General features: G+C 45.6%; 2 long non-coding RNA genes across 8 annotated transcripts; one reads left to right on the top strand and one right to left on the bottom strand.

Annotated features, from left to right (window-relative positions):
- Positions 1–106,189: 106,189 nt before the first annotated feature.
- LOC106824820 (uncharacterized) lies at positions 106,190–561,095 on the bottom strand. Of its 7 annotated transcripts, XR_011493365.1 has the most exons (25): positions 558,562–561,095; positions 539,667–539,755; positions 535,869–538,519; positions 491,639–491,981; positions 471,428–471,492; positions 409,267–409,398; positions 347,601–347,786; positions 329,234–332,231; positions 328,985–329,145; positions 315,850–328,907; positions 309,896–309,977; positions 209,041–209,151; positions 167,699–183,412; positions 166,060–166,225; positions 154,064–164,614; positions 153,830–153,899; positions 152,587–152,683; positions 144,284–144,439; positions 144,015–144,131; positions 143,364–143,677; positions 141,486–141,598; positions 134,876–134,957; positions 114,268–128,678; positions 109,500–109,623; positions 106,190–109,164 (listed from the first exon to the last, which is right to left on the bottom strand). It is a non-coding gene; the product is annotated as an uncharacterized lncRNA (long non-coding RNA). The 7 variants fall into 7 exon arrangements; XR_011493362.1 differs by having other exon boundaries at positions 106,192–109,164; positions 143,364–144,142; positions 144,284–147,718; ... (1 more) ...; positions 181,767–181,863; positions 182,835–183,412; XR_011493359.1 differs by having other exon boundaries at positions 143,364–144,142; positions 144,284–147,718; positions 152,587–164,614; positions 164,741–166,225.
- Positions 288,424–301,994, top strand: LOC139039935 (uncharacterized). The gene is made up of 3 exons (XR_011493366.1): positions 288,424–289,298; positions 293,101–293,160; positions 294,061–301,994. It is a non-coding gene; the product is annotated as an uncharacterized lncRNA (long non-coding RNA).
- Positions 561,096–576,716: the final 15,621 nt, after the last annotated feature.

The raw sequence follows: 576,716 nt of genomic DNA, 5'->3' as shown, positions 1-576,716 counted from the left end.
AAGATGGATAAGGATATATCAAGAGGACAAAAACCAGCTTAAAAAGCCTCCCACTGGTCACATCACAGACAGTTAGAGCATCAAAAAATAACAAGAGTAATGGATTATGACACATTGAATAAGGGAAGAATCCAAGTGTCTAAACCTATATAAATATATCAATGAATAAATTGAAAGGTTGATGAGTAATGAGATATTTACATAGTTTCATACATAATACCTCCCTTCAAAACACTTATGAACTGCAAAGGAAAAGGGGATAATTTTAGAGTGGAGAAGCCTGGCAGAGTCCACTTAATCAAGTGGTCAAAGTTAACATCGCCAGTAATGGGACAAGAAGAAATCATGTGTGACCTGACAGGAAATAATGGGAAGGACACAGCATCACTTTATTGATATTCTCACCAAAGTGCATATCGTGAATCCAATAATGAAGAAACAGTAGACAAACCCAAATCCAGGGGCTTTCTACAAAATAACTGGATAGTAATCTTTTAAAAATGTCAAAGTCATGAAAGTCAAAGGAAGATTGAGAAGTTGTTACAGATTGAAAGAAACTAAAGAGACATAATATCTAAATAACACTGCACTCCCTCTTTTTGCTATTATTAGGACACTTGGAGATGCTTAAATGAGGATTAGACAGTAGTTATGTACCAATGTTAACTTCTGATTTTGATAGTTCTTTTGTGATTTTGCAGAAGAGTGTTCTTGTTAATAGAAAATGAACATGGAATTATTTGGGGGTGATGAGACATCATGTTGGCAAATTACTTTCAAATGGTTCGGGGGAAAAAAAAGGAAATTCTTTATGTTGCATTTGCAAGTTTTATTTAAATCTGATATTACTTAGAAATCACTCTGAAAAAGTTACTGAAAAGTTTCATCACAATCTAGCACTAAGGCTCCTACCTCTCAGTCATTTTGAATATACAAACTTTGTGCTTAGTGAGTATTCTTGCCTCTATAACTCCTTCAGCAAATAGAACTCAGACTTGTTCTTAGGAAGATAATCTGGATCATATAATTTATAGGAGAAAAGTTGGCAACATGAGAATCCCAGTGAGATTTCTTTCTCTTTTTTTAGCTAACTGCTTCCACTTAGAAATGAAACTTTAAATATTCTTCTCTGACCTTTTTGCCTGGGAGAAGAGTTTAATTACCTGTCCAGTTTACATAAATTATGTCGCCTGTTTGTCTAAAATTGAATCCTGGGCAGAGATCAATATGGCCTCAGAAAAGCCAGAGCAAATGACTTCTCTCAAATGCCATCAAAGGTCACCAGAACCTTTCCTGCTTGGATGTGGACACATTCTGTTCAACAACCTGGAGCATGTCACGGGCTTGCTGCCTGCTGCCTTGGGTACTAACCACAAGAGCATGATTGATCATCAGTTAGAGGACATTGGGTACAAACTCCCTCAGGATTCAGCTGTGTGGAATTAATTGAATACCATGATGAGTCTGATTCATCATTCTCCAAAAGAAAAAAAAGACAAAATGGCACAGAACACACCCAGAGCTTGACGCATGAGGCCTTGTGGAGGTAAACTGCAATTTATGCTCAGGATCCTGATGGCCACAGACTGTGCATGTGTTATTTGCTTGCAGTTTCACAAAATTATCCAGGGAAAAAGTATCTTTGGATCTTTCTTTCATTCTATCCTTCTTTCTTTCAGGAAGGAGGGCCAACTATGTTTCTGGCTCTGTTAAAATAACCACATTATATAAAATACTTCATGGTAGAGGCATAAGTAAAATATAAAAAGATTTTAGACAGAGATAGGATTTTCATCTGGGAGATTCCAGAAAAGCTTCAGAGAGGGTAAAACGTTTGATCAGTAACTAAGAGAAGGGACAGGATTTCAGTAAGTATTTGGAAAACAAAGCCAAGAGGAAGTAACAATGGCAATGTCACAGAAATGGTGCAAATTTGAAGCCCAGCAATTACTTCAATATGACTGGAGCCACACAAAATAGCAGGGAGATAGTATTGGAAAGAGAGGACTGTTCATGGGTGCTCAAGTCAGGCCCTAAGAAAACATATGCATTTAGCACAAAACAAGAGGGAGAAGAATCAGCCAAGAAGAAACAGAAGCATACAGAAAAACTGGAGAATTCCATTAGCCTAAAGATAAAGGAAGGAGAGACTCCATTAGGAAAAAGTGATGAACAAGGTCAAAAGGCAGAGAGAGGTCAAGAAGAGCAGAGCTGAGATAATACCGCTGATAATGTGATTCAAACGCAGTTCCAGCCTAGGAAAACATGGAACACATCAGACCTATAGGGAAAGGAAGAGACTGTAGTGAAAGTCAGTGCAGTAGGTGTGGCTTGACCTTTCTCACAGTTTGGTAGTGAATGGAAATGAGATGGAGGTAAAGAGATCAGTGAAAAAAAGAAAGAAGGAGGAGAGGGAAAAGGATTGATTTGATAATAAAAAGCAAACCCTTGGTAGGTAGAAGGGTTGGCACAACATAGAAGGAGACAGTGATGCTATGAAAAAGAAAAACAGCTGATAATTGTTATATCAAGTTCTCCTGAAGTGGGTGAGAAGAGATAGAATTGAGAGTACAGGCATACAAGTACCTTTTCTGGCAGAAGAAGGAAGGAAAAGACAAGAAATTTTAAAATAGACGTAATGATGAGTGCGTGAGGGACAGAGATGAAAGAGCCAAGTTAGGTGGCCTTACTCTTTTACATACATTAATAGCTTAAATGGGCATTAATAACATAAATGGGCAAGAAGAAAAGGAAGTGTAAGTAAGGAGATGGGATTTGAGGAATATACAATCAATTGTGAATAACAACTCTTGGGGGGAGGGTTTCAAACAAACACAGAGAGCTTTTGTGTTGATGAAAAAAAGAACCATAATAGGACAGGCTAGGGTAAACTATTGTAAACTGCTGTAACAACAAGAACTCAAGAATTCAGTGGCTTGCAGGGCAAGATGTTTATTTCTTTCTCATGCTCAGGGTGGGGAATCCAGGTTAGCAATGATCCTTCTCCATTTAGCCACTTAAGGACGCAAGTTTGTGATGGCTTTGTCATGTTCATCATGGGACTTCCAAGTTTGCTCTGAGTGCCACCTCCCAGTGGAAAAGAGCTCAGGAGAATGTGCGTGATAGGTTTTATGTCCCAGACCTGGAGGTGGCACACATCATTTTTGTTCATACTCCGTTCGCTAGAATCCATTTTCATGGCCCACTCTGATGTGAGTGAACAGCCAGCAGTCTCTGTGAAGAAACCTATGACAGTATTCAAAGGAAGCAGGACTACTGTTAGGTCAGATATCTTAAGGCTTAGCACGTTCTTCCTCAAAGACAGAAACAAAGATAGACAATACCAAACTACTCGGGATATAAGCTTCAAAGTCTGAAGAACACCAAGGGCCACAGGCTTGCTGGAGCTCTCCTTGGTGCTGAGCACTGGAGGGCTGCCTGGATCATTCCAATATAAATCAGATTCCCAGAGAAAAGTGTAAGAAGCACCATGGTACCCTGGCCTTGAGGTCTATATAGAAAGCCATTTTACTGCTCATACAGGAAATCCCCTTGAACACTTTAAGGTTCTTCACTTGATGAGAATGATTGGATCGAGGAGTGAAAGGAGTCTTGGACTGAGCGTTAGATAAGCTGGAATACAGCCCAGATTTTGTCACTAATTCTAATGATCTAGCCAAGTCACTACTTTCCTCTGGGCCTCAATTTTCCTTCCTTAAAATGCTGATAATGGGCTTGGTGGCTCTCGTAAGCTTTCCTAGATCAAAAATAGGTGTGTAGTAAGACCTTTTAGAGTTGACAATGTTTTCTTGCTTCTGTAGTCTCATGAAGCAAGAACTCCAAGTGTGTGTTCAGTAGCAAGGCATTCTCAAACACTGGTGTTCGGAAAACAGATTATAACTCCTTTGTGGAAGGTAATTTGGTACAAATTTCAAGAGCCTTAAGTAGCTAATGCTGAAGGAAATATGAGAAACCTAGGCGTCTGTAGAGAATTATATATAATTATATTTTATAGAGAAAATTAAAAGCAATCAAAAGGTCCAAATTCAATAAGAATATTAAATATAAGGACTATATACTGTAATTAAAAATAGAGTTTTTAAAGTTTAGTTAACATAATGGATATTGAGGAGTCATTAAAACGTTCGGTTAATTATTTAAGAAAATGGAAATAAGTAGTGGCTTCCACCTCTAAAAGTGTCCGTCCCTTCCAACACTCTCTTGTATGTCCCCTTAGCTCCTATCACCACCTGAAATCTCTGTATTCTACTTATCATGCTTATTTTTGCCTCTCCAAATGGGGATGTATGCTCCAGGAAGGCCATAATAATTTTTGTCTCTTTTATCCCTGCCTTAACCCCCACTTCCTAGAAAGTACTCGGCAGATAGTAGACATTCAATAAATATTTGTTGAATAAATAAATTAAATGTCAAGTGGAAAGCAGTTAAAATTACATATAGGACAAGACGATTCTAATTTTATAAAGCTAAAAATATGTGTGTATATGAGTCTGAATATGTTTTAGATATTTATCTAAATGTATTTCATCTTGAAATGCAAAAGTATAAAAGGGGTATAAAATAGCCAGTCATTTTGAAAACTTACATCATTTTATTTGATTTTACAATCAATATGATTATCAGTGACATTTAGTTGTGTTTACATGTTTGTGTGTAATAATGCTATTTTGATCATTCTTGGTCCCTCCTTTCTACTATGTGCGAGTCCTGAATCTTTCTGATTGTCTTCATCTCCATTGCTTCCTCTGTAGACTAAGCTTCCACCATCATCTCCCACTTGAACTTCCACAAAGCCTTTTAATAGGTCTCTCTGTGATCACTCTTATCCTACAATCCACTCTTCATATCGTTTCTAAAATTTAAAGCTGAATAATTAATCCTACCATTCCCCTATTTAAAACTCTCAGCAGCTTTCCTTCACACTCAGAATAAAATCCAAACTCCTTATTAACCGTGGCCTAAAGACTCTGGCCAAATTCCCCAGCCTCCTCTCTTGCTAAGCCCTCCCCTTACTCAGCTCACTTTGCTACACTTTTTCTCTTGTCTTTAAAATACGGAAACTTGGGCTTCTTTCAGATCTTTCTACTGGACTTACTTCTGCCTGAAATGTTCCTCCCTCAGATTATCTCAAGCTGGCTCCTTCTCATTCTCCAGGTATCTAATCAACATCACTTCTTAGAGAGGCCTCCAGGACCACTCTAATTCCACATAAGTAACTTTTCTTCTACTGCCTGGTTGTATTGAAGTTAAAATATTTATCCTTGTCTGAAATTGTGCATTTATTGTGTATATCTGTCTCCTCCCCTAAAACTTTAAGGTTCCTGGGAGCAGGAAAATTGTCTGCCTTCTCCTCTATATACCCAAGACCTAGAACAATGCTAGATATATGGAATTATTCAACAACTATTTGTTCAATGAATGAATTAATTACTCTTACCTTGGCTCATATCTCATATTCCTCCTACTCCATTTTTAGTATCTTCCATTCTGGTTCTTGATAATTAACCTCACTTTTGCTCTGTGTTTTGCTTTCATAAGATTTTTTCCAGCTTTATTGAGGTATAATTGCCAAATAAAATTGTGATGTATTTACAGTGTACATCATGATGATTTGATATACATATGCCGGTGAAAGGATTTCCCCCATCTAGTTAATTATCATATTCATCGCTTTACATATTTATCTTTTATTTTTGGTGAGGACATTTAAGTTCTAAGTGTTAGAAAATTTCAATCATACAACACAGTGTTATAAACTTTAATCACCATGTTATACATAGGATTCTCAGACCTTATCCATCTTATAGTGGAAAGTGGGATATTACCCCATATCAGAGAAATGGTTTTCAAATATTTCCCATATACTCTGGTTTCTCTTCAGATCATAGAAATCTTTCACCTTTTACTTTCAATGATTTGGAAGCAAGGCTTGGACTTCAAATGATAAAGGTATGGATAAAGATACGAACAGAAGATATTCCAGGATGAGAGCATGTGTGAAGCAAAGGGACAGAGAAAGGTAAAGGATTTCATGATGTCCATTAAAAGCTGTTATAAAGTCTGTAGTCATCATACTAATCAGAACTCTTTTGTTGATAAGGGACAGACAGCCAAACCAAAACCTGTTGTAAGTCGAAAAGGGAATTATTAGCTCGTCTTACAAGAAAGTTCAAGAGAATACTGGCTTCAGTCATTGGTGGATCCAAGTGATCAAAGAATGTTATCAGAAATGTATTTCTTTAATCTTTCATATATATTTCCTCTGCACTGGCATTTTTTCAAGTATCTTTTTCTTAGGTAGAAATGGCCACCAACAATTTCAGCTTAAATCTTAATAGCTTAGCAATATAAGTAAATAGACATCAATTTGTTCCCAATAACTACAGGAAAAATTTCACAAGGTCTCTGCTAGCCAGATGTACTAGTTAGCAATTGCTTCATAAAAAATCACCCTAAAACTCACCATTTAAGACAATGATGATTCATTATTGCTCAGGAATCTTCAGGTGACATTAGAGGTTCTGTTAGTCTCAGCTAGGATCACTCGTGCATCTGAAGTCAACTACAAGATAGATGGCTCTTATGATCTTGTCTGAGTTCTCTACATGTTTGAGCAATGGCAGACTGGGTTCTCTACATGTTTGAGCAATGACTAGCTACAGTAACTTTAGCTAGAACAACCTGGCTGTCTTCCACATGTCTCTCATCCTCCAGCAGCTTAGCCCAGTCTTTTTTCATGACAATTGCTTGAGTCTAAGAGAAAGGGTGGAAATTCACAAGTCAATTTGAGGCCTAGACTTAGAATTATTAAAAAATCACTTCTGCTGCATTCTACTGGTCATACTAAGTCACAAGGCCAGTCCACATTGGAAAGATTAGGAGGAATTTAATGGGAAGAGTTTCAAGGTCGCATTGCAAAGCATATGGATACAGGGAAGGTGGAAAATTGAGATTATTTTTGCAATCAGTCTCATACTGGACTTGGGTCAAAGGCCCATCGCTAAATTGATTTCTATGAACCAAGTGTAGACAGAAAGCTTAGGAATGATGGTTTCTAAGGGAAAAGTGAAGTGCTGTTCCTATAAGAAGTGATGTCAGTTTATCATGGTGATTTAGAGCATACAGTTTTGATTCAGAGTGTTGATATTGGAATCATAAGACTGCCACGTATTAGGTGTGTTTAACACATTACTTAACCTCTCATATCCCAGTTTTCTCAACTGTAGGATAGAAATACTCACAGGTCTTCCTCTTGAAATTCTTGTGAGGATTAAATGAGACAATACAAGTAAGGGGTTTACAAGAGAACCTAGCACTTAGTAAGTGTTCAGTAAATCTTAGCTGTTTTGTATTATTCTTCAGCTATAGTAAGGTTTTGAAAAATTATGACAAAAAGAGGGACTTCTCAGGAACATCATTTGAAGGGAAGAAGCGTGGCTTTTTTTTTTTTATAATAATGGAGTGAGATTCCTCCCTTTCTTCTCCACTAGACTTGTCTTACTGAATTCAGTTTCTAGTATCATATTAGAGCCCCAGGAGGAAAACATTCTTCCATAAAGAAATTTAGGTAAGTTTCAGGCGTAAGAAAACAAAAGCTATAAATATAAGCCTGTGGCAAGGACACAAACCTGTGTCAGCATGGTTCCAGGGCAGTACTGGAGTCCATCATCAATTATTAAACAAGGTCAATATTTGTGGCACAGAGAAGCATTTTAGCATATATTATTTATGCAGATGGTTGTAATAAGTACTTCATCCTTGAATAAGGAGCTTTGAGAGTGGAATAATATTAACAAGAAAATCACTTGGCACAGGAAATAGAATATCTTCTTTTCCAGGAAAATGCTTCTCTTTCTCCACCATGTTATTTCTACACAAGGAAAGAATCTCTAAGAAACCTGTAATTACTGTGCTTCTCTATGACTGATATTGTGCTAGGTGCTATAGGGAAGGGGGAGGAAGTTTCTAGGAAAAAGAAATATTGTTTCTGGCCCTCAGGAAGCCTATAATCTGGCTGAGAAAATATAATTTCAAGTATGAAGCAGGGAAAAAATGATCTATATTACTCTAACATGGGATAGAGACAGTGTTTAATAGTTAAGTTCAGACAAGAAGTGATCGGCATGAGCTAAAAAATCATGATGAATGTAACATAGGGTGTAGCATATCCCCTCAAATTTGAAAGATGACTGAATGTGGTGGGGGTCAGAGTCTGCATTCTCAAGTTGACCAGTCTAAGACGAAAACAACATAGAGGTGGGAGTGAGTTAGCTGAATGTGGAGTGGGAGGAAGCCCATTAGAGGAGACTCACTTGGGTTAGGGGAGGCAGAAAGAGCTGAGTATTCAAGATATCACTTTCTTATTCCTTAATCCATACGACAATGTGACTGCCAAGCTGAGGACATTCAACTTCATCTTCTAAGCAATATGGAGCCACTATGGGTCAAAGTCACTTTTTCATTAACTCAACAAATAGTAATAACATTTTATTGAATGCCTATTGTGTGCCAGTCCTGTGCTATAAGCAAAGGGGTTGTAGAGATGGACAGGCTGATGCCCTCCTTCTAAGGAAATGACTGCAGGCTAAGACATACACACACATACACACACACACACACACACACCCCTCTATTATTATCTCTGAAGTTTGAATTGCAGTAAGGTGCAGATGACCATTCAGAGGTTAGATAACTTTGGACAGCAGGAAAGAAACCACATACATAAGTGTCAAGTTTGAAAACTTTCACTAGAGTGAACTCAATTCATCTCTCTGGTTGTAGCAAGAAGTTGTTAATTTCCAGGCTCAACTAGAAAACTCATTCTTTGTTCTTCATGTCATGTCCCGGAAGCCTGGCAAGCCAATCACACAGGTAAGAACATTTACCCTATGCTCTGGGAGCTGTTCTGGTCCCACTTACCTGTCACCCAAAACTCCCCTTAGCATCTTGCCACCCCCTCAGCTCTGAAAGCCTAACGTGAAAGGTGCTCAGGGGAAAGGAAATTTCCAGCTCTCTGGAAACAGAGAGATGTTCCTCACCCACTCAACACTGGCTTTGTGCTAACAGGTGAGCGGCAGCAGCAGAGGATGCCTTTTCTAATGGCACCCATTGATCTCTGAGCTCCTCCTCGAGAGTGAATGACATGAAGAACCTGGAAGTTGTATCCAAAAGATCTCCAACAGAAAATCATCAGACAGTAGACACTAGGCATCTCTTCTCCCCTCACCATCCCCCTTCCACACTTTAAACCATAATTTAAATCTGGCAGAGATTAAGGCTTCCAATGGGCCTGAACTAAAACATACGATATATTTTTTAATCCTTACAGAAACTTGATAAGATCAGCGTCATTATCATTTATATTTCACAGGTGAGCTTAAGTGGACATTAAATAACATGCCCAAAGTGACTTATCTAGTAACTGCTGGGAGCTAAGATGCAAATGAAGATGTGTGGAAGTTTAGTTTTGGGAAACGGTACCCGTCTTTCTGAATTTACTCCAACATAGTGTCCATAATAAAATGCCTCTTACCCCAGAAACAGGAGAATATGTCACCTCTAAGCTTGTCTTATACTGTGGCAAATGCTGAATAAATGTTTGTTGAATGAGTAGATAAATTAATTTGTGTTACGTGTTTCATACATTCAGATCCGTTCATATTTAGCTACCAAAATGCATTTACCAACATGCAAAAAGGCCATATGTATAATATAGATAATTATTTATTATTCTGTCTCCTACCAGATGATAAGCTGTGCCAGGATAGCACTGTGCCCAGTTACTGCTGCATGACAGCTCCTAGAAAAGTGCTCAGCTCATAATAGGCACTCATTACATATCAGTTGAATTGCAATATATATGTACATCTATGCTTATCAAGGAACATACATCCAAATATTTTACTTATATACAAGTCTACATATATACCTATCACATTACATATCATGCTATTCTTCCTAAAGTTTGTTATCATTTTTCAATGGTTAAGCGTTCCTCTAGGATAAATCCTTAGAGTTTATCTCTATTCAGCAGTGAGGACAGTACAAGTAACAAGATCTGGAGAGCTACATTTAAATCAGTCCAGAAAAATATGATTCAATAGCAAAATGTTTATTTCTCAGTTTTTGCTACATCAGCATGTTGGTGGTTGGTGTGAGGAAAACACCAAGCAGGAAGCAGTTCCCACCTTTTAGGCTGTTACTGTGATTGGAGGTAATGAATCCCACCCATTAAACAAGCAGAAGATGGTGCAAGACGATGTGGAATCACTTCCCTGTGGTCCTTGGGAAGAGCAAGCACTGTCATAGTTCATTGACAACCAGAGAGATCAGAAAACATAGAGGGTTTTAATGCATATCTGTTAAATGACCCCATGGGGAATTTGTTCTGAATTTCAAAAGCTGAGTATCATTAGAAATGAGTGAAAAGAAGAGACAAGGGACAGAAATCAGAATTCACAGAGTTTCGAACCAGGTACATTGGACTCCTCATCTCAATTATCCCCCACGCTTTCTTTTTGTCTGCCTCAATCCTCAGTATCTCCATCTGTAAAATGGGAATTGCAGTAGTAGCGACTGCATATGGTTACCATGAAATCTAAATAAGATACCACATGTAAGGTGGTTAACACAGTCCCTGCCACAAAGTAATGAATGTTAGAACTATTAGCTTGCCTTATAATAAATGTAATTTTGGAAGTCATAGAGTTGAATGTTAGAGCTGGGAGAGATACGACACACCGTCAAATCAAACTCTGTATAATCTAGAGGTAGTGAGTTTTCTTCTAGCCATCTTACTTCTGAGGACAAGGTGGAAATTCTGCCAAGTTGAGCAGGACTTTTTAATTTGTATTTATCTATTGAGTTATGTCTATTGATTTCCTCCACAGCAAGGCCACACTAGAAGGCCTTTATAAGACCAACTTAATATAGCCTATTTCCCCATTTTCATCGGGGATTGTAACCAAGGTCAATCTATACAGAGATAGGCTTTCAGCAGAACAAGCAATTTCATTATGCTCTATGAGTTTTATCAAAAAACTCTCTCAGGTAATAACAAGAGTAAAATATGCCCAGGTTCCTACTTTGAATTAGAGTATACGGAACATCAATAAAAATGACAGAGAACCTTGAGAGCATCATCGAAATCACCTTTACCAGGGGCCACCTGCATCTCACAAGGCCAATTTTCCATTAATAAAAGGCCTTACCCAGAGCACTACGCGGCTACTACTGAGTTTGTACCAAGTGCAGTAGGTGTGGCTCATTTGAGTGGTGGCAGAGCCCCAAGCGTGTATTTTGAGCCCTGCTGCTATGGAATTTCATTGGCTTTGCTTTGGTCTTGGCTCGGTCCCTTCCTGGCCCCCACTTTTGACCAAGTTCAAACCCTCCTTGTCTCTTGCCTAGCTGATTGAGAGAGCTGAGTCTCCTGCCTGACCTCTCTTCCAAGAATCCATTCACCGCAGGGCTGGCCAAGGTATATTTCTCAAGCACAGACCTGCAAATTTCCTACTTTTTTAAAGACATCCCCTGGCTCACCACTTTACCCCTTAATTCTTATGGCTGCTGCCGCTATTATTACTATTATCACCATCATCATCACTATCATCATTATTTCTGGATCAAATCCAAACTCCTTATAATAGAACTCAAAATCAGTCATTATTTCCAACTCTATAATATTTAGGACGACTACCATTTACTGAAAGTTAATATGTTGCAGGTCTTGTGCTCAATGGTTTACTTTCACTTTCTCATTCATTCTCACAACAATCCTGGAAGGTCATCTTATCATACCCATTCAACAGATGAGGACACTAAGGCTAGGAAAAGTAATGTATCTTACTTAAGGTCACATAGTCAATGAGGAACAATCAGAATTCAAACCCATATTTATTTCACTCCCAAGACCACGTTGCTAACCAGCATTCTCTCAGCCTCATCTCCTATCACTTATCCCACACTCCCATCTCACCCACCCCCAACTGCTGGTTCCTCTAAGGAAAAGTGATCCTGTCAGCTTTTTTGGGCCTCTGCACAGGCTTTCTCTTCTCCATGGAATGCCGGAGCATCCTCCAACCCATCACAGTAAAGAAGCCACCTCAAATGTCACTCTAGCCAATGCTGTGAGCATCCTGCCCAGTTCCCAAGTGCAGCACTGGTGCACTCACCTGTCAGTGGCTGCAGGTACTGGCTGATAATGCTAACCACTCAGTGCTCTTCTCCAGAGAGCTTGCCCTTGGCTTTCAGGAGCCACCTCCCCTAGAAATATCCAGGATGTGACCACACATACACATACCCAGGGCAAGTCATTGACTGATAAGAAGGAATAAAAGCTCATGCCCCTTTCCTTCGGTGGGACAGCCTCTGTGGTGTAATTTTAAAGCACATATTTGGATAAGTGCTTGCCCTGCCCTATCCTGCTCTCCCTAGAACCTGGCTCCTCTAAGAGTACACCCTAAATAAATCCCCATCTCAGGCTCTGCTTCTAGTGAACTGATCTAAGACAAGGAATTCCTCTGTGATGCCATTTCTGACCTTCCCAGAAAGACTTAACGTCTTCATCATCAATGCTCATAGAACATATTTCCATGATAGCACTTAGCTCATTGTTCTGACAATCTTGTATTGAAAGTCCTTCTCCTACAATAGATCATCAGTTCTTCTAGGTCAAAGACTGTGCCTTTTGAAGCTCCATCCCCTCACACAGTGACAAGCATTCAAGAGGTGCTCCATACTTTCTAGCTCACTTGGAACCTTCCATCCTGCCTGTCTGACTAGAAGACCCTGATCCAAAGAACCTTAGCTTTTCTCTGTCTGATGTGCCAGCCCTCCTTCCCCAAGACCCAGGCTCACATTATCACATTACATTTAGTTAATTTCATTATATTAGAGCTAGCTATGCCTACGCTTTCTCATCCATAGACCCTCACCCTCCAACCACTCTGTCTCCTTGCTCCATCTCGGTTTATCTTCCTTTCTCTCTCCCTCACTTCCCAGACTTCACAGCAGTCCAAAATTTAGGATTACAAATCATCTCTTCAGAGCTAGCCAGATGAGCCCCTTGACCAGATGCAAATGGATGACCTCTTTAATTTATGAATGTCATGCTTTTCAGAGGGAGGGAGAAATGTCCCATTAAATGATATCCATCTCCCCAATCCCATGAAAGAGCTAATAAAAAAGTTAAGGAGAAGTTCACGAAGATAGACTGGCTTCTGTGTTAGTATGTTGGCTAAATGAAATATGGATGAAAACACAACATGTGTGTGTGTGTCACATTCCTCGATGAGGAAGACTGAGACCACAATTGATAATATGAGTTTCTACTCATTTGTCTGTTGTGTGACTGAGTGTCTTTTTTATCTGGGCTAGTTTTTGTCACAATCAAATAAACCTTAAATACACAAGCTAAATAGCTAAAAAATATCATTCTTTGAGAATTATATGCTTTAAATTCAATGCATCAATTAATGATCACAACAACCCTAAAGACTAAGCATTTCATAAGCCTCTGTGCTAGGCAGGACACTGAAGCCCAGAGAAGGTGCTTTGCTTCCCCAGGGTCACACAGGTAGCAAATATTAGAGTTGGATTTGACCCCTAGTTGATCTGGCCCCAAAGTCTACTCTCTTTTCATTGCACCATATTATATGAGAACATGTTCTAAGTCAGGACAAGTATTGAACAGAAAAGTAGAGAAGTGATGATTGAAGAAGACCAGAAGAGGTCTTTTCTCTTTGGATAAACTCATGAAATGAATTGGGGAAAATGCTGAGGAGGTGGGCTGCACTCCTAGCAATGGAAGGAAGTCTTCTTCCAACCAACCCAGATCTCTATTTATATCATTTGGTAACATACTAGATGGGATGCTAGGTAAGCAGTCAGAACTAGTTAGTACTAGAGTCAATTGACTAGGAATGTTGTTTAGCCAAAGCAAAGGAAGGATAGGAGAGAAGGTGGTGCCTTTCTGGATCGGTGAATTTAGTCCAATGATCAAGAATGAAGTAATAAAATTCATCACTAAGGTCCCAGCCACGGGTTGGGAGAAGAAGAGTCCTCAGAAGAAAGTAAGGGCCACCATTTGTGAAAGCAAGACATTACAATATGGGGTCTCATGAATAAGGAATCAGGCATGAATCCAATTACTTGGACTTCTTGCTCTATGAAGAAGAAAAGAAGAGCATTAAGTGAGAGCCAGCCTAATAGGTATAAGTAAGATGTAGACTGTAACAGTCTTAGGTTTGCAAGACAAGCTCCTTTCTCATAGCACCTGAACCACATTGGCTTCCTTCCTGCCACAGGACCTTCATACATGCTGCTTTCTCTGCCTGGGAAAGTCTTTGTCCACCTCTTCACTGGGATAACTCCCACTCACCCCTTAGAGCTCACCTAAAATATTCTACCTTCATGGACACTTTCCACACTTGGCGCACCCACTCTCACTATATGTTAAGTCAAGTTTAGGTCTTTCTAACACATGTTTTCACAGCTCTCTTTATTTTAACTTGCAATAAATTGTTGCTCAATGAATTAATTAATTAGTTAATTAATTCAACTGTTTGGTTATCTAGTTTATGACTTTCTTTCTGACAAAGTTGAAATCGCCATGTGAGAGGGAGGGTAACATCCTTATTTAGCACGATGTCTTCAACATAACACGTGGTGTTTAAAATGGTGAGCAATAAGTATTTCTGGAAGGTAGGCAGGGAGAAAAGGAAAGAAAGAACAAAGGCTTATTGACAATCAAATTCTATTGTAATCATTTGCTTATAAGTCTTTTCAATGAGGCTTTAAGCCCTTTGATTGGGGAAGAACTTCTTATATACATTTACAGTTCTACATAAATTAGATCTATAGTGCCTGTATCTATTATATCTATAGTGCCACAGTACCTGACACATGGTAATCAATAAATAGCTATTGGAAGGATAAGTGTTGAGCTTGGGTTTCTTAAATTTCCGCTCCTTTCCCCATTCTTGAGAAAAAGATTGTTTTCAGAGTTTACAGCAGGTCCCCAAGTGGAGGCCAAATGACTCTAACTCAGGCAAGTAGGGGACCAGTCTCATCAGGCAGGTCCATGTGTTAGAATCAAAGTGCAAAGGGGACCAAATTGACTTGCATTGATTTCTTTAACTTGGTGTTTCTTATATTCTTGTGATGAAGGACCAGCGGTTTTGCTCATTTACTTGTTTATTTTTTGTTTTTCAGTTTTCAAACCATCTCTGATGATACATGGTCCCATTTGATGTGACTAGTTTAGGCATCATGGGGACATCAAATTGCTGTAGAAGTCTCTAAATGCTTACTTTCAATTCCTGTGCTTTCCTCGTCAGCATCAGCAGACCATAATTTGAACAGCACTGCTCTGCTTTAATAAACTGCTTTCTATTTCTGAGGATGGTTATAATGGCTCATAGGTTTTAGATTTCCATGACCTATCTGGAATAAACATATTATATTTTCCTGAGACACAAGTCGGAAAACTGCCAGCAGATGAATTGTGGTGTTTTTAGTCAGACTTCCCAAGCTCAAAAGTAAGACTGACCAGGAAAAAGTAGCCTAGAGGAGCACGTGAGCAAATCTCTGATTGTTTCCCCACGAAATATATCTTTGTCTTCAAAGCATAATATAAATTATTTGTCTGTTTGTTACTAGAATATATAGATGATGCATCACAATTTAGAGCAAGATTTATAGAAATATGAACACTTAGGTACAGGCTGGTAATTTTTCCCTATACTAAACTTCAATTATCATCAATCATAACCTAATCTAGCTTTGATTCTTGCGTTATCTCATTCATTCTTCATGTGATCCAGGCCTTGCATGGTAAACAACTTCTACTTCGCTATGCAGAGGGCAGACCCATCTATCTCTGCCAGCCTAGTCTAGTCGCTTGAGCAGTGTTTTAGGTCATAGAAGTCCCTCTATTCCACGAGTTTCAATGCGTATCTCAATTTGACTATGTACAACCCATTAGAGAAAAGAAATCTGGAATCCAGTTAAGCAACATTTCTTTTATGAAGAGGTGCAAAATCTTTATCTCCTGCTTGCAACTTTTTACTTTCTTTCTGCTCTATGGACAAAACATAATTTCATGTAAGAACATTGGGTTATGGAAGGTGCTTTGGGGTCCGGCAGGAAAAAAAAATCTCAAGGATAGTCTTGTTCCAAATAAGAAAAAATTGCTATTGCAATGAGTTTTTAAGTCATCACAATCTTCTGATCATTTCTTCTTTATTGAAGAATGTCTCATTATCACTCACAGTGCTCTTCAGGGAAACAAGATTCCAGCAGTTTTTATAACCTGTTTTGATCTCTTAGAACCAACAGATTTTCTCATATTGGGAACGATTCTTTTATTCTTTTCAAATGCTTAAAAATGCACTTCAGCAAAGTGGAAAATATACAGCTCTCATGCAGTGTGGTTTGCTTCTTTCGCACTGGTTGTGCATTGGGTTTTACACGTATATTTAAGGCAGGAGAATGTTGTAGGCTAGAACAAGAATTCCGAGCAAAACAAAATAATAAGACCTAGGGCCAGACGCTAAAGATGGTGAGCTGGGCCAGTGACCAAGTCCATGTTGACCAACCAGATTTAGCTGAGAAATTGGAGGATTAAAAAGAAAACCAACTTTATGAACCCTTTATGAAGACGCTTTCTGAAGAAATTCTTTATCTCACTCACATCCACCACAGTGACCCTAACAGCCCTTTTTTGTTTCAAGTTCAATCAACCCTTCCTCTCACAGAACTGCAGAGACAGTGGGGGGTTTTAGAAGCTTTTGAAGCGCTAGAAAGCTGCTTTCAGTTGTTTACAAAACATTTTCAAACTTCAAAGTGCAAATGGAGCAACAGCGTATTCCCCACTTTTAACTTAAGAATGATTCAAAACTTTGCAAAATTGTTGAGACTCTAAAGTGTCATATCATCTATTAGGTTCCCATTTAAAATTGATGCCTCATGATCAAAACGTTCCCACTCGAGACCCTGTCTTATTATCAGAGGAGAGTGGCATGCACATGAAAGGGGAGAAGGTGTTTGATGTGTAAACCGTGTGCAAGGTATTTTGCAAGGTTGCCCGTAAAATATCATCTCATCAAATTGTCACCATGATCTTGTGAGCAGTTGTCATAACCTGCATTTTATGGTCAAGAAAGTGAGACTTAGAGAGATTAAGTAACTTACCCAGGTCACAAAGTAAAGCTGGCATGCTGTCTGAGCTCACGGCAGGGCATCTGGCCTTCGCTCCCTAGGGATCTCATCCAGTCCATGGATATGCATTCCATTTGTACACAGTTTATTCTCAAGATCTCAGTGGTCTTTCTAAAGTGTGGATCATATCATGTCATCTCCCTGCTTAAAACATCCCAAAGGCTTCCTAGTGCCTCCACAAACCCTTACCATTTCTCACAAGACCCAGGTGACTTTGCCACTAGCTATCTCTCTGACCACATCTTCCGCCATGGTCCCTCTTGCTCACTGCCCTCCACTAACATTGACTTTCCCACCATCATTCAAACACATCCTACCTCCAAACAAATATTTTTCTTCATAAAATTTATCAGTAGCAGAAAGTATCTTCTTTTTCTCTGCTTATTCTCAATACACTTCGCTCAAACATAAATTCCTTGAGTTAAGAGTGTTTGTATCCATTCATGATCTAAGACTAGTGAGCAGCACAGAATAGGAAAATCACTTTCCCCTGGCAATTTTCCCACCTCAGAATTTTTTGTCTATCCTGCTCCCACTCCTGGAACACTCTTCTTCATCTTTGCTTGGCTAACTGCCATTCATTCTCTGCTTTCATCTTAAATGTCACTTCCTTTGGAGGCCATCCCTGGCTCCTCCAACCTAGACAGCACCTGTTGTATGTTCTCATACACTCCTTCCCTCACAGTTCTTATCAAAATCTATAACTATGGATGACTGATGTCTATAATTTGCAGGTGGCTCCTCCACTAGATGGGGAGCACCATAAGAAAGGAACCCTGTCTGTTTTATGTCATGGAGAACCTGCTGAACCTTTCAAAGAACCTGGCATAGAGTAGATATTCAAATAACGTGGAAATGAATAAAGAGTGAATAAATGAATGAGAATAGCGGAGGCAGATTTACAGAGCAGTGTGGAAACTGCCTCCCAGCAAACTCAAAGTACGTCTTAAATTGCAGCTGCAGTCATCTGAGTGGAGACTGCATGTCAGGCAAGACAGTTTGCAGAAGGATAAAAGTCAGATTTTCCACAAAGTAGCAGAGATGAAGGATGAAGGAGCACAAGTGGACAAAGAAGGTGTGGCATGAATATTACGACAGTTACCTGTGCAGCGCTTTGTAGAGTCTCTGTGTGTGGAACGGAGACAAGAGTAGAAGGCCAGAAGCAAAAGATAAAAGGACAAAGAAAGAAGAGATGGAAAGGGGTGTCAAATTGGAGGGGCATAGAAGGAGAGCAGGTCAAATGCTGGAGAGAAAGATGGAGAACAGAGAAAAGAAAAAGCCTCTTAGATCAAAATTTAACTGTGGAAAGATTGGGCCTCATTAGAGCACAGAGGAGTCATAAAGGGCTTCATGGACCCAAACACAATCAATTCACAGTGACTAAATTGCCATACTGCTTTTTCTATTGGGATTTTTCAAACACATGAGGAACTCTAAGCTTTGCTCCAAGTGAGCTAGCTGCTACTGTGGTCTGGGAGAGATTACTGCTTGCTTCTTCAATACATATCCCTCTTTCTTCATTGATAACAGCAATTCTCTCGGCCCAAAACATTATATTTCCTAGGCTCCTTTGCAGAGCACTGACCAACAACATGTAAGGCAAAGCATTTAGGTGGAAATTCCAGTGGAGATACTTAAAGGTGAGCTGAATCAAGTAGGAGGTAAGACCTGTTGCTCTTCCTTACTCCTTCCTCATTCTTTCTGACTGGTGCAACGGTTGGAGCTCCAACTGATGTGAAAGACCATGAGGCAGTGCTGAGAATGGAAAATGGTGCTAAGGAAACCCTGACACACAGATTGCTTAGCTGCAAAAGCCCAATTTTTCCCTCACAGCCTCTACAGGATGCCTGTCTTTGGCCTATTGTTTTTGCCATAGAGTGTATCTTAGACCGTTGTCTTAGACCAAGAGCTACAAACCCCCGCACCACCTAATCAGCCTCATCTTGCCCCCTCTCCACCTTACTTTCAACTACCCACCAGCCACACGGGCATGCGTTCAGCTCCTGGACAGTGTCATGCTCAGAGCTCATCTCCTTCCCCAGGACTCCTCATGCCTGCCCTGCTCCCACCTCCCTCTTTGCTGAGCTAACTCTTACACTCCCACCCACTCTCAGACAACATTGGGACTCCCTGTAGCAGGATCTCTCAGCACTTAGTACTTCCATTTCACACTTCTTATAATGGAGATTAATGCCTTGAAAAATATTTGCTAAAATCCAGTCACCCGGTTCAACTTTGAACCTTGCTGCGGGCAGGGGCAATGTCTGACCTGGCCTGTGCACTATTCCCAGCAGGTTGCCCATGACCTAGTGTGAAGCAGTTGATCAGTGAATACTAAATGGTTGAAAAACTAATTTCATGAACAAAAAAGAATTTTTAAGTAAAAACAATTATCTTTATAGGAGACATAGTACTTACCGTGCTTATCACCCTATGTCTTTTTGAGGAGTTCCTATGTGTCAAAGAGAGATCCGAGCATCTGCAAAGCTGGCAATTGCCAATCTTTCTTCTGCCAGCTCCTCTTTTTTGTTCTCTGAATTGAATTGATGGGAAAAGATCAGAGACAGGAAGACATCTGCCAGTCCCAGGGATATTACAGCGCACTGCAAGTTTTGGAAACGTCTGGAAGCAAGCCGATCCTGATATTCACAATATGTCTATTTTAAATGTCCATCATTTGGGCTCTCTCTAAATGTGTAAAAAAGAAGACATCGTTCATAAGGAATATTTAATACTTGATGTTTTCCAAGAGTTCTGTGATGTTCAGTGAATAAGATCAAGGAAAATCCTTCTAGGGAAGTCTCTGAAATTTTTATTTCAAAACAGAGGTCACAAACTAGGAGACTCAAGGTCGTATCCAGTCAACAGGATGTTTTGCTGACATCTACTTCAACTAGATTGAGACTGCCTGAAGAATAAAGATCATCCCTTCTCTTCCTGTGTTCCTAGCACTTTCTGCTATGTCAGAGCATTTCTCACAACACATTGATCTAATAATACATTCACATCTCTGTCTCCCAGTTCTGTTCTCAACTTTCAAGGCAAGGCCACGAGCAATTAATCTTCACATTCACCAGCATTGAACCAATGCCCAACATATAGTTGGCCAATGAATGAATGTGAAAGTGAATGCATAGAAACTAGGCAGCCCCAGTGGAAGACTCACAGTCAGGCAGCACGGCAGCATACTCGTATTAACCTGGCCTGTGACCACTGCACCTCACATTCTATCTTACCATCCTTTGCTTCAGCCTCCCAGGGGTCATTGCAACAAATAACGTTAAACTCCAGGTTAGACTCCAGGTTGACTCTGGGTTAGCTGGCCCTCCAAAATCATCCATGGCTCACAGTTACTGCCTATGCGAACCATGTTATAATTGCCTGAATGTTTATACAGCCTCCCCACCTGTTCACAGTTAGCTTCCTTAAGATGAAGATTATGTCTTAGTTTACATTGTGTCCTCAGGGCCTAATTTAATGCCCTTAATACATTAAACTCCCAATAGAGGTTAAATGAATGAATGGATAAATGAAAGAACCAACAAAAGGCATTCAATATGTTGCTGAATAAACTGAATGATGGCTCCACCATGGGACACAGATCATGAATACAACAGGAGTCCAGAAATAAGACTGATCAATGAAAAGCAGTAACAAGCAGTTGTACGTGGCATTCCAAATGACCTCAATAGTTGTTATAATAATTTAATCCATCTTCTTTACTTTTGATATATTTTACTGTGATCACAATGAACAATATTCTTTTTGGAGTCTAATGACCAAACTCTTGAGAGATCAATAAAAATTAATGTGAGTTAACAAGCTTTTAGAAATTATAAGCAGATTCTTAAAGATATAATGAATTTAGTGGGTGTACACAATTCTTACAAATGCTTTTGTGAATTCCATTAAGTTCAAAATATATATTGTGTTTAACAACACGTGTCATGGTTCTAATTTTAAAATGTTAAGTAAATAAATCCTCAAAAATAAATACAATTTTGTCCAATCACTATGTACTTGCATCTATCATTGTCAAGCTTTATGGATCAATAATCATAGTACTAATGTATCAACTAAACACTTCCTTGCTCATTGCTTTGGGATCATCTAGAAAACACAGCAGATTTGAACCTTGACCAACCACACATAACTATGAGATAGGTAGACTGATAGAAGGATGGATAAATGGATAGATAAATGATAGATAGACAGATAGATAGACAAGAGACAGACATACGTATAATTCATTAATGCTTCCCATGGGTGAGCTACTGTACTATATGCTTCATATACATAAGGTAATTTACTCTCCACTACTATGGTAAAAGAGATTATCGGGTAATTTACTCTCCACTACTATGGTAAAAGAGATTATCGTTATTCACTTGTCATTGATTAGAATACCAGGCTCAGGAAAATGTTGCTAAACAAAGAAGTAGCTGAACCAGGTGTGAACCCACAATTATCTGACTCCAGAACTTTGGAACATTCTGTGCTGCATTGCTATGTTGTCTTTCAAGAGCAAAAATCAATTATTGCTGGGATCCACTCATGTTCCCTTACTCTGAACCCTGCTGCTCTTATCAAACAAGTGATAGAGCTGCAGATCCGCCCAGGTCCTGAAACCTCCAATCTGGCCTCAAAATTAATCTTTAACCAGATGAACCATGCAGCCTCAGATGGGCTGATGATCCTGTGCTTGCGAACGACCATGTAAGGGATGACAGATCCAAATAAAAATTACCCTTGGGAAGAGACTACTACTGATCTACTCTAGTCACCAAGAAAGTGAATTAACGTGATGGTTGAATCCATCAGATTCAGGTTCCTCCCTTCAGTAATATCTTAATGGATTCTCTAACTCAGGGCCTAAAAAGCATAACAGAAGAGTTAGTTGAGAGAAATCTCTACCCCCCTCCCCTCACAGACACACAGACACACACACACACACACACACACAAAGTTAATTATATAATGTTTAAAGACACATATACATTATATATAGATACATAGATATAAACTGAAACCCAAATACTTATATGCACTCAATTATATACCTGAATTTTGCATGCAGTAAGGACAAGAACTTTTGGTTTTGTTTGTTTGTTTGGCATCTGTGGAGTCTGGCATAAATTTAGTGCTAAGGAAACAGTCATTAAGCGAATAAATGAAGTCCAATTATAGTATCACCTCTCTCAACCCTCCTTGCTTGGCATCACTAAAGTCTTCAGGCAGTAGTTGTTAAGGTAATTTCTCATTTTGTCCCTATTCTGGATCCCTTTCTCCTCTTGCCTGTTCTGTCTCCTCCTCTGATTGGTTTCTCCATCCATGCCCGTCTCAGCCCATGTCCGTATATATAGGGTCACTTCCTTCCAAGAGAGCTTATTACAGAGCGTACTCAGGCTACCTCTCTGCAATCAGTCAGCATTCAGTTACTAAGCTCAAAGGTCCTTTGCCTTGAACTAAACAGACTTTGTTTTTCTTATTCTAGGTCTTACTGTTTTATTACTAACAGCACTGACCTGCACAACTCCTACAGCTGTCCAGGATGTTATTATCTTCCAGTGCCAATGGGCTCTGCTAATAACTTTCTACATAATGCCTACTGCAAAATTTCTGTGGGTGTCCACGAATGCAATATGTGTTGTGAAAAGAGCACTGGAGTTAGAGTTGGAAGTTTTGGCATAGATTCCAGGCTCTTCCATTTACTAGCTGTGGGACTTTGATCAAATTACTTCACCTATCTAATCTACAGTAAACCCTTCTTTAGAAAAGGATTGCTGAGAGTATAAAGAAGATAACACATATGGAAGGCTCAAACTCAGAACTTACAAACATTATATACTCACTAAATGGTCTGTTCTTTTGCCTGAACCCACAAAATGAGATTTTGTAAGTCTCCATGGCCTTAAGCAGAAAAAGAACAACTTCCATACTTATGTAATTTAGGAAATTCTCCTTTTCTGAGAAGAGCTTCTCTCTACAATCCTACATGTATGCCACAATCAAGTCACCTCAGCCACAACAGATGGAATTTAAAACAGGCTTACTGCTCCCTTGTTAACGTTTCTGTTACTCGCTTACTTATTGCTTCAAACTACACTGTAGAATACTCCAGTTTTGGATTACGGAAACAAATGTCTCTGTTAATAACAACAACAAACAGATCCTTTATATGACATTGAAATAGACAAGACTTTCCTCTTTCTAAATCTAATAGGAGTATGGGGGTGTTGTTAGGTGTAACTAGTCTGATGGGCTTGCTCTGTGTGATGACAATTAGAAAATATTCCAAAGGGACCAGTGGGAACGAGAGTCTGCCACAGGCAAGCGAGCTGGGGAGAATAATGGAGTCTGCGCCGCATGAATAATGGATCATTTGGTCGCAGCCGGCTAAGGGTGTCAGTTCCACTCCTATTGCAAAATCGCTGATTGTAACTTTTTTCTTTTCTTTTTGCAAGAACTAAGTTAACAGAGCAAGGAGAAATGCCGGCGAACTTGCAACTTGCCATTAAATGAAATCTCTTTCTGCTGAGGAGGAGGTTTGCCACTTTCATAGAGAGAATTCTTTCTGGAAGCTCATTTGTGATTTGCAGTAGCACTCTGTTGACACGAAATACTGGACGTAGAGGAGGCCCACTGGGAGGAAGGAACATGAGATTTTGAACCAGAAGAGTTGAGCTCAAATTTTGGCTTTGCCACTTACTTGCTGCATAACGAGGGACACTTACTTGGCCTCTCTGAGCTTCACTTTCATCGTCAATGGTAATTGCTTCTTTGAAAGGTTGTTGTAAGAATTAAATGGAAACATTTTGTTTCCATGGAACATAGTTGTCATTTTAGAAAATATTAGCTACTTCTTCCAATCCTATACTTGTGCCAATACAGTAAAAATCAAGAGACAAAAGACAGATGGACCACGTTCTAGCAAGTGCTCTCATGCCCCCACATTTGTGTATTAAGCAGGAATTAAACAGAGAACTTCTCTGAGGCTTAGTGTCTTCACCTGTGAACTGAGGCTAGCAGTAATAATTTCTGCTGTTCCTACTTTACAGAGCAACTTTAAGGCTCAAATCAGATCATGATTGTGAACACTCTTAGGAAAGAAGTAAACAGCTTCCAATACTCTATTTTCTCTCTTCCTTCGGTAGTCCCTGGTGGGTATTGAGAAAGACCACACAAGTCCAAATTCATCTTTATTTTTTATGTTCCTTAATATCTTGGAGTTTCTCAGCCATAAGATGGCTTAGTACAACTTCTTTGGAAGGGTATAAATTCAAGAGTAATTGCAATCTGACTTCTATGGTTGTGTTTAGTTTTAAGCAAGACCATTCCAGTTTGGACTCATCAGTAGATAATGAAGCAATCAACGAAAGAACATCCAAATGATATCACAGAGCATTTTAACATCCATCTCCTTAACATCCTTGTGGGAAAGGTTTGTTTATTATTCTTATTTTGCAGATGAAAGAAGCAAGGTTCGGATAGTTTTACAGACTTCCCCAAGTCATGGAGCTGTTAATCATAGCACTAAGAGAGTGTGTTTATTACAAGTCCTAGGCTTTATTCCCAAAGCACCCTGCTCTTTACTCCACAAGGAGAATAGAAATGATATGAACATCCAGGAGAAACTTTGTGGTAACAAAGATGAGGGCCACATGCCAGGGTAGGGAGTTAGGGGCAGAATCTAAAGTGCTACAGACATGACCAGGGGGAGGAGCGGAATGGAGCTCAGCCTGGCCTAGTGTCCGTCTACAGAGACCTGCATGAGTCAGGATGTAAAACTAACTAGAAGCTAAGCCCACCTTTCATCTAGCCATGGTTCCATTGGTATGTGTTGTATCTTTCTCCTTACGGTCATCCTGCCTTGTTCTGTGACAGTTTCATGAGCTATTCCCTAACTTTCTAGGGAACCATGGAGCCATCAGGTGCCCAGTTTCACAGACCAGTTATTACCGTTAGAGAAACAAATTACTCAAAATGTGCAGGTGGAGTTACAGGGAGAGTGCAAAGAGCATGAGTTCTCTTTGAAAGGAGTCCTTTACAAACTACTCCTGACAGATTTTGACCACGCAAATTAAAGTCCTGCAAGGTTAACAGATCCACAGTTCAGGGTTATTTTCCTATTATGTCTTTGTAAACCAAATGTCCCCAGGCTTCATCAGCGTATGGACTCAAATTTTGACCTAAATTTTGCTGGCTCAGTTGCCTCCACTTTTCTAAGTTCATGACGTTATCGCTGCCTTTAAAGGTCTCTCTGCTCTGCACTTTGGTCCCTAAGATCATCTTCATGCTGCCATGAGCCCTATCTAGTACTTTTTGGAAGGCCATTCTCAGTGCTCCTCACAGGCCACCATGTCACATGGGCTCCCTCCACCACTGCTCCTGCTTGAACAGTGCTGCTCACCCTCTGCTCCAGGCGGCTGGCTCACTTTTCTTCTCTAGGTAAAAAAAAAAAATTCTTCTCATTCTTGTGTTCCTCTTTTCAAAGGGGATCCCACAGCAGCATTGCTCAGACTCTGAGCGTGATTTGCAACCATTTTCTCCCCAGGTGCAAGGGCCCTCCCCCCAGTTGTTTAAACATTACAGTCTCATCACTAAAGCCACCAGCAAGACCCACTCCCCTCCAGCCTTTGGGTTGGGTTGACAAATCCATCTTACTAGACTTGCTACTTATTCAAAGAGACTTTTCCCGAGGAGACCAATAGTTTATCTTTGAAATTTAACTTCTGTCGCCTCTCCCATGACCCTCTCTTCATTTCTCTCTGTGACTGAAGTCCAACATGTATATTAATGGAGTTCTTTCACAGAATGCTCCTAGCCCATACTCAAATGGATTCTTAGAATAATCACCCGAGGCCACTCACCAGACAACTTTCTAGCTCATTGCCATCTTATCCTAAAAGAATGACAAATCAAAATGGTGCCCATTTTATTTCAGGAAACAGTTCAAAATTACAATACTTTATGATTTTCCTCAAGGCTCACAACTTCCATGAATCATTACCCATAACACAAGTTCTTACAAATCCTTTCCCTCCTAACCTATAAAAGCATTAAAATTCAACAAACATTAAGAAGTGCTTGTTTTGTGCCAATACTGCATCAGGCATTTTCAGATATCCTTTCCTGTTGAATATACAGAATAACTCCATGTAGTAGGTATAACGATTATCCACAGATAGAGTTAAAGACGTTAATTCTTGAAGAGGTTAAGACACTGGCCCAAAGTCATTCAGGTAGTAAGACTTTTGATCTATATGATTCAAATCCAGTGATCTTTAAGGCCACTGTAGTGGCTTCCATTTTATTAGCATACTTACAAATAATTGATTTTGCATTTTTCTCTTTTTCATTTATGGGGTCTTTTCTTATCAAGATATTGTAAATTACCCAAGGACATCTGATCTTTCTGTTTCTTTATATATTTGTGCAAAACAAATTACCCCAACCCATTGTATGTTAAAACAATAACCATTTTCTTATATCTTGCAATTTGTGGAGCAGAAATTCAGGCAGGACCCAACTGGGCAATTCTCCAAGTGATTTCACTTCATCATTTTGCCAGTGATATTCATCTAGTGGATGGGCTGCTCCAGAGAGTCCCAGAGGATTTGCTCAGGTGGCTGGTACTTGGCAGGGGTAGCTGGAAAGTTGGACTTAGCTGGGACTGTCAATCAAGTCACCTGCCTTGGACTCTCCAGCATGGTAACCTTAAAGAGCCAGAATTTCTACGTGGTATTTTGGGATTCCCAAACAAGATGTTCTAAGAGGCACGAAGTAGAAGCTACTAGTTTCATAAACTGACATATCATCACTTACACCATATTTTGTTGTCGTTTTGTTGTTACAGAGACTGTCTAGTTCAAGGAGAGGCTACGGAGATCCCGCCTCTCAAAGGGCGAAGTGCCACAGAAATTATAGCCATTCTTAACATGCAATAGCTTCTTCCAGATTTTCTAAATATATACTTAGTAAATATAAATGGAGAGAGATAATAATTATATTTTAATAGTTACCATTCTCACTGCCTCCATATGGCCAAGCTTACTCCAGGGTAGATTTTCTCGACCACAGCTCTGTTGACATTTCGGGCTAGATGATTGTTTGTTGTGAGGGTGCTGTCCTGTGCATCATAGGATGTTTAGCAGCATCTCTGGCCTCTACCTGCAAAATGCCAGTAGTACACATCCCAGTTGTGGCAATCAAAAATGTTCCAAATATTGCCAAATGTCCCAAGGAGGACAAAATTGTCCCTAGTTGAGGACCATTGATCTACGATAAGCCCTAAGCACTGGGATGGGGTATAGTTTCACATACAGTCCTTGGTAGGGCATGAGGCAGGTATGATAATTATTGCCATTTTATAGAAGGATAAACTGAGGCTCATAGAATTAAGTAATTATCCATGGTCACTCAGTATGAAAACCCAGATCTGTCTGATTTCAAAGCCTAGGTTCTTCCTACCATGCCCTTCATTTCTATTTTCTATTTCAAAATGTCCAAAATCCAGATAGACATCACGGACCAAATAATGAGTTCTCCAAAGTCAGAGGCAAAACACCAGCCACACGCCGCCAGCACACTGAGACCCAGCTCATTCAGCAAGGGGGCTTGGCTTCTTGAGCTGCTTTAGTCCATCTCCAACACAGAAAGCATTGATCCGCTCGAAATCAGCAGGCGCCTCTGTTCTCTGCCCTGCTGTTTGCTTATAGAGGGAATTCAAGCCTAATTTGGATCGACGCCTGACTCTGGGCCCTGTGCCAGGCCTCAGCGCGGGAACACTGGCGCGCACACTCTCACCTGGTGTGCGGTCTATTTTAGGACACATCCTCAGTTGCTGCTGTTGCAGGTGCCCTGACAGATGCAGCACACCCTGTGTTTGTCCTGGGTTAGAGATGTCACTATTTCTGGCGCAGACTTGTTCTTGCAGCCTTCTTCTTTTCAGTCCTCTCGCTGGTGCCATCATGACTTCTGCCCCCACCCCTCCCACTGCCTACCATCTTTGCCCACCGCAACCCCCTCCTGAATTTACTATCTATTTAGAGGGAAAACAAATATACAACTGGCATTTAGGAAATGAAGCATAGAACAGAGCTGGGGACACAAAGGAGGGAGTGGTCAGTTCTACAGGGAGCATGGGTGACTGGTCAAGGAAGGCTTCCTAGAGGAGGGAAACATATAGAAGCTCTCCAAGAAGAATAAACATAGAGAAGACTTCCAGGCAGGAGAGAACATTTCAGGCAGAGGGAATCTCATGTGAAAAGACAGAGATGCTGTAAATGGCACAGTGTCCTGGAGCTGCCCCAATATACTATGGGGACAAGTAGGTGAATCACAAAGAGGAAAGACCAGGGACTGAGGATGGGGAGCTGGCATACTCCTTACCTGGAAAGGAAGATGAGGGTTTGGAGGAAAGGAATGAAAATCTGGATTTGTACTTTACAGAGCAGTATGGTTTAGAAAGGGACGAAACAGTGTGAGGGACTGGTAGAAACCCATTATGAGTTTGTGCAAACAATTTGCGTTTTAATCATCCAACAAATATTAATTTTATACCTACAGTTGCTGCCAGACACTTGGCTAGACAGCCAAAATGGAGTGGTGAACAAGCCTGGCATTGTCCCACCATGTGCAGATCTCCTGTTCTAGTAAGGGTGACAGATATTTAACAATAGGCACAATTAATCATATTGATAGAATGAAGGGTCTAGGAAGGAGTTTAGCAGCCTATGAAAGTACACAACAGGAGAGTGACACAGTCTGAGAATAGCAGTCAGGGGTGGGGAGAGTGCCTCCTTCATGTTAGTTAAGCTGGTCCCCCATCAACCTTCTGAGTTAGGCAACATTAGCCATCATTTTACAGATGCGGAAACAAAGGCTTAGGGTAGAGAGTCAAGTCTCTTCCTTGAGGCCGGGTTCCCAGCTTAGTGGGTAGTAACAGCGAGGTCAGAAGGCACAAAGGTTGGTTGATTCCAAGAAAGACTTCTCCACTCTGCCCACTCATGCCAGCTATGTGACCAGGGGGACTCAAGTTTCATCATAGTGTCTGAAGAGTCTCTCCTTCCCTCCCTTCCTTCCTACCTCCCCACCACTTCTCTCTGTGTCTCCCCAGGCTAACTTGGCTTGGTCAACTGTGTAGGGAGAGCCAGCCAGCAGGGTGACCTTGAGGCAGAGATGGAAGCTTGCTGTTCCTTGCATCAGAAAAGCAGAGAGTGCCTCTCGGACAATCGTCAGCAGACACAAAAGGAGCTTGCGTCAAAGGTGACTCAGCTCTGGCCTTCTCAGCAATGCTCTACCATCAGCTATTAAAAAAGGGACAAAGAGCTCCAGAAAACCTCAGGCCAATTCCATGGCAGCTGCTGCCACTAGGAAGCTGCTGGGCAGACAACGCTGGTTCTTTCATGGGCGAAATGGCACAGTGCTTCCATGGGGCGTGAGCATAAGGACTGCTGGTCCAGGCAGGTCTTTATGTCCTTGTCACGTGTGACATTTGTTGTTTCTGTCACCTGGAAGTTAGCCCTGGAAGTGGGCATGAGACTGGCTGACTCATTCTGCGTGGTCCCAAAACAGCTAGAGGAGGATGGCTTTGAGCTGAGAGAAAGGGAGGAATTCATATAAAGGCAAAGACGTCTTCCTGTGCCTCTGATGGAGCTCGAGGGCCTGGTGGAAGTGGCATGGGACTTAGGAACCAGTTGGATGACCTTGGATGCCCTACCCAACCCCTCAGCAGCTGTGTGGCCACAACATGTCTGCACCTCAGTGCCCAGTGAAATGTAAGAAGAGAGAAGATGGAACAAATTGTCATTGGGCCTCTGCTATGAACCAGGCACCTCACTCGTCTCATCTGGTCTCACCCTCATCACCACCATAGAAGGCTGTCTAACTCCAACAGATGATCATAACACCTTCCCCTCAAGGTGTTTGTGAAAACAATGACATAATATAGATTAAGTGCTTAGCACCACAAACCTATGAGGAAAGTAGCATCATAATTATTATTACTGTAAGTATTAGACCCATTTTACAGATGGAAAACCTGAGGCTTGAAAGCCACATAGCAGGGACTCAATTCCAGCTCTGCCTGGTTCGAAAGCCACTATTCTTAACCCCATCAAAATAGCCCTTCTCTGTCTCTTCCCTCTTCCTGAGGGGTTGGCTGAAATCCACTGAAAAAGAGAACAAGGGGAAAAAAGAATTTCGTCAAATGTTTCTTGAACAAATAATGATAATTCAAATCATTAAGAAACTATTAATAAATCAAAATTATGTATTAATCATTAAAAATCATTCCATAAATATTTATCAAGGGCTAGTTAGGTGCTGGTCTTTGTGCTGCTATGGGAGGTAAAAAAGGAATTAGATATGAATTCTGCCTTCCTGCAGTTTATAGTCTAGTAAACACACAGAAATCACTCCAGTGACAGTGGGAGCAACAAGTAATAATAATAATTATAAAATAATGCACTAGCCTGTATTGATGTGTGCTATGATCCAGACACAATAATCAGCCTCTTGCACGTATCATCTCTTTAGCATTGTAAATAATCCTCTACAATAGGAATTATTACTTCAGTTTTACAGAGGATAGACCAGAGCTCAGAGAGGTTATGTAATAGGACCAAAATTATATAATTTGGGAGTGAGACAGAACGAAGAAGCAAACTCATGTTTGTCTGACCCAAATTCACCCTCCTCACCATTGTGCTATTCTTCCTCACTCTTCCTAAGCAAGCTCTCTACTTGCAACTGTAAAAACAAACTAGTTTAACTAAATGGCTTTATTAAAAAGCAGAATTAACCCCCATTAGTGTTAATAGGGAACAATACCAAATAAAATCACATGATCTCCTTTTTGTCCTTCCAATTTCCTATTTTGGTACAAATCCATTATATTCTACTGTGTCTGGTGCTCCTGTGTGAAGAAAACGCACATCGTTGGCAGCATCTCCACATTCACACTGCAGTTCCCACAAGCCTTTCTGCCTGCAATGCATTGAAGCCAGTTCTGTCACAGTAGATCAGCTCCCTCCCTGTAAAGGCCTGTGCCACAGTCCTGTCACTTAAACAGCCCTAAATCAAACAGTAATGATAGTTTGATTCTTCTTCAAAAGGTATATTTGAATGACATTAATGAAGAAAAAAATAATAATGTCATGTCTCTCTCATCCTTTCCTTCCAAGTTGCTCGAAGATGTCCAAGCCAAACACAGATAGGCTTGATGTCATCTGAAGGATATAATTGGGGACAATATTGAGGGCAAGAAATTTCAAGGTATTTGGGGTGGTTGACACTCTCTCAACCTTCCATCATCTGAAACTCTCTCAGATCTGGACACAGCTGCCTACCTATTTGTGTCTCCTGCCTTCATCTCAAACACACTGCACTTCAATTGCACAAAAATATCCCTTCACTTTGCAAAATGCTGAAAAGCTGTCTCATGCTCCCCATCCACAAACCGCTTCAAGGTCCAGCTCAGAAGTGACCTTAGCGGTGAAGACCCCCCTGACCACTTAGTCTAGGAGACACAAGGACTTCTCTCACTGTGCCCTGATTCTCTCTGACATGGTCATTATCACCCCGTATTTGGGTCATGTTTTGGAACACCTTTCTTTATCACTAAATTGACAGTGTGAGGGACAGCACTTTATCTACATCTTCTTTGTCGCCCTATTTACTGGTGAAAAAGAAGAACAACTTACTTTCTAGTAGAGGAGACAGTCAACAAATAAGAAAGTGAATAAACAAGCAAAATATTATAAATTGTGATAAATTCTAGGCAGGAAGATAAGTGGGTGACTCTGTAGAGAATAAAGGGAATGTCAACCAACTTAGCACAGGTGATCAGAGAAGGGCTCTTGGAGGAGGTAGAATTTAAGCTGAGACCTAAAGTAAAAGAGAGATCCAGACCCACAATGAATTGAGCCAAGAACAATCTTGGAGGAGGCCCAGCAAGTGCAAAATTCTGTGGGGAACTAGGAGGCCAGTCTGATGGTAAGTGTTTAAAAAACAGAGAGACTAGAAAGAGACTAGGTAAGAACAGAATAGCCACAAGGCCAGGTCAGATGAGTCTCAAGCTTGTAGGCCACAGTAAAGAGTTTTAATTGTTCGAAATGCAATGGGAAGCTATTAAAAGATATTTTGTGGGAAAGTGACATTATTCATGTTTATTAAAAGGCCATTCTGACTTCTATATGGGAAGAAAATGTATTGAGGGCTTAGGGAGAATGCAAGTAGAAATGGAGAGGTCATTCAGGGGGCTGTGTTTCCATTACCAACCACGGCATCTGATATGGTGTAAGTGCTCAATAAAAGAGCATGAATAAATGAATGCATGAGTTAAATCACCCTAGAGCTTACAGAAAAATGGTGGCCAGCCAGTGCTTTCCTGGCTGGTTGTGATTATGTCTCCCTCTCACCCTTAGCACCTCCAGCACTTGACTTATTCTGGAAAACTTCTAAAAAACACATTCTGGAAATTCCTCACTCATCTCAGGCCCAGATTTCCCATGTTGCAAAAATCACCATCTTGTCCTGGTAAGATTCCATCATGTTTAACATCATTTCTTGCCACTGTTTTTCATCCCTGTGAACAGAAAAAGGCCTCCTATTTCTAGCAAAAAAAAAAAAAAAAGTAGTTTCTGCTCCAACCAGATAGAGAAGAGAAGGTGAAGAGAAGGGGGTGGGAATTCTGATGGGGCTTTCATCTCCTTTTCAGGAAGCTGGCTGTGTGCCATGCTTCTAGTCTTAACTTTAAACCTGTAAAAACCTCAGCGTCCCCAGGGGAGCCAGGAGGGGCGGGCTCTTGGCACACAGAGTTCCTGAGCAGCACAAGTATCCGCTTTTCCTCAGCCATCTCCTGCTTTATTAGCTAAGCTCCTCTGAAGCCCAGACGGGTGCATTTCATGCCGAGTTTAGGGTGAAAGCGATTTGGCAGCTTCCATTCCCAGGGTGCTCCGGAAAAGAGACCATGGTTGTTGAACGCAAGCCATGCTGGATGCTTTCCTAAACCAACAGGAATCAGCTGCTCTTTGACAGTGGGGTCTGCTAACAGATGGAAAATTCTTCAAGGGGAACAGAGACAGAGGGAAGTAAGAAGGTGCTGAGAATTCTACACGGATATGATTCCAGCAGAGCATTTCCTCCAATATCCTCTAGCCCCTGGAAGAACAATTCAAAGGGACAGAGAAGTAAGTCTCCAATAGACATACTTATAAAAATGCAAAAGCAATAAAATTAAATGAATCTCTGAGCTAGAAGGGAACTTGATGAGCAAATAGTCCCATTTCTCATGAGGAAGCTGACATCCAAAGATATAAAGTGACTTCTCAAATTTGCCAAGCTATTGCAGGGCACAGCAGAAAGATGGCCCAGGTAACCAAACTCCACTCTGCCCAGCCTCTTTCTGATACTGTACCCTGTCTATTGTTCAGGAGACACTATAAGGTGGTGATTAAGGATATCTTATCATCATACAGACCCAGGATGCAATCTCTGTGTGACACTCACCAGATCTGTGGCCTTTTACAGCTTTCTTCACAGGAAATAAATGGGAACAATAGCACCTGCCTCACAGACACAAATGAGATAATGACTATAACGTCTGTGCACAGAAGTTGTGGGCCTGTGTGTTCACCAAATAATTTATTTCCTTCTGGGTATTGAGGATACCTATGTTTCCCAGGCCCTCTGCACCCAGGTGGGGCCACATGACTAGTTCTGGCCAACAGAACTTAGGCAGAAGTGATGTGTCTGCTCCCAGAAGTCCCACATGCACCACCTTATTTCTGTTCTTTTTCCACAATGAGTTCACGTTGAAGAGAGCAGCATCACAAAGTAGCAGGAGGCTGGATCCTTGAATCACCGTGTAGAGGACAGTCACCTGACCAATAGCATCCACACTGAATTCTTTGAGTGAGAAAAAAATGATTTTGCATTAAGCCATATTTTAGGGGGTTGTTTGTTATAGCATATAGGGGATGGTTATAGCATTTATGGGATTGTTTGTTATTTACCCTGACTAATATAGGAAACACTTGTTAAATGATGGCTGTTATAAATGACATAATTTTGCTTTATTCAGAATCTAAACAAGCTACAGATTCCTATAATCAGAGCTCCTTTTCACAATACTGCATGTTGATGACCAACATCAACTCTGATGAGAGGCACCATCAGATTCCAAAGCCTTCAGTTTGTGACTCATTAAAGAATTCAACCATGCTTCATATAATCTAGCTATATATCCCATTTTAATTTGTCAAAAATGAACAATTGAGGGAAGTTCTCACTTTTTCAAATATTCGTTTGTTAAGTGATTGCTAAGCTCCAGACATTGTTCTAGGTTCTAACACATATGTTGCCATATGCTGTCCTCACGATAGTCCTGTAAGATTGTGAGATAACTATTATTTTAACCATCATTCCAAACATGCCCATTCCTACCTCAGGTCTCTTATCCATACCATTCTTTCTGCCAAGAATACTCTTGCTTCAGATATCTGCATGGCTCATACCCTAGTTTTGTTCAATTCCCTGGCAACCCTGTCTAAAACAATGTCCTTTCTGCTAGGCATATCACCAAGCTCCATTCTCCTCTATCTCAACTGCATATATTTTGCTGTTCATTCTTAGCACTGTCACCCCTGGCAGCCCTGAGCCCAGTGTCTGGTAGAAAGGGTCCTCCTCAACTGATGCCACATTGGATTCTCACTGTCGCTCAAAATTATTATTTTAAGAGTAAGAAAGAAAAAAGTTGAAGGTTATATTAAAAAACATAGAATGTTGAAAATTATATAAGCAGTAGTATGAATCTCCATTTTTTAACAAAATGATAAAAAGATGTGCCTTTGGGAAAGTATGAATGACTTCTCTGTCACATTATGTTATGTATGTTTTAGGCCATTCTTTAAAGATCTTACTCCTTCTTTCAAAATCTGCGCGTTAAAAGGTTATGATGACCCTTGCTAAAACCAAGAGCTAAGGTCAATTATGGTATTGATGGATCCTGGCACTGACACTGAAAACCAGTGTCTCTCCTGAATAAGGACACAAAAACCAGGTGATAATTCTTCTGGAGAAGTTACCAGTATTTGCAGTTTATTAAGAACAATGAATAAGAATTTCTTGAATGTGCCTATAAAGAAAAGCAGGCACTTGGTCCCCATGGAAGTCATTCTTTCAGAGCAGACCTGGTGACTGATGAAGTGGGTTTTGTGTAAAATGCAAATTCGCATTTTGTGGAAACGGGAAGTTCATTCATCTAAATCATTTCTGTTATAGTCTATGACGGCTCTGAAAATTGCCAGGGTAGGTTTTTTATTTGATCTTTCAACATTATTGGAGGTCATATAAACAGGATTATATGAAGTCTTTCACTGTCAATTAGTGTAATTCTAAATCAACATCCTGTCAGCAATGTGCAGATTTTACAGCATAAGGAGGAAGAAAGAAGAGCTCGTTTTTCCTTCAAATGAATTTTCTGACTTCTGGTTAATGCTTAATTAAAAAGAGAGGGAGAGACAAAGAAAGGAAGGAATGAACAAACATAGGAAGGAATAAAGGAAGGAAGGAAGACAGATGGGAGGGAGGGAGGGAGGGAGAGCTAGTAAGTTTGTTTTAAAATGTTTTGGGAAATTAATCCATTCCTTATTTTCATCTTAAGAAAAAAAAGCTTAGAGTTATTGAAAGGTTAAAAAAAATCCATTTTCTATGAAAATTGGATGCCCAAATGGTATTCCAATTTTATAGTCTAAATTGTGACTCTTTCTGAACCTAACACATAGGAGACTTATTTTTAGCTAATAGATCTAGCACAGGGCACTAATTTTTCTGATGGAAATGAAAAACAGACCAAATTTCATTTATTCGTGGACTATCAGCCCGACTATTAAGTATAATTTGCTTCACTTACATTTGCTTTCAAAGATTTCAGAGCACTTCTGGGACAGTACTTTCCCTAAGTCTCCACACGTATAAGGAAGAACTCCCTTCATTTGAAAATCTTTATAAATACTGGGTTAAATTTTCACCTTCTCCTTCATAGCCCCACAGGAAACCTCCCAAGGATGGATGAGAAAAGTTTTAGTATTAAGTAAATTATCTCACTTGCCTCCACAATATCTTTGGGGAAAAAAAGTGATATGCTTCAAGCTAATGAAGTTGGAAAGAATCAATAGATGAAATAAAATAATTCAATGAATAGGTGGTTTTCTGATCTAGCAATCTATGATCTATGGGACTGGCTTATTTCAGGCACTCAATGTTTGTACTCCAGAATAGATTCAACATCTAGAGTTAGACATCCAGGGTGAAATCCCAGTCTGCCTCTTACTCTGTGTGATGCTGTGACCTCAACCCCAAAACAGGGGAAATTATATTCTCTACCTCAGAGTTATGATGAGAATGAAATCACACAATGTACGATGACCAGCATGGTGTCTACCGTGCTATCCCCATCATGGTTGTCATCTTTACCTAGCACAATATCTTCAAAGTTGACCCTATGTCCAATCTTGCCTCCTTTAAATCCATTCTCAAAATGGCAGCCAGAGTGAATTTTCTAAAATATAAACTCGATTATATCACTCCATGCGTAAAATCATTTAGTGTTTCTCCATTGTCCATAGAATAATGTCCATACCCGTAAAGTGGCAGACCAGGCCTTTCAAAATCAAGCCTTTGCTTCCCCTCTCATATCTTCTCCCATCCTTCCCTTCTCTCCCCCTATTTCCTGTCCCTGCTCTGAACTTTCAGCCACACAGAACCATTTGACAATCTTGAAAACTTCCTTCCATTTACTTGCACCCTTCTGCCTGTATCTCTCCCTGCCTAGAACTTTCTTTCCCTTCTTATCCTCAAAGGTTGGATCAAAATATGTTTGTCTGTTTGTTTTTCATTAAAGCAAGAAACCCCAGTCTTGATGCATGGAGGAAGGGAAAAGTCATCTGCTCCAATGATGTTTGAAGAGAAGCAGCTGTCAATTTGCTTACCAAAGAGAGGATCCATTATGAACTCATCAGTCCTGCTGTTGTGCACATTCCCGCTGTGGCCTATTTACCTGCATGGTTAATATAGTCATAATCTAAGCATTCCCAAAGTCAGCGTGGCTGGGTTACAATACACCTTAAAAAGCATCTGCAGCACAGATTGAACCAACACTTTAAAAACATTGGGAAATGATAAACATATGATCCTGCTTAAGTAGTTATGCGGCCGCAATTAATGTTGAAGATAATTTCTCCTAGTGCCCTGCTAAACTGTTCTTGTACACATGGGCAATGAGATAACTACTTCTCAGTTAGCTTTGGTAAGTGAGTAAAAGAACAGGACAGATAGTTGTAAGGTACTGACAATTTCTGTTTGGGATTATGGTGTGTTTGGGGATACTATAAATGGTCGTCATAGGACCCATGAATACCTACACTCTGCCAAGATTCAGTCACTCTTTCTTCTCAGGAACCCCCAAGAGAGATAGACATGCAAGAGAAGATGGCAAATAAGAAATCAAGTGCCACTTTATTACAGTTAGGTGGGCGTTCACCTGAGACGCCAATTACGAGTTCTTTGGTTAGCTGGGCTGGAGACATGGCTTGGCTCATAAACTATGCAAAAGCCTAGGGAGCTTTACTTACCCTTCAAGTCTAGGTACAAATTTATGGTTCTCTGGGTGGTCCCACATTAAAAGAGACTTAAAGATTAACACACAGAGCATACACTTGAGAAGAGTAAAGCAAGAGTAACACGTGGAGCTCCTCTCATGTAGGATTGTTACTTCACTTGGATTACTGCTTTAGCTTTTCACCAAGGAAGACCAAAAAAGAGGATCATGGCTATGTCGGCCACCTTATAATACAGTTGTCTTGCCCACTAGTATTCATGGTCTGGATAGTGTCCCAGAATCTCATTTTCCCTATATACTCCAACTTACTTTACATATGACCCTCTGGATCAACACTCTGGCCTTGAAGCTCTGGAGCAAGTCAATTCCAGACTCTAAACTCAGTTTCTTCATCTTTCAAGGGATATATTAGGCAAGATGCATCTGTGGTTCTTTCCAGCTCTGATGTAATGTTATATGACCATAAATAAACATTTTCTCCTATAAAGTAAGAGGATTAGTGAAACCCAGTACTTTTCCCAATAGCAAAATGAATTCCTTTTTCATATAAATTTTACTTTCATAGTCTTTACACTTCTATCTGTAGGTAACTCTTTCAGAGGAGACTGAATGAGAGAAGGTGATTGGCTCAACAAACATCTACCCCACTCCTGAATGAAAGCCCAAACACTCTTACTTCAGAAAACTCAGAGCATAAAAAATTAGGAAATTTACCCAGTCTGCTCTCTAGAGAATTCTAATGCAAATCAAAACAGTCAAAAATAAGGAACAAGAATTTCCCGTATGAACGTAATGGGATAGTCAGCATTTTTCCACTTCTCTTCCAAGAAATCATGTTTTAAAAGAATTAAGAAGAACATTTTTAAGATTTTAACCCTGAAAACCTGCATTTTCAACAAAAGTAGGAGGTAGATATGATCCATAAAATTCAAAATACACATAAAAGGCAACCAAAAACTGAGATCAGTAGAAAGCAAACAGGAAGAAAAGGTGAGAAGTGCAATGAGTGGCAAGAGGGTCCAACACTTTCAAACCTCAGAAAGCATCAGCAAAGACACCTTCTCAAATGTGAGGTTCATGACCTAAGGTGCAAAAGCCGTCCCCTTTCTTTGCAACAGGTTAGAAGACTGAGTGAACAGGTTGGCAGAGACGCAGAGAAAGCTCCACTGACAAAGAACCACACAGACCAGCAGTATCTACAGGGATCACGCCGACAATGGTCAAGGAAAGAGCCTTTGGAATGTGAAAGCTCTGAGGCTACTCTCCCAACTATAGGAATCTCCCAAAAACAGCTGGTCTGAAGAATCCCATTTTATTAAGCAATGAGTAATAAGATAGGAACAAGAAAATCATTCCAAGATATTGTTGAAAAATAAGGGAAAGAAAAGCAAAATTTACCATGAAAGGAAGATTTCCCATCAGAAGAAAATTAGGAACAAGCATTTCATGAATGAAAGTATATGAGTAAAACAATTTTCATTATTTAAGAAGACCACAAGCAGAAATGTGGTAACTTGGAAATATAGGACAAGACAAGAGGAAGAGGTTAAAGACCAGCTAACACAGCTGAGGAGAGGTGTAGAAGAAAGAAGCAAAGATGTCTTACACTCAGAGAGAGAAATTTGGAGGGAAAATAAAGGGAATAAATATTACAGAAAATATGTAAGAGTCATAAAGGATAAAAATAAGGAAAGCGAAAAGATGAAGGAAAGAAAGAAAGAGAGGGAAAGTAAGAAAGAAAAAGAAGGAAGGAAGGAAGTGAGGAAGGAAGGAAGGAGGGAAGGAGAAAGGAAAGAAGGAAGGATGGAAGGAGAAAGGAAGGAAGGAGGGAAGGAGAAAGGAAAGAAGGAAGGAAGAGAAGAAGGAGGAATTTAAAAAGAGTAGAGAAATCCATAGCAGTAGAAAGGAGGCAAAGAAGAGCCAACATATATATAATGCTTATAATACAGAATATTTTCGGATAGCATGAATTATTACATGTACACTTTTTTTTAGCAGCAAAAAAAGAATAAGATAGAGGCACAATAAGAGGAAGGAAAAGTAACAGGCTTGATTCAACCATTTGTGTCTTCAGATGTATTCAGCAAATACTTATTGAAGGCCATTTTATGCCAGGCACCGTTCTAGGTATGAGTACGCTACAATAAAGAAGACAGACAAAAATCTCTGCCCTCATGAATTTCATTCTGAAGAGGGAAAAAGGACAACAAACAAAAATATTAGATACAAGAAAGTAATAAATGGAAAAAAAAAAGCAGTAAGAGAAATTGAGCATGCCAGGGGAAAGGGGAATTGCTTTCTTGGACAGGATAATTAGGAAAGACTTCACAGTTAAGGTGATCTTTGGGCAAAAACCTAGAAGAAGGAGGGAGGGAGACATGCAAATATCCCAGGCAGAAGGAGTGGGAAGCATTAAGAGCCCTGTGGCAGAAGTGTCTTGGTTTTTTGGAAATTACATGGATTCCAGAATGGATACGTGTAGGAAGACAGAGGTGAGTGGGAGGGAATGCAGAGGGAGAGGTAGCAGGGCCAGAGTACAATGGCTTTGAATATTGTTTAAGGATTTTTTCTTTTTCTCTGAGTGAGAGAAGATGCTGAAGAATTTTACATAGAGACGTGATATGACCTGATTTTTATTTTATTGTAAAGTGTCACATGGGTGCTGTGCTGTTAGCTACCACTTAAGGCTAACGCCAAACGAGCTAAATATTTTTCATTGAGATAACCACTAACGGTTGGGGCTTGCCACCTTCTCAAAAGTTTGTGCAGAGGAAGACATTTAGAGAATTTGTTTCTCCAAAAACAGTCCCCTCCTGCCCAACTTCCTCCCTGCATTGTCAATATAAAAGGGAGGCTGGGATAGAAAGAGTCGGTCCTTGGGAAGTATAGTGGTTATGATGAGGAGATATGCCAGCCTTCCCCAAAGCCAAGGGAGGAAGATGTCAAAATTATTGTACAAACGATTGGGAGGGGTATTTTCAAGAAGATGTTTTCGTTCTCTGATTTGTTATCTACCTAACTGTGAACTTCTAGAATTCTCCCTCTAGTAGAGGATTGGGAAGAGAGGGCATACTGAGGAGCTGCCTGAAGGACAGATAGACAAGATTACTTTGCCTTCAAACTCATTACAAAAGGTATGGAGGTTAAATCCCAAGAAAGCCTGCAACCTTGAGAGTTAGCCATAGAAGGTAAAAGAGACTGGGGATTTGTGGTGTTGTTGGGGCCTGTAAAGCACAGAGATGTGTGGAGGTGGACACAAGGAGGAGAAGATACCATAGGCATTTTCTTGGCACCAGCTGTGTGCCTGCCAGGATATGACACCAAATCTCACAACAGTGACAACGATCTAGAACAGAAGTTTTACAAACTCAAAGAAAACACTCAACTGTATCTAACAAAAGGAAAAATATTCGTGTTCTCTGTCCACATCGATCACCCAAACACTCAAAACTGGAGAAAACTACTTTCCCTCTCCACACAAACATGCATGCATGTTTGCATAACTCTCTGATTACAATGAGTTTGCATTGCACATAGGTAAACATTTTTAAAAAATTAATAGTACATGTAATATGCAAAAAAGGCCCCCCAAAGTGAGGAGCAAGAAAGTGGCTGAAATTTGGAAATCTGTGATTCAATCCAATGCATTTATTTTGCATACCATGAAAGTCTGACTTTCACAAGGTCACATAGCTAGTTAGTAGTAATGCTAAGTATAGAATACAGAGCTCCCTTCTCTCAGTTCATTGCAGGATCTTACAAAGCTGATCAGAGAAACAGACAGCAGACTAATCATGTGACATAAGGATGTGGACATATTTATGCTCACAGCTCCTTGTACCATCTCCAAAAATAAATGGTTGCACGTAGAGAAAACACAGAGCCATGAACCAGAGCTCTGGTGCACTCACTCCATGGTGATATGATGATAATTTATAATGCTATTGCAATTATAGTAGAATTATGGCACACCCAGCACCTAATAGAGCTGTGTGCATACTCTTGAGAAAGACGAATGTGCTGGCATCTCTAGCTGCAGAAATGAGATTAAATGGCTCCCATCTCCAATTCTGCCATTGATTTTTGTAGCCCTCCCATTAACATGATACTTCACATACCATCCCTCTATCATTCCTTAGAGGTGAAGACATAGTTTTAGAGTGTAAATAATTAGACCCTCAAAATCTAAGGTGACAAATCTTCCACACCTCCAATTGCCATGAATCAGGAGTCATAAATCAGAGCCTCTTTTGTGGATGTGTTCATGGAAAGAAGAAACGTTTACAGAATGAAACTGCTTTGTGCTTCTCTTTCCTCCTTTTGCCTCCTTGTGCATACTTGGCTTTGGATATGAATCAGTTAGAATAGAGTGACTATATAAATTAGGACTATTTTGTAAAAGCGGGAGGTGCTGTTACAATAGGACAATTGGACCAAACAAGGACAGTCCATGGCAAACAAGCGTACAGGTTCCTATTACTTTGGGGTAATAATGGCTTCCTTTAGGAGTGTTGATCTATGCTTTTGTCTCTCAAAACATGCTTTTCTGTGGGTTGCTCAATATTGCCAAATAGATAATGCAATAAAATTTAGTAAACTTAATATTTACAGTGGTTACCTTTTATGAGTGCCCACTTTGTGATCCTAAATGTCTGGAGGAATGATTAAGAACACTGGATTGCTTATAACAATCTGGTAAGTTGATCAACCACTCTATGCCTCCGTCTTCGATAAATATAAAGAACTTGTATGAAGTAGCGCTCAAAGAAGTGAGCTATTACCGTTGTATGCAGAGTTCTTTATAGACACAAAGCCATCTAATCCTTTCAGGAGCTCTATGAGGCAGACATCATTAACTCAGTTTTTCAGATGAGAACATGGAGGCTTGGCAAAGATAAGCTACTTTCCTGAGGTCACAGAATTCTCAGAAGTTGGAAAGTTTGTATTCAAACTCAGTTTGTCTGACATAAATCCTCAGTCTAAACTATTTTACTGCCTCACATTGTAAGTCCTAAATTAGTGTGAGCTAAACAAAATTCAAAATGCTTTTCTAACCTAGGCTGACATACTTATTAATTTACTCATTTACCACTGAACACCATTTAGGAATTTTATATTTGTATTTATTTGTTATCTATTTATTTATACAAACTCATCTCGTTCCAGAAGGATTTACAGTAGTTTATAAAAAGACACGCATTTTTTTAAAGATATGTTAAGAAATCAGAAAGAAAGGAAATAAAAGTAGAGACAAATAAGATGAAATCAAGGATGAGGTTAGTATTCAAAACGTGAACAAGATTTTACTGAGCACATTCACTATAGCTGACACCATTTGGGAACTGGGAATTTAGAACAAAAACGACAAGGTCCCTTCTTCTCATAAACTTACATTCTAATGGAGGAAATAAATACACAAACAATTAGAGGGTACTAAAGAAAATTGGAGAAAACGCACAAGACCCAGTGGAAGCATATAAGGAGGACACAAGCCATCGTTGCTACATGATGCTCATCACAGTCTGGTGCTTTCCTAGATTATTTGTTTGTTGTCTGTCTTCCCCTCCGGAATATAAGCTTCCCAAGATCTGATACCTTGTTTATAGCTGTATCCCCTCTGCATGGAACACTGACTGCCACATCAGAGGTGCTCAATGAAAGACTTGATGAAGGAGGCTCAGTGAGGACAATAAAAGGTTCTAGTTTGCACAGATTGTTAAGCTGCAGAACTATGCTGGTTCTATCCATCTCCCGCAGACCTTGGAGGTGACCTGCTCAGGTAATGACATCATACAAACACTGGAACTAGCCAAAGATTCAAAACCCCACTGGAGAGATGAAACTGGGCATGAGATCTTTGAAAACACCTGGATAAAGAGAGAGAAAAAAGTTTAGGGCACAAAGGAAGGACGAAGGAAGGTGGAAAGTCAGAATACACAAATGCTTCTCAATTCACTTTAAAAAAGATTTTAGCAACAGAGAAAAATTTCTGTGCGTTAAGAAATGAGTTGTTAAAATGCATTGAGACAGACCGATGGCCCTAACCTTTTGAAAATTTACTGTTTTGGTTCCTTTTTTTAAAATTCACATTTTCTTATATAGAAATCTCACTGTGTGTTTGGGAAATTGGCTTGAGAATCAGGAAAGAACTCTTGGTGAAGTTCTAAAAATTCCAAATTCTAAACCTAGTTCTTTCAGCTGTAACAGAAAGCTGAGGCTGTAACTTCCCTTCCTCGGGGCTTTGGTTTCGGCTTGTGTCAAGTGAAGAATTTGGAGCCAGTTATTCCTAAGGCTCTTTCTGGCTCTCACTGTCTATGTTTCCAGCGCTCTGGACAAAAACAGGAGGCTTGGTTCTGGTTCCAACTCTACGTCTTATTTTTGGCTCAAGTCTTGTCTCTCTCCCTAATTTTCTGCTCTTGTAAGTTGGGATAAAGCGCAGAGCATTTGCATAAAGCTTTGGGGTTTGAAGACTCCCTTTGTATTAGCTTGTTTTCAGGTGCTGCTATTATCTGCCCACCCTATCTTACAGTTGCTTTGCAGATCAAATGAGGTCAGGAAGATGTAAGTACTCTGGTAATTATCAAGTGCAGCAATATAAAAGAATCAACTGCCCTCTATACTAATACTAGTTTTATATATACTTGGTAGTCTGTTTTCAAGAGAGGTTAAAAGCCTTTTCCTAAGAGACAGGTTAAGACAGAAGTAGGGGCAGAACATCTGTCAATATTTTTTTAAATCACTCTATAATAAACTCTGCAGTTGATTAAGAAGAAAATAAGATAAAATTAAATCAAGCAAAAATAAAATAGAAGATATGGTCCCTCTTATGTGGTTGAGAAGATAGATTTGGGCCCAGAGCACTAACAAGAAGGAATGTAATAAAGAAGGATGTATAAAATACAGGAAGAGTGGATTGGGGACCTCAGTTTCCCCATCTGCATATGAGATGACAAATTTGGTGGGGAGAGAAGAGGCAGAGGCCAGATTGTCAACTCAAGTGCCTACAATGGACCTGTCCTTGGAAGCCATTTGATGTCAGGAAACGGGGAGTCCAGGATGTGGGATAGGGGCAGAACTTGGGCAGCTGCAACGCATGTGTACTGTGCAAAAAATGCAGACACTGCTCAACTCCAGTTAATATTCACCCTGTACAATTTATTTGGAATATAGGCCATATTTTTTAAAAGATGCCAGAAACGTGTATCCTGACATAAAAATGTCTTGGTTTTTAAATGCTGATAATTGAATTAAAAAAAAAAAAAACTCTGGGTGGGTGGTTAAAAAATATCAGGCCTAGTCTAAAGATGTGACAGTTTTCCGTCTTTGGACTAGATGATCTCTAACTTCTACTGCTCTGACATTCTAAGATGCTGTGAAATGCACATTGATATAGGAGTACTGCCTGAAAACAGGTCTCTAGGTTATGGATAACACTGAATAGTAATAATGATAGCAGTAACATTAACATTTTATACACATGTGACAACCATTTGCCAACCTCTTTGGTACCTATTTTGTCATAACTTTCATAACAACCCTATGAGCTAAGCCAGATATTGGAGAAACTGAGATCCAGAGGAGGTCAAAGGACTGGTATAAGACTCCATGGTAGGTTAATTGCAAAATTGGAACTGGAGGATGTTGTCTAAAATGGTAGAGATGAGTATTTTCCTACCAGGATGACAAAGGTACAGCAAGGACCATTGTCTCTGCTGATATCTGGGCATCCTTTGGATGAGGGGCACACTGGGATGAAGGATGTGTGTAAGAGCCACCGTCCACTGTTTGGCAAGTTGGAGGGAAGTGGGCAACAGAACTTCCCTCCTGGTGTCCACCAGAGGCTCCCAGGCCCAGAGAGGAGATTTGGTAGAATAACAACCCCATTCTTCCAATAACCTGGGGAGGCCAATGGCAGTGCTTGTGAAATCAGGTTTTGAGGGGCTCATTAGCCTGGGAATCAACCAATTATCATGAACTCTAGTCATTGTGTTGGGCTGGGCATCAATTCTTTAGCTGCTGGTAGCGAGAGGTCCAAGAATCCTGGAGAAGTGGTCAGAACAGCCAAGGTGGTGATGGTGGGCATGTAGGAGTCTCAGGCCAGCAGCCAGTTAGCAAACAGCAAGAACATGTTTCAGTATTTGAGCAACCAGTAAGGCTGTAGCACTGCATCCAGCCCTGGCTATAAAGGACAACGAACTTTTGAGTAAAAGGACTCAAAGTGTTCAGTGACGTAAGATGTCTCAGAGGAAATGGCCAGAAATCCTGTTTTGTGCATTTTGTTTTGTTTTATTTTATTTATTTTTAAAATTTTTAAATTTTTTTTGTTGCAAGACATCATTTGGATTGATGGAACATGTGCTTCCCAGAAGGAAGCAGTATGGAAACCTAAGGGAGCAAATCTACAAGTTCCAAATCCTGCAAAGGGTTATGGGTAGAATGATCACATCATCTGGTTTTCCTTTGATGGTCCCAACATCTGGATTCTTCTTTCAGCCACAAGAACATCATGGTTTGGATGATAAATTTTTTGGTTGAACTAACTCTGTGTCATCCGGCCAGTGGGAAAATGTAAGAGACTAACTGAGAAGGAAGGGTAGGAAGGATTGTGAAAGCCCAGCTGACATGATCATGATGTGACATGATTAAGCAGGCATGAACAAGACAGATGAAAATAGAAATGGCCTAAAGAGAGAGTTCAGGGTGGAAGTTGTTAGACACATTATTTTGTGAAATTCCCAAACAAGATGGTTCCTGTAGAAATGGAAAGCTAGGGGCAAACAATGCCAACAATGGTAAAAGTAGCCACCATTTAACCAGTGCCCACTAAGTTCTGGGAACTTTTCTAAGGAGTTAGATTATACTTGGATTTCAACTTTTCATCAGCTATCTGAGGTAAACAGAGCCCCAAGTTAAAGATGAGAAACTCTGGGGCTCAAAGAGTTTTAGTGACTAAACAAGGACATGTAGCATGAATGAAGTGGTGAAAACATGGACTTTGCACCCAGCCTACCTGGGGTATGAATGATGGCCCTGCCACACACTAACTGTAAGCATCCATTTTAAGAAGAGATTTTCTAAGATTAAGATGAGGATACTGAAAAACTGTGGAGCTAGAAGTAGGAAAGTAGGAGAGGGATGTCCTTTAATTCCCAGGCCAATAAAATTTTCCATTGATCAACATATATTGGATTCCAACCATGTGCTCAGAAGGTGCAAGATTCCCCAAAGAATACCAGTGAAAGTGTAAGACATGGTTTTTCTACCAAGGAACATATGACTATGTCAGAGGGGAGGAATTGATGTCACAGGGATCTTGGCACAGTAATAAGCACGCCAAAATTTGAGTTGGATGCTCTAAGATTGTTTCCTATTACCAGCCACATGGCAGAGGCAAGTTGCTCACTTATTCAGAGCCTTGGTTTCCTCATGTGTAAGCTGGAACTGGAAATAAGGCAAAACTCCTGATACTGTGCAAATCAGATAAAATAATGTAAAAGTATTCTGTACACTGTAAATGGATTTTATAAAATAAGCTATTATTCTTGTAGGAACCAGTTAGAGGAAATTAAGAAAGAGATATAAATGCAACAAGTGTCCAAGGAAAGCTGAATTGCCAAAGAGCTATAGTCTCTGGATGGACTTATAGCCTCTCAGGCTTAGGTCTTCCATCTACCTCTGTTTGTGTGCTTTCTTTCTCGTTCTCTTTTTTTAATTGAAAAACTTCATTTCCTTATTCCCTTTAGCTGTCTCATAGGTCATTGCTCTTTGGGGATGGAGGCTATTTCTGCTATTCTGTTCCCTTTTCATTCAACCATGTAATACTTTTTCCATGTCGGGCAAGCTCACTCGGAAAGGGAGGCCAGCAAATTGCATATCTCTGAATGCTGAGTGGAAGTCACTTGCCTAGATTTAAACCTCCAATAATGTTTTTAATACTTTGCATTAATCAGGTCCATAAATATGTCTGAGATAATCACCATCCTTTCTGTATGAGCAGCGACATCCAATAAACTATGGAATTTGTGGATTGCCTGCAATACTATACAAAGCATTAAAGACAGAAGCAATTAGTTGTTTGGATGTGTGAATGGGAGAGCCTGCACTCATACCCATATGTGTGTTTCCATGAAGTCTTTCTGAAACGTAATATTTCATTGTCTGTCTCCTTAGAAACAGTCACACCAGATGATACCAAGTACTACTTTCCATAGTTTTGGTCTTCATAAGGGAATAAAACAAAGAGATTTGTTGTTAGAGAGATTTGTTTGTTAAAATTCACCTGCACCTTCACTAAGATAATAAACCCTGAGGGTGTACTTGTCAAGATCTGTAAATTTCTTCTCTGTTGTAGGCCTTCTTTCTTATGCTGAAGGCATTTATGAGGGCAAATGCCAAAAAGGTTGGAGGAAAGGGAAGGAAAAGGTTGTGATAAAAGGAGGGATAGGTATGCCACCCTCCATGAACTCTATGCAAGTCAGTCCCCAAAGCTACTTGTCATTATTAACAATTGCAAACTTTATTGAACACTTATCCCCTGCCATGGACTGGACTAAATGCTTAGCAAGCATTATTTAATTTTACTCTCAATAACACAAGGAAGTTAAGCAATTTGCTCAAGACCATGCATCTGGTCGTTGAAGAGCCTGGTCAGTGATTGGGTGGGTAATTCTGTGGTTCTCTGTAGAAACTCTGTCCACAGATATAAACCACATCTTAAGAGATAAAGGAAGAAGCTGATGTCCATGCATCTTATTCCTTTGTCTTATTTCTATATTGGTTCAGACTTTGATCAAGGATGATGATGGATACTTGTTAGTGGACAGAGATCTCAACAATCCAAACACTTTACCACAGCTCACAGTGACCTGCTTAATCTGACCCCTGGCACATCGTAAGTCATAGCCTCTTCCTGTAATAGATTTTCTTTAAATGGCCACAAATACTTTGCAATGTCTTCCATCAAGAAGTGAAGTCGTTTTTCTGATCTCTTGAATCTGGGCTGGTCTTGTGACTCGCTTTGACCAGTAGAATTTGGTGGAAGTGACACTGCATGCCTTCTGGAGCAGGGCCTCAAGGGGCCTTGCAGCTTCTGCTCTCACGCTCTCAGATACTGCCACCACATGGAGAAACCCAAATTATCCCATGAGAGACGTGGCCCATCCAAGAACCTGTAGCAGCAGCCAGAGAAAGGTCATCCTTGACCATTCAGACCTAATCCAGCTGCCAGAATGACTACAGCTGCATGACTTGTATTTTAAGCCTCTGGGTTTTGGTCAGCAACAGATACCTGAGACATTCCTTCACCCTCCAGGCTCCAGGCTCTAGCTGCTCTGATATTCTCTCAGTTTGTAGAACACACCACTGTTTTTCCTACCTCAAGGACCTTGCATATGTGTGCCCTATGCACGGAAAATTTCCCCCTTGGCAAATGGTTTACTCCTTTTCATCGCTCAGGCCACAGCTTAACAGTTGCCTCCAGAGAGAATCCTTTACTAACCATTTACATTGATTTCTTATTTTCTACATCAGCCCCTTACCCATTTCTTTCATTGCCTGTACGACCATCTGTGATTACTTTGTTATTGCCTATTTTCCTCCTATCCAAATGAGTGGGAGGAAGCAATGTTTGTCTTCTCTTCCATTGCATCCTAGGACAGTGCCTGGCAGAGTGTCTGGTCTACTTTCCCTTGGATTCCTTTAGCATTGTTGTGCATACCTCTGCCCAGACTGCTCTCGCTTTGCTCCCAATATCCAGCACTTGCCTCTTTTTTCAGAGGGCTGTCCCCAGGCTGCTGGAGCCCAGCTGGCATTGACTGTACCAGAGAACAGAGACCGGAAAATCTGGAATTTGCATAGCTTTAGCCAATGACCAAGGAGTGTGGTGATGAGTATAAATACTCAAGCTCCATTATCCAGCTCTTGTCTCCTAATCAGGACAGCTCTGAGGTGTGGTCTACACTGTCTGCAGTGCTCACCTGCAGGAGTGAGCAGAGTTCCTTTCCATGGCACCTTCCTTGCTTATTTTCTTCCCAGTGTTTGTGGTATGTGTGTTGTACCCTTGATTGACTTCCTTCCTTCCCTGTCCCACTTCCCCAATCCCCTGCATATTTTTGCAGGAAAGCTTCCTAATAAATCACTTTCATACAAATCCTTGTGTTAGAATCTGCTTCTAGGGAAGTCACCCTCAGACAGTATATTTGTCGAATAAATTCATTAAAGCAGTTCTAGATTACCAGGCATTTGCTTTTCACTCTGACACCCTTCAACCAACCTCACAATCAGAATTCAGACATATTCTGCAGCATCACCAGCTTTTGCAGCCATGTTTGTGCAATTATTTCAAAGTTTTATTGCAATTTGCTCTAATGTTTTATAAAGATGAGTGGGAAATGGAAAAATGGAAGTGCTGACTCTAGCAGTTAAACAATTGAGACAAAGATAAAAACCAGTTGGAATGCTGAAAGCAGGGGATTGGCGGTTATATTGGAATGCTCGATGGACTGAATCTGGTCATCTGGGTGTTCAATTTTGAAGAACAAGTACCAAATTAAAGAACATATTCTGGAAATAGATCATCCAGGACTGTACTGAAAGATGAGGCTTATTGAAAGATATGGAAATATCTTTAAAAAGTATGGAAATTATGAAAATTGGTACCAAAAGCCCTTCCAGAGGTTCCACAGGCAGGGAAGTTCACAAACTGGAAAGCAATTCTCAGGAATTGAGCTTGCTTTGTGCTCTCTTGTCAAGAGGAGAAATAGTCCTGTACTCAAATCTCACCTAACATAGGTTTCAAGAAATCTTGTAAAATCCTATTAAAGTCACCCTTGCAGTCTGATGCTGAGTTCCCTACTCAGAATCTTGCAAAATCACCCCCAGTCAGTCATTCTCCCGTATTTAAAATAAATTTCTTCTACTTACCAAATGTCATTTTAAATAAGCTGAAAAAATTAGGTTTTTGAGACAAGAAATTATATAAGACATGAGTTCTACTATTTGCATTTAATGTTCAAACCAATTGTTAATGCTTTATATAACCATTGCATGATTAAAAATGTTAGTAACACTTTTGGATTCGTGGAAGATAACTCTTCTGTGTCATGTGCAAAGTTTTGGGTTTTTGCAATTCTATTCATTCAACTTTTATTTGGGTTTGTTTTTTTTTTTTGGGAATTTATGTATTATGCAGAACAGAAGAAAATTCCACAGTCCAATGAAATAATACAAATCACAGCTCTACCACCAATTATGTAACCTCCTGGAAGCTGATCTTTCTGAACCTCAGTTTATTCAGGTGTAATAATGCTTCCTATGTAGGGCTGTTGTGAAGATTAAGTTAGAAAAATTAGATAAAGTACATAGGGCACAGCCAGCATTCAGTGCCTCTTGATTCTCTTTCCCCTGCTCCCCATCACAAACAAGTTGGTTTGAATGATTTTGCCAACAATTTGACTCTCTTGGCTTAAAGACCAAGTTTGAACTCCTTAGTATGACCCACAAGGCTCCACATGCTCTGACCTTCATGTGTGTTGCCTGGTCCATCCAACTCCTGCCCCTTTCTGCTCCCGTCACTCTGCTTCTAAAGGAGCACGTGGAATTACTTGCACCCAGAAGATGACATGCTCTTCTTGCCTTCATGTCTTCCCTCTCCAGAATGTCCTCCCCCGGACTTGGTTCAGATGAAATATCCTCCTGGACTCCTGGGGTCCCCATGTCCTCCAGCCTGGGTAAAGTGTTCATCCTGTATGGTATGCGAAAACCCTGGGTCTCCCTCTAACCCAACACTTGTCACTTAGTTTTTAAAATATCTTTAATACCAGTTTCCCCTATTAGATTATAACCTCCTCAAACAAGGACCTTATATTACCTCATACTTATAAGTTTTTGTTCTAAGTTCTTTCCCAATGTAACTTATTTTATTATTACAACAACCCTAAATATTCTCATTAGCCCCATTTTCAAGGGAGGAGAAACTTAAAAAAAAATTAAATGATTCTCTCATGACCAAATATCTACTAAGCAACAGAGCCGGTGCTGTTACCTGCATGATAGAACCCCATCTCCTGCTCCAGGCCTACAAAACAAGGCCCACTGGTATTCAATAAAAAAGGAGTGAACACGAGTCTATTCCAGGGAGGAAACCAAGATCTGAGCAGGAATATAAATAATTTTAGCCCAAAGCCGACACCCATGGTTTGTTAAAAAGAAGATAAAGAACTAGCAAATAAAAGCTAGTGTTTGGAAGAAGCTATGACCTCCAATGTCATGAGTTGATTCTGGAATAATAGAGTGTGCACTGCTGTGGAGACCAGGAGACCTGAATTCTAGTGTCTAGCTGGTGACTTTGACAGACCTTAATCCCCTCATCTCTTAAATAAGAGCAATGCGATGAAGTGCACCCAGAAGCCCTCCCAAGATTAGACATTTATATTCTGTGATTCCAACAGAGTCCCACTTCATGGACTTGCACTCATAGTCCCTTTGCTTGTCAATGGTCACCTCCTCATCATCATTTCTGTCTCACTGTGAAATCCTGGCTTTCTGACTTCCAAGCAACAGGTTCTTGGAGGCTAAGTTCTCTGGACATTTTGCGTATCTGTCTCCACTACCGGAAAGAGAACTGACATATTGCTGTTTAATTGCCACATGTCTATAGAGTCTCATACCTAGTAGGCATGGCCATGAGAGGGAAGAGGAAATTGGTTTGCAGATTTTTACCAAGCCGTGATGCATTATTACTTAAAACAATTATAACAGAGAGACAGAGAGAGATTCAGATAGTATTGTCAGCTTCATCTCCAACCTTCGGGTCAATGATTAAGTGACCCAGCTGCCATAGGAGAAAATGACTACTCGCAATCACAATTTTGTGTTCAGGTTTGATTGGGAGTAGCACACGGGACAATGCAACATTTATACAAACTGTGATTGAAAATATTGGCAGGAGGGACTGGTCCCGTGGCCGAGTGGTTGGGTTTGCGTGTTCTGCTGCAGGCGGGCCAGTGTTTGGTTGGTTCGAATCCTGGGCGTGGACATGGCACTGCTCATCAAAGCATGCTGAGGTAGCGTCCCACACGCCACAACTAGAAGGACCCACAACGAAGAATATACAACTATGTACTGGGGGGCTTTGGGAAGAAAAAGGAAAAAAATAAAATCTTTGAAAATAATAATAATAATTTTAAAAAAAGACCAAATTGATATATAACAATAAAGTCAAAGAACTTTAAAAAAAAGAAGAAGAAAAGAAAATATTGGCAGGATACAGAGGTCAAGTCCACAGAGCATTGAAAACACTGGCAAAAATCAAAATGTTCAGTTCCAGTACACAAAGGGACAAATGTAGGGAAATGTTGGAAGTAAGATTTTAAAAGTAAAATTTAATTTCCTTGCTAGATATTTGACATTATATGAAGCCCAGACCAATTTGAACACTCAAAGACCCACGCTTAAAATCCACATCTTCTCCTGATTTACGTTGTATGAACTCATCTTCATTGAGTCAGTTGACTTAGGTCTCTCTTCAGCTACTGAAGGGGAAGAAAAGGAGAAACAAGAGAAGCAAAAAGAGAATGAAAAGAAGTAGAGGAAGAAAGGGGAAAAAATAACTCAGAATTAAAGCTTATAGTTTTAATGATAGCCAACATATATGAATTTTTTGTCTCTCAAGATTGATAAGACCAGAGTTTCCCTAGATACAAAAACCTTTACATATCCTCCAACACACACAAATATATCAATATATTTACCTTTCAAGGTCTGGTGTGTGTAATATTGAATTAAGGTATGTAGAGATTTTCTTGATAAAGGCTACGAAGAATGACCAAGGTAATATAATATGATGATTCAATACTCCCTCTGTTTTCAACTGTGTGTGTGTGTGTCTAAGCTGACGGATAATGGAACCGTAACTTTGGTGAGTCTAATAAAGACCTCCCATCTCTTAATTTTCAGACACTTTTAGAACCATAGAATGTGTCCTCTAGAGGTTAAAGCCATCATTTTAGTATGAGAGAACTGAAGCCCAGAGAGCTCTGCCTTCTGAGGAGCAGAGACAGCTGGATCTTCAGCAATGGTCTCCCCTTCATAATATAGAGCCTGGCTGGAAATGGGTTATGCATTTCTCAGTGCCTCTGCCTCCAAGTGAGGCCATTAAATAACATCAAAAGACAATGGACATGGAGGGCCAGCCGTGAATGTCACCTCCAGGCATTTCAGCTACGTTAACCATTTTAGGTTAAGAAGCAGCTGTGCTTTCTCCAATCTCCCTTCCCCTACTTCCTGACTGGAGACAGAGGATCCTGAGGCCCTTGAGGATGGTGATTCCATGAGATGGAAAAAGTCTGCATCACTGAATCCCCAAGGTGGAAAAAACCCTGCCTTAACCAGGAATATCCATACTGTTCTGTGAGCAAGAAAGCAACTTTGTGTTAAACCACTGAAAAGTTGGGGATTTTGCTTGTTCCTGTGGCTAGTTTTACCCTAGGTAACACAGGCCACTAGGGGCAGATCCAAAATTGGAGATCAGGTTTCCTGACTGCCCATCCAGTATTCATGCCATTATTCAGATATGTTTATAACATCCATGCCTCCTTTCTAGATGCAGCCCGGATCCCACTCCTGGCTGTATCTTTCTCCACTTTATCCCCCAAACCTGGCAGAATGCCAGACTCACAGTAAGTACTCAATAAATATTCATTGAATGATAGGTCAGCAGTTATCCCAACAGTAAAGTGGGAATCAGAATCTGTTAAATACTTGAAATCAAAATACTGAATCGTATGATTTTGTGAGTTCTTAATGCTCTGAAATCCGCAAAATCTCTAGTCCAGTAAATCCTCCATATTCTTCTGCTTTTCTACCTTTTCAGTTTATCCTTGGCTCTGATTTTGTAAAATTCTATTCTTGTGATTTTTTTCTGATATGTATCTATAGTTAGTGGTGTGCAAATTATCTGGTCATGGTTCAAGGTGGGAAGAACATACTTCTCTTCGGTTTGTCAAGGCAAATCAGAGCAGCTAATATTTACTAAGAAGTTGATAAGGAGAGAAGAGCCAAGATGGCGCCGTGAGTAGTCCTCTTTGTCTCTCGCCCTTCGAGTCTACAATTATTTGGACACTTATCGCTTGACAAAGGATATCCAGACAGCATCTCAGGACGTCTGAGACACCCACGCGACTATACATCGGAAGGCGGATGGACTTTCCTCCAGGAGGATGTGGAAATAGGTGAAAACTCTCCGACCCCGACGGGCAGCCTAGTACCCACAAGCGGCTTTCTTACAACGGACGCCCCCAGAGGATCCACACACATCTAGGGCAGGAGCGAGAACACAACAGAGGAGCGACGGTGGAAACAGGTGACCAGAACCCTACCTAAACCCCCTGCAATTACTCCTAAACGCAGAGGGAAACTTTGGAGTTGCACACCTGAGCCCGCGGGGAGAGTCTCTCCCCGCCATTGGTGGGGAGACCCAGCCTGGTGCTCGGGGTGCCCGGAGGGTCCCAGAGAGAATCACGGAGGGCACGGAGGTCTCCCAGCTGCCGTTGCCCACCCCGTGGGACTAGGGATTGCCGGAGATCTCGGAGAGGACCGGGGCTGGGGGAACTTTCAAAGGCCGGTTCTGCGACCCGGAGGGGAAGCGCCGGAGCTCCGCCCGGGCAGCAGACAAAACTCTCTGTGTGCCGTTAGCAGAGGGGCCACGCTGAGCATTCACGGCTCCGGGAGAGGCCCGGAGAGAATCCCAGAGGGAGGGGCAACCCCCAGCTGCCATTGCCCACCCCGTGGGGCTAGGGATTGCCAGAGATCTCGGAGAGGACTGGGGCTGGAGAGAGTTCCAGAGACCCAGCTTAGTAGCCTAGGGGGAAACCCTACAGGCTCACAGCAGCCTTAGGGAAAGCCTCTGCACAGCACCAGTAGAAGGCACCCAGCCGCCAGCCACAAGGCTGGAAGACCCCAGGGCAAAAGCAGCATAGCTAGGTGTACTAACCACAGACTGTAGAAGATGCCAATAGCTCTCCTGCGACCCATAGAGGACAAGTGAGATTTGGTGGGTGCCGACAGCAACGGAGCAACAAATATAAGTGATCCCACCCCTGGCCGCTGGAAAAGCCCATAACACCGTTGCAGACCCCAAGGAGAGAGCACATCTAGGTGGGCTGCAACAGTAGGCACCTGCAGCCTGAAGCCCCCCTGTGACGGCCCCCACGGCAGAGGAGGGAATCCAAAGGGCCACTGTGGCTACGAAGAGGGGCCCAGGCCCAGTTAGCAACTACGGACAGGGTTCCTGGTTGGTGAAGTATAAACAGCTGCTCCCCCCACCACAGCAGCTGAAACAAGTGAAAGGAGCAACTAAAATCTATCTCCATGCGGAGGCACAAATCAACAACATCAAGCAATATGAAAAAATACATTAAATCTCCAGAACAGAAAGAAAGTAACAAATACACAGAAAACAATCCCAAAGAAAATGAGATATATAACCTAAATGACGATGACTTCAAAACAGCCATCATTAAGACTCTCAATGAGTTAAGAGAGAATTCTGACCGACAACTCAACGAGTTCAGGAGCTATGTCACAAAAGAGTTTGATACGATAAAGAAGAACCAAACAGAAATATTGGAAATGAAGAACACAATAGAGGAGATTAAGAAAAATCTAGATGCTCTGAACAGTAGGGCCGATAATATGGAGGAAAGAATTAGCAATTTGGAAGATGGCAATATAGAATTGTTGCAGGCAGAGGAGGAGAGAGAAGCAAGACTTAAAAGAAATGAAGAAACTCTCCGAGAATTATCAGACACAATTAGGAGATGCAACGTAAGGATTATAGGTATACCAGAGGGAGAAGTGAAGGAGAAAGGGGCAGAAAACCTATTCAAAGAAATAATGGCTGAGAACTTCCCAAATCTGGTGAGGGAGATGGATCTTCAGGTGACAGAAGCCAATAGATCTCCAAACTTTATCAATGCAAGAAGACCAACTCCACGGCATATAGTAGTGAAGCTAGCAAAAGTCAACGACAAGGAGAAAATATTAAGGACAGCCAGGCAAAAGAAACTAACCTACAAAGGAACCCCCATCAGGCTATCAGCAGATTTCTCAGCAGAAACTTTACAGGCTAGAAGAGAGTGGAATGATATATTCAAAAATCTGAAGGACAAAAATCTACAGCCGAGAATTCTCTACCCAGCGAAAATATCCTTCAAATACGATGGAGAAATAAAAACTTTCCCAGATAAACAAAAATTAAGGGAGTTCATTGCCACAAAACCTCCTCTTCAGGAAATCCTCAGGAAAACCCTCATTCCTGAAAAATCCAAAAAAGGAAAGGGGCTACAAAACCAAGAGCAGAGGAGATAAGTAGAAGGACAACAACAGAGAGTAGCAGCTCTACATCAGAACAGATTAAACCATGGGACGAGAAACAAAGGAAACTGAAGAAAACCGGAAAACAAGACACAAAATGGTAGTGGTAGGCCCCCACGTCTCAATAATCACTCTAAATGTAAATGGATTGAACTCCCCAATCAAAAGACACAGAGTGGCAGGATGGATCAAAGAACAAGATCCAACAATATGCTGCCTCCAGGAAACACACCTCAGCCCCAAAGACAAACACAGACTCAGAGTGAAGGGATGGAGAACAATACTCCAAGCTAATAATGAACAAAAGAAAGCAGGTGTCGCTATACTAATATCAGACAAGGTAGATTTCAAAGCAAAACAGATAAAGAAAGATAAAGAGGGACAGTATATAATGATAAAAGGGACTCTCCACCAAGAAGACATAACACTTATAAATATATACGCACCCAACACAGGAGCACCAAAATTTGTAAAGCAACTCTTAATAGAACTAAAAGAAGACATCAACAACAATACAATAATAGTAGGGGACCTCAACACACCATTAACACCAATGGACAGAACATCCAGACAGAAAATCAACAAGGAAATAATAGAATTAAATGAAAAATTAGACCAGATGGACTTAATAGATATATATAGAACACTTCATCCAAAAACAGCAGGTTACACATTCTTCTCAAGTGCACATGGAACATTATCAAGGATTGACCATATTTTGGGAACCAAGGCAAACATCAATAAATACAAGAGAGTTGAAATAATATCAAGCATCTTTTCTGATCATAACACTATTAAACTAGAAATCAACTACAAGAAAAAAGCAGAGAAAGGTGCAAAAATGTGGAGACTAAACAACACGCTTCTCAACAAACAATGGATCATTGAAGAAATTAAAGAAGAAATCAAATATTATCTGGAGACAAATGAAAATGAGAACACGACATACCAAATCATTTGGGATGCAGCAAAAGCAGTCCTAAGAGGGAAATTCATCGCAATACAGGCTCACCTCACTAAACAAGAAAAAGCTCACGTAAGCAACCTCAAACAACACCTAACAGAACTAGAAAAAGAAGAACAAACAAAGCCCAGAGTCAGTAGAAGGAGGGAAATAATAAAAATAAGAGCAGAAATAAACAATATTGAAACAAAAAAGACAATAGAAAGGATCAATGAAACAAAGAGTTGGTTCTTCGAAAGAATTAACAAAATTGACAAACCCCTAGCCAGACTCACCAAGAAAAGAAGAGAGAAATCGCAAATTAATAAAATCAGGAATGACAGAGGAGAAATCACAACAGATACCAATGAAATACAAGAGATCATAAGAGAATACTATGAAAAACTATATACCAACAAATTGAACAACCTGGAAGAAATGGACAAATTCCTAGACTCCTACAATCTCCCCAAACTGAATCAGGAAGAAATGGAGAATCTGAATAGACCAATCACAAGTAAGGAAATAGAAACGGTAATCAAAAACCTCCCCAAAAACAAGAGTCCAGGACCAGACGGCTTCTCTGGAGAATTCTACCAAACATTCAAAGAAGACTTAATACCTATTCTCCTCAAACTGTTCCAGAAAATTGAGAAAGATGGAGAACTCCCTAACACATTCTATGAAGCCAGCATCACTCTGATCCCCAAACCTGACAAGGACAACACAAAGAAGGAGAACTACAGGCCGATATCACTGATGAACATAGATGCAAAAATCCTCAACAAAATTTTGGCAAACCGATTACAGCAATACATCAAAAAGATTATACACCATGATCAAGTGGGATTTATACCAGGGACACAGGGATGGTTCAACATCCGCAAGTCAATCAACGTGATACACTACATCAACAAAATGAAAAACAAAAACCACATGATCATCTCAATAGATGCAGAGAAAGCATTCGACAAGATCCAACACCCATTTATGATAAAAACCCTCAGTAAAATGGGTATAGAAGGAAAGTACCTCAACATAATAAAGGCCATATATGATAGACCCACAGCCAACATCATACTCAATGGACAAAAGCTGAAAGCCATCCCTATGAGGACAGGAACAAGACAAGGGTGCCCACTTTCACCACTCCTATTCAACATAGTACTGGAGGTGCTTGCCAGAGCAATTCGGCAGGAAAAAGAAATAAAAGGAATCCAAATAGGTAACGAAGAAGTAAAACTCTCGTTGTTTGCAGATGACATGATCTTATACATAGAAAACCCCAAAGAATCCACAGAAAAACTATTAGAAATAATCAACAACTACAGCAAAGTAGCAGGGTATAAAATTAACGTGCATAAATCAGTAGCATTTCTATACACTAACAATAAACTAACAGAAAAAGAACTCAAGAACTCTATCCCATTCACAATCGCAACGAAAAGAATAAAATACCTTGGGATAAACTTAACCAAGGAAGTGAAGGATCTATACAATGAAAACTACAAGACTTTCTTGAAAGAAATAGGCGATGACATAAAGAGATGGAAAAACATTCCTTGCACATGGATTGGAAGAATAAACATAGTTAAAATGTCCATACTACCTAAAGCAATATACAGATTCAATGCTATCACAATCAGAATCCCAAGAACATTCTTCACAGAAATTGAACAAACAATCCTAAAATTCATATGGGGGAACAAAAGACCGCGAATTGCTAAAGCAATCCTGAGCAAGAAAAACAAAGCCGGCGGAATCACAATCCCCGATTTCAAAACATACTACAAAGCTACAGTGATCAAAACAGCATGGTACTGGTACAAAAACAGGTCCACAGATCAATGGAACAGAATTGAAAGCCCAGAGATAAAACCACACATCTATGGACAGCTAATCTTCGACAAAGGAGCAGAGGGCCTACAATGGAGAAAAGAAAGTCTCTTCAACAAATGGTGCTGGGAAAACTGGACAGCCACATGCAAAAGATTGAAAATTGACCATTCTTTTTCACCACACACCAAAATAAACTCAAAATGGATCAAAGACCTAAAGATTAGGCCTGAGACAATAAGTCTTTTGGAAAAGAATATAGGCAGTACACTCTTTGACATCAGTTTCAAAAGAATCTTTTCGGACACTGTAACTCCTCAGTTGAGGGAAACAATAGAAAGAATAAACAAATGGGACTTCATCAGACTAAAGAGCTTCTTCAAGGCAAGGGAAAACAGAATTGAAACAAAAAAACAGCTCACTAATTGGGAAAAAATATTTACAAGCCACTTATCCGACAAAGGGTTAATCTCCATAATATACAAAGAACTCACACTGCTTAACAACAAAAAAACAAACAACCCGTTCAAAAAATGGGCAGAGGACATGAACAGACATTTCTCAAAAGAAGATATGAATATGGCCAATAGACACATGAAAAGATGTTCATCATCGCTAATCATCAGGGAAATGCAAATCAAAACTACACTAAGATATCACCTTACCCCCGTTAGATTGGCAAAAACATCCAAAACCAAGAACGACAAATGTTGGAGAGGTTGTGGAGAAAGAGGAACCCTCATACACTGTTGGTGGGAATGCAAACTGGTACAGCCACTATGGAAAACAGTATGGAGATTTCTCAAAAAGTTAAAAATAGAAATACCCTATGACCCAGCCATCCCATTACTGGGTATCTATCCTAAGAACCTGATATCAGATATCTCAAGAGTCCGTTGCACCCCTATGTTCATCGCAGCATTATTTACAATAGCCAAGACGTGGAACCAGCCTACATGCCCAGAAACTGATGATTGGATAAAGAAGATGTGGTATATATACACAATGGAATACTACTCAGCCATAAAAAAAGACGAAATTGGCCCATTCACAACAACGTGGATGGACCTCGAGGGCATTATGTTAAGCGAAATAAGTCAGTCAGAGAAAGACGAACTCTATATGACTCCACTCATAGGTGGAAATTAGTATATTGAGAAGGAGATCTGATCGGTGGTTACCAGGGAAAAGGGGGGGTGGGGGGAGGGTACGGAGGGGGAAGTGGTGTACCCACAACATGACTAACAAAAATGTACAACTGAAATCTCACAAGCTTGTAATCTATCATAACACTAATAAAAAAAAGAAAAAAAGAAGTTGATAAGAAAAGGCAGTTTCCTAAGCAAATTGCATGATTAAGTCCAGGCACTCTGCTAACCAAATTACATGCATCAGCTCATTTTTTCTACTCCCACATTATCCTCATTTCATAGGTAAGAAAACACACTTAGAGAGATCAAGCAACTTGTCCAATGTCACATACTACTGTAGGGGAAGAAGACATTTCCTCTACCCACTCTAGGTCCTTCTGGCTGGGCTACAAATTAAATTCACATGAGACAGAATATGAGGAATCAAACAATGCTTTATAACATGTATACATGGGAGAGACCCAGAAAAACAGAGCAACTCGCCAAAATGGTGGAGGTTCTCATCTTAAATACCCACCTCAGCTAAAGACAAAGGAGGATGTTGGGGTTGGGGAGGAGTAAGTTACGGGAGATTACCAGAAAAGCACAGTAAACAAGAGTAAGGTTATTATGCAGATTTAAGTCCGAGCTTTCGGCATAGATAAGAATTTCTAGAGATAAGGTCATCCCCCCTTCTTCCTGGTACAGAGAGGGAGGTACCTTTACAGATAGAGATTTCCCTTACAAATGTAAATGTCTCTTAACATAGGATAACTTCTAATTTTCAGAGTTTCTCTCATGTCTGCAGTTTTTAAAAGTAACCAGCCCAAAATAATCCTCATGCTAAAGAAACATATCTTGGGATGGCCAATTCCAGTCCCCCACACTACTTAGTAAATAGCAGCGTTGAGATAAGAACAGAGGTTCCTCTGATTTAAGAGCCTGGGTTTCTAATCTCTAGGCTCTGCCACCTGGTTGCAAGCAATGGACAGACTGGCTAAGCAAAGCAGAAAAAGAGATTTATTGGAAGGATTGAAGATGAACGTAAGAAAATAAAAACTAAGAAGGAGCAAAAGGAGCAGGCAAGGATCAAAGCAGCTCATGAATCCAGGAAGTAAGGACTGACAACAGCCCCTTCTTCACAGAGGGCTCTGGAATTGGGATGTGTCAACTGCGTCTGTTTTCAGCATTTGTGTTACTCTGCTCAAGAGTCAAATTCCATGTCAAGACTCTGACTGGCCTCACCGTGTCACTGTCCACTCTTTGGGCCAGGGGAGAGTGAGGCACCATGAGTGATAACCCCACCAAGACTATAGTCAGGGGGATGAGGTAGTCCCCAAAGTAAAATACGGCTACTGTTACTGCAAATGGGGGAACGCACACTGGAAATGCTACACAAGAGGTGTCCACTAGAGAAGTATGCAAAAGGAAACATATGGCCTATCCCCAATCTACCAAAAGCTACAGGGTCAACATAATGTCAAACGTGTCTTTCAGTCTTCTCATTTCACTCAGTGAAGCCAATGCTCAAATTCCTCCTTTGTTTAATAGCATTGGTTCTGGCTCAAATTTGGGCTTGAATCTTGTTCTTCCATTTATTAGGCATGTGTCTCTGGGAATTTAGTAAACCTCTTGAAGTCTCATTCTCTCCGCCAGTAAAAAGGTCTAGTACCTCGCCCAGGTCCCTGGCTTATAGGGCTGCTGGGAGAATTCAATTAACAATGAATGAAGGACTTTTGACACAGCACCGAGAACAGTAAAAGAATTCAATAAATATTAGCGATAACTACTACTGCCAGTATCACTGAAGTACTAGGAAGCAGTTCCAGCCACTCCTCTGAGCACAGAACAACAATGGGTAGAACTAAACACTTTTAAACGCCAGTCCATGATCCAGCATTGACCCATCGGAAACAAAATGAGAAAAATAAGTACAGTGAAGTTAATTTTTATGAAGTTAAATATATTCACTTTTCTTGGTGTTGAGGTGTCTTTTGTGAATTCATGGTGATAGGATATACTAGTTGTTTTGGTTTTTTTGAAGTATTCATGTAATTTCTAATAGTCAAATTAAAATGTTGTCAGCCCTATGGCTGCCCATTAGTTTTTTCCATAATTTTACTGAGCCATGAGTGTCGAGATCTGAGCGTACCTTGCACACGCCACTCTATCAGCAGTGTTTCCTTCTTCTGTCCTCCAGATGCCTCTCCATAGTGTCACTTGGATAAGAAGAGTCCTCACTCCCTGCCTCCTTGCTCTCGAGCTCCTTGCTTTATTTTCTCTGTGAAATTATGCATTTATTTATCCATCTGTTTATTGTCTGTCTTCCCTCTTAGAATGTGAGTTTCATGATATTAGGAACATTTTTTATTAATCTCTGCATCCTCAGCTCTTAGTACAGTCCTGACCCATATTAGTATATTCATTCCTAAAAAAACTCATCACTTTAGAATAAATGAATAAGTGAATGAAGAACGAAGAATTCTGTAATTGAAGGACCTTGGACTTTAGAGCCAGACAGAGCTTATGTGAATAATAGCTCTGTCACAGTTCTCAGAACCTCAGTTTTCTCATCTGCAGAATGGTCATGAGGTCTATTGTGAAGATGAAAGCAAATCCTCTCTATATAACAGTCTCCCTTCAACTGCTGGTGTCTCTGGCCCTGGCTTGACTTTAGTGTTATTCCAAAGTTATTTTCCAAGTTTGAAGTCCTAGTCCCTCAAAATAAGATGCTGCTCCATGTAAGGCAGGAATCACATCCTATACTCCTCCCACCTCCCGCTGCTGCCAACATGCACAGACAGGATCTGAGAGCACACCTCCTGAGCACTGGTGCAGACTGTTCCATCCATCAGTCACAGGAGTACAGAGAGAGATGAGCTCTCCATGGTGGTGACCAAGCCTGCCTTGTTCCCCCTGAGCCCCGGGGCCAAGTGCATTCTGGCACACAGCAGGCACATGGCATTGTTGGCTGAACAATGAATCTGATTGGTGGGGTGAGCAAGAACAGACAAGGCCTGAAGACAAGAAGCCAAATTATTAGACCCTAAATCACGTGGGAACTGAGCAGCTAAAGAGAAAGAGGAGGACTCTGGAGGAGAAGTGTGACAGAAGCTGCAGAGAGAATATGAGCAGAGACCTTACTGTCTGCAGTGATCCGGGCTTGTTTGGAGAACCAATAAGCTGGACCTGGTTCCCAATTGCCTGAGTGTTTGTTTGTTTAAAGAGGAAATCAAATCGAGTATTACCATCCCCACCTAGAGACATAAACAGGGGAATGGATTTATCCATTTGTGCTTATCACCAGGGTGGGAGTAAAGGGTTGTTCTCTGTTTTTGTAAAAACTTGCACAAACTTTCTCAGAAAGCTTATTTTTCTTCTCCTGGGAGGGAGGAGCACCACCCCCCCCCCCACTGCAATACCCACCTTAGGAATGATGGACCTCTCTCCTCTCCTGTCTGTTTTCCATCCAGGCCTCAGGACAGATATGTGGTATAATGGATGAAGGCCTGGCCTGTCAGGCAGGCAACTTGACTTAACCTTCACATGACTCAGTTTCCTCACCTGTAAAGTGGGTATACAGTAGTTTCCCCTTATCTTCATGGGATAAGTTACAAGACTCCCAGTGGATGCTTGAAACTGTGGATAGTACTATGTTTTCTCTTATATGTACATACCTATGATAAAGTTTCATTTAAAAATTAGGCACAGTAAGAGATTAACAAAAATAACTTCTCTTTGGCATATCCCAATTGCCAGCATCACTACTCTTGCACTCTGAGGCCATTATTAAGTAAAATAAGGGTTACTTGAACACAGGCACTGTGATACCAAGACAGTCGATCTGATAACCGAGACTACTGCTAAGTGACTAATAGGTAGGTGGCATGTACAGTGTGGACAAAGGGACAGTTCACATCCCTGGTGGGATAGCATGAGATTTCATCACACTAAGAGTGGTATGCAATTTAAAACTTCTGAATTTTTGATTTCTGGAGTTTTCCATTTAATATTTTTGGACCAGGGTTCACCACAGGTAACTGAAACCAAGGATAAGGGGAGACTACTGTAATAACAGAACGTCTATCAGAGAGCCTTTAGGAGAAACAAATGTGTCGATGCATCTAAAGTACAGAGCAGAGTAACCGTGCCTGAGACAGAGGCAGCCCTTGGATGTTGATACAGAAAAATAAATCCTTCTCCTGTTTTTGTATTCATGCCCTTGCAAGATATGTCCACGTCTTAGCCCCTGTTAGATGTTCCCAACTGCCAAAGCTGTAGGATTACTGGGGAGAGATTATTGTTTTAGTAATTTGTAAAGAGAGAAAAAGGAAGGAAGAAGGGAAACAAGGAGAGAAGGAAGAGAGGAAGAGAAGAAGGGAGGAAGTGAGGGTGGGACAGAGACTCCAGATCTATCCAACTGGTCCTATAAGATCAATTTGTCCCCTTTAACCTGGGAATCTACCCTAGGGAAATAGACGACAGGTAGATAGATAGATAGATAGATAGATAGATAGATAGATAGATAGATAGATAGGTAGATAGGAGATGAATGGTTGGATGGATGAATAGGTAGGTGATGGATGGATAGATGGATGGATGAATAGATAGGAGATGGAGGGATGGATAGATAGATAGATAGATAGGTAGATAGATAGACTTTTTTTTAAGGCTTAGGCACAATGATGTCTATTCTGGCATTACTTAAAGGAGCAAAGAAGAGCAAACAATCCAAATAACCAACATATTACGCTCAGATAAGTAAAATTGTGCCTAAATCCTCTGTAGAATCATGGAGAGCAATTTAAAGGATGTGTCAGGATTATGCAGCAACATTTTTAAAAAGATACTTATAAAGTTGTGCTTTCAAAAGGAGACTATAAAATTGAACAAATAGTATGGTCAAGGAACCATGTTTCTTTCTAGTTTTTTACATTTTCCAAATATCCTCTTCTTCTCTAACATGCTTTATAATGACACGCACACATATAGAAAATGTATATGTATTTTTTTCATCAGGAACCAGTTCAGACCATTGAGTCTGGAGGTCACTCAAGTCAAGAGTTCAGGTTTGTCTTAGCTGTGCTCAGTGTCCTCCCTTTCTTTCTCATTTAAACATTTCATGGGAGCTGGAGATGCTAACATTCTTGCAACAGAGGGGAGGAGGAGGATTCTTCATTGCCTGAAGATTCCAGCTCCATCCATCACTCAGGACAGACGCACTCACATTGCTGAGAGAGGAGCCCTGCAGAGCAAGCAACAAATGGCCAACTAATCAACTGCCTTAAAGATTACCACTCAAACTACAGACAAATTGATCCAGCTAGTTTTATGCTGCTGGCTGTCTGGAATTCCTCTCAACTAAGAACTTTTGGTTTGCTTGGATGTCCTGCCACTTTAGAAAGTGACTCATTTGCTCTCTGCCTCACTCTGTGATGCACAGACCCAGTTGTGTGGGTTTTCTTTAGACTTAAGACTTAACAAGAATGAGGGGAAAGGTTGGGAAGCTGTTAAGAATGAAAAATTTGGCCTTTCTAATGGTACAACTAACTTTTAATTAACACCAGGGGAAAATAAAAAGGAAAGAAAAAAGCTGTATCATCAATCCATTTGGATGTCAGTTGCTGTTTAGTTATTAATGCTTACTTTTTATCGTACCAAAAACTCCCAAGATGTATTTTGACATTATTTACCCTCCTTTGTAATTAGCAAGACTGGCATTTTTAACGCAAGAGTGTTCTTTAAATACCTGCCACCATTTTGAAGGCTTCCACCCTGTGAAACCTATAATTATAACTTTTATTGTATTATGCTGTTAATTTTATTTTAGGTAAAAAGAAGTCCTTTGGCTCTTGGGTCATAGTCACTGAAAACAGGCTGTAAGAATATACGAGGCTATAAAGGCACACCTACTCTTTAGATGCCAATTTAGTGTGTTCAAGCCTCCACAGCAGAGGGAAAGTCTCGGCCACTTACAAATAACCAGCCCTAGTGGGTTGAATGGTGCCCCTACAAGAGATATGTCCATGTCTTAACCCCTGGAATCTGCGAATGTGACGTTATCTGGAAGAGGGGTGTTTTCAGATGAAATTAACTTAAATGTCTCAAGATGAGATCATCCTGGACTATCTGGATGGGCCCTATATCCAACAACAAGTGTCTTTAGAAAAGACACCCAGAGGACAGACACCAGGAGAAGAGGAGAAAACTGTGTGAAGATGGAGGCAAAGACTGGCATTAAGCTGCCATGAGCCAAGGAGCGCCTGCAGCCTCCAGAAGCTAGGGAGGGCCAGAAATGATCCTTTCCTAGAGATTTCAGAGTAAGTGTGGTCCTGCCAACACCTTGATTTCAGACTTTTGGCCTCCAGAACTGTGATGGAATAAATTTCCATTGTTTTAAGCCAAGCAGTTGTGGTAATTTCTCACAGCAGCCCTAGGAAACTAATCTATCAGTTGTGTGATCTTGGGCATATTACTTTACCTCCCTGAGTCACTTTTTCCTCATCTGTTTCATGAGGACAGTAACACCTACCTGTAGTATTGTAATAGGGATTAAACCTAATATGATATAAATAACCTGGTGCTTAGCAGGTATCCAATAACTGGTAGTTGTAGTTGTTACATTCTTGTTACTAATACTATCAATTTCACAAAAACTGAAGGGAAGCAATAAACAGAGACCCAAGAAGGCTTGGAGACACTTTATTTTCTTTCCCGAAAATATACTATGAAAAACTGGCCTGTTTTTAATGCAGGGTTTAAACTATTGAAGGTTTGCGTTCAGGATTTTTTTCAATGGCCTCACCCTTTACTGAGAGACATGATAAATGTGAAGCTGAGTAAATATTAAACCAAAGAAAGTGGTCAGGGAAATAGGTACAATTAAGTTCGTGTTACACTCTATTAACCTCCTTTATAGGAACAAAACAATGGTCTTTCCATAAAAGAAACCCAACTTGAACCACAGGCTGGAAAATCTTCTGAGAAAGGAGTCTAATTTGATTACCCGGTCCTGCTTCTCCTCTCAGTAAACTCTAGCCTACTTAAGACCAATGGATTCCCAATTTCAGCGAGAAATCCAATTTTTCTCTTTTTCTTGCTCTCATGCCCTCTCAAGGCATCCATTTATCTTTTTATTGCTCTTATTGCCCTCCTTCAGTTATTATTACCATCCATTTTCACTGCTCTTATTTCCACCACCACCGTCTTAGTTCACACTCCCCCTTGGGTGACAGCTTCAGTCCCCTCCTGACCTTACTCTTCCCAACTGTGCACCCCTGTAGACCACTCACATGCAGCAGCCAGAGTGAATAATCCTTTAAAAACATAAATTACTCTACGCTAACTCAAAACCCCCAATGGCTTCCCATCTCACTTGGAACAAAATCCAAGCATCTTGCCCTAGACTCAAATCCAACATGACCTGAGTCCACTCCCCACCTCCCTCCCTAGGCTCGGTCACACCAGCCTCCTTTCTGCTTCCCAAACACTCTGAGCCAATTACCTCTTTTGGGACTTGCCTGTTGATAATCCCTCTGCCAAAGGCAATCCTTTCTCTTGCCTACGCCTGGTCCCTTCTTGACTCTCAGATCTCACTTCCATGCCACCTCCTCAGAAAGGCTGTCTTTTGCCATCAACCGCTTTCAATTCTATCACCTTGTTTAATCGTCTTCTTAGTGTTTATCACCATCTGAATAGGCGTATTTATTAATTTGCTCATTTGGTTTCCCTCTTTCTGTCTCCCTCTTTAGAATATAAACTTCTTGAGAGCAGGAACTTTGTCCAGCTTCTTCACTGCTGTGTCCCACTGCCTAGACTAGTAGCTGGCTCATTGAAGGTGGCCACAAATATCTATTGAACATTCAGGGATTATTGACTTAGAGCCGTAGTTCTCAATTGGAAGGTATTTTGCCCCTAGCAGATATTTGTCAGTGTCTGGAGATAGTTTGTATCATCATATCTGAGGTGGGTTGTATTGGCATCTAGAGAATAGAGGCCAGGGATGCTGCTAAACATCCTACAGTGCACAGGACAGACCCCATGATGGGGAATTGTCCAGTCCAAAATGCCAATAGTGTCAAGATTGAGAAACTCTGAATTTTAGTCCACAAATCATCTACCAGACACCATACAAAGCACCAAGGATCCCACAGAAGGAATACTCAGTGTCTCCTAAGCTTTTCCCACTGTACAAATTTTTCCTAAACTTTTAATATCACATCCACCTACTACCTGTTTTATGACATGTACAATATTTTTCTCTAAATCCACTCAGTTTTGATATAAATATATTTATTTGAAAAATTTGATCTTACTAGTTTTATGTGATTGTTGTATTTTTTGTATTAACTCACTTTTTCTTAAAACAGCTTTATTGAGATGCAATTCATATACCATACAATCCACCCATTTAAAGTGTCCAGTTGAAAGATTTTTAGTATATTCACAGATATGTACAACCATTACCACAGGCAAGTTGAGAACATTGTAATCACTACTAACTCACTTTTAAAAATGCTCATCTACATGGGCCCAGTGGCATCTTTCTGACCAACATGGATGGAAAGTAACTCACTTTTGGAAACACTGCTTGGCGTGCATCTCTGAGGTACAGAAGAAGGCAGGGGCAGTTGGGCTTCTCCCAATGCATTTGGCCTATGGTTTAGGCAGATGAGAATGAGTCAGAAAGGGTTAAGTCCTAAAGAACAACACTATAGGGCTTTGTGGCTTATGGAGAAGCCTAAGGTCAGGAAAGAAGCCAAGAGCAAAGTCTTTGGTTTGAAGTCTCTGGTGTACAGATCATGGTGGGAAAGTCTTAGAAAGCATCAGAGGTCAGGATTGGGTCCTGGGTGAGACACAGCTCCTCTGGGTGGGTATCAATTGAAGGAAGATGCCTATAGCATCAATGAACAGAGGACTCAAGCAGGACAGCCCAGCCTCTCTACTCAGGCTGGCTGCCTGGCCAGCCTTCTGGAGTCAAGGGTCCATCCAGGTCCTCTGACTGCAAATCCTCACTCCCTTCATCCTGTATAAAGGTATCAAGTAGGTGGCAATGCCACATTCCCTAGGAGAGAAAGACCCAAGCCCTAGCTGACTCTTTCATCATCCCTGTGTCAGCCCCTGAAGGTCCAGCAAAATCTGTTTACAAAGACCTTGACAGCTCTATTCAGATTACCAAAAACTTTACAAGACAAAAAATAGTACGCTCAACATTTAGATGTGAAAATACTGATAGAAATGGTATGATTTCTATATGGAAAATGTTTGGACAGAGAAGGATGTCTGCTGAGAGATCAAGCCCTCTTTGGGGTAGGAGACAGTGGTGGGAGGCAGTGTGATAAGCATTGCATAAATACAGAGTTGGCACACGGAGCTTTCATTTCTCTTCTTCTGACACCAGACAGTCTGTTGCCATGGAAATTGTTCTGTCACTTCCCAAATACAGCCTTCCTTTCAGAAGTGCAGACCAGCCAAGAACAGCTGCATTGGGGAATCAAACTTGGCCAAGGGTCATCATTCTGCCCATATAGAGCATAGCTCTTGCATCTCTGACTCTGTGCCTTCTGACCTTATGATCAAGGGTTTTGTCACATGAAGGTGGATTTGAAACAAAAGAATAGCTTCCCCTTTCCTGGCAAAAGCATCTCCATCTGTCTTGTCTCCTCTCAACCATCAAAAGGCTTCCCAATGCCTCATTTGCCTCTAAGAACCCAGCACCAACTGAGTGTCTGTGTAGCCTCCTTCTGAGTCTGAAGGAAGAAGCTCTTGAGGTGTTTCAGAGCTATTTGGATACTAAGAAGGCATATAATTGTCTCCCAGAAATATTCATTCGATGCACATCAAGTAAGACTGCTAGTTCCCAGGCAATGCTCTGGTGTCGTAGAATGCACAAAGAACTCAGGCCAGCACCTGTTTCGATGAGTTTACACACCACCGATAATAACAAATTTCTCAAACTGTTTCCAGTTAACAAAGTACTATCTCTATGTTTTCTGATTCTGTCTCATAAGATCCCTGAGGTAGATAATACTGCTATTAGTCCCACTGACCCAGTGAGCCTGGGAAAATCACATCAATGTCTCTTGACTACAAGTCCCTTGCTCATAGTCCATCGCACATCCTCAGAGAACCCTGATGCCTGGCAGAGTAGGACCAACGCCATAGGAGTACAGTCAGGTGCTTTGGGATGTATATGAGGAAAAACATTCACATGTTTTAACACTCAGGGGGCCAGTCCAATGGCGTAGTGGTTAAGTTCACACGCTCTGCTTTGGTGGCCCGGGATTTGCAGGTTCAGATCCCAGACGTGGACTTGGCACCCCTTATCGAGCCACAGTGTAGTGGCATCCCACATAAAATAGAGGAAGATTGGCACAGATGCTAGATGTTAGATGTTAGATCAGGGCCAATCTTCCTCACACAAAAAAAGAAGAAGAAGAAGAACTCAGAATGACTTCATGGAGGGGGCAGTATTTGATGAACTAGAGGTTTGAAAGTGAAAATTAGGAGTGAGGTTCCTGGTCAAAGGGAATATTTACAGGTTTCCCTGAGGCTGGCTTTTCCAGTATCGAGTAAGGAAGAAGTTTGTCCCAAAAGCTTTCCACAATCTTGACATGCACGTGCTTTACATTCATACCGTGACAATTAAATGAGTTAATTCAGTAAAGCACTTAGTATTGTACCCAATGTGAAATAAGTTTTTAAAATGTTACCTATAGGATGGATCCTCAATTCTGACAAATGAAAATACTGATGACCCCTGAATTTCTTCCCATGCTTGTCAATATTTATTTCCTAATGAAAAAGCTGTGCTTAGGGAAGGAATAAGTGGCTACATATCTGTTTTGACCTAGATTTTTATGTAGTTGGTACTTTACTTATTGGCTGGAGAATGGACTTTCCAAGGTCGAGACAGTGAGCTGGTTCATATAAACTTGTACAATGTCTATAGATGACAGGCTCCTGCCACCCCCAACCACAAACTCAGATGCAAGGGAAGTGCTTTTTGGCCATCACAAAGCCCATACACATTACTACCTTTAATTCATGTCCACAAACTATATTGAGTGCTTCAGTGTCTACATTAGTGCCTTAGTACAGAATAACTCATGCTTGTGGACTTCTTAGCGACTGACATACCTCCAAGACAAAAATTATCTTCTGTTTTACCAAGGAGGAAGGGAGGGGTTTATGGCTCATAAACAAGATGCAAGTGTCACACCGATTTGCTTTTCCCCATCACTTTCCTTTTGGAACACAACGAGAATAAATAGAAGAGCAACAACGATTAAGACACAGAGAAACACACAATTAACGTTGACCAAGCACATATTAACACAGCCACAGCTGCTATAAACTGTATTATAAAACTATGATGTATGTTGTTCAGAAACAGTATAGTGTAATGGTTAAGGCCTCAGGCTCTAAGACTGGATTGCCTGTGTTCAAACGCTGGATCTGTAACTAATCACTTTGTGGCTTTGGGAAAATCACTTACCCTCTCTGTGCTGCGTTTCCCTCGTCTATAGAAAAAGCTTATAACAAAGATTCAATGAGTAAATTCAACAAAGCACTTATTGCTAAGTGAAGTAAGTATTAAAAATGTTCCCAGAGCAGAGGAAGAAACAAAAATACAAAAAAAAAAAAAAACCAAAAAGATAAACATCTCGGCTCTCATGAAGATTACAAATTGGGGGGAAGTAGGCAATAACTAAGATAAATTTTTAAAAATGGATGCCATGCTAGAGAATATTAAGGTGAAGACAGAAAAGATGGTACCAGGAAAGGGTTCAGGATGTCTCCTGCAGGTAATCGTTTAATGACTGATGAACGTCCATGGAGAGTCAGGCCTGTCTTGGCCTTTTAAGCAGAAATGCATGTCCTCGTTTGGTGGAGGAAAGGAAGTATCACGGGAAATGTGTAGAGCTCCCATTTGTAAGATGCGACCAACAGTGGGTGAATAATCTGACATTGTGCTTAAAAAGGTGAAACTATGTCCAGACCTCCTTGGCCCATCACACATGCATCTCTCTGTAGATCAGATGTCATCTGAAGACCCCTCTAGCTATTCCATGAAGCTAGAGAGAAACTCTCTTGGTCCTGAAAGCAGTACAGGGGTTTCCTCTGTGTTAGATCAGCCTGTGGTCATTGAACCTCAATGTATTTGTCTCCTGCAGGTCCTATCATCCAGTATTCATTGGCCCAAATCATCCTCTGAACTGCTAAGCTGTCCATGAACTGTATCCCAGAATGTAGGATGGGGGCTGGGAGTTGTGTGTTGAAGGATGGAGTGGGGAGGTCAGCAGTTACAAGCTCTAATGTAGAAAAACAAAAGTGATAAGAACAGGCATGAGGCAGTAAAGATTAACCTCTGAAGATCTGAGGTCAGTCGTTTGTTCGGAAAATGTTAACTGAGCACCTACTATGCTCCTGGCATTTTGCACGGGCACTGAATATGCAGCGGTGAAAAGATGGAGATGCTTTCTGTTTTTCCAGAGCTCTCAGACTAAGGCAAGATGGCACACATTTAACATTTGAACAGGTTTAGCAGTTTAGAAAGCCCTCCCTTGACCTTCAGAGGGCCCCCATGGAAATAAATATTATCATCTTCATTTTAAATGAGGAAACTGAAATCTAAAGACTGAGTAAGGAAAGTTAGAAGTTAAGGAGACCATTTAAGACATCATTATAATGGGAAATTGACAGCTCAAGTTATTTTTATAGTAAAAGGATTGACCTCTCTGCTACGCTGGAGCTGAGGAAATACGATACTTTAAAAACTAGAAGAAAGAAACAATTCAGCTCATACGTAACTTCATAATGAAAACAAGAAAGTTCTTCAGGCAGGTTGACGTAGCAGTTGGGGGATGTGTGAAACGCAGGGCACCCATACAATTTCCCGAAGGGGGAAGCTCTCCTGTGCATCACCTGAGACTGGGTTGGGGGACCAGTAAAGGACCCCAATGCCCAGTCACCAGCTTTGGTATCATTCCCCAGGGGACAAGATCTAGTGACGGCATGAGCTTTGTGCCCTGCTGATGAGAGACAAGGGAGAGAGGGAGGCAAGAAGAAGTGAAGGGGACAGTGTCGAGTCCACCATCTAATGCCGAGCTGTGGGAGAGTGCTTTCACATCACTGTGACAGTTCTTCATGGGTGATACTATCAGCAAGAGAAGCAGTAGTATCTAGTAGACATGTAATAGATGAGGAAGTAGAGGCTTGGGCAGATGATGGGACTTCCTTGTTTGCATGGGCTGGTCAGATGGCAAATGGCAGCACACTTGGGTTCACTGAGTTTCTGTTACTTACCAGCACTGGGCTCCATGGGGAGGCACACAGGGCAGCCACTACCCTTGAGAATGTTTCCTGGTGTCTCCTGCAGGAGAGGAAGACCCTGGCTCAGGAAACACCTGGAGACTAACCACAAATAGAGTTCAGAGAAGCTGTCTGGGTCACCTCCATGGTGCCAAGAGCCTTCTCTAAAGTGCATCGCTCTCACAGAAGCTCAGAATCTCATGCAGGCAGATCAGTAGATGTGTTTCTAGTGGAGCCAAATACCATCAAAGGAACAAGCTTCCTCTCCTGGTTACATCCATCAATTGTTCCCGCGTAATGACAATAGAGGGCATGAGTCTCTGAAGAATTCAGTTTTGAGTAGCAAGGGGGAGGTGGTGATCAGGAAAGTGGTGTTTGGATTTGTCTATAGCTCCAATTTCCTTTCATGAATATTTCATTTAAATCCTGTATTAATCATTAAGTAGTAACAATGGTCTCTGTCTCCTCGGCACTCACTCTGCCTCTGTCACTCAAGCATCCTTTTCTGTCTCGCTTCTGCTTTCCCTCTCTCTTCTCTGTCTTTTTCCCTATCTGCTCTTTATGCCATGTCTCTGATTTTCTTTCCATGTTTCTCTCTCTTTCTCCATCCTTCATACTTTTCTGCTCACTCAACCTGTCTCTCTCTTTCTCTCTCTCCCTCTCTCTCTCTGTCTCTCTCTCACATGCACACACACACACACACACACACACACACCCCTTTCTTTCCTGCCCCATTACCTCACTTTGGAATCAGAAAGGTATCTAAACCCACTGACTTCTCACCCACAAGTCACATATACAAGGTCCCTTATAAAAGAGCATGAGAGGTGGAGGACGCCCCAATTCCAGAAAGCCAGGAGCCAGAAAAGGCCCTCCAGAAGATGTTTACAAGTACAGTGGGGTTCAGGGCCTGAACGTTCCAATGTGTTCCAAGTATTAATAACCCAGCGGGCAGCCCATATAGGAACCCAGCACAGACACGCAGTTCATTTTACTCCAGACAACTACTCACTCCAGCGCAACAATTCCTCTAGGGAGGCAAGTGCCCTCAAGCCCTCTGTTCTCTCACTTAGTAACAGTGCACCCTTCCCATGGAAACTGATGCCAATGTGTTTGAAGGAATTGATGAAAATCAGAAGCTGAGAAAGCAGGAAGGGGAGACAGAGAAAGTCTAGGTTTTATGACTTTCCTTCCAAAAAAAAAAAGAAGGGCAGACAATGGTGCCTTTGCAAACAAAATCCATCTGACCTGTCTCCAATCTTATCTTCCCCTACAAGTCCCCGCTCCTAACTCCAAGGTCCCCCTCCTCAAGCCAAGCCTGTGGTCAAATAATATTATATGACTATAATTTTTTCACCAAACTAAGTTATATATGGTATAGATTTCCCAAAACTGTTAACAAGCATTAGTATTGAGTAGTAAGATTAGAAATTACTTTCATTTTATTTTCTATACTTTCCCCCAAAATTTTTCACTAGGAGCATGTATTGCTATTGTAATGTTAAGAAAAAAATTTAAAAGTCAGCAAAAACCCATTAAATCCATTGTGTCTAGTCCAGTTCCTCCGCCAGAATCTTTGGTGCTTCCCCGTCACGGTACTCTCTGCCTGCTCGGAATCTTTGCAGGACTCATTTTACCTTGGACTTGCCTACTTTATGCCTATTTTCTCATATAACCTTCACAACTGCCTTGCAAATTAAGGTGATTTCTTCCATTTTACAGATGAGTAAAGAGAAGATCAGAGAGGTAAATGATTTGCCCATGTTCACACATTTAGTGCCAGACTCAAGGCTAAAATGAGTCTCTCCTAGACTCTTCTAGTTGTTGCACAGTTGATAGAGTGGCCACAGGACTTTCTTAAGGGTCTCGCTGGTCCTCAAAGGTGGATTATTTAGACTCAGGTGCCAGGCTCTAGCCAGCACTGGATATAGCTGAACATATTCACTATACAGAATGTGTTCTCTTCTACTGAAACCACCCAAAGAGAATTTTTCTCTCCAAGTTCATTCCCCAAGGACTTGGCTGTCCTTCCCCTTTATCCTAGGACAAGCCCCAGACTAGAACTTTTGAAGAAAGATTCTGATGAGATAATAACTCTTTCTAATTTCTATTGCTCCCCCCAAAAAATGTTTGTTTATAATACTTTGATCTTCCTATGGTAACTGACAATATTGGGAAGACAGGGCTTGTTTCAAGACTTCTTTTAATGTGGAGCAAAGCAGGTGATGTAAGTTCTTGAAGGGACTGAACCATTTTCTACTTGTAAACCACCAGCCTGAAGATGGAAGGAATCTACCAGGGGTTGGGCCACGACCTATCTATTCAGCCCAGTGCTAAGTCCCCATCCAGATATCCCTGTCACCTAAGATGAACTCTTGGATCTCAGTGAAACTTATTTCAGAAAGAAATCTGCCTGAATATTTTGGCCTGCCTTCCACTGGCAATCTCCCCAACCCAGTGTCATTAGAAGCTGGTGAAGAATCAGAGAGGCAGGAACCAGAGAAAGCATGTCTACTTCAGCAGGGGCAGTGACTCATCTTGTTTTCATCTAACGTATCTTATCCTGGAAGTTAAAAAAAGGCAGTCAGAAGGGGAAGGGACTACCCTGTATAAAATATGATAATAGACTACAAAATAAAATGAAATCGGTGCTTGTAGATTACATTGATTGGGAGCAATGATGCATTCTGTAAGAGACTAAGATGGGTTTGAGTTTAATGGCAGAAGGTCACAGAATGAAGTTTGAGAACCAAATCTCAACAGAAAAGATCCAGAGAGGGGAGAATAATAACAATACCTAACATTATCTCAATGAAATCTTAAACACCTCATTCTCCCCACTTTACAGGTGGAGGAGTAGAGGCACAGAGAGTTAACTTACCCAACGTCAGCCAAGAAACAACTCTTGAAGCTGGGATTAGAACCCAGGCAGTGTGACTCAAGGGCAAATGTTCTTTCCATCTCTGCTATCCTACCCAGGACATGATCAGAGGTCACCTGCTTTATGCTACATTGTATCCTTGTGTGTGTACAGAGAGGGAGACTATACAGACACTGAAGATGTCTCTTTATCATCCTCTAGACCAGCACTGTCCAATAGAAGCCACATGTGCATTTTTAATTTTCTAGTAGCCACATTTTTAAAAAGGTTACAAGGAACAGGTAAAACTAATTGCAATGGTATATTTTACTTAACTCAACATATCTAAAGTATGATCACTTCAACAGAGAAGCAATATCAAAAGTTGTTACTGAGATATTTTCAGTTCTTTTGCTCACACCAAGTCTCACGGCGCATTGTCCTATGGATGAGCCACATTGCAAGCGCTCAGTAGCCGCATGTCGGACAGCGCAGCACTAGCCCAACAGTTCAAATCCTGAGGAGGTTTAGAAAACACTGACACCTGGGCCCCTCAGTGGACTCATTAAATCAGGCACTCTGGGGCTAGGGCCAGGCTTTGGTGTTTTTTATTAAGTACCAGGATGCTTCTAGGATGTAGTCAGACTATAAACTCCTGGAGGGAGACTCCTTTCTCTTCTTCCCTGTGTATGCCAATTACTTTGCGCAGAGCTTGGTACTGTGTAGGCATTTGAAATATGCTTCATGAACAAATGAGTGGGATTAGGACTTGCAGTTAAGTGTCCGGAATTCTGGTTCTGACTCTGCCACTAACTAGCTATGTGACCCTGACCCGATGCCAAAACTTCTCTCTGAGCCCGATCTTTCTCATCAGCAGCAACGTCTTTGGACTCACCGCTTGCTTAGCCCCTTCCACCTCTGAAACGAATAACCACTAGAATATGTGCAATACATCTACTACCTACAAGCACAGTCCAACCATGCATGCCCCTTCCACCAGGCTTTCACCTCCATCTGCAGCCCACAGCCTGGGACCCCCAATTACAGGGCACCCTGCTACATTGCACTTGCTCGACACATGTAATCTCCATATCGGTGACATCTCCATGGCAACAGGCTATTTAAATTGCATCTTTCAGGTCCTAATACAATGTTTCTGGGCCATTTTACATGCAGCTCTGAAGAGGAAGGCATTTGCTTGGCATGCTCAGAAGCTACACTAATAACAGAAGGCTGGTGGCATGCCACTATTTATAGCACAGGGACAGCTGCATCTCTGTGAGCTGCAGGTTCTGCTTAGGAGCGAGCAGGTGGGGAAAAGGATGCAGGAGGGTAGGGAAGGGTGCCTTTTCCATGTGAATGCCATTTGCTTCTGTGGTTTTGGAAAGACATGAGAAAAAATGCTCATAAGAGATTGGGTGGAATATGTCAAGTTCTTAATTTGAGGAATAAGGGAGAGAGAGAGAAAAGGAGAGAGAAAGGGTTACAGGAGAGGGGAGAAACATTTGCTGAAGGAAGTATATAAGCTTTATGGACTGAATTGTGTTTGGTCAAATTCCTACCTTGACGTCCTAACCCACAATGTGACTGTATTTGGAGGTCAGGCCTGTAAGGACATAATTAAAGTCAAATGAGGTCATAAGGGTGGGGCCCTCATCCAATCTGACTGGTGTCCTTATAAGAAGAGGAACAGACACCAGGAGTGCATGCACACAGATAAAAGACCATGTGGGGACATACTGAGACAGTGGCCATCTGCAAGCCAGGAAGAGTGGCCTCAGGAGAAACCAAGCCTGCCGACACCTTGATCCTGGACTTCCAGCCTCCGGAACCATGAGAAATAAGTTTCTATGTTTAATCCACCCAGTGCGTGGTATTTGGTTACGGCCGTCCCAGCAGACTAATACAATGAGTGATGGAAATCTTCAGCCACATAGCACGGACAAGAAACAACTGATGTCTGCAGCAGGATGTCTTTGCATGGCAATGGTGAGTGCCAAGGATACGTGGTAGGGCAGCCCCAGCAGCTGCTATGCCACTGCTCCAATGCATTATTTTTACTTAAACCAGGTCTCTTCAACTTCTGTTGCTTGCAACCAAGAACCATCACAGAATTCAAGCACAGAAAGGGGCAGCAGCAGAAGATCGCATAATCAAAGCTAAAAGTCTGGAAGTTATTCCTAGAACAATGGGGAGCTCCTGAAAGGTTTTAAACAGGGAAAATATGTATCAGATTTATTTTAGAACATTCCCCTAGATAGGGCCAATCTAAAACCATCAACACCAGTAAGGAAGCTGTTTCATCATCAAAATGCAAGATTAAAAACTATTTAACCCCAAATTTCATTGAAATGAGTCCCAAAGTGGACTGACTTTTTAGTTGCAGCTACATAGACGTCACATCTTGTTGAGGCAGGAGGCTCATAAGTTACAGCCTCAAAATACATCTAATAACAGCATAAAATACATCGGCTGTCATGACTGCAACCGACATGTGAAAGTTATGAATTTGATGAAGCTGGGTGATGAGGATATAGGAGTTTATTACACTAGTCTCTTTATTTTAAGACATTTCAAAATTTTTGTAATAACAACTTTAAAAATAATACTTATTTGTTTGTGTGTCCTTTTTTCCCCTTTTCTTCCTTCCCCCTCTCTGCTCCTCTTGATACTACCTGTTCCTGCCCTCACAACTCCTTGAGTATTTTAACTCTGTCTTAGTCCATTTGAGCTGCTATAATAAAATACCATAGGCCGGATGGCTTATAACAACAGAAATTTATTTATCACAGCTCTGGAGGCTGGGAAGTCCAAGATCAAGGTGCTGGCAAATTCAGGGTCTGGTGAGGATCACTTTCTCATAGACGGCTGTATTCTCCCTGTGTCCTCACATGGCGGAAGGGATGAGGGAGCTCTCTGGGGTCTCTTTTATAAGAGCACTAATCCCATCCACGAGGGCTCCACTCTCATGACCTAAGAACCTCTCAAAAGCCCCACCTCCTAATACCATGACATTGGGCATTAGGTTTTCGACATACAAATTTTGGGGGGACACACACATTTGGAACATAGCAAGCACTAACCGTTGGCCTGTTGCTAACCTTTGCTTTTGCTGTTTCCTACATCTGGAGTGTCCTTCCCTCCCTCTTCCACATATGCACTCTTTAAGACTCAGTCAAGTATTATCTATGAAATTTGCTTCTTATGTCTATCCTGGGGCAGAGATGATCACTCCTTCCCTCAGCATCCAAAGCACAACACACGTGCCTTTAAGGTACCTACACTAGTATATTAGGGTTAATGGGAGTAGGGCTCACATCTCCACCAGAGCATCAGTCCCTCACTCATTCACTCTTTCATTTCACTGCTTCTTGAGAACCTAGTATATGCCAGACACCATATGCCTGTTCTGGGAATGAATTTGAGATGAATGAGACCCAGTCTGTATCCTCAAGGAGATTCTCATGTACTCAGTGAGACAGAAGATTGATCAAGGGAAGCCATGTTGCAAGGGGAGCATAAAGGAAGAAGAGCCCCCACAAAGAAGGTCCAGGGTAGTCATTCCTTGAGATGAGACTTGAAGGGTAAAGAGATGTTCAAATAGCAGACCAGGGTGCTGCAGGACCTTCTCAGCCAAGGCAAGAGCATATGCCAAGGCCTGTGAACAGAGGGAGTGTGGCTAGAGGGAGACCAGCCCGTGGTCTGACAAGGAGGGAGAATGGTGAGATAACACGACTAAACATGGAGTCTGGAGCCACATCACAGAGAAGCTTGCCTTTTTCATTGTTGGTTCCCTAGTGTTTCGGGGATGCCTAGGACTTGGCAGACACTTGGTAAATATGCACCATGTTTCTAATCAGCCAAACGATATAACCATTGAGCTTATTAGCATCGATTTGACTCCTGGGTTAAATGTATTCACTGTAAAAATAAACAGTGGACTTATCTTCTTTCCCTTTCCTTTATTTTTCCTCATTCCATATCATTGGGGCTCAGGGTGAATTCAGGCAGAGATGAGTCAGGAATGGGCAGAACTGGTTAAAAGAAGGTAGCCTTCTGAAGCTTGCCTGCTGATGCTTCCTCTCTCCTGTTCTGAGGCTGCGTGGTACAGCAGCTCCCAAAGAGTTAACTCCTGGCAGGATTCCAAACCTGCAGCCATGAGGCCAGCAGCTTCCTCCTTCTCCACCTCTTAATCAATCACACAAGATTTTCTGAAACCTGCACTCTGTTTTCCTTTGATTGTTATCTTGTCCCCTGTTATAAACCCATTCTCTCTGTCTTGCCCCAGCAGCAGGGGAGACAAGCTGTGTGTTAGCAGACTGACTGCAGATTCCTTGGATGCTTTTACTCTGCAGGACTTCAAAGGGGAGCCCCATACATTTGAACAGCAAGAGGGAGAAATGCTGGAAATAGAAGTGAACTCTGCCTAGTGAGGCCTGGCAGGGTTCTCTTTCAGCTTCTGGCAGAGCCATTCCCTGAGGAGACACAGTGACAAAAAGCAGTGGTTATGGAAATTAGGGGCAGATACAGTGAGCAGAAGTGGAATTTTAACCAGCACTGAGTACCTCTGGGCAAGAGATTTCTCTCCACTGGACCTCAATTTCCTCATCAATATAGTGAATAGATTAATGATCTTTTAAGGGCCCTTCAGTTCTTGGGAATTTATGTACTTCTGGTGAGATGAATGGGTGGATGAGTGGATGGATGGATAATAAATGATAGATGAAAAGATAGAGAGAAAGAGAAAGAAAGAAAGAAAGAAAACAAACGAAAGAAAGAAAGAAAGAAAGGGAAAGAAAGAAAGAGAAGGAAAGGAAGGAAGGAAAGAAGGAAGGAAGAAATGAAGAAAGAGAAGAGAAGAGAGAAGAGGGAGAGAAGGAAGGAAAGAAGAAAAGATGGAAGAAAGGAAAGAGGAAGGGAAGGTCATAGCAGAAATGGCATAAGAAGATTTGGATCCAGACAAGAACAAGACCTGGATTTGAGTTCCTGTCCCACCAATTATCAGAAGATTTTACCCAGTTCTAAACTCTGTGCATTATCTCAGATATTTAACTTCTCTGGCTCTCAATTTTCTCAACTGAAAATAGAGAAGAACATTTCATGCCATATCAGGCCTAAAGAAGATAATACATAGAAATCACCTCTCATTGCCTTATAGATGTCTATTATATGTAAAATAATGCAAAACTAGTAACGTAGTAGAGAAGTTCCTTGTTTCTCAGAATCATCAAAAGAAATAAGATATACGCAATTTCCAGACTTATATATTCAACTGCCTACTTGAAGCTCCACTTGGACGACTCACATCTCTCTCAAAACCAACCTGTTCCAAGCTGAAAGCTCATGTAACCCCCAAGCCTTTCCTGCGTCCCCCCGTCTCTGTGATAGGGACTGCCGTCCATCAAGTTTCTGAAGGCAGAAATCTGAGAGACATTTCTGACTCTTCCTTCTCCCAATGCTCATGTTTAATTTTTCGTCAGTTCCTTTCATATTTTCTTCCAAAATACTCAAATCACCCGCTTTTCAACTTTTCCTTGACCCTGTCCTAAGCCAAGACGTTATCATCTTTTTTCTGGACTGTTCCAGGGGCCTTCTAAGTGTCCTTCCTGCTTCTACACTTGTCCTGCCTCTTCTTCAACTCTATCTCCACACAGCAGCAGAGTCTCTGGACATGGAAAACGGATCAGGCCACTCACCCCCTCAAAACCATTCAGTGTCCCCTTTTGCACTTCAGATATAATGCAAATAGTTTACCATGAGCAGCAAAGCCCTCCCTGCGGTGGTCCCAGCTGACTGCCCAGCTTCATCTTGCATCACGCTCCCTCTAACTACACTGCTCTTCTTTCAGATGCTCGAATTCACCAAATTACTTCTCACTTCAGAATCTTCATTCCCATACTCCCCTATTCCTCTCATCTAAGTCCCACCCATCCTGCCCCTTAGGCTAATTAATTTCTACCCATCCTTTACCATGAATATCACTCAAAAGATTTTCTCCAACTCCCCAATTAAATTAGACTCCCAGGTACAGCCTCTCTTAGAACTCTCTATTTTTCCTGATAAATCCATTACAGCTTGGAACACCATGTCCACGGATGTGATTGCTTCTTTAAAGTCCGTTTCCTGAACCAGATTATAATGCCTACAAGGGCAGAGATTGTATTTTGTTGTTGTTATTGTTTATCACTCTATCCCCAGGACTTTACTTAGTTCCAAATACATACAAGCCATTAAATATTTTGATGAATGAATGAAGTTGTTGTGTCTTCAACAGTTTCTAATAAAAATACAACGATAAGGTTTAATGTCAAGAAATCTTTTCTTTCAGAGTTAAACCTCAAAAACACTTGGAAAATAGTATATCTCTAAATTTAATTTTCTAGGTTCTTGGAATCAAGGGATTCAGAGTCAAAAGAAAATTAAAACCCTTCTCCTCCAACCTACAGCCTGAAACTAGGTTTTTTTTTTCTAAGCTTGCTGACATTCATTATAAAAACTATCTGTTGGTGATTGTGTTGCTTTGGTGGAATTAAAAGTTTTTTTTTTCTTTTTAACTCTTTTTCAATTGATTGTAATTTATTACTCATAATAAAAATATATGAGTAAATGCATTTTCACTTCTCTGGCTTAGATGGCAAATAGGATTGAATCTGTGATACAGATGAAAGGTTTGCCAAGATTTTGTATTATTATCAGCATCATTACCATAAACAAACATTTACTGATCAGAGACCTACTTAATATGAGGTCCTAGGTTCTCTTTCTGCAAATAAAGGAACTCCAGTCCAAAAAGATTGAGGAATTTCCCCTAAGTCACACAGCTGATAAACATAACAGTAACTTGAACGTCTGACTTCAAAATGAACGCAATGCACAAATTTAGAAACTAAGGCAAATCCCGGAAGCAATTTATCAATAATAATTACACAGATCACTGCCAGGTTCTACAAGTCCATTTCTAGATTCTCAATTTTCCATCTACCCAATTGGCGCTTTCTCCTAGTAACATCTTCTTTCTTAACTAGTTCACATTTTGTTATACTTTTCAGTGACTAGAAAAACTAATGCCTACTCCATGAAAATATTTGCAAAATGAAAAGGTATTAACCCACAACTCAACCAACCAAAGGCAGCATCGTTCATTTTAACAGTCCAGATGAATAAAGTTTCATGCTTATAATGTCATGTTGACTGTAGAGATTATTGATGGTAACATTTCTTCTCAGGGAAAAAGCAGATACCAATGTTCTTTTTTAATGATCACCAAATAGCAATTTTCAAAATCACCAAATAGCAATCAATAACCTCCCTTGAAATGTTGATCAAACAATCACTGCTGGTTAATATTGACCAACTAATTTAAAAGTTTCAAAGCAAATTATACAACTTGCCCAAGCGGACTTTAAGATAATGCCCAATCCATTTAATGTTTACCTCCCCAAGGTGCTCGCCTCCACTAAAAACCAGCCTTGCAAATCAGCCACACAGAGAAGGACACTCATGCCAGAGTTAAAGGTGGGCTCCAAGATAAAGAGTAACCCAGCCGGAAAGCTGACCTTCAAACACATGTGGTTTCCATTAACCGAGATTGTAATAGCCTCTTCAAAGGCAAAGAACGCTTCTCTCTCCACGCCTAAACATTCCTGCCTCCTCCAAGATGGTAGATCTGGAAACCCGTCCTGAATCAGAGGATTGAGCTCCCAGTTAAAGTGTTACTTTCATGCAGATTTTAGACAAGTTTTCTTTCAATGATGCAAATAATATATGCTTGTCGCAAACAAAAAATAGAAAACACCATTCCGCACAAACAAGGATTAACTGATATCCCATCATTATTAACATTTTTGAAAATGTATAATAAAATGAAGTCATACTAATGGTTTTCACATATTGCTATACTGTCATCATTCTTTCTAACATTTTAAAGTTGCCTGGTCTCCAGTTGAAACAATGTATGCGAAGGTCATCAATCGATTCCTTTTGACATTTGTACATTTAGCTTGCTTCCGATTTTTTCCTATTATAAACCCTTTAGCAATGAGCATTCTTTTATTCAACAACTCATTATACAAAGATTTATTGAGCACCTATAGTGCCACGCACATAGTGCCTAAATTTTTGCTCATATTCTTTTTTTTTTTTTTGAGGAAGATTAGCCCTGAGCTAACTACTGCCACTCCTCCTCTTTTTTGCTGAGGAAGCCTGGCCCTGAGCTAACATCCGTACCCATCTTCCTCTACTTTATATGTGGGACGCCTACCACAGCATGGCGTGCCAAGCGGTGCCACGTCCGCACCCAGGATTCGAACAGGTGAACCCTGGGCCACCAAGAAGCAGAACATGCGAACTTAACCGCTGTGCCACTGGGCCAGCCCCCTTTGCTCATATTTTTAATTAATCCTTTAAGATAAAGTTCCCAGAAGTCGAACTGTTGGTCAAAGCATACTTTTTATATTTTAATTAAATTGCCAGTTGCTCTCCCAGAGAGATTGTACCAATAGACACTTCTATCAACACCACCTGAGAATATCTACCTCACCTGACCTTCACCAAGGAGGACAGCAGATCCAGCTTTAGAGCAGTGCTGTTTGAACTGTCTTTAGACCAGCAGCGTCAGCATTATGCGGAAATGCAATTTCTCAGGCCCTACTTCTGAGACCTACTCAATCAGCATCTCTGGCAGATGAGACTCAGTAATCTGGGTTTTAACAAGCTCTCCACATGATTCTTATGCTGAGTGAAGTTTGAGAATGATCATTCAGAGCAAGAAACAGAGCTGAGTGGTGCAATCGATCAACACGCATCTCCCTTACAGCCCCCACTGAGGTCCTTTCTCAGTAACCTTTCCTGGGGCTGACTGATAGCTAACTCTTCAATTGAGGCCCCAGAGGGTCATAAACTCAGCTCTGCAGCTAGTTTGGCAAGAAAGTGGACTCCAAAACTGAGGTGGGCAAAATATAGAGATAAGTAGAAGGGAGGGAAGAAAGTGGTCCTCTGCAGGGGTACTGAGAAGACCAGCCACAGAGTTTCTGTGACAGGGGTAGCATGTGGAGCCTGGACCTGTAGCTGGAAGACTGGCTTTGAAGGCCTGCTTCATCAGTCACCTTGGACAACCACTTAATTTTCTTGGTCCTCAGTTCCCTCTTTTGTCTATCAGAAATAAAACATCCCATCTTGCAGGTTGTTATGAGCTGCATAACATATGTGATAAACTATGTGAAATGCTTTGGAAACTGTAAAGCCCTGTCCACATTAGGGGATGACATTATCATCAGAGACCTGACCTAGGGGAAGTTTGCCCTTCCTGTGCAGGCCCTCTTCCCCATTCTGACCATGAAATTCACTTCTTCCCCTGAACCTTCAAAGGCCCCATTTATCAGCCAAAAGAGTACAAAGCAAACTGCCTCCTTGGCGTCCTTTTAAGGGGTATCACTTACACTTCCCAGTTGGAATATTATCTTTCTTATCTCCGGACTGCAGAAATGCATGGCCCACTACCTCTCTAAATTGTGTGGAAAATTACGTAGGTGGAGCAACCGAGCTGCAGAGAAGGAAAGAGACTGGGAAAGTTCAAGACACTACTGGGGAAGGCAGCAGGATGTTTGAAGTTCAAAGACAGGAGCTTAAATCCTGACCCCTAGCTCAGATGAAGAGGGGAACTCTGGGCATCATAAGAATAATTTGGCCAAAGTAGAACTCTTGTTTTCCCCTTGAAAATCTGCCTTCCCCTGGATTTTCTCATCTCAAGAAATTGCTCCATGGTTTCTCACTCCAGAAATCTGAATTATCCTTGATTCCTTTCTTTCCCTCACCTTCCAGGTCTAATTGGTCACTAAGTCCTATTGACTTTAAGCAAGTTGCTTAACTTCTCTGACTGTCAGTTGCCTCCTCTGAAAAGTAGGAGATAATGATGTATCTCATCCCAAGCTATTCAAGAGTTAATTTAGATGACATCCACCCAGTCCTTGACCATCTATCCTGTTGGAAACACCAATATTCACTATAGACTGTGAAGTGACACCTCTGAGAACCATTGCAACATATTCATGGGGCCCATGCTGCATCCCAGGCACTGTACGAGGGACATGACAAGGAAGAAGACAGGAAGATCCCTGTTCTCCTGCAGCTTGTAAGCCATGGGGTGTAAGGGTGGGTGATAGAGGTAGAAACAGATAAAAGAAACAACAAGATGGATTTCAGGATAAGTACTGTCCAAAAAGAGATTTAAAATAAGGTATTTGATAGAGAATAGAAAGGTGGCTACCTGAAACTGGGTGGTCAGAGATGGCATCTCTAAAGAGGTGACATTTTGGCTGAAATTTGAATGTCAAGAAGAAACCAGCCATGTAAGTAGAATGAGAGGACAAGACACTCCAGATGGAGGGAACAGCCAATGCAAAGGCCCTTAGGCCTAAGAGAAGTTGGAAAGTTTAAGGAATATCAAGAAGGCTAGCATGGCTGGGAGACGGAGAATGTAAGGAGAGTGGTGAAGCATAGAATCAAAATGGGTGGTGGAGGCAGATGGAGAGGGTTTCACAAACCAAGGGAAGAAATTTGTTTTTGTTGTTTTTCCGAGCAACCAACGGAGGCCAACAAAAGGTTTAAGCAGAAGAGTGATTGGGTCTTATTTGCCTTTTGAAAAGGTTACTCTGAGTGCTTTGTGGTGAATGGATCATAACATGACAAGACTAGAAGGGAGGAAAATATCTGCAGTGGTTCAAATAAGAGAATATGGTGGCTTAGACCAGGGCAGTGAGGGAGTTGGGAGAAGTGGACAATTCTGGATGTGTTTTGAATGGAAAATCAAGAGGAACTGGTAATCAATTAGATCTGGAAGTTGGCAGAAAGAGAAGAATCAAGGATAACTCAAATTTCTGGCATGAAATACTACGAAGCCACTTACTAGGATGGCAAAACCCAGAGGAAAGCAGGTTTGCAAAGGGAAATCAAAGTTCTGCCTTGGCCATGTTTTCTTGTGATACCTACAGCATCCATGTGGGGATGTGAAATTGGCATTTAGATACACAAGTCAGGGGTTCCAGGGTGTGTTCAGGGGTGAAGGTAAAAATTCAAGAGTAGCTAGAATCCCAGATGCCATTCATGGATCCATTTCTTAACTGTGTCACACATCGATATGTTCCAGATTCTTCACTACATCTTGGGAAAATACAGAAGAAAGACAAAGATAGCTTCTGCCCTCAAGATGGTCTCGTTGCCATGGGAAAAAGATACAGCCACCAGAAAAGCCTATCATACCATTTGGTAAGTAATAGTATGGAAGTGTTTATGGGGTACTAATCTGTGTGACTTCAACCAAGCTCTTAGGCTTCCCTGGTCCTCAGTTCTCCCACTCACAATGGGGATAATACCTCCTGTCTTGTCAACAGGGCAATAAGCATCTCAAAGGAATAATGGAAACAGAAGCAAATGGAAAACAAAGAGCCTTGAATTATTATCTTGCTGCAAAAAGGGAGAAAGCTGGCATGAAGAGCTTATTCACAAATTTACCAGCAAAACGCAGAGCTAAGTTCTGGCTGATAGGGCTTAAATGAGCCCATCTATCTAATCACTGCAGCAGGAAATGTAACTCTTCACAAAGCCAGTGTTGCTAGGACAGAATTTGCATGAGGCCTAAGATAGGATGGAAAAGTTCCTCTGCTGCTGCTGCAGCTCAGTGATAGCTCCTAAAAGACACACACAAAGGACTTGGTGGCTATTCGTTCCAGACCAGCTCACCCTTGACCTTCAGCAAAAGTTTAACCTTCAAACTTTCTACCAATGACTTCACACTGTCCAACTGTGAGAGCAATCGGCCATGGAGTGGATATACCCCGGCTTTGAACTTCAACACTGTCCCCTAATAACTGTAACATGTGACTAAGTCTCTAACCCTCAGTTTCCAGAATTATGATATGGTTGTGATAACCATCTCCAGGTAACCATGAAGATTTATCAAGACAATGAAAGCACATAGCATGTTGTGTGGTACATAATGAGTGCCCTAAAAATAGACAGCAAGAATAGCATCTGAATTTATTCAATCTTTACTCACTCAGGGAGGCCACAAATGAGTTTTATTAATCTGGACATTGCCAGCACCTAGCAGAATGGCACCTCCATGTATGTTTGTGGAATGAGCAAATGGCATGCAGAATAGCTGCGTGAAGTCCTTGAAGAACACAATGAGAGGCCTCCAGCTAAAAATGCCTTCCCCCGTCCCAGAGACCCTTTCCTACTGAGCCCAGCTGGTGCCCAGAAGTTGGAAAAATCAATTTTATGATTCACAATTTCAATAGCACCTTTGTTTGAGAAGACTGACATTGGTGCTCAATGGGAGAAAAAAAGAACAGTTCCCATCTCTATATAATTACCTCTGTTTTTTTCCTCCCCTCTAACTAAAGGCAAGGCTTACTTTGACAAAGGGAACATTAAAACCTGCTTCTGTTCTGGCAGGTTGAAAAAAATATGTCATTTTAAGGTTCTTCTGAACATGAGCAGCTCGTAAAGCAAGGAGACTGTTCATTGAAATAAATTGTCTTCACCTTATAAAAGTTGAATCACACAAAAAGTAAAAGTTTGCTTAGGCTAACATTTCTCAAAGTATATTGATTGGAACATTGGATCTGCAGGACGTCAGTAGATATTACTGGGAAGAAGGTGCTCATGGCAACTGGGTTTGGGAAAAACTAGAGTAAAACAAAAAACTAGGCTGAAAGTTGAGAAGCTCTTTTTACTGTAGCGTTGTTTCATCTCTAACATGCTGCAGGGCATCATCAGTCTCCAACAGAAGGGGAATCATTGCCTGAATCCACTGGATTCCTAGAGCATCTTGCAGGACTTTGAGAAATGTTGCCTGGAGTCAGGAGAACACACCAGATAAACTTTCCAAATCCCTTCTGGCCCAAATCAGCTGTTCATTTCCTGCCCTACAAAATTCAATCGGAAGCTACAAATGAGCTGAGCATGTTTGCATACTCTCAGAAATGTTCTCTGACAGCCTTGTGACTCCATTTATTTATTCATGGAGGGATTCATCTATTTGTCAAACACGTATTAGAAATCTGCCACGGACCAGGCACTGTGATTAAGGCAGAGATCTGCTCTCTTGGATATAAGATGCTCTTGAATCGTAGAGGTGAGAGAAAGGAGGAGGCAAGTGCAGGTCAGAATGGAAGATTTTAGAAGTGGAGAAAGCCTGAGGAGGTAGGAGTTGCGAAAGAAGTGCCTACAACAGATGGAGAGGTAAGAGTTGCATTTAATTACGTGTATTTATTGAGAGCTTCCTGTTACTGGCTCTTTGCGAGGTGTTGGGAGCACAAGTGAACAAGGCCTGTCTTGGAAGAGTTAACTCTTTAGAGTTGGGAAAAGAGAGGATCAGATTTTACTTTAGAAAGACCATTTTGGCTACCATGTGGAAGGGGCAAGGGCATAAATGAGATATAGGTAGAAAAATCCAGGCAAAAATTAGAAAGCCTGACCTAGAGCAATGGCAGTGAAGATGGGGAGAAATAGATAAATGCAGAAAATACTAAGGATACAGAACGAGACAAACGATTGAATTTAGAGGTTAAATAAGAGAGAAAAATCAAGAAAGATTTGTAGGACATTAGCTTTCAGCAATTAGGTAGAAAGTAGTGCCAATCCTTGAGCTGGGTGCACCTTGGAGGGGTAAGGAATCCATCGCATGAAGTGTGTAGGTTCAAGGTGAGTGGGCATACTCAAGAGGAGATGTCAGTTGAGGAGTTGGAGATGTGGTCTGAAGGTCCGAAGGGGGAGCAGGCCAGAAGGTGGAGCTTTTGAAATCAGCATAGAGATGGGACCTGAGGTCATGAAAGTAGAAGGTATTATGCAGGGAGAGTGTGTAGAATGAGAATCAAGATGCGTCCAGGGGATCACAGTCCTACTGAGACACTGATTTTAGCCCAGTGAGACCCTTTCGGACTTCAGAACTCCGGAGCTCTAAGAGAATACATTCGTGAGGTTTAAGACACTAAATTTGCAGTATTTTATTCCAGCAGCAATAGGAAGCTAATACAAGTAGTCATAAAGGACCATAATTCAAACTTGGGAGCAAAGAATGCTGAACCCCAAATGTCCTCTTCCTAAAAGAAGCAAGGCACGAGCCAGCGCGCCTCCTCTCCTAGCTGCTCATCTATTGGGTGGTCAGAGAAAATGAGACTGCCCTTCCACTTTTTGTGGTCTTAGGCTAAGCACTTCAGCGTGGGACAGGAGTTGAGAGGGTAGAGCTCACATACTGTACGATTACATTTAGATAAAGTTAAAAAACAGGCCAAACAAATCCACGGTGTCAGAAGTCAGATGGGGGTTTTCATTGGAGGAGGAGGAGGACTGTTGGGAGTGAGCACGTCGGAGAGTTCTGGGTGCTGCTCAGCTTCCAGTTCTTGACCTGGGTGGTAGCCGCGCTCTCAGTGTGATAACAAACTTTTCCTGTAAAGGGTCACATAGGAAATATTTCAGGCTTCGGAGGCCATACGTCTCTGTCTCAACTACTCAACTCTGCCACTGAAGTGTGAAAGCAACTATCCACAATTCAGAAAGGATGGGTATTGCTGTATTCTAATAAAACCGTGTTTGCGAAAACAGGTGACAGGCTGCAATTGGCCTGTGGCACGCTTTGCTGACCCTGTGATAGTCTATTGAACTGCACATTTTTGATTTGTACACTTCTACATGTGTGTTTCATTGTTCAAGTTTTTATATTTTTTAAATGTAATAAATGAATTATAAAAGAGGACAGGATTCTGGATTGAGACTTTCTGGATTCAATTTCTGACTCTTCTACTCAATTACCCTGTGACATTGGGCTGCGTGACTTCTGTGTGCCTCTCTGTCCTCATCTGTAACCTGGGGACAATACTATACTTCCTTCATATAATTGTTTTAACACAGAAATGAGATAAAACATGTACAATGTTTAAAGCAGTACTTGGTTTATAGGCAGCCTTTAATCAATATTCACTATTATTCTTAGTGTTGATGCATAAACGTATAAACGTTGGCATTGTCAGCCCTGTGCTGCAGATGAGCAAGTGAAGCTGTCCTTCTCCTGCCACAATCTCTCAGTGGCTCTCTTTCTCTCTCTCCAGATTTCTTAAATTGGCCTATTCAATCCTCTAAGTTATATCTCTAGCCACACTGAGGCCATCTGAGCAACTTGCAACTCCTTCACCACGCCATGTTCTTCAGGCCCCTGTACTTTCGGGAATAGTGTTCTATCTGCCTGGAATGGCCTTTTTAGCAACTTGGTAATCCCTTATTCTTCCCTTCAAATAAATGCCAGCTCTTCTGTGAAGCTTCTGAGTCTTAGATACCATGGATTAGTAACCTCAGAACGTGAACACATGCATCAGTTATCATTTTTCTCATTCTCATTTGCCTCTGTTTGTCAAGATCCAAGCACATTCTAGGCACCCAATACCTGTCTGCTGAATGGACTGCATATCAGTGTTCCCCTCTGACTGCAAGCTTATATTCGCCCTTGCGTCCCCAGCCCCAAGAGTAATGCTCAGCACATGGCTGGTGTTCAATAAATATTTGTCAGATGGATGAATGAATTGATCATTGGGATCATCCTCAAGGCCTGAGCATCCCACAGACAAGTAGAGCCGGATGACAAGAAGAACAGCCCCAATCACAGGGAGCCCCATAGAGAATTCCAGTCATCACCAATACTAGTCATCAAGGGATAATATTATAAGAGTCTTGTCTGTTATTTTACACCACAGGAGAAATTCTATGGATGTTACCGTAATTATTGCTCATATTTTCCAGGCATAACAAAAAACAAAATACATGCCCACTATTTCCCAAGGAGTCAGTGAGAGACAAATACCCTACTGAGGCAATTATACTCCACATCTGCTGTCTGCAGTTGTGTACAACTCCCATAGAATCCAAGAACATTACCTTAACACTACAAGGGACCTCAGAGACCAACTGGTCCAGCTTCATCATTTTACGGATGATGGAAAAAATAATCTGTAGACTTTTCTTTTTTCCAGATCATTTTGTAATGTTTTTTTGGACTTGATAAAACATAATACCATTTAAAAGTAATATTTTATCTCACCTATAATTACTTATAATCTTACAAATATACTTACGTACATAACTAAGGGAAAAAAATAAAAATCACTTGGAAGAAATATTGTTATGCAGCCAGGATCTAAAGAGAGAAAAAGAACCTGGGTACAATTTCACCACTTGTCAATGACGACAGTTTATGATATGGAAATCATTTCACACAGCAATTTCCAAGAAGAGTCAGGATGAGCGTAATGCCCACGTCTGAAGAACCAGGTGTTGCAGGAATAAAAGCATGAATTGTTTCGTTATATCACAAATTATTGACAGAGAGGAAAAAATGTGTTATCAAGAGTCCTCATCATTCTTTGGGGAGTTTCCAGAGGCATCTACAGCTGCCTCCCGTCCTGACCAACTCCTACAACTCTGGAACCTGGTTTACCATATTCTGAATCATCCCAGTGTGCTTCCCCTCCCTGCTTCTAGGAAGAGGGTGCAAAAAGCCAAACTAGGACTGCCAGGCCCAGTCTGAGGATCAGTTCTGGAAAAGCAAGAGACAAAACCAGATTAGGAATAAGGTTCTTCATGCTCCTGTCTTGCCTCTTATTTCCTATCATCTCCCTCTACCGCCCTGTGCAAACCCTGTATCCCAATCAGGCCAAACTTCTCATTTATCCTATTTGGTGGCTCTCACACACCTCCTGTTGCCTGAGAATCTCCTTTTCTCCACCACTGACTTGGTCAATTTCCAGTGCTGCAGAACTCTGTTCAGAGTTACCTCTCCTCATCTTCCTGCAAAGAGTTGCTGCTTTACAGCTCCCAGTGATGCCCCTATGAGAGCTCTCATCGCAGTCCTGTGTATCCACCATTTACTTATCTGCCTCCCCAGTAGACCACCAGCTACTGAAAACCAGGACTGTGACCTACACTTTGGTGTCTCGCAGTGTCAGGCAATGCAAGTTTGCCAAATGAATGGATGAAGAAGTAGAGTTAGGGGGAGAAACCAGAGTCGAGTAGGATGGGAGTGGGAGACAACATTGTAAAGTTTGCTCAATAATTCTGGGGAGCAAAGTCAGCCAGACTACTTTAGACATCTCAGAGCCCTTCATATGCAAATATGGTTAATAAATATCAAGGGAGTGAAATTTACTAAGTACTTACTAAAGATGTCCTAGTACTTACTAAAGATGTCCTTCCCAAGTTATTTGTCCATGGAACTCTGTGTTTGTGTGTGTGTGTGTGTGTTTGTGGTGTGTGGTGGTTCTGTTAACATCTCTCAGAAATGCTGCTCAGGAGATGACACTTTAGGGCATCCTCCACTGGACAATTTCCTTAGGGTGAGACTATCACCAGAAAGTATGTTGTCTACCAATGTCTAAGTTATGAATCCCGTGTGGAGGGCTAAAAGAACTCCCACAAATAGTTGAGTTGAGTTGACTTGAGTTAGACTTAAGAATACTTCAAGTCAACTTTGGGGCTGAAACTCTCCCAGTGAAGAAGTTCTTCCTCTGGAGTTCTGCAAAATCCATCTGGACTTCTGACTCAGAAATATCTTGCATATTTTCCATGGAAAAACAAAGGCAATGGCTATACCAACTTGCCTAGCTTCTTTCTTCTCATCTCTAAATAATTAAAGTGTGCCAGAAATACCTTCTCACATTACATTCATGTAATGTATTTCTGGGTGCTCTACACGCAGTGTGGTGAGGATAATGAGCAAAAAAATACCTTTTGAAACTGGTAGTTTTCCCACAAATTTTTGTGGGCATAAAATTTTTGCCAATGATTTATGCATGTTTTGGATCCCCAGGTATTATATGAATGAATAAGGTAAGGCAATGTGATTCTAAAATTTGTTCAGAAAAACCTTTACTGACCACCTACTATGTGCCAGTATTGAAGTACAAAGGTCCAGTTCTTGAAGACAGAAAAAAAAGATCTACTATCAAGAAGATTGTTATACCTTTACAAAGATACACCATAACTGAAAAGAAAAATAGGGCCAGCCCTGATGGCCTAGTGGGTAAGTTCAGTATGCTCCACTTTGGTGGCCTGGGTTTGGTTCCTGGGCGCAGACCTACAACACTTGTCAGTGGCCATGCTTGGTGGTGGTCAACAGACAAAATAGAGGAAGATGGGCAACAGATGTTAGCTCAGGCCAAATCTTCCTCAGCAAAAAAAAAAAAGGAAAAGAAAAGAAATGAAAAATAGCTATCACAGGAAGTTTATCTAGTTTACCAGGACACTCTTAGCATAAAAGTCTGGCACACGGTAGATGCACAATACATACTGAGTAAATGAGGAAATGAATGCACAAATGAGTGAATATATAGAAAAACATTTGAATGGATGTCTTGACACATCAAGATTGGGCTACACAAAGGACTGAGAATTGAGAGGGACCTTGCAAATGGGCGCTCACAACTGGACATATTCTAGATACATGGGGAGAACAGATGAGAACACTCTTCAGTAACTAGGTGGCAGGAGAGGAGGATTTCAAGGGCAACGACTAGACTTGCCTGGCCCAAGCAGGAAGTTTGCGTTGGGAGACAGCATTCCTACTGGACAGTTATATTGGGAAAAGACTTAGAAGAACAGTAAATGCCACATTATGGAGCCAGAATTTTATCCTAAAGGTAAAAGGAAACCACAGAAAGAAGCTTTGACTGGAAGAGTGATAGATAATGGCTATTTTTAGGAAGATGTCTTACCATGGATCACAAATGGGGAACTATTCATTGGTTAGATAGTGAATGAAAAGACCCTCCCCAAATCAGAAGTTCTTGGGAACATGGGTACAAACCAATGCTTCGCATTCTGTACATGCAAGGAGTTGAGCAGACAATGCCAGAGAAGACAACTATGAGAACAGACAGACCAATATTTAAGACTCTGCTGCAAACAGCCGCAAGATTTGGGACAAGTTACTTAAGCTTGCCAAATCTCAATTTTCTTCCATCACAAAATGGGGATATAATAATAGTGCCTACCTCATAAGGCTGGTGGTAAGGATAAAATTAGATGATGAATGCCAACTGTTGACAAAGTACCGGACCCACAGTGAATGGTCGAAACATGTTATCTATTAACATTAGACTTGAAATCACAATTAACATTTCATCCCTTCCATGAGTTCTTGTTAAGAAGATAATGAATGAATAAATCAGCCTGACAGATGCTAATTCCTCAGTCTTCTTGTGAGACTTTGAAACATGTTTTGAGGGAGCGATGTAAATCAGAGTTAATATTTCTGTTGCTTTCATTCATATTTTTGTTCTATTTGAGTACCCATAATTGTATATTGCAGGGGTTTAATTCTTGGTGACGTCAAAGGCCCTTTTGTGCCTAGCCTGCTTCTTGCCATTGTAACTCAATTTCCATTTTCTGATGGCAAAGTTAGAGAAAGGCCGTGCCAACTCATTTGTAATGTCCACCTGTAAGGACTCGTCTAAGCTCACACAGCTTCCAGCCAATGAGGGAGCAGGACCCAGAATGTAGGTTTTCTCATTCCCAGGCTGGTGTCCACTCACAGCCATGAAATGGCTTTTTCCACCTCCCACTAAAGTGTGCCAGCTAAGTAGTGGTACTAAGGTGAGAGCAAGTACAGAAGCATCCACTTGAAGAGGTACAGGAATGCATGGGTGTTTACTGGCATGGTGGCAAATCTGTAGAGTTCACTTTCCAAATGAGTCAGATACGCACTTTAATGGCTTCATTCAATTTTCTCATTAAATATAGGAAATCTTATACAGCAACCCACATGCAAATATTTGAAGTGGTGCTTTTTAGCTCACAATGTTTTCCCTCCACCTTCTAATCAATTAATCAGAATCGGTGCGGAAACAGTATACAAGACTTTTATATTTTGGTATCAGAAATTTCCAAGCTGTGTGCAGCATCATCAGATGATTTCCTCCTGACATCAGTACTTCCCCAGCTGACACTGAAGGCTCTGCTCTTAAAGGACAGCCCCATGTTGCAGAGCACATGCCTAAATGTAGATCTTGGGCTCGTACCTCTTGGTCTCTATTGGCAGAAGTCATCAGACATTGGTCCAAAATAACCTTAAATGAATCGGTCGGTTTGAGATCAGAAGATATGTCTGGCCTCGTGACTTTGAAATTTCCCATAAAATTAGGAACTATTTCATGAAAAAAATGCCATTTTATGCATGCTCCAATATCCTGTTATTAGCACTAAAAGCAACAGCTGGCTCAAAGTGCACCTACTACCTCAAAACTTAGCTAAAGGTCCTCCTGGTAAGAACTTCCCTGACTGGCCCCTATGGTTCCAAATTCTTCTGCAAATGCCCCTCCTATTTCAGTACTATGCATATTGCACTGTGTGTTGACATGTTAACATATCACTTTCACATCAAGCTGTGGTCCACTCAGAGGTAGAGATTTTCAAATTTTCTTTTCTGGAAGTCAAGAGGCATCCAGCTTGGAGAAGTCCACACTCCTTAGATGCAAGAGCAGACCAGGCAGTTATCCACAGTAGACACTATACAAAGCATAAGTGGGTGAAAGCAAATCAGAGCCAAGGAGGGTCGCTATGGCAGCACCAAGGTCAGAGGGACACCATCAGTGTTAGTTCCAAATAGGGAGTATGAATCTAGAGGTAAAAGATGAGGACAGATATCCTAGGCCAGGATGATGAAGAACAAGTAGGAAGGTGAAGTATGAAGAGGGGTGAGGTAGAAAAGCTTAGGACAGAGGTAAGGTGGGGTGAGAGAGCAGAGGAACATTTCCACAGACCTTAGGATCTCCAGCGATGGCTTAGAGATAAAGAAGAAAGTTGGCCATCATAAAGGAGCTCAGTTAGACTAGAGACTATTCCTTTTTACATCTCTACTGCCAGGTAACTGTTTACTGAATAAGGAATGAAGGAATTGATCAATCAAAGAGCCTTCTAAGAGTTAACCTACATATTCCAACAATAATCTCTACCTCACTTATACAGTAATTTGGTCACCTCTCTTGTAGCAGTTCTCATTAGCTGCTTTGTTTGCAAATTATGCATCTATAGGTCTCCACCATGAGATTATTGGAGCAGCCATAGAGTTCTAGCAGAGAGCAGAATGCCACATCTTGCACAGAGTGTGTTCCGTAAATGCGTATGGAGCTGCACTGAAAGACACTGAATTTAAATGAATTGGTTTTTTAGTACAAATTAGCATATTGAGCCAAAGGAAAAGTTTAGTTTTAGATCAAGGGTAAAAATAGAGACGTTAAAAAAATGAATAATCACATAAAATGATACTCAACATCACTGCTCATTACAGAAATGCAAATCAAAACTACAATGAGATATCACTTCGCACCCGTTAGCATGGACATTATCAAAAACAAATAAAAAACAGAACATAACAAGTGTTGGTGAGGATGTGGAGAAATTAGAACCCTGTGCACTGCTGATGGGAGTGTAAAATGATGCATCTGCTGTGGAAAACGGTATGATAATTTCTCAAAAAACTAAGAATAAAATTACCATGTGATCCAGCAATTCCACTCCTGAGGATATACCCAAAAGAAGTGAAAAGAAGGACTTAAACAAATATTTGTACACTCATGTTCACAGCAGCATTATATGTGACAACCAAAAGGTGGAAACAACTCAAGTGTCCATCAACAGATAAATGGATAAACAAAATGTAATATATTCATACAATGGAGTATTATTCAGCCTCAGAAAGGAAAGAAATTCTGACACACACTACGATATGGCTGAACCCTAGAGACATCCTAAGTGAAAGAAGCCGTTTATTACCAACGCCAGTCACTGTATGATTCCACTTATGTGAGTTACCTAAAGTGCAAATTCATACAGACAGAAGGCCGAATGGTTGTCAGGGGCTCAAGGTAAAGAGGAATAGGGAATCATTGTTTCATGGGTACAGAGTTTCAGTTTGGGAAGATTAAAAAGGTTTTGGAGTTGGCTGGTGGCGATTGTTTCACGACAATGTAAATGCACTTAATGCATTGAAGTGTACAGTTAAAAATCATTAAAATGGTAAATGTTATGTTATCTATTACCACAATAAAAAAGTCTTATTAGCAAAAGTTGAAAAAATTGATAAATCACTCTAAGTTACTACAGATTTACCATTTTGCATATCTCCTTTTTTTATCAGTCAGAAGAAAATGACTAATGATCACCAAAACACATACAACCACATGCACATACCTACACATGAATACCTCACCCACAACCACACACACACACACACACACACACACATGCATACACTATTTAATAGGAAGACTTTTTTGTAAAGCCAGATTGCCAACTCTAGTAATAGAAGCCAGAAAATCTTACCTCCAAGACTTGTCAGTTAATTAGCTTCCAAATGAGCAGTCGGGCTCTCTTCACTCTCCACTGCAAAGGACTCACTCTCACGGGATCCCTCGCGCCCTTTGAGTATCAAGGACTCAAAGAACAAAAACAAGCCTAACTGTGAGGTAGAAAAGGATGGTGAATGTTGCGTCTCTTCCTGGTCTCCGAGAGAAAGGAGGTGTTTCTCTTCTCCTCCTCTAAGAGACTCGCCCTCACTACAACTCACTCAGAGGCAAAGGGAAGGTAGAGAAAGTTTTTACAGGCCACCTGCCCACACAGAATCTTGATGGATGTCACACAGATGATCACAGCACTATAGCAATGAGATATCTGGCTCTGCCCCCAGCTAATCCTGGATACTGGACCCAGATCCCAGATTCAGATCTCCCCAGAATTCAGAGAGGTCTGTGCTTCTGATCAGTGAGTTTAATGAAAAAGAAACTCATGCACAGAATTGGAGGCTGAAAAGAAGGACCTCTAGTGCCTGCTCACTTCAGAGGCTTCCCTCTCCTCCTCATCAACCTTGAGACCCATCCTGCAAGGACCAATTCAACTTCCACCTCTTTTATGAGCCCTTCTCCCAATGATTCAAGTTCTCAGGAATTTCTTCCCTCTTGATTTTTAAATAATGGATCTTGGGCACCCTTCAGAATAAAATTTATGTAATAGAGTCTCTTTAGAGCTTTTATTGAGTTCTTGCTCTGTGTGGTGTTGAATCCTCAATTAGACTGTGAGCCCTAATTAAAGCTCACTGCCCTGTCTTCTCTTCTACTCCCACTTGACAGCAACTATGTCATAGCATATTCTCAGAAATTTGTTACAGGATTGAAATACTTCAACAGCAGCTTTATTGGGTAGAAACACAATCTCAGCAATAACATCCCCTTTCAGCAGATCTTGGAACATAGTAAATGCTCAATAAATGTCTGTGAACTGACCATCTTCAGGCAGCAGGAAGTACTTCCTTTGAAGATCATTTTTGTGTCCATTAACCCACCAGGAGGCATAAGAAGGATTCTCATGAACCAGCCCTCTAGTGGAGAAGATTCCTGGACTCCTCCAAGTGCCAGAAATGTAGGGGACTTTGGCTCAATTAACTAGTACAATCTGCTTTTCCAGAAAGGGAAACTAAGCCCAGAGAAGGAGAATGGTTTGCCCGAGGTCATACAGTGAGTAAGGGGCAGCTCTAAGACTGGAACGTAAGTCTCAACCATGGGGTAAGCGCAGGATCTAGTCAAAGGGTTTGTGACAGTCCATTTGAAGCCTTCTGCCTTTACTATCAGAGAGAAGCTCTCTCTGAGCCATTGCACTGGGGGTATTGTAGATTGACAGGGTTGCTTCGAGTCTTCCTGCATTTTACAAAGTTTCCTTCTAAAATCCTTGTAATTCCAGGAAAAAAAAAATGATGTTCTAAAGTCACAGAAAGTGGAAAGTTTTAGGAAGGAATTTAGAGTGAGGATGAAGATCCCTTCCAAACCTAGATATTTTTTGCATTTCATTATGTTTTAAGATAAATAAACCATTAACTCTAAAATTTTCAGAGAAGTAGAGACCACCCACCCTCCATAGTATGGTGTAGTTATTTCACACTTTCGTAAATTATTAAAAATATCTTTCTTGGAGCCGGCCGGATGGCATAGTGGTTAAGTTCAGCACACTCCGCTTAGGCGGCCCAGGTTCACGGGTTTGGATCCTGGGCATGAACCTACACCATTCATCAGCCATGCCATGACAGCAACCCACATGTAAAGTGCAGGAAGATTGGCACAGAGGTTAGCTCAGGGCTAATCTTCCTCAGCAAAAAACAAAAGGAAGATCAGCAATGGATGTTAGCTCAGGACTAATCTTCCTCAGGGGAAAAAAAGATATATCTATTCTCATTCAAGCAAAGTTTTTAAGCACCTACAAGATGCCAGGTGATGTCTTAGGTTGGGGGATCCAGAGATAAATTAGGCAAGGTCTCTGCCCTTGAGGAGTGCTGGAGAGAGGCAAATAAACAAATAATCGTAATAAACAGTGGTAGGCATCCTGATGTTTATAAGATGCCTCAAACATTGCCAGCCACAGAGGAGGCACTCAATAAATACTTGTTGACTGAATTAATTAATCGAACTTTTCCTGAGGAACTTAGGGAAGCCTTCATAGAAAGTTTACATGTAAGCTGAGTCTTCATTCATTCATTCAAATGGTCATTCGTTTATCCAGGTACTGTGCCCATAATTTGTTACTAGGCGCTGTGATAAGCTGAGAATAAAAAGACGGATAAAGCAAGGCCCTTGCTCTCAATAAATATAGAACAATGTAAGAGCTCACATTTTCTCATATGTCTTTTATTCTAGTGTTTGTATGTTCCAGTAGGAATATAATTTCCATGAAGCCAGGATCATTCTCTGGCTTTCTCTCTACCTCACCGGAAACACCGAGAACAGCGCATCGCAACCCATGAGCACTCCACTGATGGCGTCTGGGGAGATGCATGAGTGATTGAATGAACCGATGGGTAGGACCTTGACAATATGGTGGGAGCATGGAAGTGCAGCATCTCTTTAGCAACACTGCAGCAGCTGATGGGGGAAGAAGAGCTGGAGAAGAAAGCAGAGAAGGAACTGGTAGGAGGAAACCAGAAGGGTGTGCTGACATAAAAGCCAACAGAGGAGAGAACTTTCAAAAGGAAAAGGTGATTGACTTGCCTGTGTCCAAGAATCATTTGTTGATCAACTACTTTGGGCCCCAGGGCGGGGATCAGGATGAGAAGCTAGGAACCTTGGATGCAGACTTTAAGGAGGCGCCCACTCTCAGAGTCGTTCAAGTGCAGGGTCAGTGCCTGAAGGCAGCGTCTCTTTAAATTTTGTGTCCTGATGCCACACAAGCATTCCCCGAGTCCTAGCCCTGTTGGGCCAGCACGGTGACAGGTGCTTGAGGAATAATAGTCAATAAGACATGATCCCTGCCCTCAAGAAACTCAAAGTCTAATGGGCAGACAGACCTAACACCTGTGATTATAACGCAGAAGTTGAGTTCTGATAGGAGTAAGCAGCAGCACAAGGGAATCAGACAAGGAGCATCTCCATCAGACCACGGGCTCAGAAGACGCGATGGTGCTTGAACTGAGACTAAGAGACAATCACAAACTCACAGAAGGAGAGGGAGGAACAGCATTCCAGGCAAGGGAACAGCATCTGCAAAGACTAGGAGGCTTGAAAGTACATAAAGCATTTTGAAATGGTGACATGTGGTAGCCGGAAGTGAAAACAGATTCAGTGTAAACGAGGTTAGAAGGTAGACTCCTGTTGTTCGTCTTTTCAGACCAGAACTCCATCTTTATTTTTACAGTTATATTGGTATCTGGGGCAGTTTTTCTTGGAAACAAAGTGCTGCCTAAATTAACTGGGAGGCTCGTCAATCTGTGGGTCCTGCCTGGTCTGGCCTCTGAGAGAACAGCAAGGAGGCCCCAGCTGAGCCTCTGCTGTTCAGTCGGATGTATTTTTAGCCCCAGCAGAAAATAGTGGCAGTGTGCATTTAATAAAAATATCAAGCCCTAGAATGATCTAGTGCCAGTGTTGGAGCAATCAGGGATGGAATATGTTTCCAATTGAATTACTACTGTGGTCATAGTTATAAAAAGAGAGAGGGAGGAGAAAAATGTGAGGCTGGTCAGTTTCTCGGGAGCATTTAATCTTGGTTCACTCTAATTTTAACGTTCAAAGACACATGAGCCAACTCTGCCCTTAGGAGTTATTTCAGGGGGAGGGGCCAATGCCCGCAACACTGGGCAGCCCTACTGTCTGAAGTTTTCTTTCTTTTCTTTTCTCTCCTCCCTCCATCCCCCCCTACCCCCACCTCCCCGTTTTGGCCTGCACTAGTTCTTCTGCTCTCATTGCTGATGAGACGGGGTGAATAATTACAATGAGGGTAAATTTAGACTCTGACAAGGCTGAGGGATGTGGGCTCAGAAGCTGGGCTCAGGGAGAAGTGGAGCCAGGACAGCATGAAAAGAGAGGCTAGCAGAGTTGTGTGTACTGTGCTTCCCCACTGCTTCCAGAAAAAAGCCTCCTGTTTTTAGATTGTCATCAACTGCTCCTCCCAACCCAGTCACAATTCACCCCCACAGCGTGGTCTCACTCCATTTGTCCCCCACAACCTTCATCATGTCCTCTACTAAGAAATCATAATAATTAGCTGCCACCTATGGACGGCCTCCTTTGTGCCGGGCACTGGCTGAGCGATTTCAGAAGCTGTATCATTTCATGCCTAGATTGACATTAAAAAGCAGAAAGTGTTGGCTGTCTGTCACTGGTGAGGAGGCTGAAGCTTGGACAGGTTAAGTCACTTTCCAAAGGTCACCTAGCTAATAAGGGGCAGAACCTGGATTCTGGCTCATTCTAAAACCCGGCTACCCTCTGTCCATTGTGTGACCCTGATCTCCCAATTTGAGCCAGTCCTTTAGAATGCCATCTGTCCTCACATCCCCCCATATCTTACGCATGCTGCCCCTCTCCCTGAAATGCCTTCCCACCCATTTGCCTAGAATTCTCTCCTAGAGTATCTTAGTTTTTGTCTACATCTGTTGTAGCACATGTTACCGTGAGTATTGGTAATAATCACTATCATACATTCAATTCATACTGTATGCCAGGTGTTGTTCTAAGTGCCTTACAATCATTATCTAATTATCTCAACATTCTTGTAAGACAGTTACCACCATTATACCCATTTTACAGAAGGGCAGTATTCATAAAGAGACGAACTGACTTGCCCAGGCTTACAGAGATAGTAAGTGGTAGAAGTGGAAAAATAACTATCATTCATTGAGTGATTACTAGGTAACAGGCACTGGACCTAACGCTGGACACGTACTGTTGCACTTAATCCTCCCAGAGACTATGAGGTAGCATTATTAACTCCATTTTACAGATGAAAAGACTGAGGCTCAGAGAAAGTTTTAAGCAACCGGACCAAGGTCATAGAGCCAGGATGGAGACTCGGGAAGGAGAAACTTGGAAGCCCATTGTTTTTACCCACGGTACTGTAAGTTCCTTCCACTCGTGTCTTCTTAACGAGGAGTCAATCCTTAAGGAGAAAAGCCATGCTTTATTCATCTCCCATTCCCCAGCACTTCGCACAGGGCCCTGCAGCACAGTGGGCACGCAATAAATGTTGAATGAGATGGTGAATAAACGTAGGGCATTAGCAACCCATGTCAAATGGGATATGTTAAAATGCACTGGGAGGAGAAAAGCAGAGGGGACACGCTTGTGAAGGACCTTCTTAGGACAGAGGACACTCCCAGGGTATGCGGCTTCTGCCAGCTGGTCTGGGCTGTCAGGTCACATCAGAGTCACATGATGGAAGGCTCTTCCCTCAGACTGATCAGCGGCTGCATCAGGAGAGGTCCAGCCCTGCCCCTCTGGCCCTCCTCCCTCACTGTCCCCTGCCCTCTCTGAGCTGGCGCTCTCTCACAGCCTTGACCCCAGGCCAAGGCTGTCTGTTAGGCAGCTGATGATAATGACCATGACACTGTTGGTTCCTCTCAGCACCCCCTGGCATCCAGCCATGCTTACTGGCATCCTTCACGGCGCCCCTTCCCTGCTGCTCTGCATCACACCCATGGTCAGAAAGCCATAAAGGCCTTCTGGAATAGAAGGTTAAAAGACTGAAAATGGAAGTGCCCTCAAGATGAGGCTGTCAAGAGCAGATGATTGCGTGCCCAGATCAGCCGCTGCCTCTTCTCCACACCTGTCCGTCTTCGCCTTTCAACCCATCTTTTGGGAGAGTTGTGTAGAGGAGGCTGAGAGTCAAGGAGAGCTAAATGCTAAACCTGCCTCTGCTGCTGCTTAGTCACTAGACCCTGGACAAGTCATTAATCTCTCTGAGCCTCCGCTACTCCATCAATAAAATGGGTATAACATCCTGAAATTACAAAGTGCTTGGACGATCAGATGACTTCATGGATGAGAAGCAGGAGAGCGCGAAGTTTAAGAACACGCTCTTTGCAGTAGAAGCAGAACCTCACATCCACCTCACGTGACCCAGTTTTGTCCAGGACTGAGGGATTCCTGGGGTCTGGGACTTTGTGTGTGAAAGCTGGAAAATTCCCAGATAAACCAGCATGAGTAGGTCACGCTCGTCACCTACCACACAGTGAAATGGGATAAGTACTCCTTCTTTACAGGATGGTCCTAGGATTCTGTGGAAATGTATGTAAAGTGCATGTTCCCATTTCCTTCTGTTCCTGTCGTTCCTCCCTGGGTCCACCCACTGATCACTCTGCTGTTTTCTAAACAAGGAGTTCAGTCATGCTATTCAACCACACAGATGATGACTAAACGAAAACCACACTGCCCTTGCTAATCCTTGAAAGAAGGTCTCCCTCCTGGGACCAGCGGCTGTGTAGGTGACTACCCTGTCCCGAGGATGCTGAGTAGTCCCCAGGAGTCCACAGGAACAGATTTCTGTGATGCTAAATTTAAGCTGACTTCACTCACCTGCTTCGTGCCAATCTGGTACCTTGCAGCTGTTGACTGGGAGAGGGCCAAGGCAGAACACTCATTTAGTGAAATGACTCAGGCCTTGAGCTGAGAGAGTAACAGAAGTAAACTCGAAAGGCAGGCTTTCGAGTTGCTCCCAAGAAGGATGTGTGATGGCATTGCGTCGCTCCTGGGTAGCGTTCATTCAGCAAGTCTGCTGAAAATGCATGATCACCAGGTCCAGTACCGGGCACATAGAAAACCTCAATAAATATATTTTTAAATATGTTGACTTGGAATTTATTTTGACAACCTCTTTTGAAAGATTGCAAATGAATCATATTCTTATTTCAAATGTATTTGCCCACAGATATCTCTTATTAACATGTCATTTCTCCAAATAGTAAGAGCACCCCCCTAGAAAGCCTTCACTTGAAAATCAGGAGACCCTTTACAAATCCCCCTTCCATTCCTCACCTCCGCGAACCACCTTGACACACATTAGCTTGGCGACCTTGTGTAAGTCACTTACCCTCCTGACCCTCAGTTTCCATACCTGTAAAGTAGCAACAATAATCTTTGCCTACCTACCTCACAGGGCTGTCTTAGGACCAAAATAATGCCCAACGTGGTCAAGTCAGACATATGTCAAAGGTACTAGGTATGCATGGTGGAGCCATTTATCCTTAACCTTGGTCACTGTTTATACCAGCACTTTCATCAGCTGTCAACCTGGACCTTTACTTGTCACCACCATATGTACCTAACGTAAGTCACAAAAGACCATAGGGACAAGAATAGAGCGTGTGATTTATAAAGCAGACAGGCTTGGGTTCAAATCCAAGTTCTATTGCTTATTGGCTACTTCCCTGAGTCTTAGCATCCTTGTCTGTAAAATGGAGATTGTAATTATCTCCTACATGCTTAGCATGTTACAGAGCACCAGAATGGATAAAAGGATGTATCAAGCACCTTTGCATGCTGCCACTGGTCTAGATGGGAAAGTAAGTATAGAGAGATATAGCTGGGAAATAACCCCAAAGAGCTCTGAACCACAGAATGTTAGAATCTAGAATATTCTGAGGTCAACTTTCCAGAGAAGAAATTGAGATAAATACCTTTCTTTGGTGACTGGGTCTATAGTACAGCCAACGCAAGCAAACATGATGAAATCAAAATAATAATTATGAACAATGATCACAGTAGCAGTAGTTAAGGTTTACGGCATGCCCACTATGTGCTAAGCATTGTACTTAATCACTTTAGCTGCCATATCTCTTTTAACTCTCACAGCAATCTTCATGGGCTCTAGTTTAATACCTAGGAATCAAAACTCAAAACATTAGCCTGAGTAAAAGAAGCTTGTACGAAAGAGAACATACAGTACAATTCAATTTATGTGGCGTTCTAGAATAGGACGAACTAATCATTGTGGTAAAAACAAAAAGCACTGGTTTCTTGGGGTGGAGACTTGAGGGTGGGGACAAGGACTGAGACTTGAGAGAATGTTCTGGGGTGCCAGGAATGTTCTGTATCTCGTAAGAGGCTTGCATGACTCAAGCATATGCATTTGTCAAAGTCATTAATGATAGACCTCAGATTTGTACATTTTATTATATACTCAAAAGAAAAAAGAATATAAACAAATATTAAACTCTAGATAATAATAAAATGCTGAAGTATTGGGGGGAGATTGTTCTGATGTCTGCAGCTTACTTGGAATTTTTGTAAAAAATAAGATAGAGGTTGGCCCGGTGGCTCAGCAGTTAAGTAAATGCGCACATTCTGCTTCGGCAGCTCGTGGTTCGCTAGTTTGGATCCCGGGTGTGGACATGGCACTGCTTGGCAAGCCATGCTGTGGTAGGCGTCCCACGTGTAAGGTAGAGGAAGATGGGCACGGATGTTAGCTCAGGGCCAGTCTTCCTCAGCAAAAAGAGGAGGATTGGCAACAGATGTTAGCTCAGAGCTAATCTTCCTCAAAAAAGAAATTAGTAGTAATAAGATTGATGGATGGAGGGATAAATGAATAGATAAATATGTGATAAGGCGAGTAAGTTATAGTAAGATGATTATGGTAGAATCTTGGTGATTGGCGTATGAGTGCTTTCCATTTTTCTATATGTTGGAACATTTTCATAGTGAAATTTAGGGGGGCAAAAAGTGAATCTGCAGAAGCAAATGTAAAAAATTCTCATCCTAGTTTCCTTAGGGAAACAAATTCAGTGAACTTCTTCCCGGTCCCTAATGTACCAGTAAACCTTAAATTAGGTCTGAAATGGCAGAGAGCTGTGGCTTCAGGCACCTGGCTTGGCAAGGAGATTTTGCAGGAACATTTGGGAACATTTGTCCTGAGGAAAACCACAGCCCTCTCTGAAGGAGGAGCACAGGCTCACCGTCGCTGAGTCACTCCTGAGCTGAGATCCAGCATATTGGAGAGTGAAGGTCAAGTGCATGTGATAATGGGCCCCTGTGCCCAGGGGGAGACTGACATCACCAGAGGCTCATCTCTCAGATCATCAGAATGAGCTGTTTGCCCAGCCTGGAAGGGGAAAAGGCAGCCAAATGCTCCCCAAGCCAGTAGATGAGAAGCTCACTCCTGGCAAGAGATGAGTCCATTCTCCATGTGATCACATTTAGTCCTTCAGTTAACTTTTATTTGGTTAGTTATATTCAGTAATCCACTCTGGTCTGGTCTCTGGGTAGCTCAGCTCTAGCAGGGCCTTTGTGCAGAACGATGTAACTGGCTTTGCTCTTTTCTTAAAACTGGAGTTGCTGGTCCCTGGATGTCATATCTGGAGGCCTGGTTATGGATTCGGGAAATTACTAGCTCTGGGAGCGCATGTGAGTCCTTTAAATTATCTGGGCTCTGTTTTCCTTCGGGCACACCGGTGCTCCATAAACGCTGGTTGTAGGTTCACCGTGAACTCCTCATGAGGCCTGTGTCTCCATCAGGTTTATGTCCTCAGAGGCTGACCTCATGCCCACCACACACAAGGCTCCTAGGAAACAAACGAAATGAAGGAACAGCCACCTTGTACTTGCACACCCCAGAAAATGCTGATAGAGTCTGAATCTGGATTTTGTCCTCTACTGCTACATACTGTAGTCTCACCACACATCAGATGTTTTACGTAAGTATTTTTAATCCTTGCCACACCTTTACAAGGTATGCATGATCAAGCTCATTTTACAGTTTTGGGAAACTGAGGCAGAGAGTGGTTTGCCATTGACCAGGATCTGAATCCACACCCTCAAAGCCCACCCCTTCACTTCTCCCCACAGTGATGGCCTGTGCGTGCAGCACGCAGCGTCGTCTCCCGGTTCTGCATCTTACCCTTTCCTTATGAGAGACCAGAGTAACAGCTTCATCCACACTTGACCGAACGGGCAAAACTGTGAAAACACAGGCAAGGCAGCTCTTCTTAAGGAAAGCTCCACGTATCCCCCATTTCCAGCTGCTACGAAGGAACAAAGAAACAAATAAATCTGCTCTTAATTGTGGGCCAGGCCCTACTGCAAGCCTCATCACACTTTTGGGTCACCCAAGCAGATGAGAAGTCCCTCACTGGTGACACAATAGGGCTGCAAGTCACTCAAAAGTGATAGCAGAGGGCCTTCAATACCAGGCCCTGATTGATCGAGGCGCTGGGAGAATGTGCTCTTTGCAGACCGTGACAAAACAGCCCCGGTCCATTCATCTTCCCTGACCGCAGCTTTTCTCCTCCCGCTGGGAGAAAATGGGCCTCTAATCCCCAGCACAGTACACCTGCCACATTGTGTTTCCATGGCTGTGGCTGCCCTGAGATTACTCTTTGAAGAGGAGATAAAAAATGTTTCAGCAGGAAGGATGGTTCCTCACATCTTTATTCTTGAGTGATACCTCTGACCCACAGGAAAAAGGGGAAATCGTGCTTTGATGCCAGAGAATTTTTTCTGGTAATTTAATCTCATCATTCCTCAAAAGCCACACTATTTTCATCTCTCCTGCCTGAAAAGACTTGATGTGGGTTTCTAGGGGTATGGCATCCAGCCAGTAGTACCACTTGGTCACCCAGATTGTGCCAGACACCGTACACAGTACATCCGGTACCTGACGGCCCTTGATCCTCACAGATACCTTCGAGCTAGGCAGGCACAGCCAATTTACAGATGAGGAAAAAGGGGGTTTACTTCTCAGTTCAGGAGGGTACTTGACTGAGTCTCGAAGGAAGAAAGTGATTTGTATAACTTCACCTAAACATCACAGTATCACACACATGGACAATGGCTTAGATCATCACTCTGGGTTTGAACTCCACTTGCCAGTTGTGTGACCATGGGCAAGTCACAGAAACTCATCTGCAGCAGCGATGGGAATGACGGTAATACCTTTATCCCAGGACCGAGCTGAAGATTCAATAAACTGATGTATGGGACAGTGGCTGATATATGGAAAACATCCAATCAAATTTTGGTGATTCTTAATGAAGAAGAAGAGATGGGACACAAAAAGCAGAAAGCTAAGCCGTGGAGATGAAATCTCCATCCTGCAGAAGGAGAGACATCAAGGAGCAGCTGAGTCGAGATTGGAATGGCATGGGGAGGAGTTTGGACTTGATCCAGCAGAGGAAAGATGGAGCCATCACGTGTTCTTGAGCAGAAGAGTGGCATGGCAAAAAGAGAGGTATTTGGAGACCTCCCTGGTCTCTGGGATGTGATGATAACTTTGGCATCACGTCAGTTGCCCAACTGCAGCCAACGTTTTTCTTCATTGTCTGATGCTTATAATTCTATAGTAATTTTTCTCAAAGTGTAGGCAGCCAACAGCTGAATCCCCTGGGAGCCAGAGAAAATTACATAGTCCTGGGCCCTGCCCAGATTTAGGAATTCAGAAACTCTGGAGGTAACGCCCAGGAATCCGCATGCTTCCAAATGCTCTGGATGATTCTTACTCACACTGAAGTTTGAAGGCCACTCACCTAAAACACGGGGCTTCAAACTTGGAGTAAAGAAGAATCTCATCTGAACAGCTTGTATTATCATAATCAGGGCACCCAGTTTCCGAGGGCTACTCATAGTGTAATAATAAACCAGCCCTCTTTTAAACTGTCAGACACCTAAAAATAAAGTGAGTAAGGCAATGTGAGTTCAAGCCTCAGAAAAGTGGCCAGAGAAGGAATTACAATTAGTAACTGACCCCCTAGTACAGAGCAGGACTTTTTTTAGGCCTGTAACTCATGCCAATTCAGCAGCCTAGGGCACATCCCAACTCAAGTGCCTCTCACACGGAGTCCTGGAAAGTGACCGTGACTCTAGGCGGCTCTGAGATTGGAGGCAGGGCTGCAGAGCGGGTGGAAGGAAGCGGAAGTGATTCGACTCAGGTCAACAGCATCAACTCAGCACCTACTGTGAGATGGACACAGCAGGTAACTCGATGGACACCCAGGTGACAAGGCTGAGACCTGCACTCAGGAAGTTGCAATCCAGCATAGTACATAATCCAAGAATATGACATTATAGCAAAAAATCAATGATTAGGGAAACAGAAAAAGAAGACAATGATTCTAACTCAGTTGGGCAGGGAAAGCTCTTCAGAGGAGGTTGACAAGTGAGCATGAATGGTATTGCAACAGGCAGAGAGAAGGGGTAAGCATATAGAGAGAGAGAAAATGACACATGCAAAGAAATACAGTTGAGGGACATAGGAAATGGAACACAATGGAAATTTCATACAATAGAAGAGTTGGTGTCTCTCCCAGAAGTAATGGGGCAAGAGCCTAGAAGGAGAGATTGGGAGCAATTCATGAATGCCTTGAATGCCAGGTAAGAAACAGGCCCATTATATTGTAGGCAACACGGAGAACTTTGTTAAAATAACCTTGATGAACAAGTGGAGAGGAATGTGCAGTGAGAAGGCATAAAAGCATTTATCAGTCTGTCTTACGGGTGGAAAATGTCTGTCCTTCCTTCTGGGCTGAGGTCCAGAAAGAAGGACTACATTCTTAGAACGTCTGTTTCTTCTTCTGAGCTTAGCACAGCACTGGGGAGATAGAAGGCGCTAAACAAATGTTTGTCAAATTGCTTTGGAGGCAGGCAGATCAGTCTGGAGCTACTACAATTGTCTAGGCAACAGAGATCACGAAAGCCTCGCCAGGGCAGTGTCAGTGGGCAAAAAGAGAAGGGATCAGGTAAAGAGGTAAGAGAGGAGAGAATCCACATTTTCCCTTTTCTGAGTTTACAGCTTTAAATGACTTTCCCACCTTAGCAAAGGATATTTGATAGATTGATTGCATACACTCTCCAATTTCTCTCCTCCCTGGATCTGTACCACTTGCAACGTGACGCTACATCTCCCATCAAAAGGTGAAGTCTATGTTCCTACTCCCTGGCTCTGGCCTAGCCTTAGACCTTGCTTTGGAAAACAGAATATGGAGGAACTGGGCCAGTTCTGGGCTCAGGCTTCAAGAGGCCTTGAGCAATGCTGCAGACTTTTGGAAACATACTACCACCATGAACAGAACCCAGACTGGCCTGTTGAAGTCGTTCCATGTGGTGCCATCCTATACAGACCATTCCCCAGCTGACCCACTAGCTGGCGTCTGATGCATGAGAATAGATAAGATCAGCCCAGACCAGCCTACATTACTGGGACCATCCAGCTGACCCATAGACTCAAGAAAAATAATAAATAGTTGGGATTTTTTTAGCATGTGTGGTAATGGTTTGTTAGGCAGCAATAGTTAACTGGTACAGAGGGGACTAAAATGTCCACAGGGACCCTCCGTATTAGAGTTTCTCATGGTCAAGGGAGCTGGACTCTCTCTAGTGATACATTTTAAGCTAGCTTATAAAAAGAAAAAGGAATTTTTGAGCATCTAGCTAAAAGGATTTGCTAAATAGCACAAGTTATTGTGTTCTTTCAACAAGCATGTTGAGCATTAACCACATGATCGTCAGGCACTCAGTACTTAATTAAGTACATGGGTACTTGGTCAGTGGTTATCAAGACAGGCCCCACCCTGGCAGAGCTTTTGGGCGTGGGCTCTTCACAATTTACAAAATGCTTTCATATCCACTAGTTCATTTGCTTCTCACAGCTCAGAAACTGAGGGTCAGGAGGTCAAACAATTTCTTTAAATTATGCAGCCACTTAGTAAGCTCGCATGCCCCACCAGACTGGGAGCTGACTGTGGGATGAGAAAACAGCTTATTATAGTCCCAACTCCTGGGACCAGACCAGTAGGTCCCATAATTAGATTTTAAAGGAATGAGTTCAAGGACTAGGATTCAAACCCACAGCTCTGACTCCAAGCATTCTGCTTGCTCTATAATATCAGCGATGTCTCCGACAGACTGCTCTGCATCCTTCCCATACAAATTGAAGACAGTTATCTAAATTAGGCAAAGGAAAGGAATTCATATTCCTCCTGTTTCCAGCTCCCAATTCTAGTGTTGAGTGCCGTGAGAGAATCTGTTCAATGTAGCTACAAAAATCAAGGGATTCAGGCATGGCAGGATCCAGGTGTTCAAATATTTCCTCTCTCTCCATGTCTTGGGTCTGCTTTCCTCTGTGTTAGCTTCCTTCTCAGGCAGATTTTCTTAGCATGGTGAGTAAAGTGACCCCTGGCAACCCCAGTCTTTCAAAATCTTTTCAGCTCAAGATCTGAGAGACACTGTTCTTCTGAGTGTCCGTTGTTAATTCCCTATATTGGACTCTTGCTTGGCTTATATCCCAGGCCAAATATATGCTCTGGACTAATCATTCTACCAGGATAATGGAATACTCTGTCCACTTTCCTGTTAAGGTGAACGAAAATATAAATGTCCACCAAGTAATCGATAAATATTTTTGGATGAACTAATGAGTGAATCTTGGCTCACAATGATTCAAATGTATCTCCACTGCTAAGGGACAAGCCAACATCTATTTTTTTCTGCATTCCATAAGCTGAGCGTCATCTAACCAATAACCCTTCCTGGGAAGCAAGCGACGGCCTGCAATTCTAGAGGCATCTGTACCCTGAGCATATAATTAAATCAGAGGCAAGTACAGCTGGTGAAAGCAGGAAGACATGCACAAACTCTTCAATCCAGGAATGTCTGGGGACCCTGTCATTACATACCCCACATGCTAATCTATCCCACGGCGACTCCATAATCTCTGGGGCTCCCACTGTTCTCCAGCTGAAAATGTGTGAGTCCTCTTCTAAACTATGGCTTTCCTCCTCTCTCCGTTCATTGCAAAACTTTTCAAATTGAAGATTTACAAGTCACTAGGTAAGGGGTTGATCCAGCTGAGATTCAAGGTAGAGTGTTAGCATGGAGAGAGGAAATAAGTTTTAAGTAAAAAAATTCTATTCCATATACTTACTGTGTGAAATTTGACAGGTTACTCAGAGAGGCCCAGTATTGACATCTGTACAGGGCCAGAGATAAAAATCTGCCTCGTATGGTCACTGTGAGGATTAAATTCATTAAGAACATAACAGGCCTGACATGGGGCCTAGAATGTGGCAAGTGTTTGACAAATGTCGGTTCTCCTCCCCATGATAGACATGAAATGCTCTGATTCTACTTGTTAAAGTTAAAACAAAACAAACGAAAAAACAAAAGGAAATATAACAGGAATGCCATTTAGAATTGGTCCTCTTAAAGCAAAAGCAAACTGTATGCCTAATTATCTCAATGACTCATTTCCCTGCTAGCTGCTGACATGCGATATTGAGCAAGACGCAGGTCCTAGGTCCCAGGAGCTCAAAGTCTGGTGGATATGACCGTGATCTATTGGGGGACAGTATAATTCAAAATGATCGTCTCATTTTAGCTGGTGAATATTGGCCTTAAACTCTTGCGTCGTTATTGAAATTCTGGGCAGTTATATCTCCTCTCCCCACATAAAATGTAAGCAAAGCTAGGGCAAATTTTTTATATTTCCTACATTGCCAAATAAGTGCAAATTAAAATAAATATTTGAAAGGAGAGGTGAAGATTGGAAAGGAAGTGTTCTTTCCATTTCTCCAACTGATTAACAGTTTTCCTCTGAGTAAATGCTTACATTAAGGATGGCCAAGTTCTGGCCTTCTCCTCGTAGCGCAACCTCAATGTCTCAGTGCCCGTTTAAGCAAACCATAGCACTCTTTCATACCTCAGTTTTTCCCATCTGTCAAATAGACATTGTAGCCCTTTCCCATCTTAATCTCACTTTGAATGCTCTTGACCTATTCAAGAGAAGAGATCAGATTCCATACGTCATTGTGTTCTCTGAATTTAGCAATTTCTGGCACGTAGTATATGGTCAATAAACGGCAACAATGTAAACAACAAACTTCTCTTCCTTCTCTTTAGCTGGTAGGTCGGATGGACTGTTCTGATATAGGTTGGGCTCAGCTCATCTTGACTGGATTCACGCATGCATCAGCGATCTGCTAGTGGGTCAGCTGGGGGCTGGCTGGTCTAAGAAGCCCTTGGTTCAGATAACTGTGTTTTGCTCCATGTGGCCTCTCAGAGACGATGGGGTCTCCTGGAAAACAAGGTTTAGCAGGGCAGCATTAAAGTTATTTAATGGCGCTAAGAGATATCCTGGGAAAGCTACTCCATCAGACAGGTCCACATGAGTACAAAGAGATAAGAAAATGGATCTTCTCATTTCACACGCTTTCATGTTCTGCTGGAGAAAATATACAACCGTTCTGGAGGGCAACTCGGTGATATTGTGTCCAAATGCAGCCTGGCTGCTCATTTGAGCTCAAAGTTGAAAGCTTGGGAAAAATCGGGCTAGGAACAGAACGACAGGAGAGAGAATGAAAAAGGAAGGTGGGGAGGAGATGGAGGGAATCAGCAGGGAAGGGAGAGGGCACCTGTGTCCTCATGGCCCTCTTCACCTCTGTTCTGCGCTCTCTCCCCACTTCCTGGAGACAGGTGAGAAGAAAATGTGGACAATTAAACCCTCATATGGGAACCCAGGTGGAGCAAACCACACAGCCCAGGCTGACTCGCCCATCCTCTCCAGTGCTTGCGGGTAAAGCGAGAATCCCGTGGTACAGCATCAACCCCCAGCAAGGAAAGCAGCTATTGAAACTTGCTGAGCACGGAACAGCGGGGACAGATCATACCGAAACCATTAAGTGGGCAGGTAACGCGATTTTCAAATGCAACTGGATGTCTTAGCTTCAATCTCTGAAATCTCTGCAGGGGAAAAAAAATTGCCTCCATTTTTTTCTCCTTATCTGTACCCATGTCGGGGCCGTTGGAGTTAGTAGCAAGCTCTCGACAGTCTGGAATATGTTCTCCATTGTATTCTTTCCGTGAAGAAAATTACAACGTGAAAAGGAAAGAGGGCAGAGAGGAACATTACATTCTAAGCAGTCAGGGAGATAATTGCAAAGTCTGACTAGCTCTCTCCTTGCTCCCCCTCCCTCTCCCTTCGTGGCTGCTCTGACTTTTCTTCACCTCTAGGATCTGGCAAACAGGGTGCTGCAGAAACTGCTGCTGCAGGTGGACCGGACGGCTTCTGCCGGGGCTTCCCCGTGACATGCCAGCTGTTTCTCATCTTCCTGGGTCGGCCCACATCCCACCCATTGCCGCCCACAAGGGAACATTCAGAGGTTTCGTTTAGGGAAAGAGGGGCTATTTTGCTTTCGTTCTTTTTCTCGGTGTTTTGAGTTATTGCTTTAATACCCTAACTGTCTGCTTGGTCATGATTTAGCTCAGGTGGGTTCCAGGAATTATTGAGTAACCACCTCTCTATTTTGGGCATTTCCAAGTACATGATGACGACCATTTATTGATTCTTTACTATGTGTCCAAAAACATGTCAAGCATCTATATCCCTGATATCACTTAATCTCCATAGCCATCCCAGAAAGTCAGTTGTATTTTTATTTCCATATTAATCATGAGGTGTTGGGTCTCCATGAGTTCAGGTCGCTTGTCCAAGTTCACGAGCTAATAAATGGCATAGCCAAGTTTGAAACTAGTTCTGTCTAAATTCTGATCACTATGCAGCAATATGCCCAGGTCTCCCCACAAAATTGATAGAAGGCAGACCCAGTCATCAACGTCCTTAAAGTCTTAAGGCAGAAGACAGAGACCTTAATGGGGTGGTTCTAGGGGTAGCAACATGATCCATTTCTGCCCAATGAGATGCGAACAGAAGAGGTTTCCGCCAGAGTGAAGGACTTGCCCAAGGTCACCCAGCTGTAGATGTAGGTTGGAGGAAGCAATCCACACAGTTCCTCCCAGCAAAGAGATTTAAGAAATTGTGACAGGTCACTTAGCGGATACTTGAAATAGTGCTTAAAATGATCCTCCTCCCTGCCCACCTGCGTACAGCTTGGAAAAAATGCAGGGGAAAAAAAAAGAAGAAGAACCTTGGTTTTCTCTTTTCTTTCTTTCTTTTTTTTTAAATTCTAAGCACTGGGTTTGTTGGGCCTGGATGTCCCCATTTCATGGATGAGGAAACAGAGGCTCAGAGACTTTGAGTGACCTGGGATCTGAGGCCAGGGGTCTTTCTTCTACACTAGTTTTTCGAAGTGTGGGCCCTGGACCAGCAGCATCAGCATCCCTTACCTGGGAACTACAAGAAATGCAAATTTTCAGGCTCCACCCCAGACCCACTGAATCAGAAACTCTGCTGTTGGGGCTCAGCATTCTGAATTTTAACAAGCTCTCCTGGTGATTCTGATGCAGCTAAGGATTGAGAACTATGGCTTGACAGTGGTTTGTAATTAATAGTTAATAGCAAAACCCAGTTGTGAATCCATACTTTCTAAATTTTTGCTGCTTTAAACCACAGATCATTCTGAAAGCAATCTTACTTTGACCTTGCAGAAATCCATTATGAAAGTAAGATTGCAGCAAACTTTTAGAAGTCTAATCAGCCATGCAACTTGTGATGCACTGGCATTTGGTACCTGGCACAAAACAGCAAGTTGCTACATTAAGTGCAAAGGTGTGAAAGGGAGAGGATGTCCCCAGTTCTCATCACTTCCTTCTTAAGCTCTGCCCAGCAGAGGATCAACTCAGTGGAGTCCTCCACAGCTGCCTTGTTCCAGATGTCCTCATCCAAGGGCCTCATTGTACTGATAAGAAACCACAGCAGCTTCCTCATTGGTGAAATGACTTATCCAAGGTCACCCAGCTGCAGAGTGATATTAGAAAGGCAATCCATGCCGTCCCTATCAGCACCGATATTTAATGAATCTGACTGCCAGGTGGCCTTAGCAGATGCTTAAAACAGTGTTTAAAATGATCACCCATCTTTCTCCCTGCAATGATTGTCACACAGCTTGGAAGAAAATGACACAAAAATCAAAGAAATGGAGTGGGGTTTTTTCTCCTATTTTTTTAAGCTTGCGGTTTGTTGTATTGTTTTCAAAATTTTCAAGATTTTTCAGTGGTAACATGATGAGGTGGTGTTATAAAAGTGCTTACATAATTCCTTCAGTTTGCATAGCAAACAAAAACTGAGCAATGTTTTCAGTGAACCCAAGACGGAAACATCTAGTTGCAGCCTCATCGTTCTCTGTCCTTCTGCATCTGAATTTACTGATAGGGTTGATCCCCCCTCCCTGGCTTCCCCTTCCTCTCCACACTGTGTTCAGATTTCTGCTCCATGTCACTGTGATTTCTCTCCAGTCATCGTCAGCAATCGTCAGCAGCAATCAACTCATCTGACCTGTCACTGGTCTCGGATCCTGCTCTCGCCTTCACTATAGTGCGCCTCCATCCTTTTTCACTATTCCTGTTCTAACTCCCCCGAGAATCTATATCCTCTGCCTGGTGATTCCAAGCATCGGTGATCTCCAAACCCTTTGGATTTCAGTCCCTGCCCTTCTGGGATGATCCATCTGAGTACACCAACATCGCAAATATATACCTTATCCTGCTCTGGCTTCTCTGCTGAGCCTCAGACTGGAATATTCACCTCTTTGCAGGACTCCTCTTATGAGCGTTTCAAAATCCACACAGCCCAAACTGAATTCCTCTTCTCTACCACTCCAAAAGCTGCTTGCTCCGTGTTCTAACACTAGATACACCACACCACCAACTATCCAGTTACTGCAGCCGGGAACTAGGGAGTCCTTGTTAATCCTACTGATTCTCACAAGCATCACCTCCATAACATACACACACCAAGAAAAACATACACACAAACCACATGCATGCTCTTTCTTACACACGTGTGCCCACACTCGTGCACACAAGCATACCCGTGTGACTCATACCCCATATGCAGTCAAAAGCCAAATCTGGTCAGTTTTGCCTCTGGATCTTCCCCTCCTCTCCAACCCTGCTACCATTGTTCTTGAGCTGAGACCCTCATTACTGCTCACCTGACTGTTTCCTGGCTGTTCTCCCTTCTTCCTTTAAAGCCAAGCACCACATTGCAGGCAGAGGAGTTTCTTTAAAATGCGAATCAACCATGGTTCCCCCACTTTGTGCATTTCCACATCTCCTATTGACTGTAGAATAAAGTTCAAGTCCTTAAGCAAGGCCAACGAAATCCAGCTTGACTTGACTCTGCAATTCCTTCATCAGTTTCCACAAGAAGCCCTCCACCAATGAGTACCTTGATATCCTCAAATACTTTACTGAAGATCCAGGCATAACTTATATCAATAGAAAACTAGTAATTAAAAAAAAAAAGCTTTAGTGGAAACGTGATCTATGAAATAGAGATTTAGAATGCATCATTTAGTAATACTAAAGTACCCTACCCCTCCAATGCTATAGCATTTAACTGAATGACGTCCATAAGAGAGGGTATGCAACTTTAAGAAAGAGTTAAGAAATTCTTCATGCACTGACGTAGATGCATGATAATTTATTTAACCAGCCTCTTATTGATAGAAATCAAGGCAGTTGCCAATCTTTCCAATCTATGTTGTTAGATTATCAGTCTGTCTGCCTTAGGGAGAAGGGACTAGAACAAGGGTGAGAGCAAAGCTGGAAAGACCAGTTACAGAGCAATAGACAGGCCAAAAAGACCAGCTAGTGGCCATGGAGATGGAGAAGAAAGAGATTTAGGGACCTAGAGGTCCTGGCCTTAAAGAATTTAGCATTGTGGGGAGAGGCTTAATAAACTAATGATTTCAATGCATTCATTCACTTAACACACATGTTTTGTCCACCTATTACATCCTTGGGGGCTCTGCGAAGCCCTGCAGATAGAGTGTGGAATAAACATGTGGCAAGTCTCGGCCCTCATAGAGTTTTCAGGTTAAAGAAGGAAAGATGGGTATTTCAAGAGGAGCTGACCCAGGCTGGGAGTAGGATAGGGATGGGGGGGCTTGTCCATAAGAGGTGTGCTAAACAGTGGGGAAACCACTGGATCAGTGGGTCTCCAAGTGTGGTCCTGACCACCAGCATCAGCAACAGCACCTAGGAACTTGTTAGAAGTGCACATTCTCAGACCCTACCCCACACCTCTTGAATGAGAAACTCTGGGGGCAAGTGGAGCCCAGCAATCTGGGTTTTAACAAGTCCTTGGGGCCATCCTTATACAGCTACAGCTTGGGAGCCACTGCCTAGAAACCCAAAAGATGCAGGAGCAAATTTTCCTCGCTGGTGCTAGTCTAGAAAGGCTTAAAACAGGAAGTGACCTGTGAGCCCAATCTTCAAAGGAGAGTGAGAATTCCCAAGAAGGACAAGCAGAGCTGGCAGGAACATCCCAGAAATTCCAGGTGTTTGAGCTTCTGAGCCAGTTTATGGTACCTCCACCTTCATACTTTCTTAATGGATTTAGAACTAAATCAGGAGAAGTGACTTATGCACAAAGTTAGTCATTGCATTTTTGCACACAATTTAAATGCCCATCAGCAGAGAACTTCTTGAATAAATTCTGTCATATATATAAATGAGTACTATCTCTTCATTTAGAAGGAGAGAGGTCCATATCTACTCAAGTGTAGATGAGCTTCAGAATATGGGGCTAAGTACAAAAATCAAGGTGCAAAACAATATGTGTATTACGCTACTTTGTGCGGGGCGGGGGGAAATGTAGAATACATATGCTTAGAATACTGCAGAGATACAAGAAATTGTCCAGGAAATTGGCTTTGCCATAGAGAATATAGGGTGGAGGACAGGAGCAGCACATTTTCATCGGAGACCACTTCATAGCTTTTTAATTGTGTTCTATGTGCGTAGATTACCAATTCGAAGAAATAGATGACGTTATCTTTCTTCATACATGAACAAGTAGTAGGGAGATGGGAGGGCATCTGTTCTGAGTGCCTTCTGGCCCTCAGGAAAATTCGTCCCCCTGCCTCACCTCTCTAACTCTTCTTGGGGAATTTCACAGGGTGGGGGATGTGACAGGGAGGGGTGTTCAGTGTTATAATTACCACTTTCAGTACCTATTTTGTTCTAACAGGATGTGCTGCATGGGTCAAAACCCTGGACCAAAGTAATAGCAAACTTGCAGTTTGCGGTACGCTGAGTTCCTGGTATTTGGGAAATGGCCACTGCAGCAACGGCAGGCTGGGGTGAGACAGGGCAGGGGTGCAAGAGTTGGGGGGAGGGCCCAAACAACCACTGTGGTGAGAAGGCGGCCCGTGGGGTCTCCATTCAGAAAAAAGAACAATTGGTGGTTTCAGGCAGCTGAGGGAAATAAGACAAAACCTATCAGGGGAAATACTGACTTGCCTCTATCCAAAAAAGGGAAAAAAGAGGTGCAAAAGAAGTCACTTAGTACAAAATGCTGCTACCTTTAGCAGCTTTTAGCACCCTCAAAAGAGATTATCTCACCATCATTTGTCTGCCTCACCTCTCTGGAAGGAGAGGGAACTCACCTTTAAGGAGTGCCAAGTATCCACTAGATTCATTTCATTACCCGTTTTTGTTATCACATCTAGTCCTCTCCAAAACCCTTCCAGGAAGACACCCCGCTTTGCAGGTGTGGAAACTGAAGCTTAGAGGAGTAATGAGACTTGCTCAAAGTTGCACTAATGGAGCCAGAACTAGAACTCAGTTCTTTCCAACTCCAAAATCTCTCCTACACTGATTTTATCTTCCAGTGAAGTAAGGAAAGGCTCCTTTTCGGGTTCTGAAATCAGTCAATCACTGAGCCAGCCACGTGAGCCCAGCCTCAGACCCCTGGATTTGAAAACTGCAATTGAAAGCAGCAGAAAGTACTGGGATATTTGCAAGAAGACAAAAGAATTCACCCAGGAAATCCTGTTTAAGACGGAGAGAGGATTCCCAGGATTGGTCTGCTTGGGTAACCACGGTTTGTATTTGCTTCTGTGAAAATAGTGGTTTATCAAGTGCGTGTCCTTGATGGAAATCTCACACCCATGCATCACAAGAGTGTTCTGTTTGCATGTTGCCCAATAGCTAGGCCCACACAAGCCTCCAACTCCATGAGCACGGTCAAGATAAAAGCTTATTGGAAAGGAATATGACCTTCTCTGAGGTTAAAAAGAAAACTTGCAGATGGCTTCAAACTGAAAGGCACCTTGACCCAAATAAAATAAGACATCTCTGAGATGTATCGTTGAGCCATACAGCAAGATTCATTGAGGACCTACTAGATGCCAAGGATACCCAGATGACTCAGAGATAGTTCCGGTCTTGACAGCCTTTGACAATTTCCACCTAACGCAAATATAACGCTGAGGGATAAACTCTAAAAGAGAGGCCTCAACAAATGCCAGAGAGCACAGAAGGGCAGGTAGTTAATCCTTCCTAGGACTGGGGTGGTGGAGCAGAGGTTGGAGAATTGTGGATGCTTTTAGAGGAGTGGCCTTTGCAATAAGCCTGGTAGGATGTGGAGAAGGACATTCCAGGTAGAGGAAGGGCATCAGCAAATTTTTGAAAGCTTGAAAATTTATTTTGTGTGCAAGGGTGTTTTTCCTCAAGTTAGAACCTGTCTCCAGTTCCTGTCTCTGCTATCGACTTGCTGTGTGATTCTGGACATCTCACATTACCCCTCTGGTTTGAAGTCTCAAGTATAGTTCGTGTAGACTATAGAAGGAGAGAGAGACAGAGACAGAGATCTGTCTCAGTTTGAGGTCAGAGGGGATACAGAATTGCATGTCACAGAGGATCCTGACTGGGTTTGTCACAATCTCTAAGCATCTCTGCGTGAAAACACACATTTGATTCAAAGATCACAGAGGAAGGTTTCAAAGGTTAACTAGTGGCTCTCATTCACATTGCTTCATGTCTCAGGTATCTGGTCAAGTTATCAAGAAAAGAGGAAGTAAAAATAAAAAGGGCTAGACAGCCAAGAGCAGGTGATTGCTGGTGGTTGCGGAGAGCCGCAAGATGGAGTTCTCCCTTAGCCTCTTGCTGTGCCTCTGTCTGGACCACTTGCACCTTCGCTCTTTGACTGGCCAGACCCAGCTGCAACATCAACCATTTCTACGTTCCTTCCCTGACCCACCAACACAGGTCAGGCATTCTTCTTCTATGCTTCCCAGCACTCTGCTTCCTTCACTATAACCTTTATCATACTGAATTGTAATTGTCTGTTTCCCTTTTAACATCCCTTGTTAGACTGCGTGTCTTATTAGGACAGCCATCATGTCTCTCCTTTACACCCTGAGCCTGTTCCATAACATGGAAAAAGTAACCGTTGCAAATGAATAAGTGAACAAACGGATGAGTAAATGAGAGAATGGAAGATGGAAGATAATAAACAAACTGCAATTATCACAGCCAAGAAGACTAGTTCCTCAGAGCGTGAATGACATACTCTCCGGGATTCCAGGCACCATTTTGGCTGAATGTGAGGGAAGAGCAAGGGGGTGCCAGCCAAATAAGTACTGTATTACAACTGTCATTGAGACCATATTTTATCCCCCATTGCTGGAATTCTGAAAATCTTGGTGGGTATTTTGGCCATTTTTCTGTGAGGATCAAAAAGCATAATCTACTCCTATCTTCAAGAGTTAGCTTCAGATAGCTGAGCTAAATGAGTTTTAGAAGACACGAAACGAATCTGTTAAGAAAAGAAAACATGAGCCATTATTTGATATAGGAGATGGCAGGCTGGAATCAAGTGGAAGATCTGAGATGCTGAGATGGATTTCAACTGAGCCACAGGAATAAGTGGGAAAGTGAAGGCAGATGATGGTGATGAGGAAGAAGTTGATGACAATGATGAAGATGGTGGTGATAATGGTCAACATTTTGAGCATTCTACATTCATTATCTTATTTACTCTTCACAACAACCTTATGAGGGGGTTACCATTCTTATCCTATTCTATAGATGAGGAAAATAAAACTAGAAAGGTTCAATAATTTACTCAGGATCATACAGCTCATAAGTGGCAGAATCAGGACTTAAACTCAAGTCTGGCTCCAAAGCCCATTCAGCTAACCATAGTTGTTCTGCCATCCAGTTTCTCTTATGGGTCAATATCCTCTTACTTAGAATCTTGATTTCTTCATGCGAATATGCCCTCTATCCTGAATAACAGAGCCGTTACTGAGAAGAAATAAACTTTACATCAAACTTAGTTCCCTGGAAGTAGGTCAAAACACGCTTGACTATTCTACTAACTCAATACTGATTTCATCTGCATGTTCCAAAATGAAAGTCTGCTATAGTATAGCAAACAGCGTCCAGAACCTGATTTCAGAAGATAGAAGGTAAATTCAAGTGTGCTAGGATTAATCCAGATTTCGAATATTGCATGTCATTAATCCTCATGAACCACTAAATTTCGTATAGATCCCATCAGTTCTGCATGCTGCTTCTCTTTATCCAAAGGTAGCCCTGAAATCCTTTCTCAAGCTTTCTCAAGTCTTTGCTTGGGAAAGAATAATTGTATTAGGTGCCGGATCCATTCCAGGAAATTTAATCACTATGGTCTTAACTAATTGCCAGCTCTTAAAAGACAGGAAATATGACCATTAATTCCCATTTACCTAAAAGTCAGGGGATGGAATGGTCTCATTAATTTAATAGTCTGGCGAATTAAAAAAGACTACAGCTAACAAAAGATGGATTTCTAGATTTCCAAAATGTAGGCTATGATAAAATACAACACATTTAACCTCATATAAAATAAGAATGCCTTACAGCTTATAGATTACTCTGAAGTGTATTAGCAAATATGAGGGAAATAATAGCATTATCTACATTCTAGACAGAAAATCTCAGAAAGATTTAATTATGCATCCCAAGCCACATAGAAAATAAGGAGCAGAACTAGAATTTGAGCTATGTCTCCTAACTCTTCACTCAGTGAGCATCCTGTCACCTGTCCTGCCTCACAGTTTTGGTCACTCTTCCTTTCCAGCCAAGGCAAGTATTGCCAACACAGATGGACAAACAGAATTCACAGACAGTGAGCAAACCATACAGAAGTGCAGCCTGGAATCTGTCTTAGTAAAAAGGAAATGTGGAATTTATTATGGAATATGGCTTGTTTATAAGCCCCTTGAGTGTAAGGGTCATGTCCTGTTAACCTTTTTATGCCTAAGACTCAGCACAGAGCAAATGTTTATTGAATTCAACAACGAGAATGTTACTATTCTGTTCGTGTGGCAAAGTGTTTGGGGGCGAGTCCTGAGCTATGAGCCAACTCTCTTCCAATTCATTACTCTCTCAAGTCAAATCAAATCAAGAGCTCAGATTTGGACTGGAAATATTCCTGAGCAGGATCCCTTGCGAACTTCCACCCAGAACAATGTCATCAGGTGCTGTCAGGAGATGTCACCTCAAGAGCAATAAAAGAAACACTGAGTGACATTAGGCTGATGAAATCAGAGCTTTGCCTACATCAGCCAGTGGATACAGAGTCAAAGACTGGCTTCCAGCCACAGCTTGCATTGACATGCAGGACATGGTACATGTATCTAAAAGAACCAGAGGCTCAGACTAAAAGAGTTGTCCCCTGTCTTTTATAGATGCCCTCACTCCTGGAGGCCAGACAGAGCTCCCATGGCCACATTTCCAGAGATGACCTATCTTTCTTTGTTGACCACTGACCACTGCTCACACGGGGGTCTGTGTGGTACTCACAGGCCGGATCAGTCAATAAGGATGGGAATGAATGGCCAAAGGCTTGGGTTTCAGACTGTTGTAGTTTAAAAATCTTGATTTTTCTAGCTGTGTGACTTTGGGCAAGTTGATTAACCTCCCTGAGCCTTAAATTTTTCTTCTGTGAAATGAATGGGCACAAAGATTAAACGAGATAATGTATGTAAAACATCTAACATATAGTAATGGGGTTGAATCTCATGTGACATGTAAATGTTACATATAGCTAAAATTACCATTGAAAATCCCTTAAGTTGCCCAGAAAGGACACTATACATGTTCTTTTATATATAATCTGCCACAGTAATATATACATATAAATATACGATGGATACAGTAATTAGTGTTTGTGCAGAAATATAATTTTATAATATTGTACTTACATATAAAAGAGCATGTAGTTGAATTTGCATGAGTTAAATAGGCGTATGAGAAAACTCCACTCTAAATAGAAGTTGAGCATTTATGATGTTACTGTCATGGGGGTAGTAGACGCAAAGAAGCATAAAATGATTAATAATAGTGGATTAAGCCTATTCCCTAATCAGGGCTGTCTTCTAAGCACTGTTTCATGTTTCTTCATTTAATCTTCAAAACAACCCTACAGTGTAGTTCCTATTATTATCCTCATTTTACAGATAAGGAAGCTAAAGAACCAAGAAGCAACATACAGTCTGACCCACAAAGAGGAATGCAATACGGTTCTATAGATGAACTGAAACTGAAATAAATATTTGTAAGATGACAGCCTGGAAAGATAAACACGAATGACAGAGGAGTGATACAGATGACAATTCGTGAAGTCAGGATTTCCGAGCTGGAAGAATCCTGAGTGTACCTAGTCTTGTAAGGGAAGAATTCACTGTGGGGTTAAAAGTTCAAGAAAGACTCTTCTAAAGTTGAAACCTGGGGCCGGCCCGGTGGCGCAGCGGTTAAGTGCCCATGTTCCGCTTCTTGGAGGCCCGGGATTCACCCCTTTGGATCCCCGGTAGGGACATGGCACCGCTTGGCAAAAAGCCATGCTGTGGTAGGCGTCCCACGTATATAGTAGAGGAAGATGGGCACGGACGTTAGCTCAGGGCCAGTCTTCCTCAGTAAAAAGAGGAGGATTGGCAGATGTTAGCTCAGGGCTAATCTTCCTCAAAAAAATAAATAAAAATAAAAAAATAAAGTTGAAACCTAAGCTATGCCTTAAAGGGTGGGTTTTCCTACTCAGATGGTGAGGAAATGGAATCAAGTGCACGTATGTTGGTAATGGGGTGCAAAAATGTGGAAATAGGTGTATGACATTTTGTTTAGCGGCCATATAGAAAAGCCTCTTTCTAGCTACAGTGGGAAAGGATGGGGAGACGTGAAAAATAGGCCAAGGTCGTATTGTGTCGGTCTCTGGGGTAACACTCCAAGGAATTTGGCTGTGGACCTTTGGGAGCCACTGAAGACTCCGGAACTGTGAAGCAAGAAGATAAAATAGGGTATTCGGGGAAGATCCATCCCACGCCCAGCACCATATGTCTGGGCCATCAAACCAGCTGGACTGCCCCTCCATGAGAAGCAGCTAAAAACAGTTCTGTGGTGGTCATGTTTACTCAGCAAGCAAATAGCTAAGCAAATATGTCTTCTTTCAGGATGAATCTGGACTTTCCAAACCCTTGGGGGACAACTTCATACACAACCCACAGGGCCTCCGCTGAATGTCCCTTACAGCCTGATGGCAAAGCCATTCCTGGCACTCGATGGTGATGCTTTCTTTTCAATGCTCCTGGTAAATTAAATCTCCTGGAAGGCACCTTCCCTGAACCTTTTCCCCCTCCGCTTAATTCTTTCCATTTTCACTGCTTCCACCAAACTGAATTTATATGCGTCGTTGGCAAATTGTTGACAATGACGTAAACACTTGCTACAGAGAAGTCCCAACTTCTGATGCCTAGTAGTAGTAGTAAAATAAAATGTTTGCTCCCCATTGTCTTCTTAGTATACTCATCCCACTTTTAAAAAGATCCACTGATTTAGGCAAGCCTGTTCTACAAAGCTAGGAACACAAAAATGTGAGCGAACGGAGCCCTGGTTTATGTTAGAGAACTTGAAGGAAACTCAGCGTTGAAGTAGCTCTTGTGTGGTATGGTAACACCTAGTGGCAAAGTGTGATGTTATAACTCAGCCCTGTTAAACATGGTGAATACAGTCAATCCTCATTGCTCGTGGATTCCATATTTGTGTATTTTCTTACCTGCTGAAATTTATTTGTAACCGCAAAATCAATAGCCACAGCTCTTTCAGGGTCCTTCATAACACTTGTGCAGAGCACCAAAATTTTGCCTTACCCATTGTGTGCATCCCCAGCTATAGTCCAACAAAGTGATGCTCTCCCTTCTTGTTTCAGCTATCTTATTGTAAACAGGTGTCCTTTTCCTGATCTATTTAGCACCACATTTTTCTCGCTTTTGTGCTTTTTGTTGGTTCGCTGTTTAAAATGGCCCCCGATGGTAGTGCTGAAGTGCTGTCCAGTGTCCCAAAGCACAAGAAGGCTGTGATGTGCCTGACAGAGAAAATACACGTTAGATAAGCTTTGTTCAAATGTGAGTTATAGTGCTCTAGGCTGTGAGTTCAATGTTAACGAATCAACACTGTATGTTAAATAAGGTGTCTTTAAGTAGAAACACATAGAAAGCAAGCTTATGTACTGATCAGTTGATGAAAATGTTGTGACCAGAGGGTCGCAGGAACCTGATTTTATATTTCGCTTAGGAGCAAGAGTTCAATATTCACTAATTCAGTGTTCATGGCAACTTTATACAACATATTTACTGTGAATAATGAGAATCAAGTGTACCTGGAAAGGGGATGGTGCCGGGTGTAGAAGATTGGTGACAGGAGAGACCACCGGGATAAAGAGGATCCATAAGAAAAGCTTCAAAGGAATTTCAAGACTGGAATAAATTCTAATGGACAATGGAGCGGAAAAACAATGGTACCACAAAAAGAAGACAGCAGAGACTACAGAACAATGCTGAGTTCCGATAGCAAAGCAACATTCTTAAAATATGCTACAAACTTTACCACTTTTGTAAAATTTTGAACTCAATTAATCACTGATTTTGTTCTTCATGAACAGATACTGCTGTTTCTTGAGAGTCTATCTGGAAAGAAATTTTCTTTATAGTTAACTTTATTTTGGAAAACAAAGAATCACATTACTTTTTTCCCCAGGAGAAAAGATAATATCAAATATAACCCTGGCTGATTACGCTAGTTTCCTCATTGCCCCATGGATAGAAGGAGCTGATTCCTGGCATGTCATTCATGTTCTTTTTTGTGCTTCAAATGCTCCCTCCTCCCACTGAGAACCCACCCCACACTTTAGAACCCAACATAATTCCTTTCTAGAGCATTCATTGTGTATTTTATATACTAGGAGAATGATTAAGAGGACATACATTGGAATCAGACAGATATGGCTTTGGATTCCAACTCAGCCACCTGCCAGATCTCTGTGTTTGAGGAATTATTGAACCTCTCACACTTTAGTTTCCTGATCTCTAAAATGAGTATTAAGTAAGGAAATATATGCAGCACATTTCCTGACACGAAGCAGGTGCTCAGTAAACTGCAGCTGCTTCACCCATGACTTATTATTGGTTTTTCTGTGTCTCCAGAAGTCTATCCCACGCTGTCTCATTTGGGCTCTGTGCCTTAATTAACCCATTGACACGAAGTTTGTCTCTGAAATAAGACTCTAAGATCTTTGACAGCAGGAGTCACGCTTGTGTTCATGACTATCTCAGAGCCAACTTCCGCTCTCCTCTGATTCCGACTTCTAATCATTTGCAAGTTTCTCACTTTCCTTCTCAGCATCTCCACTGCCACTTCTCTGTCAAGGACCTCCTGGAAACTCATCAAGACTCTTGCACAAATTTCCCAGAGATCCCTCTTTTTCGGTCTCTTCCTTCTCTGACCTATTATAATATTAATAAATACTCTTTCTTAAGCTCTTACTACTTACCAGGGACTAAGAAAAGCACAAGACATACTCTTTCTCTAACCTCCATAACCACTCTAACAGTATTTCTCATTATTCTGTTTTGTAGACGAGGAAACTGAGCAAAGCTGAGAGAAGTTGTTATATGCCTGAAGCTACCCAGTAAATTACCAGGTTAGGGTTCAAATCCAAATCTATGTCTGTTACAATGCCTTTTCCAATATGCCCTGCTCCATCCCAGTATATTTTAAAGTCTAATACCAATGAATTTTGCTAAGTCACAGAACTCCTCAAAAACCTGCAAGGGCTCCTTTTTATTTGCTAAGGAACAATGCGAATCCCTTGACCTGGAATTTAAGGTTCTCTGTAGCTGACCCCAGCCCACAGCCCGAGTTTTATCTCACTGCTGCCCTTCTTGAACCCATCACGGCCAACAAAACCATTCTCTGCTATTCTTCATGGAAGCACCGCATTTGCTTACATCTATGTACTTATTTAAACCAGTCTTCTGTTGGGAATGTTCTCCGGGCTGCCACTCTCATCTTCACACATCCAGATCCTTACTGTCCCTCAGAGCCACCTCACACACTGTACCTTCCTTGAAGCACGGATATCATTCACTCCTTCATTCCACGCATTTAGCGTCTATCGCATGCCAAGCAGTTTAACCTTCCACGAGGTTCAGCACTTACAGGGGTGAGTATACTGACAAGACATGTATGCAGGGGGGTCACGGAGGAGCATTAGACAGTCAAAAATGCCCTTTGGGAGGAGGTGATGGCTTGGTTGAAACTGAAGAAGTTAGCAGTTAGAATACCACCTCTCCTCATTTGGAACATCCATAGCGTTTTTCTCGATCTTTCTTAGGGTCCCACTTTGTCCCTTAAATTATGGGGTTTGTTTCACATATTTTATCACCCCATAAGACTGAGAGCTTCTGAAGGACAATATCTGTGGCCATTTCATCTTTTAATCTTTTTACAAAAGAGGCACTCAAGGGTGGGCATGAGCACAGACTTTGGAACAGGCAAATGTGGATTAAAAATCCAATGCCACCATTTATGAGCCAAGTGACCTTGGTTGGAATAGTTAATTACATCTTTAAGGTTCCCTTTCTAGGTGTGTAAATTGAGCATGAAAAAAACTCAGTCTCACAGAGCTGTTATGAGAACATGAAATAATTACCAAAATGTTTGTATAATGCTTAGCATTGCACCTGGAATACAGTAAAAGCTCAATAAGTGGTAGCTTTGAACTTCTAGGGCATAGTCAGTGATTGTTCATTTATTTTACACACTTCTTAGTACAGTACACAGGAATAGTCCCATGGGAGCACTCGCTGACTTGAATTATCTTTTTCCCGTCCAAATACATGCATATAAGCTTGATCATATTCATTAAGATTGTATCACAGATATTTCTTTTGAAAGGCAGATTTTCGTTCTGCCCAAAAAGTCATAAAGAAACGGCAATTGAGGTTGAAAAAGCTAGTGCTTAATCATATATCACCTTCTCCAGAGCTTATCAATTACTCTACAAATAAGTCTAATAAGTGACTCATTGTCAAGTGTGTGTGTGTGTGTGTGTGTGGTGGGGGTGTCATTTAATCAAAGAAAGAGAAAGAAAACCATAAAAAGAATCCGGGCCTAGTAAGAAGTTAAAATCATTTTATTCTTTTTAAGCAGTTCTTGCGGTTGGTTCTCAGTTTAGATGGTGGCGGTTTTTAATTACCCAAGATACAGGAACACCCATCTAAGAAAGGAAATCGCGTTAACATTCTCAAATCAACCTCTTAAATTCAGGCTATTAGAGAGGGAGGGCAGATCATGAATTTGAAAGATTTTTTTAAAACACCATTGTATTACCTTCAAATGCACACAAGGACCTCAGCTACCTTGCTACTAATTAAACAGATCCACACTGAAATTCTCTGGATAGAGTTAATATAGAAGATTAGAATATTGAACACACACTATGAGTGGTATGTATTACATACCGCTCTAAAAGGGGGGGTGCCAGGGAGAATACACTCGTGAATAAGGTCTCGGTTCTTTCCTGAGCAAGAGAAACATGCAAATATCTAACTTCACTTTAAGGTAGTACAAAATAACACAAAATGGAGGCAACCTTTGCATGTTGTGTGAGCTTCCAGAATGACGATCATTGCAATTGGGAATAACCAATTTCCTTTTCTAGAGGAGATGTCATTCCAGCTGGTTTTGAAAACTAAACTCACAGGAAAAGTTAGGGAGCTCATCATTGTGAAGAACTTACTCTGTCCATCCGTTTTATTTACCATATTTCATTTAATTCTTAAAACTCTCTACAGTAGTTATTCATATTATAGTCTCATTATGGAGATAGGAAGGCGCTTTCCCAAGGCCACACCACCAATGAGTGGAAGCCTGGATTCTAATATGGGCCTGGATGATCCCAGAACCTGTGATTTCACCTCCTCTTTTATCCTAGAGCTTCTGGATAGCATGCAGGAGGTCAGGTACCTCGGAGATGAGGTGAAAACCATAGTGCCAGAGTTTCCGTCATTGTAACCAAGCAAAGAATGCATGAAAGTCTTTGTAAGCAGTTCATTCCTGTCAGTAGATTTTGCTCACTGCCAGAACTGCTTATACTATTCATTACCCAGTATAGATTAACTAATTTACTGCTAACTTATAGCTAATTTATACAATTAATAAGGATTATTGGATTGAATGGAATGAATTTCTCTCACATCAGTGACGGTGTAAAGGCTAACTTTAGCCCAGTTCAAGCCTAATTATAATAAATTATACAAAACACTGAATTAGTCAAAGATCTAATGAGGTGCCCCCAGGGTTTTGATTAGGGCATCAGCCCACCAGGTACTAACATATAGTTGATGTCTGCATGAAGGGCCAGGGAAATACCGGAGAACATTGTTAGAATGTGGGTAGTAGAAATTTTAGAGTACTTACAGAAAGCTGCTTAATGTCCTTCCCCAATGGAATGGCTCAGCAAATTACAGTTTCTCCATGTGGTGGGGTGGTATGCAGCCATTAAACACCTCACTGGATGCTGTTTTGTGGTCTCCTCCATAGGCTCCTCCTCCTCTCTCCAAAAAAGAGTCCTCGGTCCTCTTCTCTTACTAAGCTACTCTTACCCACTAGGTCATCTCATCCGGTCTCAAGGCTTTTAACACCATTCAACAATCAAAACCTCCAAATTATATCTCCGCACCCACCTCCTGCACTCTAGACTTGTATGTCCAACTGCTAGTTTGATATCTCTACTCGAATGTCTGATAAACAGCAATTGAATTGTTATTGAATTGCTGATTTTGGCCTCTCTATGCCGCCCCTTTGCACCCCTGATCTGTTCCTCCTGAAGTTTTCCCTGCTTCAGTAAATGGAAATACCAGGTATTTGGTCATTTAGGCCAAAAGAACTGGAAGTCCGCGCTTGACTCCTCTCTCTCCCTCACACTCCACATCTAATCCATCTATCTATACTATCATCTCATGTACTATCAAATACTATATACTATCATCTCAACCTTTAAAATATTTGTAGAAACTGACCACTTCTGGCCACCTTCATGCTACCACTCCAGCCTGAGCCACCATCATCTCTGTCTGTATTTCTGCATTGCCTCCAATGATCTTCCTCCTTTCACTCTTCCCCCTACATTCTATTCTCAACACAGTAGCCAGAGTGGTGCCTATGGCTGTCCATCTTACCAGAGTAAAAGTCCAAGGCCTTACTGGGAACCATAAGGCCCTACGTGAGCTCTCACACATATACACATATACACACACACACTTTCCTTCCGTCCTTATGTCCTTGCCATCTCCCCTTTGTCAACTGTCATCTGGCTACACTGGCCTCCTTGCTGTTCCTAAAAATGATGCACACCTTCTCACCTGGGGCCACCATCACACAGATTAACGGGCCTCAATCTCCTCTTCTACAAAATGAGGCAATTGGATCAGATATTTCTCACATCCCTCCACAAAGATGCAATGACTTTGTAACAAATTTCATCTGCAAATAGCGAAGACCATGAAACCCCAAGCCTAACAATTGGGTATTATTAGAGCTCTGACCAATGGCAAAGAAAAACCTGCATTTCCATACCTCTTCACCATTGGCTCTGAAAATCAAAATTAGATCTAATAAGCCATTCTTATAGTGAGAACTGGAAAATTAACAAGGTCTGTGGGAGCAATATTTAACTATTTAAATGTTATGGCCATGGATACTGTATTATAACAATAAGGAAAATGGTTCTGTTAAAATGTTAAGGGAAAGTAAGGAAACAGCTTTGTATGAATACTGTTACAACAAATAAAAATGTAAAAAGAAGTAGGAAGATTTGTGGAAGGAAAATCATCAACTTGCTAAGAATAATGGTGCTAAAGTCGTGGGATTAAGCGTGATTTTTTTCCCTTTGTTTTCTAAATTTTCTATGATGGGTTTAATTTACCACCTTTTATAATGAAGATGTGTGTATGTGTATTTAATTTTTTAAATGTTTAAGCCAGGAGATTGCTCTCCAGCTGGAAACAATACTTTATGTTCTTTCAATTATTGGGTCCATACAACACAGGCAAATTAGGAACAGTGTTCTTTGAATAAGAACATGGGAATAAAAGATTAACAGACAATTTTCCCACATTGATGTGGATCAGCCATGCAGTCAGCTCAGCTGGCAGTCAAGAGCCCAAACACACAGAATCAGGTATTTTCCTATCACACAGCTGTGGTTAGTGACATACTCACCGATTCAAATTGCTTGACATGCTCAGAGACCCTGGCAGGGATTCTAGATTCTTTCTCTTCCTGGTGATGCCAAGATGTTATTCTCAAATAAAGGGATAGAATAAGCCTCATTATTCAAGAATATTCATTGAGTTTCCCAAATTGCAATTCAGTCTATCTAGGATTTATTAAGTCTATATTCTGGATATAGTATGTAGAGTCCAAAGTTATAGATTCAGAGCCTTCTATGGAGAAGCCACTTGACTGTGGCCAGGCTACTTAGCACCATGGGTCTAAGTCTTCTTAACCATAAAAAGGGGAAAGTAAGTCCCTTCCTACTATGGAAGAAAGGGAGAAACAGGGAGGAATGTCTTCCACCTTATGGGGTTGGTATGTGCATTAAATGTTATAACAAGTTAGCATAAGATTTGGTTTACAATACACACTCAAAAATTCAGTCCTTTATCCATTCAACAATTGTCTATTGAAAACTTAGGATTTGCCAGATCTGTACGAGGTAATGTGGATAGAACTGTGAACGAGGCTCAGTCCTCTGCTCTAAAGAAGCATCTAGGCTGGTAGGAGAATCCATGGTGTAAAAGACTATTGCAATCCTGTAGGATATGCAGTAGATGTGCAGAAAACACAGCTTTATGGGAGTACAGAGGAAGGCAGGACAGTAGGGGGACAAACAACCCCTAAATACACTAAAAACTGTTCTTAATATCAGCAATAACTTGAGTGTTCATTAAACGCCAGGCACTGTTCAGAGATTTACAGAACTTTTCACGCACATTATCTCATTGATTCTCTTCTATTATTAATATCTCCATTTTAAGACAATTGAGACAGAGTGGTTCAGCAACTTTCTTAGAATCGCACAGCTACTAGTCATTGGAGCCAGGAGTCAAAGCCAGGAACTCTGACTTCCAACTTAACATTTCTAACCACTCTGCACACTATCTCCTTCACTGGCTGTTGTGTTTATCAAGTGAGATAACGAATGTAAGGTGCACAGACTCTTGCCTGTCACATAGTAAGCATTCAATAAATGTTACCTAGTGTTAATAATAGCAGAAGTAGCAACAGCAGTAAGAGTAATAGCAAAGGTAGTGATGGAGTAATAATAGTAGAAAGAGTGGTACTAGCAGTGTGAGTGGCAGTAGTAACAGGAGTAGCGGCAGCAAAATGTAAAGTGCTCTACAAACGACAGCAGTTATTATTAGTCTGGGCTTAGAAGCGTTCTAAGAAGGAAGGTAGAAAGTGTCCTTGTACGTCTGTGTCCTCTGGTTCCTGCTCTCAAGAAACCCACTTCTTGGTACAGAAGAAAGACCCACACACATAATACAGCTGGCAATTTCGAATAAAAACTATTTCAGATTCAAATTGAATAGTTGAATTTCCAGAACCAAATATTTCAGAAAATGTAGTCTTTAGGATTAGTGCAGGAAGGACAAAACAGTTAAGTCTCATGAGCACACTTCGCGTGCATGAGGTGCTACCCTAAGCCCTTCACAAACACCACTCATTTATTCCTTATCACTGCTCGGTGAGATGGGCACTGCGTTATCCCTTTTCCACATAGCAGAACACTGAAGTTCAGAAAAGGTAGCCATTTGCTCAAGATTATACATCTAGGAAGTCGCGAAGCCAGGATTCTAACTCAGAGCCATGAACTCAGCTCGCCTGGCCACTGGGATGAGGGTAAAATAGAACCCAGGCTGAGGGTGGAGCCAACTTGGACAAGGGAAGAAGAAAAGGTAGGCATGTCGAGAAGAGGAGCTCCTCCAGCAGAAGCCTGGGTGGAGATCAGTGTGCTGAGACCGAGGGCAGGGAGGAGTGAGCAGGCCAGCTGTCAGGCGTGAGCCGGGGCCCTCCCCTCCCAGAGCTCCCCACCCAAGCAAAACCACAGAGCTGAGACACACGCTTGTTTAGGAGGTCTTGTTTTTAAGTTGCATTCTGTTTTTGTCCTCTGTACCAAGGTGTACAAGACCGAGATCAGAACACTGAGAGAAGACAGCTTTTGCTTTTCATTTTAGTTTCTTCCAAAATGCACCCAAAGTAATAAAACTGTTTTTATAAAATGGTACTTTGGTTGTAGGACTATATTTGGGGCCACATTTATACAACCGTTTGACTCTCCTCTCATTAGTACTCCTCTAAAGCAACCTTAGAAGCTTTAGAATGGCAGCCATTCGTTCAATCAACAAACATTTATTGAGCACTTACTCTGTATCAGACTGTGTGCTCAGCAATGTATATATGGCAATGAATAAGAAGAGGCATAATTCTTGCCCCCCTGGAATCCACATTCCAGTTGGGAGAGATAGGCAATAAATGCAAAACCAAATAAACAAGATAATACCAGATTGAGACACATCCTTGGGCAAATATAGAGTGGGATGAAAGACAGCTAGCTATTCAGGTGGAGGGTCTGTAATAGGTTGAGTGGACAAGATTGGCCCTGAGAGAGTGATGTTTGAACTGAGCAGAAATGTAAGAAGGAGTTGACAATGTGAAGATCTGAGACCAAAAGGAACCAGGTGGAGGGAACAGCAAGTGCATCCCCCAACACTGATGAAAACTCGGGATGTTTGAGGAACATAAAGGAAACCAGTTTGGCTGGGTCACAGTGTGCCAGGGAGAGGGTAGAAGGAGACGAAATCCAGGATGTATTCAAGGACCAGATCAGGAAGGATCTTGTAAGCTTGATGCAAGGAGCTTAGATTTTACTTTTAGTGTTAGAGAAGGCATTTGAGCATGGTACGCAGACCAGAGAAAGGGCCTGTTTTCATCGGGGAAAACATCTACTTGCTAATGTGTAGAGAATGGATTGAAGGGGCAAAGGAAGGTGAGAAACCAGTTCAGAAGGTATCCCAGTGGTCAAGGTGGGTGAGGAATGGATGTGGACTAGGATGGTTTTGGTTTATTTGGTAGCAAAGCAGACATATCTGGAAAATGTTTTCAGGGTGGAAAGAGTTCTCCTTGACACAGTGGTTGTGGGGATAAGGGAATTGGTGAAGTCCAGGAAGACCCCTAGGTTTTGGCCTAAGGAACTAGATACATGGTGGTGTCAATCAATACAATGTGGAGGGTGGGTGAAGAGCAAGTTGCTGGGGGTGTTGGGGAGGAAATTAAAGTGCTGTGTTTGGACACAATATGTTAGAGATGGTTGTTAGACATCCATGTAGAATGTCAAGTGAGCATTTAGAAACATGAATCCAGAGTTCAAAGGAAAGGACAAGGCCAGGAATAAAGACTTGGCTTTTTTAATATATAGAAAGTTTGGCACACAACTAGATAACATCATCTTGAGGGAGAGAGAAGAAGCAAAACTAGGTTCAAACCATCTCAAATGGACACTGTGAGCCTCAGTTTCCTCATTTAATAAAAAAGACAATAACAGACACTCCATAAGGTAGTTTTACAAATTAAATTCTATTTATATATAAGGTCTTAATCTGTCTGACCCCAAATCCCTGATCCATTCCAATGTCATATCAAGGTCAGTTTCACAAGGGTAAGGATTTCTCAAGAGACAGGGCTACTTCATTGATTCACAAAGCCAAGATCCTGTGGTCCTTTGGTCTCCACCCACACTACTTACTTTCTCCTCTCTCCTTGACCAACTCCATCTCCAATATGTTTTTACACAGCACACAAACACGCACAAGACATTTGGGCCATTTCCCATGGCCTGCTGACTCTCAGATCCTCAGGAAAGAGAAGATCTTCAAGAACCCTGACCTGGTGGCACATGACCCCAGGGAGGTATAACAAGCATGGGTCGAACCCCCTACACAATGTTAAGTCAAGTGGCAGCTAACTCTCATTGGCTGGAATAAATATTGGCTTCCCATAGAGCCCTTGGTTGGTGCCCAATAGGGTGAGTGGCAAACAAGAGTCTTCAATCAATGGGATACTTGAGGACACAAACATGCATGTGTCCTGAACTGCCCTCTCTGCCACATTTGATTGTCCGGAAGAAAGCGTGACAGAGTTTGCAATAATAATAGCTAACATTTATTGAGTGCCTATTCTGTATCAGGCACTTGGACAAGCACTTTTTATGCATTGTCTTATTTAATCCTTCTGGCAATTCAGTGAGGTTGATATTATTATAACTCCCAAGTCACATACGAGAAAATTGAGACTCAGGGAAGATAGGTCACTCTTCAAGGTCAAACAATTAAGAAGTGATGCAGATTTGAATGCATGTCTCCTCTCAATCACTGTGCACTATCATCTCTTAGCAGTATAGTGTGTTAATCCCTTTTTAGTCTATGCCAGCAACATTGACCTCCCATGCATACAGTGGCAAGAGCTGGATGAAGAGTCAGGACGAATTCCAGTCTCATGTCTGTTACTTATAAATTTTGTGACGTGTAGGTGGTCATTTACCTTCCTTAAGCCTTAGTTCTCCTGTCTTCAAAGTAGAGAGAGCAATCTCTGCCTCATCAGGAGTACTGGGAGCACATAATGTGATAATTGATATAAAAATTGTTTGCAAACTCTCAGTGTATGAATGTACTAAAAGATGATGATGAAATGATGATAAAGATATGATCATGATGATATAGATGCTGCTGATGATAATGATAAACACACACACGAATGAAAACATCTCAGAAGTCTCTTCATTGATTATTAAAACTGTTAGAATAATACCTGATCTCTAGATAATGTTCAATAAATATTATTAAATAAATAGGTAATGAAGATGAAAGAAATAGAGTTGATAAAGGAGAATTCAATAGATTCAATCTACTTCAAACAGTTAGGTCTGTAAATGAATCACCTCTACACACATCAGCTAAGGCCAGCTTGAAGTTCAAGGTGTTAACAGCAAGATAAAGATTCTATAGCTATGGTTGAGCTTTATCCTTCAGGGATTTCAGGAAGGATCCACCATGGTTAAAGAACTTCCCCCATCTAGCAGTTAGCATAGTGTTTAACACACAGTAGGTTCTTTATAAAATTGTGTTCTCATTGTCTCCCTTTTCTTCTTTTTCAATCCCCCTCTCATCTCATCTCTCTGTCCCTTCTCCCTCTCTCCCTCCCTCCCTCTCTCTCTTTCTTTCTTTTGTATTATTTTGGATTCTCTTTCAGTCATTTTCTCTCTTCTTGAATTTCTTCTCTTCTTTCAGTCTGTCCATATTCTTTCCTCCCTTTTCTTTCTCCCCAGCTCTTCTTTTCTCTGTCATCTTCCCCCAAGCATTTTTCCTAGCCTACTGTGTAATGAACTCTCTTCTTTGTCTTTTGAGTCTCCACTAATATGCAAACTCAGCAAGCTCTTGCCTCCTGGGTTTTATCACTTTAAATAAGAAGTTCATCCATGTGGCAAACACAGAAAGACTTCTTCCAGGCTATCCAGCCACTGTCATCTGCCAATGGCCAAAGTCCAGTCTTGATGTCCACTCTGTAGGTCAATTCACCCCAAAGAGCACCCTGAAAACCATTGATATGATCAGGGCCAACGTTTCCATTAATGCAGTGGTTAAAGAAAAGTTTGCCAGTTCCAGGAAACATGTCCATTTGTGCTGCTATAACACCTTGTCTTTTTTTAAGAACCAAAAAATTGTGGGTTAGTGGGTGGGTTAGTGTCTCCTCCTCAGAATTTTGACACGTTGGAGAGGCCTATTCACATTTATCCTTTCATTTAACCCCTACAACAACCATATAGGCAGACCCTATTTTCCCCTGTGCCAATTTAGAGATGGAGACATAAACTCCAAAAGAAAGAAAAGAAAGAGGGAAAGAAAGAAAGAGAGAGAGTGAGAGAGAGAAAGAAAGAGAAAGAAAGGAAGAAAGAGGAAGAGAAAGAACGAAAAAGGAAAGAAATTCTCCAAATCACATATTTATTACAAGGAGAATGTAGAGTTCAAGCCCAGGTCCCCTCACTCTGGTGGTGTTGGGAAGGCACAGATGACCCCCAAAATCCTTATTCAACTTCCTGAAGTTTCCCCATCAGAGTTATTCTGGGCAGAGAGAGTACGGGTTAAGGTTGAAAAACCACAAGCATTCATTTCTTAATTCTAGGATTCACTAGCTTTGTGACGTTGGGCAAGTTATTTAGGTTCTCTGTGCCTCATTTGTCCTAAAGAAAAAAAATTTTGTCTTCCTTCTCGAGTTAAATGTGATAACACAGGTAAAACCCTTAACAGAGCTTCTGGGAAATAGTTGTCAAGGAAAGTTAGCTATTGTTATTGAATAGTTTTGATCCCCAGAAAGAATGATCCCTTAAGCCACCATGAGGAGAGTGAATAGGAGGGGTCAGAATAGAGGTTGGATGGTACCCAGAGATAAATTTGAAGCAGAGCATCCTCCCATCTGCTAGTGGAGAAAAAGAATAGATTGAGGAGAAACAGGCTCCCATTAGCCTGGTGTCTAATCCTCTGGAAACTATCACTATGGCCAATACTTAAAGATGTCTTGCCCCCCTAAGTTTTCCAGCAAGTCTCCTGGAGCCAATGACAGCATGTTCCAGACATCCCTGGGTTCAGAGAGAGTCATCACAAGAGGTTCAATGATACTCAGCCCTGGTGAGACCTGAGCTGCTTTCTTCCTGCACAAGGGCCTCCAAGCCTTCAGGACAATTACATATGAGGACGTCAGAAGGGGGATGACATACCCAGTACTCATTCTCTTGTTGATTAGGAGATGAAATGACTATCCATGTTCATTCACCACAAAGCCCACAGATATAACTGGGGGATGAGCAGGAGATCAGCTGCCTCACACACCCTGTAAGAGGAACACAGGCTCTGAATGTGAGAATTAAGGAGTGACCTCACACTCTTCACTCTTCATATCCCTGACAGCGCTGCCTAGAAGGGGACTCAGACAAACCTCACATCACCTGACAAGTTAAAGCCAGAGGTTGAAACTGAGCACAAACTTTAACGTGGGCTTGTGGGCCCTTCAGCACTGTCTACCACACTTAAGCCTTGGATTCCTTCAGATCATTAAACCTACTATGAGCAAGGCATTATTGTAGGTATTGATAAAACAAAAGCACATCATCAGTCTTGCTAGGCCAGGAGAATCGAGGACAGTAGAAATGGCTCATTGGCATGGCTTCTCTTCCATACTGTTCTGCAGAGTCAAATTGAGGCTCGAGAGAGACAGGTTTCACATCTCCCAAGACCATTCCATGACCCTACTTCCGTGACTCATTCAAAGGCTGGTGGAATAAGCCTTGTGGGATATTGACAGTGCTTTCTGAGTAACTGTCAGTCTGTTCAAGGCCAAGGTATAAGATTACTTCCTCTTCTTAGCCCAGACATCACCATAGTTGGCAGTTGCAAGGTTGATCTTTGGCACCTCCTTCATATCTTTGAAGTATTTACTCATTCTTTGTTTCTTTGTTGTTTTTGGGGGGGTTTTTTGAGGAAGATTAGCCCTGAGCTAACTACTGCCAGTCCTCCTCTTTTTGCTGAGGAAGCCTGGTCCTGAGCTAACATCCGTGCCCATCTTCCTCTACTTTATACATGGGACACCTACCACAGCATGGCGTTGCAAGTGGTGCCATGTCCACACCCGGGATCCAAACAGGCGAACCCAGGGCCGCTGAGAAGCGGAACATGTGAACTTAACCACTGCGCCACCGGGCCAGCCCCCCTCTTTGTTGTTTTTATTGAGAGTCAAAGGAAAGTAAAGAACCTCCAAAAACCCCTACTCTGCCATGTTTGAACCAATGTTCTCACTTTTGAGTTAAATGAATGGGTCTACGGATATAGCCAGAGTCAAGAAGCTCTAAGCCACAGTGCTGTGCTAAATCCTGGTCTCTTGGCCCCAACTTGATGCTGGACGACAAAGACTGGGAAGGAGTGCTCCCTTGCTTGATGCCTCAGTGATAACTTGAAGGGGAAAATGTGGTGAGAGAGGATTGTCTCCAATGATTTCTCACTCAGTCTCATTGCTCGCCCCACGAGAGTTCAGCTGGTCTCAAAACCTTGGAGATGTAGTTTGGTCAGCAAGTTCATTACATGTAATTTGGTATCTCATTTGGTGTGGAGAATCAAATTTGGTGGGAAAATTAGAAGGAGCTGTGGTTTCTCAGTCAATTAACATTTATTAAGATTCATCAGTAAGATAAGTTGATTTATTTATTCATTCAATATAGTTTGTGTCCTTTTCACACGGCAGAGGCAGCAACACATGGCAGGCTTAGAACTCAAACTTTAGAGTCAGAGAGATAGAGTTTGCCTCCTGGATTTGCTATTTACTAGTTGTTTGATTTTGGGTAAATCCCCTAATCTTTATGAGCTTGACTTTCCTCAACGTTAAAACGGGAGCAAAAGTTTCTACCGGACGGCATTTTTTAAATAATATAATGTAGAATAAATAATTCACATCGCACCTGGAACATTAACATCTGAAAATTCTAAATAATAAGTGCTAGATTCTGGTTTGATGAGAGTATTCTATATGAGCAAGCTAACCCTTGTTTTGTTTAGGAAAACATGAGAAATTCTTCAGATGTTTATTTTGCATCTGAAACACTTACTTGTTAGTAAAAGGGCGGTGTGTTTGCATGAGTGTCCTACTTGGGCCAACACACATTGACACAGATGAGTTTCACTCTTGAATCTGGTCAGTCTTGCAATTTTCTTCTCACTCACAAAAAAGTTTCTAACGCGACCATGGTGTTTCCAGTAAATGATTCAAAATAAGAACCTTTTCGGACATCATTTGCACCCTCACCTCCTTTTGGTTTAATGTTGAATTTGAGCTTAGAGTCCATTGGAGTGCCCCCTTGTAGCGTTTTTCTGGTATATGCATCCTGCAATGAATTTACATCACACGCGGGAAAGATCACCTCTTCCGCTCCAACCAGCCAGCAGTGAAGAGAAAGCGAAATAAAGTCAACAGATTATTAATGTGAAAAATCAGGTTATAAAACAAGATGTGCATATAATTTTATAGTCTCTTTTTTAAAGTACGTATTTACATAGTAAAAACTCTGGAAAAAATATACATCCAACTATTAGTAGTAGTAGCCTCTAGAAAGTGGAGGTATAAATTATTTATTATTATTATTATTATTATTATTAAAAATATTTTCAGAAAAGACTACAGTGAGCCAGTGTTGTTTGTGTAAAAAGGAAAATAGCACAGTAAAAATTAGGTTAAAAAAACACCCCACTTAGCATAGTACCTGGCAAATTTTAGATGCTCAATGAATGTTTCATGATTGAGTAGCCCACAATCTGGATAATTCCAGATGAGCCAACAGTTCAGCCACCCTGGCATATCCATCATTCCGGCTCCACCACTGAATGATCCCTCCAGGATAACAAGAGAAAAAGAAGGAAGAAGAAAAAAATGGAGAAGGAAGATTTAGGAATGAAGTTCAAAAGGGACAGTTTACATCACTTTGTCATGGAATGTCGTACCTGGAAGGCATGCTACGAAAAGGGGACTCACATTTCTTGGGCGCTGGGCAGGCTTTGCACAGAGAACACAGTCTCCCACTGTTTTCTGACTCCCGTCACACAGATGGGAAATCAACCTGACCAGTCACAAGTATAGTTAGTGGCAGTGATTTGAATAAGGCCTCCTGGCTCCAGTTCAGGGTTCCTTCTGATAAAGAAACACAGCCATGAAATATGTAAATATACATACGTAAATTTACTTTGACTTAGGGTCTCAGAAGGGTGATGGGAAATAGGGAAGATAGAAAAGAATCAGAACACCGAAGAAAAAAAACTTAAGGGCATATTTATGAGCCCCAGTTAAATATATACTACCTCCAGTCAAATAATATTTATGAATGGCATAAACGTTTTTAGGAGCTGCAAGAGAATCAATCCACAAAGAAGAAAGAAGTAACTCACCCAGTGCAGAAAGCACCTCATCAGCCCAGACAAACAAACTGGGAGGTATTTAGCAACAATCCGTGGGAGAACAATTTCCATTGTATATTTGGGATGTCATTTATTGCTCTGTTGAGTTCTTTTGTTCAGAGAAATGTGGCAAGGTCTATTTCTCTTTCTTAATTCCTGGATATTTGCCCTCTACCCACCCCACTCCCTCTCTCTGGGAGAGAACTCTGTTTATATTGATTGTAAGAAAACTTTGATTCCCTGGAAGTCAACTCATCACAAACATTGGTTAACTGAAATTTGGGTTTCAACTTTACTTTTATTAGCAAGTGATAAGAACATTAATTGAGATATCGCTAGCTGCTATTACATACAAATTTAAAAAATGTACAATATCCAAAACACATTAGAAATTTTCACAAACATAAAATCCAAGATGGGTGGTGTTGATTAGCAAGGGGCCTTCTTTCTGATTCCAGGAAACAGATTTCTCCATCTCATGGCTCCATCTTCGTCAACCCAGAGGTCCCAAGGTTAATGGCTTATCTGTGTCTGCACCAAGCTGATAGACTGGAAAGAGCATGGAAGAGACCATGGAGAGATCCTTGTGTTTGGACTAGAAAGTGGGACATATCACTTCTGATCACATTCTATTGGTTAGAGTTCAGTCACATGACCACACCTAAATGCAAAGGAGGCTGGGAAATGTAGGCTGCATGCCCAGGAAGAAGAGGAAACAGGTGTGTTGTGCTGCTAGTTAGTCTCCGTCACGGTAGGGAAATGAGTTAACGTTTGCACAGTAACAACAAAATGGCAGTTTTCAGAGTATGTCCTGGAGGCTGGAGAAGGAAGGCGCCTCCCTAATAACTGCATCTTCAGTCCTTTTCAAGAATCACTATACAGAATAAAGATTTTGTAAGGTTTTCTATCTAAGAAAACTTAATTGCCATGACAGGACTCCTCCTCCTAGCATGAAAACAAGGAGATGCATTTCAGGGGGGGAAAGAAGAGTTTCAACAACAAGAATTGAAGGAGAGAAAAATCACCAAAATATCCCTAATTGGTTTTAAATTTTATTTACCAAAAGTTGCATTCCTCATTCAGTCCAGCCAATTTGGGTTTTACCCTAACCAGTCAATAAGCCAAGGCTACTGATAGTGATATTGTAGTATTCGTTATCCTAATGAAATTCTATCTGCCATATATTCTACCTCAGACTAAATAGATGCCTAATGAAAGAAGAAAGAAAAAGAGAGAAAGAGAGAAAGAGAGAGAGAGAGAGAAAGGAAGGAAGGGAGGGAGGAAGGAAGGAAGGAGGGAAGGAAGGAAGGAAGGAAGATAGAAAGGAGGGAAAGTGGGAAGGTGGAAAGGAAGAATGGAAAAAGGAAGAAAATGAAGGGAAATTGCTCCCTCCCTGTGTGTGTTTCTCCATCATTTGTTCACTGGACAACTACACTTAGCCTTTAAAACCAGTCTCCCTTGCTCTAATTGCAGTGACAAAAAGTAGCTCTGAGTGAGGAAGCCCAAGAGTATTTGAAACCAGGTTACAACTCCCTTCAGTCACTTGGTTCTGTAAGAAAATATGCATCCCTACAAATTATCTTTAACTCCTGCAAGGAGCCATCCAGCGCTCATGGGAACTTGAATTTATGGGGGGGGAGGGGGGGAGTGTATTCTTTCTACCAGTTTTTACGATAGATTTCATGACCGTAAGCATAAAAGAGAAGTTTCTGGAAGAAAAACAACTTAACTCTAATCAAAGCTGAATTGCTGTTCTTGGTGTCGTAGGGTGCAGAGTGAGAGATGGATGGATTATGCTCCAGTGTATGGATGTCTGCCTCAAACCAAATACACAGACTACCTTGTCCCCTTCAATCTGAGTCATTAGCCAAGAAATGCAAACACTGAGGTGAAGTCCTCTACATCATGTATTTTTTTAAGTGTCACTTGATACTGATAAGGTTAAATTGAATAGATACGCCCAGTGCTAACCGGAACATAATTTAGAAAGCAGTTTCATTGGAAATTTCGTCATAGTTAGATGCACTTATATTTTTGGAACTAATGATTGAATTTCTGACCTCATTTCTAAGGAAATGCTCTTAATAGCAGAAAAAAATAATGCTTAGACATGTTTGTTGTAAAGCTATTTATGACAGCAAATGCTAACAATGGGATTGGTTCAGTCAATTTAGCATATAGATTATAATGAAGATGTTTGAAATTATGCTTTCACTCCAGTCATATGCAAATCATTACAAATTGTGGATTAGTAAACTCATAATTACTGATTTTTTTAGAGCTCTAATGTTAAAGTAATTGTGAGCTCAGTCTTTAGCTTTAAGTGAGCACATTAGTATGTACTTTCCGAATGGCTAGACTATTGTATTTCTGTTTCTAATTTGGGGGCATTTTAATGACTTTACATTTGGGAATGAATTGAAATTGAATTTAGGTATCACTTTGAAAATGGTCATTTTGCAAAAACTTGGAGACAGGCTTAAAAGATAACATTAAGCAGGAAAGAAAATTGCTGGAACAGTCTGGTAACAAAAATAAAACAAAAATGAATTTTAAAATAGAAAAAAAGTCTTTTTTCCCCATTTTTTCTTCCTCTTTTTTGAAATTTCTTCAAGAAAAAATCGAAATATTCTTTGAGAAAAAAAGAAAATGTATTTATATAGATACAGATAAACTCAAAAAAATTGCATCTTAGGTCTATGGCTTCTCAGACCTCGACTGCAACTCCCAAAGCATAAGGATCTGTTAAGTTACATGTTACTTGAAGTCTGCCATCAGCCATGTGTCTGAAATATTTCCTGTGAAACTCGGTGGGCATCATTCTCAGCATTGGTGTGAGCCCTACGAAGGACAGATGCCTGTGTAGCCAACCAAGTGTTCCATGTCCACAACCACTTCATACGGAGCCAGGAGGATGACGTTGATCATCAATTTAGAGGAGGATTGAAAGCGAGAATTCCATTCTTCCTCAATTCCGCAGTGCTGCTTTCCCTGGCTCTAGAAATTATTTCTCAGGCTGAGGAAACATAGAGCAGCAAAAGGATCAGAATCTGCCTTTTCCTCTCCTCTTTAATATGAATGTACCACTGACAGAAAGACTTAAGCCACTCCAAGGCAGGCTGGGTCAAGTCTTGTTGCCAATAATCTCCTTTTTGCTATTGCCGGCAGAATGTGGTTTTGTTTCTCTTTCGGTGACAGTGGCACTGAGCCTATCTTTGGTGAGGGCCTTCTGCATCATCTAAGAGAACTTTTTTTTCTTTCTCCTGTATTTAATCACATTCTCTGCTGCTATATTTTAAAAGAACCAGTACTTAGTTCCTGTCCAGCTGGGCATGAAAATCCCCTTTGCTCCCAGGGTTCTGACGGAGGAGACTTGCCTTCAAATTGTGAAGGATCCTGCTTGCCTGTGATCCCTCTCCGGCCCCCAAGCCCTATCTCTTCCAGAAAATTCAGACACAGGGCTGGGTTTGAGGAGGTGTGGTGCAAGTTTGCCAGGTCACTTAGTCAGTACAACGGTATTTCCTGAGAACATACTAGGTAACGAGTTGTGTATTAGCTGCTGGAAATATGACATTGGAGACACGCCTTAAACAAACGAGTCCAATAAGTTATTAACTAATAACCTCAATTGTTTAGGGTGCTCACAGGGAAACACACTTTAGTCTAACGCAGTGATTCTTAGTCAGGGGCAATTTTGCCCCCTAGGAGACATCAGGCCAGGTCTGAAGACATTTTTGGTTATTACAACTTGGAAGGAGGCAAGGACATGAATGGGAGTGCTACTGACATCAACTAGGTAAAAGCTAGGATGCTGCTAAATACCCTACAATGTCAACAGTTTCAAGAAACCCTGATGATTTTCAAACTCAAGCAGGCAAAGAATCCCCTGGAGAGCTGGACCCATGTCCAGAGTTTCTGATTCAGCAGGCCTCCGGGGAGGTCTGAGAACTTGCATTTCTCACAAGTTCCCGGGTGATGCTGCTGTTTGCTGGTCCAGGGACCACACTTGAAGAACTACTGATCCATATTTTCAGAGAAGACATCCCCAAGAAAATTTTGTGTAAAGGTTTAGCAAGACATAGCTGGAGAAAAAGGAAAGGGTAAACTTTTGCAGACAGTTTGTGCAAAAACCCCAGAGGTAGGAAGTTTTGGCATGTTCAAGGAACTGAAATAAAGGAGCATGGGGTTGAATGGAGCTGGAGAGGGAGCCAGAGGCAGATGGTGCAGGCCCGTAGTAGGAGTGTGATCTTTATTCCATTTAAAGCAAAGGATAGACACTGAAGAGACTTTAGCAGAGAACTGGGGGAATCGACCAGGGAATTGGGGTGAACAGTACGCTAGGGCATGTTGCCTACAGTCTAATATAACAAAAGTACGTGGCCTTTGGAGCCAGATGGTCCTGGATTTCAACCCTAATTAGATCTCTTACTAGTTATATGATCAAGGGCAAATTGTTTAACTTCCATGCGCCTCAGTTTCCTCATCTGTAAAATGGGGCCATTCATACCCACTTCACTGTATTGTTGTGAGAATAAATGAGATCATGTTCATAAAAGTATCTGGCACACAGAAGGGCTCAATGAATGTTAATTCTCTTCCATTAAATGTCAATGATGAAAGGATCAGGGCTCCACCAGAACCTATTTTGCATCTCAAAGAGCACACAGCAAAGCATGATGTCAGCAACCCAGGTCTGTCCAAAGAGTGCTTGCATCACCTGTGTGTGCCAAACCTGCACCAGGGTGCTGCTGGCATAGTTAAGGGCAAATTAGGCAACCACCGGCCCACACAAAAATGCCACAAAGCTAATGCTAGGTTTGCAGATACCATCATAGGGCTCAGGCCAAAGTTACCTAATTTATTGATGTTTGGATACTTCAGAGGCTCTTTTTCCATGTCTTTTATTGTTTTGTAGCCTGACAATAAGGGGGAGGAGAAACAGAACTTGGAACCACAATAAATAATAATACTTAACACTTAAATAACCTTTGCCATCTTCAAAGCCATTTCCAAACACTCACAAATTAAGACTCACCCAGCCCCAGCCTTGGGAAAGTGTCATTATCTTTGTTTCTTCAACACAGCAAAGAGGATGAGGTAATGGAGTTGCCCAAACTCTGGCCACTTGGCATCAGAATGGGCTGCTGTAATTCAATCCAGGCATCCCTCGTGGATCCATTCCAGAAGGTCCTGGGCGTTTCCCTGGACCATGGGTCGTGCAAAATGTTTGCTTGGAAAAGCAAGGTCTACTTTTCAAGAATCACTTTTAAAAACCATAGTAAATAACAAAGATGGAAGAGAAGTTTTGGAGGGGATGGATATGTTTATGGCATGGATTGTAGTGATGGTTTCAAGGATGTAAATTTATCTCCAAACTCATCAAGTTGTATACACTAAATAGGTATAGCTTTTTGTAGGTCAATCATCCCTCAATATATTGGTTAGAATTAAAAGAATTCCTTGTGAATCTAATGTTGCATGGATATTCCCAGCACAAACTGAATTAGACTTAACTGGAACGGTTGCTTTTTGGCCAACACGGTGCCATATCTGGCTCCCCAATTCTCTCACTCTTCCATCTCCCAGAAAACTGAGCAAATGTCAGGGTTTTTTTGAGTGTTAGATAATTATATAATTAATAATGATAATATCTCAGAGTTTCCTCATCTGTAAGTTGGAGATAATGACACAGAGGGTTGTCGTGAGGACAATGTGTGAAGAATGCCAGGAAGGGAATCAACACAAGGAAGTTTTCCTTATCATTGCTGTGGTTGATGCCATTGACATCGTATTTCTATCATTTTACTATTTTCCATATGTTTCATGTATGCTCTGCCTTATGGTGTTCATGAGAGTTGTCTCGTAAAGATAAGCAGGTAGCATCCTTTGTGGAAATGTGGGCTCAGAGAGGGCAAATGGACTCACCCAAAACTACACAGCTAATCACTGGCAGAGCAGGGAGGTGCCCATAGGTTGTCTTTATATCACCCCAACTTCATACATGACTTCCTCTCCTCCTACCCCAGAGACTTCTTCTTTGTGTCCATGTTGTCTAGGACGTTTGCATTCTCTCCTTCTCCACATTCCAGGCAAGTAATGATGTCTCTGAACTCCCCTCCCATAATTCCACAGCAGCTCAAGACATCTATTAAACCCCATTATATGCCGTACGCTGTACCCAGGGTCTGTGGAATATCAAGGAGCTTGTCCTCAAGAAGCTTCATATCAAGTGGGAAAGATGAGCACCAGCTAGAACAACTGCTCCTTGGAACCAAGACTCAGAAAGGACCATTTAGAACAGCCACCACTAGAATTCTGGATCTAAAAAATGCCAACCAACCCCACCTTCAACCCTACTCCTATGTCACCAGGGGCATGATGCTTTAGAAACAGCATCAGACACTCGCATCAGAAAGTCCTCATTTGTCTCAAGGTGTAAGATTCTCCCGTTAAGGTGCCCAGAAGCCATGTTTGCTTATTTCAAAATGGACAGATTAATCACAGATTAATGGTTTATGCGTTTTGGTTGCAATTCTGATAACTCATTTTGGAAGGATTGGTTGTTTCATGACCATCAGAAGTCAAAGGAGCCAGCTCAAAGGAATAGAGTTGGAATCAGACAGAGTGTAAATCTCAGCTTTGCTCCTGACTGGCTGTGTGATCGGGGAGAACTCGGCCCCCCTCCAGGACTCGGTTTCCTCATTTGTAAAACGGAGGCAATAAGATCAACTTCCCGGGTCATTGAGGAGTTCATGAAATAATATGTGGCACTTTACAAATGCTAGTAAAATATCAACAACTAATATTTTACTGTTTTTAAAGTAGTAGCTTTAGTTAAGAAACTGGAAGACAAATTAATAGCTATTTTATAAATATAGTTATGTGGTAGAAAAATTCTAGTTTATGATGAGAAAAGCATAGAAGGGATGCTTGGGGCAAAAGGGTGGAAAGCAGTGCATCATCATTATGAAAGACCTTTTGTGTGCCATACAAATAGCATGATATTAATTGTGTGGTTCTGGAGCCAGACAGACCTGAATTCGAATCCTAATTCTATTCCTTCTTGGCTGTGCAGCTTTAGACAGCTACTTAATCTTTCTGGGCCTCAGCTTCCCAATCTGTAAATGAGATAACAAATACACCTACCTCATAGTGTTTGGTGAAAACTGTGTGGGTGAAAAGCACTCACCACAGCACCTGAGAAGTAGCAGGCACTTAGTAAACATTCTCTTTATTTTAACTATTATCCAGCAAAAAGGAAAGACAGCTTGCTCAAAGTTCTCTTGGTCAGCACTTTAGGGAGTGGAATACACTCGTCTCCAGCATAGCAGCAGTTACAAGAATAACGAGATCTGAAGGTGCTTTGCTAGCTCAGAGAAGGAAAAGTTTGGAATTGAAATCCTCAGTGGCTTTAGGTCAGAGAACGGCAGCCAAGAAAGGTGACTCAAGGCTGGGTGCAACGTGAGGGCGGCAGGGTACTATACTGCCTGGAACGTCACAAGTACAGTGGCCAGACATCCCAGTCTGCCCAGGTGTGGACAGATATCTTTCAATATGTAACAAACCATCCAAAATTTAACGACTTAAAACAACACCATTTTGTTCATGTATCTGTAATTTCAGGGGGGCTCTGCAGAAAGAGAGAAAGAGAGGGAGGAAAGAAGGATGGAAGGTAAGAGAGAGGGAGGGAAGAAGGAAAGAAGGAAGGAAAGGAAGGAAGGAGAAAAAGAAAGGAAGGAAGGAAGGAAGAAAAAAAGGAAGAAAGAAAAAGAGAGAGAAAGAAAGAAAAAAAAGGAGAAATAGATGAGAGAGAGAGAATTACTGAAATTTACAGGAGGACAGAGTTTGCTTGAACTCTAGAAAGAGATTGTAGGAAATACTCACCCGTGGTGGGCTTCAAGGGAAAGAGAATTCCTTTAGGGACTGGAGGTTGAGCCAGTGACCTCTGACATCCCTTCCAGCTCTCAGATTCTGTGACCATCTCCAAGGAATGAGCACAGTGATGATTAACATTCCCTTTTTTCCAAGATGAGTGGTGTACACTTTCATCTTTCAATGCTTATAAATGCCTTTGAAAATGGAATGTGCCACATACATACTAAGAGCTATTATTAATGTGGTGTCCAAACACCTCTCTCCACATGACAGTTAAGGAACAAAGCATTAGGAGCGAGAGCATTAGAGAACTTTCAGAGTAAGCATGTGTGTGCACACACCCCAATTAAGGAATGTTCTCTATTCTCACCCTGCCTTGGGAGAGGCAGAATATTTCACAGTGGCCAGAGATGGAGCAGAATGGCAGACAAGCAAGGGCTGAGTAGAGAATTGGGTGACAAGACCAGAGCATAATTAATCAATGCAGTTTTCATGGACCTCCTATTTGTGATTCAAAAGCTAAGAGCTATAGAAAATGTAAAAACTTCATGGATACAAGGCTCTGTGCCAAAGACATTGACCCAGTTTTAGAAGTCTACTCTCAGAAGATGGACTTAAAGGCCAGCTGACCAGGCCCCAAATGCAGATAACCCACCAGGGCTGAGCAAGGAGTGAAGATCCTACTTGTAGATAACCAGGGGTAGGTCAACTAAAATTTCTACTGCAGTTGCAGAAGCCATGGTTCTAAAGCATTTTTGTTCATGAATGCTTCAAGAATCCAATGGAAGTTATGAACCCTCTTCCCAGAAAAACACACATGCCAATAAAATCTTGCATTTAGTGTCTCACGGAGTTCACATATTTCCTAAAGCTCTGTCATTTCCACAGCTCTTGTGTAGCTGGGACCTCTAAGTTGTGAAATTAGCAAACTCTGAACAGATTCAAAACAGAGACTAGATCTTCTCCAACTCTGAATCCTGGGCATCTAGCCCAGTGCCTGGCATGTCATGCACCTAAAATAAATTCTTGTTTAATAAAGAAACACGGAATTAAAGATTTTAAAGAGCAATGGATCATCCTTTAACTGTGTCTCTAAAGAGCTTTATAATTTATTTGTTTTTTTGGTTGTTGTGTAATACTTGTCAGGAATTTGACCACCATAGTGTAGAGAGTCAAGAAGACATGACTGAATCACCAAATCAGCCGGAATCATTTCAAGAACAAGGGAAGGTTGAAATATTTACTCTCTTACCCCCGACACAAGATGCAAACTCTGTCTTGAAGAACATTAAAGAACCGTGTGTAAATTACAAAATCCACACCTAAAATGGCAAAATTGAGGGTATCACTCTTCAGAAATCCCAGAAGAACAGCAAAGCAGCATGTACTTCAAGCCTTTCATCTCTCTGAGCAGAACTAGCCTTGGTACACCTCTCAAACTTCCTCCATCATGAAAGAAATGGGAATAGGTCACGCTTAAACTCACCCGGGCTGTAAATGCCGCTGGAATAAACCCCTCAACAAGACACCCACTGGAACCGTTCACTGGAAGAAATGGATCCTATCACTCAAGCAACTTCCTGGTTTATCAAAATCAAGATGTCAGGAGAGAGAAGCAAAGATGGGACAGAATTAAAGAGACAGGGTGAGAGAGCAGGAGGGACAGAAGCAGGGCTTCTGAAAGTCAAGGCTTCTGGTTTCATCTCTTTCTAAAGTAGTTTTTCCCCTTGAAGAGGTAAATAAAACAAGACCATATGGGTATGACATTATGCAAATAAGTAGACAGAGAGAAGAAAACCTTAATTGCTGCTAAGAGTTAAGACCCAGTCCAGAAGCCATGTGGCAGATTATCTCTCAGTGACCCCCCCACCCCCACCCAGCACCTTTGCATCTGTCCAGGGCTTCGCACCTTGAGGGCTTCCAACTTCCGGCCACCTTGAGGGGCTTTTTAGTAAAGTGCCACAGAATGTAAAATTAGAAACCAGGCTTCCTTTTTTTTCCCCCTGTCTGTTAGTCGCACATAAATCAGCATTAACTGAGAAACATCCCCTCCTAACTTGCAATGGCGGACACAAGAGTTAAGCTGAGCTTTCACAGTCACCTCGACTCTGCTTCTCAGACCCTTCTCCACATGCCCCTCCAAAGAAAAGGAAACCATGGCCCTGGGTCCCGCATTCTCACCATTTTACCTGTTGCCTCTTCATTCTAAATGTGTGACCCCAGCAAATGGCTTAACTTCTTTGACCCGTATCTGTGAAACGGGGATTTCAAAAAGTCTGTCCACCTGTGGAGTTGTGGTGAGGCTCAAATGCATCCACGCAGATGACATTTGGCACAAGCTGGTTACCTACCACTGAGAGATTGTTGTGGGCAAACCACCATGAGCCCAGTTCCATAGGTTTATAGCCCCAAATTCAGGCTCAGATATGATCCCCAAAGGCAAGGACCTGCTGTACTTGTCACTCACGATGCAGGGCCTGCACTCCTGCGAGTGGTCAAAAATGCTGCACACGCTGGGGATGGGGATAAAAGATTCACTGATCTACTCTTTTCCCCAAGACATTTATCTTTAGGCCATTTATGTTTATCAAGAGGAGAAAATAAGGGCAGAAGTTTCATGTTGTTTTTTCATCAGGATCAAGGCTTGGGTCATTTGTATACAATTTACATTTATTTCATGGAGGCTCTAACTTGGTAAGTTGCCCCGAGATGGAGCAGTGAAGCGCCGAACCTGCAGTGCCGACTCAAATCCTGTCTCTGACAGGTGAAGTCAGCAGGAAGTCGGGGCAGCCTTTCAAGACTGACCACACACGCACGGGGAGAGGTGTCTGGGTGGTGCCTGGGTAAACGCTATCTTTCTGTTGTAAAGTTTAGAAGAGGGTTTTAAATAATTATAACAATTGATACCTGTTTTCCATTTAAAGTAGGAAGATCAACTTTTCTTCTGTCACATTTCCATTTTGGTTTAAAAAAAGAGTTACTCCAAAGAAAACATGAAAGAAACAATAAGACAGATGGTATGCAAATGAGTCAAAAATCTTGAGTTGGCCCTCAAATGATTATTTATATTTGAGAAGCCAGGGACAAATAGGGAAAGCTTTGAAGAAAAGGCAAGATATCTGGGCTCCAGTCCTAGCTTTAGTTATTTTTCTGTGAAAATGTAGGCACACCGTATTACATCTCTGTTTACAGATTCCCTTGTCAGTGACAGTGGGGATGATGTTACCCAGTGGGAGAAGTGTTCTTCTCTTTCCCCTGCTCTGCTCATGAAAAGCATCCTCAGTCTTTATGGATTGCTCTGCCACCGACTACTGTCTCTGTTGCAATGTGTCTCTCCTTCTGCCCCTCTTCTATGTCATGGGGCAGGGGCTTATCAGGAAACAGTATTGCAGGTGATTAAGAGCATGAGCTTTAGAGCTAGGCTGTGGGATTCATATCTCAGCTCTGCCACTCCCCAGCTGTGCCTCAGTTTCTTCATCTGAAAAATGAAATATCTACCTCATGGAGTCATTATTAAAATCAAAAGAAATTACATAAAATGCTTAGGCCAGTGCCTGGCATATAATAAGTACTCAAGACAGGCTGGTTATTGCTATTTTTCTACTGAATATGTTCCAAATGGTTTTGTTTTACAGTCAGTTGTTGACTTCTTCCACAAGAGGGAAGCTTCTTAAGGGCAAAATTGGGGTTCTTCAGCCTTAATTTCCCCTTAACACCTAACACTACTCTTTGTGGGTTATTGGCATGTGTTATTGAATTGAATTAAAGAAAGCGTTTATTTTTAATTTTTATTTGACAGTTTAGGAAATTCTGTTGAGTATTGATATTATCTGACCCAGTCAATCTTGACTATATTCAAAATGAAGTGACATAAAAACAAACACATTGGTGTCACGGCCCACCTTCTCCCCACAAACCCCTCCCCCATTCACAAGTAGAAAAGAATGTTAAACCCCCAAAACCTAGGGATATGTGTCTTTTCTCCTCAGAGTCCATGAGACTTTCACATCAAACAAGCTCATCAAGAGAAATTTGCATCGAAACTCCTGCCAGGTTGGAGTTAAAAGAACCTTCAAGACAATTATTCTCACCTCTTGTCTTACAGAGGGAGAAATTAAGGCCCTGAGATGAAAACAGATGCATCCATGATTACAGAGCACAGTAGTAGCAGAGCCAGAACTCAAACATTCCTCTGCACGCCTGGAAGTATCACTACATTACAAGTATGTTTGACCAAAACACTATGCTCTATTCAAAGAAAATATTAACTAACTTTATTGTGGTAATCATTTTATAATATATACAAATATCAAATCATTACACCTTAAATTGTACAACTTAAAATTATACAATGTGTGTCAACTATATTTCAATAAAGCTGGAAAAAATTTTAATTAAAAAATATATATATACATACAGTAAGGGGTTGAATAACTAAATGAAAGACTTGCTTCTCCAGGAAAAACATATCATCAAGTTTCCAGAAGAAAAGAATTTGGTGGAAACCCATCATCCTCTGTTGTACACATCTGTCTCAATCAGAATAGTGCCAACTGCTATTGAGGAACTGCCATTTAGAGAAGGGGTCTGTAAACTACTGTCCCTGGGCCACGGCTGTCCAACCACCTGTTTTTGTAAATAAAGTTTTACTGGAACACAGCCACATTTGTTCAGTTACATATTGTCTATGGACGCTTTCATGCTACAGCGGCAGAAGCCTGACTCAACCAATACAATAGACAATACAAGTGGTTCATCCAAGGCAGGGCTCAATCACCGCCAGCCTGTGAATTCCTCCTACCCAGAAGAAAGCTAAGGGTTCAGCAAGGAGGGGTCCTTCATTCAGTGTAGACCTCTTAATTTTGCCTGTTTGATGTTCATGAATCCATGTGGTCAGAGAGAATATTACAGCTGGTATGGGAGCAAGATGTATCATAGAGCATACGCCATTGATCAGAGAATTCTCATTCGAAAATATTTTCCTGACTCTATCAAGATCACAAAAGATTACAAATACCATAGGTCAATGTTATTCAAAATGATATTTTGATCCTTAAATCCCATGAAAGATCAGAAATGCTGAAACCAATATCTTAAGCCCTCAAAGGACCTACAGTTTGACCTCCAAGTCTAATAGAGGAATTAGGTCTTCCCTTAAGAACCAGAAAACTCAGGGAGGGGCTGAGAGGGTAAGGAGATTGGAGATCAGTGAATCAGCCTCTGAGTAAGTGAGAAAGCAGACTCTTTGACTCGTAGAACGAGCTACTTAGAATTTTCTTAAAGTTTTTGAGGTTGTGCTCATTGGGAAATTATGTTATTCTTCAGGAAATATTCATTCTCTTTGCACCACCACCATAGACAGGGCATACCTCCCAGCCTCAATGACTTTGAGTTTGGCCAGGCAACTTACTTTGGCCAATGGGCTGTAGGTGAAAGTGACAGGAGGTCAGTTTTGAGCTTTCTGTGTTTCCAATCTCACTCTGCCACTCCTGCATTCACCACGAGAAGTGGGGTACAAGTGCCTGTTGCTTCTTCAGCCTAGGTCCAGGAATGAGAGACGTGTGGAGTACTCTGGAAACTGACATGCAGACAAAATCCTACCCACAGACTGAACCTGACCAGCAGACCCGTAAGCAAGAAATAAAACTTGTAGTTAGAGGCCACTGATTTGGGGTTTATTTGATGCTACAGTAGATCTGATTAATACAGTTCACTTCTTTGCCAATGAGGCTGTGGAAATAGTAGATTTACTGTCAGGTTTGTGAATTAAACTCTTATTAAAGCTTATTAAATATCCTTTATTTCATTTTGCACATAAGGAAACTACAATCTGGAGAGTGAGTTGCCCAAAGGCCCTAACAAGTTAGTGGCAGAGAAAAAGAGAAGATTCCTGCCTTGTAATCCACAATTCTTACCCTGATTGGTTTGATTTCTCAGTTAGTCAGTCTTCTTAATCACTTGTAAACTTAACATTCTAATCGAATAGACACTCCAGGTCATGAAAAATCCCAGAAATTGTTATCAGGAAAAAAACCAGTTGAATTATTTTTGGATGAAATAGATACCAATATATCAACATTGCACCACATGTCCTAAGAAATGCTCTATGAGGTTACAGCCAGATGAGTCTTAAGAGTAAACACAGCCACATTTTATTTTTCAGCCTGAGAGTTGGCATTCACATGCTCCAGATGACGTTCAGATTATCTTTCTAAGGAGTCTAAGTGGTCAGCACTGGTGCTACTCCCCAAATAACTCAGAAATATGTTCAAATTAGGCAATAGAATACATGATTCTTATCTGCTAGTCCAACGTCAGACAGCTGATTTTCTCAAACATTCCTAGAACCTCAAATTAGGAGAAAGTTTTGAGGTTCTGTGGTTCAGCTTTGTAACTAATGGAGCTGGAGTTTGAGGATCTGAAAGATCTGGATTAAAACTCCACCTCCGCAGGGGCTGGCCCCGCGGCCGAGTGGTTAAGTTCGGGCGCTCCGCTACAGGCGGCCCTGTGTTTCATTGGTTCGAATCCTGGGCGTGGACATGGCACTGCTCGTCAAACCACACTGAGGCAGCGTCCCACATGCCACAACTAGAAGGATCCACAAGGAAGAATGTACAACTATGTACTGGGGGGCTTTGGGGAGAAAAAAGAAAAAAAGAAAATCTCTAAAAAAATAAAAAAAAACTCCACCTCTGCAAACTACCAGTGCATGCCATCGAGAAAATTAAGTTTCTCCAAAGCTTGGGTTTCCATCTGTAATATGGAGATACTCCTACACTACTTCAAAAGATAGCTATAGAATTAAATTAACCAGGCATTCGAAGCATCTGGCACAATATCTGGGATAGTGTAAGCATGCAATAAATATTAGCCATTAATATCATTATTATTATTATTATTATTATTGGATCCAAAAGGATGGCCATCTGGCCTACTTTTTTTAAATAAACTTTATTGCAGCAAAATTTGCATACAGTAAAATATACCCTTGTTAAGTACAGAGTTTGGTGAGTTTTGGCAAATTTATGCAGTCACGTAACCACTGCCACAATCACAATATAAGACATGTCCATGACACTAGAAACTTCCTTCCCGAATGTTTGAAATCCATCACTACCAGCCACAGCCCTAGACAATCACTAATCTGCTTTCCACTATTTGGGATGGTATTATAGATTAATTTTCCCTGTTCTAGAGTTTTATGTAAATGGAATACTGAAGTATGCATTTTATGTCTGAATTATTTCCCTCATATTTTAAGATTCTTTCGTGTCACAGTGAGTTTCAATAGTTTATTCCTTTTTTTGTGAGTAATATTCTGTTGTATGGCTCTACCACCATTTCTTTATCCATTCACCTGTTAACAGGCATTTGGACTGTTCTACTTTGGGCCGGTTATGAACAAAGGTGCTCTGAACATTTGCGTACAAGTCTTTTTGTGGACATAGGTTTGAATTTTTCTTGGGTAAATACCTAGGAGTAGAATGACCAATGGATGTTGTATGAATGTTTAACTTTATAAGAAACTGCCAAAGGCTTCTTGAAAGCGGCTATAGTATTTTACACTTTCACCAGCAAATCTACGGGAGTTCCTATTGCATACATCCTCACTGACACTTGATATTGTCAGTCTTTTTAATTTCGGCCACTTTAATTATTATATTGGTAACTTATTGTAGTTCAAGTTTGCGTTTCCCTGAGGAAAAATTATGTGCGGTATATTATCTGATGCTTATTTGTCATCTGTATATCTTCTTTTGTGAAGTGTCTATTCAAAACTTATATCCATGGGAAGGGAAGGGCAGATATTTTATTATTATTACTGAGTTGTAAGAGTTCTTTATGTATTCTCAATAGAAGTCCTTTGCCATATACATAGAGAAAAAATATTTTTGCCCAGTCTGTCCATCCAGCCTGTTTTAAACATATTAAGGAAATGGCACTCTCCTCCAAGACAATTAAATCTGAAGTTTGACGGTTCTATTTATTAGGAAGCTTGGGCTTACAAAGAAGAAGAGACCATTTCTTTATAGCAAGGATTGGTAGACTATGGGCTCTGAGCCAAACTTGGCCCACAGCTTGTTTTTGGGAACAAAGTTTTATTGAAACACAGCCATTCTCATTAGTTTACATATTGACCACATCTGCTTTTGTGCTACAAAGGCAGTGTTGAGAAGTTGCAATAGAGACCACAGGGCTTCCAAAGCCCAAAGTATTTACTATCTACCCCTTTACTGAACAAGTTAGCCACCTGCTGCTTTATAGCATTGGCCTGTTTATTCCAATCGTGCTTTTGGATAACAGAAAAGAACCCTGTCACCTCCTTCAAGGATTTGAAACAACTTCTTTGTCTCCTTCCTATTCTTCAGGCTGAATAAATTATCTTTCAACTTCTCCTGAAATAGGTTTTCAAGCACACACATCATCCTTGCCTCCATTCAGTTTATCAGTTCCATTTAAATTGCCATGCCCAAAGCTATCATAGACTTCCTCAGGATCAAATAATTACAGGTGATGAGAAAACCATTTATTCCTTTAACTTGGACTGTACAGGTTTTTAACAACCTCATCCTATGGATGGCTCCAATTAAGAATGTGGTCAGTTATAACCCCAAGTGTTATTCTACTGAGAGAGAGTTCCCTAAGATTCTTTACTGATTCATTCATCACTTCATTCCACAAGTATATGTGAAGTAACTTCTGTGTTCAATGCATTGTGCAAATGGTTATTTGAATCTAAATGCAAGACATTGCATTCATACCTGTTAAATATTATGAACTGTGACTCACATTCCAATCTGTCATATGTGGCATTGTCTATTATCATGATTATCTGTTGTTGTGCAACAATCACTCCAAATGTAATGTTTAAATAAAACAATGACAGGGGCCGGCCCAGTGGCACAGCAGTTAAGTGCACACGTTCTGCTTCGGTGGCCCAGGGTTCACCAGTTCAGATCCCGGGTGCGGACATGGCACCACTTGGCAAGCCATACTGTGGCAGGCGTCCCATATATAAAGTAGAGGAAGGTGGGCACGGATGTTAGCTCAGGGCCAGTCTTCTTCAACAAAAAGAGGAGGATTGGCAGCAGATGTTAGCTCAGGGCTGATCTTCCTCAAAAAATTAATTAACTAATTAATTAATTAAATAATGGCAATCTACACAGTTCATGATTGTGCAATTTGGGCCAAACTCAGCAGAGAAGGCTCATTTCTGTTCTACACGACATCAGCTTGGGTCCTCAGGCACCTCTCTCTCTCTCTCTATGTGGTCCATCATGTGGTCCCTCCAGCATGGTAGCTTCAGGGTCGCAATCCAAAAGCACGTGTCCCAAGAGAGAGCCAGAGAAAAGCTGTATGACTGTCCCTAATCTAGCCTCAGAAGTCACTTATGGTCACTTCTCCGGCATTTTATTGGTTAAGGCAGTCACAGATTTCTGCCCCATTTCAAGGCAGAGGGAAAACTAGACTCCACCTCTTGACAGAAGGCCTGTGGAAGGAGATGCGTGCAGGTCTTAAAACCTCCACAGCCACCATTGTGTAGATTGGAGTGATGGTTCTCAAACTATGGCCGTGAGGAGCTCTGATAGCCCAGGAACTGACCTGAGTTTTTCCACCATGAAGACAGAACTTTGACATTCAGTCTCCTAATCATTTCTCTCAAGAAGTAAATATATATTTCTGTGTACTTCCTGCCTGGTGACAGCCACCTTTGGTGCCCACTCAAACCTGCCCTTGAGCTCAGAAGCAAAGAAACAAAGTATTCCACTGGCCTGTGTAAAACAGGCTCTTTCAAGCTACATTTCTCCCGGTTGGAGCCTGTGGCCTGGAGCTCAGCCTCAGGAAGACTACCTGGACTTCTTTAAGATTAGATTAAATTCCAAAAGGAGAATACATGTTCCTGTGCTCCTTAGGCCTCTGAAAGATGCCGTGAAATTTGGCTGATGTAACTGGATAAAAGGAGCTCTTTATAATGAGTAAATTCTGCCAAGACTATCTCCTTGAATATCTCCTCAGGCCGGCAGTGTGATAATGCACCCTCAGTACATTTAAAGTAAACTTGGCTTTTTAATGTTTAATTAGTATTATTTTATTTTAATTTGAAGCATGAACCCTATTATTGCTCGAGGAAATGTAGAAGCAGCTTTGAAGTCGCCCACCGAACTTGGAAGAGGCAGCAGGGGCCCTAAAGAGTACGTGAGCTTTGAGATGACATCCCAGTTCCAGTGACGGCACTACACAACCTGGGGGAATCATGTCACCTCTTTGTGCCTCAGTTTCCTCATCTGTCAAGTAGGGAGAAGCCATTGAGAAATGCTCACCAGTGTTCCAAGTGACTTTCACTAAATCTGGAGAGCAGAAATGCTCCAGGCTTAATTCCTACCCTCCAGCCCCCAATAAGGAAAAAGAAAGAGCAAAACAGAGAAAAATAGGACTTACTTATAACTAGAAACGAAACTCTTCTTCCAAATAGCTTCACGCAACCTCTCTGAGCCTCTGGTTCCTCATCGATAAACTGCAGTGGCCATCCTTGCACTGCCCATATCCCTGGGCTGTTGAGCTGATCAAATGAGATGGTGCATGCAAAGGAACACCATAAACCATAATAGCCTCTGCATTTGTCAACAGCTGTTAAAAGAAATAGTAATAAAGAAAAAAATACCAAGTTGTGTGACTTGACCAGGTTCTAAGGCACCAGTATGGAGAAAATGGGAAGAGAGGGCAGCAGTTTGAGCTCAGCCAAGCTCTCACCCTTTGAATGCATAAAACACCAAAGATTCACCCCAGATATCTGAAGCGTGCGACTCTGTGATTCCCATACAAGCATTCCAGGAGACAGCAAAGAGAGGAAGGAAGGAAGGGAAGGAATAGCTGGCTCTGACTGAGGGCCTGCTGAAGAGGGAGGAAGGGAGAGCGCCTTGGAATATGAATCCTGTTGCCTCTTCTGATCTTGAATATAAGACATCTAAGCTGCATGGCCTTGGCAAGACAGTTAAACTTTCTGTGCCTCAGTTTCTTCATCTGTAAAATGGGGATAATAATAGGGTCTCCCTATGGAGTTGTTGTGAATATTACTTACTGCAAGTGCTTAGAACTTGAATGCTTCTCATATAGTGAACACTCACTATGTGTTATATTTATTTATTCATTTATTCCATTCAATTAAATATTTATTGAGAGTTCACTCCATGCCAACTCCTGTTTTAGGAACTGGGCATACAGTCACCAGCAAAACAAAGTCCCTGCTCTTAAGTAGCTTGGAGTACACTGTAGAGCAGATCCAGACAGACAATAGACAAATTAGTACGAAGTATGTCAGTTCACCATAAATACTATGGATTAAAGACAGGGTAGAGGGAATATGAGATTAAGGGGTTGCAATTTTAGGTCAAGTGACCAAGGACACCTCCTTGATCCTGTGATATATTGAGCATGTTGGCAAAGGTGTAGTGGCTACCCAGGTGCCCTCTCAGGCTGAAGGCACCCATTCTGCCTGCTACCAGGAGCTCTGGCTGCTGCCCCAAGACTCGGCCAAACAGAGCTTTCATCTCATCCCTTTTCTCAGAAGGCAGTCTGTATCTGTGACCAGTCAACATGGATGTACAAAAGCCCCATCACTTATCCTCAACTGGGACAACTCTGCAGGGTCATCCCAGCTCCAGGGTCCCTGTGAGATTGCCGGTGGTTTCCACTAAAACTTCATCATGGCCCAGCTCCTCCCTCTGCACAATCCTGCCTTCCTCCCCATCTCAAGTGTTCTTCCTGAGCTCACTCCCCAATTAGTCTCCTCCTCACAAACTTCAGTCTCAGTTTCTCTTTCCCAGGAAATGTGACCTAAGACCAAGGCTAAGTAACTTGTACGATATCTGTGAGCAGAAAGTGGTGGCGTAAGGATTTGCTCCTGGGGCTGCCTGCTTCCATGGCCTTTAGCCTCTTCTGTTATCAGCAGTAGTGCATTCCAGTCTGTTCCCGTCAGTGAGGCAGAAAAAAACTTCTTGGAATTTCTGGGCAACCCAGAGCATGAGGATGGCTGTGGCTATGGACAAGAAAAGAAATTTCAAGAGCAGAAGACATTGACTTGCCCTCATTGAAACTCAATGAGGATGAAAGTACACCAACACATTTTGAAAAGAAACTTGCAATATTTTAGAATTGGACTTACTTTTTGCCACAAATTCATAGTGCTTTTGCAACAAATGTACAATGGTTTACTTTATACAAAAATTTTTTCAAAATCCTCTTTCCAGGGGCCGGCCCCATGGCTGAGTGGTTAAGTTCGCGTGCTCCACTGCAGGCGGCCCAGTGTTTCGTCAGTTCAAACCCTGGGCATGGACATGGCACCGCTCATCAGGCCATGCTGAGGCGGCATCCCACATGCCACAACTAGAAGGACCCACAACTAAGAATGTACAGCTATGTACCAGGGGGCTTTGGGGAGAAAAAGGAAAAAAATAAAATCTTTAAAAAAAAAACCTCTTTCCAAGTTAGTTCTAGCCTTAGTTTGATTTTCCATCAAGTCTGTAGATATTTTAAGATGTCATTTATATCTTGGGATAAGATGACTTTTTGGGAGCTCAAAAATGTGATCTTCCTCCTAATCACGATGATGCACTTACTTTTCTTTTTTATTAAGATTATGATAGTTTACAACCTTGTGAAATTTCAGTTCATTATTATTAGTCATGTTGTAGGTGCACCACTTCACTCTTTGTGCCCTCCCCCACCCCCCCTTTCCCCTGGTTACCACCGATCAGTTCTCTTTGTCTATATGTTAACTTCCACCTACGAGTGGAATCATACAGAGTTCATCTTTCTCTGTCTGGCTCATTTCACTTAACATAATACCCTCAAGGTCCATCCATGTTGTTGTGAATGGGACGATTTTGTCCTTTTTTATGGCTGAGTAGTATTCCATTGTATATATATATACCGTATCTTCTTTATCAAATCATCAGTTGCTGGGCATTTAGGTTGGTTCCACGTCTTGGCTATTGTAAATAATGCTGCGATGAACATAGGGGTGCATGGGACTCTTGGAATTGCTGATTTCAGGTTTTTAGGATAGATACTCAGTAGTGGGATGGCTGGGTCATAAGGTATTTCTATTTTTAACTTTTTGAGAAGTCTCCATACTGTTTTCCATAGTGGCTGCACCAGTTTGCATTCCCACCAACAGTGTATGAGGGTTCCTTTTTCTCCACAAGCTCTCCAACATTTGTCACTCTTGGTTCTGGATATTTTTGCCATTCTAACAAGTGTAAGGTGATATCTTAGTGTAGTTTTGATTTGCATTTCCCTGATGATTAGTGATGATGAGCATCTTTTCATGTGTCTTTTGGCCATCCTTATATCTTCTTTGGAGAAATGTCTGTTCATGTCCCCTGCCCATTTTTTGATCAGGTTGTTTGATTTTTTGTTGTTGAGCTGTGTGAGTTGTTTATATGTTATGGAGATGAACCCTTTGTCAGATAAATAACTTACTTTTATAGCTGGATACTTTAAAGGATAACTGCCTTTGGCTTCAGCCTGAATCCCAGACCCAGCAACATGGTACATAGGCATCCCAGACTGGCAGAGGGAACACAGAAATTCTCCAGATGTTGGGAAAGTCTTCCTGAAGCAGTGTTACAAGTGTCTGGAGAGGAATCTAGGTGATAAAAGAAACTTAGAGTCACTATAACGTAATCTTATGGAGAACAAAAACCAAACCAAACATCCAGGACTCAAAGAAAAGAACTAATCCCAAATTCACGTAATTTCTTCTGAGTACTTACTATACTCAGGACCCACTCTAGCTGTATGCTTGCAAACTGCATTCTCTCAACACTGCTGTATGGAAGGGGGCATTACATTTACCTGAAAGATGTGAAACCTGTTCAGAACAGGTAAGTGACTCACTGAAGTTTACACTAGTGAGTAGCAGGGTGGTTACTTCAACCCTGATCCACGAACTCCCAGTGCTATGCCTAAAAGCCAGAATTCATTTTTATAATCATCAGAAATACAACTCAGGAAAGAATTATGCGGTTCTTTCACAGTCCTATTCTTTCCTGTCCTGAGATGCAACATTGCAACCCTTCTTAAACTTGAGCCAGGCAAGTAGATTCTTTGGGTTTATCTGCAAGTCTGTATAAAAGTCTCACCCACTCTGGAGGTATTTGTAAAGACTAAAATTTCTTCTGCTCTCCCAGAATCATTTAGGCCTCCAGTGTGGCATTAACATCAGGAGCTGATCTCTACGTTATCAGGGCGGATGTAGGAAATGTTACAAAATTTCTAGTTGTGCAGCATTCTTCAGACGAGTTCCAGCCTTCCCCAGAGCCAATGAAAATAATGATACATTGGTTTTGAGTAAGAAACGGTTAAAAGAGAGGCCGAATTATATCTCTACTAAGTGTTAACTACTTTGAATTTTACTGATGCAGTGTTGGCCTCTTTCCACTTTAGAATCTTGGAAGAAGGTCTAAACCCTTGTAATGCATCAGAGCAAAAGTTACCTAATCTCCAGCTGAAGTCTATAAGAATTCAATAGGATCCTATCAGACAGAAATATGGGGTATGGGATTGAAATATAATTTTTAACTTCTGTATTCTTTGAGTATTCAATGTCTCCAAGCCTCAACTTCTTCATCTGCTAAATGGGGATATCTATGGTAGTACACGTATCACGCAGAGTTAATGTGAACAATAAACGGTTCTTTTGTCTTGCTGGTAAGGTATTTGCTGAGCCACCTTGAAAACCTTCTATCAAGTATTGGCTGCTTAATGAAAAAAATTCTAATCATGTTCCTCATGCCCGCCAAGCTCAACAGTCTTTCAGAGTTGCCCATTGCCCAGTGCAACCACCTGAGCTTGGTCCTTGAGGCCTTTCATGACCTGGCCTCAATCTCCTACCTCTCTAGGCTCCAAGACATCCTTTCTTCCTTCTCACCACAGTCAAAGATGCACCATCCCTGAGACTTGTCAGTGACTTTCACTTTGCATTGCTCTGTTCAATCAGCTTCCCCTGTGAAGAATGCCCCTCACCCTTGCTTCTGTGTGCCTGGTAAAATCAAGTTCATTGTACAAAGCCCAACTCCCAAAAGTCCCCCTAAATAAACTTGCCCTGCCCCAATCTCACCAACCCCGGAGCTCCACGGCACTTTGCCCATCCCACAACCAAGACCGAAAGCTTCCCAGGCATACTCCAGGTTGCCTCTGGGATTGGCAAAATCATGATCCAGCAACCAGGTCTCCTGGTTCCCTCTCCCGCTCTCTTTGCACAGATGCTTCTGTGAAAAAACACAAAATTATTCTAGGAACTGTAGGAGACTCTGATGAACACCAAAGACAGTCATTCCATGTTTATTAAAACTAAGCTACTATTAACAAAACCCAGCTATTCTAATAAAATTGTGGAAACGTAATTGACTGGACCCTATGATTCACTCGTGGCTGGCTCCGTCTCCTCAGATAAGGTAAAGAGAGCTGGGTACAGAGCTTATCCAGATAATAAACAAGAACAAAAATGAACTAGGAAGCTATAATTCCATCAAGCATTTCTGACAGTGACGGAAACCCCAAAGCAGGCTCCTGGGGTCACAGAAATGACCACCTCAGTGAAACCATTAGTCCCTGCAATATTTGGCTTTGATTCTGACAGTGACAAGACTCAGTGACAAGGCCATCGGCTCCAGGAACAGACTGGGTTTAAGCAGCAAAGCTGTCCACAAATGAAGGATTCACTTTATGTCAATGACAGCAAACAAATCTCAGTTTAGTGGTACCTTGGATCTACAACCTCAAAATAGAATTGCATCTCCTCCAATTAGAAGACGTTCCTGTATGCAAAAATTGAAACACTTCAGGATGCAGAGACGTCACAGGAAGAGAGATTTTGCTATTATGTCCAACTAACCATAAATTCTCATCAGATATGGGATTCCAAGAGGAGCTGTGGGCATTGAGAAGTGGGGGCAAAGTGGTGACTCCGCCTCAGAATAAAAACATGCAGTCTTTTGCATAACATTATACAATTATCTTGATAGATCTTCACAAAATCCATAAATGCAGGCAAGTAAGCTGCAAAATTGTCCCCATTTCACCCAAACAAAAAGTGAGCCTCAGAGATCTTGACTGAATTCCCGAAGTCATGCAAAGGAGAGGTTCAGGGCTAGAAAGAGTCCCCAGTCCAATGCTTTTTCCAACGCCACTAAACAGCCTCTTGACCCAGGAGGTTTCAGGCACCATCAAATACAGAAAGAGAAAACCACAAACAGTGAGCCTCTATAAAACGAAGTGGGAAGTTATAGATTCCAAAAGAAACTGGTTGTTTCTGAAGTTGTTAGGCAATCATAATAACTATTCATAGTTATTATTATTAATAATAAAGCTGGATTAGTTTTTCCTATCTATACGTTTGGTCTTCACTCTCCATGGATTGTGTCTTACTAGGAAGAGAATATAATATATTTAGCCGTGCATGTGCTTTGGCTTCAGACAGACTTGGGGTCAAATACCTGCTCTGCTATTTACTAGCTGTGTGACTGAGGGCAAGCTACTTAATCCGTTCGAATCTGAACTTCCTTATCGGGAAAATAGGGGTGATAATAGATCCATCACAGAAATAGGGTAAGGGTAAACAAAATAGCAGGGGAAAAGTGATTAATGGGCATACCTGGTGCATAGTAAGTGCTCAAAAATTGTCCAAATCTAGAGAAACAAACTGCTAGACAAAGTCTCATCTGCTAATGATGAACAAGTCAACCACAAGTTCTTTCAAAGAGTGACTTCATTCAGTGTGGCCCCACCAGGGCACTGCTCTTCACTCAACGTCTCACACTTTTGTGTAAAAGGTACACGTTCGTGATTAGAGGATCAAATCTTGTCTTCAGGTCTCTGCCATTGGGCCAAGAACTAAATTAGCCTTTTTATCCACCAGCGAAAGATAAAGTACTCCTTTTCTTTATTAATGGAGTTGTTGACTTATTAGTTCAAATGAAACATGTCCTAAGCATATGAAATGAGCCCTAACACTGGGAAAGCACTAGATGTCAGTTAAAAATTTTTGAGCATCTGCTAAGTACCAGTCTCTCTCCAAGGCACTTCCACCCACATTAGCACATTTGAGCCTTGCAAACAACTCTGCAAGTTAGTTCTGGAAAGAAACTATTCTCTCCATTTTACAAGTTAGGAAACTGAGGCTCAGGGTTGCCCAAGGTCACATAGCTCCTACTGTAGCTGAGCCAGGGTTCCAACTCTTACATTCTTCCCCTTTCCTTTAGGACAATGGCTTACTGCCATATGCCTCCCAAGTCACCCTCATGTCAACAACCAACAGAAAGCACCCAAGAGTGGGCACAGGGGCCCAAGAGTAGGAGGCACCCCTAGCATTGACTCACTACTAGGGGGAATCTGCAGCACACTCTGACTCTTCACTTGTGAAATGGGATTACTCTTTGCTTGGTTTAGATATAAGTCAGTACCAAATTGCCAAGTAGCCTGATTCATCTCAGAATTTCACATGTATAGTATGTTTCCCAGAAAGTCATATGGAAGAGTAGTCTTTAAGTTTGCTGTTTGTTATTTTACTAAGAGAAAATCTTCTTTTCACTGTTGATGGAGTGAACACTATGCGCCAGGCACTCTGCTAGGTTCTGGGGATGGAGAAACCAACCAGACAGACTCCACTCCTGCCCTCATGGAGCTGATAGTCTACTGGGAAAGAGTGGACATAAACACTAAACTACAAAAGTGATTATATAATCGACATTCTGTTGACTGCCACATAGGAGAAGTCTAGAATGCAATGAGAAGTTATCAGGGGACATACTCAACTCTCGGGGTCAAGAAGGGCTTCCCTGAGGGAGTGATGCTTAAGGAGAAAGCGGAAGGATGAGTACAAGTTAGCCAACTGAGAGGTGGACAATGCCTCTCCAAGTGAAGGAAATGGCACTTTCAAAGTCATGGGGCAAGAGACAGCATGACATGTTTGAGGAACTGAAAGAAGACCATGGTGGCCAAAGCACAGAGACCCAAAGTAGAAGGAAAGGATATGCAAACTGGGTCAACAGGAGGAAAGCACTGCTTTCAAAAGCACTAATTGGCAACGCTTTTAGTCACTGTGAATGTGTGTGTTCAGCCCAAGGTGCATGCCAGCTAATGTATCTGTTATTTACAGAAGTTAGACCTACACAAATGAAGGGTTCATTTGATTAACTTTTCCTTCTTCTTCTTTCTCTTTCACCTTCTTTTTATTCTTGTTCATCATCTTACTTTCTAAGTATGGTAGAAAAAGTAGGACAAAGAATTTCCTAAACAGCTATAGGTGTTCAAAGTGTAGAAACTTAGAGTTGTAAGATGAATAAGCTCTGGGGATCGAACGCGTGCCATGATGAGCATAGTTAACAATACTGTATTGTATACTTGAAAGTTGCTGAGAGAGTACATCTTAAAAGTTCTCACCACAAAAAAAAATGATAGCTATGTGAGGTGACGGAGGTGTTTACTAACCTTATTGTGGTCATCATTTCGCAATATATACATATATTAAATCACTATGTTGTACACCTTAAACCTACACAATGTTATATGTCAATTACATCTCAATAAAACTAGGAAAATAAAACTCAAAAACAGTTTAAAAGAAGAAAGAGGGAAAGAAAGAAAGGAAAAAAGAAAGAAAGAAAGAGACCCTATGTATTGCACAATCTTGTGTACTTGTGTCTGGGGGAACATGGTATAACCTGAAGCACACCAATAAACTTCAGAGATTTTTTTCTTCTGAAAAATAGGATTGTTTACAACTCTCAGAGCGCTTATTGGGTTAAATGAAGTAATGTGCACAAATCTACTGAGTACAACGGCTGGCACTACTAGTTATGTACCAAACGCCACCTTCTTTCCTATCCAAGTGAGAGAGGAAACAGGAAAGGTGTGTTGATTAGGCTAGGCTATCTTCTGTAACAAGCAAACCCTATGCTTAATGGCTGGAATGTGATAGAATTTTATTCCTTGCCCATATAACATCTAAGATGCGTGTTCCTGATTGGTGGCCAGCTTTCTTCCACACAACAATACAGGCACCTTCCTTCCCTCTCAAGCCTCCACCATGTTCTTCTGCATCAGGCTGGCAGAAAGGACAAAATGTGGAGGAGTACATATGGACCAGGCCTGAATACCAGGCCTGGGAATATCCTTTCTCTCGCTAGGGCCCCATCACAGGATCACAGCTGACTGCAGGGAATAAAGTCCAGCAGAGTACCCAGGAAGAAGAGAGAGCAGGTGTAAGGGACTGGCCAGCAGTGTTGGCCACCACACCAAGATGAGAGCGAGTTCTTTGTTATTAGAACAGCCTAAGTCAGTCAATGTACCCACAAATAGGTATTGCACACCTCCTTCCTGCAATACCTCCTTGCAGTCCAGATATCAGTTTGGCAATGACAACAAGGTAGACAGTTACCTTCATTCCAATCTGAAGGCTCCTAAGCACATATTAGCAGCCTGTATTCTCCCTCTTCTTTATCTCCAGAATGGCCCAGTCTTCAGATTTTCTGGTGTTCTCTCCTAAAACATGTGAAAATCCTTCCCCCTTCTACAATGACAGCTACTGTCCTTTATCTTCTCTCCTCTGAATTGTGGCAACAGTTTCCTTATGTGTCCTTTAGCCAGACTGGCTCCAACTCCACCCACTCCCACCTCTGACTCCAGTCTACCCTCCTCGAGGGCCACCAAAGGGCTGGCCCTCAAATGCAAATCCCAAATGCAGTTGTCACTGGCCTGTTTCAAATCCTATTTGGTGCATCAAGTCTGCAGGATAAAATTCAAACCCCTTAATCTGACGGTTTACAGGATCTGGCCCTGCCTCCTGCAGCCTCACCCTTCTGAGCCTCATCGTATACCTAGCTGTCCAGCAACACCAAATTACTTATGGTTTCCTGCACACAGAACCAACAAGCTTTTTCTCTCCTCCAGATCCTCTTGGCTCTCATAGACCTTCTACTGGTATGCACGCCTTTAAACTCCATCTCAGCCATCCCTGATTCCTGGACTCTGATCCTCCCCTGCTCCTCTGTGTTCTCAAAATACCCTGTGCCTATATTTCTCACTGAACTATTGCTGAGGTGTGTTCATTTGTATCGCATCCATCGATTCCACTAGCCCTGAAACTCTCAGCAGGTAGACAACTTTGAAAGCACTGAATGTCATTCCAAGGGCTGGGAGGTTCAAACCGTAATATAAGAGGTATTGCTGAGAGTTTTTGATAAAGGGAGTGATACTATATAGTCAATATTTTGAAAAGATATATCTAAGGAGAGACCATAAAGTAGAGTATATGGGAAGGACAGACTGGATCTAGAACATCTAGCATGAAAGAGAGGAGGTACCACGGTAGAATTTGCTCTGCATCCAGGGTCCCAGGATTTGGGTGTCAGCTCCACAGGATGTTATTGGTGTAACCTTGACATACCACTTATTAGGGTCTTGTTTTATTTATGAACAAAATGGAAATAATAAATCAGTCTGGACCATCCCACCAGGTCGATGTGAGGATACTGCAAAATAATGAGTGCTCAAGTGCCTTATAAATTCCAGTGAAATTAGCTAGCCTAGTAGTTAAAACCCAAATAAATCCAAAATGAGACAGTCTCACCAAGCCCTCAATGTCAAATAAGTCCCTTGTTGAAGTCAGACGAGTCCCAGAACTCCCCCGTATTCCCATGTGCAATGTGAGGCTAAGATTATCCCTGTTGCCTGTCACCTGAAGGCTGACTTCCAGTATCTGAAGGGTTGTCATGCAGAAGAAGAATGGGATTAACTCCATGCGGCTGTGTGGCAGTTACCAGCAGACAAATATTGGCACAACATAAGGAAAAACTTTCAAACTGTCAGAGCTGTCCAAAGGCTGCCCGGGGCTGGGAGTGAAGATGGGCTGTGAACTCCATGAGACTGGAGATGATAAGGCTAAAGCTGGGAGGCCACGCTGCAGCCTCCATGCATAAGAAAGTTTTGGACTGGTCGGCTTCAAGTTTGCCTTTCAATTCTGGAATTCCATTGTTTGCTGCCCCTGGGTGCACCTCTATCTATCATTGTATATGTTGCTCCGATTATAATTGTCAGTTTATGACATGAAATGGTCAATTTAGAGGTCTTTCTCCTCCACTAGACTAGGATCACGCAAAAGAAGGGACTGGGTCTCCTTCAACTTGGGACCGTCAGTGCCTGCAACAGCTCCTGGAACACAGTAAACCCTCAGTAATTGTTGGTGGAATGAATGGATGGATAAATAAATTATTCTGAGTGTATTTGGATGACATTGAAACCCCACAGGGGAAACAAGATGACGTCTTTAAGTTTAAGTTTGGGCCAGGATGACGTCGGTCATAGTGAGGCTTGTGTGTAATGAGGTTGGTCTGGATCAGTACGTTCCAGCCTGGAGTCTTTCAACTCCTAGGAGTCCTATTTTCAATATTAAAAAAAAAAAAAACTAATAAAAGTCAGGCATTTGTCCACGTTATAGAGTGCCCAGGTTTCAAAAACATCCAGTTTCTCCACATTTAGCTGAGAATGTATCAACTTGGTGTGGTCACTCTTTGTCTCATATAGCAAATCATCACCCTGGAGTTTTACACATATTATCTCATTTAATCTTTACCCAAACCCTGTATGTTAGGTCATGTTGTCTCTATCTTACAGACAAGAAGACTGGGGCTCAGAGAGGTTTTGCAACCTGATTAGTGATGGAAGTTTGCAGTGTCAGAGGCAGAATTCCAATTCGGTTCTGCCTGGCCTCCTACCCTACGCTGTCCCCGTGTACCACGAGGCTTCATTTCAGAAAGCAAGGCTCTCCTGATGTGTATTTCTGTCATAGAGAGGCTTGAGATGGGGATCTGTCCTGGCCATTAGCAATTCGCTTCCCTTGATGAGGACAATGCACAGAGGTTCTTCTGACCACTCAAAAAACCCTGGGTTTAGTGAGAAAGCAGACCTCAGATTTCCCAGCTGCAGAAATCCCCCAGGCCCCCTGGTCCGGCAGAATCTCCTTCCTACCCTCGGAGGATATTACATAGAAGAGCATCAGGAAGTCTCCCAGGCCCTCTCTTCTAGACTTTGTATTTTTCTACTGTTGACAACTTAATACATGTCCACACTTCCTTTTACAGGGAAAGATAAGACTCTGATGGTAATCAGAGCAGCAGGGTAGGAAATGCCACATTCCTCCGTGTAAATATTTGACGAAGCTTTCTCCAGGCCATGCATCATTGGGCCGAGCCCCCAGAAAAGCTTCAGGTCCACAGATCTGCAGGTGAGATACCCTGGCAATGAATTATGAGAGGGCTTGTTCAAAACCCAAGGCCAGAGCAGTGTATTCCGGGCCAGGGAGGGGGCTGGCTCTATGTGACCGAGCTGCTCTGAGGAAGCCAAGAGCAGAGCTTGGGTCTCAGCTGGGGTGGAGTTCTCTCTTTCAGTCAACTAATCCCTGAGAAAGGGGATCTGTTTGGATGGCTTTAAAAAATAGCAATGACTACAACTGTGTGACTAACATTCATGTGTTTTCATAAAGTGAAAAAATCAAGAGCAACCTGAAGGTCAATAAGGAATGACTTAGATCCATCAATACAGCTGACAAACAGTAAAAGTAATGATAATCATAGCTAACATTTATTGATTGCTGGCAATGTGCTAGTAATCATTGTAGGCTCTTTTTATGTAATCACCTCATTTAACCCTCACAACATTCTCCTAAGGTCCTTGAAGGTATTTATCAGCCCATTTTACAACTGCAGACACTGAGATAGGGAGAAGTCGGGCAACTTGGCCAGGATTGCGTAGTAAGCAAGTGATGGAACAGAAAACTGCGCAGCCCCTGGAAATTATATTACAAATGAATATTTGTTGACTTAGAAATATGTTCATGACATTAAAGGGGAAAATGCAGCTTCCCAACTTTTGTGATTTCATTTTTTTTTAAATTAAAAGTAAAGGAGAACCACCTCACATGCATTAGGATGGCTACTACTTAAAAAACAACACACAAAGAAACAAAAAAAGAAAATAAAAAGTGTTGATGAAGATCTAGAGAAATTGGAACTGCTGGTGGGAATATAAAATGGTACAGCTGCTATGGAAACCAGCATGGGAGTTCCTCAAAAATATAGAAATAAAATTACCACATGATCTAACAATTCCACTTCTAGGTACGTATCCAAAAGAATTGAAAGCAGGATCTCAAAGAGGTATTTGCACACCCACGTTCATGGCAGCATTATTCACAGTAGCTAAAAGATAGAAGCAATAACCCTAGTGTCCATCAATGGATGAGCAGAGTATATACATACAATAGAATATTACTCAGCCTTAACAAAGCAGGAAATTCTGACGCATGCTACAGCATGGATGACCCTAGGATGTTTTGCTAAGTGAAATAAGCCAATCACAAAAAGACAAATACTGCATGATTTCACTTATATGAGGTACCGAGAGTAGTCAGATTCACAGAGAAAGAAAGTAGAATGCTGGTTGCCACGGCCTGGGAGGAGGGGGAAGAGGAGTTATTGTATAATGGGTACAGAGTTTCAGTTTTGCAAGATGAAAACAGTTCTAGAGAATGGTTGCACAACAATGTGAATATACTAAACAATACTGAACCGTACCGTTAAAAATGCTTAAGAAGGGGGAAAAAAGAAAAGGAAAGGAAAAAGAGAAAAATTAAGTTACAGTATGAGTGGGAAAAGGTCCAAAAAGGTAAATACCAGTGAGTTGATAGTGATTTGCATGAGTCGTAGTTTTACAGATAAATGTATTTACTGTTTGCTTATCTAAATTTTCTTCATTTTTCCATAATGAATGTGTATTGTACTTGTAATAAGATTTTTAAAAGTTATCTTCAAAACAAGAGAAGAGCAGTGACGGAGAGTACAAGCCGGAGTACAGGGAAAGGAATGAGTCCTGTGCACAGAGGGACAGCATGGCCCTTGGCATTTGCAGGGGAGTGGGTACCACCCAGGAAGGCTCTGTGTATGCTCAGATGCTCAGACTTTGCAGCTGAGGGGCTTACACGGAGCCTGAATAACCAGAAGCAGAGGTCTTCCTCCATTAAAGAACATGAGCAGTGGGAGTAGACTGAATTGTGGCTCTGCATGGAAATACTCATTGCCTGGGTGAACATCTGCAAGGATGATCTTATAAAACACCTGTCTGAGCTCTAATCCCGGAAGCGGGGCAAGCAGGATAAAGGAGATGTGTGCGTGGGAACAAGTCCCATCTCTGGCCCAACTATGAATTAAGATACAGAATTTGAACTTCAGAGCTTAAAGGGATCCTAGAAACCACTCAGCCCAAATGCCTCATTCCACAGAAGAAATCAAGGCCCATGTAGGTGACATAACATGCTTCGGGTGACACAGCCGGTTTTGTGGCAGACACCAGATCACAATCCAGCCATCGTGAACATGCCTGCTTTGTCAGTCCATCCCTCTGTCCATTCAGGTGTGCACTAATTCATTCTCCCATTCTTCATTCACATGTTCTAAAACAGTCTGGGGATCATCTTTTAACAAATTCCTTCCGCCCTTCTTTATATTAGTAACTAGTTTCAAGTTTTACAAAACCAGAATGTGGTTGTCAAGTGGCAGGCAGTGGGGAAACTTAATTGGTTTTCCACTAGTAGGTAAATTTACTAGATCCTAAACAAAGAAACAAAGACAACGACTCTAAACTAAGAATCATGATATAGCTGCGTGGTTAGCCTGTGATACTGAAATGACTCATAAAGTCTGAGACTTTACTACTATTGATTTCCTTGGTTTCAGTCCCCGTTCATTTGCTGCAACCACTCTACAAGTCTTCTGAGAACTTCATAATGCAGGCTAGGGTTACCTGCAGGAGCTCTTGATTTGCCCTCAGAGTTCTTTTTTTAAAGAGATTTGTCTTCTCTCAGTAGCTAAAGAAGGTATGGAAGCTTCTACTTTACTCCAAAGACTATGGACCCTTCTTCTGACTGTTGATTTGGGCAATAACAAGAAAAAGGTGCTGAAAGACTGTCGATAACTGAGTGCTTAACTCAGTCTGGGTGTCCAAGTTTGGAAAGGAAGATAAAGGGTCTCTGGGTATTTCAAGCAGAAAGGGACTTAGTCCAGGGAACTAAAAGTTTAAACCATTATGGGATGAGTTAGTGTTGTATCAGAAGGGAAATCTGCAAGGGCTGGAATCCAGGAAGCTGCTACCCCTGGAATCCAGGAAGTAGTGCTGAAGTGGATAATTCTCAAGAGGACGAGTAGAAGGAAGCCACTGGCGACATCGCATATCTACTGACACCAACTTCTTCTCCTCAGTCTCCAAAACACCATAGCAGCAACTCTCCTTGGCAGAATCTAAGTCTGAATCCTGCTGGCCAAAGTCTAGGGAATGTGGTCCCAAGCTACCTTCTCACATGCAGGGGAGAATGTAGGAGGAAGAGATAATGTTGAGTCGATGTTAAGCAACCCAGCTTTGGGGGAGATTCAGGAACACTTCCTAGAGAATGTTATGCCAGAGGCTGTGTTTTGAAAGATCAAGATTGGCCAAGCTCTGGCCTTAGTCAATGACTTGTCAAAGGAGTTTCCCTTTCTAGACTGCAAAAGCCTGAATTAGGGAAGTATTGCCTTCCCAAGAAATGTTCATCTTTTGCAACCAAAAGAAGAGGCTATAAATAGCTATAAATAGCCTGACTTTCTCATCATTCTATGTTCAAAATGGATAACTGCGAGCGACTTTTCCCTTCTGGAGAAAGAGAGTTATGAGTTATAGTCACTAAATCAAACAGCAATGGCCCTCCTCCCTAGAAATGTAAGTAGGGAAAGATTTCTCTCTGAAGGCACTTTGGAATTGTTGTGCCAAGGGAAGGAAAATCTGCCAACTAGAGTGGCTGTCAGGGCAACACAGAGAGTGAGATCCCACCATCTCCACCTTGGTATTATTTCCCTCTCCTTGGTAGCCCCCTCCTCTCATTTCCAGAGACACATCAGAACTCTCCAGATACTCAGCCCATTGGTAGCTCATCTTTCACCTTTCCCTTGAAGTTTCTATTGACAGAAACCTCACTGTACTGGGAAGGTAAATGTGCAGCATCAATTAAGCACCTACTGTTTCTCTTGCTTTGTGTACCTAATGTATTGAATGCTCTAAGGGACCTGTGAAACAAACCTATTACCCCCAATTTCTAGATGAGGAAGCAAAGGCCAAGAAAGGTAAAGTAGTATTTCTGGAGTCACAAACCCACTGTTCTCCTCCAGAGAAAATGGTGAGACCCCCACTCCCCTACTATAGATGAATCCTGCATTCCTTGGGGTGGTCCTGGGTCACATGGAGATCACACCACCCTCACAGCTTTGAAAAACCATGGAGAAGCTTGAGCTCATCCCTCATGACTTCCCTTCCTTCCCCCTTTACCCCAGGAAAAAGTAGCACAGCTAAATCTCACCATGGCTGGTGACAATAGCCACAGTAGGGTCCTACCCACCCCAACCTCCCTCTGTGTCACTTTCCCACAGACCTAAGAAAAAGAGAAGGCTCCCTAGAGACTAGAGCCCATGTAGATTTTCAAAATTTTAGGTCAAATCCATCTTAGGTATTTTATTTCTCATTTGTTATTATCTTTTTTACCTTTCACTGTTTCTTTATTAATTTAGTGAATACTTATTTGTGTTAGAAAAACAGACAATAAAGGTGCGCCTAAAGAAAAATAAAATCTATAATGCATTACAAAGATAAACTCCATAGATCCTCTGTAAGACAAGGAGTTCAGCACTTTATTTTTCTTCTGCACATCCCATCTCATGTACTTCCCAGTCTTTCTCAATAATTCTTTGAAGTTTGGGGATCCAGATCATTGTTATGACACTATAATTTAGTATGTTATAAATACTCTGTTTCCTGAATGAATTTCAGGCTTTGATTCAGTTTTATAACCATAATGATGATATTTAAGCTTTATCTCTCCTTTAACTACTATCGTTGTTCACGCTAGCCCTTCTATAAGGTGACCACCTAGTTCTGAGCTCTCAATTGTGTCTCATTACTCAGTTTGCAAATATGTCTTAAAGAAGCTTTTCAAGGAGGGTTTGTAGATAATATATGCTGTCTCCTTTGCACAACCAGTGATATCATTCTGTTCCCTGAATATGTGACTGCTAACTGGAAAGTATATGTAATATTCCTAGATCATATCCTTTTCTTCTTGAAACTCTATAGATGCTACTAAATTATCTTCTGACACTTAAAGTGCAAGGAAGAAGAAGATGAAAGCTAGGCTAATTTTTATCGTCAGAAAACAACCATGGCTGGGTATTTATGGAATTTCGTATTACTTTAGTAGGCTGATTCTCTCCTCAGGCTATACAGGTGTGAGGCTCTCATCCTCAGGTCTTCCTGAATTAGGGTCGGTTCTTTCTGTCTCCCGTGAGCTTTTTTCCCTTTAACTCAGGAATGCTTACTTGGGTCACACGGCTCCACATCTTGTGGCAGGTGTTTGTGAAACCTTCACTATTGTTACTCTCACCCCTTCAACTCTTTGCCTCCTTTTTCTAAATTCTGGGAGACTTTCTCAACTACGTCGTCCACAGCAATGATATACCTTCGTGCAGCAGGAAATACCAACACTGCCCTTCCTTGCCTCTAACAGGGATTCATTCCAGCCCTTGAGCACATATTTTTCTTGCTTTATCCCATCATCATTCCTCTGCCTAATTCTTTTGCTTTTTTCCCCTCCCGGTCTTTCCTCCAGACATTCTTCTATTTCAGAGAGACCTTCATGCAACTCATGAGAGCACCATATAATTTTCTGAAATGCTCATCTGGATTCAGAGATGGCTCCTTCTCAGGATTTCTCTGCCTTACTGATGTTGTTCCTCCCCCTCCCTTTTTTGGAGCAACATTTTTCATTGGGCCTTTCTTGTTGATAATGATATTGTTAATTTTACTCATCCCCAGACAGAACAAGGTTTGTTTGTCAGAATTTGTTAAACCCAGGAAGAGTGATTTGCTATGTGTTCTGCCCTGGTGGTAAAAGTCTCATCTCCAATCCAAAATTTACGTTCACAGATCCCAGTTCAATTCTTGCTGAATAGCTGGCTGTCACTGGGGATGGCGTGCTTTGAATCTGCCTCCCTCTTCCTCAGCCCTCAGTCCAGCCTCTGGTTCTGAGAGATCATGCAGGATGCAAACATCTCAACCCCTGACAGGCAGAGCTGACTTCACGGCCTCACGTCTCAGCAGCTATCTTCAGAGCTTTGACAGGGTCACTTGCCTCCCTATGGCCACTTCAATCTTGCCCTATTTTCACAGCAGTTTCCTGTGATTCCCGGAATCTGCCTAGATTGGGATAAATGGGAGAAGAGGGAGCCTGAGAAAGGAAAAAGAGTACTATTTATGAGAACGACTCCTGAGGAGGGGATTTTTTTCATGAAGGAAAGCAAGAGTGTGCCATATGCTGGAGCCAAGGTAGGTTATCCTCAATCCAGATCCATCTACCTCACTATTATTGTGAATTGTTCCAGATTCGGTCATTAGGCTGTTATCAGTCTTAGCTTTCTCTCTCACCTACAATTCTAACAAGAAGACCTGAATGGCTCAGCTTTCGGAGCTACCAGCCAGCCGCCATTTTGAACTGGAAGTCAGTGGGCAGCTTACCTTGAAGTTTTCCAATTTCCAACAGCTGTTATCTCAAAGGGTCCAAAAACTAAAGCCCACGATGGCCTCTCCCTCCCTCTTCTACATAGTCTGGCTGAAAAGTTGCTCACAGAGCAAGAGAAAGACGGTAACAAAGTTTTGTTTTAGTTTAGTTTCATTTTTTTAGTTTTTATTTTAGTTTAATTATGTTATCTTACTTTACTTTTTAACTTTATTTTACTTTACTTTTATTTTATCTTGTAAATCATCTCCACAGAATCTTTCAAACTGCAAGTTTAGTTTTCACTCAACATCTCACCCTTTGCAGTTTGCCCCAGCAGCAGCTCTTCACTACTCTGCAGAGTGTACCAGGCCAGGTCTGTGGAGTCCCATTTTTTCACAGCCAGTCATATAGCCTGCAGAAGGCAGGCTCTGTCTTTCTCACTTAGAGGCCCAGACGGTTTGTCCTGGCCAGGGTGGCTGAACAGGAACCCCACAGTGAGGGTCTTGGGCAGAAGGTTACCCCATACACCCTCTGACCATCAACTGTAAGTTACCATTACCTTCCGTCCCTTCCAGACGTCATCCTCCTTTCCAACTCTGAACCCTCCATCCAGTTTAGGGGCTAAATTCCACGCTCAAGAGAATCTAAAATACACACTGAGAAAAAAACAAATTTGAAAAGAAACTAACATGTTTAGAGTATATTCATACTAAGAACAGCATGATGATGGGGCCAGCCCTGTGGCCGAGTGGTTAAGTTCCCGCGCTCTGCTTCAGGGGCCCAGGGTTTCACTGGTTGGGATCCTGGGTGTAGATATAGCACTACACATCAGGCCATGCTGACGTGGCATCCCACATAGCACAACCAGAAGGACCTACAGCTGGAATATACAACTATGCACTGGGGGGCTTTGGGGAGAGGAAGAAGAAGAAAACAAAAAGGAAGATTGGCAACAGATGTTAACTCTGGTGCCAATCTTTAAAAAAAAAAAAAAAGAACAGCATGATGGTTACATTTGAAGGCTCTAGACTGCTCCAGCTCAAATTTCAGCTCAGCTGCTTCATATCTGTGGGAACTTGGGCAAGTTATTTAACCTCTGTGCATTATTTCCTTGTATATAAAATGAGATAACAAGAGTATCTATCTCACAGAGTTATCATGAAGATTAAATGAGTTAATATATTCAAAGTGCTTTGAGAGATAAATGCCTCATACTTGTTAGCTACTAGTATTGCCTATTACATGGAAGGCACTTTGGGGCATATTATTGCTAGGCACTCCATCCTAATATTTAGTCCTTCTCTCCAGGAATCCAGGTTGCAACACACAAGAGGCAGAATAGGAAACAAAGTCAGAGCCTTACTACTAGGAGGGCAAGCACACAATTATCAGTCCTCCTCCCCAAAGAGAACAGGATTTCTTGGCCAAACTCAGTTGCAGGTGTAGCTCAGGCTCAGGTCTGTAGTGAAGCCACTCATGTTCTAGAATGGCTGCTTCTCCATGCAGTCTCTGAGCTCTCTTATCTATTCCTCCATCTATACGAGGATGTGCAACCTGCCTCTCCCAACTGGGGACTGACTGAGAAATGGAGTTGACAGCCTAGTAGATAGAGGCCTGTTCTGCTTACATGTGGTGGCAAGATGTGGAAAAAGACAGTTCTCCATGAATGGGCCACACACTGATGAATAACGCCTTCCTTGAGGGCAGACTGGGAGCATTTCCTCATATTCCATCTTCTTTTGTGGAAAGGGACAAACACGCTTTCATCACTCCAACAATTTTCCATTAAAGTTCCTCCATAGCTCTGACAACTAGGCGTGCTTATCCACACATTCCAATCCAGGCAAGTGAAGTTCTGAACTTGAATGGTAGAACCAAGAGGCCCAGTTGTCCCCAGCCAACATCCATGCTGCTTCCACCATACCCCCAAGAGCAACGGGTGCGTGCAAAAGTGAGAACACATTAGGTCTCTGCAGTCAGTTGCTAAGCCAAGTGCAGAAAACAAATTCATGAAGAATCTGGGAATCTTATTTGAGCTTCAAGTAGGAGCCTGTGAGATGTGTCTGTTACAGCAGGTGCTTCAGAGTCTCTTTGCGTAAGTACACTTCTCTCCTGTTTTTTGTGTCGAATAAAATTTGCTTGCATACCCAACAGCAAGACTCCAGCAAGGCTTTCTCAGATTTCACCAGGCCTCAGCAGTCCCATCTGTAAAACAGAAACTGTAGTATTGATTTTGCAGGGTGTTGAGAGGGTTACCACCAATGTACTGAGATTCTGGTATATATTTGATGTTCACTTAAGAGATGATATTTTTATATATTAAGCAATGTGGTCTTCTCGGTATTGCTTGACATTTCTAGTCTTTCCCTGACATTACCCCACTCTGGTGGCTGGACATAGTAACATTAGGTGATTCAGGGAAGAGAAATATCAAAAGAAGAAAAGAAAAGGTTTTTTAACCTCCTAAAGTTTAAATATTGGTTCCAGACATAGAGAATATACAATAGATTAGAAATAGGCTCTTTTATGTCTCCTGAAATTAGGTAAAGACTTCATGAGATGGGAGAATGGAGAGGAGAAGAGTCCTTGAAAAGGGGTCCCACACCTTGTCACCTGAGTGTCAAGTGAGGATGGGAGTGTAGGACTTATAGAACCCCCTAGAGAGTTATGGCTCTTACCATAGAGGGTTTTACTAGATAGGACCTGAGAGAGTGGCAAGTTCCTAGACACTCAGCGTGGTGTGGGAGTGGAAGAAATATTCACCATGTAGCCAGGAGCAGCCAAGAGCCAATGGATCTGAAGGGGCATTGTGAGAAGGACACGGAGGATGTAGCAGGCACTTGTGTGGACTGACAAGAGGAGACCAGATAAGAACAAGGATAGTTCAGCTGATGCCACCAAGGAGAGGGAATGACCCAGAACTGACACCTTCTCTCCCATCTCTCAAAACTTCAACACCATGTGATGCCCCTATTAAAAAGACAAAAACAAAAACACTTAGACACATCACCTGGGTAAAGGGAAGAGATCCCAAATTATACGAGATTAAGTTTCTACCACTAGAAGAATGGAGGCTTGCAGTAGATACTAAGTTCTGGTAGAGAAGAGAAAAGAAGTTGTATACTTTGTGTACGTGTTATAGACTTTTATATCCATTGCACTATTGTTTTGAATACTGTGGAATATAGTGCAAGAGAGCACATAATTTAATGCAAATTTCTATATTTTTAGGTTTCTGGTTAAAACTGGGAGGAAGAAATAGGATCATAGAATCCTCCTTCTCCAATAATGATGAAAATAAGCACAAATCAAAAAATAACAAAAAGCTAAAAATTCACCAGGAGCTACTTAATAAGAAAAAAAGAACAACAACTTTACACAACAAATTTCAAAAAGTAGCCACTAAGGAAAGGAACAGAAGATTCTGGTCAATTGAAACCTGTGTGACACACCAAACCCTCAATTTCTCAAAGATGTCTTCCAATTTGGAGAAAAGCAAATGGGAACAGTGAGTACACACAGATAGACAGCCATGGAAAAGGTCAAGAACAAATATTTGAAGTAAGAAGTCCCTACCATAGTATTCATTTATTCATCCATCCATTCATTCAACAAATAATCGAGTGCCTACTCTGTTCCAAGCACCCTCCTAGACACTTGAACACAGCAGCGAACAAAGCAGACAAAGTCCCTGCCCTACATTTTAATGGTGGTTGAAGGAAGAAGCAAATAAAACACAGTAAAACATAAAATGTTTCTGATGATGTGAAGTGCTATGAAAAAAGAATATTAGAGAAGGAGGACAGAGTATGCCCAGTAACCTGCTGCATAAAATAATGCAGTTAGGAAAGCCCTCATTGAAATCCTGACATCTAAGCCAAGACCTGAGGGATCTGAGAGGGAAGTCATGTGGCTATCTGGGAGAGAGTGTTCTAGGCAGTGGGAACCACCACTGGGAAAGTTTTGAGAAAGATGTGGGCCTGGAACATTTTAGGCCCAGCAGGGAAGCCAGTGTGGCTGCAGCCAAGCAAGCCAACAGATAGGAGAGTGGTCCAGGGGCCATCACACAGAAGGACCAGGAAGCACTGAGGACTTTGGCTTTGAGTGAGTGAGATGGGAGCCTTTAGAGGATTTGAGCAGGAGAGTGATGTGACATGACAAATAATGTTGAAGAAGTGTTATGGCAGTTTCAAAGACAATAGAATACTGGTGAGGCACAGAGGACAACAACAAAAAGAACAAGGGCATCTAGGAACCAGCTTTTTCTATTGCTTTGTGCTGAGATGGTGGAAGGAACAGGAGACATACCTAAGTGGCTGGTGGTGGGCCTCGGTATGGGATGCTTGGTGGGATCTTAGAAGAAATCCCGTGTCATGCCAACCAGCAGCTAAAGCTGAGCTCTCATCCCACACCCGGTATCTTCAGAGTCAGCAATAGTGGTCATAAAGAAACATCCATCCTGATCAATTTAACTAAATGTAACAAGACCAGACCAGCTGATCAAAGACGAAACAATAAAGGAACAATAATGTCTTTTCCACCGTGGATCTGAGCAAAGAGAAGGTCTGGGCAGAGCTCTCCACGCTAAGCATGAGAAAAAAGAGGGAAGAAATGGCATTTCAACTATGTGAGCATTCTAGAGCACAAAAGGGAAGGAAACACAATCTGCAAAAGAACAATAAAAAACTCATTGTGGAGTCATTTATACAAGACTCAAAAATAAGATGATAAAGCAATATGCTGGGATGAAAAGGCAGATTACCAGGTTAAGGAAACAATTGAGGGCCAAAGAAACATCCTTATAGATCAAATAAATAAATGTAAACCCGCGAAGAACTGACTAGGCATGACTAAAAATTCAAACAACTGCAAAAAGAAAATGCTTTAGAACATCACAGTGAATGCAAACGAAGAAGAAAAACTGAATAAATCAATTAGAGATGATGACCAACAAGGACTTCAAAGTTGGTCCACATAAAAATCACTTATTATATTTCTTGAGGAGGGCACCCAACAAATGAAGAGTGTTTCAAAGAGGTAATTTCGTAAAGTTTTATTGATATTAGAAAAATACTAAATCTGCAAATCATAAGAAATTGATATACTAGAAAAAAATGGAATTTACACCTGATCAACATTAACTATAGAAAGTGACTTCACTCAGGCAATAAAAGGGAATGAGGTGGGATCAAGCTGGCCTCAGGTTTCTCCACACTGATATTTTTCCAGAAGACATCAGAGTAATATCCATAATGCCCTGAATAAAGGAAAGTATAACTCCAGAATATTAAAAGCGAAGATATTCTCAAAAATGGAAGAATTCAAGAACGGTATGAGCCCTTTTGGAAAAATACTGGAAGACTAACCCAATCACAAGATGAATTTATTTTTTTTTTATTTTTTTTTAAGTTGTAATACCTGTATGTGTTTTTCTTCTTCTTATTCTTCCCCAAGCTCCCCAGTAGATAGTTGTATACTCTAGTTGTGGGTCCTTCTGGTTGTGCTATGTGGGACACCACCTTAGCATGGCTTGATGAGCAGTGCTAGGTCCGTGCCCAGGGTTCAAACTGGCAAAACCCTGGGCCACTGAAGCAGAGGGTGCAAACTTAACTGCTCGGCCACTGGACTGGCCCCTCACAAGATGAATTTATTAAAAACACACACACACATACACAAACACACATCCCTCTAGAGTGAAAAACTTATGGTTAAAAGAACTAGCGGTAAGGATTAAATCCATTTAAATAAGTATAAACAACAGCACAATATCGGAAATTTTGATTGCTGAACAGAATGTGTTAATCCACCATTTTAAGTTTAAAATTGTAAAAGTAACATAAATCAGGAGACGAAAGAAAGGAGATGGGAGAAAGTATTGGAATATGAATCACTTCATTTTTTATAGTAGGAGGTACATTAGTACAGCCTGAAAAATTGGAAGATGTGAGTTAAAAGAAGAAAAAAAGTCACCAACCTAGTCGATTTCGTCACGTTTTTTACTTAACCTTACTGTGGGAGAGATTTGAGGAAACATGATCACTGACAGTGGAGAAAAAAACATGATTGAAATTTCAACAATTCCTTCAGTTTCACTTCAGTTTTATTTTCCTTTGGTTACATTCAAGTGAAATTAAGTAAATGTTTTATTTTACCGAGCATCTCCAGTATGATCTCTGGCTAGCTAGCGAGCTAGCTGTTTATCTACCTAAATAGCCTTCCATCCTTCTCTCTATGCACCTATCTAGCTATCTATGCACAGGGAGATCTGGAATGGTGTCCACCAAATGTTAATGTTGGTTATTTCTGCTGGTGGAATTTGGGAATGATTTGTTGGTTTCTTCTTTGTAGAAGAATATTTTTTAAATTGTATAAAAAATGTTTTTAAAAATCATTCCATTATGAGCATTTATCACTTAATAAGAAATAATTATGCTTTAAAAAATACATTTTTACCTAAGTTTTATATAGTGATAAATTACTACTTGATGGTGTCCTGACATCAGAATTATTACTCAATAGTAATGGATATATTGAGGGCTTGCCATGTGCCAAGTGCCCTACAAAGGGCTTTAGAGACATAGTGCCATTTTCTCTAAACCTCATACCTTGATGAGCATGTTCTTATTTTACAGATGAGGAAATTAAAGCTCATGTATGCTAAGTGATGACATCACACACTTCCAAGCAGCTGAGAGGGAGCTCAAATCCCTGTTTTGAATTCCAAATCCATTCATCCATTTTGTACTGAGGCCCCTTTCTGCCCTACATATTAGATATGCTCCACTATGGCACAATTACCAGACTTCCTCTTGATGACTAATTTAGACTAAGAATTTCCTCTTTAGATGGCTAAGGAAAAGTGTATGACAATATGTCATACTGATTCTGAGTCTAATTCATAAACCATGCTAAAATAGTGCATCTATTTAGCTTTCCTTTCATCTTGTCTTTGAAGATGAAATAGTTACTGATTTTACATATACCCTGCAGATTTATTTAAAGAATAAAATATACAGAAATTGGAACTAGGGTGTTTCTTTTTCGATTCTTTCAGCTGCACATTTATGCCTCGTGTACTCTATGTGTGTGGTTATATTTCACAATTTTTTTTAAGTTTTTTAAAGAAGACTGTTAAACACCAGCATGATTTATCAGTTTGTTTCACTCAATAAATTAAATTTTGATCTGTGATAAATAGGAAAACATAGATGATTAACTGTATTTATAGAAATGTATATAGGATTGTGTATCATTTACCTGTTCTTCCGTATTAAATTGCCCCCCAAAATTAGCACCTTAAAACAACAAACATTTATTATCCCACAGAAAATGGGTCAGGAATTCAGGCACAGCTTAGCTGGATGCCTCTGGATCACTCTCTCTCACAAGCCAGAATCAGTGTGGTGAGTGGGGCAGCCATCATCATGCTCAACTAGGGAGGAGCTGCTTCTAAACTCACTATGTGGCTTTTGGCAGATCTCAGGTCTTCACTGGCTGTTGGTCAGAGTCATTAGTTACTTAACCATGTGGATTTCTCAATAGGACCACTCATAACATGGTAGTTTGCTTCTCCCAGAGGGAGGTATCTCAGAAAAAGAGAGAAAGAGAGACCCAAGATAGAAGTCGCAGTCTTTTTATAACCTAATCTCAGAAGTTACATTCACTTGCTTCTGCTTTATTCTATCGATTAGAAGTGAGACACTAAATCCAGCCCTCACTCAAGGGGAGGATATTACACAAGGGCATGAATAACTGGAGGTGGGGGCCACTGGGAGTCATGCTAGAGGCTGCTTCCTACACACTGGAACGCCATGTACCAAAATGTTAGCAGAGGTTACCTATAGTAGCAGATTGAAATCATGGGTATTTTCTTATATTGTTTTTATTGCTTGTCTGCTTTTCATGGTGCAGAGGTAGAAGTGGTTGAAAGCACAGCTCTGTATTTAAATTCTGCTTCTATCACTCACATCTAGATAAGATCTAGCCTTACTAAGCCTCAGTTTCCCCAGTGCCTACTTCTTAATGGTTGTTGTGAAAATCAGTGTGATCTGTATGTAAAGCACGTACACAGCAGAACATTTTAAGAACTTATTAAATATTAGCATTTATCATTGATAAATATATAATTTTAAATATGAGAAGAAGATGAGTACAAGTTATAATAATACAAAAAAGTATTATCCTGTTTATGTTTACACTTATATTTTCATTAGCAGAGGGGGGGATATGAACACTTAAAACACAGGAATAATGAAACCAAATAATATAAGCAAATGCTATATTGTGTAGATTAGACCACAAATGAAGACATTAGAAATAAGGACAAAATGAATGATGAGGCAATTGTGGAAAGGGGTGCACTTCAGAGGAGGCAGGACAGGCTGAAGGGTAGGATTAAAGGGTTAAAAATTCTGTTCAGTTTGTCATTTACTGAGTGCCTCCTCCATACCAGCCACTGAGGATACAGTGTTGAATAAGACAGAATGTTTGCCTTCAGAAAACTCACAGTCTATAATGCAGGGACATCAATTAAAGAGATCCTTTCATAATATTTGGTGACTTCAGAGATGGAAGTAACCATTTACTTAACAGCTATTTATTGAACACCTACTTTGTGCAGGCATTACAGGGGATGCTGGAAGCCATTGCCCTCAAAGAACTCAATGCATAATGCAGGAGATGAACAATGAAACAGACATTATAACAAATGTTAAGATGAGCAGAGAGTCTTTTTTAAAAGCGACTACCTGAGATGGAGAGCAGGGGAGAAGTTTAGGGAATCAAGGAAGATTTTCTGAAGAAGGTCATATCTAAGCTGAGACCATGTTAGCCTAGCCAAGGGTTAGAAGAAGGGAGTTCTAGTTGAAGGAACATCCTAAGCACAGGGTACTAACGGCCCAGAGAAAAATGACACAACTGGGAGACAACAGGCTGGAGGATATAGACAGGTTAATCAAGGGCAGGTTATGGAGCATTCAAAATTGCAGATAACAGAAAATAGGATGCATGTTTAAAATCTGCAGAGAGCACCTAGGGAGGAGATCTTGACATCAGAAGTTGAGTTCATCTGGAGTCACCCTCCCAGGATGACTTTCTTAAATGCTGATGATATGTGGGCTAGAAGTCGATTGTAGCTCATTCTAAGCTCTGAAGAACCATGTGATGTTTGCAGAAACAATTAGTTTTATGCATCATAGATAGATTGTCGGAGAGGGTGAGAGAGAAGAGGGAGCTCTCAAAACAAATAAAAACACACCAGGACTCAATTGGGTTCTTTGTAGAAGGCATATTCACTGGGGGAGGTACAAGCAAAAGCAGAGTAGAGCCAGAAACAGGATGGGAGAAGTTCCTAGTCCCCACCACAATGGGACAACCATCTGATTTTATTATTCCAGAGCAGGGTGACTTTGGGCTAATCCTTTAATCTTTTTGACCCAAGTTTCACATCTGTAAAATAAGGATAATAACCTCTATTTCACAGGACTGCTGCAAGGATAAAATGAGATTATCTCTATGAAAAAACAAAATACTATCCAAACGTAGGCTAATTTTACCATTATTGTTAGACAGGGAATAGAGTGTAGTTGTTAATGCTTGGACTCTGGAGGCCAAGCTTGGATTCAAATCCCAGTCTTCCAATTATTAGCTGTACAATCTTAGGCAAGTTACTCAACTTTTCTGGGTTTCCAATTCCTAGTCTATAAAATGGAGAAAATAATTGCAGCTTCTTCATAGGGGTTTTATGATGCATAAATGAGTAATGCATGCAAGATGCTAAAACATTGCAGGCATATAATAACCTCTCAATAAATATCAGCTATTAGGAGGAGGAGTAGACGTAATAGGAGCACCAGTAGTATCAGTAGGAGCAGCAGTATTTCTGGACTCTATGACCTTGATTTTTCTAAAATGCAGATAGGCTAGAAAAATTACATATTAATGCAAATAAGATTTAATTAGAATCCCCAAGTAAATTCAAGTATTTTGTGTTTTTCAAATCCAATAGCAAGGTTGTGGCATTAGTCCCAGATTAAAAAGGAGGAAACAGACCCATGAAGAAGTTATATGAATTTCTTATGATCACACACCCAGAAAAAGCTATGCGAGGAGTTGGCCTCAAGTTTCCTGATGCTAATTTCAGTGCTCTTTCTGATAAGCTGAGCTGGATATGGCACGCTTGAAAAAGAATATTTTTGAGGCATCTCACCAGGAATCTCCTTTAGATTGAGCTAAATCAAACTGTATGATATAAGTGAGTCTTGCTGTTCTTTTAAAAAGCTTTTATCTTCTCTAGTATTGTCTTCCAGCTTCCTTCTCCAAGAAGAAACTTTCAATTAACCATTAGCCTATGTTGCAAACATTTGTTCTTAAATGCACTCATTCATTCTTGTAGGTGATTAAGGATGATGGGTATATAAATATACAAGTACATAAACGACAAGCCAAACCATGTGCATATGGTAATTTAATTTTGAGATGAGTACCATGTTTATGCACTTCTATCAGGCCGCCTACTTTTGATGAATGCGCAATTTCTTACCCATCCTTTTTATCACTGCCAATAGTTAAGCAAATATCCTAAATGCAGTACTAGAGAAAACCATCTATGCTGTCCAGATAACTTGCAGCTGGGAAAAATAAGCAATGGGTCCTTTCTAGAATATGTCTGGTAGATTGATGCCCCCTGCTTCATTGATGCTGCATGTTTAGCAGATGTCCTGTGATTTGGACTGTGCCTCTGAGTGAAGTAACATTGATCCTAGATGGGAGTTTAAGATTTAAGATAAAGTTCAGTCATTTGACGGAAAATTGCCAAGAATATTTCAGAAACTATCACAGGTGATAGAATTTAGAGTTACGTAAAAAGAGAGAAGGGGCATCAGATCTACCTAAGTGAGATTAACCACGGATAAACAAAGAGAAAGGGCATTGCAAAAAGTAGGAACTGGATGAAAAATAGGATGGCTCTCTTCCGGGACCTGCAGGAAGTTCGGTATTACCGAAGACAAAATAGTAGAGAAGAGATACATGTGGGCAAAGGCCAAGCTGTGGAGGATCTTGCATGCCACACAGAGGCACATGGACTTTATCCTGAGGCCATGGGAAGATTTTAAGCAAGGAGTGGCCTGGCCAGGTGTGCATTTTAGGTAAGTCACACCAGTGAAAATGTGGAGAAGAATTGGAAGAAAGATGTCTTATTTCAACAGCAGGCTGGTAATCCCAGCATGTTTTGCTCTTCATTCACCATTGAGTGTCCCAAATGTCACTCTCCTCCTTCCACAGCAAGGAGGCTTGGAGAGTGATTCCAGGAAGCTAAGAACATTCAGGGTTGTCCAAATCAAAACGTAAAATCATCCCTAACCATGACAAAAATTGAAATGTAAATACATTTCATAGGGCTCAATGCTGAGGGATGGGAGCCCTTCAGATATGATGTAAAACCAGAATTGAGATTCTGGGTGCTCATACATCTCCTATAGCTTTTTTGCACCCCTCAGGGTGTTGGCTAGAGCTGAGCTATTTTACAACTGTGGGTTTTGCAAACCTGAGCTCATGAGTTCCTTTCCTCAAGATGTCCTCTCCTCATACGTCAAACTGCAACCTCACCCTCCTACGAAACCCTGGGGTCTCAGGGTTTGAAGTAAAACCAAAAGGTCCAAAGAACCAAAAGAGATCTCTCTACCAAATGATACCCTCTTCGTTTACCACGTGTCTGCTTCGCAGATGTTGGATTGCCTCAGATTCTGGGTGTTTTGCTGAAAGAACACTGGCCTTGGAGCTCTGGCACTTGTTTTCATTTCTGGCTCTGCATCTGACCTGTCAATCCATTTGACACTTTGAGCCTCAACTTTCCCATCTGCAAAATAGGAAGTTAACCAGATGATGCCTGAGGGAGCTTTGAGCTCTCTAATATTCCACGACTAGAGAAGATCCTGTTACTCATTATTGTCTTGGATACTAAAGAGAGATGAAATGAAACAAGCCGCAATCCCCACCATCATGATTAGCCATGGTACTGATAATAGGCATCATCAAATGATGACGTAGGCAAATGTTTAGTAACACGGAAAACTCTTTAGCTCTCCTGTCAAATGAAAAAAGAGGTTACAGAGAAGTACAGTATGATCTCATTTTTGTGAAATAAATATAGACATAGAAAGAATACCAGGACAGTCTTGTGAAATTTTCTTTTTTCGTTGTTATTTTTATTTTCTAATTTTTTTACAGAGAAGTTACTTTTTTTACAGTAATAAAATAAATTTTATAAAATAATCAGTTGTACTCTGGAGCATCATGGACCTATTGACCATTCTTATGGGGAATTAATGAAAACTTTGCAGATGATAGGCTAGTTAATCTAGAATGTGATGGTCAAATAGGAGCAACTTATTTCTCAACAACTCTTCCATCCACCCATTGCCCCTTTCTTTTTTCATGAATCCATCCTATGGTTTCTCATGAGTAAGCACTGACTTCCCCCACTAAAGCATATGCTACTTGAAGACAAAAGCAATTCTCCTGATTTCTTTGTATCATCTCTAAAAATAGCAAGCATTTGCCCCTTGGAAAGTACAGAGTAAATAAACTTGAGCCTATGATGGGGAGTTTGTCAAAGATAGGGGTGTTAATTAATACCTAACTCTGTGGATGCTTGTGCAAAAATCCTCTATCTCTAGTTTCTCAGTGATTGGTGCACCAGTATCCCAAATCTAAGGTCACAAGTTCACTTCCTGCATCTGTCAGCTTCATGGTTTTCTTCTGTGGCTTGAATAAATATCTTAACAAAGAATGGCAGTCATTGCACTGGGGAAGCTGAGTAAAGGCAGAGGAATAAGCTAGCAAAGCACAAGAGAGGTAAGATGTGGATGGATGGTCCTATCCTCGGCAGAAGCAGGGAGTCATTGGTGAGGGCAGAGTGATGGCAGGAATGGAGGGAGAAAAAGGAAAGGAGAAATCCCACTTGTTGGACCTAAAACAAGGTGAAATCCATCTTGGGAAAAGCACCGTTGTCAGCTACACTGCATCTCTTTAAATACCATCTATGTGCATGCCAACAATGCCCAAATTTATGTCTCCAGCTCAGACCCAGCTTCCAAATTCCAGCCTAGTATATTCAACTCCGTATTTAAGTTGTCTACTTGGATACCTAACCATCCTCTCAAACTCAGCATGTCCTAAACTGAATTCCTGATCTTTCCTCCCTAAATCTAGGCTACCTGCAGCTTCCTCATCTCAGTGGATGGTAATCTCATCCTTCTGGTTGTATAGCCTAAAACCTAGAAATAGAAATGATCTGTGCTGTCTCTCTTTCTCTCATATCCCACATCCAATTTGTCAGGAAATACTCTTGGCTCTATCTTTAGGAAATATCAGAATCTTATCATTCCTCACCAACCTCACCACTACCACTCTGGTCCAAGCCATAATTGCCTTTCTCTTGCGTTACTGCAATAAACTCCTGACTTTCTCCCTCCTTCCTTAACCCTCTATAGTCTATTCCAAGCACAGAGGCCAAAGTGATCCTCTTAAGACATACATTATTTTGTGCAACCTCCCTGCTCAAAATATTGCACTGGGTCCCCATTTCATTCAAAATAAAAGTCAAGGTTTTTTGTATACAATGGTCTATAAGACCAGTGTGACCTGGCCCCCATTACTTCTCTTGCCTCATCTCGCTCACTCAGTTTTTGCCACGTGACCCTCTTTACCAGTCCTCCTACACAATTATCCACTGCTTATTATTCATGGTTTTTCGTATACATTTTATCTAACTGTTGAATAATAAGAACGGCTAATATTTGAAATCTTATATTTGCATAACAGTTAACAAATTACTTCCGCATGTAATATTTCATTTAATCCTCACAATAGCGTTGTGAACTAAGTATTACTTTTCCCATTTTACAGATAATAAATCTGAGCTCAGAGAGTTTAAGTGACTTGTTGAGGGTCACATGGTTAGCAATTGGTGTGCTTGTACTCAAATATAGGTCTGTTTGACCCTAATGGGAGAAAAGAAGACTTAATGTTGATTGATTCCTACTAGATTAAGATCCTTTACTTAATAATTTCATTTAATTCCCCTTAATCTATCCTCATCTCTCCTTCCATTGTGTCTTACTCCATTATGCAAGGTGTCTTTACATAGTAGATGATCATAAAATGGTGGCAAGCATCTTCATCATCATCATCACTACAAATTCTATCTTTTGAGTCTTTGCTTCAGTTATCATGGGTCACGTTCATTTCTTCATTCATGCACTAAGGAAAGAGACTTGTGGGCAGCAAGCTGGATAGTTAAATTCAGTGGACAGTAATTGTCTGTGTTTCTTTTTCTTCTTTCTAAAAACCGTTACCTAATTATTCTTACTGTATGCTCTATGGTTTGTTGAGTTCCTACCTAACTCCCTTCCAACCAGCAGTATGGTTATTCAACTTGCCAATTTTGTAATTCCAAGTGGTCTCTCAATTCTCTGTTGTAAATGTCAATATGGTCTAACTCATCATAATTTCCTAAATTATTCACCTATATACTTGGGTAAAATTCTTTTTCTTCCTTTTCAGAAAGTGTTCAGAGCTTGGTCATTTATCTAGTCAACAAATATTTGTTTAGCCCCTGACATGGGCCATTCCTTGATTTAGGAATTAGGAATAGACAGAGATAGGACACTTGGTCCTGTGGTGGTACAATAAAGGAGAAGATAAGAATCAAGGTAGTTTCAGTCTATTCCTAGGATACAATTCTGAGCTAGAAGATACCTACAGATCAATCTATCTCCATTTTACAGATATTAAAACTCAGTCCCAGATTTTATAAGACAGTTTTCAGTTTTTATATCAATTATTTTTATCCCAACAGGTTTTAAGTTTTAAAAACTTGTATATCCATTTAAAAAATATTATTTTTAAGTGATTTTAATGTTTCATAGTTTTGTTCATTGATGATGCCAATTACGGCTTTTAGTTAGCATGAGGTTGTGTTGCTAGACTAAACTGATTCCATTCCAGAAAAATTAGAAAAACTTGACATTTTGCTGAGCTTATGCATTACTAAGAAGACTAAACATATTTTTTTCCATTGTAATCTCCCCAACTCCTGAGGATTCAAGCAGTATAGTTTAGGAAAACTTGCTAAGATGGGCGAACAATAATGCCAACATCAAGGCCAGAGCCCTGAGTCTTGTATTCTACTCGCATCTCTTCATATATCATCCATTCAACAACTATTCCTTGAGCCCCAGCTGTGCTCTGGACGCTCTTATATGCACTAAGATACAAAGAGCTGCAGAAGCTCTCAGAGAAGAAGGGAGTTGACAAGTGTGGGCTTGTGAGCAGCAAACCATTCAAAGCAATTAGACCAAGTGGAAGAATAGTGAGCAGAGGGCTGGAGGAGGTAGGAAGGGATCTGATTTTAAAAGAATTTATATAGCAGAGCTGGCCTGGTGGCACAGCACTTAAGTTCGCAAGTTCCACTTGGGCAGCCAGGGGTTTACCCTTTTCGATCCCGGGTGTGGACATGTCACTGCTTGGCAGGTGGTAGGCATCCCATGCATAAAGTAGAGGAAGATGGGCATGGATGTTAGCTCAGGGCTAATCTTCCCCCCCCCCAAAAAAAAAAAATTTATATAGCATCCTAAGGAGTTCGAACTTTCTTTCCTAATCAGTCAGAGGCCATTGAGGGTTCTGAATTAGGAAAATAGCATGATCACTTTATGTTTCCCAAAGGCAGCAATGTGGAAAGCGTAGTAGCATGAGAGAAGAGATCCAAGCAAGGAGACCAAATCAGAGACTATCACAGTAATCTAAGGATTAATATATGAAGGCCAAAACAGTAGGAAGGGAGGAGTGAAAGGGAACAGATGAGAGAAATATTTAGTATATTTGGTAGGACTAGAGAAGCAGGAAAGAGGAGTTATAAATTGCTGTATGTGTCCTAACAGTCAATCCCTGCCTCCTTTTTGAGATCGACATGTGCCATGTTCCATGCAATCCTCTCCAAGTTGGTCTCAGATTATTAGACAAGAGGTAGACACCTGCCCCTAAATGGGCCAGGTTTTATTTCCTGCAAATTTTACAGTAAGACATTGAGACTTAATTTTTTATTCACTGAAAAGACCTGGAGATTAAGCTTGGCACCATAGAGACTCAAGGACTAAAGGCCATATTGGGCCATGAATAAGCAGTTGAATGTAGTATCTTGTATGGAGAATGGAGACAACTCATAAAAGGAGAAAAAAAATGAAAGACCATATCATCCCAGAGATGGGGCAAGGAAGGGAGAAATAGGGGAAAAGGAGACAGGGAGAGAGACAGAGACCTCGGTAATCGATCACAGTTTCTTAATTACAAGAAAACAAACAGGGTATCATTCTTCTAGAGAAGCAACAGAATGTTGTATTGCACTTTAGAGTTGTTCCAGGATACAGAAGAAGAGAACCTGGTAAAGCAGACCTTAGGAAGCATTGTGACCTTACTGCCATGAGACCAAATACGGTACAAAGAAGGTGTGAGTACAAAGAAAGCATACAAAGAAGCACATAAGTGCTTGAGAAATGTTACAAATCAAAGTGTTTTCCTGTTTTTTTATGAAAGGAAGCCTTAACAGGAACAACTGGGTAACCACAGTCATTATATTTACACATTCATTTAGCAGTAGTAAATTACAATGCCATATTTTGGGGTTTGGGGGTTTTCTAAAGAATGCTTGTGGTGAAGGAGTAACAACAAGCCTCAGTGAAGAAAAATAGAAATGCATATGTACTGGCCATTACTCCAGGTGGACACACAGATACAGAAATTGGTAAGATAGTGCCCACCATGGCGAAGCTCACACGCCAGAAGATGTGACGGTATAATGCTAAGTGTTACAGTGTAAGTTTGAACAGGAAACCCTAAGAATCAAGGTAGAGATACTTACATAAGCCAAGGAGAGATGGAGAAGTATTTTCCGAGGAGGAGGCATTTGAGTATTACAGGATAAGCAGAAGTTCACTGGAAAACTAAAGATGGAGGAGTATGCCTTGATGGAATTATCACACATTTCCTCCCAACAGTAATTCATACAAGTAGCACTGATTCTAACAACAAAATCATAAGCCTCTTGAAATTAGGATGTATTTTTTTAATTAATGGGGTGATATTTTCCTCTTTGATTCCTGACCAGTTTTAACATATCTGGCGTATGCCTTCAGGCGGTAAACCCCGTGGGAGTTCTAGCATCCAAAGGATTTGCCCACAAGTCGCACTTCTGACATTTCCTAGTTGTGTGACCTTGAGCAAGTTGTTTCATATCTCTGTGCTTCAACGTTCTAAAACAGGGGTGACTACCTACTTGAGTGCACAGTTTTAGAATTCTACAATATAAAGCACACAAAGTATATAATGTATTTCCGGTAATACAGAAAATATTTGAATCAAGTTAACTTAGAAAAAGCTTATGCTTTATGTTCCATTATCCAGTGAAATCAGCTCAAAGTTGTAAATATGTTGACAAATGTGATTCATTTATTTACTACCTCCGTTTAAAAATATTACTGGAAGTTGAGGAAAAATTTCACCTACTACGTCCACTGAAACAAAATACATACCCCTCACACCTCTCCAAAGCTCGCTTCCAATTTTTATCCCCCATACCTGCAATTTAACACAGCTCAAATTCTAGCATATATTTAATTATATGTTCTGCTTCTTTCCAACTAACGTTATTTACAGACATTGTCTCTTTTGTTATGTCTTTCCTTTTAATTATTGCTCAAAATTCTTCAATACTGACAGGTCATAGTTTATTCAACTTGCTCCCTATCCTTAGATATTTGAATTATTTACAGTCTTACACTGTCAAAAACAATATTGTATTGCCTTCACGTATTCCATAAGCATTTATTCAGCATCTACTAAGTGCAAGACATGATTATGCCATATGGGGTTAGGAAGATGATCCCAGCAGAAATTATGCCTACAAGAAGTTTTCAGCCTAGTAGAATATAGCAAAATCATTAGGTAGACAAATACATGCGATAAGAGGAATTGCATGGGTGCTATAAGAGATGTTCAGTTACCCTTCTAGAACAAGTGATTCTATTTGGCTATAATTCAGGATTAGTGAAGCAAAATACAGGGAGATTAACTGGAATCATTAGGGCAGACCACATAAAGTCTTGAACTCTGAATTAGAGATCCTGGACTACTTTCTATGATTGATGGGTTACACCCATTGAGGCATCATGGAATAATGGTTAAAAGAGCATAGATCCAACAATAAACGGTTTGTTAAATAAATCTCAATATGTACGAATAATAGAATAGAGTGAAGCCATTAAAATCAGTGGTAGAAGAGTAATTAAGGACATGGAAATGATTTATAATATTATCTACATAGAAAAGTCAGACTATAAAGCAATGTATCCAATATAATCCCAATTTTGTATCAGAAACAAAATGTAGAAAAAAGCTGGAAAGATTTGCTTGGTAATTTCTTTGCAGTTATTTCAGAGTACAGGGGTTATGAGTGATTTCATTTTCTTCTTTGTGCTTTGCTTTCATTTTTCCATTTGTAAACTGAGTGCTTAATACATCCCTAGTTGTTCAGCATTTGGATTGTTTCCAATTTCCATGATTGGAAGTAATGGTTTGATGAACATCCTCGTACATAAGTATCAGTATGAGTCTCTGTTAATTCACGTAAGTGGAATTTGGGAATCAAGAGGTATGCCCACAGGATATATGTTACTTTGGTATTTAAATTCTTAACTTAAAAAAAAACATGGACTGTGGACCCAGACTACCTATATTTGAATGTGAACTCCACCACTTCCTAGAATATAACCTCAAGCAAGTTACATTATTTTCTGTGCCTCGTTTCACTCTTTTTAAAATGAGGATATTAACTGTATCTTCCTCATGGGGTTGTTGTGAAGATTAGCTGCATTAATTCCTGTCAGGGCTCACAACGGTGCCCGGCACATGGCGAGTGCTTAATAAAAGTTAGAAATCATGAATTTTTATTGTTGATAATACAATAAAAAGTTTTCTCATTTTGTTTTTCCCTAGTGCACTTTTTTTGTCAGTTAATATTTTCTATTAGGACAGCATCTCATACCCTCCAATTAATCCTTTAGTCTCACCATTTTTTCCTCTTGCCACTTTAGCAAACTCTCTTTAAAGATGATTCCCAGGTCACAAGATAGGAACCATTTCTTTTGACTCTTGATATGAAAATTTATTTTAATATTCTTTAAACTATCCAAACGCTAGTCGGAACATATTTTGGCATGGGAAGTTAGTTAGGATGTAGTTCTGCAGTGTCAAAATCAATTTTGAAAGAACACTGGGATCCCTGAAGGATTTCAAACTTCACTTTTCAAGGGACTATTACAGCTCCAATAAGTATTTGTTCCCAACATTTTCCTCTGGGGCCTCACTGAGATATCAGATGAAAGTGGGAAAAGGGGTCTTTTTTATAAAGTAGAAGGCACTCCTGCCAGAAGCAATTACTTATCACGAAGAAAGCATCCTTTAAATTTCGGGGGTTTGTAGAACATAATCCTATCACATAAAATATTCTGTTAAAGCTTTGCTTGCAAGATGAGGTTCCTTTAGAATTTAGAAGTATTCTGTATGCTAGCAAAAGAAGTCCTTTGCAGAATCCTTTGTGCTTCCTCCCCACTGACAGAAAAACACATGTGACTCACAGGAAGGGACTAAGGACTGGAAATAAGATACCTGCTTTTTAGACTTGCTCTGCTACTAATTACCTGGGTGACCTTGGACTGATAGTTACAATGTAACTTCTCTGAACTCCAGTGTTCTTTCTGTAGAAATGAGGCATAGAATCAGCTGATGTCCAAGGTTCCTTTTGGTCCAACATTCTAACATGCCTTTCCTTATTTTGTTGTTTCCTTCTAGACTTGGCTCAGAGTTAGGAATGCAGTATGCTGTCATTAAATATTACACCAGAACTCCCCTTAGCCCTTGGAGAGAGAGGATGAACATTTATGTGCTAGTATTTTCTTCCTTAAAACACAACTCATATTTATAAGGTACCTATTAGGGGTCAGGTACTGTTATGTGGTGGGGACACATTTTGAGGAAAAAAGAAACAGTCTCTGTCCTTTCTGAAGTTTACAGTGGATCAGATATTAAGCAAGTGATGGCAATTAAGTTTGATAGGTGGAGTGACCTAAGGGACAGCTAGCTTTGAGATGCTGTGATATTAAAGCTGAACCAATAGGAGAGAAGATCCTAATTGCAATGAGGTGTCCGTTCCTCTAGATAGGACCCGCTGGCCCTTCCCAACCCCTTAGCCCAAGCTGAGGAGGCTTCCTCTGGGTTCCCACAGAACCTGCACTTACTGCCATCAGCTCCCTCCAAACATTGCAATGAAAATGTACGTGTGTGTCCACCCCATTAGGCTGCATAGTCCTCAAGAAGAAGGACCATTGTAATCTCATTTTGTGCCTCCACTTACAACCTCTCTTTTAGTACATTGCACAGTTCTTGACTAGAAAATGTTTGTTGACTACAAATAAGAAGCAATCCATTTGCTATTTCAGAAGAGCAGTGACAGGTGGTGGGACTCAGGATCTAATTAGAGTCCAATCAGCCCAGGAGTTAAGGTTCATCTCTGGCCAACACAGTACTATCTTACATAGAAAACATCCAAATAGAGATAATTCTTTGATTACCTTCATTCTCATGTTGAGTTTTCTTTTACTGCTTGTATTTCTTTAATTTCCTCATTTAAAAAGCCACCTGGGAGTATTGAACCTTAAAGAGATGATGCTGACAAAGCCCTTTGACCTCTCTGCAAGAAGGTGAATATACACACATGGAATAACTTGATATTTTGGCTTTTTCTTTACAATATTTAGGTCTTATCGGGAAGTGGTCCCTAACTCTTATTTCAGGGTACACGTTTCTAATAAACTCAGTAGTAAGCCAAAATAAAGAAAAGTACTCTGATACAACACTAAGCCATTGGCATCACCTTGCTGGTTGTCTGAAAGCAGACAAGCAGCATTCTGATCAAGTTCTGGGGTACCACCACCAGGCAACCTCTTTTTTCCAACTTGAATCATAGGAGAAGATCTGAGTTTGTTGCTGGCTTCATGTCAGGGGATCTGTAGGTTAGTTATCAGCTAACCCCTTGGCTTCCTTCATCACCTGGCCATGATCCATATTTCCTCCTTTTATTTCTTCAGTTCCTCCTTGCTCTTACTAAGCCGAGTCTCTTTGTTCTCTCTGACAGCCCAGCGTTCTTCTGCCTCCTTGCCTTTGCACAGAATGAATTCTGGCATCAGTACTCTCCCACTTCCCAAAACATCTCCACATACTCAAATCTTTCTCATTTTCAAGGTCCAAGTCACAGAGAAAATGCTCCAAAATGTCTTTTCTGATTGTTTCAGCTTAATATACTTTCTCCCTCCTCTGAGCTTTATATGGAACCCTCCATGTATACATTTTCGTATTGTTATTTCCTGCTTGGTGTTCTGGGAGTTCGTGGACTGGCCTTATCTTCCCTGCTAGCTGCACATTCACTGAAGGATGATTCACTGCTGTATTCCCAGCACCCAGCAGATAGACGATGCTCGGCACATTTGAGTCTGTCGCATGAGTTGGTACTCCCACTCTTGGATTTCTCATTCTTCAAAATAATAGATGAATCTGGTGGTTGGAATGAGTAAGAGAGAACTGAGAGGCTTGGTTGCTATAGAGCTTCCTTAAATTTGTATTCTTTGTTCTCTCTGGTCTGCACCCAAGTAGGCTGGTTCTTGGGTAGAAAGTATTCAATTCCAAGGGAACAGTGTGAGCAAAAGCATAGGGTGTGAGCAAGCATTGACTCTTTGTAAACTGTAGAGTGATTTGAATGCAGAGTCCACAATGGGAGAAGAGGTGTCATTGGAAAGGGAAAGAAAGCTTCAGAAGGTAGAGACACTTCCATGTGAGAGGACTGGAACTTTATCTTGTAGCCACCGGGGAGAGCCACCCAAGGATGTTAAGCATGCGTGTTTCTGAAAGATGACCCTGGATGTGGTGTGAATAAGAGACTAGAAAGGGGCAAGGTGACCAGCTAAGGAAAAGTTCGCCGTGTTGCATGGACTGTACAGTTTCTTTTGATTTACCCTGGGGTGGAAGAAGGAGAAATGCTAAATTTGTAAAGCATGCAAACACCTTTTTTAAAATTAAAAAAATCTGCAAGAAACAAATGAGCTAACTGTACACGAAAGCCTTTACAAAACCAAGGCAACACACAAATGTAAGATATGCATTCCCTCGGGCTAAGGCAAGATATAGCTTCAAATTAAGTACTGTTTCTAGGCACATCAGATTTATTCATTTCATTCACACAGTGATTTACACCTATTTTTATCTGAAACATCCATTGTTCCCCAGAAAGTGAGGAGGAGAAATGTACTACAGAAGCTGTGGAGCTGAGGGAGAGGAGCATGCCACAGATCGTTAAATTCAAAAGTGTATTTTAAAGTAAAAAGCCAAAGCATTTTTTTCTTCTTTGGTTTTAAGCCTTCATGCTTATACGTCTTTAGGTAAATTTTCAGTCCTTTCTGTCTTGAGGTTAATGACCAAACCCAAAGTAAGTAACTAGTGTTCATCAAAAAAGCTATTTCCCTTCATCTTAATTTCCTTTTCCTTCTGTTTCGGATATTCTGCTTTCTTGTGGCTGCCATTTTGTGACTTCTGAAAATGGTATGTAAAGAGAGTTGATGAATGGAGAGAAATCTGAGGGGAGGAGGGACTCGGAGTCAGTCCCTTGAATTGTTGCCCTTCTTCCCTCTTGACTGGGCAGAACACTTGATGAAGATCCACGTGGCAGAAATTCTTGTCCTCAGTCTGGTAATGAATTGTCTAGACTCCATTTGCTCATCTGAGAAGTGGGGCTGACAATAACAACAGCTAACTTTTGGAACACGTTACTCTATACTCTATCTCAGGGGCCAGCAACTATGGGTCATGGACCAAATCCAGCATGCCACCTGCTTTTGTATGGCCAGAGAGCTAACAGAGGTTTTTACCTTTTTAAATGATTGGGGGAGGGGGGGTGGGATCAAAACAATCACGATGTTTTATGACATGTGAAAATGATATGAAATCAAATTTCAGTGTCTGTAAACAAAACTTTATTGGAATACAGCCACAATCATTCATTTACCTCTTGTCTACAATGCTTTCCCCTGTGTCTTAGTCCACTCGGGCTGCTACAACAAAATACCATAAACTGGGGGGCTTAAATAACAGACATTTATGTCTCACACTTCTGGAGCCTGGGATGTCCAAGATCAAGGTGTTGGCAGATCCAGCGTCTGCTGAGAACACGCTTCCAGGTTCACAGACAGCTATCTTCTCCCCTGACTTTGCATGGTGAAGAGCAGAGAGAGATCTAGTCTCTTTCTCTTCTTATGTAGACACTAATCCCATCCTGGGGGCTCCACCCTCACAATCTCATCTAAACCGAATTACCTCCTAAAGGCCCCATCTCTTAATACCATCACATTGGGCGTTAGGGTTTCAACATACAGATTTTCGGGGTCACAAATATACAGTGGATAACCTACTGCAATGGCAGAGTTAAGTAGCTACAACAGAGACCACATGGCCTGCAAAGCCTGACATAGTTACTATCTGCCCCTTTACAGAAAAAGTTTGCTGTTCCCTGCTCTATGCTTTCAACAACCCAATGAGTGTGTTCCTCCCTGTTTTCCTGCTTTACAAGTGAGGAGACTGGGGCACAGAGAGTAAATTTCTCTAGTTAATTATCACACAGCTAAGCAGTGGATTCAGGATCCACACCACCCAGACAGTCAGGCTCCAACAGGTGCACATTCCTACTCTATATAATGCTGTCTTCCTATTAACCTGCGTCACTCCTCAAAGCCATCATTCAAAACCCAGCTGAAGTCCCATTGCCTCTGAGAAGTCTCTCTCCATTATTCCAGCTTCTATTATTCTGTTTCTCCCACCAAATTTCCATATCCCTTAGCATCAGTTCCATTTTTGTTGGCTCTTTGTCATGCACTGCCGTGGTGGCTTGTTTACTTGTGCTCCTCTCCAAGGAGAACGGGAAGCCTGTTGAGAGCAGGTGATGTGCCTTGATTCTTATGCCGCATCATTAGCCCAGTGCCTGACTCAAGGCAGGAGCTCAGAAAGTGTGAGTTGATTGAACCACTGTGACTTCGCAGGTGAGTGTGACTCTTCTCCCCTCAACTGCAGTAAACTCACGTATGATTGGGATGAAAACCTCCACTTCCTGCGTTTCTCCCCACAGGGAAGAGAACAATGCTAGCTCCCAATGGCCCATTATTAGAGACTTCCCACGTTGACTGATTGAATGAAAATAAAGGCGTTATAACCTTCCTTTATTGACAAAGGTGTTTGACCCAACCCACTGAGGGGGACTGCCTGCTTTGGGGCTATTCAGATATGCCATTTCAGAATGCTGTTTCTCAGCTCATCCTTCCTGTTGCTAGCTTGGTCATCCCACTTCTCTCTTCAAGTACCTTTATTGACTCACCATTATCTGCAGAATCAAATCCAATTTCCTCAGGTTGGTATTCAGAATCTTCACATGTTTGATCCCAAGGCAACTTTCCAGCTACATCTTCACCTTTGTTTTCCCACATCCTAGACTCCTCAGCCTTCCCCAAACAACTATCCTCATCCTATGACCATGGCTTTGACCATGCTGTTCCCAATCCCCTATCTCCATCCATCAATATCTTTGAATACCTAATGCCATGTTGAAATGCCACCTCTTTGAAAACAGGGAAGATGCCTCAGTCATCTCCACTTGTCATACGGTGCTTAACCCATAGCTGCATACAGCAAGTGCTCAATATTGGCTTGCTGTTGCTATATTCCAATTCTTTATCCATCTGGATTCTTTGTGACTATAGAGGTAAAGCCACCACAAGAGGGCAGAGAACAAAAGTTTATGTGTCTTCATTCCTGAGGCTTATTTACTCATTCATCCAGCATTTATTAAGCACCTACAGTGTGCCAGGCACTGTGCTACGAACGTCACATTTATTACCACTCTATCATTCACATTTCAGTGCAGTAGACACTATTATTAGCTTCATTAGACAAGAAGGGAAACCTAGGCTCAGAGAGGTGATGCAATGTGCCCAAGGTCACACAGCCGTTTTGTGTCTGCTCATAGAACAAAACTTACAGTCTTTCCATTATGTGTCATCACCTTAAGACAAAGACCCTAACACCAGGGAGCTCACAGACTTGGAGGGGATTTGAGTTTTACAGCTTGTTCATTAATAACCATTTATTCCACAAATAGTGCACTAGGCATCAGGATCACGGCTGTGAATGGCAGGCAGGCTTCCTGACATCTCGGACGTTACGTTAAATGGGAGACGTGCCATAAACAAATCAACCGAATAATTACAGACTTCGAGAAGCGCCATGATGAAAATAGATGGAGTGATGTGATTGAGAGCACCTGGGAGAGGCCACCATTAGGTGTCGAGTTAGAGCAGCGCTCTTTGAGGAACAGACATTAAACTGAGACATGAAGGATGAGAGGGAGACAGCCGTAATGAGCCAGGAGGAGAGCTTTCCAAGCAGAGGGAACAGCTAGTCCAAGGCCCCTGAGATATGCAGCAGAGGGGGCTTATTCACAAAACAGAAAGGAGGCCAGTGCAACTGAGCAAGAGAGATGGGCATGATGGAAGGTGAAGCTGGAGGGCCGGAAAACCGCTATGTGATTCCACGTTGCCTTGTCGAAAGAAGCAGTCTATCTGACACAAACGTAAGCACTTTGTGAATTACAAATTCCCTGCAAAGGTAGCTGATTAGTACAGTTCTAAAAATTCACTTCCTGATATGTTTTGCTATTCATCACTTTAGACTTTAGAAAGGTAACATAATGCATATAGTGAAATTACGAAATACCCCAGCAGGGACTAGAGAGTACCCTATAATCAAACACGTTAGTATTTCCGCCATGAAGCATGTGAATAACCACACTAAATGGGATAAATAAAGGGTCCAGACAGCTTCATGTCAGTTCAGGGCAGGTGTTGCTGCCAAATAAGTTTTCACAGGTATTTAGGGACCCTGGCACCTTCATTCAGTGATTCTGCCATCTTCAAGGGCCTTGGAGTTTCACTGGACCCTCTTCATCCAACTAGCAGGCAAGGAGTGGGAGAGAACATGACAATTTCCTGGCGGGGACTGGCAGATCTGGAAGTGACATTCACCATTTCTGCCTACTTGCTATTGGCTGTAGCTTCTGTTACATGACAACATCTAACTCTAAAGGAGGCAGGAAATTCCATCCAGTCACATATTCATAAGGCAGAGGAAGAGGTTTGAGGAGCATCTGGCTAGTCTCTGCCACAATCCCCATCAACACGACTTATTTTTCAATGGGAAGAGTAACCTATATTCTGTTGAAAGAACCCAACTGCTGTTCAAACATCTTATAAACAACTATTTTCGGTGACTCTAGAATGCCCAATCCTAGGCCCTCGGTGAACACCCACACAGTACCTCATTATAAGGACAGGTTTCAAGAATCCTGTATGTCCAGCAAACCCCACAGACACTTCCAATGCCTCCTTTTCATATTCTGTGAATTGCCTCCTTTAGAATTTTTCCCCTCCATTTTGTATCTCTTTGGATGTCCTGCTTCTTGTCCAAACTCTTTGGATAACTGGGTCCATTCTGGTCTGACTTCAAGGCAGGGAAGCAAACTGACCTCAATGAGCTTTCCCATGCAAAGGAATGATGGAGGTGTAAAGAGGGGAAAACATAAGAAGCCCAAGAAAGTAAATCAAAACTCATTGAGAAGGTAAGACAAAGAAAGTTCATGGGGCTTATTCACATACAGATTTTTTTTGTTATCAAATGAGGAACTCAACAAACCTGGGTGGGGTTTTCAACATGATTGGTCTAGCTGAAACAGAGAAGGAACTGAAAGTCAAAAAGGGAAAGGAACGTTGATTTGGGGTGCAAAACTTATATCATCACAAATGTCCTGGTTTGTTTTTTAAACTCCTTAAGATCTGTGTTTCAAAGAGAAAACCTCTAACAGTTTGGTGGGTGGCCATAAAAATGTATTGCTCAGGTCTCCTGTGATGGGAAGCATAGTTGACTGCACACCCCAGCTGCTACATCCACTACCGTATTCATGCCAAGGCCACACCTACCCCAGGCTGCCCCCTGCCAGTGACTAAGCATGGCAAGGGTACTAGTCCAGGCCCATCTCTGGGACACAGAACTGGTCTCATGGGCAATTTTACCCGAAGGACTCCCACTGGCCTAGTCAAATACTAGACTTTAGAAATTCACTCCAATCTGAGGCTATTTCTACCCAATTCTCCTTCCTTCCTCCTCTCCTTTCACAGGTGTGAGACCTGCATCAGATTCTGAAGGCTCTCCCTGCCTCCTCCTACTTCCTCCTTCTTTTTTCTTCACAGGTGTTTCCTCCAATAAATCTCTTGAGCACCCAATCCTGTCTTATTGTGTGCTTTTCAGAGAACCCAAGCTTCCACGTTAGTCCATTCAGACATCCAGGTGATCAAGTCAGAGGTGTTTGTTTATATCTCCTCTTCAATTTAGCTTGAATTTTATTTAGAGAGTTGGAAAGAACTGATCACAGGACAATCCTTCTCATAGTCCTTGACCCAAGGAGTTTCTGAGGCCAAAAAGAACTCTCCTCTTGGACAACAGCGAGTAACCGTAGTAATAATTACCACAGCAAAATCATTTCATCTTTTACTCTGCACTAACCAGCCAAATGAGAGGGATATTTAAATGCTCACTTTAGAGATCAGGGGTCCCAGAATGGCGAGGAGACTTACCCGAAGTGATGATGTGTTAGTGGACAGACATGGTAGAGGCCAGCATTGCCCAGCTCCGGGTCTTCCCTGTTCTCCACGCTGCCACGTTACATACTCCATGTCTTACAGCCACTGCAGGACAGAATCAATTCAGGCAACCTGAAGTGACTATTTTGGGTGACACAATCAGTCAATGCAACCCAAAGAAACTCATTTCTGCAAAACAAATGGACAGCAATTCCATGGGTATTTTTTAACTACTCTGAATTGACTGGTCAGAGACATTTTCAGAAAGCTGAAAGGCCCCATCAGGTTCTGAATAGAATCGCAGTGCCCAGCACCATGCCAAGAATACAAACAGTGCCTCATAACTGTTGGCTGACCATTATTGGATGGACTGACCTTGGAGTTTCCCACATGGCATAATCTACTTTTCAAAGTTGACAATTACAGCTGTCTTTGTAACATGTGCTCATTTCAATGGCAAACTGAAGACTAGAGCATGATGGCAAAAGCAATTCCAGATAACATTTATTGCATCCTTACATTGTTGCAGACACTATGCCAGAACCACCCTCAATTATTGCCCCATTTGGCAGATAAGAAAATTGAGGTGTGGAGATATTAAGCAACTTGCCTAGTGTGTCACAGCTAATAAGTGATAGAGATCAGATTCAACCCAGATTAGACAACCACTCTGTCATTCTATCTCGTTCCCAGGGATACTCCAGAACCGAGCATAAAAGTCCCCATTTTGACCCAACAATGGGGGTAAACAAGACTGAAATCATGAATAATCCAGGATAATCACTTGTGTAAAGAAATATTTTCCAGTGCTCCATTCAAAGTAGGTTAACAAAGTGATCCCCAGGAAGGGTGGTTAGATCTTCTGAGCTATGACCTAAGTGGAAGAGGTTTGTAATTATTCCATTAAATGCTTGATAACGAGGGCTTCCAAGGTGCTTATTGCATTTCAAACCATTTCTCTTTAATATTTTCTGCAGATCCCTGTTATGTTGTTGACATTCTAATAGAGGAGCTTGAAAAGCCAGAGGAAATTGCCCAGAGAGAGAATTCAAGGGAACAAGCCATGAGAAGGAGAGAGATGACAAAGGAGGTATAGCAGACCCCACCTACTCAATGACCATGCCCCCTCTTTCCTTGTTTCAAGCCTCCGTGGAAGAATCATGATTCTTCTCAGCCAATCATGGTTCCCACACTCTCTTTACCAATGATTAGTTTAGGTTAGACATGTGACACACTTCCCGTCAAGGGCACATAAGAAGTTTACAAGGTGACTTCTTGGAAAGATTTCCCTCCTCAATACAAAGGAAGTACATAAGGAGGAGACCCTTTTTGCTGAGCTCCCTTCCATCTCATCTGGAATGATGTCCTCAGAGGACATGATGCTTGGAGTGGAGGCAGCCACATTGCAACCATGAGGACAGTCACTGCCAAAACTCTAAGGATGAAAGAACAGAAAGATGTACAAAGCATGGGTCTTTGATATCACATCCAAAAGTGACACGCATCAGAACGCAGCAAGCATACGATCAGCTCAGGCAGGCTTAATCCTTGTTAGGTTTTGTGGAGCATCATGTTTTATTAATAATTACAGTAAAGAAAGATGAAAACCTACAGCATCCATTTATTCTAGCTCTATTTTGTACCCAGCAATGGGCAAGATGCTTTTCACAATATCTTTCTCCATCAGCACAAGAGAGGCAAGCTGATGCTCACAGGGGTAAAATGAGGCAGCCACCTCATACTTACCCAAATCAGCTGCAATTTTTTAATCCCCAGCATCCTTTCCCTCTTCTTCTGTTAACAGCACCTAAATTTTCCTATAGGAAATGGAAACACATTCCACGTGGTTCTGGATGAACCATCAACCATGGTGTCCTGGCCCCCCTCCCACATACCTAACAGATAGTAAGGCCTAAAGAACTAATAATGTTTTCTCTAAAACACATTTGTCTTCTCTTCTTGACCCGATTATACTTATTTTTAAAAATCTGCTGTCCTAGGGGGCTGGCCCCGTGGCCGAGTGGTTAAGTTTGCTCACTCCGCTGCAGGCGGCCCAGTGTTTCATTGGTTCGAATCCTGGGCACGGACATGGCACTGCTCATCAAACCACACTGAGGCGGCGTCCCACATGCCACAACTAGAAGGACCCACAGTGAAGAATATACAACTATGTACTGGGGGGCTTTGGGGAGAAAAAGGAAAAAAATAAAATCTTTAAAAATCTGCTGTCCTCCCAACTTGGCAAAATTAAAAAAAAAAAAAAAGACCCTCTCTTTAATGTCTTTTCCAGGAAACCGCTTATTCTAGATAGATTTACCATATAACTAAGATTCTACCTGGGGGACAGTAAAGTTCTAGTGAATTTGCACCAGTTACAAGTTTTCGCACCACAGACTGACTCTGGAGGTATGTGGAGAAGGTGTGCCATTACCAGGAAACAAGGAGTCAGAGGGAAAATATGTGGAGGGCTCTCACCACTCACACTTGTTAGAGACATATCATAAACAAACACAAATTCTGAGGACACAGATTTCCCTGTGAGTACACTGTCACTGTCAGGAAAATACTGCTCATCTTTAACACTGGAAAGAAACGAAGGGATAAGCTTTGCCTAGAAAGTTCAAGAACACATGCGCTCTGTTGACGTGACTTAGCACAACCTTTTAGATTCACGCTGCTCAGACCATATAGTACAGGGGCCTGCAAACGATGACCTGAGGGCCAAATCTGGCCCGTCATCTGCTTTTGTAAATAAAGTTTTATTGGAACACAGCCATGCCTGTTTGTTCACATACTGTCAATGGCTGTTTTCATGCTGCGGAGGCAGAGTTGAGTCTTTGTGATAGAGATCATTTGTCCCACAAAGCCTAAAATGTTTACTATTTGGTCCTTTACAGGGAAAGATTGCTGGCCACTGGTCTAGTATAATAATATCACCAATTATTATGTTATTAAACATCTACTTTTATCACAACATTTAGGTCTCAGTACCTTTGAAGTAGGTACTCAACTCCATTTTTCCAAAAAGGAAGAAAAGTGAAGCTTAGAGGCTTTTAATAACTTGCCAAAGGCAGCACAGACCAAGCAAGGATTCAAGCCCAGACATGGGCATTCATTTATGAACATTTATTGACCAACCGCTAAGTGCTGAGCACGCGCCAAGTGCAGGAACACAGTGCGAAACAACACGGTACAATCTTTGCCTCTTGGAGCTCACGGTGGATGGAGAGAGATCGTTGTCAAACAGATAATCACACAAATGTATATGTTATATATGATTACCAAGCTGTGAGAGAAAAGGATAGAGCGCTAGAGAGAGAAAAAACGGGGGTCAAGTTTAGGTGCGAAGGGGGAGCCTTTAGGCTGGCTTCCCAAGACAGCAAGCCTGCAGTAAAGCTTCCTTGGTAAGGCTTCATTGGGAGGTGCGGTCTAGGACAGCAAGAGAAAAGGAACAGGAGAATGAGGAAGGGGTGGGGGAAAGCGGACATGGGCGGCATTTACCAAGGTGGCACCTGCCTTGTAGGAAAATACAGCTACTGGCTCAGACAAATGGGCCATCAGAGCATCTGTGACTTGGGGACTCCATCCAGGAGGGAGAGTGAAAGATCTATCTGCTGGCTCCTTCCATTTCCTGTTCCCTGAGGAGGGCTGACACCACCTGAAGAGTTAGGAGGCCAGGTGACTGCAGGAGGTTGGGCTCTCCATCAAGCATATTCAACATAGCACAGAAGGTCAGATGAGGCTGAGAAAACCACAGAGTGGTCAGTCAGGAGCCAAGGTCAGGGAGTCTCTCTGGGGAAGTGACATTTCTGCTGAAACTAGAGAAATGAAGTGAATGAATGGGAAAAAATGTTACTTAGGCTGAGAGGAAAGGAAGTGCAAAGGCCCTGAGGCAGGAGTTGGCATATTAGAGAAACTGAAAAAGACTTGAGGCCCAGGAGTTATACGCCACAGGTCTATAGCCCTGCTCCACCATTTACCAGCTGTGTGAACTGGGGAAGTTTATGACCCTCTCTCAGCTTCCTTTCCTCACCCATAAAATGGAAATCATAATTGTTTCTACCGCACACAGTGGTCATAAGGATTAAACCTCATTCATTTAAGCAATTAACACAGTGTTTGGCCCATAAAAGGCAAAAAAATAATGTTGGCTATTATTTTATTATTATTATTACTACTATTGTTACTACTTACTCTGACCTATTGCATTAAAATAGCTGCAGAAGGGCCCTGGAGTTAGCACGGTTAGAACATCCTCACAATAATTTACATTACTGTTCAGCACTTTCTGTAAAAGGATCATGCATTCACACCCTTGCCACACCTCCCTCTAGGGCCAGTAAATTTCCCTATTGCCATGCCTGACCCGGCGAACTGCTCTGGCCATAGGCCTATGGGAGCCACATCCCTGCAGGAGTTGAAGGTGACCGCACAGCTGAGCTGGTCTCCCGCACTCAGGTCTTCGGCCAGAAGAACAGCACATTGCACACAGGCTGCACTGAACGCAGTCACAGACCGAGAAGACCCACGGAACTGACCTGGAGGCAACCCCCAGCCTGAGCAGAGCCCTTGCTCCCCTGTAGGCTTCAGGTAACAAGAAGAGAAACCAGATTTTCGTTATTATAAGCCCTGAGATCTAGGGGGTTCTTTATTGTACAGCAAAACCATGTCGACGAAAATAATCCATAACCAATCTATAAATGAAAATTTAGGAGAGTTTCTTCTGAGCTGAAATCTGAAGACCATGGCCCTGGGCCTTTCTTCTCAAAGAAAGAAAGGGCACCAAAGAAGTGAGGTATACAGAGTGGTGATATACCCACAAACAGGATGTTTCACATATGATTGAAATGTCCCTCCCACAATAGTCACAAGATTGCCCTGTCTGCACAGCGCTTGATGGACACAGCAGGTAGTGGGTCTGCTATCTTGGAGGGCGCAGCAGGAGGCAAGTCAATTGTCTGAGCTGGGTGGTCACAGGTGAGCGCAGCAATCAGTTCCTAGCCTAAGGAAAGATGCCTAATCCTTAAGGGAATGCCAACGTTGGGAGGGGGAGGGAAGTTACACCTTTATCTCAAGGGCCTTTGTTCTTGCCATAGGGAATATCTAAAGCAGATATACAATGCATGCTCAACAGCCAGGGTCAGGCCCTTTTGGAAAGACAAGGTCAGGCCGAATTAGGTTTACACCAAATGGCTTCCCCATGTACTCCAATATATCCTATTGCTTGCCATTTCTATTTGTCAACCGATAGGTCTACTCCCTCCCAATTCTTTTATACATGGAATCATGAAAGTATAGAACACGGAGCTCTGGACTCTTAGGGGAGCTTCTTTTGTGCAAGGACAGATATGTGGGCAGAGACTTGAGGAGACCCACGTATGTAGACGGGATAGGGATGTGGGCAATGGCGGTGTCAGAGAATTAGCTCTCTAGCTGATGTTAGGAAATACCCAGTGCTGCCATGAATGCACCCACTCGAATCTCTCCACGCTCTTCCGTAGAGGGGGCAGCCCCTTCCTGGTTTTGACACATACCCCTCCTTCTGCATGTACCATCTGGGTGATTTCTGTTCCCTTCTAGATATCTCTAGATGTTCATTTTCATTTTCTGCTGAGAGCAGAGAATGGGGTGGGGAGGGTTGACACAACCAGGGTGGCTTTCTCCAGACCTCACAAAGGTCTTTACTCCACTGGTGATCCCAACACAGCTCCAGCCCCCTTGAAAATCCTTGTTAACCACCTGCACCCCTCGCTGTTCTCTAAGAACCATATTAATAACAACACTCCCATTCATACAATTTCAAATTCCAAAGAGACGCTGGAGACATGGCCTATTTGTACTCCAACCAATGCCTTTTGTGGCCTTTGGAGAGGCAGCATCACGTAGTGGTTCAGAAGGTAAATCATGTCACCAGAATGCTTGCATTTGAATCCTGCTTGCCAGCAGTGTGACCTTGGACAAGTTACTTAACTTCTCTGTGCCTTCATTTTCTCACAATTGTAATAGTAGTTATACTGTAGGGTTCCTATGAGAATTATTTGAGTGAATGCATATAAAGCACTGAGAATACTGCCTGGCATATATCGAAATGCTCAGAAAATGTTAGCTCTTCATATTGTTTTATGAATGAGCCCAAGTATTTTGGTCAAGTCACAGAGGCAGAGGCAGAGAGGGGGATTCCAAACTCCAGCCTCCTCTTCTAAATGCTTGCAGTGGCCTCCGTCCCAGCCCTCCACCCCGCTTCTCGGGACCCATGCTGCCCTTGCGCTCGCTCTGTTGTTCTGGCCTGGGCTGTGGGTATTCTTATTGGCAGAAAATGAGTGGCAGCGAGATCAGAATGGAATAGTTATGCATCATTTAACAACGGGGAAGTGTTCTGAGAAATGTGTCGTTAGATGATTTCCTTGTTGTATGAACATCAGACAGTGCACTTACACAAACCTAGATGGTATAGCCTACTACCCACCAAGGCTATATGGAACTAACCTTATGGGACCCTCATCAAGTGTGAATCCATTGTTAACCAAAGCACCATTACGCGGCATTACCGTATTGCATAGCAATGTCCAGAGACACAGAGCAGGCAAGAGAAAGGGGAAGAAAAAGGAGGAAAGGGGGCGAGGGCCTGAGCGTCATTCCGAATGGGGTCATGGCTGCGCTGAGGGGCAGGAGCACCCTGCTCAGAGGAATCACTCAGCGCCCCTTCAAAGAGAGAGTCTTTAACTGTACCATAATCCATTACATGCCAGCAAAACAGAGAAGAAGACCTCTCCTATGTCTTCTCAAACGATTCAGCTCTGGCCCAGACTTGCATACCTTCCTGGCATTAACCACCATCCCTAGCAGGCAACCCAATGGGGAACTATTTCCACACTCTGAACTCTGGTGACTTATTAAATATTCCTTCCAAACAGTCTTCTCACTGAGAGGAGTGGCAATAAATAAAATGTTTTCCGTATCATTACATCTCCAGTGATGTGTCTTATTGCCTGTTAAAGAGTCAATCCTCTAGAAACTTCCTGGCTGGCCCATCCCTTAATTTGACCATCATTAGATTAATGCACATTTTTCAAAGACAAAGTAAAGGGGCCATAATTGCAAAATAATGGCTGAAACAGTGGATCTGGGCCAGACTCACACACCAGCGTGAGCAGAAAGATTGCTTTAATTTAAAGGAAATTGGGCCCATGTTCCCATTCCCTCCAATCCTCTTCTCTTTGCTTTGTCAAGGGGCCTCCTTATCAAGATATTCAGTTTTCAGAAAGAAACAGCTATTTAAAACATCAACCGAAAGAAAACTAAAGCTGAGAAATTAGAGCCAGAAATTGGATTTAACCCTGATTTCAAAATCCATTTTATAAATACTGTATTTTCCTCATTTATAAAGTGGTAATAATTCTACCCACTCTACAGATTAATTGCAACACGTGAATGAAATAACATTTATAAAGTGCTACACAGCACTTGGCATATTGCAATCGGTCAATAAAAATTAGTGCCTTTTAAATAAATAAAGGATGTAAGAGGATCCGGCAAAGTTTGTTTTGCTACAAATCTACTAAGTAACCAATTAGGAAGGATTCCCCAGCTGAGAGGCCTTAAAAACATTGTTCTCTGCCATCCACCAGCCGTCTCCCGGCAGCTGGTGTCCAGGTGACATATAGCCCTGATATCTAGGACACTGGACACAGTGTTGGGTGACACAATATAGCAGGTGAGCTGGACCTCCCTGGGAACAAGGAGTTGAATGGGGTCTTTCTTAAGACCGAAGCTCTGGAAGAGTAAAGGTCTTGGGTAAGGGGAGGTAAAGATAAGAGGTGGCAATGGATAAATGATGGGAGAGGTACAAGGCAGCAAACAGCCAGTGACCATTCTTTCTCACTGAGGCTTCCTACAGCCCTAGCTGTCCTGCTGTCCTGTGAGGCAGCCCTTGGAGAAGAAGATAACAGCAAGATGTGTTTATTGAGTACCTCCTATGAGCCAGGCAATCTGCTAAGGGTTTTATATACATTATCTCTCTTAAAACTTCCTCTAAATCCTGTGAGGTGGAAACTCTGACGATCCTCATTTTGTAGATGAGGAACCCAATCTCAGAGAGGTTAAATATACTGCTTTGGGTCACTGGTAAAGTCAGGCATTAAACTCAAGTTCATCTGTGGTACACTGTATGGCTAGTAAGACACTAAAGCACTTACTGTCCAACAATGGGGACAATGATGACTAAGAGGAGGAGACAGTCATGGGTTTCTGGAATAGCACCTTGAAGTCATCCCTGTCTCCTCTCTGCCCCTCTCTGAATCCCTCCTCTCATCTTTCCTCCCTCCTTATTCTTCCCGTCATTCCAGGTTATCTTAGCAGGAGAAACTTGTGACAGTCACCGAGAAGAAATTCTCATGATTCAGAAGGAATCTCTGAAACTTTTATGATGACTCATACTCCAGGAGAAAGTGTCAGCTGTAAGATATTCTATAAGGAATCAGGAGCTCGGGTTTGAGTCCATCATTTGTCACTAATTACATGGCTTTGGCCAAGTCAGTTGACTTGCGTGAGCCTTAGTGGATAAACCATACCTATCCTACAAACACATCATATTCTTGGAAGGTGGCCATGATGTCACCTCTTCCTACCTTCTCCTTCCATCAAATCCTCTCTCTGAAGAGATTCTGCTTCTGCTCTCTTCCCTCAGGCATGGTCCATAAGCCCAAAACACGAGCACCTCCTAGATGAACATCTTAGCCAGAGACTAGGCTCAACTGGTGCCCACAGCGCTCTGTGTAAGTCCTTTCTTCCATTAGAGCATAACCATATAGGATAGTCTAAAGTTCTCAAACTTGACTGTACATCAGGATACACTGGAAAGCTGATGCAACCCGGATTGCCACCTCCAGAGTTTCTGATTCGGTAGGTCTGGGGTGGGACCAAGAATTTGCATCTCTAACAAGTTGCTGGTTGATGCCTGCGCTGCTGGTCTTTGAACCACTTTGAGAACCACTGGCATTGTTCAGGATGCCCAAGTCAATTCCTAGCTCTTCTACTTTCCAGCTGTGCAATCTTGGACAAGCCAATCTCTCCAAGCCTCAGTCTCTTCATCTGTAAAATGGATATGATGATGATGCCTACTTCATAAGAGTATTGCAAGGAAGAGTGAGCTCCTGCATGGAGAGCCTTCAGCACTCTACCTGGCACTTAGTGAGTGTTCAATGCTTGTGAGTTATTATAATTCAAGGGGTTCTAAAGACCCAGGGGTCATTTAACCTGTATCTTCTCAGTAGGCTGCACTCCTCAACCCTCAGAAAGAACACCTGTTGTTGTTGTTAAATGTGTCTCTATCCCAGGAGCTGCCCAGACATGAAGGCCAGCTTCAGAGCGAACTGGTAGTGAGATAATGACAATGATCCAGATGCGCCCAGTCTCTGGACTGGTGGCTGGGAAATGTTGAGGTTTCTGAGATTCTTGCTGTAGGGAAGGAGCTTAGAACATGGCATCAAAAGCTGTGAATTTGGATCCAGGCTCTGCCAGTTTCTGGCAGAGTCACCCCAGACAAATTCAATGTAATCTCTGAGACTCAGTTTCCTCATCTGTTCAATGGGGACAACAATGTTCCCCTAAATGAGCTGCCAGTGTTGTTTTGTAAGCGGTGGTCCTCCTAGTTGTGAGAAACCCAGCAGCCACCTAAATATTTGTGTCCCTTACTGCTCCAGGCAATTAAGGTGCCACTGCTGAGAGCATGAGCCAGTGCCCCCTGGTTGTGACACTACCTGGATTCTGTTACTTAAAGATCCCTCATTTCTGAGAAAGGCCAGGTCACTCCACTAGACCAATATGCCCTGGCCTTAGCTTACCCATGTTTCCAGGGAATGCCATTGGCTTGTGTACCCACCATAGGTTATTCCAAAAGAGTAATGTTTAGCAGAGGCTGGGTAGTGACATGGTCAGCTAGAGCCACAAAGCCCACAAGAGACAAAGTTCATGATAATGTGCCCATTTTCCTTCCTCTTCTCTTTCTTCCAAGAAGTCAATTTCAGCAGTCACTGGACATGCCTTGAAAGAGCTCAGCAAATCCCACAGGAGAGAACCACAGATTGTTTTTATCATTTTGTTCTAATTTCCCTGTTTGCCGAGTAATCCTGGTAAATAGCTTTGTACAAACAGAAAACTGTTTGATTCTATTGAGTTCTTGCCTGGGACACTAACGCCTCAATCTTAAGGTTGGCAGGGTAGGTAGAGAAAGCACTTTGGATTTAAATTTTCTGATACATGTGAGCATAACAAAAATGAAAGAACACCCTCTGGCCATCTATTTATTCATACAACAAATGCTGACTGAGTGCTTACTGGTTGGCAGTCACAGTTCTTGAGTGTTGGCGATATGAAAGAGAACAAAGCATACTCTCTGTCCTCATGGATCAATACCTAATCAAGGAGTACTCTAAATGACACAGATAATTGACAGCAGAGTATTTGGCCAAGGAGCCCTCAGCAGTTTAAGAACTATTGGTCAAGCTATGAGTGTAGGAAGGACAAGACTTTAAGAAGATATCTACCTACTTGCTTTTTTAGTGTCAGAAGAAATTATGACTTCACACATCAGGAACCAAGTGATGGAAAATGTTTTGTCTAATTCTTTCAAATTGGCTACACTACACAGCTGTTTGTGTATTTATTCCTTCATACATTCAATCAACAAATGTTCTTTGGGACTTTCTATGTACCAGGTTCAAGAGATACAACAGTAAATAAGACTTGCACCCTGCCCTCCCAGACTGCTTGGTCTCATGGGAACAGATAACTACCATTCAGAATGATGAGTTTGAGGAAAGTGAGAGTGACAAAGAACAAAGGAAACAAAGAGTATAAAGCCTACATGTGCCTGACTGTATGGCTAACATGCACTGGTATAGTTCCAGGTGCTTTATGTGTATTCATATAGCGGGTGATACTATGATCCCCACTTTACAGGTGGAAAATTGAGTCACAGACATAGTAGGCCACACAGCCAGTAAGTACCAGATCTGAAGAGGGAACCCAGGTAGATTTTAATGACTGTTTGTTGCTTCTCCAGCTAAATTCAGCGATGAGCATTTACTTAGAGGTTTGATGACAGCTCATCTTTGCTTTCAGCCCAGATCATCTTGCCCCACAAAAGCCCCCCAAACACAAAACTTCATATCAAATGGGACTCATTCCAGATGTAGGAGAGTCCAGCAAGAGTTTTTCCAGGATTGAGTGCCCAGAAGGGTTACTCTCCCCCTTGGGTGGTGGCCAGAGAAGCAATACAAGTAAAACAAACATAATAGGATGGAAATAGGATGGAGGAACAGAAGATCTTGTTCCCACCCTAGCTTTGCCTCTCTCTGGCTGTGTGACCTCTGGCAAGTTGTTGGACCTTGGGTTTCCCTTTGAATTCAATGGGGACATCAATACAACTTCAAGCCATAGTGTGAGGGGTTTGGATATGAGTGGCTTTTAAGCTGCCATATAGATGCTATATTTTTTATTATCATTACTAATACTGTCATCATCATCGTTGTTGTCATTGTCATCATCCTCGGATGCTTGGCCCACAAATACATCAAGAAGAATTTATCAACTATGAATTCGTCTGGAGGATCAGAGTCCAGAGCTCAAGGTCACCTAGTCAGTCACAGCCAAAAGCCCTAGAGAAAAAGAGAACTTGACAGTGATTGGGTCTGGAGGGGGATACCAGTCGAGCTTGCTGAGCTGATATGAACCAGGTACTCTGAATGGGCACTTTGCGAAGACTCCTAGAACTTTGCCAGTTTCGAGTTTCCACACTGCTCCACTGACCTTCACTGAATGACCACACCCAATGCCATTCAACGACTCTGTGTGGGGCACCATGTCACCTCCATTAGCTAAGGTGATAATAAATCGTTTATCAACATCATTGACATTTTTAGCCTCCTCCCTGCAGTGTGGTCTTTTCAGGTTCTCTCATCTTCCCAGCCCTTTTCACAAAATCCCTGCTCTTTTAATTCTTTCTGCTATCCTGTCCAGGCAACTGGTTTTTCTTGCCTGCTTCTGTGCGTGTCACAGATTGGCACTCTCCACAGCCTTAGCTCCAATTAATTCTCTGTTTTGTTTGATTTCTAGCCAACAGCCAGCAACTCCCTGGGTTCTACTCCTGGTTGCTCAAATAAATAAACTAAATGTTAATCTGTTGCTCATTGATTATGATTAAGTGCAGAAATGGTGTAACCGGAAATATTAATGTTTTTCTAGGCATCCACAGTAGCACAATAGTGGTATTGGGTTTTGTTTTGGTTGGTTTAGTAGGGGAAAAGGAATGCCTCTTTTTTATCTTCCATTATCTCATTTGATTCTCCCGACAGCCTGGCAAAGTACACAGGGCAAGAATTATTAGCTGTATTTCACAGATGAGGAAACCAGGGTAAGAAAAATTAAATAACTTGCCCAAAGCCACATAGTTCAGAAGAAGCTAACTGCAGTTAAAACTCAGTCACCCTGACTCCCTATTCAGCAAAACCGTTGCGAGTGGTTCCATTTCCCATCATGTCATCATGTGGGATAAGAATACTTTACATAATATTTTCATAGACATTTTCTGGGTTATCCAGAGCGCATTCTGTGGAACAGCAGTTGTGTGAGATGCTCTATAAGAAAAAAATTCTGTGGTCAAATACATCTGTAACATGCAGTATACTAGATCCCCCTCTTGGAGATTCACTACGTTGATTAGCATATGAGTCTCTGAGAAGTCCTGCTGCACAAGACTTAAACAAATTTATGACCCAAAATTGTCTGAACGTATGTGATCACAGGGAGGCAAGAGCGGAAGCAGAGACCATGTTCCGACAATCCAGACAAGAGACTGGGGAGTTTGAACAAAGGTGTATGGTAGCATAGGTGGTGAGACTAGGTAGATTCTGGACATAGTTCAGCTGCAGAACCAACCAGATTTCCTGGTGGATAGGATATAGGGCGCAAGAAGAAGAAAAAGACGCCTCAGAGATGTTAGGCCCGAGCAACTAGATGAATACAATGTTTTTTTCCTTAGGGAGGCTCTCCCTGGACTAGTAACATCACCCTGTCATTGTAGCCTCTTGTAGCATCAGATTCCTTGCATTCAGAGATTGCACGGTTTTCATTTTATCTTTGTTGATGAGGTTTTTTTCTTTTTTTTACAATGGCTGAGCTTATAATTTTTTGCTTACTACATAGCCCTGGTGTCTAGGATATCGTAGGTACTCAATAAATATTTGACGAATAAATGGATGAACAGAGACTAGCATGTAGTAGATATTTAACAAATCATAGCTACATATTACTAATCAGTCTAGTATGAGATAGTACTAATATCACTAATCAATTTAGTATGCAGTGTGGGGGTTGGAGGGAGGTGGAAGAGGTGTGACTGCTAACAGAAAGGAAAAGATGGTCAGGAGACCTAGTTCTAATCTGAGCCCTGTCCCTATATTTCTGGTCTTGGGTGAGTCCCTTCCCCTCTCTGAATCCAGTTCTAATCTCATTCAACAAGGGGTAGGACAATATGATTTTCATTAACCCTGCACCTTGCTGCCATGAGTCCCAGTGGAAGCCATGGCCTTCCTTGGGAAGGTGTCACGCAGCACTGCCCGATACAGAACATGTCTGATCAAATGCCCCACCATCTTGGGTAGCTCAAGCCCCTTAGGTGCACAGAAAAGAGGAATGCAACGGTGGCTGGAGTCACTAAGAAGGCATCCTGGAGGTTTTCCTTCTTCCTCCTTTCAAGAGCCTAAAGTAACAGATGAATATGGTAACATTTGGTGGAGAAAAAAAACATCTTTTCTCATTTTCATTACTCTCAGTCCAATTGGCAACACTGAAGTAAGAGCTTGCCCCTTTCCTGGTCCCAAAGAAGGACCACTGAGCAAAGGCTACTTGTTCTTTAGACCTCTCTATTCTCTGAATCTTGTTTTGTACATCTGAAATAGCCTTTCTTTTCTCTTCCAGTTAGGAATATACAAAAATACATTTCCCATCTGGACCTTTTGTGAACCTTTCTCCCTAAAGGCTGGTCTTGGGTTCCTGGACCTGGGCAGATTGTGCGACTAGTGGCCTCACCACAATGCATGCAACAGGTCCACAAGATTTCACCAGGTCTCCCTATGACGGCTCTCCCAGGGAGGGCTACTGGGCAAAAGATTTTTGGTTTCAGTTCATTTATTTTTGTTTTCCACTTGGCTGCCCAGGGCAAACATCTACCCTGAGAGTTTCTCCCCGGGGACCATCCACTCTATCATTACTGGCCTTGGTGCAGATGTTGTAAGGGTCCCCCAGCGCTGAGGCCCTGTCTGCCTCCTTCTTTCCCCAGAAGAGGTCACTACTTGATTAAGAAAAGCAGCAGCTTTACCTCAGCCCCTAGCCCCCCACTGCCAGTCAATGCACAGTTCTTCTCAGTAGTTAATAACCAAACTCCAAAAAGCCACCCAGTCTTTTCTAATAGTCTCTCCATTGACTTCATTAACATTGTTATTGTGAAAAATATTCATAGCTTCATGTGGTGATTATCGCATTAGTCTTGCTTTACAAAGAGCCCAGTGTGACAACCCCTTTATTTCCTCCTCAAACCGACCCTCTGCTCCTAGTTAGCCTAGTCTATAGGTGAGAAGACTGAAGGACAAAGAGATAAACTGGCTTATGTCAAGATGATCAACAGCAAAGGTTGGATGAGAACCCATGTCTTCTGATGACAAGTTCAAGTGTTGAAAGTCATAAAGTTGAAAGTTCATTGGCTGAGCTTCTAAGGCAGGAGTGACATATTGGAACACGATAACAATTCAAGTTGAGAAGAGTCGTCCTGAGAGGACAGACAGACAGGAAAGGAGGCAATTTGAAAGCCAGTGGCTTATCTAGAGGGCAGCTCAACATTCTTTCCATCTTTAGGATTCCCAGAAACTAAACAATGGAACCAAGCTACAAAGACAATGGCAACACAAGAGTCCACCTAGCCATCACAGGGATGGGATCAAAGATCAGGCCGCTATGTCATGGATTCTTTGTCATAGAATGAAGTGCCTGAGAGACATAGGATATCACTCTGAGTTTTTGATTTCAAGTAACATATGGAGAAAAAAAGGGGGGGGGGGACAGTAATGATTCACTGGAAGTTTGTCAGAGGCTCACAGCAACAGGAGGCTGAGAAAACAAGAACCACAGCAGTCTGGATGGTTACAGAGAAGGAAGTTCAACAACCATCTTGTAGGAAGAAGGAAGATTGCAGCTGAATACCACCATCAAAGCTATCTTAGTTGAGAATGAATTCTAAGTGACAATTTAGCTTTACAACATACACTCAAGCTTGGAAATTCCAGAAGCAAGAGTCGTGTAGCCTGGATCCCATATCTGAGAAGTGAGGTCACAAAAGCATCTAACGGGCCAAGCCCGAGACATTTGCTCAGCTCTGGCAGCCTAGGGATAGGTATGAGCCTAAACTCTCTACATCTGTGGTAGGTGGAGGCCACTGCTCTCCAATAAGATCACCAAAATGATATTCTGTGTCAACAAATGAGGAGGTTGGATGCTGGACAGCTTCCAAAATGAAAGTCAATGAGAGCCCACCACACGAGGTTGGTATGCATTCTTATAAATCCAATGGTTCTTCCAAAGATGTGGAGCATTCTAGCATCCACAGTCAATATTAATAATAGATATAATTTAATAAACACCTATTATGAATTGAGGAAGGTAATAAGTGCTATATACATATATTATTACATTTCATTTTCAAAACAGCCCTGCAAGGGGTTTTATTAATTCTCTTTCACCAAAGAGAGACCCGAGGCTCAGAGAGGCAAGATAACATTTCCAGGGTTACATAGCTTTCAGTTAGAGTTATAACCCAGATCTAGATACAAGTGAAAAGCTGTAGTTCTTCCTACTACCTGACACCATGCTCTCCAGGGTAGACCAGGTAAACTTCTATTTCCATAGCAAGAGGACTTTGATGGAAGAGGGATGAAGACTCCATGATAGCCAAGCTGAAGAGGACCTTGTTGGTAACAGTTTGAATTAACTTGGCATCTGAAGTCATCCCCCCAAATGAGAGGGGAGCAATACACTACTGGGATGATTCTAACAGTACATCATTTCTGATTTTTATGTTTCATTATATGGCTCGACTTTATTAATAGGCAAGTGTTTGTTGAGCAGGACACCATATGAGGTCCTATGGAGGATGTAAAGAATGTGTAAGCTGTTTCTCTGTTTTCATTCAACACCTTGAAATCTCATTGTCTTCCTATGTGCTTGGAAAGGTAACTAGTAATTTGAATTATACTGGTTCAGATATTAAATGAAAAGGGTCCTGAGGAGGGATAGTCAGGAGAGTTTCATAAAAGATCTAACATCTGAGCTCTCCACTGAACATTAGTTCTTAACAAGTGAAGCAGAGATAGGAGGGCGTCCCTGGAAGGGGGAGGGGTAAAAGGAAAGGCACAGAGACAGCAAGGAGATTGGTCCAGCTAAAGCTAAGAGTTGATAATATCATCTAGTGAGAGAGAGAATTAAAAAGCAGGTTGAAACAGGTGTATGCAGGGATTTTGAATCCCAGGTCAAAGAACTTGACATTTACATTAAAAGCGATGGGAACCTGAAGGAGGTATCTGAACTAGTTAGGGACATGCCCAGCACCCGCCGTAGATCTTGGAAACTATCAGGTGTTTGCTAAGTGAGTGCTATGTATAGGACGTGCTGACATGGAAAGAGAAAAAAAATCAAGGACATTAATTAAAAGCCCATTGCAGTGGCAATCTGGATGATATAGGTAGAAAGAGGAAAGCTTGGAAGCAATGAAAATGACATCATAAAAGGAAAAGAAGATTATTGTAATTCCAGCATTATTTCCTGAATGGTAATTTACATCAAGAACAGAGAGAGAAAATCTTCTAACAACCCCTAAATTCAAGAACCCATAATTCTACCAGAGGAGCTAAAGATGCTTATTCATGCCTCTGGCAGTCCAGAGCTCTAGAAAGGAGAAGTAGAATTTTAAAAACAGAAAGTAAAAATATAAAAACTAACTAACATGTGTTCAGCTTTAGGGCCAACATTTCACCTTTTACTAATGATAATTGATATTCAATTTACCCATGGTGAATGAACAAACACAGAAAAGCAGGTCTTATTATGCCCATTTTACAGATGGGAAAACTGAGGCTCAAAGAAGCCCAATATCTCACAGCGACTTGACTCCAGATAAACTGATTCTAAATCCTCTATTTTTTCTATTATTCCATATGGCAGAAGAAGAGAGGAGGAAAAGAGAAAGATGCAATCCTAGGAAGTCTTATTGGTTAATGCCTCAGGAAACACATAGTGGGGCTGTACCACGGTGAGGACCCATGGTTGAACATACGCTTAACTTTACTCTGTGCCACAGGTATGGACACTCATCTGCTTACAAGGAGGAGCTGCAGTGAATGATAATCCATTTTCTCTTCTGAGATTTGTAAACTGGTTTTGTTAGGTTTTGTTTTAAATGCAGAGACTGCATATATGCAGTTAGTATTTTTTGACAAGGCTGTTAGGTCAATAACCACCTGCTTTCTCCATTTCTCCTCCCCGCATCATTCACTCATCAAACACCAGCAAATGCTAGAGAGCTCTCATTCAGCCAATAAGTCCCAGAATTGCATAAAACTACAGTCATTCTCATCAAACAAGATCTTACAATTGGGAGCAAGTCCCATAGCTTCAGCAATTTGGTTTCTTGGCAGGAACAAAAAAATGTTGCCTTCTCCTCCCTGGAAGGATCAGAAACCTGGGAGAAGTCATGGATGGGTGTTCCTTATGCTCAGCATCCTTCTTCCTGACACAGGATTTGCCAAGGGGACAACAGAGATTTCATAAAGACACATTTCATGACAAGACACAGGGGAATACAAAGGCTCCAAGCCACAGTCACCTTCGTTGAGACTAACTATTGCCATCAGCTCTCTAATAAAGGTTCAACAGAAAGTTTGGCCAGATTCCTTTCTGTGTCTACCAGGTCCTGGGAAGGCCCAACAAGTTATGCTCCTTCACTATGATTCATTCAGACTCAAGTCCCACGGACAAGCAGGGAATGATTTGGAGTTAGTCTCCACCAAAACTAGCTACTTCTTAGACATTATCTCCTGAAAAACGTGCTTGAGTTTTAAGCCACAACAACTGATTAGACTCCAACAAAAGCTCACAAAGCTTTTCACCTGTGTGACCATCTGCCTTTTCTCCAGTCCACTACCGACACCATCATCTAGCCTTGCTTCCTAAGGAAAATGGCTTCTTTCTGAAACCAGAATCCAGTGTTATTGTGACATATGAAGACTCTTATGGACCAAAGCAGCCCAACAGTATGGAGCAGTGCACCCGGACACATGGGATGGGTTAAGGTCGGCCAAGGACACTGCTCCCCTCAGCCCTGTAAGTAGCTGAAGCCCCCAGGGAAGTCAGTCCCCAGTAGATTCTTCTGTTTGCCCTTTATCTTTTCTTATGTGTGCCAAGAAAAAAACTGGGAAGCATCGTCATAGATTATTGAAGGAGAAACTTGGTAAAGGCTTTTTGAAGGAGAATTAGGCGGTATTTATCAAAAGCCTCAAAAAGTGCATGCCCTTTAAACCAGAAAATGCTACTACTAGTGATTTACTCTATGCTAACAATTAGGGGTGAAAACATAAAAGTATAAAGACATTCATCACAGTGTCGTTTATAATGAGGAAACATTAGAAACAATCTATATATCTACAAATAGCAGTTTGGTTAGGAATGTTATGGTATATTCATATTATGTGATATTCAGCAGTCATTCAAAATGATATAAAAATCTTCATTGATCTGGCAGGGAGTTTATGATATATTATTAAGTGAGGAAAAAAGGGTGAAAAATAATAGAGGAGTATTGCATTTTTGTTAAAAATGTAACACATTAAAATAGTCGTATATTCCTAAGTGTGTATATTTCGAATATAATAAAATGCTGTGCCATGATGGTATTGGAATAGCTTGGTGTATAATTACTTCTGTGGTGACGGTACTGTCCTAACATTTGGCATTTCTGAAGTTAGGTAAGGCTAAAGGCCTGAAATAAGGGAGAAGATCTTTTCCAAAGTGGGAGATCCTTCTCGCGGTCAGTGTCCCAGGAAAAAGATGTGTCTTTTAGAAATTAAGGATTAAAAAGAGAGATTTCCTTCCTAGGCCTTTTGTCCCTGGAGACTTGTTCAAAAGTTATGAGACCTATAACCCTCGAGAGTGAACTAGTCAAGGAAGGAGATATCAAGGTGTTCCCAAAGTTTAATTCTAGGTCATTTTCTTTGTGCAATCAATCACTTAAGAAGTTGTAAAAACTTTTCACTTTTGCTCTGTTCTGAGGAGGCAATGATAATGACAGTACTAACTACCACTTATGGGGCCAGGCATTTTGTATCCATTATCTCCAATCCTCCCCACAGCTGTGTGAGATGGGAGGGACCATTTCTGTGTTGCACGAAGGAATAGCTAACATTCCTGAGCATTTATGCTAAGCCAGACACTCTCCTAAGACTTCGGCTCAGATTCTCACTTACACCTTACAACAACCTTAAGAAGTAGAGGTATTGGTATCACCTCCACTTTACCGTTGAGGAAGCTCATAAGGGGCTACAGAGAGAGGAGTAGCTTTCCCAAAGTCACACAGCTTGTTCACGGTGGGGATGGAATTCAGATTCAGGTAGTTTGAGCCTAGAAGCTCTAACTACTAAGCTCCCAAATGGCAGAAACACGAGAAGGGGGGTTATCCATATTCAGGCTGAAGTGTTAAATCAGGATGCAGAATAACACTGGAGGCCAGCATGCGGGTGGCAGAATGATTAAAAAGGGAAGCCACTCTCCCCAAATGGAAAGTCAAACTCCCAGGGACAGATGGCCCCCGATGCTGCTAGATAGCTCTGTCATTTGTGACTCCACCACCCTCAAGACTTTCCATCCAGGGGCCAGGCCCGTGGCCGAGTGGTTAAGTTCATGCACTCCACTTCAGCAGCCCAGGGTTTCGCCGGTTCGGATCCAGGGCGTAGACATGGCACCGCTCATTAGGCCACGTTGAGACAGCGTCCCACATACCACAACTAGAAGGACTCACAACTAAAATATACAACTACGTACTTGGGGGATTTGGGGAGAAAAAGCAGAAACAACAACAACAAAAAAAGAAGATTGGCAACAGATGTTAGTTCAGGTGCCAATCTTTAAAAAAAAAAAAGTCTTGGACCAGCAAATTAAAAAAAAAAATAAAAAGACTCTCTATCCAATGCTAACTTGGGGTGACCTGCTCCCCATTTTAAGAAAAGCTGCATTCTTCAGTAACATCAAGAGGAAACCTAGCTCTCCCTGTGAGATATGCCTTTGGTCAGTTGATACATGTTGCTAACCTAGGCATAGAGCCAGCCACTGAGGTTACAAGGCTCAGGTGCTCCCAGACTCATGGTAAACACATTAAGAGACTCTCAGTTATGGACCACAGCAGACATGTGAACAAGTGTTCGCAGAAGCAGAGAGAAGAGTGCTCTTGATTCTGTCAGGGAGAGAGGGGTCATGCCAAGCAAAGCCCATGGCCACCTACAGCTTTGTCACAGGCTGGTGGGCATCATTCCCAGCATGCTTTTAGGCTGTCTCAGGGGGCTTCATGCCACTGATCTAGAAGTGGGACATGCTTGGCCTTACCATTGGACTACATGAAGACATCTGAGGAAAGTATCTCTAAGGGGATCCTCTGAGACCTCAGACAGACATTTCATGCAGTCATCATCAGCTGCTTCTCTATCCCATGTATCAGAACAGTGACATAGCCAAGGTGGTCATCAAATGACCCTGAGCCATGGACTAAGGGCACCTGAAGACCCAGTACAATAGAGTTCTCCCCCTCGCTTTATGCTGCATGTCTTCTAAAAGCTCTTTCAGCTGGACATATATACCCAAACATACACACACATGCCCCACTCACATACACTCAAACACGTACACTCATGTACATGCACAGAGTCTCCAGAAGCAAATATTATTTTAAAATATTTGAGGACAGTGACCTGCAGGTCTATTGAACTTGAATTACTGCATCAACGATTTTCCTTTCAAGCCAAGATCAGATTCAAGTCAATACCTGCGGCCCAGATGCTGTGTCACTGAGTAAGAATTTCATGTGCACTGGGTCAAATTGAGCCCAGGGCACAACTGATCTGGAATAGTGTTGTGCTAAGAGCATTTAGCCTCCTGGCTCCAGCCACTCTGATGTCTGTCTTAGAATTGTGTCAGGAGCTAATGGCAGAAAAAGAGGCACTGTCATTCCACTTAATTGGGCAATCATTAGGACTTCCTCCAAGAAAGCAAGCAAGCAGGGAAGCTGCAGCTGACCTCCCTGGGGCTGTTTGGGGGTCTTGTGCCCGGGGACTACCTTACACAGGATAAATATATCTGAAGTTACCTAACTTCCTAGGCTGATCTACTTAGTAAACACCTTCAAAGGGATCAGGCTGACTTTTGAGATAAAGTCCGCCATAGGCAGCAAAGGTGGGCAAATAAATATTTAAAGGGCACATCCGTGTAGGTGGAGTAGGGAGGGAAAACAGATTAGAAACAGATATGATTTCACTTTGGGAGCTCTGTTGTGTAATTGTCCTTGCCCTTGTCCCTCCACTGACCAAACTTGCCTCTTCTCCAGGGCTTCTGGGGGGCCTGGCTCACTAGACACTCAGCCACCCAGTCTCTAGAAACATCTACCCCAAGACATGCATTCAACCTGACCGTAACCCTGTCACGAAATACCACAATCGTATTGGATGTTAGACTTGATCGAGACCTATTTAAGGGTCTAGAAGAGAAGAGTGCTATTCAGCAAACTCTAATTAACATGCAAATGACTACTAAAGGTGTTGGTTGTTGTGGTGGTGGTTGTTTTAATCCAGCAATGACTTAACCTAAAGGACTGACTCTCCAATGAGAGCATTTCAGGCAACATCAGCAGTTATCAATCGCACCTCTGCAGAGGACCAGCCGTGTCTACAGCATTTCCTGACTACACTTTTCAAGTGGCTTGCAGCCAATTATCACATAGCTCCTCACCACACTGTGCTAGAAGAGCAAGTAATGAGACCTCCCAGGTCACACAAAGGCTTCAAAAGAATCAGAGTACATGGTGCATAAATGAACTGCAATCAGTGCCACCTCCACGGTTAACTCTCTGGGAGGACCTAGGACAGAAACATTTCCATAACTGGATTGAAACCTAGGAGCCATACGGAATTGAAGGTCAGTTCTCTGGAGTGGATCAGGTGAGTGAACCAATAGGAGCTTCTTAATACTTTGCACATGTCAGAGGGTAGATGAGAGGGTGGGGAAGGTGGAGAACAGCATTCATGGAGCACCTGCTGTATGCCAGGCATGATGTTGGATGTTGTCATTCATTATCTCACTTAATCTTCATGGCAAACCTACAAATAGGTATTATTATCCTCATTTTACAGAGGAAACGGAGGCCTAAGGACACTAGACAGGCTACATACACTCCAGTCTGTTTTGTTTTGTCTTTCTTGTTTAATGGTTTGGTTTTGGTTTTTCTGCTGTACCATGTATGCATTGATCATTCATTCCGCAAAAATTATAAAGTCCTTGAAGACAAGAACCCTGTCTCTCTTCTCCCCACTGTACTCACAATGCATGGCTGAGCGCTGGACCTGCATTATTCATTCATTCATCCATTCACTCAACACATATTTCTCAGACCGTAGGGACATAGCAGTGAATAAGACCAAAAAGATATCTGTTACCATGAAGCTTACATTGTAGCTGAGAGAGACAATCAACCAATAAATAAGCATGCTAATAAAGGAAGAGAGGGAGAGGGGAAAGAAGGAAATGATCAGAAAGTCATGACTGCCATGCAGAGAGCTAGGATTGGAAGATGGGATGGAGAGAGGCAGAGTGGTACCATGGATTGGGCACTCAGGACAGGATTCTCGAAGGAGATGACCTTTAAGCGGAGATCTGAATGTCAAGAAGAAGGGAGCTATACAAGATCAAGGGGAAGTGATTGCAGCCAAAGAGATTGCAAAAGCCCTGAGGTAGGAATGAGCTTTGAGGGTTCAAAGAACTGAGTAAAGGCCAGTATGGCTTGAGCAGGTCAGTGAGTGAGGGGGAGTTACACAAGATGATGTCATTGAGATGGGTAGGAGCCAGGTGACAGGGTTTTGTAAGCCAAGGTTAGACTCATTCATCAAATATTTGTTAAATGAATAAACACAGGCCTTGGAGCACTGTGGGAACATAAGCACCAATTGCCTTTCAGGAGTTTACAGTTGTGTCAGAAAGATGAAAGAAATCCACATCTATTCATTTAAGAAATATTTACTGAGGCCCTAGAGTGTACCAGGAACTGTGGGAGATAGAGGGAGTACCAGGGTGTGTAAGCCATGCTCCTTGCCTTCACCCAGCCCGTAGTTCTAAGGAGAGAGACAAAACCACAGAGCAGCAAGTTCTCTAATTTGAGGAAACGCTACATGAGCACATGGAAAACATCTCTCTCCGCCTGGGAAAAGTCAAGGAAAAAGTTAAGACAGCAGATGAATTAAGAGAAAAAGTCAAGGCAGAAGTTAAGACAGATAAAAGGAAGAGTCCAGAGATGGGTTGGTCCTTGTAGGCTGCAAAGGTCAGGGAAACTTCCCATAGAGAAAACTGGACATGAGCTGGATCTTCAGGAATGAGTGGAATTTGGAGTTAAGAGGGAGAGGTTCCAGGCTGAATAACAAATGCGCACAGATCTCAATCAAAGGTCAACACCTTGGTGGGGCATTCAAAGTTCCCTAGGGCATCTGTTCCTCCTAACCAACACCTCTGCACACGCACACTTACCCCTCCCTGTTCATCCTCCCTGTGCGCTGAAACACAACCGAGATGATCTGTTAACCATTCTCCAAATTGCGTACCATGTTAGTCACTCTGAAATGAACGTCTGATCCACATTCTAAGTAAGAAGACCATGTACAGCTTCCTGATGGTGGAATGACCTGTGAATAGGGAACTCCTAATTTCACCAAGTGTTTCACTTTCAGACAATTCTTTTCTGTGGCAAAGAGATCCCTCCTTAAATGCAATAGAAATCTGCTTCTTTGATGCAGCTATTCCGTGATCCTCAATTTAATCTCGGAAGTACTTGGGTCAACTATTACTGGGTAGGAATCAACATCAAAGCCCTAGGAGCATAAAACAATAAGCATTCATTTCTCACTTACGAAGATATAGGCTGGCTAGAAAGGTTCTGTTGCATGCTGCAGGGTGGGGGAGGCTGGCTTTTCTCCACAGGTCTCTCATCCTCCTCTGGGACCAGTGGGCCGGCTGAGACGTGCTGTTATTATGGTGATGACAGAAGTACAGGAGGGTGAGGCCACCACAGGCACCATGTAACTTCTGCCTACATTTCATTGGCCAAATCAAGTAACATATCCAAGTGCAAGGTCAAAGAGAGTACTCAAGAGGAGAGTACACTTTGCCCACCTAAGGCCATGGCAAGAATAGATGCAGTGTGATCAAAATTGCAGCCCATTACTCAGTCAACCACAGAAGTTACAAAGAATTCATCCCACTTCTACCATTAATGTCAAATCTCAGAAAGTAGAGCTCATGTTCCTACAAACATCCTTACTTTCCAGATTAAGCTTCCTTAACTTCTTATCCAGCAGGTTCTCAGAACCCTTCTCCTTATCCTGACCTGAACACTTTCCAGTTTGTTAACATTTTTAGCCAATATTTTCGGCAATCAGATGTAGTCATGGTACTCTCTTCCAGTGTGAATTTGCCAGTGCAAGACAGAGGGTCCATCTGTTATGATTTGATGCCTAATAAAACACTCAAAAAGTTAGTTCATGACTCTGTGGATCAGCTAGGCAATTCTTTTGGTCTGGGCTGGGTGTGGTTGGCAGATCACCTAAAGGTTGGCTGGTCTAGGATGGCCTCGGCTAGGATGCCTGGGGTCTCTCTCTGCTTTATCTCCTTCCTCCAGGATGCTAAGCAGGACTTATTCACATGGCTGTATCAGGAGTCCAAGAGTTCAAGAATGGAGGCTGCATGCTTGAGGAATAGATTCAAAATGGCATACCATCACTTCTGCCACATTCTCTCGGCCAAAGCAAATCACAAGGCCAACCCAAAATCAAGAAGTAGTGAAATAAACTCTACCTAATATAAGAAACCTGCAAGGTACTTTGGTCATTTTGGTAATCTCCCCTTACAAGGGTACTCTATACCACATGTTCATGAATACATTGAATGTAACCAAGCTTACCTTGGGTTTTGGCCTATGCTGCACTGTTGATTTAAGAGAGTTAGAAGTCAATTAACAACCTCACACTTTGAATCATGGACTGTCGTCAAGCAAATTCATATTACATTTATATTTATGCTCTTTATCTGAAACAAAGTATAATCCTTTATATTCCATTTCATCCCTGTTATTTCAGCCACCTTTGATTCTTATATATCCCTCCTTTTTTTTTTTTTTTTTTTTTGGTGAAAAAGATTGTTGCTGAACTAACAGCTGTGTCAATCTTCCTCTGTTTTCTATGTGGGATGCCACTACAGCATGTCTTGATGAGCGGTGTGTAGGTCTGCACCCGGCATCTGAACCCACAAACCCCAGGCCACTGAAGCAGAGCACATGAACTTAACCCCTGTGCCACCAGGCCAACCCCATCTCTATCCCTTCTTGTAACAATCCTTTGTGTATCTTTTTAAGGATTGAAGTTGCCAAACTCTGAACAACATCTTCATGTATTTCCTTACTGTATCTGGTATAGGCAACAAATTGTTATCAGGTTGGTTCTAACAACAGTCTAAGGACACAGATAGTCACATTTTCTAATCTTGCTGTATATTCTATGGCAGCCATCACAGTGCTGGACACACAGCTGGTCCTTGGTTACCATGTGAAATCACACAAGAATGAGTCAATACTCAATACAACACGATTCTAATGAGGCGAATCAGTGGCTCTTCAATTCTTTTTTTCAGTAGAGTCCTTTTTTTTAAAGATGAAATATTCTATGAAAATCTAACATGAAAAACAAATAAACATGAGACTACTTTAGCTGGAAGAGGGGACATTGCTGATGCTTTTATTACTCAACTTCTCCCCTCCCACTCTCCCCAAAACTATCTGAGGTCTCCTTGGATGCTGTGGAACAAAATTTGAAGACCACTGAAGGAAACCAAATGTTTTTCAAACTTTGACAAACTTGACCCTCAATAAGAAATGCATTTTACACAGTGACCCAGAACACACAGAAACACAGATAACTGAAACAACTGTTTCTCAACACTGCTTCCCCCTAAAGGCAATACACTCTATATTTTGTATTCTATACATTTCATTTTTGGAATGTTGGCTGTAAACTACTAAATTGATTTTACAACCACTAAACAGGTCATGCCCCACAGTTAGAAACCAATGGACTAGATCACGTCTAGAAGAAGTCTTTCTATTTTGAAACTGCATTGGCTTTTGGTTCTGTAGCTTCCATACCCTCAATTTCCAATGTTTATTCTCAGGGATGAGGAGAGGCTGGTGATGGGCACCACCAAAAAGAGTGGAAGTTAAGTTCTAGATAAGCCATAATAATGCTCCCCAGAGGAATGGATACCACGTGACCTCATAGACGCTAATAAAATCAGTAGATGAGACTTATGAGAATGGTTTACTCAAGTGTCAGACTACCTAAATTAAAATCCCAGTCATGCCAATTATACCTGAGTTACTCGGGTTTATTACTTAATCTAGCTGCGCCTCAATAATTACCTCCTCTGACATTTCTAACATGAGTGTCTACCCTACAGGGTTGTTAATAGCATTAAATAAGATAGAGTATAATGGGAAATGAGAATAGCAAAACTTCTCTGAGAGAGTTGCTATGAGGATAGTCAAAATAATGAATTTAAAACACCTGGCACAGTGCCTGTCACATAGTAAGTGCTCAATAAAAAGGATAGGGACAGACAGACAGAGACAGAAAGAGGGAGAAACACCCTGACAATATCAGGCCAAAAAAAAAAGTGCCTTGAAAAGCAATTGTACATATTTTGAAAATGACTGAAGAACATTCAAGTTGTGTAAGAAAGAGCCAACCATAGCCAAATCACATTGGTTATCCTCACTATGATTTAGTGCTGTAAAATGCAGAGGTCTACCAAGACATTCCAGCAAGATGAAGTCATAAAATTCATCACTCTTTATTTGTGTGTGTGTGTGTGTGTGAAATCTGTTTGGTTCAGCAAACACTCACAATTGTCTCCTGTGTGCCACGAAAAGTGTTGGGGCTTCATGATAATTAAGGGACGTTTCTACCATTAAGGAACCTGTCATCCATCAATATCTCAATCTCGCTCTCCTTTTATTGAGCACTTACTATGTAGCAGGCACTGTCCAGGTGTGCATACACTGCGTTTCACCTAACCCTCGGAGCAACCTCATCACGTAGGCTTTGATTTTCCCATTTCACGGTTGAGAACCCTGAGGCCACAGAACTGTTAAGAGACAGAGCGAGAATGTGAACCCATATCTCTCTATTAAAACCTAAGTCCTCTGCAACTTCCTACTTCTACTTCCATGGATTAATAGACGTAGACACAAAGATCACCAGATATAACAAAAAATACCAACTACATGGCACCTCTATGTATATCTCCTAATAGTATAGGGTAGTGGTTAAGAATGTGGGCTTCAGCCTTGGCCAGACCTGGCCACAAATTCTTGTTCTACCAATAATCCTAAAGTTCAAGAGAGAGAATCAGAGGGATACATGATATAATATAAAGTTTCTGTAAATGTACGCATGCACACACACACACGTAACATAGACTCAGTGCTGAAAGGTACCTTAGAGAACATCTAATGCAGTCTCCTTACTTTGTAATTGAGAAAGCCAGCACTGGGTGGAGGCGAGAGCACCAGGGCTTTCCTGCTGGGGTTCCCCCGGGGAAGGAGAGACAGTTGCCATTAGAACCCAGTCAGCAGATGCCCCCCCAGCCCTGTGCTCTTTCCTGCACCCCACCCCATCCCACCTCTCTGTATAAATGTACCCAAGTTTCCAAAGGGTTACTCCCCAAATCAAAGGAAGTGTCTGCCCCAGATAAGGCAGATTCCTGCAGAGGAAGAAACTCCAACTCATTTGGAGATTTTCCTCTATCTACTCATTTGTGAAGGTCACCAGAAGGGCAGGGGAATGCTCCCATGACGTGACTCCTGGGTCTCCACACCCAAGAATGCAGGAAGGTTTAAATAAATCAGACTGCAGGCAAGAATTCAGACAGGCTCCCCCACATGTTCTGTGCTTTTTTTTCCCTAGTGGATACCATCAGCTGTTCTGTTGCTAAGAGACCAGAGAGGGTGGGAAAGGCCAATACCCATATTTTTCAAACTTATCTGCAAAACCGGGTTGTGCCTTCGGTCCCTCCAGGGGTTCGGCTTAAGAACAGGATATGACAACCAGGCAGATGGAGAGAGTGAGAGTACATTTTTTCGAGAAATGGACTGAGCTTTTCCTGGACATTCAGTGTCATCCAGCAGAGTCCTGGGAGCTGCCAATTACGGGTCTGATGCAATGTTTGGGAAAGAGCTGCGGAGTACACATGACTCAACAAAATATTCGATTTGCATTCCTATCTCTTGGGAAGTTGCACTTATCGGCTCCAACAAGAGCAGTGAGGTCGGTGAGAGTGCTGGGCCGAGGATGTCATCGGAGAATTAAAAAGGGATAAAAAAAACAAGAAGGCGGGTGGTGGGGAGGTGAGTATTTGAATCACTCCGGGACTTTCCTTTTCGGTTGCATTCCGATCGGACAGACCTAAACCTGGCAGAGTGATTCCATTGCTCAATGTCAAAAACATTCGCCTGGAATGCGGGACATGTGGACTTGGACACCCCCTGCAGCTTCCCTGTGTGGCCCAGCAGGCGCGTCCACCACCAACACGCCCCCGCCAGGAGAGCAGAGACCCAGCCCCTCGTTAGCAGGGAGGCAGCGCATGTCACATAAAAGAAGGCAGGGACACAAAAGGTGAGCTCTGGACAACATTCCTCCCCCAAGCTCTTTGTACAGGCTCACAATACACTCTGATGAGCTGAGCAGAGATGGAAAACGAGCCCTTGGGAACAGGCTGGCGGATTTTTTTGCCCTTAGAAGAAAGCAAGAATGTAAATTAACTTCCTTCTTCTCTGGGTTTGTACTCGGCAGTTTGAGACAGAATAAAAAAGCCTGCTGCAATCCCTTATTTCCAAAGAACTCTAAAAGCAACATATAGGAACATCTAATTTCGTGTTCTAACCCCCCACTCCCACCCCCTGGCCCATGGACCACTCCCACCTTGGCTTAGATAGTCAAGGTAGCAATCCTTGTCGCACTAGAATAAATGAGAACATAACTCAGTGTACCCAAAAAGCCCAATTAGACCCTACAGGATGTTCCAGAACTCAGTGTCCCAGCCAGCAAAGAACTAATGTTTGCCAGAGCATTCTGGGTAACCATATACAAACACATCACCTCCTTTCTACCTCCAAAACCAGTACCAAAGAAATGAAGGCATCACAGACGATGTGCCATCCACAGCGAGAAGAGTGGAGTCCAGTGTAGGGTGCTGGGTGTGAGGGTCAGGAATACACAGGTTCTAGAAAATAAAAACACCTAAACTAAATCTTGATGGCTCCGCCCTACTTAATTTTCACAACAACCAATGAGGTAACCACAACGTCTTTCCAGATTTGCCACTCTGTAGATACGCCAGTCAAAATAGCCTTGGAAGTCCCTTCTACACAGAAGGTGAAAACTTACTGCTGAAAGAGTGATGATTACTCAGGCCAGCTGTCCTAGATGATGCAATCGTTCACACAGGACAGCAATTAGCTGAAATAATCTCGAACCACTGTTGCCCTTAATCCCTAATTGCCCATCTGGGTTTGCGGTTTTGTCTACCAAAAAGACGCTTAGAGTAACAAATAAAAGGGCTGTTCAAAGAAGATTCTAGAAGGAGGTTAAGTATGTCTTTTTGGAAGGCTGACAGGTGGGCAAGAGACCACGCAGCCAAGGTGAGTGAGAGCAAAGGCAGGGTGCTCAGAATTGAGATGAGTGCCCTTTAACCTTTGTGGCTGAGGAGGAGGTGGGGGCAGGGGGTGGTCGGTAGATTGGATTGCAATAACACTGACTTCGGGGCATATCCCATTATCATTGTGAATGTGGACTGATTGCGTGACAGAGATATTTTATTGATTGAGGCATCAGAATGTCTCAGCCTGGACATCAGCTGCCTTGTTTCTCCCTTACAGTCTGATAAAAATTGTTGTGTAAACTCATGCAAGTCGTTTCTCTCTCATGGGACAGAAGGACTGAACTGAGTGATGGCATTCAGAGCCATGGTTATGATTTCTACGAGGCATTCATAAGTTATCTGTCACAAGACAGGGTTTGATCATATTGACATATTGTCAATAGATGAAACAACAAGGCTCGCTGAATCTAGATTTGCATCTTGAGAAGGTAGTAAAAGAGTGTCAAATTCTCCCTTACATTCTACAGAACGTGGAAAATAATGCAGGCCTCACAATAGATGCCCCTTAAATTGAAAGATGCTTTGTCATGGGTTGAAGATAATGGTGACCTTGCCATGTTAAACTTTAATACTGTTTACTGAGTCTTTAGGAAATCGCCAAAAGAAAATTGTCAGCATTATATTCCTAGCACCCAGCACAGTACAAAGCACAGAGTGGTTGTTGAATAAATCTTTCATGATTAAATCAGTGGCTCAGTGGAACTCAACCTTCACAGAGTGAAGGAGATCTTTCTCAAGTGAATATTTGGGGTTTTGTCCAGATAGGACAACTTGAGCCATTCAATCAATCTGGGCCATGACTTTCTCTCACCCCCATGATCCTGCCCCTCATTCTAAATTTCCTGCATTGGTTAATGCTGATTCCCTTCTATGAAATGCCCTTCCCCTACATTTGCCTGGAAAACTCCTATTCCTAGTTTGAAACCCTTCTCAAATATCCCCTTCACTGAACGTCTGTTCCTGTTGCAGCTCTAAGGACAATTGATTATTTCCTCTTTTGTGCCCACAGTGACAACACAGCACATAGCACAGTGCCTGGCAAAGGCTATCACCTGAATACATTTTGATTAATGAGCAAATGAATAAATAAATGGTCAGTAAGAATGCAGACAATTGGAGTAAATCAATCTACAGCAATTAGGTGCCCACTAAGCATAAGGCACTGTGCCCCTGCCTTTAGTTATAACCACACTCCACAGAAAATGTCTCAGGGGAGGTGGATGGGGAAGAATCTATAAAATGAAAATCCATGTAGCTTTCATTGTACCCTAACACCCCCCAGACTGGATTGACCTCAATCAATAACATTCTCCAAAACTTAGTATCCAAAAGGAACATTAATGCCAATATCACCCCTTAAATATTAACCACTTTAAAGTGTGAGGTCCAACTCCATCTCTGAAGGGCTTCCACCCACTCTCAAAAGAAAAAAAGAAAGCAGAAGCAACTGCCTTCCTCCTCTGGAGACAGTACATGTTTTAAAATAATGTTGGTCATTTTCACAAGTAACATTTGACTCATGCAATTTGTCATCCAGACATATTTCCGCCTGGGCCTGTCCCATTGCCCCTTGGATGGGGAAGGAGCATTCTAGCCAAAGAGACTAAGTCCTTCAGGAGATAGATCTGGTCTAGGGTAACATCCTCCAAAGCAGACGCCCACGCACTAGGGCTGGAAGCGTTGGCTGTGCAGAAAATCTACAGTGTCAAAAGGCTTCCCAACCATTTCCAGATTCAGTGGGCATCTAGACTCGTTAACATGCATCCTGGATGGAAAAGTTGTGGAGAAACAGCTAAGATAGCGGAACCCATTCTTCTGTTTAGCCAGCCTTTTCTTCCCCTCATGAAAGTTTTGTGAACACCCAACTCACAGAACATTCATAGCATTGGGGAGGAAGTCCCTATGTCTCAATAGGCATGTTTCAAATCCCTAGTAAAATGTCTAGAAAGGTACAATTTTCACCATAGTTTCTCTTTGGAGAGGTGAATGGGATCGGAGGGTGATCAAAAGGAATTTTTACTGTTTTCTCTAGATGTTCCTGTACAGTTTGAATTTATTCACCACAAATACACATCAATTTTGAAATTTAAGAAAACTAATGAATTTGTCAACATAGGGATAAAGGATGGAATTGGGCCAGTTTGACCCAGCAGCCCTAAGATTCTGTACTGTGTGATCTTCCCACTCCAGTCACGGGGCCTCTGGTACACAGCTTCTCTTGTCCCTCAACATTTACCAGATTGCTGGGGAAGGAGCAGAGAGCTCACAGGGAAGAGAAGATGCTAACTGAAACTAGTCCTAGCACTGGCTGAACCTTTCACTTCCATGATCTCATTCTGATCCTCCTAAAACTCCACAAAATAAGTGCTCACGGCTGCATTTTCAGGATGAGAAAACAAAGTTCAGAGGATTTAGTAATGGGCTCAGGGCCACGCAGTTGGTGAGTGACAAAGCAGGAATTGGAACTCAGATCTGCCAGGCAACCAAGCTCCTGCTCTTGCAGCTGTGTTTCACACTCAGTTCCAATGACTGCTGTCCTTCAGCTGTTCTTGGGAGCCCTGGCCAATGATATCCTCACTGGACCAGTCCTGGCCTTTCTGCTTACTCACTCTCACATCAGAAGTCATTCTTTCCAGATAAGCTGAAAAGGAAAATGCAAAACTCACGCCTTTTACTACCCCTGGGGTTCCGTGGCGTGAAATAGGTGTGATCAGCAACTTCTCACTCCCAACTTACAAGGGCTATTCTTGGACTTCCTCATAGTTAATGGTATGATTTGAATGCTCAGGTTTCTCATTCACCTGTCTGTTCATAATAAGTTCACTCAAGTCCAAAAAAAAAAAGAAAAGCACAAGTAGAGAAGAGAGGAGACACGACCAGTATGAAAATGTCTGGGGTTTTTAGTCAAAGTGGGTCCAGAATGAGTCAGCAGGGAGATGTGGATGACAGGTGAACTAATTCGAACTTGAGTGACATTGAAAGAACTAAAGGGCCAAAAATGGGGACAGTAATCACCCCTGTCTATGCAGGACCAGGGTCAGTGTCTTAGTCTCCCTGAGCCTCAGTTTCCTCATTTGTAGAATGGAGATCATGATAGAGAACTTGCAAGTTAATTGCTGAGCAGAGCACCTGGCACATAGTAAGCACGCCAAAAACAAAGTCTGTCTCATCGTCTTCTCGACAGTAATAAGAGGACGCACTATTAGTCTCTTTATTTTACAAATTATGAAACTAAGGTGATGAAGCTCTCAAGTGGCAGAAAATAGACTAAAACTGGGTCTGAGTCTGAAGTCCATTTTCATAACCACTAAGCTATACTTCCTCCCCCTATAGAAAATTTAGAACAAGAAGAAAATCCCCCATAATCTCATGACCCAGAGATAAACACTTTTACTCTTTTTACATACTTTCAAATTTTCTTCTATACACAGGTGACTATCACTGTTCAAAATTGGCGACCATCCATTACATTCTATTTTACAACCTTTTTTTACACTTGCCAATATATCATAACCATATTTCCAGGTCAATAAACATTTATTCCTCTGGTCATTCTTGATGGCTTCTTGGTACTTGTTCATATGGACTGTGGACCTGCTATAATCAATTCAACCAATCCCCTATCATTGAATATTTAAGTGGGTGCATTAAGTTTTTCACAAGTGGAACCAACGCTGCAGTGGCCATCTCTGTTGCTAGGTCTTTGTCTTACTACTACTTATTAAGGAAGTGGACAAGGACTAGCATGGGTTCTAGGTTAGCAATTGGGTGGATAATGCGCCTTTAAGCCTTGTTCTGGGAGAAAAGTGTGGAGGGACTGACTGGGATCATCTTATCTAGAGAAGTGAGACTCCAGGGCAAGAATGGGGACAGCGCAGCTGCTCTCAGTGGCTGGGGAGATGCCTGTGGCACAGTGACTAGACTTTCTCCAATGGTCCCGAGCAAGTAGGACCACAAGGCAGCAGACTTCTGCTGAATGTACAAAAGCACTTTCCCACAGACTCAATTGTCGAAGGACATATTAATTAACCTGCCATAAGAAATGCTAAGTTCCCCACGATGCAAGAAGCTCAATTATATGCTGACCTCCTCCATTCTTTACGGATGTTACAGTCCTAATTTTAGGATTGCCTGAATTTTTAAAATTTAAACTCTATCTCTGACTTACTGACTTATAGTAAAGTTGAGAACCTACTAAAAACCAGGCACTTTACAAACACCGTTGTGTTTAATTCACAGAACATTCTAATAAGGAATGGGGTACAGGGAGGTAGATTAATTTACCCAGATTAACACAGCTGGTAAGTCCTGGGAATTCAAATCTACATCTTTCTGATACCAAAACCTTTGCAGCCAAGTATAGTGATTAAAAGCATGTTTCAGAGGAAAACGGACTTAGGCTTAAGAATATTCCTTCACTTGCTGGCCGGGTGACCTTGGGCAAACGATTTAACTTCTCTGAAGCACAGGTGTCTCATCCATTGCAGCACAGTGATAATAGCACTCACTTCTGAGCGTGGTTGTGAAGATTAAAGGAGCTGACGCATGTAAAATGCTCAGCACAGATTAAACTCAATAAATGTTGGGCAATATTAACCAGTTGGCATCTGCTGAAAGAAAGGTCTAGAAGAAAAAATATTAAGGATTGCAGACTTTGTTCGGTATTGGATTAATTCTTCTCTAAAATGAGCTCATCTGTGTTTATCCATGAAGACCTTTGAGCACCCCAGCTCCCGGAGACAAAGTCTAGAATATTGACTCACACATTCCATTCATTCATTCATTGCTGGGCCCTGGACTAGGTGCTGTGGCTATAATGAATGAGCAAGACAGTGGTGGAGACTGGCCTAATGGAGCTCCCAGCTTCCTGGTGGAGACAGATCGTAACATGTGACGATGATCAAAGGTGGAAAGGCTTCTGTAGGGAAAAACAAGATGCTGTGGGAGCATATTGCAGGGCACCCCACTTTATGTAGGGTAGTCAGGCTAAGCTTCATAAGTGGGTGATATCTGAGCTGAGCCCTACAGGAAGAGGAGGCAGGAAGGAGAGCAAGGTCCTGGGTGAGCAGGATTACTTGAGGGTTAAGCAGGAGGGGGTGAGAAGTCATGGTAAGGCTAGAAAGCTCAGCACAAGCAATGTAAGTACAATTAGACTTTACCTTGAGGGCAGAAGAGACTACAGTGCCCGGTTTAAGCCAAGAAGTAATATGAAGAGATTGGCTTTCATAGAGCTCATCTGGGTACATGAATGGATTAAGGGGGGGCAAGCCCAGAGGCAGAGGCTTGTATGAGATGGTGGTGACCCCAACAAGAGAATGGCAATGAGACACAGAAAGTGGCTTCATTGGGAAGACTCTGAGCAGCAAGGTCTACCAAGCACATCCACACTGAAAGCAACCCCAGGGCTCCTGGGTGAACTGGGCTCTCCTGTGTGGAGACAGCGGTGGTGCCTGGCCACTTTTCTTTCTGCGGGTTCTGCATGGAGCTTAACATGCTAGCTCTCACTAGTATACTAAAAAGCCAAACCAAGAAAGATTTTGGTGTCAGACTCCTTTATCTTTCTCCGTTGGTTCCACCTGCTTAAATCAGAGCAATTCAGAAGGCTCCCTTGGTAAGCAGAGCAGAATTTTTCTAAGTTCTGGCCTCAAAGGTACGCCTCCACAGAGCCTCAGGCTCAAGTCAGCACGGGGGATGGGGAGGGAGGGGGAGCTGGAAGAATCGGGAAAACCAGTTCTTAATAATAATAGGTCGCCTCTGTATAATAACAGCTTTTGGTTTACAGAGCACTTTCACAGACATTATCTCATTTGATTCTCACAGTAAATGGGGAGGGGGGGTGGAAACGAGGCAATTAGCATTAGCCCCACCCTTTCAAATATGAACGCTTGTGGCTCAGAGAGGTTGAGTGATTTGCCCAGGATTACAAAATCGGTGAGTAGTGGAGCTGGGAATGCAAGTTTTATGACTCTCACTTTGGTGCCTGAGATCCCTCCCTGAGAGCTATTTTTTGGAAATAAGAGCGGTTCTTTATAGCTTGCATGTGCCCATTAACTCCTAACCACAGGGAAGTCAAGGCTAGAAGAGGAACCCTGAGCAGATGGGGCACAAAACAGGCCAGTTTGAATACCGTGGGCGGGGGATACTGACAAAGAGTAGAGCCCACACTCAGCGTGTGCCAAGGCTGGGGATGAGTGGGATGTTGAGCCAGGAAAATGCTAGCTAGATGTTTGTGCCCAGGAAGACTGTGTTAGAGTGAGGAATGGGGTGAGGAAGGAAGAGCAGGGACTCCACACAAGAGTTGGGGGCCGCTGGATGGATGAGTCCTTCAGCAGAGTCTGAAAGCCCATCTAGAAGTCAGAAAGCAAAAGCAAATTCCACAAACAGCCCCATCAACCCTGAGTAGGGACATTTAGGTAAAGGGTGCCTGCTCTGGTGTCTGTTCTTGTCATCAAAGAGTTGATATGAAGAAAGACCTGAGACTCTGGGTCAGGACAACACAGTGAAATCCACAAAGCAGAAACCAGCTCACGTGGCCCTGCCAGCCCTGGGGTCTGGCAGCTGCCCAGGAAGCTGTGAAAGGTTACTGTTTTGGGAGCAGTTGAGCTGCGTTCTTCCCACCCAGAGAACCACAGGAAGGAATTTTGAAGGATGACCCACTATAGCCATCCAGGAAGGAAGGAGGGAATGGTTTCCCAGGATCCTGCTGAAGACCCACATCAAAATGTCCCTGTTGTCTACATCCTGATGTGGGGAGAGTCAGGGCACATGAACCTCAAACCACAGGCACCCTTGGCACTTCCTGCATACCCACCGAACCCCAAATCTTGTGCAAAGCCTTTTATGCTTCACCCCATTCAATCCTCACAACAGCCCTGCATGATGTGGAGGAAACTGAAGCCCAGAGGGGATAAGCTCTCCATTCAAGGTCACATTGCAAGTGAACTGCAGAACTGAGGTTTGCCAGGAGGTCTGGAAGCTCAGAACCCATGTTCTTTCCACTCCCCACAAAGCCTAGTGAGTTTGTGTGCTTGAAATAGCATGGCAGGGAGAGGAGAGGAAGGGGGCACGGTGTCTTAAGCCACCACCCTGACTCATTCCCCTTAATAAGCATCTAATGACAGCTGAAGTGTCTGCCTTGGGGAGTGAGGGTTGCTAGAATAGTACTGCGGAAGGGAATCCAGACTGGCAGTGACTCAGGCATGAACCAGCATGGCGACTTACTTCCAAGTCAAAGAGGAAGCCTTAATTAACAGCAGCCACAGATGCAAAAGGAACAGTCTGATGCTATCTGACAAGTCTGGGACCCAAAGGGACTATGTCTTGACTCCCTGCTTTCTTCTCCAGCCCTGTTTCAAACTGCTTCCTAAGATGTAAACCACTGCAGCCAAGCCTTCCTCCAGGCCACTGATATAAAAACTCCCAGCTGGTCTCTGGTCTTTGCTCCTGAAGTGGTCTCCACTGGACTGCTCTTGATCTCTTCTCTGCCTCTCTAACTCTGACCCACACTTAAAAGCGGAACCCAAGTTCCTCTTCTCCTCTGAGATCCAGCTGACCTAGTCTGTTGATCATGGATTCATTGAATCCTTCATTTAACAACATTTGTTAAGCACCTACAATTCCTGAGCACTGTGGAAAATACTGGGAGGCAGTGCTAGAGAATGTTCCCGCCCTCATTGCCTAGTAGAAAGGGAACTACATGGCAATAGGGTGTAATAAGAATAACAATAAGAACTTGGAGGATGCTCCAATGTTATAGAAATGTTTAACTTTTCTGGGCTATGGAGGGGTCAGGAAGGCTTCCAGAAGGAGGCAGCATCCTAGACATGTTTCGAATGATGGGTGTGATAAATGAAAAGCCATGTACTAGGGTCAAGAGACCTGCGTTCCAGCCCACACTCTGCCTCTGCCTGTGCTGACCTTGAGCAAGTCATCTCACTTCTTTGGATCTCATGAGAGGGTCAGACTGGCACAGCGGCCAACATCTCTCTTGCCTGAGCTTTGATATCCGTATTGACTGACCATCTACTTATTGCTGATCTTGCATCTTACATCTCCAAGCCTCTGTTTCCTTGTATGTAAAGTGGAGATGCTAATAACCAAACCTTGGGACTCTAGAAGATTCAACAGGAGAATATCTGGGTAAGTGCTTTGGAAACACTGCTATGCTGAGCTCTGTGAAGGGTTTGTGTGGCTGTAGGTCAGGTCTCCAGTGAATGATGCTTCTCTCTGCCTTCTTCAGGGGGTCTAGAACAAGGATGGACACTCCACATGAGCATCATACTTGCTGAATTGAGCTTTATTTTTTGCACACACACATACACAGAGATAGTCATTATCCCTACAATTCAGAATATTCTCTCCTTCCTTCCCATCAAATGGCTGAACTCTTCTGTCCAAATGCTACTCCCCCAAAATCCCCAGCAGCATTGCTCTCACTGTGGGACACTTTAGTTCACCCCTTCTTTTTGGTATTGAATAATGGACCCAGCTTTTCTGTTCCTCCCCTTGACTCAGCTACCTACCTTCCATGTGTGAACACCATTTATGGGTCCTCCCTTATGAGTGTCCTCTGTGGTGTCTTAGACCTCCCATTCTTGTTGGTGTACATGGTTGGTGAAGCTGCCATGATAGTCATGACCACTTATTGAACACCTGCTCTGTGACCAGCCTCTGTAACATGCTCTCATTGATCCTCACAACTCTATGAGATGGGAATTAGGATTCCTGCTTTACTAATAGTAATTGCTATCATGTAGTGATACTTATTATGTGCCAGGCACTGTACCAAGTGTCTAGTATAAACTCATTTATTCCCTTTTATAATATGATGAGCAGGTATTTTGCCAGCTTCATTTTACAGGTAAGGATACTATGGCACAGAGAGGTTAAGAAACCTACGTTGTCAAGTTTAGGAAATGGGGAGCTGGGATTCAAACCTGGGTCTGTCTGACTCCAAAGCCCTTCTGTAACATAATCAGTTAGACAAGACCTAACGGTGATCTAAAGTCAGGTTTGGGGTAACAAAATAGATGTTGTTCCTGTGTCACACTGAAGGGTAGGGCTTATTTGGGGACGTTGTATCTCTGGGGTCTGATTTTGTCACTTCTTTGCCCTGATGTGGCTTCATGCCCACCTCACTAGGGAGCCTCTTGTTCCTTTGTGGCAAGCTGCTAATTCCAGATGGCTATAAAAGATAAGAAGCAGACGTGCCCCCGCATGCCCACCTCTGTGGCCCAGCTCGACAGCACTCCATATTCTACTTGCCTTCTATCTGCCTATGACTGTGGAAACGCAAATGACAGCCTCAGCCTCTCATCAAGTCCTAAGTAAGAGTCACTGTAACGAATAGCTTAGAAGAAAAATAGATTTTATAAACTAATATTAGAGAAATCCTTAATGTGACAGATTCTGTTAGCAGTTTGCCAAAATCTATTACCTCTTCTTCCTGGGCACATAGATTGACTACATTTCCCAGTCTTCCTTGTGGTTGATTGTGGTCATGTGACCAGGCTCTAGCCAATAGGACTGAGTAGATATGCTACCCACCACTTCCTGATCTGGCCCCTAAGAACCTCCCTTGGATACTCTCCTCCATGCCCTTTTCATTTCCAGGTGACAGGGATAGTGGTCCAAGTGATCTTAGGAGCCATGGGATATAGATGGTATAGATACCATCAATTTGAGTCTCTGAATGACTACATGGAGAAGATTTCCCAGCTGTCACTCTTGGGACCCACTCTGATACCTACCCAAATCCTATACTTCTTAAAATGTATAAGATTTTAAAATCCATAAATGCTCATGAATATCTTTACCAAGTATAACATGAACTCATTGAAAACAGGCATATTTCGATCCTCATTGCCTAATATAGCACCTGGAAAAATGTGGTACCCAATAAAAGTTTATTGAGTCATCAGTGTTAGTTGACTTCATGAAATTCATGAGATGCTTCTTGTTTTTTTGTTTATTTTGCTGTTGGTGGTTTTGCTTTGTTTTTTCATAACCCAGATTGAGGAGGAATACCTGGGAGAACAAAATAACTACCCCATACCCACAGGAAGGTGCCTAAATTTCATCCTCAGAGCATCATCACTTTGATGTAAAACTTTGAACTCCCATTGCATACAAAGTACTCTGAAACAGTAAGGCTTTAAGCTATTGTAAGTCATTGACACCTCTCTGTGAAAGAGAAATTGGAGCCACTTCTGTAAAGGACCAGAGAGAATTGAAAACCCTGGAAGGAGGGGAGACTTCGACTTCCAGCCATATTGAGTGACAAGGATGGGATTTGCTTTCTCATCTGAACCAACCAAAAAGTGGACAATGAAACCATGTTTGCAAAACACTCGACAGCAGGCAATGAAGGACAGTGATGTTTGAGGGATCAGGTGGAAGTAAAGAATACTGGTCAAGGAGGCAAAAGACCTGGGATCTAGCTCAGATGAGCCCTACAATTGCCCAGCTTACTGCCTTGAGAGGGTTTCCAGGCCTCCTCACAGGGAGGAGGAACTCAATCAGAGCCCAGCAGACAGGCTGAGTTGAAGAGATGAAACTGGGAGTCTAGCAGAACAATGTGGCTAGGGCTCGCAGAACCCAGAGTCAGACAGGACAGAGCTACACAAAGAGACAACTTTAGAAGTCTGCACGACACACCTGTTAGAATGGCTAAAACAAAAAAGACCAACCATAACAAGTGTTGGCAATGATGCAGGGGAACTGGAACTCTGCTGTATGCTGGTGGAAATGTAATATGGCACAACCACTTTGGAAAACAGTTTGCCAGCTTCTTAAAAAGTTATGCACATCTACCATATTATCCAGCCATTCCACTCCTAGGTATTTTCACAAGACAAATGAAAGCCTATGTCCAATAAAGACTTGTAAAGAATGTTCACAGCAGCTTTGTCTCAGATAGCCAAACATTGGAGACAACTCACATGTCCATCAACAAGTAAAGTGACACACAAATTGCAGTACATCTATATAAGGGACTATCGCACAGCAACAAAAAGGAATGAATGATTGATATATGCTATGACATGAGGTGAATCTCAAAATAATTATGCTAGTCAGAAGAAGCCACACACACCAACAAGTAGATAAAGATTAACTCCACTCATAGAAATTTCTAGGAGGTGAAAACTAATATACAGCAATAGAAAGAAGGTATTGGTTGCCTTAAGGATAGGCGAGAGTAGAGGGGGCACGTAGGGAGGGGCTGGAGGGAGGGATTATTAAGGGACATGAGAAAACTTTGGAGGTAGTGGATATATTCATTATCTTGATTGTGGTGATGTTTACATGGATGTATACATATGTCAAAACTTAAACTGTACACTTTAAATATATGCAGTTTATTATATGTCAGCTATACACGGATAAAGCTATTTTTTAAAGAAAACAACAACCTGGAATTGGGGACGTAGGGATGTAGGTGTCAACAATAAGGAAAGCTCCTCAGTCTTGTGTAAAATGGGCTCTGAGAGGACACGTTTGCCCTTCGACTCAGTAATCCCAGGAAAAGTCACATTCAGGCATCTGCTGGCACCTCCCCAGAGGTGGTTGATGTAGAAGAAAAGAAGATTATTGGTCAAGAAAGAAAAAGACCTGGTTTCTAACTCAGGCCCCCCTTTCACACACTCTGTTTCTTCACATGGGAATGCCCCACATGAAGGTCGGGTAGGACCCAAGCTCTCATCTTGGGAGACAGCAGGGTGTAATGGAAGAGCATGACGTTGCAACCCAGACACACCTGGACTGGGTTTCCTGCCTAGTCAGTGAAGAGTACCGATATGGAAGAGCACACAAAGCCTCAAGGACAGTGATCAGTTTTCACACCTGAACCCTCTGTTCCAAGTGACCTGCATCCAGGTCAAGAATCAGGATATTGGGGTGCTGGCCCTATGGCCGAGTGGTTAAGTTCGAGCGCTCCACTGCAGGCAGCCCAGTGTTTCGTCGGTTCGAATCCTGGGTGCAGACATGGCACTGCTCATCAAACCACGCTGAGGCAGCGTCCCACATGCCACAACTAGAAGGACCCACAACTAAGAATACACAACTTTGTACCGGGAGGCTTTGGGGAGAAAAAGGAAAACAAAAATTTTTAAATCTTTAAAAAAAAAAAAAAGAATCAGAATATCAGGACCCCAGCATATCAAGCTCCCTTTCAACCACTACATCCACCAGACAAACTTCGATTCAACTTCTACTTCCTCCCCTCATTAGCTGTGTGACTTTCAGCACATCGTCTCATCTATAAAATGGAGCTAATAATGCTAATTTAACAGGTTTTATTTCTTAAAGAAGAAAATGAAATGACATGTTTAGATCACCTAGCACAAGGCCTAACATGTCAGAAGTATTTCATACATGGGAGTTCCCTCCACAAGAAGGAGCTTGGAAGAGCCGGACCCCTAGGGGCAGGGGGAACAGAGTGGGGGATGTATCAGTGGCACACCCTGGGGTGAGTCACTCAGTCTCCCTGGGCCTCTGTCTCCTGTCCTATACAATGAGGGCCTCGTAAATGCTGGACTCAACATCACACTCGTCCAGGGCACCATGCCCAAGATGCAAGGATGAATAAGACATGGCCTTTGCTCCTTAAGAGGTCAGAATCCAGAACTCTCCAGTTCTGATGAGCTGTGAGGGGAAACCCAGCTTCTGTGCAATAATGGGAATATATATGAATGCACAAATGGGTAGACTAGTGCTGCTTTCATTAGACTGCTCATCGTGAGCACCAGAAGCTTTTAAAACCAGAATGTCCCCCCTCATCCTACCAATCAGAATCTCTGAGGGTTAGGCCCCAAAAAGGAGTATTTGTTGCTAATGGCCCAGGTGATTCTGATGCAAACGGTCCATAGAGAACAGGTGGGAACCACTAGCGAAGGAGTTCGGATGAAAGTGATGTTGCGCCCAGGGCATACGTTGCAAGTTAACCATTACCTTTTAAAATAAGTCTCTAAGACCAATTTGCTTTCTCTTCATTTGCTTCTTCCCTCTAAGACGTGCCAAAAACATACTCACTAATTGAGAATGTCCAGCATTTGAGCCCCAATCAAGCAACTCATTTCTTCTTTCAAACCAGGCTCTGAGTTCGCCATCCCTCCTGCACGTGGGCTCCGGGAACGCTTTGCCTGTCTTCTGAGCAGCATCTGATGATGAAATGACAAGCCGGTTCCAGGGCATCCTCAGAACAAGCAGCTTCCCAGCACCAAGGACAAACTGTTCTGTCAATTGTCAGGCTGCTGGCACTGACAACTCCCTGCACCTGTTGTCATAAGTGCTAATGGTAAGTGACACTTCTCATTGAGGATGTCTGTAACAGCCTGCCCAAAGAATGGACCCCTGCCTTCAATCTCCAGCCCTGATTTGTACAAAATAAAGAATAATGATTAATAATAATAATAGCACCGTAGTCCCCCTTATCCATGGGGGATATGTTCCATGACCACCAGTGGATGCCTGAAACCATGCATAGTACTGAACCCTATATACACTATGTCTTTCCTATACACACATACCTATGATAAAGTTTAATTTATAAATTACGCACAGTAAGAGATTAGCCACAACAACTAATAATCAAACAGAACAATTATAATAATATACTGTAGCAAAAATTACCATAGATCTTAGCCACCGCAACATACGATTTTTTTCTTTCCTTTCTCTTTTCCAGTCAAGAAATTTCACCTTTTCACTTAAAGGAAGCACTTTGCAGCTTTTCTTTGTCGTATCTGGATTGCCAGCATCACTACTCTTGTGGTTTGGGGCCATTGTTAAGTAAGTAAGGGTGACTTGAACACCAGCACTGTGATACTGGACAGTTGATCTGATAACAGAGACGGCTAGTAAGCGACTAACCAACAGGGAGCATATACAGTGTGGATATGCTGGAGAAAAGGATGATTTATGTCCTGGGCAGCACAGAGCGGGACCGTGCAAGATCTCATCACGCTACTCAAAATGGCATGCAGTTTAAAACTTATGAATTGTTTACTTCTGGAATTTTCCATTTAATATTTTTGGACCTTGGTTACTGCAGGTAATCCAAGCTGCGGAAAGGGAAACCATGAATAAGGAGGGACTACTGTAATAACAATAGCCAGTATTTACAAGGCACCAACCGTATGCCAGATACCCTTGGGCACTTTGCATATGTTATTTTGTTCAATCCCTATTACAGGTTGAATTATTGGTCCCAATTCTTCACCCCTCTTCTTGCCCCCGACCATGCCCTTTGCCATGTGACTTTCCAGTCCTCCTCCCTAGAGGTGGTGCATACTTCCCCCACGTTTCCTTTCCAGCAAACCTAGGCTACATCAGCTACTCCCAGAAACCTGAACAAGAAACAGTGGTTGTGATCTGAAGTCACTAAGTATTGGGGAGACTTGTCACACAGCAAGAACTGACCCGTCCAGTCCCTGAGAACAGAAGTTGGCAAACCAAGGCCCAGGCCTGCCATCTGTTTCTATAAATAAGTTCTATTGGAACTCAGCGACACCCACTCATTTCTGTATCTCCATATTGAAATGAATTAGTTAACGTGTGTCTCTTATCTCCAGAGCTGACGCTTTGGGCATTGTGCCAATGCCCAAATCCTATGCAACTGAAATCAGCCTCCAGTGATTTCCACCAACTGGTCTTTTGTCCCAATTTCCGACAGCACTCAGAAAAAAATCATACCTTTCTTCCAGATTGGAACACTTTATGTGAAGGAAGCTGCACCGTACCTTGCACATCCTCTCTTTCCTGCCCTGAACACCTGGTTCCTCCATCTCTTCCCACAGCACAGCCTCCAGACCCTCCGTCACCATGTTCTCCTCTCACCCCAGGTGGCTGGGCTCCTACTCCTGTCTCAGGGCCTTTGAACTCACTACTCCCTTTTCTGGAGACCATCCTAGCCCTAGACGAGACCATCCCTTTTCTGGAGACCATCCTGCTCAGACTACTCTTTTGCTGGATTCACGTGTCTGCTCTAATGTCACTTTGTCAGAGAAGTCTTCCCTGACACCCTTGCTAAAAGGAGCACTCCCCCACCTCTCATTCTTTCTCCCTCACCCTGCGCCACTTCTTACTCTTCAGCACATATTACGCATTTATATGCACCTTTCTGAATTGTCTGTCTCGATCCAATAATCTGTAAGCTCCCTGAGAGTAAGGATTCTGCTTTAATCCTTGCTGTGTCCTCGGTACTGACCGCAGAGCCTGTTGCATGGCAGGGGCTCGATCAATACTTTTGCATGAATGAGTAAAGGATAGCTGTTATTAAAGTGGGACGTTCTGGTTACCATGACAAATACCTTTTCTTATTTCCTCCCTCTTCCCTTTAAAAGGACTCATCAACGAGCCTGGAAGAAGGAAAGTAAGCTCTGTTGGCTGGCCATCCTGCCCCTTCAGCACCCCCCTCCCGCTGGACCGCCCAGGGTGCAGCCGGACAGCCCACAGCTACTCTGCGGCCATCTGCAGACTGCCGGCCCCAAGGCCATGCAGACAGCGGGAGTCCTTGGGGACACATGCTTCAGGCGGACTCACACCACCAGGACACATGCGACTTTCTCCTGGTCAGATTGCTTCTTTGCATCTGCCTCTGTGTATTTTGGCTTGCAAAGCCTCTGTTTACAAATCTGGGTCGAGGAAGGACAGGAATTCCAACAACACGCGATTCACAGAAGCCGGCCAGTGCCTCCTGTTCTCATTTTTCCTTGTAAGGAGGAAGCGTGGAGAAATGTCAAGTCACCGATGGGACTCTGAAGCCACGCAGACCCAGCTGATGTCCAGCTGTTATCTTTATTTACCATCCTTGGGACTTTGGACAAATCATATAACCTCTGTGAGCCTCAAATTCTTCACTTTTTAAAGGAAGATGATACAAACTAGTTATCAGAATTAGAACCAATATGTAAAGAGAGGTACACATGGATGTCCCTCAAAAATTTGATTTTATTATTTACATTTCCAAGTTTTGCTCTCATATATCCTACTTCAGGCAGAATCCTAGACTTGTCCTTGATTCCACTCTCTCTCTGAGACTACCGACCACCATTTAACCATTCTACCTCTTATCATATCATGAATCCACCGACTTCTTCCTCTCTCTGTGACAGTCTCCACAGGAGGACTGGCCATTACAGAACAGACTCAGGAGTTGTCAACCTGAGGTTTTAACCACATCTCCATCACTTCTAGCTGAGTGATCCGGAGCAAGTTACTTATCTTCCGTGTGACACAACTTCCTAATCTGCCAAATGGAGTTGACAGTGGTAGCTGAGGAGCAAACACTGTTGACTGACTTCTTCGTAGCCTCTCCCCACTCCTTCCCCACTGTCACCTCCGCGTGGGAGCTGGGAAGCCGAATCTCAGAGTTCTTAGCCCTGGAGCTAGGATTGTGTGTGATTCATTCTGGACCCAAAGATACAAGCAGAAGTCTGTCATAAGTGCTGACAAAGCTTGAGGATTAAATTATAGTATTCCTATGAAATGCTCAGGGAAAGGCCTGGCAAATAGTGCGTAAATGCTAATGGAATGAACATAGAAAGATAAAGACTGTGCATGAGTCAGAATTCAGCAAGATGGATGAGGTGAGGACTGGGGTGGTAGGAGAAGGCATCAGGGCAGTGGATGGTGCTAGAACAGAGGACAGGATCTGGATAAGTGGGGGATGAAGGCAGGGACAGGACACAGGCTCTGGCCAGAGAGGGAGGAGCATGTGTCAGGCATCGTGAGTGCTGGGCCTGGACACCCCCACCCCAGGCTGCTTCAAGGACTATCTTAGAAGAAGCCCGTCCCTGGAGGGAAGCCAATTAAAGAGTCAATAGCAGCGACCCACCATTCATCATCGGACTGTGAAGTACTTATGAATTGGTCTCCACATCGTCTGGTTTATGTAGAGAGCATTCCAGTCGCCATAAGTGTGAACAGTGTCTTTCATCTCACACAGCCTTGTGGCCTGCAGGCCAGACAGAGCAAAGCTTTGCGGGAAGCTCCAGGACATAGAGTTGCAAACAGCAAGGTCCCCTGGGCTGCCCCAGTGGAGCAAGAATAACCACAGCCCCACTTGGGGAAAAAACGAACAGCTGTATCTGAAATCCCATCATGCAACAACCAGTGTGTTCAGGCCCTTCAACAGCATGGAGGTCATGGAGAGCAAATGATAAGAGAAAACAGCCCAGTGAAGGGATCTGCTCTGGCCAAAAAGACTGCTCCTCATTTTCCTGAATCCGGCTGGGTGCCTCCCACTCACGCAGCCACCCATACAGTAGAACTACGGATACTCGGGGAGAAGCCAGTGAACAAACAGGGGAGAAAACATTGCCTGGAAAGAATGGCTCTTAGGTGCCCCACTGAGATGACCCATTACTGTCCGGAGGGTGTGTCCAGAGGCAACGCTGAGCAGGACTGGGGCTAGCCCCAGCTTGGAGATTTCTCAAATATGTAAAAGGTTATGTTATGCTGGGCACTCAGCAGCCCTTTTGAAAACATGTTATAAACACCTTCAGTGTCCAGTTTCTTGCGGGCTTAATCTGGAACACGACCACAAGAGTGTACTTTCCAAAATGCAAACTGGATCATGGCACGTTCACGCTCAGAACATTTAGTGGCTCCACTTTAATGATGAAATCGAAGCTTAGCCTGGCAGATGCACCCATTGTTTGCCTCTTTCTCATTTCTCTTTCTATGTTGGACGTCCAAAACTAATTTATATTGCCCAGACACACAGTGACACTCATCCCCGCTTGCCTCTGTACATAATTTCATTCATTCAGTGATTCATTCATTCATTGAACAAACACATATTAAGCACCTCCTGAATGCCTCTATGTCAGCAATTAAGATACCAAGGTGAACAAGAGTGACTCTCTGTTCTCAAAGACCATAGCATCGAATGCAGGAGTTCCCATACTGGCAGCACATCAGAGCCACCCATGGGGCTTCTTAAAAGCACAGAGTCCACAAGCCAACCCTGATGGCCTAGTAGTGAAAGTTTAGCTCTCTCACCACTTCGGCAGCCCAGGTTCGTTTCCCAGTCATGGAACCACACCACCTGTCTGTTGCCATGCTGTGGCAGCAGCTCACAAAGAAGAACTAGACTGACTTATAGCTAGAATACACAACCACGCACTGGGGCTTTGGGGAGGAAAAAAAAAAAAGAGGAAGATTGGCAACATGTTAGCTCAGGGTGACTCTTTCCCTGCAAGAAAAAAGCACAGAGTCCAAACTTCATTCCACTATCTGAGGATAGCAAGAGAGGGGAAGGAATCAGCAAGCAAAAGCATTTCAAAAGGAGGAGGGAGCTGAATTCAAATTTCTCCTGTTACCTTCCTGGGGATCAAAAGGATGAGTGGGAAAGAGCTGGGCTTTGGAGCCAAAAAGACAGCTTCAAAACTCAGGCATCTATATATTCTGGCTTGCTAGGACATTCCACATTTACATATGTTACCTGGCCAAATTCCTAACAGTCTGCCCTTTCACTCTCAGAATTGCCCTGGTTTGAATGATAAACGATCACCTGATTCTAAACTCAACTTCAGCCTTTCCTACCCATGAGAACCTGGGGAGACTGTTGAAACTCCTGAAGCTCAGTCTCAAGGTCTGTATCACAGAGCTAGCAATAGGAATATTAGAAGATCTAAGAAGTAAATGAGATCACGGCCACCAAGTGCCTCGGAGAGTGGGTGTCTAACTCACAGAAGCTGTTATTATTCTTGGCCATGTAGGAAGTAGCCCTCATTTGCTCTGCATTGTTCCCTGACAAATGAAATGAGATTGTAACGATGAGAATACATTCAGATGAGAAATAGAGCATTTATATTTGTGGAAAAGATGGACCTGAGTCAGCAAGGCATCACTTAGGTTGCTGGCCAGGATGGCAAACCTATCTTGAGTGTATCTGTCACAATATTTAAACTTCAGCTCAACCTTCTAAAAAGCAGGGCTTTTCTCCCCTCCTCAGTGATCGAAATTTCTCATAGATTTGGGTCAAATGCCTCCAATGTGCCCAGATGGAGGGAGCTGTAGGCTATTTCAATGTTCAGGGGCGGGCAGAGGAAAGAGACTAACACATTATCTGTCTGGGTGACCGTCCACTCAGTCAGAGTCATGACTCATCAGATGGTGGAAAGGACCTGTCTCAGCCTGTCTGAACAGTGATTCTGCCAATGATTCCCTGATGCCCACTGGGAAGCCCCCTTTTTAGGGGCTCTCTTTCTGAGCCCTTCAATTAGCATTTGAGGCCAAAGAGGGGCTGGCGGAGAGGGAGGCAGAAAGATCTGCCAGCTGGATGGAGTGAGGCTTGACTAAGCAGCAGCAAGAAGCGGGGAGATAAATTCCGCTGCAGCTGGCTGGCTGGGTGGAAACTTACAAACACCCAGAGAAATGAATTTTAATAAAAGCCCTACATAATGGTGAATTCTTAATATTTTAGAGGTTCTCAAGGGTTAAGGATCTGACCAAGAACAAAAAGAAAGCAAGAGCCTTATAGAAGTCAGAAATCTCTTTGGATGAGCTTGTATGAAGGAATAACCATATGAAAGAATTGTTTAAAAGGCTCAGGTATATCCATCTGAAAATAAAGTGAATCAACCTAGAAAAGGTATCTGTACAGTCTAGAATAAAAGGAAAACCAGGGTGGTAGTTATCCAGCCCTGTTCTAGAAGGACAGATGCTGAGGCTGGCAGATATTGAAGTCTCTAAAGTTATTCTGAGTTCTCTGGTATGGGTCTAAAAGAAGTGATTAGTTTTCCCAAAGTGTGGTTGGCAAAATGATTAAGGTAAACACATGGAAAGAAAAATTATTTTAGTAGTTGTGTATTCATTCATACCACTTTACATTAAACCCATAGTATCACGTGCAGTTTTCTTTGAACACAATTAAGTAAAGATATGCAAACTTCTTCCTTTCTTTAGACATGCCAGGCCTCAAAGCCCTGCAATTCTCTCTGCATGAAGGGTTCTCTGGCCAACTTTCACCTGCCAAGCTCCTTTTTATCATGTGCGTCTCAGCCCAATGCCTCCTTCTCAGAGACGCCTTCCCTGGCAGCCCTGTCAAACATGAGTGCCTCCAGGTTATCTTCTCTCCAGTCTGCTGCTATTTCTTATAAAGCATTTTCCAGGATCTTGTCCATATTTGGCTTCTTGTTTGTTACCTGTCTCTATCCTCCAGAATGCAAGCTCCATGAGAGCAGGAACTTGTCTGTCTTATTCTTGCCTCAATTACCAGCATCTTGCCCATTGCTTGGCACATAATAAATGCTTAATCAATGTTTATTGAATGAAGACCCATTAAAATGAATTATGGCCTTAATAATGACATTCTTGCATGAGAGAAAAAGTATCAGTTGTGGCTAGGGCATGGTGAATGGCATGTCACCATGGATATGGCCATGAAAGAATGTAAATGTTTGGTGATAATTACATCTCTCTCCGCTCCAACTGAGCCACAGACCTAGAAGTTAGATAGATAGAGATGAACTGTTTTCCTAGGGTGGTAAAGACAGATTAGAGAACATGGCTTAGAATTGAGTCCAGAACAGGCTTCCTGCTCCTTCCTCTTCTGAAGGAATCACTTACTTATAATTGCAGCTATAAAACTTCAGGCCTCCTTCCTCCCTCCCCTCCCCCCCCAACCCCTCATACTCCTCTATCACCCTGACTCACAGTGAGGCCTGCTCTAGTGGGCTGACTTTATGGCAAAGGTAGAAGCCAAGAAAACACATGTGACTCTAAAGAGAGAGCACCAATAAATGTTACGGCAGTGCCAGCAGGAGCCCTGATCCCAGCCTCACCAACCAGAAGAGCCATTCTTTGGGGAACCTCCTTGGGGAGGAGCAAGCCAGTGCAGAAGCTTCCTCTCCAGTTCTTCTGAGATTGTAGAAGTTTCTATATGGAAGTGGGTTAGAGCAGGAATGGTTGGAAAAGAGGAAGTTTCTCCCTAGAGTAAACGTCATAATCATGCGTGCACCATGGGTGAAAAGGGAAGTCAAGAACCACTGTGAATAACCATGAGCTCCTGGAGGTCATAAATTATGTCTTTAACCACTACTTGGACACTACCACTGGGCCTAGCATATGTCTCTGTTCCTGGCAAACAGTAATGGTCAATAAGTATGTGCTTACCAATGTGTGCTGAAAGAATAGAAGCCTATATAAATGATTAAATGCTTTAGTGATTGAGTAAAATGTGCATTGTACATCAACCTGTTATGAATCTGATAATATGAGTCTAATCTTAAATCCTGATCACCATAGGATGTATAAAAAATAATGATTTTATGAACATGCAAGGCTGAGAACCACAACCTGGACAATAGTGGCCCCACTAACTTCTGGCCACATTGTAAACCCTCTTGATTGGGATACCTTTATCTCCAAGAAGGCTGAATCACTTAGAGTAGGTGATCCACATCATATGTGATCAGCCAATAAGCCATCCCTGGCTGCCTTCCATCTCTCGAGCCAGGGTTCTTAACTTGGGTCCATGAACAAGGCTCAGAGGGCAGACTTCTGGGGGGTCTTTGAATTTAGATGAGGAAAAAAAATGCAGATTTATTTTCACTCACTTCTAACTGAAATTTAGCATTTTCATCACTTGTAAATGTAGGTAACAAACCCCAGTATATTAGCAGTATCTGTAATTTTATCATCCACAAAAATCACAGATAATTTCATTTCACACATCAGATGTTGCAGATATTCCCATCTACTTCAAAGTTACTTTAGTTACTGTACCTTTTAGATCTTATTTAATGCCTCCATCAATAAGCACATACAGTACATGTATAGTCAGGCTACCAAAATGATCCCACCTCCTGGAATTCACGCCATGTATAATCCTCTCCCATGAGTGTGAGCTGAAACTAGTGACTTACTTTTAATGAATAGAGTATGGCGAGACTGAGGAATTGTCACGTACAAGATGAGATTATAAAAGATTGTATCTTCCGTCTTGCTCTCATTCCCTCTCACTTACTTGCTGTGATGAAGCCAGCCGCCATGTTGTGAGCTGCTCTGGGGAGAGAAACTGAGGGCAGCCTATGGTCAACAATCAGGAAGGAACTAAGGCCCTCATGAGAAACCCATGAGAAACCAAATCCTGCCAACAATCATGTGAGTGAGCTTGGAAAGCAGATCCATCCCCACTTAAAATGACTACAACACTGGCCAATGCCTGGATTGCAGCCTCATGAGAGACTCTGAGCCAGAGCACCCATGCCAGATTCCTGACCCACAGAAACTGTGGGATAATAAATATCTATTGCTTTAATATGCTAAGTTTGTTGCTCAGCAATAGATAATGAATACAGTTATCTATATACAGTATATATAGATAAAGAGAGAGAAAGATTGATAACTGTATCTCAATATAGCTAGTTTCCTTTGAGGAGGGGTCATAGGCTTCACCAGTCTGGGAAGGTGTCCATACCACTCAGAGATTAAGAGTCCCTGCCCCAGACTCTGTTTTGGAGAAGCTATGGGTTTCAGGAAGAGGCATTAAAGAATAGTACATATGTGAAGCCACATCCTGCTGAACTTGGAGGTAGTGAAGACAAAGAATAAGGAGAACCAGGGAGTGGGGTTTGGTTCAGCTGATAGGGTGTCATAGGTTGGAAGAGATTTTCATCAAGACAGCAAGAGACACCAAAGGGAGATGAGAAAGTAGAGAACTTGTGTGGCAAGTTTGAGTCCAAAGGCTGAAATGTGACATAGCAAGGAGTAGATAGAGAAACCAGGGATGCAGCCAGGAATATCAGACCTTGTGAGAAGAAAGCAAGCCTGGCTGAACAATGCAGAGGTTCTGAGGGAATGCTGTGTCCCTGGGTGTTTTGGATTGATGTATTTAAATGGCAAGACCAACAAAGAGAAGATAATCCCATCTCCCATTAGAGTAGGAATGCCCATGTGATAGGCATTGATAGACTACTTTCCTGGATCCATTAACAAAGCCTGCCATCTCATCTAGATGGTAAGCTCCCCAAGGGCAGGGCCCTTGTGTCCTTGTTTCCTTTGTACCCCAGAGGTCAATCGCAGCATAAACTTTCGTAAATTAAATATCTGCTAAGGGACAGTGCTGGGCCTGGGAATCAGAGATGAATTAGGCTCAGTTTCTGTCTCAAGTTGTTCATAGTCTAAAAAGGGAGCCAGATAAAAACAGACATTGGCAGTAGAGAGCCCCAGTTCAAATATGAACTGCCCTTCCCACCAGGTTTGGTGGCTCTCCGTGGCTTGAGTTGATATCAACTAAAGGAAGGTAGGAACACTCATTTCCTTGGTTGGTGGAACATTAAATGAGAGGATATATTTAAGAGCCCTGCACAGATCCTGTCATGTCACAGGTACTTCTGTCTTGCTTCCTATTCTCATGCTGCCTCCCATCTTCCAGTCTCAAAGCCCAGAGGGATTATGTGAGAGCTAATACCTGTGTGAAAGCTGTGGCAGACTTCTGAAGATGGAACCCTCTCCCAACAGACTTTCCTTCTCACTGCTGGATAATATTAAGCCCCATGCCATGTTCTGTAAGTTCTCAGGAAAACAGACCATGTGGAACTTATTTTTGCCACCCTAGCAAATAGAAGAGTGCTGCCTCAAATTAGCGGCTATTCAGCATATGTTTGATAAATGATTAGAATTATAGATCCTAGAAAACTCTACAAAATTGAGTGCAACAACGCTCTGGAAGAAATGTTGTCACGAGCTGGAGGAGTGGGGCTCTGATACAGCTCTTAAAAAATGTAGGGGACTCAGATGAGTGGAAGGGAACTGGTGGTGGAAAAAGCAGGAAGATACAGAAGGCCACACACCAGCCTCAGAACAGCAGTCAGCTCTGGGCCGAAAGGAGAGGTATGTGATGGAGAGGGCCATAAGGGAGCTTCAACAGCCTCTGCCAAGTTTCGTTTAAAAAAAGCAAAATATCAGAAGCAATTGTGGCAAAGTGTCAACATGTAGTAAATTGGAATGGTGTGTGCAAAGGTGATTATTACATTCCCCATGCTTCTTGCTATATTAGAAATATTTCATAAGAGAGGAAAGAGAAGCATTTCAGATGGGAGGAATGGCATAGGCAAGGGCAGAGAGGTCAGGAGATTGTAGCAAGTACAGAACAGGGAAGCCCTGAGGTAGAACACTTCATCCAGAGACCCTACAGCCATAGAGTCCCCAGTGAGGGGGAAGGGAGCAAGTCGGGAACTGTCCTTGGTCCTGAAGCAGAACCACACCCATCATCACTGCTATTTTTGCTTATCCTAGAACACTGGGGGTTTCTGCCCAATTCCCCCAGTGCTCATAGAGGTCCTTGGTATTCTCTAACAATATTCTTAAGACCAATTTTACCCAGCTGCTGCAGAGCAAGGCTAATAAAAAAACATGGGTATTTCTCAGCTATTGGTATGTATGTCTCTACTATTTATTGAGTAGGTATGTCTCTACTATTTATTGAGCACACACGTGTGCCAAGCACTGTGATAGCAATTTTTATACATTGTCTCATATTGTTATAATTATCCTCATTTTATAGATGAAGAAACAGACACAGAGTGATGGATGTCACAGAGTACCGTTGAGATTAAAGCAGGTCACATAAGTACATAGCCTACGAATTAGCTAATCATCCCCTGGCACGTGCAAACAAGGCCTTAACTCAGAGGAAAGTATCCTCATGAATTTATTGTCTCAATACTTTCTAGATTTTTTTCCATCTGCAAAAGCAGGATTGTGGATTCCAAAAAAAGACAATATAGGTGTAAGTATCTCGTAAACTATCAAGAACTCTGCAAATGTTGCCAGCTCTCTCTGTGTGTGTCATTGATAGTAATGGTGATAGTGAGGATAATAAGCCTTCTTCAGATGTCAACAACATAAATCATATTCTACTTTCATTGCTCAGGGAGGTAAGATAAGGCAAAAAAAAAAGAGAGAGAGAGAAAGAGAAAGAGCCCCAAGATGGAGAGGGACAGACCTGAATGCATAGCCCCCATTTTAACATGTATTATCAACATGACTGTGGGAAGATCATTGGATACCTTCCAGCCTCAGTTTCCTCAGCTGACAAGTGGTTATGTCAGTAACGTTGCCTATTTTCCAGAGTAATCAAGATAGAAGAGATTACATATGACCAGGGAGCTTAAGATAACCATGATAACTCTGCTGATGGAGATGGCAGCTATTATTTATCAATTGCCTGCTGCCTCATGCCTTCAATCCTAATAATGGTCCTAGGAAGTTCCTATTATTATCTCCATTTTCAAGTTAAGAAAACTGAGGCTGTGAACCCCTAATAACCATCAACTAAATCAGATCCAATTTGACTCATTCCTAGCCAGATGGCCTTTGAGGGGCTGAATGACAGGTACTGGTAAGTAGGAGGTGGCCTCACTCTTTCATTTTTCCAGTGGTACTTTCATCAGCAGATCCCACCCTGAGCTGGAGTCTGGAGAGAGAAACCCTTATAAGCTGACAATTTACCAAAATGCCAGATTCCAAGTATCGTAGAATCCAGTCTGGCTCCCCTGATGTTCAGAGGGCAGCTGCCATGGATTCTCTTCTCTCTCTCCTTTCCCCCAGTTTCTGGATCTAAGGAAAACATGCCCTCCAGGCAGACAAGAGCCAGTGCAAGAATTCTGGGCTCCCCCCTCCTGGCTTGGTGAGCAGAGGAGAGAACAGGAGGGAATTGTGCCAGAGGTCACAGTGTTCTGGGTCAGTGCGTTCCAGCTTTGAAGTCAGAGAGTTGCCAGTGTCCAGGCAAGAAAAATGCTGCAGGCTGCTCCACCTGCTACGCCTCCGACAAGCTCCAGCTGGGCCTTGGTCTCCACAGCAGCTGCATACTGCAGGGAGGGCCATGCTCACCAGAAACCCCTCTTTCAAGCCCCAGCAGCACCTTTAGGAACCTGTGATTGCAGAGATGTCTAAGCCTTGGAGCACACAACAGCCTCACAGATGTGCCCAGGTATCTGGCACCCATGGCATCTGAAAGTTGCCCTCACGTGCCCCTATTACCAAAGTCCACAAAGAGAATAAGCATTGCTCCATTCCCCAGCTCTCTCTTCCTTCTCTCACTTTACTTAGAATTACTTTTTAATTTTTTCAATCCTGGACTCCCCACATAAAACCATGAATCACGTTTATTATGCACCCACTATGGACCTGACACGGGGTCAGGTAATGGTGGTCTATAATACTATGAAAACATCATTGTCCCTGTCCTTGTAGAGTTTATAGAGGGAAGGAGACATTGAAAAAGAAATTATGGGATTAATATAGAATTAGGGGTTGTGATGGGCTCTATAAAGGAAAGAAAGCAGAGTGCTATGGGATAGAAGGGCAATGGGACAACCTGCAAATGGGAGGTCAAGGAGGTCAAGCAGGGGGGCATTGAAGGTGAGGACTGAAGGATCAGCAAGAGGCAGCCTTCTGAGGCAGCTTGAGTGTGGAGTGAAAAGTTTGTCTAGGTAACAGCATACGCAAAGGTCCTGAGGCAGGAGAAAGAATGGCATGTTTGAGGAACTGAAACAGTATAACATCATGCACAGATGTGAATCCAAGATTAAGCTATGGGACTCTGAACAATATGCCTGAGTTCTCTGTACCTCAATTTTCACAGGTAGGATCAGGTAAGGATTCAGGGAGGAGGCAAATTTGAGCTGACTCATCTGGGTAGATTAGAAGATGAAGAACCAGAAGGAAAATATTCCAGTTGAAAGGTACTTTAGCAGATGTCCACGGTCTCACAGATAGAAGGAATAGAGCAGCAACTTGAACCCACAGCTATCTAAATTAAAGTTGCATATTTTGTTAAGTTTCTTCAGCCACTCCTCACCATTCTTCAAGTTGGTCTAGAGATAAGTTCGTCTGCAAACAGGAGGCTAAGTTGGAGAAGTGAGAAGAGTCTAAATCTCTGCCTATTTCCCTTATTCCTACCACTGGCTGAACTGGCCCATACAAGGGGGCCTCAGAACAGAAATTCTACCACCCACTTGCTCGGTGTGTCCTCGCGTCCCTGAGCCCAGCCACCCAGAGCAGTTCAGAAAGCTCAGACACGGGCATGTTGGTGATTACCACAACTGGAACTAAGGCAAGCCACTGCCCTCTCTGAGTCTCAGTTCTGACAAGAGACCAGGTCTGACTACACAATGAAAATGCAAGGCCCCTTAGAAAGGCAGGGAAAAAATGACCATCAAAAGTACTAAAATATAAAGCTTTTTCCTTTCTTCCACAGTGTTTCTCTTGACTTGTCAAGGTCCTTTTTATTTACTATTTAGTGTCATTCTAACTAAAGCATAATTAAAGTTTTAAATTATTAGCATGAATTTTACCATTCATCTTTATATGGCACAATGCCAGTTTTAAATGCAAATATGAGAGCATTTGAAGTACCAAATTTGCACACATTGTATGTTGCAGCTTGTGCATTGTATGTATTTCGTTCTTACCCAAACAGTGGAAACACCACAAAAATGAACTCAATTATTTTTATTTCACCTGCTCATATACACACATCATACCAATAGTCAAATGCAGTGATGGCTTCCGACACACACATCTGGTACTGGCTTTGAGTGTCACCAAACTCCCACAGACCATGGGTCCACTAGAATTTCATCCTCATGGGGCAGGGCAAACTCTATATGTGAATGGGGTGGCAATAAGGAACAGATCACTCCCCTGATCACTTACATGTTCCATGGCCCTGTCAGACTTCACTTATAAAACTCAAGTTCAAAGATAAAATTATTGAGAACTTCAAGATGGCAACAGCAGCGCATTATACCAAGCTTGGGGCTCTTCTGAGCACGGGGCCCTAAATGACTTCCCTGGCTGCACAGACATGAAGCCAGCCCTTCAAGAACGATGCCCTATGTAGTAGTCTTAACTATAAGCCCTTTATGTGGCCAACTGTTTTGACTGTCACAAAAGACTTAACCTTTCTGGATGTAATTTTATCTCCCTAGAGGCTTTCACCCTGTGGTTTTGCAGATCCAGCGGGGGTGATATGTGCAGACTTGAAAGCCAGGGAAAAGGTCTCGTAGAAGAGCCCACATGGGCTCAGGGATCGGGTGCAGCTAGATTCAAAGCTCTGCTTCACTGGTGAATGGCTTAGTGACATTTGGCAAATAAGTTAGCCTTCCAAAGTCTCAATTTCCTATGTTGTAAAAAAAAATGTGGGTAATGGCTGCCATATCTTAGAGGAGCTGCCAGAATTCAACACAATCTGGGTGAAGTCCCTGCACATAAGAGACACAAAATTAATGAGTTCTGTTGTTTTTATTTAAAAACTTGAGGTCTCTGTATTTCAGATGTCCAGGTCACTCTTAGTACCCCCAGACACTCCCCAAGCCCCTTGTTGCCTACAAACACACGTCTGGCAGAGGAGGAAGATTTGTGCTATGAAGTAAAGTGAGTAGTCTGTGGGTTTCCAACTCAAGCAGACAAGGGTTCCAGTTCCAATCCATTCACTGCTTGACCCTGACTGAGTGACTTCACCTCTTAGGGTCTCAGTAATCTCATGGATAACTGGTCTACGAGGAGTAATACTGGGACCTACTTCATGGAGCTGTTGGGGAGGATTACATGGGCTCTGTGTGCCACTTAGCATGCTGCTTGGCACAGAACAATACTCAGTAATTTAGTCCATGCCTCAGTTACCTGTCTGCAAAATGGGGATACTGGTAGTCCCTACTGCATGAAGTTGTTTTCTGGAACAAGGAGGATGTCCATGTAAAGTGATCAACACGGTGCCTGGCACATAGTTAGAACATAATGAATGTGAAATGTTAGCTATGATAATAATTGGTAGTTTTCACCTTGCTGGTGATAGCAAATCACCACCACAATTCTGTCTTCTCCCCTCTTCCCCTGCGTGGGCATCCCTGACAGCACCCAAGGGCATCTGCCAGTTCAGTGTCCATTTTCAACTTTTGCTGATGCCACTTCAGCATCCCTCCCCCACCAAAGACTGCTGTTTACCCAAGGACTGAGTGTATTTTAGTTTTTCAAGAAGAAAACAGACGCAAGCACCAAAGGACAGACTTCTTCAAAACAAGACAGGGCCCCAGACAAGGCCATGGCCCTGGCTTTTAGGAATTGGGAGGGAGGTATACTTCTCAGGAACCTCTTGGTGGAAGATAATAACTGCATCTCTCATCCCACAGTTGTGAGTCAAGGTCTGTCATTTTTCTGGTCTAGCACAAAGGGTCATGTTCTTCCCCATTTGAAGCTGTGAGATTATCTTGCTTCAAACAACATCAGAGCATCAGCCTTTGTGCCTGTTCCCTGGCTCTTTTACCCCTCCTTCTATAACAAGGAGCCATTGCCCAGGAACCCCTTGAGTATGTGATCCAGGCCACAAGTCAGCCACCATCTGTGCACTTTTCAGATAAACCTCTCATTTCCCCCAACCCAACCCACCCTGGTTAGCTCATTTTTGCATCCAACAGAATCTTCTTGAGCACTCACTATGTGCCAAGCATAGTGCTAGACACTCAGAGACAGACTTGTTGAGTAAGATAAAATCTGTTTTCTGTGTATAAGCCAGACTATAAATAGAAGATTTCAATATACTGTGTTAAATGCAGTGTGGAAGGGGAAAAGAGAGCACCATGGAAACCTAGAAGGATAGAAGAGAGGCTTAGCCCTACATGGGGGTTCAGCATATATTGGAGAAGGGGACACTTGAACTGATCAAGAAAGAACATGGCTATTTTTCACCCATGCCTTTGCTAAGTCCTTCATCTTACACACATAGATGAACCCAATCACTATTCCCTGGCAGCCCCTCCATCTCTCTCCCATCTTAGCTCTCAGCACATGGTTCTGTAAGTGCACATTTCATTATCTGGCTCTCAGACCAGACTATAAACTCTGTGAAGACAGCCAATGGGCCTGCCATGTCCTCTATTGTAGCCATAGCACTTAACATCATGCCTGGCATATAGGAGGCATGCAATCAACATTCATCACATCAAATAAAACATCTTTTGAGGACTTAATACTATGAAGGCATCACACTAGACAATGGTGATACAACTAGACAACTGTGCTGAAATAAGCAATTTACAATAGACATTGATGAGTGTAAATACTAAATGAATGATACAGATTGTAGAATTTAGGTAGAGTGGCAAGTTCAACTCAGTTCAATTAAATTCCACCCAACAAATATTAATTGTGTCTTCTATGTGAAAGGAACATTCTATGAACAAGAGAGGATAGAAAACTGTATCAGAAAAAGGAAGCCCTTAAGCTCAACACGTTAACCTAGAGGAGAATACAAGTGCATAAAATAAAGATCCACATAGATTAGAGGCTATGAAGATGCAAGGGGAGGAGCATCAGAAAGGATTTTAGAAGGTGTTCAGAATGCATCTTGAGGAAAGCACTTCTTCACGTGGGTTCAGATAGAGCAGGGAGAAGAGATCATTCCAGGAAGAGAAAACATGAGAAGTAAACAAGAAGGAAGATGAAACGTGGGTGGTACATTCTGGAAAGTCCAGTTTGACAGTCATCTAAAGATAGTGCTCAAGAGTAGAAAGGGCCTGGCCTCAAGTACTCAGTGACCCAACCAACTCTTCCAGGAACCTCCTACACCCACAGTGCTGAAGCCTCATGAACCCAGGCCTTGACTGCCATGCTGAGGCATTGATTCCTCTGTTTCTTTCAGCAGGGAAATGGCATGATCAAAGCTGTCTCAAGAAAATTTACAGGCATCTGTGCAGTGGACATATGCTGCTGTTGTCTGTCCAATACCTCTACTTCCTTGAAGGAACTTCCCCTCCTCTGTTCCAAATGGTCCTATTAGGACTCCAGTCAGGGTAGTCCATCCCAACCCACAGTCTCAGGAATGGATATAAAAAGCCCAATCATAAAAACCAATCCCCCTGCAATAATGACTGGCCCAGTGGTGGGCATGTGACTTGAGGAGGGCCATTAGTATCTTCCTGGATTGATACACAGACATTGGGAAAGAGAGTACCTTTTCAGCTGATGTTGCTAAACTGGGAGGAACTGAATTGGAAACATCTGTGGCTATCTTCTCTGTCCCATTGTGGCATGAAGCCAACATACAGGGGAAGCCAAGATGAAGGATGGAGAGAGGGCCTGATAACATGCTTTAAATGATGGCTGAGTTTTTAAACTTGGATGGCTGAAAGAATGATGGAACCATCAACAGAAATACAGAAGTCAGGAGGATGAGCTAATTTTCAGAGAGATGGTATCACCTTAAATCACCAAATCTTACATTTAGAAGGGATTATAAAGCAATTTGGTCCAACTACTCGTCTGATGCTTGAGTTGTTCTTTATATTTTCCCCATAATAAGTTTCATTCTGCTGGTGGTTTCCCTCAGTCAACAAACGTTAATTAAGCATTTGATCAATTTGGTGCATAAAGCCTTAAGAGCCCCCTTTTTGAGGAGATTTCCATTTAATTATGGGAAAAAGAAACAAATAAACAAATGAATATATAGCATATTGTCAGGTTTTGAAGGTAGGCTGTTATGAAAAAGTGAAACAGGGTCTCCTGATGGCTTTGGGTTAGATTAGGTGGCCAAGGAGGGGCTCTTGAAGGAGATCATATGTAAGTAGAGATGTGAATGATGGGAGGAAGGAAGTTACACACCCACTTGGACAAAAAGAGGAAGGGCGTTCCAAGCTGACATCACCAAGGTGGGGGTCCATAGGACACGGCCATAGGACACCCAAGAAGCTAGATGTGTGTAGAGATGGGAGAGTGTGGGAGAGATTTGCAGGGGAGGAGGTCACCGTAGTCAGTAGACAGAGAATGTAGGGCTTTGAAAGCCACGATGAGCACAACGGAAAGGCTTAAGAGAGTTTCAGGTAGGGGAGTCCCACACAAAGAATACCTAGAAAAGTACCTGATCCAGATTCCATTAACTGGAGTTTGACTTGACTTGAAAGTAGAGAAAGACAGATAAGGCAGTAGGAAAATACAAAGGAGTTCCAGACAGGGTGGCCGTACAGAGCTGGAAGCAGCAACGGAAATGCCTTGGAGATGTTTGGAGGAGAGCCAGTGGGCGACTATGGATGAAAGCAGCAGGAGTTTTAGGTAAAGCCCAGTGGACCGGAAACTTGAATTGGGAGAATGGAATCCTTTTGTGCACCTGGATGTCAGGCTAACGGAATGACTCTTTATCAGGTAGGCAATGGGAAATCATTAAAGGTTTTTGGGAAAAGAGAGTAGCTTCACTCTCTGCCTCAGAGGATTATAATTGTATCTATGAAGAGGAAGCGTGACAAAGTAGGACTAAGCATAAGCTGCGATTCAGGAAGTCTTGGTTCAAATCCAGGCTGTCCTCTTAGTACATAAACTTGGACAACCACACCAAAAGGACGAGAGCAAGGAAGAAAATCAGAAATACATCAAGAGGTGCCTCAACTCCCACATGGAGTGTTCTAGAGAAGGGGTTGGCAAACTACCTTATCTTTGTAAATAAAGTTTTATTGAAGCATAGGCATGCTGTCCATTTATACATTGTCTTGCACACAACAATGGCAAGGCTGCATAATTGTGATGGAGATCATATGACTGGCAAAGTCTAAAATCATTACTATCTGATCCTTTACAGGAAAAGTTTTCTGCCTTCTGTTCTAAAATCTTATGAACTAAAACTTCATATAATAGGATGGCCACAGTGCAGGAGGAGAGAAAAAATAAAAATGACTTCTCGATGCACACACAACAACTTAGGAAGGAGGGAAAGCTAATGGGTTTGGCAATTTTCCCTAGGCTTAGGGGAAAAAAAAAAAATATTTTCTCCTGACAGACAGTGGGCGGCAGTTTTATTAGGAGATAAAGAGGCCCGAGAAAGAAATGGAAAAATGGAGTTGAGAGAAATGGGTAAACTGAAGAGATGGAAAGAGCCATGGAGACAGGCGAAGAGAAATAGAGACACAGAGGAGAGACAGACAGAAGGAAAGAATTAAGAAAAACACCATAGATGAGAAGGATGTGATATATATATATATATATATATACACACACTGTAAATTATATTTAAATATTACAAATATATATTAGTATATTCAACATATATTTATGTAATATATTTGTATGTGTGTATATATGTGTATGTCAGTGTGTATATATATTAGCATATATATATACATATATTTGTGTGTGTGTGTATGTATATACATATATGCTGGTAGTCCCTCTCTGGGGTTTGGACACAATATTTTAAAAAATGTCCTCAACACAAAGGAAACTTCTTGGGCGGAAATGTCAGAAAGTCATTTCTTCATTCCAAAGTGTCCTGAGATAGATAATCAGAATGGATTGACCCAAGGGGTAACTGTGTTGACAGAGACCAAGACAAGATCAATACAAGGTTTCGATAGCAAAGTTTGCAGAGTGTTGAGGTAAATAAGAACGTGTTTCCTCACGCATTTATCAGAAATCTCTGCTACAAGTTTATGAGGCTTCCGTCCCAGTCTGTCTCTTTCTGAGCTTATAAAAGTGCTTTTAGGGGATGTCTTGTTGATTGCAAATATCACAAATGGAAGTAATGAGTTTTTTAAGTTCCTCTCCCCCCAAAAAAGCAAAACTATTTCATGATTTTAGAGACAGGAAGAGGAGGCTATTATCTTAGCAAAGAAAACTCTGGCTGGCCCCAGGAAAAGTCACAATCTCTTGGATGGAGTGCACACCATCAGCCAAGACCACAGTTAGATGACTGAACAGTATCAAGACTTGACAGAGCAGGAAGAGAAGGCTTAGGATAAAGGGAAAGAGAGGCCATAGAGAGGGTCCTTCAATGCCACTCGCTACCTTTGCTCTGGAATGATTTGCAGTGTGTGATGTGGATGCACGCAAACCAGTGTTTGAATTCCAAATCTGACACAAGGGAGCTGGTTTATCACAGATAAGAAGTTCCTTAAACTCTAAGGGCAAGTTTCATTTGAGGAACTACAAATAGTTTGCTATAATTGGAGTAGGCAGCCCTTGTGGGCATATAGTAGGAAACAGTGGTGATGATAATGAAAACACATTAACAACAATAATAATAATACCTACCACTTACTGAGTGTTTCATTTGTGCCCAAAACTGCTTTAAATACCTTAAAATATAAACTCACTTTATTCTCACAACAACCTTAAGAAGTGAGTTATTACTATCACTAGCTCAGTAAGATAACCGAGACTCAGAAAGGTTAAGGTGAAAAAGCTCAAATTTGAATCCAGAAAGCCCAGTTCCAGAATCTGCACTATTGTCCACCACGCTCTGTTGCCTCTGCAACAAGGCAGGAAGGGTAAGCAGGAGCTAGATCATTGTACTAATTTCCCTGGGCTCTTGGAACAAATTACCACAAATTTGGTGGCTTAAAACAACAAAAATTTACTCTATCACAGTCTGGAGGCCAGAAGTCTGAAATCAAGGTGTTGGCAGGGCTACGCTCCCTTTGAAGACTGTAGCAGAGGATCCATCCTTGACTCTTCCAAATTCTGGTAGCTCCTGGCGATTCTTCACTTCCTTGGCTTGTAGGTGCATCATTCCAGTCTCTGCTTCCATCTTCACATCACTTTCTGTTCTGCATCTCTGTGTGTCTTCCACTCTTTTTATAATGACAACAGCCATTGCATTTCGAGCCCACTCTAATCCAGGATCATCTCATCTCAATCCTCAGCTAATTACATCTGCAAAGACCCTATTTCAAAATAAAGTCACATTCTGAGTTTCCAGGTGGACATGAATTTTGAGAGGACACTATTCAACCCACCACAATCATGGAGGCCATAAATTCTACCTTATCTTGTAGGGGCTGAAGAGACAATGAGTTATTAGTTTTTAGTCAGGGCTCCTTGTGTTATAAGTGATAGAAACTCAGCTCAAATTGGCTTAAACATAAAATAAATTTATGGGCTCAAGTAACTAAAGAGTTTAGGTATAAACTTTAGGTACAAAAAATTTCAGGCATATCGGCTTCTGCTTCCAGGAGCCCAAATTAATGCCTTATCTCACTATCTCTCAAGTCTAATTTCTCTTGTGTTGGTTTCCCTGAAACAGATTCTTCCCAAGAGATGTAAGGTAGTTTCCATAGTTCCACAAATAGGATTAAAAGGACAAATGGCGAGATCCACACTGCCTTTATTTTTATCTGCAGTTATTGGTAGTGGGAAGTTCATGAGGATATATCTTATCTTTTTCTCCATTCCAAATGAAGGAGAACTTCTTTTTCCTTAAACCTTTAACAAAAGTCTTGAGAATGAATCTCAGCGGACCAAGTTGGATCACATCACATCCTTTAGCTAATCATTGTAGCCAGAGGATAGAGATACTCTAATTGGCCAGGAAACATGCTCACCACACTCACTCACCACTCATGTGGATTGGATAAGTCAGGGATGGTTCCCCAAGGAAAAATTAGAGTATTGGACCAGAAGGGATGATGGGTACCAGGCAGGCAAAAACAAGACATGTCAATCATAGATTCGAAAGAGGAGAGTGACAGGTTGAATAAACTTGGGTTTTCAAAGGAAAGTATAGGTGCTTTCCATTACATTCTGTCTTACACCTCTAAATCAATGTATTTCAAAGCAAATGGGACCTGAACTCCTGCAGAACAATGGTGGGCAGCACTTTCAATAGCACTGAACTAGTCAAAGTTCCTTCATGTTCATCTATACATCTTCCCAGTAAAACTGACTTCCCCTTGCAAGCAAAGATTAAGATCACTATTGCCCCTCTGTCTACTCCAGCTCTATTGCATATGGAGCTCTAACCTCAAGAACTTGCACTTTACTTGAGGACATAGTCTCTACGACTTACATAGAGGAATAAGAGGAATGAAATGGACCAGAGTCCAAAGAATAGACTCAGTTTAGCGAGATGTCTAAAGTAGACAAACACTTCACCTCGCCCTGAATAGCTTATATTTTCCCCAGAGTCAAATCTAATTAGGAGCAATGGCACAGGAATGAAGTAGTCACATGAATCCTCCTGCAGATGACTACTATAAAAACTGGATTTTAAAAAAACTATTTAAAGACTCTGGAAAGCAACCAAGAGCAGAAAGCAGAGAGTTTAATCTTGAGAAAAACACAACCATAACGGGAAAGAATTGGGAATTTGTGGCTTTCTGACTTGAGGGTGCTACACAAGCCCCATGGCTACAGTTGTGAAAACTCAGAGCCTCAGTGGCCCAGGGTGCCAGAGATCAGAATGTGGAGCTATGAACACAGGGAAAATTTAAAGAGGAAGTCTTGGCAATGAACGAACCACAGAAGTAGTAAGATGCAAATACTGAGTATAAACTCTGCCCAAATCCCTGGCTGGCAGTTAAACTATGCATGCATGGGAGAGATTCAGAGGAGCCAGCACAAAGCATCAATAGATTAGAAGGAGGGATACTCTTTAAAGATAGAACTACAATGGGTAAGATCTATGAGTTTTCTCTTTTGTTTTCTTTTTGTTTTTTTCACTGAGTGCATTCCCAATGCTACACAGCTTGGGTAGCAGAAAAACAAAGTCTTACAGGCTTGAAATGTCAGGAGACAGAACCTGAAGTTGGCAAACAAACTAGAACTTAGGGGGGAAATGCTGGGGGGAAAAAAGCTACTGAAAGTGTGAGTCCCATCATCACCCAAATTCTTGGCAATAACCAAGTTATGCAGGCACCCAGGAGACTCCCCCAGGGAGCTATGTTAAAAAGACAGCAGTGGGAAGTCATAAGAAGAGACAAAATTATCAGCTACTCTGAACGCAGGCAGGTTAACTGCTTCCTATAGCAAAAATCCAATAATCCCCGGAAGAATACAAAATAATAGAGTTACTATAATGTATTACCTATGATGTCCAGTTTTCAACCAAAAATTACTAGATATACAAAGAAACAGAAAAGAGGAACTCATACTTAGGAAAAATTCGGGCAATAGAAAATGACATTGCATGGGGAAAGGATGTTACAATTACCAGACAAAAGTTTCAAAATATGGTATAAATAATGATCAAATAAGGAATTCAGACAGGAAATTGAAAACTATTAAAAATGGAATTATAGAGCTGAAAGTAGAATAAATAAAATTTTTCAAACATGGGATAGACTTGACAGCAGATTAGAGATAGCAGAAGAAAACAATCAGTGAGTCTGTAACAGAAAGATAGATCAATAGAAACTATCCAATCCAAACAACAGAGATTAAAAATATGAAAGAAAACTAAAGTTCAGAGACCTGTGACACAAGATCAAGCATGATCCAACATCTGTGTAATCAGAATCTAAGAAATAAAAGGACAGAAAGGGGAAGAAAAGTTATTTGAATAAATAATTGCCCCAGACTTCCCAAACAGGGTGTAAAACACTAATTTAAAGATCCCAAAAGTTTAACAAACACTTGTAGAATAAGCACAAAGTAATACACTCCTGAACACATCATAGTAAAACTGCCCAAAACCAAAAATAAAGTTAAAATCATGGAAGCAGCCAGAGAAAAGAACACATTCCATATAGAGGACTAACAATAAAATTTATGGCTCACATCTCATCAGAAACTATGGAAACCAGAAGATACTGGAATAATATATTCAACATGCAACTTGAAAAAAAAACTATCCATCAAGAATCATGAATCTTATTACTCTGCCTCAAAAATAAAAGTGGAATAAAGACATTTTTGGATGAACCTAAAGTAGTTTAATGTTAATTCAAAGATGCATATTGTAATCTCCAGAAAAACAATTTAAAAAATTCAAAGAAATACAGGTAGAAAACAAATGAAGGAATTAAAATAAAATACTAAAAATGCTTGAGCAACAAATAAGGTGGCAGGAAAGGAGGAAAAGAGAAACAAAAGACACATGAGATACATAAAAAACAACTAAGAGCAAAATACAACCTTACCAATAGTTATATTAACTATAAATGTACAAAACCCTTCAATCAAAAGACAGAGTGTCAAACTGGATAAAAATTCAAGAGCCAATTATATGCCACCTACAAAAGACGTGCTTTAGAAATAAGACCCAAATAAATTAAAGGTGAAAGAATAAGAGAGATATCATGCAAATAATAAGCATAAGAAAACAAAAGTGTCTGTATTAATATCAGACAAAATAGACTACAAGATAAGGATTATTACTAGAGACATTGATGGATATTTTATAATGACAAAGAGATCAGTAATCAAGGAGAGAGAGTGATAACAATAATAAATGTATATGCCCCTAATATGAGAGCTTCACAGTATATGAAGCAGAAAACGACACAACAGAAGAGAACAACAGGCAAATTCATACTCAGAGTTGGAGACATTAATACATCTCTCTCAGTAATTGATAGATATAAAAGATCTGAACAACAGTACCAACCGTCTTAATCTAAGTGACATTTATAGAAGACTACACCCAACAACATCAGAGGTCACATTCTCTTCAAGTGTACATGGAACATACACCAAAATAAATGAGGAGCTAGCCCATAAAACAAATGTAAATCAAATTCAAAAGAGTTTTAAAATATATATGAAATTTCAAATTATCTAGAAGAGCCAAAGCAATTTTTCAAATGAATAAACTTGGAGAACTTACACTGCTTAATTTCAAGACTTACTGCAAAGCTACAAAAAGTAAGACACTGGTATTGGCATCAATCAAATAGACAGGCCAATGGAACAGAACAGAGAGTTCAGAAATAGATTCATACATATAGAGTCAAATGATTTTTGACAAAAGTGCCATGGCAATTCAATGGGAAATGAAAGACATTTCAACAAATGATGCTGGAACAATTGGATATCCTTATGGAAACAAATGAACATTGACTCGTAGCTCAAAGCATATACAAAAATTAACTCAAAATGAATCATAGACCTGAATGTAAAACCGAAGCTATAAAACTTACAGATGAAATCATAGAAGCGTCCTGGTGACCTTGGAATAGGCAAAAAAATTTTAGAAAACAGAAACACAAACCATCAAAACAAAGATTATCCATAACTTTGAAAAGAATGCAAATTCTGGTGTGGGACGTTGACAATAGGGAGCCTGTGGATGTGTGGGGACAGAAAGCACATAGGCAATCTCTGTACCTTCTGTTCAACTTTGTTATGAACCAAACTGCTGTAAAAAAGAAAATCTATTTAAAAAAAAAAAAGAATGGGATTACTGGCACCACACATGGATAAATGCCAAAATCATTTTGCCAAATGAAAGAAGCCAGACACAAGGGAGTATATATTGCACAATTCCATTTATATAAAATTCTAGAAAATGCAAAGTAATCTATAGAGACAGACATCAGATCAGTGGTTGCCTGGGGCCAGGGTAGAGAGACAGATGGACTGCGAAAGGGCCCAAAGAAACTTTCGGGTGGAGGGCGGGAGGGTGACGGAAATGTTCATGATGTACTGGTGGTTTCTCAGGTGTACATTTCTGTCAAACTCATTGAATTGTACATTTTAAATGGGAATAATCTTTTGTTCATAAATAATGCATCAAGAAAGTTGATTTTTAAAAAATCTTATTGGAGGAGGGTTCTTGGGTAGAATACATCTTCTTGGTGTCCCTTTACTGACAGAGATACTGGATTTTTTTTATTAATTATTTTATTGAGCTCATATTGGCTTGTAATATTGTGTAAATTTCAGGTATACATTATTATTTTTCAGTTTCTGTATGGACTGCATTGTGTTCACCACCAATAGTCTAGTTTTTATCCATCACCATACATATGTGCCCCTTTACTCCTTTTGCTCTCCCCACACCCCCTTCCCCTCTGGCAATCACTAATCTATTTTCCTTATCTATGTGTTTATTTGTTTATCTTCCACATATGAGTGAAATCATATGATACTTGTCTTTTTCTGTCTGATTTATTTCACTGAGCATATTACCCTCAGGTCCCATCCATCTCTTTTGAAAATGACACAATTTTGCCTTTTTTATGGCTGAGCAGTAAGTACTCCATTGTATGTATATATATATATACACACACCACATCTTCTTTATCCATTTTTCCATTGATGGGTACTTGGGTTGCTTCCACATCTTGATCACTGTGAAAAATGCTGCGATGAACCTAGGGGTTATATATCTTTTTGAATTAGAGATTCTTCATTTTCCTAAACATTGTTGGTGTCATGAGTATGGTGTCCAGAAGCTGGAGCTGAGCCTTTAACATTGACTTGGCACATTTTATACTCTCTTACTTTCTCATATTCAGTTGAATTAGTGGAGTCATTGGCATAGACCTGGTCTATAGGATCTTCCCTATCATTATCTCATTTTCCCTTTTCAGGTCTTCATTACAGTTTTCTGAAGCACTGCTGATGTGGAAAGGGAAAACTACTTCTTTTTAGTTTTGAGTAGCAGATTCTCGTAGCTATTGTACATAGCTCACTAAGGGTAAGGAGTGTGATGAGAGTAAGTGACTAAGCCTTCTCCACATAATCTCAGATTTCCATCAGGATGGAATTAGCCTCAGGGACATTTGACCAAATGGCTCACAGCTAAAGGACAGTCTTTTAGGTAGTGGCCACTGCTTTCTGTGGGGGAAGCAATATGGATGCGGGAGTCAGAAAGATCTAACTTTGAAAGCTTAGGGTCAGCCTTTTATCTGCTATGTGACACTGCTTGACTTATTTCGTGTCTCTCTCAGTTTCCCCATCTGTAATATGGGGTTACAATATGTAGGACATCTTGCCATCTTGTCCTGAAGTAGGATATGTGAAACATGTATATTTTGCTAATTTTTTTTTACTAAGATATTTTCTCTCTCCCACCAGAACATAAATTCCAGGAATGTGGGGAATCTTTTCTGTCTGATTTGTTCCCTTCCATATCCTCAGTACCTAAAACAGTAGCCAATGTATGATAGATACTCAATAAAGATTCGTTGAAAACAGACATGATGACTAAATAAATGAATGAATTGTCAGCAGACAGCTTGGGATGGTGTGGAGACTCAATGAATGCTATTTCCCTGCCCTGTTTTCCTTTCCTCCCACATTCAAGGAAACGCATCTGCTAGTTCCTGTGAGACTAAATTCATAGCTCTGGATACACTCTCATCCCAGTCAAAATAACATGATTATTTGGCTGAGTGAGACAGGAAATGACCAATAGCCACAGCTAATGACACAGTCCCTGACCAGGGAGACGAAAGAATAGCTTCTATGCGGAGTAAACAGCAAGGAGCCACAGGAATGTGAGGCAGAAACATTTTTTAATGATTATTTTTAATGAAATGATACAGCTTGCCTTCCAGTTCTTCTTTGATAAATCTGACACTCGCCTTACACAACTCAACGGCGATTCAGTCAGACTGAATTCTTCCGGCTTCCACCCCCATTTCTTCTGGGGAAAGAGATAAATCATACTCAACAAATGAGAGAATTAGGGCTTCTCATCTTTTAGGGGTCACAGATCTCTTCCAGGACCTGATGAACATTATGGAAAAAAGACACAGACACACAGTATTCTACATATACTTTCAAGGGGTACAAGGATCCCATCAGCCAGATCCGTGGACCACGTGGTTTGAGATGAAGTACTCTGTTTTACAAATGAAAATACCAGGTTGCAGAGAGGAAAAACAACCAGCCCAACTCACATAATAAGATCACTTATAAGAAACAGCTGCAAGGCGACACCATATCACCTAACATTAAGTTCAATGTTATTTTCACCATGTAATAATTATTTTGATATTCATAAGCAGCCAAAATATTTGTAGCCATCTCTCATGAGTAAGAAGTGTGACTCAGCTAGTTAATATACATTTTGGTGGAAAAAACGTATGAGTAGGAAGTAACAACATTAGTTTGTGCCTCAAATGAATGCAGATTTAAATCTTGACTCTCTTAGCTGTGTGATCTTGAATGCATTAGTAAACATTTCGGAGCTTCTGTTTCTCTTGACTGGAAAATGAAAATTAAGAAAACCTACCTCACAGGGCTGTTGTCAAGATCAACTGGGACAATGCTTGTAAAGCCTTAGCTGTTAGCAGCAGCAGTCGTGCTTCTAAAATGTTAAAGCAGTTTCCAAAATGGAAACACAAAATATCCCAAGGAATGACAATATCATTGGCATAAGTGTCCAGCTACCTACAGTAACAAGTACAGTCAGTTCATAGGAGCTTTAACAACATCTCTCCAGAATTTAGGAGAAAGGCCAACTTGGAGAGTTAAGCTCATAATACACGATAGAAAGTGAATGTTTCCATGAGGATAGACTAAGTTATTCTCCTGTAACAAATAATGCTCCAAATCTCCAAGGCTTACAACTACATTTATTGCTACTCACAGGAATAGCCCAGCACCAGTTCCACCTTGCCTCCACTCCAGGACCCAGCTATGGAGCAGACTATCTGGAACACCACCTGGCAACAGGTTGTAGGGGAGGAATACATTTCCTCTATCCAATGTGGGTTCGTCTGGCCGGAGAACGAGTTAAATTCACATGAGACAGAATAGCAAGAGAAAATTAAACAAAGCTTTATGAGGAACCATGGCCCGGGGCCTTTCTTCCAGAAGGAAGAAAGGGCACCGAAGAAGTGGGGTGCACAGAGTGGTTATATACCCCTAAACTGGGTGTTTCACATATGATTGAAATGTCCCTCCCACAATAGTCACAAGATTGCCCTGTCGGCACAGCGCTTGATGGACACAGCAGATAGTGGGTCTGCTATCTCAGAGGGCATAGCAGGAGGCAAGTCTATTATCTTGAGCTGGGTGGTCACAGGTGAGTGCAGCAATCAGTTCCTAGCCTAAAGAAAGATGCTTAATTCTTAAAGAAATGCCAATGATGGGAGGGGGAGGGAAGTCAGTTACAGGAGGTTACCAGACAAGCACAATAAAATGCAGATTTAAGTCCTTGCCTTTGGCATTGATTAAGAGTTTCTAGAGAGAAGGTCATCTCCTTTCTTCTTCCTGGTACAGAGAGGGAGGCACCTTTTACAGATAGAGATTTACCTTACAAATGTAAATGTGTCCTAACAAAGGGTGAGTTCCATTCCTCAGAGCCTCCTTCCCTGTCCCAGTTTATCAAAAGCAATCAGCCTCAAATAATCCTCATGCCAAAGAGACATATCTTGGGGTGGCCAATTCCAGACCCCTACAAGGTCAAAAGGGAAAAAAGATATAACCAACCACATGTTGTCTTCTGCCTGGTAGTGACATGCATCATTTCCATTGACATGTCATTGGCCAGAATGAGCCACATGGCCAGGCTGTATATTCAGGGAGTGGGAAAGTATAATCCTACGCCCATAAGATGCAGAGACTATTTGTGACCAATAATGCAATTTACCTGGGTACATGGGAGCTGCTCTTTGCAGAACGGTGTGTCCTAAGTAACGCAATGTGACTATGGCACTGAAATACTCGAGTCCAATCAAAATGACCAGTGGAGAAGAAAAGAGTCCTCCGAAAACCTAGAGCCAAAGCCAAGACCACATCAAAATGACCCCAGCTAGGCAAATCTGAAAGAAGAAGTAGTTTAGCAGGAAGACCATAGTCTGTACGGAGGCTGGAAAAGTCCAGGTGGGAGGGTTGTAAAACATGAATGTCACCATCACGACTCGGGAGACAAAGGGTTCTAATCATTTGGCAAGAGCATCCTGGTGCACTTGGCAAGCATGTTTTTGCCATGGTGATATCTATAAGACGGGGTTATAATAAGGCATACCTCTTAGAGTTGGTCATGGAACCATTAAATGAAATAATGATTGTGATGAGCTCAGCACAGTGCCCGGTCCATATTACGTGCTCATTAAATGCTACATTATATAGACATAGATGTGAATATAGATATAGATATAGACACAGGTATGGGCATAGACATGGACATAGATAGAGATAGAGAGAGATAAAATTCTCCATCACATTCAGGGTCTGGACCCTGCAAGGCTGTGAGCGTCAGACCCCAACTGGACCTGGTGCTGCCCTCCATCATAATGTGGCATGGGCTAGAGCCCTCACATCTGTATGGCACTTTAATATTTCCACAGTACATTCTCATCCATTTTTTTCCCACTTAATCCTTGCAAGTCCATGAAGTACAGGAGTCCACAGCTTGGAATCCAACTCCAAACTCCAAAGCTGGCTTCACCTGAAGCCTGTGGGCTCCAAATTCTATGTTCTTTCTCCAATGAAATCCTGCCTGAAGCAGAGTTCTGACCACCTGCTTTGATCTGCCTCTCTCTCTCTTCAATAGTTACTTCAAAGGGACAATATTTGAAAAATAATGATACTCAACTACCCTATTTTTCATTCAGGGTATGTGTCTTCCTCTCAACTCTCTGACGTGTCCAACCCAGGACGTGACTGGCCTTGACATGTCCAACCCAGGACGTGACCGGCCTTAGGTGGTTTCGGTCCCTGTTCTGGGCTCCATATGCCCTGGCACAGAAGGCTGAGCCTGCTTCTCGTTGTAACAAGGTTGCGCTAATTAGCTGCATTTGATTTTGCATATGGAGAGAAATGCAAATGAATGCAAAGCAGTATGCAAATTAGCAACATCCTGGCTCTCCAAAAGAAGGAGCCTGCAATACTGATGTCATGACAATGTATATTAATGGTCCATCTCACTAAGGCATGTTACTTTCTTCAAAAGGGGCAGGAATCTGGGGTTTTCTTTTTTCTGAAATAATAGCGACTTTATATTGAATTCCAAGTTTATGATCCTTGACAAGAAGTCTGTTGGCCACAATGCTATGTTCTCTATAGAAGATCGAGTTTGCTGGAAAGAGACACTGGCTTGGGAGCTGAGCCATATAGATTGTGGCTCAAAGTCCTGCTCTTTGCCTGGGCAAACAACCTGAGTCTCAGTCTCCTCAGCTATAAAATGGAGTTGACCAATCTACCACATTTGGAGCTGTTGGTAAGGACTAAATGAGATAATGTTTAAAGTCACCTGACATACAACAGGTGCTCAGTAACTCACTGTTCACTCCCTCTCCACACTCATCCCTTCCTCCTTTGGGAGACTGGATTGGCAAATAATGGGGCTAGAGGGCTCATCTCCTAGTCCTTGTCTGCCCTGCATTGCTTGTCATTCCATTTAATGCATTTTTCTAATACAAACCTGTGCCACAGCCCAGCCATTTTTAACAAAGAACTATAGGACCTTTTAGAGTCCTCCAAAAATGAATAGATGACTCTATCCCGCTCCCCAAAGTAACACCCACCGAAAAGTAGCAGCTATTCTTACAAAGCCTCTTCTGTCATCCACCCTTCCCCAAGCTGCCGAATTCCTCGACTTTCAGGATTTAGTTCAAGCACTGCTGTATCCTTGAAGCCTTTCACGGGGCCCTTGAAAGACTAGTTGCTCCCCTCTGCCCTCTGTGCTCCTGGACACCCTGTGGCCCCTCCACATCCGCGTTCTGTTACTGCAGCTTGACTTATCTTCCTCTCTAAATAGACTGGACGTTTCTCCATGACAGAGACTATCTCTTAATCATCTTTGTGTCCTTAGCCCATGGAGCAGGGCCTGGCATGGGGAAGGTGATCGGTATGTGCAGGGGGGAGAGGGAAGGGACAAGGAGAAGGAGGGAGGGAAGGAAGTAAGGAGGAGGCAAGGAAAGAAGCATCCTCATATTTCACTGGAGCCAAGCACACCCATACATACAGTTACTCACAACAAAACCCTGATTAAAATCAGACGCATTCTGGAAATACATGAACACCTGAACTGGGTCCCTGGTACCCAGCCTCATCTCAGAGCAGAATGAGATGACAGGGACACAAATCTGCTTTCAGGCAGAGACCTCCCTCCCAGGCAGGCAGTGTGGGGACAGAGGGCTTTCTGTTTAGGGCACCATGTCTCCCAGACCAGCCTCATCCACTCAGAATTGATGATCTGAACAGTCTGACCATATGTTGAAGATTCATATTCTGTAACCGGAGCCTCTAGCTGAAGCAAACTAAAGAAATGGCTGTTGTTCAAACTGCCTGCCCCCCATGCATGGGGAGGGCACACATACACACACAGCCACCTACATGTGCAGGCATGTTCATATGTGTACACAGACCCACCTTCACACGAGACAAACACACATACTTAGCGGCACACATCTAGAGCTGCTCACAGGCAACAGACACACACTCTGAGATTAGCTTTATCTTCCTCTTTTGTTCCAAACACCCACACCCAGACGCTGCTCTTGATGATTATTGGCACTTCTGAAACTCCACAGACGGAATGTGTGAAGACGGCCCCAGAATGCACCACCTGCTCCACCTGCCCAAGCCCACAGCAGGGCCTCTTAGGGCTCCACTCCTCGGAGTGGCCCATCCTCCTTTGGGGGCTGTTAATAAATAAACTTCAGGGCCAAAAGGCGGAGGTGTCAGCCGAGTGACCTGGAAGACCTCCAGGAAGGAATCTATTTACCACCTCACCAGCATTTTCTCATGGCGGCTTTTGAGAGAGTTCTTCTCACTTTGAAGGTGAAGAAACTGAGAGATGGAGTGAGCTGCTGGAGGCTGTGCAGATACCTGGCCACAGAATCAGAATTGAGGCTGTGCCACAGCTGCCTGATCCTCGGCCCAGGCTGGCTCCGCTGCTCTGAGCTCTTTGCAAAACAAACTCAGGAAAACAAGTCCAAAGATCTAGGGTGAATCTTCTCAGCACCAGAGGATTCTGAAAACTCCTCCACAAGGGCATGAGGGAGGCACAGGCATTGCCCTCCCCTGGGGTGAGATCAAAGGATGTCATTGGCCCTGCTGCTGGCAGAAAATTCAGTGGAGGGAGGAAAGGGCAGAAGAAACTGAGGAGTGATTGAAGGAGAAAGAGAAAGGGAAGGGAGAAAGAGAAAAAGGAGGGAGGGAGAAAGGAAGGAAGGAAGTAGGGAAGGATGGCAGGGAGGGAGGGAGGAAGGAAGGGTAGCGGGCAGGCAGGCAATCTACCTCAGAGGAAGAGTGTGTTCTCCATGGAAACAAAAGTGCCTGTTTGTCTTAAGATGCCCCTAAAGAGGAAAATTGTAAATCATTTCCACCCAGGAGGCCAGGATGATTGCCCAGGCTTTGACAGCTGAATTCAAAAAGCCCTCCTATCGTTCACGGTAGACCCCGTGGTTCCCACCTAGGCCAGGGGCTACGGGGGCTATTAAAAAAAGGTAGGCCTCACACATTCTATTTTCTCTTAAACATTCCTTTTAGACAAATAATATTCAGAGGTCATTTTATCTCTTCCTCCATCCTCGATTGCAAAGAAAACAAGAGAGGGAGGGATGGTGGAAGGGAGGGAGGGAGAGAGAAACTAAGAAACAGAGAGCTTTGGGCAAAACTGACACCTGCCATGACACCAGGAAGGATCTTGCATCCAGGCAAGGGAGCTGGAGGTGGACGGACTGAATCTGAAGGTCAACAGTGTTTGTTTCAAGCGACGGGGCCTGGGAAAGCTACTACTCAGCCTCTGACCCTCTTATCCGGGAACGAGAGGTAATGAGCCCCAGTCTGGTGGGGTGGCTGCAAAGACTTACTGATCTACGGCTTCCGTGAAAGAACTTGGTGGAGGGCCAGGTGCCTAGCAAGACTGCATAAGACTCTATTCCTTCCTTCCCTTCTGGCACTATTGTTGCATAATAATTACCTCAAAACAGTGGCTTAAAACAACGAGCATTTATTATCTCACGGTCTCTGTGGGTCAGGAATTTGGGGGGCCTTATTTGGGAGATTCTCCCACTTGAGCCTCTCCAAGAGCTGCTTGAGTGTCCTCACAACATGGCAGTGGGCTTCCCCAGAGCAAGTGATCCAAGACAGGGCAAGGAGGAAACCATTAAGTCTTTCATGATCTAGCCTGGGAAGTCACACATCCTTACTTCCACCGTATTCTATTTGCAAGAAATTAACTTCCACCTTTTAAGGTGGTGAATGTGCAAAAATTTGTGGACATATTTTAAAGCCACAAAGTTCAGGCCTCCGATCAATGGTTTTGGAAAGCTATGCATCACTGTGGCAGGGCCCCACACCCACCTGCCTGCCTGTTTCTACCTGCCTATCTCAGAGACCACCGAGATTTGTCTGAAACCTGCAGCAGCCTTTGAGGCACAGGAATATTTACTTAAGGTAAAGTAATATTTGTCATGAGAACAATATAATAACATTCTTTGCATGTGTAAAAATATTGTATTCTTTCACAGTCCTTATAACTCATTTGATTGCCCCTGAAACCACGTGAGGGAGATTCAAGGGGCATTATTACCCCCATTTTAGAGATGAGGAAACTGAGGCACATGAGGCCTAGAATGTCTGCAGTAATCATAGCTAGTATTTATTTACCCCCTAATGTATACAGGGACGGCTTTAATTAATTTAGGCTCCTGGGAGCCCAACAGGCAGCTTCAGCACATAATGTATTATTTTGGTTTGCAAACACAATGTTTAAAAAACTATTTTTTGATCTGAAAGCTTTATGGAGGGCATGTGTAGACCACATCTGCCCGCCTGTCTTCACCAGGCCCACTTGCCTGGCCTCTGAAGGCATTTGAGTTCAGAGCCTCGTTTGTATATAACAGGTTACTGGACCTTCAAATGCTCCTGTGAGATGCTCTCTAGCTGACGGGATATTGAGGATCAAGGAGGCTCAATGACTTGCCATAAGTCACACAGCTGCCAAGCGGCAGTACCGGGAATCGAATTCAGGTTTGATTCCAAGCCGCATGCTGTCTCCACAGAGCGTGGAGAACACGCCCCAGAATAGTGCCATCCTGACCCCTCACCAAGGGTTCTGAGCCTCCCCCCCCCCCATCCTGAGGGGCATCTCCTCAAATTCCCCAGGGTGCCCGGCCACCTGTCATCCCTTGTGCTCTCCGGCAGTGGCCACAGTCCAAGAGGAAAACAGTCGGTTTGTTCTGAAAATCAGTCTCGTGGGTCGCTCCTACAAAACACCAACAGTTAACACTTACTGAGCACTTACTGTGCGCCAGGCCGACTCGCTTCATTATCTCATTGAGTCCTTACACAGCAGGAAGGGCACCATTACTACTCCCATTTTCCTGATGAGGAAGCTGGTGATTTCCGTGAGTTGGTCATTTGAGCTGGGCTCAGCTAGGAAGTTTTTCTGCTCACAGGGGTGTAGACTGGACTCACACATTTGCAGCCAGTTGGTGGTCAGCCAGAGGCCGGCTGGTCCTGATGGTCTCGCTCGCATATCTGGTGGTTGGTCCTGGCCGGCAGTTGGGTCCTCTTTCCAGAGCCTCCAGTAGGTAGTGCAGGTTCCTTGACATGATGTCAGAAGCATTCCAAAAGAGTGAAGGCAGAAATGGCAAGGCCTCTATAATTCGTTCCAAGTCACTGTTTCCACGATCTGTTTGTCAAAACGAGTCACAAAGCCAACGCAGATGAAAAGGGATGGGAAAACAGATTCCACCTCTGGATGGAAGGAGCAGCAGAGTGGGACTACATAACAGGATGGGAGGAATTGGTGGCCATGAAACAATCTACCGCATCTGCCACCACTATACATGGTCCCTTCCTTTCCTTCTCTTCAGAATTCTGCTTGTGTCTTTTGATTACTATTGGACCCCAACTGGAACAATATATACCATTACTTATGACGTCATACCATTCCTATCCTTCTTCAGACAGCTTTTTATACTTAACGTTATGTTTTTGAGATTCATCCCTATTTACTACATGTAGCTCTCGTTCATTTATTTTCACTCCTCTACAATACTCCTTGTATGAGTTTATTTGGTCCATTCTCCTGTGGATGGACATTTAGCTTAGCAGTTTTATACAATTACAAATACGACGTTTCTCCTTGCACATGAGAGTTCTCTAGGGAGTATAATTAGGAGTAGAGTTGCTGTAGTGTAATACTGCCAAATTACTCTCCAAAGTCAATATAGTCTTTAATAGAACAAATAGAATTTGAGAGCTGAACGAAGTTGAAAAACCGGGTTCACCTTACGTTGTGCAATTAGCTGTGTTTTGAAGAACCGTAGCAATGTCTGGTTGGAATGCACCTCCCACCCAATATAAGAATCCTTTCAACAGTGTTCCCAGGAGATGGTCAAACAATCCTTGCTTTAACTCCTGAAAACACACAGGGGAAGCTTGTTCCTCTAACTGTGTGTTCCTCTAACTGCAGAGCAAGAATAATTTTGGAAAAAGAATAATCCTTTCATCTTACAGCACAGCCGAAGCCCGGGATGCGTGGCCAAAGGAAGAACGAGCAAGAGATGATGAAGGTAGCGGAGTAGGCTGGGGTGGATCACAGACGGACCGCTTTGCCCTGGCAAGGAGCATGCGCTCCACACTGAAGGCAGTGGGCAGTCACTGAGGGGAGGAGGGCAGGAAAGAAGCAGGTTCAGATCTGGTTTTTAAAAAGGCATTCTATTTGCGGTGTCCACAATGGAGGAAGAGGGACCAAGAAGGAAACAGTTAAGTGACCCTAAATGGAGACGATTATGCCCAAACAAAGAGATGTAAAGGATGGAGAAAGGAACTTGTTCCAGAGGTTGAGACTGGAAGCTGGCATTAAACTGCCATCAGGTACTTACTCGCCCGGTTAACCTCCTTAAGCATTTGTTCCTTTATCCCAAAAACAAGGATAATAATAGTCCCTATTTCATAGGGTTGGTATGAAGATAAAATGAGATCTAATATAAATATAAGAGCTTAGTGTCTGGCTCACAATGTGCACTCAATGAATGTTAGCTCTTCTTACCATTGAAGAACTATTGACAAGACTTAGCGACTACAGTAGGAGGGGAGATTAAACTGCGGTAACTGAGAGATCCCAAAATGCAAAATGGTTTAAACATAACAGAATTTTAGTTCTTATTCTCATGACAGTTCATGGCGAGTGTCTCTGATTGGCAGACAGCTCTCCCCACGTGGCAATTGAGGGCCCCAGGTGGCTCCATTGTCACCTGGGACCTTGTTGCTCTCTTTACCCAGCTTGAGGAAGGGAAAGAGGCACATCCACTTACGGAAAGCCCTGCACCTGGTATGGGCAGGGCACTCCTGTTCCCACTCCCTTGGTGAGAACTAGTCACAGGGCCACACCTCGCTGCACAGGAAGCCGGGAAGTACAGCCACTGAATGAGCAGCCACCTCTCTCTCCACCAGTGTTTCTCAACCCTGGCACCATGGGCACTGAAGGCTGGACAAGTCTTTGCGAGGGGGCTGTCCTGTGCACAGTAGGATGTCTGGTAGCAACCCTGGGTCCTACCCCAACTCATGACAACTAAAAACGCCTCCAGACATTGCCAAATATCTTCTGGGGGCACAATGGCCCCTGGTTGAGAACCGCTGCTCTACAAAGGAAGGGGGGGAAGAGACTCGGGGGGGCAGCTGGCCACCTCTGTAGGAGAGAGAGAATAGCTTAGCTCAATTCCTTAGTCTCCACTAGAATGTGAGCTCCCTAAAGGCAGAGATCTTGTCTGATATTTTGTTTACTGCAGAACTCCCATCCCCACCTCGTCCCTGCACCTTGAGCAGCACCTGACATGGAGAAGGCCTTTAATACATAGTTGTCAACTCACCGAATGTGCTCTGTAGACTGACCGGCATTGACCACTCAAGCATACTCTGAGCGCTCCCCATGAGCCAAGCACTGTGTTTATAAAGAATGCCCTCTCCCTTTGTGTCAGGAAATAACAATAATAGTAACAGAAGGCCAGATCCACTGGAAAAAGGAAATTGCAAGAGATCCTCCCACCCTCTACCCCATCTCAGGCGGGGCCGAGAACCTGGTCTCTAAAAGAGAGAGATTCTGGTTCAGGCTTCTGCTCCACCACTGCCGATTTCATCCTCCTGAAGGGCCTCCCGAAGCCCAAGCCTTGCACACCCCTCTGCCATGCATGACTCGAAGCCCCTGCATTCTCTGAAGAAAGACCTGACTATGCCGGAGGCAGCCGCCTGCAATTTCCAGTCTGCTAAGTGAGGCTCTGTGGGGTTTTAATTCTCCCCTTCACTTCAGAGGCCCCCATTCCTCCTTTTAAGTACCTCCCTCCTCCCGGCACTGACATCTCTGTCAACATCCTGGGGCAGGAGATGCGCTGACATTACGGTTGCCAAGGATTAATCTAACAGCTATATTGATTTCTCGGTTATATCTGCTCCAAGAGAGCCACTGAAAATCGGCCCTCAGGGTCTGAAAAGATAAAAGAAGAGAGACTTAAGTGGACATTTTTTTTTTCCTTTTGGGAAATAATAACTACAAACAAATTAGCGTTCAAGCCCACGTTCAGAAGCATTTATTACAGGAGACCATGAAATACAGGCACAGCGGTCGAGGCATGTAATGTGCGATGCGGAGGAAACCAAAATAGCCTGAAAAAGAACCTGCAAGTGGATACAAGGCAGGACCGTTAAAGGGGCAGACAGATTATAGATGTGATGAAAAGACTCTTTCTAGCTCCGTGAAATTAAAATCTCTGAGCCACATTTCCCTCACCTGTAGCATGGAGCTAAGACTATCTACCTTGCAGGATTATTGCGAAGAATAAATGAGACAACAGGTGTGAAAATACCAAGCAAAGTCTCTGCCACATATTAAAATCTCAATTAACATTAGTTTTGCTTCACAGGGGCAAGAAAAGTGGACACCCAGGAAAAAAATGCATGGGTGTAGGCATGACAATGGATGAGAAGTAAAAATTGGGACAACATCGGAACAACCTTCTGTAAATAGTATCAGAAACAAAAGAAAAATGTCTATAAAATCACATGCAGTTCCTCCATGACATAAATAGGCGACAGGCCATGTGTCCCTCTAAGGAGGCCACAGAGGATGGAAGGCACACTCAGCCCTTCCAAACCCCTCTATCAGCACCCCCTTCCACAGTAAGCCCACCACCAGCACAAAAAGTTCTATCCTGGCCTGCCCAAGAGGCCAACGAACCAAGCAGGTGGAGAAGGTGAGACAGAAAGGGAGCAGATTAAGTTCTAGAGCCACCTTACCAAGCAAGACCAAACCTCAACTGCCAAAGAAATCAAATTCATGAAAGGAGGGCCTGAGCGAGTGTTTTGGCCAAGTGTTGCCATCCACACTATTAGACTAGGGGGGCAATAATTTTGACTCCAAATCTTCATTTCTAAGATGTTAGCCAGTAGGAAAGGGCCCCTTCCTTCCTTCCTTCCTCCCTCCCTCCTTCCTTTCTTCCTCCCTCCTTCCTTCCTTTCTTTCTCCCTCCTTCCTTCCCTCCTCCTTCCTTCTCTTTTCCCTCCTTTCTTCTCTCCTTCCCTCCTTCCTTCCTCCCTCCTTCTTTCTTTCCTTCCCTTCTTCCTTCTTTCCTTCCCTCCCTCCTTCCTTCCTCCCTCCTTCTTCCTCCCTCCTTCCTTCCTCCATCCTTCCTTCTTTCCCTCCCTCTTTCTTTCCTCCCTCCTTCCTTCCTTCCTTCTTTCCTTCCTCCCTCCTTTCATGTTTCCTTCCTCCCTCCTTCTTTCTTCCCTCTTTTCTTCCTCCCTCCTTCCTTCTTTCCCTCCCTCCTTCCTTCCTCCCTCCTTCCTTCCTTCTTTCCTTCCTCCCTCCTTCCATCTTTCCTCCCTCCTTCCTTCCTTTCTTCCTCCCTCCTTCCTTCCATCCTCCTTCCTTCCTCCCTCTTTCCTTCCTTCCTCCCTCTTTCGTTCCCTCCTTCCTTCCTTCCTGCCTCCTTCCTTTCTTCTTTCCTTTCTTCCTCCCCTCCTCATTCGGTCCCTCCCTCCCTCCCTCTCTCTCTCTCCCTCCTTGATTACCAGGCACTGATCTAGGCACTGGGATTCCAGGAGCCCATGAGACAAACACTCAGAAGTCGGTCAGCAAACATGGCAGTTAAGAAGTCCTTGATGACTCTGGGGATGGCCCAAGGAACACAGGTGCAAGTGGCATCTTCTCGTACTTTTCAGAGGAGAGCCCCACCAGTCATTTTAAACTTGATCAAGTAGGACCAGAGAGACCTTTCTGGTTCAGAAGGAAGCAAAATCCAGATATACCGATTAAAAGTGGCCCTCCCCCAACCAAGACTTTTAGATGATATGAATCCAGACTGACTTAGTCTCTTGCAGGAGGAAGAGAGTCCTGAGTGAGCACCTACAATGCACTAGACACCAGGAACAGATTCAGAGGTGAGCGACATTCATGTATTCATTCAACAAATATTTATTAAGCTCCTACTATGTGACAGCCATATTAGGAACTTGGTTCAGACCAGTAAACCCAGTTGGCAAAAGGGCAGTTTTTCTTCTCTCAGGTTACTCACAGAGATACAGAAAAGTAAATAGGCCTTGAAAACAGGAGTGGTCAGCCCAATGGGAATGGCCAGGAAGGGCTGACTAGATGAGTCTGCAGTATGAGTAGTGTAGTTGTGAGGTGAGAAAAACTTTGTTAAATGAATAGATGAATAGGTATGAATAAATGAATAGGTGAAAGACAGGGACCTCCAAGGAGAAGGGACATCAAGTACAAAAGCAAAGGAGCATGCATGACCATCAAGATTGGCAGCAAGTGAGTTGGTATGGCTGGTGTGTGCGAAGGTAGTGAGATCTTAAGAGGAGTAATGATGATGACAGGAAGATGGCTGGCATTTCTTGAGAGTTTTCCATGTGCTTCGCACTGTTCAAAGGGCTTTAGGTGCATTATTTTATTGAATATGCACAAAATTATTAGCTCCACTGTACAGATGGGAAAACTGAGGTATAGTGAAGCTAAGAATTTGCCCAAAGTCACACAGCCCACAAGTGGCAGAGCTGGGATTCAACCCAATGCCAGTGTCTTCACTCTTCACCTCTGGATCTTGGGGAGGGCTTTGCATTTCACAGGAAGGCTCTGGCGGCCCTGCATTGCTTAAGATGGTAGAAGTGAAACTTGCGCAAGACGCCCCTGCATACACGCTGGGAGCTTTCAAAGTGCTGGACAGCTGTTAAGCTGAGCACTTGGGCCTCTAAATGGGTGAAAGTTGCTGGCAAGAGAATGAACTGATGGACCCAAGAAATATCTCTTTCCTCTTCTCTTTTTTCAATGTTTAGAGGAGAGAAAGTCCCTTGACACGAACACGAGAAAGCCCACCGAAAACACCTGAACCAGGGAAAAGGCAAGAGATGAAGGGGGAAAGCACCTGAGATCAAGTCCAAGCCTGGCCCTGACCAGCTGTGTGCTCAGCAAACCACTGCCTCCTCCTAGGGAAGACTACATTTCCCAGCTTCCCCTGCAGTTGCTGGGGCCATGTTACTGAGTTCTGGCGATTGGAGTGTGAACAAAAGGCAGGAAAGCCACTTCCAGACCTGGCCCTTTAAAATATCCCATATGACCCTCTGCCCTCTTTTCTCTTCCATGGTGACTTTGGGGGACCAGATGGTGCATGGATGGAAGAGAGCCATCTAACCTTAACAGGACTGTGACTTGAGCAAGAAATACATCTGATTCATTAATCCACCAATCTTTAGGGTTCCCAACATTTATTCCCCAGTGGTTCTAAAAGCCTGGTCACACACTGGAAGCATCAGCTTGACCTGAGAACTTGTTCGAAATGCAAATTGTCCAGTCCCACCCTAGACCTGCTGAATCAGAGACTCTGTGCAAAAGGCCCAGAAATTGTCTTCAGGTGATTTTGATGCAGCTAAAGTTTGAGAACCACTGACTTAATCTAATCTGCTACAGTGTGGCATCATCTTCTGAGCCTCAGTTACCCTCTCTGACAAACGAGGGTGAATCCCTCGCATTGCTGGGTTCCTGTGAGGGTTAAATTATGCTACGTGAGTGATATGTATAAAGAATCTGGTTCAGCAACCCACACGTGGTCAACGAGCAATCTTCTCTCCCTTCCTTTCAGCCCAGTGCCAGATGCCTTTGGAGAGCCAGAGAAATAGAAGGTGGGATTCCTGCCTTCTGGCACTGTGGGAGGCAGCCGCTAAGCTGACCCCCAGGGGTCCTCCCTCCCAGTATTCAGCCCTTGTGTAATCCCCTCCAGTGTGTGTGGGCTGGACCCGGTGACTCACATCTAATGAACAGAATATACTAGAGCCATGCTCTCTCCCAGGCTCAAGGGGAGAACTCGCTGCCTCTTGCAGCTTCTGGTGGCTCCAGGCATTCCTTGGCTTGTGGCTGCATAACACCAGTCTCCGCCTCCACCTTCACAGGGCTTCTCCTCTTCTCTCTGTCTTCTCTTCTTCTGTCCCTTGTAAGGACACTTGTCATTGGATTTAGGGCCATCTGGGTAATCCAGGAAGATCTCATCACAAGATCTTTAACTTAATTACAACTGCAAAAACCCTTTATCCAGAGGAGCTCACATTCAGAGGTTCTGGGATGTGGACATATCTTTTTGGAGCCACCATTCAACCCTCTACACCACCCAAAGACAGGGACAGGTCTTGGTCAACGTTATATTGCCCAGACCAAGGCACCTAATGTAGTACTTGACACAAAGTAGGAATTTGCTACAAGTTTGTTGAACAGAGAGGCAGCAGAGCATAGTATGTAGAATTAGCTTAACCCCTATTCAAACCTCAACCACTTACAAACGATATAACGTTAGGCAAATTACTTAACCTCTCTGAACCTCAGTTTCCTCCTGTGGGCATCTTAATAATACCTATCTCATGGGTTATTATGAGCCTTAAGCTGGTAAGGCAAAGCACCTAACCGTATCTGGCACCTAATAGGGATGCAAAGTGTGGACACACTGCCTGGCGCACAGGGAGTGCTCAGCGAAGGCTCGCTGTTCTAACTAGCATGTGGATAACTGGAGTTGCTGTGGTTCCCGTTCTCTCAAAACCTCCCAGCCTTTTGCTCTGACTGCAGGAGGGCACTTTCTCCTGCTCAGAGTCCCTGGGGCACCCAGCAGCCCTTCTGTGAGACAGCTATGGACAAATACCCCAGCCCTGCCCTCCCACCTGCACGCCCCCTTCCCTTCCCACTGCCTGGCTCGCCTCCTCGAGTGATGCCTCGCGGAGCAGGGCTGGCAGTGAGCTTGCCTGGGCCCCTCATTGTTATTCCTGGCACGAGGCAATCCTGCCAGCATCCGTGGAGGCCCGTAAAAATACCCGCAGTATGTCTTTCATCGGAGCAGCCCAAAGCTCTGTGGCATCCTCCTGAGAAGACGGTTCTCCCAGCTGGGTTCTGGGAGCCAGCCACTTCCCAGGATGGTCTGGTATGTGTGAGGCAGAGGGAGTGAGTGTGAACTGAAATAACCCAGCCTGGGCCCTGGCTTGAGGACCACGCATCTCGAGGCTGCCAGGGAGATACAAGGCTTCATGTGTGGAGAGACACTCTCTGGGATGTTCTGGATGTCAAAGCTCTGAGTCATACACCAATGGGTCTGCATTCCCACTCTGCTACTGAGTAGCTGTGTGACTTTGGGCTTTTCACTTAACCTCTCTTTGCTTCAGATTCTGACTTTCTAAAACAAAGCAGAGATAATAACATCCACTTCCTAGGGTTCCTGCGAGCATCCAAAGGGACAGGGCTGGCACAGACTGGAAGAAAACCTTTGCAGCACATACAGCTGACAGGGGACTCGTACCCAGAACACGTTGAGAACTCTTGCAACTCAATAATAAGACAAACATTTCCCCTGCCCAAACGCATAAACAGACACTTCACAAAAGAAGATATAGACACTAAGAACATGAAAAGGTGATCAATGACATTTGTCGTCAGGGAAACGCAAATCACGAGATACCATTTCACACCCACTAGAATGGCCGCAATGAAAAGACTGTCAATACCAAGTGTTGGTGACGATGTGGAGCAGTTGGAACTCTCACGCACTCAGGGTGGGAGTACAAAAATGACACAACCACTTGGAAAAACAGTTTGGCAGTTGCTTATAAAGTTAAAAATATACTTAGCATATGACCCAATAATTCCACTCCTAGGTATTTCCCCAAGACTTATGTCTATAAAAAGCCTCGTACATGACGGCTCATAGCAGGCTTGTTTGTAATCACCAGAACTTGACAACAACCCACATGTCCATCAACAGATGAAGGATAAACAGAGTGCGATATATTCCGACAACAGAATATTAGGCAGGAATTAAACGGAGTGGTTCCTGCTATACCTGGAGAAATGTCATAAACACTATACAGAGTGAAAAAAGCCAGATGTGAAAAAGCAAAACTTCCATTCGTAAGTTCTAGAACAGGCAAACGAACCTGTGGTGACAGAAATCAGAGCAGTGGTTACTTTCATGTGAGGGTGGGCTAAGGATGGTGAATAGAAAGAGGCACAAGGGAACTTTTGGGGGGATGGAAATGTCCTCTATTCCTGTTTGGGGGTGATGGGTACATGGGTGTATACATTTGTCAAAACTCACCAAACTCTATACTTAAGATGTTCGCACTTTTGGTGTGCATAAAAAATATCTCAATACAAGAGACTGAAAAGGGATTGTGCATGCGGGGTGCCCAGCAAGGGGCCAAACTTATAGACAGAAGTCAGTAAATGCCAACTATTATCAGAAAACGGCAAAAACAAGTAAAAAGCGTATAAATTATTCAGCTATATGTTGGGAGTTCAACATGCTAGTCTGGACTATGACCCTAGCTAGTTGGGTCCCTGCTCTGACACATGGCAGAACTCAATAAAAGAAACCCTAGGCTAGGTCTTCTGTGCCCTGCCCCCTCCCTTCCTAGTCTCTCTCCTATAAACAGAGAAACAGGAAAGGTGTGTTGAGCTGGATAAAGAAGCTGTTCTTAGGAGCAATGGAGCAGATGGAGGGGATAACTTTGAAGGAGTAGTGAGAGCAGGATTACTAACAACAAAGATGCATGGATGCCCCAGGGGGTCCACCGCCCAAGCTGTCACATCCAGGGGTTTCAAAGGTGCCCAAGGCAGGTGTGGAAATGAGATTGGCCTGGTGGCTTGGGCAGCAGGCTCTTGAAGACAGGACAGTTTCCAAGGTAAGGAAATTGGCCAAGGCCCAACTGTCCCCCAAACTCCCATCCAATCCCAGGCCACCTTTCCTCCTTATTGGCCTCCCCTAGCAGGCTTCTCCTGCATCCCTCACTCTTTCTGGAATCTTCCATCTTCATGATGTGCTATGTGGCCTGCACTCAAGCAAGGAGACACTGCTCCCAGCAGAGTGTGTTGTCTGTTCTCTCTATCTGGGGCCTCTCACTGGACGCCCTTCTGCAGTGGCCCTGAATCAGCCTGGAGCTGCTGCGCACTCTGCTCTCAGTGAGCCTCACATTGGACGAGAGACACATGGGATGAGGAGCTCACCCACTCCATGGCTCTGAGCATCTGCCCCTGCGTGACAGTGACCCTCCCTTTTCCCTTCACTTCTGTGTCCTGAGTCTTCTCCCAGTAGTCCTGAGGGCGGCATTGGAGAGGTGCCGAGACCAACTAGCAGGGCATCCCTGGTGGTCCCCTGCCTGGCCTGTGTGGTCCCTCTTCCAGACCTCCATGGCCTGGCTCCAGCCTTGCCAGATGCAGAGATGCCCACATGTGCATAAAGGAATTGCCCCCCAGCATCTTTTAAAGAGAGCCCTCTGCATCTGAGGATCATAGCAACAGAAGAGGAAGGAAAAAACAAGATTTTCCTATTATCTGCCACCTAACAGGGCTGCTGGTTGGGAAATGGCCCACATTTTTGCATGCAAATCACAGAAAGGCCTTAGGAGGCCTTGGAGAAGACATCTTTGTGGGAAGTGGCTAAAGTGCCACCTTTCTGCCCTTTTTCAAAACACTGTCTCTACCTACGAACCAAAACTCAAAACAGACTGCACTGAGTGACTGAACCCCGAATAAGCATTTCTGGTTTTCTTCTGAAGGGGAAGGGAGCTATCATTTCATTTCTACCGTGACATGCTCTGTACCCAGGGCTGGCCCACCCCGTGCAAAGTGAAAACACGGGGAGGCCTCTTGTTCAAAGAGGAAGGAAAACAGCTTTTTACTTTATTCCATGACCTCTATCTTCATCTGTTGTGGGTTTTTTTGATTTGCTATTTAATGCTGTGCTCCCTCTGGCCCAGGGATGCTCGCCAGTGAGTGCTGCCCCTCACAGCCACTCACGGCCCTGCCCCTCGACCCTACCCCTCCCCACGCCTGTGCCCAGATCCCCACCAGGACTGAGGGCAGATGCTGGGTGTGGCAAGGGCAGGGGAGGGGGCAGCCTGGAACCCATCTCGGGAGGTGAGACTGGACGGGAAGCAGGACTTCACTTACAAAGCACAGATTCAAAGATAAAATTATTAAGAATTTCAAGATGGCTATGGCAGACCATTAAACCCCAAGCATGGATCCTCCTCCTTTCTGCTAGTCAGTGAGGCTGAAGGTTGAGACCCTGCCGGCCAGTGTGGGTTCAAGGCCTTGGCCAAGTTACTGATCTTCCCCATTTATAAAATGAGGATAGTGACAGAACCCCACGTCAGGCTGATTTGAGAATTAGAGGAACTAATAATAATTTCTAACTCTTCACATGGCACTTGCTCTGTGCCTCTCACTATTTTATGTGTCTTACAAATACGAACTCATTTAAACCCCATAACAAGCCCAGAGGTAGGTTGGTACTGTTCCTGCTTTACAAAAGAAGAAACTGAGGCACAGAGAAGTAAAGCAACTTGCCCAAACCCACACAACTGGTAAGTGAGTCAGTGGCGTAGCCAAGATTTGAACACATCCATCTGGCTCCAGAGTGTGCGCTTCTGGGCCAAGACTCGGCACACTTCAAGGCCCCTAGAAAGTGAACAATGGTTATTGTTTTATTTCACGTAACCCTCACAATGAGCCGATGAGGTGGTTTTTTACGCTTATTTGAGATCATTTCAGAGAGGAGAATATGGAAGTTCAGAGACGTTAAGAAACTTGCCCCAGGGCCACCAACAGGACTGACTCCAAGAGAGGAGACGATGTGTGCTGATGGCATGGGAGAGATGGGTAAGGCAGGGCCTCTGACAGATGGACCTGCAGGGTGCCTTGGACATTTTGGTGTAGGCCATGGACTCCAGACATAATGGGAAGTCTTGAGTTTGTGGGGCATGGAAGCACTGGTAGTTATAGCCCCAGGATGCCAAAATGCTAGATTATCAGGACAGGACAGCAACATGGAGATCATCGAATCTGAGTCCTAATTTTGTGGTTGGGGAAACTGAGGCTGGAGGAGAGAAGTGGCTAGACTAATGTCCCAGAGTCAGAAAGCACAGTCCCAGGAGAAGATGACCCCCAGCCAGAGTGCTTGCCAGGTCTGTGCAGTGTCCTGAGCACATACCAAGTGTCCCGGGTCCATAAATCCAACAGTCAAAACCCCTCCCAACAGGCTAGTAGATAACCACTGACAGGGCAGTGCCAAGCATAGCTGAATCCTTATAAAATAAAGCCCCTTGCTACTAATAAGGCAATTTCTAGTTAGGGCTGCTTTTTTCAGTTGTAAAATTTAGAGAAAAAGACATTAGCATTGAAGTCAGACAGACCTAGGTTTGAAAAGGGTTCTACCAATTATTGGCTGTGTGATCTTAGGCAAATTTCTTAACCTCTCTGAGTTTCAGTTTCCTCATCAGTAAAATAGCTCTGAAGGGAGATCACTTCATAGTGAACATAGATGTGAAACAGATTTAATGAAAAAGAAGCTGCAGACTGTAAAACCACCTAGTGTAAAAGCCGGTATGCATTAGGTCCACAATAAAAGTCATTCTGAATCCATCAGAGGCCAAACCTACATACCATGTGACAAATAAGTCTCAGGGGAGATGTCAATTCTAGAATCATCTAAAAGCACCTAAAAGACATCTCCATCTAAACCTCGAGAAGGAGCAACACAACAGAATGTGGAGCGGTCCAAAATGGGGCCACCATTTGTCATGACCCAGGAGACAAGACTGGGAGGTCCCAAGGATGGGAGGCAGGGAGCAGACGTTGAGAAGGAGGGTAAGGGTGAGCGGACTTACATTTTTGGAGGTTTTTTTTTTTCTATTTAAGATCTTTCTAATCACTTGGGTAATACTCATTTCTGGTTCCTATTCTTAGCAGGAAAACACGTTCAGCCTAACTAGTAAGAATGGACCCTGGCTTGGAAAGTCCTCAAAGATCCTCCTATCTCTCTGACTGCGAGGTGACACGGGTTGAGCGACTCAATTTGAATAATTGTATTTTCAGGATTTGTAGGCGAAGCACCAAGGCAACCTTCTGACTGGGGATCTTATGACACAGATGTTGATACACGGAATGTGCAAGTGTGGAAGATTCTCGCTGGACTGCGATGCCTCCATCCAACACGTATTTATTGCTCCGTCGGTGTGTGCAGGTATTCTGCCCGAGTGGGGACACACCGCGAACAGCACAGAGACGGCAGAGGGCTTACAGTCTGTCAGGGGAAGCTTTCAAAAGAGAATCTCACGTGGTAATAAGCGATGGGTAGAGAACTAGTAAAATAACTAGCTATGATTGAGAGTCCAGGAAAGCCCTTCAAGGAGGTGGCATTTAGGGTGAGAACCAAAGGATGAAAGAGAGATGGATGTGTTTCCCAGGGCTGCCGTAACAAAGTACCGCAAACCACATCGCTTAAAACAACACAGGTTTATTCTCTCACAGGTCTGGAGGCCAGAGATCAAGGTGTCGGCGGGCCGTGCGCCCACCGAACCTGTGGGTAAGCTCCTTCCTTGCCTCTTCTAGCCCCTGGCGGTTGGTCAGCCATCTTTGGCATTCCATGGTTTGTAGAGTACCACTCCATTCTCCGCCTCCATCTTCACACAGCCCACTCCGCTGTGTGTCCATGTCCTTCTTATGAGGACACTGGTCATGGGTTTAGAGGCCACCCTAATCCAGTATGACCTCTTCTGAACTGGACATCTGCAAAACCCCTAGTTCCAAATAAGGTCACATTCTTAGGTGCCACAGGTTGAGACTTGAATATGTCTCTTTGGGGGACCCAATTCTATGCCCCATGGGGAGCAATGCAGTAGAGTGAGCAGCTGGCAAAGCTTCAAGCTGGAGATGGAGCTGGACGGGCAGGAGGTGGCACCTACGGGGACACAAAGAAGCCAGCATGTCAAGAGCATGGCGAGGGGAGGGGAAAGTGGCCATGGTGAAGTGGACAGTGGGCCAGAGCCAGATCATACGGGCCCAGGACACAGGGAGGAGATACCAGGGAACTCACCAGCTTTCCACCCTCTGAGAAAGGCATGCCTTTTCCAGCTCGTGCTGGAGCGGGCCTCAAGGAGGCTGACACAGAGGCAGGGAGCCACGGCCACCAGCGTTTTCATAGTCTGATGCACCACACCTGTGACCAGCCTGCCACTCTGAAGAACCAGAGGTGAGGCAGAAATTTTCTGGCCATGATGTGCTCTCTGCTCTGGAAAACCAGAGGCTAGAAGTGTCCCGCTTACTGCACAGTTGTGCCTGAGTGCCTCCTGACTGGCAGCGGGGGAACCAGAAGGAGCCTTCTCTGCAAAACCACGGCACCTTGGCTATAGATAGAAAATACATTTTGGTCTTTGACAAATATATATTCTGTATGTGTGTGTATATATAAACCTTTTATATATATACACATATGCTTTATATATATATCTTGATACATGTTATGTATGTGATATATACATTCTTGTAACTTTCAAGCATATACAAATATATAAAATATATATTTATCACTGTATATGTGTATGTATATATATATTATATATATATCAAAGACCAAAGGTTGATGCTTGAAATAAAGGTTTATTTGCTGTGAAGTGTGTCTTTGGGGTAAGATCATTCATTCATTCATTCATTCATTCTACAAATATTTACAGAGTGCCATGTCCCAGGTGCTGTTCTAGGCAGGGGCTAAAACAAAATTCTCTGCCTTCCTAGAGTTTACTTTCTGATGGGACGGGGGAACTAATGGATCAACATAAACAATGGTACGGCACATTAAAAGGTGCCAAGAGCAACGGAGGGAAACAAAGCTGGAAAGAGAAGAAAGAGTGCTACAGAACATGGGGGAGTTTGAATGTTGAATTCGGTGGCAGGAAAGGCCTCGCTGAGATGGTACCATCTGAGCAAAGGCCTGGAAGAGGTGAGGAAGTGAGCAGTGAGGGTAGAGAGAGCACAGCAGGTGCAGCAGCCTGAGCCAAGCATGCGTGGTGTGTCTGAGAGACAGCAGGGCGTAGAGGGCAAGGTGGGATGAGTGAGATGGAAAGAACCAGGACACAGTCAGGGGCAGCAAGGCTGGACCCCATGGGCCTCGTTGACCATTGCAAAGCCCGTACCTGAATTGGATGGGAAGCACATGGGAGTTCTGAAGCAGAGAGGTTATACACTGTGGTTTCCACTTCAAAGGGTCCCCCAGGCTGCTGTTTTGAGAACAGACTGTAGAGGGGCAAAGGCAGACACAGGGAGGCCAGCCAAGGGCTGTCGCAATAATGCAGGCAAGAAACGATGGCGGCTTAGACCAAGGCAGGGGCAGGGGATACTGAGAGGAGGTGATATTCTGGACAGATTTTGCTGACAGACTAGATACGATGGGAGAGAGAGGGAGTCCAAGGTCAACTAAACCTACGTTGTAGGCTGATGATGGAAAAGATGGAGCTGCCATTAACAAAGATGCAGAAGACCACAAATGGGGAGACTTGGGGGGGAAATCAGAAGTTTGTGATGGTGGCTGGATATCCACGTGGAGGTGAGGTGGAGGCAGCTGAATGTACCAGGCTGGAGGCCGGGGAGGAGAGAACACTGGGGAGATGTTGGTATAAAGAGGACATGGACACCCGTAAGACCAAAGGAGCTCTCTAAGGACTGTGTGCAGATAGAAAAGCGGAGATCTAAGAACCAAGTTCTCCAGGCAAATGTTCCAACTCTGTAAAACATAGGGTCAGGGAGAGGAGGAGAAACAGGCAAAGGGGCCTGAGAAGGGCGGCTGGGAGAGGGAGGCAAACCAGGAGAGAGGGGTCCTGAAAGCCCGATGATGGACATATTTCAAGGAGGAGTGGTTAACTGTGTCAAAGGCAGTGCAAGGTCAAGTCAGGCAAAGACTCCAAACAACCATCAGGGAAGGCATTTCCATTTTGGAAATGAGGAGGGGCTTCCTGACACATTATGGATTTTTTGTTCTGGCACCAGACACACCAATTACTTGATTATCTCAAGGACGAATGGAATCTTAGTCCTGTCTGTCCTTCCCAAGAGAAGTCCATTCACTGGTGTTATGGGATGAATTGTGTTCCCTCCAATTCATAAGAAGCCCTAACCCCCAGGACCTCAGAATGTGACTGTATTCGGAGATAAGGTCTTTAAAGAGGTGACTAAGTTAAAATGACGCCATTACAGTGGGGCCCTACGAAGAGAGACGCCAGGGATTCACGTACATAGAGAAAAGACCATGTGAGGACACGGTGAGAAGGTGGCCATCTGCAAGCCAAGGAGAGAGGACTCAAGAGAAACCAGCCCTGCGGACACCTATCTTGGACTTCTAGGCTCCAGAACTGAGAAAATAAATTTCTTTTAAGCCCCCCAGGCTGTGGTATTTTGTTACAGCAGCCCCAGTAAACTAATCCAACTGAAAAATAGCGAACCATTTCTGTCTTTGCATCTCTGGTACCCAGCACACTTCATGGCCCCCTAAAGCAAAAGATCATTGAATCAAAGCACAACAAGCCTTCTGACGTCAGACATACAGTGATGTGGGCAGCTGTATTCTTTAAGATGTGGTTTGGCTGACAAACAAGATAGAAATGTATTTTTCTCTCATATACCTGAAGTCTAGAGGGAACAGTTCAGGATTACCAGGAGACTCCATAGTTTCCAGGATCCTTCAATCTTGTTGATCTAGATTCTACTTCATGGTCTAAGATAGCTGCTTAAGTGCCAGCCATCACTTCTACATTCTTGCTAGCTAGAATGATGAAAAGGTGCTCCCTCCCTCCACAAGAACTCTTCCAAGAGAGCATTCAAGACACTTGTGTTTTTATTTCATTATGAGAAACTAAGCACATGGCTGTAAGGGAGGCTGGGAAATTTAGTCTTTTATTCATGCACCCAGCTAAAACTTGGGGGTTCTATTACTAAAGATGAAAGGAAAATGTAACCTTTCCTGGGACTCTTCCATGGGTTCTCCCAGTAGAGTGCTGTAACCAGAAGTCTCTGACATGGCGGCCCAATCAGCCTTGCCCAGGAGCCCCTCAGCATAGTGTCCCAGAGGGCGGGCTGGAAACCAGTGGTCTAGACCAGCAAAGTGGGAGTTTACTCTGCAAATGGGATGTGCCACCTGCAGGTCCTCATTGGGAGCCAATGGCAGGAAGGAGGCAATGATGGAATAAAACAGTCTCTGCAGTCTTCCCCAGAAAAAGCGTGTGAAGGAAGGAGAGCAGAGAACAAGCGTCTCTTGTACCAGAAGTGAGGTGTGATGAGACCTGTCCTGGGATCAACGGGCCACAGCACCAGCCTGGATGCAGAGAAGGGGAAGAGATGCTTGGGGACATGGGGAGAACCGCTCTCTAGCTCCAGACATCTTCCTTGAGAGGTCTGTCTGCTTTCTTACGCATGTCCGGGGGCGACAACTAGAAGGCAGTGACAGAGGTAGCTCTCCAGGCCCAATGGGGGGTCCACTGTGACAGGGCTCAGGGGGGATCAGCTGTGGAGGGCCTGGAAGGCATGCCTCCTGGAGCTCTGACATGAGGCTGTCGGAGCACCCGGGGAATCACTGTGAAGGCACTCCGGGGGCAGCTGACAACCGTGCCTCACCAAAACTGCAGAGCACACTTCTGGAAGGTGAGTTCAAACACAGCGGCCTACTCGGAGAGCCCCTGGAAGGGAACAGGCTGGTGGCACGGCACAAAGAGCTCTGGCCTTGGGGAGCCGACTTGTCCCACCACTTTCCAGCTGGGTGACCTTGGACAGGTCACCTCCCCTTGCTGAATCTCAGTACCTCTAACACTGAAAATGGCAAGGCTGACTCTACTCGTGCCTAAGCGCTGACCAGCTCTGGAATTCTGACCAGCTCTGTGTGAATCTGAGTTACAACTGCTCCAACCGGGAAGTCATCCTCTAGGGGAGGGGGCGCACCTATGAGTTCTTCCAGAATCCCGGGCTTGCCATGTTATTCCCTCCCTTTTTCTCTGCCTCATTTTGCTAGGGTCCCTGGCCTTGCAGTCCCCACCACACCACCCCCCCCCCCCACCCCGTCACCTTACTCCCTCCTCATTCCCTGTGGCCATATGGGCCTTCTTAAGTTCCTCAACTATGCCTAAGTCTTGCCCATCTCAGGGCCTTTGTCTGAACAGCTTCCCCATTCTCCCTGCCGCTGCTCCTTCAGGTCTTAGCTTGACAGTCACCTCCACAGGAAGGGCTTTGCTGGAACCCCATCTCAAGGGTGTCCCCCTTTATTCTCTCTCCCAGCCCTGTGTTTACTGTCGGTGTACTTCAACACAATTTCGTTCTCTATTTACTTTTCATCTGTTGATTTAATCTGGGTCTGCAACCCCCCTGGAAGCACACTCCAGAGGAGCAGGTCTATAAGGATGTACATTACTTCATCCCCAGGGCCAGGCTGAGGGTCTAACTCAGAGGAGGCACTCACATGGTATTTAGGTAAATGCATATTTGCATAAACACTTAGAATATTTAACAAAACATTTGTTAGGGAAAGGTGGGAAGAAGGGAGGGAGGGAGGAAGGAAAGAAAGAAGGAAGGACAATTTAAGAAACTCGCAGGGCCAGCCCCGATGGTCTAGTGGTTAAAGTTCGGCGCACTCCACTTTGACAGCCTGGGTTGGGTTCCTGGGTGCAGAACCACACCACTCATCTGTCAATGGCCATGCTGTGGCAGCAGCTCACATAAAAAAAAAAAAAAGGGGAAGATTGGCAACAGATGTTAGCTCAGGATGAATCTTCCCTAGCAAAAAAAAAAAAAAAAAAAAAAAAACCTTGCAGACTCAGCGCTTAAACCTGGGTCCATCTGTCCACAATCCCACACACTCTCTACGCCCCCACATGGCCATCAATCAAACAACACACCAGTCCCGGGGCTGGCATCATGCTGGGAATTATGGACGCTTAAGGAGCTTACCATAAAATAAAGGAAGCAAAACTAGCACACCCATGACATGACAATGGACATGAAAAACAAAAAAAAGCCATTAGCAAAGTTCATTATAGAATATTTAATTGTAAAGAAAGATGCTTGTGAGAGAGTTTTAACTAAAAGAGCAAGTTAGAAAAAAGCATGTAGAATATAATCTCCTTCCTAGTATATCATATAAAGGAATAAATATATTAAATATATATATACATATATATGTACTAGAAGATTATACATCAAAACGTCAACTGGTTATATTTGAGTAGGGTGATTATTGGTATTAATTCAGTTACTTTTGTTGATTTAACATTTCTACAGTGATTATAAATTACTGTTGGAACAAGAAAAAAAGTAATCAAAATTATACTTAAGCATACATATAAGTCCGCGGTAAGCTGCAGGGTCAACTGTGATTCCCATAGAAAGGGTAGGCCAGTGGTCAGGGACGGCGTCCAGAAGGAGAGGAAGGCGCGCCCCAAGGTGCTTCGTGCAGGAAGGGGGACGTCTCATGGTGTAATTTGCCCACGGTGACCCTGGGCGGTGGTCCCTGACCCCTCAATTGCACCCTGCCTCTTCAAGCCTCAGAAGGAGAAATACAGCATGTTGGCTGAGCCCTTGAGAGGCCTCTCCTGCCTGGCCTTGACCTAGGGGCCTCCTCCACACCCTTAATTCCAAAGTGCCCTGGAAAGCATCCTTCCCCAGAAGCGGGGGTTGGAGAGGGCGGGGCCGGGAGCGGACCTCACAGCACTGCATCTCTCGGGAAGCGTTAGCCGTGAACCCAGCAAGCCGAGCGGCACGATGTGCAATGACGTGCAGAGCAGGAGTCTGTGTGAGATGGTCCTGGTGGGCAGCCACCGCCCCACCGATGGGGCTGGGCAACCCTGGGCAAGCCACCTCATCTCAGAGCTTTAGTTGCCCCGTCTGTAAAATGGAGTAATGACTCTCTCATAGGGTTGTTGTAAGGGCAAAGTGGAATAATTCTAGTGAAATCGTTGGGAAAAGGGTAGAAACAGTTGCTTTCTAGGCAGTAACTGCTCACAAGTGTTCACAAGTAATCATCCCACAGAAACTCACCAGGAGGTGTGGCGGCGCACGGCTGCTGGACAACCAGGAAGGAAGGCACAGCATAGTCCCTGCCCACTGGGGCCCCAGGTCTCTGGAGACTGGGGGCTCTGGGCAGATCGCAATAGGGATAATACTTATAAGGATGTGCCCAGTGGGATGGTAGGTGCTGCCAGCTTGCTCATCACAAAGGAAACCTCTCCAGAGAAAGGGTGGGCTGGCTAAGGGGAGGTGAGGCAGAAGACATTTTCACAATGAGCACCTACTATGAGCCAGGAACCGTATTATCTCTAATATAGGCTCCTGCCAGATCGTTATCATCATGACCATTGGAACAAAGAGGAATAGGAAGTGCAGGGTGCTAAGTCACCTGCCCAAGGTCACACAGCTAGAAAATGGCCTCTCTTTCTTCACTCTACACACAGCGATTTCCAGCCCCGGGCCGGAAGTGCAGTTTTGTCGAAGCCCTGATGGTGCGGTGGGGAGGGCACGAGGGTGATCTGAGAAGCTCTCTGTTCCCCTTGGCAGCTGTCTTTCCATTCTCACCCCCAACCCCCCGCCCGCAGCCCTGTGCCAGGTTTGTCGATCGCAGAGGCACCACGCCGAGTGCACAGCCTTAAAGTGCAGCGTTTCCCCTGGTTTCCAAGCCTCCGGCGCTGTTCTTTGCGACGCTCTAAACTCAGGAACCTCTCCCGCTCCTCCCAGGATGGAAGGTCTCAGCCACAGCCCTGAGGCTACAGGGGGGCCGAGGCTCAAGACCAGGAGTGACTGCACCTCCCACCCAGCACCCTTGCCCCAACGCCATGTACCAGGGATCTAATTCCTTATTGGATGGACAGGACAGGACGGGGTGGGGAAGACAGAGGGAAGAGGAGACACAAGGACAGCCCCAGGAAGGGAGTCCAGGGGTCCAAAGAGAGTAATGATTTCAGGGGAGCAAGATGGAGCAGGTTCCTGGCCACCAGGAAGGGCAGAAAGAGAGGGAGGCCTCACAGCCCTGTGAGCACCCTGCAGGTGATGAGAGGTCTTGGCTGTCACAGGGGAGGCTGGGGTGCAGAACACCTGGTCACTGGCTGTGGGTCAGAGGAAGGTAGAAACTAACGGAAACTAATGGGGGGTGGTGGGGTGTGGGGGGAGTGGGTGGTATTTTCTTAAAAAGAATGGACTCTGGAACCAGGCTGCCTGGTTTTGAATCCTGGCTCTGCCACTTACTAGATTCTCGGGCAAGTGAATTAGCCTCTCTATGCCTCAGTTTCCCCAATTCTACAAGGGACAACCATCACATACTCCCTGATCTAGACTTAGGTTGACAGTGGAGATCTAGATGTGGTTGGGGTTGGGGGGGGGGGGGCATGTTGGCTGGCTTCCTGCACCTCGCAGGGCTGGTCTAGGGGCTGCAGTGGGAAGAGCCCTGGGCACATGGGCACACGGGAGCCTCCTCAGCCATGAGGAGCCAGGACAGGTGATGGCAGAGAATTGTGGCAAGAATGGGGGCCTGGGGAGTCGGACAGAACTGCCATGTACTCTCATTCTGAGCCTGGTGCTCACCTGCTGGCATCATGGGCATCACAGTCTAAGAGGCACATGAGGCTGGAGCCTCTGAGGACAGTAGGCAGTGTGTCATTCACAAGGGGTGACTATCCATCCTCCCAACAAACTGTGGTGAAGTAAATACTATGTTCCAAGTGCTGTTCTAAACCGTGAACAAGACAGAAGGGACCTACACCTGGAGATCCTGGTTGGTAGGTTCATGTTTGTTAGCTCAGAGCTGGGCTCCTGTCCAGGTTGCAAGGATGCACTCACCTTGGTGAACTCAGCCTTCAGTGGTTCCTGAATGGTCCTCTCGTTGGGGCTTAGGAATCCGGGGGCTTGTCGTTCTGTCCTTCTGGAGGGAAGAGAAGAAACAGATCTGCTGCCTATGCAATGGTAGCAGGGCAAGGGTCCAGCCCGCATTGCTCAGCTGGCCCAGTGGACGGGGAGCCCTTCAAACGAAGACCAAAGAGTACTTGATAAATGCTGTTCAGTCCCAGAAGATCCCATTCACCACTGCACAAAACCAACTGTGGGTCCTGACCATCAAAAGGAGGGCCGATGTAGCAGAGATCTTTGAATCTCTCTCCCAAACTGAGAAATAAAGGATTTATTTCATTATAAAAATAGGTGAGTAGTTACTATGTTTCTGGTACCTGATACATTACCTTATTTAGTCTTCCCAACAACCCAGTGTGGTGAGTATCATTGTTGCCATTTTACAGATTGGAAAATCAAGGTTAAGTGAGGCTAACTAAGGTGTTCGAGGTCATTCTGTTCATGACAATGGACGAATGAATCAGAAACCTACACACTCTGTGGCCCAGACAGTGGACTCCCTCCTGCTCCCTGTCAGCCATCTATCCATTGATACCACATAGTAAGCTGTATCTAGTCGGTCATCCTTTTTTACCTTGACTCATCTCCTGTGTGCTTCCCTAAGCCTAGACTTGTTGCAAGGTACATGGCCAGTCCTAATGAATATACCAGTGGTTGACAGGTGGTTTGAGTTTCTTTTTACACAGAAATGAAAGTGACACCATCTTAGGTACGAGAGTAGGAGATAAGTGCATTCTGACCGTGCCGGAATATTGCGGTGGAATTAGAGCATCAAAGGAAAAACTGAGTATCTTAAGAGAGGGCATTGAGAATACATACTTCAAGCTAGCAGCTTGTTTTCAACATTTACCTGTTTGCACACCTGCAATCAGAGGAAAATGAAATCCTCGATCACCGACGGACAGAGGCGCCTTGACATTCAGAGCAGGAGCCACAAAGATTCGCTATAAAGAGCCAGATAGTACATATTTTGGGCTTTGCAGGCCACATGTTTCTCTCACAACTACTCAACTCCACCGCTGTCCAGCAGCCCTGGACAACACGTAAACCAAGGCGCGGAGCTGTGTCCCAATAAAACTTTATTTACAAAATCAGGCTGTGGGCCAGACTTGGCCTGTGGGCCATATTCTGCTGGTTCTTAGTTTAGAACAGACACAGCAATATGACTATTTAATGAGAACTGATTGTGTGGCAGGCACTCCACGTATTTTACCCCCTTTCAAAACAGGTCTTTGGCCAGGCACTGTTCTAGCACAGGGTTTCAGTGCAGAAAAAGACAAAACCCAGCACTCCCCAGGCTTACCCACTGGGCAACCCTGTTCATAGCCCTCCCCAGGAGAAACCATCACCCCTACTTTTCAGATGAAGAAAAGATGTGCAGAGAGGGACCATCCCAGAGTCTGTGAGGGGCAGAGCTGGGATTCCAGCCCAGATCCCATATGTCAGTTCTTTCCACGACTCCATGCCATCCCTCAAACCGAATCAAGACCCTCTATTCCAGCTGCATCCCCTCAAGCAGTCATCTTGAGCTGAACTCAACTGCGGCCGCTGGCACCTTTTGTGCCACAAGCCCAGTTTCAGTCCCCTAACCAAGAAATGATGCAGCCTCTGATAAATCCAGAGAAGCTGCTCTCTACGGCAGCCCATGCAGGGCCACCCCCATCTCTGTCTGGGACCCAGACACCCCAGAGGACACAATGAGTTCTGGCCCCTTCCCCAGCATCCCCACAGAGGATGCTGAGGAGCAGAAAGATAGAGGTGACAAACACAGCCTTACTGCCTGAAGGCCTCATCTGTGCAGTGCACGGTGTTACAGGTGGCCTGCCATCCTTTTTTTATGGTTTTATGTGGCTTAAGCCCTGAAATAAGAACTCTCTATGGAAGGGAATTAAGACAGAAAAGGAAAGAGAGTGGATGAACCAAGTTTTCGTGAGTTTCCACTTGGTGCTATGCACAGAATGCACATTTTATCCATACACAGTGGAGTAGGCATATACCGTTGCTCCTATTTCATAGACTAAAGATGGGCAAACTTTGGTAAAGGGCCAGATAATTGTTTTTTTTTTTATAAAGATTTTATTTTTCCTTTTTCTCCCCAAAGCCCCCCAGTACATAGTTGTGTATTTTTGGTTGTGGGTCCTTCTAGTTCTGGCACGTGGGATGCCGCCTCAGCGTGGTCTGACGAGCGGTGCCACGTACACACCCAGGATACGAACCAGCAAAACCCTGGGCCACCGCAGCGGAACACGCAAACTTAACCACTCGGCCACGGGGCCGGCACCAGATAATAGATATTTTTGATTTATGGGCCATGCAGTCTCTGTCACAACCACACAACTGTGCTGTTACAGAGCACACAAGAGCTCTGCACACATTGTCCACAGCTTGTATAGACAATACGTAAATGACCAAGCATGGCTATGTGTCAGTAAAACTTAACAAACACCAAAATCTGAATTTCTTAGAATTTTCATACGTTATGAAATATTCTTTTTCTTTTGATATTTTTATTTAAAATGTGTAAAAGTGTTTACATTCTATTTAACTTACATTTCCATTTAAAATGTAAAACTTTAAACGTAAAAAACATTTTAAAATGTAACAACCATTCTTAGTTTGTGGCAGTGGGTTGGATGTAGCCCATAGGTCATAGTGTGCTGACCCCTGACCCAGATGATGTCACTGCAGGGCAGAAAGATTCAGTGTGCTGGGTAAGTGGCCAACCTGGGAATCTCACCCAGAACCTAGGTTTGCGAGCCGCTGGTGTAGCATTCCCGGGGGCAGTGTGGACAGTAGCAAAATTCTATCCGTTTTTAACAATTTCTAGCAGAACAGTAAAGGCTTGCATTCACTCAACCATTCATTCATTCTCTGATCCTTTAATATGTGCAGGCCCTGAGGTGGGAGGTGTTCATGTCGAGAGCCTCTTTTAAGCCTCACAACTCTTAAGAACGTCGGTCACTTACACCAGTTCTCCTCATTTTGCAGATGAGAGAACACAGGTGCAGAGAGAAGCCCAGGCAGCATTGTGGGAGTGAGAGCTTTTCCTTAAGGAATGTGGCAGCAAATAACTGAGACATACAAAATGAGAAGGTTAAAAGAGAGAGAGAGAGATTTTAAAGGTGAAAGATATGTATATTGTTCCAGATGGGGCCACTGGGAAAAGCTCAGTGCGGGGAGCATTTTCCACCATCAGAGATGGGGTGCCCTGGGCAGCAAGTGGCAGAAGGAATAAGGTCCCAGAGAGGGGGACGGAAGGCTGGGCAGAGGGCAAGGGATTTACTGGCTGTGTGAAAGTTACCACAGACACTGGGGAGGTGGGCAGTTCTGGTCCGAGGAAACATCTAGCAGGGGACTCCTGGGGGCCATCTTCTGTGATGCGACAATTAAGTAAAGGCCAGTGCATGACATTAGGAGCACAAGACTGGGGAGTTTCAGAAGGTGCTGGAAGAAGGTACGGAAAAGGAGGGAGAGAAAGAAAATTCAATGCACCAGGGGAACTGACCATCAGCTGGAAATTCTCAGCCTGAGAGTTTGTAGCCCCCTGGAGCTGGGAAGGTCAGCTGAGCCCTCCCCACAACCCCAGCACATCAGAGGGGGTAGGTAGATGCCACCTCCAGGCCTAAAGCTCAGGCACAGGCTGGGCAGAGGAGAGGGGAGCTCTGTCCAGTTTTTGACTCTGGGGTCCTCAGTCTTCTCAAACCCCTCTTGTGTCCTGGTCCTCACAACCTCACTAGGGCAGCTATCAGCAACTCTCTTGACAATGAGGAAACCGAGACCCAGAGGCCACAAAGCCTCGACTGAGGATACACCCTGAAGCTCCCAGGACTTCTAATAATGATAGCATTGATTAATAATGATTAATAATGATTAGCATTGAATGCTAATGATGCTCTTCCATGGGTTATCCTATTTCACCATTTAATCCTCACAACCTGATGGAAGTTATTATATATTTTATATATATGTATATATATATATGTAATATCATATGGCATGCCCATGAGGAACGTTAAGTGAAGGGCAGTTGTTCTGGACCTCAGAGGATTAAGCCCAGGCTGTTTGATGCTACAGCCCTGTCCTTCAACACCTTCATATCCTCACTGTACCCTCCTGTGTCAGAGAGACCCCACTGGGGAACAGAGAGTTAGAAGGACAGAGACAGAGACGAAGGAAAAACAGCTGTCTTGGAGACACTGTGGTCCCCATTATCTCCCCCAAAGAGAGAAAACAAAGGGCGTGCCGGGGGAGGAAGTGGGTGAATGAGCCTGTGTGTGACATGGGGACTGGAGGATGATTCTGAATAAAGGTCAGGCCTTTCCAGAGCGAGAACGCGGGCTGAAGGGTAACGGTTTCTCTCAACTACAGAGGCACAGGCTGAGGGGGCCACCGAGGCGAGCGGTAAATTTGGCTGGGCGTGTGGGCCTGTACAATAATCTCAGGCCTGCAGGTCACTCCAGGATACCAGGGCAAGCTTTGTACCAGAAAAACCAACTCCTGATTGCCTGCCAGTCGGGACAGTGGGAGGAGGAAACAGAGGAGCGACAGCACACCCGGGACGCCCCCAACCTGCCTCCTTGTCCTGCTGGGTTAATAACAAGCACGGTAACCAACACGTACGGAGCACTTACACGTGTGCTCAGAGCTTTACATGCACCGCACGAGCTCAATGGGGCATCGAGAACAGTCCTTGAGCACGGTGACCAAACCAGCCCATTTTACAAAGGAGGAACCCGAGGGTGAGAAACTGACCTCGGATCATTGTTCTGTTGAATAGTGAGCTGGGATCTGAATCCAGGCAGCCTGATTCCAGGAGCTGCCCCCAAAGCTCTAGGGAAGCAGCTGGGCATGTGGCAATAGAAGCCAAGGTCTCAGAGCCCGGGATTGTGTGGAATCAGTTCTCAAATCCACCACTTCTAGCCGGAGCTGAGCGACTTGGCTTAACTATGCTCAGTGTCTGTTGCCTCACGGGTAAAATGCAGATCCCTGGGTCCCAGGGTGGTAATGAGGATGGGGGATATAAGCAAAGTGGCTGCCAGTAGTTCCTCCATCACTGGTGTCGGGTCTCGTGGGGCCCACAGCCTCTGCCACCTCCCAGGGTATAGCATGGGTCCTCCCTGATCCTCAGGCTTCTCCTCAGCTCCCACAGAGTCGCCCACCCTCATGGGCTGCACGCTGTTTGGTGAACTCCCAACTAGTGTTCCCAAACCTAATAAGTGACCCCAAAGGCCACCGAAGAACCACATTCTCTGATCACGCAGCCCCAGGCCTTCCTCCCTGCTCATCAAAGACAGTCTAACCTTTCGCCTCCCACCCCCACCTCCCACTGCTAGCTCATTATACTCCCTCCACCCAGGAACAAGGGCAATTAAAAAGGTGGAAAATTTAAGTGGGTCAATATGACTATTTTCTAGAAGTTTAGGCATACAATCTGGTGAGAAAAGAAACAGAAACCATGAGCTCACCAAAGGTGGGCAAAGACCGTCTTCTATGGAGTTGCCAAAACCTATTTGAAAGAAAAACCTCCCACTGGGGCCTCCTGTAACCAATTCCATAAATACAAATTTACCAACCTCAGGAAAGACTTTTTTCCTTGTCTGCACAGTATCTCTTCTCTACTCCGTGAACCTCCAGGGTCCCCTCTCCCAGGGCAACATCCCTTGCCCTTCATGAAATAATTACATCAAGCTTTCTAATAGGTTGACAGATAGCACCATGTCATCTCTACCTTTCAGCTTCCCTGCGGAAATACTCCTGTTTGATCTGCAGATCTGTGTAACGGAGGAGGAGAGAGGGAGGAAAAAAGCGAGAGCGGCTCTATTCTGATATATACGTACTTTTCCAGGCATGCCCCCTGCCCTGTTGGGCATAATTGCCTGTTTAATTACCTGTATTCCCGGTGGCCTGCAAATTCTGGGAGGACAGGGGCAATGTTGATCCTTACATCCCCACACATAGAACAGCTACCAGGAAGAGCAAGTCTCTGATAAATGTTTGCTGAAGGCCTGAGGAGAAGAGAGAGAGCAGCTGGGGAGAGAGAGTCTTACGTACATACACCCCTCCTCATCTCCAAGGGCCAGCTTCTCTCCGTCGAGCAAATCCCTGGACATTTTCTCTTGGCCTCAGAGGTCTTTTTAGAGTTCTTGGCCTTTCTTCTTATGGGGGCCACATGGAGGACAAGTTGGCATAGTGTCTGCCACCTGGGGTTGGGGGGCTGGCCGTGCCTCTTCACCCACATGGATGTCTCCCACTTGCCCTCCCCTGGGGGCGCTGCAGAGTGAAGATTGTTCTGTACCAGGCGGAGTCCTGGGTCTTTCACAACCAATGTCTATGGAACACGCCACCCCAAACCTGTAGACGACACATTCTTTTCAAGTTCACATGCAACGTTCCCCAAGACAGGCCATATGCTGAACCACGAGATCACTCTCAATACATTTCAAAGGAGCGAAATCACACAGAACATGTTCTCTGAGGACGATGGAAATAAATTAGAAGAGTAGATACATTCAAAATCCCCAAATATCTGAAGAAACTCTCTCAGTGCTTGACACAGTGTAGATCCTCAACAATTTCTGCCTCGACATCCTTCTCTACCACAGTAACGATCCCTCTGCTGCTGCTGAAAGTAAAGGCCGACCACCGGCCAAGGTTACGGCCACAGTCCCAGGCCTGGCACTTACTGCCCTGTCTGCACAGTGAGCTGGGACAATGAGTCCACCTCGGAGCCCACCCTGAGTCCCTCAGCATTCACCAGATCCACACTGAGGCAGGAAGATCTCCGCTATGCTGCCAGAATGGGGTCCCAGCCCACTCTCCACTCCAAGGAGCCCAGCCTTCTCGAGATGTGGGGAGAGAGCTCAACGGGGTGATGGCTCTTGATCTTTTTACTTAGAATGTTCTCTGGCAGATAAAATCAAATTCATTTTGTTTAGGGAGTTTAGCCGAAACCCCTTGAGGAACAAATGAAGGCAGCACACAGAAATGCCTCCTTTCCTCTGCCTGCCATTTTAGAGGGTCCCCAAGAGGCCAGGAATACAGTCAACCAGAGAGAAACCCAACCAGCCAAGTCATACGAGGGAGACGGAGACTGCCATTGTGACAACCTTTGGACTAAAGAATGAAGTGGGAACTGAATTTCACTGAAGGCTGTGCTTGAGCTTTTCAAGGCCAATAGTCTGATCCATGTGTTTGGTTCACAATATAAATGGACAATTGTGGTGCTGATAAGTCACCACCCGGAAGAGCCCAAGGGTGGAAGTACCTGTTATTGGCACATGCTGTGTATAAACCTTCTACTGAGACTAAGCTGGTTGCAGCATCATTTTCCTACAAATGAGGGTAAAGATCTCCTAGATAAGAATGAGTTGGAAATTAAGACCCAAATTAAAGCACATCTAAAGAGGTTGGTACGTGACAAAACCTCCTCAGAATGCAGTCCATGGAAGGTTTCCGCCGGGATCCTGTCAAGAGAGGCGAGTTTTAAAAGGTAAGATTAGAGCCCAGTTTTGTCACATTCTGGCTGTGGGGCCATGAGCATACGGTGTCACCTCATCTGTAAATGGGCATGATGGTAAAAGAACCAACCTCAGAGGGTGGGCGTGAAGACGAAAGGAGATGACGCACGCAGAGACTGAGCAAGCGCCTCTCACATAAGAACAGTGTTCAGCCCTCGCGATGCCATCTCAGCAAACACACAATTTTCATGACAATCCTGGGAAGTTGATATTCTCATTTTGTAGATGAGAAAATTAAAGCCCAGAAAGCTAAGAAACTTGCCCAAGAACACAAGCTGTAAGTTGTAGAGGTGGGATTCTGACTCAGTCTAATTCTAGAGCCTCAGGAAACTTCCAGTCTCATAGGTGTGACCAACAGAAACCACCACCACCACCACCAGGAGGGCCAGCCAAGGGGCCCCGGGGACAACGCCCTGGGAGTCCAGGGCAGCTAGGAATCACCCTGTAGGAACAAGGGTTAAGATGCCCCATTTGAGCTGGGCCTTGAAGGATGGTTTGGTTTCACCAGGAAAAGGGGGAGGCAAGAAGAGACTGATTGGTAGAAAACTCCCTTTGGCAAAAGCAAGGAGGTATGAAAAGGAATTCCCTGTTTGGGTAAGGCTGGAAAGATAGCTGTGCTGAGAGTCCTGGGCCGGCTAGAGTCTCATATGAACCCATTTCCATGTCTTTGCAAACATTTTGATGCACACAGCACTGTGGCTAAGAGCATAGGCTCTCTGTCTAATGAACCAAGCTATGTAACTTTGAGCAAGACATTCCACTTCGCTGGTCCTGAAGCGGGCTCACATTTCAAATGAGGGCCAACATAGGAACACTCTGCGTGGCTGAACTGACTAAATGAGGCACTCCATATTCAGGCTTAGCTTCAAGTCTGCTGACACTCTGATGCTTCTTTGTGTTTCTGCTCCACTAGATGTGGCCTGGGTCTCCTGCCATCCTGCTCACTGCCCAGACCCCTTTTGCTCACTGGCTGACATCTCTCACGGAACTACTAGTTAATGTTCTAAAAAAGAAACGATTCAAAAACCAAAGAGAAAAGGGGGTTGGTCTATTACTAATTACTAGAGGTGAGTTTCCACTAAGAAAACTCATTACTCACAGCCACACTTAGGGATCTGACTTCCTTTCTTCTGCAAGATACATTTCTGTTAAATAACTGTGATGCCATGTCATTTGAATTCTAACCCTTTGACAGCTGCCTGAGGAAGGTGCTTTCTGCCTGAACTACAAGGTTGTCTCTACTGATCTTTGCATTTTATTGTGTAAAATGGGACAGCAAATTAGAGACTTTCATACAAAGACACATTTGCTTTAAGTTCCCCGTTTCTCACAAACTCAAATCTCGGTGGTCTTGTTCTGTGCCTGTACTTAACTAGATGATTTTGTTAATCTCTCTTTAAATCAAAGATCCTAAGATACACATCTTTGCAAATTTCAACATCTCCCAGACAGGTGTGTGTCCTACAACCAGTGGCATTCAGTAGTTTAATAGAAAGCATTTGTTTCTTTCTTAGTGGCACATAAGTTAAGTGTGAGTTGTATAATGGACGGCATCTTAGATTTGAGGAAAGGCAGGACGTGCTGGGAACCTTGCTAGGTTTGAGACAAAATTTGCTTTTGATCTAAACATCAGCCACATAAATATAGACTGTCACTCCAAACTCACACATGAGAAATCTCATGCCCAGAGTATTAAAGGAAATTTGCTCAAGATTGCTTAGTCCATAGGGAAGGGTTAGGGTGGCGTCCTGGTTACTATTCCTGAGTACAAGTTACTGCAAAACTTAGTGTTGTAAAACAATACTCGTTTTATGTTACTCATGAGTTTTTGGTCAGGAATTCGGGAAGGGCTTGGCTGGGTGTTTCTCATGACCCTGTAGTCAGATGTCACTGGGCTGTGGTCATTTGAAAGTGCAAATGGTCCTAACATCCAAGATGGCAGCCGGCATGGCTGTCGGCCAGTGCTGGGTGCTGGCTGCGAGCTCAGCTGAGACCATGGACCAGAGCATGTACATGTGGCTTCTTCAGCATGGAGTCTGAGTACTTCCCCAGAATGGCATCCCAAAGAAACCAGGCAGGAGCTGCGTGCCCTTGTGTGACTACTGCTTGAAGCCATCACAACACTCAAGGAAAGGACCCAGATCCCATCTTTCAAAGGGGAGAATGTCAAGGAATGGGGCCATGTTGTTTTTAAACCACCCCAGATGAGAACTCTGATCTGACCGGTGCAAAGACACCACATTTGGGATTGCTTGTCTGGTGCCCAGGAGCAGAGGAAGGGAGAAAAGGAACTAAAGGTGCTAAGGAGGATTTTTAGACAAATGCAGGAGGAGTCATCCAGGCTCCCACACTTTCATTCTCAAAGTACTTGCTTTGGGATGTTCAACACTGGTCCGGCGTTGCTCCCATCATCCAGAATGTATCTGGAGCTTTCCGGGAAGTGGATTCAGGGTCAACTTGGCAGGTTCACAAGAGACATCAGGCTTAGAACTTTGTCAGACAGACCTTATTTCTGTCCAAAAAAAGGCTTTATCTAGTTTACTATATACTGAGCACCAATTGCAGAATGTTCTGGGTTCTGTGGGTACCTGAATGAACAAAATAATGCCTCTTTCCTTGTAGGGCTTATATTCTGATGGGGAAGGCAGAAAGTCACCAAATTTGTAATAATGTCAGCAAGTCTATGAACTATAGATAACGACAGAAAATGAGGGGTGAGGGGACCTGTGTTAGAGGGGGTGACCAGGGAAGGCCTCTCTGGGAGTTGACATCGGAGCAGAGATCTGAATGAGGTGAGGAAATGAGCCAGGCAGGTATAGAGGGAAAAAGGGGAACATTCCGTGCTAAGGCCCTGAGGCCAGCCTGTGCTTAGGTACGTTTGACTGACAGCCAGGCCAGTGGGGAGAGTAGAGTGAGCGGGGGTGGCAGGGAGGGCCTCGTAGGGCACAGTAGGGACTGAGGACTTTATTCCAAGTGAGATGGGACTCCATTGGAGGGTTCTCAGCAGGTGAGTCCAATGATTTGGTTGACATTTTTAAAGGGTCCCCTGGCTGCTGAGGGAGAAGGAAGGGGAGGGTAGAAACGGGAAGGCCAGTTACGAGGCAGTAATCCAGGCAGAAGGGGAGGTGGCCTGGTGTGGACTGTCTCTGGAGGCGAGGGTGAGGAGTGGAACAGGCATATATTTTGAAGGAAGATTCCACTGGATTTGGTAATGGGCACGTCTATCTTTAAGCTCACAAACGAGATAGGTTTCCAAAAAATGCTGAGTTGCTGCCCAAATTCAAATCTGCTCTTTACAGAGGATGGCACTGTGGGCAGTAGACAGTGAGAGAGACCAGGTCCAGCCAGCTCCCTCACATACTGGCCAGTGGTCTCGTCCCTCACAAGGGAAAAGGGCCCCGAACGCAGGCAGGTGTCACCCCTTCCTCCCCACTCCCACCCACCAGCCACCAGCAAGAAAGGTGTAAGGAGATTCAAAAGAATAAGCCACTGGTGGAAAGACCCTTTCAAAAAGGAGTTCACAGAAGTCTAGAACCTTCTAAAGGGCAGTCAGGGGAGACTCAGAGCCATTTGCATGGGCAAGTTTGGGTATTTCGGTCATTCACTCCCTGACACGCCTTGATATCACAGCCCCTCCTGTTTTAAGTCAACCTGCTCTAAGGAGACTTTTCTGTTAAAAAGAAACCACCGTGTTGCTGCTTTGAGACAGATTTTAGTGGGAGCTTCATGCTCCATGAGTCTGGGGAGTGAAAGGGTCAAGCTTCTGCTTGAATACTGCATGTGGCCCAAGGATCACATCGGGGTTCAAACTGAAGCCAGTAATAGTGACTCCTTTTCTTTAATTGTTTTTTTTTTTGACAAACATGCGTATAACCACTTACTATGTGTCGGGCTATGCTCTAGTCATTTTATAAAATACTTAGTCATTTTATGAACGCTCATAATAATCTTGGGAGGTAAGTACCACTATTATCCCTCATTCGATGCCCAGTACACATTTATTGGGCATTTTACAGATGAGGACAGTGAGGCACAGAGAAGCTCAGTGACTTGTCCAGGTCACACAGCTGGTTGGTGGAAGAACTAGGAATAAAACCCCAGAACTCCAAGTCTAGAATTTGGGCTCTCAACCATCATACTAAGTTACTCAACCCTGTGCTTTGGTGGAAAACTGTTTATCTATTAGAAATGCTCTCAGCTGCAAAGAGAAGACAACTCAGCTTGGGGTGGCATAAACAAGTAAGAACTGTTTCAATAGCAAAAAGCGTGGAGGTAGTCTTCTGTCTTGGGCTGGTTGAACAGCTTAACGATGCTGTCAATGACCTAGGCTCTTTCTATCTTTTCTGCTCTACCATTTTAGTCTATTAGCTTGTCAGCTTAGGCTTGCAAGATGGCTGCTGCACCTCCAGGTATCATGCCCAACATCCAGGCAGGAAGAAAAGATAAGTATGAGCTTCCCCTATGGGGGGCTTTGTCTTTTTACTTGGGAAGAGAACCCCTCCCTAGCATGCTTACCCCAACAAAACTAGATAACATGCCCACCATTACCATATCTGACTTAAACCAATCTTGATTCATTTCAGGAGGCTGGGATGGGGCCTCTCTTCCCTGAGATCTGGGGCCTCTTCCCTAACACCTGAACCTGGTTCTGTGTGGTGGGGAGGCCATAGCTATTGAGGAGACAACAGACAGCATTTGCCATGGGTAGGTGTTATTATCCCATTTTACAGATGGGCACACTGCAGCTAGAAGTCACCAGGTCAAGATCACATGACTGGCAAAATGGTAGGTCCAGAATACTAACCTACGTCCATCTGACTCTAAATCTCATGCTCTTAACTCTGGCATAATACATTGCTGAGCAGAGTCGAGCAAAACTAGATGGACGCACACTTGGCTTTACCACTAACACTTGTGCAAGTTATTCACTCTCCCTAAGCCTCGATCTTATCTCCAAATTGTGGGTAGTAATGGTACCTAACCAGAGGGTAGCTGTAATGGTGAAATGAAATAACACATGTAAAGAGCCTGACAATGCTAAGTAATCAATAATTCTTGGCTATTATTATCATCAAGATTATTATTGTTGTTGTTGCTATTTTTATGCTATGAGACTTTGTGGCCACAATATACTTGGATCCAGATGAAAACACCACTCTGAGCATCTCTGTGTGACATGGTAGCGGTAGGCTTAAAAGTGAGGAGAGGGGGCCAGCCTGTTGACATAGTGGTTAAGTTCATGTGCTCTGCTTTGGTGGCCCAGGGTTCTCAGGTTCGGATCCCAGGCGTGGACCTAGCACTGCTCGTCAAGCCATGCTGTGGCAGCATCCCAAATAAATAGAGGAAGATTGGCATAGATGTTAGCTCAGAGCCAATCTTCCTCACACACAAAAAAAGACTGAGGAGAGGGTGTTCATTATAACACTAAGTGTAGATGGAGGATTAACCATGTTCACGGTATTACAACTAAAATCTGTTGAATAAACGTAAAAAATAGAAAGCTTTGGCAGTTACTTACAGAAATAGTCTTACCATGTGATCCAGCAATCACTTTCCTTGGTGTCTAACCAAATGAGTTGAAAACATGTCCCCTCAAAAGCCTGCAGACGAATATTTATAGCAGCTTTATTCATAATTGCCAAAACTTAGAAGTAATGAAGATGTCCTTCAGTAAGTGAACAGATAAACTGTAGTACATCCAGACACGGAATACTATTTAGCCCTAAAAAGAAATGAACCATCAAGCCATGAAAAGACACGGAGAGGAACCTTAAACGCATACTGCTAAGTGAAGGAAGCCTGTCTGAAAGCCTACATACTGTGTGATTCCAACTATATGACGTTCTGGGAAAAGCAAAACGATGGAAAGAGTGGAAGATCAGTGGTTGCGAAGGGTTTGAGAGAGGGAGGGAGGGAGGGATTAACAGGGGCCCGGGGGATTTTTAGGGCTGTAAAACCATTTTGCATGATACTATAATGGTGGCTACGTGACATTATGCATTTGCGAAAATCCCAAAGAACCATTTAACACAGAATCCTAAATGTAAACTATGGACTTTAGCCATAAGTATCAGTTTTGGTTCATGAACTGTAACAAATGCACCCTACTAATGCAAGATGTTAACAATATGGGGAATGGGGGTGGGGCTAGGATGTGGGAGCTCTCTGTACTTTCTACGCAATTTTTTGTAAACCTAAAATTTCTCTAAAAAATAAATTCTATTCATTTAAATATAGATATACATATAGTTTAACAACATTCATATCTTTTGATCCAATAATTTCACTTTTGAGATTTTCTTGAGATACAGGACAGCCCAGAAGGAAAATTTCTTTTACGAAAGGGAAAAAAGTAAGCAACCATCTACCAGCAACCATATGGATAAAAGTAACAAATGGTAGTTGAATAGGTTCTCAAATAACATGGGCAATGCTTGCAGAAAAATACAGATGGAAGAAAAAGTGGAAAACTCCTTAAGATAACAACTATGTAAAAAACTTTGTATAAAACAAGTCACACATTAATAATAATTGCTACTATGTAACCAAGGGTCATGACATTATGGATAGCTTTCTGACTCTCTTTTTCCAATTTCTTATATTTTTGAAATACATATGTATTTAAAGGTCTATGAATCCTCTAGCTAGGGGGGAAAAGACAAGAGGCAGCAAAGACAGACAGCTAACAAGAATAGCATCACCTCCACCTCCACCACCATTTCTTGGGAGGAGACATCATGGAAGCCACTGTTTTCAGTACTTCGGTAAGTTATAAACTCATTTGGATAATGCACCGCAAGTCATGAAGCTACAGGCCACCAGGGCGTGTACAGGCAACCAAAGCGATTCCCAGCTGAAGTTCTGAAATCTCTGGTTCAGTCAAAACGCAGTAGAGGCACCCTAGCGGCCCGAGCACACAAAGATAAACGGTAAACAGAAATTCAGAGACCAAATTCAGAGAGTGGAGGTGAAGAATCTACTTACGTTCTCACTCACCCACCTAGCAAGTCTTTCTTTTATTAACTGCTTACGAGAGGCCAGGCGCTGGGGATGCACATATGAATAAAATGAGACCTCTGACCTTTAAGAACTCCCAGTCTAGTCTCTTCAGAACCCTCTATTTCCACACTGTGACACTTCTGCTAGTGGAAGGGCACGTTAACCGTCTAAGAGGCTGCAGCAACGGGCATAACCTGGAATTCTTTCATCAACCCTGGTTGTGTGGCCACCGTAAGTCCCCTCAATACGGTGCAGCTCCCGGAGAGCAGGAACCATCCACACAAACCACAGGATGAAAATTCGCCCTCCCCCACCATACTAGTTCACCTAAGCTGACTTTTGGGGTCAACGGAATTTATTTCTGACTCTACCTCCCACCCCCTCACAACCACATCAAGTATTTCAGATCAAGCATCTGTGAATCATAGGTCAAGCTGATTCATTTCTTAAAGTTTCCGGATTATGAATGAAAATGGTATCGATCACCTGGATGAGGATCAAATACAGGGAGAGACAGCGCGACAGTCGAGACTTGCTCTGCATTTACCTGCAACAATGCCAACTAGATTTCCAGCATTTTATTGAGACGAGGAGAGAGCTGCTGAAAAATTAGCAGGGAGTGAGAGTCGTAAATGAAAATGATCCATCATTCCTTTTTTTTTTTTTTTTTTACCAATTTAAGATGTGTAACATGCTAATAATATTCTCTCCATTCACTGTGCTGCCTTCTTGTTTTATTTTGGTTATTGTGTAAAATGTTTATAGTAGGCTTTTGGAAGCTCAGAACACAGATTCAGAGCCTATAAAATGATGCTTTCCATATCAGAAAGCGGAATGGGAAGGTGATGTGAGCTCAGCACCTACTGCAGTCTCATTTCATATTAAAGACCCAGCGGGGTGGGAAGCAGAGGCTGGGAGGGGTGAGGTCACCTGCCCCGGCAGGTAGCTCACAGTGGCCTCATTCCTCCACAGATCGGCTCAACAGATCAGCTTAGCTCAAGGGGTGCTCAGAAACAGAAGCTCACGGTAGAGATGCAAAACAGTGTTGGGAGCAGGAAAGACAAATTCCCAGAGACCTTTTGGGGCTGTGACTCCCACGCACTTTTCACACCCATTCACCCCAACCTTTCACCTGCAGAACCATGGTGTCTCCAGATCAATGTGTAATGCCAAGACAAGGGACGAGAACTCTCACCCTACATGGGAAAGCCTGATGGGGACCCCAAGGGAAACCCACCAGTGTGTGAATCAGATCCTGTGACCCTTGTGGTCCTGCATCTCAAAGCAGGGGACACGTGATCAAAGCCTTGAAGCTTAGAGGGAAACTCAACCTATGAATCATGGCAGCACAGAACCTTCTCTGAGCCTCCCTCAGAACCCACTGACACTTAGTGTGTCACCAGGGGCCAGAGCAGCTGCACAGTTCTCATGTGAACCAAGACGATTTAATGAGTTTTGGTGGTCTCTTAGGATGCCTCATCAATTCACGAGATGATCTATCCACAGGTGACAAGGTTCAGAAATGCCAGATGAAACATTCACAAGCGAGTCTGGTTTTACCTTTTGTTTTGTTTTTTTTTTACTGAATACTTGGCTAATTTGGAATCATCATATTAATAGATGGAAACCCAGAGAAGGTTAGTGACTTGTCTAAGAACACACAGCTAGAACTAGACAAACCTGATGGTCAAACTCAGGAGTCCATAATCTCTCTCCCCAACACCCGATTGCCTTGCTTAGGACAAAAAGACCACACAAAGCAAAGGAAAAAATATAAACATTTTAATTGGATAAGAAAAGAATAAGAGAGAAGTGTGAGATCTAAAGGCAGTGCATTCCTGGCCAATCACAGACTCTTTGTGACATGAACACAGTGAAGGGCTCTGGGCTGAATCTCTATTTTAAAATTTTAAAATTTATCTTAATTAAAATAGAATAAAAATATAATTAATTAAAATACATATTTTTTTAATTAAAGATTGGCATTTGAGCTAACAACTGTTGCCAATTTATTTTTTTCCCTGCTTTTTTTTTTCTCCCCAAATCCCCCCAGGACATAGTTGTCTATTTTAGTTGTGGGTCCTTCTAGTTGTGGCATGTGGGATGCTGCCTCAACATGGCCTAATGAGCAGTGCCATGTCCGCGCCCAGGATCCAAACCCTGGGCCACCAAAGCAGAGCACATGAACTTAACCACTTGGCGACGGGGCCGGCCCGTAAAAAATATTTTTAACGTGCCCTTTTCCCATCCCGCCACATAGCGGAGAGAGAGTTAATATATTCTGTTTATCCGTTCTGGTGGCACTGTGTCAGCCCTATTATTCAGGGTCTAACAGTTGAAAGAGGCTCAGTGAGTCCATTGGACAGATGAGAAAAATAAGGTCCAGGGATAGGAAATGACCTGCCCGAGGAAATCTAACATCCCTCGCTCTCCAGACCTGTGGTATTCCCAGTGCAGAGTGCACCTACTTCCCTAGCTTCTGCAGAGAAGGGAATTCAGGTCCCTCTGGCAACCCTGATTTCATTTCTCATGATTCTGTCTACTGGTTTAGCAAAATCCCCAGGGCAATTGGCTGATTCTGATGAAATGTATTGTAGCTACCAAAAGATAGCAGTGGACAGGGTTAGTTTGTCAACATATACAGGAGAAGGGATCCTGAACTATAATGAGCATGAAAACAGATAAGGAATTTATTTATTTGGTCCACATAAAAGGTATTATAGCCACACAACGTAATAAAACTATGTAGCAGTTACAAAGAATAAGGTAGCTGACATGGATAGCACTTGATATATTGCTGAGTAGGAAAAGGCAAGTTGCAGAATAATCTCTTTATCACAGGTCTACAAAAACAGTACTCTGTGTGTGTGTATGTGTGTGTACATAAATGCATTAGAGAGGTCTGCGAGGATGTGCTCCAAAGTGATAACCTAAGCAGAGATGATGGGGAAACAAGGATTATGGGCAGTGATCAAAAAAGGACTTCAGGCGCCGGCCCTGGGGCCGAGTCGTTAAGGTCGTGTGCTCTGCTTCGGAGGCCCAGGGTTTCACTGATTCGCATCCTGAGTACAGACATGGCGCCGCTCATCAGGCCACAGTGAGGTGGTGTCCCATACGCCACAACTAGAAGGACCCACCACTAAAATACACAACTATGTATTGGGGGGATTTGGGGAGAAAAAACAGGAAAAAAGAAAAAGGAAGATTGGCAACAGTTGTTAGCTCAGGTGCCAATCTTTAAAAAAAAAGAAAACTGGAAAAAAAAAAAGGACTTTAACCTCATTTGGAAGCTGTTTTTTCCCCACAAGGTGAAAACATTCATTTACTATTTATGTAATAAATGATTGATTTTTTTTTTAAAAGAGAAAAATAGAAATAGGATTCTATTCATTCATCTATCTAATCTATCTATTCATCCAACTATTTGAGCATCTATTATGTGCCAGGAAGGAAATAAGATGAAAAACACAGCCCCTGGCCACAAGAAGCTCCGTTCTAACGGGTGAGCAGGAAGGTCTGCCTGCTTGGTATGCGTAAGGAGGAATGTCGCGAGGAATGTCGCGCGTGCTCTGGTGACAGAAGCAAACAGCACAGAATGGGAACAGAAAGTGATTTCCACGTTTCAGGGGAGATCCAGAGGCCAAAACAGAGTGCCTGGTAAATTCTGCCAAGGCCTGCCATCTTGAAACAAAATGACCACGATGACAGTTTGCAAACGGACAAAGCTTTGCTAATCTTAAAGGAATTCCAATGTCTTTGACTTCAGTTAGAGCTCACGAAGGAACAGGATAGTACAAAGGACAGTTTGGAGGTCCCCCAAATTTAACCCCCACAGAAGGAGATGGTTTAGTTGCTTTTTAAAGGCACTGACTCTTCGGCTGTTTTTATCAGTACATACGGTTTACTCTGCTAGGCTAGAAATGGCCTCTGCCAAAATTGCTGTTTTGACTTGGATTTCCAAAAATAACTCACGAGAAGCCTACAGTGTGAGGGGAAGACGGTCGCTCACAGCTCCAAGGAGGAAAGAAGACAGCATTTGATTCGAATTACTTAAGAGCTGAAATGGAGTGCCAGCATCTCCTTGGAGCAACTGCTATATAATTAGCCATCCTAATGGAATCTTTTCAAAACCAAGGCAGTTCAATAAGGATATTTAATTGAAAATAAGATTTCCAGACCAACTATTCTGTCAAAGCCACATTAAATGAAGACAGCTCAGCAGTGACCGATCCCTGGTAAAACGTATTCTGTGCCACGGGAGAGAAGGTGGGAAGGAGGGAGGTGTTCTGCTATTTGGGGAACATGGTGATGGCCTAGGCTCCTTTTTCCAGCTGCGTGTGTCTTCTTGTCACCGGACAAAAGCACTCAATTCTCTCTGGGCCAGTGTTACTGCTGGGCCTATCCCCTCCGGCCAGTTATTTTCCAGTCTCCTGAAAAGAAGCAGCAAGGATTAAAATCTCGCAGATAACATGGGGGAGAGAAGAGAAAATGATGCTCGCCATCCAACCTGCTCACGATGAGACATGAGATGTCCCGGTCCAGACATGGGCTTGTGAAAGACTCGGCGACTGGAAATGACCTTCACCGCTTGGACATTCCTGTTTGTCACTTATTAGCTGTGTGACCTCTGCTGAGTTATTTCACATCTCTGAGCAGTAGTTTCCTCACCTTAAAAAAAAAAAAAAAGGATTATATTCCCACAGCTCACTGGACGATTAGGAAGATGAAATGTGACAATGTACGTTAAACTGCGAACCTGTGACGGAGCCGGAGTACGTGCCGTCTGGCCCTCTAGATGGTGTCGGGTACTATGTGTGGTGCGAGCAGCGGTGGGAGGGACTAGATGCTTCCTTGCTGCTCAAAATGGGTCAGTCAGTGCGAGGACCGCAGCATCAGCATCATCTGGGGGTTCATCATTCCTGCAGAATCTCAGCCCCACACAGATGAATTGAATGAGAATCTGCATTTAAAAAGGACTCCTGGGGATCTGTGCTTGGCTCGAATTTGAGGAACGATGGCCTCGGCCATCTCTCAGGGGTGTCATTCTGCACCAGGTGACCTGAGTCAAGGGAAAGTGGTCTTAAAGCTTCCCTTTAACGGGGAGAAGTGGGTTCCCCGGCAGGCTGTCTGTGAGTGAGCAATTTCTGGAGACTGCCCTGCATTGCCGTCCAGCCTTCCTGCTTCCTGCCTTCAGGGGGGAGATCAAGGTGAGCCCAGGACCTCCTGAAACCAAGGGATTCTCCACCAACGGGGCTGGACCGCTCCAGTGTCCACCGCCACTTCATCACAGATGTCTCCATGTCATCACACGTGCCCGGGAATAGGCCCTGGGCACAGAGAGGACAATGGCAGCAGCTGGAGAAGAGCCAATGGGAAGGGAGGCCTCGTAACTCGGGAGAAATGGGAAAGTACATTACGGCCTGAATCACGGAGCTCGGGTGCTATGAAACACAAGCTCACACAATAAAGAAGGAAACCTTGTACACACACACGGACTTTCTCGGACATGTGCAGGCAGACCATCTCTAGAATGACAGGCAGGACACTTCTGACAGTGACTGCCTCCCAGAAGGGACGCCTGTTGGCTGGGGAACCAGAAATGGGGGCACATATCTCACTTTTGCTGCGCATCTTTCTGGATCTTTAGAATTTTCAAGAGTGAATGTGTTCCTTGGAAGGAAGGAAGGAGGGAGGGAGGAAGGGAGGGAACGGAAGAGAGAGAGGGCCATTTAAATTTAAAAAATAAAAATAAAAGATAGTTGAATTGCTTGTTATGCAGGGTTAAGTTTAAAAGTCCTCCTAGGAAATTCCGGGCATGAAGTCATCTTTTTTGCTTAAAGCCACACCACTTAGCCTGTGACCTTTCGTTCAGACTGAGCCCTTCGTCCCTCACACCCAAGAGGCCCATGTCTGAAAATGCTCAGGTGGAAAATTCAGTGAGGGAATGTCTTGCGTGGCAGAGCGCGACCTTGTCTATCTGCCGCCAAACCAACAGACATGGTAGATACCCCAGTCTCGAAAAATCCCGGTGGCTCCTCATTCCAGTTCATTTAGCCTAGTTAGGCAAGGGAAAAATCTCTTCCAGAAGATTCTGAAGGCTTGGTTTCCAGAGCCTTCCGGTGACTAACACGGAGCTGGGGTCACAACACTTACGCTTTGTGTGAGTGTGTGTAAGTAGGAACTGAGATAAGAAACAAATGATAAGGTAACATGTACAATCCTAATTCTGCAACAAGCGGCACTGACGATGCTCAGTTTATAAGGCACTTCCTAAGTGCTCACCGGGAGGAAATACAATAGAAACCCGATTTGAAAGATGAGAAGCCTGACGTTTAGTGGTGGAATAAGGAATTAAGTGCTGTCCCAGGGCACACCCTTCCTTTCCCACCCCAGTGGCCCAGTCCCTCCAGCCACCTTGCAGAAATGATCACACACCTCGCAGGTGCTGGACATACTACGCCAGGTCTTCATGGTCACTGGCTGGAGACCATGTCTTTACAAAAAAGTATCACTGGGTCTTTCAGCTGAAAATTTCTCCTACTGATAAGGAGAGTGATGACAGTGTCCCCTTGGTCCCTGAAGCTACTACTGATGGCATCTGGTTGGATGGATACAAGGCAGCTTCCAAGTCCGAAATGCCTGGGTCAAGCTGTGTCCCTGCTACTCACAGCTGTGTCATGTTTGGTTAAGTTGATCTCTCTGAGCCTCTGGTTTCTCCATTTTTAAAAATGGCAACAACAGCTAATATGTATCAAGTGTGAACTATGTGTCTGCTCTGAGCCACCGACATTCTAAACACTGTTTATTAATGTTTACTAACTCATCCGGTACTACTAACATGCTGTTATTATTCACCATGTACAAATGAGAAAGCCGAGGCACAGAAAAGGGAAGGAACTTGCCCAGGGCCACACAGCTATTAATGTCAGAACTGGGATTCTGTAGGTGGGTGGACTGGAGCTTGTCCTTCAAGCGAAACACAGAAATGCTCTCAGAAGGCTGTCAGGAGGGTTTCATACGAGATCAAAAGAATAAAATGCTTTCTGGGCCACCTGGCACAGAGTAAGTGCTCGATAAATTATACCTATTAGGTGTCATTTAGAAATTAATTTCTTTGGCTAGGCAGAAACACAAGGGTTCCTAGGGTATTCGTGTGGCTGATGAGGGGAACGTGCTGCTGCCACCATGCTGTTCCCTGACAGCCGGCACTCTGCCTTGGAATGGTGGCGCAGGCAGAAGCTTTGGCACTCTGGCCCTTGAATCTCCACGTCAACCTCTCCCCTGGGGAGCCCGCCCGGAAACCTGAAGTGGGGCAGTTGGGTGGGAACAGCTCTGATGTCCACCTAGCAAGAAGAATGAGAGATTCCAAAAGGGGTTGGACAGATCTAATCCCCAAGGCAATGGCCATGTGCTGGTTGACTCACCGTTTCAGAAACTCTCTACAAATGGTTAGTCACACAGATTCGGGGGGAAGATCTCTTGTATAGAAGAGGAAGCATGTGCTCAAAAAAAATTGGCAAAATCAGGGGCCGGCCCCATGGTGCAGCGGTTAAGTGCACACGTTCCACTTCAGCGGTCCGGGGTTTGCTGGTTCGGATCCCGGGTGTGGACATGGCACCGCTTGACAGGCCATGCTGTGGTAGGCGTCCCACATAGAAAGTAGAGGAAGATGGGCATGGATGTTAGCTCAGGGCCAGTCTTTCTCAGCAAAAAGAGGAGGATTGGTAGCAGATGTTAGCTCAGGGCTAATCTTCCTAAAAAAAAAACAAAACAAAAAAAGAAATTGGCAAAATCAGAGATCTGGTGTGGAAGTGTCTATGGGTGGCTGAGTAACCCACGCTCCGCTGCCCTCTTCATCCTTATTCAGATATTCCCAGTTCCACCAGGTCCTGGGCAGACAGCACTGTGCTCAGAAGAGGTACACGGAGCCCATAGCAATCCTGTTCTCTTGGTCAGGGCTGGCCTGGGGAGGACATCTAGCCCAGTCTGGCCAATGAGACATAAGGGGAAGGAAGTCTACTGGGGATTTTGGGGGAAATTTTCTTCCCTAATAGAAGACAGAGAATTGCAGTAAACACCTCCTTTTCCTGCCTGACATTCTTTCTGCTTAAAATGCTGTTTTGATAAGGTGATGTCTGTAGCAAAAAGAGCATCACTGAGATGCTAATCCAGCACCCTGATGTGCTTGAGCTATCAAATGCATCCTTTCTGATACACCTGCTGATACCAGGTGCTGGGGAGGACGTGGGGAGACAGGAACCCTGAGCGCTGTCAGTGGAAGCACAAACTGTAGTCATTCTGGAAAACAATCTGGCACAGCTTGTGAAATTAAGTGTGCATGTGCACAATGACTCATCCACCCCAGCCCTGTGTCCGTACCAGGGAAACTCTCCCACAGTCCACACGGTACAGGTGCGAGGGGTTCATGGCTGGGCATCCGTAGTGTCCAAAAGCAGGGGACAAGAGAGGTGAAGGGCATGGCCTTTGCCCAGAGAAGGGGACATGCAGCCTCTCATCTGGGCTAAACAAAGCAACATGAAAGGATCTAAAAAAGATAGTACTTAGTAAAAAGAAAACCAGAAGGGGATCTGGAACAGAATCCCTGTGTCTAAATTAAAAACAGAGACTCATTCAGAACAGTACAGTAGGTACACATGCAGGGCATACAGCAAACACACCACAGTGGGTGCCTGTGAGGAGCGAAGGGGCTGGGAACGAGGGAGAAGAGGAAAAGAAGCAAAAGGGGTTCTTGCAGAGACCTATGATACTGTGCCTCAAATGGAGGGGGCTTTCATAACAGAATTCAAAAGGAAAAAATACAACCACATTTGGAGTCAGAAAACCCAGGGATAAATGTTCCCACGAGTCTTCCTGGCTTCCCATGAGTTACTGCCTGGCAAGTAACTTAACCAAGCCTCAGTTTGCCCTTCGTGGAACTTCATATCTTTTAAAGCAGATACGAAGGGCGGCCCTGCAGAGTTGCTGTGTGAGCATCCAAGGGGATGTGTGCAGATGGCCTGAGTGTGAATACAACAGAGGCTTCCTCCATGTCAACTAAGGATTCAGCCTTCTTGTCTGTGAAATGGGCATTATTACATGACCCATCTGGCACCATTATGATGAGGTTTCAATGAAACATGACAGGGGAAGGACGAAAAGCACAATGATGACTATTTGGGGGAAGAAGGCACGTCCCTCACAGAGCTGAGCTTGTATAAGACACTGTGCTGGGGGCTCAGCAGCTCATCTCGCTGGGTGAGGCATACAGGTCCTCATACCTGGCTGCAGCACCCCCTCCTTCACCCTGGAGCGCCTATGACATCCTGGGACATGTCTGAGAGCAGGCTCCCCGCAACACCAGTCCCAGGGGTACACGAGGCCCTACCAACCCACATATATATTCCTTTTTCTTTTCTTCTCTGGTAATGAATCATTTTTTTAACTGTATAAGGAAGGTTACCAAAAAGAGAAGAGATTAGAAGACAGAAGAGAAGAAGAGAAGAAGAAATTATCATACTCCTATGACCCCAAGTAGGCAAAATCTTCATATTTCCAACAAAGAGCTGATCTCTCTCTATAACCTTCCATAATCCCAGGAAGGACACAATGCTGTATGCGATCACCACATCACAGATTGTCACTGCTCTCCTTAAGGTGGCCACCTCTTCTCCATCATGATCCCTCAGGTGTCCGGGAAAGATTCAGTGTTGTCGAAGTACCATGTGTCCCTGGGCACCATTTTGCTTCAAGTTGTTCCCCTAAATACACCTGGCTTCAAAAAACCCCTTCCTGCCCACCACTATCTTCTCTTCTCCTGGAACGAGTCTTTGAAATACATTCCCCAAACAGGGATACAAGCTCCAAGTGATGCTTTGATAACTCCTGACAAATAAGTTTTCCAAAAGACTAGTGTCGACGAAAATAATTCATAACCAATCTATAAGTGAAAATTTGGGAGAGTTTACTCTGAGCTAAAATCTGAGGACCATGGCCTGGGGCCTTTCTTCCCGAAGAAAGAAAGTGCACCAAAGAAGTGAGGTATACAGAGTGGTTATATACCCCCAAACAGGATGTTTCACATGTGATTGAAATGTCCCTCCCACAATAGTCACAGATTGCCCTGTCTGCACAGCGCTTGATGGACACAGCAGGTAGTGGGTCTGCTATCTCAGCAGGCGCAGCAGGAGGCAAGTCTATTGTCTTGAGCTGGGTGGTCACAGGCGAGCGCAGCAATCAGTTCCTAGCCTAAGGAAAGATGCTTAATCCTTAAGGAAATGCCAATGTTGGGAGGGGGAGGGAAGTTGCACCTTTATCTCAAGGGCCTTTGTTCTTGCCATAGGGAATGTCTAAGCAGATATACAATGCATGTTCCACGGCCAAGGTCAGGCCCTTTTGGAAAGACAAGGTCAGGCCGAATTAGGTTTACACCAAATGGCTTCCTCATATACTCCAATATATCCTATTACTTGCCATTTTTATTTGTCACTAGTTTATGCTGCCACCAGCAATGGAGGCATGTGCCAGCCTCCCCACAAACTCTTAGAATAAACTCCAAAACCTGTTATTCTAATTTTTGGTAACTTACTGGGAGTGGAATGCCACGGTCACACTGTTTGGTGAGCATCATTTTGACTCCCAGGGAAGGTGGACTTTTCCCAACTTCCCTGATGCTATACTTTCCCCCTATGAGATCCGTCCATTCATGGGCACTCACACCTTTTTAAAGAGGTTTTCTGCTTATAAAGAGATCTCTTTCAAGTAGGCAGCCATGAGGAGTGGAGTGGCGGATGGGACAATGAGAAAGTGGGGGGGTGGAGGGGGAGTGGCAGCCTAAGGCCTCCAGAAAAGAAGGAAAAACAGAGGAATAACAAATGGGAATGTTTGCATGAAAAACTGCATTAAAAAATCCAACATCCATTGAGAAGGCATCTCTATAAAATATATGCACACACCGGAGGAACGGAGAGACAGGGGATATGCAGGAGGGGAAGCTCGAGTTACGGCTCTGTACTTGGGTGGATTACAGCTCTGGGATTCGGGCATTCTTTAGAATAATATTTACCTCCCTGGCCATGCCTGCTCACCCCTGGTCAAGCTCTCGAGCCCCCCAGGCCTTAATGCAGGCTGTGAACTCCGCTGAGCATGCCTCTGTCTTTCCATCAGGCTAATTCCCACACTTCCTTCTCGGCTCCACTTAAACATCAGTTCCCCTGGGAAGCACCCTCTGCTTCCTAGAGCAGATTTGCTGCCTGGCTCATCCAGCCTGCACATCCTGCGCTTCTCCTATTCCAGAGTTTACAGCAGCAGTGGTTTGAGCTGGGCTGCTTCAACAGTTACCTTTGGATTCAAAGCATAATGTTTCAGGGAGTGGGCATAAACGCTTGGACTGTGCTAGCCATGGAAGGCAGGTCTGGCCTGGGAGAAGGGAGAGCTGGAACGACTGGACAATGAAAGAGAGGGAGAGGGCCTTTGCTTTGGTTTTCCCCTTCGATTCCCTAGCCCTGTACCACCAATCCAACTAATGCTTTAAAACCTTATTTCTCAGGGGCCTGTTATCACTAAGACACGGCAGTGAAGAATTGCAACACCGAGGCCATTCCTTGATTATGGAACCTAGTTAGGGAGTCAAGACTCCAACATGAGGAATGTTAGATAAGCACGGAGGAATGAAGTCGAAGATAACAGAGCAAGACAAAGACTGATCGTGTGTGGGCCCTGCGTGGTCTGGGTGCAGGAGGGCAGGTCATGGTAGGTAGGTCACGGTGGGCTGCGGAGAGAAGTCCTCTGAGAGTCCGATTTGAAGGATGGCCATGGGATGGGGTGGAGCGGGGGAGCATCCAAGAGGGAGGCCCGTGATCTAGGCCTGGAGCCGGGAAGGGGTCTGCATGCTCAGTGGCCAAAAAGGAGCCCCTTGAGGCCAGAACAGAAAGAAAACATCTGCAAGTCCTGGGAGGGTATGTTAGGGCCAGAATTTTGAGGACCTTGAAAGCCAGGCAGAGGCATCTATGCTGGGAAAAAGAGGATGAAGACCTCAGAAAGTAATGCAGCAGATAAGAGAAGTTCATGGGGAGATCAGCCTGGGGGCAGCCCTCAGAATGGAGGAGAGAAAGAACTCAGTAAACTCTTTCAAAAGTTATAGCAGTCGGCAGAAGAGAGGAAGACCTCTGGAGGGTCTCTCACTAGCATTTCAATGAGACGGCCAGAAACATCCCTTCTGCTCACTACTGTTGGCCAGAACTAGTCACAGCAGGCAAGGGAGGGCAATTCTAATCTCCAGAAGGCAGAGTCAGAAAAAATGAAAGCCCTAGGTGCATCACTTTTCAAGGCACATGGAATTTACTGTTCATTCCTTCCACTAGCAAGAATTTATTCTGAAATGTTTAAAAACATATACTGAGTACCAAACACCTTAAAATATTACCAATGCCTCTGGCTCTTTCAACAACCCTGTGAGGTAAGGATCCTTATTCCCACTTTCCCAATGAGAAATTTGGGGCACAAAGAGGTTGAGGCACCCAGACAGTAAGGAATGGGCCTGACTCCAGAGCCTGCGCTCTCCTCCCACTGTCACAGGGACTTCTTTACGTCAGGAAAGGAAGGCAGCAGAGGCCGTAAGGCACAGTGGTTAAGCAGGAGGGTTCTGGAGGCAAGCTGCCTGGTTGTGTGTCCTGGTTTCATAATCCTGAGGCTTGTGATGGTGAGCAAGTTACTTACCTTCCTGTGCCTCAGTTTCCCCATCTGTAAACTGGCAGGATACTAACCTCTTCGTGATGCTGGCACAACTAAGGGAGATAATGCACATAAAGCACTTCAAATCGTTCCTAGCACAGAATCAAGCAATGCCAGCTAGGAAATTAACATGAGCATCCGACTATAAGGACACTGGAGCTCAGAGAGGCCACAAGTTTCTAAACCCAGAGACTATCTACTCTCCAATGCGTCACTCAGCCTCCTTGGTTAGGTGGCCTGCTGATGCTGCCGCTGTCTGTGTGCAGGGAGAAAGGCCACCCAGCACTGGAGTCAGCGGACCCTGCCACAGGGCATGCCCTACACCCGGCCACTCTCCTTTCTCATGATCTTCTTTTATTTTTCTCCTTGTACTTGGAACTACCTGAAAAGTCTTAATTGCATACGGATCTGCCATCTTGCTTACTACCTGTCTCCCTGACTAGAATCTAAGCTTCATATCTGCCTGTTCAGAGTGCCAGGCACATAGTAGGGTGCTCAGCAGATATTTGCTGGATGAATGGATGAATGAATAAATGTAAGTTCCCTGAGGGCAGAGGCTACCTTGGGTTTATTCCCTGCTACCCCCACTGTGCACAATGCCTGGCACACAGTTGGTGCTCAATGGGTGCTGAGAAGTGAGCCAGCTTTTCATGCTTCAGCTTCAAGTGAGTGACTCAGCCCTTCTCCCTGTGCAGGGGATGAAGCTGAAGACTGGCCTTGTAGGATGCAATGCCTGAGACCCCCACTGCCTTCCTCCCCTCCCCTCAGGGCTTGACACTGGGTGACACACTGGCCTGAGGACACGGGTCCCACAGGGGAGAAAAGCCACAGCGAAAGAGAGATGCAGAACTGCCAACAGGGACGCAACAAGTCAGTGCACACTGGGCACAGGCACACAAGTTGTAAAAACTGCGCCCTAGTCTGGCCTCTTTAGGAACTTGCTGTGTGACCTTGGGTGAGTCATTCTCTCTCTAGGCCTCGGTTTTCCTTACAGTAAAACCTGGCCATTAAAGAAGAACATTTCTAAGGGTGCTTCCGGATCGAAAATCATCTAGGGCTTTACTTCTCAGAGCATGGTCCATGGGGTGAGTGCTTTTTCAAGGCTTTTGGAGGCCTGACATACAGCATGTCAAATATAGCAAACTTATCCAGATCCTACATGAAAACGAATTCCCATGTAACAGCAGAAGTTGAGCTGCATTTGACAAACTGATGTAAAGTTATATACAGAGGTATCACTATTTCAATTTTGCACCTTTCTTTTCCTATTTTGAAACTAAAAATCGGTATGTCAGTTCTCAGATTTGTTTGTGGGCCCTCAAAATACTGAGAGGTCTCAGGCATGCTGATGGTGCCTTCCTGGTCAAATGGACATATTTGAGATGTTTGGTGAAAATGCCATTTCTCAGGCCCCCGTCTCAGAGCCGCTGAATTAGAAAATCTGACGGAGGAGCCCAGGAATCTGCATTTTAGCAAGTTTCCCAGGTGATCATTTGCAAACTGACGTTTGAAAACCACTGCCCTAAAAAGAAGCTGCGAAAAGGGGCTAGGGGAGGCACTGCTGGGGGCCGGAGGAGGGTGACAAAGGTGACGAGGGAGGGGGAGGCGAAACAGAGAGGACAGCACGTGGCTCCTGTTTTGCATGTGTGCAAATCACTTCTGCCATGTGCACCCTGCATGTTCCACCAGAGTAAACATAGTTTGCAAACCCTGACTCACCCTCTGCTGGGGCCCTCCCCACACCCCGGCCTGGGGCTGCACTTACTACCGTGATTTGCAGGAAGAGAACCTTTCCATCATTTTGGGCACACGGCTTGAAGCCCGAAGCCACCACTGCCAGGGACGGTACTGCAGGAAGGAATATAAATAGCACCGTCACCCAGGTGTTCGCTGCAATTCATTCTACCTTTGCCTTGTGATCGATTCCAGCGCCAGCAGTGAGCGGTCTTAACTCATCCACAGGAGAGGTGTTGTTTCATCTTGAGCCACACACACAAAAGTGTTGCACACATGCTTGTGTGTGCACACACACACACACCCCCAACATTATGTGCAGGTGTATTTAAGCTTCTGCAAAGATTAGAGATACCGCCCAGCTGTTAGAAGTCATCTCGATTATAAAGCTGAGTGTTGGTTTCCAAGGTACCAGGCTAAAAGGAGGTTAGAAAAAAAGGAGCGATCTGATACAAAGGGCCAAGCACTGTGCTGGGGTTTTCCCATGCAGGTTTCACATCAATCCATCCGGAAGAGTATTATCAGTCCATCCTTCTGATGAGGAAACCAAGCCACAGACAAGATCTGTGATTTGCCCTAGAACCTACAAGATCCAACCCTGACCTGCAGACTTCCAAAGCTCATGTTCAATGCCTTATGCAATGCTGCCTTGAAGTTCATAAGCTGTAAACACAGCGGGGAGGGGAGAGTCTGCTCTAGAGAGAGGGGAGCCAGAGGAAAGTGATCAATTCAATCAATGGGAGAACCAAAAACTTCCTTAACAAGCAATTTAATTCACAAGCAATAAATGGTCAGTGGAAAAAATAAATCACAGAGAAGGAATAAGAAAAGACAACACACATGTAATAACATCCTTCTAAAAATGATGGTATTGTTTATACTTGTAGGCTTTTTTCTATCCAAAGATACTTTTTTCTAGCCTACCAATAAAATGATACAATTTTATAAAAAATTTTATAGTACTGATTTTGTGTGTGCATGTGTGTATGAGGAAGATTGGCCTTGAGCTAACATCTGCTGTCAACCTTCCTCTTTTTGCTTGAGGAAGATTGTCGCTGAGCTAACATCTGTGCCAATCTTCCTCTATTTTATGTGGGATGCCACCACAACGTGGCTTGATGAGCGGTGCTAGGTTCACGCCTAGGATCTGAACCAAGCAAACTGCAGCAAACCCCAGGCCACAGAAGCTGAGAGCACGAACTTAACCACTATGCCACTGGGCGGGCCCCAATATTGACTTTTTTTTAGGTAATTAGTGATGCTTGCCCAAACCTAATCTTCTGTGAACTTATGCCAATTCATAAATTTCTCGGCAGATTCCAAGGGGGAAGAGATTAAACCCTTAACTTCTGTTTTGTTTGTTTCCCGTCATCTGTTCATCAGCCACTAGGATGGGCTAAAGAATGTTCTATCTTAATGCCATGTTCTGGTGGATGATTTGGCCTTGAAAAATATGCCAAAAGAAAAAGAAAGGAATCGGGTTGGTTTCTTCTTCCCCATAGATGAAAATGGAGAATAGGTTTTGTAGCAATTGAGAAAATGACCGCCCCCTCGACAAAAAAAGCATCTTAATGCTGATGGGAAATGCAGCTCTACTGTGCCAAAGGGTCTGGAACAGGACTTCCCACTGCCCCTCCCCCCCCTGCCAGGACCAGCCCTTCTAGCGCCATCCCTTAGTTGGGAGAGTGAAAAATAACCTTCTTTCCTCCCTCCTGGTGTTAATGAGGGTCCCTATTGAGAAGCAGTTAATCACATCAATTAAGAGCCTTTTTTTCACACTTGGCCTTGCCTGCCAGGCACAGGCCCTCTGTCCAGGAGAAGGTGGGTAAGATAAGTCATGTCATGAGATAATTTATATTTTTTTATTTTTCCCCCTCCACCTATGTTTTTTTCACTTGTACTTTTTTTTTTAATTTTAGGCATAATTAACACACAGTGAAATGTCCAGATCTTAAATGAGCTGTTTGGTGAGTTTGACTAATGCAGATCCAAGACACACTAAACCACCAAGACACAAAACGTCTCCCTCACCCAGAAAGTGCCCCGCACCTTTCCCAGTCGTCTCTGCACTCCTCCCAGGGGCAACCACTGTGCTGACGTCTAGCGCCATTGATTAATTCTGTGTGCTCTAAAAATTCATATAAATGGCATCTGTTATGTTTAAAGATGAGCAGGAGTGATGAGCAAGCACAGGCAGCTCTAAGTGGGAATGAAAACCAGTGTAGGGACCTGGGAAAACAGTCTGGCAGTTTCTCAAAAGGGTACACATAGAGTAACAATAGTACCCAGAAATTCCACTCCTAGGTGTATATACTCAAGAAAAATGAAAACATACTGCACTATGTTATAAGCCAATATGACCTCAATAAAACAATTAAAAGAACAAGAAAAATGAAAACTTAGATCCACACAAAACTTTGTATACAAGCATTCAGAGCAGCGTTATTCATAATAACCAAAAGATGGAAACAACCCGATGTCCACCAACTGATGAATGAGCAAATAAAATTCATCATATCCATGCAATGGAACATTATTCAGGCACAGAAATGACTGAAATATAGATACATGACACACAGTGGACGAACCTTGAAAACATCACACTAAGTGAAAGAAATCAGTCATGAAAGACCACATATTGTATGATTCCATTTACATGAAATGTGCATAGCAACAGAAAGTAGATTATAGGTTGCTTAAGACTGGGGGTGCAAGGGGAATTGGGAAATGCCAACTAAAGGACACAGACTTTCTTTCTGAGGTGGTGAAAACGTTCTAAGATTGGTAAATTGTATCATGTGTGAGTTGTATCTCAACAAAACTGTTTAAAGAAAGAAACATTCAGAATCAACAGAAGTAAAGACAATTGTGATGCAAAGAGAAGACAGCAGTATTCTTTCAGTGGAATTTTAACTGAAGAGGCGTGTGGCATTGTGGCCGAAGAACGCCCAGCCACCCTGGAAGGATAATTGGCGTCCTCCTAGGTCCCCTTCCCATGAGAAGTTCCTGGGTTTGCTGCTTTCCCAGAAGTCCCTGACCTGTCTCGGAGTCTAAACTCTGAAGAGCCAGGAGCTAGTCACCAGATGTAGTCATTCATTCCACAAACATTTAGGGTAGAAAAACCCATAAGTGACTCTGGTCTTGTGGATATATCTCGATGCTTTCAAGTGCCTGCAATTTTAAGGACATATCAAAGGCCTCTGTGTGTTTGGTTCTGTGTTTAGCTTGTGATGCTAGAAGACTGGAGGGGTAGAAAGAACCTGTTACAAGAGGAAGGCCAAGAACTCTGAGGTCCAGCGGACCTGGTTCTAAGTCCTGATTCTACCACTCACGAATGCAGGACTTCACCTTTCTGCTTCATATCCCTCACCTGCGAAGACCAAGAACCTCACCCTATGGTGGAACCACTGGGAGCCCCAGCCCTAGAAACCAAACCCCAGCTCTACCACTTACAAGCTGTGTGTGACTTGAGGCAATTTCTTAACCTGTCTGTACCTCACTTGCCCGCGTGTACAAGGGGATGGTGACAGTCCCCGCCTGCACTACGCAGGATTAGATGAGCTCACACATGTAACCCAAGGGTCCTCAAACTCTTCCTGGAAAGGGCCAGATAGTTAATATTTTGGTGTGGTGGATCAGAAGAGCTCTGTCGCAGCTACTCATCTCCGCCATCATAGTGTAACAGAAACCATGGACAATATATAAAAGAAAGGGCATGCTGTGCTCCAATAAAACTTTATTTATGGACACTGAAATCCCATTTCATGTAATTTTCATGTATCATGAAATATGATTCTTCTTTTGAGTTCTTTTCCAACCATTTAGGAACGTGAAAACCATTCCTAGCTGTACAAAAACAGGCAGTGGGCGTGATATGGCCCTTGAGCCGCAGTTTGCAGATCTCTGATGCAAACCACTTATTTTATTTTATTTTTTCTTTTTTGAGGAAGATTAGCCCTGAGCTAACATCTGCTGCCAATCCTCCTCTTTTTGCTGAGGAAGACTGGCCCTGAGCTAACATCCATGCCCATCTTCCTCTTCTTCACATGTGGGACACCTACCACAGCATGGCTTGACAAGCGGTGCCATGTCCGTACCCGGGATCCGAACCGGCGAACCCCGGGCCACTGAAGCAGAACATGCACACTTAACTGCTGGGCCACCGGGCCAGCCCCTGATGCAAACCACTTAGAACAGTGCCCGGAATGTAGTAAGCACTCACAACCTACCCACGAACCACACTGCAGCCAGCAATAGTTAAGGATTTACCATACGTTAAAGTGTGCTGTGCTCTTCACGCACCATGTCTCATTTAAACATCCCCATCATTGTGCGAGGCAGGCAACATAATAACTCCCAATACTCAGATGAGAAAGAGAAGACCTGGGTGAGCAAAGGGGCAGAACCATGGTAAATCCAGGTCTTTCTGACTTCAGCCTGTGCTTCTGAGCATTATGAAATACCATGCTGGCTGCCAGGACACAACAGGGAACCAGACCCATGCAGGCTCAGCTCCAAACACCACAAATCACGATTTAATTGATTCGAGACGTGTGTTACAGAAACTACGGGCTGGAAGGGGAAACAATAGGAGCATTACACAGCACACGGTGAGGGAGGGCCTCTGAAGAAGGGCCGTGCAGGCCAAGAACAGCCATGCATCTGGTGCTGTGTCACAGGCCAAAGAGAAGAGGCTGGAAAAGGCACATTTACCTCAGTTCCTGCTGCAGAGGGCACAGGGCCATGGTGGTCTCAGATACGGTGGTGGAAGGAGAAACTGTTCCAAACTTCCCGAAGGGGAACGTGGCAACCTAAATAGCCTAAACAGCCCTTGCTTCAGCCATTCTACCTCATGGGAATATATCCCAATAAAATAGGAAAATATAGTCACAAAGATTTAATCCGAGAACAGTCACTGAAGCATTGTTTATTATGGTGCAAAAGTTGACTCGTAACTGTCTGTCCCAGACATTAAGAAAAACTGGAGGGGCTCTGCCACTTATGTCTGAACAATGGTGAAGCTGGGTGTCTGAGCAATCAAATGGCGAGGGAAGTGTGCACATTGACCTGGGAAGGAATTAATCATGTGTTTACTAAAATAGCCATGTACAAACTAATGTGTATACTAGCATACTATGATGAGTGTATATATATATATATGTGTGAGTATGTGTCAGTTCTTTTAATGAGTCACCGCTGAGTGATAACAGAAGTGTTTCTAGCTTCTTCCTTTCATTTGTCTGGATTTGCAGATTTTTCTGGAAGAGGTACTTAGTGCTTTGTAATAAGAAATGAAGTACAACTGGTGCCCAGGCAGGAGTTCAATATGCCCAAAGTGGTTTGACGGGTAAAGTGGAGTTGCTATTTATTCATTTATCCAATGCATCCTTACAAAGAGCCCATCGCAAGCGAGGGATTGGGTTAGTCACTGAAGAACACCGGCAGATGAGGCAAAGAGAGCTCCTTGTTTCGTGGGGAAGCCGGTCAGGTAAACACATCAACGCACTGAGTGGTCAGATGTTCTGCAATACTCGCAGAGGGGAGCGCCAGCTCACCAAGCGGGCAGAGGTCTCTTCCCATAATTTGAATGTAGCCTGGACTGCGCTTCACGCACTCTCAGTAACAATCTGTTAAACAGAAGGACTCCTGGTGGCTGTGATAAGACTAGCGCCTGGACCTGATGATTCCACCACATGAGCCTTTGTTTTCCTCATCTTCAAGGCGGGTATTCTCCCCAGGAAGCTGTGAGGACCCACGAAGGTTTGGAAAGTGCTCTGCAATGGCAAGGCCCTGCACACACAAATGGGGCGATTTAATGCCAAGATCGGAATCCCTTTCTACAAGGCCTGACAACCTAGAAGGTAAATCATGATGCATGCCAAAGCGCGGGGAAGAAAACGTGTTTACAACGGAAAGACTGAACAGAGAAAGGCAGGGAGCAGCGCCATTCCCCGCAACCGCGCCCGGCTGGGCTCACGTCTTATTATGTGCCTTCCAACGCGGCCAGAGACTGGGCAGCTCGACTTTCCAGAATACATCTGTAACCCCAAGGACAGTCTGGACATTTTAAATTGGAAACAATTTCTCTGCAAGATTTTATTCACACATGTTAAAAAGAAGTATTTAGGACCTATGGCCTTGAAAAGAAATCTTACATATCTCACCTCTGGTACAGGAAAGAGAAAGGGTTTTCCAGGTAGGTAGACAAGGGCGTGAATGCTGGCTCCGTGCCCTTTTGTAAATTATTCATTATCTCTCAGCTTCAGGATAATAATATCTTTCCTGCAGGGTAATAATTAGAGCAATATATGTATATAGCATAGATGCTCAACAAACGGCCGTTGTTTTTTAATTAGTGGGAAGACACAGAGTAGTAACAAAGCAATGGGTCACATCGCCCAAAAGCTGTAACTTGGGGGAAGCTCATTACGGAAAGGAGGGAGGCCCAGGGTGGTTGGGCCACCTGGAGCTAAACCCGGCCTCAGCTCAGCCTGGAAAGGTGAGGCAAGGACAGCACATCTTTCTCGGTGATGTGGGAAAGCGAAATCAGACTGAAAATCCAAATAGGAATATGCGCTTTGCGCCCCTCTGAGACCCTGGCTGTGCGTGAGAAGAATGCATTAGGTTTTTCTGGAAGGAGAAAGGAAACCATGTTAACTGGAGAGTGAAGATGGCACTGCTGGAGGCAGCACAGGCGGCTGGGAGAGCAGCCAGGAGCAGAAGCAGCATGGTGTCGTCTCCAGCAAAATCACCCAGAGCAGTTGGTTAAAAGTTCAGATTCCAGGTCTACTTCTTGGTTTCAGCAGGCCTGGGGTGGGACCCAAGAATAATCCCTATTTTACCAGGACCCACTGATACTTCTGATACTTCCCAAGGGCCGGCTTGGGAGCCGCTCCTGTGGTAGAGGAGGTATCAGGCGCTGGCCTCTGAAGGCCTCAGTTCAAGACCCAGCTGCACGCCAGCACTTGGGTCCAACTTTAAAATTCTCTGGAAGACACTGGGACCAAGTCCAGGACAAGGCAGGCTGCAACTTCTCTGCAGGCTGCAAACTTATATATAAACAGGGAAATAGCCTTATGAGCTATGTCTTAAATTTCATATATATATATTTAAACATATATGTGTATATACCCACAATATATATACACATGAATTCACATGTATACACACAAACACAGACAGACTTCGGTATATACACATGTATCTATATATGCACTTCTGTTCACGTATACATATGTACGCATGCACACATATACACATGCAGGCATATGTGCCCACATACATATATATTTCAATTAATCTTCACACACACTCTACTCTAGCACTAATATTATCCCCATTTTCCTGATGAAGAACCTGAGGCATGGAAAGAATGAGAAACTTGCTTCACACAGCTAGTTAGTGGCAAAGGCAGGATTTGGAACAAGACAGGCTGGCTCCAGAGTTCCTGTCTGTACTCACCACATTATAACAGATAACCCAAGAGGCTAAACAGAGTAGAGACTGAGAGTCATAAACTTCAAAAGCAACCGCACCCTGGGATACACTGTGTCCAGTGCTGTTTCCTCCAAGAATTTCTCCCATTTCTGTGCATGCGTGTTGTTTCTCTCATTGAGAGACAGCATCGACTTCTCCTGCCCTTGAATCTGGGCTGGCCTGTGACTGCCTGGCCAATAGGATGCGATGGAAGTGATGCTGTGCTAGTTCTGTGCCCAGCCAGGGGTAGGCCAGGCAGCTTTCATTTTAGGCACTTGGGACCCAGCTGCCATACTGTAAGGAAGATTGGGCTAGACTACTGATGACAAGACCTCATGGAAAAAGAGAGACCCAGCCACTCCAGTCGCCCCAGCTGAGGCACCAGGTGTGTAAATGAAGCCACCTTGGCCATGCAGCCTCAGCAGAGCTCCCCATGAATGCGGCCACACGCTGACTCCAAATGACTCCAAGCAGAGCTGAAGAACCACCCGGCAGGACTCAGCCACCCTACAAGACTATGAGAAAAGCAACCTGTCCTTGTTTTAAGCCACTAAGTTTTGGGGTGGTTTGTTGTACAGCAAATAGATAACTGATTCATGCACCAACGTGGCTTGCAGACAAGTATGCAGCTTCCAGTAACCAACATTACTTGTTGGGAGCACCATGCCAGGCAGTGTATTAAGCGCTTTACATTTTCTGTCCCATTCAGTCTTTATTGCCACCCATGAAGCAGGTATTAATATTATTTCCATTTTACCGACAGAGAAACTGAAGCCCAGTACACATGCACACACACACAGACCATTGCCTAACGCTGACACATAAACGTAACCATCACACTGCATTTCCCCCACTCTGTGCCATGTAGCCCTGCAAACCTGGACCCAACACCCCCAGCCCACAGTGACAATTTACCATCATGGATCACACAATTAGCAAAATAAATGAGACCTGCCATCAGAGCCTGTCCAGTTAAACCAATGGGTGCATAAAGGATGTGACAAGAAGCTACCAGCCACACTGAAGCCATTGAGGAATAAGTCTAGAGCATGAGGTCAACCAGAATGGCTGAAGGGGACCGTCGATGCTTCTGTCAACAGGGGACAGGAACAAAGATGGCAGCATGGACCATCTACTGAAAAAGGGGGGAGGAAACCACGGTTGGTTCCAGGACATGGCTTTACCTCCAACTGGCTGTGTGGCCTTGGACCATGCTTCACCTCTCTGGGCCTCAGTTTCCCTCACATGGTGATGTCCAAAGAACTGTCGAGTTCTTTCCAAGATTCTCTTTAGCTTCATCTTCAGCACAGGTCATCTACTTTTGACTGGGGGAAACGTCCAGTGAACTCCACTTTGCCACTACAAAGAAACTGGGGGACAGAGGGCATCACTCACTTCGTAGAAACTGATGGAACCTCTAAAACCCAGGAAGCCCCAAACCTGGGCTCTTCTCCTATTGGTTAATACCACTCTGTTCCCACACCCACAGTTCCTCAATTAACACAGATTGGTGAGAGGTTATCACTCTCGTTGGATTTTGTTTCCTTGCTCCCAGCAAAGGCAGCTGCTTCCTTCAAATTGGTATCAGTCAGGCCAGGAAGTTTCTTTTTTCCTGCAATCCATTGTATGCGAGAAGATCAGAGGGACCTGTCAAGTGCAAGGACCGAACCAGTTGGGCACATGGAGATACCGACCGGCTGCCCCAGACTGCCCACTCCAGTCCTCCTGGTCGCCCGACAAGTCCCCTGTGCTTGGAGCACTATACTGACAGTGAGGACAAAAGGAGACTCATTATGATAATTAATCAGGAGCATTATCATCATCCTAAAGAACCTCTGGTCTGCTTCAAAGCCAGCTAGCAAACTGACCTCACCCCTTCCTGTTTCATAAATCCACTGCCTCCAGTCCATCTAGGACCAACGGATGTGAAGCAAACACAAATAAATGTATCATTCTAGATCATGCTATGAAGGAAAAGCAGAATGCAGTGGGAGAAAAATAAGGGGACAGCTGAAGGGTAAGAAAGCACTCACCATCAAAAAATGGAGGGAATGAGCATTCCAAACACAGAAATAACACGTGCAAAGGCCCTGAGGTGGGAGGGAAGGGGATAGCTTTGTATCACTTGGCAGAGGTCAGTGTGGATGAAGAATAATGAGTGAAGAAAGACAGCTGGGTCAATCCACACAAAGTCCAGCAGATACTGGTTTTTATCCCAAGAGCAGAAATGGAAAGGCCTGGGTATGTTTGTCGGGGCAGCACAATTTGATTACCACTTCAGAAAGATCACGCTGGCTGCTGAGTGGAGAAAGGATTGCAGAGAGGCAAGACTGGATCCAGGGAGTGGAATTTGGAAGCTGTTGCTGTAATCTAGGCAGGAGATGAGGGTGACTTGGATAAGAGTGTTAGTGGTGGAGGGAAAATAATGTCCACTGCAGCCCCAGATGCCTGAGGCTCATGAGGAGAAGATCCACAAGTTGGCTGAGATGGTCAGCTGGCTGGTTCTCACCCACTTTCCTGGCCATGGACAAGCTATCATGAGTGTTCAAGGCACCATCATGATCAGCCAGCTTGGAACATTCTAGAACATCTCTCTTGGTGGACTTTACCTAACAAGGCTTTGTATAGGTCTACACAGAGAGGTGCTGGTGACCTCGGAACTTCACCTGATAAGGTCACTAGTGGCATCTTGAGAGGAAACGCCATCCTCTCTGATCTGAAGGGATGGGGGCATCAATCTGAAGGGAGGCATCTTTTCCTTGGTCATAGAATGCCCCCCAAACCCCTACAACCCACATCAGATTCTGAGCTACCTACGGGTAGGGGCCCACATCTTTCTAGGGCTGCTGTCTGCGCCTGGCACACACAGCTGGATGACCTTCTCCCTGAAGGACCAGCTCCGTGAGGACAGTCTCCATCTCACACCTCCTTGTAACTCCCGTGCCAAGCACACACCTAACATATCATGTGCCCTCAATCAAATTTGATTCAATGACAGAACAAATGATGCTCTTCTATTCCCTTGGGGTCAACTTCTCAATCACCAGATCAATGGGTCCTGTGGCCAAGCTGAGAACCATACACCACAGTCCATGCCCTAAAGGAATCCATGTGATGCTGGAAGGTCAGACAGAGGCAGAAAGAGAAGCAGTCCATTCCCGCTGTCCAGACGTGAGGCACTCTGAGCCTTTCAAACAGAGGAAGATGACTTCCAGCAGAAGAACCCAGAGGAAAGGCAAAGGATGGGATGGACCTTGAGCACAGGTGGCATTTGGATAATCAGAGGGGCAGCCAGTTAGAGACAGAAGCCCCCACTCACAGAGGACCTGCCACGAGCCTCGCCCCAGTAGGAGCCTTGAGACTGTGCTTCTCACAAGAACCCTGGCGCAGGAGCTAGCCCATGTCACAGTTGAGGACACTGAGGCTCAGAGTGGTGAAGTGATTTGCCCAGGGTCACAGAGCCAGCAGCTGGTGGAGCTAGGCGGGGAACTCAGCCCTGTCTGTGGCTAGAGCCCACGCACCCCTCAGACAACCAAAGGAGAAACGATGAGATCGAAGCATGAAAGTCAATGGAAGACAATGGCAGGTTCAAAAGTGAGACTTGCTTACCAGGACTGACACTCCACAGGAAGGTTCAAAGGTGACCAGCATGGAACCACAGGGCCGGGTCACGATGAGGTGGGCCTTAAATGCCATGCTAAGAGGTCTGAATGACTGACTGCTGGACAGGCACACGGTCAGAGCGGTGCTGTCAGAATTTCGACTTGGCCATCAGAAAGAGAGGTGAGGGAGGGAAAAACTCAACACCCCCAACGTGAGGGCCTGGAGAGGCAGGGGGGATGGGAGGAAACAAGAAGTAGGGCCAACAGGAAGGAAGCAGAGGCAGAACCACTGGCTGGAAGGGGTCCAGGGAGAGGGAGAAACCGCTTCTCCTTCCGTTTCTGATGACAGCAAGATTACTACTTGAGAGCAGGGCTGGACAGGGCAGGACTTCCCAAAAATCAGGAAGGGGAGAGCACTGAGCACGTGTCCCCAGCATCAGGTGGTCAAGTCTGACCTCCTCTGCCCACACTGGGTTTCACGTACAGTGAGCTCTGGCCTCAGACGGGCCCTCGGGGACCCAGCAGTGCACCCTCCTCCAGGATCTCAGGGCAAAAGAGAGGCCCAGAAATCAGTGAGCCCCAGAGGCAAGTGGTGAGAGACGTCAAGAAAAATGGTGTCACCTCCATACCAGAGAGGAAGAAACCGAGGTGCAAAGAGGTTGAACAACTTGCTTGATAGCACGCAGCAAGTGCGTGCCCGAATCAGGATTCCAACGCAGGGGCCTCTGTGTAGACTTTAGCTGTATCAATCAAGAACCCAGCAGGGAGGAAGCAGAAGAATAAATGCCCTGCCCTCACTCCTTCCCTGCCCTCCCATCCTGCCAGTGCCTCCCAAACAGAGCCAGGGGCACAGGAGCCCCATGTGGCATCCATCCTGGTGCACCCACACAGGTCGGCCTCCTGGGCACAGGGCAGGGTGGAAAAGGACAGGGGGACCTGGAAGGGGACGTCGAGGTTACCCAGCACCTCACCATTCCCACAGCCGAGACTCTGGCCTCAGCTGCCTCCGCTCTGCAGAGCCACAGCACAGATGCCCTCCACCTTGGTGCTGTAGCAGGGGGCCACCTGCCTCTCTGTACCAGCGCAAGGCCCCACAGAGGCAAGCGCTCTGCCTCCACCCCATTCTGGTCCAGCATCATGGCACTCCCCGCCTCCTTCCTCATTCACACTTTCCTGCCCTGCCCTGCCTCAATCTTATGCAGAAATCTCACAGTGACCTTCTTCTGACAAGACAGGGTATTGAGAGCAGCTGTCTTAAGAGATGAGGGCAGACTGATGCCCACTGCAGTGCAAGCTGCCCACTCCCGGGCCCTGGTCCGCCCCTCTTGCCCTCCCTGCCACCCCTGCACATTGAGGCCTGGCTGCCGGTAAAAAGAAAGGACCCGCTATCTCTGATTCCGCAGGGCCTCTGATAAGAAATGTCATCCCTTGCTGGGTAATATTACCCGCTGGATAAGGATCTCTATCAACCTCAAACATATGGCTGGCTGCAGAACACAGAGCCCAGCGGAGCAGGATTATTTATTTGCTTAAGTTGAAAGCCCTGGGTGGCCAAGAGCAGTGCGCTGAATAAAAGAGTAAGAGCTGAATTAGAACCTATTCTGACTTGAAGTTGGGATTTCCACCCCCAGGAAGGAGGAGCACCTGAGAGCCACGGGAGGCCCTCCTCGCTTGTCTCCCTCCACAACAAGCACTGTCACCTTCGTCTTTCCTCAAAGGGCACTCGCACTTATGTGATTACCTCTAATCCTCACGACAACCTCAAGAGGAGCATTTTTAGCCTCCTTTTACAGATCAGGAAATGGAGATTCAGCAAGGTTAAGTCACATGGCCAAGGTCACACAGGCAGCCCGGCCAGAGCCTGGACTCAAACCCCATGGGTCTGACTCACCAGCACGCTGTTAGATGGGGAGTCTGATCCCAACCGCTGCCTTGCTAGGCCAGTACAACTAAATTAATCAATTAAGTCAGATCTGCCTGACTTAACCGCCAATGTCAGCTACATCATATCCTATCAAAGGTCCATTTCAAGCATCTCCCCCATGTCCTGTGTCTCTGTAATCTGGGGAATAATGAGGAAGCCTTGCACAGCATAGAAACTCAAGGGAGGGGAGGGGAAAGACAGTACCCAGGAGGGGGAGAAGGGACATCTGGGGCTTCTGCTCCAGCCTCCTGCATTTGAGGAGTAGCAGGCAGAAGGAAGTTGTGGAGAGAAACTCCCCACTCTCTTCATTCGTTCACGCCTTCACACATACCGATGGGAAGGCTAGGATGTGCCCGGCCATCTGGCTGCAAATGGACAGCCCAGGTCCTGCCCTCTTGGAGCGCTCTGTCCCCTGGGCTTCCAGGTCAGCAAAGAGGCAGGAACAACAGAATGTGTTAAGTGTGGATGCAGGAAGTACAGGGAGCTGATTTGGGAGAGGTGGCTGTGTGTTAGTGTTAGTTAGCTGTTGGCACACTCCCTACACGGTCTATGCCCTTCTTTTTTAAAATCAAGATCGTTAAGGTGGATGTTGCTTTTTGATAGCTGATATAGCTTCAAGATTGTTCCATATCACTTCATAAAGCCACTGGTTCTCTCTAACAGCTGTACTGTCAATACTGTGCAGACATTTTATGGATGTATCACAATTTTGTCAACCAATCAACAATTGAGGAGCATTTAAATCCTGTTTCATCAGAAGAAATGAACAGGTGGAACACAGAGGATTCTTAGATCAGTGAAACTATGATACTATGAAGGTGGAAACGTGTCATTAGACACGTATCACAGAATGTCCACCACCAAGAGTGGATCCTAATGTAAATTATGGATTGGGGTGGTAACGATGTGCCAAGGTAGATTCGTCAGTTGTAACAAACATACCCCTCCTGTGCAGGACATTGATAGTAGGGGAGGCTGGGCATATGTGGGGACAGGGGCTGTATGGGAACTCTGTGTACTTTCCATTCAATTGTTCTGTGAACCTAAAACTGCTCTAAAAAAAATATAGTCTATTTAATAAAAAAATAAATAAATTGATGACACAAGTGTGAGTTTAGCTCTGGAATCTTAATTCTATTCTGTTTTCTATTGACTGCTTTTTCCCCTAAGTTTAGGCCACACTCTTCTGTATCTTTACACATCCGGTAATCTATTATTGGATTAAAAACCAGGCATTGTGTGTCAATCAATCAATCAATCAATTGATTGATCGTGTCTCATCGTTTGCTATTTCAAACAACGTTGAGACAATGCACTGCACGTCATCCGAACCCATGCACACATTTCTGTAGGATAAATTCCTAGAATTCACCCAGGGTTTTTTAAACTTAACTTTCCTGTCCTCTTCACTCTACAGCAGCCAGGTCTCAAAAGTGCCACGGCAGGCTGGTGGCTCCCCGTGTGCCCACCCTCTTCGGACCCTGGGGGCCTGTCCTCAGAGGGCCTCGCTATACTCCTTGGTGAGCAGCTGCTGGCATTTCCACAAGAGCATATGAGGAAACACACATATTTCACTTCTGGTCACCAAGAATCCACTCCTCCCGCCTCTGCCTCGCCTCACCCGGGGCAGCTCAGTTCAGGAATCAAGCCCAACACTAAGCGAGACGCCCACCTCTCTTCACCCGGGCCGTTCCCAGAGCTGGCTAGCTTTGCTCTTTTCCTTCTGGACCCTGAGGTGTTGAAGAATGCAGAGAGCCCAAGGCTGGAGAGGCAAACCTCCAGGGAGCTCGGGACTCCTCCAAAATCACAGCCCGGCTGAGGAACACACAGTAAATGTCCATGATGCAATCTGGAGCCCCAGGCACCTTGAAGGAAAGCATCCATTAGAGAGGAAGAACCCTCTGATGGAAGATAAAGAGAACGTGTTACTGTGCCTGAACTACTGTGGAATCTAAGGTAAAGGAGGTCATCCTACGTGTGAGAGGTGGCCATCCACCGAAAACACTGCTATAGACGCTGAGGGGAGGAGAACAAACAGGAGTAAGGCAGAGCCCATTCCTAGAGGAACGCATGATTCACTGGAGGATACTGCAGAAAAGGCTGTGATCTATGTGGTCACAGATGGAGGGACCAAGAGCTCTGGGAACAAAGAGGAAGGCAGGCGTCACTGGCTTTTCCTGCATGAGTTAGAGAAGAGGATAGCTGAGCTGGGTATTGAAGATAGGAGTTCACTAGGCAAGAAAGAGGAGCAGTAACAGCTTGTGTAACATGGAATATGGAGGGACGGCCTGCCAGCGGTCAGCTGTAAAGGGCATCCCTCATGTGCTGTGCTAAGAAGTCTGCCTTCCTCCTACAGATGCGCTGGGGAGGCACAGAGGCTCCTGAGCAGCAGAGTGACAGATGAGCTATGCCCCAGCATCACCATGAAAGATCCACTGGGGAGAGCAAATTCCCAGCCATGTAGGAAGCAGTGTGCCATGGTTCCCAGATCATCCTGCAGAAGCCAGCTCGCTCTCTTCAAATCTCAGCTCTGCCCCTCCAGCTTGAGCAAGTTACTGATCTACTCCATGGACAGTCTTCTCATCTGTGAAATGGGATGATATCAGAGATAGTGCTAGTGTGTGGATCGGGATTTGGATGAGTTAACATATGTAAGGTGCTGAGGACAGTGCCCAGCACACAACACATGATGGCTCTGGGGACTGCTCCCATCTCCCTTGCTCCCCAGCTTCCTCTATCAGCACAGCAGTTCTTCTGGGACATGAGCTGCCATGAGTCTGAGCAGAAGGGCGTACAGTTAAGCCCAGGTTTGCTTTAGGAAGGCTGGCACTACGGTCTAAGATCGAGTTTGAGGATTCCTGGTTTCATGTCGGCTCCCAACATCCCTGTTACAGGGAAGATCTAAGACGGTGGTTCTCAGCGTTGCTGCATAGCAGAATCACCTGCCGAGATGCTATAACGCCTCCCTACCCCCCTGCTCCTGACAATTAAGTCAGCATCTTTGCAGGTCGGTCCCGGCAGCAAGATTTTTAAAATTCCTCAGGTGATTCTAACGTTAGATCCAGTTCGAGAACAGCTGATCTAAGAGTCAAATTCAACAGGTGAGAGAGATATGGCAGAAGGGAAAGGGCTGCCACCCCGAGATGTGTAATCTGAAGCCACGGGCTCTCCAGGCCTTGCTTTCCTCACCAACAGGGCGGGTCTGGTGATGCCCGGATACCTGGACACCTTACGGGGCAGCTGGGATGTCACCCTGAGCTAACAGACTGGAAAGTGCCCTGGATCATGAAAATTGTGACATACCCCTCAAACGTCTTCTGGAAATAGAGAAGGGTATAGCCAACCAACAAACACACCCCGTGGGAACTGGTAGCAAAAGCACTGGTGACGCGCAGAGAGCTAGCAGTGGTCCTGGGCTCTCTCACTAACCAGCCACATTGGTAGCAGTCCCACCCACTTTGAGCCTCAGTTTCTCCCAAGTTCAACTAGGGGTAAGAACTGACTGACCATCAGACAAGGTGACTGCGAGGCAGAAGGGGGAAGATGTCAGTCAGGCTATGAAGAGCCCGGCTAATGTAAAGCGTCTTGATTTAACGTATTTTTCAGGTCCTCACTGGAACATGAAAAGTTCTGGAGAGAGAGATGCCCCCTGAAGCCACTGTTGCCACTGAGGGAAGGGAGGAGACGAGGAGCAGGGCCCCCGCAGGAAAGCTTTCTTCAAATCAGGCTGGAATGGAGCCGGCAGGGTCCAAAGGGGGCTCAGTGATAGGCCAGGAGGGCAGGGTGTGGCCCAGGGCTGCCCCGTGGAGACGTTAAGATAGGAACTGTTATCTGGGAACAATGGAACGACCTTACCGTTGTCCCGGTCTGAATCTGACAAGAGAGGATAAGACTCCAGGAAACGCAGCCCCCAACAACTGGCCAGAGCGGGCTCCAGAGACCACCAGCCCACTTCCGTATTCATCCATCCATTCATTCCTGTGCCCTCCAATAAGGGCACATCAACCACACACCAAGAGCTGTGAGAGAAGGCGGGGATGCTGAGATGAATAAGGCTCGGTCTGTACCCTCAGGAGTGACAAAGATCCGGAAGGTAAACATAGAAGTGACATTTAGGTACAATGCTATGTATTAAAATACAATCATAATAGTAATTATCACTATCATCATCATAAAATAGCCACCACTCACTGATGGCCAACGATGCACCAGGCAGCAAGCTTCATATTTTATATTTAATATCTCAACTGCTCAGTGTCCCCTCCAAGGAAGGGTACTCACTGCATCTTACAGATGTGAAAACTGAGGCTCAGAGAAGTTGATTTTTGGACACAGATCACACAGCAACCAAGAGGCTGGGCTTGTACTCGAATCCAGAGCAGTGCTGCTCTGATGATTGGGCTCCCTCCCCATGGCTCACTGCTGTCATCCGGAGGGTCACAAGGTCTCCTCCCCCGCATACCTCTGACAAACACAGTGCCCTTGTTTGGAGAAAACAGCTTAAAAACCATAATAAGCAAACAAGAAAAAAATTAGACACGGCACTCAGCCTATACATATTGCTCAATAAACGCTTAAGAGTCAGAACCCAAATATAACAGCATCTGAGGAGCAGAGCAGGGGTATGAGGCACTGGGACCTAGCAGGCCTGCGTTCCAATCTCGGCCTCAGTATTTACATTTCCAGAACCTCAGTGTCCTCATCTAAAAAATGGGAACAATAAAACTTACTGGGCGACAGCTGGGATGAGGTCCAGATCAGAAACAATTTCCTGTCCATCAGGACCCTGCAGCACCGCTGAGGGCTCAGGGAATGCCCAACAGCCAGTGAAAGGAGGGGAAACTGGCACGTTTCCAAAGCTGCCACTGAGTCTGGAAATGGGCACCACGTGAGCCCCCTGATGTTTCTACGGAACCCCGGTTCTCCTCGGATTGGGAAGCCCTCTAGAAGGGGCATGAACCCATTTTAATCCAGGTGCAGCCACTGGCCACAGGCCTGGGCGCCCCCCACGTAACCCTCTCAGGACAGCTTCTCCTGTTTGAGAGTCAGTGCTCACCCAGAAAAACTGGGGGTGTCCTGGGCAGGGGCAGTAGTTGCCAGCATTATTATCATTATTTTATGTAACATCTACGAGTCCTCCCCATGTGGCAGGCACTATGCTTGGTTTTGTTTTGGTTTTGGTTTTACCAGCAGGGAGGCATTAATTCAGATTTGCCAACTGCGAGTAGCTGGGTGATCCTGAGCAAGTTACCTTACCTCTCTGTGCCTGAGTCATGACCTGGAGGTCATCTCTAAAACAGAGATTCAACCATTCAATACATATTTCCTAGGCACCTACCCACGTTCCAGGGAATAAAGCATTAAAAAAAATTAACAGAAATCTCTGTATTTGTGGGGGCTCATGAGGGGTAGGGGGCAGAGTCAACAAAGAAATAAACAAGTGGGTCAGACGGCGGTAAGTGCTGTGGAGACGAATAAAGAGGGAAGGGGAGATGGGGGTGTGAGGCCAGGAAAGAAAGGCCTCCCTGAGAAGGAGACATGTGATCTGTGTGTGTGTGTGCACGCGTGTGTGTGTGCGTGCGCGTGTGTGTGTGTGGTATTTACTGAGCACTTACTATGCCCTGGGCACTGTTCCAGGGTTAGGTCAGATGTTTCATGCAGAACAACTCATTTTACCCTCTCCGACACCCCTAGGAGGAAGTCAGTGACACTTTCCCCATTTCACACAGGACAAAACTGAGACACGAAGTTTAAATGACTTGTTGGGGTGACTGAGGCAGAGCAGGCGGTCAGACCCTGAAGCCCAAGCTCTGAACCGTGCTTTCCTAGAGCTCCACGTGCTGGTGAGCGATGCTCTGTAGATCAGGACCATGACCACTGTCAAGATGCCTGCAAGAAAAGAAGCATAAAGTGCGGAGGACGGAAGGAGAGCCAAGCACAGACCCAGCTCCTGGCACAAGACGCACATTCTGGACCCATTGGAAAACAAAGGAACGTTGACCATAGGTTGTGCCCCCTGTCTGTGCTTGTCTCTGGTACACACGCCCCAGTTACTCCTTTTGATTCATCTTTACTTAATTTCCTCCAAGGCAGGAGACTGAGGTTCTGTGTCCAATTCAGACTGACTTCCGATTAGAAACTTTGTTCACAGTTCTCTCTCCTGTGCCAGTGGAAAAGCCATCCCACCCAGGCCCCTGACAGCACCTAGCCCCTTCTCACGGCCAACCTTCTGGAGCCAACCATGGTGTTGTTTTGCTCAAGCCACAGGCCCTCGCAATGGGAAAAAGGGGAGAGCAGGCAGCCGATGGAGATCCAGGAAGGTCACAGGAAGCAGACATGGTAATGGTCCAAAGGCCAACTCCTCCTTTGAAAGAGCAATACCCGCCTCAGAGAACCTTACAGTCGAAAAGGCCAGAAAGAGCTCCTTCAAAAAGACTGTTGAGGAACCTGCTTCCAGGGAATCCCATCGTGTGCTGCTTCTCTGGTTTCTCATTGGTTGGAGCTCCAGGAGGCCAACGAATGGCCCCAGGGTTCCACCCCATCCATCTAGCATCTGTAAGGATAGCTGCCTGATGAATGGATCCCAAGATGGATGGATGCAAGGGAAGGAGAAAAGGAAGAAGACAGGACGGAAAAGAAGGAGGAAGGTGTGGCGTGTAGGGTGAGTAAAATCAATTCTATAACATGACATTAGGGGAAGTAGAAATAAAAGGGGAAAATGGAAAAAAGCAAAATGTCCATTAATACAGAACAGTTGAAAAAACTATAGAATACTATGCAGTGATTAAAACAGAATGAGGTGTGTGTACACACACACATACACAGAAGGTCTAAAAGATATACTGCTGAGCAAAAAATAATAAAACGTGGAAATATTTGATTCCCTCCAACTCTGAATGTCACATAGTCCATAGAGCCAGAGACAAGGCTGGTTATGGCTGGACCCAGGGATAAATCCCAAGGAGACGAGCTGAACAGAGTCCACTGCCTCAGGCTGACACTTCCACCCACAAGGAAAGAAGGCCTGGTCCCCTCTCCAGTCTCTAGGCAACAGCGATCCTGTGACCTGATTTCCAGTCTGGCTTTGCTCACCCAGTTCCTTGAAAAAACTTGTAGTGATTTCAAGACAAAATAAATCAAATGAGCTTCCCGCCCTCTCCTGGCCCCCCAGCATGTGATAAACCACGAGGAACAATGCAGTCGCCCTGAGTGGCAAACGGAAGACTTTGGGGATCTATTTGGCTACAGGTTTCACCCACAGGATGTTTTAAATATTTCTGAATTCACTGCCCACATCTAAAATTCAGGAAATTTCATTACATTACAAAGTCCAAAGATTTATTTGGCAGCACTGATCTCACACAGCATGACAAGCTAGTTGGATGCTGAGGGAGGGCTGGCCCTTTCTTCAGGGTGGGCACCCTCCCACTGGCCACAGGCTCACCCTTCTCAGACCACCTGGACCAAACTCATCATGGATGAAGACACTGCTGCTCAGAGAGGTGAGGAGGCTTGCTCAAGTTCACACAGCAAGCCAGGGGCAGGATGGGAACCAGAACTCAGTGTTCGTCACACAGACCTGTGACCCTCCTCCCTGCCAGGGTACACCTCCTCTAATTTAGAATCAATCACAGCCTTAGAAAGTAGATGATCCATCTGACATTTGGCTAGAAAAAGGCTCCCAGGGTCACCCTGAGTCCAGAGCAAAATCCACTGCAGGCAGAAGTGATGCCTTATACCACACAGTGACCCAAACACTTGGCACCACCATTCGCCCAGGCCCAGTCACCGGGACAGGTCTTGCTCAATGTTATTGTTTGCCTCATGGTTTCCACATACAGAACAATACTTCCCTAAAAATCAATTGTCCCCAACAACCCACCTCCACAGTTCTTGGAAAATATGGACTAAACATTCTGTCTCACAAAGAAAACAAGGAACAGAGTGGGTGAGGGCGATGCAGCAGCACGGTCCCGCACTTTTCATTATTCACACCAAACGTTCTTCAAGTCACTAAGTTCCAATGACTCTATCCCTTGGGGTAGCAGAACTATTCTCACCACCACTTGCCAGGAAGGAGGCTCCACACATTTTAATAAATGGGATGACTTGGTATCAAGAGATGCTAAATGGTTTCAAGAGGCTAGAGGTTAGGGGAACGGAAAATGGCCTGGAAGGAAGATGCCGGAATCATCGGTTTCTGACATAGGAGAAGGAAAGGCTGATGCCATTCTGCTGCCCAGAACTCGGGACAGACTGAGACACAGGAGTTGCAAAACATCAGTCAAATAAATAGGTGGCCCCATTGGGATCATTTCCCAAACTTCCAGAACAAATAAGGAGATAGACAGCTTTGGTTTTAAGAAGAGGCAGCATCCAGAAATGGAGAATCCCTGGTACAGAGTAAGAGCTCAGTAAATGTTACACACACACACACACACACACACACCCCCAACACGGTTTCTGAATTTCTTGACTTGTGTTGGATAGCCCAATGGACTGCTCCTCTATCTCCACACTCGCCCTCTTGGTGATCACACCCAATAGCAAAGATTAAATAACATGACTCCCAAATATGTACCCAAGTATTTCTCTCCTTTAGTCCATGTATTTAGTCAGGGTTCTCCAGAAAAACAGAAACAAAACCAATGGGATATACATGGAGAGAGAGAGAGAGATTTCAAGGAACTGGCTCACACAGTTGTGGAGGCTGCCAGTCCATGCTCTGCAGGGTTGACCAGCAGGCTGGAGCTCAGGGAAGAGTTCACGTTGCAGCTCAAGGCTGAAGACAGTCTGCAGGCAGAATTCTCACTTCCTCGGGAAACTGCAGTCTTTTTCTCTTAAGGCCTTCAACTGGTTGGAGGAGGCCCACCCACATTATGGACAGTACAGAGCTTTACCTTCAATCTACTGATGGAAATGCTAATCTCATCCAAAACACAGGCTTCGACATCCAAACTATTGTTTGACCAAATGTCTGGGAACTGTGGGCTAGCCAACTTGGCACATAAAATTCACCTTCACACTCCAGATTCAGATACCCAGCTGCTTCCTGGATATCTCCATTTGGATGTCTGACGAACATCTCAAGTGAAACAATTCCACCCCTACCCGTAAAACAAACCAACAAAACAACCCCCCCTGCTCGTATTGATCCCAGCATGAACAAATGGAAACTTCCTTCTCTACTTGCTCGAGAGAAAGCCTTGGGATCACCTCTTTTCTCAAACCCCATATCCAATTCTACCTGCACAACACATTCATACCTGATCACTTCTTACAACATCCTCTGCTACCACCGGCCAGACCAACGTCACCCATTCCCAGATTTCTGCAGTACCCCGGGTTCCCACAACAGCCTCCTAACTGGGCTCTCTGTTTCCACCTTTGCCACTTTCAGTCCATTTTCAGCACAGCAGCCACAACGATCTGGTTAAAACACAAGTCAGATCCAGTTTGAAGGCTCCAGTGGCCCCACTGGTCCCTACCACGACCCCTTCTGAACCACTGAATCCTTGAGTCTTTCCTGCTCTTTGTGGCTAGACCACTTTTCCCCTCGGGGCTGGCTGTCCAATTCCCAGTGTCCAGATGGGGCACTTCCTGAAGCCCAGCCAGAACCCACTGGGGCCTCATAAGCCAAGCAGTGACCATGAAGACATTCGGGCATTAACTTGAGGATAATGGGGGTGGGAGGGGGGGTGATGACACTGAAGGGTATTAACTAAAGGACAGGAGGGCACAGGCTGGGATTTGTGTCTTTGAAAGGCTCCGCAAGGCAGCTGGTGTGGATTGTTCTCCGAACTGGAGAATTAGGAAAGGAAAAGAATTAGGTGGCCAGCAGGTAAGGAGAGATGGGTGGAGGGAGGGACAGGGAAAGGAGGAGGGGGGGGAACCTGTGCAGGTGCACAGCATCCTCCAAGAGGGTGCTGCCAAGCAGCTACCATTTCACACACCCACGGTGGACGGAATCCAGGGAACAAAGACAGAAAGAAGACCCGGTGTAAGATTGTGGCAGGAGGAGGAAAGCCTCCCAGTGGCCAAGGGGAGGGGCAGACACATGGTGCCAGGGGGACACTTGGCAAGGGGGCTGAGTTTCCCTCCCTGGCCTCCTGTGTCCCTTTCCTCCCTCTGACAGGACCTGAGCACAAAGACTCACACGCTATAAGGTCCCTTCTGTGTTCCAAGCCTTGGCTGAAGACTTGTGTGGAGGGAGAGAGAACTGCCATGTTTCCTTCTGCAGAACATGATGTCAGTCACAGGGCGCTCCGTCAACCAGGCCAGGCTCAAGGTCCCTGCGGAGCGTCCTCTCACGGCCCCTAGTGAGACGCGCCCTCAACACTTCTCAGAAACGCCTCTCGATGAGCAGGCCACAGCCTGCCACAGTGCCTGTTCTTCTAAGTGATAAAGGACTTTGTCCCCCATAAGGCAACTAACAGGAGCTGGGCCCTGTCAATGAACATGAATTGATCCCGAAGGGGGCCGAGCTAGGACCGAGCAGAGGACACAGCTGGAGAGAGGGCCACCTGACTGGTTTACAGGGTCCTGTAATTCCAGAAACCACCTCCCTCTTAGCACTTAGCACCTCCGGAGATTCAATTCTTTCTTTCTTAGCCTCCTGCTTGTCATCTGCGTGCCGCAGCACCCTCACGCCCAGGGAAGGGCCAGGCATGTGGCAAGCGCTGAATAAATACATGGTATCACTGCTCATGGCCAAATGGGAGGAAGACAGGATGGCAGCTGCTAGAGCAGAGGAGGTTCAAAGGAACTTTCTTCCAGGGACATTTAACCCAAATCCTTGACTGTAAACGGTGAATGTGAAGTTTATACCAGTGAGTCCAACTGGGTCTCAGGATTCCCCAATGGGGGTCTTCAGGCTATTTTTCAACTGGTCAAGAAGTCTACCAGAACCCGCGTCTTCCTTTTCAGTCAGGCCACAGATGGCACCTAAAACATCAAGCTTCTTTGCTTGACACCGGCCTGAATGAAATCAACTCAGCCTAGTAACACAGACTGGAAACTCTAACTGGCGGATATTTTTAAGCAAGAAAGCGGAGAAATGAATACTTAGCAAATGATGTTTGTTCAATTGAAAAACTTTCTCACAAGGAGGGAGAGCCAATTAAAGGGATTTCTGGAGTTGCCAAAGTTGGGACTCCTAATGTAAACCAGTGGTTCCTCATGGAGGACAATTTGGGCACCTGTCCCCAGGGGGCATTTGGCAATGTCTGGGGGCATATTTGAAGGCCATGACTGGGGAGAGGGGTGCTATGGGCATCTAGGGTGTAGGGGCCAGGGACGCTGCTAAACAGCCTCCAATGTGTGGGATGGCCCTCAGGACTGAGACTATCCAGTCTCAAGTGTCACTCGGGCCAAGGGCACTCCAACAGTGGACTCCACAGCACTCCAAGGAAGAAGGGGCTTGATTGTCGATTTAGCTCTAAGTCTCACATTAACCCCCGAGCAGTCACTACATAAGACATGCGCTCCCTACCACAAGCTGGCCCTGCCTTCCTCTCTGAACCCCTGCAGCCCCTTCTCCCCACCCTCCCCCTCCCCGGCCTTCTCTCTGCTCCCTGACAGTGCCGAGCTCCCCTCCTCTGCAAGGTCTTTGCTGGGGAGAGAAGGCTTGCCTCCTGCTCCTCCCGGACCAGGCAGTTCTGTAAAACGGCAGCTCTGGCCAGAAGGGGAGCACAGCGTTCTCTTTCCTAGCACTCTGGTTCTTCATCGGAAGTTGTAATTATTTGAATTGTTTATTCCCATGTGAGTCTCTTCACTGCATGAAAGACTTTAAAATCGCTGAGGGCAAGGATTACAGCAGGCTTTACACCCTCGTATTCCAGAGCTGGGCACAGCCCTGGGCTCAGAGTAGGCGCTTGGGGAGTGTGTTTTGTACAGTGCCTGATTGAATGCACGACAGGGATGTTGTAGGCTCAGAAGGGATGAGGAATGGGAAGGGTCCTGTCCAGGTCCCAGGGGAAAAGTACGTCATCTGGCAGCGGTCCTCGGGTGGACAGTGCTGCTGGTCAGGAGGAGCTGGAGGAACTGTTTTTGCTTTGGGCTCCATTATGGGTTGAAGGTGTCCCCCCCAAAGATACATAGAAATCCTATACCCCAGTACCTGTGAATGTGATCTTATTTGGAAACAGGGTCTTTGCAGATGTAATCAAGTTAAGAGGCGGTCTTATTGGGTTAGGGTGGGTCCTAAATCCAATGACTGCTGTCCTTATAAAGAGAGGGAGATGCAGAAACTCATAGACATACACAGAGAAGAAGGCCATGTGAGGATGGAGGAGGAGACAGGACTGATGCAGCCACAAGCCAAGGACCCTAAGGATTGCTGGTGACACCAAGAAACCAGGAAGAGGCAAGAAAGGATTCTTACTCTAGAGATTTCAGAGGGAGCACGGCCCTGCCAATGCCTTTATTTTGGGTTTCTGGCTTCCAGAACTGTGAGAGAATAAATTTCTGTTGTTTGAAATCACCCAGTTTGTGGGACTTTGTTATGGCCGCCCCGGGAAACTCATCCAGGCTCTAACACCTTGACAGGATCCTTCAGAAGAAACGACAGGGGAAGTCAGCCAGGATCCCTCTACTGTAAGCTCTCCTTGCAAAGTGATAGGGCTGCCCTCCACGCCCTGGCTGTACCGCCTTTACCCTCCCTCATGACCCTAGGGACCGGTGTCCATAGACTCTAGTGCCACTTAAAAATCCAGAGTCTGGGTGGGGTCAGCAGCCACAGAAGCCTAATGAATTCACAGCCTATATGTGGTAAGGGCTCAGTAAATACCAGTGAATGGCTGATGGACTAATCAATTAGTAAGACGGGTGAGTACAGCGAAAGCACTCTGAGTTAGCCATCACCTCCACGTGTACTGTCAGCAAGGATGTTCAGATGGACACCTAAGAAAACCCTGCCTGTGTTGTGCGCCTCCATGGAGCTGCTCATCTGCTCTCCATCCAGGGGGCATCAGGGCACCTGCAGGGAGTCTGAGTACCTCTGAGTACCCGGGGTGGGTGTCACGGCAGAGAAGGATGGGGAGCAGTCAGCTCTGGGACATTTTACAGTGTGCTTTCACATCCATGATCCAGTCATGCTCTCATTTAATTATAGAAATGCAGAGGACCAGAGACTATTATCACATTTTTAAGTGGAAGGAACTTGGAAGTTCTTCGAAGCTCTGAGAGGTTCAGAGGTTGCTCAGGGTCCTGCAGGGAGTAAAGCAGAGTGACAGCTTCAAAACCAAGTCTTTCCACTCCAAGCCAGTGCTCCTTTTTTCCTGGACTGTACAAAGCAAGCAGGACACATGACGGCAGCTGCCTTCGTGATGGCAGTGATGGACTCGTGCTGTTACAACCGCATGACCACAACATGAAGGAAATAGGGCAAGAAAAACAAATCTCACCCATATTTCCCATCATGCTAGCATAAAAACTCGAAATTCCCAGAGCTGCCTTCTAGAAGTCATTTGTGTACACACATATTTTCACATTGTGCTCATATGAGATTATGTGCTTTGCTTCCGTCACTCAGCATGTTATTTCAAGGATCTAAAAATGCTCATTTGGCATTTATTCAACGAATTTTATTTTGCACCTGCAACATGCCAGGTACCTTGTTGGACAGTAAAGACAAAATGGTGAGCAAAACAGACACTGTCCAACCAGATAAGTAGGGGAAACAGACATTAATTAAATAACCAAGCAGTTAAATTACTACAAACTACGGTAAGTTGTACAAAGGAAAAGTTGAGAGTTCTAAAACAGCTTCTACTTCAAAATAATTTTAAGGGTCTCATAATGTCATACGAGGTGGACACATCACAGTTTATTTAACCAACCATTCTCCATTTCAACTTTTGATTATCACAACTAAAATTACGCTGAAATATTTGGAAGTGAAATAGGATATCTATAATTTACTAGGAAATATTTTAGAAAAAACAAAGATGAAATAAATAAGGCCAATGTTTATAAGTGTTAAGACCAGGTAATGGGTCTGTGGGTGTTCTTTATATTATGCTCTCTACTTTCCCGGATGTTTGAAATTTTCCATAATCAAAAGTAAAAAAAAATATATATTTAATAGACATTTTCACAAAATTGGTGTTTTCTCCCTTTGAATTATCCCCTTAGGAAAAAGCTGAGAAATGAGGTAATGGAGTGAAAATACACAGACACAATCAAGGCTATTTTTGCATACAATGCTAACAAAATCCACTCCCGGTGTCTACCAATTACCGCAGGCAGCACATACATGCACCTGCTGTCCTCCGGCCTCATTACAGCAATGGATAGTGAGGTTTAAATTGTTTCCTCATTTAATTAGTGTAAAGAGGCAAGGTCCATGGTATTTTACATGTCTTCTGTTTTCCTGTAAGCATCTGAACTGCCTCTTAGAACATCAGCAAGCTGCTTACAGGAGGTGGCAGAGTGACAGACGAGGGGTCTGGGGGCTCAGGACTCGATTTGAATCCTGCCTCCACCACCCTTCAGTTGAGCAAATGCTTGGGCAAGTACTTAAAGTTCCAGACTTGGGGTTGCCTTGTCTGACAAATAGGGGTGAAAAGTCTGCCCAGCGCGGGGAGGAAGGGCTTAATGGGCCCATCTAACAGGAAGCACCTGGGATCACCTCGGACAGAGCCGACGCCTGGTGTCTTCTCCGCCCTGGTAGCAGACTGTGCCCATCTTTCACCAGCTGATGGTAACCCTGATCACATTGTCCAGTGTCAACAGAGGCTCTGCCTGTCGTCACTTCACAGGAAGCATCATGTGAGGCACATGGTGAAGAGTCCAGGCTTCTCGCACAGGGCAGAGAATCTGGGATGGCTGGGGCTCCCTCTGTCCCTGGGCACGGCTAGTCCAGCTGGCATTTATGCTAAAAATGCATCCAAGTCTACCCTCTGGAAGGACTCATCTAACAGCCCAAGTGCTTCCAGGCTGCCCCTCACTCTCCAGCCCTGCTATTGCTCAGGAATGCAAACAGACTATGACAACAAAGGCACAAGCATTTCCAGTGAGGGGAAAATACCCAACAGCAAAGCAAAGCAAGCCCATCCTTCCCCCCAAAACTTATTATGAAACAAAAGAGCAAACATTCCAGAATCACATCTGGGATCACCTCTCATTTGCTGTGTGGCCATGGGCAAGCCAGCCTCTCTGTTCCTCAATTTCCCCACATGCAAAACACTGAGAATGATGACTCACCTCCAAATGTATGTGTGGGATTAACGGAGAGAATGGCGCTATCCAATAACAGACCAATAGACCGACAGGAGTACGATCTGCGAAACGGGCATGAAGCCCTCTCAGGGCGTGGCCACCACAGGCCACAAGTTCCCAGCGCAGTGCCAGGCCCCCAGAGGTGCTCGGTTGTGAGTAGCCTTAGCTCCTCCCAGGCTTGGGGTCTCCTCAATTTCTCCACAGCTGGTAACGGCAGCAGATAACCAGTCAGGAGGAAAGGAACCAGGTAGCCTATTATCAAGTGAGAATCCCAACAGTGGGTCTGTAACTGACAAACCAGAGCAGCCTCCAAGCCAAATGCCCCCGGGAAGGAGGCCTGGACGCCCTGCTGTGGCTCCCATGCATTCTGCTCGCCCTTACAAGGCCTGGCACATGGCAGGGTGAGATACACATTTACTCAATAAAAGAACTTATGTATATTCAAAGGTAGCTTAAGAGGAAAAACTGAGGATTCCTATGAATTGCAGGACCTCAGGAAGGTCAGGAGCAAGTGACCCGTCCAAGAAAACCCACAACTACTAAATGTCCTGGGGATCTTCTCTCCAAAGGCTCCAAACAGGAAACCTCTCCAGCCAGTGCCCTACACCAGGCAACCCCACTGAGTGCTTCTCCAGCATCCAGTGTTTTCCTGCTAATAAAGAGAAGGCGAGGAGCAGGGAAGGAGCTGGGAGCACGTACCGCCTTCCAGGCCTGGAACTCCATGTGCCTTTCACTCTTCAACCCTCACAACCACCGTGAGGTGGAAAGGATTATTGTCTTTATTTTACAGGTGGTGAACCCGGAGCTTTGAGAAGCAACACGCCAAAAGGCCCCTCAACCAATAAAAGGTGGAAATGTACTTGAACCAAGGCATTGGACTCCAGGGTTCTTGTTCTGAACCACTGAGCCATTTGGGCTCCTTTGTGACTACAGAAGAGTGGTGTTGACACTTATTACATAACATGGCAATGTCACGTTGCATTCATTTCCTGTTGCTGCTGTAACAAATTACAACGAACTTCATGGCCGAAAACAACACAAATTTATTCTCTTACAGTTCTGAAGGTCAGAAATCCAAAATAAGTCTTAAGGTGCTAATATCAAGGTGTCAGCAGGGCTGGCTCCTTCTGGATGCTCCAAGGGGAAACACCTTCCTTATCTCTCCCACTCCTTGGCTCCTGGCTCCATCACTCCAACCCCTGCTTCCGTGGTCACACTGCCTTTTCCTCTTCTGTTGTCAAATCTCGCTCTGCCTCCCTCTCACAAGGGCCCTTGTGATTATGTCGGGCTGACCTGGATAACTCAGGATAGTCTCTCCATCTCAAGACCCTTAACTTAATCACGTCTGCAAGGTCTCTGTTGCCATGGAAGTTGACAGCGACAGGTTCTGGACATTAGGATGTGGCTGTCTTAGGGGGCTGTTACTGAGCCAACCGTGAGCCGACCTGTCTCCTGCACCATGTGTCACTCATTATTACATCCCCAGCACCTGGTCTGGTGCTCGCCATACAGTAGGTGCTCAGTAAATGCAGAAGGAGGGGAAAGCAGGGAAGAAAAAGGGAGGAACCAGGGTGAAAGCACAACTCTAAAGAACCTACATCATCCCTGAGCCCCGACAAGTGCAAGAAGAGCTAGCAGATGTGCGTCTACTGGGAACACTTGTAAATCACAAGGCATCCGAACCGTATCAGCTTGCGGATGGTACATAATGTTTGTACTTCCCCTGTGCCTTCCCACAGTACTGCTGCCCAAACAGCAGGCCAGTAAGCTGCAGATGGTCCTTTCCTGCCGGCCTCCTGGGAATCCAGGCAGGGCTGGAGTGTCTGGTGGCTTTACCGCTGTGTCCCAATGCAGGCACTCTTCCTGCTAGAGAGCAAACACCACCAGAGAGGCCTCCAAATACTGTATCCTGGCCACCAACGCTTTTGTTGCCCCACCAAGAGATAGTCAGAGTGGTTCCTCTTCAGAGAAAAGATCATCAAAATAATCAGAGAAAAGATCATCACAATAATAACTACTGCTCACTCCAGGGCTTTGCAAACACCGTCTCTATTCTTTTCAACAAATCAGCCAAAGCAAATGTTTCTACGTTCGTTTTACAGGTGGGGAAATTGAGGCACAGGGCAGAAATAACTTATTCAAAGTTACCAGCTGGGAAAAGACAAGGAAAGGTTTCAAAATTGAGGTGGTCAATGCTACGGATGGGCTCTTCCCACTCGGAACATAAATTCCCAAGTGTGGGATCAAGTTGCATGTACAGAGCCACAGGCTTTGTCTGCAGATGGTGCTGTGTGCGACAGTCGGGCGTTCCAGCTTCCAAGCTACAGCAGCGCGGTCTGAAGCCCAAACCCCCTGCTGGACTGAGGATGTCCCCACTCACACATTCAGGGATCCACTCGGCACACACAAGTCTACTTCCGCATGTACTCAAGCGCTGTGGTAGGCCCTGGGGACACAGAGACAAACACAGGAGCCACAGTCATGCCTTCAAATGGCTTAGCTGACACACACACAGAGGCAGAACAGAACAGCAGTGCTGTAAGTGCTATCTGGACCAGAACAAAGCCCTGGAGATGTGCTGGTCCTAAATGAAGAGGCAGCAACTCCAGCTGGGGGTGCGAGGAAAGACTCATGGAAAAGGGGGCTCTGCAGCCTGGTATAGAAGGATGAATAGGAGTTTCCAGGATGGAGAGGATGCTACTTTTTGCAGAGGGAAAGGCTTCCACTTTATAAACCTTTAGTTCACTGGGAAAAAGAAATAAATATCTGGGTTGATGTTGGGCACAGAATAAGTGCAGGGAGGAGACGAGGGGAGGTCGGGGAGGGGGAAAAGGATCTCTCATTTCTGTCTCCATCATTCAGGGCTCTACACTTTGCTTTTATCAGGCCAAAGTCAGGACAAAAAGAGGTGGAGCTGATGCCACCCTTAGGCTCATAGTCAGCAGGGGTGGGGAGGTGGGCCGGCAAAGCAGATGGCCGCCCAGCCCTCCAAACCCACCACGCAGCAATCCCCCTACGATGCATCTCCCAGGTCTGGGAAAGCCCACGAGTGTGGAGAGGGGCCCAAGGCAGTGAGTGGAGAACAATGCTCCCTGGGGAACAGCCTCCAGGATCAAGGTCAAGACTGAAGTTGGCATCTTGACTCCTTGGGGCTCTGCCATGGGGGTGGAGGGGCAAAGGAGACGGAGAAACAGCTCCAAACATACAAGGAGGAATCACCCACTTCCAGGCCATTTTCGAAATCAGAGCCCTGACTTACTTTCCATCCTCAAGGTGGGAAATTGAACTGGCGAGGCCCAGCCCGCACCCTGTTAGGCTAATTTAGGGCTGATGGCCTCATTTCTCCATGACACTGACATTTTGGAAGCAACCTTTTCTGAAGGCTCCCAGAGTTACTGGAGGAATGCTCCAAGATGTTCTAGTCTCTGGGGTGGCCACCCCGGGGGAAGCGTGTGGGAAACCAACAGCTCTACCCACCCCTTGGAAGAAGAGGTCACTGTTTTTCGGTCCTACAGCTTCTTCTCCTCCCAGCCTCCAGCCCCCAAGAAACCCCGTGTGGGAGAACTGGCTGCAAGTTTCTCCTAAGTTGGCCCTGGGCACGGGTCCGGCCTTTTTCTCACACACACACATATACACACGGGAAACAAGCAGACGACGTTCCACTGCCAGCTGAGCCACTTCCCAGCTGGGCAACCTTGAGAAAGTGCCCTGGCCCCACAGAGCCTCGGGAATCACGGCACTGACTGAGCATTCCGTCAGGGCTCACTGCCTGTTCGTCCCCTTCCTCTTTCTAATAGTGCGATTATTTTTAGGTAAGGGTGACAGCAAAGCCCAGAGAAGTCGGAGGGACACCTGAGATGGCATCAGCTGTGATCAACTGCAAAAAGGTCCCAATTCTTCACCCCTTTGCGGGCTCCTCACCCTCACCACCACTCTGAACGTGGGATTGACCATGTCACTTGCTGCAGCCAAAGGGGTGTCAGCACATGAGAGGCAAGCAGAAACTCACAGAGGCCCTGCTCAGGGAGCACGGTCTTGCTCTGCCCTCTGCCCTCACTGCGAGAAGGACATTCCTGGCTAGTCCACTAGTTCCAGAAGGAGAAGAAAGATGTGCATAGCAGAACCAAGACACCCCAGACATATCAGATAAGCTAGATCAGCCAGAGCAGCCAAACCCCAGGCATGGGGGGGGAGTCCAGCAAAGATGAGCAGAGCTGCGTGGCCAACCACCCCAGATGTGCGAACAATAAATGCTTATTATCGAAAGCCATTGAGACTCTCTTTGCATTTGTTACTAGGCATTACTGGGGCAATAAATCCCTGACACAATCTGTACAATGACAGTAATAATAATATGGACTTCCTAGGGCCACCGTGGCGATTAAATGAGATACACGACTATCTGCACCTATTGAATGGGAGCTGTGACTCCACCAGCTTCATCAGAGGGTCTGCGGTCGCCACTGGGTTGGGACAGCTCAGATCCTAGCCCACATCCCTGCCAGGCTCTGGCATGGTGACGCCCACCCATGCCGTCAGGGTCCAGGTCCAGCCAGGACAGCCCTGACCCCCATGTGCTCCTCCCCGCTCCAGACAGCATAGCTGCATGTGTCTTCAGCCAGCTCTTACAGATCAGTTTCCTCAGATCTCAAAATCATTCCTTCTCCTGGGCTTGTTCTAAGGATCACATATAAAAATGAGTTTGAAACTCTAGCAAGCAGATCGCCAGAGAAAATGAAGGGCTGTGCTCCACCATCACCATCACTATCATCATCATCATCATCACCGTGGTTGTCATCACCATCATAATCAACAGGGAAACATAATACTCAAGAGTAGGGGCAAGAAACGTGTAGCAAGGTGGTTACACACGTGTTCCACAACCAGAGCTGCGGGTCTGAATTTTTGGATTGGTTTCTAACGAGCTGTGGGACCTTGGGAAAGCTACTTCACATCTCTGAGCATCAGCTTTCTCATCTATAAAATGGAGATATAAATGAATGGCCTACCTCACAGTGTCATTACAAAGATGAAATGAATTAACACACGCAAAGCAATTAAAATGGCGTTTGGCACATAATCGATGCTCAGTCTGTATTAGCCGCCACTGTTACGACTACTGTTGTTGTTACTATTATTAGACAACCATATGGTAGGCACTTTATCTCAATCCACCCAACCCTCACAAGAACGCTATGAGTTTGGTCTCATTACAGCCATTTTACATACGAGAAAGGTGGAGCCTGATCAGAGAGGTGAGGGGACTCGCCTAGCCTGGAGGTTAATGCTGTGTCTGCTGTGCCAGGGGGCCTGTGCAATGTGCAGGCCATCACAAGGCCCCAAAAGCTCCCCCACACCTCCCCACATCCGTGCCGATGACAGGGAAACAGGGTGCTAAGCTCTGTGGCAGTTCCTGGGCATTTTCAAGTATTTGTGCCGCTTTTCTGCAGCTTTTGTCTTCCACAATGCACTTGGCCAGGCAGGCAGCCCCTCAGCTCATCAAAGGCCCCGCTGGCAGCAGACACAGGGACCAGCCATGCCAAGGGTCCCTCCCCTGCCGGCTACCAGCCTCCCGCCACGCAGCCCGGGCAATTCATGGAAAGGAGGTGCCTGTCCTCATAACCACTCCAGGTGTTACGTAACCCTCAACCAGGAGGTCTGTTCCGGAACAGTCCAGGTGTGCCAACCCCAGGTGTGACAGGCAGGGGCTGATGTCCAAGTTACTCCTGGACCAGAGGTGGCTGGCAGATCGCTGGCAACTCCATGGGTCTGGGGAACTTAACCTCTGCAAGCGATGAAAGAGTTCGGAGAAGCTTTGTGGCGACTGCACCGCCTCGAATCCAGAATGGAGAGATTCCCCACTTCACAACGCAGTATTCATCGCCTGTGCACCTGCTCTCAGCCAGGCCCTGGACTTGGGCCAAGGGAGTCAAAGGTAATCTGACGTGGTCTTGGCCTGAAGAATCCATAGGCTGGTGAGGGGGTCACATGGAAAGACATGCTGAATGCTAGGCTATGGTTTGCACAAGAAGAAATGGGATCAAAAAGAAAGTGGATTTAACTTCAGTCATTCACTCAGTAACTAACAACAACGTGCCCACCACGTGCCAGGTGCTGGGGAGACCATGCGGAGTGAGGCAGACACGGTCCCTGTTCTCATGGGACTTTGAATCTTGCTAAATCTGCCTCTGGGAACCACAAGGACCTTCACGGAGCAGCATCTGGGTGTCAAGTGTGCCCTCAGCACCTGGGTAATCCTGGGGGACTTATGTTGCTTCCCAGTGGCTGATTTCCTCATCTGTGAAATGGATTTGTATAATGACATGCCCTGTGACCTTTAAATACTGCCCTGTAGGAAAATTTCCTAAAAGGAAAAAGTGTTCACCTTATGGTAAATGGCAAAAGCTGATAACAAATACTTCACTTTTTCAAATACAGGTATATGCAAGAATAGGGGGGTGTGTGTATACTGTTATATATATATATCTTTCTCTTAGAAAACTAGCTATTTCAGTGTATCTGTGTCTTGGCTTGCTTAGGATGCTATATAACAAGATACCACAATCTGGGGGTGGCTTAAACGACAGAATTTATTTCTCACAGTTCTAGAGGCTGGAAGTCCAGGATCAAGGTGCTGGCCAGTTCCATTCCTGATGAGGGCCCGCCTTCCTGGCTTGTAGACAGCTGCCTTCTCCCTGGTCCTCACATGGCCTTTCCTCTTTGCTTGCATGGAGACAGAGAGATCAACCCTTCTTCCTCTGTTTCTAGGGCCACTAAGCCCATCAGGAGGGCTCCAACGTTTGACCTCATCTAACCTTAATCACCTCCCAAAGACCCCAACTCCAAATACCATCACACTGGGGGTTAGGGCTTCAAGTGATGCAATTGGGGGGACACAGGTACTTGGTCTTCACAATAGGTATATATACACGCACGTGTACGTGTGTGCCTGTGGGTATCCGGTCATGTGTATCCGGGAGATGGGATTACAAGCGGTTTGTTGCTTTTCTGTTTGCTTATCCGAATTTCCTAAATTGTACAGTGACCATGTACTACAAATTACAAAATAAGAACAGAAGACCCCTCATTCTCACATGGATTCTTTAGAGGAGTGACAGTGGCAGGCTCCCAGTGGTGCAGGGGATGAGGGCAGGCCTCTGGAGGCCAAGCTGGGCTGATGGATGGCCTCCTGCTCTTCCTGGCGGTCAGATGCTCTCAACAACCACAGCGACGGCCACCATCTAATGGTAACATGCTTGGGCAACTCGCTATGGAACACCTACAATGTGCTAGCCTACAGGACTTTGTTCCTTCCTAGTGGACATCTGTACATTTGGTGTTCTATGCCCCCCGCCCCCGCTTACAGAAGGGGAAACTGAGGCACAAAGCAGCTAAGTCCCATAGCCAGTGATGGCACAGTGAGGTACTCAACACACGTCTGGAGCCCCAGTCTGTGCTTCTACCCCCTACCCCGCCCTGCCTTTCCTTAGGGAGCTCAGGACCCAACCAGGCTGCTCCTGCTGCGTGTTCTCCTCTGCGGGGAGCAGAGGCTGTGGGCTATACGGAGGCTGTCAGCACGGGCGAGGCTGAGAAAGGACTCTGGGCTGTGGGAACTGCCCAGCCAGCAGCCCCGGATGAATGTTCATGCCAGCCAAGGCGAACGTCCAGGCATTCTGTCCCCGTGTGCCTGGGCCCCGGAACAGCCGGGTCCAGGGAGCCGGCAAGGCGGGAAGTGGCTGCCAGGCCCCTGGCACCAGCTCTGGCTGTGTGCGCCCAGGCCAGCTCCGTTGGCTGCTTGTCAAGGCTTCAAAGGGGTGTGCGAAGCAAGCAGGGGGACCGGGCTGGACTGGTCTGCCCGAAACCGAGATGGGAGAACAAAAGGAGGCCGTTATGGCTGGTTTGGCGGGAGTCTGTGGCGGGACAGAGGGCGGGAAGGGGAGGCAGCAGAGGGAGGGCTGCGGCGAGCCACGCAAGGTGCAGTCAGCAGGAGGTCCCAGGTGTGGCCCCTGCATGGGGAACATGAGGCCCAGGGAAGGCAGCGGCCTGGCAGGTGGCGGCCAGCTCAGAACAAACCCTCATGCCTGTTAGGAATCCACAGTACTCAGTTAAGCACCTATGCATTTCAGAGAACTCATTCACTCATTTCTCTGCTCATCCAACGTGGACTAACACACACCATGAGCCAGACACTCAATAGCACTGAGGACCAGCTATGAGCCAGAACAACAGGGGCCCTGCCTGAGCAAGCTTGCAGGCTGGCAGCTCCCACAGGCCTGGGTAGCTGGGATCCCAGGGTCTCTCTGGGATGAAGATAGAGCAGAACCTCGAGGAATGGCACAGGAGTTAGGTGCCCAGGTGGGGTCTACAGAAAGAATGCCTGGGCTCCCCTCCTAACTCCCTCACCAACTGTGACCTTGGGCGTGTGATTTACCCCCTGAGCCTCAGTCCCCAGCACACGTATGTGTTCAGCGAGTGTCACTGGCAGGCAAGCAGATCAGGCAGGTGGGCGTGAGCCCATGACACAGGACTCCTGTCCCCGGCAGAAAGCTCTTCTAACTGCATCTTCCCAGGAGCATCACCACCATGCGGGATGAGAGAGCTTGGTATGTTCTAAGCACCCCAACCACGGGAAGGCTGTTACAACTGCTGCAGGAGAACACAATGTGGAAAGGAAGTAGTCACTTAACTTGAGAGACAACACACAGCTTGCCCTCGGGCACAGGGGCCGGGTCACAACCCGACCCCACCAGTCAGAGCCCCAACTTCCAACCAGCTCCAAAGGCACAGTCACACCTGGCCCCAGCCTCTGAGGGCCTCATGTTCTTCCTGGAGACGAGAGCCACAAAGAAACAGAACCAGGTGGGCTGTGCACAGCAGCCTGGAATCAAAGGATCACAACAGGGGGCCCACAGGAGAGCTCAAGGTGATCAAAAGAAACAAAGGGAGGGACCAGGAGGCAGCAGGACCAGGGTGGGGGGTGGGCGAGGGCCTCAGAGCACAGGCCTGGCTGGGCAGAGGGCCCAGATTCCTCTCCAAGCTCTGCCACCCCTTCTGTGGGACGGGGCCAGTCACATCCCCCTCGAGCGTCTTCTCAGTTGGTAAGTGAGGGTCCTGGAGCAGAGGATCCACAAGGCTCTCCTTCCACACCACAGATCCATGAGGCTGGACTGCAGGGCGGCTGAGAGGCTGTAAGGAGACGGCTGATGTTCGAGCTTTTCCCTCGAAAGGACCAGCACAGCATTAGCAGCGCCGGGTGCCGCCCCAGTGCTCCCAGGAGGTGCGCCAGCTTCCTCGCCCCACCAGCCTGCCCTGGCACACCTGTTCTCTGCAGGAGGCAATGTGGCATGCAGAGAGGAAGGGCGAGGCTGGAGGCAGATGCCAGGTCCACCTTCCGCCCCTACTTACTGTGGAACTTGGGGGAAGACATTTCACCCGGGAGGGCCCTGGCTTCCTTGGGTGCAATATGGGGGCAAAGAACCTTTTGCCTCAGAAGGTTAAATGAGACACCATACACGGCGGAGCCTAGACAAAAAGCACCTCAGGGAAACGTTAAGTCCTTTTTCTCTACTCTGACCTTCTTTGAGCGCAAACCCCCTTGACAGAAAACCCGTCTTCTTTAATGTCCACTAACACCAAAGAGTGAATTAGAAAGTCCAGATTTTTAGGGGGAAGGCCTGGAGTTTGGTATCTGCTTTGATGCTTAAGGCACTGAGCCAGGCCCTCAGGCCCTCTTGGCCTTAGTCACCCCCCCTGTAGAATGGGGCTATTCCCACTGCTTCACTCACAGGGTGCGGGAGACCTGGAGCGAGCTAATGGATGTGAAAATGCACTGCAAACCAGAAAGCTCTAGACATCCTGGTCACTGCAACGCTCTGTCTTAGCAAGGCAGAAATCCTCTTGTTGTAAGCAGTGGCCTCAGAGGCAGTCTCCCACGTCGTTTTAATAGGAAGGGAGCTGTGCTGAAACTTTGAATGAATTTGAATCGTTCCTTACGTCTAATCAAAGGCAGGCAGTGTGCCCCCGGAGGGTCTTGCCAGAACTCCAGGATACACTTTCTGACATGGCAAGAAGGGGTTGGAAATGGCACAAGGTAGGACATTTGGAGGTGCCTGGGGGGCTGATAGAGGTGGGGGTGGGGGCTCTTGCTCCAGGGTTGAAGGTGCACGATGCACAGATCCAGGGCATCTGGCCAGTATTTGTTCCGTGCACACTACCCGGGCCTCCTGCCTTCTCCCCAGGGTTACGTTAGGTGCTGGTGGAATTATTACCTGCCTGTCAGGTAGCTGAGAGAGGGAGGTATAGAGAGGCCAAGAGACAGCTCCTCAGAGAAGCTGCCAGCCCAAGCAGCTGGCCCCCGGGGCCCGGAACGCCCAGGGCTCAACGGAAAGCATCCTGCTTCCCGTCCTGACCCGCTGAGCAAACACTGGAGGATGGCAGGTGCCCGGGGCGGCAGGCCAAGCAAGGCTTCTGCCGGCCGCTCCCTCTGCCTCCTGCCCAGCAGCACTAGCCTGAGCCGAGGCCCAGTAACCTCCCTGGCACCGGCCCTGCTCTCATTCTCTGAGCTGGCAGGCAGGAGGACGGGCCAGTCAGTGCTGGAAGGGGGGCTTCCCTCCGCAGCTCCACGGCGGGGTGGTCTGGAAACAGCACACACACAGCAGCTCTGGTGTTCCATGTTGCGTATGTTAAGGAGCTTGTGTGGAGGCCAAGGAAACTGCCAAAGCCGTCACGGGAAACTCATCAAGGCATTCAGGGATGCCCAGTGACCCATGAGACGCTAACCAGACACACCCAGAGCCCTAGAAGGGTTTCAGGTAACCTGGTCACAATGCACAACCTTGGGCATTTCAGGTGGAATTCCTCCAGGTGGAATTTCAACAATGAAGGGTTGGCCTCTAAGGTCCCTCCAGAGTGTGACAGGGTTTGAAAGAGGCCATCCTTGCTGTCAGACAGCCCTGGACCTAAAAACTCACACTGCCACCTTCTTAGCTGCGTGCCGCTGGTAATTCATTTGATGTTTCTAAGCTGAGTTTCTTCATCTTCGAAATGGGGAGGGCGATTCCTTCCTGCAGAGTCTTGCAGTGAGTATTGAATGAGAATGGCCAGAAAGTGCCTGAGTGAGAGCACTGCCCAAAATATGGGGCCTGCTATTTCTCTAGCCCACCCACAGTCAGTTCTTAAATGGATGTCTGTGTCAAATCGTTTTTCCCTGGGGCATACAACAGGCTTGCCTTAGGGATGGGGACCCAAAGTACCCACTCAGTGGATCAACAAAGTCTTACCTACCCTTCAAATTCGAACATAAAACTAGGACCTCAGCTATTCCACTCCCCAACACACACACACACACTCTCTCTCGCTCTCTCGCTCTCTGACTCATCCACTCTACGCATATCCACCAAATGGCACCTCTGCTCCTATAGAAAACCAAGTGAATAGGGAAACAGCAGTGATCCCAGCTGATTAGGAGATGTTCTGAGTAGAGGAAGCAGCAATGTGCCAGACACGTTCACAGCGGGGTTACTTAATTCATCCTTCTCAGATCATTCAATCACTCAACAGGGATGTGACATATCAGGCAATGCATGTGGTACGAGGCAACTCCTGCCCTTGCAGAAGTCAAGTCCCCTAATAGTTATTATTGACATTCCCACTGTATCTGTGTAACAACAAAACCTCAGTGGCCTAAGCACTAAGTGTCTATGGGCTGGGTGGTCAGGTGGGTGCCTCGGATGACTTGGCTGGGCTTACTCAGGGGGCTGGGAGCTGACCTCTTGTCAACTGTTCTAGGCTGGTCTCAATCAGGAGGATTAGAGCACCTTGGTTATAGTCTGTGTGCCTCTCATCCTTCTCCTGGAAGCAGAAGGCTAGCTGGGAAATGTCCTTCTCTTGGTGAAGGCAGAGGTCCAAGAGTTCAAATGGAAAAGCTTTTACAAAGCTCCGTTTGTGATGTGTCTGTTAATACCCCACTGGACAAAGCAAGTCACCGAATCGAGGTCAGCATGAGAGACAGAGGGAACAGGAGAAGAGCTGGGGTCGCTCACGTGATCAACTCACCACATCATTGTATAGAGGGAAAAGGGACAGTACATATAATTATGGGACTTAGATTTAGTGTCCCAGTCAGGATTTGTACTCAGGCTATTTAGACTGTGCCAAGCCCTGTGCCACTGCCACCACAGCACGGGCACAAAGGAAAGGCAGTGACAACATGGACACCGACAGAGTGAACCTGAAGCTACATCTGGGCCCTGCCAAGGAATACTTCGGGGCATCTCTGGCCTGGATGGCCCTAATGAGTGCAGGGAAACAGCCACTTCGCCCAAGAATGAACTTGCAGGCTGGGAACTAACACAGGTTCTGGCCATCGAACGCTCTCCTTTACCCAACACAGAGGAGAGCAAATAGCAATGAGTTAAACAGCTGGAATCAACCAGCAGCCCCACTTGGGAGAGTGGGTATGAATTAAGCAGTTCCACAGAAAGGAATGCAATTTTCCGGGCATTTCCAAGCTCCATAAATCTAGGAAAAAGGTCAAGCAAAGGCTCCATGTTAACTGATCCAGTGCCTCCTACTCTGCACCCCAAAATGTCCTCGTTTTACAGGAGACAAGGAGAGCGTGCAGTAAACCACGTTGGCACCAGGTCTGCGGCTCTACTGTCTGTGCTGGGTTAACACTGGAAAGAAAAGGCCAAACAGCGATCCGAGCTGATACCCAGCATCTGATTCGGTGATTCTAGGTTGGGGCCCAGGAGCCAATATTTTTCATAAACTCCACCAAGGCAACTCTGACACAGGTACTCCTCGGATCACATTTTGAACCCCTTCTCCCCAAGATGGATGCAGGAATGCTACTGTCAAATCTCTCCGTGTTCCATCAAGATCATGCATGCAGAAGGCTCTGAAACGTTCACATTCCAGTGGGGAAACAGACATACACAAATGCACGCACACACACACATCCCCACATGGAGACAGAAAGAAGGGAGCGTCTGTAATAACCGTGGCCAACAAGCACTTCACACTTCACACGGCGAGCACTGTTCTAAGTTTGGTGCACAAATTATCACTTCTGATCCTCACAATAAGTTTTCGAGGCAGGGGACATTTTTATCATCATTTTTAAGGTGAGAACAATCAAGCACAGAGAAGTTTAAGTGTCCAAAGTCCCAGAGCTTGTCAGCTGTAGAGTCCAGATGCATCAGCATAAACTCTGTTCCCAGAGCCCAGGGTCTCACCCACTGGCTGGGGAGACACAAAGTATTAATTCTGCCTGAGGTGCCGCGTGCCACCAGAATCTTGAGCCTATCCTGTGGTGCCCTTACAAGATGACAGTAAATTTCTCGAACTCGCCTTGTGGCCCCAGCACCTTAACCGCTGAGATCGTTAACTACCTGTTCTAATGCCTTTTTAATGGGAAATGGGTTAGCCACATGACCTTTCATTTTTTCTGCCCACCTCTTCACACCAGCTTCCACCACCCTTTCTGTCAAGCCTCGATCCAAAGGGGGTTGCCGTGAGGAAGGTGGCAGGCCCCTGGACCCACTGTGTACACCCTGTGAGGAACATGCCTTCTTCTGGTTCCCACAGTCTTGCTAAAGCTAGCCCTTCTCTTTGGCAGACAAGGAACTGAAGGAGCCACAGAGAGGTTAAGGAATCCGCTCACAGCCACACAGCCAGTCCAAGGCCCAGGCCTGCATTTGAACTTCGGTCTCATCTAATCTAGAGCCTGAGCTCTCGCCTCCTCTAAAATGTGATTCATGCGCCTGTGTGAAGGCTCTTGGGGATTTGAAGAAAATGTCGACACCCAGGCTGAGAAATGTGATGACCGTCTTTACTGGAGGGAAAGGAACTTCCTGCTTAGTTATTAAAAGTAATGAAGGGGGGTGGGGTAGCACCGGGAATAGGAAATACGCTGCTTCCCAGAAGAGGGGGTGTTTGGGAGCCAAGGGAGATGCTATGTTCTCTAAGGCGCATTCCAGAGCAGGGGCGGCCTGCCTGCAGCCATCCATGCCCACGGCCGCCATGGAGGCCCCTGGCCAGGCGCGGGCGCAGGCGCTGGCTCTGCAGAGCGCTCGCTGCGGACATGGCTTCTGAGGATGGGCTTGGGCGTCCAGCCAGCAGCCGACAGGACAGACGCTTTGGCAAGCTTCCCTAGGATGGAATATAGAAAGATTTTTCCCCCTCCCTACCCCATGTTTCCCCAGCTTGGAGAAAAGCAGAAGAAAGAAAATGGGCCTCCACATTTTGCACTATTTTAAATACTGCAAATGGAAAATGGAAAAACCCACAGACCAGAAATGAAATTCTAAAGAAAATAATACTATTCACAGTTTGGGCCTGTGCAAGCATCTCCAGTGGACTCTACTACCGTCCCTCTGGGGTGGGAACAGCAGCATTTAGAGGGGGTGGGGTGGGGCCAGGTCCGGGTCCTCCTTGGGGAAGAAGGGACACCAGCCCGGTTTTTCATTATTAGTATATCTATTGTGGCGATCTGTGATCAGTGATCTTAGATGTTACTACTGTGACTGTTCTGGGGAGCCATGAACCGTGCCCATACAAGATGGTGAATTTAACAGATTAAGGTTGTGTGTGTTCTGACTGCTCCACCGACCGGCCGTTCCCCCATCTCATTCCCTCTCCTTGGGCCTCCCTACTCCCTGAGACACAACAGCATTGAAACTAGGCCAATTAATAACCCTACAGCGGCCTCTAAGTGTTGGAGTGAAAGGAAGAGTTGCATGTCTCTCACATTAAATCAAAAGCTAGAAATGATTAAGCTTCGTGAGGAAGGCATGTCAGAAGCCAAGAGAGGCCAAAAGCTGGGCCTCTTGCATGCATTAGCCAAGTTGTGAATGCAAAGGGAAAGTTCTTGAAGGAAATTAAAAGTGTTACTCCAGTGAACACATGAATGCTAAGAAAGCAAAACAGCCTTATTGCTGATCTGGAGAAAGTTTTAGCAGTCTGGATAGAAGATCAAACCAGCCACAACATTCCCTTAAGCCACAGCCTAATCCAGAGAAAGGCCCTAACTCTCTTCAACTCTATGAAGGCTGAGAGAGGTAAGGAAGCTGCAGAAGAAAAGTCTGAAGGTAGCAGAGGTTGGTTCATGAGGTTTAAGCAAAGAAGCCGTCTCCATAACATAGAAGTGCGAGGGGAAGCAGCAAGTACTGATGTAGAGGCTGCAGCAAGTTATCGAGAAGATGGTGCTAACATAATTCAGGAAGGAGGCCACACTGAACAACAGATTTTCAGTGTAGATGAAACAGCCTTCTCTTGGAAGAAGATGTCACCTAGGACTTTCATAGCTAGAGAGGAGAAGTCAATGCCTGGCTTCAAAGCTTCAAACGACAGGATGTCTCTCTTGTCAGGGGCTAATGCAGCTGGTGACTTTCAGCTGAAGTCAACGCTTGTTTACCATTCCCAAAATCCTAGGGCCCTTAAGAATTATGCTGAATCTACTCTGCCTGTGCTCTATAAACAGAACAAAGCAGCCTTTGACAGCACATCTGTTTACAACATGGTTTACTGAATATTTTAAGCCTGCTGTTGAGACCTCCTGCTCAGAAAAAATATTTCTTTCAAAATATTATTGCTCATTGACAATGCACCTGGTCGTCCAAGAGCTCTGATGGAGATGTATGAGATTAATGTTGTTTTCATGCCCGCTAACACAACATCCATTCTGCAGTTCACGGATCAAGGAGTAATTCTGACCTTCCAGTCTTACTATTTAAGAAATACATTTTGTAAGGCTATAGCTGTCATAGATAGTGATTCCTCTGATGGATCTGGGCAGTCATTGGAAAACTTTCTGGAAAAGATTCACCATTCTAGATGTGATTAAGAATATTTGTGATTCACGGGAAGAGGTCAAAATATTAATATTCACGGGAGTTTGGAGGAAGTTGATTCCAACCCTCATGGATGAGTTTGAGGGGTTCAAGACTTCAGTGGAGGGAGTAACTGCAGATGTGGTAGAAATAGCAAGAGACCCAGAATTAGAAGTGGAATCTGGAAATGTGACTGAATTGCTGGGATCTCATGACAAAACTTGAATGGATGAGGAGTTGCTTCCTGTGGATGAGCAACGAAAGTGGTTTCCTGAGATGGAATCTACTCTTGGTGAAGCTGCTGTGAAGATGTTGAAATAACAACAAAGGATTTAGGACATTACATCAACTTAGTTGATAAATCAGCTGCAGGGTTTGAGAGGACTGACTTCAATTTTGAAAGAAGTTCTACTATGAGTAAAATGCTGTCCCAGAGCATCGCATGCTACATAGAAATCGTTTATGAAAGGAAGAGTCAATCGATGCCGCAAACTTCATTGCTGTCTTATTTTAAGAAATTGCCACAGCCACCCCAGCCTTCAGCAGCCACCACCCTGATCAGTCAGCAGCCATCAACATGGAGGCAAGACTGTCCACCAGCAAAAGATTATGACTCACTGAAGGCTCAGATGATGGTTAGCATTTTTTAGCCATAAAATATTTTTAAATTAAGGTATGTTCACTGTTTTTTTAGACACAATGCTATTGCACATTTAAGAGAATACAGTATAGTGTAAATATAATTTTTATATGCACTGCAAAATCAAAAAATTTGTGTGATTCACTTTATTGTGATAGTCGCTTTACTGCAGTGTCCAGAACCGAACCTGTACTGTCTCCAAGGTGTGCCTGTATAAGCAGCTCCTACAAACAGAAGTGCTGTTTTGGGAAGAAAGTGCTAACAATACCTCTGAGATGTTTCAAGATCTTAGAGGCAACCATTTTAAAACAGTGCAAAATGAATACTCATTTAAGTATTCCACCGAATACTCATTTAAGAGGTAGTTTAATGAGCAACGGGAAGCAACAAGCCTAATATGACGGACAGGCCCTCAATGCCCCATTCATTGCCTTGCTCCTTCATTCTGAACATCCTGTGACTCAGTTGTGAGCAGAGTGATGGGCGTCCTTATGTTGACGGCACCGCACAAGGCGCTGGGGGAGGAGTGGAGAAAGGCCTTACTAAAGCATTTGGAGTCTGATGGGGAGATGAACCTTGTGCATCACACATCCAAATAGCAGCACCTCTGAGGATTCCACGAAGGCTGCAGGGATGAGGCGGCACATGAGAGGGCCCTGCAGCACTGGTGGAATTGAGAGGCATGGGGCTGGGAAGGCTTGGGTGTGCAAGGGGATGAGAGTAGAAGGCAAATGTACAGAGGGAGTCCTGGGAAATGGGGCTGCAGAGCCATGTTCTCATCCTGATTGAGGACTGTGAATTACAGGCTGAGGGGTCTGCACTCGATTTAGTGGGAACAGGAAAACCACGGGACGCCTGGAGCTGGGGAGTGAGCGAGGCGAGCAAAGCTGTGCTCAGGAAGACGCATCTAGCAGCAGGGTAGAGGACAGTCATAAAGGGGTAGGCCTGGAGTTGGGGAGGCCCCTCAGGAAGCTCCGGCAGCATCCTTTACCTGAACCCCATGTGGTGGTGGTAAAATCTACTGAGTGGCGACTGTGGATGGCGGGAAGAGATGAACTGCCTGGAAGACAGCAGTATCACCTCCTCCAGGAGAGCCAGAAGCTGGGCTGGGACACGGTGAAGGAGAGACACCAGGGACCTGAGACTCTCCTGGAGGGGAGCAAACATATTCTGAAGTCAAAAAGCAGGGCCCAGAAGCTGTGTTCCCAGCCACCAGGACTCTGGATAACAGTTTCCTACAGCTGCCGTAATAAATCACGACGAGCTTAGTGATTCCAAACAAGGCACCCGCATTGATTATCTCACAGTTCTGTAGCTCAGAAGTGAGCACGGGCTCAGCTGGCTTCACCCCGGGGGTCACAGGCTGGATTCAAGGTGTCAGCTGGCAGCGAGCTAACCCAGAGGCTGTGGCAAGGACTCTCTTCCAAGTTCGTTCATTCACGCCATGGGTCGCACTTAGTTCCATGGGGTTGTAGGACTGAGGGCCCTGTTTCTTTCCCGGAAGTCAGCTGGGGGCCCCCCTTAGCAACTAGAGGCCTCCCTCCAGTCCTCGCCAGTGGGCACCTACATTTCAGAGGCAGCAGCAGCACACGAATCCTCCTCATACTTGGAATCTCTCTGACTCTTCCTTGGGGGCATCTCTCTGATCCCAATCAAAGAAAGTTCTCTACAGAATCCAGGATAATCTCCCCGTAATGGCCCACTGGTTAATAACCTGAACCACACATGCAAAGTCCCTTATGCCATGTAAAGTAACATTCTAAGGCATAACCCCATCAATGAGGGTGTGGACATCTTCGGGGGGCCATTCTGCCTATGAGAGCTTCTCTGCTTCTCGACAGGAAGCTGGCAGACATCACACAATGAATAATAGATGTGGGGAGCATGACCATAGCATGACCGACAGGAGCCCTGGGTTCTAAGGAATCGTGGAGAGGGGCACTTTGCCCACCTTGGGGAGAGGGGATGCAGGGAAGAGGAGAACATCAGGAAAGCTTTCCCAGAAGGAAAATGAGACTATCTAATGGAATCTGAAGACGGGCAGGAGTGAAAGAAGTGTCATCACCAGAGTTCGTTAGCCCATAGATTATCAGAATACTATGTCCAGAAGAGGCCAGAAGCTAGAACAAACTCCAAGGAAACACTCCAGGTCTGAGACGTGGACAGCGTCGCCAGTCTCCCCGCACGCTAAGAGCTGCTGTCATCCTTCCCTCTCCTGGTGGGGTGATCCTGCCCTTCCAAGAACCTTCCAGAAGCAACATGGTATGCCTTCATGGAAACCCCACCAAGCAAGGGAAAGGAGCTAAGTGGATCTGCATGCATTGGTCTGGGAAGAGGTCTGTGACACAGGAAACGAAAACGGCACGCTGACCAATATGCATAAGAGGCTTCCAATTTCCCAAAAGAAAAAAGAAAGGGATCGTTTGTGAGCATGCACGGGTGGACGAAAGCTAACTGCTAAATATTCAACAATTTTGTGAACCGGTTTTTAAATCTTTGGGAGACTGAAATCGGCCATGGAGAGATTTCGCCACAGAAACCAACAAACCTACAATTTAGGGCTTCTTTTTCCTTTCTGAGAGGCTGGACAGTACACCACTGGGTTTGCAGAAATTACCCAACTGATAACAAGGATTACCTCAGGAGCAGGCGGAACGGGTTTCACGATGGTGTTGGTTAATTTCCCTTCCTCATATTATTAATTGCTAAAATTGGTGCAATTATTGAGATTTTAATTTTTTTTTCAATATTTTCCAGATATACAAAATAACGAACATAAACCCCAGCCCACTGTAGTCCCCGTTTCTGTGTCTTTCTGCCTAGGAGGCGGTGGCCACATCCTCAGCACTGTGCCTGCCTCCAGCTGCTCCAGGCGCAGCGGGCTCTGATGCTCGCAGGCCGATGGGAACCACCACCTGGTGATAATGGGCTGCTCATCGCTGCCCGCACTGCTGGGAACTGGGCAGCCAGGCCAGCCAGACGATCGAGGTCCTGCCGAAAGGCTGGACACGCCTCCTTGGGAAAAGGCCTTCATCACTGCAGTCTGAGGCTCAGACCTCATGTCTCATCTGCTACAATCGTTATGAATCATACACAGATCGTCAAGGAACTAGGAGAGCTTCTCCAGGGCCTGCCAGCTCTGCTCCCCGAGCCAGCCCTTCCCCTGGTGCAGTCAGATCCAGATTATTTTAAGGAGGTAGTGGGTGGCGGGTGGGGGGGCAGGTCCCTGAACTGCAGACAGCGACACCAACCACCTGCCCAGCAAAGGGGAAGCTTTCCCATTAGGAACGCTCTGCATAACACACTCCTCATAGCCCTCGGAATCGAGACGTGAGAAGAGGGGCTCCTGCACAGGGGGCCGGAGGGAGACCTGGTCACAGCCTAGCTGAAGCTCCCCCAAGCCGCCACTCCTTGGTTGACCCTGATTTCACGCTGTCACCACCTGGAGCAGAGAGATGTTTCCACCTGCAACATTTCAGTATCTTCCCCAACTTTTCTCCAGGAATCTCTTCCTCTGTGACTTCTCAACACAACGAACACGTGGAATATCATTACACGTAGTGGCAGACGTCATTATGCATAGTGGTGGATGTCATTATGCGTACTGGTGGATATCATTAAGTGCAGTGGTGCACATGCCATCACACGTAGCTGTGAACATGGCCCGCCATGAAGGGGATCAGCTCAGAGCCAGACAGCCAGGTAGGTCACAGCATGGTTACTGCCCTGTGGGCGACTTCATCTGAACTTTTATAGCATCTAGGCCTTTCCTCATCATACTATCATGCCATGTAAACAGTGTACATCCTGTCCTTCTTTCCCAGATTGAAGCCATTTTTAACCACCATGTAATGTTTAAATGGCCAAATAATGACTTCTCTGCACGTGCTACAGTCCTTTCAACCACTCTCGTATTCTATGACACTGAGGCTATTTCTGATTTTTCACTGTTATAAATACCACCACAGCCAAAATCTTTGTGCACAAGCACCACAGGATTCTGAAAAGGAATACTGAAACCAATCCACCTATTTTTGATTGTTACAAACTCCCAGGGTGCAGGAGCAAGAGATGTGCTGGTATATTACCTGATGCTGAAGAACACAGGAGTTTAATGTGACCTGCAGCTCGGTCACATACGGGGTCATTCCTGACACAGAGAAATGACAGCATCAGAGATTGAGCTCCAGTCTGACAGAAGGACATTCTAAGGATGGCTGCCAACATAAAGGAGGGAGTTGGTGTCCAGGTCCTATTAACTCTTGCTAAAAACTTAAAGAGGAGGCAGTTGACCCTGTTAGCTGTGCAGACAACACAATTCTTACTGTCTCATGGACCAGCTCGCAGGAATTCTGGTGTCTCATGAAGCTGCCCATCACCTCTGCTGCCCTCACCACTGCCCAGGAACACACTGAGAAGGTCCCTTTGACATGGCCCAGGAGACATCCAGACGCAAAGTTTGACAAAACAGAATGCTGGGAGCTTGCTGTAGGGTCAAGAGGCCTTAACTCAGGACAAGGACACCTGGATTTGAGGTCACCTGGTTTGTCTTCACCCTCCCTAAGTCCACTGACCTCTCTGAGTCTGTTTCTCTGTAGGCAGGTGGGGTGACAACCTCTGAGGTCACTTTCTGATGCTCTATGAGACTCCAGAACCCAAGCAGAAGGGAGCTGCCAACCTAGGAAAGGCAGGGACCTGCTCTCCTCAAATCCCCACACAACGAGAGCTCTGATTTTAGAAACCGCGACTGTCAGGCCAGGATAACTGCCTCCTGTCACTTGTGTGGCTTGATGAACTGTAAGTGTCCTGAGGGCAGGATACTATACGTCTCATCTTTGTTTCCCTTACAGCACTAGCTGTGTGGTGAGTGTGAATGAGAATTCATGCCGTATCCTTTGTAACAGCAAAAAAACCAAACGCCATCTAAAAGACACCAGCAAAGGACGAAGGAACATAAATCACGATCCAGCTACAGAAGAAGACAGTTAGCCATTACACTCATGATGAAGATCTATCCTTATGAGCACAGAAAGATGTCCACCACATATTCTCCAGGGAAAATTAATTACAGGACCACACGAATGGACTTGGGCAGCCATGTGTGTCTATGAGGACTATTTGTGGGCCATTTGTGGAAATCCCTAGGTCTTGGGATTTCAGGTGAATTTTTAAACTTTATCCTTTGTCCTTTTCTTAATTATTAAGTTTTTCATAATTAGTAAGCATCCCTGCCAGCAGTGTCTATGGCAGTAGCAGGCAAGGACAGCCTTCAGGCCAAATCTGGCCGCCACTTGCTTTTGTTCGGTCCATGAGCTAAGGATGGGTTTTACGTTTTTAAATGGTTAGGAAAAAAATCAGAAGAAGAATAGCATTTTGGGACACAGGAAAATTATCCGAAATTCCAATTGCAATGTGCGAAAATAAAGGTTTACTAGAGCACAGCCATACCCATTTGTTATGCATTGTTCATGGCTGCTTTTGTGCCACAATGGCAGAGAGTAGCTGCCACAGACACTGCACGGCCCGCAAAGCCTAAAATATTTACTCTCTGGTCTTTTGCAGAGGAAGTCTGCCGACCCTGGTCTAAGGCATTGCCTGTTCTGGAAACCTCTGCAAGAACGCTTCCCCAGACTCACAGCTCCCCAGGGCTCTATGTCTTACACTTGATTGTAAGGTACAGTTGATCTTCGTTACTCACGGATTCTGTATTTGTGAATACACCTACTCGCTAAACTTTATCTGTAACCCCAAATTTGTGGCACTTTCACAGTCATTCAAAGACATTCCCAGAGCAGCAAAAAAAAAGAACTGAGTCGCCCAATGCGCACATCCAGCTGAGGTAGAACAAGGCGACACTCTGCTTCTTGTTTCAGCTCTCATACTGTAAACCGCTGTCCTTTGCAAAGTGTATGTAGTGCCACCTTTTCCTCATTTTTGTGCTTTTTGTTGGTGATTTCGCCGTTTAAAACGGTCCCCAAGCACAGTGCTGAAGTGCTGTCTAGTGTTCCCAGGTGCAAGAAGGCTGTGATGTGCCTTCTGGAGAAAATACGTGTGTTCGTAAGCTTTGTTCAGGCACGAGTTATAGTGCTGTTGGCCACGAGTTCAAAGCTAATGCATCAACAATATATATTTTAAAAGGTGCCTTTAAACATAAACACATATAAAACAAAGTTATGTACCGATGGGGTGATGAAAGTGTTGTGGCCAGAAGCTTCCAGAAACCTGACCCTATATTTCCCCCAGATCAATGATTCGGTATTCACTAATTCAGTGTTTGCCTCGACTTTATGGAACATAACGATGGCAGATAATGAGAATCAACTACATTTGCTCTTGTAGTCTATTCCACCACCTAAGCCGCCACCAATGGGACTGGCTCATATCTGTATCCTAAACATCTACCACCAAATCTGGCACAAAGCATGCCCCTGCTTCACCAGCCTCATGGTGAGGAAGGGCCTATGCCACTGTCTCCACAGTCCCCTTCACCAGGTGACGGCAGGGCGTGGCCTCTGAACCTCCTGTCCTCTGTTGCTTCAGGATCCTCTTCTAGAGAATGGGGACCATACAGCAGCTGCCTCGGGTCGTTGAGAGGATTCACTGAGCTAACACAAGCGAGTTCCTGGCCCCTAGCCCTCAGGGAGCACCCAGTGAGCTCTGATTATTATTTTAGGAAACCTCTAAAGAAGATGCCCCTTTTCTTTTTCAGGAACTGTCACTATGCTTGATCACACTCGTTACCAAAAGTTCCTTTCCACATGTCAACCAAAGTCCTCTTGCAGATTCTGCTTAGTTCTCAGTAGAAACATCTAAAGAGGGAAGACAAGGAACCACACAGTCCAGTAGGAGCCATCGTGAACTTGTCATTCCATCAACAGTTTTGGCAAAGCACTGTGATAGACCCAGGAAGGAGACGGAGCGCTCCCCAGTCACATCCCAAAATGGCGAACACGGCTCCAAGTTAGGAGTTTATGAATTAGAATGTGAAGAAAAACACACAGAAAAAAATGAATAACCTGTGAGGTGAAGCTACATGAGGAAAGAGTAGGAGAAAATCCCCAAATAACAAAGGGCAGAGTTTGTAGCACACACCACACAAGGTAGGGTATGTTCATAAGTGCAGCCTTATTTATCCTGATACGATGCTAAAGGAAGGTATTTATGGCAGAAGTACTTACCAGAAGTTTAGGAACCCCCTTCAAGAGCTCAGAGCTGCCCCTGGGGAGTGAGTGGTCACCCAGGCAGGGATTCCATTTCTCAGCCCCTTGCTTCTGGGCAGGGACGAGATGACCAGTTCTCACTAACAGAAGAGAGTAAAGTGTTATACGCCCCTTTCAGGACAAGGTGCTTAAGAAGTGAGTGTGCCTTCTCCCCTCTGCCAGCTGGATGGATTTCCAGGTCCTTGAAGGGATGGCAGACCAGCAACATGGAAGAGCTCTGAGTCCTCCAATTGTTGAATGAAGAAATTGCCACCCACCGACCAAGAACAGGCCCCTTGAGCTATTATATGAGTAAGAAATAGGCATGTTTTGTGCTGGGCTACTAAAATATTGAGGTTTATTTATTACAGCATCAGAGTTCCTCGACTTAAATAGTCCCACCTTTTTGTTTTCTTTGCTGGATGAGGAAACTGGGGCTCAAAGTGGTAGATTAAACTTGACACAGTTACCCTGTGAGTAAGGTGTTGATTCCAATTAGTTACTTGGAAAGTTTCAGTCTATGATCCTTCCAGAACACCCAGCAGCGGACATGTTCAGAGCTCTGTAAGTGCCCTGCATTCAGATGAAGAAGGGTTCAGGGGAAATTACTCTGAAAAGTACAAAGCACTCTAGAAATAACTCAGTTGCATTTGTGATCAGCTTTCCTATCCATATTTCTCTTTCTCGGCCAGCTTCAGTCCATCCAGGATTTCATTTTCAATGGAAACAGAGAGAGGGAATGTGATAGCAGACATCATTAACCGTTCTCAAAGCCTTCTCATTACTTTGAAATAGGCTAAAGAAACCCAACTTCTCCACTCACTGGGTCCCCCATCACCACCCCCGGTCTGGGCTCCCCGCTTGGTTTATTATGGGTGCCACCCACGGCCAGACATGGCCAGGCTGCTTCACAGAAACCAAAGAAGTTATCAGAAATGAGTCCTGGATTTACAGTGAGGCCAGATATGCAAACAGGGGCATTTCAAGGCCCTCATTTCCCTGCTCATAATTAGCCGCCTTCGAGCTATGATGAGAATCTGAAGACGTCGCAAAACAGTGACCTTCTCGGGCAGCTCCAATGAGAAAGGATTGCTTCAGCGCCCATCAGAGGGGTCTGGCACGTGAGCACTGACTGAGATCTTCGATAGATCAGTGAACCTTCTGTTTTGAGAGGAGGACAAACTCCCAGAGAAAAGATATTCAGTCTGCCTCGCTACTCTCAGTACATTCCATGTGCACCTACTATGTGTCAGACGGGCGTGACGTGAATCCTGGGAGGGAATACATGCAAAAAGACACAATCCCTGACCTTGAAAAGCCAGGGCACCCCTCAATGTCTTCAGACAAAAAAACCTTACGGTTCAATTAATGTTTGCCTGTTGAGTGCAATTTGACAGGGGACTACTAAATATTTCTAGCATAATGGTACCTGTGTGTTCCCCAGGACATAGAGAAGAGGCCATTTAATGCAACAAATATTTTAAAAGACAGACATACTTTGTTATTTGATGTGTTTCTGACTATAGCTAAAACAATTTTTAATTATGGAATTTCGGAAAATCTTGTCATTTCTTTTACCATACTTATTGGAAGACGATTATTATTTCTGTTGAAATATTGAATGTTTTTCCTTCTTTTCCATACCCTTTGGTTAAAAGAAAGTGTTTCTGCTAATGGAGCAAGCAGACATCGAATATTTTATATGCTTTTGAGTTATATAACTTAATATTGGGATACTTCATTTTTCGCTTGATTATGTCATTGATAAAATGGCGATGTGTATGAATGTTAGTTCAACCATATATTTATAATGTCTGGGAATACATAGCTATAATTCTCTGGGAGAACTAATTTGACAGTGTTCATTAGTTTGCAAAAATCTAGTGCAAGAGCTTAAATGTCTAAATGAATACTGAATGAAAAGAACATCTTGGACCGACCTGGGCTTCCAGTTCCTAGACAGACCTAGCTGTGGATTTTAGGCCCCCATCTCATAGCAAGCCGCTAAACCTCATCGAGGGATTGGAAGGAACAAAGACATAAAGCCTGGGCGTGCTCAGCATTTTGCCCAGCATGGTGAGCGCTCCATAAAGACACTCATATATCCTATTTTTACCATTATCACCACCATTATCATCATTACTGAGGGGTCCATCATGGAGACACCATACCAGAACAAGGCAAAGGAACTTAGAAGATGAAATGGAGCTAACGTTTAGGAGCTACAAGAGGTGATGGGGCAGCCCAGGGAGCAGATGGAAGTGAACAGAAACGACTCTGGAGAAAGAACCCTAAAAGGAGTAAGGAACAGGCAAGAGGAGAGGACCAGTTCTTTCAGGAGCCATCTCAGTGAACACGCCAGAGCCTGCAGGGCACACCTTTCTGCATCAGTTTCCTCACTGATAAACCAGAAGAATGGTACCCAGTAGTGGGGAGGCTGCATTAGTCAACATTTGTAATAGCTCCTGGCACACAGTAGGCCCTCAAGAGATGTTACTTCTGTTCTTGCTACTCCCTTCTTGGATCAAGGAGCATCCGCTCTGAAACGGGAAAACAAACCTACACAGAAAGATAAATCCACCTAAATGAAATCTAGCCAAGTGATGATTAAAAATTCCTGGGAGCAACTGAGGACCGTTCCCTTATTAATTGGGTTCAGAGATATAAAGCACTACTCAACGAGTTTTTGCTCCTTAGAGGAGCAAATAGGACGACCGTCACCTGGCAAATTTCTAATTTACACTCCTTTGGGGAGACCAAAAGGATCCACACGTAGGAAGAAAGTTCTCCCCTAAAGTTTTCAAAGGTAAACAATCACCAGCTTCCTTGGAGAAAGGTAAGCTGTGTCAGCTACTGTCACTGTAAGCGGCATGACGTGCAGGCCCCCCTTTGTGTCTACAACAGACTTTATTAAAGATCAGATGTGGGAAAGCGGATAGTGGCGTAAAAATGGGTGAGTGTCCATCGGGTAAGAAGTTTCGCACGGTACTGCCCGTGCAAGGAAAACACAGCAGACATTTAGTTGAATAATGGGGAGGCATCAAAATTAAACACACACGTGCAGAAGCACACCTACACACACAACCACATGCTGATTACCTTCCCATTATAATATTAAAGCATACTCTTTGCTTAAAAAAGGCACAAAGTAAAAGCTTCTACTTTCTCACACCTTCCAATCACGTTTCCCGGAAATGTCTGTTAACAGGAAATACATACCCTTCTCAGAACTTCTTTCATGTGTAGATAAATATGCACTTGTACTATATTGTTCCATCTTGTTTTTACAAAGTGGGTTAAGTCTATACAAAAAGTACTACAATTTTTCTTCTTCAATTACCTGCTCATGGACACCTTTCCATATTAGCATATAGAAATTTATCTATTTAAATTCCTCTTTTTACTTTTCATTTTGAAATAATTTCACACTTACAAAAAGAGTTTAAAAATACAATGAATCCCCAATGCCTTGCACTTTCTCAATATTGATATCTTCTATAATCACGATGTAATTATCGAATTGTATCTGGAAATTAATGCTAATATAATACTAATGCTTAATCCAGAGATTTTATTCAAATTTTACCAATAATGTCTTTTTCCAGTCCAGAATCCAACCAAGGGTCACACATTGCATTTGGTCGTCACGTCCCTTAGTCTCCTTTGACCTGGAATCATTCCTCAGTCTTGCTTTGTCTTTCATTTTTGAAGAATACTGACAAGTTAGTTTGTAGAATGTCCCTCTATTTGGTTTTGTCTGATATTTCCTCATTATTAAATTCAAGTTATGTGCTTCTGGCAAGAAGACCACAGAAGCGATGGCTGATTCCAGGGATGGGGTGGGAAAGCACAAGATGAGCCTGGAACATCTTGTGGTGCCACAAAGCAAGGCAGTGCTCAAAAAATGATGGAGAAAGGTCAAAAGGACATAGAACCCAACTTGAAAGACATCCCAATGGCCACATCTAGGAAAAGTTGAGTAAAAAATTAATCGTAGTCATGATTATAACCAATATAACAAAATAAGAATCCATGAGTTCAAGCTGATATAAACAATTGAATTTTTTTAAAAATGGAAAAGAAAGTTAAGTTCTTCCCTATGTTAAAATTCCAATTGAGAAATGTAGAAGGATTGATGGAAATAGACAACTACCGTTTGGCAAACGCCACAGTAATAACAGTTTCAGACAAGGATTATCGGTGGATGCTAAAATTAGTTACGTGAAAGTAATATGAGAAATGTGATATTTATATAGTATCAAAGTATGTCCTGATAAGATACTTATTAACTGTAAAGGGAGAAACAGTAACGTTACAGTGGAGAAACCTGGCAGACACCACCTTCATCAAGTGATCAAGATAAACACCATCAGTAACGGGACAAGCCAACACCATGTATCCCCTGATCTGATGCACTGAGGACACAACATCTCATTCTTCTTGGTGACTGCTGAGCATGACACTGTGGGTCAGTGAGGCTGCCCTCTGGGTTCTGCTATTTTATCAATGCTGTAAAATGAGTATCTTTTGAAACTTGCTTTACTATTTCTAGAGGACAGACTGCTGGACCAAAGGGGGCACACACTCTAAACTTTGAAAGGTCTCGCCAAACCTTCCTTCACCGAGGTTGGTCCAATTCCTCACCACCTCGCCCGCTCCAGCCCCGCGTGAGGGTCTCCACTTTCCCCCACTACCATCCAGTGTCTTAACCTCCCAGAACACCTAATGCAGGAGCAAAGGCAGCCAGCTGAGGCTGTGTCAGCTCCTGGGCAGAGGCAGTGAGTACAGGAGGAGCCAGCAGAACCGGGAGCATGGGTGCATCTGGACATGGAGGGATGTTCTGAGGTTTAACAAGGTTGGGGCTCCAGGCCAAGCAGGAGTCAACAGCAGTACGTGTACAAAAAAGCACCCGGGAAAAGACGACCAGACTCCAACACATCTGCAGCATGCCATACACATTTGCTATTTGGGAATGGCTCAAGAGCTTGGACTTGCACAAATCCCCACCTGGCCTCAGCTCCAGGCTTCAACAGTAACTCCTGAGATGTCTAAAATAATACAAAAGTAGGAATGAAGTTTGCCAATCAAACTTTTTAATGATAATCATCAACCTTCTGTGTTGCATTTTACAACCCACTTCACGTCACTTCACGTAAATTTCACAACTTTGAGGAATGCATTATTACCTTTACAGGTAACAAGTGCAGAAACAGAGAGGGGAAGTAACTTGGCCAGGGTCACACAGCTAGGGAATCAGAGAGGCATTTGGGATTTGGGAGCCTTGCTCTGAGTTCATCTGGAAAGCAGTCGTTCTCCCGGCCCAGGCTTCTCCCTCACGGCGGACTATTATTGTACTAAGGACACACAGACACTATCTCATTTCCTCTCCACAGCCACTTGAGGAGGCAGGTACCATTATTAGCTTCATCTTGCAAAAAAGAAACCTGGGATTTTGCCCAAGGCCTTGCCAGCAGTAAGGGACAGGGTTAGGACTCCCACTGGCTTCTGTGACTTTCAGGCCTATGTTCCTAACAACTGCACTGCTGGGGCCCTTATCTACACTTCTAAGACCTTGCTGAACGCTGCCCGCCCCCAGGCCATCAGCAGGCTGGGCAGAGGGCAGTGAGGGGAACAAGAAGAGCTGGTTCCCTCCATCTCCTGCCTCCTTGCAGATGGATGAAGGGAGAGAAGGTGAAGAAGAGCTGGCTCCTGGACCAAAGTTCTCCGCTCTCCCCCACCCAATAAACCCCGCAAAACACGGTCACTGATCACCCATGGCATACAAGCTGGCTGGATTCCACAGACCTGCTTTATGAGCTAGGCTGGGGCAAGACAATCGGTGTGTAAAAAACAAAATGATGGTTCAATACCAAACAGCGACATCAGTGATGGTGAGCACAGACGAGACCCGCAGCTGAATGATAACGAAAGGGCTGAGAAAGACAGGGCCCAGGAAGGCCTCAGACATGACGCTGCCCAGAGTGAGCCCCAGGACTGAGTATTTGCCCCCTCAAAGTTCTCCCCGGCTGCGTGGACAGGGGCAGGAGCAGCCACTGCTGGAGGCCGGGAGGAGGGAGAGCTGGGCAGATGGGGAAACTACTAACAGCTACTAAACTCCCACTTAGGGATCTCATTTACCCTCCCAAACAATTCCCTAGGTAGGCATTATCTCCATGTCACAAACGTGTAAGTGAGGCTCAGAGAGGGTTAGTACCTTGCCCAATGCACCCAACTATTGATGATTAAAAAAATAAAGTGGTCAAAAAGCCAGAATACAGGGGCTGGCCCTGTGGCCAAGTGGTTAAGTTTGTGAGCTCCACTTCGGCAACCCAGGGTTTCTCCGGTTTGAATCCTGCGCGCGGACATGGCACTGCTCACCAGGCCATGCTGAGGCAGCGTCCCACATAGCACATCCAGAGGGACCTACAACTAGAATCTACAACTATGTACTGGGGGCGCTTCGGGGAGAAGAAAAAAAAAGAAGAAGAAGAAGACTGGCAACAGGTGTTAGCTCAGGTGCCAATCTTTTAAAAAAAAAAACAAAAGCCAGGATACAAACCAGATATGCCTGGAACTAACGTCAGGATCTATCTCCCATGCAGGCTTTAAGTTTTCATTGTAACTCACAAGAGCCAAGGGAATTTTACGGTATAGAAAAATCCAGAAGATGGGGCCTGCTATGGACTGAATTGTGTCCCTCTGCCCAAAATTCCTCTGTTGAACTCCCAACTCCCAATGTGACTGTATTTGAAGACAGCACCTTATGGAGGTAATTAAGGTTAAACGAGGTCATAAGGTGGAGCCCGGATCCCTTAGGATTAGTGTACTTACAAGAAGAGACCCCAGAGAGCTCTCTCTGCGCTATGTGAGCACACAGCAAGAAGGGGCCGGTCGGCAAGCCAGGAAGAGAGCCTTCGCCAGAAAATGAATCAGCTGGCACCTTGACCTTGGACTTACCAGCCTCCAGAACTGTGAGAAAATAAACTTCTGTTGTTTAAGCTACCCAGTCTATGGTATTCTGTTATGACAGCTCAAGCTGATTAAGACGGGGCCCTTCCGTAAATCAGACCAGTGGCTTGATTATTTTTTTTTGAGTATGTCCTCGTAACTCATTTTGAGCACAGCACCCAATACCTTTGAAGTGTCTGATTATAACTCATACACATGAATGCCTGTATTACTCTAAAACATCCAAAATCTAAGACATTTTCTAAAAAAGAAATGAATTAAACAAAAATATAAGTCGTAACCTTTGTTTCTTACACTCTGTGGTGGGTTGAACTGTGTCCCCTAGTTATTTTGAAGTCTTAACCCCCAGTACCTGCGACTATGACCTTATTTGGTAATAGGGTCTTGGCAGAAGGAATCAAGTTAAGATGAGGGCATATGGGATTAGGGTGGACCTAAACCTTATAAGAAATGGGCAATCTGGACATAGACGCATGGGAGAAGAGGCCACTTGAGGATGGAAACAGAGACTGGAGCGATGCAACCATAAGCTAAGGAAGGCTGAGTATTGCCAGCAACCACCAGAAGCCAGCAGAGAAGAAAGGAAAGATTCTTCTCATTCTAGAAACTTCAGAGGGAACTCAACCCTGCTGACACCTTGATCTCAGGCCTCTAGCCTGCAGAATGGTGAGAGAATAAATTTCTGCTTTTAACCACCTGGTTTGTGGTCCTTTGTTACAGCAGTCCTAGCAAACTAACACACACCCCAATAAATCTGCAGAGCCTACTCTGGAATGTTCCAAATAAGGTGCAAAGCAACGTAAGGAAAACGGAATGCAGGTACGAAGGCCAGTTCTTGACGCAGTTGATCATCATAATGATCACAATCAATGAGAATTCCTGAGGAATATCATGATTTATCATCAATCACACTGCACCCCGGGAAACAAAGTTTTGGCATTAGAGTGACAGAAGGATTGTCAACGTGCCTGGTCAGGAAGGCGAGTTCAGACATATTGTGGTGGGGAACGACGGGGAAAATCGGGGAAGGCGAGTTGTTGCTGCTTCGTAGCCACCCCCTTCAGTGAGTGGCATGGCGTCTGAAGGGTCGCAGGAAGCGGGCCAAGGGGCCCCGGCGCAGTGGAAACCCCCCAAGAAGCACCCAGCCCACATTTCTCCTGGGGCAGCCTCACTTCCCCGTGTCAGCACTGCCCTGGTTTATTTCGACAAGGCTGTTTCCACCCAGCCCGGGCAAAGGCCGGAGCCCGACCCACCCAGGGGACTGACTGGTGTTCATCATGGAAAACCCAAAGCACCACCTCCCTTGCACAGCAGGCTGTGGAAAACGGGCTGCTGGTGAGCCCCCCGGGAGTGCCCGGGGTTGTGGGGTTGTGGGCAAGCAGCGGTGCGGGGGAAGACAGTAAGCAGAGAGAGTAAGGAAGACGCAGGGCTTCCGGGCACCAGGCTGCAGGTGGGCGGTGGGCGGCGGCCCTCGGGGCCTCCTAGTGACAAGCTTGGAAACCCTGAGCTCAGTTGAGCGAAGGAGACAAGGGTAGGAAATACAGAAATATACCTTGCGTATTAATTACGGTTCAACACGGGAAGAGGGAAAATCCTAGTTAACAGGCAGAATTTCAGATAAAGAATTAACCATTTACTGAAAAGGCACAGGGGGATCCGAGAAGCAGACACTGCATGGAAAGGGCACACTGCTTTAGGGATGGGGCATGGTGTGGGATTATCAGAACCAAGAAGGCTGCGGGACCCTGGGGGAGCCCTGGCTGGGGGCTGTCATCTCTGAGAGCAGCCAGTGAAGCTGGTTCCTGGAGTGAGGGACAAAAACCCCTGCAAACTGGAAGCAACTGTCGCTACTGGGACCAAGTGTCGCAGCCAAGAGAAGAACCGTGGCTACAGCAACGGCATCAGGAATAGGAGGCAAATAGGAAAAGGCAAGACCCTCCCCCCTCCCCAGCTTCCAGTCTCCCTTGGAAGAACCAGATCTGGCCACAATGGGCCAGCAGTCCTTCAGGGCCACAAGCAGCAGCCACTTTACACTGGGCAAGCACACGGGCAACAGTCCAAACATTTATGAACAACTAGTAAGGCACAGGCTCTGGGCAATCAGACAGCAGACCAGCCTGAGCCGGGTCACACCAGGTGTCCTGGCTCCCCATCAGCCCTCGTGCCTTCCAGTTCTGCACCAATCCCGGTTGCCTGGCCAGCAGGCCCATGTCACTTACGTATATTGCCTGCCTGGCCCCCGTAGACAATTGAGTCTGAGACCCCTGGTGGAAAAGGAGACCGGGTGGGAGATTCTGCATTGTTTGTGAACTCCTTCACTCCTGTTCAGTGCGCATCAGGTTCCAAGAAGGTGGGGCATGTGCCTTGTCCACTGCTTTATTCCCCTGACAAACTCTGAAACTGAATGGATGATCCCCTTCCTTGGCTTGGGGACCATGCGAGGGACTCCTGGATGATGCAATGCTTCCCTCAAGGGTTTGGTCTACTTGGAGGTGGCAGACAAGAGAATTAAAAAAAAGGGGGGGTACATTTATGATGGGGTAAAGCCAGGGGGGTTCTAGGAATGTGTGGGGAAAGGGAGGATGTAGTGGGGGTGACACAGAAGGGGAGGAGCAACAGGAAAAGCTTTCTGCAGAGGACAGGAAGCCCAAGAGACCAGGAAGGGCTCACAGGCCCAGGAAAAGACACGCAAAGGCCTGTGGTGGTGCCCCGGTCTGCAAGCATTCTGCACGAAGTTTCTGAGTCTCTGTCCAACTGTGTCCGACTCATCACGACTTCTGCTCATGAGACCACACTGCCCAGAGGGAAAAGTCCAGTGTTCTCAGCCCGCTGCTCTCTGCCCACATGGACTTTCGGACCTTGCCATTCATTATCTCCTCTTGCCAACCAACGTGGGCGAAAAAAAAACAAGTCTGTTCAAAAGTATGTGGATGTGGTAATAGGTTAGAGTTGGGACATCAGGATGAATCCATAGTTAGCTTAATATAAATGCAGATGGATACCTATGGAAATATTTATACAAATGTGTATATACACGGGTTGTATACTCACGCATATGTTTCACTGCTCTGGTGGCTGAGAAAGCCGAGAAGCAGTGGCTACCCAACAGCAATGAGTACACGTGGTACCCAAATCTTGGTTTCTAATACCATTCTCCAATAAAACAAACCAGGGCTCTTTGGAGAAACGGCTGATTCTAGGTCAAGGACAGGAACTAAACAAGACGAGCCTGCAATATCTTGTAATGCCGGAAAGTAAGGAGATGCTCAAAAAAATAAAAATAAAACCCGCAATGATGGGGGTATGTCAAAAGGATGTGAGCCAAGTGAAAGAGCTCTCAAGGGCCAAAGCTGGAAAAATCTGAGGAACCAAATAAATATAATCATACTGGATTATAATCCAAAGTATATAATCAATATCCATCAGTCCATACTGATATAAGAAAATAAATGGGGGAGAAGAGACAATTCTCCCAGGGAGAAGAATTCCAAATAGTTTGTGTGGATATTCCACCATCAAAGGGGAGCACAACTCCCCACTCCTTAAATGTGAGCTGTATATAGTTACATCCTTCCAAACACAGTGAGGAAGAGAGGGCGAGGACAGTGTCTTTACTGTGGAGAAATCTGATAGTACTGTGATCAAGGTGATCAAGGCTAACATTAAGAGTGATGATACAATCATGCTGATAGTACATAGCCTTGACATGATGTGATGAAAATGGTACTTTGCCCCTGTGGTCTTCCTCCCCAAACCCACCATCCCAGTCTAACAATAAGAAAACATCAGACCAATCCTAATAGATGGACAGTCTGCAAAATACCTGACCAGTGTCAAGGTCACCAAAAAGAAGGAAAGTCTGAGGAACTGTCACAGCCAGGAGGAACCTAAGGAGACATAACTAATGTAATGTGGTACCTAGATGGGATCCTGGAACAAAAAAAGGACCTCAGGTAAGAACTAAGGAAATCTAAAAAAAAAAAAAAAAAGTATAAACTGCAGTTAATAATGATGTATCAGTATTGGTCAATAATTGTAACAAATGTACCACACTAATGTAAGATGTTAATTGTAGGGAAAACAGGGTGTGGAGTACATGGGGCCGTTCTCAACTATCTTCACAATTTCTAAAACTGTTCTAAAAATAAAGTTTGTTTTTATAAAGTGTGTGGAGGACATGTGGAGGAGAGTGGAAGTGTAGAGGACACAGGTAGAAAACTTTGACACCTGGAATATTTTCTTCAATTTCTGCTCCCCATAATGAGTATCTTATACTATTCCCATTAAACTCTAAAAGAGTTTTATGAGCTTGAAAAAGGAATTGGCGTGAATGTGAAATGTGCGAGCTGGGAGGGACCGTGGCAGCCACCCAGCACCCTGCTTTCAATTATAGGTGGGGAAAATGAGGTTCAGAGACCCAAAGCAAATGGCCAATAAAGGCGTCAGCTCAGCGCCCATTGGTGGAGCATCTAAGGTGTCTTCGAGGAGTCACAGACAATAATGCCATCTGGTCCACTCTGCAGACCAGAAAACCAAGACTTAGAAGTGCCAAGAGCCTTCCTCCCAGCGCAGGGCTGGCAAGTAGCCACGCAGAGACCTGGGCTCAGGTCCCCTTCCTGGCTCCCTGTGCAGTGCCACCTCCCCCACACCAACCCCCGATGGCCAGTCACTTCCCAATTCCTTCCCACTCCAGCAGGGGCAGCAGGGTTGACACTCAGCGAAGCAACCTCAGGGAGGATGGCACTTAAATTGGCTTTTCTTTCTTTTTCTTACATCTGTCTTTATGAAACTTTTCCTTAGTTCAATATTTTTAAAGATCCCGCATCTGATTTCCCACAGGCTTGAAGCCAGGGTGCCTCTGCTCTGCAACAGCAGAAAAATGCCCAATTGAGTCCTCGGGGATGAACATCATATGGTGCTGGGGCAGGTGGATTCCCTAGTTTTGAAGTTTCACCTTTGAAGGGAACAAAAGAAAATCCTGAGGATGCCTTGCATCCAGCCACGGGTGTTTTCTTCATAAAGGGACCCACTACAACCTGCTCCAGGAGAGTAACAAAACGGGAGAGAAAATGGCTTCAGCAGAAGAGTGTCAATTTCCAGCAAATGGGTCACTACTGAGAGTAGTAACAGGGACCCAGAGCCTCGGCAGTGCAGGCCTTCCGGAAGCCACCTGCATCCTGGAAACAGCCAGGGCACTAGACAGCTGTGTGCCACGTGGGGCTCTGTATTTATTTCACTACAAACCAAGGATAAACCCCACTGGATCCCAGACTTTGTCCAGCTCCCCAAATAAACCTGGGTCCCGGGGTTGAGCAGAAAGGGAAGGGTGGGCACTGGAGAGAAGCCCAAGGCGGGAGGTCGCCTGGAGGGAACAGAGGCATCTCGGGGACGGTAAGAGGCAGAGCGGGATGTGTCCCATTTACTCCAATTTAGCAAGTGGTCCCCTCATTAGTAAAAGCTTCCGAATATTAGCCTTAAGTAAAAAAAAAAAAAGGAAAAGAAAAAAAGAACCTGAAGTTATGGAAAAGCTCATAGCACCAGTATGTGCTTCAAATCCTTTCCACAGGAAGATTCCTTCATTTGCCATCTTGGGGCCATTAGTTAATCTCCATCCCACATATGCTCTGCTCTGAAGAGTAAGTTGGATAATATATGCAAAGTGCTGGGCACATTATGAGTAATACATTTGAGCTATGATTACTTTTACTGTAATTATTGGTAGTATTTTCATTATCATACTAGAACACCCCCCACCAAATCCCACTACTCCTCCTATAAGGACAGTAGCTTATCAGTGGTGCCTAACAGTAGCTGTTAGGATTCCCAACATTTAGCTACTTCAGAAGGCAAACTGATTGATTGATTGACCAATAGAATGTAGAAATGACTGAAAAAATGAACAGATTCCTGTAACATGGGGAGGGCATCTTAAAAGGGAGGCAGCCCAGCAGGTCACAAAGAGCAAGATCAGGACTCCAGGGCCCTCTCTACTTCCCAGGAGCCTGACGCTAGGACCACAGGCTTGTTCAATATATACTTAATTAGGTCTGAGCAAGGAAGCAACGAAGAGTGCAAACAATCAATTGGGCACAGCTAGGGAAAGCCTGGAAGTCAGCAGGGAGACAGAAGAGGACAGGAGAAGCTCTTATGGTTACTTGATTCCGGCTCCTCGTTTTAAAAGATTGGGGTGTGAAGTTTAAAGGCGGCAGCTGGGGTTCAGCATTCAGAGCAGCTCTGGGGCCCAGGAAATCAAACTGCAGCCTATATGGCCTGAGATGTGCAACCGCCATGTGCCTTAGTCCACTCGGCCTGTCGTGACAGAGTACCAGAGGCTGCATGGCTTACACAACAGACAGTTCTTTTCCCACAGTTCAGGAGGCTGGAAGGCTGAGATCAAGCTTCTGAGAGATTTGCTTTCTGGTGAGGGCTCTCTTCCCAGCTTGCAGCAGGCCACCTTATCCCTGTGTCCTCACACAGCAGAGAGAGGAGGAGGGAGAGAGAGCTCTCTGGTGTCTCTTCTTATAAAGACACTAATCCTATCAGAGCAGGGCCCCACCCTTATGACCTCAATTAACCTTAATTACTCCCTTAATTCAAATACAGCCACGCTGGGGGTTAGGACTTCAGCATACAAATAGGTGGGGGGTGGGGGTTGCACAAACATCCAGTCCATAATGCTGTGCAAACAGTTTTTTGAATATGCTGTCTCTGCCCCAGTATTTTATCTGCTCTATTTTTTTCCCATAGCTGGGCACAACACCGGGCTCACAGTAGGAAAGCAGAAGAGAGCAGGGAGGGAGGGAGGAAATGGCTGCATCATGCCAGTATCCACACTAGGTGCTGGGAGGGAGATTTGGTGAGACAGGCCACCATCCCAGGCAGGAGCCTGAGCACAGCCCCGTTATCATCAGATCGCTTTCCCCAAAGGGCACAGCAGAGAGGAAGATCCTCCTGTTCAGAAGAAACAGAGCTGGGAGCGAGGGAAAGGAGATGGCAGAGGAAAAGAGAGGAGAAGACCGGGAGAGAGAGGGGGGAGAGATGGAGAGGGGAGAAGCAGTAGGAGAGAGTCGAGATACACCTGCAGGGCAGGTTGGGGTGGGGGCAGCAGTTTGAGCGCCTGGATTGAGAAGATCCATGTTCAAATTTGAGATCCACTGCCACCGAGCACAGAGTTCACAGCAGGGCGATCGCTCTGAGTCTCCAATTCGTTCATCTGTGAAGTGCGCTGTCTTAGTCTGCTGCCAGCTATAACAAGATACCACAGACCGAGTGGCTTACACAACGGAAATTTATTCCTCACAGTTCTGGAGGCTGGAAGTCCAAGATCAAGGTGCCACTGGCCGATTCAGTTCCTGGTTTGCAGAAGGCCGTGTTCGGGTTGCGTCCTCACATTGCAGAGAGCAGAGAGAGAAGTACTCCCTTGAGCTTCTTCTTATAAGGGCATTAATCCCATCATGAGGGCTCCACCCTCATGACCTCACCACCTCCCAAAGGCCTCACCTCCTAACACCATTGTACCAGAGTTAGAGTTTCAACGTACGAATTCGAGGGGGACACGAACATGTAGTCCCTGACAATGGGGATCCATAAAGCCAGTCTGCATCCCAGGATTTCCTTCAGAGCAAGGAAGGTGGCTTTTCTCTCCTGTATTTCAGGTGCCCTGCATAGCGGGAGGTGGCAGCTTCTCAGTAAATAGTAGTGGAATAAAAGAAAAGTGAAAAGACGAGAACGAATTTTACAAACTGTAAAGTCCTAAGCAGATGGCAGTGCTTACTTTGTTTCCCAAAGCAGACTGGGGAGCCCCTGAAGGAGGAGCCCTTCTTGCATCATTTCTGACTTTGTAGCCCAAACTCAGTGTTCTAAAATTTAGTCAATCTGAGCAGACATCCCTCAAGCACATCCTGTGCGCCCGTCATGATGCCAAAAGCTGGGGCTCGAGAGAGAGGGAGATGCAGAACCGGCTCTCAAAACTTTTACACTCCAGAGAGGAGAAAGTCGGATGCTGCTTCTGGAGACAATGAAACCCACCAAGGAGATAAGAATAAGTGAAGATTTCAAAGCCTAGCCTCTACTATTAATTATAATAATTACCAGCCATAATGATAACTGTGGTAGTTGTTGATCTGTGTGGCCGGCTATTGGATAAACTGAACTAAAAGAGACCCAGAAACACTTTCGTTTTCAGGGGATGGCCCGGATACCACTCCCTGCCTCTGAGTAAGGCCATCGAAGGCACCAGTGAGGAAGCTCGGCGTCTGCTGGGGTGACAGATGTTATCAGAAGAAATAAGATTAGGCACATTTTGCCCCAGACTTACAAATCCCTCCTCTGCATTTGCCCTCACCTTCTGGCATTAATTGAACTCGGTCTTCACTACTAAAAATAAACACCAGGTCAAATGCAATGAGCCAAAAACCTCAATATGAAACCACAAGCAACAGACTAACAGTAAAATGGGCCAACACTAGAGGTTTTTTCAAAATACGTTTCTGTTTAAGCGTAGAGTTCTGAGTGGGCTGGCAGTCCTTTCAATACTGTGGATGCTGAATACAGGAAGCAACCTTTACATACGCCTGGCTAGAGACCGGGGCTGGCTCGAGTCCACAGACAGGCAGGCAGGAGCTATCGAACGCCCTCTCACCACAGACCAGAGAGGGCCAGCTTGGCAGGAGCCAAGAGATGCTCCCTGGGGAGGTTGGGCCAGAAGAGGAGTCTGAAAGAGCAAGGTGAGGGTCATGGGGGAAAAGTCAACCTTGGGCACATGGCCCTCCGCTGGTATGAGAGAGAACAACCCTGAGGAGGTCAGGAACTACCCACGTAAGGAGGTGGAAGAGAAGCAAATAACAAGGGTGCCCTTTCATTGACCCTTTCCTCTGGCCAAGTTCTGTGATCCTCAGGACCAGCCCGAGTCGGGATCTGTCCATTTTGCAGCTAACAAAAGAGAAGCCTGGAGAGCAGTACAGGACTTGCCCAGGATCACAGGAGGAGTGCGAAGTGGGGCTGGGGTGGAATCCAGGTGTACCAGTACCTCTGTTCCATGCCAGGAATAGTGCACACAGTCCAGGCCCATGCATGGGAAAGGGGTGGATGTGCTCCAACTGGCCTGCAGCCCAGGTGAACTGATTTCTAGGCAGGGATGTAGGCAGTCGGGCTCCCAGTGAGAGAGCAGTGCCTTTAGGACAGGTAGGACCACATGCTCAAGCACAAATGCCTGGGCCTCCTCAGAGTCCCTATCGCAGACCAGCCCTCCTCCAGACATGCTCAGGACTGCGGGTCTCCGAATCCTAGCATCTACCCCTTCTCCACTGGCCTACTCCTAGCAGCTGAATTCTAGGGAGATTCCTTTCTCGTCACCCCTAGACAGACCCGCCAAGCCTCTCCTCCGTTCACAGAATACAAGCAACACTGCTCACTTTTGCGCTATGGCATCAAGAGACAGTTCTTCCAGCTTTCAGACCCTCCAACCTGGTGACTCGAGTCCCACCTGCCCTTCCCCCCCAATGGCAACAGCTCGCTCCAGCCCTCCAGGCGCTGCAGGGGGTGGCGGCCACAGAAAAGGCTGCTGCACTCATGAGAGCGTACTCCTGCTCCCAAAGCTGACTGCCTGGACCAGGAGCGTGGGCTCCCAAACCAACTCCAGGACTGGCTGGGTGCTCGAGGGCCAAAAAAGGGATGCAGCACTTCCACAGGAAGGCCTATCAGCTGTGCTCCCTGCAGAGGAGGTCTGACACTAGAAGTGGGAAATGAGATAATGAAATAAAAACAAACGAGGAATGTGAGTGCACTGGGGTGCTGAGTTCCACAGGATGGAAAGGCTCCTTCACTGCTAATCAGCTCAGCTCCTGGTAGGTCTTATTCACCCGCATCTTTCCAGAGTCTCAAGAGGCAGCATCCTCTCCAGGAAGCCTCCCCAATGGACGAGGGCCCCTCCCCCCGGCCTTGCATCCATCCAGTGAACCTGGAGCATCCTATGTGTGTGTCAGTCCCCCACCTAGAACGAAAGGAAAGCCCTCGCCCTCTCCATCTCTGTGCATCTCGCCACTGCTGAACACCACAGGTTAGAAATACAAATGCACTGTGAAAGATTTAAGGCACAAGAGAAAAGGTGACACAACCAGCACAATGAGCACAGTTCTCTGCGACCCTCGCAGTTCTGACTTCCCTAACATCTTCTCACCAGCCCACACTTTCCCACTCACCTTTCCATCCTGTAGTTTTCAAATCTGTGGTAGGAATCATGTTACTCTTTTTTCATCATGGTATTTATTCTTTTCAACATCTTGTTTAAAAAAAAATTGCAACTGACCTCATTCTTTGCTCTAAATCTTTAAAAACTTTCTTCTTTTGGGTTGCTCTCTTTTCCTCTCGATTCCCTCCTTTTCAATCATTCATTCATTTGTTCTTTCAACAACCACAATGGGAGGCCCAACCCTGGGGCGTCTGGATGTATAAGACAGTCTTTGCTCTAAGCAAGCTCACCAGCGGCTGGGGGCACAGGGAGGGGAGGGGGGAAGAAATCTTGCAGTATGATGGAGGCATGCCCTAAAAGCCCACCAGCAGTCCAGGGGAGGGAGCAACCAGCTCTGCTGGGGTGGGAGGCTATGCATGACCCTCTGTGAAGGATCCACATACCAGTTCCCCGGCAGACTTGGTGGTAGGTGAAAGGAAGAGAGAAGAGCAGGCCAAGGACTTGAAATAGCCTGCTGCATGCAATGACCACTAAATGGTGTAATTAATGAATTAAAAAGAAAAAAGACTTCCACTGTGGAGCATCTCCTCCTCCATGCCAGGCAGCACGCTAAGCTCTTTATCTTCACTATCTTGTTCAATACCCACAACATCCTCCTGAAGTGGGTGCTAATACCATCCCTATGTCACAAGTGAGGAAACCGAGGCTTAGAGAGGCCCAGTGATTTGTTCAAGGTGAGGCAAGTGGCAAAATCAGGAAAACCGGGGTCTGCGGGAAGCCCTAGGTTGTAACCTTTACCCCAGGCAGCCTCAGACTCGGTGTGGCTGGGGCGTGCAATGCAGGGAGGCAGAGAGGGAGGAAGAGATCACACACTGGATGCCCCCAACGGTGCTGTGACTTGATCACGTAACCCCCACCTCACCTTCTCGTCCTCTCCCCAGTGTGGTCTGCACATGTCTTAGCAAGACAGCTGGAGCATTCTCCACCTTCCACCAGGAGGAGAGGAGTGGGTATCGACCTAGGAGGTGGTGGGCTCCTTCCTCAGCTAGGGACAGAGGGAGCGTTCCTGAGGCATGACATCCAGGCGACCAGACACCAAGAGCTGGCTCCTGTGCGTCCGCATGAGGTTATGGGAAGCCAGCTTCCCAAGCACCTTGGAGCAGCATAGGAAGCCAGGCCGAGAAGCCGAGAACCACAACCCAAGTTGTGTTGCAAGCAATCTCCACTTCCAAAAGCCATTTTTGGTCCCCTAAGGCCCAAGAGGAGAAAATCTCTTACCTTAATTCTCCAAATCCTAAAATACTCCAGCTTTAGTTGAGGGAAGGACAGCTCTGAAGTCCCTCTGGAGTGTTGAACGGATATGTATTTTTTCCAGATTGAAGGCACCTAAATCCCAGGTGTAACAGGATTCTAGAAACACGCAAGAAAAAACAGGGAATTATTAGTATCAATGCTTACCTTGAATAGATTTGGTAATGAGATGTTTCGTTCATTTAAAAAATTAGAGCTGCACCTTTCCTACATGCTAAGTGGGAAACAACAGAAGAGCAGGCATTTACTGAGCCACTATGATGTGCCAGGCCGTTTAATCCCGTGAGATCAGTTTTGATAGCTCCATATTTGAGAAGTCACATAGGTGGCCAGGCCGGAACTGATAGTCAGGTCCTCCTGACTCCCAAGCCCCAACCATCGACCCCCACGAAAGCTTTGGATTGATCTGATTCCAGGAATTCTGAACAGAGGAGAATGAGAAACATACACAGAACTTCATTCTGAGAATGGCCTGTCCCTTGATGTCCAGCCCATTCTGCAGACAGCGGATTATGTGAATCATGGGCGCTCATCAGATTAACTTTGTTGCAGCTTTATCTGAGCCCAACACTGTCATCCAGTAACATGTGATCAGTGGACATAACGCATTACTTAGGGAACGAAAAATGTGGCCTCACCAGGGATTCTTATCCTAACTGATCATCAAGAGGGCTACAAACGAGGTACCCAAAAAGGGTGGGACAGTGTGGGGAATGGGACAAGGGGCCGCCCCTGGTCTTAGCAGCTCTGGGAGGACCTCCTAAGATACCCCGAAGTAGGGCCTATGCTCAGCAGGGTGGATTCAGTCACTGACCTTCAAGGGATCATGCGGCACCCACAGAAAGCCACACTGTTACAGTTACAACAAGGTAGTCCTTTCTCCTTCCAGATCTCTCCCTCCCACTCCCCCGCCAAAACCCCCATCATCTTGGCAGCCAAATCACCAAGGGGACGGGGCTTGGCGAGCACAGATCCAGAATAAAGAACGCCGACAAGTTCTGGAGGGGAATTTGCTGTCACGTCTAGGAACAGCTGGAGAATGTCCTTGCCCTACCGCTGAGAGCAGAGGCCAGGCAGCCTGGATTCCCCACCATCACTTCCCTCGCTCTCCTCCAGGAGAAACTTGGCCATTTGCTACTCTGAGGCCCTCTGGTTGGTTGTCCCTCGCCTCCCTTGGATGTGGCCAGTATCACGGACAGACCTCCAACAGCTCTGCGAGCCCCAGAGTTCCCGTCTCCTCCCACCCAGCGCTGCTTTAATCCATCCCGTGCTCAGCATCCCAGTTCCCAGCAGGACGGGCTGAATTCCCTTCACTCAGAGAAGTCTCCTTGACTAGCAACTCCCTCAAAAAGATGCCCTGCTCAGCACATCCGCGTGCCTGCCGTGGGCAGCCTCCCACGCTTCTCAGGCATTTTGACCAGGAAAGCACTTTTTGCCTTATTGTCAAAATGCATTCGCTTCGTTACCCAAAAAGGGCAGCAGCCCAGCTTCTCAGTTGACTGTGGGCTCTTGTCGGACTGCCTGGGTTGGTGTCCCAGTTCTACCACTTAAAAAGTCTGCTTAGGAGCCTGTGCAAGTTACTGAAGCTCTCGGGGCCTCAGTTTCTCATCTTCAGGGTTTCTTCTTAGTGTTAAGTGAGAATCTTTGCAGAGCTGGCACGTAGCCTGGCACTGTACAAACATTTAGAAATGTCAGCTGTTACTAATACCACTTAAGCAAATACTCAGGCCTTACCTTCTAAGTCTACTCCCAATATTAAGGGGAAAAGGTCTCCCCTCTTACTATCTCACCACCATGACGTAGTCGGTGCAGGTGCTCAGTGCACGGGGCTAAGGGAACAAGTGACGCCAATGCACATGGAGCCAAAGCCTGAGGTTTGAGTCAAAGGTGTGCTCAGCTCGTGGCCTGGTTCTAACCCTCACCTCTCAGTTTACGCATCTGCGAAATGCAGTGGATTATAACACCCATCTCCCAGGTATGCCTTCAGGACTAAACAAGAGAGTGCATGCAGGAGGTGCTCTGTAAACGATAAGGTCCTAGAAGAATGTCATGAATCGTAACAATGGCGCCATTCATGAGCCCGCCCCATATAGGACACTTTGGTGACAAATACCCTCCCGGGACCTCAGTGAACACCCGCAATGACCCCAGGAGGTCAGGTCACAAGATGACCCTCATCCCCATTTTACAGATGGGGAAACTACAGTTCAGAGACGCTGCAGAGGCTGCCTGACATCAAACAACAACTCTGTGGCTGACTTGTTGGTGTGCAACCTCAGTCCCCTCCTCCGTGTAGGGGGCCAGCAATAACAGAATGTCAGCCCCTGCAGAAAATCAACCTCTGTCCAAGGCAGCCGAACTGATTAATGTTTTTAATTAATGTTTTAAACCACACACATGGAGCAATGTTCCGTGGAAATGAAGGAGCTAAAATTTCTAAGTTTCTCCCAGGAGTCGGCCCCGCCAGAGTCTGGCTGCCAGAGCACAGGCGGAGCGGGTCCCGGGCTGGCCAGGATGGTCAGAGTGAGAGGGTCACGGCCTGGCTTCAATGCGCCAAGATAGGCAGTACAGTAATTCTCACCCATAGAGACTAGCCACGGAGAAAGGAGAGTGGCCCAGCACAGGGTGACAGGACTCACGCAGCCACTCCACCTCAGGAATCCAGCAATCCCAGCAGAAGAGGGAGCAGGAGTGCAGGGGGAGGCCCCACATGCAGCATGTGCCCAGGGCCTGGGCCTTAAGGGTGAGGCAGCCCCTGCTCCCAGACTCTCTGCCTGACACGCTGCCCCAAGGATGGGACATCTACCTGCTCTGTGGTTGATGGAGATACCCTGCACCTGGATCAGGGAGCCACGGGCTTTCTTAGGATGCTGACAATACTTCCCTGATGCAGCTCAGGACAGCGGAAGACCAGTGCTGGGGCGCGACGCTGTGCTCTGATGGAAGAGGAAGTCAGAGGCAGATGGGGGCCCAGATGCCAGCCCCCTGGCTGCTGTGCTCGGGAATCTTCCTTGCTCTGCTGGTAGAATTCCAAGTGTCCCACAGTTCAGAGTGTCTAATCCTCTCCCATAACCCAAAAGGCAGGGATATATTATCTTCCTTTCTCCAATGAGAAGGAGAGAGACACGGAGTGTGACACACAGCATTGAATAATTAACCGCCAGCTCCGCTAAGAACAAGGCCGCCTCAGCATGGGGGCAGCTGGCCTTGAATGGCACCTGGATGTTGCCTGGGCAGTGGGGCCAAGGCACACACTGACGGCAGCCAGGACCAGCCACCTTATAGGCAGGGACCCTGGGCTGCTCGGCAGGAGACAGAGCTGGCTGTGAAATGAGTGACTGCACTAGATGCTTGACCTGGAAATCGCCAGCGTGCCATCCGTTCCCTGCACACAGACCACAGAGGGGGACTGGGGCGCCTATAGGAGCAGAGGATAGGACAGCTCCCCCAGGAGGCCCCAGGACGCAGGCCCTGGCCTTGGGATGTGTTTGCTCCCTCTGGGAAAGGACATAAACACAGGTACTCGTACGCCTCTCCTGGAGGGTCAGCAAAGCCGGTGAAAGCCTGGGGCCTGGCTCACATGCTTGCCTCAAACTCTATGAGATCCAGCAGGACTGAATGCAGAGGCAACATGTACAGACTCAGGACACAGGCTGCCCAGGTCAGAGCTAGTCCCCACCAGTTAACAGCTGTGTACCCTAGGTAGTCTACTGAACCTCTCTGATCATCATCTAAAAATCAGGGCTGGTAAGAGCTGTTACCTTCCTGGACCAGGGTGGGGACGCATTGCAGTATACGCAAAATGCTTAGCAATGATGTCTGGCTCAGAGTCTCTTATTCTCGGAGTCTAACTGCTGTCCTTTTTCCTATTCCCTGGCAGGCAAATTAGACAGTTCTAATTGCATCCTAGCTCCGCCACCTCCTGGGAAGGTGACCCTGGGCTGATCGCTTGACTTCCCTATGCCTCAGTTTCCTCTTCTACAAAATGTGGGCATGACCACCAGCCAAACGGGACCACCAAGGATGACAAGGCACGTAGCTGAACAAGGGATGCAGTCTGAGCTTTCACGAATGGAGGTCCCAATCCAAACGGAGGGACACTCTACAAAGCAGCAGGCCTGGGCTCTTCAAACACATCAAGGTCAAGAACAGCCGGGAAATTGTTCCAGGAAAAAGGGAATCCATGGAGACAGGACCACTAAATGCAGCAGTGATGTGGAATTGGGAAAAAATAGTCCAAAAGGACATTATTGGGACGACTGACGAAATTGTGTGTGGCCTGTGGATTAGATAATATAATTGCAGCAATGCTAAACGAGTTTGATCATTACACAGCAGTTACGTAAGAGAAAGTCCTTGTTCTTAGGAAACACATGCTGAATATTTAGGGATAAAAGGGCATGTCTGCAACTTACTCTCAAACAATTCAGAAAAAAATTGTGTGAGTGTGTGTGTGTGTGTGTGTGTGTGTGTGTGCGCGTGTGTGCAGGGAGTGGGGTGGAGTGAGTTAACAATTGTGAATCTGGGCGTACAGCAGTTCTCGCTACCATTCTTGTAATTTCTCCTGCAAGTTTGAAATCATATCCAAATAAAAGATGACGAAGAGCTGGGAGCAGGTCAGCAATAACAGGCCTAAAGGGCTGAGTGTCAAACCATTCATGCAGGACAAAAACATAAACCTTTCCCACAAACCCCATGCTACCTTATGTACAGATGCTATGATTTATTGTGTAGAAAACTACAAAGGATAAAACTGAAATTTAACTTGAACCACCAGCCCCTCCCACCAAGAAAAAGAGAAATGGATAGCTACTTCTGTTACTGCGTCCTGGGGCCCGGTGTATTGGGCCCACATCCTCGCCATCCAGCTGCGTGCGAACCAGGAGAGGTACCCTGCGGGCTGGCAGAGGCAGCATCTATGTGCCAGGCAGGATAATGAGAGCTCTCTGCTTCTTGAGTCACTGGATCTTCACGAGAACCCATAAAGCAAACTCAACTGTTAGCCCACGTCACATTGCAGGAAACTGAGGCTAGAGGAAGGCTCTTGCCCGGGTTTTCATCCGAAGTGTGGGTGAGCTGGGACTGGGGCCCTGGCTGCCTCCCCAGGATTTCCACAGGCAGAAGGGAGGCAAGCACCGCAGGCCAAAGGAGCAACCAGCACCAAGACCAGCCCTTCTCCTGAAGCCAAGGCCCCAGACCCAGTAAAGCAGAGGTCTCAATACAGCAGGAAGCTGCAAGGTGCCCAGACCCCAGCCTCGCTGTCCTGTGTCCCTCACCAGTGCAGGCCCAGCCCTGGTCACAGCAGCCTCACAGACATACATCTTCTTTTCCAAAGAGTTCAACAATGCACAGATGGTCTCTGGGAGACTCAACAAACTGGGGACACTGGTGGCACTGAGGAAAAGGAACAGGGGTCTGGCGACCGGGATGTCTTCATTGAAAACCCTTTGATCCCTTCTGGGTTGTGTCTTGTGAATGACTTACCTATTCAAAAAATTTTCGTTTCTTTTTTTTAAAATACAAAGGAAGAAAAAGAAATCGACCCAGTTACTGTGTGAGCCTGCTCTGGGATTTTGAGTCAGAGACTCCTGGGTTTCAGGCCAAGATCCCCTGCAAAAGCTGCATGCGTGGGTTAGATAGCATTTGGCAGCACCGCCATGGGAAGGACTGAAGGAGATAATACGTAAAAATGCTTTGTAAACTGTAAAGTGCCGTGCGAATCTCCCCGTTCAAACAGAGGGTGCGGTGGCGGCCGGGGGAAGCAGTAGGCTTCTGAGGGTCCACTCCACCAGATGGCTTTCTCTGAAGCGTGGAAGCATTTCGCCTCCTGGGCTTCCACCTCAAAACTTTGCTTTTTGTATCTACACTTACAGGCAACTTTCCCTCACAAACATCCTTTCCTCCCCCCTCCACCCCGGGGGTGTTAAATTATTAAAACCACCCCCAAGGTAAATAGTTTTCATTTCTCCAACCCCAAAAACCTCCCTTCCTGCCGGCATGCTTCTGGTCTTGTCACCCAGAACATCAAAGCTTTGCTTTCGGTAAGAGCCTCTCGGATTGCTTAGGTGACATGTGCAGATAAAAACAACCCACCACACGCCAGGCTGAACAGCACCTTCTCGGTGCCCCCCGTGGGGAGGCAAGTGGGCTGGGAAGAACTGTAGGGGCAGACGCTTTGCAGAGAGTCAAATGCCCTGCCCTCTCTCTCCACGTCCAAGTCTGCCCAGGAACCTTGCCAGTCCCATCCCCACTCGGGGCCTCTTGCAAACGAAGGGGGTTAGACCAGGCGATCTCTAGGTCTCTTTCAGATCTAAAATTCACTGATTTCATCTCATCCTCCCTGTTCAGCTTCTCTACTTCCTGAACTGTAATGACAGTTCATTTATACACAGAAAAAAAGAGACTACGTCGTTGCTTACACCCTGGGCTGTAGTTTTTGGTGACTCAGAGGAGAAAACACATTTTCCACTCAGCTCAAAAAAGAGTGGTCCCTCCATCCTCGAATAACTCAAATGACGTAAAGTCACTGGGCCAATAGGACCGCTGGGGAAGTTCCAGGCTACGAGGAGTTCATATGTCAGTGAACGTAAGTAATCAAAGAATTTCCTATGGCGGACAAGTACATCAGCAGGTGGGCTAGACGGAGAGTCCCCTCCCACCCTGAGCAAAACATCCCTCACGCGTTCACTCTCCGTCTCAGTAAGTAATTTTCTAAGGAGCCAAGGAAACACTGGGTCCAAGACTGGCCCAGGGTCCACCTTCCAGGAAGTCACATCCCCAGAATGAAAGTCACACCCACAGAATGAAAGTCACCTCTTTCAGGAAGCCAATGTTGAACCACCACCACCCCAAACCCCGTGGATTATAAACTCCGTAAGAGCAGCAATAGTGTCTGGCATGCAACGAGCTCAGAAAACAGTGACAAAATAGTAAATACTTGCTGAATGATTTAATCACACTGCTTCCCATAAAGCTTGAGTAATTCCATCCCCTAAAATACTGGGAGGCTGTTATATGCTAGATACTGGGGATAAAATGGTGAACAGAGCAGATATGTACCCATCCAGCCATAATCCAGAGCAGCTGCTGAAAGTGCTGGCAGAAGATGATCTTCAGCTGTCAGCCCTCTGTGGTGGCTGCCCTGGCTGAAGACAGTGACCTTGCTCAAGGTCGCATATCCTTCCAGGCCAGGCCACATATGATGACTGATCAACCCTCATCTCAATTGTGGACAATTCTAAAGGGCCATTCCAGCTCCAGGGCTCCCATGGGGTTGGCTGAGGCCTTTGTTGAGACAGTCACAGCTCGACTTCTCCCTCTGCTCAATCTTGATTTCTTCCCCCTCAGTTTCATAGCTGTTGATCCCAAAGGCACCCCATAACAAATATCTTGCTTACGCATCTACATCTCAGCATTTGCTACCCAGGGAACCCAACCTGCATCAAGGTTCTTACGATTGATGCTCAGACCCTGTGCCACCAGGATGAAAGCTCTAGGACCAGGGTGGCAAACAGACCATTCCTAGATGAGAACTGCTTCCTTGGAGGGCCCTCTTGACAAGCAAGCTGGAGCCTGAGTTCCAGGCTATGATCAATGAATGAGAGTTGTGAAGGAGCAAGCACCTGTCATTGTTTTCATGTGTGGATGAGCCCAGATCCTTTAGCTGAAAACTCATTTTTTCACCTTGTTCTCGCAGCATCCAGTACAGGAGAGGAGCTTGGTAAAACCTCTGTTGAATGATTAGATGAAAACAGGACAGATAAACGGATGGATGGATAAACATATTTGGTTGACCAAGGAAGTCAGACCTAAAGCAGCTAGACAATAAATGAAAGGCAGTGATGATTTGGTGTAGGTTAAATTATGCAGTTCATGTAGTGTTTATTACAGTTCTCAAGGAACATTCACAACAACGATGGCAACTAAACCCCTCATGAAGAACTTCCCAGAGGAGGTGACTTGTGATCAGGAGGAAGGAAATGAGAAGATGGAGGAAGGCACACGAAACAAGAGAAAGGAGACATTAGCATGAGCAAACTGAGTCCACTCTGCTCATCAGATACGGAGTAAATAACAACATCCTCATCGCGGGGCTGCTGTGACAGCCCAGCGATGGAAGATGGGGGAAGCCATCCGCAGCCATAACATCTACCACTATGAATGTGGGCTATGACACTCTCATCACCAGTGCGGGCAGCAGCTGATGAAGGTCCTGAACATGTCCTGCAACTTGGAGACTTAATTCTACACAGGGATAGGAAGCCGTTACGGTTGTGGAACCAAGGCGATAGGTGACAGCTTCAGAACTGTTGCAAGATTTCTTAGATAATCCTCCCCCTGGGTTGTCAGCAGTTGCTTTAAACCCCTAGCGTGCCGTGCTCCTGAAGCAGATGGGGACTTGGGGAGTGCCTGGGTGCAGGCTCAGGGGCAGAATCAACACTGGAGAACCCCAGACCCCAGCCTCAGTCCCCCTAAGAAATGTACTCCACAGGGTCTCCTGGGGCCCATCCTCATTCAGGCACCCACTGGACCCAGCAAGCATCCTCATTTCTGAAGGTGATGCCTGGAGAAACAGGTGGAAGTGCTGAGGGAAAGGGGAATAAATAGGAGTGTGGCGTTTGCACAAACAAGAGTAACTGATGAGAATAATGGGAAAGGGATAAAGATTACTTTGGAAAATTATGAAACAAGTGACGTCACAGAGGCTCTTTGTTAAGAAGTGCAGTGTATTCTAAAAAACACAGAAGCCTGTGTTTTCTACTGTGCTTCTGTGTTTTCTACTACACGTCCTACACGTCCCTGAGCTGGGAAATGCTGGGGCCACCAGAGGTGGCAGGCAGGGGTGACAACACACAACTCTAATCTCTAGGGCCAGCCAAGACACTGGGTGTGAGGTTGAAGGTACAAGTCGCAGGGAGGCAGTAAAACTCAGAGTTGAAGCAGAAAGGTTTTGCTAACCGAGCGACCTGGGCCGGATCTGAGGCTTCATCACTTCCTTCCTCCGTGACCTGGGCTAGGTAGACCCCACCTCCCTGAGCCTTGGCCTTATCTGACACACAAACCTACCAGAGTGTCTGTAGGAATGATCACGACCCACTGGAAGCGCCTGAGCCACAGCCAGGGCTCCATAAGTGGATGCTGCGGTTATGTAATCACAGGTCACAGGCCCAAATAAGAATCATCAAGGACTACCCTTTCCAGCTGCACTCCACAGATCCCTAGGGGTTCAAGAGAGTCTCCTGGGAGGCCCCTCCTGGGGGCTCGATGGAGTTGGGGTCGGGGCAGCAGGGGCACCATAACCCCATTTTAACCAAACAGCTCTGCTTTAATGGTTACCTGCATAAGGCCTGAATGCAGGTTTCAGTTGTGCAAAAGGGGGTTGAGGGCTTTGAGAAAGCATGAAAGCTTCCATTCTTCATCCTCTTACGTCACTCGAGACAAAAATGAAGCCTCAAGAAACCAAGGGGCTCAAGTAAACTCACGCAGCCGCCAGTGGTGGGGAAGGGATGCAGCAGGAGGCCCTGAAGCTCACACACAGGCAGGCAGTTCAAAGCCTGAGTGGCTGGTAAAACTCGAGGTCTGCTGCCCGCGGGGATGAGACTCGCACACTGTGGGCACAGGGCAGGATCCCCAGTGCCTTGGGACCCCAAATGCAAGTCCACAAGCCTCACTCTCAGAGCCCCGTTAAGAGAGCAAAAGGTAGGTCAAGTGGAGAATCTACCCCCAGACAGGGAGAGAATGGCCCCGTCTACTTCCCTAAAGAGGGACAGTCTCCCCCAGGTCACTTCCCAGGGCTGAGCTGGGGCTGGACGAGAGGCCTAGGTCCAGGGGCCCTCAGGCATGAAGGGGACTTCCATCCACAAGCACCGGGAATGGGAGAGGTAAGGAACCAAGGAAGAGAAACTAGTCCCTTCCTTGTCAAAAAGTCACACCTCCCAGATACTCCAATGGGACTTGTCCAAAGTCACGCATGGCTCTCCATCTGCCCACAACAGAGTCCCATCCAAGCTGTTATGTGACTTCTCCCCAAGCAGGACAACAGAAGAACAGGACTTCTCACAAGTGCAAATGCTCTCAAGTGACCACAGGTCAACTGCCAACTCAAGAACCAGCACAAACAAAAGAAGGAAACCCTAGCATCGAAGAACAGATCAATCCTACAGAAATGACTCGAGACAGCCACTCATCTCCAGCCTCTTTGGTCCCAGGCACTGGTGGGTTTTTCACATGACCACTAATCCTGAAAGACACCTAAACTGTCCCCAAGTGACAGATGGGTAAATGGAGGATCAGAGACCTTCCCCAAGATACAGCCAGATTTGAACAAACACCGTGTGGAGTGTCCTGTGCTAAGAGTAAGACCCACATAATAAAGCCCCTTCCCAAGTCCATTTGCTCTTCCCCACACCCTTTCAACTAGAAAGCCTTTTTTTTTTTAAGGGCACTAAATCTGTATGAGGTCAATTTTACTCAACAAGGAAGACACAGATTGCCCAGCATGGGAGGGGTGCCAGCAACAGCGATGCGACCATCAGAAATACTACAGGGGAGTCCTGCTCCAGATAAGGATTGGAAGAGATGACCACTGAGGTTTCTTTGAACCCTAAAATTCCATAAGTCTAAATGGAAATTCCAATTCACATCCATTTATTGCCCTGAGTTCAATGCAGGCATTTCTACAAATCCAAAGACGTAAGCTTCACTTTTCCTCAGGGACAACAAGGTTCTTTAAAATCTATCCTGGCTTCTCCCGACTAGCCTCAGCCTTCCTGGTGAGCAAGGTTCCAGTGGGAGAGGCAGGCGAGGACTCCAGACACTCAAGGCAGGCAGGCAGAGATAAACAGAGCTAGAAGAGCCCCCGACCCCACAGGATGTTGTGGCGAGGTGAAGCAGCAAGAAAAAATCAGAGAAAGCCATCTAGAAACGCAAGCAGCACCACAAATAAAGAGACTTAACGGGAAGACACAGGGACTTCATTTTTTTTTGAGCTAGGAAGCTCAAAAATAGTTGAAAGAGTTGTATCTCAAAGCTTTCTGAAGAAAAATCTTGCCTTGTTCATCAGACAAACCTAGGGGGACGAGGGTTAAGTGTGAAGCCACGGAGACAAGGGCCAGTTCAGATTTCGTGCCGAACTCCAGGACGGGAGTGAGGAGCATGGTGTTTCTATCCTAGCCTGCAAGCTCGGGAGCCAGCGTGCCAGTCAGCCTTTCGCACAAAGGCTCCATTTTGAAGCTCCCTCATGTTAAGTAAAAGCTGCATTGCAACCGCCTCAACTTGAAGGCGTCCCCATGGAAAGGAACAAACGTGGCTGGGGGAGCAGCCAAAATCAGCATTCCCAGAGAGAGTTAGTAAACAAGCAGATGAAAAAAAAAAAAAAAATTGGCTCTATTAAGGATAAAAAAAGTATAAATTTAACAAGAGCCTTTTTTGCATCTATTGAATTATAAATTTTTGAGCTAATAATACCCGGTGTCGATGAGGCTGTGGTCAAGCTGGCATATCCACATGTTGATGGTGGCAGCGTAAACGACCCTATTTGAAAGTAATTTGGCAATATGGGTCAAAAGCCATAAAACTGTGCCTTTTGACTCAATGATCTTTCTGCTGAGAATTTGTCCAAAGGATTTTCCAAGAAGAGAAGAGTTATACGCACAAAGATGTTCATAGCACCCTCGAGAATTACAGCCAACTACTAGGAACCTTCATGTTCAACAACAGATACGCTCTTTAAAAATGATCATCAGTTAGGTGCTTGAACAAAATGGAAAAATGCTTACGATATAATGTCAGATAAAAAAACAGATCACAAGGGGCTGGCCCCGTGGCCGAGTGGTTAAGTTCGCGCGCTCCGCTGCAGGCGGCCCAGTGTTTCGTTGGTTCGAATCCTGGGCGCGGACATGGCACTGCTCATCAAACCACGCTGAGGCAGCGTCCCATATGCCACAACTAGAAGGACCCACAACGAAGAATATACAACTATGTACTGGGGGGCTTTGGGGAGAAAAAGGAAAAAATAAAATCTTTAAAAAAAAAAAAAAACAGATCACAAAATATGCCCTACACCTGTGCCTATAGAAAATCATAAGTTAATATATGGACAGACATAGCACTTATCTGAAAACAATCTGATTGGTCAAAGGAGGCTGGTTATTGATTTTGTTTTCTCATCTATTTCCATTCTTGGGAGTTAAAATGCTGGTTGTGCAATAAATGACAACAATATCGATGACGACGATGACTTTTTTATTGGTAAAACTTCAATAATGTATAGGAAAAAAATGGGTGGAACTCCAGGTCACTAGAAACAGAACTCAGGGGAGGAGAAATCAAATCCCAGAAGCATCTGAGGATCAAGTCAAAGAAATGTGATCTCGAATCAGAGAATGGAAAATGTAGGTACCCAATGGGGCATACATTAGCAACGTCAGTCTTCCAGCCCCACAGTGCATCCGGCAGTATCTGATCATCTCAACTTGGTGAGGTTCGCTCTTCCTCCCCACCACACCCACAATGCTTACACAGAAATAGAAAAACCCAGATCTTTGTATATTTAAATGCCCATCCTCCTAAAATGTAAAACTCTGCTGAGAGGGCTAGAAATAATTTAAATACTGAATTTCCTAAACGAAGTCTTTTTCGAAAAGGCAACTTGAACCAGTTTCTACACGTGGTACTCAAGGTCATGTGGAACTTTCGTTCTCTATGTGGGGGACCCAGGTGGGATTTCCCGTATGGACAGCCATCTCAATGAACAGCTGTCTCCACTGATGGTCCAGGCAGGGGGGTTAGCGGGGGGGGAAGGAGGGGTGTCAAGACAGCAGTCAGCACTCTTTAGTCACAGGTGACCTGAGTCCTGTCCGGACTTCAACTCTATCAGTACCTTTGGACACCTAGTTCACCCCAGTGACCTCAGTTTTTGCATCCGTAAAATGCGGATATTTCAGAGGCTTCCTCAAAGGGGTGTGGTGAAGATTAAGAGAAAAGCACCCACTCAGCATAGCGCCTAGCAGCAGTGGGGGCTTGCTAACTGGTGGCTTTCTCCATGACTCTCATTTCCTAGTCTCCTGGTCTGACTTTGTGTGCCATGTGTGGATATGAGGCACATATGCAAATGGCCCAATGCAGCTCCACTCTAGCTGCCATGAGGATCACTTGGTTGCTTCAAAAGCACAGATGCCCCTGTCCCTCCCAGCACAGTATCAGATTCTCTGGGGAAGGGGTCCTGGCACAGCTATTTTCTAAAGCTGATCCCACTGTGTCACTGGGCTAGGGCACATCTAACTCAGGCAAGAACAACCAGTGATTTCTCCTCCAGACCCCCCAAGCCCAAGAGAGCAAGAGGCAAGAGTCTTCCTTAATTTATTGAGGCCATGGTTCGACAGTTCCTTTTGGAACGATCAAGTGCTCTCTGAGTGACTGGCAAATGGCAAGGGGTTCCCACACTCTCTGCCCTCCTGCTCAGCCCAGTGATTTCCTGCAAAGCAGGGAAGCCGGCCAGCTGGAGCGACCTGCCTGCAGAGGCCACTGAGAAGCACCTGGCCAACAAGAGCAGCAACCCTGATGGGCCAGGGCTGAAGACAAGTCTCTGGGGCCATCGCTGCCCAACCCCAGCTTCCTTCTCATCCTATGCAGACTCCCTGTGTATCCCTGGCATAGTGACAGCAGATGGGTACTCACAGGCCTCCAGGGGTGCACTGTTCTCAGAGGAGGCAAGCCCAGCACCTCTGGAGGGGGCAGTGTGAAGGCAGAAGGATGGCATCTGTGAGCCTGAGGGCCCGCAGACCTTCACCTGGGAGATGGGCGTCACCCTCCCGGCAGGGGTGCTGGGAGGAAACGCCATGTGCCCAGTGCCAGGCTCAGAAAAGGCTCTCCGCCAATGTGGAGGAGACCGCCGCTGGTGTGAAGGGTCCCTGAAAGGAGACACAGTGGCCACTCTTCCTGGGTGAGTCGTTAACCCTTCGCCCCCAGCACACAGGCATCCAGGCCTTGCTGCCACCAGCTCAATCCTGGGTGCAGCAACACCTGATGAAGAATATTCATGCCCCCCTGGAGGAGGACGCCCTGCCTCTCCCCACTGAAGGGCATGGCACCCCCACTGTCAGCCCGGCTTTCCCAAGAGTGGCCTGAGTGGAAGAGGGGCTTGCTGGGCCATGTCAGTCACCACTCTCACCTGCCCGGAAGGCTCATTTTTTGCAAGACTGTTCAAAGGCCAGGATACTGCTCTTTCCTTCTCACTCCCAAGGAACCTTCAACAAACGCTTTCTGGGCTTCCAGAACAACAGCCCACATTTCTGTCACACTGACAACCGGCCAAGAGCCTTCCATGCACATAACCCACAGTAATTCCTGTAACCCTCACAACAGCCTCTGGGGTCGATGCTATTCTCACCCCATTTTACAGATGAAGAAACTGAGGCATGGAGAGGCCAGCTACCTTGCTTGAGGTCACGCAGCAGAGCTGGATCTTGCGGCCCCGTGGGTTCCAGAGGCTGGCTCTCCTGTGCTACACCGCAGTGCCCCGGCTCAAGGGCTGCTCCTGTCTTTGATTCTTCCCTTCGGTCAAAAGCATTATTGGGCTCCTGTTGTATGCCAGCCCAGGGCAGGGGGCTGGAGACACTCCATGGAAAAGGACACAAACTGGCCTCTCAAGAGCTTACCTAATCCAGATATTTTTAAGCCCCTCCCAAACACCCCTGAACAGATCAAGTACTCGTGAAAACCTCTATAAGCAGTGTGGACCTAGGCCACCTGCCGCGGAGGCTGGGCGTGGGGTGGGGGCAGTGGAGCACGGGGCTCCAAGGAGCAGCCTGTGGGGTCGGGCAGACCTGGGCATGAATGGAAGCTGCTCCCAGATGCGCTGCGTGACCTGGACAGGCCTCCGTCTGGCCCTCGTCTCCAGAGCAGGGGTAAAAATAGGACCTCCTCCCAGAGCTGCTCTGAGGACGAGACGGGAAACTGTCTGCAGAGCCCTCACAGCAAGCAACTGGGGACGTTTGCTTTTGACCAAACGCTAATCTGGAGGCACCTGCACTATGGAGTGGTCAGTGACCGACTCAGAGAACTGCTGGGCTTCAGGGCTGGGGTGTAGAGGCCAGAAGGGGCCCTGAAAGGCGGCCAAGAAGGGGCCCACTCTGAGTCGGACGGGCAGGTGGGAGGGAGGTCAGAGAAGCCCCCAAGCCAAAGAGAGAGGCATGAATTACGATAAGGACGTGGGATAGCCAGAGGGCGCGGTTATGACCTGGCTGAAAAAACTATGGGCGGGAAAGCAAGATGACTAGTGGGGGGGGAGAACGGATTGCAGCAGATTCAATAACAGATCTCAGGACACTGTAAATGCCCAATGAGAACGAGTGAATCAAAGAGAGATGGCGAGTCCTGAGTCCTACGAGAAGAGGTAAATACGAAAGTGTATTTGCAAACTCGCACCTGGAGGCTCCATGTGCCTTGGAAAGCTCTCCCCACCCACAGGTCAGGATTCCCTTCCACGTTAGTCTCCGGGGGCTGCCGTGACAAAGTGCCACATGCTGGGGGGTTTACAAAAAGAGAAAACTATCCTCTCACAGTTCCGGAGGCCAAAGTCCCAAATCAAGGGGTCAGCAGGGCCATGCTCTCTTGGGAGGCTCTAGAGAAGAATCCTGGCTTGCCTCTCTCCCAGCTTCTGGTTTGCTGGCAATTCTTGGTGTTTCTTGGCTAGTGGACACAGCCACCTAATCTCTGCCTCCATCTCCACATGGCCTTTGTGCAGGCGCGTGCGCGTGTGTGTGTCTTTGTGTCTCCTTTCTCTTATAAAAACACCACTCATTGGACTCAAGGGCTCACCCTACTCCAACATGACCTCATCTCAACTCAGTGACCTCTGCAAAGACCCTATTTCCAAATAAGGTCACATTCACAGGTACCCGGGTAGGATTTGAAGCGACCTTTTTGGGGGGGCACATTCAATCCACTATACTCTCTTCACTACCAACTCCCAGATATGCTCCACTGGTCAGCTTTCACCTAAGTCAGCATCCAGGTTAGCTGTGACCTCCCAGTGTCTTCAGTTGACAGAGACACACGGAGTTCTAATGTGGAATTCCTGACGGAGCAAAAATGTACGTTTGTGATCAGAGATGGTGCACGGGCCACCCTGGCCCTCATCTCCTGGATGCTGCATTCACATCAGTTCTGCCTTGGCTTCTTCCTAATGGTACTTTTTAAAAGATGCCGCCCCGACGCCTACCCCACAGTTAGCCCTGAGCTCTGTACTCAAGAGGCACCCAGACCCAGGATGTCTGGACAACAGAGATCCCCAGACCTATACCTGTTGTAAGGGACAGGTGAGCACAGATCCTGATCCCTAAGAGGCCACGCTGGCAGGTATCACTGAAAAGGGGGCACGTGCACTCCGGGGTGTCTGCAGGACCCTCGGCACAGTTCTGACAGATCCAGAACTTGCCCCAGCTGCCATTTGGAAAACCCTGTGCAATCTGTTTGTGCAATCAGCCAGGCAGTCCTTCCATGAACATTTCTCAAGCTCCACTCTCCTGTGCATGATTGCTGGCTGGGCACACACGTGAACAAGGAAGGACAGGACAGAGAAGGAACAGGCGCTCCAAGGTCCTAGGATTCCAAGGCCTTCACACCCCAAAGTGCCCTCGCAAGGAAGCACCCAAGCATACCACAGGCATCAGTAAATGTCAGTTGTGGTAAACGGACCAGACAGACTTTTCCAGTCCATAAACAAGGCCTGTGTGCTCAAATATTTTTCAATGACCGGCTCTGTGACCTTGGGTAAGATACAGGACCCCCATGAGCAAGCTCATCTCCATATCTAGATGTGTGAATCTAAGATTGAAAGGAATCTTGGCATACTTTTCCTTTTCATCTTTATGGCAGGAGAAGTAATCACCAGGTAAGCTGTCCCGCCTTAGGAGATGTCTCAAAGGAGGCTGGGACAATAGGGTGGGAACCCTCCCTGAAGTGCTCTCATTCTCAGCAGGGCCATGGAGCACATTCTGGGCCCAGCCAGACTGAGCCTCGTGGTAGACGCTAGGCAGGGGCATGTACAGATCCCGTGGTTCTGTCCGGAACACACACCCGATGAAGAACATCACCCCTTCTCAGGGCTGGCCCAGTGCTAGCATCTGTCACTCTTTTTCCTTTCCACCAGTACAGTATTGCGAGCCTACTTTATGCCTCATCCTGGGGTTTGGGGGATGGGGTGAGAGGCAAGCAGACAAAGACCCAGCCTTCGCGGGACTAATCGCAGGGGCCCTCCTCCCTCTACCCCTTCTCCAAGCCACCAGGAGCTGATCTCCCTCCTTCCCGATGCCTTGCCCAGTTCATTACTGATCGCCCACAAGAGACCGAGGTCTGGTTTCCATCCAAAGAAAGTCCTCGCCCTCCTTCTGACCCCTCCTTCGTCACAGGGGTGGATACCCATTCCTGTAAAAAGCACACAACCTACAATCAGCCTGGGGTGATGTTCCAGGAGCTTCCAGAAACAAACACTCATTACCTGAGGAGTTGTCAGGTGTTCCACCCTCCAATTAGTCTTCCAGAGCTGGCATCAGGGGGGTTCCCTTCTGGGGGTGAGGGGTGGGCCTGCCTCAGCCAGCCAGCACACCCGCCGTGGCGCAGGGAGACCGTGATGCAGGGAAAGGAGTCTGAGCACATCCCAGGGAGACAAAGGAGGAAGATGTTCTGAAGTCCCCACCAGCAGCTGCTCCCTGCTGTGAACCTCAAAGAGACAAGGTGGAACCCAACAGACAAGTGGTTTCCACAAAAGTCCTTCCTACACCCCACTATGGCCTGAACTTGACACTCCTGTCCCACCTGAACCAGAGCCCAGAGCCCGAGAGGCGGCGATGAGCAGGTACTGCCCTGAGCTCTACCTGGAGGTGCCCAGAATCGCCAGCCAGCCTCAAACTGGGAGCACCGAGCTCAGAACCAAGAAACCCCTTAGAGGCACGAATTGGGACATCAGGGGGACCCTGGAACTCCAGACCTGTGCTGTCCAACGGGGTAGCCACTAGCCTTGTGTGACTAAATTTAAAAAAATTAAAACAACTTCACATCAAAATGCCCATTCCTTAGTCCCGATAGCCCCATTTCAAGTAGTCACCAGCCACATGTCTCCAGGGGCTACTGTACCAGACACTGCAGGTGACAGGACCCTTCCATCAGCCCAGAAAGCTCTGCACTGCTCCAGAGGCTATCTCTGCCTGTCGAGAAGGGGAATGAGACCCATCACCCCTCTTCCAGGCCCCAATTTATACCCCAGTTCCCAGAGGCGTAGTGGAAAATACCTCCACAGGGAGAGAAAGGGGTCATTGCTCAGAAATGAAGGAAACATCAGTGGATTTGAGTCCTAGGACTTGAGGCCCAAGTGTGTGTGACCCCAAGCAATTCACATCAACTTTGAGCGCCTCCGCTTCCAGAGCCACATAATGGGGGAGGAAACACACTCCCTGCCTCTGGACTGTTAAGTGACCCCACAATCCACGTTAAGCCAACAGCACAGAGGGATCATATGGAAAACAGCACTGCTGTTAACGTTTGCTGCTCTGAGATGGTATGACCACCCGTCCTCTTGATGCGGGGTCGGTGAGCCAAGGAGTCGAAAGAAAGATTTCTTAGACTCTCAAGATCTGGCAGTAGTGCTCTTTTATTTAGAGAATAGTATGGAATAGCATGGGGACAGGACCCATGGGCAGTCAGAGCTTCTGCTGCTGCCACTTCTGCTGCCCCCACTGGCATGGGGACAGGGCCCATGGGCAGGCAGAGCAGCTGCTGCTGCCCCCGCTGGCATTGGGACAGGACCCATGGGCAGGCAGAGCTGGTGCGTGGGGACAGGACCCACGGGCAGTCAGAGCTCCTGCTGCTGCCCCGAGTTGAGGGTTAGGGCTAATTTTATAAGGCATGGGTATGTGGGTCATTTCTTTACAAGACAAAGGAAAGAACATGTAGAAAAGTTAAAATGGTATCAGTGCAGGTGGGGTCTGGTCGTTGGGTGATCCCAGGACTTTTAGATAAGAATCAAATCGGATTAAGTAAAGGTCAGAAGCCACCACCCTAAATCAGTTACATGAGATTGCCAGACAGCAACCAACTTAAGTTCTTGCCTTCCCCATTAAGAGTTTCTAGGGACAAGGTCATCTCTCTTCTTCTTCCTGGTACAGAGAGGGAGGCACCTTTTACAGATAGAGATTTACCTTACAAATGTAAATGTGTCCCAACAAGGGCAAGTTCCATTCCTCAGAGCCTCCTTCCCTGTCCCAGTTTATCAAAAGCAATCAGCCCCAAAACAATCCCGATGCCAAAGAGACATATCCTGGGGTGGCCAATTTCAGGTCCCTACAAGGTCATCCGCCTTCCTTCACAAATGCAAATGTCTCTCAAAAGGGCAAGCAAAATTCCAGTCCTCGGAGCCTGCTTCTCATGTGCAGTTTTAAAAGTAACCAGTCTAAAATCCTCAGCACTCTCATTATGAAAACTTTACCAGCTACATCGATCCACCAGAATTTAATGGGCCCCTTCGTAATGACATTTAATTTAATGCAAACCGAGCAAGCTACCTCTCAGCCCTCCCCCTGCAAGACTCCTGGAATTGGAATTGCAGTTCCAGTTGTCCAGTCACCAAGAAGACACAATGGAAGCTCTTGCAAGCCTCAAGCCCGGAGATCCTGGGTGACCCCGTGTGGCCGGCTTCTCTCCTGCGCACCCTGCTCTGCGCCCAGGCCCAGATGCAGCTCACCCACCAGACGCGCTGCTCCTTGGGGTCCAAGACCTTACGTGCCTGAGCAGCGCCTTCTAAGTTGGGTTTCAACACCCAGAGCCCGGATGACCACCGGCGGGTGAGCACAACTGCATCTTCAGCAGCCTCCCCGTGACTTTGCCAGGAAGATGCCATCTTCCCGGTGACAAGTGTGCTTATTATCCCAAGACTTTTCAAAGCAGTGCCAGTGCTTGTAGGGGACTGAGTGGTGGTACCTCCCCAAAATGATATATTCCTGGAACCTGTGAATGTGACCTTATTTGGAAAAAGTTTGCAGATGTAATTAAGTTAATGATCTTGAGATGGGATCATCCCAGATTAGCGTGGGCCCTAAATCCAATGAAAGGTGACCTTGTAAGAGAAGAGGAGGGACAGGCACAGAGAAGGCTGCATGAAGACAGAGGCAGAGATGGGAGCGATGCAGCCACAAGCCAAGTAACACCTGCAGCCTCCAGAAGCGGGAAGAGGCAAAGAAGGCTTCTCCCCCAGAGCCTTCGGAGGCTGCAAAACCCTGCTGACCCCTTGATGCCAGGCTTCAGGTCTCCAGAACTGTCAGAGAACACATTTCTGTGGTTTTAAGGCATCCAGCTGACAGTATTTGTTTCGGCAGCCACAGAAAACTAATACAGAGAGTTTGCCTCTGGTGTGGGAAGGGAGCCAGGTGCCGACTGAGAATGGAGGGCTGAAGCCCAATGGGGCCCAGAGCCTTCCGAGGACCTCTGCCATCCGGTTCCAGCTCCACCAGTGCCTGGGGCTGTCGGCTGCTGCACCCTGCGAGCCGAGAACGGGAGCATGAAAGGCATAACCAGTGAATCCTTCTAAAGGAATTAACTCTGCCATGAAGGAGCAAGCCCACCGTGGAGGACAAAGCACCCCAAGTCTGGGACAGAGAAGTGGGAGAAAAAGGCTCCCTGGAGATGCTTCTCCCCTCGGACCTGGCTTACATGCACTTTTTAGCACACCCTTCCGTCGGTTACCCCCCAATCCCCATCCCCACCCAGTCCATTCTGTAGCCCCCCGTTCATCCTCACCACACGGCTCCTGACACCTGTGGTCCCCCTTCTCACACTCTGGCTGGGTTTTCCCCTCCACTGGCTGTGAGCGACCTGAGGGTGGGGACGCATCCATCCCCCACAGGTCACCCAGCCCTCGACAAGAGTTACCAGAAGAATAAACAATCCCAGAACCGGAAAGAGACTCAGGGATATTTTTAATCCAACTGCTCACTCCACATACGTGCAAACCAAGGGTCAGAGAAGCAGAGGGAACTGCCAGTCCTGGGCCCCAGGGCGCCCAGAGCAAAGACCTCGCTGGCCTCCACTCCCCACCCAACACTCACTTCTTGCCAAATCAGCTTCCTCCCCAAACAGATCATTCCCCGATGTGTGCCAAGTACCTAAAACAGTGTCTGGCACATAGTAGGTACATGGGATATATATTTGCTGAATGAACATTTGTTAAATGAACCCAGAACTCAGAGGAGGGGTCTGCACAGTTAGTGTTAATACTGTAAATGCTTTTCAAAAACGAGGACTTCTGAGTGGAAAAGTAAAAATTATCTAAGGGCACTAATTCCCCCTGGGTTCGTACTTCTGGGAACTTCTCTGCCACATTTTTCCTCTAAGAAGGCAGGAAGGGCTGAGAGGAGCAGGAATTGAAAGCTTTCCAATAACAACTGGAATGCAAATAACAGCATTCATTCATTCACCAAACATGTACCACGTCTTATTAGGTCGGGACTGAGAAAGGCATGAGGAGCCCGGCGACAGCAAACCCATCTCTGCCTGCACGGAACGAACACAGAGCTGAAGCGGGAGAGCAGGCAGTTTACCAGAGCAGGTGGGGAGTGAGGCAGGGCAGTCCAGGACCCTGGGACAACAGACAAGGGCCCCAGGGTTGACCTGCAGGAGGGGCAGGAAGGCTGCCTGGAGGGGGTGGCAGACCCTAGAACTTGAAAGACGCACTGTGGGCACCTCTAGGAGGAAGAGAGAACTGTCAGGCTGGGTGAGACCCGGATTCTGAAGGAGCAGGAAAGGAGCAGTGAGCCAGACCAGACCCGGATCCCACAGGTCAAAGGTCCACCCTCTCCCAAACACCCCCTCTTCCCTGACCACCCCAAAGGGCATCTGATATCAGTCACCCACCTGTATGTCTCAGTCTGCTCTTCTGTGAAAGAGGGACACTAAAAAGAGAAGAATCTTTCATAAGACAGAAAGAAAACCCCAAGTCTGGAATTTAGGAGACTCAGGTCCTAGCCTGTAAGAGGGGCTGTAATCCCCAACCCTGTTATCTACAAACTAAGGTCACCGCAGAACTGGACAATCTTTAATATTGCAGCGAAGTCAAAAAGTTCAACGAGTTGGGGCTGGCCCCGTGGCCGAGTGGTTAAGTTTGCGCGCTCCGCAGCAGGCGGCCCAGTGTTTCGTTGGTTCGAATCCTGGGCGCGGACATGGCACTGCTCATCAGACCACGCTGAGGCAGCGTCCCACATGCCACAACTAGAAGAACCCACAACGAAGAATACACAACTATGTACCGGGGGGCTTTGGGGAGAAAAAGGAAAAAATAAAAAATCTTTAAAAAAAAAAAAAAAAAAAAAAGTTCAACGAGTTAATTACATCCCTCCGAAATTATACCCATTTCACAGACCAAAATACGAGGTTGTACTGTTAGTCACGTTGAAACCAGGAGTCAGACCCGGGCAGGGGGACTCCGGAGTCCCCACAGATCATCAGGGCTCCCTCCTACAAGGACTAGGAGACGATGTCTAAAGAGAAACACCATTGGATAAAAGAAAAAGGTGCATTCTTCGCTTTTTAGTTTTGCAAAATGATCCTTCATGCTGTTAAGTGATTTTCAGAAGAGAAATGCATGAGGTGCATAGGGGCACGTGGCTTCACCACGGCGGTGCAGACGAGGCGGTAGGTCCCCAATCTCAAGCCTTCAAGGTAGCGCCCAGAAGAAGAATCTAGACTTGCCGGTGCCATGGGGCCCTGGACACATGTCTCACCAACCCTCATCATGCTTGCCTACCACTGCGGTGGGCACAGGCCCCTTGTGGCCCCAGCCCAGATCCACCCACATCCCAGCTCCAGAACCACTAGATCAACTCCCCAACACACACACACACACACACACACACACCCCTGCATTTCCTCGCACAGTGCAGGGCACCAAATCCATGTAGGGGCCTAAGCCAGACTCTCAGCTGCACATTTAATTCCTTCCTTCCTATAAAACCCCAAGCTCATCACACACATTCAGGGGATTCTCCATCTATGGGGTCTCTCCAATCCATCCCCATCTCAAGTCAGGCCCCATCAGCACTCCCGCCAGTTTCAGTGCCCTCTGAGAACTGGTAATGCAGTGAGGGTGAGCTTTCTGAAATGCCAACCTCACCCTTCCACGACCTTGCTGAAATTCGCATAGCTCTCCAGTGCCCCGGCGCAAAGTCAAAATAGTCTTTCCAGGATCTAGTCCCCGCTTCCCTGCTCCCTCTTCCCTCCCGCCTCCGACCTAGCACGCTCCTGCCTGCCTCTCCTCCAGACTAACCCCTTCCTTCCCTTGACCACTCAAGTGCACACTGTGGAACCCTCTGCGTGCTTATGGCAACCTGTGTCCCCAGCGTAGCACTCAGACCCTCTGCTGTGATCACTGATCTCTCCTCCAAATCTCCCCTGCCAAGAGACCAAAACTTCCCTACAGAAAGAGAGAAGGGAAAGAGAGCGTCCTACTAATTTCTGCCCTCCCAGAATGCAGCACGGTGTCTGGCCTGTAGTACATGCTCAATTAAACTGCTGCATAATCAGCAGCATCCTGCATTTGGAAGTGTCCTAGTTGGTTAAAACAGTGATATCCTCATTAGGTTTAAAAAAAAAAAAAAAAAAAAAAACAGTTATCTATGCCTCAGTTGTTGCATCTGCAAAGTGGAAACAGACTCCAGAACATGGGGGACAGGAAGGAAGCAGCTCAAAGCAAGGCCAGCAGGGGCCTCCGCTGATAAGTGCTCTCCTCCCCTATCTTCAGTCTGCTGATCTCCCTATCAGGGAGCATCCCTCCAGAAGGCTCCAGGGTGACAGGCTCTGCCATGAAGATCCTATCTCCCACCAACTGAACTTCAAAAGCATCTTTATCTGTAGGCCCCACCTCAAGGAAGGTCGATTCCTAACTTCTCTTGGTAATCCTTTTATTCTGGGTCTGCCAGGCACACCCGTCCAGCCTTATCTGCAACGTCCCCAAGCTGTTGTCTTTCCAGGAAGGGTGTCTCCTATCTACAGACCTCCAGGAGGCCAGAGACTGGGGAGGCGAATGGAAGCAAGTGCCTCCAAGGCCCCATCCTGGCTCCTGCCGCAGGCCCGCCACCCTCCAGCTGTGTGACCTGGGACCACCCAGCCCATCTCTCACGGGCTCAATTTTCCCCATTTTCCCCTCTGTATGAGGAAGGGGGTGGGCTCAAGGCCCCTCCAGCTTGGAAACTGCAATGATAATACTACTAACTGCAGGGGCTGGACTGGACAGGCCGAATTGATACCCTGACTGCCTAGGTTGATCCCTTCTAAAAAGTGAGGAAGAGTTAAGGAGAAGGAAATCAGGGATGTTTCCAGGAATTCTGTTATCCAGGGTTTGCTGCAGATGACAAAATCGCCACATGCAGGAAAGGCTTTCCGAGAATCCCTTGCTGCGTCTGGGGAAGACCGGAGCAGGTGCAGACTCACCCCAGACAGCGAGCATTAGGGAGAGTTCAGCGAAGGCTGGCTCCCTGCTCCCAGGAACTGAGTTCAGCCTAACAAGACTTCCATAGCAGCCTCTTCTGGAGGTTCATCTGAGGACGGCGGGAAGGAGTGAGAGGCAGGGAGAGAAGCAGGGGCTCCCGAGAGGCCAACTGACCTTCATCCTAACCCCCTGTGTCACTGCCCACCTGGCTTGTTCGCAGCCTCCTTGAACCTCGAACGCTGAGCAGCTTAGCAGAGAAGGTCTGTGATGCCCTGAAGCAGCACCCGGCACAGAAGAGCCGACCTTCCTGCCTCCTTTCCTTGAGGAGCGTGCAGTGAGCAGAGCACCTGAGTGCAGGCACCGGCTCTTTCAACTTCTGCATCTCCAGAATCCAGCAGCACTTGGAAGACAGCAGTTGCTCACAAATATTCGGTCAATGCATGACTAAGACGAAAACTAAGACAGGAAGCCGTCCCAGAACCGATATAAAATGTACTCCAGTGGCTGAGACTCAGGAGACGTCCCCTATCCCCTCCTGCCCTTCCTCCCTTAGAGGCTCAGAGGTGCTCCCCAGGCGTGGGCCCACCCACCCAGGCCCCCCACCCCTCCACTGAAGAGTTAGCCCTGAGATGGAGTCAGGGCAGCAGCCAGACGTAAGGACCCAGCCTACTGCCGGGTTCCCATCCTGGTGCTGCCCGTGACAAGCCGTGAGACCAAGGACAGCGTACTGAGCCCTCGATGTCCCCGTTTCGAAAGGACCTCCTCACAGGGAGCTGTGAGGACTCTGTGAGGTGACACACAGAAGGTGCTCAGAACTGGGCCTGGCACAATGGTACCCACACCTGTAGACTAGGAGGAGGATTCCCACCGCCACTATTCAACACGGGAGCACGCAGTCACAGTTCCGGAGTTACCCAGCAACAGGAAGCACACATCTCTGATTCCAGATCACAAAGGTCAAGACACACTTGAAGTTTGGGCTTGGAATCCTAAATCCTGGGGTCAAGCCCGGGCGCTCCCCATGCAGCCTCTGGCACATTACTTTCCCTCTCTGGACCTCTGGTTCCTCTTCTGGAAAACAGATCATAAACCTGCTCTGTCTTCCCCAAAGGGAGGATCAAATGAAACAGAGCATAAAGCTTTCTAAGGGTGGTACCATAGGTGCCGAATAATTATATTTATTTACACGAACGAATTACAACCTCCCCACCCTTAGATCAATCAGCCATCCAACCACTCTGAACGGTCCTGTTTCACTGCTCGGGCCATGCCCCCACCTCACTCCCAGTCATTCCCATTTGTCCTCCGCCCTTCCTGTTAGGTGCGCACTCGGCTTTGATTCCCCAGCTGGGCTTTGGTGCCAGGGAATTAGAAATGGTGCCGACATCTGAGGATGTACGCACCCACGGATTGCACAGCTGCCCCCGCCCCAGGGCCTTTGCCAATGGAACATGGAGCAGCAAGGAACCTGGGAACGACACTCCTCACTCCCCGTCTGTCCCCCGCTGCCCACACCACTGCCTGCCTGTGTGCAATTTTGGAGATCAGAGCGGCATCAGCTGCACAAGGCATGCTGCCACTCTCAGAACAAGACAAGCACTGGCTTAAGTGCACACCAGAGCATGGGCAACAAAGTCAGGCGGCTGGGTTTGAATCCCGGTGCTGCCATGTAAAAGCTGTGTGACCTTGGGCAAATGTGTCAACCTCTCTGTGCCTCCATTTGCTTAGCCATAACGTGGGGATGCTAGATAGTACCTCCCTCTGAGGGTTGTGAAAATCAGCTCATTTCTAACCAGTGCCAGCACTCAGTAAGGGCCATGCCATTGGCAGCTCTATTGCTGTGACTGGTGACCTGTACACACACTTAGATGAAGATGAGCGATCTGAGAAGGCATCTGTGGAAAAGGTGGCAGAAGCAGAAGAAACAGAGCATGGAGGCTCGGCACTCCCCGGGAGTTCTCACTCCCAGCATCAGGCTCTGGAAAGGGAGTTGGGGCGCAGCTCTGGAGAGAAGGAGCCAAGGCATGAGGCAGAGCAGAGAGCGGGGAGGAGGTGAGGGAGAGAACACAGATTCACAGGGCATCTGCCATGGGCGCACTCCCACCATGACCCCATAATAAATAAGACAGCACATTCCAGTCCCTGTTTTATAGATGAGGCTCAGAGAGGCTGCACAACTTGCCTGAAGCACACAGAATCTCAGGGTTTTGAACCAAGAGAGTTCAAGGCACTCACTCTCATGATGGCGGATGGCAGGGGGGCGGGGGAGCCTTTCGAAGGAATGAGCTGTGACTCTCCGCAAGTCACTGCTCCTGAGTCTGAGTGCCTTCACCTATAAAATGGAGGCTGTGCCCTCCCCTCCAGGCCTGCAGGGGACACACTGAAAACCACCTCTGAAACCTGAGTCTGAGGAAGGATTCATAACACAGATTGCCACTCTGTGCTATTCCCAGTGCCTGGGAGCAAAGTGTGGATTCTGTCACACCACTGCCGCCCCCCCCAGTTGTGCAAACTTGGACAAGTCACTTGACGTCTCTGAACCTGAGCTTCCAGATTTGCAAAATAGGGATGCTAAGAATAGCTACTGTGGTTGGAAAAGCTCTTTGAAAAGCATTAAAACACCATGCAAGCTAGGCCAGTAAAACTGGTTAATTTCTATAGAGAGGAATAAAAAATAATAATGATGGTGAGGATGATGATAATAATAGTGCCTATCATGAGAGCCAGGCTTATGAAACGACAAAAAGCCAAATGAATAAACAAGAAGGAGCTTCTACAGAAAGGTGAGTTCTGGCTCAGGTTCAAAGCAGACCCTGTTTTCATCTTTTGCAGAAAAATGCAGGACTTAATGAAAAAATTAAACTGAAGGGCTGCGTCTTCCCTTTGCCAGGGAGGATGGAAAAGAGGTGCAGTCCTTTCCCCTGCCGTGGCTCCCCGCCTGTCCCTACACGGTCTGGAAAGACAGACGAGGCTCTGTCCAGACCAAACACGGTGGCCTGCTGCTCCCATCTTGCCAGCCAAGAACCGGCCTTTGATGGCGCTGGATGGAGGTAAGGCGGCCCATGCATGGCCACAGCTACCGCCCACACCCCTGGCCTAGCTTGCCACCATCCTTCCTGGGGGACAACCGCTAGGGCTCACCCGGGAGCAGCCAAGTGCCGGGACCAAAGCCAGGGCTCTCCCCACTTGAGCACAGGTCCCAGATACATTCTCACATTCCATTTTAATGTAGCATAATTGTTGACTCACTGTCTATATCCAGAGCTCCTCAAGGACACTGTCTGGGCAATCTCTGTCAAGAGGTGGTACTGTGCAGGGAGTAAATTCACCACTCGGGAACCAACTACCCAGGTCCAAAACCAGTCCTTGCACAAACTAACTGGGTCCCATGGGCAAGTTACTAAGCCTGCCTAAGCTTGGTTTTTCATTGGCAAAATAGAAATAAAGATAGCAGACTTGTGCAAAATTCCAAAACATAAGAAAATGTCAAGACCAACATTTTTGGTAATTTTGAGTTGTGACTTGAACTAGCATGAGGCGGTTTACTGATTTTATTTATCCCATTTAGTATAAAAATTAACATATTTCCCTATAGAACTCTCAGGGTTTGGTTAATTGCACCGCCCCAGACACATGGTGTATCAGTTTCCCAAAGTCGCCGTAACAAAGTACCACACACTGGATGGCTTTAACAAGAGAAATTTATTTTCTCATAGCTCTGGAGGCTAGAGGTCCACGATCAAGGTGTCGGCAGGATTGGTTTCTCCTAAGGCTTCTGTCCTCAGCTGGCAGATAGCTGCCTCCTCTCTGTGTCCTCACGTGGTCTTTCCACCCACACCCCCGTGCCTCTGCGTGTGTACTCATTTCCTCTTCTTATAAGGACACCAGTCAGATTGGATTTGGGCCCACCCTAACAATCTTCTTTTAACTTAATCATCTCTTTAACGGCCCTATCTTCAAATACAGTCACCTTCTGGGGTGCTGGGGGTTGGGACTTCCACACAGGAATTGGCGGGGGTGGGGGGGAAACAGTTCAGCCCATAACCCATGGTATGAGGTGTACACTGTGTGCCTTACTGAAATCATCATGAATGCAGAAACACAGCTCGCCCCAAACATTTCAAATGAGGGATGGAGGGGCTGGGGAACTGACTCCAAGGGATTGTGCTGAGGAGCGAATGCAAACACACGAAACACTGGCCCAGGGCTCACACGCGACACTCAGCAACCCCAGGACCAAGCCAGCACCCCCCACAGAGCAGCAGCTCAGTAATTGTGTGCTGAATGGAGGCGTCACAATGGAGGCTGGAGGCCTTACCCTAAAACTGTAGGACCTTGGGGAAGCTACTTCAGCTCCCTGGGCCTCAGTCTGCCCATCTGTACAAGCCAGGCATTTCCCACCGGCGTTGGTGGGCCCCTCTGTGGGGCCTGAGGACACAACACACGTGAAGCAGATGCATCCTGAGTCTACGTCACATGGATACACAACCACAACAGGATACTAGTTCATTGAAAACACCTTCACTAGTTATGACAGGGCACTGCCAGTTTGGTGGATGTTTTCTCCAAAGTCCAGAGCCAATGCCCTGGCCAAGCTTTGCCTTTACGTCTGCATCTTCTGCAGCTGGACCTCCACTGGAAAGGAGAAAGGGTGTGCTGGGCAGCTTTTCACCCCCTATCTGGGCTGTGGTCAAAAAAAAAAAAGAAAAAGAGCCAGGCATCTAGGAAATCCACATAGAAATGAGCTCACGAGAGATTCTTTTTTTTTTTTTAAGTGGGAAAAGGGGAATGTTTTGTCCTTTGAAGTCAGGAGATCTGGGTTCCAGCCTCAATTCTGTAACTTTGAGTTTCAGCCTCAGCTTCCTCACCTTTAAAATCAGAGCAAATTACCTGCTCAACTTACTTCATGGTGAGCTTGGGAGGGGTGTAAATAGGACTGTTCTGCCAGACCAAATGCTAGAAGTTTCTGGAAAAGTGGTTGGGAGACACTAAATATTCTACCAACGTTGGCTATTATTAACTATTCTTCCTGCCATCTCCATAGCTACCCTCTGATACAGGTATTCGAGAAAGCCTGATTTTTGTGGATGGACACAGCAGAGTTGCAGTTGGGTCAGGTTTTCAGGGCAAGCCACAGCCTGGTATCTCCAACCTCAAGGCTCATCTGTCCATCCATCTAACGTGAAGAGTCAAGCAAAGGCACTCTTGTACAGGGAGGCTGCAGAGGGCTGACCTCCCAGCAGATCATGGCCAAGATGCTCCAGAACCACTCAGAAGGACAGAGATGGCTCAGCCCAGCCTTTGCAGCCAGAACGAACAACCCACCATCGCCATCATCTCAGGGCCAAGTTCCAGGTGGGCCCTTCTCCTCCTCCAATTAAGGAAGGGCAGGCGTCTGCTCACTGGAGAGAATGATCTGGAAAACACAGGTGCAATTGCAGGCACGTATGACCCGGTAAATACACAACCTAGGAGTGGACCATGCTTGCCGCTTAAGCCTTGTGACCTTGTGGACCTCCCCAGTCCAAGCCTCAGCTGCCTCACCTGAAAATGAGGATATCGTACATCTTGTTTGACAGGCTGGATGTAAGGCTTAAAAGAGTCAATTGATTAAAAAAGGCTTAGCAGAAAATAAGCACCCAAGCTATGCCATTTCCTTCTAGGACACCAAGTTAACGGAAAGCTGGCGGGTCTTCAAGATGCAACGAAAGCATCAAATGAAATGCGTAAAGAAACAAGGGGGCTGGAAGGAGGGAAGGGCTTTGCGGCCCTGGGGACATTTTTGCTGAGTAAGCAATAAGGATGGTATGTGTTAATACAGCCTCGGAGCGCAGGGAGCTCAAAGGGCTTCAACAGACATGATCTCACCGGGATTTTTTTATTAGCTTCTAAGGCAGGTTAACAGGTTCCTCCATCTCTGCTGAGACAGTGAAACTGTGGGCTCCCCCAGCCTCCCCAACACACCAGGGCGGGGGGGGCAGTCTTTCTGCGCCTGCCTGGGCAGCAAAGACCCAAGATATTTCTTGATCTACGATCTGTCGCCAGCCAGGCATCTCAGAAGGAAATTAACTTAAAAAAAAAAATAAATTTCCCAGAGCAACATTACAGAAATTCTGTTTTTGTTTTTCTAAGGAGCAGAGCAGGGAGGATCAGGGCCAGCCCTGGCTGAACCCTGGAAGTGTTTCCCAGCCTGCGAGGCAGGGCAGACTGCTCTCCCCTGGAAGGGCTGTGCCAAGGACCAGCACAGTGACCAGCAACAGGTTCCTGCTTCGTCGACGCACATGACTCCCAAGGGATGGCTGCTGTCGCTATTATTGTACCCCTCTGTCACATGCCTTCTGATTTCTCCTTCTAGGAATCTTCACTCATCTCTAATCTCGAAACCATTCTGTGATCTCCCAAGGTCCCTCAGATGTCAGCCCCACGCTGTGACGCTATCTTCCTTTCCATTATTCTAAGGCCAGCATCTAAGATGAGCCTTGAGATTCGAGACGCCCACTGGCCTTGCCTGGGCTTCCTATCCCCACCGCTGCTCCCCAGGCCACTGCCAGGGCTCGCAGGTGGCATTTCTGTGCCGGGAGCCCCTTGCTTCAGGATTACTGAGCTCTGGCAGCATGGTAGGGGAGAAGGAGCCGGGGCCAGTTCCCAGGCAGATACTTCCCCTCTCTGAGGAAGCCTCAGTTCTCTCTTCAAATGGGGGCTTGAAGTCCCATGTGGCTGCTCAATGGAACGAGATAATGTCTGTGAAATGCTGAGCAGGCGGGCGCTGGGTTAGCCATCCTTGCCCCCCTACCTCCTCGCAAGAGGATGCTCCTCTTGGTCACTGTGGGATACAGGTGGGGAGAAGGGACTGTGGACGCCAGAGAGCACATTGATGGGGCCTGGTCTCCAGGCTGCAGCCTGAACTTGGGTGTGTGCGAAGGAGACAAGAAGGAGAGGTCCAGACACAGGCTTTCTTGGGTGAAGGTCAGTCCTACGCCTGTCAATCTTCAGTTCTGCGGACCCGTCTCTCTCTCTAAGTGACTCCCAGGTATCTCCACCTGCTCTCGGGCCAGCTCTTCTCCCAGGAGTCCCCTAAGCAAATTCACTGTCTGTGCTTGATGACCACACAGCCTGTTCCCTGGGACCCATCTGAGAAAGCAGGAAACTCCGCCAGCCCCAGGTCCGTCCCATGGGGGCAGCGTGGAGCTGTGGGGAAGTTCACGCTCTGGAGAGGGGCCGCCAGGTCAGGCCCGTTCAGGAAAAACTGCTCACATTTTCTCATGTTACAGGATAGCCCTGTGGTCAAGGACTGGACAGACAGACCACATGGGGGCCAAGGGACCCAGAAACACCCAGGTCTCGGTCTCCCCATCCATGAAACAGGCTTAATAAAAGAGCACACATTTGCATGGGTACCGGGAACTAACCCAGGCACCTGGCACACAGCAGCACCCAATCAAGCGAGCTTCTTCCTCCTGTCGGCATCCACACGGCTGAGCTGGCATCCTCACCAGTAAAAGGGAGATGAGAACAGCACCCGCCCGAGAAGTTTATTAAGAGGATTAAATGAGAAGATGCCTGTAAAGTGCTTAGCACAGTATCTGACAGTTAGTAAGTGCTCAATAAATGAGATCTAATGGTTTAAGTAGGCGAGGAAATCCACGAGCTGGGCATGAAGCTTTTCCAGAAACCCGGGCTGTCGGAGGCGGGAGTTGGCTTCGGCCTGAACATGAAAAGCCTCTCTGGCCAGTGACTCAGGCCCAGCCGCCGGCGGGATCCAACGGCTCGGGCAGGGTGGGGTTGGGCCGATGTCTCGGCTGGCCCACATTCAGGGTGACACATTTTTACCGTAAGGCCTGGGTAGCTCCAGAGCCAGCACTGGCCTCGCCGTCCCCGAGGCCTGACACTCACCCATCAGCAATGAGAGATGCTTCATAAAAGAGGCAGAGCCCTCAAAACTGCAATTAGTGAGGAAGACGGGGACAGAGCCAGGGAGGAAAGGACAGATTCAGGGACGCATGTCATTTAATAAAAGCCACCCTCTGTGCATTTAGCCATGCGAGGTGCGATGACAGCACAGCAGGTCCAGGTGCCAGGCTGAGCGCTGGGACAGGAGCTGGAGTCAATTAAGACCAGGGATGAGGGGCGAGGACAAACAGTGAGAGGAGGCTGATGTGAGTAATAGAGAAGGAGGGGCTGGGACCCAAAAAAGGGAGGGGAGAAGAGACAGACAGACAGGCAGACACATACACACACAATTCTTGGGGTCCAGACATCCCAAACTCAATGCAGAAAACAGAAACTCCACTGACAGGGGTCTACCTTCAACACGTCCCATGGGCCAGGCATTCCTGTGCTGGGACAATATAGTGATCCAGTTTGTGGGCTCCAGAAATCAAAAAGGAGGGTCGAAATGTTGGCTCGGCCCCCTACTTGCTGAGCAACATCAGGCAAGTTAATTAACAGCTCTGTGCTCTACTTTCCTCATCTGTAAAATGGGAACAATCATAACCCCCAACAAAAACACACACATGAGGATTAAGTGTATTCAGACATGGAAAGTGTTTAGAATGGGGCTTGGCCAATAGTGAACTCTCTATGAGTGTCTGCTGTTCCTACCAACCCTTACCTAGCCTGTGAGGCAGAAATCTGAATGCCCCTTCTTGCAGCTGAGGCAAAGGTCACTCAGAGAGAGAGCGCGGCTCATGGTTGCTATACCAGTCAGCTCGGGCTGCTGTGACAAGTACCACCAGCTGGGCGGCATGATAGAAATTTCTTTTCTCACAATTCTGGAGGCTGGAAGATCAAGGTGTGGGTGGTCATTTCCTTCTAAGGGTGCTCTCCGTGGCTTGTGGATGGCCATCGTCTCCCTGGATCCTCACATGGTCCTCCCTGTGTGTGTCTGTGTCCTGATCTTCTCTTCTTACAAGGACACCCGTCACATTGGATTAGAGCCCACCCTAACGACCTCATTCAACTTAATCACCTCTCGACAGACCCTACCTCTACAACAGTCACATTCTAGGGTGCCGAGGGTTAGGGCTTCAACGAATTTTGGAGAGGACATAATTCAGCCCCTACTAGTCACCAAGCTCTCCTGGGCTGGGATGGAGAAATGAGCGTGAACTAAGATTGAAATCTGAGGGACGCCTTTGCTTTGCCCTTCTACTCAGATATGGGGTACGAGTGGGAGATCCGTCTGTAAGTTATCTACCCTGAGAAACCAAAGGGGGTGAACTAAGAGTGGGCCTTCTTCACCCTGAAACCCTGGGCCTGACAGTGTACCGGGCATGAGCACAAAGCTCAGGAAATACCTCATCGTCAGCAGTAAGACTGCATCAACCACGCGCCCATCACGTAACCACTGCTTCCCAAGAGGATGAAGACACTGCCACACGGAGCGTCCTCAAGCACGGCTCTTTGTCAGGGATTATAAAATACAGGAAGAAAGTCATCTTAGGACTTGGGAAGGTCACTCAACTGTGATCATTCTTTTCTTCTGTGTGCCATCACCAGACTCAGCATCTGGTAGGCACTCAGTACCCAAGTGATGATGTCCAGAATGGTCCAGAAACCTGCCCCAGGTATCAAAGCAACTAAGGTAGGGCTGGGCGAGACTCTACCGGACTCTACCATTCTCCCAAATGTAAATTAGGCAGCGACTGCTAGGCCAACTTTAGAGGTAAGGAAATTGAGACCCACAGACCTGCAAGCTCCCTAGGTGCCTGGCCCTGGGCTGAGCAGGGGAGAGAGAGAAGAAAACACAGCAGAAAGAGCACTTAGAAAAGACAAATGACAGGGCTCCAGGACAAAAGAACTTTTAAAGGGCTTGTTCACAGTGTTTTTCAGCCCAGATTGTCTCAATCAGCCTTTGAGGAACAGTAATTGTCTCTTTGCTTCGACCAACTTCATGTGTCATCCCCTGCCCAAGTCTTTCCCAATAAAGGCATAAGAGAGCGGACATTAAAAGCCAAATGCTCGTGATTCTGAATCCATTCAATCCAGCTGTGCGATTTTGGGTGAAGTGCCTAAACTCTCTGAGCCTCTGTTTCCTCATGTGCAAACTGAAGAAAATACCCACTGCGTCGTTACAAGGTGAAATGAGATTGGGTACCTGCCAGGTGACAACCCATGAATGACGGATCACCCCTTGTCATAAACAAGGTGGACATCATGAAAGAGCGACCACAGGTTTAACTTCACACAGCCACTGTGAAAACAAAAAGTCTACCTTTTAATGAATATTTCTTATAGAAATGAATAGAATCCTTACCAGAGCTTGCTGCTTAGAGAAAACGGGGGAAAGAAGAAATTCAAGAGCAAGGTGAAACTGTCAGAGGGAGAGAGTCATGACTGTGGGTCAGATGCCAGCTGACAAGCAGGTGCTGGGAGAAGACAGCAGTGACTTCCGTCTCTGGGATTCTGGGGATTCCAGCAACAGCAGACCAGCCACAACACTTTCACTATTCCCGAACTTTGACCCCTGTGCCCTGGCTCAGTGGAGAGACGGCCACTCTGTACTCAGTTTTCTCATCTGTAAAATGGGGATAACAATATTCCCTGCCTCATTTGTATGAAGCACTTACAAGAGGGTCTGGCACACAGTGAGTGCTCCACCAATGTGAGCTATTTTTTTTTAATTCCTATTTGGTATTAGTGCTATCATCCTCCCATGATCTCTTTCTTCCCTCTTCTTGGGAATCAGCACTTTCTCAGAGACAAACGACAGTTCCCAAAGTAATAAAGATGACCATCGCTTCCTCTCTGTTGTGAACGACGAGGTTACCTGAAGACGTCCACGAGACGTGAGGATGCCTTCTTAGCACAGAGCTCATCTTCCTACAAATCCTTAAGCCTTTGCCCCTTTCCCCCACGAGACTACAGGACCCATGGGGCAGGAAGCATATGTTTTGCTTGCCATTATATCCACCGCACTCAGGTCTAACTTATAGTAGGTACCGGATAAACTGGATGGAATGGCTGGTGCATAATAATCGCTCAACAAATTAGGGTGAATAACCACAAGCAGAAAGGCCATCGCCGTAAGTTCTCTCCATGCACACCTGGCCTCCAAATGCAAGAAATGGTAGCCTGTACACAGGCAGACTAGAAGCAATTTGGCCCAGAGAGGTCTACCTGGGTCCATACCAGCATCCCAGCCAGCTCTGCCCCCGTACAATGCTTTGCTTGTCCTTAACCACATCAGTATCCACTCACGTGTACTGTGAACTCTTTCCCCTTTCCAATCAGCTGTGAGGTTGGCAGCATTAGTCCTAAATTACAGAGAACAAGACGAGGCCCAGAAAGCTCATGGGCTTCTCCCTGGGCCTCAGAACCGACAAAGGGCAGCAAGAGTCCTAGAGGCCAGCCTGGAACCCAGGCCTTCTGAATCCACATTCTGTGCTGAATAAAATGCTCCATAAAGGTTGGTTCATTAAAGGAAAAGAAGGAATGAATGGGGACAACGGTATGATCCTTTTCCAAAGAATTCAGTCCTCTCTGCAGCTAAATGGTAGAGAAAACTGCTTCGTGGTGGGTCCCAAACTGACATTCCTGGACAACAAAAGTACGCTGGGAAGGGAATCATTTCAGATGACAATGGATGAGCCCCACCAATCTTCCTGGGGGTTGGGGATGGGAGGAAGGGCTGTGAGGATTCACACTGTCTTTGGGGTCCTTCCTCATGGGCAGGGCAGGTGTGTGCACATGGACAGGATGCTCAACCTCCAAGCAATCATGGAAACTACCAGAAACTGTGTTCATCCATCAAACTGGCAAAATGGTGAAAATCTGACATATCTAATGTGGGCGACAAGGTGGGAAATGGGGCTCTCGTGTACAGCAGGTGGGAGCGTCAACTGGCACGGTTGTTCTGGAAAGCAATTCGGCACCATTTGTTCCAAATGGAGAATGTTTGTCAGCCTGGAAGGCAGCCATGTCAGCTCAGGGTATAAACCCTAGAGAAAAGCTCACACACACAGGTGCCAGAGGGGGCACGAGGATGTTCCTCCCAGCACTGTCTGTAATGTGGAGGAGGAAACAGAAAAGAAGGAAAAGAAAGAAAGGCATCAAGCACAGCATCTCTCAAGAGGGGAGGGATAACTGGCCCTTGAAAAATACCCTACAACTGTCATCACTCATTCTTTCCGGCCCCGACTCCCCGCCACACTCCGTTGCCCACTCCAGGCTCATTTTTATGTCTTACCAGCCCACTGCCCTGCCCTCCAGGGAAAAGCAGAATTCACATATGAACACAGAGTGCCAGACTCCCCGGAAAGCTTTTCGATGTCCTTTGCCCAGGAGAGGTTTCCATTACAATGGGGCCTGGACCTCAGCCACGAGCCCAGGGAGGGGAAAAGCCGATTCCATTCCACTTAACCCAATTTGCCAGGCCCAGAGGGCGGCTAATGAGCAGCCCGAGCCCTCGGAGTCATCGATACCACTTTCCAAATCAAGTTACCAAATCAGTCTTAAAACCACTTCAAAGGGGCTGGGCCAATTGTCACCAAAGAGGCATCTGCGGCCATATGGCCATGATTCCTGCTGCCAGCATCCTCCTCCTCCTCAGCATCAGCAGGAAAGGGGCAAGCTGGCTGCCTCTGTCTCCGTTTGAGGGCCTCCTTCCTCTGAATCTCTGATGGAACTCGGGACACCACAGAAAACATAGGACAGCTGTAGCAGAGAGATGCAAATCAAGAAGGACCCGTGCCAATCGCCCAGCTCCGGGGGAACTGACTGATCCCTCCCCACGCCTGCCATTTTGAAAGTTGAAGCCGGCATGACAGGCATGGCTGAGAACCATGACTGAGGGGTGGCTCCAGCTGCTCTAGGCCCTGGGGAGCCAAAGAAGGAAGAAGAAATCCCCTCCACTCCACTGTACCCAATTCCCTTGAAAGTTTCCCAAATAAGCCACCTCAGGGCTGGGGGAGGACAGAGTCCAGCAACCAAGAGAGAACTGGACAACAGAACCTCGAAGGTCACCTCCAGACAAGAATAACGGAGAGCAGCTTCCATCCACGATCTTATGGAAGCCTCACAATGCCCTGTGAGGTTGGGACTCTTATTGTCCCCATTTCACAGACGAAGAAACTGAGGTTATGCAACCTGAGCATGGTCATGTGGCTAGCAAGCGGCAGAAGCAGCAATCGAACCTCTTCAAACACAGTCCATGCTCAGCCCCTAAGCCGCAGTGGCTTTACCGCTGCGATCTCGATGACCTACGTTCCCTTCTCTACAGTTAAACATAAAAACGGTCGCATGAACCTTGCACAAGAGCCAAATATGCTTTCCTTAAAACGCCTTCTGTTCCTAATCCTAAATATGGCACCTACTCTTTCTCGAGAGCCCAGGGAATTACGCAAAAGTCCTGAAGGTCATGGGATTATTTTTTCTCTTTTACGGATGAGGAAAAAGTGGCTCAGAGATGTTGAGTAATATGCTCAAGGTCACAAAACCAGGACACAGAGGAACGCTCATCCTATGCACTTGGCATGAAATTCACTTTAAACGCTTAACACAGTATCCTTTTCCCTAAACCAAGCTAGCTGTCAACCTTCCTGTCTTCAGGCTCTGTGGAAGAGCCTACATCAACTCCACCAGCTGGGGAGACACAACCTGTGTCTAGACCAATGGTTCTCAACAAAGTGTGACTTGGGGTGCCCTCCCTCAAGGGAACAGTTAGCAACATCTGGAAACATGTTGGATTGTCATAACTGGGGGCTGGGGGCTGGGGGGCAGTGCTACTGGCATCTGTTGGGTAAAGGCCAGGGATGCGGGTAAATGTCCTGCAATGCACAGGCCAGCCCCACAAGAATGATCTAGTCCCAAATGTCAATAGAACCGAGGCAGAGAAACCTGCTCTAGACCCTATGCGTCTTTTCAGCTTCTTCATGGTCTTGATTTCATACAAGGAGAGCCGCTCTATTACTCAATATGATAAAATAGTACTTATTAATTTGCATTCAAAGTTAACATGGATCATTGTTGTGGCTAACGTACCCACCGAAGCCTCACAAAGGGTCGGCCAAAAACAAAATCTGTGCTGAGATTCAACGCATGAAATGATGCTGAGATGGCTGGAGAAATTCGCTCTCTCCCTAAATGCAACTGAGAGCCTACTGTGTGTCAGACCCCACGCTGGATCTGAGGGTTGTATCAACGGGCAGGAACACTCTTTGTGAAATACAGGACTGGGGTGCCTTCTCACCAGGGGGACACAGACACGGAGCCACCGGACAGGTGGGAAGGCCTTTCAGTCCAGGGATGTTTCCAGGTCCTCGGGCCCAAAGCCTTATAATAGGACTTTCTCTTCTTTCAGAACCTCAGGAAAGAGGCTCCAGGCCGAATAAAAAGAGAACTGGAAGACAGGCCACTGAGCTTACAGAGGAGCCCCAAGTCAGGCCCGGCTCCCTGCCGTGCTTTATCCCCCAAATCCCGAAGAAAAATAGCCACAGGTGAAATGTCAGCAAATAGACTCTCACTGCTGGAGCCGGCAGCTCTGTTCTGGGCTCCTCAACGGCCATTCCAGAACACTGACTACCTCAACAGCAGCCAGAGCTGAGGCCCAGCTTCAAGGTAGGATTTGATCTAAACAGCCCTTCTCCACTGAAAGATGACGAAGCTGCAGGCTCCGATACCTGAAGCCATCTGCCACCAAAGCACAGCTGGTAGGACGAGTGAGGATTTGAACCAGCTCTGCTCCAAACTTGTCACCACGTTACTATCACTAATTCTGGTCACTAGCACATGGTGTGACCTCAAGAAAGCCCTTTACACTCCCTGGGCCTCAGTTTCACTACCTTGTAGAATGCCTAATTACATCCCCCATGGGGGCTGTTATGGGGTCAAATGGGAGAAGGCGAGTAACAGCAGCATCAACGCATAAGGATGTAAATTAGGCACTTTCCCTCCCCTTGCTAAGCAGTCACCCACAGCAGAGGAAGTACTAACGGGGGCCGCTGTGGGATAGTAAAAACAAAACTGCATCTGAATCCTTTCCCTTGGTCACAGGCAGACAAACCAGGGTTGTGCTGCCAGGTTGACCGCTTCAGGCAAGCTGTGGGAATTCGCAGAGATCCCACCCACATCCATAAAAGGGAGATCTCGAAACAGGAGGAGCTGACAGGTGGAAGTGCCCAGCTCAGGCACAGCGTGTGAGTGTGCTAAGAACCATACACGCGGGTTACAGAGTTGGGGACACAGACCCACACTCCAAGGGCAGCCAACAGTCCGTGGGTGTGGAGGCCTGGGACTCAGGCTGCCCTTGGGAAGGAATCGTGGTGTCCCTGACCCTTGAACATGAGCCCACAAGGGCAGCACCCCCCATATACCTGGTTCAAAGAGCCAAAGGCCCAGAGCAAGTCAAGAGGGACAGTCCCCAGAAGAACGAGAGGAACTGCCACTTCCCAAAGGGGAAAAGCCCCACTCCACGCCCATGATCAGAGCTGGGCTGGTGCTGCACGAGGGGCTTGGCAGCAGAAGCAGGGCACTTCCAGGCCAGCCAGAGGCTGGGGGCAGGAGCTGTGGACTGAGCATCATGGGGGGAGCAAGAAGAGGGATGGCAGAGAGTAAAGTGGAAACCTACCTTCCCCAAAATCATGAGTCTAGAATATGTAAAACATGATGATCAAGAGTAGCAGGATGTTCACATAAACATTATAACACCAAATAATAATGATAACTTTTTAAAAGTAATCCCCAACAATAGGAAACCAGAACAACAGCGAACCGGCTATATAAAGCATGACGTTTCCATCACTAGAATAACGAAAGCGGAATTTCATTGAGGATTCACCAGAGACTAGAGTCATGAGGTTAGTTTTTTGCTGGTCAGCCGCTGACTGCTGGCGATTTCATGGGGTTCAACCTAATGTTTTAAGCACTTTACACATATCAATTAACTTAATCCTCGCAGCAACCATTATGGTATGGTTGGCAGAACAATCCACCACCCAAAAAAGAGACGCCCATATCCTAATTCCCAGAGCCTGTGACTATGTCACCTCCCATGACAAGGGAACCTTGCAGATGTGATTGAGGTCAAGGACCTTGAGGATTATTCTGGATTATCAGGGTGGGCCTAATCGAATCACGTGAGTCCTTAAAATTGGAGAACTTTTCCCTGCTGGGATCAGAGAGATGAATAGGAGGAAGGAGAAGTGATTGGAATTGTGAAAAGGACTAGACCTGTCATTGCTGGATTTGACCATGGAGGGAGGAAGGCGCCAGCGAAGGAGGGTGAGATGGAAACTGGATACAGCTTCAAATCTCAGCTGACAGCCAGCTAGAAAATGGGATCTCAGTCCTACAACCACAAGGATGTGACCTTGGGCCAACCACCAGCATGAGCAAGGAAATGGACCTTCCTCCCTAATCTCCAGAAATGATGGCAGCCTGCAGACACCTTGACTTCAGCCCGGTGAGATCCATGTGGGACTTCCAACCTACAGAACTGCAGGATAACAAATGTGTGTCGTGTGAGCACCGAGTCTGGGTAATTTGTTATGGCTGCCACAGAGCACTGACACACTAGGTAAGAAGCATTCATAGCCACATTTAGGGCTCAGATGAGAAGATGAACCACACAGCCCAGAGCCCCAGGCCGCACAGCCAGCAAGGGGCAGAGCCAGGTCGTGAATGGTGGCAGGTGGGCTCCAGGGACTCCTGCCCCCACCCCCCCGCCCCCCACTCTGCTCTAGTCTCATGGAAGAACGATTGCAAATCATATCCCCAGAGGGCAAAGCAGAGGCTGCATTTTGGAATTACTCTACCTACAGTTTGATTGTTTTAAAATAAGTTTATTATTTTAAATAATTGAAATTGATCAAAAGAGTAAAAATATAAGATAGTGTAACTGCAATTTGTCTCAGGAAAACTAAGGAGAAAGTTCTGTCCTGCCCGGGCCTGGATGATGGCAATAAAAATGAGCCTGGAGACATCAGGCCTGGTAGGAACTCAGCCATCCTGCAGTAGTGTTGTTAAAATACTGACATGCTTTCAGAGCAGTTGATACAGAGCTGCTTCTCCAAGTGAACAACTCTTGTCCCACCATCTGGGCCTATCCTCTGGGGCCACATGCCCTCAGATCTTCACAAAACACAGGTTCAGGCCTGGCACAGCCAGGAGGCTCCGGGACCCTGGCGCCATATATCCCAATTGCTCAGGCCTAACTATTTTGAGTACCATCCCCAGGGAAGAAGGAAGGAGAGGTGAAAAACAGGGGTTCCAGCAGCTCAGTGACCTTGGACTTATCTAAAAGAAAGGAAGAGTTCTCCTTCCTAGGGTCTCTGAGGATCTGGGAAGTAGGCAGGAAATGCAGGACCCTTCCAGTTGGCCTGGAGCGTGTCTCTATCATCTCTTATCAGCACCTGGCCTTGGGTGCCATTTTACTCCTTCAAATTTCAGTGTCCCTGTGCAAACAGCAAGAAGGCTTCCTGCCATGCAGCTCATTCAGCCGCCACTTAACAAGAACCATCGTGGTGACTGGTGTGTGCCAGGACACCCGGGCACCTCGGGTCAGGGGTCCACGAAGTGGGGTCAGCTACGACCATAAGTGCTCTGGGAACCAAAGGCAGGTCTGCAGAGCACAGCATTCCCAGGGACTCAGCGGCTTTGAGAAATCCCCACTTGGCTCAGCCCGACGCCTCCAAATGTGGTCTTTCTTCTGCCGACTCACCCCACCGGGCCACCCACATCCACCTGTGCCCCTTCTTCAGTCTCCTCTGTCCATGAAGCATGGGTGCCTTCTGCTGGTGCCCTTTCCCTTCTCAGATCAGGGCGCTGGGGGGGAAGGGCACCAGCCCAACCCCTGTAATGCAGACTCAACATGTTTCGGTTAAATGATAAGGAAGGTGGGAAGGAAGAATCATTGAGTTGCTGGACCAGACCCAGCTCTTTCCTCCTCAGTAACCACGAAGCCTTCGCAGAGACAAAGACGAGCCCAGAAGACCCCCTGGTACAACCCTCACAGCCAATCTAACCTCACCGATAGGGAGTTAAACACCAGAAGAGAGAAGGGGCTTTTACAATATCACACAGCCCCAAGCTGCTCAATCCCCCCCAGCCTCAGTTTCCTCATCTAGCAAATGGACAGGAAGCCCGCCTGTCTACCCCACCAGAGGAGGGAACTGCTCAAGGGAGACCCCCAAGGAGAAGATTCTCTGTGAGCTATAGGGTGCGCTCTACCACGTGAAGACAGTACCACCCAACCATCCCACATACCTGCCTGGCGGAGACCCCAGGATGAAAGACAAAAGCGCAATCCACCCGAGATACTGCCTATTTGTAAAAACCGCCAGGAATTTTCATTCATTTCCAGGGAAGCTTAAACCTTTCCCAGTTTTGCCACTTTGAGAACAAATGGTCTTGCTTTTTCAAAGTGTCATTTTTCTTTAAATGCTTTAAGAAAAAAAAAATCTCAGAACCCCAAAGGAATCCTCAATTTAGCCTCTCTGGGTAATCTGTATTGCGGGGAGCTTTCAAATATATATATTTCTGGAGCCACAGGAAATAACCACAGGGTAAGGCCTTGAGTTCACATCACAAACCCCTCAAAACTCTGGGGGCGTCTCATCTCATCTTAAACAGCTGCCTCGAGGAGCGTGCAGTAGATACAGACATTTGAAATGAATAACCTTCATCTTTAGCTAAGAAGAAACACGACGCTATTTGGGTTTCTCCATCCCAGGACGAGACCTCCCCGGGAGCCTAAAGCCAGGCGCAGTCGCATACTTTTCCTGGAAAGCGCTGAAATTTTTTACTCCACTTACATTTGATCAATGTCATCTCCTCTCAGCCCCAGCTGATAAACCAAGGGCAACACCATTTCCAGAATGATGCGAGGGGCCCAAATAGAACCCTGGACCCCACGCCCACCCCGCCCCTACGCAAAGACACAATCATTCTCTTAAGGGCTCTGCTCCTTGTCAACAGCCCAGAGAGGTCACTTGAGGTTACAAAGCCAGGGATTCCAGTGGCTTCAGCCTAGAGTGAAAGAGGCTGGTCTTGAAAGACCCAGGACCAGAGCCAGGAGAGGAAGAACTGAAAGACTACCGTATTGCAGCATCCATCCCCAAGCGGGCTTTGAAGTGGACAGAGTATGTAAAAGGTCATGATTTGGAGTGACAGAAACGCCTGGGTTCAGATTCTGGCTCTATCGCTTTCTCAGCGTGTGACATTAAACAGTGTCTTACCTCTCTGAGCTTCAGGTTGAATGGCAGGTAATAACGACCTTGTGCGACGCTCAGAAAGACTGCGCCTGATAAGGCAGCTGGGCGTCTCAACACGTGCACTTGAGGCTTGTCAGCTCCCTTGTCCCTGCTGTCACAGTGCTTAGAGTTTACTTGTAGAAGCCAAGTGGATGCCCATAACAAAGTGACACCAGATAACTAAAGATTATCCCCCAGCAAATGATGCAGACTGCAGGCCCACATGGGTCAGTGACTCGGTCTGGACTTAAAACGGGGACAGGCAGTCAGACAACTGGGATCATTTTCCTGATCTGCAAATTCCTTTCTGTGCAAAAGTCTCCAAACGAGCTTGTATGAATGCACACAGAGCTATACTTGGCCGTGTAACTAGAGGAGTAGAGATCTAGAGACTCCAACCAAAAGCAAGCAGGGTGTACCAGAGGAAGAGGCTATGCTATGGGGCAGGTGGCCTTGCAGACGGGGGACCTGAGCCAGGTCACAAGAAGGGTGTGTTCACAAGCAAGGCAGTGGAGCAAAGACGAGCTCAGGCTACGCTCAGGGGCAGGCTCCCCTCAAAGGCGCCACAAGCCACCCCCTCACACAGAAGCAGGAAAAGCAGCAGCCTTGCCAGGCACGCTTCGGGCAGACAGCAAGCTCACCGCCTTCTGTGGCCTTGGAGGAGGGACACTCACGTGGGGAGAGGAGGGGAGTGGAGGGGAGGGGAGGGATGTCTCCAAGGCCAGGGCATGGGGGCCTGGCCCAGTGTCAAAGGCTGGAAGGAGGCACAGATCCAACAGCAAGCCAGGTTCAGAGCATGGCCAGTGTCAGGGCAGCCACAGGAAGTCAAAGGCCTCACTCGGCACAGCCTTCCTCCTCTCTGAGAAAGACCATCAAAGCAGAACAAAGGCGGCTGACAGGGTGAGGAGAGTTCCAGCCTGGGCACTGGGGGGGCTTCAGTCCTGCTTAGAGAAGGCACCGTCTGCCCAACTCCTCCCAAGACCACTGCTCACTCGGACCCCTACCACCTGTACCCAGCCATCTGGCCCCTCTGACAAGACTCCTTCCCGAACCACTGCCCCCACCGACACCTTTCAGAATCATATGGTTCCCAATCAGTCACCCAGCTCTTGTAAATCCACCTGAAGCAGGATGATCACAACAGCCAAGACTGTTGGACTGCGTACTGCATGCAGAATGCTTCTCTATACTCCACACGGAGGACTCGACTCTGATAACTGCTCACAATGACCCTTAGAGGTAAGTACTATTACGATTCCATTTTATAGGTAAAAATTGAGGTTCGGCAAGGTTAAGTAACCTCCCCAGGTTGTGCAACCAGACCCCACGCTCTGTGCCCCTGGGCCATACGTGCCTCCCTTCCCCGGGTCTGTGCAGCAGACCCCTGGGTTAAATGTGACTGACATTTACCAGCTGCATAACTTCGGACGAGGCCCTTCACCTCCCTGAAGCTTCACTTCCTCCTCTGCCACCGGGACCATAAGAACACCTGCTTTGTAGTGTGGCTGCCTCAGAGCTGATGAATGAAAGCGCCCCCCACCCAGAGCCCAGCGCATAGTAGATACTAGAAATGGCAACTGCTCAGTGCACATGTAGGGGAGTCAAGAGAGAGAAAGACACACACAGATGGATGGAGAGAAAGGCAGGCGGGCAGACAGATCTGGCCTTGCTAAAAAGGCAACAAGTTAACCTTCAGAAATAAACAGCAGCCGAGAAACACCTTAAGACGCCCACTGCTGTGGGAGCCAGCCAGCACACAGAGGATGCTGTTTTCTTCCCTCCCTAGGGAAGAGAGGCTTAGAAAGAGGAAGAGAAAACTTAGGATACTTAGTCAGAAAACTGGATACTAGCACATCCAGGTGCAGCAATGAAAACAAAACTGCCCAATGTCGGTCTTACCCAACCCCATCTGGCCCCGGGGGGCAATCCAAGTAGAGAATGCAGAAGGCATTATCAGTTCCACCCAGCTCCAGGTTCTCCCGGAAATCGCTGACAAGTCAAGAATGTAGCAGTTTCGCAACCTCCATGACTCCTCAAGGCAGATCTGTACCCGAAAATCTTAGTTCTATGGAAAGCTATTGTTTAAGCTGTAAACAAACGTTCAGAGATCAGGGGGGCTGTGCTGAATGAAGGAGGTGGTCTGGAACCATCCAGTGCCCACACCTGCCTGGGGAGGAAGAGGCACAGACTGAAGGGTTCAAGTGGCCCATCTCTCAGTGGGCACCACCCTAACCCCTGTCAGACTGGTGGCTTGATGAAGATGAAGATGGTGCCATATTGTCTACCGCCCATTGCCTAGACAGGTCCCTGGGGCAAGGCAGGTGTCCAATAAATTTTTGTTCAATGATTGAATGAGCAGGATCCTCCCCGCAAAAAGAACGTCATGCAGTTGCCACCGCTCTGTGAAATGCCCAGTAAGAGACGGCAGCTTCTCTGCCCCTCTGCAAACACGAAAGACACCTTCTGAGCCACATTCAGCCGACAGCCAAGGCGGGGGCAGAAGAGACCCACCCCACGCAGTAAAGGGACTCCGGGCTGCACCCTGTGGCTGACTTGTGGTCTGGTCACTAATAATGTCAACTAAAAACAGGCAACATGCAGCTCTTTTAACACCCAGGACTAACTGAGAGCTAGCTCTGGGCCTGGCACCTTGCCACGGTCGCAGGCGTACCTCATCTGACCCTCTCATTTTGGGAGACACAGATAATCACTCACATTTCATGGATAAAGAACCCAGGACTTAGAGAAACCCAGCAGACACGGCTAAGGGCACTCACCTAGAAAGCACCGGAGGCAGGATTCGCACCCAGCTCTCGTGTCTCCCAAGCCCAGGCTCTTACGCTGTGCTAGGAAACACGCACGGCCAGGCCCAGAGACAGCAGCAAGCAAATATAAATAGAGGTCCCTTGATCTCGGGGTGACCAAACGCTGGGCAAATGTCTCCAGGGACTGCCCCCCTGACCAAGACCTCTTTCTGTCCCACCTAGCACGGCGGCACCAGCCCCTCCCCGGTGTCCCATCTCCTGGCACCCACCCCGCACACACACAGGGTCTCCGCTCCACCAGAGTGGTCCTTGCAGGGGACCGTACTCCTGGAGTCAGCGTCTCTCGCCATGGGAAAGCAGACAGCAGGGCTGAGTCCTCTTTCTAAACCTAGGACTTAGTAATGCCCAGCACACAAGAGGCTCAATAAATATCAGTGACATTGAGCAACACAATGGGTCAATTCCTATCCATAAAATCAGAATAACAATATCAACCTCCAGGGTTGACGGAAGGATAAGATAACCCAAGAAAAGAACCACTAACTACGGTCCACATTGTGATAAATATATCCCTGACTCCTGACAACCTTTACAGTTGGTAAACAAAAGGAGAAAAATTAAATGTGCCGATAACTTAGCACAATACCCCCTGTGCACTGGGGGTATATATACATATACACGTATGTGTGCATGCACGTGTGTGTGTTTGCGTGATGTGTATGTGCATGTATGTATGTACGTATGTATGTATGTACTTCCTGAGATAGAAAGGAGTGCATGTGGTTGTTCTGTAACTGACAGTGGGAGACCTGGCCTTCGGCGCAGCTGGCAGAGCTGTGGCTTGGTACTCATCAGGTACACTGTCCACAAACAGCTAATCTGCACAGTTAACTGGAGTGCAGCAATGTGCCCACAAAAGGCTAGGACTCAGCCACTTTTCCAAGGAGTTTGATAGATCTGGTGCCAGGAGAGGAGCTGATTTCCTTCAGCACTCACCACCGAAGTCTTGCAGACAAGATGGAAAGAAAACTCACGCAGCAAAAGCTTCTGCATGCCCTACACTGTTCATGCCCACTTGGGAAAATCCATCTCAAACTTACCCATCATCATCCCTTCATCCTTTTACTCATCCTTCTGCCAGGAGCGGGGTAGACAAGGAGCTAAAACCTAACTCGGATATGTGGCTCACTGCACACCTGTGAGAAATCAGGGGGGAGCAGAAACGGTCTGAGCTACCCACCGGAACCCCATCCTCAACCCAAGGTCTCCTCACCCCTGTAGCTGGACCCCTACTTGCCACAAGCGCTGGAGTTTCAGAAGGTGGCCGTGAGTGCATGCCATTCCCAGCAATGATGCAGGCCCTGCTCCTAACATCCCTTCCCATCAACAGCCCTCCACTGGCCACAGCCAAAGGCCAGGCCCTCCGTGCTGGCGTTCCCGGGAAGCCGGAGAACATTCCATAAAGGAAGCCCAGGGATGTGGCAGGAGGAAGAAACGGGACAAAGCGGCCCTGCCAAGTTTCCCAGAGGAAATGAGTAACCCGTTGTTAGGCAGTTACGCATCGCCGAGCAAGGAAGTGGCATTGTCTGGGGACCAGCCGAGGCCTTATATAACAGGCACCCCCCTCACATTCTGGCCATGGCCGTATTTGGGGATTGGCAAAAACATCTGATGAGCACCTCTACCCTGTGTAAACACTGGCTTTATTAGGGTGGTGGAGAGAGGTCTGGACCGGAGTCCTGCTTGTCTCGGTGCTGAGAGTCAAATCGACACGGAGTCTCGGAAGCCCTCCTTGGGCTGGCTCACATCCGCCCAGTGGCCGTGCAGCTTGGTGGCTAAGCCTGGGCTCAGGAGCCAAGCTGCCAGCTCCATCACTTCCCAGCTGTGTGATCTGAGCAAGCTGTTCTCAACTGCTCTGTGCCTCAGCTGCCTTATCTATACAACAGGGAAATACTTGTGCCTGAATCCCAGGGTTGCTGAGGATGATCTGGGATCACAGACACACAGTGCTCAGAACAATGCTTTGCACAAGATACGCTCTCAGTGATGTTCCAAGTGGGGTGCTGGGGATAAACATTGTGCTGCCCCACCTCTCAAGCCAGAGAACAAAATAAGGAGAAAAATGAAGGGGGCTGGGGCCTGCGGCAGAGTCCAAACAGGGTCTAGTGGCTGCGCAAAGGAGCAGAGAGTGGTCGCTTCCCCAGGCACCTTAGAAATGAAAATGGACAAGGACCTCCTTGGAAGCAGCCAGCAGACGGGAAGGAAGGAAATAAGAAACACTAAGTTCTTGCGGGAGACGCAGGAAGATACGAGTAGCCCAGTTTAACAAAATCTTAAAATTCATTCCAATTCAACTGACGCGGGCATGGCTGATGCTGTGAGCAAGGCTGAGAGAAGATGGCGAAAGGGAGTCAGTTCTCCGTGGAGTCTGTAAGTCCATCCACCACTCCACACATGTCTATGTGGGGCACATCACGGGGAGGTACAAGGAAATGGAGAACCCCGTGCTGCCCAGGAACCAGGCCCTTTGGGTGCCTGCAAGAGCTCCTACAGTCACTGTGTCCCTTCCAACTCACCACAGCCCACTGAGGGAGACATTATCACACGCACACACAGACACACACACAGACCCTTTGTTTGGAAAGATGAGGAAACTGAGGCACACAGAGGTTAAATACCACGTCTACAGTCAAACCTTGAGTACCTTTAAAGGGTCAGAATTCAAACCCAGGTCTGTTTTACCCTCCACTAAAGAGATTTTTTTTCCCCTCCATTGGCTGGTTAGTTGATTTATTTATTTATTTATTTATTTTTGCTGAGGAAGATTGCCCTGAGCTAACATCTGTGCCAGTGTTCCTGTATTTTTTTTTTTTTTTTGTATGTGGGACACTGCCACAGCATGGCTGGTGACTGGGGCAGGTCCGCACCTGGGATCCGAACCCACAAACCTGGGTCACCAAAGCAGAGCATGCAGAACTCTGATCACTCAGCCACCAGGCCGGGCCCTGGTTAGTTGAATTTTTTATTATTACTGTTATTATTCTGTTTAGAGTTCCTCGATTTTTCAATTGAGATACAGTTGACATATAACACTACATTTAGTTTCAGGTATACCACATAGCAATTCCATACTTGGTATCTACCGCAAAAAGATTACCACAGTATGTCTAGTTAACATCCACCCCCAGAGATAGTTACAATTTCTTAAAATTTATAACTATGTAACTATTATTTTTTAAAATAATCACTAATTTAGAGAAAAGCTGGCATTACAGTGTAAATCCTTTTTCTCCACACCATGTGGGAGTAAGTGGCTGGCTGATGCCCCATCGCCCTGGAATACTTTGGTGTGAATTTCCTAAAGCCAGGACATTCTCACTAGAACCACAATCCACCAGCAAAATTGGAAAGTAGACATTGATACATAACTAACATCTAATTCTCATGCCCTATCCTCCAATTGTCCACAATTAGGCACTGCATCTAGTTGTCACATCTCTTCGGTTTCCTTTGATCTGGAACCCTTCCTCCATCTTTCCTTAACTCTCATGACCTTGACAATTCTGGAGATTAAAGGACAATTATCTTGAAGGCTGGCCCTCAATTTGCGTTTGTCTGCTATTTTCTCATGATCATATTCACGCTATGCATCTTCATTAAGTTGTTTCGCTTTGTTTTGTTTTGTTTGCATAATTGCAAAGCAAGGCTTGGACAGAAGATTTCCTGGATGAAAGTAAATCATCCAAGTCAACTGTGATGACAACCTTCACCCAGTCGTTCTTCATCAGGGGAGGGAACACAGTGGAGGGTAGTGTATGACTCAGGGAGGGGGTGGCACAGTCTGCAGTCTAGGGAGGGACCACGGTTTCTACCCAGCCGAGGAGATGGTGGCATCATTCACTCATGCCAGCTTTGCTTACAAATGAAAAAGAAAGAAAGAAAATCCTTAAAGTTCAGCTTAAAAAAACCTTTCATGTAATGCCAGGCCTCTCCCTGTCCCACCCCCCACCTCTGTCGCAGAGGACAATACGTATGTTTATCTTGCTTCTAAGAAGGGGTATATTAAAATACTTGAGGATTTTCTCCTCCTAACCCTGGCATGCTGGCTCCCACCAGCTGCACGGCCACATATAATGAAGTGCAAAAGCAGCAGTCAATTATGGCTTTCGCAAACACAGGGACCTTTCCTGAGGCTGGAAGTCGCATCACTTGAAAGGCTGACTTTCTTCTAACTTCCAGGAACTGAGTGGCCCAGAGTCCGTCTATTTAAAGGTCAGCCCAGTCCTGCTGTATCTGGAGGGCTGCCGTGGACACAAGCTTATTCTCGGCCCCTCTCCGCAGCCACCACAGCGGGCCAGGCTGTGAGCAGCACCGTGTCCCTTCAAAGGGAGGGGAAGGAGCGCAGAGGCAGAGACAGGGCCAGGGCCAGAGAGAGATGGGAGAGCAGAAGCGAGCAGTTGCCTTACTCCTCGCCCATCGCACCCCTTCGGGGGGCACTGTGGGTACCAGTGGTCGACAGAGCGAATTCCTCCACTTGGGGCTGAGCCTTGGAGGCATCCATCAAATCTCAGAATTGCACCTAGGTCCCAATTTTCAGGGACACGAGGGTCCTTTACACCCCCCTTTTAACTCAGCTCTCTGGGCCTGAGCTCTGGCAGGAACAGATAGAGGGCAGGTGGCAGGAGATGGCCCCTGTACCCCCTTATATGGTGACCAGAGGGGTGACAGCCCATCTCACCCACCAGTCACATACGAAAGCTGTAGAAAGTGTTTAGCCCTCAGCTTGCTGTTTACTCACATGGCTCTGCCTATTTAATTCCCATGGGCTTCCTCTTCCAATTGCCAGACGACTCAGAAGCGCCAGGTATTGAGAAATCCCTGCTGAGAGCACACCTCGAATGTGCACTGTGTCCCGTGGGTGGGCGACTGGCACAGTTTTCCAGCCCAAAGTCACCCACCTAGTGAGGGACAGGGCCAGAATCGCAATACCCACCTGTCTGACTCCAGAACCCATTCTCCTACTTCGTCATACCTTCTCCACACACCCCATGTTCATGAAGTCAGCGATGTACTCAAGGAGACAAATCCAACAGATCCTATACTATCCGGCAAATAGTGCTATGCTGGGAAGTATTAGTCCCGGGCATCCGAGAGGGCTTCAGGGAGGAGGCGGCTCAGCGAGAAGAGAAAGAGTGACCCAGGAAGAAAGTACGCAAACAAAACCAATGAGACCTCAAAGGGCCTGGATGGATGATAACTGGCTGCCAAGGCCAAAGCCCCGAGTGGGTGAGGGAAACCAGGAGTCCTTCGGGACGGTTTCCCAGCCTCTGTGTACTGAGCGCAACTGGATGCCAGTCACTGTACTCCATCACCAACCCCGGTTATCCTGGTCCTTGCAACAATTCTGAGAAGTAGAGATCACCAGTCCCGTTTTCAGATGAGAAGTCACGACTGATCACCTGGTTACTGAGTGGCAGGCCTGGACTTGACCCCAAGGCCATCTGGTACCTAGGCTGGTGAGCCTGCCGAAAAGAGTGTCTTCCCAAGTCTTTTTTCTTGCTGCTGCATTCACTGCCAACACGGGAGAGGATGCTCACGGGGAATGAGGGAGGAAGGGAGAGAAAGGAAATCGGGAGAGAGGGAGGCAGGAGGGGAAGCATGCCAGGACTCTGATTCACTGCAGACCTTTCCGAGAGCCCGATTAGCCTGAGAAGACTTTGAAACCAAAACCAACAAAACAAAACAGAACACCCAGCGGGCCCTGCCAGGAAGGTCAGGCAGAGAACCTCCAAGTAAACGTCATCAGAGGGACCCAGGAAAGGTGTGCTCCCCAGGAACACATCCTGAGATGGGAATTCTTGTTTCGGTGTTGACTGGGGAGCATGCTCAGGAGAAAAGGAGTGAGGGGCGCAGGACAGACAGCGGAGGGGCTCCGCAAGGACGTGGATTCAGGCGGACACTCGCCTCAGCCTGATCCCACCAGGAGCTCTGGCACGTGAACGGCACCCCAGAGTTCACCCCACTTTGAAGCAAGGGGGCTGGCCTTTTGTGCCCCTGAGTCAGCAGGGGCTGGGGGCGGGGGGAGATGAGCAACTTCCCGGATGAGGCAGCAAACCTCCAGAGATGGGGGTGCCGTGAACTTTAGCAGCTGGGGGTGAGTGTGCCGGTCTGGTAAAGGGGACTTGGGCAGGACATCCACAGCATCCATTACCGTTAGTCATAATTAGATGACCAGGAACAATAACAGCCCCATTTTTTACCATTTCCTGCAGAGCCAGCCTGCCTAAGCCAGGGACTGGACCTGGACTGAATCAGCCTTTCAAATAAGTGCTGGAAACATCTGGGACTCCAAGGGCCACTGTGGATGGGAAAAGCACTACCCAGGGACAACACGGCGGGAGGTGAACAGGAAGGGCACCCTGGAGAGTCGCAGCTCTTCTCTGCTCCTCTCTCCTAAAGAGTCAACATCTGAAATCACAAGAAATGGGCCAAGAACACAAACTTATTCTCCCGTTCTCCCGCCCGAAAAAAATCTAGCTGGATGGGCTTTGATAAATGGGTAGATCTTTTTAAGGAAGGGACTATACAATCAGATATTTGCAACAAATTAGGAGATGGGCCTACTACAACGCCTGGCATACAGTCAGTGCTACATAAAAGCTGAGTGGCTTGTCAGCTGAACACATTTTAACCCCCATGCCGTGCTTTAAGGTAACCTCCTAGACCTTTCCCAGAATGGTGGAGACTCTGCTTTGTGAGTGAGTTTAGTCTCAATCATGTGACACTGGATCAGTCACATCTTGATTTTTCAGCTAAAGACTTTTGCTCTCTCTACATGTCCCTCAACAGGTGAATGGATAAACAAAATGGGGTCTCTCCATACAACGGAATATTATTCAGCCACAGAAAGGAATTAAGTATGGACACATGCTACAAGTTTCATGGATGAAACTTAGAAACAATATCTAAGTGAAGTAAGCCAGTCACAAAAAAAACCACGTATGATTCCACTCACATGAAATGTCCAGAATAGAAAAATCTGTAGAGACAGAAAGGAGATTTGCAGTTTCCTAAGGCTGGGTAAATTGGGGGTAATAAGAGGTGGACCGCTAATGCATATGGGGTTTCTTTTGGGGGTGATAAAAACGTTCTAAAACAGACTGTAGTGATGGTTGCACAACTCCACAAATATATTAAAACCACTGAATTGTATATTTTAAACGGGCGACTTGTAGCGTATGTGAATTACATCTTGACAATGCTGTTATAAAAAAAGAAAGGAAGAGTTTTGCTGTCGCATGAAGGAATGACAACAATGCCACTCATGATGGATCCCAGCCACTGGGCAGAAATGTTAGCTGATGGCTTCTAGAACACAGCGTGCTGGGTCTGAACTACTCCATGAACACAAAGACACGTGTCCCCAAATACACCCTCCAAAAGGAGGGAAGACATGCCCAGTTGAAAGCCACAAGGCTTTTGGAACAGCTGCTGCCCGGCACCCAAACTCCTAGCCATCCACCGCCACGACAGAGGGCCACGCAGCCGAAAGCCAGGAACTCTTATTCTGTCTCCTGCCCCGAGCAATTCCTAAACAGTGGGAGTTAAATATTTATAGAGCAGTCACTGTTTGTTTAATGTTCACTCTGTACTTGTGAAGCCTGATGTGGGGAAAGGCCGAAGTGACAGCTGATTATACAACCCAGGGAAGCGCGCGGGGGGCGCCGCCATCAGTAAGACTCTGCCCTCACCTTCCCTCCCTTTGTTTCCAGCACACTGCCTTCCTCCTCCGCCTCCTCCTCCTCGCTGTGCCCCCAGGTTAGGAGGGGCCTCCACTGTTTAGTCTTCTCTTCCCCACACTGCCTGTGGAATAAAACCAAATAGCCTTTGCAGCAAAAGCAGCAGGTCTCTGGCTCCAACTGTGCTCTGCGTGGCTCCTGAGAACATGAGATGCTGGGGGTCGGGGGGGATGTCTTCCTTCAGAGACCCCCACCAACAGAAAGGGGGGGCTCCAAACCAGGGCGGCGAGAGGCGCACAGGCGGAGGAGGAACGCCTTCTGGGGTCTCCCCAATCTACCCCGTTCACGCCTGTCCAAGTGCAGCCGTGCTGGGCCCTGATCTGAACGGTGGACGTGGAGGGAGAACCTTGGGACGAATTCTCGGGCCTCACAGCCCGACTTCAACCTGCTCGCCTTAGTATCCCCCACTGTAAAAGACAGTGGAAAGGCCCACCTGCTTCAACGAGTCGCTTGTGAGTAAATACGATGGTGCTCTAAGGCGTCCAGCATCATGTGGCTATAATCATTGTGATTAAGAAGGCCACCGCCACCACCTGCTTCCGATTCCTAGCTGTACCTTCGCTGGGCTGTGACCCTGGGCAGTTCCGGTCACTTGTCCCAGTCCTCTTCCGTGGCCTAATCAGCAAATGAGAATTAGCGACCAGGGTGAGGAAATGTTCTCTGGAAGCTACAACACACTGCCGAAAACACACGTCAGGGGCTATCAGTGTTGCTGGTAAACTGCAGGGTGGGGAGGAGACTGCTAATGCCTCCTAGGTCATCCGATGACTCCTGGGACCTGGAGACCTCTGAGAGGGGCTAATGCACAGGGATGGCACTGCTGGCTGCAAGGGGAACAGCCAGGCCAGACACACATCAGCACCTCCCCCATCTATTCTAGGAATTCCCCGCCCATCCTGTCTCCACCAGGTCGGCACAGAAGTAAAGGCAGAGGGAGGCCAAGCTCAGGAAGGACAGAGGCCCTGCCCCAGCCTGGGAGGACCCCTGCCTCCTAAACCTGCTGGCCCTCCCTTCTTCCCGCTGTGTGGGCAGGGGGACTGAGCCAGGGGGACACAGAGAAGGAAGTCAGGTCCTTGCTCAGGGGATCCCCCCGTGCACCCTGAGCAAGACACAGAAGGAGTCTCTGATGAGGGCCATGCAGAGAGAAGAAGGGAGCGTAGAGAGGTGCAGATAAGGCAGGGAAGAGGAAACAGCGAGAGCAAAGACCTGGGGCATGGGACTGTGTGGAGAAGAGGACCTCAAAGAAGCCACTTGAAGCCACTTAAAATAAGGCCCAGATATTTAGAGTAAGTAAGACGTGTGTGTGCCACAGGGAGGGGCAGCCTTTATCTTAACAACACAAACTGCCACCACCTGCTCCCGATTCCCAGTGCTCCCCTTCATTTGGCTGTGATCTGGGGCCACTCCTGTCACTTGTCCTAGCCCTCCTCTGGGAGACTTTATCTTGAAAAAAGAAACAAAGAATTGTAAGATATTTTATATTCATAAGTTAATAATTTATCATTTATATATTATAAATGTCATATATAAATGATAAATAATTATAAATATAAAACAAGGTTTGTCTCATACTTAAATTTTAAGTTGTCATTTTCAACTGGGCTCTAAGTGTCACTTGTGCAAACAATGACTGACCCCGAGGTTTTCCTCGCACATGTTTTCTCACACAATAGAAACCTTCTCACTCTTCATCATTAAAAGCATCATTTTGTAAAACATCTTTCAGGACTTTGTTAATGTTCCCAACGCCTCGCAACTGTTTTTATTTTTAAGTCACTTTCTTTTGATTTGCCCAGAGGGTCCTCATCTTTTCCTCCTCCTCTCCATGGTGAAGCCCCCAAGGACTCCCCGACAGCAGTTCTCAGGGCCATGCCTGTGTCTCTTTCCTGTGTCAGCACTAGTGTATCAGGCGCTCCAGCGGTGCCTGCACACAGGAAGTGCTGGGTACGTGCACGTAATTCATGCCGCACGTCCACAGCACCTTCACCTGCATCAGGAAACCCCGCAGTCTGGGCAAGACGAGCAATTGCTGGCAGTTGATCTGCTTGGAGAGAACAAGCCCTGTGACCCAACTCCCACACTGGTATGTCATTGGAAAAGTGAGCCACCGTAACCAGGACAGACAGTGAACTATTTCCGTACAGCTGCGCATTTATTAGCCAATCGAAAGGCAGGGTCTTTCTTTGGCCCACTGACCTGACGCGCCAACTGTCTTTCTTGCAAAATACACAGTCACGATTCAACATCTATGACTTCTGATTTCCATTTCTTTCAAGGAGTGCAAAACTTAAGTCATCTGCAAAGCATATGGAATACAGACTCTTACAGTTTTACAATTTTTCGGCCTATTTTTTACAGCTGTTTTGCCTCTAAACGATTCGATGACAACTTTTTAGCGAATCAATGTCATCCATTCTTTCCAAAGTACTAAACTTAATTTTCAGGCAACAACTTTCTTTTTAAACTCAATTCTCATCAGTTTACGTGACATGTAACTACCAACACAACTTTTGGCCAGCGCACAAATCTACAGGTGGTAGAAGGCTTCCTGGCCCATGAATATCAAAGCTAACATTCAACGGGCGTCTACCACGCGCCAGGAAACACCGTTGTAAGCTTTTACATGTATTAATTCATCTAATGCTCAGCATCACCCTGGAAGGTAGGTACTAGTTTCAGTATGATTTTGCAGATGAAACATACAGGCACAGAGCGGTTATTTAACTCGCCCAAGGCCACACAGTTAGGGCAGAACAAAACTTTGAATCTGGAAAAACTGGGCTTGTGAGCAGCCCACCAGCCCCAAGCCATCAGTAAGCCTGGGGCCTCACTCAGTTTGCTGTACAAACGGAATGGGCAGCATCAATTAATCCAGCAAAGGAGCCAAATGGAGGTCAGTTAAGAGTTTCTGCTATTCGTGCCCTGGACTGACAGATGTTTACAACGTCTGGCAATCAGTAAAAGACTGATTATCGTCGGATGTGGGTGGGCTGGACGTTAGCAATGAGTTTATTAGTGCATATTTTCATGTTACGATGACTTCTGCTTCCCGGTGCAGTCTGTCTGCAGGAACACAGATACGGAGGACCCCTCAACTTCTGTGTGGCTGCAGCATGAAGGGCTGGTGGGGGGGGCAGGCAAGAGAGCAGGCTGAGTTCAGAATGAAGGGCGGATGTGTCGGGCCAAGGCATTTGGATTCAATCCTGGCTATAGATGCTTCTTCACGTGCAGAGGCTGTGCTGCCTGCTGCTGCTCCTGGCAGATGGCAGGAGACTCAGAGAACCCCCGAAGCGCTGGGACACACGGCATTCAGCGCAGGAAAAAAGGGAGAGGAGCCTGAAAACGGGATGGCGGGCTTACCGGTGGGGCCATGGGGGCTTTCCTTCCACTTTCTGACCTTCCTGGAGACCCCCAGGATGCCCACACTGCTGGGCCTGAAAAGGCCAACCCACCCCTTAAACAGGTAAGGGAGGCCCAGCCAGGGTGAAAACCTGAACAGAGGCCACACAGCTCTTCCAGGCGGAGCAAAGATCAGGCACCGACCTCCAGGCTCTTGGTCCAGTGTCCCTTCTACTGCCCTGTGCCAGAGTCTCCCAACAGAGCCTGGTGGTGACTGCTCAGGGGAGAGACAAACCCGCCACAGACAATTTCACAAAAGGAGGAGAAGGGCACAGTCTGCAAAGGCCTCCTCCTAAAACCCTGACAAACTGACACAGTGTCACTTTCCAGACTGGAGGGTTAAGAAGAGGAAACGGCTTTGCTCCCTGAATCCCTTCCATGTGGGAGAAGAAGTCACTCCCCGTTTCCCTGAAATAATCAGCATCTAAGATGAGCTCAGGGAACTTTCAGCTCCCCAGCCTGCTGAAAAGGTGCCGCGCATTAGAACGGGCATGCTTTCCAGCGCCCGGGTACTACAGGAAGTGTGGGGATAAGTGGCTTTAAAAAATAAACACACATGGGGCTGGCCCGGTGGCACAGCGGTTAAGTGCGCACGTTCCGCTTTGGTGGCCCAGGGTTCACAGGTTCAGATCCCGAGTATGGACCTATGCATCGCTTGTCAAGCCATGCTATGGTAGGCATCCCACATATAAAGTAGAGGAAGATGTGCACGGACGTTAGCTCAGGGCCAGTCTTCCTCAGCAAAAAAGAGGATTCATGGCAGATGTTACCTCAGGGCTAATCTTGCTCAAAAAAAAAATAAACAAACACACAAACCAATGCCACCTGAGGCTTCCCTGCCCCCTGTTTAAAAGTGGAGGGCTGTCACGTTCCTGAACTCCACATGCAACTGCATCATGGGGAGGGGGTGCCACATGAACTCAGCATGTCCTGTGTTCTGGACGTGCATTATTTCATTGAACCTCGTCTTTAAACAGTGCTCAAGAACTGCAGAAACAAGCTCAGGGAGGTTAAGGGGCAAAACCAATGCCACTCAACTAGGTAGGTGGTTGACCCAATGGAGGAGAGGACTCAGAAAGGACGTGGCATCTGCCTTCATCAACTTAAAAGCTGTCATCTGTGAGAGGGGTCTGTTTCATCAGGAGGGCCCCAAGGATCAGAACACAGAAAGCCCGGAGAAAGTGCCCATCACTCATCAGCAGAAGAAAGAACATCAGAAGCATCAACACCATCTTTCAGTGGTAATGAGTGCCCCAGCAGTGGAGGTATTCAAGAGCAAATTGGACAGACAGGTGGCCAGGTTGCTCCTGTTGGGTAGCAACTTATCTCATGGGTGGTTAGATGGGACTGCAGCAGGGATTCCATCAATGAGTCAAGTCTGAAGCATTTGCTCCCTGCGTTATGAATGCACATGAGAAAGACTGTACAACCTGGCCTGTTTCAGAGACTCAAGTTATGTAACCTCTTTGTTCATTCTCTTTCTCTGCAAAGCTAGACGAGCTGTACGAGAGGCGGAAGCAAACTCTCCTTTCTCCATGGAGCCACCTGCCAGTCACTGAGGAGGACCTGCTATACGGCAGACACTGTATGGGAACTGTATGTGGTTGAACAATGCAAGTCCCCAGTTCCAGTCTGACAGTGCCTACAGCACAAAAGGTCAAGTTCACCCATTCAGGTAGAAGCCAATGAACATTCCTGAGGACCTACTGGGCTCCAGACAGCGCCTAAGATGAGCTGTGAAAGCCACAAGAGTTGGCAGTGATATTATTCCCACCGACAAATGAGGACACAGCTCAGTGAGGACAAATGACCCCCTACATTCACTCAGTGTGGAAGGGGAGGAGCCAGCACTCGGATTCAGCCAGCCCTGCCCGGCTCCACAGGGCGTGCTCTTTCCACGGCACCGCAATGCACAATCCGACACCAGGGAGCAGCCCCTCCAGGAAAGTCAGAACTTGCAAACCTGCGGTGTCCACTCCTCCATCCACAGCCCCCCAGGGTCTTTCCACCCGTTTCGTTTATAGTTTGCCATTGGCCCAGTTCAGTTCCGGTGGCACTGCCCATCCCGGATGCAGGCCAAAGACGGGCCAGGCTTTCATAGCAGAGATGAAAGGCAGGGGAGCTGTGTGCACGAGGTCTGAACAAATGTCAACTGCTTTCATCAGGAAAACCCAAAATTACCCACTCTTACACACAGTCTTTCATCTCCTACAGGGCAAGCAGAGGCTGCTTATTAGAAAAGCTGCCTTGTCCACAATCTCCCTTGAGGGGGATGGGGCCGAGGGGCGCATGCCAGCGTCACCCTCAGAATCACTACACTGCCCCACTCTGAGGGGTGGAGCGGCCATCAGAAACACAGGCTCCACTCTGCCCTTTGCCACAGGACGCTGACGAGCCAGACAGAGAGGAGGTCTGTCCACACCGGCCGCCACCGCTGCACAGGGAGGGGACTGCCAACAGACAGCCGTCCCCAGAGCGGGCTGCAGGAGCGCCGGGCCAGCCAAGCCACCATGCACGCCTCCCACACACAGCCTGCAGCCCCAGGAAATGGAGGTTTGAGACCGCAAGCATAAATGTACAGGAGGGCTGACCGGCCCCTCTATTTCTTCCCTCTTTTTTTCTCTCTCTCTTTTCCAGCAAAGCCAGCAATTGAGAACTCCACATGACAGATTCCTGTGGCTAAAAGGGGCCTCTTGAGGTCATCGACCCTGTTCCCCCACATCAAGACAAGCCTGTCCTGAAGCTACTGCAGAGGCTGGCCACAGTCCTCATTACAGGATCTGGAGGAGAGGCTGCCACCTCCTTTGTTGCTACCAGGGCAGCCTCGCCTTCTGTATCACAGCACTCGTGACATTTAATTTTCCTCTTTTAGTCCAATATCTGTGTCCTGGCTCATGACTGTGAGCGCCTAAGGCGAGGGACCCTGTTGTAATCTTCTCTGTATCTTCAGAACTTAGCATAATTCCTGGTCCAGTGGGGCTACTTAGTAAATGATGGTGGGTGGGTGGATGAGTGGATGAGTGGACAGGTGCATAGATGAGTGTGTGGATTAGTAAATGTGGGTGGGTGGATGGACAGATGGGTGGGTGAGTGGATAGGTGTATAGATGAGTGGGTGGATGGGTGGGTGGATAGATGGGTGGGTGGGTGAATGGGTGAATGGATAGGTGTATAGATGAATGGGCGGATGGGTGGGTGGGTGGGTGGATGGATGGATGGATAGGTGGGAAGATGGGTGGGTGGATAGGTGTGTAGATAAGTAGATAGGCATATAGATGAGTGGGTGGTTGGGTAGATGGGTGAATGGGTGAGTGGATAGGTGTATAGATGGATGGATGGGTGGGTGGGTGGGTGGATGGATGGATGAATAGGTGGGAGGGTAGATGAAGGAGGGGTAAGTGGATAGATGGATGGAGGTACAGGCTAAAAAGGGAAAGAGAGACAGAAGATGGTTGCTGTTAGGAGCTATCAAACACACCCCCTTTAGACTGCCAGAATCATGGAACTTTGAGGCCAAAAGGGACTTGAGAGTTCCTCTAAGTCTCACCCCTACTCCTTATTTTGCAGACGTGGAAACTAACATTCCTACCCGAGCTGCTGTGTCCGAGGTCACAGGACTGAGGGTGAGTGAATCCATACCAGCACCCAGGGCTCTGGGCAGCCTCAGTCGGAAAGGAGACGTGGTGATCCCTCCTCCTATCAGAACAAAAATGACACCCACACTCCGACTCATGCAGAGTGGCACTGCCTCTTACTCCCACCCGTGAAGCTTCAGCTACGTGCCCTAAAACTGTGATGGAACCAAGAGGAAGAGAGGCACGGGGAAGAAGGAGTGTCAGTCTCCCGTGGGCATAAGGAAGCTTAAGGCGACAGCCCAGCGAGTGCCCACCAGGAGGGCCAGTGCTCCTGCTTCGGCCCTGATCACACGCCTCTTCAGGGGGAGCGGGGAGCAAAGCTGAGCATTTTCATCTTCCTCCATCCCATCTTCCTGCCGTAATTCCTGCTATGAGAGAAAAGGCAGCCAAAATCCAGAGACCAGAATGAAATGGCCCATTTCCAGCTCGGTTATGGAGCATACAGATGAATCAGTCACAACTATTTCCTGATAGTCTGCTGTGCGTTCAGGCCTGGGACGAGCACAGACCCAGGACAATTCAAAATCTAGATCCTGGACCAAACCTACAATTCAGGTCTCTAACTGCCGACTGCTCATTCATTCTCTCATTCATGTAACAAATCACAGCTGAGCACTGGCCACATGCCCTGGGCTAGGTTTTGGAATTTGGGTCCATTCTCTGCCGAGTACGCAGGAAGCTTGAACCTGACTGTGAGCAGTGATCATCCCCATCACTGGTGTCCACATGGTGCTTTTCCATTCTCAAAGCATCTGTCCAAACACAGATGCATTCAACCCCCACAACGACCCCAGGGAAGACAGCAGGGAGTGTTCTCAAGCTTTCCCACTGTACATTTAGGGAAACCGAGGTACCGAGGGTTTGAGACTTACCCATGATCATACAGCAGAACGGTGACTCAAACCCTCCTCTTCTGTTTTCTTTTGGGTACAAATCCCTGTGAGAGACATGAGGAGTCTGTGTCAGGAAAAGATCCCAGTAGGCAGGGGTGGCCAGAGTGGACTGGACAGCGGAGGACGTGGATATGGGGAAAACAAAAGGCAGGTGGCTCCTGAAAGGACACGGAGCGGAGCTCCTCTAGCTCAGTGTGAGGCATCCACAGGGCTGGGCACAGTTCTTGACGTGAACGGAGAATCTAAACCAAAGCGAGAGCCTTGTATGTTGCTGAGGAGGAGGAGGAGGGTGGAAAAGCGATCAGCTCTGAGTCAGACAAACCCTGGTTGTGCTTCTGTCTGTGCCATTATAAACTGTGTGCCCTAACTGAGCCTTGACTTTCTCATCTGTAAAGCGGGACTAATGGGGTCCATTCCATCTCTACAGAATTCAGTGGGATTAAGGGTCAGACACAGTGGCGTGAAGTGAGTGCCCCACATCTCTCTTGTTACCTAAGGGAACCTGCAATGCCACCATGTTTGTTTGCTTGTTTTGCTTGAGGTGAAATTCACATGAAATAAAATTAACCATTTGAAAGTATACAATTCAGCAGTATTTAGTACATTCCCAAGGTAGTACAAGTCATCGCCTCTATCTAGTTCCAAAACATTTTCATCGCCCAAAACAAAACTGCATACCCATTAAGCAGTTACTTCTCATCGCCTCCCACCCCTGGCAACCACCAATCTGCATTGTCTCTACGGATTTACCAATTCTGGATACTTCATAAAAATGGAATCATACCATATGTGACCTTTTGTGACTGGCTTCTTTCACCTAGCATAATGTTCTCAAGGTTCATCCATGTTGTAGCAGGCATCAGTGCTTCATCCCTTTTTACAGCTGAAAATATTCCATTGTGTGTATGCATACATATACACATATATACACACATTATACATATATAATACATACACACACACTCCGCACTTTATTTATCCATTCATTTCATTCATTGATGGGACACTTGAGTTGTTTCCACCTTCTATTGTGAAGAATGCTGCTACAAACAGTTGCGTACAAACTTCTGTGTCAACATGTTTTAAATTCTCTTAGGTATACACCTAGGAGTGCAATTGCTGGGTCGTATAGTAATTCTATATTTAACTTTTTGAGGAACCACCAAACTATTTTCCACAGTGGCTGCACAATTTTATATTCCACCAGCAATGCACAGGGTTCCAATTTCTCCACATCCTCGCAAACCTTTATGATTCTGTTTTTTTGATTATCGTCTTCCTAGTAGGTATGAAGGTATAGCACTTGGTCCTGATGTACATTTCCCTAGGGACTACTGATGTTGAGCATCTTTTCATGTGCTTGCTGGCCATTTGCATACTTTCTCCAGAGAAAGGTATATTCAAGTTCTTCGCTCATTTTTAAATTGGGTTGTCTGTCTTTTTGTTGTTGAGACCTCTGCGGTTTTGGAGCAAGGGTGTGGCAAACTCCTATGGTGCCTCAAGACGACTGATCTGGTGGTGATGGGCACCAGAGATGGCCAAGGGCTGGGGCAAGGGTCCGGCACGCAGGCCGAGAGCAGACAATCAGCCCTGTGTGTGACCCCAGTCTCCACTCAGACAGGCTGCTGGAGGCTCTGGAAAATGTCCGAGGAGAGGAAAGACATGATTGAAATGGGCTGGGAAGTGGGACCTGTGAGGAAGGTCAGAGGGGGACGAGAGCAGGAAACACTGGATGATTTAATACCCTAACAGCGGCCTGGAGCGGCTGAGTAGGAGATTTCAAGGCATCAGCAGCCAGCTGTTTTCCATTTCCACCACAGATAGCGAGGAGGAAATGTGCACAGCGGGGGAGAGGGCTGGGAGCAGAAGGAAGTGCTTCCGTACTGGAGAGCTTCATGAGGCCCCGAACCCGGCAGAATCTGCCCACTCCGGGCACGGAACACAGACCACCCATGGGGCAGACTGGACCCATGCAAGCAGCAAGCAGTGCCCCGACTGGGTCTCAGGCTTAACCGCTGCCATTCCCCATCAAAACTCCTCCTTCACCAAAGAGGTGGGAGTGGCTGCAGGCGCACATGGCCCGACATTCACCTTGATGCGCCCCCCGGCTTCCCAGCACTGAGGGGCACACACCAGGCCAAGTTCAATGGAGGACGTTTTCTGGTCATCCTAGGTACCAAGGGGATCCTGGTGCTGGGGAGCAGATGTGAGGAGGACACCGTGCCTGACCCTGAGGGGTTCGGGCTGAGAGGGAGGATTCTGGGGACACCATCCCCTCCAAACCAGAGGAAACCCAGGCCCCCTGGGGCCACCTGCATAGAAAGGCCAGCTGCACGAAGTGACATGAGCTGAGTCTCCAAGTTGGCAAGAAAGGAGGAGGGGATACAAGAGTGACCGTATACCCAGAGTCAGTGGACCTGGGTTCAATCGTAATGCCACTATTTACAACTTGTTGAATTCTGGCGAATTCCTTAAGGGCTCAGAGCCTTTCTTCCTCATCCATGACAATGAGGATGGTCACGCTTCTCCACTAGGACATTGTGGGATAACATGGGGGGGACCAGCTCCAGATGTGGTTGTCCTTCCCTCAGAGGAGTGCCATACCCATCAGGAGCTTATCTTTATGAGCTGGGCAGCCTCTCCCTGGCTTCAAATCCCCACTTGGCCACTTACTTGCTGAGGGATCTTGGGCAGATTACTTTACTCCTCTGAGCCTTATTTTCCCCGTCTGTAAAATGGGAGTGGTGATAATAGCACCAATCACGTAGGGTAGTTGTGTGGGTTGCATGAGTTAACACCTGTAAACCACTTAGAGGCAGGCAGGGAATTGCTCAAAATACAGCTAGCTATTACATTTATAGAAGCAACAATAAAACAAACAACCTTCCTCCAAACGGTCTGTGTTTAGTACGGATTTCCACACAGCCAGCTGAATGCCAGCTCTGAATGCTCAAACTGCAGGGTCACAGGACTTTAAAACAGGGGGATCCAAGGAAACTGACCTCCTCTCACGGGAGTGAGGAGCCGGCCCACAGGCTCGCCTCACCAGGGGCCATTCAAATCCAGGTCGCCTCCAAAGGCCAGTTACGCGCCCCTGCCCCGTCCCCACCCACCCACTTCCCCGCGCGGAGCCGCGCCCACTCTTTATCCACCATGAACCAAGCACCACCCTTACCCTGCGGTGAGCTTCAGTTAAAACAGTTTATGGAAAGAAAGACTTTCTGTCTTTGCCTAAGATAAGGTGAGTCTGAGACCCAGGAGGAGCCAGGATGTCACGGCAGCACAGACCCCCCGACACGCCAGAGGAATCCTCAGTTTCCCCGGGCATGGCAGAGCGGGACAAGCATGCTCTCACATGCGGCTGGCCTTAGGCTCTGGTTCTCTGGCTATGCCTTCGGGCAACTTCCTTAAGCTCCCTGGGCCTCAGTTTCCTCATCTGTAAAATAGGGAACACACAGAGGATGTAGTGATAAGAAATAAGGAGCCCCATACAGCGTCTCCTCCAGGGGGCTTCACAGTGGCTGGAGGGATCACTCTTGGGTCCACAGCTCCGGGCTGAGCCCTGGGAGCCCTTGTAAGGCCGGGAGGTGAAGTGTAGGGAGTGGGGAGCAGCAGCTGCTGGGCTCTGCTGTGCGCTCGGAGAAACTGTGTTCAGGAGACTCCGGTCTGCAGCATTGCCAGAGAGAGCTCCCAAACAGATACGCTTGGACTCAGTCAACTGACATGGGCCCACGAGAGCAACGTCCAGAACAGAGGAATGTGGCTGGAAACAAGAGGGAGCAGTTACCAAGAGGAGCTGGCCAGAGGCTGGAAACAAAAGTGGGAGGTCCCCCAGTTGTGGGAATCCTGCCTCTCCAGCCTCCTCTGCATCCCTGGCGGAAGACGAGATGAGGGTCAGGGGTCCAATGTGCCCTGGACACTGAGCACAGGCCCTGGGACTGACAAACTGTGGGAGGCTGAAGGAGAGCCCACAGCCCTATCCCTTCCCAGACCCTGAACTGTGGTGTCTTTGTCACAGCTTCCGCAAGCGAGCCTGACCCACCCACAGGAATGCCTTACGATGATGCTCTCTATTGCCTTTCACCACACACACACACACACTCACACTCTCTCTCTCTCCACATCCCCTTCAGGCAGGCTAGTACAGTGGTTAACAGCATTGGCTCTGAAGCCAGACAGCTGAGGCTGGAATACCAACACAACCACTTATAGCTGCGTGACCTCAGACACTGTACTCAGTCTCTCTGATCCTCCACTTTTCTCATTTGTAGAATGGGGCTAATTATAGCTCTTCATCTCCCAGGACAACTGCAGGAATTAAATTATATAACAGATGAGGCCTAATCACATTGCCCAGGACTTAATAAGCACTGGCTGAGTGTCAGACTTGACTATTAGCTACTAATCTAATTATTACCATCAGGAAGTCATTTAATTTCACTGATCTGACTGGTGCAGGCTTCATGGATCGTCAGTCTGACAGAGGTTTACCAGCATAACAAGACAGTTAAGAACAGAGGGAGGAATGAGTATTCCTGGCTGCCTTGCTCAGTGACGATCATTTCAGGTCAGGATTTCACACGGGCCCCACAGAACAGAGGTTCTCATGCCCAGCTTGCAGGTGAGGACACCAAAGTTCAGAGAGGCCCAGGCACTAGAGCTGGGTTCCAAAGCTAGTAACTTGGTTAAGGAAGAAAAACAAGCTTCAAAAGCGTCACCCATTTTCTCCACTTTTCATCACTCCACACCAGTATTGCTCACATTTTGCAGCTGGGGAAACTGAGGCTCAGAGAAGTACCTGGTCTAGGGTCACATGCTAGGGAAGTAAGAAAGCCATGATTCAAACGCAGGCCTGGGGCCGGCCCGGTGGTACAATGGTTAAGTTCGCACGTCCCGCTCTGGCAGCCCAGGGTTCGCCGGTTCAGATCCCGGGTGTGGACAGGGCACTGCTTGGCAAGCCATGCTGTGGTAGGCGTCCCACATATAAAGTAGAGGAACATGGGCACGGATGTTAGCTCAGGGCCAGGCTTCCTCAGCAAAAAAGAGGAGGATTGGCAGCAGATGTTAGCTCAGGGCTGATCTTCCTCAAAAAAGAAAATGCAGGCCTTCTCACGCTGAGACACTTCACTTTAAACACTGTCTTCTACTCTTTCTTGGTGGTTTCACTGGATTTAGGGAGCAGGAGGCACGTCTTTCTAGTCCCTACCCTGAGAACACAGCAGACATCCACATCCATTCACTGACTACCTGAGAGATCCTATCTCAAGGTCCCAGACGATGGGGATTTTTCACCAGAGTCCCACCCCAAGCTAAAAACTGGGCACGGGACCCTAAAGGATGGAGGGATGCGAACGTGTGCACAAGGATGAGGACCGACGTTCCAAACCGCTGACCACCTTGAAAACACGAAGGCCAGGATGCCCGAAAACGACCGTGTGGAAGACCGAAATCTGGCTGTGTTTCATGGAGTCATCGCCTCAACAGATTACCCAGAGAAAGAAAGGAAAAAAGGGCAAATTCCAAAAAGATGAGGCAGCCACAACATGAAGATAGAGAATGGCATGAAGGATGCCTGGCCACAGTATAAGTGAAATGGAATTTCCTCCTTAGTCACTGGAAGGCACAGGAACTCAACTCCAGGCAAGGGAGGCCACTCGAGCCACGTGAATCGGCCCCTTGTTCGCTGTTGGGAGAGGAACTTAATCTGGAAGAAGCTGGGTGTGGAATGTGCACATTCCTGTCCCGCTCTTCCTTTTCCGCAGCTGCCACCCCTCTCCCAGCCCTGCCCCATCCCCTCCTCACAGCCTCCATAAAACCTGGGCTCTTGGAAAACCCAAAATCCACAATCACTAGGATGATAACTTAGAAAGCAAAGTCCTTTGAAATGGCAAGGACTTGGTGGAAAAACATGAAGATTTCACATTATCTTTCTGCAGCCCGGGCTTCCTGACCCAAATCTGGTCATTTGAGTGGCCGTGTAATAATCCAGGAATCTGTCCACAAGACGGTCTGAGTTGTTTGTAGTGGTTTCCTCCTTCCCACCAGCCCTGCCTGTTCTGCCCCGTCTCCCCTATGACCACCAGGCCAGTGTCCACCCAGCAAGCCAACAGAGCTGGCACATAACTTCCTGTCATCCCGCAGAGCGCGGGCCGGCCTGCGGGCTATGACTTCCGGAGACACCGCAGAAGCACAACGAGGACTGTAAATATAGCGGGCTAGTGTCACTTCCCTCAGGCTCAAAGATCCAGCCACCCCCTGCCCCCGTGGGGCACCCTCTGTCCATCTGGGATCAGAGTCCTGGCATTTAGTGCAATGCGTTTGACATTTCTGGGGTAGGGAGCAGGCAGCCTGGGGAACGTGGTCAGGAGTCCGAGGAAGCTTGGGAGGAAGCTTGCTAGCGTAATGTCTGATGGCTCTGAGCCTTCGTTTTCACACCTGTGAGAAGAGGATCGGAAAACATTTAGCCCTTGGGATTGCTATGAGAATTATTAAATCTTGGCACCTAGGAGGCATTGAATAAAGGGAAACGAATACACAAGAACTGTGCCATCAATCCCAACCCATCGACACCCCCTATGACACCATGCTCAAGACCTTAACTTCTCACAGAATGGATGGGAACAAGACTAAAACGTCCCACCACAGAAGCCTCAGGAAAGCACAGGCTCCTCCAGGCAGCAAAACAGAGGCCCCTCCTCACACCTCTGTCATCCCAACTCCCGGGAGCACAGGACACCAGACAGGTGTCCACAAGCCATTTCTCACCCACTCATCACACCAAAGGGGTACAGCCTGCTCAGACCAGGCCTGAAGTTCCCCTCATTTTCCCTTTGCCATTATCTTTGTTGCTATCTAAATGTTTATCATCCGCAGGAAGATGCAAAATGTCACTGCTGTGTGAATTCAAAATGCAATGTGGACTGGAAACCTCAAAGCATTTGGAGGTACTTATTTTAGGGCTAACCAGAGAGCAAATGCAGCCCGAGGAACGGCTTAATGAACCCCGCAAGCAGCAGCCAGGCGTTTCTCCCTATCTCGCTCTGCCTCTCAAGGCTCTTGTGGGAAGGAGAACGTAACCCAGGCGGTCATTAGGTCCATCCACAAAGGCAGAGTGGAAAGGCGTTCCCACTGGGAGGAAGAAGGGCCCAGCTCACGCAACGAACTGATGGCGTGACGGTCAGCAAGTTCCTGACCCTCTAGAAATCATCCTGAGGTCATTTATAAAGTGGTGGCCAGAATGAGGACCAGGCTTCACCGAACACTTGGTGTGTGTTGGGCACTGTGCTAAATGCATCACTATAATATCTCGTTCAAGCCTCAAAACCTCCTTACCCAGAGGCTGTCTTAGTCCACTGAGGATGCTGTAACAACATACCACAGCCAGGAGCTTAAACAACAGACATTTACTTCTCGCAGTTCTGCAGGCTGCGGAGTCCAAGACCAAGGTGCTAGCAGATTTGGTTCTTGCTAGAAGCCGGCTTCTTGGCTCGTAGGCAGCCGCCTTCTCGCTGTGTGCTCACGCATCCGCCCCTTGGCATGTGTGCATAAAAAGAGAGAGATATCCCTGTCCTCTTCTTCTCAGAAGGGCACTAATCCCACCGTGGGGGCCTCACCCTCATGACCTCATCTAAACCTAATCACCTCCCAAAGGTCCCCCTCCAAGTGCCATCACATTGGGGGTTACGGCTTCAACCTATGAATTTTGGAAAGACCCAGACATTCAACCACAAACAAGGACTATTATGACCCCACTTCACAGATGGGGAGACTGAGGTCAAGAGACATTAAATAATTTGCCCAAGGCCACACATCTAGCAAACGGCAGAGCCAGGAGTCAAACCAGGCTCCCTGAAGCCAATGCACTCTGTTGCATATGAAGTGACAGAAAAGGCTTAGACTGTGACACCAGTAGGGCCTCGATTTCTCAGCATGGTGCCCGGTACTCAGTCGGTGCTCGGCAAGCATCAGTTGAATGGAGAGATGACCAATGACCTTGCGAACCTTCCAGAGCTGTTGTAAGGATTAGATGATGCCACAAATGAGAACCGCTAGCACTGTAGGAACTCAAGAGATGCATCCCCTGGAGGAATTCTATCCTCCAGGTAAGGTGGCCCCTGGACATCACCCTCAGGGCACCATGTGAGAGGTCTGCACCCCTGAAACCAATCAGGTCCCAGCAGAGACAGCAACACTCGGCACACCAAAGAGCAGGTAGGAGGCGCCAGCGTCCATACGACAAAGCAGGAGATGGAGAGCACGTGCCCACCAGACAGCACAACATGATCAAGTCCCAGACAGCAGCTGGGCCCGTCAAATTCCTAACCATCCACCTGAGCACTTGTGCGTGTGGCCTGGGGAAGAACAAGGGGGTGAAGGAAACTTTTTCCCACAGAAGCCAGGCACCCAGAAGCACCCACAGGACTTTACCAGGCCAGGGCTCTACAGACACAGGAAACAGCCTGGCCCCAACGTGCTTGGGCTGGGGAAGTGGATGCCAGGTCCCAACCTCATGCTGCCCTCAGGCTGCTTCTTGTACCTGGGACCCGTGCAGGCAGACAGGGACCCAGCCTCAGAAGGGCTGAGGGCTCGATTTAATGCTATGCTGTCACCATCTAGAAATTCTTAATCATTCAGAACAAGGGAGTCTGCATTTCATTTTGCACTGAGCTCCACATATTATGTAGCTGGTCCTGCCTACCATGGAGCTGACAGGGCCAACCGCCTCGCCTCACCGGCATTGGTCCCCTCAGAATTAAACTGCGGGGACGAGGGTGGCCTCCGAGCTGCCGAAGCTGGCCGGGGCCACGTGTGTTCAGCACTTGATGAGCGTGAGCTTCCCTCCCCCTAACTACTGAGGGCCTCAGTCTGCTGCCTGAGAAATGGGGTTATTGTCTCAGGCGCTGGCTACTCCATGGGTGTTTTGAGGGCCCAAAAAGGTCAGAGGTGGCCACACAGCACAGAATGATGGGTGCTGACATCATCACCATCATCATGATCATCATTATCACCATCACCACCATCACCACCACCACCACCATGAAACAGTGAGCTAGCCACAGAAGGAGTAGCATCATTTGGGGACCCAAGTGTTGTATTGGGGGAAGGTATCAAACACTGCATTTGAACCAATGTCCGCCCTCTCCTGGCACCAACCTGCAAAACTAGACAACGCAAAAGAGGAAAAAAATCCTCAAATCCCCACGGTGCAACCACAGGGAAAATATTGCCGAGATTCCTGGCCTTTCCCTACTTTGCACCAAAGACAGGCCGTAAACTCCTTGAGGACAGAAAACAGGGCATCGCCTCGGGAGCCACTTCCATGGCCTGCGGCCTCGCACAATGACCCGCGCGCAGCTGGAGCCGAACAAACACTGTGACCGCTCTGACAATGCTGTGTGAGCCGTCAAAATGCTTGAACCTCAGGGCATAACGTAACTCATAGGTGGGGTGACCACCACCCTGGTCTGCTCAGGACTGAGGGGCTCCCAGGAGGTGAGACTTTCAGCGCTGAACCCAGGAAAGTCCCAGAACAACCAGGACAAGCTGGTCACCCTACTCACAGGAGCTATTATTATTACAAAGGGTACCAGGGGTTGCTCTCCCGTGGAGCGTTATGGGACTTTTTTCCACCATCTATACATTTTTACACATTTCACAGTTTCTCCAAAGACCTGGCATTCGTTTTATCATCAGGAAAAATGCTTATGAAGAAAAAAAGGCTTTTTCATAGTATATACACAATTATTCTCCCATTACCCAACCCCAATTTTCCATTTCTAATCATATTTTTAGAAAGAAAAAAAACCTCTCAAACGTTGTGTTCAATCTTCTCATTCTCGTGTTTCTCTCAGCTGTTTCACAGCACACATCTTCCTTCTAGCAATTTCATCTCTGGACAGTCTATAAACTGCTGCTCCAGCCCTCCTCCTCTGCTTCAACTCTCCTGAGCTGCAGGCTTTGCTGGAAACCCTGGCTGAGACTGGCTCCCAGAGTAGTCATGGTGACTCTCCGTCCCCCACGATGGGGACATTGTGTAGCCAGCGGCTCAGCAAGGGTGGGGCGGACTTCACCCAGCTCTGGCTCTCAGTCCAGCACCCGTGTCCCCCTCAGCTCTCCACACCCACACAAACTCAGCTTCATCCAGTTCCCCAAAGGCCACCCAGGAATGGTTTCTGAACCCTTTGTGTCCAGCCTAGTGACATCCATCTGGGCTTAGACACCTCTGCCGGCCCCTTCAGAGTATCCTTTCAGCACCAATTTCTCCACTACGCCCACTCCCTTGTTCTCTCTGCTGAGCAAGCACTGCTTCGGCAGAGGGCCACCCGGGCACCGCTCCTTCCGCACACGGACCCTGGTCCTGCCCTCGGTGCCCGCCTCACCTCCTTCCAGAATTCATCCCATTCAAGCACGTAATGAGCTGGAACAGGTGCCAGGCACTGCCGATCCAACTCAGGAATACAGCATCACATCCGTCCTCAAGGAGTTCACAGGCTCTCGGGAGACACCCAGTAAACAGATCATCCCAGCGGAACAGCAGCGTGGCCCCTCTGCCAAGTGTGCACACTGTGACAGTGTGCACTCTCTGGTCATTGTGCCCAAGGGGACACCCCCACATGCACCTGGAGATGTGTGAAAGGAAGCACAGCCAACACTAGCTACAACAGCACAAACCTGCAAGCAACCCAAAATGCACCACGAGCGGCATGAAGGAACGAACCCAACAGCAGCATCACCCAAACATAACAGGGAAGGAAAAGAGCAAAGTGCAGTCACCAGATGCCTAGGATATGCCACCCCACATGAACTTTAAAACACACAAAACGGTACTACAAATAGCCACCAAAGAGATTTGTAGTAAAAGTGTAAGAACATAATCTATGAGTCCAAATTCAGGAAGTACTTCTATGAAGGGAAGGAAAGAGAATGGGAGAAGAGGGACCACGGACTTCCACTTTATCTCTAATTTTTTTCTTTATTTCTTCCAAAGCAATGATGCAAAGGAAACAGTCACATCATTTAACATTTGCTAATCCTGGAGGCAGGAAGTGGGGGTTTGTTAAATGACCCTTTGTGGCTTCTTGCTTTTTGTGTTTTCAGATCTGGACGATTCACATTGTGCAAAGAAATGACCCCAAAGCTCAACAGCAGATTCTGGAATCCGGTAAGTTGCTCTGAAGGACAGTGGAAAGCAGAGAGTTGGGGACACTCACAGGATGCCCGGAGTTCCAGGACTTTAAAGGGAGGCAGGGTGCTTGCATCTTGAACACGCCTCAGCAGTCTTGTGCTGCCTGGCCTTAAACCTTGAGAAATGTGCTGCACGCCATCACCTCTGCCACCTCCACGCTCCTTCCCCAAGGAATCAGGCTCAGCCATCACGCCTGACTGTGAAGGCAGCCCTACACAGCCACATCGTCTGGCCATTTTGTCCTCTCACCAAGCATGTGAGGGCCACAAGGCAAGGACCGCCACCTCATTGAAAGATGAGGAGCTGGAGCCTCAGAGAAGTCCCAAGAAGGGCCCGAGCTGACTCACTCAACAACTGGAAAAATAAGACAGTCACAAAACCAATCTGACTCGCAAATCTGGCTTAGATTCAGAGTTCACTGTGTGTCACGTTCGGAGTCAGGGAACCAAAAACCGACCAGGTTTTACATCTCAGGTCATCTAACTTTCACAAAAACTTGGCTTCACAGAGGAGGAAACAAAGGCCCAGAGAGGCCAAGTGTCCCACCCAAGATCACACAGCCAGTAAGCCCCGGCACTTACATGGTCCCGGATTTTCTAACACGCCCCGACAACCTCCCCAGAGTGTTTCTCCATCAGGAAAATTCTGTTTGTGATGAGCATCCTCTTGTTCCTTGAACATGCAACAAGGAGTTTCCAGGGCCCCAGGGGAGCAGGAATCTGGGAGCCTGTCCTGGCTAATGTTTATTTGTTTATGTCATCGCCTCCCGCTAAACGCAATGCCGAACCTCTGAGTGACTCACAGACCTTACCATGAGCAGCTGCTCTTCAAAGAGAGCCAGATAAGGCTCCATGGGGGAGAGAGGGGTAGAGGCAGTTCCTAGTAATCAGCTGGAACTGACCTCTCTCCCCAGAACCCCCACCCCATGTGGAGTCAGAGATGGTGGCAGATAGATAGATGGGAAGACCCCCCACCCCAGGGACTGCCCAGCAGAACCAGCTATCAGCGCGACCAACACTTTGCCAAGACAAAGAAAGGGGGACGAAGCCTCCCCATCCCCCACCGCAGGAAATAATCCACTTCCCGGAGAGCAGCCAGGGCAGACGGGACTCACGCTCACGGCCAAGGCCATGCAGCTCCTGGCGGGCCCACCACAGCCCCCCGAGACCCGCAGTGGCAGACACAGACCGTGCCTGCGCATCTGCCTGGGACGAGCCCACCCAGGGCAGCCCATCCATCCTGGCAGTTTTACCGCCCAGCTCTGGCCTCCCACATCCTAAGCCATGGCACTTCACAGCCTCGCTCTGATCTCCAGAGTTTTTCCTGAAGGTTCCAAGAGCCAGAAACAGAGACTGTATCTTGAAACTGTATCAGTCAACAAAGGCCCGTCCTCTTCACCTGACCCCACCAGTCCTACTGAATGGACCTCTTAGGTCCCAAGGTCAGAACAATGAAAAAAAGTTTCCTTTTTTGTATGTTTAAGGCAACTGGTTCTTCTTTCCCAGTTCTCACACAGCCCCTGGCTCAGCCCCTCTTCTGGACAGCTGAGAATCACGCCCCAACTTTTTCACATATCCCCCCTTCTCCCAAGATGGCCCGCCGTGCCCCCAGGCTTGTTCCTGGTGCCTCCCTCGTGTTAACCAGGCACCATGGGGAAGAGGCTCAAACTCACCCACCTTGCCCCAGGATTCCAGCAGCCAAGGCCCCGGTCCCACCCCACGGCTTGAGAGATCTTTTGCTATAAACCTTTCATTGCCTCCAAACGCTCAGGGATAACACGGGTCGGAGGAGGGGTGGCAGGTCAAACAGAGACCCTCCTGGAACCTGCCCCTTTCATTAACTCTGGAATTCCAGAGGCCAGTGTTTTCTCAAGCCCTGAACAAGCAACCAGGAGGAGGGGCCTGTAATCCTCCCAGCCACAGGCTCCAGCTGGAAAAGCCAGGACACAGCTTCCTGAGATGAAAGAGGGGGGAGGCCAGCAGCCACCAGACCCCCATGGGGAGGAACTAACGCTGAAAGAGCAGATACCAGCTGGCCACACTCGGGTAAGAACTTAAGAACTGGAGATTCAGCAGTCTTACGGTTCCGATTTTGCAGATGAAGCAAGCAAGGCTCAGAGAGTTGAGGAATTAGAGCAAGGTCACACAGCTGTGAAACAGCAAAGCTTCAAAATCTGGTTGTGTTTCACTGCAAAAACCACACTCTTCCAATAATTGCAGGTGTTGGTCAAAGGGGGCAAGGATCTCATATGAGGTTCCCGGCCACCCTGAGATGGAGAACCCTGAGCGGCTGTGTCTGGAGCTCAGGCCCGGCACTCAAATGAGCATTGAGGGCTGTGTGTAATTCAGGGACTACACAGAGCAGCCAACACTGAGAACACTCTGATCTGACATCCCTAAATCATCACTGAGTGACCCCTTACCAATGCAGCAACCCCTGCCAAAGCCCACATGCCTTCAGGTTTTATCGTGGGTCAACATCAGAGGCCGGACACAGTAAGTCCTCAATAAAGCTTTGCTAAATAAATGGCAAAGGAACTAGCAGTGTGAAGCCCTTTTTCTGTATTTTCCCTAAAACCCCAAGGAAAGCACTGACCTTATGCTGCTTAACAAGCCTCGGATAAAGACTACATCGTGTAACAAATTTTTTTCAGTGTTTATGATCCAGGAAGTTTCTCTCTTTCAAAAACAAACAGGTTCCCTCCATTTAGATCAAAGGGCACACTATGGCCTAGGGGCCCATTACGGTTGTTATAAATAAAGTTTTATTGGAACACGGCCACGCCCATTCATTTACATATCAGCTTTGGCTGCTTTCCAGACACAAAGGCAGGACTGACCAATGGCGACACAACCATATGGCCCACAGAGCCGAAAATATTTACTATCTGGCCCATGACAGAAAAAGTCAGCCAATCCTTGATTGAGACACAAATATAACCCATTCAGCGTGTTGTGCTAATGAGGAAACTCAGAGCTAAATTAATGTTAAATTTTAGTAACTCAGTGACCCTCAGTATTCTTTATCTCTACATGCCTATATGTTTTAATCTTCTAATTCCATTTTAACATTTTATTTAAAAAGAGCTATATTCCAGGGGTGCCTATTATATGTCAGGCATTGAATTAGGCCCTTCAATATGTGCTCTTACTTAACTCTCACAATAAACCCTTGGAGTAGGTTATATCGTCCCCTGTTTATTGAGGCGAAATGAATGAAAAAATGAGTGAATGAGTCATCAATTGATTGCAGAGTGGGAATATTTACTACTCCATCATTCAGTCTCAGTAATAGAGGGGTTGATTGGAAAACTTGGGATGCCCTATATATATAACAGAGTTGGCAGGGCCGAGACGAGTAGCCGCTGTCAACTGGAGCAGAATTACCGGATTATAAAGCACTATCGTCCTGGGATCCTTTCTGTTTTCAATCTAGCTCCAGACTGAGCTGTGCAGCCACTTCCTCACGACTCTCCTGGATTTAGGGAGGACCACGGTGGACTCAATGCGCAGCATGACGCAGGACACACCTACTCTGGTCACAGGCTGTGACACTGTCCCCAGCGATGTGGCCAGAGCCACACAGCCAAAGGAACAGACCACAGTCAAAGCAAGGACCTGCACTCCAAATTCAGCCCTCTTCAGGAGGGCTATGTCCATTTGTTGCCACCTTAATATTTTTGCAAAACTGACCTATCCTTTTAACTTAAATATCTACATCCTAAGTAGTAATATCTACAAAATCACAAGTCTCCTGTGCCAAGGATGATCTTTTTCTAATTCAAGTTAAAGTAAATATGAAAAAAGTATTTTTTTTTTTTAAAGTTTGACCCGTATAACCTAAAATCATCTTGCACCTGGCATCACACACGCAGAGAACCACTGGCGGAGCAGGAATAGGGAGGCTGAAGGCCGACAGATTGGCGTGCACACACCAGCTTCTCCGCTCTCTCCAGAGATGAGCGTGGCAGTTTTCTGGATCTCTCTGAACCTCAGTTTCTTCATATGTAAAAAGAGGGCCACACCCACCTCGCCAGGTTGGAAGGTTAACCAGGGACATTCCAAGTGTTCGTAAACACCAGCCATTAAGCAAGCCCATGACTGTTCACTGAGAGCCCCTGGTCTCCAGACTTGGCCTGGAGAATGAGTCACAGCCCTTCTCTCATGGTAACCCTGTGCAGACTCCAGGGGAGCCAGGCACTCCTATTGGGGCACTAAGCCATCTCTGGGAACGCTGGCTGGTGTGTGTGTGTAGGTGAGGGGGCAGCACTGTCTCCCTCAGCCCAGGGCTAGAGTGTGTGCTCTCTATCACCAACAGGGGCCCATCAGTTAAAAGAAATTACAGATAAGGCCTGCTCTAGCAGCAGGCTGGGCAAACAGGCTCAAAGAGAAATGGGTTCTTCCAACCAGCTAAAGGCAGACTTGTGAGATGAAGAGATTAGGCCAAGTTCCTGTGCCATAAGCAGAAATGCAAACTGCCTGAGCAATTGCAAGGAGAAACTGCAGGAGCCAACTTGGACCCAGGAGATAGCAGCATTAGCGGCAGCACCAGTAACCCCAGCAGCAGTGGCAGCAGCACCACGACCAGGACCACCAGCATCAGTAGCGTCAATACCAGGAGAAGCACCACGACCATCAACATCACCACCAAATCAAGACCACCAACAAACACCACCAGTAGCAGCAGCAGCACCAGGACCAGGAGCACCAGCATTACCACCACCACAACCATCACCACCAGTAGCACCAGCAACAGCAGCAGCATCAAGTCCAGCACCACCAGTACCATTAGTACCAGCAGCACTACCACCAGGACCAGGAGCATCTGCACCAGCACTACCAGCACCACCAACACCACCAGCACCAGGACCAGCAGCAACACCAGTAGCATCAGTAGCAGCACCACCACCAGCACTACCCTCCATCTAACTAATGAGTCCAGGGGCCACTGGGTCTGGTTTGCCCAGCACCCTCCTAGTTTACACCCTGCTGTCCCGGAGCCAGTGTCACAGTGCTCCTTTCACTCTCAAGTGTCCCAGCTTAGAAGAGAAATTAGACAGTTTCCCTATCACTGAGGGTACAAAGGCCCAGAGACGGGAGGCGATCAGCTCGAGGTCACAGAGTCACTGGGGGAGCAAGAAGGGAGTAGAAGTTGCATCTCTCAGCTCCGGGCTGTGTGGCCCAGTGGCTCTGGAATCAGAGAGAACTGTGTTCAGATACTGCCTGTGTGCCCTGGGGAGACCTGCTTTGCCTCTCTGTGCTCCAGATACTTCAACACTACAAATGACCACAATAATAGTGCCCACTCCATAGGTCTGGTCTGGGGCTGGAATGGAATCACGTCTGCCACATGCCCTGCACAGAGCGTGGCGTAATAAATGGCGATCATTCCTGCATCAGTGTCGACAGAGTGCAATCTCACAGATGCAGGGCAGGTGCTCCGAGCTGCCAGAAAGGAGGGGAAGTATGAGTCTTATTTCTCGCCATGACCATTCTGTGTCTTCTGGTGCCCAAGCCCACCCTCGCCCTCCCGGGAGGAGCAGGAGATAACCAGGACCACCACAATGGGGTTGTTTGAGGGAGTAACTGATAAAAGGAGAAAGAGCAGGGCTGTGGGCCTTGTGATAAGTGAGATACAGCTGCCACAGCGGGAGGGTGGGAAGAGATGGCAAGAAGAGGTGCGAGAGGCCCAGGAAGGCAGAAGGGAAGGGGCAGACCTGTGCCCTGGGCTCCCCCACTCACTTTCCTAGCTGAGCCCCTCACGTCCCCAGAACAGTTCTGCTCACCACAGCAAGCCTAGCCAAAGCCCCCAGCCCTCCAAGTCTCCCTGGAGCCTCCAGAGCCCCTCCCTGCCCTGCTCGGACACAGTACACTGTGCTGCAAATCCCTCCTCACCGAGGGCACAGGCTCCTTGAAGACCCTGAGCCTCACGGGGGTGGACCACGATCCCAACCCCACTTCATCCCAGGGCCAAGCACGGCACCTGCCTCCTCCACAAGGTAGGGGACAGAGTGCTTACTGAAAGTCTCTCTCTCCCAAAGGACCAAGTGGGCACCCAGCTCTAAGGACCCCAAGAGCATTCCACAGCAGGCAGTGCTACACACACACACACACACACACCCTCTCAGCTTCCTGCTCTGCCTTCTCTTGGATAAACAACCTTGGCGGGGCCGGGCCGCTGGCGCAGCAGTTAAGTGCACACATTCCAATTCGGGGTTCACCAGTTCGGATCCCAGGTGCAGACATGGCACCACTTGGCAGGCCATGATGCATCAGGCGTCCCACATATAAAGTAGAGGAAGATGGGCATGGATGTTAGCTCAGGGCCAGTCTTCCTCAGCACAAAGAGGAGGATTGGTGGCAGATGTTAGCTCAGGGCTAATCTTCCTCAAAAAAAAATAAATAAAAAATAATTTAAAAAAATAAATAAACAACCTTGGGTAAGTTACATGGTCCCTCAAAGCCTCAAAGTTGTCAACTATAAAACGGACACACCATTGCCCACCTAGTGGAACTGCTGGGCTGATTAAGGTACACAGATGCTCAAAAAGAGAGTGTTTCCCCATGAACAAAAAGAAAAGACAACCCACCAACTGGGAGAAAATATTTGCAAACCATATATCCCACAAGGGGTTAATTTTCAAAATATAGAAAGAACACATACAACTTAACAGCAAAACAAACAACCAGATCAAAAAATGGGCAGAGGCTATGAACAGACATTTTTCCAAAGATATACAGATGGCCAAGGGCACATGAAAAGATATTCAACATCACTAATTATTAGGGAAATGCAAATCAAAACTACAATGAGATATCACCTAACAGCCATTAGAATGGCTATAATCACCAAGACAAAAACTAAGAAACATTGGAGAGGATGTGGAGAAAAGGGAACACTCCTACCCTGCTGGTGAGAATGCAAACTGGTGCAGCCACTACAGAAAACAGTATGGAGATTTCTCAAAAAGTTAAAAATAGAAATACCAAATGATCCAGCTATCCCAAGATGTGGAAAAAATCCAAGTGCCCATCGACTGATGAATGGCTAAGGAAGATGTGGTATATACATATATATATATACACACAATGGAATACCACCCAGCCGTAAAAAAAGACAAAATAGTCCCACTCGCAACAACACGGATGGACCTTGAGGGTATTATGTAAAGTGAAGTAAGTCAGAGAAAGACAAATACTGCATGATTTCATTCACATGTGGAAGTTAAACACACAGATAAAGAGAAACAGATAAGTGGTTACCAGAGGGGAAGGAGGTTTGGGGGTGGGTGAAGGGGTAGAGGGGCGCATATATATGGTGATGGATAAAAACTGACTATTGGTGGTAAGCACGACGCAGTCTAAACAGAAACTGATAAATAATAATGTATACCTGAAATTACACAATGTTATAAACCATTATGACTTCAATAAAGTAATCAGGAAAAAAAGGGAGTGTTTCCCTTTTGTCTGCTGTTTTCAGGGAAGCTGAAAGAAAACCACTAAAAGTCATCATGTGATCTGATCAACTACGATGCAATAAGATGCCTACTGTGTGCTTAGCCTGTGAGCAAGACAAACATGTTTCCTGATTTCACAGAGAGTACCTTCTAGTATGGGAGAAAGACAAGAAATCAAATACTTTGCATAAATGAAGAGAATATTACACCACATCTAGGAGCTGTGAACAAGAACAGTGTGGAACAACCAGAGGGACAGTATTTGCATTGAAAGGTCAGGGAAAGTCTCGCTGAGAAATGCCATCGGGCATGAGCGGAACTGGGAACTCAACCAAATCACAGCCCAGGCCCCACCCCAAGAGCGGTCCTGGCAGCCAAGTGCCAGGTGGCCCCAGGTGACCTGAGCACTCGGGGCACTGGCTGTTGGAGCTGACACTCTCCTGTGGATGGCACAACACTAAGGCAACATCCCTCAGAGCCACCAACCTCACAGCTGCCAAGTCAGGACCCAGGGGGCCAGTCGTTCTGCTCGCCAACTGCAGAACCACACCAGGCCTTGGCTGCCAAGTCCGAGTCCGGCTGCTCTCGCCATCGTGCTGACAGGAGGCTCCTTTCCCTCGCCTGCTGTTGACCTGCCACTCAGCCTCCCCACAGGCGCCAGGGACTGTGACCTTTGATCAACTGTCCACACCAACCAGCAGTGCCAAGTTCAATGTCCAGCACAGCCCACTGGCTCTGCTCAAAAACACTTTCAAAGCCCAAGCCATGCCCCTCCTTCCCAGAAGTCTTCCTTCCACCAACAGTGACCTACTACGTGCTGAGTGACAGCTGTATGCCAGGCACGAAGCCAGTGTCGGCACACGAGTGACTATTTTGTGATCCTCAACACCAATCCTGTAAAGGACAATAACACGTCGCCTCCATGGAATAAAAGGACAAGGAACCCAGCAGTCACTTGCCCACATCACATAGTGGATACAGGTAGGAGATTGAAACCCAGGCCCCACCAGCTCCACAGGTACTGGCTGACATTCCATTGCTCGTTTCTAGCTGTAAGCACAGAGCCAAGAAACTATCTCCTCATGCGTACTTTCACTACTGACTCTTCGGCGTCTTAATTCATTAACAATCATGCCTTAACGCACCCTTTCTGCAGCAGGACACACTACGTGCCAGGCACCACGCTGTGTTCCAGACACAAAGCCACATGGAAGAGGCCCCAGCCGTCAAGCCACTTACGGTCTGGGAGACAGAGACAGACACGTGAACCAGGAAAATCAGTAAAGGGGGACAGGCACACACGTCAATACAGGGAACAGTGGCAGCTCCCATGAGGGACTTTCCCATTTCCATCTGTCTCCCCCAAACCCCCAGCACCGTGCCAGACATAAAGAGCAAGCTCATGAGACGCCAGCCTCTTTTGAGAGCCGGCCACGTCACAGTGACCTCTCTACCACCAGCCAGGCCAGCGTCACCTAAAGCTGGGGTGAACGCTTGATGGAACACGCATGAGATGTGTGCACACGAGATGTGTGACGGGACTTACGTTTCATAGGGAGCCCCCAAGGGAGCTGGCATGGACCCAACCAAACATTTCAGTCCGAGAGAAGGACAGAGAGCTCAGTCCTCTGTCCCCCACAGGCGTCCAGGCTGCAGGAATCCACAAGGCGCTCAGCCGGGGCCTTCCTTAAAACCACCTTCAGCATCCAGAAATGTGCCGGGATACTTAATTCCAGAGAATGCGTCCACCAGCGTGATCCCCCAGGCGGCCGAGTATCACTGTAAATCCACAGGGCTCCAAAAATCCTTGAACGAAGCTGCATGCAGCTGACGGGCGCAGCCAGCATGGCAGGCATCTTTTTAATTTCTTTCTGGTCAAAAGATCAGGCCTGGGGACAGGAAGAAAGAAAAATCAATCTTGTTACAATCACGGACCGAGAGCAGTCGTCAGTTACTCTCCCTTCCTTATATTTGACCCTAATATATTTAGACGGGAACTCACTAAAAATAATGCCCTATAGCTCTGGTACCCAAATTCAGGTCAGGGGGGAGACAGGGGGGCCTCAGGAGAGTGTCGCCTCCCACAGGCAGAACTTTCGACTGCTTAGAGCTCCTCAGAACTACCCTGGGAGAGCAGAGGGAGCTGAGGTACGTCCGTCCATCATGAAGATGAGAAGAGAAGGTTCCTGAAAGGTTAGGTGGCTGGCTTCGGATGTTCACAGCACGGCCAGGCCTGGCAGGCAGCCCTGACTCCCCTGTGGGGCTGAGGTCCCTGTTGTGAGCTCAGGGGGTTTGGGGTCAGCTGGTAGGAAGTCGTTCTTTGTTTAGTTTCTTTTTAAACACAGCCACAGAGCCCTGGCATCGCTCCAGGCCTCGTCGGGTACTGCGAGCTTCTTCAGGGCAGGGCCGGCACCCATTCCTCTTTTACTCATTCATTCGGCAATTACTGAGTGCCTACCAGGGCCCCAGGGCTGCTCCAGCTATAGGGGGAGACATTTGTCTCCCCAACCTGGTGAACTTAAACCATTTTAAAGATAACCGAAGAACACATCGATATACAATGCACAGGGCCTGACGTCCCACAGCCACCACCCACCGGATGATAACAGCAACGGCCCTTTGGGAAGCCTCTTACTCTGCTGAAAGCTCTGGCTCCCATCTGATTCAACCCCCCAACCACCCTGAGACTCCTGCCCCCTTTTTCCAGATAAGGACACAGGACCCAGACGACTACCTTGCTTCAAACCGCAAAGAGTGGAGCCCAACTCTGAGACCAGACAGTCTCTCTCCTGAGTCTGCGCCCTGATCCCACCTCTCTGCGTTGCTAGTGACAAAGGCTGACTAGGAATGGCTGTAGCTAAAACTAACCTGCAGGCATTTCACACGCAAAGAATCCTCATTTAATCCTCACACAACTCTATATCTTCTAAACTATTCTTGTCCAATTTTAGTGATGAGAAAGCTGAGGCCCAGACAAGTTAAGCAACTTTTCCCAGGTCACACAGCTAAAGAATTACAGAACAGGGGTTTGAAATCAGTTAGTCTGGCTCCAAAGCCCATGAGCTTGACCATTACACCAACTATCATCAACAGCAACCATTGCTGCAATAACAAATTGTCAAACAGTTAATGGTATAAAACAAGGTAAATTCACTATCTTACAGTTCTGGAGGTTAGAAGTGCAACACAGGTCTCACAGAGCTAAAAGCAAGGTGTTGGCAGGCTGTATTCCTTGTGGAAGCTCTAAGAAGAATCTGTTTCCTTGGCTTTTCCACCTACTAGAGGCTGCTCTCGGATGCCTGAGCTTACATCCCTTCCTTCATCTTCAAATACAGCAACATAGCATCTCTCTGCCCTGCTTCCAGCCTCACATCTCCTTCTCTGATGGACCCACCTCCCTCCCTCCCATACCTTTAAGGACCCCGGAGATTACCCTGGCGCCACCCAGATGACCCACGATAATCTCTCTATCACAAGGTCCTGAACCTTAATCATATCTGCAAAGTCCCTTTTGACATGTAAAGTAACATATTCACATAGTTCTGGAGACTAGGACACGGACATCTTCGGGGTGGCCATTACCCTGTCTATCATAGCAACCACGCCAGAGAGCACAGATCCTCTGAAGTATTTTTCTTGACTAGGAGTCACAGCTCACAGGTGAGCTCCCTTTATCCCATGTAAACCCACCTGACACAGCTTTTAGAAGAACCCAAGAGAAAGATGGGCTCAGAAGGAAGCTTAAGTGTCTAAATGTCAGCCCCTAAGAGAGAAGCACAGGATAGCAGCTAAAACATTAAAGTCTAAAGTCAAACTACCAAATTTTGTAGTTATGTTACTCTGGAGAAATATTTTTAACCCTTAGTTTCTTCATCTGTAAAATGGGGGTAAATCATTTCTACTTGCCTCATAGAACTGCTGTGAGGCTGACACGGAATAATCACCATAAAGCACTGAGCGTGTTGCCGGGCGCATATTATGAGTGCCACAGCAGCCATTATTTTATGCATCAAATGGAACAGGTCTCCCTCAAGTCTGTCCTTTAGTACGGTCTGTCCCAGGGTGCCTCACACATGTCCCTCTTTCATCCTCGGCTCCTACAGCAACCAGAAGGAGCTGCCAGCCCCAGGAAGCAGCCCAGGAGCAGCATCGCACCAGAACGTCAGGACCGGAGTCCTGTCGGCTGAGAGCAGCTGCCTACGGCGAGCAGGGGACCAGTGATTTATGGTGCCAGCCCCAGTTAATGGCAGGAGAGAGAACGGGGGACACAGTCTGTTAAATATTTACGGAGGCCCACAGGCGAGTCTGAAGCCAGGTTTGTTTTGTTGGGGTTGGGGACATGAAAGCTCTGTCACCTGGGGAAGAATTATGACATGGTCTATTGGGTATTACTGCAGCAAAGCGGCGGTCCCCGACCAAGGGCCGGGGAAGCACTGATGCTCACAGGAGGAGGTGGCCCCGCCACGGCTCCACCTGCAAGAAAGCACGGATGCGGGGCGGTGTGCATCAGGACTTCTAGCATCATCGAACAGGAGAGCTCTCAGGGGGCAATTTCATTTTCTCTCCTATGCGATTCCTTTCAAGTCATTTGCTCTTTCTGGAATGGATTGGCCAAACTGAAAAAGGCAGGCAGTACGAAGGGTCAGCTTCGATGTGGAACTGGAATTGTCATACGAGCTGGTGGGCAGGCAGCCTGAAGAAAGACAAACAACCAGCTTGGGAAACTGTTTTGCCCTATCCACAAAGCTCAAAATATGTGCATCCTGTGACCCAGCCGTTCCATGCCTAAGTGTAAACTCATGGAAACGTGTGCGTACGTTCAACCAAAAGACAGATTGCAGGATGGTCACAGCAGCACCTTCCCAACACTGGAAACCACTCTCACCCATCAGCAGAACGGGTTTTTTTTTGTTTTTGTTTTTGTTTTTTTGAGGAAGATTAGCCCTGAGCTAACTGCTGCCAATCCCCCTCTTTTTACTGAGGAAGCCTGGCCCTGAGCTAACATCCGTGCCCATTTTCATCTACTTTATATGTGGGACACCTGCCACAGCATGGCTTTTGCCAAGCGGTGCCACATCCGCACCGGGGATCCGAACCGGCGAACCCTGGACCACCGAGAATTGGAACATGCGCACTTAACCGGCCAGACCCAGTAGAATGAGTTTTAAAAGCACACACACAATGGAATATTACAGAGCAACGAGAATGATCTACCACTGCAGGCAACACACGAACACGGCTCGCAAATGTAACTTTGAAGAAACCAGACACAAGGGAATGCTGTATGATGTTATTTCTATTAAATATGCAAACAGGTCAAACTAATCTACGCTGTTAGAAGTCAGGACAAGGTGATCCTGAGCGAGTAGGAAAGGGACAGTTGGTGACTGCAAAGGGTCTGGAGGGGGCTTTGGAAATGCTGGTAGTGTTCTCTTCCCCCGGTGCTGGCTATGCACACAGGTTCACTTGGGAACATTTATCAAGCTGTCTGTATACTCAGGATCTGTGCACCTTTTTACACGTTACCTCAATAGAAAGATGATTAAGATTTTTTTTTTTTTTATTTCTCCTGTGAAAGTCTGTTTGCTGGAATATTGAAAACATTGGAACTCCCCTCGAGGCCTGGGAATCGACACCTTCCAGCCTCCCCTGCTCCTCCAGACTGTCATGCCCCACAGCCTCACAGCTGACCCTGCCCCCAGGGGCACTAAGGCAAACATTTCACAAAGAAGCATGCTCTGGCCTGGGACACGGAACGGGACACGGAACTGTCCCACGAGAAAATACAGCCCCCACCCCATTCTCTTAGCTGAGTTTCCTTCCTCTCTGCCTTCCAAGGGCTGTCAGGCCCAAATATGTCATTTCATTCTTGACCCTCCCTACCAGGTATTTCCACTAGTCAAAACCCTATAATGGACAGTTTAAACAAAAATGAGAAGCAGGCTGCCTCTGTTTCCTGTTCAATATGAAGAAAGCATCATTCTATAACAAGTTCCCCTAAATATGGAACGCACGGACGGATGCTCTGGGAATGGGAAGGCTGAAGGTATGATGGGTTAGCACAGTCTGGAGAACGGGGTACAAGGCACAGACTGAGCAAAGGCAGGTCCGGCCCTCCCTGGCACCAACGTTGTGAGAGGACAGAGTTCGTGGTGGGAGCCACAAAGAGCATCTCCCAGTGGGTGTGTGGCTGTGTGTCAGCCCCACTCCTCTGCTTCTCTGTCTCCTTGACTCTGTGTGTGTTTTCTCTCTCGCTCTCTTTCCCTCTCTTGCAGCAGCCATCAGTCATGTTGTTAATTTTAGCATGAGCACAAGTCAGCAGATGTTGACTCCAACACCTCTGAGAGCCAGCCAAGGGGGCCACACCAGCTGGAGGGGATGAGAAAGCGGTCCTCTGAGCTAAGAATCGAGTCAGGAAAGCCTCCCAGTCTTGGCTCCTCTCTTTCTCTCTCTCAGGTTTGTGGGGTAACATTTCTTTAACACTGATACCACCAAGCAGGTGTCTACTTTATCTTTTTCGGACGAAGAGAGAGCAGTCATTTCTCTGGCCGTGTTCACATGATTTGTCTGTGATACCCCAAGAGCGGGGGCCTGGCCAACCTGGGAAGATAAATCAAGGAGATTCGTTCCCCAAGAAAGTGGCAGCTGTCCTCCTGCTGACAGACTCTATTTTTGCTTCATTTCAGTTTCTCCCCAACGTGTGCTGGGATAACACAGATCAGCTGCTTTGGAATTCCCAAGCCTTCCACACACACTCCTCCTCACACTCAGCCAATCCCTCCCTCAGGGGATGGGAGGACGGGGTGCGTGGGGACCAAATAAACCCGGGTGTGAATCCCAATGCTGCCATCACTCGCTGGCCATGGGCACATACATCCCTTAAGCTCTCCGAAAGCAGTTCCTCATCTGTTTACTAAAAATAAAGAATTGAAATGCACATCCTCTGGGGTTCATCCGTGGAGGAGAGACTGTATACAAAGCGCTCCACACAAGAACCTGCCCACGGGGGCTCACAACTCACGCAGGACGTCAGCATCTCCCTTAACAATAGCCTGCTCAGCTAGTACTGTTGCTGCTCCCCTCCGTTAGGCTTGGAAGATGCAAACTGAACCCAGCCCTGTTCACTAGTGTTAGGAAGAATCGGATGATGCTCTGTGCCGTGCTGAACACTGTGACACTCCTGACACAGGAGGGGGCAGGGGGGCCCACAGAGAACAAGCCCTTCACCTGCATTAGGTAACAGAGTCCTGCTGACAGTTCTGCCAGGTACAGTGATTAGAGCTATTCTTTAAAAATAGTGACATCTAGGTTTGGCCAAGCTCCAGAAGTCCTGCACAGCCCGTGGGAACTCAACAGGTATCCAGTAACGTCCAGGTGACCAAGGCGGGGTGGCGGGAACTGGGGCAGAGAAGGAGAGGCTGGACCACACTGAGTGCGAGAGGTGCCAGCACATCAGACCACAAGAAACCCTGGAATAATCTGGTTCACTTCTCTTCCCGAACAGCTGAGAAACGAAGCCCAGAGAGGGCCGTGACTCATCCAAGGTCACCCAGCTAAGAAAGACACGCGGGATGCAGAATAAGATGCCAATCTCGAGAAGGGTGGACCGTGCACACGATGCCTGGGAGAGGCACTGCTCCTGAATCTGGCAGGTGCGGGGGCACTGTCAGCAGAAGACCAGTGACTAGCGGCCCGGGAATAGGCAGAAATCCTGGGGGCTTGTTCCGAGAGCGCTGGCTGTCTGAAGTCAGGTAAGCTCGACAGCGCTGTGAGGCATGAACTCCTTTTCAAACGAGAACCCTGGGGCACAGGAAGAGGTATGCCCAAAGCCACAGAGAGAGGCAGAGATGGGGCTGAGCCAGGAGCCCAGGCACCGCCCCCAGAGCCTCTGAGCTGAACCACCAGGTGTCCTGCCTTAGAAGGACTATGGAGTGGGAAAGACCGGGGGCAGGCTGACAGGATAAGAAGGTTCTGGAGACAGAAACGGAGAGAGCAGAAACTCAGCAGCTGGAGATGGCAGTGGGCAGAGACTCCCAAGTCATCAAGAAGATCCACTGCCAGACTCTGACCAGAACGGTCCCAGCCCAGTGACCTGTCCATGGGTCCCAAGTCTCACTTTTTCCCACAGTAAGTCCCACATGTCATCCACGACACACTTCTCCACATGGCTCCTCACCAGAGAGGGAAGAACGTCCAGCTCTGGCCTGAGCCGTGACATCATTTCCACAAAGCTCAGGGCTGACAGGAGTAGGGAGACAGGTCTCCCCAAAACAACTGAGCCCTGACCACCTGTTGTCACCTGCAGGTGAGCAACAAACGCTCCTGGAGGAACCTGTGAGCAGCACCCCAGCAGAACGCGGGCACTTCTCACATGCTGTCCTACAGACCCAATGGGACGGAGGCCTCAAACAGTCACAGGGGTACGACGGTCCTAACAGCAGATCCCCGGGGTTACCTCACAAGAACCTCTTCTTCACCAAGTAGACCAGACCAGAGATGAACAGCAATAGCAACTTTAAGAGAGAGAAAGAGGCAGACAGACAGGAGGGGGGCAAGAAAGGGAGAAGGATGCCCCGTCAGGTGATGACCAGTGCTTTATAGACAAACAGACCAGGGTGAGAACGTCAGCTCCAAGGTGTGAAAACCTGAGCTCCAGTTCTTTGACTCGACATCCATATCTGCAAAATGGGTCCGGCCTTGTGCCGTTAGGGGGACAAGCAGACAGAACCTACAGAAGCCCTTTCACACAGCAGGTCCTCAATACAAGGCAACCTTCCACTTAATCCGCTCACCTCCACTCTCCTTCACAGCCTGAGGGGACTGAGACACTAAAAGGAGCTGAGGGAAGTCAGGAGCACTTTCCTTCCACAGATGACGAACCTTCAAAGTTTGATTGTTTTGTTTTGTTTTTTTTTAGTTCTTTTTGTTTGCCCTTGCCCACAAAATCCCTCAGGGAAAGGTCAGCAAAGACCCAAATGTCAATCAAATCCCCATGAACAAAGGGGCAAACTGCCAGGGAAGCGAGCCACCCAACAGGGACTCAAGGAGACAGCTGTTGACACGACAGTAAGATCAGCCTTGAAGACTGAGCATAGACAAGTTTTAGGGTACACACATTCTCCAGGAACGTAGCTTCGAAGGAGACTCAAGATCTCACACGCGTCCCTGCCCACAAAGACCTTCAAATCTCATCAAAGAAATGGGGCCACGAGAAACAGTCCATGTAAGGCCTAAGCCCGCAAACTGCAGTCGACGGGCTCCAGGACCTCGGTGAGCTCTGCCAGGACTGGAGCTGTTTTCAGGCCCAAATCACGCAGCCCCTAAGAGGTATGTAAGTTGGAAGAAGGAGAAAGTCACTCAGGGTAGGGGTAGAGAGTAATGCTCAAAATAAGGAAGGAGGGGGCGGCCTGGTGGCATAGTGGTTAAGTTCGCGGGCTCTATTTTGGTGACCTGGAGCTTGTGGGTTTGGATCCCAGGTGCAGACCTACATACCACTCATGAAGCCATGCTGTGGTGGCGTGCCGCATACAAAACAGAGGAAGATGGGCACCGCTGTTAGCTCAGCGACAATCTTCCTCAAGCAAAAAGAGGAAGATTGGCAACACATGTTAGCTTGGTGCCGATCTCCCTCAGCAAAAAAATAAAATAAGCAAGGAGACAAGAAAAAGCATTTATTAATTGCCACCACAAAGAGGCCTCTTTTAATTCCCCCATTAAGGCTCACACCCCAGAGTCAGACCTCATATCCCCAAATCACAGCACAGGAAGTGTAGGCACCTGGCTCAAGGTTATGCAGCCAGCAAGGGGTGGACTTGAACCCAGGACCATCAGTCTGTAAGTCTCCGTGGCCCATCCTCGCACCGAACCCCTGTCTCGCTTTGGGATCTGGGTCCCCAGCTCAGCATGACCATGGGCTCCCACTCCCTTGGGGGCTGGGGAGCTGGCTTCCTCAGCACGAGCTGCTTCCTCAAGAAGAAGTTTTCCACCAGGCAACCTGCAGCAGCTGCCCTTTCCCACATCCCACACTCCACACATCCCATAATCACTCCCTTTGTTCCGACTCCTCTTTAAAACCGAGATTAGCTGAGCTTCCGGGAGGTCAGGCTTGTGACTCCGGAATGCACTTCTGACTTTCACAGAAGCAGGTCTTTACGTCGAGTCACACAGATGCCCTTCACTAAGTCAACCTGGGCAGCGATCTCTACACCCACTGGGTAAATCCTACGTGGAGGGAGTGGGGCAGGGGGAGGAGAGGAGACGACAAAAATTCAACCAGCTGGGAGCGAGGCACAGAAGTCAACAGTGCTGTGCTGCCACCCAGACGCTCCATGAGGACAGGAGCTGTTTCAAACTGCCAGCAAGTGACGTGGGGAAGCCTAGCAGCTGACACTCTCCTCGTTCCCCTGCACTCAGAAGGCAAACCCACTACGTCCTACCCCATCAGCATTTGGGGGTCTGGAGACAGAAAGCATGTATGGACAACACAAACATCATCCAGGGGAAGGAAGGAAAGGGAAAAAAGAAAAGAAAAAACTAAGCAGCAGAAATTCAAACCCATTCAAACATGTCAGAACAGTAGTCCAGAAAGGCACCCCGACTTGGGGCATTTAAGTCTCCAGAGCTCCGTGGGAACTGGGTGTGGCATCGCAGCATTCACAGTGACACCATGTGCACACACTGCTCTGTATTTACCAAGTCCCTTCACGGTGCAAGTCACAGTACTAGGCTCACAAAAGGTTTCTGGGGCCAGTGGCGTCCCACTGGGCTGTGTCTAAGCACCCGATGTGGGCAGATCCCTGAGGTCCACTCACAGCAATTCTGATCAGAAGGCCTGGGGCGGGGTCTACTCCACAGGTCCCTGGGTGACAGTGATGCATGGATGTCGCACAGAGCTTGCTGGAGAAACCCTGTTCCTGGGAGTCAACTGCTCTCTTTTCAGCATGAGGTCCTGGAAGGACGATGGAGACACAGTGAGTGGTTTGCCGGTGGGTGGGGCAGGGAGGGGACGCAATCTGCTCTCACTGAACACCTTCTGCGCCAGCCCCGTGCTGGCTCCTGACACACACGGTCTCGCTTTGTCCCCACCCACCCCTCGGAAGTAGTTACCAGACAAATATCACAGATGAACGGCTAAGGCTCGCCAGGGTGGCTTGTCTGAGATCAGCTAATCAGGAAGTAGCAGAACCTGGAACTTCCTTTTGCCTCATGGGGAAAAGAAATAAAAGGACAGGAATACATTAAATTCTGAAAACGGGGAGTAGTTTAGACGAGAGGAAGTGGAACAGAAAAAAAGAAAAGGAAAGAGATTATTGATTATTTGCTACCTGCCACGCTTGGCCACATCTCCTTTAACCCTTCAGATGGGCTCCAGGGAGCAAGTGGCCTCAGTGGACTACCCCCATCGGCTCCCACCAATCAGAACATTAGGAGGAGAAACAGACCTCAGATGGCGAAGGAGGAGATGACGTGTGACCTTCCACAGTCACATGGTAAGCTGATAATAGAGTCGAGACAAAAACCCAATACTCTGATTTCTCCCCAACCACCATTATAAAACTCAGTACAGCTCCCGACACACCTCGTCATTTCCTGCTTCCTCTTCTATAAACACACAGGCACCCAAAGGGTCATGTCCAAAGATACACGCACAGTGGGAGCGCAGCAGCTCCTCGGCATAAGCCGTGGAGAGGATGGAGACCTTCCTTTGGGGATAAACAGGGTCACAGGACGCATCTAATCGCCCATCACTTCTCTGTCTGAAACTGGCAGAATGACAGTCAACTGCTTCACAACCAGCCGAGAGGTAACGCCCACTGCAAACGTTCATGAGCGCCTTTAAGTCAGAGACAGCGCACACCTCCATCCTTCAGTGCCCCTCCCACGTAGGTGCCAGTCCCATCCCCGTGAGCAGGTGACAAAACCACAATACCAATAACACAGGTGGAAATAAGATGAACTAGGACTAAAGCCTCACCCACCGCCCAAGCTCTTAAACTTTCAGCTTCGGCTACAGCCACCTCTGCACTCTGGCCACACTGGACATGTCATACACTGACCCTCTTCTGGGCCTCTGCTCCTACTGTCCCTCCAACTCTTCAGCCCTTGGTGAACCTCTACTCATCCTGCAAGACCCTTTCCCTCCTCTGTGCAGCCTTCCCAATCTTCTCATCATTCCCTTGTGACTCAACAGCTGAACGGAACCCACTGCTGTCCCTTCCCCAGCGCTCCCACAGCATAATGGCAGACACCATATTGACTTTTTTTTTTTTTTGAGGAAGATCAGCCCTGAGCTAACATCTGCTGCCAATCCTCCTCTTTTTTGCTAAGGAAGACTGGCCCTGAGCTAACATCCATGCCCATCTTCCTCTACTTTATATGTGGGACGCCTGCCACAGCATGGCTTGACAAGCGGTGCCATGTCTGCACCCGGGATCTCAACCAGTGAACCGCAGGACACCAAAGTGGAACATGCGAACTTAACTGCTGTGCCACAGAGCGGGCCCCACCATATCAATTTTAAATCCCAGCCTGTTGGCTTCTTTGGGCCATTTGCTCCGGCACGGTGACTCAATATGCGGAACCAGGATGTTCTAAAAGCTTACAGGCCTTATTCTCTCCATACCACTAGCCACACACTGAACTGCCACAATTTGTATGCAGCCCTGAGCTTTCTCCATTACGGAGTCGAGAGTGAGCAGCTTGAGGATAGCAACTGTATCATCCTTAAATTCTGCATCTCCCTGAACCCAGTACTCCAGCTGCTTGGTAGCCAGTAGGTGCTCAATTCATGTTCGTGTGGCATGTTCATGCACTGGATATTTACTGTAAACCCACTGTGTGTCAGTCACTCTGCTTGGCCAGAATGATGGAGACTGTTTTTAATGGAGAAATGGCAAAAATATTTCAAAGGACAAGTGGATAACGCTGAATCACTGATTCACAGAGGGAGCGGAACAGAGACATGCACAAAGATTCTAGATGGAGAACGTCCCCTTTGGGGGCCCAGGCTCTGGAATTACAACAGCCCATTTGCATCCTGCCTCCATTACTCACTGGACACCAAGAGGCTGATTCAGTATTTTGAAGTTTCGCCTTCCGCCTCAGAAATTAATAACTACCCCTCCTTCACAGGGCTGCTGGGGGGACAAAATGAGATAATCCATGCAGCGTGCATGGTGGGTCCCTCACACACAGAAAGCACTCAATAAATATTAGCTATTACTCCTACCCCCCAGCAGCTCAATGCGTGAAAGTTAACCCAGATGATTTTCAGCAGACAGCAATGCACCTGAATGATAAACATATTCCTTGTGCTTCCAGAAATTAAAAGCGGTCTCCTTTCTCACATTTTCCAAATTAGTTAAGGATGAGAAAATGTCCTTCAGTTAATTCCAGGTGCCAAGCACTCAACAGGGCTTACTGAGCAGGTAAATGAGTGGGAGGGAATCGAGGTGTGTGTCACGGGCATCTTTGAGAGTCTGCAAGAGGAGCATGCATTTGTTCTGAACCTGCTCAGACTTTCTCTAGAATTCTCAGGGGGACACGCCCAGAGCCAGAGGCAGGCCCAGGTCGTGGGACACCACAGACGCTCCAGGCTGGACACTCGCTGCTCCCGTCCTTGTCTAACCTGGCAGGAGAGAGGGAGCTGGTCAACACCCGCAAGTAGGAGAGCAGGGCTGGGGAGGGGACAGCAGCTCATTGTGCAGCCAGCAACAGATCAGAGAACAGACAGGGCTCCTCCAGCCACTCGGCTCTCACCTGTCCAGATTCCTAGAAGATCAGAAGCAAGGAGCAGGAATGGGGACAAAGAATATTTACAGAACCCACAAAGGACCAGTGACAGCCCTTGACATAATTTCATCAAACATCTCCCATAACTCTCGTGATGGCCCTCGGGGATGGCAGGACTTCTCCCTCATGTGAGACCTTTAGAAACTAAACGGTCAAGCGAGGCTTCCAAGCTAGGGTTTTCTGATTCTTTCTATTAACATCCTCCGCCAAAGGACAGGAATGACATTATCCGAAAAGGTCACTTCCTACTTTTCCATTTCTGTAGTGGTAGAGGCAATCTTTCAGCAAGCATACATTTTTAATACAATCAGGAAAAAAAAAATACAGCTGTTCGGCTTGGTTTTGTTTTTGAATCAGCATCTGGCACTAGAATTTGCAGAGATTCTTCTCCTGGGGCGTGAACAGTTCCCGGTCGGAGGTCCAAGAGCACCGAAGAGCTGTATCCTCAGCATTTCTCCGCATGACAGATGTCGGCCACACTGAGGGGCAGTCGCACACGGTACCCAATTCTGACAACTCTTGCCTAGGGACAGACAAAGCTCAGGGACCCTGGGCTTCAGGAGTCCCACCCATCGGGACCCCCAACAACAAGACTTAGAACAGAGACCCAATCAGCTTGACAGACACCCACCAAGCTATGGTGTGAAGCAGCAGGCACCCAGCACGGCTCACCTGAATTTACCCGGCCCTGCCACCAACCCCCTGAACTCAGGAGCCAGGGCTGGGAGTCAGGAAGGGCTTAGGGACAGGGACAGCATTGGGGTTCTTCCCCAGCTCTGGGAAAGGGCCATGAAGCAAAATAACCTCCCTGAGACCAAATTTCCTAAGCTGTGAAACAGGGTAGTTGTGCGGATGGTGGGAGCTAAAATTCAACTCTTCCTCAGAACTCGTCCACAATGACCTGTATAACAAAACACAGGGGTGGTGGGACACCGCATGGGGGAGGGAGATGGAATTCCCCTTTCCTCCTTAACATTTATTTGATTATAGGTCTTTATATCCATTGCCCTCCCCAAGAGTAAACCCCACACTTATCCTAAGGGCTATCACTCTCTGGGAACCCTCACGGGCATCCAATCAGCAGAAGGGCAGCTGTCTGGACCAACCTAGCCCAAAACGCAGATGCGCATCACCTGCTCTGGAGCGTCAGTTTCCAACACGTACGCCCTCCTGGTGCACCCTAGAGGGGCCGCTATCCAACAACAACCATTCCTCTGGATTTCCTATTGCTGCTTTGCTCTCATTGTCTATTTTTTTCTTTGCAGAGGAGGTAGTCAGGGCATATGGTTACTCAACCCACTTAGAGGTAGTCTGGAAGACAGTCTAAGAGGACAGGAATTGATTTGACATTTCACTCTGTGGGCTCCCTGCCCTCCCCAGTCATGGGATGGAGGAGAAGGAGGAGGCCAGGAGGGAGATGTGACAGCAGCAGTTACAAGATTAAGAGGAAAAGGAGCATAAACAGCAACACCACTCACGTCTTTCGCAAACAATAACAATAACTGCTAACATTCTCCGGGCACCAACCATGCTCTGGGGGTCTACAGACATCATCATATTTAATCCTCACCATGACCCAGGAGAGGTTCACATCTTACAAGTAAGGCCACCAAGGTTTGAGGACGTACGGCCACTGTCTGAAGCTGCCATAGCTAGTAACCGGAGAAGGAGGTTCCTCGAGCTGAAAAGGATGTTTGTCTACACATCTTGAGAGCACTCAGCACTTCAGGCAGGGAATGCGGAATGAAGTGACCAGTTTCACAACATACCTCATCTTTCCTTCATTCAGCAAATATTTACGGAGGGCCTCACGTAAAGGGAAGGACTGCTGCTCATTCTCCCGTCCACCTTCCCCCCTCAAGGGGAGTTTGTGGTGGTGGCTCTCTTAGGGATCCTTCCTGCCTCTTTCTTATTCTGGAGGCTCCAGGCAACGTTCGGCCCTCCTGGGCTTGCAGCTGCATCACTACCATCTCTGCTCATGGTCCCACGGCCTGTTCTCTGTGTCTGCAGAGCCTCCTTCCCTACGTCTCTGTCTCTCTTCTCTCTTCTCCCCTAAGGACAGCAGTCATTGAATACAGGGCTCACCCTGACCTCCTCTGAACTAATTACATCTGCAAAGACCCTGTGTCCGAATAACGCCATATTCTGAGAGTCTGGCAGACACACACTTGGGGGGACGTTATTCAGCCCAGTACAGTTGTCTGCTCTGACCTTGTATTATAAAATACAATTTGACGAACAGTCTCAATCTCTTGGGTTACGGAGTTGCCAAAAATGGTACAAACAACCAGGCCCTCAAGCTCTCAGGAAAACGAGGGAGAAAAATCCTAAAGGAAAATGGCTGACACTGTCTGACATCTTCTTTGTTCCTCTAACTTCCGACGACAGTCAAACACTACAAGGCTTAATACTAAGTAATAAGATTTGAATAATTAATACTTGATAGCATTAGCATCATTCTGTTATTTAATAATAAAGAATAATTACGTCAGCTTCATGATTTACTAATGACCACTTAAATAATTAACTGTAATACGTAATACACAACTTGCAAACCTGTTGACTCATTCACCAGGCTCCATCGTGAACCTGGCCCCCAGGCCTCTGCCTTCTCTGCCATCATCTCTGCCATCAGCACTGTCCTAAGCTGCTTATTACTAACTTCAGTCCACCAGAAGCAACTCCCTAACACCAAAGTGTGCACCGAGGGACAGCATTGAGGCAATGCCTACGGGTGTCTTTAGGAGAATTTTAAGTCATTCTTAAAGTTTAGTAAACTTGTCAAAAGTAAAGAGAAGGCACTAACATATGTGAAGAGGAAGGAAGACCAGGATGCAAAAGTATAAATGCACGACAGTTAAAATAAATGTTACTGGGGCCAGCTGGTGGCATAGTGGTTAAGTTCACACATTCTCCTTTGGTGTCCCAGGGTTTGCAGGTTCAGATCCTGGGCACGGACCTAACACCCCTCATCAAGCCACGGTGTGGCAGCATCCCACATAAAATAGAGGAAGACACTCAGATGTTAGCTCAGAGACAATCTTCCTCAGGTAAAAAAAGGAAGATTAGCAACAGATGTTGGCTCAGCGCCAATCTTCCTCACCTAGCCCCCCCCCAAAAAGTTATTATTCAAATGATCGGAAATTGGCTAAATAAACTATGATACATCTATCCAATGAAATGCTTATAGACAGCCTACAGATGTAACTATGCCCTACATTCTGGAAATACTCAGTGTTTATTTCTGGGTGGTGGAACTAACATTTTTAATTTTCTCCTTTTAAGAGAGGAGAAGGCCACAGACCCTGAGGCCCTACTGCTTGGTCTTTAGCAGAAAGTGGCCCTGCAACCCCGGCACGTCACCTAACCTCTGTCTTAGCATGGCCTCACAGGGCAGCAGTGGGATTAAATTAAATGAGTTAACATTTGCAAAGGACTTAGAACAGCTGCCTAGTTCATTAGAAGTGCTATGTAATTCTTTGTGAAACAAAATAAATATTTATTTTATAATAAGAAAAAAAAGAACTATTTTAAAAGTCAAGGAAAAAGCTATTGATGGATGAGGACAGACAGGATCACAGAAGCCCAAATATAATACCACCGGGATTAAGCTGTTGCCCTTTTCTTATGTTTTCCTTCTATAATGATTTCTGGTAGATTTCCCACCCTCAGTGAAGGCACAGTCTAGATTCACCAGGAAGTACCACAGAGTAATTTTATTAGGGAGTGGAAGGTGGGTGACCTGTGGCCTCTGGCACATTTACATGAAAAGACATGCCCTAAGAGGTGACAACTCAGAAGATCTTGGTTTCAGGTCTTAGGACTTGCCAGTCCCCTTCTCCTCACCACCCCCCCCCCCCCACCAAGGCCCCATGAACCCCACCCCCCACCACATCTGCATAAGAAATGAGACTGCACATCCTCAAGGGCTGGCCTCAAAGTTCACCTGGAGCCAAGGCCAGCTCAGAGGGCATTACCATCCCAATGACCTGGCCTTTGGCAGAGAAGGAGAGGACAGCGAGGGTGGGAAATGCGGGGAAATCAGTGCTGGCTCAGCAGAGCCCTCCCAAACAGAGCATCCTCCAGGCACACTTGAAGGAGGCAGGCACTTGGAGCATGGCTCATTGTTATTCCAGCCAGGTGTCTGCACTGCAGAGGAATGTGCATGTCAAGACTAGAGATACTGCCCCCTGCGAAATTCCTCACCTCCTACCCCTCTGAGGGGAGGAGAGGCGAATGGGGGTGTTCCAGGCAAAGGAGCTGAAGGGTCGGGTTTGCACATAAAAGTGCTGCAAGGCTGCAGAGTCTTGGTCCCCATCCTCCTCCAACCTCCCAGCAAGTGTGCCCCTCCCGCTTCATCCTCCCTGACAACTTGACCTTGGCTGGGACCAAACACAAGCCCAGGCAGCACCCCTAGCCATTCCTCAAATTCTGGGTGACTGAGCACAAGGAGGCCACAGGCAGCTCTCGCTCGGTAGACCCTCACCATTCAGGAGAGCAACCCACACTCAGCCCAGGTACCTGTCAGGCCCAGCAGATGCCAACCAAGGAGCTATCCTGGCTTCGGTTTTAAAAGGCATTTAACGTCATCCTATACAGTGAATCCAAGCCTTACACGTATACACAGACACACAAACCCCTCACAGACAGAATGTACCTTCTAAAATGGCCCCAGGCCTCTAGAAGATGAACCTCAAGGCTTCGTGATGGCACGTGTAGCGAGCACAGTGTGTAATATCTGCAGAGGTTCAGTGAGCAGGAGGCAAGGTACTTACCTCTTCCGGCCTGGGCTTCTTCATCTGTAACAACACAGGTGTCTGTTCTACGAACTATCACAGTACCGGTCACCTCCGCGAACGCCTGCATGCACTAGCAATTGACTGAGCCTCCAACACAAGCTAAGATCTCTCCAGTGGCTTCCAACGCTGCTCCCACATCCATCCCAACCCCAGCGAATGGCAGGCTCCTGTCTCTGTGCACCACCTGGCGGGGGCGGGCACTGAGGAAGGCGGGAAGGCTCTGTGCAGCGGGGTCCTCAGCAGGTAAGCAGAGGGCCTCAGGCCCGCAGATAGGCAGCAGGCCTCATCCAGAGCCCGTCTCCTCCATCCAGGCCCCACTGCTGCCTGTTGTCCCATTCCTGCGGGAGCAGGGCAGGAAAGAGGACAGGGGTGGGGTGCGGCCACATTCCCTGCATTGCCGCTCAGGAGGGCCCCATCAGCAGGCAATGAGACATATGTCCAGGAAAGATGGAGAAGGTGCTGGCCCTGAGCCAGGGCACAGCCAGAATGCTGGACAAGCTCATTCTTCCAGGCTAACATACGCTTGTCAAGTGCTCCTGAGATGCTTAAAGAAATACTGAACTCCAAGAGACCAGGAATTAAAACTTAAAACAGCAGAGTGGGAGGGGAAGGAGTGCCCATACCTCATGCATCATTATGCCACCCTTTCCAGGCTGCCCCAAGCCAAAGGCTGGGCTGTCAGAAGACAGGCAATGGGTATTTGGCATTTACACAGGACCATTTATCGCACGGATCTCAGAACACTTGGTTAGACAAGGCATCCCTGCCAGGTCACCAGGAAGGCCTCAGTGGCCCTCGTCACTGATGATCACGCCCAAATAAGGGATTGCCTATCAGGGCCACACCCAAAAAACACTTCCCTCTGTGGTCTCCAGCTCCCACTCCCCACGGGGCAGGACACCAGGTGTGGCCACCAAATGCTTCATCTACTGCATTAGCTTCTTAGGGCTGCTGGGACCAATTACTTCAAGCTTAGCGCCTTAAATGCACACAAATTTACTATCTTACAGTTCTAGAGATGAACAGTCCAAAAGGGGTCTCACTGAGTGTCAGGAGGGCCACACTCCCCCCTGGAGGAAAAGGCACGATTCCATGCCTTTTCCAACTTCTAGAGGTCGCTCATATTCCTTGGCTCACGGCCCCTTCCTCCATCTTCAAAGCCGGCAACGTCACTTCTCACAGCACATCACACTGACCTCCTTTGCTGTCTCCCTCCTCCACTTCTAAGGACACCTGTGATGACACTGGAATCATCAGAAAATCCAGGACAACCTCCCTATCTTAAGGTCAGTTTTAATTCCACCTACAACCTTAATTCCTGTTGGCCACATAATGTGTTTAATATTCACAGTTCCAGAGATTAGGGTGTCAACATCTTTGGAGAGAGCACTATCCTGCCTACTTATCCATATTCATCACATTCATGCCCCAGGATGCTTTTAATACCTGCAAACTCCCCCAGATTGGTACCTACCACCTTCCCCCTGAAAAAGCCCAGCTGGCCCTGACCCCAACAGCTTCTGGATGGTTCCAACCACCTCCTCATCCCGGGATCCTCACCCAACCTATGTGGCTGTGACCCTCCCTAATGCCCACTTCATGGATGGATGAGGAAACAGTGGCAAGAGACTCACCTGGGGGCCACCCAGCTCCAAGCAGGGAGCCTGTGATTGGAATGCGGGTCTTCAAGCCGGCATGCTCTCCATCACCCCACGTGGACCCCAAGGACTAGGAATGGTTCTGGACTAGTGCGTTTAGCCTCCTAGTGGGGTCCCTTCCAGCGCAGGGGTGGTCTCTGCCACCCCCGTGTGGTGCTCTGCTGGGCAGGAGGACCTCCTGAGTTCTCACTGACTCTGCTGAGAACTTCCCAATGTTAGAAATTTTCTGCCAAATTCAACATGTCGATTATGAACACGGGGGTGGGGGTGGGGGACACACAAAAGTAAACCAACATCCAGAGAGCACTTGCTAAGAGGCAGGAATGGGCACCAATCACTGAATCTGCCCACAAACCCTGAGAGTAGGCCTAACAGTTCCACTTTACTGGCAGGAGGCTGGGTCTCCCAGAGACGGGTAGCCTGCCCAGACTCAAGCAGCAGGGGATTGGGAGCACCCCGATTCGAGCTGGCAGGCTCTCTCCCTTTGACCAGGAGGCCTCCCCCATCCCTGCCCCCCCCCAGGAACCAAGCATTCCACCCCTATGGAAGACCCTCCCTCCCTGCCCACCTGGGCTTCTCCCGCCAGTAGGACGGGCTCCAGGAGTGGCGGCACCAGAGTGCTCTGTCGGGTTCATGCCTCAGCTTGTGACAAAGGAAGCTTCTTTCCCCTTCCATGGCCGGCCTGGGGGAAGCCACACCAGGTGCAGAGTGAGGGTGTAGCCAAGCAGAGGGTGCAGCCGGCTGTCACTCGGCACTCACCTGCAAGCCAGTCCAAACCTTTCCCCTGGATCTTGCTCTGTCCTCTCTGAGCCTAAATAACCCGGAATGACCGTGCCAGTGAGGTGTGGGAACAAGGCCCTGCCACATAGGCCGACCTCTGCTCCACTCACCTAGACAACAAAGCAAAGCCCTCACTGCAGGTGCAAAACATCCTGAAGGATCCAGCTCAAAGGAGGGCTCACACACCTGATCAAGTCCCAGATCAGCCACATCGAAGCTGGGTGGCCTCAGGCAAGTCACTCAACCACTCTAGGCATTCATTTCCAAGCACTGCTCTAGGGGCCGAGGTAACGCATACGATGCAATAAGAGACATGGTCCCTGCTCTCAAAAAGATTCGAGTCCATAAGAGAAGCAGGCATCAAGCCAATGTTCACACAAGCATCCTCTAAGTTAGAAACTGCAGCTGATGCTGTGAAGATATCCACTCAACCCCAGGACTAGTTAATCTGGGGGTTCCAGGCGGAGGTCTCTGAAGAACGGACACTTACACTGACACCTGAAAGTCAGCAGGGTTTCTTAGTTGCTTATGAAGAAAGAAAGGAAGAGAGAGGAGGGAAGCTCCTTGGCAAATGCCACTTCTGTGGGAACACTGAGAACTGGCAACTTCCCAGATTAATGAGACAGGGCCCACATTCACTTGCAAAGGCTGATTTTGCCACCACAATCAGATGCAGATTTGTAAAGAACTGCCCCCACAGAAAGGAAGGCAGCCATTCCTGGAACAGCGCGCCTGACAAAGAGTCTGGTGGGGGCCCCCCATCTGAAAAATTCACAAGTTAATCAAGACTGGTCTTACAAATCAATGAGGAAAAAAACTGCCAACACCCCAAAGGAAATGACCAGTTGAGAAAACATAAACAAGCAATCCACATGAAAAGCCGGTCAGTCACACCAGCAGCCAAGCAGAAGCAACAAGAACATCTATTTGTTTCGGCGTGTTTCCCATCACATCGCTCCACACCCACTGTAGGGTTTGTGGCATTAATTAGGATGCTCAAACCTTAGGAGGCCACCTCAGTGAGCCCTCCTAGCACTACCTGTGGAGGGGCAACCAGGGAAATATTCCTCAAAAGAAATTTGACAGGCACAGGACTCTATAGAACTCCTCATACGTTTCTGGAGGGCTTTGCCAAGAAAATAACCAGAGATGCGTAAAAAGGTTTGTGTGTTCTGACAGGCAAAAAGCAGAAAGAAATCTGAAGGCCAGCAGCACTGACTTGGCTAATAATGACAATGACAGCAAGCTGGCAGCCTCCTGCACTCATGTGCCCTTTGCTATCATCCTAAGTGAGGCACCTTGACAGACTGTCCCCACCTGTCTGTCACAACAACCCCACACAGAAAGGGCTCAACCCATTAGAAAGAAAAACCTATTCACAGAGGACCTTTCTTGTCCAGGTGCGTGACGACACAAGGGAAGCTGCACAACACAAGTTTTTAAAACTTTGAATGACACCAGGAAATGGGCATGATCTCTGTTAAGTAAAAAAAAGTCAAGGCAGAAAACCATATGGAAGCAGGAAGCAAGATGTTAAGAGTGGCTATCAGTGAGCCTCAGGATTAGAGGTGATCTGTATTTTCTGTCTTATTCTGCTTTTATTTATTTATTTTTTGCTTTTCTTTTCTGCCCGTGTTTTCCAATTATTTCTACAAATAAGCGTGCTCAGAAATAAAAATATTTGCTTGCCTGTTAAGTTCCTCTCAGTTCTGTGACTGGCACCTGAGTGATGGCGGACCTGAAGGGAGGACATTCAGAACCACTCTGCCAGAGCACAGCCCGCCTCACACCATTGGGGCACGTGCTCCTCACAGCAGCGGCTTCCTAACCAGGTGGATGACCACAACTGTGGACAAAGGCATGGATGCAAAAGGAACTCACTTCTGGAAAGGTCAACAAAGGAGTAATCTAACAGTTACCAAGAACATACTACGCACTGGGCACTGGGATGACAAGGCAGCAAAGATTTAACAAACTTCTGCAGTTGGGCCTCTAGCCTGAGTGCACGGATCCCTTACAGTTCTACTAACACATGTCAAGGTCTCCGGATTTCCATACTCACCTCTGCCTCCTCTCCCTGGCCCCCAAGGCCTCAAGAACCAAGTCATCCTCCAAGACTCAATTCAAGCAATTGACCAGTGAAACTTTCCCTAGGGCACCCACGCTGAACCCTCGCCCACCTCCAGCCTCCAGTGTGCCCTTGTTGACACTTCTACTACAGCACCTACTGTACCGTGCTATAACCACATAGCTATATGCTGGGCTTCCCACCAGAAAATGAACTCCTTCAGAGCAGGAACCTTGTTGGCTCTTATCCATCTGTGAATCTCCAGAGCAGGCACAGTGCCCAGGTTGGCAGTGACTATCAGACGGCAGGTGGATTGGTAGCTGGATCACTGGATAGAAGGGTAGTTAGATGGAAGAGTGACTAGGTGCAAAAATGGCTGGGTGGAAGGGTGGCTAGATGGAAGTGTGGCTAGGTGGAAACTTGGCTGGATGGAAGGGTGGCTGGGTGGAAGGGTGGTTGAGTGGAAGGGTTGTTAGATGGAAGAGCGATTGGGTGGAAGAACAGCCAGGAGGAAAGGTGGCCAGGTGGAAGGGTGAAACATACAAGGATGGTTGGGTGAAAAAAAGCACAGAAGGATGGAGAGGAGTATAGAAATATAGATAAAAGAATAGACAGAAACACACGAGAAAGACAATGAGGTGAAATCATCAGGGAGGGGTGAGAGAAGAGGTTCTCAAACAACACAGCAACAGCAGACAGGTGAGAAGGAAGGCTGTGTGACATGTCCTTTGTGACATCCCAAAGTTCACATCTTGACTGTAGCTCCTCAATAGCCATCACGAAGGGCACTCTGCAAGGAGCTTTCCCGTCCTTGAGAAGATCACACAGCAGGGGGAACAGCAATGGCCATATGGCAAAGTGATAAACTCGACAAGAGAGCGAGAGTTCATGAGCTAGTCCATGGTTATCAATTTCTCTTCTCTAGAAGACTACCGCCCAGCAGGCAACCTAGCTGGTGTACACCCCCCAGCACACCCCTACCTCCTAAGCTCCCGGAAATCCTTTCCCTAAATACTCCAATCTAGGACTCCCAGCCCTCTCAGTGCCTTTGGAAGGTGCCTTTGGGGAGCAGCCTTTTCCCAGTCCCATACCGCACCCCAGCGCCCACAACTGGGAACCAGTCTGCCAGGAGGAGCCATACCTCCTGCAGCCCCACATCCACCACCAAAACCTGCTCCTCTTCTCTTCGCCTGGCAGCCAGTTCCCTCCACAAAGTTGCCAGGTGGTTCTAGTAAGTCACCCTGCCCAGATTTGCACACAGCATTCCCCGAGGTCCCTGGGGCACCACCACTTCTCGTCACCGCTGACAGCGTCAAGCCAGTCACAGGGCCCTGCGTGAAAGGCAATGTTCACGGGGTTTTATGTCACCGTTCAGCTCACACAGCAGCGTGATTCCTAGGGCTCGCCACACACAGATAATACAAGCTCAACGAGGGGGCAATGACACACTTAGGGAGGGAAGAGAAAGTGATCTCCCCTTGGCGCTTGAGACTCAGCCTCACTACTTGTAGGGACAAAGAAACAAATGATCACTGAGAGCATCCCATGTACTGGGCACTTCAGACATGAGAGTCTCATTCAAAACTCTTTGACCTGGCTGGTATCATACCCATTTTTCAGATAAGAAAACTGAGGCTAGGGCAGGTTAAATAAATAGCAGGTCCCAGATCAACCCCAGATGACTCTACAGCCCAGATTTGACTTTGCACTGTTTCTTCCAGGCTCAGCACTGCCCGGGATCTGCTCGCTCCAGAGAGAAAGCACAAAGACACCAAACAGGATCCAGTAGCGAATGAGACCACTGTGAACAGCTAGAAGGCTAGCAATGGACATTTCTGTCCCAACCTCACAGCATCTTATGTACTGTATTGGCCAAGAAAGCAAGCTCAAAAGACAGAGACTGGAGTTCAAATCTGACTCTGCCACTGTGTCACCACGAGAGATGCTCAACCTACATACTGGTCCTCAGTAAAGAGCCTTTACCATTGTACCTGGCATGTGTTGGCCATCCAGGAAATGCTGATCTTATTCTTTCTTCCATTTCCTAATAAGATAAGAACCCACACTTAGTTATTGTGTATGTTTAAGGATGCCAGAACAGTTAGGGAGCTGGACAGCCAAGCCATTAACAAATTGTCAAAATGAAGCAGCCAACTGAAAATGAGCATAGTAACATCGGGAGGAAAAGAATACTGTTTTCCTCTCATTTAAAAGTGCCATTTAAAATGAATCTTCTGGTGTAGTAACAAGAGAAAAAAGAGACAGAAGTGGCGAAAAAGAAAACTGGTGGCTCAAGGTCACAGAACCGCTCTACGTTAGATTTCATTCAAATTCACATGATACTGACCACCTTCCACAGGCGGCCACAGTTCTAAAAACCCTCGTATCACAATCATTGTCTACCAGAAGATTCCTCTGAAACTTTCAATCAAAAGCAGAAACGCCACTTCAACATCTGGCCTTTTTGCCCACATTCAATATGTCTCGCTTCAAAAAAGTGTCCATTTCAACACCTCTTGCCATCTCACTCACACATCGGCTGCAGGAGGTAACCTCAGGCCAAACAGAGACCTCACAGCCACCTTGTCGGTGATAAGCTTAAGCCTTTTAGGGTTTTACACACTCAAGATAACAACTGAATTAGAATCATGGGACCTTTCTAAGCTGACAGCCCCAGAAGATTCTGAACACTAAACTCTATTATCTTCGATTCTCAACTCAAACCATATTTCCTCTTTTCTCAACCCAGAGCTTAATATCATGACAGTCCGCCATATAGAACAATCCGTTGTGAAGATGTTTCCAATTCGCTAAATTTTACAGTTGTAGAAAACACACACGTTAATGCACATTCACATTCAACAAATATTTATGTAACCTCTTATGTAACCTCTACCGTGTACCAGGCAACACAAGCGGGTGGAGGAGAGGGGAGCACACGAAGGGAAAAAGCAACAAGGTCGAAGTCAGAAGACGTGGATCTCCATCCCTGTGTGTCCCTGACTCACGGACAGTTCCTGGGGAAAAGGACCACCTCCTCTTGTAGATAATGTCATCAAGAGTCCAAAACAGGTCGTGTTCATCTCAGTATGCCAGCCCCCAGAACAAAGTAGGCACATGGCAGGCGCTCTGATTACAGTAGACGAAACTGAACTCTTCGGCCTCAGTGAACCAGTCCATTGAATGGGATAACACAAGGGCAGGAGGCTTGAAGGAAACTGAATATGCAGCAGTACCCAGCACTTCTTAGCAGGTGTTCAATTTGAGGGCCATGAAATTCTCCCCACAGCACATTTAGGAGCACAGTCCTGGGGCTCTATGCTGTAGGCCTAAGTGCTGGCCCTGAAGAGGGACTATGCCTCCCTAAGCCTTAATTACTTTATCTGGTAAAAAGGGATAATGACTATACAGATCCCTCCCCCATCAGGTTTCCGGCGAGGATTAACTAAGTTAATATAAGGAAGCACTTCAGCACAGGCTTACCCATAGGAAGTGACCCTAATGTCTTGTAAAGGACACTCGCCCGTGTTTCTGCCAGCTGAGCCTACACACCCCCATTCTCCACCAAAGCCCCTCCTTTCTTTGGTCTATATCTAGAGTCCGGGCAGGTGGAAGAAATTCTTTACTTCCAGAAAGAGAGGTGTGAATCCCATCCTTCTGGAAACACACAGCCCTTGTTTTCCTTCTCTACTTTTGAGAGAAAGGTGGACATGAGAATATTTCACATCTCTCTTCTCTAAAAGAAAAACAAGGTGAGCATGACTCTAAATGGGAACTGCTACATGGCCTCCATCAGGGGGTCGTGGGAAGACGGACAACTGGAGGGAGACCATCCCAAGGGGCGGCTGTTCCAGCTCCAGCCAGGGTGGCTGTGCAGGAGTGGGACCCCCAAGTGAAGCCAGAAAACCCAGTTTCTACATGGAGTCAATGGATTGTTACAGTAAGTGACTTGAACACAGGCCCCACAAAGCCCTATCTTGCAGGCCACTCAGGCCTGAGCCACCTCGCTTGCTGGCCAAGACCCTGCAGCTGTGAGGCTCCCAGCTCAGGCCCTCAAGGGCGGGAGGACTGGAAGGCCTGCCCTGCCTCTGGGGCAGACCTGAAAGGGGTTCTCCAGCCTCACCTGGGGAGCTCATTACAGATGCTGATTCCAATCCCCTCTCCCCCATGCAGATGTCCCTGCCCAGGGGGACTCCGCTTAAGAAACACTGGTCTACCCCCACTTCCTCTCTTCACGTAAGAGACCGCGAGAGCAGCAGCAATGAAATGACCCCACAAGGCCACCCGACTGGAGGTACATGCAGAACCTGAACCCTAAGAGGCTTCTCTTAAGGTCAAGACACTTCCCCAGCATCCTGCTGCCTCAACACAGGTTTCCCCTCAGGGTCAAGGAGCTGCGCAATTTCCTCACAGCAAGCCCCATTGCCACTCCTCCCCCTCCCAGTCACAGACCCTTAGGGTCCTCACTGTGGAGGCCTCCAGAGGCTTTCTCCATCCCTGCAGAAAAGGGCCACTGCCCCAGTGTGCCCTCAGGGCTCAGCAGGCAGGCTCAATCCACAGTGACAGCAGGACTCCTAGTGACACTTTTGTTTCCTCTTTAATAGTCAGCTTCCTGCACTGCTGACAGCTGCCTTCCTTAGGGAAGTCTCCAGCAGCCAAGCAGCAAAGGGGAGAAGAAAGAAAGGAAAGGAGAGAGAGAGGATGAAAGAAACAAACAACTTGAATCAGGGAGTCTAATATAGTGAACTGAGGTTGGGGTCAAATTCCAGACATGCCACTTTCTAGCTCTGTGACTCCCAGTAAGTGTCTTCTCCTACCAAATCCTCAGTTTCTTCAACCATGAAATGGGTTTACAAGGACAGTGCCTGACATCTCCGAGTTGGGACAGGAATTAACGAAGTATGGTGCCAATGCACAGATGTTATTATCGCACCTGCTCCCTCCAGTGACAGTGGTGGGTTTTCAAGGTCATTTCAAGATGCTCACAAAATACGCAAGACACATGAGATTTGTGCACTCCTCCTGCGGCCCTGTCAGGACAGGAGACCCGGCCCTCCCCCAACCTCCGGCCCTCCATCTTGCCCCACTCGCTGGGCCCCAGCTTACTTAATCTGCCCACTTTTCTCCTATAACTCAGCTGCTCACTCGAGTTATACTCTTGGATTCTGGAGTGCAAAGGGGCACAGCTGATCCTACGAGGCTGACTAGAGATGGGCCCTAAAGTGATCAGAGTGCAAGAGACCTCGAGGGTAGCTAGCGGCTGAGAGGGTCAAACGCCAATTCGGGTCCAGGAGGGTCCGACAAAGGACTCTCTGTTAAGGACAGAGCGGCCCCGGTGACTCAGGGGCCACATTGCGCGGCAATGACTCAGCATCCGATGCAGAGCCCGGCCGCCCAGCACCCTTGAGTTGCCTCCAGAAGCAGGGGTCCCGTGCCAGGCAGGCGAGGATCGAGTCAGCCCGGAGGAATGCCCCCCGCCTGCCTGTGCCCACTGCCGGCGACTCACGCGGCTGGCATCCCGGGGGTCACCACGTGACGGACCTGTCACTGGGCCAGGGTAAACAGGCGGGAACAGGAGCCCTGCTTCCCGGCCGGAGTGAGATCATGCCTGCGCAGGGCAACCGGGATCAGAGGAGGGTGGGCGGCCCTCGGGGCAGGAAATGGCCAGGATACACTGGCTTCTGGGGCTGGGGAGCGAGGAGCCAGGGAGAGAAATGACAGGCTCACAGGACAGAAAAGGGCAGGGCAGGGCAGGAGCACGCCCCTGGGGAACAGTGGGAACCTACGGTGTGTAAATTATTCTATACGGTGTTCAGAGACTTAAATAGCATCTGTCCCCCACCTCCCTCCCTTGGATCCCTCTCTTCCTCCTCCTGTTCCTCTGTGGTCTCCCCGTGCCCCGTCCATTCATTTTTAGAGTTCAGTCACAACCACTTCCCCAGCATTCCAGGTCGTACTACACCCTACAGAAAGCCTCTGCCACAACCAGCAGCTCCCTCAGACTCACCCTGGGGCCTCCCCTGCAGCCCGTGCCCTGAGGCAAACCTGTACCAATACCAGCAGAACCCCCAGACTCCATTTCCTCTCTCAAAATCCTACATCACTCATGGGCCACCTCTTCCAGGCAGGCTTCTTGGGATGCTCAAAGCCACTGCCTCCCTTTCCCCGCCTGGCCTCCTACTGGGCACAGACTCACTTACTCACTCTTTCACTAGTGCTCTAGGTCCCCAGGGCTGTTAGTTCTCTGGGAGGTTCCATCTCACCTCTTCACCTGGAGCCCAGGTCCTGGAGGACTGGCTCTCCTTCCACTGGGTACTACCAGGCTCTGGCCGACAGATGATCTTGCATGTGGTAGATGCTCAATAACTTCCTGATCTGAAATCTGGACAGCATGAGAGAGAACCTCATTTGCTCTCCCAGCAACCCTACGCCAGCCAAAGTCACGCTGGGTCACCGGTTACTGAGTACCTTCTCCTGGCAGCTGGACACTGCATGAGACGCTATGGACGCAGAAGGGATAGGACCCAGGGGCCCTGGCTCAGGGGCCCCACTGCTGAAGGGGAGCAGCCTGGTCAAGAACCTGCTGTTCCATGTGGCAAGAACTCAGACCAGACCAGTGGGTACCAGGCTGCCATGGTGACGGGGAGGGGGTGGGGCCAGGGCAGGCTTCATTACTAGTAATAAAGGTCCCATGACATCAGCTCGCATTTACTGAGCCTTAGTTTGTGCCAAGGGCTTTACCTCCCTTAATCCTCACAGCAACCTTGCTGGGGGCCAGGCACTGTACTGTGCACTTTATACATGTTATCTCATTTAAAACTCCAACCCTCTGAGATAGATGCTGTTACAATTCCCTCTTTCACAGATGAGAAAGCTGAGTCTCAGAGAGGTTAATATTGTACTGAAGATCACACAGCTGGATTCAAACCCAGGTAGGCTAGCACCAGGGTCCATGCACTAACTACTACACCTCTCTGCCTTTTGCCCAAAGCTTCCATACAGGGGAATGACATGCTAAGCAGAATTTACATGACTCATCCAAGGGCCCAAGCGTATTCATGGCAGGGGCAGTCACCCAGCTCTCTCCGGTGGGCCTCTGGGCTCACAGCCCCTTTCAAAGATGCCAAGTTAGCAGTATGTGGTTCCCCGATGCCTCCCAGCTCTGCTGAGAAGCTGCACTCGCTGCTGCTCCAGTTTGGGACTGCACACGAAGCACACGCAACGCATCACGGCCGTGACCGCTGCCATGGCACAGCACCAGGAGCTCTCAAACCAGAAATCAAGGCGGCTCCCCCAGCACCTCTGAGCCTGGGTAGGGGCTACCAAAAATCACAGACGGTCAGCCAACAGGCCACCGGGCTCCAGGTCATCCTCGTAAAGCACTGGCTGCACCGCCAGCACTTGGAAATCTAGATGAGCTGTCACTCATATGGGATGGCAAGAACAGAGACGGTGATCACAGCCTGCAAGATCCAGGTGGAGAAGCTGGATGGCCCCCTCCAATGAAGCCAGTCCACAGAAGCACAGGGGACAGGACACAAAGAGCCCGCAAAGACCCCTTGTCCCAACCTCATTCCTGCATGGAGAATCCATGGTCCAAAGAGCCTGATGACCAGACTCAAGTCTCGACTCTGCGACTCCTGACCCCTGGTCCAAATGCACCCTTCCATCAGGCTGAGAGAAGAGGCCACATCTAGACAGTCACTCTGTTCTGGACTCGACCACACCACGGACTGAAGGCCAATCATGTGTCAGGCCCTGGGCTGGGCATTTCATACATCATCTCACCTAATTCTGCCCAGAAGCCTTCAAGGTGCATACTAGTATCTCAGGGGACAGATGAGGACTACGAGGGAGTCCTCAGGGGTTAAGTACCAGGTCACACAGCTTGGAACTGGATTTGGGTTAGAAACTCAAGAATATGCAATTCCGACCTGCAACTAAGATATACAACTATGTATCAGGGGAGATTTGGGGAGATAAAGCAGAAAAAAAAAAAGAATATGCAATTCCACAGCCCTCACTCCTCCCACACAACCATAGTGTATCCTAAAGAAAGGAAAATACCACCACGGAAGGGCACCCACCCCCAAACGTGTCATCTAGACCCACGCTTACAGGAGGCCATCATGACAAATCAGTCAGTAAATTATTCGCAACCCCCTTATTCAACCCCTCAATAAAAATTTGATATTTAAAATTTAGGAGAGATTCCCATCCCCCCACCACCCACCCACCCCACCCCCGCCGCCACTCTGGTTTTTGGGTCTCTTTTGATTCCTTCTGCATTCTTGTTTTAATATAAAGTGTTTAAAAACTTTTCTGTAAGAGCATTTTCTTAATTTAAGACAAAGGGCCTAGGACCCACTGATGAGTCTACACAAGAGACCAAAGGACAAAATTCACTATCAGTCTTACGTTGCTCCCCATGGGGAGGCACTAATTACATGCTCTGAAAACTGCCAGCAGCTCCAGGAAGATCAGGCAAACTGACTGGTTTTCATATCTGCAAAGCCAGCTCTGCATGGTCCACACCACAGCTGTGTGTTATAAAACAAACACCAGCGCTCGGTAGCCTATATAAGCATCGGTTGTTTTTATTATTAGTTATCTTTTTCAGAGTCCCTGACCAGGAGCAGCGACATCATCTCCAAAAGTACAGGCAGGTGCCCCCAACAAGTATATGTGGCCTGAGCTTGTCAAGTCAAGCTGCAAAGGTTGTGTCTGGAAAACCACAGAGATTAAAAATCTTGCACAAAATGTTTTTTTATCAATATCAAAGTGCTCCTCAACAATGACCTATCTTGTAAACCGGATGTCTCACCAACAGACTCTTCAAGGGAGACAAACCTTTGCCTAATTGCCCTTGAAAGAAGTTTCTAGTCCCTAACAGCCAGCATGCAGCCATGCAAGCCGCGGGCCCACACACCCACATGCACACGCACATGCACCGACATGCAGGCACACACACGAGCTCACGCAGCCTTTCTAAGCGTCCCTGTTTCTTCTTCCATCCGCTTTTACGTCGCCGGTGCTGGAGCGTGAAGACAGCTACCTCTTGGAGACGACAGGGTGCTGGAAGTTTCCACAGGATCCTACCTTTATCTGATTGAAAACCAGTCTTTCCACCTCCTGGGAACACCTTGTTCTGTAAGCAAGTTCTGCCTTATCCTCAAGGACTCCAAGGATTCAAGCCTCAAGGATTCCAGAAGCTTCTCCAGCCCTGACTTGCTCCCACTGCCTACCCAAACTGCCCTGAGTCCCCTACAGAGACACCGAGGAAGGAACGGTCTTCTGAGGTCTGAGGGAAGGAACAGAAAACAGTGTGGCTGCAGCCTTGGCCCAGCTCTGCCAGGCTGAAACCTCTCCAGGATCTCCAGGGTCCCCAGGTCCCAGCAGTTATCTGCCGCCTGCTCTCCGACTCCCCATTCCCTGTCCTTGGCAACCTCAAAACTGATCACAAATGCTTCCTGCTGAGCCAGGGCACGCTCTCAGCAGCCAGCCAACCAATCAGGGCTGGCCCAGAGAATGAGACCATTTGCCATCCCCTTCCCAGCAACTCAGCATCTCCCACAGGGGCCCCTGGGATCTAACCCCCAGCTGTGCCTCCATCCCCAGCTCCCCGAAAGATGGCCCACATCCATATACCAGGCGAGGAGCTCACTCCGCCCTGGGCCCGGAATTCCCTCCCTCTTCTTGGGCCCCAGCACCATCCCAGGGCCTTTCCACACTCGCCTGGAACCACCTCCTCTGCCAGGATGTGCCATGCCTGGGTGCCCACCACCCAGCCTGGCGCCCACCCAACTGTGGACACCTGGGCACATTTATTACCTCCCTGAACCTCAGCCCTCTCATCTGTAAGATAGAAATAACTCACAGGCTATTGAGAGAACCAAAGGAGGCCATGACTTTTTTTTCTGCTTATTTTTAAATAAATTTTATTTTTTAGAATAGTCTTAGATTTTACAGAAAAATTGTGAAGATAATACAGTTTCCCTCATATACTCTGCATCCAGTTTTTCCTATTATTAACATCATATGCTGCTATGGCACATTTCTTACAAATAATGAACCAATATTGATACCTTATGAACTGAAGTCCATACTTGATTCAGATTTTCTTAGTTTTTTCCTAATATCCTTTTTCTGTTCCTGGATCCCACCCAGGATCCCACATTACATTTAGTCATCCTGTCTCCTAAGGCTCCTCTTACCTGTGACAGTTTCATCCCATCCCATCAGACTTTCCTTGTTTTGGTGACCATGTCCGTTTTGAAGAGGACTGGTCAAGTATTTTGTAAAACATCCCTCAGCTGGGATTTGTATAAGCTGTGTTGACAGCACACACCTTTGATGTAATCTGGTAAGAAATGGCACTTTACCTCTGCGATTTTCCTCCCCAAAACCCATAACCTCAGTCAAACCATGAGAAGGTCATAAATTTTTTAAATTAAATGTATGACAGATAATACAGTCAACATGGTTCAAAATTCAAAAGATACCCAGACACACAGTCAAAAGTCTCCTTCAGGCCCCTTTTTGCCTTTGCCCAGCTCCCCACCTCAACACATAGGTACCACTTGTGTTGGTTTCCAGTGTACGCGTACAGAATCGAGGCAAATATAAATTCTTACATCCCCTCCACACACATACGCTTACACAAAAGATGGCATGCTGTGGTCATCACTGTTCTGCACCATGCTTTTTTCTCAACCATATATCCCAGAGTCGTGCACACAGCATTTCTTCACTCTTCTCCACATCCAGTTCACTGTGCGAGAGGGCACATTCACTGAACTAGTCTTCAACTCCCAGACGTCTGAGGGGCTCCCAATCTTTTGCTACCATAAAAATCCTACCATGAATAATCTTGTGCATTGTTCATTTCACACAAGTATCTGTAGGTAGATTTCTAGGGGAAATATCCCAACACGGGATTACTGGGTCAAAGGGCACCTTCATCTGTAGTTTGGATACTGCCAACATACTCTCCCGAAGGGCTGTGCCAGGTTCCATCCCCTCCAGCAATGGATGTACATGACGGTTTGTTTCTCCACAGCTCTGTCAACAACAGAGTACATCACCAACTTGTACACTGCAAGATCTAAAGAGGGAAAAGTGGTACTTTTTATTTACAGTTCCCTTTTTCTGACTGGGCAGATCGTCTTCTGTTTAAGTGCCATTTGACATTCCTTTTCTATGAACTGTCTTCATATCCTGAAGAGCTGTTTGCCTCAAGCCTATCGGCTGCTCCCTTAGCTGTGGGCTCGGCTCCGCAGGCGGTGCCTGGACACACATCCCCTGGGCTCCGATCATAAAAAGGGAGCCAGGAGCCTGAGAAAGCAAGCAGTAAGAACTAGGACTGTTCTAGAAAGGAAAAGCTCAGCTGTGGCCAGAGTCATAAGGGAAGGTTTCACATCTAGAAGGTGGGGCTCAACCAAGGCCTCCACATAGTATCTGATACTTGGAGACACAGGCAGAGAAGAAGGGACCTCATCTGGAAGGAGGCCATGCCAGGTAAAGGCTCCAAGGAGACTGAAGACACAGAAGAACACAGGGTCTGTTGAGAGGGAGTATGACCAAGGGCAGCATGGATGCCAACCAAGGCCTCGAACACCAAGCCACAGAACTGGGTCTCACGGTGCAGGCGGAGGGGAACTTTCCAATCTCCTTTTCTTTCTTTATGTTCTACTGACATTTTAAGACCAGTTCCTTTGTTCTGTTTTATGACCCCTTAGTTCAGCAGCTCTTAAAGCTTCAACCACCTGAAGAGCCTTTACAAAGCACACCTTCCAGCCCTGAGAGGGGTTGGGGATGTGAACGTAGAAAAGGCTCCCAGGTGGGTAATTCTCACGGGCATCTCTGATAAAGGACCACCCCCGGTCCCAAGGACCCTGTGAGGACAGGGTCTTTCAGAAGCTCAGGTTGGATGGGAAGGTGAAGTTTCAAAAACAGGAATAACCTTTCCTCAAGTTTTGCTCAGGAGAGAAAACCACTGGCGCTGGAGAGATGTCCACCTTGGAAATCTCTCTCGCACTCACAAATTTGTGCCAGGCCCTGGGGCTGTGGACAGGGAAACAGAACATCCTGTTCTGTAAAAATCTCAGGTCTATTAAGAATTCTCCCCAAGACCAGAGATACCCTGGGTAGTTCATCTGCATATGTGCTGTATTATTTACGCTCCTGCCAGCTTCCAGAGTGCTCTGGGTCACATCACTTGCATAAACTCATCCAGCAGATGGAGGATGGCAATGCTGAGTCAGCTGTATGTCTGCTTAGGGTCAAGGACTAGTCATCTTAATTTCCTCCAACTCAAATAGTATCTGTGTCCCTCCATTTCTCTCCCTCCCAGCATCCACCTGGTCTAGGCTCTTCCTCCTCCTGCTCTCTGCCTCCACTCTCTCTCCTCCATCCCAGCCAGTGTACCCAAGGGACAATCCTACTACCTTGGGCAAGTCTGCTCAAAAGCCCTGAGGTCCCCCTTTTCCCTTCAGCCCCAGACCACACTCTTCACTCAGGCTATTAACGCATCAATAAGTTAGCTTTCAAGCTCAGTCCCTACCACCCTCACTCTGACCATCAGCTCCAAAGAAAGGATCTATCTCAGCATCTACAACAAAGCCTTTGCTCTGGCCCCCAGTGTCATCCCCCTTGCGACAAGCACCCTCCCACACACCCTTTTTATACCATACAATGGGCTCAATTCCAATCCCACCTCCTTTAAGAAAACTTTTCCCACTACTGCAAGATCACCTCACACAAACAGAGCACCCACTAGGTTCCAGGCACTGTTCCAGGCAGTCAGATGCATATGAAACACAGGTTCATCCACAAGCAGTTCAGTCTAGTGGTTGAGACAGACATTCTGATACAAGCGGATGAGAAGGGCTTTGGCAGCCTGTCCTAAGTCTGCAAATCAGGGAGGACTTCCTGGGGGAGGTGGCAACTGAGCTGCATCTTTAAGAACCAAGGAGGCTAAGCAGGTTACAGAAGGGTCGTGTGGCTTGCAGAAGTACAGGAGGAGGAGAGTTGAGCTCGGCAGGCCCTGTGGGCAAGGAAGAGGAGAGAGACAAGGCATATGTGCAGCATGAGCACCAAAGAGCACACTCTTTGGGTGTGTAACGGTGGCCTTGGCTCTCCCCAGCTGTTTCACACTTATTATTTCAGGGCCATCATGATGAGGCTGCAATCAGGACTGCTTCCCCGGACCACTTTCCCATTCGCAGGGGCACCAAAGTCAGCTCACTAATGCCAACAGAGCCCTTTAACAATGCAGACAGGCATCAATATAATTCAGAGGCCAGGAGGCTCCCCAAAGGGACCATGACAAATGTCAAGAATCCTGGGCCCAGGATTCAGCAGCTTTAGAAGGCACGGCTCGCCAGGCCACACTCTGGAAAGAAAGGGGCTTCTCTCAAGGAATCCGTCCCAAGCCCCGGCGAGCACCTGGCGCCTGCCCAGGGGGATGAGGGATTCCAACCTCGGATAGGAAAGCACATGGTACTCACAAATTGCTCCACTTATCAACAGCTGGCCCGTTACAAACCTCTTCCAACCGCATCACCTGTTTCCATCCTCATGGCAATCCGGAGTAGGGGGCAGGGTCCTGCCTGTGGCTTCTGCAGATCAGGACACTGGGGCTCTCCCATGAGGACTTTGGGCATATGACAGAAGGTTCCAGAGAAAGGATTCTGACCTGGCCCTCCAGGCTTAGGATACTTGCTCTCCCCTGTTTGAATTCTAGGAAGCCTGGAAGTGGGCAGACCCCTGGAGGCCACCTTGTCCAGCTCCCCCGATACCCAGGGAAGGACTGAGGGGTTCCGTGACTTGCTGGTGACAGAGCTGAATGAATGGAGCTGCTGGTGCCCTAAGACTGATTAACCGGCTGGGGACGAGCCAGCTCTCTTCTGAGGAGAGGGAGGGCTCGTGCACAGTGGTTTCTGCAGGCCCAGACGGGACTACTCTGGAAGAAGGGGACAGAAGATCTTCAGGGGAGCTGGGAGCAGCACACTGCACCTCAGAAACACGGCCCTCCGGCAAAGAGCCCGGCACCGCCACTGTAGCCGGGCATTAACAAATTCCGTGCCGAGGGCCATCAAAGGGAAAAACAGTTTTCCAGCTTTCATCTTAAAAACCCAAAGTGCCTGAAAGGTAAGGAAAGGCATAAGATTCCAAGGATGTAAACAGAAACCACTCCCACGAAAGTTTAAAGGGCCATACAACGTTAAAAGTAATAAATAAAAATAACAAATAGTAAAACAGAAATCAATGAAGAATAAATCATATAGTAATAGTAAGCATAGTAATACATAAATAATTTTAAAATAACTGAAAACGCACGAATGTGACTACAACAAAAACCCAGGTGTTCATCTCTTGGTTAGATGACAGGCTATGAGATGATTGCTGTGGAGCACACAGGCTCTGGGGGCAGGACATGAATGCCACCACGATCCCATCTCAGGCATGGTATTTAGCCTCTTGCCTTCGATTCTGACCTCCTATCAAATGGGGCTGCTAGTATCTGCTTCTCCTTCCTCCTGGCCAATGAGAGATGGGTCAAGACCTAATTCTGAACTGGAGGGGAATTCACTGAGCAGGTGCCCTGTGCAAGCACCTGGCCTCACTCCCAACAGCTCTTTGATGCACACTGTCCCCATTTTACAGGGGTGGAGACTGAGACTCAAAGACACTAAGCACTTCGTCCCAAACCATCTATTCCCAGAGCAAGCTTTGGGGGACACAAAGGTGAAAAAGAGGATTCCAGCCTGCAAAGTGTTTCCAGTCTACTTGGTCGCAGTGGTAGAACCAGACAGAAGCAGAGCCCTCCATCCTCACTCACTAGCCCACTCGAGATGGACCCAGGACCCAGGAGTGTGCCCTCCCGCCCCGGGGCATCCTGTGGGAACCAGCTCACCAAGAGGGACTTAGCGGCAGTTCAGCCTGAGAAGACGCCAGGCAACTTTTCATGCCTTGGTTGGGCGGGACCAGCCTCCCGAGAGGCCAAGGCCAGTTCAGGACCACCGTGTTCAGGAGCCCAACCCAACCCAACTTCGGGAAACCAGACGAGAAAGCCATTGTGTGCCCTGCTGGGCGAAGAATAGCTATAAGAGTGGCAGGAGTCCCCGTGGCCAAGGTTGTCCCACCAAGGTGTGGCCAGTGCAGGGAGCATACAACCTCTGCCCCTTCAGAGCCTGTCTCTGAGCATCCCACACTATTTTAAGGATTTCTGAGATGCAAACAGGATTCAGGGCTCGCCAGGGACAGTCTGTAAAAGTTTTCCACTGGAACAAAGATTTCAATGCTGTAACTCAAAGCATGACTTTACAATGGGATCTGATTATCAAGAGCTCCAGAATATCCTCTTTTGAGACGCACTGCTCCTTTCTCTTTCCTGTCATTTACAGGCTGGCAGACACACGGCACGTAGACCAGGCAACTGCCTCATCCAGGGGGGTCGGGGGAGAAGACCTTTTCCTCCCCGGGGTCGGCTCTGGGGTCCCGGCACTCATCCTAAGGAGCCTCTGTCCACACCCACCATGGAGAAACATTATCCTGACGGTATCGTCCGTGACATTTAAATACGTCAGTGCCAACCCTCCGGGCTTCCCAGTTCCTTCCAAATAAAACCCAAAGACCTCAAGTGGTGCGCACCCCTTGCGTCTCTGACCTCACCTCCTATCCTTCCCTCACCTGTGCTCTCCTCTCCAGCCACATGAACCTCCTCCCTCTCTGGGTTATTCTCCCATTGCCTCTTCCCCCAGCTCTAATCCAAGGCTGGCCTTCTCCACCCTCCTCTGTGCCCAGCAAGCAACGTCTAGGGGCTCCATCAATGGACCCAATGCACTGGCTGTCAGCTGAGTTCAGCCAATGGGAGGCACCAGCAGGAGGTCAGAAGGAGAAAGGAGCAAGAAGGCAGGGTAGGAACTATGGGACTCCCTCCATGCAGCAGGGGCTGGGTCCCTCCACACTACAGCCCTGTCGAGTGGTCCCACCTCCAGCCCCTCTTCCCAGGGTTGGGCCTGCCTGATGCCCCATGTTGGTTCCTTAATCCTCCCACACCTCCGTCCACGGCCCCTTCATTGAACCCTCCTCAGCTGAGCCACTGTGACCCTGACTCATCCAACCGGAGCACGACTGACATGGGTGTTTCCTGGGCTCCGTCTCCCTAACCACCACCTGCTTCATTCCCGAACTCCACTCGTGTCTCTCAACCCCTCCCCGAGAAGCCCTCTCTGCTTTATTTTTCTCCATAATACAAATTACTTCCTAACATACTCTAACTCCCTCCCTCTCTAGAATTAAGCTCCATCAGAGCACAGACTTTGTTTCATTTGCTCTTACGTTCCCGGTGCCTAGAGCATTATGACTGCTCAATTGTTGAATGAATGTGTTAACAGGTATGTATAGACAGAGCTCCTTAGCTATGGCCATCATAGGATCAACAAGTATTTACTGAGTGCCTGCTGCAAGCCAGCGTCTCTTCTAGATGCTGGGGACACAAACGGTGGACAACACAGCAACACACCAGCCCCCATTCAAAAGAACATCTTCCAATTCTGGCCTGCTCAGGCTGGCCCTGCCTCAGAGGGTCAGCGTCCGGACCTGGAGCCTGAATGTCGTTGTAGATTAACTAGCTGTCTGCAAACACTCAGCTCGCCTGATGATAAAGGCCCTCCTGGGGTCCGAACGCACAAAGCTGCTCTCTCAGGCCATCTGCCTCCTCCACTAGCCTGCTGGCTTCAGATGTGCGCAAACAAACAGGGGTGGACGCCTGATTTCAAGTGGGAGCTTGGGTTCCTCTGTGCCCTGTGCTGGCTTCTAAGGATGACCTGAGGTGACAGAATTGACGGGAGTCAGGTATGATGGCTCCAAATCCCTGCTTAGCTACTCACCAGCCACGTGACCTTGGGCAAGGTCCTTTACATCTCTGAGGCCTCAGTTTCCTCATCTATAAAATGGGGAGAATCACTTTGGTTTTTCCAGGGCTACCACGAAGATTCAATATTATGCACGTAAAAGGCCTGGCACAAAGCAGAAACGCAGGAAAGAAGAAAATGAAAGCCGTAATTATGTCTCTGAAGAGTAAATGCTGGGATAAGCTTCTGATGCTTTTTGAGGAAGATTAGCCCCGAGCTAATATCTGCTGCCAATCCTCTTTTTGCTGAGGAGGACTGGCCCTGAGCTAACATCTGCATCCATCTTCCTCTACTTCATATGTGGGATGCCTGCCACAGCATGGCCTGCCAAGTGGTGCCATGTCTGCACCCGGGATCCGAACCAGCGAACCCCGGGCCACTGAAGCAGAACGTGTGCACTTAACCGCTGCATCACCGGGCCGGCCCTCCAATGCATTATTTTTAATAGCATGCATATGTGGGATGGAGCGGGAATCAAGTTCCGAGCTAGAAAAACATTTAATATATTTAGTCATTCCTAAAGACCTGTTTCTGTGACCTTTGGGGTACATATTTCATGAGTTTGAGAAACCTGTCTTCTAAGGAAAAGATGACTTTTCCCTACTGGGAGGCGTCACCCAACTGTGTGCAGAGGGGGCATTACCATCGAAGGCATCCTGGTAATATACAAAAGGAACAGCGCCATGCAGCCCTGCCTGTGTGGTTTTAAATAAATGCCAACACTTCAGGAAGTCAAACGTTTGTCCCAGTTATGGGCCCACGATGAAAACATTCCAGGAGCACCTCGGTACACTGTGATCTGTGAGACGGGGGCTCTGAGAGTGGGGACAGGCTGCGTCGGGCTGACATCGCAGTGGCTGCTGCGTTGCAGGTTCAAGTATTACTCCCGCTGCAAGTTCATCCAATGTGGCTCCACTGGGGGCTCTGCCCAGCACTGTCGTCCCCATCCTGGGACCCCGGATGCCAGAGAAGCCACCATCTGGAACCCTCCACCAGCATGGCTCTTAAAGCTTCCACCTGGAAGTGACGCGCTTCTGCTCACGTTTCATTGGTCAGAGCATGTCACACAGCCTGGCCTTGGCCCAGGGAGGACGGAAGCATCCTCTCCCATAGGAAGGGGAGCAGACACTGAACCGTGACAGACACAGCCGAGGACAGGCATCCCCTTTTTATTTCTGTTTCCAACCCCCTCGCCTAGCACCATGTCTCACAAACTGTCAAGACATTCTGGAATGTTCCTTAAACAGACGAACAAACCCTTCTTTGCATTTGACCTGCAGGAAAAGCAGGCCCATCCTTGGTTTATTAACTGAGCAGTTAACCTCCTGGCCCACAGAGCCTTGTTACCCGGGTTCAAATCCCAGGTCTGCCTTTTATTACCTGGGTGACTTTGGGCCAAGTTAGTCAACCTCTCTGTACCTCAGTTTCTTTGTCCATAAAATGGGGATGGTGTGAATAGTACTTAGAACATAGGGTTGTTATAAGGATGAGATGAGTTAATTGAAGGTAAAGCACTTAGACTAGGACCTGGCAGGTAGTAAATACCCAATAAATAGAAGCTGTTATTATTACTATCTTCATCAGAGTCAGATCTTGTTTTTGAGCCCCTATGGTTGGAGATGAGTCACTTGCTTTAATTCCTCAACAGTCTTCCAAAGGACAAACCTTCAAACTACATGCTCCCAACACTTTCTGAGCACAGGCCAGGATACTGAGACCCACAAGGTGGTTTCTAGAAAAGAATTCGGCCATGGGGTCGATGTCCACTTACCCCAGCTGGGGCCAGCCCCGGCCAGGCTGGAGAAGGTAGGAGGGGATCGGGGCCCAGCAAGCAGAAGGGAAGCATCATTACCCGGTCAGCTGGGCTGGAGCAGAGAGCAGGAGGGAGGAGCGCTCAACTCCCCTGGAGCCACTGTCAATGCAGCATTCCAGTGTCAGGAGAAGAATGCAGGCAATCTCTGAGAGGCCTGGGGCAGGACTGTCCTGAGGTGGGAAGGATTATGGAACGCCTGCTTGTTGACCAAAACTGACTATGGAATCCAACTGAGTCCCGCGACAAGCCTTTAGTCCCAGTATCTTTATTCCCTTGGGCTCAGTAGGGCCCAGGAGATTACGCACAACCAGCAGGAAACGGAGCCAGGATTCATGCACAGAGGCCATAAAAAACAATTCACATCACAGACCTTGGGGTCAGACTTGCCCTCAGACTCTAAAGCATTCCATTTTCTCCTCATTCCTCTCAACCTAAGTGACACTCACCATCCAAGGTGACACAGCAAGAGAGACCCCAGGGCCCCAAGTGGCAAGGAGAACAAACAAGGAATCATAGAATCTAGAAGGCACCCTCTTCCCTCCAACTGCTGGGCCACCACCCTAACCATCACTCTCACCTGTAATAAAGCAATATGGTCTCCCCCGCCCCACGGTCACCCCTCCACACAACCAGCTGCTTGATCCCATCCTGCCTCCTCTCCAACTGCCAATCCAACCGCCCCCCTCACTCAGCTTCTGCCATCTGGCCCTCCTTCTGTTCCTCAGATAGCCAAGCTCACTCCGATCTTATTTGAGAAAGATCTCCCCATACTTCTGATAAGTGACAATCATAAAAATACCAAATGCTGTCATCTGCTCAGATGTTATCTGCCATAATATGCTAGGCATCTCTACCAGGTTGAACGTCTCCCCAAAATTCAAGTGTCCCCAGAACCTCAGAATGTGACCTTATTTCCAAATAAGGTCCCTGCAGAGTAGTTTGTTAGGGTGAGGTCATACGGGATTAGAGTGGGCCCTGAATCCAATGACTGGTGTCCTTATAAGAAGAGGCGAGGACACAGAGACACACACCCAGTTCGGAAAAGGCCATGTGAAGATGGAGATAGAAACTGGAATGATGCCACTACAAGCCAAGGAATGCCAAGAATTTCCAGAAATACCAGAAGCTAGAAGAGACAAGGAAAGATCCACCCCTAGAGCCTTTGGAGAGAGCACAGGGCTGCTGACACCTTGATTTTAGACTTCCAGGCTCCAGAACTGTGAAAGAACAAACATGTGTTGTTGTAAGCCACCCAGCGGGCGGTAATTTGCAATGGCAGCCCTAGGAAACGAAGGCGGCATCTTACAAATATTCTCGCCAGGCTGTGCCCCAGCCCTGCACAGGGAGAAGGCTTGTTCTCACTCTACAGATGGGGAACGGAGGACCCTGGCTCAAGGTTACACAGCTAGTGAGTGGCAGAGCTGAGATGCAAACACAGCCCGACTCCAGAAAACAGGTTCTTTACACGGGGCTGAGCAGTCGCCCTCTTTTTACAGAACGGATGTGAAGAAAGGAGGCCTGCAAAGCTATACCTGAAAGTCTTGCTTAAAAGCCCTCTGGCAGCTCTTCTGTCAGAAAGGGTTTCTGGGAAGCTTCGGTTACCAGGGAGAAAGGACTTGGCTACCAACCGCTTCTGGGAACAAACTTAAAGGCAGACGGAGGTTTCATTCTGCAGTTGTAACATAAATTTTTGTTGCTGGGACCACCCCATCATATATATACACACATTTAAAAGGGTTCATTACATGCAATATGCAATAATTACTTTTTGCTCATTACAGAGTCCTTTGCAGTCCCTCACCTGAAATATTATTATTACACTTGGCTCAGATGCTAACAAGCTTACCTTCTGAACAGGCACTGGGCAAAACATCCAAAAATCTTTAACTGGTTGAGGTGCAGAACTTGGAACAGCATCTGGCATGTGATTATTTTTAACAGGAAAAATAGCCCATCTTGTCAGCTTTCCATTTTGAGCAAAGACAAATTGGCCACCAGCACATACATAAAAGGGTGAGTTTGGCGGGGCACGCATCATCCTCGCGCTCATTCGCTGAGCTCAATCAAGATGAATGCCGTCATTCACGCTCTGTGGATGGACTGTCCTTAATGCCCCCCTCTCCCCACGTTGAAAGGGAAATTTGGCCAATCTTGGCTCCAAAACCACCAACCACGGTGGAGAGGTTTCACGCAGGTTTTCTAAAGCTTCAGTGAAAACAGAGTTTGTTTGCTTTATCATTTAAATTTCAAAATACATCCCTGGCCAAGGAGAAATATAAACACCACAGGGCTTGTGCTGCTGGCAGAAGAGAGAGAAGCCACCAGCCTTCACTGTCCCATCTGAAAAGTAAAAGCCCCATGCTTTGTGACTGCTATTACTGCTTCTTACTATTATTGTCGTTGTTGTTATCAATAATAATAAGTCTTACTACCCAGAACCTTACAAAGTCTCTCCCTCGGGAATGTTATGTCCACTCTGGGCCTCAGTTTCCCTCATCTGTACCACAAAGAACTAGATAAATAGTAAGATCATTTGGCCTGAAGTCTGCTTTGAGAATGAAAAGAGGAGGCAGTTGGCTCTGCTTTGCTGAAATGTGCCCAGGTGTGAATGGCAGACAGCACTGGCACTTCTTAATAAGGGCCTTCTTTCTCATAAAGTGGACAATCCAAGCTGTGAGGAGACACAACGCTCTCCTGCCCACCCCGGGCCATGGCATCAATATGGCCATTTTCATTTTGAATGGATAAACAAAAGTGGCCTATAAATGCTTTTATGTTTCCTGAATTGGTCCCTGGGTAGAAAAAAACTGCTCACCATGGAACTCCACAGCCTTCAAAGAGTGGTCACTGGGCAATAACAGCCTGGCTCCTCAGCTGTGGCAATGGGGAAGGGGAGTTGGGGGGGAGGAGAGAAGGGGGCTGGGGAGGAAGGAGGGGAGGGGGCTGAGTGGAAGGAGGGGAGGGGGCTCTGGGCCAGGATGCAGATCCAAGGCTTTTGGGAGGGAGGAAGATCAGAGTTTCAGGCTTCCTGCCCCGCTGGGGCCGCAGAGCAAGATGCTCCATCAGGATTCAACTCAAATGACCCCTGAGATGCACTGTCCAGGGCGGGGCAGGGAATCCACCCTCCGTGCCAGAAAGAAAGGGGAGAAGAAATTTTTCCAGGGAGCTGCCAACTCGGCGCATGAGGCCTGGGAGGGCCACGCAACCCTGCCGTGCAGGCAAAACAGCGCTGCGATTCTTGGAACGGGCCCTGGTTCAAAGGAGGAGAGAGAACAGGCTGCACAGACTCTTCCTTCTGCACTGGAGGCGCCGGGCCAGGAAGGGGGCTGGGGAGGAGAGGCCAGGGCCTCCAGCCTCAGGCCTGCTCAGTCAGGCCCAGGGCTCCCCCATACAGGCAATTTCAGAGAGTGGACCAGAGGGTGGTCAGCTGCCTGGGGACCAGGGGCTGGGTGTCTAGGACTTCAGTTGGCAGATTCCAGAAGGCAGAAAGGAAAAAAGGAAGGCCAGCAAAGGGATGGGAGACGGTCTGTGTGAGTGGAAGAAAGCCCTCTGGCCTGGGATTCGGGGGACTTGGGTTCAGATGGGCAATTATAAAACAAACAGAGTTCTGAGTGCTCCCAGGGCTCCTTATTGATGCATTAGGAAGCAGAATGCATTCAAAGATGTTTTACTACTTGGTGGATTTTTAAGAACTTGTTTCTTATTAATTGAAGAACGAATACGTGCACACAGTAAAATTTCCAACAGAATGAAGAGTCACAGAGACACCAGTAAGCTTCCCTCTTCCCCCCCAAGGCCCCCAGTTAGCCTCCTCAGTAGCAGTCGCTATTATCATTTTTTTTTTTTTGGTGTATCCTTCCAGATCTAATCTGTGCATACAAGCATGTGTGTGTTCTTCCTTTGGCACACAAATGGAAATAGTGAGAAAATTCCCAAAGAACTACTCACCATCTGGAGCCTGACTTTGTCATCCATCAAATGACGAGCTTGGATGGGTCCCTTCTGACTTTGAGGAGTCCAAACTAGGAAGCTACCTGCCAAAAGCCATAGGCAACCAGCTTGAGGAGCTAACCTGAGGCTGGTTTGACTCAACTCTGGGGACTGTCAGGTCTGCTGAGGGACACAGTGCTAACAACTGACCTTGACTGAGCCCTCCCGGGGACCAGGCGCTGGGCCAAGCAAGTTACAGGCACCACCTCGTCCAACCTTCACAACCACCTCGGGAGGTAAGGCCTGGTATTATTATGCCCATTTTATGGGAAAAGAAACTAAGGTCCAAGAAACAAAGCAACCAGTCCAAGGTCACATAAGTGGTAGACAACTAGCATAACCATGCAATTCTCTCGTGTTCGTCGTTTTGGGGGACACACACATAACAGGGGAAGAGCTGCAAGCCGTATGACATAGGTATTTATCTGCAGCGAGGCTGAGTGACTGCCAGGAACACACAGCTAGCCAAATGTGTCAGAGGCAGAACTTAAACCCTTTGGTTTTGCGTCCAAAGCCCATGCTTTTGATTTCCACTAAAGCATCCCCAAAATGGAAATGATAGTACCCTGCTGAGCAGTCAGATTTATAGTAGCTCGTTTCACCTCCAGCATCCCTGAAGTAGGTGTCAAGATCCACCCTTAACCAACAAGAAAGCAGAACGACAGAAGCTGAGCGGCCTTCCAGAGTTCTCATAGGCGAGGCTGACGGCAAATGGTCCTCAGGCTCAGGCCAGGATTCTCCCACTCAATCATGCAAACCTCAGGGCATAAACTTCATGCAGTCCTGAGCAGCTGCTCCCACCTCCCAAGCAGCAAAGTGCTGTATTTAAGGGAAACCCAAAATCACAAGGAGAAAACAGTGAGAACTGCTGAAGAGCTCTCCCATTCCCCTCCACAGGACCCACCTCTCCCTGGTCTCAGAAACCCCGCTTAACAAGAAAGCAACTCTGTGCGGGGAAGATGTTTGACATCATCTTGTGGCTGCAATCTAGCAAAACTAAATGTCAAAGCAATTTAACAATATGCATCGAGAGCCTTAAAAATGTCTAGAACCTTTTCCAGAAATCTATCCTAAGGAAATCTGAAAGATGGAAATAGGTTTATTCACACATGTGCACACACACATACATACACACACACACAAAACCACACATCTTAGTGATGAGGATTTTAGGCTAGTTAATTTTAAAACTGCAGAGGAGAAGCAGGCTCCAAGGACTGGAATTTGCTTGCTCTTTGATGAGAGATATTTGCATTTGTGAAGGAAATCTCCATGCCTCCCCCTCTGCACCAGGAGGAAGGTGGGATGGCCTTATCTCTGGAAACTCTTAATGGGGAAGGCAAGGACTTAAGTTGGTTACGGTCTGTCAACCTCATGTAACTGATTTAGGGTGGTGGCTTCTGGCCTTTACTTAATCCGATTTGATTCTTATCTAAAAGTTGTGGGACCGCCCAGTGGCCAGACCCCACCTGCACTGATACCATTTTGACTTTTTTACATGTTCTTTCCTTTGTCTTGTAAAGAGATGGCTCACATACCTATGCCTTAAATCTAACCTTACTCTCCACCCATGTTTGCAGCAGAAGCAGCGGCAGCAGCACCTCCTCCTGCCCGTGGGCCCTGTCCCCACGCTGCAGCCAGACTGCCCATGGGTCCTGTCCCCATGCTATTCCACACTATTCTCTAAATAAAAGAGCACTACCGCCAGATCTTGAGAGTCCCAGAAATCTTTCTTTTGAATCCTCCGCTCACCGACGCTGCATCATTTCCAATAGTTATGAGAGAAAACTACAGGAAATATTCTTAAAATTACTGGTAAAATTGGGAAAATAAACTATCATTGCAATGGGATATTACAACATTCTGTTGCATAAAAATGATACTTAAAAGTACACTTTTAACACCATGTAGAAATACTTCTATTACATTAAGAGAAAAATCCAATAAAATTGTCAGATGATCTCATATTTAAAAGAAATAGGCAAAGAAAAAAACACTGTGAAATGTGTTAATATTATTTTCTTCCTTGTACTCTTAACATTTCCCAAATTTTCCAGAAGAAAAAATATCCTTACAAAAATAAGCATTATTTGAAAGAAATGAGGACCCATGTTCCTGGATAAAATGAGCAATGGGTGTAATATGAGATGGAGAATAATTTACTCAGTTTTCAGATGATGCTCCTAACAAGTTACATGATCCTGCAAAATCAGGGAGGCAACTCAGAAAGAGATTGATGGGGAGCCCAGTAAAAAGGGGCTCAAGCCCAGAAGAGCTGTGGAAAGCAGAGAAGGGAAGTCCCGGGAGCCGCAACACCACAGCAGGTCCACAGGAACCAGAACACAGAGGGGAGGGGGGGTCCCCAAGGGAGCGATCTGAGACACGGGGCGGGGGGCCTTAATGAAGGGGACTGAGAGTTCAAAAAACAGCTACTCTCAGGATACAGACAAGTAGTTCAAGAGGAGGCAATCTGAAATCCCAGGGCGAACAGAGAACTGTGCAGAAAGGACCCGTGATCAGCGTCTACTGCTGGGATGCGAGGGGAAGGCCATTCAGATGCAGAATGATGTACATACTGTTCACCAATGTTTCCACCTTCCAAATTAATGCTGCAGATAAAGCACAGAAATCTTAATTAGGGATACGAGAGATAATAGGAATGTGCCACGCCTTGCCCACTGACGCAAAAATAGAGATGCCAGATAAGGATAAGGGAGGTGGAGGAGGGGAGAGCGCACATGCTCATGTCTGGGCTCAGCAAGTGTGAGTCACAGGATGCTGGGGAGGGTCCAGAATACGGGTCTAAGTCACTGAAGAGCCAGGCCACAGGGCCTAGTATTCAAAGATACTGACCTACCTCCCCTCCCCCGCACTCTGGGCCACAACTAAGGGCAGGCGAGGGGGGTGGGGGACTCCAGCTTTTCCATATAAGCCTTTCTCATTTGATTTTAAATATGTGCATGCATTATTCTGATTAAAGACCTAATTCTTTGAAAAGGGTGTTAGGCTCTGAATTCAAACACACTATGAGCAGGAGCTTCCTTAATGCTCACGTCCCTCTCTCTTTCACATGTTTAAAAGGCGCTGCAACCAGATGAAGTCGCTGTCACTGGGACAGGACAGCAGCCCATTGGGAACAACTTCCCTACCAACCTGACACAATTACTGAAATCCCCAGCAAGCAGAAGCAGCTTTCAGGTGCACCCCATTTCAAGCATCCTTCTTAGGCAGATAAGCTGGGAAGGATGACAGACGTGGGCTGATATAACACATGCCACTTTGAATATAAAGACTTTTAACTTTAACGAAAAAAATACACTCCACGGGCTTTTGAAATAGTGTCCTTCCCTCACTTGGTCGTCTTGCCACAGGTTCCTAGTCCTCTCTCCAATACAAGCTCCTCAAAGCGGCTAGAATGGTCTGATCCTCAAATTCAATCCTGTCACTCTCTGGCTCAAAATCCCTCCTGGGTCTCACGTAGAGGCTCCAGGGGGGGCTCACCACCCAGCCACCAGCCTCCTCCAGCTTGGGCTCCTCCCCTACGTGCCCCACTGCAGTTTGCTCAGGCAGACAGTCTCTGCAGTTCCCAGACTGAGCCCGGATCCCACCTGGCTAAGCCTTGTAGGAGCTGGTCCCTCTCTTCGCAATGTCCTTCCATCTCCTGTCTGCCCAGCAGGCTCAGCATTTCCACTCCTAAGATTCAGCTCAAGTCCTGCCTGAGTGGGAATGCAACCTCATCTGCCCAGATAGACTTACGCGCTCTAATCATCACTGCCTTTATATTCTGCTTCTTTCACCTCTGCATCCCCACAGACTGGGTCTCTCCATCTTTGTGTCTCCAGGTCCTAAAAAACAACCACCAATACAAGAACAATTACAGCCACCAAGACTCACTGAGTTCTTAAAGTAGGCCAGACACTATTTTAAGCACCACATACGCATTAATTATTTCATTAAATCCTTACAACAACTCTATGAAGTACTATTACAATATTCATTTTACAGATAGAACAAGTGAAGCTCAGAGAGGTTAAACAGCTTAACCAATCTCACACAACTAATATTAGTAGAGCCAGGATTCAAACGCAGGCCGTCAGATCCAGACCTGGTAGGCCTGCCACATACGGTTGTGCAGGTTGTATACTACACAACTCTGAAGCCCACCATTCTTGTCACAGTCTAGCTTGGCACAGTCCAATAGAAATATACTAGACACATATATAATTTCAAATTTTCTAGTAGTCATATTAAAAAATAATAAAAAGAGACAGGTGAAATTTATTTTAATATATTTTATTTAACCTAACATATCCAAATCTTACCATTTCAACATGTAATCAATATACACAACTATTAAAGATATTTTACATTCTCTTTTTGGTAAAAACTTAGAAACCCGGTGTACATTTTACACTTAAGGCACATTTCGATTCAGTCTTTTCCACATTTCACACGCTCAACAGCCACACAGTAGCCACCATACTGGATGGCACGGGTCTAGCGGCAGTTTGAACAAGGCCCGACCTCTCTGGGCCTCCACATCCCCTGGAGATCAGACGCAAGTCACCGAAATTTAAGGAACCGTTCTGTGCATCCGTTTTTAAAGAGATCCATTCATGCGCCCTTCTCCACTTCCAGGGCAGAGGAACATCTGGAAGTTGAAAGCCCTCAACAGCTGGGAGACATTTTCATCCTTAAAAAGCATAATTTATTTCTCCAACAATGAAAACCATGCTGTCCATGGGGGGAGGGGGTGCAACTTTGCAGCTCTCATTTTCTCTGCTGGGAGGAGGGTGCTTGCCCTGGGCCCCACGGCTAATCCACGCTCACCGATGAAGTCCCAACCAGCAGGAGGCCTCCCTTCCCCATCGCAGATCAGGAGGGGCGCAGGGCTGGACGCGAGTCTGCATTTATAGTCTAAGCTCAGAGCCATCCTCGAGTGGGCTGAACTGGGCGCAGAAAGCGAAACCCATGGGAGCCAAAATCTCTAAAAAAGGCAAAGCATTCCAAACCCCACCCTGAGAACCATACTCAATCCAGTGACATTCCAGAAGGGTGAAAGAATGTGGTTGGTCCTTAGAGTGCGTGGAGTAAGGACTAAAGGGACATCTGCCTTCGAATCCCACCTCCACCACTTCAGCTCACCTTGGGGTTCCCCCCACACACTCTGCTCTCCACTCCTGAGGGCGAGCAGAGGCTGCCATTAATAAGTGTCCCTCCAGGGCCCCAAGCTCTTGGCATGAGCATCTCAGTCACCCACCCGGCTCCCTGGGGGCCGAGATCACATCTAGGCAAGGCAGCACACCAGTGAGCACACACAGATCCTAAAATTAGGCGGCCTGGCTTCAAATCTTGGCTCTGGCCCTGCTCCTTATTAACCATTACCTTGGACAGCCACCTACCTCTCTGCCTCAGTTTCCCTAACTGTAAACAGGGGAAATTCATATCGACCACACAGACGGTTCTAAGGATTCAATATACAGATTAAACCTAGATGCAGAGCGCTCAGAAGAGAGGCTGCGACACAGGGAACTAGTGACGCGCATGCTAACACAAGTTTACAGATGGTAATTAAGGTCCAAGAGGAGTGAAGCGATGAGCATCATTTTGGAGACACAGGGCTCAAGCATGGACCCCAGGACTCCAAAGTCAGGAATCTAAAGACTGAAACAACACACATAAATGGGCTTTTCCAGCCGGAAAGCACTAAGCACCCTCACTCATTCAACACATATTTACTGACCACCGAGTGTGCTGGAGGCCCAGTATGCCCACTGGAGGATCACAGGCCGGCTGGATAATAACCAGCACTTACTGCGCACCTACTGCATGCCGGCTCTGGGGGCAGCTCTTAAGGCACAAAAGCTCATTCAATCCTGCCCACAAGGCATCTAGTAGGTAACACTTATTTTCTAGTTTTCCAAGTGAGGAAACTGAGACTCAAGAGGGAAAGCAAACAGCCCGAGGAGATCTGTGACTTTTGAAGGCAGAGGCGGAACTCAGATCGATGCTGTGCGAGCTGGAAGACCGCACTCCTGTCCATTGTACTCTGTTTTCTCTGCTTCTAATACACGTGAACAATTGTTCGTGGCTTTTCGTGGTCTCTGCCACCAAGTATCAGAATGATTCAAAGCACCAGGCAGAGCCCCCGGGTGGAAAGATCCCAGGCTCTGGGCCTGACACCACAAATGATGAAGAAATCTTGTGCAGGAAACGGCTCACTCTCCTGGAAGAAGGACCTGCCTGCCCTCCTCCTGTAACGTGGGCCTGAAGGCTGGAACAGGAGGCAGGCAGCAGAACAGGAATTACGTGGCTATTTATTCTTCCTGGAAGCATCCAGGGCAGGCTGGGACCTCTTGGGAGCCCATTCTATTCAAGTGCCATCAGTTTATCTGGGTTTTTTTGCTTTTTGGGGAGGGAAGGGGGTAAGGAAGATTTGCTCTGAGCTAACATCCGTTGCCAATCTTCTTTTTTTTGCTTGAGGAAGATCAGCCCTGAGCTAACATCTATGCCAAACTTTCCTCTATTTTGTATGTGGGTCGCTGCCACAGCATGGCTTGAGGAGTGGTGTAGGTCCGTGCCCGGGATCCAGACCTGCAAACCCCAGGCCACCAAAGCGGAGCATGCCGGACTTAACCACTACACCATGGACCAGCCCCATCTGTTTCTGAAAGGCTTATCCCGGCTGGGGATATGTAAGCTGTGGGCAATCCTAGACACACCCACACTGGAGGAGGCGCCCCACATTGCTACACGCCATGTAGAAGAGCACTGGGAAGTATGGACAGAGAGGAGCAAATCTCACCTGGGCAGGTGGAGATCACCTGGCAGAGAACAATGGTCCAGCTGGACTGTGAACCTGCCTGGAATCCTGGGCCCACACTGAAGGGAAAGCAAACCAGACTGGGGCTGTTCCTCGAGTTCCAATGCCACCACTGCCACTGTGTGACCTTCTCTGAGTCGCTGCCCCTCTCCTGGGCATGAGTTTCCGCCCCAGCACCAGTCAGGGGCAGGTATAAGTGACCCTTAAACAGCAACAGGGAACAACGCCAACAGCTGGGAGCATCTGTTCCATGTTCATGATCACCCGTGCCCTGAGTTAATCACGCTGCATACACCATCTCATTTAACCCTCAAAAGGATCCAGACTTTTATCCTCGGTTCACAGCCGAGGAAACAGGTGGAGAGAAGCTGGGCTCACTGCACAGCAAACTAAGTAACAGAATGAGGCAGAGGCAGGAGGGAATCAGCGGCCATCACATTCCAGGAACTTCACCACACCAAGAACATTGCTTTTCAGATCATCGACGAGGGTCAGCAGTCCTTGGCCAAAGAAGCCCCTTCCACGTTTGAAAGTCTATGATCCCAGGAACATCCAAAAGCAGCATTGGTCCTACCACTGCAGCCAGAAACTCTGGCATGTGTGACCAAGCATGCAAGAACGCTCACAGCAGCACTGTTTGTGTGGCAAAAAAAAACCCAAAAAACAAAACCAACTACCAACAACTCACATGGCCATGCAGAACAGACAAACCGACTGTGGTCTGTTCATACCATGGAATGATGACCGCAGGGAGAAACAGACCTCAGAGACACACGTCAACATGGATTTATCAATGTGATGCCAAGTGGAAAAGTAAGCTGCATACAGCACGGGATTTTGTAAAGCTCAAAAGGAAGGAAAGTAAACAACACAGTATTTAGGGATACTCAGATATATAGAAAAAATTCCTTCAAGCAAGGACATAAGAAACACCAAAATTCAAGATAACAGTTGATTACCTCTGGGAAAGAACACGAGCAGGTGACAGATGGGGGAGACTAGAAAAAAGATGCATTCGAGCAAATGGTCATTGGTCAGATTCTGGCTCTTAAGCAGCGTGGAGGGTTCACGGGTGTTTGCTTACTATTACGCCCCATGACACCATCTTCTTTTGTAGATAGCAAAAGAATATAATGAACTAAATGCTGAAGCTTCCTGAAAGTCGCCCACCAATTCTGTCACATGGAAAATGTTTGCTAGCCGTTTATTTTGTGTGAAGGACGACTCCCAAAGAGGAACTTGAAAGCGATGTGCTAAGTTGGAAGGTCCAGGGTGGACGCACTGTGACCCCTGCTATGCTGTTGACAGCTGCATTAGCGAACACCTGCCCTCGGTGAATCTTTGCCAGGTTCCAGGGAGCTGGGTGCTCCCCTCCACTTCAGGAAACGGGGTAAGAGCACCCACCTGATAGAGCTACTGAAAGGAGGGACAAGGTAACACGCACAAGAGCTGAACTGACACCAGCTCTGGGTCAACACTGGCCACTGAAATCCAGAGGATGAAGACTCGGGCAGTACAGCAAGTGGTCAAGACCTGCATTCTGCCACTGCTGCCTGGATGGCCCTGGGTGAGCTTTGTACAATGTCTGTGCCTCACACCAAAAGCCCAGGCAACAAAAGAAAAAATAGATAAGTTGGACTTCATCAAAACTAAAACACCTGTGCATCCAAAGACACTTTCAAGAGAGTGAAAAGACAACCCACAGAATGGGAGAAAATATTTGCAAATCATATACCCGAAAAGGGGTTAATATCCAGCATATATAAAGAACTCCTGCAACTCAACAACAACAACAAATTTCTCCAAAGAAGATATACAAGCAGTGGATAAGCACACAAAAAGATGCTCAATATCACTAGTCATTATTGAAATGCAAATAAAAACCACAATGAGATACAACTTCATACTTATTAGGACGGCTACTACTAAAAAAATAATAACAAGTGTTGTTGAGGATGTGGAGAAACAGGAACCCGTGTGCATTGCTAGTGGGAATGTAAAATGGTGCAGCTGCTGTGGAAATTAGTATGACAGTTTTCCCCAAAAATTAAACAGAGAATTACCATATGACCCAGCGATAGCTGTACCTCTGTGTTCACAGCCGCGTTATTCACAATAGCCGGGAGGTGGAAGCAACGTAAGTATCCATCCACAGATGAACAGATAAACAAAATGTGGTGGGGACATACAATATAACATCACTCAGCATTAAATCAACTGCTTCGTTCCCCGGGCTCCAGCACCAGCCTGACATCTCTTGAGAAGAACCACCTCACCATGGGATTGTCACCATGTACAAAATCATATGTCTGTGTCCCCACGCTGGACACAGGGGGGAGGGTCTCAGAGGGACCCCCCATGCACAGCTGCAAGCCCAGACGAGTACCCTCATGTGAGACACACAGCAAATGCTGGGAGATTGAGTTTAACCATCCACTTGCGGTTTTTACATATAATATTAATACTTATTGCTTACGTGAATTAATACGGGAAAAGTTCTTAACACTGGCACACTGTCAGGGCTTACTATCTATAGGATGCTATTTTATTATAGGTACTAATGATACTAAAAAACACGATGCTGCATTGTAGCCTCATGCTCATCAATGCTTTTGCTCTCACCTGCGTCTCTCAAAGGCAAAGATCGGATCTCCCAGACTATAAAGCCCATCCTGGGTCTCTTTTACTGCCCCAGAGCCTCACACAGCTCCAGACAGATACGAAGCTCTTATAGCTCCCAACCACGTCCTGAATGAATTTTCCCTCCGCAATGCCGAGAGAGATAGGATGGGATCGGCTGCACAAAATGGGACGGGGCTTTCTTCCTCATGCGAGCTGCCTGGTTTGTTTCATTAAGCCATTTCGCTGGGATGGTTCTCTGTAAACGAAAAGAAGTCTGACCATCACCCTCGTTCCCCTGATGGATATCAGCAACAGCTAGCCAACAGCTAGGGGCAAAAGTCGGCGAGCTGGCTAGAAACCACGACTGCTTACTAACAACCCACCAACAGCTTATGAGCCCAGCAGGATACAAAAGGACTGGCTTCCTCCAAAAAAGAAAAACATCCAATATGTCTTGAGGGAGCAGAGAGGGAAGGGGAAAAGGAAAAGAGCAGTTAGAATCCAGGAAATGATGACTCTTCCAGGCACCCACAGCCTATCACAAATGCATGTGAGGGCCTGAAGAAGCAATTCAGAGTAACATCATGTGCAAACAGTTTTGAGGAAAAAATGTTAATAACTGTGTATGAGGGGAAATACTCGCTCAGTCTCAGCATTCAAGTCAATAAGGATTTAAGCAGGGAGTGCCCATCGTGACACCAGCTCCCTGCTAGGTACTGGGGACAGAGAAAAGTATGCCGTGTCTGGACGCGCTTGTGCCGTGAGAAAGAGACAGCCAGAAGCAGGGCTTGCAATCCACTGGCCTGGGGGGGCCACATCTGGCCCACACGTGTTTTGTTTGCCCTGTGAGTGTTCTTTAAAAATCTGAACGGAAATATTTGAAAATCGGGAGAGTAGAAACTTAAAAAAAAAAAAATGGATATTGGCTTCTCTTTAAAGAGCAGAAGCTCTGGCAACACTGACTCTACTTCTGGCGTGGGGAAAAGTGGAGGTGGGGTGGAGGAGCTGGATCTGAGAGCAGCTGCCCCCTCTAGAGAGGGGACTGGCCGTTCCCCAGTCTGCACACTTCCTACTGTGTTCCGTCAGGCCCACCTGGCGCTTTTATACAATCTGCTCATCCTCCTAAGCAGCTGAGTTTGCAAGCCCTGACGGGGACCCAGGGCTGCAACACCACACAATGGGGCATGAGCTATGATAACGAAGACACAGGGGGCTCGGAGGAGATGGTCATGCTCCATTTGGGGAGGAAAAGGAGTGCTTCCTGGAGGAGGTGACCCTTCCGTTGAGTCATCAAGCATAAGTAGGAGTTAGTTAGGACAGGCATGGAAACCTGTGCTATTTCCCCAGCTGGCTGCTTCTCTGCTGGTGGGAGACACGAACGAACGTAGGAATGAATGTGCAGACGCCAATCCTCTAGAAGAATCGCATCGTTCCAAACCTTCAACATTATTCAAACCCCATATTCACCAACTGCCTCTGAGCAGACAGGCCTGCCTTCTGATCCAAGCCAGAGGCGTCCATCAGGTGGAAAGCCCTCGGTCTTTAGGCTCCTTATCCACCAGGCTCGTTCCCTCAGCAATTCAGTCAGTTCTTGCTGAGAGCCTGTTACACAGCAGGTTCTCGGACTAATGATGGGAAGCCATTCAAGGCTCTTAAGTCACTGAATTTCAGGAGCCAGTTTTAAAAGTTCACTCCAGCCAGGAGGAGGACAGGAGTGGGAGCAGGGAGACAGCTGGACCAGCGCCCGACAGCCGGGTGCTCTAGGAGGGGGCTCTGGCACCGGGATGTCACGTCTTACTGCTGGACCAAAGGTGAGACGGTTGCATAATTCTGGCCAAGGGAGTCAGGAATCGTCCAGGTAGAAAACGTGAAAACCTTACTGGGCTAAGCCGTGGCTGCCAAGACAATTTCCAGAGGTTACAGATATCCGAACAGTGATCTCCTTCCTTTGGCTCCCCTGGCTTTCTCAAACACCCTTTGCTTTTCCTTTTTAAGTATGTGGGGAATGTCTCTGATTGAGAAAGCACGTATGGAATGTCCAGAGAGATGACAGGGAAGAGATACTGCCTCTGGCCAACCTCGAGGTGCGGGCAGAGGACAGCAGAGGCTCAGACCAGCTGGGAGCTCTGCCCAGAGCAAAGGCCAGGGGCGGCCTCGGAGCTCCTCTTCTAGCCCCAGAGCACATGGCTGGGACACCACCTCCTCCCAGGTGTCCTGGGGCAAGCAGCCCTGGAAGGAGGGAGGCGATGCAGTGACAACTGGAAGCACAGCCTGCAGGAGGAAGCCAGGGTCCCCACAGGCAGTGTCCTCTGAGTTTAAACCAGGCCAGGACAGTGTGGCCCTCGCCTCCTGGGTTTCTCACCGACCAAATGCAATCGTCTGCTCTGGATAAAGCGATGCACTGCATGGAGAGGAGCGATCTCTTTCTGAAATCTCTGAGTGGAAAGATTGCTGCAGTGATCTTGGGCTGCCACTGGCCCTGTGGATGAATCATTACTAAAGTGAGAGTGTGGAATAAACCCCATCACGACAAACGCCAGAAGGGGCCTCTGTCTCCTACAGCTGCTCGCCCATAAATTCCAGGCGACTTTCCACACAGAGGACCTTTCTTTCTCCTATTTCTTTTTGAAAAATGAGAAAAGCCACGCATGCAACAAGAGGGTAACTGATGCGCTGTCAGCTGCATTAACTAGAATGTTCTTCAGACTCCAGGCTGGTGACACCACGTGTGCACAGATCTCTCTGAAATGCCACTCTAATCTCATCCCTACCCCTGTTTAAAACCCTCCATAGCTCCCTAGCTCCCAAGGGCTAAAGTCGAAGCTGAGTTTGGAAGACCCCTGGCTACGTCTTCAGTCCCACCTGGAACCCCTCCAACTTCGCCCTCCAAGCAGAACTCCTTTCTATCTTGAAAATAAATACTGAATTTGCCCTCTTATCTCCCTCTCCCCTGCTGGAGCCAGGGTCCAAACCCTGCCAGTTGCTGCAATGCACCTTCCACTGTCACCATGCAATCCATCATCCACCCAGGAAAAAGGTCAATCAAAGCCTACCCCACCCCACTCAGCCCCCACAAGGGTCTGGAATAGCACTTAAGGCTATGATAGCAATCTGGACCCCACCCTGTATCTCTGGCCCCCCAGATGTTCACTCCATTCCACCCACACAAGTCTCTTGATGCTATGAACACCCCAAACTTTTTCCTGCCTTGGGTTCTTCACACACGCTGTTCTCTAGGGTCTGTACAATCTTCCTTTAAACTGTTTTTTAAAGGAAACTCAAAGAAACTAGAATTTACATCCATGAACGTGTTGTCATATGAGCTCCCAGTCCGTTTTCCTTTCTATAGATTTTCAAAATGTGTAAGTGATATATGTATGCATATACATTCTTTCAAAAAGCATTAAAGGTAAAGTCATCTTTTTTTTTTTTTTTTTTTAAATTTTATTTTTCCTTTTTCTCCCCAAAGTCCCCCAGTACATAGTTGTATATTCTTCGTTGTGGGTCCTAGTTGTGGCATGTGGGACGCTGCCTCAGCGTGGTTTGATGAGCAGTGCCATGTCCGCGCCCAGGATTCGAACCAACGAAACACTGGGCCGCCTGCAGCGGAGCGCGCGAACTTAACCACTCGGCCACGGGGCCAGCCCCAAGGTAAAGTCATCTTTGACCCTCACCACCAGCCCCACTCCCGCCTCCCTCCCTGGATGATGGGAGTGAGTTTGACTAGATTCTTTCAGCCCATTTTTGAAACGTTCACTTCCATCTCTAAACATCCGTAAGTTACACAGAGCATGAGCTGTGAACCCTCAGACTTATCTAGGAGTGGGCCAGCACACACGTTTTTGATTTTACTGCATGCTGCGAATGGGTCTCTCCAACGACCTCACACACTCGCTGCGCGGGGGATCCCGTCACACAGCCTCACCCAGACTTAAGTCAGACTTCCTATTTTTGGCACATTTTAAAAGATGAAAAATATACCCCTCGGAAAGAACCCAAATGCCCTTCAACTGGAGGATGGATAAAGACACAGTGGTATACCCACAGAACAGAACACTACTCAGCAATCAAAACTACCAGACTACTGATAGACACAATGCAGGGGAGAACCCAAGAACTGTAATCAGAAAACAAATTAGTGTTGTTAGAAGTGGTGGGAGCGGGGAGGGGGCGGGACTGACGACAAAGAGGCAGGAGGGAAACTGGGGGGGTGATGGAAATAGCCTATATCTTCATGGTGATGATTACACGACTAGGTTACACAGCGGTACCCATTTATTAAAACGCCTAGCATCATGTACTAAAAAGGGTGAATTCTGCTGTCTAAAGATCAGACCTCAATAAACCTGACTTTATTAGGGCTATTTGGAATCTTTTCACATGTCCCCTCCACTCTGCTCTCTTCTTTTGTGAACTGCTTCCTCATATCTTTTACCAACTCTGCTCTGAGCTTGTTTGGATTCTGGTTATTGACTTTTGGGAACTCTTCTTCACTGCTTTTTTTTTTGCTTAGATGTGCTTTGCTTTTTAATACACAGTCATATTTATCAATCTTTTCCTTTTCGTTAGTGCTCTGCTCCTTCTCTGGTTAACTTCTCCCAAGTTTTCATGTCTCGCTCAAAGGCAGGATTTCAGTGTTAACCGCCTCACGCCACAGAAACTATCCTCTCACATTAGCCTATTTCAGATTCTTTCATATTCCATAGAATAATGTGGGCGTTTTTTGATACGTTTTCTTCATTCTTTATTTCCCCCACTAAATCATAAGCTCCTTAGGAACCAGCACTATATCTGTTTTGATCACTACTGAACCCCCAAGGCCTAGAACAGTGCCTGGCACAACTAGGCATTCCAAAAATATCTATTGAATAAATGAAAGTAAAGAAAAAATTAATCCAGGTGCATACAATATATACAAACATGTGTCTACCATGTAATATACATGCTAGATATGTTAATGACCTATCAGTGTGTCACGGACAGCCACAAACATCACACATCTCAACAGAAAACAGCAAATTTGGCTCTGGTACTAATCTCATGGGCCACAATATTTACCTAAAACTTTTAAAATATTGAGAGGCTATGATGCAATAATCCTAGGACTGGGGATTTAACAAGAAAAGGTAACTCAAAGATAGAAAACTTGATACATATAAACAGTCTTTTATGACCTAACTACCCAATTCAAAAGAATGTTTGAAACACTGCACAAAAATGTTGTTTATGCAATAAAAATGACACAAAGTGCATGCGATAATATTCAGGAATGCTTATGACCTAATGGTAACTAACAAAGTCAGGATGCAAACACACCATAATTATATCTGTTTTTTAAAAAAGCAACAATAAAGACACTCGTTGTATTTAACTTAAATTATATTTATCTTTTACAGAATTTTCCCTCAGATTTTTAAAGATACGCTTGTATTTCTTTCACTTGAGGAAAGATAATTTACATTTCCCTATTCACAGTTCCGTCCCCCAAGGGCCTGGAACCCCCAGCTCAGGTCCCTCCTTCCTGAAACCCACCTTGTCATCTTTCTGAATGTAAATCTGGGAAATTACTCCTTGGTTACAATCTTTGGAAAGTGCCCAGAGTTCGCAGGGCCCATTTGAGTCACTTCTGCCTGGTCATTAAGGCTCTTGAGCGTCCCCCCCACTCTGGCCTGCTCGCCCTTCTTGCCTCTCCCACCTCAGCCACAGTCCCAAGGCACCGGGGGCTCACCTCTCAGTTCCCCATCTTCAAGGCCCTTGCCAAAACCAGAGAGCCCTCCTGACACATCTTCCCTCCCTTCCAGCAGTCATCACCAGTCGTCTGCCTCTCCCACACTGGGAGCTTCTGGAACACAAGGACGGACAGTCTCTTATCCACCACAGACTCCCCTGTGCCTGGCACTGACTCATTCACTCATACAATTCACTGAAGGCCTACGAGGTCCCAGGCATTATTCTAGAGTCGTCCTGTCCTACGGAAATAGAATGTAAGGCACGCATACTTCTAGATTTTTCTAGTAAAAAAAGTTAAAAGAAACAGGTGTGGGGCTGGCCTGGCTGCATAGTTGTTAAGTTCATGCTCTCCATGTCAGCCAGCGGCCCAGGGTTCACAGGTTCGGATCCTGGATGTGGACCTATACACCACTCATTTGGCCATACTGTGGCAGCATCCCATATACAAAAAATAGAGGAAGGTTGGTATAGACGTTAGCTCAGCGACAATCTTCCTCAAGCAAAAAGAGGAAGATTGGCAACAGCTGTTAGCTCAGGGCCAATCTTCCTCACCAAAAAAAAAAAAAAAAAGAAGAAAAAAGAAAGAGGTGAAATTAATTTTAATAATATATTATATTTAACCCAAATATATCCAAAATATTTTAATATATAATCAACATTAAAGAACTCATTAATGAGATATTTTACATTCTTTTTTTGTACTAAGTCTTTGAAATCTGATGTGTATTTTACACATACGTTACACCGTCACTCAGACTAGCCTCATTTCAAGCCCTCAGTGACCACACAAGGCTGGCGACTACCACATCAGACAGTGTAGTTTTAGATGCTTGGGGATACAGCAGTGAACAGTCCAGAAGCCCATCACCTGTAGCCACATCCACCACCACCAGCCTGGACCAAGCACCTGTGTTACTTACATGTCTGTCCCTGGTGCCCCGGCTTCCGATTCTAATTTAGTTTCTTCTCAACAAGGCAGCCAGACTGATCACTTCAAAAGCTAAATTGGACCATGTCAGTTTTCAATGGCTCTTCATCTAATGAGTAGAAGACAAAGTCACTATATATGGACGGAGGTTAATTAGACTCATTGTGGTGCTCATTTTGCAATATACACAAATATGGAATCAACATGCCGCACACGTGAAACTAATATAATGCTATATGGCAACTGTACCTCAATTTAAAAAGAAAGACAGGGCCCACCTAGTGGCACAGCAGTTAAGTTTGCACATTCTGCTTCGGAGGCCCAGGGGTTCACTGGTTTGGATGCCAGGGGCGGACATGGCACCGCTTCTCAAGCCATGCTGGGCAGGCATCCCACATATAAAGTAGAGGAAGATGGGCACAGATGTTAGCTCAGGGCCAGTCTTCCTCAGCAAAAAGAGGAGGATTGGCAACAGGTGTTAGCTCAGGGCTAATCTTCCTCAAAAAAATGAAATAAAAAGACAGACAATGTCTTTAGAAAGGCCTGAAGACAATGGGAAGCACCTGTGCACACTGCTCTATTCCCCTTCTGCCTGTCAGCCTTGCTCACGCCATTCCAATTTACTCTTCTCCTTGCTGCTCCTCCATCTCACAGGCCCGCTCCTGCCCTCAGCCTCTATCCTGGCTCTTCCCAGGGCCTGAAACATGCATCCTCCAGACTAAGTCCTTCACCTCCTTCAAGCTGCTCCAAGGTCCGCTTCTCGGTGGAGCCTTTGCCGACCAGCCAGCTTCACGCTGCAGCCCAGCCCAGCCCAGCCCTGCAGAGCCTGACCCTGCTCTGCTTGTTCCCAGAGAACGCATCTCCCTCTAACACACTACGAACGGCCTCCTTTATTATGTCTACTGTTGCCCGTGTGTCTGTCCCAGCTATGATGCAAATACCATGAGCACAGAAATCTTTTCTGTTCCACTCTGCATCCCCAGCGCCTAGAACAGTGCTTGGCACAGAGCAGGCACACGATAAACATTTGCCGAATTAATGAAAATGAATGAATGAATGGCTGTAAACCCTCAGCCTTACAGAGTTTACAGTTTAGTGAGAGAAGGCGGATATATGGTACATCAGGTAACGAGAAGTGCTATCGTAGTTTGCTCAGGCTGCCATAACAAAATACCATAGACCAGGTGGCTCAAACAGTAGAAATTTATGTCTCACAGTTCTGGAAACCAGGAAGTCCAAGATCAAGGTTCTAGTTTCTGGCGAGAGCTGTCTTCCCGGCTTTCTTCTTGCTCTGACCTCACACACAGAGAGGAAGAAAGCTCTCTGGTGTCTCTTCTTAAAAGGGCACTAAGGCCATCATGAAGACCCCCACCCCAAGGACCGCATCTAACCCTAATTACCTCTCAAAGGCCCTACCTCCTAACGCCATCATATTGGGAGTTAGGATTTGAATGTATGAATTTTGGAGGGACATCAACATTCAGGCTATAACAAGTACTAGGCAGAAACATCAAACTCAGGAAGGGAAATGGGAGAAAGCAAAGTTGTCTTTTTATAAGGCAGTCACCAAAGGAAAATAATAAAATAATAATAATAATAAATAAATATAACAACTACCACTTACATAGTACCTACCACACACTGGGCCCTGTGCTAAGCATCTAAGATCTATTAACACAGTGGTTCCAGGGCCCCTTGGCACTGCAGTAGGTGTAGTTTTTGCCTGCACGACCTCTATCTGTTCCCCAGCTCCTCCCAGGGGCCACCTGCCCCTACTGTGTGGCTTGGACTAGCACGGAAGCTACAAGAGGGTGGGATTTCTGTCTCTTTTCTTCCCTGCTGGATCTCCAGCAACTAGAAGAGTGCCTGGCACACAGCAACTGCTCAGTAGATGAACGAATGAAGGACTCAATCTTCAACAGAGTAACAAACGTTGGAACTAATTTACCAGGAAAAGGGAGTCCTGAAGAACAGTAAATAATAACAATTGCTTTAATGTCTTCCTCAAAAACTCACTTCCTCTGCGCTAAGTGCTGGGAACCATCCTTCTCCCCCCTGTGCAGCCAGCTGAGAGCTCAGGTAACTTGCAAAGCAGGCTGACACCTGAGGGGCACCCTCTGATGCCTGTCCTTTCTGAGACCCGCTCCTGCAGCCTTCCTGATTTCTTAGAACCTCTTTCTTATTCCTATTAGCGCACATTTCTTTCAGATGCTCGCAAAGACCTCTAGTGAAGTCACTGCCATCTTATGATCTCTGCAGCCAGAATGTTACCTTTACATATTAAAACGTATTCAGAAACCACTACTCCAAGCTGCCACAGGAAGTAATAAAACCCAGTAATTGTAACAGTACTATTAGCTAACTTTTACTGAGTGCTTCCTACAAGCCCAGGCTCTCTGCTAAACGCCTGCTGTTCATCCCTTATTTCCTCTTCCCACCAACCTACGAAGCCGGTGCTTTATCATCCTCATGTTACAGACGAGGAAACTGAGGCTTAAAGACGTGAAGTCACTTGCTCCAAAGAAATCCAGATCTGCCCTACCCCTGAGTTGGCCCAGATGCTGCTTCCTGGTTTCCCTCTCTGTCTTCAGTGTCACTTCCCACCATGTCAGGCTGTCTCACTTCTAAAAAGACAATCCCTATAGGCTCGGCGTTCGTTGCTTGTTGCCCTGAAAACAAGGCAGTTCTTGACAGCCACCTGATGCGACAAAGTCCTGGGGCTTTGAGGGGGAAAAGATGACGCCAGTCCCCCCTCCCCAACCCCCGATGCTCTCAAGAAGTTCATGGTCGGGGCGGCCGAGTGGCTGAGTTCGTGCGCTCCGCCGCGGCGGCCCAGGGTTTCGCCACTTCGGATCCTGGGCACAGCCATGGCACGGCTCATCGGACCATGCTGAGACGGCGCCCCACATGCCACAACTAGAAGGACCCACAATTAAAAATATACAACTATGTACCGGGGGGGCTTTGGGGAGAAGAAGGAAAAATAAAATCTTAAAAAAAAAAAAGAAGTTCAAGGTCAAGGAGTAAAAAAAAGGCAGATAAACAAATAACACTGGGGCTCAGATTACCCACCAGGCAAAACAGCAAAACACCACCTCATAGCACCGCCCCCGCCCCCCCAAAAAAAGAGGAAGAGAAAATAAGAGACAATTCAGAATTCTGCAACTAAAAACTGATTGAGATCGTTCACCCTCTTGTATGTAACTCTTGTGTTTTATGACCTGGCGTTGTTTTCGTTTTTAATGACACGGTTGAGCGAGGCCACCACAATCTCTGTATTGTTCCGGTCGCTGCAGGACCTAAACTATACCCATCATAGAGGTAGGCACAGAACAGCTGGAGGGAGTGTGGAGGGACAGGGAAGACGTGACCATTTGCAAACTCCATGTCCCATGTGCTGTGGATGTGGATAGTAATTAAATGCTGCTCACAAAGCCAGGCAAGATGCCCGGATGTAGCATTTTGCAAACGCTCATAGATTCTGCACCAAGACAGAGGTTCCTGCCCAGGCCTGCCCAGAGGCCTTGTTCCCCAGGCCCCCAGCCCAGAACTTTCCCAGCACTAAAGTCCCCACCTAAGTCTTCTTGGCCCCACTGTTAGCAGCCTGCTCCACCAAGGTGAACAGGCCGGCAGCCAGAGCAATGGTATCTTTGGAGAAGATGTGGGGTTTCTATCTGTGCCTACATGAGGTGGGGAGACTGCAGACACACTCACTCCTCCAGCTCAAGCCAAGAAACATTCTTTGCTTGTTCTTAATTTCACTGTCCTCTCACGTCTGGGAGTGGGCCCAGGGAGACAGAGGGCACTGATCCAAATTCAATGGCTCTGCCACTCCCTCGCTGTGTGGCCTGAGGGGCTATTTTTAACCTTCTGAACTATGAGTTTCTCATCTGCAAAATAGTGATAATAATGAGAATCCTATCTTATATGATTGTTGCGAGTTTAAATGAGATAATATATCTAAAGTATTTAGAACTGAGGCTGGCCCACAATAAGAACTCCATCATTGCTAGACATTTTATTATTACCACCTGGTGAGGTTATAGGGTGCACAAATTGCAAAGAACACGCTTGGCGTGATACATGGTTTCAATGTTATTAGAGGAACTATCGTTATTATTATTATCACTACTTTTATTAGTTCCTCAGATTACTCAGGTCCAGAAAAACAGAGAGACACAGGAGGTGCCTATCAAAAGACCCTTTTTAGCAGAATTCTCCTGTAAGGCCTAGAATTTCTGAGGTTTTCTAGGAAGGTGGAGAAGTGACTGTGAACGGGGTTCATCGATGGTCAAAATAATTCTAGATTGTTGCTCTGTTCCCATCTTGGGGCAGGGTCCCCCTGCAGATACTGGGGATATATAGAGGGAGTCCTGGTCTCTTAAAGATCACAAACCAGCATCAGAAGGGGAAAAAAAAAAAAAAAACAGGCACAGTGCCATGTCTACAGTCAATTATGGAAGAAAATGCAAAATAGAAAGGAAAGCCGGAGCATGCAGGAGGGCATCGGACTTCTAAAACACACACCGTGAGGCACAGCCATTAGCAGGCCCGCAACCACCTCTCTAAAGAATATGGAGACCCCGCAACTCTCCAAGGACCTCGGATGCCCCAGGAAAGGGTCGATCGGCCCTTGGTCCGACCAAATTCAGGGACACAAACACAAAGAGCAAGAAAGGAAGGGTATCTGATCGTCCAGGAAACTCCTTAGCTGAGCTGTCCGAGAAAGTATCCATCCTGTGCAGGCAGAAGATCCCGGGCACGGTAAACATGGGCTCCCCAGACGCAGCCCACCTGCCTGCCTGCCATTCAGAAAGAAAAAAGCTAAACCACAGGAATCGAGGAGATGCAGACAGTGAGAATCTACCAGCAATCACACAGAGCAGTGGGGGTCAGATATTTCAAAACCAAGAACAAGAACTCCCTCTTCCCAGCTTCAAAAAGCTCTAGCCTTGGACAGAAGAGCACAGCAGACTGCCTGGAGGGAGGGGGCAGGAGGGGGGGGAGAGAGAGGAAAATCAATGAGAAAAAGAAACGGATTTCTTCTACTTTTCAAGAGAAGCCTGGTTTATGCAAAATTCTGCACTCAAACTAGCTAAAGGGAAAACAACAACAAGAAGTCACCCTTGACCAGGCAAAACAACAATGTGACCACAAAATAAATCCCCTCTGGGAGATCAATGGGCCCAGGATTACGGTGGGCACCGCACCCACCCAGCCTTTCCATCCCCAGATCCATACGTGGAATGCCCATCCGGCCCTACTGCCAACAGCTGATACCACGAGGCGGTCCTCACCTCCGAGATGTGACTCTTCTCAAATAGTGGGGACCAGGCCACGAGGCTCTGCCCAGCCAGCAATTCTGTGTTTGTCCTGCTGCGGCTTCCAGGAAGGTTTTTCTCCTAATAAATCTTTCGGGAAGTTCCACTCCAGGTTCAGAGGATCCATACAACCCCCTTCTCTGCTGGGTAGAGCTTTAGAAAGATTTGCCATGACCACAGGACTGTGTCAAATGAACAAGCCTCAACTTGTCACCACCAGTATGCAAAATAGGCCTGCAACATCCTATAACGAACAGCAGAGCAGATACAGTCCCTACCTCCTCAGGGCCCCCGCCCACCCACCACACACAAACACACGTTTCTCCACTGTTTCTTCCACCAATGAACCGGCTCCAGTAGCCAGGACTCAGTGGTGGAGTGGGCGACAAGCCGGCTGCCCACCTCTCTTTGGAAAATATACCACCAGAAAGGAAACACCAAAACCTCGCCCTCTTCTCCCTAAAAACCCTCACAAGTGGCTTCCTCACTCCTCTGATCTTTTAGAAGAGCCTGATGCCAGTGGTTCGAGTGAACAGAAGAATATTCCACGACTGCAAAGTATCAGGAAAATTCACGGTCATTCCAGGCACCGGACACGTGCAGCATCATGGCTGCCATTCGTGAAAGTCTACACTCGGACCACAAACACTGGCATAAATAAGAGCACACTACCCCAGGGAGGGTAAGCCTAATTCAGTCAACAACCTTTCCAAAAAGAATTACCGTGATATGGGTGTGGGGGCACCCAGCAGATCTGTAAATGCAATGCAAAAGCAGACAAAGTTTCAAACAACACAGTTGCTCAATTTTCCGGAAATCACCTGGGGGGGGGGCGGGAGATGGTCAAAGTATGGAGGGAGCATCATATGATTTACAGACTTCTAATTTTGCAAAAGGAGCCTCCAACGCGAATCTGTGACCCCAGTTGGTACTAATGCGAAGGAGTCTATTTTTAGAGGTTAGGTAATACACCTTTGATCAAGTACATAAATCCAGAATTATCTCTAGGCACGGAGCGTTTGATGTCACCCTCCTCCCCTCCCCCTCTCCCCAAAGCCCAAACTCGCTGCCAGTCTCGAGTCTGGTGATGAGGAAAGTCACGGTTCACACACAGACATCCGAGTCCGAAAGCCCCTTTCCTCCGTCCCCCTATTCCGTGCGCATCCCTACCCGCAAGACCCTGGCTTGCGAGTTTCCAGAAACGCAGAAGACAAAATTCTAACTTACTGGAAGGTGGATCCAGCCGTGTCTCCGAAGGTCACCGGCGCCGCCAACCTCCTTCCCGCGTGGAAATCCACTCGCCGGGGGCCGGGGGTGCCGCGGCCCATCCTTGCTGGCGCCCCCTCGCCGCTCCTCCCGGGCCAGGCCGCCCCGAGCCCGCCGGCCCGCGGGCCCATGTGCTCGGCGGCCGCGCACGCTCTGCCCAGTGGAGCGCAGGGCAGGCGGGCGCCCGTGACGTCACGGCGGCTCGCGCTGCCGGCCGCGGGGGAGGGGAGCGCGCGCCGCCCGTCCGGCCGCGTGCGTCCTCGGCCCCCGCGCGCCCCGGCTCACCGGCGGCCCGCGCTGCCGTCCGCCCGCCGCCGGGGCAGCGTGGGACACCGAGCCGCGGAAGGCCTCGGGGAGGCGGGACGGGCCTGGGCCGCCGGAGGCCCAGATGGCGTGGGGGAGGGCGCGCTCCGCACCGGGCCGGGGTCCTGGCTGCGCCCGCGCCGGAGCCTAAGCGAGCCGGCGCGAAGCCCGCGGTGATGCCCGCTCGCGTGTGCGCCGCGCATTCCGCAATCCTGCGCTCTGCCCTCCTCCCCACCCCCGGCGCCCTGGAGGCAGACTCTTCCCAGTTGCCAGATGGAGACGGCCAGTTCAGTGACATAGAAGGACGAGGATGCTCTGAGATGGGAGAACTTCGTGCAGAAGATCCCTGGCTTAGCTCCATCCGTAGTGACCCATCCGAGCGCCTCCTTGGGTACCACCCAGCATCCGCGGGCCTGGTGAGAGGGGCGCACGCACCTTCCCAACTCCTTCGACTGTCCCTTGCAGAGGGCCGGCTGTCTGACAGCTCCCTCCACTCGGGAGTATTAAAGTACCCCCTGAATCCCCCATAGCCCCTCCAAAGGAACAAGAGAACGCCGGCCCCCTGAGTGGAACGTGTTTATCTTGCTTTCTGTACAGAAGCTCGGGATTGGACCGATGCAAAGATCTGCCGCCGTTCAACTTAACATTTATTGAGCTAAACTTATAGGGAGCCAGGCGCCCTGCTAGACGATGGGGAGGAGGGACTGAAAGACGAGTGGGACACAGACCATTGAAGGAGGTCACAGCCCGAGGAAAAGACGGACACGCAAGTGGGTGATTTCAATATTACGGAAGCAAAGGCTGACCCCTCTCTCCTGGGCCCAGTGCCCTGCATCCGTCGTTTCAACCCACTCGGGGGTCTTTGGCCGCTCCCTCCCTCTTGTATCATATTCAGTTTCTCGTATTCCGATGGCTTCTTCCCGACGTGAATAGCTCTCCTCTCGTGAAAAAGAAAAAAATCTTCAGTTGATGCTACGTATTCATTTATAATCACGGAACGCTCGTTTTGTGCCTGGCTCCCTGCGAGGCTCCTCACAGGTCTCTGGGCTGCGGTTTTCAAACCTCTGCGTCTGTATACGGCGCTGTAGGAGCTGTGAGAAGTGAGCCTGTTCACTGCTTCAGCGTCCTCCCAGGAACCAACTGCTTCACCTGGGGGCAGGTGGTGTCCTCCTGCTGGATGCCTGCAGGCCAATAGAGGCCCAGCTTCTAATGGCAGCCCCCACTCCGTTGCCTGGGTCCGCGACCCTGGCTACCAGATCCTTCCTGCCAGCTGTCTCCGCTGGGGCCTCTCCTGGCTAGAAAGACACCTTGAGCCAGGATTCACCCAGCCTTGACCCTGACTCTGCTTGACCTCTCTGGATCCCTGATGCACTAACCTTAGATTCACGCTTTTCTTTTTTAAAAATTCCTCTTTCAAATTAAAAAAAAAAAAATCATAATACAAAAAGATATCTTAATATCCCTACCATCCAAAATTAACCATCAATTACATTTTGGTCTATCTGCTTCCCATTGTTTTTTTAAAATCATTCGATTCTTGCAAAAGTGATACAATACATGTACATTGTAAAAAAGTAAAATTATGCAGGAAAATACAGAAAATAAAAGAAAACCAAATTTTATCAGCCAGAAATAACTTTCATGAATGTTCACTAAATCCTGGACATCTTTCTAGGCATATATTGTCATATAAATATAAATATGGCAAAAAATAAAATAAATATGTCATATATGCCATTTGTAAGACATATGTATGGATAAATGCAGAGTTGACAGATAGATGATAGATAGAAAAAATAAATTTAATATATTGACATCTTATAGTTGATAGTTTTAAATTTAAGGTATTTTCTTTTAATAAAAGAAAATGAAGCTAACATGAAGCTGAAGGGATTGGTAAATTTTAAATGTTTCTTCACCACATGAGAGCTATTGTCTCCTACATAATTCTGCAAAGATTCAGAAAGGAGATGATGAGAGACAAGAAGAGAGTGAAGTAATGGTGTTTTATTCGTACATCTCTCCGCTTTGGAGAGCAGGTAACTCCTCTCTGTGACATGAGCTCATTTCCTCCCACCTCTCCCTACTTCACCTCCTATATCTGTTAGTTTTTAAATTGCCACCCTCCGTTCTGGAATTGTAATTCCCATGGTTGTTTAGCAGTACTGGGCCCATAATTAAATAATATCATGCTCTCGACCGGTCCTTCCCTTTTCTACATCTGCTTACTTATCTATAAAATCCATCCATTCATTTATCACACATCATTGGGTCCCTAATATGTGCAAGACACATATTAGTCCCTGAGACTCTGTGGGCAATGAGACAGGCAAGGTCCTTGCTTTTGAGAAGCTTACATTCTAGTGAGAAGGCACAGAGACGTAAGCGAATAAGCAAGGTAGTGTCACCAGTGATAAATGCTATGGAGGCAGTAAATCTGGGTGAAGAACTAGAGAGGGAGGGGGCAGGAGGGGAGCGGACTCCAGATAATGTGACCAAGAAGATGCCAGCTGTGCAGACTGGAGAGAGGGTTCCAGGACGAGGAAACAGCAAGGGCAAAGGCCTGCAGGCACATGAAAACAAGATCATCAATCATTCCACAAAGGCTTATTGAGTCAGACAGGCAAACAGCCGCAGTCATCATTTTCTATTGGGTCAGGAATCACGTGTCTTCAGCTCACTATTATATCCCCAGCACCAGCTCGGTAAATATATGTAGAATCAATGAGTGAATGAATGAATGGACATCCTGGATCTTGTGATAGCAGAACAAGAAGGGAAAGGTGCCAGGCGCAGTAGAAGCACAAAGGGAGGCATCTATTTGGCACGGGCTGAGCGGGCTCCCCAGCGGAAGTGAAGACTGAGCTGAAACCTGAAAAATAGATTGGAGTTTGCCAGTTTGACAGAGAGGAGAATGGGGGTTATTTGAACAAAGAGAACCTGCATACTTGTGTAGTTTGGCAAATGATAAGCGGCTGGGTACGGCTGGAGTATAAACTCACTGTTGGAAAAGTTTGCAGGACTTGCAAACTTGCAATTAGACAGGACAGAGATGGGTAGGTCAGATCCTGAGAGGCCTTGAAGTCCATGCTGAGTAATGCAGCGTTTGTCTAGAAGAAAGGAGGAAGCCATCAAGGACCTGTGAACTGGGCTGGGACACTAGCTGTCCTGCTTGGTAGAAAGATCACACTGACCTTCATGCAGAGAATGGATTTTAGGGGAACCTGACAAGAAGCAAGGAGACCAAGTAGGAGATGGCAACAGAAATCCTGGTGAGAGACAATAAGAGCCTAGGCTGGAGTGGTTGCCTTGGGAATGGAGAGAAAGGAGTGAATGCAAAGAATGTTGAGGAAAACAAACTGCTGGATGAACAAGTCTGGGGCAGAGGGAGGGAGGAATCAACGATAAGGCCCAGGCTTTTGGTTTCAGCACGTGGGGGTTGGTGGTTCATTCACAAGGGGACCCCATGGAGAAGATGTGGTATGGGTGGGGAACAAGATGCCCTTGATTGTGGACTGGTTGAGTTGAACAAACCTTTGGGCCTTCCAAGCGAAGTTCAGCAAGCAGATGGCTCTGGGTGTCCCACGTGCATGGGAGGGATCTCAGCTGGAGATATAAATTTAGTAGTCATCAACATATAGAATAGTGGTTGATGCATTGGGCAGGAATAAGCTGACCCAGGCAGGAAGTATGTTTTAAGTGACAGGGCCAGGGATCAAACTCTGAGGAATGAAGATTTCTGGAGCACAAAGAGGTACAGACTGCTTCTATTCAGGATATTCTCTGTAAATCTGTGATTGGAGGTTTAGTCCTCTGCTTTCTGCCTGACCTTACAGGCCCCAATAGGTTAGGACAGGCCTCACCACTTGCTGAGGAACCGAACCTTCAAGTTCTCCTCTTCCCAATGTCTATCCAGTGATTATGGCCTATAGATTCACCCACCCATCCTTTTCATGCTCACAATCATAGGTCTGGAACAGGCCTCCCTTCCTCCCTTCTGGATTCTGCAACAACCAACTTGTCCCTCGGACTTCAAATCTCTCCACGCTGACGGCCTCTAGATCGTCTTTCCAAGGTTTACCTTATGAAGACACAGGTTTCTCTTTCCCCCTCTAGCCACCTAGTATCTAACTGTCCCATCTCATTAGCTTTTTCTTTTCTCCTGGCATATCCTTCTTTTTAGGGCTCAGCTGTGCTCTCTGTCTCTTGTGGCTTGGCCCCCATCTCCCCTCTTCTACGAGCAATTCACAGAATACTCTAGGCTGTATCTCTTTCTCCTTCTAGGACTCATGGTCATGTTGGCCCCAGCCCTGCCTGGCAACCTCCAGTAGTCTCTGAGTAAACCTCGCCTCCCTTTTCAGCCTCTGAGTAGCCCTCAGGCAGAGACTTTGTTATAACTCTCATTCCTCAAGTTCAGCCAGGCAAGCTGAGCCCCGGAAAGCTTGTTGGTCTTGACTTTGGTCAGACAACCAGCAAGTGGCAGAACCAGGACTTGACATCAAGTTGACTTACCTGGGTCCCCTATGACTCACCTGCCCCTAGGTGAAATGTAAGCCAGGACTGGTTGTATTTCAGGCAACAGAGACACAGAAAATGGGTTCTCAATGAACAAACACTTCTAGAACCACACCGATCGTCCCAACGTGAGGCACTGGAAAGAATGTGTGCCTTTATGTCAGATAGACCTTAGCTGGAATTCAGTGGTTACCATGTGACCCTGGGTGAGTTATTTAATCAAAGGCTCAGATTGATTGAATGATTGAATTTTTGGTGAGGAAGATTGGCCCTGAGCTAACATCTGTTGCCAATCTCCCTCTTTTTGCCGAAGGAAGGTTGTCCCTGAGCTAACGTCTGTGCCAGTCTGCCTCTATTTCGTATGTGGTGTGTCACCACGGCATGGCTTCATGAGCCACGTGTAGGTCCACACTCGGGATCTGAACAGGCGAACCTCAGGCCCCAGAAGCAGAGCATGGGAACTTAACCACTATACCACTGGGCCAGCCCGTCAGATTTTTTTAAGTTTATGTTTTTAATTGTGGTAAAACACACATGAGCCAGTCCTGGTGGTCCAGTGGCTGAGGATCTGGCACTCTCACATCCTCGTCCCAGTTTCGTTTCCCAATCAGGGAACCACACCACCTGTCTGTCAGTTGTCATACTGTGGCAGCTGTGTATTGCTGTGATGCTGAAAGCTATGCCACCAGGATTTTAAATACCAGCAGGGTCACCCATGGTGGATAGGTTTCAGTGGAGCTTCCAGACTAGACAGACGAGGAAGAAGGAACTGGCCACCCACTTCCGAAAAATTGGCCGTGAAAATCCTGTGAATAGCAGCAGAGCACTGCCTGATAGAGTGCCAGAAGGTGAGAGGATGGCAAAAAAAGACTGGGCAGGGCTGCACAGGATTAGCTTGTGCTTTATGCTACACAGAGATGCTAGGAGTTGGAATCAACTGAACAGCACTAACAAAATACGCAACTTAAAATTAACAATTTTAACCATTTTTAAGTGCACATTTCGACAGCATTAAGCATATTCACTTTGGTATGAAGTCATCACCATCTCCAGAACGCTTTTCCTCTTGAAAAACTGCAACTCCATACCCATTAAGCACTAACCCCTATTTCCCCCACTCCCCCAGCCCCTGGCAACCACCATTCCACTTTCTGTCTCTGTGACTTTGACTACTCCAAGGATCTTATATAAGTGGAATCATACAGTATTTATTTGTTTGTGACTGGTTTATTTCAACTTAGTGTAATTCAACTTACTCAAGTTTCATTCATATTGTAGCATGTGTCAGAATTTCCTTCCTTTTTAAGACTGACTAATATTCCATTGTATGTATAGACCACTTTTTGTTTATCCATTCTTCCATCAGTAGACACCTGGCTTGCTTTTACCTTTTGGCTGTTGTGAATAACATGAACATAGATGTGCAAATATCTCTTTAAGACCCTGTTTTCAATTCTTTGGGTATATACCCAGAAATGCTGGATCATTTAAAAAACTGGCAATTCCAGTTTTTAAAATTTTTTTAGGAGCCACCATACTGTTCAGATGTCTTAAATAAACCTTTTATTTTGGAATAGTTTTAGACTGTTTAGAAAAGTTGCAAAGACAGTATAGAAGTTTCCATATACCCCTCACCCAGGCCCCATTATTATTGTTTTATATTACCGAGGTATATTTATCAAAACTAAGAAAATAATATTGGTACATTACTATTAATTAAAATCCAGATTTTATGTGGATTTCACCAGTTTATCTCTTACTATTCGTTTCCAGTTCAAGAATCCCATCTACCATAGCACATACGTTTTTGTCATTCTGTCTCTTAGTCACTTCTGGTCTGTGACAGTTTCTTAGACTTTCCTTGTTATTCATGATCTTGGCAGTTTTGATGACTATTGGTCAGATATTTCACAAAATGTCCCTCATTTTGGTTTGTCTAATGTTTTTCTAATGATTAACAAAGGCTCAGTTTTTTCCTCAGTAGAATGGGGACTACGTACCTGCTTCATAGGTTATGAGTAATTCAATGAACTATCACAGTCTAAGACTATGTCACACCAACATCACCCCCTGGTTTGCCTGGTACCCTAAATCCAGACACTTTTTTTAGAATCTTGTGAACCTTGAACAAAACTGACCAGTTAGCTGCATTTAAATTCAGTAGTTAAAGCTGTTCTTATCAGGGAAATGCAAATCAAAACCACATTGAGATATCTCACCTCACACCTGTTAGAATGGCTGTCATCAAAAAGAAAGGAGATAACAAATGCTGGCAAGGATGCAGAGAAAAGGGAACCCTTGTACACTGTTGGTGGGGATGGAAATTAGTGCAGCCACTATGGAAAACAGTAGGGAGGTTCCTCAAAAAGTTAAAAATAGAGCTACTGTATGATCCAATAATTCCACTGCCGAGTATGTATCCAAAGGCAATGAAAACAGGATATTGAAAATGAATCTGCCCTCTCATGTTCGTTGCCCCATTATTCACAATAACCAAGATATGGAAACAACCTAAGTGTCCGTCAATGGATGAAAGGATAAAGAAGATGTGGCATATATATGTATCAATGGAATATTATTTAGCCATGAGAAAGAAGGAAATCCTGCCATTTGTGACAACATGGATGGATCCTGAGGGCATTATGCTAAGTGGGATAAGCCAGATAGAGAAAGACAAATACTGCATGGTATCACTTATATATGGAATCTAAAAAAGCTGAACTCGTAGAAACTGAGAGTGGAATGGTGGTTACTAGGGACTGGGGGTGGGGGAATTAGGGAGATGGTCAAAGGGTACAAACTTGCAATTAGGAAATGAATAAGTTCTGGGGATCTAATGCACAGCTTTGTGGTTTTAGTTAACAATACTGTATTCTATACGTGGAGGTTGCTAAGAGACTAGATCTTAAACGTTCTCACCACAAGAAAGAAATCATAATTACATGATGTAATGGAGGGGTTAGCCACCCCTATGGTGGTAATCATACTGCAATATGGAAGGGTGTCAAATCAACACATTATACACCTTAAACCTACAAAATGTTGTGTATCAATTATATCTCAGTAAACAAAAATAAGCAACGCTGGGGGACAAAACCAAAAACTTTCCTCTTTCCTAAATTTTGCAGAGAATTACCCAAGCCCCAGAAGACTATTGATCTATATGTTATAGCTAATCAACAAAGGTGAAGAAGAAGTGTGTCTTTATTATTTTCCCTCTGGAGAAGCAGCATACTTACGAGTTGGGTGAGAATATAGTCTTTGGAGTCAGACGAACCTGAGTTTGAGTCTATTAGCTGTGCAGCCCTGGGCAAATCCCTTCTGCCTCAATTTTCTCATCTGTAAAATGAGTCCAATAAGGGTACTTACATCACAAAACGGTTGTGAGAATGAAATGAAACAATTCATAGATAGCACAGAGCCTGGCCCTTTGTAGGTACCTAAAAGATATTAGTGCTTATTAATTTCAACATGTTGTCACATAAAGCTTATTGGATAGCTTTGTAGTGTTTGGATTTTTTTCTGGTTACTAATGCACAAATGAATATTTACTATAAAAAATTTGAAAGTGCAGAAAAATATAAAGAAGAACATCAAAATTGTCCATAATCCCACTACTTGACATACTTATTATTGACATTTTGACTTGTATTATTTCAGTCTTTCTTAAATATATGCTAAATTTGGGGCTTGCCCAGTGGCGCAGCAGTTAAGTTCACATGTTCTGCTTCCGTGGCCTTGGATTCGCTGGTTCAATCCCAGGTGCAGACCTACACACTGCTTGGCAAGCCATGCTGTGGCAGGCATCCCACATACAAAGTAGAGGAAGATGGGCACAGATGTTAGCTCAGGGCCAGTCTTCCTCAGCAAAAAGGAGGCTTGGTGGCAGATGTTAGCTCAGGGCTAATCTTCCTCAAAAAAAAAAAAGCGAAATTGAGCATGTAAATATAAATTTATTTTAGTATCACATATATTACACACATCTGTAACCTGCTTTTCTTTAACTCATCTTCATATCCTGAACATTTCCCTACAGTATTAAATACTTTTGATTAAATATGCTTTTCAATACTTAATAATATACGAGCATAATAGATTTAGCCATGTCTCTCTCCCTGAACAGTTAGAGTGTTTGCCATCAATCATCCTTCGTTATGCAGAACACTGACGTGATAATCCTGGAACATGAGTCCTGATGGGAACCTCTAATCCCGCCCGTAGGTTGTAGGTCCTGAAGTGGGCTTCTGAGGTCAGTGAGAATGAGGATTTGTGAAACTCTGCCTATTGACAAATTGTTCTTCAGAAAGGTTCCACCTGTGACCTTGCACGGTTCCTTGCACTCCCCCCCCCCAAAAAAAAGAAGGAAAGAAGGAAGGAGGGAGGGAAGGAAGGAAGGAAGGAGGGAAAAGAAGAAGGAAGGAAGGTGTCACATTTTTGTTTTAATTGCATGTTGGATTATTACCAGGAATAAATTCTCACATATGTGTCTATTGGCTCCTTGCATGTTTTTTAATGAACATATTTCATTCAGGCCCATTGCCTGTTTTTCTGTTGAGGTATTTTTGTTCACGTTTTGGTATTTGTTCTTTAAGCTCCAGTTAAGCTCCTTTTCTTTCTTTCTTCCTTCCTCCCTTTCTTTCTTTTTTTTTAACAAGAGCCGCTAGCTACCTTAAAAAAATCAACAAATATCCACCAGAAATAACCGTTGTTAACTCTGGGATACATATCCTTCCAGATACTTATTTACACACACACACAGACACACGCACACACGCACACACCCCCTACATTTTGCTTCAAGAAAATAGCATCAAACAATGTACATTATTTGTATTCTACTTTTGTCACTTAATACATCACCATCGCCTTTCCGTGACAGTGCGTATATTTATGCAACAGTATTTTTTAATAGTCCTGTAGCATTCCATTGTAAGATTGCATCTCATTTTACTTAACCAGTACCTTATTGCTGAAAATTCATCTCACTTGCAAAGTTTCCTTATTGAACGCAGTACTTGTGCAAACATCCTTGTGGCTAAATCCTTGCGTATGTCCTTAATGATTTCCTCAGGGTAAATTCTCAGAGTGATTTATGGAATATTAACACTTCATTTGCCATATAAGTTGCCAATATTTCTCCCTGATCTCTTCTTTGCATTTTCCTTTTGTTTGTGATGAGTTGCTTTACAAATGCTCTTTAGTTCCAATAAGCTCTTATCCACCAGTCCTTGAATTTGTGGCGTATTCCTGTTGTTTTTCTCTTCAGAAAGACATTACTCATCCTGTGATCACATTTGCCTACCGTGGGGCGTGTTTTGCTTGATGCTCCAATGTCTGCTCCACCAGTAAGCAGTGTAAACCTAGCATGTCATTCTGATTCCCCTGCTAGTGATCAATTCAGGAATGGACTGGTTGATCCAGTTCTGACAGCAGCACGTGACAGGAAGGCCACGGACGAATGGCAGCAAAAACTTTATCCTAAACAAGAGAAGGAAGAAGATAGTGTTTCTCTTCTTAGATAAAAAAGAATACATTTCCTTGTTGTTTAAGACCGTGGTTACCCTTCGAAGTGTTTTCAGCAGCAGGTAACAGAAAATCCACTAAAAGTGGGGTTTTTTTGCTGAGGAAGACTGGCCCTGAGCTAACATCCATGCCCATCTTCCTCTACTTTACATGTGGGACACCTACCACAGCGTGGCTTGCCAAGAGGTGCCATGTCCGCACCCGGGATCCAAACCCGTGAACCCGGGGCCGCCGAAGTGGAACGTGCGCATTTAACCGCTGCGCCACGGGACAGCCCTAAAAGTGGTTTAAACAAGTAAGGGTTTACATCTCCCACGAACCTGTGATCTGGAGGCTTCTTGATATTGGGGCAGCAGCTCAGTTGTAGCTCTCACGTGGCTGTTGCAGGCTTAGGCAGCACATCTATGGTTAAAGCAGAAAAGTGAAGTGAGCCACATCTGACCCTTTCACCAGAAAAAGCTGAAGTCTTCCCAGCAGCCCTTGGAAGACGTCCAGTCTCATTGGAGACTCATTCTACTCTTTCTCCAATACCTACACAGTAAGGTGTTTTGGAATAAGTCCCATATTCAGCATCGAAAGACAAGGTCCTACTTCCAGCTTTGCTAGTGCAGAGCTGTGTGGCTTTAGTAAAATGACTTCCCCTCTCTTTGCTTCTGTTCTGTCTCCTTATCGGTATAAAGAAGAAGGTCCAGGAGATGACCACTTCTAACTCTCTCAGTCTGCTGCTTTGTGATTCTGAATAAGTCGCAGCCTCTTTACATAAGAAAGACCACATATTATATCTTACTTTGCCTGCCAGAGGAGAGAGGACACCTAATAGAGATCTGTTTCCATGGAATGTGACCTTGATGAGTGACTGCCAATGATGAGACTGTCGCAGCTAAAAGAGGCCTCAGAGATTTTCAGACCCAAGCCTCTATTTATGCATGGGCTTTGAGAGGTGTAATTGACCTGCCCAAGTTCGAACAGCTAGTTACAGGCCAAGTTAGGCCTAGAACTAGATTACTTAACTCCCAATGTCTCTTTCCTGTACTGTAAATGTCTCCAGGTCCTTCATTTTTCTAGAGGTGCCGCTGCCTTTCTTCTGTCCATGGGTCTCAACCCATTTGAATGTCATTTCTCTGCTTAGGGAGAAATTAACAGTACTCCAACATGCACAGTTAAGGGCACTTCGATGAATGGTTTCATGTGACTCTTATGACGAGTTACGGTTAAACGTTGACCAATCTCTTCGAGGTACATATCGTCACTTCCTGCCAAGTTTTCTTGGCTGCTTGTCCAGCCCTGATTCTTTGGGTCACATCTTCCTGTCTTTCTAGGCTCCTCTACGCTTTCCCCACCCCCATATCTAGACTCAGTTGTCTCTCAGGCCCGTGGGTCCCTGGAGAAGTAGAATCTTTTCCTTTTCCTTACAGTGTCCTAAGTATTTGTACTTGGGTCTCAGTTCAAAAGAGGTTACCTGGCATCGACCTGTCTTTCCAAATCTGCTGAACACAAGAAACCGATGCTGTGTGGTAGAGACTCTGCATTTGGACCCTAAATGGTCTGGTTCCAATCTGCTTCTACTACTCTTGAGGCATGTGGCCAAAAATAAGTTATTGATCACACAGGTCCTCGACTTGCTTATATATATATTTTCCAAAGGGGAATAATAATATCTGTTTCACAGAAGTATACAGTGGGCTGAATGGGGCTTTGTGGGTGTAGGTTGTGGTATAGTGTTTGACACAGAGTAAGCTCTTAATAAACATTTGTTAAGAATTATCAGGGGGCCAGCCCTGTGGCCAAGTGGTTAAGTTCACTCGCTCCACTTCGGAGGCCCAGGGTTTCTCTGGTTCGAATCCTGGGCACGGACATGGCACCGCTCATCAAGCCATGCTGAGACAGCGTCCCACATGCCACAACGAGAAGGACCCACAATTAAAAATACACAACTATGTACCGGGGGGGGGGAGCTTTGAGGAGAAAAAGGAAAAAGAAAGTCTTTAAAAAAAAAAGAATTATCAGTACTTAAACCCTTAGCTTGTACCGAGCTGTGTTGATATTTCTTGGGTTTCCTTTGTAAACTAATGGAACCAACCCAGTAGAGAGAATGACGAAGATTCTCTCCTTGATCAAACTCTAGCCAGTCTCATCTGAGCCCTCTCCTCCTCTAGGCCTCAACCTTGGCCTATAAAGACTTGAGCAAAAGCTAACAGTTTCTAACAGCTCAAGGCTGCATTCCTAGGATGACCCTCACCCCACTTACAGTGCCTGCCTGAGAAAACCCCAAGCTGCAAAGAGAAGTGGCTGTCTTTTCCAGCCATTACCTGCAGACAGGGCCCAGTCTCCTAGTCTCTGTGAGAGGCTGGGAATTTGACTTGCATAAGCGTCTGTCTGCAAACCCAGATAGGTTTCCCATGGACCAACACTTCTTCCTGCTTTTTGTAATTTTTCCCGTCTCTTCTCTCCTGAGCCCCCACCACACCCCTCCCTACCCCTCATTCTCTCTTTAAAACCCCCAGTCACCTCTGCACACAGTGGAATGGGAACTCAGTGCTTTCCCCTACAAGCAGTAGTTACTGAATAAAATCTGTTTTCAACGCTTTAACAAATGTCTGGCTGTGCTCGTCTTTGATAGTAACAGTCCAACGCAGATGCTCAGGTGGAAAGGCAGCCCCTCCAGGCAGTCATTCGGTTCTCGCTTGAGGCTAACAACAGCTCTGCATCTTTAATATGTAGCAGCCAAGTTGCCCTGGGGGAGGGAGCCACCATTCCAATCGGCCTCAAGTGGAAAAGAGCATGGAGGAGTGAGCATGGGCCAGACCCAGAAGAGATTCCCGTCACATCCATCCACACTCCTTTTGCCAGGACTCAGTGACATGCTCTGTGCCCAGAGAAAGAGGAAATGGACTCAGTGTACAGCTGGTGGCGTCTGGCACACATTCCCATCACCTCCATCCTTCCTCTAACTCCCTTCTTCTGTCTTTATAGTTGAAGTTTCTTCTAATAGTTTAAATGTTGTAGCCTCAATATTCACATAGAGTTTGCCTCAAATTCTCTATTTTGTTTTTGGTAAGTAAAAAGGGGAGAAACCAGTTATTGGGCATGAATTATATGTCAGCGTACTAGTCAGCGTTTGCTGCAGCAATAAATATCCTCCAAATTTTGCTGGTTGACAGTTTACTTTTTTGCTGGTGTGCAGTCTAACTGCGGCTGTGCGTACCTTGATTCACTGCGTCTGCTTGTTCCGGGATGAGTTGTTCTCACAGCAGAGTCTGAGAGCTAGGGAGACATTTCCCAACCTGGCACATGTGTCTAAAAATTCTGCTTAAATTTGACATCTGTCATACCCGCTCGCAGTCTGTTGGTCAAACTAACATGGTTAAGCCCGAAATCAATGGGCATGGAGTTTATCCACCTTTAGGCATACAGGCCAAGAATGGGGAGAAAGTGAATAACAGTGAACAAGCAATAGGATCTATTAATCTATCACAGCCAGATGCTACCTTGAAGCTCTAACAAATATTATTTCACGAATCTCAATTTCGCATTTGAAAACATAGGATTCTGAGAGGTTAAAACTTGCTCAGGTTCTAAACAGATGAAAAGGAACAGAGCCAAAACGCAACTCGACAGAGCCAAATTCAACTCTGTTTGACTCTAAAACACACTCCTATTCCTTGCCCCTCTCTTAACAGAGTCAAACCACAAGAAGACTCGCCCAGTTTCTTTGTGAGTTTGTTTCTTCTCCCAGAAACCAGAACAAAAATGTGTCTGAGGGTCATTATATTCTCGCCCCCATTTCTCCTGCTTTCTCCATCATGTCCGCAGTTCTCCATCCCTCAATGACTGCACCAAGATGCCATCATATACTTAAGACCACGGACTCCTACATGAAATCAGACTAGACACCATAAGGCAGGCTTTTTTCCTCCAGGTTCCCTTGTGCGTCATATGGACCTCCGGTATAGCAATGACCACACTTGTCTGTTGCCTTTTATAACCATGATGGTCCTTAACCAGTTTTAAAAAATCTGTTTGGGAGGTAGTCGTCCATCCCTTGGATCAATAATGAAGGCTCTGAGTCCTCCACCTTGGAGACATACACCTGTGTACATATGCACCAACACGTGCCCACAATTTTGCGGGTCTGTGGATTCTCTACTAACAATATCTGCCCTGGGCTGTGGGCTGTAGGAGCAGAGGGAGCACATCTTTGTGCTTTTGTATCCCTAACACCTGGCACAGAGCTTAGGACTCAAAACAGGTCCTCAGTGCATGTAAACAGATGACTGAGTAAAAGAATGGGTGAACTAGTGGAGAAACTGGAGCCGACCTTACCGAGAACTTGTAATGTGCCGGACACCGTTCTGAGTGGTTTTGATGGATTACCACATTGAAGTCTCACAACAACCAATGAGGTAGACACTCTTATTATTCCCATTTTACAGAAGAAGGAACCAAGGCACCAAAACCTCAGTGGTTTGTTCAAAATTACCTAACTAGTTCTAGAGTCCACATTGTAACCACTAGATTATGAGGAAAATGAGGCCAAACGTTTTAGTTGTTGTTGTTGTTTTGTACTCAGATTCAGCTGATATCTTTGGAGGACATGCTCTCTGGCAGGCATTGTGCTGGGTGTTTCCAGCTCTAGTTAGAGATTGGCGATTCCTTTCCTCCAGTCTCCCAGGTAATCCCAGTTGGATGGAAGATGGTGTGAGCTCTTGCCCCAGTGTGAGGTTCAGATTGACTAATTCTTAGTCCAGAACCAGAAGCACAGGTTCTCTTAAACAGGATCATTTCCTTATAAAAGGTCAAGATTAATGGGTTTGGTTTATCACCTTTTTTGACATCAACCCTAAATATCATAGGCTGGTTGGACTGGCCCATCAGGTGAGTAGTCTTTGATGTCTTGATCAGCTCAGTTTATCTAAAGCAAACACAAACATGCATCCATCTGTCATTGGTCAAACACAAAGAAGCTGATTGCTTTTAAATTGTCATCATGGAATTTCCTGGCTACTGGGAAAATTACATACTATAAAGACAGCGGCTGTGGTTAGAATTGCCAGGAAAGAGGACATCTGGATAAGGCTCCTACTGTCTTATTGAATTTGACACTTGCCACCTCTGAGTCTCAGTTTCTCATCAGTGAAATGGGAGAACTATCCAGGGTGATCACTAGAGATCTTTAAAGCTCTAATACCCCGTGAGTCTGTGGATTTATTTAGCACAGAGTCTCAGCAGTGCGTCAAAAGCTGTAAAGAGGTGAGAAATCCACTTTTTCTTTTTTCTTTGTATTCATTCAGCAAATATGTATCAAACATGGTTCTCAGCTCCAGGGATGTAGCAGGGAAGAAAACAGGTGAACATTCCTGCCTTCTTGGAATTTACATTCCATGGAGAGAAGCAGACAATACAGAAGGTAAGTGGGTAAGTTATACCGTATATTAGAAGGTGATAAACACGCTGGAGGAAAATGAAGCAGAGCAAAGGGTTGGTATGGGTTGAATTGTGTCTCTCCAAAATCTGTACATGGAAATCCTAATCCCCCTATGTCAAAATGTGACCTTATTTGGAAATAGAGTCATTGCAGGTGCAATTAGTTGATGAATTCCTACTGGAGTAGGATGGGCCCTAATCCAATATGACCAGTGTCCTTATAGAAAGGGGATATTTGGCCACAGACACACACACAGGAAGACGGCCATGTGAACATGAAGACAGAGACCAGGGTGATAAATCTACAAGCCAAGGAAGCAAGAATTCCTGGTGACACCAGAAGCTAAGAAGAGAAAGGCATGGAACACATTATTCTTTAGAGCCTTCTCTAGAGCGTGGCCCTGCCAACACGTTGATCGCAGACTTTTAGCCTCCAGAATTGTGAAACAATAAATTTATGTCATTTAAACCACTCAGTTTGTGGTACTTTGTTCCAGCAGCCCTAGCAAACTAACACAGGGGTTTGCAAATTTGAATATGGAGATCAAGGAAGATGTAACACAGAAAGTAAGAATTTTAAAGTCTTAAAGGTGGTGAGGGAGTGAGTCATGTGAATAGCTGGGGTAAAAATGTCTCAGGCAAAAGAAAGAGCAAGTGCAAAGGCCCTGAGGTGGGAGCTTGCCTAGCATGTTTGAGGAACAGCAAAGATGCTGGTATGAATGGTATAAATGACCAAGAGAGAGAAGAGCAGGAGCTGAAATCAGGGAGATAATGGATCATCACATTGTGTAGGGCCTGGTGGATGTTATGTAAGATGCCAGACGATATTCTGTAAGACGCAGCCATTAAATGTTTGTGAGTGAAGAGTGATATGCTATGGCTGAGTTTTTAAAAGGGTACCTCTGGCTGCCACGTGAATGGCAGTCAGAGGCCAAAGGTGGAAACAGTAATGCTGGCATCTCAGCTTGGACCAGTAAGGGAGCAGGTGCAGGTGGTAAGAAGTAGTCAGATTATGGAGAGAAAAAAAATGAGATATATATACACACTGTAATAAATGTCTTGGAAAGACATCCACATTAAGACATCTAGATCTATCTCATTCTTCCCTCTACCCAGTCCATTTCCCACTTTCATTCAAATGAAGGTAGTCTTGTGCTTTAGGCTGAACTATATAAAATTTACTTCTTTTTTTTGAGGAAGATTAGCCCTGAGCTGACTACTGCCAATCCTCCTCTTTTTTCTGAGGAAGATTGGCCCTGAGCTAACATCCATGCCCATCTTCCTCTACTCTATACGTAGGATGCCTGATGCAGCATGGCGTTTGCCAAGTGGTGCCATGTCTGCACCCTGGATCTGAACCGGTGAACCCTGGGCCGCCAAGAAGCAGAACCTGCGCACTTAACCGCTGCACCACTAGGCTGGCCCCTACTTTTTTTTTTTCTGGTGAGGAAGATTGACCTTGAGCTAACATCTGTGCCAACTTTCTCTGTTTTGTGTATGGGATGCCACCACAGTGTGGCTTGATGAGTGGTGTGTAGATCTGCACCTGGGATCTGAACCCACGAACCCTGGGCCTCAGGAGTAGAGCAGGTGAACTTAACCACTCAGCCATGGGGCTGGCACCAACATATTTGCTTACTTTTGATAACTCATCCATTTTAAAGTAAGTTACAGATGCAAGTCTTCTTTCACCCCTAAATGTTTCAGCATGCATCGCCCCGAAACAAGGACATTCTATCAACTATAATACCATATCCACATCTAAAAAATTAAATAATAATTGCATATTCAAATTTTACATTGGTCCCTCCAATATATTTTATGGTTGTGTGTGGATGTTTCTTAACCAGATCCAACCAAGGACAAGGTCATGAGTCTCATTTAATCTATGAGAGTCATCCCTACCTCCTTTCTTCCATGATTTTGAACTTTTGAAAACAGGTCAACTGTTTCATAAAATATCTGTGCTCTAGATTTGCCTTTTTTTAGGTGGGAGGGTTCTTTCTATAGCAACAACCATACTAGTCTACAAAGTCTAGTTCAAAAGCCCTAAAGTTAGTCTTTGTAAATCCACTCAGCACCTGTCCAAATGATGTTTTAGCTGGGTAGTTTCACAGGAAGTTGGAACACCTGAATTCTAGTCCAGTGGTTCTCTGCTGGGGCGGTTTTTCCTCCCAGGAGACATTTGGCAATGCTACAGGCATTTTTGGCTGTCACGAATTGGGAGGAGGATGCTACTGGCATTTGGTAGGTAGAGGCCAAGGATGCTTCTAAACATCCTACGATGCACGGGATGGACTCCACAACAAAGAATTGACTGATTCAAAATCTCAGTAGTGCTGAGGCTGAGA

Source organism: Equus asinus, chromosome 12, assembly GCF_041296235.1.
Source record: "Equus asinus isolate D_3611 breed Donkey chromosome 12, EquAss-T2T_v2, whole genome shotgun sequence".
Classification (NCBI taxonomy): Eukaryota; Metazoa; Chordata; class Mammalia; order Perissodactyla; family Equidae; genus Equus; species Equus asinus.
This window is presented reverse-complemented; position numbering and strand designations above follow the sequence as displayed.